At 34.9% G+C, this 483883-nt stretch overlaps 59 protein-coding genes, 7 long non-coding RNA genes and 2 other non-coding genes across 93 annotated transcripts; 31 read left to right on the forward strand and 37 right to left on the reverse strand.

Moving 5' to 3' along the window:
• Nucleotides 1–18693: 18693 nt before the first annotated feature.
• On the forward strand, nucleotides 18694–19609 carry LOC149740462 (uncharacterized). The gene is made up of 4 exons (XR_016384505.1): nucleotides 18694–18796; nucleotides 19048–19131; nucleotides 19288–19390; nucleotides 19512–19609. It is a non-coding gene; the product is annotated as an uncharacterized LOC149740462 (long non-coding RNA).
• Nucleotides 19610–21105: 1496 nt separating this feature from the next.
• On the reverse strand, nucleotides 21106–22197 carry LOC149740463 (uncharacterized). The gene is made up of 4 exons (XR_016384450.1): nucleotides 21899–22197; nucleotides 21585–21668; nucleotides 21328–21433; nucleotides 21106–21203 (listed from the first exon to the last, which is right to left on the reverse strand). It is a non-coding gene; the product is annotated as an uncharacterized LOC149740463 (long non-coding RNA).
• Nucleotides 22198–22713: 516 nt separating this feature from the next.
• Nucleotides 22714–24655, reverse strand: LOC149740464 (uncharacterized). Its single transcript, XM_089872124.1, has 4 exons — nucleotides 24081–24655; nucleotides 23865–24002; nucleotides 23279–23416; nucleotides 22714–23042 (listed from the first exon to the last, which is right to left on the reverse strand). Exons 1-4 carry the CDS (start codon nucleotides 24330–24332, stop codon nucleotides 22731–22733), a joined length of 840 nt encoding a protein of 279 aa, XP_089728250.1. The 5' UTR covers nucleotides 24333–24655; the 3' UTR covers nucleotides 22714–22730.
• Nucleotides 24656–26870: 2215 nt separating this feature from the next.
• LOC149740465 (uncharacterized) lies at nucleotides 26871–87938 on the reverse strand. 2 transcript variants are annotated; one of them, XM_089873053.1, is made up of 152 exons: nucleotides 87791–87938; nucleotides 87476–87635; nucleotides 87045–87226; nucleotides 86143–86439; nucleotides 85676–85885; nucleotides 84193–84378; nucleotides 83641–83825; nucleotides 83156–83318; nucleotides 82564–82743; nucleotides 81918–82078; nucleotides 81433–81540; nucleotides 80807–80978; nucleotides 80266–80383; nucleotides 79929–80073; nucleotides 79560–79692; nucleotides 79199–79395; nucleotides 78610–78751; nucleotides 78050–78309; nucleotides 77709–77861; nucleotides 76921–77090; nucleotides 76479–76623; nucleotides 75967–76130; nucleotides 75665–75786; nucleotides 75394–75498; nucleotides 75154–75270; nucleotides 74606–74788; nucleotides 74044–74166; nucleotides 73578–73760; nucleotides 73212–73328; nucleotides 72863–73045; nucleotides 72510–72629; nucleotides 72161–72343; nucleotides 71777–71896; nucleotides 71337–71522; nucleotides 70986–71108; nucleotides 70615–70794; nucleotides 69994–70116; nucleotides 69573–69752; nucleotides 69131–69256; nucleotides 68731–68916; nucleotides 68265–68384; nucleotides 67880–68062; nucleotides 67423–67548; nucleotides 66908–67093; nucleotides 66506–66628; nucleotides 66125–66304; nucleotides 65720–65848; nucleotides 65198–65380; nucleotides 64894–65019; nucleotides 64595–64777; nucleotides 64160–64285; nucleotides 63736–63918; nucleotides 63421–63543; nucleotides 62986–63180; nucleotides 62674–62790; nucleotides 62424–62597; nucleotides 62027–62146; nucleotides 61719–61901; nucleotides 61355–61477; nucleotides 60894–61070; nucleotides 60461–60586; nucleotides 60066–60245; nucleotides 59690–59806; nucleotides 59361–59540; nucleotides 59026–59151; nucleotides 58600–58779; nucleotides 58179–58298; nucleotides 57679–57861; nucleotides 57315–57440; nucleotides 56852–57034; nucleotides 56439–56561; nucleotides 55898–56080; nucleotides 55537–55659; nucleotides 55003–55185; nucleotides 54638–54757; nucleotides 54402–54575; nucleotides 54181–54300; nucleotides 53838–54020; nucleotides 53455–53577; nucleotides 53209–53388; nucleotides 52898–53026; nucleotides 52487–52663; nucleotides 52109–52225; nucleotides 51614–51793; nucleotides 51392–51517; nucleotides 51046–51228; nucleotides 50670–50789; nucleotides 50313–50495; nucleotides 49961–50080; nucleotides 49629–49814; nucleotides 49275–49412; nucleotides 48944–49126; nucleotides 48690–48806; nucleotides 48225–48413; nucleotides 47892–48014; nucleotides 47554–47733; nucleotides 47267–47389; nucleotides 46750–46929; nucleotides 46330–46449; nucleotides 45789–45968; nucleotides 45435–45560; nucleotides 45099–45284; nucleotides 44800–44925; nucleotides 44545–44727; nucleotides 44341–44457; nucleotides 44071–44256; nucleotides 43824–43946; nucleotides 43424–43603; nucleotides 43069–43191; nucleotides 42573–42752; nucleotides 42307–42432; nucleotides 41866–42048; nucleotides 41583–41702; nucleotides 41220–41399; nucleotides 40856–40975; nucleotides 40518–40697; nucleotides 40200–40322; nucleotides 39649–39831; nucleotides 39350–39475; nucleotides 38993–39178; nucleotides 38595–38714; nucleotides 38282–38464; nucleotides 37947–38069; nucleotides 37471–37653; nucleotides 37178–37297; nucleotides 36616–36798; nucleotides 36174–36296; nucleotides 35670–35849; nucleotides 35366–35488; nucleotides 34848–35033; nucleotides 34423–34580; nucleotides 34194–34301; nucleotides 33749–33920; nucleotides 33344–33461; nucleotides 33071–33212; nucleotides 32853–32982; nucleotides 32608–32715; nucleotides 32140–32231; nucleotides 31819–31963; nucleotides 31220–31390; nucleotides 31015–31096; nucleotides 30662–30845; nucleotides 30211–30405; nucleotides 29868–30026; nucleotides 29525–29638; nucleotides 29331–29439; nucleotides 28944–29138; nucleotides 28718–28820; nucleotides 28337–28492; nucleotides 27915–28041; nucleotides 27524–27678; nucleotides 26871–27344 (listed from the first exon to the last, which is right to left on the reverse strand). In XM_089873053.1, exons 1-152 carry the CDS (start codon nucleotides 87870–87872, stop codon nucleotides 27011–27013), a joined length of 23358 nt encoding a protein of 7785 aa, XP_089729179.1. In that variant the 5' UTR covers nucleotides 87873–87938; the 3' UTR covers nucleotides 26871–27010. The 2 variants fall into 2 exon arrangements, with proteins under 2 accessions (XP_089729179.1, XP_089729180.1); XM_089873054.1 differs by lacking the exons at nucleotides 52487–52663; nucleotides 52898–53026; nucleotides 53209–53388; ... (9 more) ...; nucleotides 56852–57034; nucleotides 57315–57440.
• Nucleotides 87939–88373: 435 nt separating this feature from the next.
• LOC149740466 (uncharacterized) lies at nucleotides 88374–96861 on the reverse strand. Its single transcript, XM_089873055.1, has 17 exons — nucleotides 96459–96861; nucleotides 96124–96247; nucleotides 95501–95685; nucleotides 95172–95337; nucleotides 94919–95112; nucleotides 94772–94856; nucleotides 94199–94326; nucleotides 94001–94135; nucleotides 93383–93453; nucleotides 93192–93319; nucleotides 92995–93119; nucleotides 91998–92201; nucleotides 91621–91746; nucleotides 91476–91543; nucleotides 91281–91418; nucleotides 90533–90632; nucleotides 88374–89819 (listed from the first exon to the last, which is right to left on the reverse strand). Exons 1-17 carry the CDS (start codon nucleotides 96510–96512, stop codon nucleotides 89166–89168), a joined length of 2685 nt encoding a protein of 894 aa, XP_089729181.1. The 5' UTR covers nucleotides 96513–96861; the 3' UTR covers nucleotides 88374–89165.
• Nucleotides 96862–98391: 1530 nt separating this feature from the next.
• On the forward strand, nucleotides 98392–101512 carry LOC149740467 (calcium/calmodulin-dependent protein kinase type II delta chain-like). Its single transcript, XM_089873061.1, has one exon. It carries the CDS (start codon nucleotides 98483–98485, stop codon nucleotides 99971–99973), a length of 1491 nt encoding a protein of 496 aa, XP_089729187.1. The 5' UTR covers nucleotides 98392–98482; the 3' UTR covers nucleotides 99974–101512.
• On the forward strand, nucleotides 101474–114993 carry LOC149740468 (ATP-dependent DNA/RNA helicase DHX36-like). 2 transcript variants are annotated; one of them, XM_089873057.1, is made up of 24 exons: nucleotides 101474–101643; nucleotides 101700–101762; nucleotides 101996–102132; nucleotides 102640–102716; nucleotides 102809–102851; nucleotides 103032–103086; nucleotides 103149–103294; nucleotides 103418–103492; nucleotides 103690–103785; nucleotides 104330–104467; nucleotides 104879–104997; nucleotides 105313–105459; nucleotides 106011–106178; nucleotides 106356–106567; nucleotides 107022–107142; nucleotides 107992–108135; nucleotides 110848–110965; nucleotides 111967–112141; nucleotides 112437–112534; nucleotides 113053–113217; nucleotides 113758–113865; nucleotides 114080–114280; nucleotides 114575–114730; nucleotides 114849–114993. In XM_089873057.1, the coding sequence occupies exons 1-24, from the start codon at nucleotides 101580–101582 to the stop codon at nucleotides 114972–114974; spliced, it is 2952 nt and encodes a 983-aa protein (XP_089729183.1). In that variant the 5' UTR covers nucleotides 101474–101579; the 3' UTR covers nucleotides 114975–114993. The 2 variants fall into 2 exon arrangements, with proteins under 2 accessions (XP_089729183.1, XP_089729184.1); XM_089873058.1 differs by lacking the exon at nucleotides 101700–101762 and having other exon boundaries at nucleotides 101489–101643.
• On the reverse strand, nucleotides 114972–118867 carry LOC149740469 (tissue alpha-L-fucosidase-like). Its single transcript, XM_089873060.1, has 6 exons — nucleotides 118346–118867; nucleotides 117976–118108; nucleotides 117323–117530; nucleotides 116768–116948; nucleotides 116155–116349; nucleotides 114972–115652 (listed from the first exon to the last, which is right to left on the reverse strand). Exons 1-6 carry the CDS (start codon nucleotides 118865–118867, stop codon nucleotides 115239–115241), a joined length of 1653 nt encoding a protein of 550 aa, XP_089729186.1. The 3' UTR covers nucleotides 114972–115238.
• Nucleotides 118868–118901: 34 nt separating this feature from the next.
• Nucleotides 118902–120407, reverse strand: LOC149740470 (uncharacterized). The gene is made up of 2 exons (XM_089873063.1): nucleotides 119977–120407; nucleotides 118902–119450 (listed from the first exon to the last, which is right to left on the reverse strand). The coding sequence occupies exons 1-2, from the start codon at nucleotides 120285–120287 to the stop codon at nucleotides 119015–119017; spliced, it is 747 nt and encodes a 248-aa protein (XP_089729189.1). The 5' UTR covers nucleotides 120288–120407; the 3' UTR covers nucleotides 118902–119014.
• A 169-nt stretch (nucleotides 120408–120576) lies between these two features.
• Nucleotides 120577–120648, forward strand: Trnag-ucc (transfer RNA glycine (anticodon UCC)). Its single transcript has one exon. It is a non-coding gene; the product is annotated as a tRNA-Gly (tRNA).
• Nucleotides 120649–121356: 708 nt separating this feature from the next.
• LOC149740472 (2-acylglycerol O-acyltransferase 1-like) lies at nucleotides 121357–124341 on the forward strand. The gene is made up of 7 exons (XM_089873062.1): nucleotides 121357–121597; nucleotides 121906–122087; nucleotides 122421–122625; nucleotides 122700–122780; nucleotides 123175–123268; nucleotides 123484–123683; nucleotides 123843–124341. The coding sequence occupies exons 1-7, from the start codon at nucleotides 121507–121509 to the stop codon at nucleotides 123992–123994; spliced, it is 1005 nt and encodes a 334-aa protein (XP_089729188.1). The 5' UTR covers nucleotides 121357–121506; the 3' UTR covers nucleotides 123995–124341.
• LOC149740473 (uncharacterized) lies at nucleotides 124245–134201 on the reverse strand. The gene is made up of 15 exons (XM_089873059.1): nucleotides 133962–134201; nucleotides 132464–132633; nucleotides 131392–131560; nucleotides 130306–130494; nucleotides 129788–129967; nucleotides 129313–129543; nucleotides 128941–129006; nucleotides 128395–128576; nucleotides 128133–128232; nucleotides 127650–127777; nucleotides 127393–127538; nucleotides 126137–126253; nucleotides 125705–125856; nucleotides 125114–125262; nucleotides 124245–124816 (listed from the first exon to the last, which is right to left on the reverse strand). Exons 1-15 carry the CDS (start codon nucleotides 134116–134118, stop codon nucleotides 124625–124627), a joined length of 2328 nt encoding a protein of 775 aa, XP_089729185.1. The 5' UTR covers nucleotides 134119–134201; the 3' UTR covers nucleotides 124245–124624.
• A 2334-nt stretch (nucleotides 134202–136535) lies between these two features.
• LOC149740474 (adenosine deaminase-like) lies at nucleotides 136536–140825 on the reverse strand. Its single transcript, XM_089872167.1, has 10 exons — nucleotides 140713–140825; nucleotides 140008–140069; nucleotides 139527–139652; nucleotides 139058–139201; nucleotides 138668–138783; nucleotides 138092–138216; nucleotides 137962–138033; nucleotides 137733–137902; nucleotides 137468–137597; nucleotides 136536–136723 (listed from the first exon to the last, which is right to left on the reverse strand). The coding sequence occupies exons 1-10, from the start codon at nucleotides 140731–140733 to the stop codon at nucleotides 136634–136636; spliced, it is 1056 nt and encodes a 351-aa protein (XP_089728293.1). The 5' UTR covers nucleotides 140734–140825; the 3' UTR covers nucleotides 136536–136633.
• Nucleotides 140826–141653: 828 nt separating this feature from the next.
• Nucleotides 141654–145017, reverse strand: LOC149740475 (uncharacterized). The gene is made up of 5 exons (XR_016384389.1): nucleotides 145008–145017; nucleotides 143598–143685; nucleotides 143478–143535; nucleotides 143390–143426; nucleotides 141654–142980 (listed from the first exon to the last, which is right to left on the reverse strand). It is a non-coding gene; the product is annotated as an uncharacterized LOC149740475 (long non-coding RNA).
• Nucleotides 145018–145516: 499 nt separating this feature from the next.
• On the reverse strand, nucleotides 145517–149850 carry LOC149740476 (uncharacterized). 2 transcript variants are annotated; one of them, XM_089872169.1, is made up of 8 exons: nucleotides 149653–149850; nucleotides 149066–149239; nucleotides 148689–148792; nucleotides 148581–148622; nucleotides 147807–147977; nucleotides 147031–147154; nucleotides 146597–146709; nucleotides 145517–146084 (listed from the first exon to the last, which is right to left on the reverse strand). In XM_089872169.1, the coding sequence occupies exons 1-8, from the start codon at nucleotides 149756–149758 to the stop codon at nucleotides 145974–145976; spliced, it is 945 nt and encodes a 314-aa protein (XP_089728295.1). In that variant the 5' UTR covers nucleotides 149759–149850; the 3' UTR covers nucleotides 145517–145973. The 2 variants fall into 2 exon arrangements, with proteins under 2 accessions (XP_089728295.1, XP_089728296.1); XM_089872170.1 differs by lacking the exon at nucleotides 148581–148622 and having other exon boundaries at nucleotides 149653–149849.
• Nucleotides 149851–150793: 943 nt separating this feature from the next.
• LOC149740477 (stabilizer of axonemal microtubules 5-like) lies at nucleotides 150794–154151 on the reverse strand. Its single transcript, XM_089872158.1, has 6 exons — nucleotides 153406–154151; nucleotides 153112–153277; nucleotides 152716–152944; nucleotides 152336–152454; nucleotides 151937–152132; nucleotides 150794–151662 (listed from the first exon to the last, which is right to left on the reverse strand). Exons 1-6 carry the CDS (start codon nucleotides 153888–153890, stop codon nucleotides 151388–151390), a joined length of 1470 nt encoding a protein of 489 aa, XP_089728284.1. The 5' UTR covers nucleotides 153891–154151; the 3' UTR covers nucleotides 150794–151387.
• Nucleotides 154152–154272: 121 nt separating this feature from the next.
• On the forward strand, nucleotides 154273–156005 carry LOC149740478 (EARP-interacting protein homolog). The gene is made up of 2 exons (XM_089872163.1): nucleotides 154273–154520; nucleotides 154610–156005. Exon 2 carries the CDS (start codon nucleotides 154659–154661, stop codon nucleotides 155802–155804), a length of 1146 nt encoding a protein of 381 aa, XP_089728289.1. The 5' UTR covers nucleotides 154273–154520; nucleotides 154610–154658; the 3' UTR covers nucleotides 155805–156005.
• Nucleotides 155999–158359, forward strand: LOC149740479 (alpha- and gamma-adaptin-binding protein p34-like). The gene is made up of 7 exons (XM_089872171.1): nucleotides 155999–156139; nucleotides 156327–156505; nucleotides 156692–156777; nucleotides 157036–157157; nucleotides 157473–157576; nucleotides 157763–157916; nucleotides 158066–158359. Exons 1-7 carry the CDS (start codon nucleotides 156076–156078, stop codon nucleotides 158182–158184), a joined length of 828 nt encoding a protein of 275 aa, XP_089728297.1. The 5' UTR covers nucleotides 155999–156075; the 3' UTR covers nucleotides 158185–158359.
• A 523-nt stretch (nucleotides 158360–158882) lies between these two features.
• LOC149740480 (T-complex protein 11-like protein 1) lies at nucleotides 158883–166073 on the forward strand. The gene is made up of 15 exons (XM_089872152.1): nucleotides 158883–159103; nucleotides 159257–159361; nucleotides 159530–159580; nucleotides 159749–159910; nucleotides 160372–160546; nucleotides 161154–161327; nucleotides 161490–161626; nucleotides 161960–162026; nucleotides 162390–162498; nucleotides 162780–162958; nucleotides 163367–163554; nucleotides 163918–164018; nucleotides 164555–164663; nucleotides 165183–165248; nucleotides 165622–166073. Exons 1-15 carry the CDS (start codon nucleotides 159046–159048, stop codon nucleotides 165741–165743), a joined length of 1803 nt encoding a protein of 600 aa, XP_089728278.1. The 5' UTR covers nucleotides 158883–159045; the 3' UTR covers nucleotides 165744–166073.
• A 779-nt stretch (nucleotides 166074–166852) lies between these two features.
• Nucleotides 166853–192030, forward strand: LOC149740481 (uncharacterized). Its single transcript, XM_089872173.1, has 5 exons — nucleotides 166853–167930; nucleotides 189349–189563; nucleotides 190589–190674; nucleotides 191177–191342; nucleotides 191703–192030. The coding sequence occupies exons 1-5, from the start codon at nucleotides 167755–167757 to the stop codon at nucleotides 191825–191827; spliced, it is 768 nt and encodes a 255-aa protein (XP_089728299.1). The 5' UTR covers nucleotides 166853–167754; the 3' UTR covers nucleotides 191828–192030.
• Nucleotides 169209–189030, forward strand: LOC149740482 (uncharacterized). 3 transcript variants are annotated; one of them, XM_089872141.1, is made up of 14 exons: nucleotides 169213–173957; nucleotides 174115–174169; nucleotides 174551–174580; nucleotides 177312–177344; nucleotides 177875–177907; nucleotides 178166–178231; nucleotides 178625–178678; nucleotides 182748–182801; nucleotides 183003–183050; nucleotides 183229–183279; nucleotides 183337–184652; nucleotides 184790–185275; nucleotides 185455–185655; nucleotides 185999–189030. In XM_089872141.1, coding segments are annotated over exons 2-14 (2502 nt in total). In that variant the 5' UTR covers nucleotides 169213–173957; nucleotides 174115–174167; the 3' UTR covers nucleotides 186127–189030. The 3 variants fall into 3 exon arrangements, with proteins under 3 accessions (XP_089728268.1, XP_089728269.1, XP_089728267.1); XM_089872142.1 differs by lacking the exon at nucleotides 177875–177907 and having other exon boundaries at nucleotides 169209–173957; XM_089872143.1 differs by lacking the exon at nucleotides 177312–177344 and having other exon boundaries at nucleotides 169210–173957.
• Nucleotides 192031–192234: 204 nt separating the features above from the next.
• Nucleotides 192235–199449, reverse strand: LOC149740483 (bile acid receptor-like). Its single transcript, XM_089872151.1, has 9 exons — nucleotides 198578–199449; nucleotides 198348–198484; nucleotides 197965–198065; nucleotides 196897–197027; nucleotides 196259–196351; nucleotides 195624–195723; nucleotides 194011–194148; nucleotides 193307–193420; nucleotides 192235–192684 (listed from the first exon to the last, which is right to left on the reverse strand). The coding sequence occupies exons 1-9, from the start codon at nucleotides 199388–199390 to the stop codon at nucleotides 192449–192451; spliced, it is 1863 nt and encodes a 620-aa protein (XP_089728277.1). The 5' UTR covers nucleotides 199391–199449; the 3' UTR covers nucleotides 192235–192448.
• Nucleotides 199450–203114: 3665 nt separating this feature from the next.
• On the reverse strand, nucleotides 203115–219749 carry LOC149740484 (uncharacterized). Its single transcript, XM_089872140.1, has 18 exons — nucleotides 219429–219749; nucleotides 217648–217733; nucleotides 216956–217102; nucleotides 216308–216531; nucleotides 215888–216007; nucleotides 214347–214563; nucleotides 212178–213017; nucleotides 211612–211706; nucleotides 211123–211214; nucleotides 209814–209932; nucleotides 208149–208336; nucleotides 207267–207438; nucleotides 206826–207025; nucleotides 206225–206350; nucleotides 205801–205863; nucleotides 205534–205608; nucleotides 204297–204451; nucleotides 203115–203949 (listed from the first exon to the last, which is right to left on the reverse strand). The coding sequence occupies exons 1-18, from the start codon at nucleotides 219614–219616 to the stop codon at nucleotides 203799–203801; spliced, it is 3258 nt and encodes a 1085-aa protein (XP_089728266.1). The 5' UTR covers nucleotides 219617–219749; the 3' UTR covers nucleotides 203115–203798.
• Nucleotides 219750–223349: 3600 nt separating this feature from the next.
• On the reverse strand, nucleotides 223350–227607 carry LOC149740485 (aquaporin-1-like). 2 transcript variants are annotated; one of them, XM_089872159.1, is made up of 8 exons: nucleotides 227460–227607; nucleotides 226993–227183; nucleotides 226531–226592; nucleotides 226062–226249; nucleotides 225165–225369; nucleotides 224544–224624; nucleotides 224158–224281; nucleotides 223350–224090 (listed from the first exon to the last, which is right to left on the reverse strand). In XM_089872159.1, the coding sequence occupies exons 2-8, from the start codon at nucleotides 227171–227173 to the stop codon at nucleotides 223546–223548; spliced, it is 1386 nt and encodes a 461-aa protein (XP_089728285.1). In that variant the 5' UTR covers nucleotides 227174–227183; nucleotides 227460–227607; the 3' UTR covers nucleotides 223350–223545. The 2 variants fall into 2 exon arrangements, with proteins under 2 accessions (XP_089728285.1, XP_089728286.1); XM_089872160.1 differs by having other exon boundaries at nucleotides 226993–227180; nucleotides 227460–227602.
• A 5321-nt stretch (nucleotides 227608–232928) lies between these two features.
• LOC149740486 (uncharacterized) lies at nucleotides 232929–235308 on the reverse strand. Its single transcript, XM_089872174.1, has 4 exons — nucleotides 235207–235308; nucleotides 234610–234771; nucleotides 233645–233918; nucleotides 232929–233226 (listed from the first exon to the last, which is right to left on the reverse strand). The coding sequence occupies exons 1-4, from the start codon at nucleotides 235268–235270 to the stop codon at nucleotides 233106–233108; spliced, it is 621 nt and encodes a 206-aa protein (XP_089728300.1). The 5' UTR covers nucleotides 235271–235308; the 3' UTR covers nucleotides 232929–233105.
• Nucleotides 235230–251023, reverse strand: LOC149740487 (F-box/WD repeat-containing protein sel-10-like). 5 transcript variants are annotated; one of them, XM_089872146.1, is made up of 15 exons: nucleotides 250761–251023; nucleotides 250379–250516; nucleotides 249503–249738; nucleotides 248851–248956; nucleotides 247363–247532; nucleotides 246670–246815; nucleotides 246241–246368; nucleotides 245450–245631; nucleotides 244989–245188; nucleotides 244622–244736; nucleotides 244252–244440; nucleotides 239161–239283; nucleotides 237801–237985; nucleotides 236635–236736; nucleotides 235681–236342 (listed from the first exon to the last, which is right to left on the reverse strand). In XM_089872146.1, exons 3-15 carry the CDS (start codon nucleotides 249716–249718, stop codon nucleotides 236180–236182), a joined length of 2025 nt encoding a protein of 674 aa, XP_089728272.1. In that variant the 5' UTR covers nucleotides 249719–249738; nucleotides 250379–250516; nucleotides 250761–251023; the 3' UTR covers nucleotides 235681–236179. The 5 variants fall into 5 exon arrangements, with proteins under 5 accessions (XP_089728275.1, XP_089728272.1, XP_089728274.1 ...); XM_089872149.1 differs by lacking the exon at nucleotides 235681–236342 and adding an exon at nucleotides 235230–235314 and having other exon boundaries at nucleotides 250379–251023; XM_089872148.1 differs by having other exon boundaries at nucleotides 249503–249722; nucleotides 250379–251023.
• On the forward strand, nucleotides 240194–243747 carry LOC149740488 (putative monocarboxylate transporter 5). Its single transcript, XM_089872154.1, has 5 exons — nucleotides 240194–240442; nucleotides 240845–240985; nucleotides 241344–242204; nucleotides 242478–242768; nucleotides 243127–243747. The coding sequence occupies exons 1-5, from the start codon at nucleotides 240241–240243 to the stop codon at nucleotides 243285–243287; spliced, it is 1656 nt and encodes a 551-aa protein (XP_089728280.1). The 5' UTR covers nucleotides 240194–240240; the 3' UTR covers nucleotides 243288–243747.
• A 101-nt stretch (nucleotides 251024–251124) lies between the features above and the next one.
• LOC149740489 (GDP-fucose transporter 1-like) lies at nucleotides 251125–262841 on the forward strand. 2 transcript variants are annotated; one of them, XM_089872164.1, is made up of 8 exons: nucleotides 251125–251355; nucleotides 251958–252055; nucleotides 252304–252500; nucleotides 252726–252815; nucleotides 253344–253519; nucleotides 253685–253882; nucleotides 254189–254318; nucleotides 255939–262841. In XM_089872164.1, the coding sequence occupies exons 1-8, from the start codon at nucleotides 251191–251193 to the stop codon at nucleotides 255995–255997; spliced, it is 1113 nt and encodes a 370-aa protein (XP_089728290.1). In that variant the 5' UTR covers nucleotides 251125–251190; the 3' UTR covers nucleotides 255998–262841. The 2 variants fall into 2 exon arrangements, with proteins under 2 accessions (XP_089728290.1, XP_089728291.1); XM_089872165.1 differs by lacking the exon at nucleotides 255939–262841 and adding an exon at nucleotides 255336–255925.
• Nucleotides 255392–256895, reverse strand: LOC149740490 (uncharacterized). Its single transcript, XM_089872178.1, has 3 exons — nucleotides 256739–256895; nucleotides 256352–256432; nucleotides 255392–255860 (listed from the first exon to the last, which is right to left on the reverse strand). The coding sequence occupies exons 1-3, from the start codon at nucleotides 256874–256876 to the stop codon at nucleotides 255771–255773; spliced, it is 309 nt and encodes a 102-aa protein (XP_089728304.1). The 5' UTR covers nucleotides 256877–256895; the 3' UTR covers nucleotides 255392–255770.
• Nucleotides 258304–260724, reverse strand: LOC149740491 (uncharacterized). Its single transcript, XM_089872172.1, has 4 exons — nucleotides 260442–260724; nucleotides 260276–260378; nucleotides 259722–259821; nucleotides 258304–259018 (listed from the first exon to the last, which is right to left on the reverse strand). The coding sequence occupies exons 1-4, from the start codon at nucleotides 260722–260724 to the stop codon at nucleotides 258677–258679; spliced, it is 828 nt and encodes a 275-aa protein (XP_089728298.1). The 3' UTR covers nucleotides 258304–258676.
• A 3090-nt stretch (nucleotides 262842–265931) lies between the features above and the next one.
• LOC149740492 (aspartate aminotransferase, mitochondrial-like) lies at nucleotides 265932–270675 on the forward strand. Its single transcript, XM_089872162.1, has 11 exons — nucleotides 265932–266102; nucleotides 266283–266439; nucleotides 266604–266726; nucleotides 266934–266993; nucleotides 267343–267416; nucleotides 267833–267920; nucleotides 268184–268252; nucleotides 268609–268795; nucleotides 269310–269475; nucleotides 269894–270044; nucleotides 270306–270675. The coding sequence occupies exons 1-11, from the start codon at nucleotides 266023–266025 to the stop codon at nucleotides 270426–270428; spliced, it is 1278 nt and encodes a 425-aa protein (XP_089728288.1). The 5' UTR covers nucleotides 265932–266022; the 3' UTR covers nucleotides 270429–270675.
• Nucleotides 270676–270818: 143 nt separating this feature from the next.
• LOC149740493 (ubiquitin carboxyl-terminal hydrolase 40-like) lies at nucleotides 270819–286851 on the forward strand. 2 transcript variants are annotated; one of them, XM_089872137.1, is made up of 26 exons: nucleotides 270819–271263; nucleotides 271544–271703; nucleotides 272105–272196; nucleotides 272790–272918; nucleotides 273345–273549; nucleotides 274155–274335; nucleotides 275034–275155; nucleotides 275693–275863; nucleotides 276318–276678; nucleotides 277217–277349; nucleotides 277714–277851; nucleotides 278262–278360; nucleotides 278796–278946; nucleotides 279242–279358; nucleotides 279762–279951; nucleotides 280165–280319; nucleotides 280648–280722; nucleotides 281097–281258; nucleotides 281881–282022; nucleotides 282500–282603; nucleotides 283043–283244; nucleotides 283660–283756; nucleotides 284532–284684; nucleotides 285241–285448; nucleotides 285632–285882; nucleotides 286214–286851. In XM_089872137.1, exons 1-26 carry the CDS (start codon nucleotides 271160–271162, stop codon nucleotides 286365–286367), a joined length of 4056 nt encoding a protein of 1351 aa, XP_089728263.1. In that variant the 5' UTR covers nucleotides 270819–271159; the 3' UTR covers nucleotides 286368–286851. The 2 variants fall into 2 exon arrangements, with proteins under 2 accessions (XP_089728263.1, XP_089728264.1); XM_089872138.1 differs by having other exon boundaries at nucleotides 277220–277349.
• Nucleotides 286852–287545: 694 nt separating this feature from the next.
• LOC149740494 (glutamate--cysteine ligase catalytic subunit-like) lies at nucleotides 287546–297644 on the forward strand. Its single transcript, XM_089872150.1, has 15 exons — nucleotides 287546–287737; nucleotides 288371–288483; nucleotides 288935–289051; nucleotides 289515–289580; nucleotides 290002–290118; nucleotides 290640–290698; nucleotides 291209–291414; nucleotides 291797–291930; nucleotides 293187–293308; nucleotides 293682–293794; nucleotides 294220–294417; nucleotides 294917–295061; nucleotides 295372–295445; nucleotides 296198–296318; nucleotides 296638–297644. The coding sequence occupies exons 1-15, from the start codon at nucleotides 287585–287587 to the stop codon at nucleotides 296853–296855; spliced, it is 1956 nt and encodes a 651-aa protein (XP_089728276.1). The 5' UTR covers nucleotides 287546–287584; the 3' UTR covers nucleotides 296856–297644.
• On the reverse strand, nucleotides 297629–303733 carry LOC149740495 (organic cation transporter protein-like). Its single transcript, XM_089872153.1, has 11 exons — nucleotides 302978–303733; nucleotides 302462–302609; nucleotides 302053–302141; nucleotides 301639–301742; nucleotides 301153–301304; nucleotides 300818–300986; nucleotides 300114–300365; nucleotides 299650–299864; nucleotides 299147–299329; nucleotides 298713–298851; nucleotides 297629–298082 (listed from the first exon to the last, which is right to left on the reverse strand). The coding sequence occupies exons 1-11, from the start codon at nucleotides 303131–303133 to the stop codon at nucleotides 298013–298015; spliced, it is 1677 nt and encodes a 558-aa protein (XP_089728279.1). The 5' UTR covers nucleotides 303134–303733; the 3' UTR covers nucleotides 297629–298012.
• Nucleotides 303734–303912: 179 nt separating this feature from the next.
• On the reverse strand, nucleotides 303913–310309 carry LOC149740496 (monocarboxylate transporter 14-like). The gene is made up of 8 exons (XM_089872161.1): nucleotides 309284–310309; nucleotides 308174–308317; nucleotides 307372–307535; nucleotides 306654–306843; nucleotides 306307–306433; nucleotides 305840–305978; nucleotides 305213–305426; nucleotides 303913–305062 (listed from the first exon to the last, which is right to left on the reverse strand). Exons 1-8 carry the CDS (start codon nucleotides 309480–309482, stop codon nucleotides 304929–304931), a joined length of 1311 nt encoding a protein of 436 aa, XP_089728287.1. The 5' UTR covers nucleotides 309483–310309; the 3' UTR covers nucleotides 303913–304928.
• A 238-nt stretch (nucleotides 310310–310547) lies between these two features.
• On the forward strand, nucleotides 310548–325709 carry LOC149740497 (telomerase-binding protein EST1A-like). Its single transcript, XM_089872139.1, has 28 exons — nucleotides 310548–310843; nucleotides 311123–311225; nucleotides 311759–311871; nucleotides 312124–312292; nucleotides 312803–312905; nucleotides 313203–313268; nucleotides 313853–314023; nucleotides 314507–314629; nucleotides 314884–314990; nucleotides 315141–315261; nucleotides 315585–315751; nucleotides 316245–316347; nucleotides 316688–316777; nucleotides 317207–317326; nucleotides 317681–317787; nucleotides 318475–318667; nucleotides 319372–319454; nucleotides 319905–320058; nucleotides 320560–320673; nucleotides 321322–321424; nucleotides 321643–321874; nucleotides 322005–322113; nucleotides 322388–322581; nucleotides 323096–323165; nucleotides 323553–323696; nucleotides 324004–324154; nucleotides 324518–324720; nucleotides 325299–325709. The coding sequence occupies exons 1-28, from the start codon at nucleotides 310717–310719 to the stop codon at nucleotides 325488–325490; spliced, it is 3732 nt and encodes a 1243-aa protein (XP_089728265.1). The 5' UTR covers nucleotides 310548–310716; the 3' UTR covers nucleotides 325491–325709.
• Nucleotides 325710–325732: 23 nt separating this feature from the next.
• On the reverse strand, nucleotides 325733–330347 carry LOC149740498 (tether containing UBX domain for GLUT4-like). Of its 3 annotated transcripts, none has more exons than XR_016384390.1 (14): nucleotides 330162–330347; nucleotides 330006–330061; nucleotides 329508–329723; nucleotides 329171–329299; nucleotides 328453–328807; nucleotides 328093–328191; nucleotides 327590–327719; nucleotides 327231–327309; nucleotides 326881–327004; nucleotides 326627–326705; nucleotides 326423–326475; nucleotides 326252–326369; nucleotides 325884–325963; nucleotides 325733–325823 (listed from the first exon to the last, which is right to left on the reverse strand). XR_016384390.1 is itself a non-coding variant. In XM_089872155.1 (14 exons), exons 1-14 carry the CDS (start codon nucleotides 330240–330242, stop codon nucleotides 325813–325815), a joined length of 1614 nt encoding a protein of 537 aa, XP_089728281.1. In that variant the 5' UTR covers nucleotides 330243–330347; the 3' UTR covers nucleotides 325733–325812. The 3 variants fall into 3 exon arrangements, 2 of the variants coding, with proteins under 2 accessions (XP_089728281.1, XP_089728282.1); XM_089872155.1 differs by having other exon boundaries at nucleotides 326252–326373; XM_089872156.1 differs by having other exon boundaries at nucleotides 326252–326373; nucleotides 328465–328807; nucleotides 330162–330346.
• A 1024-nt stretch (nucleotides 330348–331371) lies between these two features.
• LOC149740499 (uncharacterized) lies at nucleotides 331372–335929 on the forward strand. Of its 2 annotated transcripts, none has more exons than XR_016384391.1 (6): nucleotides 331372–332115; nucleotides 332182–332245; nucleotides 332472–332562; nucleotides 333015–333101; nucleotides 334340–334402; nucleotides 334479–335929. It is a non-coding gene; the product is annotated as an uncharacterized LOC149740499 (long non-coding RNA). The 2 variants fall into 2 exon arrangements; XR_016384392.1 differs by having other exon boundaries at nucleotides 332480–332562.
• A 430-nt stretch (nucleotides 335930–336359) lies between these two features.
• LOC149740500 (growth hormone secretagogue receptor type 1-like) lies at nucleotides 336360–341493 on the forward strand. Its single transcript, XM_089872166.1, has 10 exons — nucleotides 336360–336873; nucleotides 336994–337054; nucleotides 337418–337546; nucleotides 337611–337740; nucleotides 338044–338172; nucleotides 338605–338744; nucleotides 339406–339542; nucleotides 340145–340267; nucleotides 340759–340897; nucleotides 341271–341493. The coding sequence occupies exons 2-10, from the start codon at nucleotides 337017–337019 to the stop codon at nucleotides 341404–341406; spliced, it is 1101 nt and encodes a 366-aa protein (XP_089728292.1). The 5' UTR covers nucleotides 336360–336873; nucleotides 336994–337016; the 3' UTR covers nucleotides 341407–341493.
• A 736-nt stretch (nucleotides 341494–342229) lies between these two features.
• On the forward strand, nucleotides 342230–342745 carry LOC149740501 (uncharacterized). Its single transcript, XM_089872125.1, has 2 exons — nucleotides 342230–342481; nucleotides 342713–342745. The coding sequence occupies exons 1-2, from the start codon at nucleotides 342230–342232 to the stop codon at nucleotides 342743–342745; spliced, it is 285 nt and encodes a 94-aa protein (XP_089728251.1).
• Nucleotides 342746–342751: 6 nt separating this feature from the next.
• On the forward strand, nucleotides 342752–344898 carry LOC149740502 (uncharacterized). Its single transcript, XM_089872175.1, has 3 exons — nucleotides 342752–342857; nucleotides 343431–343537; nucleotides 343991–344898. The coding sequence occupies exons 1-3, from the start codon at nucleotides 342755–342757 to the stop codon at nucleotides 344114–344116; spliced, it is 336 nt and encodes a 111-aa protein (XP_089728301.1). The 5' UTR covers nucleotides 342752–342754; the 3' UTR covers nucleotides 344117–344898.
• A 1287-nt stretch (nucleotides 344899–346185) lies between these two features.
• LOC149740503 (uncharacterized) lies at nucleotides 346186–350259 on the forward strand. 2 transcript variants are annotated; one of them, XM_089871983.1, is made up of 10 exons: nucleotides 346188–346509; nucleotides 346777–346902; nucleotides 347244–347445; nucleotides 347704–347814; nucleotides 348115–348330; nucleotides 348598–348747; nucleotides 349073–349244; nucleotides 349570–349669; nucleotides 349730–349841; nucleotides 350105–350259. In XM_089871983.1, the coding sequence occupies exons 1-10, from the start codon at nucleotides 346246–346248 to the stop codon at nucleotides 350191–350193; spliced, it is 1542 nt and encodes a 513-aa protein (XP_089728109.1). In that variant the 5' UTR covers nucleotides 346188–346245; the 3' UTR covers nucleotides 350194–350259. The 2 variants fall into 2 exon arrangements, 1 of the variants encoding a protein (XP_089728109.1); XR_016384371.1 differs by lacking the exon at nucleotides 349570–349669 and having other exon boundaries at nucleotides 346186–346509.
• Nucleotides 350260–350616: 357 nt separating this feature from the next.
• Nucleotides 350617–352786, reverse strand: LOC149740504 (methyltransferase-like protein 27). Its single transcript, XM_089871998.1, has 5 exons — nucleotides 352628–352786; nucleotides 352016–352168; nucleotides 351849–351960; nucleotides 351385–351505; nucleotides 350617–350960 (listed from the first exon to the last, which is right to left on the reverse strand). Exons 1-5 carry the CDS (start codon nucleotides 352698–352700, stop codon nucleotides 350712–350714), a joined length of 708 nt encoding a protein of 235 aa, XP_089728124.1. The 5' UTR covers nucleotides 352701–352786; the 3' UTR covers nucleotides 350617–350711.
• A 4055-nt stretch (nucleotides 352787–356841) lies between these two features.
• LOC149740505 (CUGBP Elav-like family member 1) lies at nucleotides 356842–367060 on the forward strand. 3 transcript variants are annotated; one of them, XM_089871980.1, is made up of 13 exons: nucleotides 356842–357931; nucleotides 358516–358767; nucleotides 359516–359598; nucleotides 359903–360049; nucleotides 360134–360244; nucleotides 360823–360966; nucleotides 361246–361306; nucleotides 362742–362915; nucleotides 363239–363298; nucleotides 364199–364348; nucleotides 364761–364823; nucleotides 365016–365159; nucleotides 365727–367060. In XM_089871980.1, the coding sequence occupies exons 1-13, from the start codon at nucleotides 357913–357915 to the stop codon at nucleotides 365852–365854; spliced, it is 1536 nt and encodes a 511-aa protein (XP_089728106.1). In that variant the 5' UTR covers nucleotides 356842–357912; the 3' UTR covers nucleotides 365855–367060. The 3 variants fall into 3 exon arrangements, with proteins under 3 accessions (XP_089728106.1, XP_089728105.1, XP_089728108.1); XM_089871979.1 differs by having other exon boundaries at nucleotides 356843–357931; nucleotides 364199–364396; XM_089871982.1 differs by having other exon boundaries at nucleotides 356851–357931; nucleotides 358603–358767; nucleotides 364199–364396.
• A 108-nt stretch (nucleotides 367061–367168) lies between these two features.
• On the reverse strand, nucleotides 367169–427186 carry LOC149740506 (bone morphogenetic protein 7-like). 2 transcript variants are annotated; one of them, XM_089871975.1, is made up of 8 exons: nucleotides 427171–427186; nucleotides 370709–371888; nucleotides 369238–369445; nucleotides 369010–369152; nucleotides 368628–368819; nucleotides 368219–368425; nucleotides 367952–368049; nucleotides 367169–367701 (listed from the first exon to the last, which is right to left on the reverse strand). In XM_089871975.1, exons 2-8 carry the CDS (start codon nucleotides 371577–371579, stop codon nucleotides 367438–367440), a joined length of 1983 nt encoding a protein of 660 aa, XP_089728101.1. In that variant the 5' UTR covers nucleotides 371580–371888; nucleotides 427171–427186; the 3' UTR covers nucleotides 367169–367437. The 2 variants fall into 2 exon arrangements, with proteins under 2 accessions (XP_089728101.1, XP_089728100.1); XM_089871974.1 differs by lacking the exon at nucleotides 427171–427186 and adding an exon at nucleotides 373785–375349.
• On the reverse strand, nucleotides 375490–379127 carry LOC149740507 (crystal protein-like). Its single transcript, XM_089871985.1, has 8 exons — nucleotides 378895–379127; nucleotides 378513–378651; nucleotides 378067–378245; nucleotides 377809–378004; nucleotides 377474–377644; nucleotides 377053–377211; nucleotides 376575–376775; nucleotides 375490–376259 (listed from the first exon to the last, which is right to left on the reverse strand). The coding sequence occupies exons 1-8, from the start codon at nucleotides 379041–379043 to the stop codon at nucleotides 376029–376031; spliced, it is 1425 nt and encodes a 474-aa protein (XP_089728111.1). The 5' UTR covers nucleotides 379044–379127; the 3' UTR covers nucleotides 375490–376028.
• On the reverse strand, nucleotides 381088–387943 carry LOC149740508 (uncharacterized). Its single transcript, XM_089872000.1, has 15 exons — nucleotides 387837–387943; nucleotides 387329–387769; nucleotides 386690–386867; nucleotides 386399–386518; nucleotides 386123–386300; nucleotides 385651–385768; nucleotides 385196–385346; nucleotides 384719–384951; nucleotides 384206–384320; nucleotides 383947–384144; nucleotides 383289–383568; nucleotides 382925–383069; nucleotides 382506–382583; nucleotides 381814–381941; nucleotides 381088–381330 (listed from the first exon to the last, which is right to left on the reverse strand). Exons 2-15 carry the CDS (start codon nucleotides 387426–387428, stop codon nucleotides 381142–381144), a joined length of 2211 nt encoding a protein of 736 aa, XP_089728126.1. The 5' UTR covers nucleotides 387429–387769; nucleotides 387837–387943; the 3' UTR covers nucleotides 381088–381141.
• Trnam-cau (transfer RNA methionine (anticodon CAU)) lies at nucleotides 382655–382727 on the forward strand. Its single transcript has one exon. It is a non-coding gene; the product is annotated as a tRNA-Met (tRNA).
• Nucleotides 388269–390766, reverse strand: LOC149740510 (uncharacterized). The gene is made up of 10 exons (XM_089873277.1): nucleotides 390494–390766; nucleotides 390311–390432; nucleotides 390149–390256; nucleotides 389935–390057; nucleotides 389454–389631; nucleotides 389294–389396; nucleotides 389094–389218; nucleotides 388928–389032; nucleotides 388580–388679; nucleotides 388269–388517 (listed from the first exon to the last, which is right to left on the reverse strand). Exons 1-10 carry the CDS (start codon nucleotides 390691–390693, stop codon nucleotides 388389–388391), a joined length of 1293 nt encoding a protein of 430 aa, XP_089729403.1. The 5' UTR covers nucleotides 390694–390766; the 3' UTR covers nucleotides 388269–388388.
• LOC149740511 (uncharacterized) lies at nucleotides 391485–394087 on the reverse strand. The gene is made up of 9 exons (XM_089873287.1): nucleotides 393769–394087; nucleotides 393518–393642; nucleotides 393123–393239; nucleotides 392924–393046; nucleotides 392518–392695; nucleotides 392172–392274; nucleotides 391984–392111; nucleotides 391809–391904; nucleotides 391485–391695 (listed from the first exon to the last, which is right to left on the reverse strand). Exons 1-9 carry the CDS (start codon nucleotides 393957–393959, stop codon nucleotides 391485–391487), a joined length of 1272 nt encoding a protein of 423 aa, XP_089729413.1. The 5' UTR covers nucleotides 393960–394087.
• Nucleotides 394272–398451, forward strand: LOC149740512 (uncharacterized). The gene is made up of 10 exons (XM_089871984.1): nucleotides 394272–394660; nucleotides 395038–395160; nucleotides 395460–395580; nucleotides 395843–395917; nucleotides 396154–396236; nucleotides 396593–396692; nucleotides 396910–397049; nucleotides 397368–397501; nucleotides 397635–397741; nucleotides 397934–398451. The coding sequence occupies exons 1-10, from the start codon at nucleotides 394421–394423 to the stop codon at nucleotides 398290–398292; spliced, it is 1482 nt and encodes a 493-aa protein (XP_089728110.1). The 5' UTR covers nucleotides 394272–394420; the 3' UTR covers nucleotides 398293–398451.
• Nucleotides 398608–402342, forward strand: LOC149740513 (nuclear receptor-binding factor 2-like). 2 transcript variants are annotated; one of them, XM_089871995.1, is made up of 8 exons: nucleotides 398608–398821; nucleotides 399118–399243; nucleotides 399601–399679; nucleotides 399971–400134; nucleotides 400457–400614; nucleotides 400977–401062; nucleotides 401840–402003; nucleotides 402144–402342. In XM_089871995.1, the coding sequence occupies exons 1-7, from the start codon at nucleotides 398789–398791 to the stop codon at nucleotides 401998–402000; spliced, it is 807 nt and encodes a 268-aa protein (XP_089728121.1). In that variant the 5' UTR covers nucleotides 398608–398788; the 3' UTR covers nucleotides 402001–402003; nucleotides 402144–402342. The 2 variants fall into 2 exon arrangements, with proteins under 2 accessions (XP_089728121.1, XP_089728120.1); XM_089871994.1 differs by having other exon boundaries at nucleotides 401840–402342.
• LOC149740514 (uncharacterized) lies at nucleotides 402386–407856 on the reverse strand. Its single transcript, XM_089871973.1, has 15 exons — nucleotides 407655–407856; nucleotides 406735–406904; nucleotides 406003–406192; nucleotides 405719–405817; nucleotides 405310–405560; nucleotides 405017–405117; nucleotides 404472–404599; nucleotides 404079–404203; nucleotides 403859–403947; nucleotides 403646–403793; nucleotides 403347–403469; nucleotides 403156–403223; nucleotides 402960–403097; nucleotides 402797–402899; nucleotides 402386–402739 (listed from the first exon to the last, which is right to left on the reverse strand). The coding sequence occupies exons 1-15, from the start codon at nucleotides 407785–407787 to the stop codon at nucleotides 402386–402388; spliced, it is 2220 nt and encodes a 739-aa protein (XP_089728099.1). The 5' UTR covers nucleotides 407788–407856.
• LOC149740515 (lysyl oxidase homolog 2B-like) lies at nucleotides 407851–414745 on the forward strand. 3 transcript variants are annotated; one of them, XM_089871976.1, is made up of 13 exons: nucleotides 407851–408861; nucleotides 409097–409302; nucleotides 410051–410180; nucleotides 410664–410850; nucleotides 411337–411518; nucleotides 411933–412094; nucleotides 412628–412811; nucleotides 413174–413260; nucleotides 413604–413760; nucleotides 413827–414027; nucleotides 414112–414175; nucleotides 414431–414542; nucleotides 414606–414745. In XM_089871976.1, exons 1-13 carry the CDS (start codon nucleotides 408781–408783, stop codon nucleotides 414629–414631), a joined length of 1779 nt encoding a protein of 592 aa, XP_089728102.1. In that variant the 5' UTR covers nucleotides 407851–408780; the 3' UTR covers nucleotides 414632–414745. The 3 variants fall into 3 exon arrangements, with proteins under 3 accessions (XP_089728102.1, XP_089728104.1, XP_089728103.1); XM_089871978.1 differs by lacking the exon at nucleotides 414606–414745 and having other exon boundaries at nucleotides 414420–414542; XM_089871977.1 differs by lacking the exon at nucleotides 414606–414745 and having other exon boundaries at nucleotides 414368–414489.
• On the forward strand, nucleotides 415719–421553 carry LOC149740516 (uncharacterized). The gene is made up of 6 exons (XM_089871987.1): nucleotides 415719–416840; nucleotides 416959–417093; nucleotides 419008–419210; nucleotides 419474–419612; nucleotides 420263–420441; nucleotides 420647–421553. The coding sequence occupies exons 1-6, from the start codon at nucleotides 416809–416811 to the stop codon at nucleotides 421207–421209; spliced, it is 1251 nt and encodes a 416-aa protein (XP_089728113.1). The 5' UTR covers nucleotides 415719–416808; the 3' UTR covers nucleotides 421210–421553.
• Nucleotides 421941–423933, forward strand: LOC149740517 (fatty acid hydroxylase domain-containing protein 2-like). Its single transcript, XM_089871989.1, has 6 exons — nucleotides 421941–422302; nucleotides 422360–422481; nucleotides 422599–422801; nucleotides 422959–423064; nucleotides 423189–423355; nucleotides 423651–423933. Exons 1-6 carry the CDS (start codon nucleotides 422206–422208, stop codon nucleotides 423805–423807), a joined length of 852 nt encoding a protein of 283 aa, XP_089728115.1. The 5' UTR covers nucleotides 421941–422205; the 3' UTR covers nucleotides 423808–423933.
• LOC149740518 (fatty acid hydroxylase domain-containing protein 2-like) lies at nucleotides 423916–425874 on the reverse strand. Its single transcript, XM_089871990.1, has 6 exons — nucleotides 425648–425874; nucleotides 425440–425561; nucleotides 425089–425291; nucleotides 424924–425029; nucleotides 424525–424691; nucleotides 423916–424322 (listed from the first exon to the last, which is right to left on the reverse strand). Exons 1-6 carry the CDS (start codon nucleotides 425754–425756, stop codon nucleotides 424187–424189), a joined length of 843 nt encoding a protein of 280 aa, XP_089728116.1. The 5' UTR covers nucleotides 425757–425874; the 3' UTR covers nucleotides 423916–424186.
• Nucleotides 427091–429602, reverse strand: LOC149740519 (fatty acid hydroxylase domain-containing protein 2-like). Its single transcript, XM_089872001.1, has 6 exons — nucleotides 429351–429602; nucleotides 429124–429245; nucleotides 428647–428842; nucleotides 428459–428571; nucleotides 428221–428387; nucleotides 427091–427947 (listed from the first exon to the last, which is right to left on the reverse strand). The coding sequence occupies exons 1-6, from the start codon at nucleotides 429457–429459 to the stop codon at nucleotides 427788–427790; spliced, it is 867 nt and encodes a 288-aa protein (XP_089728127.1). The 5' UTR covers nucleotides 429460–429602; the 3' UTR covers nucleotides 427091–427787.
• A 209-nt stretch (nucleotides 429603–429811) lies between these two features.
• On the reverse strand, nucleotides 429812–431897 carry LOC149740520 (fatty acid hydroxylase domain-containing protein 2-like). The gene is made up of 6 exons (XM_089871993.1): nucleotides 431621–431897; nucleotides 431412–431533; nucleotides 431062–431264; nucleotides 430897–431002; nucleotides 430499–430665; nucleotides 429812–430296 (listed from the first exon to the last, which is right to left on the reverse strand). The coding sequence occupies exons 1-6, from the start codon at nucleotides 431727–431729 to the stop codon at nucleotides 430161–430163; spliced, it is 843 nt and encodes a 280-aa protein (XP_089728119.1). The 5' UTR covers nucleotides 431730–431897; the 3' UTR covers nucleotides 429812–430160.
• A 1166-nt stretch (nucleotides 431898–433063) lies between these two features.
• Nucleotides 433064–435467, reverse strand: LOC149740521 (fatty acid hydroxylase domain-containing protein 2-like). The gene is made up of 6 exons (XM_089871988.1): nucleotides 435326–435467; nucleotides 435099–435220; nucleotides 434614–434816; nucleotides 434432–434537; nucleotides 434194–434360; nucleotides 433064–433920 (listed from the first exon to the last, which is right to left on the reverse strand). The coding sequence occupies exons 1-6, from the start codon at nucleotides 435432–435434 to the stop codon at nucleotides 433761–433763; spliced, it is 867 nt and encodes a 288-aa protein (XP_089728114.1). The 5' UTR covers nucleotides 435435–435467; the 3' UTR covers nucleotides 433064–433760.
• Nucleotides 435468–435786: 319 nt separating this feature from the next.
• On the reverse strand, nucleotides 435787–437872 carry LOC149740522 (fatty acid hydroxylase domain-containing protein 2-like). The gene is made up of 6 exons (XM_089871991.1): nucleotides 437596–437872; nucleotides 437387–437508; nucleotides 437037–437239; nucleotides 436872–436977; nucleotides 436474–436640; nucleotides 435787–436271 (listed from the first exon to the last, which is right to left on the reverse strand). Exons 1-6 carry the CDS (start codon nucleotides 437702–437704, stop codon nucleotides 436136–436138), a joined length of 843 nt encoding a protein of 280 aa, XP_089728117.1. The 5' UTR covers nucleotides 437705–437872; the 3' UTR covers nucleotides 435787–436135.
• A 173-nt stretch (nucleotides 437873–438045) lies between these two features.
• LOC149740523 (uncharacterized) lies at nucleotides 438046–439988 on the forward strand. Of its 2 annotated transcripts, none has more exons than XR_016384373.1 (2): nucleotides 438046–438696; nucleotides 438779–439988. It is a non-coding gene; the product is annotated as an uncharacterized LOC149740523 (long non-coding RNA). The 2 variants fall into 2 exon arrangements; XR_016384374.1 differs by having other exon boundaries at nucleotides 439950–439988.
• Nucleotides 439039–440894, reverse strand: LOC149740524 (fatty acid hydroxylase domain-containing protein 2-like). The gene is made up of 4 exons (XM_089871999.1): nucleotides 440579–440894; nucleotides 440408–440513; nucleotides 440170–440336; nucleotides 439039–439894 (listed from the first exon to the last, which is right to left on the reverse strand). The coding sequence occupies exons 2-4, from the start codon at nucleotides 440507–440509 to the stop codon at nucleotides 439735–439737; spliced, it is 429 nt and encodes a 142-aa protein (XP_089728125.1). The 5' UTR covers nucleotides 440510–440513; nucleotides 440579–440894; the 3' UTR covers nucleotides 439039–439734.
• A 198-nt stretch (nucleotides 440895–441092) lies between these two features.
• LOC149740525 (Fanconi anemia group D2 protein-like) lies at nucleotides 441093–454991 on the forward strand. 2 transcript variants are annotated; one of them, XM_089871971.1, is made up of 18 exons: nucleotides 441093–442228; nucleotides 442410–442664; nucleotides 443060–443338; nucleotides 443812–443982; nucleotides 444615–444830; nucleotides 445191–445463; nucleotides 445825–445949; nucleotides 446719–447764; nucleotides 448188–448402; nucleotides 448980–449140; nucleotides 449487–449770; nucleotides 450262–450465; nucleotides 450770–450882; nucleotides 451536–451625; nucleotides 453346–453474; nucleotides 453739–453886; nucleotides 454534–454679; nucleotides 454784–454991. In XM_089871971.1, the coding sequence occupies exons 1-17, from the start codon at nucleotides 441866–441868 to the stop codon at nucleotides 454644–454646; spliced, it is 4185 nt and encodes a 1394-aa protein (XP_089728097.1). In that variant the 5' UTR covers nucleotides 441093–441865; the 3' UTR covers nucleotides 454647–454679; nucleotides 454784–454991. The 2 variants fall into 2 exon arrangements, with proteins under 2 accessions (XP_089728097.1, XP_089728098.1); XM_089871972.1 differs by lacking the exons at nucleotides 454534–454679; nucleotides 454784–454991 and adding an exon at nucleotides 454372–454503 and having other exon boundaries at nucleotides 441537–442228.
• A 596-nt stretch (nucleotides 454992–455587) lies between these two features.
• LOC149740526 (pancreatic secretory granule membrane major glycoprotein GP2-like) lies at nucleotides 455588–460896 on the forward strand. Its single transcript, XM_089871986.1, has 9 exons — nucleotides 455588–455748; nucleotides 456355–456474; nucleotides 456841–457028; nucleotides 457727–457867; nucleotides 458334–458450; nucleotides 458509–458636; nucleotides 459063–459228; nucleotides 459896–460064; nucleotides 460507–460896. Exons 1-9 carry the CDS (start codon nucleotides 455697–455699, stop codon nucleotides 460689–460691), a joined length of 1266 nt encoding a protein of 421 aa, XP_089728112.1. The 5' UTR covers nucleotides 455588–455696; the 3' UTR covers nucleotides 460692–460896.
• Nucleotides 456835–457720, reverse strand: LOC149740527 (uncharacterized). The gene is made up of 2 exons (XR_016384375.1): nucleotides 457425–457720; nucleotides 456835–457062 (listed from the first exon to the last, which is right to left on the reverse strand). It is a non-coding gene; the product is annotated as an uncharacterized LOC149740527 (long non-coding RNA).
• LOC149740528 (uncharacterized) lies at nucleotides 460506–462162 on the reverse strand. Its single transcript, XR_016384372.1, has 2 exons — nucleotides 461862–462162; nucleotides 460506–461456 (listed from the first exon to the last, which is right to left on the reverse strand). It is a non-coding gene; the product is annotated as an uncharacterized LOC149740528 (long non-coding RNA).
• A 320-nt stretch (nucleotides 462163–462482) lies between these two features.
• LOC149740529 (uncharacterized) lies at nucleotides 462483–465072 on the reverse strand. Of its 2 annotated transcripts, XM_089871997.1 has the most exons (4): nucleotides 464580–465072; nucleotides 463098–464360; nucleotides 462713–462819; nucleotides 462483–462649 (listed from the first exon to the last, which is right to left on the reverse strand). In XM_089871997.1, the coding sequence occupies exons 1-2, from the start codon at nucleotides 464969–464971 to the stop codon at nucleotides 464018–464020; spliced, it is 735 nt and encodes a 244-aa protein (XP_089728123.1). In that variant the 5' UTR covers nucleotides 464972–465072; the 3' UTR covers nucleotides 462483–462649; nucleotides 462713–462819; nucleotides 463098–464017. The 2 variants fall into 2 exon arrangements, with proteins under 2 accessions (XP_089728123.1, XP_089728122.1); XM_089871996.1 differs by having other exon boundaries at nucleotides 462483–462819.
• Between the last annotated feature and the right edge of the window lie 18811 nt (nucleotides 465073–483883).

A 483883-nucleotide genomic window follows, 5' to 3' on the forward strand; every position in this document is an offset into this window, starting at 1 on the left:
AAAAGGTGAAATTTTACTCCAACGCATGATATCGGTATCATGTGTTTTTATCAAAACTCGAGAAAAATACATTTTTTTGCAAAAGTAAAAAAAGGTGAGATTCTACTCCAACGCATGATATCGGTATCATGTGTTTTTACCAAAATTCCCAAATTTTTCGGTATCATTTATTTTTACCAAAAATCCAAATTTTTTTTTTTTGCAAAAAGTCAAAAAGTGAAACTTTACTCCAACGCATGATATCGGTATCATGTGTTTGTACCAAAACTCGAAAATTAACTTTTTTTTGCAAAAGTCAAAAAGTGAGATTCTACTCCAACGCATAATATCGGTATCATGTGTTTGTTCAAAAATTCGAAAAAAATCCAATTTTTTGCAAAAGTAAAAAAGTGAGATTCTACTCCAACGCATGATATCGGATGCAAAAAGTCAAAAAGGTGAAATTTTACTCCAACGCATGATATCGGTATCATGTGTTTTTATCAAAACTCGAGAAAAATACATTTTTTTGCAAAAGTAAAAAAAGGTGAGATTCTACTCCAACGCATGATATCGGTATCATGTGTTTGTACAAAAATTCGAAAAAAATCCAAATTTTTTTGCAAAAGTAAAAAAAGTGAGATTCTACTCCAACGCATGATATCGGTTTCATGTGTTTGTACCAAAATTCGAAAAATAACTTTTTTTTGCAAAAGTCAAAAAAGTGAGATTCTACTCCAACGCATGATATCGGTATCATGTGTTTTTACCAAAAATCCATATTTATTTTTTTTTTGCAAAAATTCAAAAAGGTGAAATTTTACTCCAACGCATGATATCGGTATCATGTGTTTTTACCAAAATTCCCATTTTTTTTTATTTTTGCAAAAAGTCAAAAAGGTGAAATTTTACTCCAACGCATGATATCGGTATCATGTGTTTTTACCAAAAATCCAAATTTTTTTTTTTTTTGCCAAAAGTCAAAAAGGTAAAACTTGACTCCAACGCATGATATCAGTATCATGTGTTTGTACCAAAATTCGAAAAAATAACTTTTTTTTGCAAAAGTAAAAAAAAATCATTTTTTGCAAAAGTTTAAAAAGTGATATTTTTACTCCAACGCATGATATCAGTATCATGTGTTTGTACCAAAACTCGAAAAAATAACTTTTTTTTGCAAATGTCAAAAAGTGAGATTCTACTCCAACGCATGATATCGGTATCATGTGTTTTTACCAAAATTCCCAAATTTTTTTATTTTTGCAAAAAGTCAAAAAGGTGAAATTTTACTCTAATGCATGATATCGGTATCATGTGTTTTTACCAAAATTCCCAAATTTTTTTATTTTTGCAAAAAGTCAAAAAGGTGAAATTTTACTCCAACGCATGATATCGGTATCATGTGTTTTTACCAAAATTCCCAAATTTTTTTATTTTTGCAAAAAGTCAAAAAGGTGAAATTTTACTCTAATGCATGATATCGGTATCATGTGTTTTTATCAAAACTCGAGAAAAATACATTTTTTACAAAAGTAAAAAAAAATCATTTTTTGCAAAAGTTTAAAAAGTGATATTTTTACTCCAACGCATGATATCGGTATCGTGTGTTTTTACAAAAAATCCATATTTTTTTTTTGCAAAAAGTCAAAAAGGTGAAATTTTACTCCAACGCATGATATGCAAAAAGTCAAAAAGGTGAAATTTTACTCCAACGCATGATATCGGTATCATGTGTTTGTACCAAAACTCGAAAAAATAACTTTTTTTTGCAAAAGTCAAAAAAGTGAAATTTTACTCCAACGCATGATATCGGTATCATGTGTTTTTACCAAAATTCCCAATTTTTTTTATTTTTGCAAAAAGTCAAAAAGGTGAAATTTTACTCCAACGCATGATATCGGTATCATGTGTTTTTACCAAAATTCCCAATTTTTTTTATTTTTGCAAAAAGTCAAAAAGGTGAAATTTTACTCCAACGCATGATATCGTATCATGTGTTTTTATCAAACCTCGAGAAATACATTTTTTGGCAAAAGTAAAAAAAAATGAGATTCTACTCCAACGCATGATATCGGTATCATGTGTTTGTACAAAAATTCGAAAAAATCCAATATTTTGCAAAAGTAAAAAAAGTGAGATTCTATTCCAATGCATGATACCGGTATCATGTGTTTTTACCAAAATTCCCAATTTTTTTTATTTTTGCAAAAAGTCAAAAAGGTGAAATTTTACTCCAACGCATGATATCGGTATCATGTGTTTTTATCAAAACTCGAGAAAAATACATTTTTTTGCAAAAGTAAAAAAAGTGAGATTCTACTCCAATGCATGATACCGGTATCATGTGTTTTTACCAAAATTCCCAATTTTTTTTATTTTTGCAAAAAGTCAAAAAGGTGAAATTTTGCTCCAACGCATGATATCGGTATCATGTGTTTTTATCAAAACTCAAGAAAAATACATTTTTTGCAAAAGTAAAAAAAAGTGAGATTCTACTCCAACGCATGATATCGGTATCATGTGTTTGTACAAAAATTCGAAAAAATCCATTTTTTTGCAAAAGTAAAAAAAGTGAGATTCTACTCCAATGCATGATATCGGTATCATGTGTTTGAACAAAAATTCGAAAAAATAACTTTTTTTTGCAAAAGTCAAAAAAGTGAAATTTTACTCCAACGCATGATATCGGTATCATGTGTTTTTACCAAAAATCCAATTTTTTTTTTTTTTGCCAAAAGTCAAAAAGGTAAAACTTGACTCCAACGCATGATATCAGTATCATGTGTTTGTACCAAAATTCGAAAAAATAACTTTTTTTTGCAAAAGTAAAAAAAAATCATTTTTTGCAAAAGTTTAAAAAGTGATATTTTTACTCCAACGCATGATATCAGTATCATGTGTTTTTACCAAAACTCGAAAAAATAACTTTTTTTTGCAAATGTCAAAAAGTGAGATTCTACTCCAACGCATGATATTGGTATCATGTGTTTGTACCAAAATTCCCAATTTTTTTTATTTTTGCAAAAAGTCAAAAAGGTGAAATTTTACTCCAACGCATGATATCGGTATCATGTGTTTTTACCAAAATTCCCAATTTTTTTTATTTTTGCAAAAAGTCAAAAAGGTGAAATTTTACTCCAACGCATGATATCGGTATCATGTGTTTTTATCAAACCTCGAGAAAAATACATTTTTTGGCAAAAGTAAAAAAAAATGAGATTCTACTCCAACGCATGATATCGGTATCATGTGTTTGTACAAAAATTCGAAAAAATCCAATTTTTTGCAAAAGTAAAAAAAGTGAGATTCTATTCCAATGCATGATACCGGTATCATGTGTTTTTACCAAAATTCCCAATTTTTTTTATTTTTGCAAAAAGTCAAAAAGGTGAAATTTTACTCCAACGCATGATATCGGTATCATGTGTTTTTATCAAAACTCGAGAAAAATACATTTTTTTGCAAAAGTAAAAAAAAGTGAGATTCTACTCCAACGCATGATATCGGTATCATGTGTTTTTACCAAAATTCCCAAATTTTTCGGTATCATTTATTTTTACCAAAAATCCAAATTTTTTTTTTGCAAAAAGTCAAAAAGGTGAAACTTTACTCCAACGCATGATATCGGTATCATGTGTTTGTACCAAAACTCGAAAATTAACTTTTTTTTGCAAAAGTCAAAAAAGTGAGATTCTACTCCAACGCATAATATCGGTATCATGTGTTTGTTCAAAAATTCGAAAAAATCCAATTTTTTGCAAAAGTAAAAAAAGTGAGATTCTACTCCAACGCATGATATCGGATGCAAAAAGTCAAAAAGGTGAAATTTTACTCCAACGCATGATATCGGTATCATGTGTTTTTATCAAAACTCGAGAAAAATACATTTTTTTTGCAAAAGTAAAAAAAAGGTGAGATTCTACTCCAACGCATGATATCGGTATCATGTGTTTGTACAAAAATTCGAAAAAATCCAAATTTTTTGCAAAAGTAAAAAAAGTGAGATTCTACTCCAACGCATGATATCGGTTTCATGTGTTTGTACCAAAATTCGAAAAATAACTTTTTTTTGCAAAAGTCAAAAAAGTGAGATTCTACTCCAACGCATGATATCGGTATCATGTGTTTTTACCAAAAATCCATATTTATTTTTTTTTTGCAAAAATTCAAAAAGGTGAAATTTTACTCCAACGCATGATATCGGTATCATGTGTTTTTACCAAAATTCCCATTTTTTTTTATTTTTGCAAAAAGTCAAAAAGGTGAAATTTTACTCCAACGCATGATATCGGTATCATGTGTTTTTATCAAAACTCGAGAAAAATACATTTTTTTGCAAAAGTAAAAAAAGTGAGATTCTACTCCAATGCATGATACCGGTATCATGTGTTTTTACCAAAATTCCCAATTTTTTTATTTTTGCAAAAAGTCAAAAAGGTGAAATTTTGCTCCAACGCATGATATCGGTATCATGTGTTTTTATCAAAACTCAAGAAAAATACATTTTTTGCAAAAGTAAAAAAAAGTGAGATTCTACTCCAACGCATGATGGTATCATGTGTTTGTACAAAAATTCGAAAAAATCCATTTTTTTGCAAAAGTAAAAAAAGTGAGATTCTACTCCAATGCATGATATCGGTATCATGTGTTTGAACAAAAATTCGAAAAAATAACTTTTTTTTGCAAAAGTCAAAAAAGTGAAATTTTACTCCAACGCATGATATCATGTGTTTTTACCAAAAATCCAAATTTTTTTTTTTTTTGCCAAAAGTCAAAAAGGTAAAACTTGACTCCAACGCATGATATCAGTATCATGTGTTTGTACCAAAATTCGAAAAAATAACTTTTTTTTGCAAAAGTAAAAAAAAATCATTTTTTGCAAAATTTTAAAAAGTGATATTTTTACTCCAACGCATGATATCAGTATCATGTGTTTGTACCAAAACTCGAAAAAATAACTTTTTTTTGCAAATGTCAAAAAGTGAGATTCTATTCCAATGCATGATACCGGTATCATGTGTTTTTACCAAAATTCCCAATTTTTTTTATTTTTGCAAAAAGTCAAAAAGGTGAAATTTTACTCCAACGCATGATATCGGTATCATGTGTTTTTATCAAAACTCGAGAAAAATACATTTTTTTGCAAAAGTAAAAAAAAGTGAGATTCTACTCCAACGCATGATATCGGTATCATGTGTTTTTACCAAAATTCCCAAATTTTTCGGTATCATTTATTTTTACCAAAAATCCAAATTTTTTTTTTGCAAAAAGTCAAAAAGGTGAAACTTTACTCCAACGCATGATATCGGTATCATGTGTTTGTACCAAAACTCGAAAATTAACTTTTTTTTGCAAAAGTCAAAAAAGTGAGATTCTACTCCAACGCATAATATCGGTATCATGTGTTTGTTCAAAAATTCGAAAAAATCCAATTTTTTGCAAAAGTAAAAAAAGTGAGATTCTACTCCAACGCATGATATCGGATGCAAAAAGTCAAAAAGGTGAAATTTTACTCCAACGCATGATATCGGTATCATGTGTTTTTATCAAAACTCGAGAAAAATACATTTTTTTTGCAAAAGTAAAAAAAAGGTGAGATTCTACTCCAACGCATGATATCGGTATCATGTGTTTGTACAAAATTCGAAAAAATCCAAATTTTTTGCAAAAGTAAAAAAAGTGAGATTCTACTCCAACGCATGATATCGGTTTCATGTGTTTGTACCAAAATTCGAAAAATAACTTTTTTTTGCAAAAGTCAAAAAAGTGAGATTCTACTCCAACGCATGATATCGGTATCATGTGTTTTTACCAAAAATCCATATTTATTTTTTTTTGCAAAAATTCAAAAAGGTGAAATTTTACTCCAACGCATGATATCGGTATCATGTGTTTTTACCAAAATTCCCATTTTTTTTTATTTTTGCAAAAAGTCAAAAAGGTGAAATTTTACTCCAACGCATGATATCGGTATCATGTGTTTTTATCAAAACTCGAGAAAAATACATTTTTTTGCAAAAGTAAAAAAAGTGAGATTCTACTCCAATGCATGATACCGGTATCATGTGTTTTTACCAAAATTCCCAATTTTTTTTATTTTTGCAAAAAGTCAAAAAGGTGAAATTTTGCTCCAACGCATGATATCGGTATCATGTGTTTTTATCAAAACTCAAGAAAAATACATTTTTTGCAAAAGTAAAAAAAAGTGAGATTCTACTCCAACGCATGATGGTATCATGTGTTTGTACAAAAATTCGAAAAAATCCATTTTTTTGCAAAAGTAAAAAAAGTGAGATTCTACTCCAATGCATGATATCGGTATCATGTGTTTGAACAAAAATTCGAAAAAATAACTTTTTTTTGCAAAAGTCAAAAAAGTGAAATTTTACTCCAACGCATGATATCATGTGTTTTTACCAAAAATCCAAATTTTTTTTTTTTTTGCCAAAAGTCAAAAAGGTAAAACTTGACTCCAACGCATGATATCAGTATCATGTGTTTGTACCAAAATTCGAAAAAATAACTTTTTTTTGCAAAAGTAAAAAAAAATCATTTTTTGCAAAATTTTAAAAAGTGATATTTTTACTCCAACGCATGATATCAGTATCATGTGTTTGTACCAAAACTCGAAAAAATAACTTTTTTTTGCAAATGTCAAAAAGTGAGATTCTACTCCAACGCATGATATCGGTATCATGTGTTTTTACCAAAATTCCCAAATTTTTTTATTTTTGCAAAAAGTCAAAAAGGTGAAATTTTACTCTAATGCATGATATCGGTATCATGTGTTTTTACCAAAATTCCCAAATTTTTTTATTTTTGCAAAAAGTCAAAAAGGTGAAATTTTACTCCAACGCATGATATCGGTATCATGTGTTTTTACCAAAATTCCCAAATTTTTTTATTTTTGCAAAAAGTCAAAAAGGTGAAATTTTACTCTAATGCATGATATCGGTATCATGTGTTTTTATCAAAACTCGAGAAAAATACATTTTTTTACAAAAGTAAAAAAAAATCATTTTTTGCAAAAGTTTAAAAAGTGATATTTTTACTCCAACGCATGATATCGGTATCGTGTGTTTTTACCAAAAATCCATATTTTTTTTTTTTGCAAAAAGACAAAAAGGTGAAATTTTACTCCAACGCATGATATCGGTATCATGTGTTTGTACCAAAACTCGAAAAAATAACTTTTTTTTGCAAAAGTCAAAAAAGTGAAATTTTACTCCAACGCATGATATCGGTATCATGTGTTTTTACCAAAATTCCCAATTTTTTTTATTTTTGCAAAAAGTCAAAAAGGTGAAATTTTACTCCAACGCATGATATCGGTATCATGTGTTTTTACCAAAATTCCCAATTTTTTTTATTTTTGCAAAAAGTCAAAAAAGTGAAATTTTACTCCAACGCATGATATCGGTATCATGTGTTTTTATCAAACCTCGAGAAAAATACATTTTTTGGCAAAAGTAAAAAAAAATGAGATTCTACTCCAACGCATGATATCGGTATCATGTGTTTGTACAAAAATTCGAAAAAATCCAATTTTTTGCAAAAGTAAAAAAGTGAGATTCTATTCCAATGCATGATACCGGTATCATGTGTTTTTACCAAAATTCCCAATTTTTTTTATTTTTGCAAAAAGTCAAAAAGGTGAAATTTTACTCCAACGCATGATATCGGTATCATGTGTTTTTATCAAAACTCGAGAAAAATACATTTTTTTGCAAAAGTAAAAAAAAGTGAGATTCTACTCCAACGCATGATATCGGTATCATGTGTTTTTACCAAAATTCCCAAATTTTTCGGTATCATTTATTTTTACCAAAAATCCAAATTTTTTTTTTGCAAAAAGTCAAAAAGGTGAAACTTTACTCCAACGCATGATATCGGTATCATGTGTTTGTACCAAAACTCGAAAATTAACTTTTTTTTGCAAAAGTCAAAAAAGTGAGATTCTACTCCAACGCATAATATCGGTATCATGTGTTTGTTCAAAAATTTGAAAAAATCCAATTTTTTGCAAAAGTAAAAAAAGTGAGATTCTACTCCAACGCATGATATCGGATGCAAAAAGTCAAAAAGGTGAAATTTTACTCCAACGCATGATATCGGTATCATGTGTTTTTATCAAAACTCGAGAAAAATACATTTTTTTTGCAAAAGTAAAAAAAGTGAGATTCTACTCCAATGCATGATATCGGTATCATGTGTTTTTATCAAAACTCGAGAAAAATACATTTTTTTTGCAAAAGTAAAAAAAGTGAGATTCTACTCCAACGCATGATATCGGTTTCATGTGTTTGTACCAAAATTCGAAAAATAACTTTTTTTTGCAAAAGTCAAAAAAGTGAGATTCTACTCCAACGCATGATATCGGTATCATGTGTTTTTACCAAAAATCCATATTTATTTTTTTTTTGCAAAAATTCAAAAAGGTGAAATTTTACTCCAACGCATGATATCGGTATCATGTGTTTTTACCAAAATTCCCATTTTTTTTTATTTTTGCAAAAAGTCAAAAAGGTGAAATTTTACTCCAACGCATGATATCGGTATCATGTGTTTTTATCAAAACTCGAGAAAAATACATTTTTTTTGCAAAAGTAAAAAAAGTGAGATTCTACTCCAATGCATGATACCGGTATCATGTGTTTTTACCAAAATTCCCAATTTTTTTTATTTTTGCAAAAAGTCAAAAAGGTGAAATTTTACTCCAACGCATGATATCGGTATCATGTGTTTTTATCAAAACTCGAGAAAAATACATTTTTTGCAAAAGTAAAAAAAAGTGAGATTCTACTCCAACGCATGATATCGGTATCATGTGTTTGTACAAAAATTTGTAAAAATCCAATTTTTTGCAAAAATAAAAAAAGTAATATTCTACTCCAACGCATGATATCGGTATCATGTGTTTGTACCAAAACTCGAAAAAATAACTTTTTTTGCAAAAGTCAAAAAAGTGAAATTTTACTCCAACGCATGATATCGGTATATTGTGAAATTTTACTCCAACGCATGATATCGGTATCATGTGTTTTTACCAAAATTCCCAATTTTTTTTATTTTTGCAAAAAGTCAAAAAGGTGAAATTTTACTCCAACGCATGATATCGGTATCATGTGTTTTTATCAAAACTCAAGAAAAATACATTTTTTTGCAAAAGTAAAAAAAGTGAGATTCTACTCCAATGCATGATATCATGTGTTTTTACCAAAATTCCCAATTTTTTTTATTTTTGCAAAAAGTCAAAAAGGTGAAATTTTGCTCCAACGCATGATATCGGTATCATGTGTTTTTATCAAAACTCAAGAAAAATACATTTTTTGCAAAAGCAAAAAAAAGTGAGAATCTACTCCAACGCATGATATCGGTATCATGTGTTTGTACAAAAATTCGAAAAAATCCATTTTTTTGCAAAAGTAAAAAAAGTGAAATTTTACTCCAACGCATGATATCGGTATCATGTGTTTTTACCAAAAATCCAAATTTTTTTTTTTTTGCCAAAAGTCAAAAAGGTAAAACTTTACTCCAACGCATGATATCAGTATCATGTGTTTGTACCAAAACTCGAAAAAATAACTTTTTTTTGCAAAAGTAAAAAAAAATCATTTTTTGCAAAAGTTTAAAAAGTGATATTTTTACTCCAACGCATGATATCAGTATCATGTGTTTGTACCAAAACTCGAAAAAATAACTTTTTTTTGCAAATGTCAAAAAGTGAGATTCTACTCCAACGCATGATATCGGTATCATGTGTTTTTACCAAAATTCCCAAATTTTTTTATTTTTGCAAAAAGTCAAAAAGGTGAAATTTTACTCTAATGCATGATATCGGTATCATGTGTTTTTATCAAAACTCGAGAAAAATACATTTTTTTACAAAAGTAAAAAAAAATCATTTTTTGCAAAAGTTTAAAAAGTGATATTTTTAATCCAACGCATGATATCGGTATCGTGTGTTTTTACCAAAAATCCATATTTTTTTTTTGCAAAAAGTCAAAAAGGTGAAATTTTACTCCAACGCATGATATGCAAAAAGTCAAAAAGGTGAAATTTTACTCCAACGCATGATATCGGTATCATGTGTTTGTACCAAAACTCGAAAAAATAACTTTTTTTTGCAAAAGTCAAAAAAGTGAAATTTTACTCCAACGCATGATATCGGTATCATGTGTTTTTACCAAAATTCCCAATTTTTTTTATTTTTGCAAAAAGTCAAAAAGGTGAAATTTTACTCCAACGCATGATATCGGTATCATGTGTTTTTATCAAACCTCGAGAAAAATACATTTTTTGGCATAAGTAAAAAAAAATGAGATTCTACTCCAACGCATGATATTGGTATCATGTGTTTGTACAAAAATTCAAAAAAATCCAATTTTTTGCAAAAGTAAAAAAAGTGAGATTCTACTCCAACGCATGATACCGGTATCATGTGTTTGTACCAAAACTCGAAAAAATAACTTTTTTTTGCAAAAGTCAAAAAAGTGAAATTTTACTCCAACGCATGATATCGGTATCATGTGTTATTACCAAAATTCCCAATTTTTTTTATTTTTGCAAAAAGACAAAAAGGTGAAATTTTACTCCAACGCATGATATCGGTATCATGTGTTTTTATCAAAACTCGAGAAAAATACATTTTTTTTGCAAAAGTAAAAAAAAGTGAGATTCTACTCCAACGCATGATATCGTGTGTTTGTACAAAAATTCGAAAAAATCCAAATTTTTTGCAAAAGTAAAAAAAGTGAGATTCTACTCCAACGCATGATATTGGTATCATGTGTTTTTACCAAAATTCCCAAATTTTTCGATATCATTTATTTTTACCAAAAATCCAAATTTTTTTTTTGCAAAAAGTCAAAAAGGTGAAACTTTACTCCAACGCATGATATCGGTATCATGTGTTTGTACCAAAACTCGAAAAATAACTTTTTTTTGCAAAAGTCAAAAAAGTGAGATTCTACTCCAACGCATGATATCGGTATCATGTGTTTGTACAAAAATTCGAAAGAATCCAATTTTTTGCAAAAGTAAAAAAAGTGAGATTCTACTCCAACGCATGATATCGGTATCATGTGTTTGTACCAAAACTCGAAAAAATAACTTTTTTTTGCAAAAGTCAAAAAAGTGATATTTTACTCCAACGCATGATATCGGTATCATGTGTTTTTACCAAAATTCCCAATTTTTTTTATTTTTGCAAAAAGTCAAAAAGGTGAAATTTTACTCCAACGCATGATATCGGTAACATGTGTTTTTATCAAAACTGGAGAAAAATCCTATTTTTTTGCAAAAGTAAAAAAAAGTGAGATTCTACCACAACGCATGATATCGGTATCATGTGTTTGTACAAAAATTCGAAAAAATCCAAATTTTTTGCAAAAGTAAAAAAAGTGAGATTCTACTCCAACGCATGATATCGGTATCATGTGTTTGTACCAAAACTCGAAAAAATAACTTTTTTTTGCAAAAGTCAAAAAAGTGATATTTTACTCCAACGCATGATATCGGTATCATGTGTTTTTACCAAAATTCCCAATTTTTTTTATTTTTGCAAAAAGTCAAAAAGGTGAAATTTTACTCCAACGCATGATATCGGTAACATGTGTTTTTATAAAAACTGGAGAAAAATCCTATTTTTTTGCAAAAGTAAAAAAAAGTGAGATTCTACCACAACGCATGATATCGGTATCATGTGTTTGTACAAAAATTCGAAAAAATCCAAATTTTTTGCAAAAGTAAAAAAAGTGAGATTCTACTCCAACGCATGATATCGGTATCATGTGTTTTTATCAAAATTCCCAAATTTTTCGGTATCATTTATTTTTACCAAAAATCCAAATTTTTTTTGGCAAAAAGTCAAAAAGGTGAAACTTTACTCCAACGCATGATATTGGTATCATGTGTTTGTACCAAAACTCGAAAAATAACTTTTTTTTGCAAAAGTCAATAAAGTGAGATTCTACTCCAACGCATGATATCGGTATCATGTGTTTTTACCAAAAATCCATATTTATTTTTTTTTGCAAAAAGTCAAAAAGGTGAAATTTTACTCCAACGCATGATATCGGTATCATGTGTTTTTATCAAAACTCGAGAAAAATACATTTTTTTGCAAAAGTAAAAAAAGTGAGATTCTACTCCAATGCATGATACCGGTATCATGTGTTTTTACCAAAATTCCCAATTTTTTTTATTTTTGCAAAAAGTCAAAAAGGTGAAATTTTACTCCAACGCATGATATCGGTATCATGTGTTTTTATCAAAACTCGAGAAAAATACATTTTTTTGCAAAAGTAAAAAAAGTGAGATTCTACTCCAATGCATGGTATCATGTGTTTTTACCAAAATTCCCAATTTTTTTTATTTTTGCAAAAAGTCAAAAAGGTGAAATTTTACTCCAACGCATGATATCGGTATCATGTGTTTTTATCAAAACTCGAGAAAAATACATTTTTTGCAAAAGTAAAAAAAAGTGAGATTCTACTCCAACGCATGATATCGGTATCATGTGTTTGTACAAAAACTCGAAAAAATAACTTTTTTTTGCAAAAGTAAAAAAAAATCATTTTTTGCAAAAGTTTAAAAAGTGATATTTTTACTCCAACGCATGATATCGGTATCATGTGTTTGTACCAAAACTCGAAAAATACCTTTTTTTTTGCAAAAGTCAAAAAAGTGAGATTCTACTCCAACGCATGATATCGGTATCATGTGTTTTTATCAAAACTCGAGAAAAATACATTTTTTTGCAAAAGTATAAAAAAGTGAGATTCTACTCCAACGCATGATATCGGTATCATGTGTTTTTATCAAAACTCGAGAAAAATACATTTTTTGCAAAAGTAAAAAAAAGTGAGATTCTACTCCAACGCATGATATCGGTATCATGTGTTTGTACAAAAATTCGAAAAAATCCAATTTTTTGCAAAAGTAAAAAAAGTGAGATTCTACTCCAACGCATGATATCGGTATCATGTGTTTGTACCAAAACTCGAAAAAATAACTTTTTTTTGCAAAAGTCAAAAAAGTGAAATTTTACTCCAACGCATGATATCGGGGTATCATGTGTTTTTACCAAAAATCCAAATTTTTTTTTTTTTTGCCAAAAGTCAAAAAGGTAAAACTTTACTCCAACGCATGATATCAGTATCATGTGTTTGTACCAAAACTCGAAAAAATAACTTTTTTTTGCAAAAGTAAAAAAAAATCATTTTTTGCAAAAGTTTAAAAAGTGATATTTTTACTCCAACGCATGATATCAGTATCATGTGTTTGTACCAAAATTCCCAAAATTTTTTATTTTTGCAAAAAGTCAAAAAGGTGAAACTTTACTCCAACGCATGATATCGGTATCATGTGTTTGTACCAAAACTCGAAAAAAAACTTTTTTTTGCAAAAGTCAAAAAAGTGAGATTCTACTCCAACGCATGATATCGGTATCATGTGCTTGTACAAAAATTCAAAAAATCCAATTTTTTGCAAAAGTAAAAAAAGTGAGATTCTACTCCAATGCATGATATCGGTATCATGTGTTTTTACCAAAAATCCAAAATTTTTTATTTTTCCTAAAAGTCAAAAAGGTAAAACTTTACTCCAACGCATGATATCAGTATCATTTGTTTGGACCAAAACTCGAAAAAATAACTTTTTTTTGCAAAAGTAAAAAAAAATCATTTTTTTGCAAAAGTAAAAAAAAGTGAGATTCTACTCCAACGCATGATATCGTCATGTGTTTGTACAAAAATTCGAAAAAATCTAAATTTTTTGCAAAAGTAAAAAAAGTGAGATTCTACTCCATCGCATGATATCGGTATCATGTGTTTTTACCAAAATTCCCAAATTTTTCGGTATCATTTATTTTTACCAAAAATCCAAATTTTTTTTTTGCAAAAAGTCAAAAAGGTGAAAGTTTACTCCAATGCATGATATCAGTATCATGTGTTTGTACCAAAACTCGAAAAATAACTTTTTTTTGCAAAAGTCAAAAATGTGAGATTCTACTCCAACGCATGATATCGGTATCATGTGTTTTTACCAAAAATCCATATTTATTTTTTTTTTGCAAAAAGTCAAAAAGGTGAAATTTTACTCCAACGCATGATATCGGTATCATGTGTTTTTATCAAAACTCGAGAAAAATACATTTTTTTGCAAAAGTAAAAAAAGTGAGATTCTACTCCAATGCATGATACCGGTATCATGTGTTTTTACCAAAAATCCATATTTATTTTTTTTTTGCAAAAAGTCAAAAAGGTGAAATTTTACTCCAACGCATGATATCAGTATCATGTGTTTTTACCAAAATTCCCAATTTTTTTTTATTTTTGCAAAAAGTCAAAAAGGTGAAATTTTACTCCAACGCATGATATCGGTATCATGTGTTTTTATCAAAACTCGAGAAAAATACATTTTTTTGCAAAAGTAAAAAAAGTGAGATTCTACTCCAACGCATGATATCATGTGTTTGTACAAAAATTCGAAAAAATCCAATTTTTTGCAAAAGTAAAAAAAGTGAGATTCTACTCCAACGCATGATATCGGTATCATGTGTTTTTATCAAAACTCGAGAAAAATACATTTTTTTGCAAAAGTAAAAAAGTGAGATTCTACTCCAATGCATGATGGTATCATGTGTTTTTACCAAAATTCCCAATTTTTTTTATTTTTGCAAAAAGTCAAAAAGGTGAAATTTTACTCCAACGCATGATATCGGTATCATGTGTTTTTATCAAAACTCGAGAAAAATACATTTTTTTGCAAAAGTAAAAAAAGTGAAATTCTACTCCAATGCATGATACCTGTATCATGTGTTTTTACCAAAATTCCCAATTTTTTTTATTTTTGCAAAAAGTCAAAAAGGTGAAATTTTACTCCAACGCATGATATCGGTATCATGTGTTTTTATCAAAACTCGAGAAAAATACATTTTTTTGCAAAAGTAAAAAAAGTGAGATTCTACTCCAACGCATGATATCGGTATCATGTGTTTGTACCAAAACTCGAAAAAATAACTTTTTTTTGCAAAAGTCAAAAAAGTGAAATTTTACTCCAACGCATGATATCGGTATCATGTGTTTTTACCAAAAATCCAAATTTTTTTTTTTTTTGCCAAAAGTCAAAAAGGTAAAACTTTACTCCAACGCATGATATCAGTATCATGTGTTTGTACCAAAACTCGAAAAAATAACTTTTTTTTGCAAAAGTAAAAAAAAATCATTTTTTGCAAAAGTTTAAAAAGTGATATTTTTACTCCAACGTATGATATCGGTATCATGTGTTTTTATCAAAACTCGAGAAACATACATTTTTTTGCAAAAGTAAAAAAAGTGAGATTCTACTCCAATGCATGATATCGGTATCATGTGTTTTTACCAGAATTCCCAATTTTTTTTATTTTTGCAAAAAGTCAAAAAGGTGAAATTTTACTCCAACGCATGATATCGGTATCATGTGTTTTTATCAAAACTCGAGAAAAATACTTTTTTTTGCAAAAGTAAAAAAAAGTGAGATTCTACTCCAACGCATGATATCGGTATCATGTGTTTGTACAAAAATTCAAAAAAATCCAATTTTTTGCAAAAGTAAAAAAAGTGAGATTCTACTCCAACGCATGATACCGGTATCATGTGTTTGTACCAAAACTCGAAAAAATAACTTTTTTTTGCAAAAGTCAAAAAAGTGAAATTTTACTCCAACGCATGATATCGGTATCATGTGTTATTACCAAAATTCCCAATTTTTTTTATTTTTGCAAAAAGTCAAAAAGGTGAAACTTTACTCCAACGCATGATATCGGTATCATGTGTTTGTACCAAAACTCGAGAAAAATACATTTTTTTGCAAAAGTCAAAAAAGTGAGATTCTACTCCAACGCATGATATCGGTATCATGTGTTTGTACAAAAATTCGAAAGAATCCAATTTTTTGCAAAAGTAAAAAAAGTGAGATTCTACTCCAACGCATGATATCGGTATCATGTGTTTTTATCAAAATTCCCAAATTTTTCGGTATCATTTATTTTTACCAAAAATCCAAATTTTTTTTGCAAAAAGTCAAAAAGGTGAAACTTTACTCCAATGCATGATAAAAAATGGAATTTTGATAAATGTGTTTTTACCAAAATTCCCAAAATTTTTTATTTTTGCAATAAGTCAAAAAGGTGAAACTTTAGCACATGATACCGATATCATGCGTTGGAGTAGAATCTCACTTTTTTGACTTTTGCAATGCATGATATCGGTATCATATGTTTTTACCAAAAACCCCCAAAAAATTTTTTTTTTTTGCTAAAAGTCAAAAAGGTAAAACTTTACTCCAACGCATGATATCGGTATCATGTGTTTTTATCAAAATTCCCAAAATTTTTTATTTTTGCAAAAAGTCAAAAAAGTGAAATTCTACTCCAACGCATGATATCTGTATCATGTGTTTGTAGCAAAATTAAAAAAATCATTTTTTTTTGCAAAAGTAAAAAAAGTGAGATTCTACTCCAATGCATGATATCGGGTATCATGTGTTTTTACCAAAAATCCCCCAATTTTTTTTTTTTTTTGCAAAAAGTCAAAAAGGTGAAACTTTACTCCAACGCATAATATCGGTATCATGTGTTTGTACCAAAACTTGAAAAAATAACTTTTTTGCAAAAGTCAAAAAAGTGAGATTCTACTGCAACGCATGATATTGGTAACATCTGTTTGTACAAAAACTGGAAAAAATCCATTTTTTGCAAAAGTTTGTCAAGCCTTTCGAACGCTTCGGTATCATGTATTTGTACCAAAACTCAAAAAAAAACTTTTTTTGCAAAATTAAAAAAAGTGAGATTCTACTCCAACGCATTATAATGGTATTATGTGTTTTTACCAAAATTAAAAAAAAAACATTTTTTTGCAATGTCAAAAAAGTGAAATTTTACTTCAGCTCATGATATCGGTATCATGAGTTTGTACCAAAACACACAAAAAAATTTTTTTTGCAAAAGTCAAAATGTGAGATTCTACTCCATTGCATGATGTCGGTATCATTTGTTTTTACCAAAATTCAAAAAAATCATTTTTTTGCAAAAGTTTAAAAAGTGAGATGTTATTCCAACGCATGATATACGTATCATGTGTTTGTACTAAATATCGCAAAAAACTAAAAAAAATCCAAATTTTTGCAAAAATCGTAAAAGTGTGATTCTACTCCAACGCATGATTTCGGTATCATGTGTTTCTTCCAAAATTTAAAAAAATCCAATTTTTTGCAAGAGTAAAAAAAATGAAATTTTACTCCAATGCATGATATCGGTATCATGTGTTTGTACGAAAACACAAAAAATCCAATTTTTTGCAAATTTAGAGTGAAATGCAAATTCGCATGACATACCACCGTCATAACGCTTATGTTTTGCAGGTAAAGATTGTATTTTCAATATCATTATTCTACTGTTAAGGGTTGGGGTAAGAAAATGTCAAATAATAAACCATTTCCTGATCTGTTTTTAACATTTTTCAATAATTAATGATGTGTAAATATGATTAGTTTACAAAATGGGACAATAAAAGAGTAAACATGAACCTTTTTACCCCAACCAAATATATAAAAACGGTAGGCTCTATAAACAATGAGAAAATAAGTATCACTTTTTCATTGTACTTTCTTGTCCTATTTGGTAGTAAACAAAGAGAATTTAAGGAAATATAGAAGGATTTTTTTCACGACTCCTATAGACCATTGTTATAACTGTAAAAACACGATCTGGATATTATATGTGCCAAAGGTGTCTCAATCTACCCCACAGTAGTACTACATAAACTAATCTCCGTTGCAGGCAGCACCAAAAGATAAACTGCTAGTTTACAGTGTAAAAGACGGCTGGGAGCCACTATGTAAGTTTCTTGGTGTCTCGGTTCCTGGCAAACCATTTCCGCGAAAAAGCGTCCGTGGTAATATTGTGGAAGAGCTGATGCAAAACGACCCTGTTTTCATTCGTATTCAGAGAGAAATAATGTTTTCTTCTTCTCTGCTGGCAGTATTGCTACCTTACGGTCTATACCGATGCGGAAAATTTGCTTGATACAACGACTGGCCAAGCACGCTGTCCCGATTTCGTGATAAAATTCCTTCGTTTTACTCGAAATAAATTTTATTTTGACTAAACATTGTGTTGCATTTATGTTTATGAAACATGATTTACCGTAATTCAGTAAATATCTAGAATTATATTGTGAGCTCCATGCAAAATGAGAATGGGCTGGTTAGAGGAATATTTTAAAGTATTAATTAGTAAAGAAGTTCAAATATTTCTTATGAACACATTACCGATAGAAAAGTCTTAGAAATGCATAAGGGAAGCCGGCACTAAGTATAGTTTTAAGTATCTTCTAATTGAGGCATTTGAAATTATTGGTTTTCCAGTGTATATGAGTAGTGATTCCTTTTATTTCCTGGTTTAAGATTAAGAACCACGAATGTAAACAGTTGAATACACGTTTGACAAAATCATTTTTTGAACATAGACTACTTTACGTTATTTAACCTTTTTAAACCTAAATCAACGGTTCATACCTCCTAATTTGGGCCAATTAAATCCCATAAATTATTTTTAACTTCTATTTAGCTTAATATTCTTATTCAACGCACAATACTTGGAATTCGACGTATCTTTGCGCAATGTTCGAATTCCTTATACTCAGAAAACCGAACTCCCGAAAATATAAAACGGTTTTCCAATGCCCGGGTAGAAAGCAGGCTATATAAAGAGGACGACCAAGTCACAAAACATATCTCTTACTTCATCTGAAACAAGCAGTTACCAACAACTAAAGTAAGTAGGAGATTTGCTTTCTATTTTCGGGACGTGGCACAGTGTTTGGAGCGCCTGCCTTTAATAAGCAATGTCGCTGCTACCCTTATGGGCGTATATGTGTTATTGGGCAAGACACTATAAACGGTATTTGCCCCAGTTGTCTAAGATGTATATGAAGTGTTAGTATTGTTTGTTAAAATACCGTATTTGTTATTCAAACCCCGTCGATATACTAAGAGATGAATTTAAATTTCGATTTATTTTTGCAGCCTTAAAATGCAGCAGAAATTGTTGATCGTTCTTCTTATTGCAATTATCTTCTCATTGGACAGAGTCGATGGCAAGGGAGGCAAGTAAGTGAAGAATTTCTGCAGCAAAACACGTTCACCCTAAAGTTTACGCACGTTTTAAAGAGTCGCATTTTTTCGATACATCTGTGTCTTAATTATACCAAAATCTTTATTTTGACTAAAGTGAAAATGATGCAGCATGTGAATGGTTGTACACAGGTTTTTAAACTTTCTAAAAAAGGCGGCCAAAGTTGGTGGGAAGGTTGCAAAGGCTGTAATGGACAAAGGGGAAATTGAAGGGTTCGAAAGGCTTGACAGTGAGGTAAATAAAAACATTGCTATTTATTTAACCCTGCGTGGAAAAATATTTAAGACAACTTGGAATAAATCATAAGTTTCGTGTGTCTTTTTGCAATTTAACCAAACAAATTTTAATTTTTCAGACACAACATGCTATTTTGGCAGAAGCGCTCGAAAATATGTAAATATTGATCGTATGAAAACAAACGCATGATCTTAATAAAGATATAAAACACAATCACCAACGTATTTTTTTTGAAATTCAACTTTAGGAAGGTTATTAAAAATAAAGATTTAGACAGAAACAGCTGTATACATGTATAGTGGCAACAAGAGCAAGAGTATATATAGAAGAGTAAGGTAATACTTGACCCTTAGAGGGCACATATTGTCTATGTTTTGCCCATGTTTTATCCAGATATACCAGTATCATGCGTTGATACCGGTATGCGGTATCATGTGTGGGGTAGAACCGCATTTTTTTAGTTTTGTTAAAAAATTGCAACTTTTTAAAATTTTAGTGGAAACACGTGTATGCAGGGATAATTAAATAACGATGTTAGAAACACATAATACCAGTTTCATGCGCTTGTACCAAAACAAAAAAATGCAAAATACATGATACCAGTGTGTGTTGAGGTAGAATCGTATACAAACACACGATACCCCGGTATCATTGTTATTAGGGAATTGTTTCCTATAAAAAAACAAAAAAATACTATATAGGTTAAGTAGTCGTAAAATTGTGTCATAACAAATGGGATGTCATGCTGTAGTAGAGTAAAAGAGAATTCTAGTATACTGTGGCGTAAGATGGGACACCTTTAGCACATAATATCCAAATATCCTGATTTTGTTATATACTGAAACAGTTAACAACGGTCTATGGGAGTTTTGACGATACGGTTTTACAAAATTCAAAAAGTTACCATTTTTGGACAAAGTTAAAAAAGTGAAATTCATCTTTCTCAACACATGATACCGGTATACCAAAAATATAAAACGCGATTTTTTGCCAAGGCCAAAAAATGCGATTCTACACAAACACATGATGCCGGTATCATGCTGTGTTTGTACAAAAAATATAAAAAACGCGATTTTTTTGCTAAAGCCAAAAACGCGATTTAATACCCAACGCAAGATACCGGTATCATGTGTTTGTACCAAAACAAAAAAGTGCGATTTTTTATCAAAACAAAAAATGTGGTTTTAACATAACGCATGATACTGGTATATCTGGATAAAACATGGGCAAAACATAGACATTATGTGCCTAAAAGTTCTAGTCTTACCTTACTCTTCTATATATACTCTTGCTCTTGTTGCCACTATACTGTAACTGTAACTTACTTTATCCTTACGTAGCCGGAAAGCGACAGTCGTTATCACACGGGTTTAACACCTCGTGCCAGCTTACGAGTTACCAAGTTTGTTACTTTGTGGGTGATAATTTTTTTTGGATTTTTTCTTTTTTTTATGCATATGGCAGATAATTTGGACAACCCATTAGTGACCACTGGGTTGGAGCAATTGCCGTGAAGTGTCTTGCCCAAGAACACATACGCCCACAATGGTAGCAACGTCGAGCCTTGAACCCATCTTCTGGGTTACAGGCAGGCGCGCTAACCACTATACCATGGCGCCGGACAACTATACATGTATACAGCTGTTTCTGTCTAAATCTTTACTTTTAATAACCTTCCTAAAGTCGAATTTCCAAAAAAAACATTACGTTGGTGATTGTGTTTTATATCTTTATTAAGATCATGCGTTTGTTTTCATACGATCAGTATTTACATATTTTTGAGCGCTTCAGCCAAAATAGCATGTTGTGTCTAAAAAATTAAAATTTATGTTTGGTGAAAATTGCAAAAAAACACGGAAAACTTATGATTTAATTTAAGTTGTCTTAAGTGTTTTTCCGCGCAAGGAAAATTAAATGACCATGCTTTTACTTACCTCAGTGTCAAGCCTTTCGAACGCTTCGATTTCTCCTTCGTCCCCTAATCCAGCCATTCCTACCTTGGCACCAACTTTGGCCGCCTTTTTCAGAAAGTTCAAAAACCTGTATACAAGCGTTCACATGATGCATCGCATTTTCACTTTCGTCAAAAAAAGCTTTTGGTATAATTACGACACAGATGTATTGAAAAAATGCAACTGTTTAAAACGTGCGTAAAATTTAAAGTATTTTGTTGCAGAAATTCTTCACTTACTTGCCTCCCTTGCCATCGACTCTGTCCAATGAGAAGATGATTCCAATAAGAAGAACGATCAACAATTTCTGCTGCATTTTGAAGCTGTAAAAATAAATCGATTTTTTACTGTGTCGACGCGGTTTGATTAAAAAGACGGTATTTTAACAAACAATACTAAAACTACATAATGAATGAGCTGGGACAATTGCCGTTTACTGTCTTGCCCAATAACGCATACGCCCACAAGGGTAGCAGCGACATTGCTTAACTAAAGGCAGGCGCTCCAAACATTGTGCCACGTCTCGAAAATAAAAAGCATATTTTTTACTTACTTTAGTTGTTGGTAACTGCTTGTTTCAGATGAAGTAAGAGATATGTTTTGTGACTTGGTCTTCCTCTTTATATAGCCTGCTTTCTACCCGGGCATTGGAAAACGATTTCTTTCTATGAGCAACGCTTAGGTTTTCGGAGTATAAGGAATTCGAACGTTGCGCAAAGATATGTCGAATTCTAAGTAGTCTTTTGAATAAGACTATTAAGATGAATGGAAATTAAAAACGTGTACTGGGTTTTAATTAGTGCAAATTCGGTATGAACCGTTAATTTAGGTTTAAAAGGGTTAACTAACATAAAAGTCGCCTATATATACAAAAACTTTTAAGTCTAAAATGTATTCACTTCTTATATTTGTGGTTCTAAATATCAAACCAGGAAATAAAAGGAATCACTACCTATATAGGCTACACTGGAAATCCATTAATTTCAAGTGCCTATTAGAAGATACTCAAAACTATACTCAGTGCGGGCTTCCCTTATGCATTTCTAAGACTTGTCCTAAAGTAATGTGTTTTAGAGAATTATTTTTCTTTACCAAGTAATACTTTATCCGTACTTTTTTTGCTTAAGAATTACTGCTTCGTCGGGGTAGTTTTGCCCAACGAATAAATATATTCTTTAATGTACGTATTGAATGAACTGTAACTGTTTCAATTTAAATGCGTGGTTACAAAATACACATAGTCTAATAAATAGAACGTATAAGAATCTAACCAGCCCACTCTCATTTTGCATGGAGCTCACAATATAATTCTAGATATTTACTGAATTACGGTAAATCATGTTTCATAAACATAAATGCAACACCATGTTTAATTAAAACAAAATTTATTTTAAGTAAAACGAAGGAATTAAATCACGAAATCGGGACAGCGTGCTTGGCCAGTCGTTGTACCAAGCAAATTTTCCGCATCGGTATAGACCGTAAGATAGCAATACTGCCAGCAGAGAAGAAGAAAACATTATTTCTCTCTGAATACGAATGAAAACAGGGTCGTTTTGCATCAGCTCTTCCACAATATTACCACGGACGTTTTTTCGCGGAAATGGTTTGTCAGGAACCGGGACACCAAGAAACTTACATAGTGGTTCCCAGCCATCTTTTACACTGTATACTAGCAGTTTATCTTTTGGTGCTGCCTGCAACGGAGATCAGTTTATGTAGTATATATAGGATTTTTATATAATAAGCTGGGGTAAAATGTTTTTCTGGTTGTTCTTTACCGTCCCATTTGGTAAAAAAACAGAAAAAATATTTATAAATTATCGTTGGTATTTGTTAAAAACACGGCTGGGAAAATTGGGATGTGTATGTGTAAAGGTGTCCCATCTTACCCCTGGAGTAAAATAATAATATTGAAAAGTACAACCTTTACCTGCAAAACATAAGCATTGTGACGGCGGTATGTCATGCGCATTTGCATTTCGTTTAATTCTGGTTCTCTAAACAAATTGCTTTGATACTCCACCCCCCAAATTGCAGGTCCTGTTATAGGGTAGACGATTGCAATACACTACGAGTTAAAAAAATAGCATGAACCGTCGTACGGAATGAAAAATTTATTAATACCGTACGACAGTTTATGCTTTAAACTAATTATATATCGGTAAATAAACTTTATCGGCTTATCTGGTATAAACAACGTAGTGTATTTTTAACTTTTTGTGTCGAAGTCTCGTGGAATTGCGGGCGAAACGGCGGAAATACAGCAGCACACTACCTTTTGTATACCGGATAGGTAGATAAAAGATTTGACATTATGCCTGGTAGCAGAAGTAACAGCAGAATCTCGCTGTAGGCAGAGTGATTGAAATATCTATGCTGCTTTACGTGTTGGGTATCCGCTATGTCTGCTGTAGTTGTACTCTTTCAATAAAGGTAACTTTGCATTGTGGAGATAATGAAGCTATGTATGTTATATGTTGGTACGTGCGAAATTAAATTCTTCCGCTTACCCATTAACGCTGTGTAACTCGTGAACTGCCACCCGGCAATCGGATGTAAGGCATCAATCTAAAGATGAAATTTTGCCCAGCTTTAACTTGGTTCATCAAACTTTTGTACCAAACTACTTCATTTTCTCTCATCATTAATATAATCTGAAATTGAAGTATTGAAAAATAAAACTTCGCAACCAGCGTATATACAAGTACAATTCTTATTGCAAATGTGCTTACTTTAGAATCCGGGAAAGCCTTATGGATTTCGTCCCAATAATAAGCGCCGGGGAGATCCGAAACCGCGTCTACATTCTCGAACATTCTTCGAAAATCTTCGGTCGTTCCTCCCGTAGTTAAAATTTTGCGCCATTCGTCACCAAGGTAGGTATAATTTTCCATGAAGTCGTATACGTTATACCCAAGATCTCGCAGTGCGCAAGTCATCGTTTTCGTGCCAGTCTTGGACAAGCCAGCGCAAATTACTTTCATGATTAGGCTATAGGCACCACAGCAAATCAGTTTTAAATGCTTTTCACTTTGCAGTCTGTACAATATTGTTACAGAAAAATAAACATATAGCAATTAAAGACCTCACATGCGCTATTATGACAGCAGTGTGAATAATAGAAGCCTTGTAGTGAAGTCTACACCTACAGTCTACAATTCTATCCACTAAACTAAATGTTTAAACCTTTTGCTAATGTTGTTTTGCGGTTTGATGCCATAAATAATTAACGACTCTTTCTAAGTTTGGTTAGGGCGCGGACAACTGGAACAACGATTGCACAGCATATAGCTTTACCTCATTTACAAACTATCTTTGAAAACGACTTACTAAATTATACCTTGCCTTTCGGTGGTGCAATCCCTCGAGTGGCTTATTGACCATTTGTGTAAATTCTACGTTACTGTGTAAAGTGTTTGTTTGAACATTGTAAAACATTAACCACACTAACGTGTGCCTGGCGATAAGTGCTGCCAGTGTTTTTCTCATTGATTCTTTCGTAATAAAAGTAAATAAACTGATCATCATAATTGAATGACATTTGACTAACTCTCACTTCTAGACATTGTAATGCACGAGTGATTTAATTATGCCTACGTATGTGAAAGTAATGAAGAGAACACTCCCTATGGTATAGTGCAAATACTATAGCGGCTTTCGCTTGACTTGATCGTACTAGCCAGAGGCAGATACTGTGTAACCGATTTTATATGAAGTAAATAAACAAGCAACATAAATGCCCACCAATAAGTTTGTACTTTGTACCGCAATCTACAAGATCTATACTATCTGATTTAGTTAAATGTGTAGCTCGTCTTTACCAGTATAGCCTATACTCGCCCTGTTAAGCGATTATCTGACTGTTTATCCCTTTTTTTGAATCCGTTCACATTATGCACAAAAGTCTATACATCGCCGTTATTTTTCCGGATGCTTCTCACAATTGATGTTCGGGTACAAGTATAGTATACTGAAGTTAATTCAGTATAGTATGATTTAAATTTATGTTTAATAGCTTTAAATGCAACAGAGAGAAAAGTTCTCACGAATACGCACGTATATTTTATAAATTTCAGGGTAAAAGTCTTATATTTCACTATAGCCTTCTAATAAGCAAAGTTACATACTTGGCAACTCGTAAGCGGGAACGGGGTGTATGAAATAGAGCACCTGTGTTATAACGACTGTCGATTCACTGCAACGCAAGATCAAATAAGGTATAGTATGGTGGGGGGAGATATAGAACACATTTTCATTTTGTTTCTCTTTCTATCTAGTAGTAAACAAAGAACAATAAAATAATCATAAAACCACATCCTTACGACTTCGGTTGTTAACTTTTTTAAACACGACTAGGCTCTTTGGACAATATGTGTTAAATGTGTTTCATCTTTCCCCACGCTATTAAACATTCAATGTTTCTTACATTGGCGTAATGAGTAGGCATGAGTTAACTACCAGCACCCGTAGCGTAGCGGTAAGGTAGCGCTGGCATTGTAACCAGTAGATAGACCTCTTGGTTTTTTGCTTCTTGGAAGGTTCGAACTTTGCTTCTGTCTTCGGCCTTTCTCATCTCTGATATGCGTGGGTGTTTACCAATACTCTCCAAGTAATTGGATACATCCGCTTCCTAATTTCGTTGCACAGTAGTATAAATGACAACTATCGACCTTGAAAGAAAGCAAGTTCTAAATATAGTAGGGTGGGGGGAGATGGGACACCTTAAGCATGTAAACATCAAATATTCAGATTGTGTTTTAAACGATTAACAACGGTATATGGGAGTCGGGAGGATACAGTTCTATAAATATTTAAATTTTCTTTGTTGGTTACCAAATGTGACGAGAAAACAGAATGAAAATGTGTCCCATCTTTCCCCACTCTACTATATTTGTAACGAAAGTTAAAATTAAAGGTAAACGTAAACTGATTTGAACTGTCGAAAAGAAAAGACGCTTCTACAATAAAACGTTGCATAGCAAACATTGGATTAATCAATCAGAATACAGTTTCTAGACAATCAACACAACCTATAACATTTTAACTGACGGGAAAAATGAAGAAACTACTTAGTTTAATTGAAGGTCTAATAAATTTTTAAAAAATCAAAGAGCACCCTCGAAACTGTACACATCATATACACATACAGTGATAATTAAAACGGCGTAGTTTGTTTTACCACCTCTAGTTTCAGTCATGTTCTCCTGATTAAAGGCAAAGGTGTAATTAACAAAAACGTTGATTACTTTTGGCACCTGGCACTTGTCGTATTATCGACAATATGTAATCGTATTATCGGACGCAACAAGTTTCACGCGGACTTTACGTTTTGCGTTTTCCCGCAATAGACTAAACATAAAGCTGACACTTAATTGATTTAGGTAGCATTGATTGAAATCGTAGAAAACAATCGTCTCTTATAGGCAGTGTAAGAAACGCTGACGAAAAACGTACTGAAGTACAAATATTTTGTTGTAATCTTTAAAACCTTGCATTTATTTTTCACACAACAAACATACGAATTCTGTGCTTCATATATATTTATTTCACCATTAATACATTGCAGTTAGATTATATTACAGAGGTTATAAAGCTAGCACATAAATAAATGCATTAATATATTAAGCCGCGTGGTTAATATGCTTTTGGTATTAGGTATAAATTAATGGGATCCGCAGTTGAAAGTCACCGCGACGTTATTATCAACTTGCATTACGGAAGAAGTGATACTTGATTGGCCAGCCATACATCTGCCCTTTGACAACTGCTTCGATGTGATAGGATCGCTGGTGGTGACTGTATAGATACCGTAGTTATGTCCGAGTGGATCGGTAGGTGCAAACATCTTGAAGCTTGCGATAGAGACTTGATCAGCCAGGCTGTTACGTTCGGTGAGGTAGTTCGTTAAGAGCACGTTGACATTTGTACGAGAACATGAGCCACGTGGTGTTATATCCACGACCGTTTGATCTGTTTGCTGGTCCAGCGAAACTCCACTGAAAGTTATACACAATAAGTATTTTGCAACCAAATTCAAAACAGGTATTATCAAGGTATGTGATATCCAACTTTCCCCATCCTTACATAAGTAAAATGGTTTATAAAATTATAAAAAAACTAATCTTAAGAAATAATCGTTACTAGACAAAACACTTTTGTGGAAAATTTACTTTACCTGCACTTAAATTCAATACAAGCTGTAGATTCCACTCCATTACTGACGCTACTATCTTCCCGAATTCCATACAACTGGTGAAGAACGTCTTGTCTCGAACCAACAGTATTTCTGCTCTCCACTACAACTGCGTTTGCCGTTCCAATAATTTTCACCTAGAAATATTGGAAAAAATGATACAATATGTCTATCATATATGTTAATGTTATGATAAATTTATTCAAACATCAAGTACATTCAACATGGTAGAAAAATAATTCAATAGTTAAACATATATACGGTACATAATCTCATAAAGTGAGATGTTGGTATTAAATACCTAAAACAAATTTATAGTTCTAATTTATAAGTAACTTTTTCCAGGTAGGTTTTATGGATAATTACAACGTACCTTCATATAGCATGATCTAAATTGATTGGGTCTTGGCCACCAAATCAGAGGTGTATTTTGCCAAGTAAAGAAAATGTTATTCTCATCAATGGGTATTGTGTTAAACTCAAATAGTGCACTTGGTTTCCTGCAGAAACAGAAACAAGTTAAACTAAAAACAAACCATTGAAGAAAAATACAGTATCCTTTTTACAATAAGAAATATCATACAATAATATTAAAAAAAATTTCCAGTAATGCCAACAGTACTATTCACTATTTTGATAATCAATAGAAATATAACCACACACAAAGTTACGTGTAAGGTATCTCTTAAGCAGCACAAGTGACAGAAAAAGAACACCAGTGTAAAAAAACGGTTGTCATTGCCCAGAACTCTGGAATAAATAAATTACATTTTTCATTCATTCACTTTAACTTACATTGAGAATCTGAAATGATCATGAGTGACTGGTGCAGTTAAACAATCAAATTGGTCTCTGTAGAAAGGTCCATCCAAATGTGTTACATTGGAAGTTTGTGGTAAATTGATGGTGAACGACGTTGTGTCTTGGTGACTTCCTCCATGACCAGACCTCCTGTGAATAATTTGAAATATTTTTTGATTAATATATTCCACAACTTTTTGTTGTTAAATTTTTTTGTGCAAAACATTTTTGATTTCAAGCAAGTTATTAAAATTACAAAAGTGCACATTTAAAAACCTACAGTGCAAAGTGACATCTGTATCCGAATTTCACTCTTTATTTTGACCAAAACCAATCTGTTAATCTTAAGATATGCATTTTAAATATTTTTGTTACCTGTAATTGATGAGTGGCAGAATTTCATCTGACACTCCAATGATAGCTGAATCTTGATTAATAGATGAAGCTGCATCCAAGCTTTTCTCAGCATTTAGTGAGGCTAAAAAACGCACATTTATTTTTAAAAGTCGACTTACAAATAAAAAAAACGATATTTTGTAATAGTCAGATTTACATACTAAGTGAAAACAATTCTTTGTCACACAAACCTATTATAGCCTACCTGTAAATGTTGCAGTGAAAGCATTGCTGTCAGCAACATCACAAAAGACTCTTAAGCATGCTCCTGAGTTAGGAAGTGTGAGTGATGATCCAAAGTTCCTCCATCTACTATCAGTGGCTTCTCTGAAAACAGCATCCACCAAGATGTATGAAACTTGATCCCAGATATTGAATGCATCAGATCCATATGCACGCACTGTTAAAAATTAAAGGTTTGATTTTGTGTTGGCACAAATGTACATACTAAAACTATTTTGATAAATTAATGTAATTTTAGTACAATAAACCAATAAATGTTTTTTTATGGATTTTATGGATTAATTGTAGTAATTTGCAAACAACACTAAAGTAATGAAACAATTATTTAAACTAAAAGGGCAATAAAAACCTTTAGCATAGCAAGTTCTTGGCGAAGCAACGTCGATGTTTAATAATCTTCGAGTTTGAACCAAAGCAATGTTAGCAGTTAATTGCATTCCTTGCGCAGATGATATCAGCTGAAATAGCATCCCATGTTAATATGATTAGAACAAAACATGCTGCTTGAAAGTTTTTATGTAGTATGAAATAAATAAAACTTACAGCCATTTCTCCTTCATCATACCACAGTCCGTTGACTGGATTAAGAGACCACATCCTCATTTGCCGTTGTTCAGAAAGAATACCAACCTCACTAGCTTGAAGAGAAATTCGAATCTAAGAAAATACAAACATTCAACAATGAAGGGTTTTTCAAACAATCAACAAATTGTGGTTTGCATAAAGTTAATAAAAACTTAAAGATGTATGATAAGACATTTTATAACTTTTAATTAAAACAAATATTCAAAAAATTGTGAAAACTATCTACAAAACACAATTATTAAAATTCTATAACATTTTTTTGCTACACTCACATGAAATAAGAATATAAAATAGTTCTTACATTTCTGACATCGAGTTCGTAATTCTGGAAGTTTCTGAAATCAAGTTCAAACATCCCATATGACCTCATCACTCTTCCATCTTCTGTTCGGAGATCACTTGGTGCCTCCAGATAAGATGAAACATCTCGAGGATCAATGTATGTGATGCTGGAACGAACCTGGGAGTAGATTCAATTAACGAATTTTGCTGTGAAAATTTGCTTTGTAAGATTTGTGATTCATGATAGTAATACAATACACATCAGTGGTCTAGGCTACCAAACCTTTACAAAAATGCCTAGTTTACACGCAGATTTTCTCTAAATAGTTGTCTATATAAACCACATTGAGTTTGATCATTACCCTGCCATTGTATGAAGATCCACTCTTTTGGAAATAGGAGTTCGGTTCCACCATGATGTTAATGACACTGGTGCGACCGTGTGATGTTGGATGGAAGTCACCACGATCGGTGGAGATGAAGTTGTGGACTGATTCCTTAAGAGGAACTCGGATGTTGTGGAAGATTGCTCCTCCCAATCTCTTGAATTCCAATATCTGAAATTCAATTTGTGATACTTTGAGTGAAAATAAAATGTTTAATTACATTCTCTTTATTTATAAGTATTGTAAAAGTGCACACATTCTCAATTCTCTGTAGGATGGTGTTCACAAATATGGTTGCATATGATTTGCCAGATAATAATATTGCTGTTTTTTATAATTAAATGCCGAACCACAAACCAATAGACAAAACACATACAAGTGTTGAAGTGCACATGTATTAGAGCATGATTGTGATGTATTAAATTACCTTCGTTGTGGTCATGAGTCGCCTAAATCTATCAACAAATGTCAACACGAGTCGATCGACATCGGAATCAACATTTAAACTAAATTTCCCGTTAACATCCGTTGTGGCAGCTGATCTGTTGTTCCTGATGACAGTACCATGACTCAAGGGCATTTCTGTGCCATCAGCATTGAGTCCATATACCCTAGAGAAAGAAAGTAATTTTTCATATTAGTTTTAAATGATTTAACTTTCATGCACTGATCAAAAAAGACCTTATAAAAAATACCAATACTTTTATAGTGTAGCAGCATATGCAGTGAAAAAAAAGAAAAACAAAACAATTTTTTAATTTTTTTGAAAATTAGACTTACTTTCCGGAAACTGTAATTGTTTGTTTGATGCATGTACTGCAGCCACATCTTGTTACTTTGCTCACAGAAATTGTTTCACCATCTGAATATGGATTTAATAAAATTAAAACTTAAGATTTCGTATGAAACCTGACAATGTAATGTTGCTTTTACAAAATTAAGAAATGCACCAAACTGATTTATGTTTAAAAACTTTAACACTTACTTCCACAATCAACTTGTACCATCCTTCGCTCTACCACACCACAGCACTGCGTCTCGAAAAAGTTTGTGCCAGGACAAACAACGGATGGGCATGCACCAACATCAAAGTAAGTCACTGCACATGATGGGGGAAGTCGGATGTTTTTCCCGATTGGTACTTCATTGCATGAAGCTGATGTATAAATGGTGGAATTATTGAAGTTTCAAAATTATTATTAAACTAGGGAAGTAATTTTAAGGCAATATGGTAAGTTAGATCAACATGTGTGGATGAACCATTAACATTCAGGCATTGATTTTGCATTGGAAACTTTTTAATTAAAGTAATAAAATTTTAATAAAGAATAATTATTCACTTAAAAACACAATCAAAAACAAAAAAACAAACAAATTGTGTGATTGTTAAAGTTACAAAATTATTGATAAATTTGGAAATTAATTTTGCGGCAAGTTGGACCAACATGTGTGAATAAACAATTAACACCCAGGCATTCATTCGGCATTAGGAAGTTTTAAAATTTATGTAATAAAATTTTAATAAAAAATAATTAATCGATTAAAAACACTGTGTTAAACATTTAATTATAATCAACAACTTACAAGTAGGTTGAAGACATCTCAACCTTCCATCATCATCAGCTCCACATTTCTCTCCAGTTCGACAGCCTGCATCAGAGCACAACAATTGACCGTTCAAACAATCACAATGTCTCTCACAGTTGGCGGTGTAGAAGCTTTCATCATTCTGTAAACAAATTATATATTTTTACTAGTAATTTCAAAAATGCTGCTAAAAACATTAAGCCATTAGCAATTATATGAATTGTAAAAAGTAATTTTTATTTCCATACAAATATTAGTATAATTGAAATCCTAAAAATCATATTTTCATATCAACATAGTGAATGTAGTAAAGATTACCATGTAATATCTTCCATTATCAACACATCCACATTGGGAAAAAGGAACACAAAAGGTACCGGACATAATGAATCCATCATCACATTCACATCCTAAAAACAAATATTGATTCCTAAACAAATTCATAATGTAATTATTTGAAACTCTTGGTTTTACAGGACATTTTTGTTCTGTTACAGAAAAATCAAACTCGGAGCATGTTGTGAAAAGATTGAATTTATTATATAATGCGAGCTGTTATTTTTATCATTCCTTGATAAAGTCTGTGCGAATGGTAGAACAAACTTTGGAAATATGCTATGTTTTACACCAAATGAGCGCTAACAGCCTATCTACTATGCCTTGTAATCGAAGTACCTGTATGTTATGTTTACAGCAGTGGCATTGGGAAAAACTATATATGTTAAACATTAGTAATGTGGTAATCTATGTAAGTTGTTTTGTAAAATAATAAAAGATCTTCCTTACCTTCAGTGCAAACATCAGAACAAGATGAGCTTGCTGTGGCATCTACACATGTGTTTGGGCAGGCAGATGTACACAACTTGTATTGTGAGTTTGCTGTGCAGTTCAATGCTGAAATATTTGGTAAATATAAGTGAAAAATAACATGCAAGGCCAACTACAACTTTAAAATTTATTTTTTTAAAAAATATTCATACTATATACCAATACTTTGGCCAAAATTACAAATACATTTTGTCATAACTTACGTGCTCCAATAACATTTCTCCAAATACAAGGAGTTATTCCATTGGCCTGACAGTCAGTTGCATACGCTGCAACGTTTTCCACCAGAGAAGCTTTTTCTCCATTGAATGCACACAAATCAAACACACAATTCTAGAATACAATATACCATTGATTATTATACTAATTACAACCAAGTATTTTAGATCTAATGAAACAGAAATTTATAACAAAAATGCACCTGGAATGAAGTTTCAGGTGGAACAATTGAGTGGCATTCACTGAAGCAACCATTGAGATTTGTGATTATAGAACACTGAGCTTCATAATCTGCTCTTTGCGCAGCGGTGCACGCAGAAGTGGTTGCAGATGCTGCTGCACATCTAGAGGTACATGGGAAAAAACATTGTAAATATTTGTTTGTTTGGAATTTTAGACCCAAATAATGCAAAAGATGGAGTTTTTTGTTGGGCAACAAGCTTACAATAATAAACTCAATTTTATGTTGACTTACTCATCGGCAGAATTAATCTGGTAGCTGTTTCCAAATGCAACACTGCTTGATGCAACTTGCCCAGTTGATCTGTCAATCATATCGTCTGTTGGATCACCGTTGTAGTTGCCACATAAACCTAAATTGAAATCAAAGTGTCAGCTGTAGTTCAGTTTCTACTGATCATTGCTTGATTTTTCTATATTTGTGGGATCCTACGGCAAAGCAGTTCACGGGCTTGGAATTTGGGGAAAACTTTTTTCCTATTTACTACAAGTTGCATGATTATGAATGAATGAATGGATAATATAAAACAGTACCTTTAATATAAAATTATAAAATATTGCTAGTTTTTAGTTAAATGACTTGGAAAAACATTTTGATCAGTCAAATTTAGAAATGTTTTAATATGTAATAGCCAATTACCTTCAACAGCACCAGCATATGAAGCGGGCAAACCAATTGTTAGGTAATGATTTCCATCATATCTAAGTCTCATTCCAAACGATGTAGTGATTGTTACATAACGTCCACTAATGCGAACGCTTACACCACTTGCTGGATCATCGTATGAAAGAGTGGTTTGTATTCCATTGATCTGAAAACGATTTTTTTAATAAACAGGACTAAGTAGCAAACAAATGAAAGTGAATAATCTTTAATGTTTAAAGAATTTGGAAAAGAAATCTAAGAATTGTGCATCAATTTAAAAATTCTAGTGTTGTCGTACTGATACATAGTACTAGCACAATATGTGATCATTTAAGCCATTTCTTATATAAATTCACAAACTGTTATTCACAAAATATTTTTACATGACAAAAACATTTATATTGTAATATTTAAAAATTCTCAAGAAGGTTGTACTTACCAATACAACAAGAGCTTTCCTCAGTTCGATTACAATATTAGGCAGCCTGATAATTGCCTTTTTCAACCAGGTAACATGAGTCAAGCCAAATCTTCTTTCATTTTCGGTCTGTTAAAAATAAAAAATTAACAAGTTAAATGTTATATCTATTTAATGATGGTTAAAATTCGACAAATTGTGGTTTTAAATTCAAACTTTTCTTAACTAAAAAAATATCTTTAAATCCGACCTGCACTGTCAGTTGTGGGTGACCAGCAGCATGAGCAACATTAGTTGACTTGATGAAGTCATACAAGCATTGTCCTTGGAATTCATAATGTTGTCCATCAAAGGTATCATAATGAGGATCACCACTAGCAGTGCACCACCTTACATCAGGGATGTCGCCTGTTAAAAAATTTAAATATTTTTATTAATTTTTTACTTTTTTGAAGTGCAGAAATATAATAAAATTGGCAAATGTAGGATGTTACAAATAAATGTTAAATATCACCATGAAAAAAGGAACATACATTATCACAAATCCTGACCAGTTCTTTTAAACATTTTTATAAAGCAAACCAAATTAATTAAGTTACCAATAACAAATGATAATTTGTCATAGTTCAATAGTTTGTCATTCAGCCAGTATTTAAAAAAAAATTTGTCTCTTACGTCTGCAAGTAGGGGGTGGGTTTGACCACTGTCCGTTTTGTTGGCAAACTGCTGTTGATGCTCCTTCTAAAATAAATCCATCATAGCAATGATATGTGACGGCATGATTGTATTGACGTGGTCCTTGCACAACAAGTGGAGAGAAAGAGCCATGGGAAGTCGACAGAGGTTCTTCACATGTTACCACTGTGGTAAACAAGGATTTGGACTTAAATAAAGATGTAATGTAATAAAAGTAACTTGTTTTATCTTCTTGTTACCGGAAAACGATAGTCGTTATAACATGGGTGTTCTGTTTCGTACACCTTGTGCCAGCTTACGAGTTACCAGATATATTACTTTGTAGGTGATTAAGATAAGTCTTTAAGATATTTAGTTTAGTCAGTAATATTTCTAGGCAAAGAAAATCCAGCAAGCGAAAAGTAAAACGACACCTCATGGTTGGTTGATATATTGTTGCATGTGGTGTAACCTTAGAACATTTTAGAACATACTTTACTTTGATTTCTACTACTTACATGTACACACTTGACCGTCACCAGAGTAACCACGGTTACATACACAATTGTATCCACCATTTGTGTTGGAGCATGAAGCTTGTTCATTGCATTCAATGTTGGGATCAATACATTCATCAACATCTGAAAAGTTGCAGAATATGAGTTGTTGTCAGTATTTCACATACATCAATGTGACACAACTCTTAACCAAATAACATTCAAAAAAATTGGCAATAAATTTAAGTATACAAAAATAGGAATTTGCAAACACACTTAAGTTTTTTCTAATAACAAAAAACAAAAAAACATCAATAGTTCATACCATGACATGCAGGTATTCTGTGTGACCATACAGCTCCAGTTAGGCAAGTGATGGTTGCAGAACCAACCAAGCTGTATCCATTAGAACATTGGAAGGTGACCTCGGTCCCAACTCTCCATACAGGATCCGATGTTGAGAAAGTTCCATGAGTTGGTCGAGTGACAGGTCGGCAGACAGGGACTGTTTTGGTAAATTAATAAAAATAAATACAAATAAATTTTAGAATCAGTTTTCGTTGGAAAGACTGTACTAATATATACACCAAGCAACAGTATTAGTTATACTTTTTTAACTTTATATGAAAAAGTAGAAAAACATACTCAATTTTTAAAGGATATATACTAATTCGTAATACTATGAAGAAAATAAGGTTACCTATGACATCTAAGCAGTGCCAAAAAGATAAACAACATAGTTAATCAAAATTAGCCAATGTAGCCAATAAAGCAAATAACTTTTGAAATGTCAATATTCTATTAGTAGTTTAACAAACCATATCCTCACCTGTGCAGGTTATTCCATTCCCAACAAATCCATCTCTGCATGTACAAGTGTATGAGCCAACCTCATTTACACAATCAGCATGTTGGTGACAAGGTGGGTTAGCTTGCTGGCATTCATTTTTGTCTGTAATATATTAATATTTTAAATCTGTTTTCTTAAAGTTTTAGAATACAGGATAGTATAGATATTTTCCAAAGTCTGATTGTTTTTACTCTATGTTGTATATTGGCAAGGTTCTTCAGCAAAGCATGCGAAGTTGGCCTTCACTCCGAAAACCCGATAAAGCCCAAAATGTATTAATTGTGGTTGTTTAAAAACACAATGTAAGTATATTAAACTATAAATAGTTTATATACCTTAGCTATAGTTATTGAGGTAGTTAGAAATAAGATAAAAAGAAAATTTATATATGTGTGTAGGTTTTATTTTTATTTCAGTTTACCATCACATCGGGGTACAGGGTGTGACCATTCTCCGTTATCCATGCAGTTAGCTTGAGCATTGCCAACAATTTCATATCCAGGAATACAACGGTAGGTTATTACGTCACTGAATCTGTAGAGAAATTGGTTTGCTGGGGAAACTGTTCCTCTGGCTGGTGGTGTTGGTACAGAACAGGTAATCGCTGCAACATTAAATATACAGGTTATTTATTCTGTAGTAACATAAAGAAAATCAGCAAATTTGTATTATTTCTTTTTGGATAAGAGACTAAAGATGCGAAGTGAGCGAAAATATATCTATTTTATTATATAATTGGTTGTATTTTTTGACTGTTGCATTTTCTAAGCAACATATTCTTACTGTATTTCCTTACACAAGAAGCATTGAACTTTATCAGCACCAGATAAGAGTCAGCTTCAAGGAATTTATTACAGTTATTGTATTGAAACAATTTTGTTAAATTTTAAGTCTATACTGCCTTTAAATAGTTTTGGAGTAGTGTTAAGCGCAAGTTACGCTGGAGCATAAACAATTAACACAAGAGAAAAGCAGTTACTTACCAACACAAGACTCTCCCTCTTCTTGGTGTCCATGAGGACATCTACATGTGTAGCTTCCTTCATTGTTTACACATGTTGCTGTTTGATGACAAGGATTCGAGTTCAAACACTCATTTACATCTAAAAGAAAATTATCATTAGTTATAGATCAATGTAACAAAACAAAATAATGTTCTTAAAAATTTGGAAATTTGTTTGCCTTTTCTGCAAAACCTATTTATTATTTATACAGTTAAGATTTTAAGAATGCCTAGTACACATTTTTAAGTATCATACACAAAAGAATAACGTACCTCTGCAGGTTGGTGGCACAGGGCTCCACTGACCACTGTCCGTACATTGTGCTTGCCTTTGTCCAAGAAGAGCATACCCAGTGTTACACGAATACACAACAATATCATTGACAACCCATTCAACTCTACCATCTCTTGCAAATGTTCCTTGGTGTGGCACTGGCGGCTCAGAACATGTTCTCTCTGTATGAAATGAATGAATGAGTAAATGAATGCCACATGTTTACCCTTGCATGGCAGGCAACGGTTGTGGTTATAACATGAGTGTTCTGTTTATACACCCCATGCTCACTTACAAATGACCTCGACGTAACTTTGTAGGTAAGTTTTTTTAAGTATGACTGAACCATTTTGCCGCAGTGCCATACATGTGCAAATATAATTTATTGTAAAGCGAAATCTATTGAAAGCTCAAGCCCCCAAAACAAAGCAGTGTGAAACGTAACTTTGCAGAACGAGAGTTAAAATAAACTTACGCATGCAGTTGACACCATCACCGAAATATCCAAGTGAGCAAGTACATCTATAACTTCCTTCATTGTTTACACATTGTGCATGTTGGCTACAAGGTCTTGGGTCATTATGGCATTCATTTACATCTAAAAAATAATATTATTGTTTAGTTCATTAAGTTTTTTAGAATTTGTTATTGCAAAATATGAACATATTGCTTTTAATTGTCAAAGCTCAAAATCATGTTACGTTTTAGCTGTTGCATGATTGTAATTTTAGTAGCTTCAATAGCAAAGTATAAATGTCTTTAATCAGATATTAAAAACACTTTTTCCTTTAATCAAATAAAAAGAAATACCTGTGCATGGTGGTGTCTGTAAAGACCAATGTCCATTGTTCTGACATGTTGCTGAGCTTTCTCCAACGACCCTGTATCCTCTATTACACTGGAACTGTATAGATATTCCTGCATACCATCGGGGGGCGCTTCTTGGGATATAAAAACCTTGATTTGGGTTCACAGGTGGATTGCATGTTACTTCTGTATAAGAAAACAAAACAAAATTTACATGTGTAATTTTGAATTAGCTAGTTTGTTTTTGTTTTTTTTTATAAAAAGCATTGGATGTAAATTATATTGTTTTTGGTTTAAAATGTTTTTTTTTTCTAACCTTGACAGTGTTGTCCAGATCCTGAATATCCAGTGTTGCACGTACAGCGATAATTGCCTGGTATGTTTGTACAGGTGGCGTGGGAGTGGCAGTCATGACCTTCATTACATTCGTTGATATCTGCATAAAAGTTTTTATTTTAGAAAACAGGTAGTCCTTTGTACTTTACTGCCATTTAAGATTAAATACAATCATGAAAATTTCTACTGTTAAGTTTAATGACCTTATGCTATATACCTTATTTAAAAACGTAATAAAATGTTTAGGTTGTTACTGTATTTGTTATGTTACTTTTGGATCATGACCTAATAACCCCAAAAAATTCTGTCTAAATTTATCTTATTTTTAAATGTGAAATATCCAATCAAAAAATTTCTTAATTAAAACCAATTTCTAACCTTCACATGTAGGAAGTTGGGCTGGTAGCCATGAGCCATCTTGCTGACAAGTCACTGTACCACCACCAGATATCCTGTAACCACTACTACATGTATATGTGACTACTGAGTTGGCTGCAAATCGTTGCCTGTTGCTTGGAGCGTATGTTGCATGTAAAATGGATGGTGGAAGGCCGCATGCAGGTCCTATAAATACATCTTAATGCAAAAAGAAAATGTACAGATTGTTTCAGAAAATCAAAGGAACATGGTTTGCGAACTCTTTTGATACAATAAATGAAAAAATATTTTTTTAAATAAAAAACGTTTTTTGGTTGATTAGATTTTGTTTAATAATATTTCTTAGCCCTGACTTACTTTCACAGAAACTACCATCTCCACTATACCCAGCATTGCAAGCACAGTTGTAACCACCAATTGTGTTTGTGCAAGTGGCATGTTGATGGCATGGTTGGTTAAAAGGGTCTGCACACTCATTAGTATCTGCAAAAAGAAAAAAAAAATTAAAAACAGAAAAAATAAATTTTACTGTTTTTTTTCTATATACTAATAAGCAACATTCATATGTATATCTTTTACTGCTAAGTGTAATTAGGTTTTCATTCAAGGTATATTAATTAGACATTTACATGCAACTAAATCTAAATTATATGTACCTTCACACTCTGGTGGATTACTTGACCACTGCCCATTGTTGATACAAGAAATACGGCTGGCACCCCTTAATGTGTAACCACTGTTACATTGGTATCTCACTTCAACACCAAGTCCCCAAACATCCAATGTCCTGGGAGCGTATCGACCATTTCTAATGACTGGTGGTACTTGGCATACAATTCCTGCCATTAAAGAATGTTTAATTATATTAGGTAGAAAAAAAACAGGACGGAGACTGACCAAAATAGTTTGTACCAAGATAAAATGTTAGAAGTTATAGCAAGAAAATATACAACAGTTTCACTATCTTGAAAAATAAAAATATAAATGAATGGGTGTAGTGACCATGCTTATTTTCTTCCAATTAAAAGTAAATATGTTTTTAACTGTAAGCGTGTAACAACTGTTGTTTTGTCACTATATCATGTCTTTTCGCTTTAAATATTTTTAAATCTTCGCTATCATGATTAAAGAGACAAATAAAAGTTATTATTATTAATATTATAATGATTTACTTTATTTCTGCAGTTAACAACATTGAATATCATACCTGTGCAAAAGATACCATTCCCAGTGTAACCAGTGTTGCATGTGCATGTGTATGAACCAGGTGAGTTGAGACATGTAGCTTGACGAGAACAAATTCTTCCATGAGGTGTGCACTCATCATCATCTACATGTTAACAATGATAATGACATTTTTGCGGCAAAAAGGTGCCGTAATTACAGAAAAGTTTGGTCAAAGATATTTGTTACTTTTTTTAACAAAATTAATGTGTTTAAGCTGTAGGAACATAAAGTTAGCAGTTTTAAAATCATGACAAAAATTAAAATATTACCATCAATTAAAATGTCACAGTTTTCTCACCTATGCATGTAGGTTCAGCACTTGACCACAGTCCATTGGCTTGACAAGTTAAAACAGATGATCCGTGGGTTCGATATCCAGTGCCACAGGTGTAAGTAACACGATTGCCAGAGTCATATTCATCTTTAATTTGAGTGTAACTTGCACCTGTTACATTGTTTGGTGGAATGCATACAGAACCTGAAATTGAACAGAAATATATATATTAAAATTTGTTGGTGGTATCAATAAAAATTGTTTTGTAAGTCCTTTAAAGGGATAAAATAAATTTAAACAGCAAGTTACAAAAAGCTAACAAATTAAAAATATAGTTATAGTTAAGAAGTAATGTTACTTACGTCTGCATGTTCTTCCATCGCCATAGTAACCAATGTTACAGGCACACTGATAGCTTCCGATGGTATCAGTGCAAGTTGCGTCTGGTCCACAGTCATTCCCGATGACACACTCATCAATGTCTTTTGGAAATAAAATAGTTAAAACTGATATGCAGTACATAAAATAACTTGGTTAGTTTTTATTTAAAACACAATATTGTTACAAAGAAAAAATAGTTAAAATGACTAAGCAGTTACATAAAATAATTTTTTATAATATTCCCAGATAATCGTTTTAGTTAAAAAAAATCAAAATAAGTTAAAAAAATAAAAGTATAATTCAAGTTAAAAGTGAAAAAAATAAAAGTATAATTTAAATATTCACTTGTGCAGCGTGGGTATGGTCCAGACCATTCTCCAGTGTTTGTACATTCAATGGTGGCATCTCTGTCCAAACCATAGCCATTTTCACATTCAAAAGCTATGGTATCTCCAACGCCATAAGAAGGATCTTCTGGAGCAAAACTTCCGTGCAGAGGCCATGTAGGGCGTGCGCATCGGATTTCTGCAACAGGTATGTTATGATAAAAATCTTTAATAATGAGTTGGAACTCACCTAAACTTATATTTTGAGAAAAATATTCTTGCAAGCGTTTTAGAGGAAAATAGCAGAAATATCTTTGAGCGTTTAAAATAATGTTTTTTAAACCTATAAAAGCTCATGGTAAAATACATTTACAAAACTTACCTTGACAATTGATTCCATTTCCTTGGTATCCACTCTGACAGACGCAAGTAAAAGAACCAACGTTATTGTTACAGTCTGCATTCACACTGCAAGGTTGGTCGTTTAGGCACTCATCATCATCTAATTATGAAAAATATATAAAAACAATTAAAAACAAAGAACAGTTAAAAAATATAAATGTAACAGAAATAAAACTAAGCTATAACAGAATAAAACTCAAAATGGTTATTCATACCTTCCGTACAAGGTTATTCAGCACACAGTCTCAATACATTCAACTTACCAATACAGATCGGTGCTATGTTGTCCCAAACACCATCACTACTGCAGGTTAATGTGTCTGAACCACTGATCAAGTAACCAGTGTTACACGAATAGGTAACTACATCACCAACGGAATATCTTGCAGCTTTTGAGGATTGATGTCGGCCGTTTGTTAGAGCTGGCAACTCTTCACAGGATACCTCTGTGTAAACAAAAAAAAAAAACAATTGAAAGAAAATAATATTTGTTGTACCAAACATGGATTTTTATTGCACTGGTAAAATAAAAAGTATGTTATTATCATTTTGCATTTCAAACATTTATTCCATATTACACAGTTTCACAGCCCAGTTTGACAATTTATGTAATTTAAATAAACAAAACATTCTTATTTAAATAGTTTAATGATCATTATGCGTACAATCGCACAACATATGCACAATTTTGTTACATAACTTACGTGAGCAAAAACTTCCACTTCCACTGTAACCTGTGTTGCAAGTACATTGGAAACCTCCGTGTGTGTTTGTGCAGGTTGCATGTGGGTCACATGGTTGATTGAAGATATCCGCACATTCATTAATATCTAGGTTATAAAATTTTCAAAACTTATTAAAATAAAGTCAATCTAACTTGTAAATTAGGTTTTAAATACACTGAATGACAATGAGTGCATACCATTACTGTGTTATGGATCAATTTTAAATTATAAAATAATATAAATACCTGAACAAGCAGGAGGCAAGGAAGTCCATTGACCATTGGCTTGGCAAGTAATGCTGCTTGGACCATTCATGGTAAATCCAGTTCCACATGAGTACACTATCACACTACCAACCAAATACACAGATTTTTCCCCACTTGATATTGTTGCACCAGTTGTGGGCGGTATGGAGCAGGAAGACCCTACAACAAATAAATATTTGAAAAATTTTGCAAATCTGATTTTTACTTCATTAGCTTGCTTTTTACTGCCATTGATAAACTGAATGTCATAATCCTAAAATATACACCCCTATGTTAATTATGCTTGTAACTAAGGCTGACTAAATTTGATCACCAATGATACAACTATGAACCTAAATGGGGGTTCAGTCAGAGAAATGTAGGTTTTTATCAGGGGTTAAGAATTAATTTTTACTCAACACTGGTCAAAATAAATAAACAAAATCAATTAATTATCACAATTATATAGAAGTTATAGAATATTGTGAAATCTTACTTGAGCATTGTCTTCCATTGCCAGTATATCCTGTATGGCATGTACATCTGTAAGATCCAGGAATATTATCACATCTTGCATTGGTGTCACAACTGTTGGTCCCATCAATACATTCATTGTCATCTAAGGGATGACAATATAAAGTTATCTAATCTTCGTCACTTATTGCTTTCAACCCAACAGTCAATCAATTTATCGGCTATAAAAAATAACTTTTTTCAACAAAACAGTCATATACCTATAAACTTATAAAAAAGCACAAGGTGTTTAAAATACGGCACTCATGGTACAACGAGTGTCATTGTTTGTTCCGGTAGTGATAAGTAAGTGATACATGCATTCATTCACTTCTAACCTCTGCAAGCTGGTTCTGAATCCGACCACAAAGCTGTATCAAGGCAAGTAATAGATGCCTGGCCAACCAGTGTGTAACCATCAATACATTCGAATGTGACAACATTTCCGATGATATTGCTGCTTTCAGTTGACTGGTATGAACCACTCAACGGTCTTCTAATATTTCTGCACTTTATCTCTACAATTTAAGACATAATTTTTTAAAGTCTAGCTTTTTAGTGTATGTGAAAATCAAGTGAGTATTCTCAGTGTTGTGAACTAAATAGTTTAGTTGTGTTACTTTTTATGAAAAACCATGTTGTATTTTAATTCTACAACCTGTAAAAAATTGATATTTAATTATTTGAGAACGAGCTTACATAAATAAAACGTTTCAAAGCAAGTTAAGAGAAGCTTACCTTGACAGAAGCTTCCAGAACCTGTGTAGCCTGCATTACAATTACATTCATAACTGCCGGGTGTGTTTACACAACCTGCATTTGGATCGCATGGACTTTCTTGAGCAGTACATTCGTTAATATCTGTCATAAACAGTATGATTAGAAGCAATACAAAAATGCATTACATTGTTATCTTAACACAACACAAAGGACATACGGCATAGGCAGCAATAGATGGCTGTATAAGTCATTAAACAAACTTTACCTTCACAGGTTGGGAAGCTTGTCCATTGGCCAGATTGCTGACATGTGACTTGGTTCGAACCCACACTGTTATAACCAGTGAGACATCTGTATCGTACAAAACTGCCCACAGTGTAATCATCGCTTGTTTTAAAAGTAAATATGATTTGTGCATTTGGAATTTGGTTTGGTGTTCTGCACTGTATAGCTGAAAAAACAAACAATATTAAAAAATTAGGTATAACTACTTAGGATCGAGGCATTCACAAGCCTAAAAAGAGTGATATGGTACCTGAGCATTGTTGTCCATCTTCTGAGTATCCTACCCGACATGTACATTCAAAACTTCCTGGTAAATTTCCACAAACTGCGTTTTCATTGCATGGGCTACTCAGGCATTCGTTAATATCTATAAAAGAGCAAAATAAAGTTTAAAAAAATAAATATAAATTTCCAGTATGAAATTATAAATTTAAAATGTTTGTGGTTTTATTACCTCTGCATGTTGGTTCTCGTGCAGACCACACACCATTCTGCTGGCATTCTGCACTGTCACTGCCACTAAGCTGGTACCCACTGTCACAAGTGTAGGAAACAGTATTTCCCAATGTAAATGGTCTAGTGCTATCTGTTGAAAGGGTGCCATGGCTTGGTGCTTGTCTGTCTGGACAGATAATCACTGAAAAAGAAACATTGTTTAAAGCTTGAGTGTTGGTTAAAAAGTTATAAAACCTAAAATAATATTACTTACAAGTACACTGCCTTCCATTTCCATGGTAACCATGGTTACAAGCACATGTATGTCCACCTTCGCTGTTTGTACATTCTGCATTATTGTCACACTGGTTCAAGTCAGGAGCTGAACACTCATTAATGTCTGAAATAATGTTGTGTGAAGTGTTAATGAACATATTTTAAAAATGTTTAAAAAAACAAAACCACTTTTTCATTACATTTTTATTTAAATTTTAACACATTGAAAACAAAACTATATACTAAAGATTTAGCCCACGATATAATGTTAAAAACTTTGAGAATAAAGCTGTGTACCTTGACATGTTGGCTCTTGATCAGACCATTGACCACTGCTTTCACATGTGATGGTTTCGACACCAACGATCTGGTAACCAGTTCTACAGATGAAGGTTACACTACTGTTAATATCATAATGAGTGAAAATAAAACGATCAGTAATTCTTCCATTGCTGGGAATGTTGGGTTGAGAGCAACGAACAGCTGTGGAAATAAGTAAACAGTTTCATTCATCTGATACATACAAAAAATTCAAATAAAATATTGCATATAACATAAAGAGAAACAAAAAGTTGTTGTCTAAATGACAAAAGTCTCATTATTTGTTACATTATGAACAGAACTTCTACTTACGTGAACAAAAGCTTCCATCACCACTGTATCCATCATTGCAAGAACAAGTGAAACTTCCAACTGTATTGGAACAAGTGGCTTGACTGTGGCATGGACTTGGTAGGGTAGGGTCACATTCATTCTTGTCTGTATAAAATGTTTATTAACGATTTATCAAAACAGAAATTACTATATTCTTATATAACAAAACTAGTGTTACATAAACCATCATTTTATTTACATAAACTCCCAAATTGATAAAACGAGGACCTACATTTACATATAATGACATTTTCTCCAATTAGGCAAGCAGAACATATTTATTTTTACAACCTATACCTCCTATTACAGAGCGTTTCTTTCAACAAAATTTACCTGTACAAGTTGGTTCCTCGTGTGACCAGGAGCCTGTGCTCTGACACGTAAGAGGTGTTTGGCTGTTAAGTTCATATCCATTGTTACATCTGAATATGGCAACATAGTTGACAACATATTCATCACGTGTGTTGCTGATGAAACCATTACTTGGGGCAGACAAGCTTGGACATGTGATTCCTGAATGGCAAAAAAAATAGAATATAATAATAAGTGAAGACTGAACAGGAGTTAAAAGGAAAATGGGTTCAGATCTGTTTTTTTTACATTATTATTCTAGAAGTATAGGTTATTTTGTAAGTTTTCTAATTTTCTTTTATAAATAAAGCTGCATTTTTTTTCTAAATGAGTTTTATAAAAAACTCAAAAAAATTTCGAAACCATTATGTTTAAATTGGCACAGAGATTGTAGTTTTCTGTTATAAAAACTGAAGAGTTTGCATGTTATATGTTATAAAAACTGTAGTTTGCACATATTATAAAAATTGGTATATGTTATAAAAAGTGTAATGCATGATATAAAAATGAAATATAAACTCACTTGTGCAAGAAGTAATTCCATCACCACTGTAACCTGTATTACAAGTGCAAACAAATGTTCCACCACGGTTGCTACAAGCAGCATCAGCATGGCATGGATTGTCTCGGCATTCATCAACATCTGTGAATTGGAATATTAGAAGATATTATTCTAGTGGTGAAGCTATTTTAAATCTCGCTGCATGTATATCAGTGCAAATGATTTGTAAAAAAAATACTCTGAAAAAATTGAGCATGATATTTTATGGTTTAAGGCTGAATGCTGCTACAATTGTTAGACCAAGTAACCTACAAACTTATTCGTGGTAACTCGTAAGCTGGCACAAGGTGTATAAAACAGAACACCCGTATCATAATGACTATCGTTTTCGGGCCTTGCAAGGATAAAGCAAGTCACATTCATTCATAAACATGAAATTACCTGTACACACTGGTGGGAAGTCTGAATACCTTCCCGTTGCAAGACAAGTAATAGTGCTTGATCCTTGAATGTTGTAACCATCATCACATTGATACTCCACCACGTCTTCATAGACATATCCACTCTTTGGATCAACTATACTGGCATGGCTTGGAACAATAGGTTCTCCACAAGATATTTCTGCATTGACAGAGATTCAAATTATTTACTATATACATATCTTCTGTAGGTTGTAAAATTTGGTCAGAAGGTATGCATTGTAAAATTAAATTATTTAAAGTTAAAAAAATATATTAGTAAAAGATCATAAACTAATGACTATACATACAACCTATAGAAAGTATGTAAGTAAAATCTAAACCACAAAAGCTCTGAGCTTCGTTGTCATATTTAAAGTAATAGTTTGTACATTCAAACAGAATACAATGTTAAACATTGTCACAAGAGATATTTATGAATTACTATATATCTATAAACAATAGTCTATATATATATATTGGTACTAAGTAGTACTTACTGCTGCACTGAATTCCATTTCCTTCGTATCCAGTATTGCAAGTACATCTGTAATCACCAATAAAGTTCACGCACTCAGCATTTTCATCACAAGGGCTGTCACCCTCAGTGCATTCATTTACATCTGTAAAATTATTGAATTCAACAGATTGTATTACTTGAACTAGATGACAGTCTTTACCATTGCTAAAAAAGTTTACTTTTTATATTTTTAAAAAAAAAAATTACAAAAACAATTAAAATGTTTTTGTGTAAAAGTATAAAATAAATATAAATAAATTTTCATACCAACACATGATGGTTCAGATCCTGACCATGCTCCATCATCACCACAAGTTAAAGTAGCATCCCCACTTATTGTGTAACCAGGGTTACAAGTGAAAGTAGCAACAGACCCAATCACATTTCCATTTAGGGACAAAGAGAATGAACCGTGGCGAGAACTTAAAAGATTTCGGCAAGTAATTTCTGAAAGAGTTTTATTTTTCATTATACAAAACAACATTTTTTTATTAAAAACCTTTAAGAGAAATTTTTTATGGTACATAGTTATACTTTTCAATAACTGATCTTATTTTTATGAGTTAAACATTCTATTTTTATACAAGGGAATAATAAAGACTTACCTTCACATACAAAGCCAGTTCCAGTGTAACCGCTGTTACAAGTGCAAGTGAAACTTCCAACTGAATTTTCACATCTTGCGTTTGAATCGCATGGTCTTATTCGTGAAGAACATTCATCAACATCTGAAATGAAGAAAAATTTCCCAACTTATTTCTAATTGAAAAATGCACACACTCATCAATCAGTTTTAAAAAAACAATTTAAGGTAAAGAACACCTTCAGTTATATTTTTTTACCAATCTCTCACAACCTATTCCCAGTTAAAAATCCACACACTCACCAACAAGTCTCACAAAACAATTAAAAAAATAATTATTTGATTATATTTTCACCTTGACATGTTGGAAAGTCAGATGACCACACGCCAGTTTCCAAACAGGTAAGTTCGTTATCTCCATCCATAACAAAGCCAGTGTTGCAAGCATATCTAACAACACTGTTCCTGATGTAGCCATTACTTCCAGCAAATGTGGAAACAATTCGACCGTTAACAATCTGCTCTGGATCCCTGCATTGAATTACTGCAAAACAAAGGTTGTGTATTTATATATGTTTGAAAAAAACAGTCTAATAAAAATAGAAATTTAAATTCAATAAAACTCTGTGAGTATAATAGTATAATATAATAATAACTTTATTTGTATCTTTGATTTTGGTACCAAAGAATTAAAAATATTTTAAACAAAAAGACTGGATATAGTGACAAAACAGCAGTTGTTAAAACACACTTACAGTTAAAAGCATTTTTGCATTTAATTTGAAGAAAATAAGCGTGGTAAAGTAAAGTAAGTACTTACATGTGCAGATTTGGCCATCTCCTGAATAACCATCGATACACACACATTCAAATCCACCATCGCGGTTGTTACAAATAGCATTATCCCCACATGGATTCCGACCGCATTCATTTATATCTGAAAAGTTAAATTCATTAATTAAAATGAACCAGCATTTGTACTTGTGAAAACATAATGTTTAAAAGAGAATTTTGTTAAAGTATTTATGGAAACAAATTATTGAATTTTTTAGTAAGTAATATAAAATACATTACCAGTGCACACGGGTGTATTGCTGCTCCAAAAACCATTCTCTTGGCAGGTCGCACTGTTAATACCACGAAGAGTGAAACCTCTGTCGCATGAATATGAAACAGTGTTTCCAAGTAAAAAGGGGGAAGAACTTTCAGATGTAACACTGCCACGACTTGGAGCAGGTCGATCGTCACAAGTAATCACTAAACAAATTTTACATAAAATTTTAGGTCTTTTTTTATGGAGAAAAATTGAACTAGCAATTATAATCACTGCAAACAGTAGTAGTAAATTGATGATTTTAAATGACTAACTGAGGAGTAAAAGCTATATTCGTGCATATATTCTTACGTTCACATGTTCTTTGAGCTGCTTTATTGCCAGGTCCTCGGTATCCATGGTTACAAGTGCAGAAAAATCCACCAGCAACATTTGTACATTCCGCATTTTCATCACATGGGCTGATGTTTGCAGAACATTCATCAGTATCTGCAAAATTTATCAATGAATTTATTGAAGTATAGGACAAAAGACAACAGTCTTCCTGAATTTGTGTCATATTACATTTGTGATCATTTTGCACAAATTGTGGGTTGTAACAAGAATCTTTTGTAAAAGACAGTAATGCACAAACTGTTCTTAACTTTTTAACACAATTTACCTTATGCTGACATATAAAACAGGCATAATATGACACATATATACCTGTGCAAGTTGGTTCATCAGAGGACCATGAACCATCATCTTCACAAGTGATAGTTGCATCACCAACCAAGTCGTACCCACTGTTGCATTGGAAAGTTACAGTTGAACCAATGTCGTATTTCAAGAAGATTCTGCTGCCAACAATTCTACCCTGATCAGGATGGCTTGGTCTATTGCACTGAATTTCTGTAAATCATAAAAATAGTTTAATCAATACTTAATTTTCTTTATCTAGGTTTATATTATAAAAAAATAAAAAACAATTTAAATGTTTTTAAAAATCAGCTATATTTAGAACAGATTTTACAAAATATTATCTTTATGTATCTTACTTGTGCAAGATATTCCATCACCACTGTATCCGTCCTTGCATGTGCAAGTGTAACTACCATCAGTGTTTTCACAGTTAGCATTAGATGAACATGGGAAAACGGTGTTGCATTCGTTTGTATCTAAATAGTTAAGATAATTTTACTTTTAAATAAACTGCCAATGCCTAATTTTGAAATAGATTAACCTTGAAATATTTGCACTTTTTTGAAAAATTAATACTATGTGAGAATATTGTTAAAACATGAAAAAAAGGATAGAAAAATTATTTTCAAAAAACTAGGAAGTAAATGTGGAAGCATAGGAAAAATATATATAGTAAAAAGCTCCTATAGAAAGCTGCTAAAATTTTACCTTCACATGCTGGTGGAGTGGAAGACCACCGACCAGTACCCAAACAAGTCAAACTGCTTATTCCTATTACAGTGTAGCCAGTGTTGCATGAGTATGTTGCAGTTGTTCCAAGGGGGTATGGCGTATCTTCATCAAATGTTACAGAACCTCTTACTGGTGCAGAAAGCTCAACGCATGTGATTACTGGAAAGCAGAAGATGAATAAAAAATTAGGATTAAAAAGCTTTTGACGTTTTTTAATGTTTTTAAATGTAAGCAGAACTTAAAAATTACATTTTCCTGAATAAAGCAAACTTTTATTTTTTTTGTTTTAGTTGTAAAAATTTATCAGTATAATAATAAATCAGTTCAACTTACACTCGCAGGTATCTCCCACTTTCCTGAACCCAGAGTTGCAAGTGCATTGATAACTTCCACGTGTGTTGGTGCACACTGCGTTTTCGTCACATTTCGTTGGATCATCACATTCATTAATATCTGAATAACGTTGTTTCAGTTAATAATGAACATTAGATAAAATAGCATTAGACACAAAAGTATTTTTATAGCCATTTTTTATAAGTAATTTAATGAATTAAACTTTTATTATTTTAAAACTATTGGGTGTTAATTGAGTGCAATATACACTATTTTTCAAACACTAAAAACGATAAATATTTAATTTTATTAAATGGATATATAAATTTTAAACATATTTTTAAACAATAATATTCTCAACATAAGTTTCCATTACCTTCACACTGTGGTCTTTCATCTGACCAAGTACCATCTGCTTGGCATACAATGACCGCATCACTAACCAACTGAAAGCCAGAATTGCATGAAAATGTAACTTCAGTTAAGATTGGGTATGGACTTGTACGACGTGGAGTGAAACTTCCATGTGCGATTGGTAGCAAGATGCCACAGGTAATTTCTGCACAGTAAGAATTTTTGTTATAGCTTAGCATCTATTAAATTTGAATGCACAGTATACATGCTTGAAAGATATACCATAAAGGGCAGAAAATGTAAAACTAACTTAGGTTAAATGCTAGTTTTTCTGGCAAGTACCCATATACAAGTAAATTCTAACTTACGTGAGCAAAAGCTTCCATCACCACTGTATCCATCATTACAGGAGCAAGTATAACTTCCTTGTGTATTGGAACAAGTGGCTTGACTGTGGCATGGACTTGGTAGGGTAGGGTCACATTCATTCTTGTCTGTAAATAGATTTTTAGACACATTTTTAGTCACCACCCCACAATATTGAATGTAAGGTTTCAAACACATTTAGTCAATGCATATTTTATTTTTACCTTCACAAGTTGGTTCAACATCTGACCAATCACCAGACTCCATGCACCTCAGTGGTGTCCTTGAGCTGAGGGCATATCCATTGTTGCAACGGAACACTGCAGTGTTGCCAGATACATATTCATCACGTCGGTTGCTGATGAAACCATTGTCTGGCGCATTTAGGTCTCGACATGTGATACCTAAAAAAATATGATCAATAAATTAATATTATTGATAAACCTTGGTAATAGGGTTTTCTGAAAAGCAGAAGATGAATAAAAAAAATAGGATTAAAAAGCTTTTGACGTTTTTTAATGTTTTTAAATGTAAGCAGAACAATAGGGTTTAAACCAAAATGGAGCTACAGTAAAGGTTTTACTTTTTTACACTAAATAGAAAGAGATAAATTAAGATTATTTAACAAGTAAACTACACTCTTTAAAGGAAAGAAATATCCTACTTTTTGTGCAAAATATTTTTCTTTGATTATATAACTTTTATAATAGACAACTTACGTGTGCAAGTGTCTCCATTTCCTTGGTAACCACTGTTGCATGTACATGTGAAATCTCCTCTGATGTTTGTGCAGGCTGCGTTTACATCACACGGACTGCTGCTACATTCATTTACATCTAAAAAGAGAATGTAGGTATACAGCAAAAGGCTAAAACAAGTTGTTAAAAGCAATTTATATTTTTTATATAAGTATTCTGACATAGATTTAATTACCATTACATAAAGCCCCTTTTGATGTCAAAATTCATATATACATTTAAATCAATAAATAAAGGTTGATGCAGTTAAATTAAAGCTTCAATAAACAAATATCCCTTATTAAAATGCTAAAAGTATTTGATGTCAGCAAAATATTGACTTTACATATTAAGCTTTACCTGTGCAAGTTGGCGGAAGATCGGAGAAATGTCCATTATCTGTGCATGTGATACTAGCACTACCCATAAGTGTAAATCCAACACCACAAATGTATTCGGCTACTTCTCCAACTCTGTAACTTTCCTGAGGTGAGAGGAGTTCAGCAAACTGGCTTGATGGGGTGGAACATGTGATTTCTAAAAATAAATTCACAATTTTAGAATAAAAAACAAATCAGTTGGATCAACCAAATATATGACACTTAGTTCTGCCAAATAAAACCAATTTTAGCTTTATTAAAAATACAGAGTGTTTTCATAGCCTTTTCTATCAAAGTGAACAACTAACTTTATTGTGTGCCAGTATCAAAAAAAAAATTATTTTGTTTTATAACTTAAGTGTTGGACCCTAAGATTGGTCATAAATTTTACCTTCACATGAAAGACCATCACCAGTGTATCCAGAATTGCATGTGCATATGAAACTTCCCTGAATATTTTCACAGGTTGCACTGGCATCACAAGGATTAGTAATGATATCATCATTGCACTCATCAATGTCTAAATAAATTTAAAAAGTTAACAAAATAGCCTTTAACTTTAATAATTCAGAAAGATGAAATATTTGTTTTGTACAAAAATGCAACAAAAATAAGTTTTACAGAAGTAAGTTGTCTTGGCCATATTATTTTGAAAATCACATTGTTAAATTACAACATAACTGTGTTGTGTTTAAGTCTTACCAACACACAACGGCTCAGGATGAGACCACTGGCCATTTGATTGACACACAAGGCTCTCTTCCCCATCAATCTGGTAACCACTCAAACAAGTGTATGTAACAGTTTCATTTATGCTGTACTCAAGAAGGTGGCGATCTAAGTTTCCTTTCAAAATCTCTGCTGGCTTTTGGCACTTGATTTCTGCAGAAGAGAAAATTCTGAAAAACTGAACTTATTGCATCATAAAAGTAAGATGTGATAACGTACCTTCACAGAAAATACCAGTTCCAGTGTAGCCACTGTTGCAAGTACAAGTAAAACTTCCAACAGAATTTTCACAACTTGCATTTGAATCACATTCGTTTAACCGAGGGGTGCATTCATTAATATCTAAGAAACATAAAGTGTTATGAAACTGCACAAAGGAATAACTACTATGCTCATTGCAAAATTTCATACACCTCATGTCACTCTGCAAGTTATAATGTGTATAACTTTGTGGGTGATACATTTTTACATTGTTTTTCACATAATTTTATAGTAATATCCATTATGTGCGCCAAATCAGGTATCTTTTGGTTAAAACATCAGAACTTAACAACTGACAGTGCTAATAATAAATAATATTAAAATCAATTTGAAATAATTACCTTCGCAAGTTGGTGGTTGTTCTGACCAAAGACCATCAGAAGTGCATTGAATAATTTGACTTCCGGTAAGTTGGTAACCAGTGTCACATCTGTATCTTACAAATGAGTTTACATCATATCGTCGTTGAAGTTCTGGATGCAAGCTTCCATTATCCAGTGAAGAGAGTTCAGCACACGTTATTTCTGGAATAAAATAAATAAATAGGTAAATTGATATTTTAAAGATACACTATGATAAATTGTACACAGATCTCAACGCAGACATTCTATAAAAAGCTTCTTTTTGTGAAGAATCAAAGTAGATAACAAACACTTATTATTATTCAGTATATCTTGAACATACTTGTGCAAACTTCTCCAGTTCCAGTATAATCTTGATCACATTGGCATGTGTAACTTCCAATAGTATTGGAACAAGTTGCATGAATGTCACATTGAGCTCCAGTGATGCACTCGTTCTCATCTACAAAATAAATTTGGAAGAATAAAAATATCACTATTGAAAAATCATTATTTTTGAACAATGAAATGAAAAATATCAATAGATTGGTTATATATATGAACCTATGCACTGAGGTGGAGATTTAGACCAACTTCCACTTGATAAACATGTACGGGTAGTTGCTCCATGAATGACATAACCAGTGTTGCATAAATATGTTGCTGTACCGCCAACAGTCTGTGAGGGAATGGTAACCGTGCCAGAAGTTGGATTTGAAAGGGAACCACACTGTATTTCTGAAAAAAAAATTGTAATTAATTTTGGTCAGAATTAGGTTTGACTTTTATTAGGTTGTTACCAGTGCAAGTTTCTCCATCGCCAGTATATCTTTCATTACAGGAACAGGTATAACTTCCAGGGGTGTTATCGCAAGATGCATTTGGATCACATGGTGTGTTTTGTGTGCACTCATCATTGTCTAAATTGGGAAAATTAAACCACATCATATATTTGCCTGTAATTTTAACTAAACAACAATTTGAAAATATTTTCAACATTTCAGTCAGTTCAAAATCAAGAAAGTGATAAAATAATTAAGCTGAACATAAAAGTACAGTAAATATTAAGCATAGAGGTAAAAAATAACAAAAACAATGTAGTTTTAAAGCATATGTAAAGAATGTGGTTTTAAAGCATAAGTAAAAATTTAATAAAACAATTTACCTTCACAGGTTGGTGGATCAGCAGACCATGAACCATCAGATTGGCAAGTTATGGTATCTTCTCCCACCATTCCATACCCACCATTGCATTCATATGTGATGGTGTTGGTTGCAATGTATCGTGTTCGTGTTTGTGAAACAATAGAAGCATAGGCAGGTGTATTGGGAATGAAACATTCATTTGCTGTAATAAAAAGTTACATCTAAACAGATTTGCACAAGAAAGAAATAGACCTATTATATGAAGTGTTTTTACATATACCTTGGTTTATTAATAGATTTAAAAACATATAAAGACATATATATGTAAAAAAACTTAAATTAATGTACCTATTTCCTGTTTAAATAACAAAAATCAATTTTATAACAATATTTTTAAACAATAACATATTTAAACATATAAAGACATACATATGTAAAAAAAACTTAAATTAATGTACCTATTTCCTGTTTAAATAACAAAAATAAATTTTATAACAATATTTTTAAACAATTACTTATTTAAACATATAAATTTAAAATTGCAAGTACATACGTTCACAATTGAAGCCATCACCATTGAAACCCTCTCGACAGGTACAGCTGTATGAACCAATGTTATTTCTACATTCTGCATCATCATGGCAACTATCACTGTTTTGTCTGCACTCGTTGATGTCTGGAAAAAAAAAAGAAAAAGGTTTGAAAAACTTATCGAATATATTGCTTTATTTAAATCGACAGGAAACCAGTCTTCATCCAAAAGGAGCTGCAAGTTTAGAATGTGTGAATACAGCAAGAGATTTTATACTTATAAGCACTTGTACTAAAAGTAATACAAAATAAATGTTAATAAAAAGCAATGCATTATACCTACTACAATACTTTCATATAAACACATTATTAATCATATTTACCTGTACATGAAGGTGGAACCTCTGACCACAATGCGTTTCCTAAACAAGTGGCACTTGCTGAACCTGACATCCTGTATCCTGGATTACACTGGTACACAACGTTGGTACCAACATATATATTGGAGGTAGTTAAAAGTCGGTATGTTCCGTGATCAATGCGAACAGGACGAATACACTTAACGCCTGAAATTTTACAAAATTTTATTATTTAATTTATTATATTAATTTTCGTTTTATTACAATTTCACAGCTGAAATTTAAAGACATTTTATTCTAATTTCATTACATTTCTTATCATAATACCCATTTTATTTTAGTTTTATTGTTTTTATTTATTTTGCCTTTAACTTTCACTTCCATTATGTAATGCTAGAATAGTTAATATAGTCAATTTTCATCTCTATTGCTTTTTATTGTTTCTCCAAAAGCAGACAAAAATAATTACCTCGAAAGCAAAAATTCAGATGTTTTTATAAAATACTCTTAACAAAAAAATATAAATTATTATTAAAAATTGGAGCAATCCAGTTTGGACTCTTACGTGAGCAAAAGTTTCCATCTCCGCTGAATCCTTCATTACAGTTGCATTCATAGGAACCAGGTACATTTACACATGTTGCATCAGGAGAGCATGGCGATACAGTTGCCAAGCACTCATTTTCATCTAAAAATATTGAGAAGTTTAATTATAATGAAGTAAGGTAGCCACAATAACCATTTTGTTTTAGAAACACTGAATTTCTGTATAGTTATAAACTTGTTTTACTCTTTTTGTCACCTTAGTTAGTTTACTCTTTTCAAAATTGAAATAAAAATAGAAAAAAATTGTAATTTCAGTAGAAAGAACACATATTTGCAAAGTTTTTAACAAGATTATTACAAGGTTCACAACAGAAATAAATATGCAACAACAAAAAATGTCTCGATAAACAAGAAAACAACTTCAAACCCTACCTTCGCAGGTTGGAGGTGGAGATGACCATCTTCGGTCTCTCATGCACGTGGCGAACTCCGTACCAACCAACTCGTATCCTTCCTCACACATGTAACGCACAGATTGGTCCACCAACCACTTGGTACGAGAAGTTGGAGAAATTTTTCCGTTTCGTGGTGCTCTTGGGGCAGGACAATCAATCACTGTTGGAAAGATAGTTTAGTTAAATTACATTATTTTAAGGATTGATTTCATAACAGAGTTAATTTGTACTTTTTTCGTTTTTTTTACAAGTTTGGTTGGAAACTTTCTTTTACAAGTTTATTTGCTATTTTTACCTATACCATATACGTAGAGTGAAACATTTTACTTCTAGCACGGTTTTCTTATACCATACACATAGTGTTACAAATTTCTTTCTAACATTTTTTCAAATATAGATATATGAACAATATGACATTTATAAACAGTATTTGGACTTACATGTGCAATCTATACCATCACCAGTGTATCTGTCATTGCATGAACATGAGAATGAGCCATCAGTATTTGTACAAGATGCATTTCGTGAGCATGGGAAGTTGTTTGGCCTCAAACATTCATTCACATCTTAAGCAGAAAAACGTTTGTTAATTTCAAATATTTGAATTTGAACTAAAAAGGAATATTGTAAGAATTAAAGTAAATTTTTATAAAAACTAGTACACGATTCAATAATTATGTACGTTTCATAGAGAGTTAATATTAAAAAGTTTAAAATGCTTGGTCCCTGTGTTTTTGTGCATTTCTATTAAAATAACTTTTACAATTTCAATAACAAAATAACTGTATACCAGTATAAACTTACCAATGCATCGTGGAACTCTAACTGACCAAGAACCGCTTGGGAGGCAGGTAAGAGACGTGGTGTGTGACAGGCTATAACCATTGTCACAAGAGAATGTAACCACATTACTTATCACATATGGGGAGGAATTTCGAGATGACAGGGAACCGTGAGTTGGAGCAACCAGATCATCACAAGTTATCACTGTATTAAGATATGTTTGAAAATGTTATATTAATATGTTAAAGAAAATATAATCAAACACATGTAAATATTTCAAAATGTCCAAAAGAAGAACAGTTAGAAAAAATCTGTTATTTGGTGGTAGCTATGCTAAACTAATTAGGTTCTTTGATGTCCCAATTTAATTGGTCTAACCATTTAAATTTTTATATAATTTAAATCTCTAAAGATATTACAAGTTAACAAATTAAACAGTCGTATGCTTCCACCTCTTAGGTTTAATCTTTACAAGCTGTTAAAAAGAAGTATTTTCCTAGCTTAATAATAAAGTTACTTACATTCACAGGTCAATCCATTTCCTCTGTACCCTTCATTACATGAACATTCAAAGCCACCTCTTATATTTGTGCACCTTGCATTTTCATCACACGTGGTAGGGTCTTGGCATTCATTTATGTCTAAAAAAGAAGAAAAATAATTTTATTACGAGTTAAAATAGAAAAATTGTATCAAATGGTTAAAATAACTAAATAGATCGTATAAAATTGTAAAAAAGAGAGTCTCATACCTCCCAGTAACTTAAAACAATAAAAATAACATTAGAGGAGATGATACTTAAGGTTTGAAAGCATATAAACATTTAGTCTACTTATTCTTTCCTATTTTTTTAAAATTCTTTTTTATAAAGTCTTTTTATTCTTTTCCTATTTTAATAAAAAAAATTAAAATTTTAATAAAAACAAGCAATCTTACACTTACCAACACAACGTGGTCTGGCAGGTAACCATGCACCATTTGATTGGCAAGTTATTGTTGAACTGCCTTGTATTTGGTAACCATCATTACACGTATGGGTGACAACATCGTTAAGTCGGTATGGAGGAAGTCTTGGGGTGAATTGACCATTCAGGATTGGGGTCAATGCTCGGCATGTTATTTCTGTGGTGGAATATAAAAAATTAAAGTAAATATAAAAAATGTTTTGAGGCATTTGACTATATTGTACTACAAAATGGTGTTTAGAAAAAATGTTTGTTTATTTTACCATTGAGTTGTGATGAGTTTTAGGTAATAATATAATAATACCTTTATTTGTGGCTTCGATTAGGGTAGCAAAGATTTAGAAATGTTTTAAACAAAAAGTCTGAATATAGCGATGAGTCATTTTTTCTCGGATAAATTTACCTGTGCATAAGTGACCATCACCACTGTATCCATCATTACAGGAGCAAGTATAACCGCCTTGTGTATTGGAACAAGTGGCTTGACTGTGGCATGGACTTGGTAGGGTAGGGTCGCATTCGTTCTTGTCTGTAAATAAAAATGAAGATTTCTTCAGGTAAATATACTACAATACATTATAAATGAAAAAACATGTATTCTCAAATAAAGGGAAAAGGTCATTTTTTAAAACTATTAAAAGTGGTACACACTAGCTAACATAATTTATATGTGTGTTACAAAATTTATGTCATTAACGTAACTAACAACTTTTTACTAAATTCAAATAATTGCTTTACCTTCGCAGGTTGGTTCAGGCTCTGACCAAATTCCATCAACTGTACAAAGAATACTTCGAGAACCAATTCTCTCGTAACCAAGGTGACAAGTGAAGAAGACAGTGTTGCCATAGTAATAAGTTGGCCTTGGATTGCTGATTAAACCATTGCTGGGTGACACTGGGTCACTACAAGAAATTCCTACAAGTAAAACAAAACACATTTTTTACACATTTGTCTGAAATAATCTTTTAAAAGTGAAATTTTTGCTAAAGTGACACCAGAGCTTCACCTTTTAAAATATTCATGATATTGAAGTAAAACCATCATTGCAACTTATGAAAACTTACGTTGACAAGTAGTTCCATCACCAGAGTAGCCAGTGTTACAGGTGCATGAAAATGTACCACGAATATTAGTACAAGCTGCATTTTCGTCACATGGACTTTCTCGACATTCGTTTACATCTACATTGTAAATTTTGTTAAGATTAAGCTCAATCAGACATATATCATCAAATAATTAAACTGTTTTATCTTTTAATGTAAACCTAATTGAGCATTACTAAGAGTTACAACAAGGATAACAACTACATATAAATTTTTTTATCCTCCAAAAAATAATAAAACAAGTTTTTAGGCAGGATTGCTGTATACCAGCTATTGTAAAGTAACGAACACCTAACTTTAGAATACGCTGGCCTGTCATCATTTATTTATTTTCTACCTGTGCAGGTAGGCGGGTTGTCGGAGAAAAATCCAGTTTCGAGACAAGTGAGTTGCCTGGATCCAACCATGGTGTAGCCGGAGGGGCAAGCATAAGTGGCAACTTGGTCAACCAGATAGACACTTTGTGGTTGCACAAAGATTACAACTCCAGTTGTAGATTTTGGTGTGCATGTTATCTCTGCAAAAAAAGCTTCAGTTATGAACATTTTACAATGAAATAAACACAAATTTTTAATACATACAATTTCTATAAATGGGTTATAATACTCTCATTGTCTGTACACATTTTCAATCATTAAAAAAATTATTAGGTTTTAAAAATATCCAATCTATAAAACAATTAACCAAGTTGGGCTTTTAGTTATAAATTTTAGTTATAATATTTTTACTCACGTGTGCATGAGAACCCATCCCCAGTATATTTGTCATTACATGTGCAAGTAAATGAGCTCATTGTGTTTTCACAAAAAGCATTAGTGTCACAAGGTCCAGAGCCAGTAGCAGAACACTCATTAATATCTGCAAAGAAATTTCATTTCTGCTTTGATATGGTTATATATTTGATTTATATGATTATATATTTGTTAAACACATTTATTTCCCTGCCTACAAAAAAATTTTAGCATGTGTTAAAAGTGTGACTAAACTTATAAAACAATATAAACAATAACTTTGTTTCTCTTTTCGCTTACGATAGCAGAATTGAAAAATATTCATAACAAAATAGAGTAAAAGGCGACAAAATATCGGTTTTTAAATCATGCTTACACTTAAAAACATATTTTAAATCTCACAATCTGTAAAAAAACATTCTAAGCTTTCAAACCTGTGCATGTAGGTTCCGGAGTGTTCCATTCACCATCAGCATTACAAACCATGACTTGATCCCCTTGCATTTCATAACCATGGTCGCACGTGAATTGAACCCTGCTGCCCACAGCATAGGTGGCTTGTGAGGTGAAAGAGCCATGGTTGATTGTAAGTGGATCTCGGCAACGCAGTTCTGGGGAAAAAGACAATCATAATGAATTTAATCCATTTACCCTTGCGTTGCAGGTGAGGACGGACTTTATAACACATGTGTTCAGTTTAATGCACCTCGTTCCTGTTTACAAATGATCATGTATGTAACTTTGTGGGTGATTATTTTGACTTGGAAGTTGCATTTTTGTTATATAACAAGCATATAAAGAAGACTGTTAGATTTGAAACTTTTTATAAACTGAGCTACTACAAACACATTGTAATGAATTACATAACATATTGGTAAATTATTGGAATTCTCACCTTCACATACAAAGCCAGTTCCAGTGTAACCGCTGTTACAAGTGCAAGTGAAACTTCCAACTGAATTTTCACATCTTGCGTTTGAATCGCATGGTCTTATTCGTGAAGAACATTCATCAACATCTGAAGTTTTTCGCACAGCATTTATAAAATATAACCATATTATAAACACAGGTAAAATGAAAAACATAGAAATATAAGTAAACAGTAAAACACACATGGTCAAATTTTAAATGCGGAACTAATTTAACATAGGGACCATTTTTTATATACATAAATTTAAGAGGTTAGGTAACTTTTTTAAATAAACTGCCTATGAATATTAGAAACATGTCCAATCCCAAAATAACATTATTGCCTGTACCTTCACAAGTTGGTGGTTGTTCTGACCATAAACCATCAGAAGTGCATTGAATAATTTGACTTCCAGTAAGTTGGTAACCAGTATCACATCTGTATCTTACATCTGAGTTTACATCATATCGTCGTTGAAGTTCTGGCTGCAAACTTCCATTATCCAGTGAAGGGAGTTCAGCACACGTTATTTCTGAATACAAACAAGAAATAAAAGGTTTTTAATGGCACTAACTTATTTGAATCAAAAAATTCATATGAGTCTGTTTTCCACAGTTTCACTAGTTGTATCTTGATAGATATAGAGCTTGAACGTACTTGTGCAAACTTCTCCAGTTCCAGTATAATCTTGATGACATTGGCATGTGTAACTTCCAATAGTATTGGAACAAGTTGCATGAATGTCGCATCGGGCTCCAGTGATGCACTCGTTCTCATCTACAATGTGATAATATCATTTGAAAACAGATACACAACAAAAAGTATAACATATAAAACTTTAAATTGAAAGGTAAAATGTAGAATTCGGCATTACCATTCATCCCACTGATAAAACTAAAAACCATTGAGTTAAATGACATGTATATTTATAATAGGTTGAAGCATACATTTTCAAATCTTTTTCAAATGATGTTTTAAAAACTTGAGACTCAAAACAGCTGTGGTTTATTTAAAATCAGATATTTTTTACCTAAACTCTGTAAAAAATTCTTACCAACACATGCAGGAGGTTCACTGGACCATCTTCCATTTGAAAAGCATGTGATAACTTGAGGGCCATCCAAACGATAACCGGTATTACACTCGTAATTTGCAACACCTTGTACATTACGAGAAGTTATGGTAACGCTGCCAGATGCTGGGTTGTTCAGTGCCGGACATAAAATTTCTGCAAAAAAATCATCCATATTAAGATATAACCAACAAATTTGAACTTATTTGTTTTTTTTTAGATTAAATCTAACCTGTACAGGTAGATCCGGAGCCTGAGTATCCTTCATTACATGTACAAGTGTAACTTCCAATTTGATTTCTGCATGAAGCATTTGGATCACACGGTTGCTCTTCACACTCGTTAATATCTGAAAATAATTCGCAAAAAATATAAAATTTAACTTTAAATGTGGAACTTTACCAAATTTAGTTTTAAAATTTGAATTTTTAACTTAATTAAAGCATATCTAAGAACAGTGTATATAAGTTGCATAATAATATCTCACACTTACATTGCAAACGTTTTGATGCAATACAACTTGTAAAGCTTTAAATATAAATACCTGAGCAGGTTGGAGGCCGGTTTCCATTAGTCCAAGCACCGTCAGGTTGACATGTTGCATTTTCTGACCCACTCAGTGAGAATCCATCCCTGCACGAGTAGATTACATAATCGTTGGACACCCATTTATCTTGTGGGGCAACTACTGGGAAGATGAAGCCGTTGAATGGACGCCGGGGGTGTGGGCACTCAATCACTGTAAATAATAAACAGGGGGTAAGTTTAGATAAAGTAAAATGATAAGGTTTTTGGTTCTGATATTCAAATTAAAAATATAACTCAAGGTAAAATGTCATTAATTATTATACTTTAACTATCAAGTAAATAATTTTTTAAAAATATTCAGAAAAAGCATTTGAGGTCATAAAAATTTAGTAGTAATGAGTTAAGTCATATTGAAAAGAAAATAGAGAAAAAGAACAAAGTTGTAAAATACCTGTACAAGATTCTCCGGAGCCAGTGAACCCAACATTACATTCGCAAGTAAAACTTCCCTCTGTGTTTGTACATGACGCAAACTCATCACAATTGTCGATGTCGTCTTGACACTCGTTAATGTCTGAAAGGAAAAAAATTGATATAAGAATCTATGATATACCAAAATCTAATGCAGCTTAAATTTTGTAATGAACTTAATAAAAAATCACGTTTTTTTTAATAAACTTAAAACAAAGTCACTAAAGAATTTTAGTTTCATGGTTTTGATATTTTTGGTAAATTTAAAAACGAAATGTTTTAGTGATCATCTTACCTTCACATGTTGGTGGGATACTTGACCATTCTCCTTCGCTATTACATTGTGCAACACGTTCACCTACTGCACTGTAACCATTATCACAATGATAAACAACTCGGGTACCGACTCGAATAGTTGTCGATGTGGTTAATGTGTATCCTCCATTTACAACTTGGTCTGGACGATTGCACAGTATTGCTACAGTAAAAACAAAGCATGTATTTTATAATTTTATATTTGAATTTAGTGACTAAAGCTTAAAAATTGGTTAATAAACACTGCATACAATTCAAACACTAGACAAAAGTATACACATACATACATTTATTTTATACATTTATATTTGAATTTAGTGACCAAAACTCAAAATTTGGGTTACCTAACAGTGCATACAAATCTAATACCAAAAAAAAACAATAAAATAGTAGACTATACTTACGTCTACAGTTCGTGCCAGAACCAGTGTAGTTTTCTTCACAAGTACATTCATAACTCCCTTCTGTATTTGTGCACTCGGCGTTTCTATGGCAGGGACTTCCAAACAAGTTATTGCATTCATTAATATCTGCAATCCACAACAACAGTTTACATTTTTATTTTAATTTTCAAAAATTTTATTTTACATTAAAAATGTTAAACATTTCATTCAGTGATTACACTACACTATGCTGAAGCCAGCAACTACTTATATTAAAAACAAACTTAGGCAGAATGTGGTTTTTAGGACATATGAATAAATTAAAAAAGTTCATTTAGTGATTCACTACACTATGTTGACGTTAAAAAATGCTTATGAGCACTGACACATTTGAGCAGATTGTTTTTTATGGTTATTAAACTTAATGGGTTTGAACATTTTTAGGCATGTGCATACCTGAGCAAGTTGGTTCATCTGATGACCATTCTCCATTTGCTTGACACACGGCCATTTCACTACCAAACATGGCATAACCACTGTTGCAAGAGTATTGAACACTTTGACCAGCATACCAGTTCTCTTGGCTTTGTGAATCAATTGCACCATTTATAGGTGCTGTTACTTGTCCACACTCAGTACCTGCATTAAAATTAACGCTGTAGAAATGAAGTTTGAACTAACTGTATTGAATCAGAAATCATGCTTTTTAGTTATCTTTTAAAATGTAGAACTGCGATAAAATGAAATAAACGTACGTGTGCATGAGAAGCCATCTCCAGAGTAAGCATTGTTACATGTACATGTGTAACTTCCAAACCTATTTGTGCATGAAGCATTGTCGTCACATCTTGAGATTGAGGGGTCCAAGCACTCGTTGATGTCTGGTTAAATATAATAAACTAATAAACAACAGAACAGATTACAATGAATAAATGAATGTAACTTGCTTTATCCTCGTGTGGATGCAAAACAACAAACAACAGTCATAACAACATGGCCGTTCTGTTTCATACACCTAGTGCCAGCTTACGAGTAACAACGTATGTATTGAAATTTTACCTCTACAAGTTGGTTCTGGTGTAGACCAAACTCCCGTCTCCATACAAGTCGCTGAAGCGGAACCATGTAAGGAGAATCCTGTGTTGCAAGTATATTCAACAGAACTTGCAAGCAGGTATGGGGCAGGTGTGTCAGATATCAAATTTCCATTGGCAGGTTGGGATGGTGTAGAGCAAATAATCACTGAAAATCAATTTTCGTCACAATTTAAACATAAATTATTTGATGTGGAAGAATAATTATAAAAATTAATTAAAGTACAAAAAAAAATGAAAAATAAAAAGGAAATTTGCGATAACGATAATCAATTGATTCAATTGAAAAACTGTCAATGTTTGCATCCTAGTACAGTATATATAAACATACATGAAAAGCTGAAGCAACGCCATAGCTAATACAGCTTCTGATAAACCTATTTTATGTTTCTATTCTATTCCAACATCATTACATCTAGCTCAATCCACCTTTAACAGGAATTTACTAATTTATAATAAAAACACAACAAACAAATGATAGACGTACATTCACAAACAACTCCATTTCCCCTGTATCCTTCATTACACTGACAAGTGTAAGAACCTTCTGTATTTTCACACAGAGCACTAGGGTCACATGGTCTTCGAACTAAGCTCAAATCACATTCATTGATATCTAAAGAAAAAGTTGCAATCGCTTTTAAAAAATAATATTAGTCAATGCTACAGACAGGTTTCTTCACTATTCAGTAATATAATATTGTAGCAATGTAAAAAGTTCACTTAACAAGAATTATTTATACAGCTATGGGGACAGTACTGCTTATAAATGTTAGAACAGTAAACTTAAAGATGTTACCAATAGCTCGTGGGTAAAAAAATGTTTTTCAGTTTTAAATACTTCATTTTTAAATGTTTATCTTTTTTTCACACTAAACTCTTGTGCACTTACCAACACATGTTGGTTGTTCCGACCAGTCGCCAGATTCCTGACAAGTGGAAGTAGGACCTCCAATCATGGTATAACCTGTACTGCATCTGTATCTTGCTACACTGTTTAACAACCATTGACTTCTTGAAGAAGAAACCAACAAAGCATTGTCAGGCACAGGTGGTGTTGGACACACAATTACTAAAGATTGAAATTGTCAAATTTAAAACTATAATTGAGATTTTTTACCTTTAGTTATATCATGTTTAATAAAATATCAATTTTTCAATAGTAGCCTAATTTGAAGAGTAAGATTAAAGCTATAGTAACATAAAAATTAAATATATCTTTTATAAATAGAATAAAAGTAATTGTGTTTAGCTTCAAAGTTTTAATACTTACGCTCACAATCTTCTCCAACCTGACGGTAACCATTGTTGCAGGTGCAAGTGTAACTTCCTTCATTATTAGAACATCTTGCGTTTATATCACAGTTGTCTGTACCCTCAACACACTCGTTTATATCTACATTAAAAAAGTAAGGCTTTACCAAGTCTAGTAAATTTAAAAAAACATCCAGAAATCCAAAGTATAGTGCTGAAGTTTGATTTTAGGCACAATATTAAATTCTTTACCCATATGCGGTCACAGATACTTTCTCATTGCGGAGAATGTAAACATAAAAAAAAAAGTTTATAAATAAATATATTGAAACAATTAATTTATGGCAAAACTAGCACATAATATGCAAAAATACATTGCAGACCAGATAATCAACTCTGAACAAAAAAGACAAGTTCTTACCATTGCAAATGAATGGCACACCAGACCATTGTCCGCTGCGCTGACATTCTCGCTCCGTATTTCCAGAGCTACTATATCCTGGTTCACATTCTACATTCACAGTATCCCCAAACACAGAAGGATTTTCTGTTAGTGGAGGTTCCAATGAACCATTGGCTGGGTCATCGAGATGAGGGCATGTGATTTCTAGAAAGATTTAGTATGAAGATGATTTTTTGCACCTTCCTAAAATAACTTAAACTTGTATAAAATAAAATACCTTTAACATAAATAAAAGCAAAATATTTTTTTCTTAAATAGAAATTAACCAGGATATATTTAATATTTCGTCTCAATCAAAGTCGTAAAATTACAGTTTTAAATAAAGATAGAATATTGTGTTTCAGTGGTTGTACTCTGCACAGCACTGTTTTCTAACCAGAGGATACCATACTATAAGTTTGATGATGCTCAAAACTTTAGGCTCCTAGTTCTTGATTCATTCACAACATTTTCTTGTTAATTTAGAAACTCACGATTGCAAGATTGTCCATCGCCAATGTATCCATCATTACACATGCACATGTAACTCCCAACCGAATTGCTGCACGATGCATTTTCGTCACACACTGGTTCTGATGTTGGGTCACACTCATCAATATCTACAATAAAGAATTCATAATAGAATTATGTTATTTTAAACTGGTGAATTTGTTTTAAAAAGGGAAACTAAAGGCAAGAACTACACAAAACAACTGTGTTATTTATTAAGTTTTGCAAACATTTATCTCGAGAGAGTTACTAAATTAATACTGACTCTCGCTTATATTTCAAAACCCTACACTCTTTTTACAAAACTTGATCTAAGTTATGTTGTATACCAAGAAGATCTTAGTTTTACCATAACTACTTTATGGCAACTTCGAAACAGTTCAAACAACTTTAAATAGTTTTTCGAAGCTATACATTTTTATTACAAATCTATTAACATACCAACACAAGTGGGTTCATCATCCGACCATAGACCTCCCTCATCACAACTCAGTGGATTATTGCCTTCTATCTCATAACCAGTCACACATGAGTAGGTTACTATGGTGTTAATCGGGTAGTTGGGTAGATTAGAGGGGTCGAAAGTCATAAGGTCAGATCCCATTGGTGGAGAACAGGACTCAACTATAAATTGGAATTAGTTATTATTTTTGGGTATAGAATATCAACAAAATAAAGAATACGTAACTTTATTTAAAAATTATTTCAAAAGGTAAAAACTATCTTTACGAGTTTATTCTTAGTGTTTCTCATTTGCAAGACTAAAATGTTGGATTTAGCTTCAAATAATGCTGGAGAGGTTTAAAAGATGGCATATAAAACATACCTGTACACTGTTCTCCATTTCCTGTATATCCTGCCTCACACTCACAGCTGAAACTTCCAACTGTATTTGTGCATGTGGCTGACGCATGGCATGGTGCACCCATTGAACATTCATCCATATCTGCCAAGACAGATCAATTGATCAGAATGTTAAAATAAACATACACATTCTTGGTGACAACGTTTTGGAAGAGTTTTATAATTGAAACTTCTGCCTATGATTACTGGTATTTTTATTCCATTATGTAAAGAAGAGTTTTACAAAGAAATGCAATGATGATTATTTTTTAGAAAACAAAAGTAAAATTGCCACAAATATAAAATAAGAAACAATTTTATGAGCTACTTATTATAAAAAGATTGTTAAAACTCTCTTTTTTTCACTAGACGTGCTACGCAAAACAAGGCAATCTAAGACTTATATATATCTTCGACTTTTACGGTGTCTCACTACACTGTGCACTTACCCACACATGTAGGTTCATCTACATTCCAAGAGCCAGACCCGGTACATGTAAGTTGTCTGTTACCAGATAACATGTAACCAGTGTTACATCTGTAGTTAACACGGGAATCAACAATCCAGTCAAGTTGTTCACTTGGTGAGCGAATGCCATTCTCAATGCTGCTGGACAATGCTGGGCATAGAATTTCTGCAAAACAGGTTAAAAGAATTCTATTATAGGTTATTTATATTCCATCAGGTAGAAAAGACATGCTTTTTTAATATCATATTTGTTACTTCTTCAGGAATACTAGAAATTCTTTTCTTGGAAACTAGATAGTGTATAATATTTCTTTCATTAAAAAGATACAACCTGCCATATAGTTTGCAGAAGTATTTTTATTTGCTTTATTTTCACTTACGTTGACAGTTTCTTCCATCTCCAGAATATTGGGCATTACAGGTACATGTGAAACTACCTTCTGTATTGTCACACTCAGCGTTCAAATCACAAGTATTCAAGACGGCATCCTGGCACTCATTGATGTCTAAACAACAAAACATGGATAAATTTAAATGCTTTTAAGACCAAGATAAATCATTTTATTTTTAAAATAACACAGCACCTGACCAAAATCTCAATTGTCTGCAGATTTTAAATGCATTTCCACATATGTTACTTTGTGGGGAATATGTTTTGAGGATTTTTTGTATGTATGAATGACAATTTGTTAAGTGTCTTGCCAAAAGACAAATATACCAAGCTTTGAACCCTTATTCTCCAGTAAATGTTTAAACCAAAAGAAAACAAGCAAAAACACATTATCATGGCACTGCTGTTTTGCCATTGTTAGTTTGACGAACCTTCACATGCTGGTGGATTATTGCTCCATATGCCTCTCCCTGTACAAACAGCACTAGATGCACCAACAAGAGTATAACCAGCATTGCATCGAAATGTAATTGCAGAGTTAAGTAGCCACTGAGTAGAACTAGGAAAGCTTGATCCAAATTCAGACACCACAGGATCAAAGCATGTAATCACTGCCAAGAATAAATAAATATAGAATATGTTGCTATAACTTGTACATTAACATGAAATTTAGCACGCGATACTTTAAACTTGTTAGGCAAATCATATTCTAATTTGTTTTCATCAATTATTTTGATATAATTTACATAAACATCCAGCAGATTCCCCCTAATATATGAGCATCAAAATCATAACTTTTAAGCAAAATATAGGTTTAACGATTTTGGCGCACTTTACATAACTATTACTTACATTCACAGAAAATACCATCGCCATAGTAACCATCCTGACATGAGCAGTTGTAACTTCCATCAGTGTTAATACATGTAGCGTGACTGTCACATCTGCTGCTACCAGTTTCACACTCATTTTTATCTGTAGAGTAAAACAATGAATGAATGAATGAATGTAACTTACTTTATCCTCGTGTGGCCGGAAAACGACAGTCGTTATCACACGGGTTTAACACCTCGTGCCAGCTTATGAGTTACCATGTATGTTACTTTGTAAGTAATTATTTTTTTTTGTTTTTTTTATTTTTTTATGTATGGCTGATAATTTAGACAGCCCATTAGTGACCACTGGGTTGGAGCAATTGCCGTTAAGTGTCTTGCCCAAGGACACATACGCCCACAATGGTAGCAGCGTCGAGCCTTGTACCCATTACCTCTGGGTTACAGGCAGGCGCGCTAACCACTACACCACAGCGCCGGACTCAGCAAAATTTCTAACAGAGCAAGTGACACATTTTATTAAAATAAAATAATAACTATTTTAACATTTACACGTGGACAGTTATGCAATATTGTCAATTGGCTGCATATGGGTTTAAAATACCATTTATTTAAAAAGGCAAACAAACAGTTAATTTACCTGAGCAGGTCAGAGTTGAGTCGGACCATTGACCACCAGATAAACATACAGTGCTAGATGCACCATTAGCTTCATAACCTTCATCACAAGTCAATGTTACAACTGTGCCTACTGAGTAAGTATTTCTAATCAATGACAGTTGACCATTTTCGGGAGTGTCCAAAGAACCACAAACAATTTCTGCAACAAATTAAAAAAAAAAAACTTTTTATAACTACATTAATTTCAACACAGAATGTTGTTGGTTCAGTACTATTAACAGGTTTTTGTAATAAATACCAAAATTTCAAATTTTTTAACAGGTTTTTCTAATAAATTACGAAATTTCTAATTTGAAAAGTGTAAAGAGCAAAATTAAACATTAAGCACACCTTGACAGGTAATTCCATCTCCACTGAACCCTTCATGGCAGTTGCAAGTATATCCACCATCAAAATTATCACAGTCGGCATCAGCATGGCAAGGATTCAATGATTCAGAACATTCATCAACATCTGTAAAACAGGCACAAGTTTTGTGTAAATGCTTCAGTAATTTTTTTGCTGTCGACCCTCTTTACGTTTTTTATTAACATGATCTTCGCTATAATGGTAAAACATATAAAGTACCAAGTACTGTTTAAAACAACCAATATAGATTATATTCAGATTTTAAGGCATTGTGCTAAATTTTAAAGCTTTCTATTCTAATTTTAAAATCTAAAGTAAACAAAAATGTCTAACCTGCACAAGTTGGTAAGGTATGAGACCAATCACCAGTTGCTTCACATATAAGCCTGTTATGCCTGGTTGTGAGTGTGTAGCCATTGTTACATGAATACACCAACTCATTTCCTGGTAGGTATTCATCACGCTGGCCAAGTGTGATGTTGCCATTTGGAATGGTGCCCGGGAACGGACATGTGATTTCTGCAACGAAATTGAAAAAAAATAATTTGTTTATAATCCACATTAAAAGGCCCTATGACTAAGTACGATCAAAAACTTTAAAATTAGTTCAGAGTTTGTTCATTACTAATTTGTTTGACAACCTTGCAAACTTCAGGTTTAATAAAGACCTACAATTTCAGTCATACATACAGTTTTTATTTTTCTTGATTTACACTTAATACAAATATAAAACATCTTAATTTGTTACATAGAAATAAAAGATTGCAACATACGTAGACAGAAAGTTCCATCTCCCTGGTAACCTTGTTTACATGTACATTGTACATTACCAACGGAGTTGTGACAGTTGGCATGTTCGTGACAAGGATTGTTATCACTGCATTCATCAACATCTAAAAACAAACGGCTTTATCAAAACATGGACAGATTTTCCATAAAACTTTTAAAAGACCTTAAAGTAATTATTAGGTATCACAAAACTAACTTAAGTTACAGAATGAAACTAGTTGCTTTTTGTAAATTAGTTCTGCTATTATGTGTAAAAAAGTATGTGAAGAACACAAATCAGTCTTCCTCCTATTTGTAAAAATATTTAGAGCTGTTTTACATGGATTAAAACCAATCTTTTTATCTTTCATACTATGGGTAATACCTACCTTTACATGTTGGTGGATCAGCAGACCACTGACCATTTGACAAACAAACAGTACTTTCACTGCCTTCAACCATATAACCAGTATTACATGAGAACCTTACTACTGAACCAACAACATTCTGTGTTGCAACAGCAGGAATCATAGCACCGTTGGCAGGAGCCACAAGCTCTTGGCATGAAATCACTGAAAATCATAATAAAATGTCACATACAGCTTGGTATAGTGAGAATGGCTAGTTAAACACTCATTATCCTCATATGGTGGAAAAAATCATAACACAGCTCCTATGCCACACTAATAAATTCCCTTCAAAAACTTTAAAATTATGCAGAATATAAAATTAAATTACATGTGCAGTTGATTCCATCACCAGTGTATTCTTCGTTGCAGGAACAGTAGAAACTTCCAGCAGTGTTTGTACAAGTTGCTTCAGGATGACAACCAGCATTCACAGTACATTCATTGATGTCTAAGAAAGCAAAACACATTACACCTGAACCCATGCAACAAGTAATGTAATATTAAATTATAAAGATTTATGCTTTATTTTATTTAAATATCTAGACAAAAGTAAAAGTACCAGAGAAAAAAATCTTGCCTTCTATACATGTATATACACATTTTATTTCGATTTTTGCATTTATTAAAACTGTGATCAATCCTTATTCCATTTTTATAAACTTATGTCTCACTGTTCCCTACCAACACAACGGGGAGGAGAACTTGACCAAGAACCAGATGATTCACAAATAACTTCAACCTCTCCAACCAACTCATATCCATCATCACAGCGATAAGTAACGCGACCACCAACTGAGAATTCATCCACATCAGAAGGTAGAGCTGTTGCATGGCGAGGAATGCGCTGCTTTGTGCATGTGATGCCTGGACAAAGTTGTTTTATTGACAGTGTATAATTTCAAAATTGTGATTCACAAAAATAACTAAAAAAATTTTTTTTTTAATTTAAAATATTTATAAATATTTTATAAAAATTAATTAAACACTAAAAATTAAGGTTTAAAAGAATGTCAAAATACAGTATCTTTACCAGTGCAGGTATGACCATCTCCGGTGTAGCTGGATCCACATGTGCAGCGATAACTACCAGGTGTGTTTCGGCAGTTAGCATTTGGATGGCAGGGGTTGGTGTCACACTCGTTTACATCTGTATATAAATTCTTATTTGAACATTTACCAAATGCACAAATCAAATATCAATACAATTTAAACATTAATAATTTTGAGCATTTATTAAATCTATATAATTTAAACAGTAATATTAAAAGGCATTTAATAAAACTAATTCATGACCTTTTAAATTTTAAATCATATTAGTCTAAATTACCCAAAAGATATGAAATTAACTTCAAACAACAAGCTATGAATAAAACACATTAAATTTATACAAGCTTACCGGAGCAAGTAGGTACATCATCTGACCATCTTCCATTTGAAAGACACTCGATGCTAGATGCTCCAGACAAGGTGTAACCAGTATTACACTCGAATTGTAACACTGTAGTGACAATGTGGCGACCTGTTGTGTGTGGATTAACTGTGCCGTGTCTTGGGGGAATTATAACTGGACATTTGTTTGCTGTAAAATAAGAAGGATTATAAAGTATGTAAAATAACTGTTTTTGTTGTTATGTCATTTTATTAAATTGCATGCCATTTTTTTCAGATTTCAATAAAAACGTTTTAAATTAAAAGAAGCTTCTTTTATGTAACACACTGCAATAGATTTAAAAACAAGAGAAATATGGTCAAGTATATTTTATCACCTATAAATAAAACCAAACAACAATCTAACCATACAAAAGTTTGTAAGTTGATTATAACAAATCACAAAAAAGATTTAGGTAAAACTGGAAAGTTACCAGTGCAGGTTGTTCCACTTCCAGTATAACCTTCATTACATGTGCATGTGTATCTTCCAGGTAAATTGATGCATGTGGCATGTTCATTACAACGTTGTTCAGTACCCCCGCATTCATCAACATCTAGAATAGGAATGTAACTTAGTTACCTTGCCAAAGAGGGCAGCAACAGTCGTTATAAAATTGATGTGCTGTAACATACACCTCATGCCCGCTTTCGAGTTACCATGTATGTAACTTTGTGGGTGATTAATTGTTTTGGATTTTTACTTTTTATGTATGGCTGACAATTTGGACAACTAAAAAGTGATCACTGGGTTTGGGCAGTTGTCGCTAAGTGCCTTCTTGCCCAAGGAACTTTGAACCAGTAACCTCTTAGTTTTAAAAAGGAAAAATTTATATCTTTATTACTACATGGTGTGGCAGAAACAGAACACAATGTAAACCTATATCACGATTTTGTCTCTGTTTATATACATGTACAGTAAAATATACTTTTTCATATTTTACTGTACATAGCATAATGAAGTACTTTTGCGTAAACTAATATAATAAAACTTACCAGCACAAGTTGGGAAATCATGAGACCAGTCTCCTCCTTCCTCACATGTTAAAACTGCTTGCCCGATAATTTCGTAGCCTCGGAAACAAGAATATCTAATGGAGGATCCTACAGACCTTGGGTTGCTACTACGTGGGTAGTAAGAACCGTGCAGTATTGCTTCTGGTGCGCAACGTGCAGATGCTGAAAATAGGTTTCGTTGGTAAAACATGAGTTAGCATATTATCCCAGAAGGGTGCAACAGCCACGTTAATTGACATTCTTTTTTTATCTATACAGTATTTGTTGTTTGTTGTTTTGATGTTAATTCCCTTGTCTTTTTTCCTTAAATAACATTATTATAGCTATCGTTTTGGAAGAGGTAAATAAAAATTATGTTATGTTGTTTTATGAAAGGGAAAGTCATTTTTCAATACAGAATTTTGTCAATATAATCGTTTCCAAAAAAATAACTGTTTAAATTTGCGATAAATTAAATGTCATTAGAATCATTAAAAAATTCACACGACTAAAATTTACAGGAATTCGGCACTTTTAAGAATAAGTACCTGAGCAATCAAAGCCATTTCCGTTGTAGCCGGCATCGCATTCACATCTGAAGCTTCCTCTTGTGTTGGTGCATGAAGCATTTTCGTCACAGGGATTACTCAAACATTCATTTATATCTGAATACAATATAAACTTCACACAACAGCTTAACTATCTGTTTAACACATGCATTCAAATATTACATATCAAACAAAATTCAGGTAATGTCAAATTAAATACATGTATATTTACATTATTACCTCTGCATGGTGTACCAGTATAACCAGTGGAACATGTGCATCGAACCCTGTTTTGACCAAGGCAAGTACACACTTTGTACTCTCTTGGAATTGCAAGCCTTTGTCCTGCAACAAAAATATAATAGTAAGTTCAGTTTTATTCTAACCTATATTGTTAACATATATCACTGTGGTTAAAACTGTCAATACATACACCAAGAGACACATAACATTAGGACATTTTTTTCAATTACATTTTTATATCTTTTACTAATTGAATGTTAACCCTTACCTCTTCTAATGTAATAGTTTCCAACTCTACACCCACATTCTGATTTCCTAATACAGTTATCTCCATCTCTCACATAGCCTACATCACATACACAAGCCTCCACTTTACCATGAATATGACAACTAGAAAAGAATGGTAAAATTATAAATTACAGTATATATTTTTAGATAGGTTTGTTCACATAAAGAACTGCAATGAATGGGAAACACTGTTTGTGACAAAGTAACAATTTAAAAGACATACTTAGAATAAATTTCAAAACCAATGGATCATGCAGGTTAAAACATTTATTAAGCTCTTACTTTGATGATGCATACGGTTCTTCACAAGTATCTGTACAAGCTGAAGCACATCCTTCGTAGTGACTGTAGACAGGACATCTCAAAGCTCTTGTGTTTGTTCGTGAACGCCAATCACATAATTCCACATCATGAGCTTGGCAAACTTCAGAATAAATCTCCAATGCCTGTGAATATAAGTAAGATATTTCAAATCCGAAACACCGAATTTCTGTAGATGTTTATTTTTTTTAATTTAAAATTTAGTATAGAAAATAAATTCAACCGAAAGTTTAAGTCATTGTAATAACATTATAATAGGGTAATCTAAACAGTAAGCAGTATTGGTTACAAACCGTTAGTCACTAAAAGGTTGTCTAAATTATCAGCATACATAAAAAAATTCACCAAACTAATTACCCACAAGTAATATGCATGGTAATTCGCAAACAGGCATGAGGTATATGAAAAAAACAATCATGTTATAAGACTGTCATTTTCGGGCCACCCGAAGATAAAGCATTAAGGTAAATTACCTGTTCGAGTACTGTTGTATCACCATTACTGGCACAAACATCAAAAACACATTTTTGGAAGAAAGTGTTAGCATCGATGGTGTGGTGGCATGGGCGGAATACACCTGTACGTGAAGTGAGGGAACCACAGAATTCTTCAGCACTCCTGAAACAAAATATGAGCTTCACTGTGAGACATTAAAAGTGAATTTAAAAATCTTTTTAAAAAGAAGGTTATTTTGTTTAGAAAATGTTTTTTTTTTATGAAAGTTAGAAATTTTATTATTGATGTTATGTAAACACATAATATTTTAACAAAGTTTTACCATTTTTACCATTTTGTTTAAAGTATTAATAAAAGTTAATATTAAAACACTTTTTATATTATTATACTCTACGAGCTTAAATAACTTGCTATGTAGTATTGTCTATATAGAACAGACCAATACCTAAATATGCTTACCATCTTTGCCTTTCACTGTTGGAGCAAGTAAATGGCTCAGGGATTCTGTCAGAGCAATTTCCAATTTGATAGCTTTGAGCAAATTCATTAAAGTCAGAAGTTACAACACCGCTGCTGGTCTTTAAATCATCAGATTTTATTCCATTATAATCGCCACATACCCCATGGACCTGGTAAAAATATCACATCTTATTACCATCTTACCAATACCATGAGTGCTGTTCTTTCAAACTTTGCTTTTTAGTAATATTTTATTTTTAAGTTTAAAAGATTTGTAAATTTTTTTTTATTATCCGGCGCCGTGGCGTAGTGGTTAGCGCGCCTGCCTGTAGCCATTAGGTAATGGGTTCAAGGCTCGTCGCTGCTACCATTTTGGGTGTATGTGTCCTTGGGCACGACACTTAACAACAATTGCTCCAACCCAGTGGTCACTAATGAATTGTCCAAATTATCAGCCATACATAAAAAAATGATAAAATCCAAAAAATATAATCACCCACAAAGTAACATACATGGTAACTTGTAAGCTGGCCCGAGGTGTTAAACTCGTGTGATAACGACTGTCGTTTTCCGGCCAGGCGAGGAAAAAGTAAGTTACATTCATTCATTCATTCATTCATTATTTTAAGCTAATAAACCACATTTTGAAATTTGAATGAGTTATTGATTTAAACAGTTTTAAACATGTGGGTGTCAATTATTGGAAAGCTTTAGAAAAAGACAGTAAGGTTAATGCGACAAACCAGGTGAAAAATGTGTAACAATAAAATGTGTAGTTGATGACTCACCTGTCCTTTGTATGTGCTTGGGACCTTCACTCTGACACCATTTCCATTGAACCATACTTTCAAACCATGTTGTGTGGAAAGCAATGTTGATCTACCAGATATTTGAATGTTGAACTGAGGAGAATGGTAGCTTGCGACTACGTTGCCATTCACCTAAAACAGGAAACAAAATAAACAGTTATGTTTTATGAATAAAATAACTTCAAGAAATTGTGTGAACAAAAAGCTTCACAAAAAGTGTTCAAATGCTATTATGTATAAATAAAATTGACAACAAAAATTGACATATTGTGCAATAAAACATTATTATATTATATATGCTTGATGAAACCACAACTTACCTTTACTACTCGATTCTTTTCCAACCTCACAGCCACTGTACCACCAAACAAAGTTACAGTGATATGTTTAATGAACGAAACACGAGTGTTGCTGCCTCTGTGTTCATTAGTGGCAACCACATGAAACCATCTTTGGTCATTAGTGGACAAAGTGTTGGTGCGTGCCATGGTGTAGGAGCAAGTCCCCATGAAGTCAAACCAACCACTGCCATCAAATGTCATGTAATGAGGATCTCCCCATGCCTTGCACAAACCATATCCTAAAATTTGTAAAATTGCGTTAAAATAAAATTTAAAAAATATCAAAGCTGTGATTATTTGTAAAAGTTCCTAAAAATTAAAAAAAAAATACATTAAAGCAGTGACTATAACTCTATCAAACATGTACTATTTCTAGAGATACAAAATGTTTAAATAAAACGAAGTCTGCACACTAAAAGCTAAAACACTTTAAAAATATTGCTTTGTTTTATTTTATTGAACCTAAATCTAAAAAATGATAAAAAAATTTAATTCCAAATAGTCTTACAGTGACAATTACTCATAAAAAGGTGACTAACCTGTTGGGACGCACGCAACTCTTCCAAACACATCTCTTCCACATCTTTCATTGCTTCCACATCTTGCTCTAACACAAGTCATCCTTCCTCTCTGGCACGTACACTTCCTCCCACAACCACTTGTGTAAGTCACATCACCATTCTTAAAATAAATTTTAAAAGTTACACTTGCTACACAATTATCAATGAATAAATGTCTCTTGCTTTATTCTCATTATCACACAGGTGTTCTGTTTCATACACTTTGTGCCAGCTTACCAGTTACCCGGAGACGTAACTTTGTGGGTGATTGTTTTTATATAGAACTTTAGGAATACAGATTAAAGTAAACATTATCTTTTTTATACAGAACTGTGAGGAAAGATGGGACACCTTTCGCACAAAATATTCAAATATCCTGATCGTGTTTCAAACAATTAACACTGGTCTAACGGAGTCCTAAGAAAAAGGTTTTATAATTCTTTAAATGTTCTTTGTTTACTACCAAATTAGCTGGAAAAATAGAATGGAAAGGGGCCCATCTACCCCTACCCTACTGTATAACTTTTTTTATACAAAACTACCAAAATTTAAGTTACAGTCCCAACACCTTATAATATTTTCCATTTTGTGAGCAACCACATTCAGATGTCCTGACACAGGTGTCACCAGAGAGAACATATCCAGAGTCACATTCACACTGTTCAACACACCGCCTATCGCAACTAACGGTTCGTGGTTGGGAGCAGGTACGTGGACATGAGGAACCACATGGGTTGTAGTGAGAATTTGGGCCACAAGATAATGCTAAAATAAAGAATAAAATGTAAAAAAAAACGCATTTATTAGTTTATAAAATAGTTTTCTATTAAATATATTAATGAATCAATATCAAACAAATGAAGCAGCGTTTATATATCATTGTTATCGATTTTTACACAACATATATGGTAATTTTTATAAGGACTTACGAGTATTTGTTGTGTTTCTCCATTCGGGACAAATTCTCGCACCCAATGCTTGACATATTTGAGCATAAGACCCAACATTGTTCTCAAGAGCAGCGAGTTCATCATTGTACACGCAAGCATCAAACACACAATCCTAAAGCAAAAGATGGATAAAATAAGCTGACTATGAGTTACACAGAAAACTAGGAACAATATACTCTACTGTTCAAAAAAACTGTGATGGGAAAACTTACACTATACATTTTTACGGAAACATATCATAAAATCCTTAAAATTTCAATTTGATTTTGGGATTTTTAAATTTCACATATGTCTACTCTAGTTTGTATTATAATGCTATATATGTTTCTTTTAAAATTTTAAACATACCCTTAAGAAAGGAGCAGGATCTGAGAGAGAGTGGCAACTTGCAAAGCAACCATTTTCTTCAGTAATAATCGAACACTGGCGACGGAAAACAGATTTTCTCGATGCCGGGCAAGTTTCATCTCTTGGTGGAAGTGCTCTGGTGCAACTGGAATAGAATACAAATACAATAATGAAAGAACTAAACAAACCAAAATAAAACAATTTTGAAAATATTGTTTCAACTTTTTTGTTAAAGCTGACAGATATGCAAAAATATACCAAAACATTTTTAAGCAAGAAATTCCAGTTGATCAGGCTGTTTAGTCAATGTCATTACCATCATCATTTAAATATTTACCCTGGTTTGCTTGAAGTTTGGAATTGGTTTCCAAACTGGGTTGGATCAGTTAAAATAATCCGTGTTCCTCTTCGAGTAAAATCGTCATCCGGATTTCCGTTATAGTTGCCACATAAACCTGGAGTGGTAAAATTTACAAATAGAATTTTTGTTTTAATTTGAAAATTTCATATCTAAATATTTTTCTTCTATGAAGGCTTATGCAAATAAAAAACAACAACAAAAATGACATGAACTTGAACTGCATTTTTTATCACTTCATATTTAACATTTTTTTTTACTTCGTGGTTGCTACTTTTATCACGATCACCGTTCAAAACCAATAGAGAAGTCATTAAAATATAAGTTATTATTATATAATTAAGGTATTTAATGATTTTTTATGCAATTTCTATACTCAGGTAAACAGATATCACACAAAAATGAAAAATAATTCGACCAGACTCTTTCTTCATGAGTTAAAATGAAAAGCAAAACTTTGGTTCTGCCTTCATGTTTAGTTAATATTTTGTTTAACTATGTTTAGAAAATCTTATCTTACCTTCAACAATTCCTGAATAAGTGCTCGGCATTCTGACAGTGAGATATGATTTGCCATCGTAGATAATTTTCATTTGGAATGAAGTTGTCAGGACGACAAAACGTCCGCTGAATTTAATATTAACACCACTTGAAGAGTGAGAAAATGGAAGATTGACTGTTTCACTATCCACCTGGGTATATAAAGTAGTCAGTATAAGGTATTGCAAAAATTATGTACATTTAAAACTAATAAAAAAAATATTTGGCAAAACTAATATTAAAATAAAAAAGGACCTCGGAGACACAGCTTTTAAAGTCTCAAATATCAGGGCTTCAAAACCTTTTAATCTTCTAAATTTCTATGTGCAGTACTTTGTGTAAAATTGGTATTCTCTCGGGAACCCCCAAAATTCTGTTACCCCGAGTTTAGAAAACCTAACATATATTACAATTTGTCATTTAGTGAAACATCACTAATTAGGTTTAATTGCTTTGGTCCCAACATAGCGACTTTAAGATTTTAACACTAAAAGGTTATTAAAATTTATTTACATAATATCCAAAATAATACAAAATAACCTCTTTAAAAAAAATTCATACAAAAAACCTAAAGCACAAAAAAAAATATTTAACATAAATTATTACTTGAACAACTTTTCCCTTTAAGAGTTCGATAACGATTCCACCAACGCGTACGATAACTTTGCGGAGCCATGACACTCTTGTGTTTCCTCCCCTATGTTCATTGTCAACCTACAAAATAAAACATTTCAAAAAATTGACCTTTTTTATTTCCAAGATATTTGTTGCTTATTCTGAAAGTTTTCATTTAATTCTGCTTGCAGAAGATTTGTGTTTGTTACTGCATCGTTGATTGAAAGAGACTAGTGACAGTAGTTTAGTTGGGTAAGCTTTTAATTTAGTATATTTTGTCATTACATTTTATTATAATGAACCAAGAATCCTTAAATACTAATGCTAAATCAGAGCCAATTCGTGGAATGCATCACAGTTAAAAAAAAGAAATAAAAATTTTTTTTAATTCTGCGCTGATAATAAAATGACAGATAAAACAACACAAAGCAAAAACGTATTAAAAATCAAACAAATAAATTTAATTAACATCCCACCTCGACTACAAAGGGTCTTAGGTTACTGCCATGTGGCACAGATGATGCCTTGACCAACACATAAGAACAAACGCCTTGATAATCAAACCTCTTCCCATCAAACGTACAATAATGTGGGTCACCGACCGCATAACACGATTTGAATGTTGGCGTAACTGGACCTGCGATAACAGATTCGAGTTTGATCGAATTTGAAGTTGTTGTAGTTAAGTAAACGACTTAATTGGGAAATTCCAAGTTTTTTCTGTCTCGGGTATTTCCCCTGGTCATTATGACGTGTTTGGTTTTATAATAGAGTTATAGTAGATTCTACATCATTAAAGTGGTAAGAGTACTATTAGTCCTGCATTTATATTTTTGTTGTTTAGCATAAGCTATCTTGATATTTTAGGACTTTTTTATTTACCAGAACATGTTTAACCGACATATTACGCCTAAAGGTGGCTGTACACAGTATCCGGAATTCATCCGTTTTGTCTGTTTTGTCCGGATTTCGCTGTCACATGCGGAACTCGGTAATGGGTTTGCATACGACCTCGCAAGCGAATTCGCATGCCGGATACTGTGTACACTATACAGTCACCTTCACCCGATAATGTGCTAAAGATGTCCCATATTCCCCCACAGTCCTAAATATTATAGTTACCTCTGCGCTCGCAAGTCGGAGCCGAGCTTGACCAAGAACCGGAGGACCCGCATCGTACTCTGGCTTGCCCAACTAATCGATAACCGGTGCGACAGGAATATGTGACGTAATCGCCTGGATTGTGCTGGGATCTTGTTGGTGAAACGGTACCGTAAGATGGCGCTGTAGGCACAGGGCAACCTGGGACAATAGAATTATTTTAAGACGCTGAATAATTGATTTGAGAAAATACGAAACTAAATAACAGGGAAAATGATGTAATACGTTAAATACTTGCTTAATTTGAGAAAAGGCAAAAATAAAAAAGGGAAAAAATAATGTAAGGCGTTGTTGTGTTTGGTTTTCGCTTGAATATTCGTACAACAAATATACAATATAATTGCAAACTGCGTGGTCGGGAATCGAACTATTGTCGTCCATTAAGTATAATCAATATTATTTTTAATAAGTTGCATGAGCGTAGATGTGCCATGGTGTGTAGGTCACTACAAACCTCTAACAAGCACAACACAACCTAATCAAACTTTAATTACAAACATTATCCAGATTACAGCAAAGGTGAAGTTCAAATTAAAGACGATTTTTTTCTTACCTGCTCCCACGGCCCGCCAACGTATGTCAAAACCTTTTTTGTTGACGCTGCTGTCAGAATGAAAACGTAGTGTTGCACTTCTGCCTGTGCTTCTGTATGTTCGACGAGTAAAATATCCGCACAGCTTTAATATTCTTGTGTTTCTGCTTGTTCCGTTAAAAATCTGCCAATATGAACGTGTTTTAATTTGTTTTTTTTTTTCGGCAATTATTAATTTTTCGGCACGTTTATGAAAAAAAAGAGTCTTTTTTTATTCTCACGCAGGTAAATTCTGGACTAGAAGCAGGCGAACTAACCACTTTGCACATGCGTCGGTCGACGAAAAGTATACTTCATAACTATCTGCCAGAACGCCCTTAAAATTTTTTCCCCTTATATTCGAGAAAAAATTCATATAATCTTGAAGTGGCAATTCAATGTTCGTAATATAGCTGTAGCCTATATACGGGTTTCATTATAAAACAATAACACGCACAAGCCTTTACCTCTAAATAATCGTATCTGCAACGTCGGTTTGCTTCCAGAGCGAATTTCTCAATTGTAATCTCTATTGTTTGACCAGCGTTGACAGTTATCTCCCAAGTACAGTCTTTGTGGTTTGGATAATTGTTGGGGTAGTTCGGGCTTTGAATGCGACCTGACGTCTGTCCGACGATTTCACCCCCGCAATCTATAGTAAGAAAGAGATGTGTTCATGTTCATTAAATATTATGCTTTTCCAGTAATAACCTACGTATCATATACTTCATGTCATTTATTACACAAACGGTTTAAGAAAGAAATGTGTATAGTATAGGATGGGGGAAGATGGGACACCATTTTATCTATTTTCTCGTCCTCCTTGATATGTAAACAAAGAACATTCAAAGATTTATAAAACCGTTTTCTCCCGGCTTCCAATGACCGTTGGTAATTGTTTAAAATACGATCAGGGTGTTTGGGTATTATGTACTAAAGGTGTTCCGTCTTACCCCACCCTACTAGATTTTCTCCCCAATCAATTTCACCTTTAATTTTCTTTATATCAAAAAACTCACCTCTAGAAACCACAGCGCATGTGGGGGCCGAACCTGACCATTGCCCGTTACTCATACACCTGATAGGTGATCGGCCAACCAACGAGTAACCAGAGTCGCAGGTGAAGGTCGCCATTGAACCGACTGGCCAGCTGGTTCTCCTTGGTGTTATGGTTCCATGAGATAATCGAGCTAAACCCCTGCATCCTGTGATTGATAATGTTAATTTGATTTATATCTCTTCGAATAAAAGCAAAAGACAAATATTTACAAAAACGAAAAGATGGGAATAAGCAACAAAAACACGCTTCGTGTAAAATCTGTTTAGATTTTTGTGGTAATAATATTACTAAAACGTATACAACTAAAACGTTAATAAACCAAACATATACTACATATATGAATTCGTGTAATTTACGTAATAGAGCGTGAATTAAAACGCAGACGCAGTTTTTTGCGTTGTAGAGCGAAATCCAAGTGTATATAACCTTCAATTAAAGCCTCGTGTTTTACTTGAGGCGGATAATTTGAGAAGTACACACTCGATGTACTTGAATTTAATAACCTTTTCTAAATGGCGGTCGCGCGCCTTTAAGTGCTATTACGTAAGTGCATAATAGGTTTTAAAGCCTTCTTCAAATTGCCACTTCGGATTTCCGTGTATGACCAGTCATTAGTATTGGTAAAGACACGAAACTTGACAAATTAGCGTCCTATGTGTGACTAGCGTTGGTTAATTATGGTTTTCGTGGTGTTACTTACGAATTGTCGCGGTAAAATCACAGTTCACATCTGTGGGAGAATTTCAACCAGCGGGAAATGAAAAAGAAAATTACCGGAAACGAAAAACCGAACGCGTTTGATGTGGTAACGAATATAAGCGGATAAGAGAAGCACTATTAGAAAACAGGAAATTAAATAAACGCATGAGACTATTAATTGAAAAACCATTTGCCCCCTTGTAAATTAATTATTTTTTTAAATAAAAAACCTGGACTTTGGTTCAAATATACTCGAAGTGTTGTAGTCTTAGTAAATTAACACACAAAGTACAATGCAACAGAAAATTGAACACATTATGTGCCACAACCACAGGATAAATTCACCAATATATACGGTAGGTTAGGTTAAGATGGTACATTTCTCGTCCCATTTGGTAGTAAACAAAGAACATTCAAAAAAATGTTTAACCGCAGCCTGGCGACTTTAAAAAGAATCGTTTATTGTTTGAAACACGACCAGAAAATATGAAATACTTTGTATTGTGGGGTGGGGAAAGATGGGACACCATTTTATTCTATTTTCTCGTCCTATTTAGTAGTAAACAAAGAATATTCAAAGCATTATAAAACTATTTTCTCACGACTCCCGTAGACCGTTGTTAATTGTTTAAAACACGATCAGGATATTTGGATATTCTGCACTAAAGGTGTCCCCTCTTCCCCCACAGAACTATATGATATATTCCACCTTACCCTACAGAATTCTATATTTCATTAAATACCTGATGAGCTGGTGACACACGTTGGTACTCTAGATGGCAGCCAAGCGCCATTTGCTTGACAGGTTGTTCGACTAACCCCTCCACTAAGTGTTTTACCACTTGGGCAAGTGAATCGAATGTATTCGTTCGTATTGAATATCGACTTCGAGGAAGGCCATGCATTCACACCGCTTGGTATAGTAGGGCGTCGGCATGGAATTCCTGATGCGCCTGAAAAAAAAACGTTGGATTTTTTGCATTTACTCGAAACTCATAAGCAATACCATATATGAAATTTTACAGAACTCCTAAATATAAAGAATGTGCTTAATTATATATAGTTATTTTAAAAAGGCCAAAACAGAAATGTGAAAATATATCTATAATTTTGTTCCGAATTTTTTGGCCATGAAACGCCCATATTTAAGTTTAAGTACAAGAAAGGTGAATGTAAATATAAAAATGTTAAATAAAAACAATATGCTCACCGCCTCTGCAGCAATATCGAACTTTGTAATCCTTGCATGTTCTGCTGGTCATTAAGGACTGCTCGGAATTCAAACAAGTCATTCCGTAACTCAAGCTGTTCCTCATGGCGTTGCCAGCTCTGTTATAAGACCCCCCTGTCTTCATTTGGATCTGCATACCAGTCGGGGAGCTGCAGGCCGACCTCGACCTGCTCCGGTGCGTAGAAAGTAACTCGTAGTCGCCAGTGCCAGATGGGTTGTCGATGTCCAACCAAGAACCCCATGAGTTTGCAAGGCAAGTACCAACGGTGTCTGTACCTGTTAAATAGCAATGAACATATAAACATTTGACTGCCTTTAATGATGCTCCGTTTCTACTTCTACTATTTCGCCATATTTGTGCTATATTTACATTTTTTGCATTTTTAACATAAAGTAGGGCAAAGGAAGATGGGACACCTTTGCATTCTATTTTCGCGTCCCATTCGGTAGTAAACAAAAAATATAAAGAATCCTAGCACAATATCCTCTCGACTCCCGTAGACCATTGTTAATTGTTTAAAACAGGATAAAGATATAGTCGGGTGGGGGAAGATGGGACAACTTTTTATTATATTTTCTCGTCCCATTTGATAGTAAACAAAAAACAATTAAAGAATTATAAAGCCGTATCCTCACGACTCACATAAACCGCTGTTAATTGTTTAAAACATGATCAAACTATTTAGACATTATGTGCTAAAGGTGTCCCATCTTTCCCCACCATACTATACTTGGATATTATATGCGCTAAGGTATCCCATTTTTTAGGATGCAATAACTTTTATCCTATTTTCTCGTCCCATATGGTAGTAAACAAATGTCCCGTTTTTTACCCATCGTACTATATGTGATTATAATATAGCTAAGCATGGTCGGCATACCTGGATTTCCGCATCTGAACTGTAACTGGACGTATTTGTAAGTTCCTCTGCATGGGTCGCCTTGAAACCGTGTGTTAGATGCTGTGATTGTACACGACCGCCTGCCGTTACACCGAGCCCATACGATCGGTAAGGCTTTGGACGACTTGCACCTCCGTGTTCTCATAGTTGACGATGGACAGCTGAGGGAAATAATTTTACAGTATTTTTTGGTAAAATATTTTACGAATGAGTGTTTTTATTTCTGCAATTTTAAGAAAATATTTAATTTCTGAAACTTTGATAAAGTATTTTGTTTCTGCAACTTTTTATAAAAGGTTTGTAAATAATTTCTAAACAAAACCAATAAATAATAAAATGGGGCAAGATAGCTCTTTCCGTAAATCTCCATTTAAACGGCACCACCCCACCCTTTTTATACAAACACTTACGTTGAACCGTCTCGTCTTCCATAAAACGCATCTTCGATGAGAATGACGTGTCCGGCAGAGACACATCGAATAGTTTTGGTCCTGCCTTCACAAATCGTGTTCACGAAACTGTATCGTGATCGTGGTATCATGGACGCCCATGAGGAAGATGTATGTGATCCTGTTGGGTGTGAAAAACATGACTTATTAGTTAATTAGGTGTAGTTTTTTAACCCAAATAAAAAAAATATAAAAAAATAGGTGTACTTAAAATGAATTCTAACATTTTCAAAATGTATAAATTTTTACATTAAATTTAAGCCAAACGCAATGTACCTGTTGCTGAAGAATAATGCACCAAACATAAAGACACTATAAATGCCAACGAGATAACACTTAAAAGACCTGTAGTCGTCATGACTGACAGGCAGCGTGGTAAAATCTTCGTTTACGAGAAACGAAAACTAGATTGAAGATCTAATCTGGCGCGCTTATATAGTTGGAGGTAATGAACATGTTACTTCGGCCTTTCTTCTTCACAGGGTCTGAGTGAGTCAGATTTCTATAATTACAGCCGCCCACCAGATTGGACTAATCATCTTAAAAATAGGCAGCAATTAGAATTGTTTAATTACGACTGACCCGTACGTGAAGCCGAGCGCCAAGAACGTACACCTCGTTAAAGCCATGTTTCGGGCCGGCAAATTATAAGTTAGGGTCGGCCTAGATACGTGGGGTACCGTGCGTATTACTCTGTTCTGTTGAGGTAATTGGCTAGTGCATTTGATATTAGTGGTTTGTACCGGACAGGCCCGACGTCTATCCGGTTTTACTTGGATAAGGTCACAGTTTAAAGTTGTATTTTTGACCTGAGAACACATGACCTCGATCTACCGACCGTGGGTATACGTCAATGGTATTTGACCGTAATTGGTTTAATAAACTTAAACGAACGTTAATCTTAACAAATGTGGTATGTAATTTATACGCAAAAACGTCTGATGTCGTAGGCTAGAATAATATAATGCAATTGCTTTGTACAAAGTATGTCGTAGTTAATGTTCGGTAACTTTTGTGTAAAACGTAAAAGAAACTTATTTTGATTGACTTTAAAGTTTATAAAAAAAGACACACAGAACACGCAAGTGTAAAAACTTATTATAAAAACACGTAAATAGTAATAAAAACAGACAAATGTTATAAAACATACACATGATAGAATAAACGCCAAGTAGAAACAATGCTAAAATTATAGACTTTTTTAGGTGAACCATAAAAAGTGTACAGTTTGCCAGCAGTGGAATCTGCGTCTAATATTCAGTAGGGTGAAGCAAGGATAGGACACCTTCAGCACATAACATCTAAATATGCTGATCGTGTTTAAAACAATTAACAATGGTCTATGGGAGTCGTTTACTACACGAGAAAATAAAATAAAAAGGTGTCCTATGTTCCCCAACCCTACTATATGCGAACGCGCAAGCTTATACAGCGCTGCATAAGCTTCGTGGAAGATAATGCACAGTAATGCAAAAATTACTCAAGCCTGATAAAAGTAAAAAAGTAAGAACAAATACAATGAACTTATCAAATACACTTTTACAGTGCGTGTTCACACAAAAAATTAAAGTAAAATCCATCTGTCATTTTAAACTTTGTTTGCGCTACATTTCGAAAACAAGAATGCGTCATAATTAAACAAATTATTTTTTTAATTAAATTTGGATGTCGTTTTACCATATAAGTGAAAGGGAAAGCCCCGGTGTTGGTTTATGCTTTTAAAGTCTTCGCCATAAAAACAATAATCCTTTGAATCACCACCGTTATCTTTTCCTATGGGCAATGGACTAGTTGGAGTTAGGGCCGATTCACCATCGCTATTTCTGTCAATCTGCATAGGTTCGCCACGTAAATTTATATACGACTGATTCTCAAACATTAAACAATCGTTCGGTGTCTTCTGAAATCGTTCGGTCGACGCTGGTGCCAGTATTTTCTGGCATGCCTTTAGTTTTTTATGTCGTTTAATAGGAGGAGGGACCAGCAAAACAGTGGGCACTTCCCTTCTGTGCTCAGACATAACACGCGCGGGTGATTCTTTGAATGAAATGTTCGGAAGGGCGCCGTCTAGCGTATCGTAATATGAAAATTCTACAGTTTGTTCTTTAGACACGGAATCTTCATGTTCTTTTACAATTACATCCGAGCAGGCAGCCATTTCTTCAACGGACTTCACTTCATTCGAAGATTGACTTGTAGATGCAGAAGTGCTTGTCGCTGATTCTCCACTTCCACTCGACGATGACGTAACAACGTCTGTGACGTCACACGGACAAGGCGATTCATCGCGAGGAGACCGATAACTCTAAATAGTCACACATTTGCTTTATTAAAGAAACCGCATTTCCTACTATGTCATTATAGAATAGACAGTAAATTTTGGTAAAAATACTCTGCCCAAAGCGGTTTCACTTTTTTTGCCTAAAAGTAACAGTATTATTACCAATCAGACAACGTTTTGCAACAATCCGTTGTGGGCTTATCAGTTTTTAGGCAAGGCACTTATAGCGACAATTGCTTTACCCCGGTGGCCTCTTATGGATTATTTAAAATTTAAAAATTTTACCTAAATACATCAAAATCACGCATAAAGTTGCATATGCTGGTAACTCGTAAGAAAGTGTTTAAAATACAGAACACTAGTGTTATAAAGATCGTTTCTCACCCAGCGATAAATACATAAGTTACATTTTATCCATTACATATAATTAGTTTAATGGGAAGAAAAATATATTTGGTAATTATACCAATTGACCAACCAAAGATAAAACGTGCATTAATAAGAGTAAAGAAGCATAAAACTATTTTCTTAATAAAATAGGAGGACAAAACTATTTTTTGGGTCAATTAAAAATAAACTGCAATTCCAAAATAAGCCCGATGATACAATTTTTATCTCACAGGCTTTGGTTTAAAACCTAAAGCAATCGATAAATACAAATATAAAAACTTAATGCAAAAGGTTAATGAACAATTCTAACTGACAATATTAGTCATCGAATGTTATTAAGTGCTTACCTGCACTACCTCGCCTTGTGGGGATAACATAAAACTTAACTCATCAAATTTACTTCGTTGACCTGGTTTCCAATGCCAGCATGAAAGCATAACGTCGTACCTGGAAGCAATATCACTGTTAGTATAGTAGAGTGGGGGAAGATGGGACACCTTTAACACATCATATTCAAATAGCCTGATCGTATTTTAAACAATTAACTACGGTCTGTGGAAGTCGCGAAGATAGGGTTTTATAATTCATTGAATGTTCTTTGTTTCCTACCAAATGGGCGGAGAAAATAAAATAAAAGGGTGCCCCATCTCCCCCCACCCTACTATATGATGTTTGTACACAGTCTACTTTCACGTGATAATTTTATATTATTAGTGTCCCCAGAATGGAGATTGCTGGTGCAAAATATGAATTGTATTGCTTATTTTTAAAATGTACAGTTGATTTGCACAGTAGAGCGAGCATGTGTGCAGTTGCTAAGAAGGACTATGGAAAATTTTGCAATGCAGCAAACTGAAATCAGATCGGCTATGCAGCGATTTGCACAGCCACAAGCACTATACAGTAGAAAGATTAATTATTTCATGTAAAAGTAACATGACGCTTTTCGGCGGGAAAGCGCTAACGGCAAATAACAGATGTTGAGCGCTAAAGACATCTGTAGGCGAGCTTTGTAAAACACGATAGCATAATTGGTAACGTTACAGTTTCTCTCACTTAATAATACCCTATATTATTTTTATTCTGGTTACTTACAGCTTTTCATTTGCAATGTCAGGACTGGGTAACCTCATTCCGTGTTTCAATTCATCGTACAAATCTTTTGGTGCCACGTGTGGATAGGGTTCTTCACCAAACGTAAAAATCTCCCAGACCAGAACACCAAACGACCAACTAAAAAATGATTTGCAATTACTTATAAAACTTTGGGTCGAAACGTAAAAGACTTACATATCCGAAGCTATCGTATACTTGTCAAACATTAAAGCTTCTGGGGATGTCCACTTGGCTGGTTTTTCCTATTCAAAACCACAGTATTAAAACAATACGTGTCATTTTTTTTATTTCATACAAACAATATTGAAAATCTGCTTACCCATCGACTACACACACGGTAATAACCTTTCTGCGCGACATGCTTCGACAACCCGAAGTCCCCGATTTTAACCACTTTATTTTCGGTCAGTAACACATTTCGGGCGGCGAGATCCCGATGTAATATCTAAACAATTAGAAAAAGAAGCGATAATACCACAGTATTTTACCTCTAAATTATTAACATTTAAACCGAGCGTAAGAACTTGAAATCGTAACAGTGCGTATGTGCTATCGTATAACGTTTGGCGAAAGAATCCATATTGCTAAAATAGTAGGTATTTCCTCGAAGTTTAAGAATATACGTTTTCTAAGTTTAATATTAGGTATTTTTTTAAAGCTTTTTTTTTTTCAATTTAAAAAAATCGTAGTGCCAACCTTTTTGCTACAGAGATGCTCCATGCCAAGAGAAACCTGGTAAGCAAAAGAGATAAGTTCGGAGACCCGGCCGTCGTGGATTGAGAAGGAGGCAGATGCTTGGTCCTCCGCAGAAGACTTGCATCGGAGCAAGTAAGAACGTAGGTTTCCTCCGGACGCAAGTTCCATTACCAATATTGGAGTCAATGTATTCGGACTATTACTCTGATCAAAGAGATAAAACGAGTGATGTATGTCACGCTATATAGTAGAGTGGGGGAATATGGGTCACCTTTTCATTCTTATTTCTCGTCCCATTTGTGGTAAGCAAAGAACATTTAAACAATTATTAAACTGCATCCTCACGACTCACATAGACCGTTATTAATTGTTTAAAACAAGATCAGGGTATTTGGATATTATGTATAGTAGAGTAGGGTAAGATGGGACACTTTAAGCACATAATATCCAAATATTCTGATCGTGTTTTAAACAATTAACAACGGTCCACGGGAGTCGTGAGGATATAGTTTTATAATTCTTTGAATTTTTTTATGTTTACTACTAAATATGACGAGAAAATATAGTTAAAAGGTGTCCTATCTTACCCCACCCTACTCTACTAAAGGTGTCCCATCTCTCCACACCCTACTAAATAAGACTGTTTCGAGATGTATTCAGAGTACATGCGCCAAAATGGGTGTTACACAAGAGTGCATGGTAATTTCTTGATGGTGCATCGATAAAGTAAAGTACAAAACATGTTTTCACAATATTGAATTAATCTATGAATAAAATACGAGTAAATAGTTATATAATATATAAACTAAAATCAACAAATCGCCTAAGTTTGAAGCTCACTGGCAACAGTTTAACTGCTGCAATTAGAACGGGGAAGTGTAAACGGATCTGGGAACAAGCGAGGAAACCACTCGCGATTCGGTGGGAAGCTGTTATACTGTTGAATCATGCAGCAAATCGCTCATAGCAATTACTATGCATGTAGCGAAAGACTTACGTTTTTGGTCAAAACATCCAAAACACAAGTGCCAATAACGGAAATGACGTTTTCATGTCCGGTTGCTTTAATCAAAGTTGCTGCTTCTTCAATAAAATGGCGAAGGTCTGGAGCCCGAAAATCATCTGTAACGTTTATTAAAAATTGGGGTTTTATAGCATGTTAGGGTTTCGCTAACGTTAGTAAAATCTAAAGACCTTTTAAAACTTTGACTGCTACTGTGACAGAGTTTTCGTCGTTCGTTTTCAGCGACCCGCTGTAAACTTGGCCGAAAAATCCGCTTCCCAACAAACTGGATGATTCCTGACTTGTGTCGCAAATGAGTCTGTCAATGTTTGAAAGTTACATATCTGGATACTGTGTTATAATGAATGCTGCTATACCGTACCTATCACGTGACATTTCTAGATTTTTCACCAATTCCAAATCGTCGGCAGAAAAGGTGGAAAAATCACTGAACTGTAACAGAACACGTGGTTAGCAGAATTGTTTTACGGGAGTAATCAACTAATGTGCATGCTTATTATATATTGCATCATTTCAATGGCGGTTACTATTTGTTTTGCTCTGGCTTCTGTAAATCTAAGCATCCAATAACCAATTTCCTTCTCGTATTACCAGTATGTGCATTTTACTCGCAAAAGGACGGCGAGACTGCGATACATAAAAGACTATACAGCGCTGGAATAATTTATAGCAAATGGTTTGGTAATTTTCCTGATACAAATAAAAGGTTTTGAAAAAATATTCTCAAATGTGTGACTTCACAATTAACTTTATTTTGAACTTAAAAGCCGCGCCGTTTATGATGTGAGTACATTTTGCAGAACGGAAAATGCTGCTCACGAACTAAAATGCAAGGTGTGTGAAACAATTGAAAGGAAACTCTCTTTCCTTGCAATAATTACGCTAGTGTTTCCTCGGTTCTATTACCAGTAAAAGATTGCGAAATTTAGAAATGAATTTTTTACCGAAAATGCTAGGTATATCTTATGTTTTAACTAACCGTTATGTACGTTGTAAGATCCACAGTTGGACTCGTGGAATCAGAACTTCTCTTGCTATCTATGTTCTCTTCGTCTGTGCCTTCCTTCTCATCGTGTTCCGATAAGTATATAAACATGTTGCTACCACAGGGAACCTATGTGGTAGTGACTATTAAAATACTGTACAAAATTTACGGTAAAATTTAAAAACTGTTTACTTGTTTTCGAGTCTTCGTTTTCGCCACATGCAAAAACGAAACTGCGGTCAGCAAAATCACGGCCAGAGCTGCTGCCAACGAAACCGTTACCACGAAGTCAGTTTTCCGGAACAAGAACTCATGGAGAACTGTGGGTTAAATCTTTATGTAGTTTATCGCATTGTTATTGATATGTTAAATTACAAAATTAAATACCACAAATACGACAAAGGAACGTATAGTACTGTGGGGTAGGATAGAATACCGTTAAAACCTATATTTCCTGATCATTTTTTAAAATTAACAAATAACAATATTATTTCAGAGTCGCGGGGTTACGATTTTTACTTCTGTAAATATTCTTTGTTTACTACCAAACAGGACGAGAAAAGTTAAGGAAAGCATAACGTCCCATTTTAATGAATGACATCATGTTCTATCTTACCCCACCTTACTAAACTTTATGATCATGTTCCATCTTACCCCACCCTACTAAACTTACAGATATTTGTAGCAAGCTGAGCGTATTTTAAGTATGATATATTATCAGCATTCGTTAACCTTATACACATAGACCAACTTTCACCTACGCACGGTCAGTAACTATGAATGATCTCTGAAATCCTCCATAGACATTTGTGACAACACACACGTAACTCCCGGACCCGCGAACCCTGATCTGCAAGAAAATTTGATTTGATTTCATTCATTTAAGCAATGCTTCACTGTGAATGCTTTTACCTCAGTTCGGTCACCTATGTGAGTTCCGTTAAGTGACCACGAGACGTGAACTGGGGAGTCTCCTCGTACTATGTAATCACAACGAAGGGATCGGTTCGTTGAAGAAGTAGAGTTGACATGCCGAACTCCGCTAAGCAACGTCATATCAGAAGAACCATAGACTGGAAACTCTGTAATTGGCGCGGAACGTCCTTCTGGAAATCAAAGGCAGCTTATGTATACGGAGTGAAACGTAGTAATAGAAACTGTATACCTTGATTGACAACTAGGACGAAGAAGAGCTTTTGCTGTACCACCTCAGTGTCATTTGCGCGGTGTGCTTGACAGGAGTAGATACCGGTGTCGTTCATCGTAGCGTTTCTTATATAAAGTCTTGTATTCATAAGAAGCGGTCTCTTCTTACAACCGAACGGGTAGTACTGCAAGTACAAGTTAAAGGGTTAAGTATCTTATACACAACACACTGCAAATTTTCTCAATACACAACGAGTGCTCGACTAATTAAATGAAACAGAACAAGTTATCGCTATAAAAGCGAGAAAAAAATCACTGTAAAGTTACTGCTAAATAACACATATTTACATGTTGGTTTATCGCCCTCACGTCGTTCTCATACTTTGTCCACTTCATGGTGATGGGTGGGGAGTTCAAGTCTCCCATAAATATTGGGTTGACGTATATTAAATCCATACAGTTCAACTTAATGTTGTCTCCCACATGGCGCTCAATGGTGGTGTCGACATCCCCATCCCAAAAGTAGGAACCACCTAGAGAACATATACCACAGATTATAATGTATTGTAGGATAGGGGGTGGAACACCTTTTCATGTATTTCTTGTAAGCAATGAACATTCAAAGAATTATAAAAACGTATTCTAACGACTCCCATAGACCGTGGTTAATAGCTTAAAACACGATTAGGATACTTCGATATTATGTGCTAAAGAAGTCCCATCTTACTTCACAGAACTATATAAAGCGTTTAGTTTACATTTAGGGTTGACTAAAAAAATGCGACCGACGCATTACTTATATCCCTGCTGTGTATAGGGACGTCATTCCTTATGGTATGGTACAGTAACTATTTAGTTACTCCCATCATGAATTTACAATTTGACTTTGGGTATATCCCATGTGCCACAGTAGTAAGTCAAGAATTCTGTTTCTGCCGAATATTTAAAATTATTACGAAATCGCAGCATACCTGGATCCGGAGTCGTATACACATGTTTTGCTTTCATTTTTGCGCACTTTCTTTGTGAATTTCGAATTAAATTGAGTTTTCTTGCTTCAGTTAATGTCATGAGGGAGCATAAGATCATCAAAGTCTACAAAGTGAAACCAAAATGTTATCGTTACAGCATATAGTGTCAGGCAAAATATGAGTGGCCTAATTAGTTCTTTAGATTGTACCAACAATTATTGCTATATGCACAATGCTCTGTCTACGGTTGCATGCGTTTCATATAATTTATAGTAGCACTATATAGATATACAACGGCATTTACAAATATGAGTACATGAATAAGTGGAACTCACAAATATCCTTCGAACGTTTGGTATATCACAAGTCCGCCAATGTCCATCGGTCATACTTTTGCCGTTGCTTGTCGCATGCTGGGCTCACAGGTGTTTCCACTCTTACTCGAGTTGAAGCACTCGCATCACGGTTTTGCCGTTAGTGGCAACACTGGATATCACTCTCTTGCTGTCCCAGCAATAACATGGCTACACAACCACTATAGAAAACAAACCTAAAACGAAACACAGCCTGGAAACCCGAATGTGTATGTGTTAAAAGTCAACCATCAATTACACACACTGCGGAAGTATGCTGAACCTCAAAGCGACACACTGATCGGCTTTCCTGCGCTACAAACTTCCCTCGCTGCTAAAGCCTTTGCGATAATTGTACTCGCCCACAAACCTGCGGTGTGAGACTTCCCCGAATTTTGCCGCTTAACTTCCCCTCGTGTAACTTAGACTAAATCGCAATCCATCTCGGGTCAATCTAAGTTCCAAGCACGTGTTCTGTCGGCACCTTCTCTCTTAGTGCTAGAGGCACACACGCATGGTGTATTTGTACAACTACAAATACAGCATGCGTGGCCCATGGGCTGCAAAGTATCAAATTATTACGACGTAAAACGAATACATATTCGGTGCTTGGTAACATCACCCATACGTAAGATTACGTTATTATACGTTATGTATTACCATAGTACACTTAAAACATATCTTTTAGTATACTCTGGTATTACATAAGAATAATGTTAAAAAGGAAATGTCGCCTTTACAGCCCTACTTTCTTTCTTAAAAGTGAAGGCTGCTACTAAAACGAAACGAAGTGAATTAATTTCTTTGAATAGGGAGTTTTAAACACATTTTACAAATGGGCATGGCCGCTGTTCGAGTAGGAAATGAGTAGCGATTTTGTCTTTCAACAAAGCAATGCTGAGCGTTAGACATCAAAATCATTATACAGTAGAAGGAAAGTGGGACATGGGGTAAAGTGAGAATATTTTTTTTCAGTCACATGCACTCGGAGAGAAAAATATGAGAAGTGGCTTATTCAAAATACATTTTCCTGAAACTTTTGCCAATTAACAAAGGTATGACATAGTACAAATCCATGGTATCACCTAAAAATCGTCATGCATTTTTGAAATAGGTGGCAATATGTGCTTATATATGTGTTCCACTTTTTACCACTGTTATACTATATATAATTTATGTGACGATGAAACATGATTTGATAGTGGTATAGGCAGGCCAATTAATTTAAATCTCCAATGACTCAGCAATCGATAGTGTCCACATCATAGTACTCTCTTAGGAAAGCCGATCAGTGAGGATATATATATCTTAGGAGAGTACTATGGTCCACATGCCTGCATATATATCGCCTTCATGCATTTCAATGAAAGCCGATCAATTTCTGTTTTGCAGCTGGAATTCATCGGACTGACTTGTCACCAATGCACCTGCTGCTTACAGCAGTAATTAAAATACAACAGTATTTATGCGGTAAAAGGAAAGATCATGGCATGAATGGTAGATCATGGTATGAATCGTGTAAACGCATATAAAAACAGTGCTGATCGCTATATGTATGGTTGATAAACTTACAGTTGAGCAATAAATGTAGATGCAGCTGGTACGATTCGCCATCATACTGCTAATGTAATTACAAGAGATGACAAGCAGCATGACATAAAATCGTTTTATTCGTAGCATCACATTACATGTTAATTATAACACAGAAAGTCAGTTACTTTGTCTCTATTGTCGAGTAAAGTATCAATACTCAATTAGTGGATAGGGTTTCTATAGTTCCATTTTTTCTCGACAAAAAGGGGACTTTTTTGGTAATCCCCTTTTACGGAATCTTGGAGACCAGGCGAAAAAAAAACGTTTCATTCGTTTCTTATCGGTCGCTTGTCTGTTGCTCAGGTTGTACGTACCAAGTTAACGATGTTTTTTTTTTATTTCTTTAGGACCAGATATAGCTAATAGTTGGAATACATGTGGTAATTAAAAAATATAATTTAACGCTGTAAAAAATGACAAACGTAGAAGGCCAGAACTGGTCTCAAACCCACGGATTTTCAGATACCTATATTCTTGCAGAAGAATTGGGCAAGGGGGCATTCAGTGTGGTCAAGAGATGCACCCACAGAAGTTCCAAACAGGATTACGCTGCTAAGATAATTAATACGAAAAAACTAAGCAGTAGAGATCTTCAGAAATTGGACAGGGAAGCACGAATTTGCCGACTACTGAAGCACACCAATATTGTGAGGCTCCATGCAAGTATTCCAGAAGAGGGGCTCCATTTTCTAGTCTTTGACTTGGTAACAGGGGGTGAGTTGTTCGAGGACATTGTAGCCCGTGAATACTACAGTGAAGCTGATGCCAGTCATTGCATGCAGCAGGTTTTAGAGGCCGTTTATCATTGTCATAAATCGGGTGTGATTCATCGTGATTTAAAGCCTGAAAACCTGCTCCTGGCAAGCAAAGAAAAAGGTGCTCTCGTGAAATTAGCTGACTTTGGCTTGGCTATTGAAGTCAATGATGATCAGCCTGCATGGTATGGTTTTGCTGGCACACCGGGGTATTTGTCACCTGAGGTTTTACGAAAGGAACCTTATGGCAAACCTGTTGATCTCTGGGCGTGTGGTGTAATCCTATACATCCTCTTGGTTGGCTACCCTCCTTTTTGGGATGACGACCAGAACCGATTGTACGCTCAGATAAAAGATGGTGCTTACGATTTTCCGTCACCAGAATGGGATACTGTCACAAAAGAAGCAAAAGATCTCATTAACCAGATGCTTAGCACTAAAACAAGCGATCGAATCACAGCCAGCGATGCTTTGCGCAACCCATGGATTTGCCAGCGTGACAGAGTGGCTTCACACATCCACAGGCAGGACACTGTGGATTGCTTGAAGACGTTCAATGCAAGGAGAAAGTTAAAGGGAGCCATTATCACCACCATGTTAGCAACCCGCAACTTTTCTCGCAGTTCTATGTCCAGGAACAAGGAATCAAACAAAGAACCGCAAGCCCAGTCCACAGTTGTACGTGCCAACAGTGCTGTTCTCAAACCCACTGGCGAAAATGGCTTAGATTTAACAGCAGAAGAAATCAAGGCGAAGAAGTTGGAAGTCTTCCATGCAACAGAACAGCTCATGCAGTCGATAAATTCGCGAAACTTTGCTGCTTATTCTCGATTTTGCTCGAACGACTTCACCTGCTTTGATCCACTTTCTATGGGAAATCTTATGCATGGAAACGATTTTCAAAAATACTACTTCGAGACTGCACCAAAGAGTGAACACCTGAGGAAGAGTTCCATCCTTAATCCACATATCGTTTTGCTGGGTGGCGATGTCGCATACATTGCGTACATTTGCCTTACCCAGTACATCGATGGCTCTGGAAAGCCTGTGTCCGTCCAAACCGAGGAGACGAGAATCTGGAATAAAGTTGACGGTTCATGGAGGAACAGCCACCTGCATCGCTCGGAAAGCGTGACAGCACGAAAGTAGCTTCTATCACCAGCAAAAGCAGACATTTTTAACAACTATGTTTTCTAAGATCTACTTCAGGCATCTGCTGTCACGGAGAACCCTGATGCGCTTATGTAAAAATGACATTAATGCCAATGAACTATTTTGCGGAGTGGTTATGCCCTATATAGGCATCTGTTCTGATTTTATTGAAGTTTTTGAAAAAAAGTTTTGCGTGTTTTGAACTTTCATCCAAAGAGTGACTCTATTAAAATCCGATTAAATTCATTTTTTGCATACCCAAGGTTTAACTATTTATAGGTGTTTTTTTGTTTTTTTCAATACCGATCCTACTCCAAAGTTAGTAGTGCACTTCTTGCATGTATTCTTTAGTCTGTAGAATGTACAATTAGCCAAAAAACTTTTCTGTTTTGTCTGTGTGTAAAATTAGCTCAACCGAATTATTTACAATTGTTTCTATGTGAAAACTATCATAACCTCCATCACAAGCAAACGAATGGAATATAGTTTCGCTGATAATTAGTTACATGTAATGAGATTTGTAATTGTTGTGTTGTGTCCTTGTTTATAAAAGTTAAATCTTTTTTTTAAAGATTTTAAAATTCTAAGCAAAAAATGATAATCGAATGTTTAATACTCACTGTAATTAACAAATTAATGCAGATGTACAGTAAAAGTTTAATGCAGTTATATTAACAATGTCTCCAACTTTATTCAGTTCATGATGAAGAATAATGTACATGAACAGATTCTTCATTAACCCGTTTTAAATTGCTGAACTGGTTTAATGAAATCAATTGAAACAGGGTCTTAGATTCTTTTACTTTATAAATCATTTTTGTCTTTGTACTCTGCAAACATAATTTGCTGCTGTCTCCCATCACTCAGTAGCTTGGCAGTAGTAGTATTGTGCTGGTTTAATTAATTCATTAATATTAATAGGTTGAAGCATTGTTTTTACTTAATGCGTGGTGATTAAACTTGTAAATTATGGAAAAAATTATCTTTTTTTATTGTATTCCCAATATATAACCATCTAGCTTAAATAGAAAACTGCGCAATGTAACGGTAATTGCAATCATTTATTTTCTGTACACGCACTATTGTAGTGAGATTCATCAATTTCATTGTATATCTTGTAATTCTTCCAACTAGTTCTTTGACGTGCGGTAAAACTAAGACATAAATATTTGGCATGACATAACAGTTTAGTCGTCTTTATAAAGGTTTTACACACAGACTTTTATCTCTAAACTTCCTTTCTTAAACCAGTAGTTGCATGGTCTGTATATGTGCAGCACTCTAATACATCACACTTAAATTATAACTAATCTAATGCTCAAGCAAACTAAGCTGATATGATTAGGCAGTCTATTAAAAGTAGGGGGTTGTTGTACGCCTATGTAACTCCTGTACCTCTGCCATGACAGGCCCCTGGTCTATATGATCGCTTCTATATTAAGACCAATATGTCATTGCCTTGGGATGTATGGTTTTCAGTTCTATTCAAACATGCCGAATTTGTAATTGTTTTGTGTACTTGTCTTCGCATGCTAGGTGGGGACAGTAGGTTAACAAATAATTCAATGCTGAACTGTATAGTGAAATAAGAAAAAAACACAAGATGCATTCTGGTTACAGAGGAAGAGCTCGAGGTTCCCAAGGAGGCCGCGGCTCAAGAGGCAGAAGTAAATTGTGCTATTTTCATTACTATGCTAATTATAAAACTCTGGTTGTGTTATAGGCCATGGTCGGTACAACAGAGACAGCAATGGTAGTTCTGGTGCAAATGATGCTGCAGGATCAGGTATATATGACCTATATACCTCAAAGCATATCGAACAACGCTGTTTTTTAAGATATAGAATCCTGTTATGCATGATTTTTGTACCAATTCACTTTTGTATGGTTAAGGGTTTGTTATAGGTTAACAAATAAATCAAAAGATGACCAATATACCCAATAACATATCTAACAACCCCTGTATTTTAAGATATAGCATATTTTATGCATGATTTTTGTACCAATTCACTTTTGTAGGCCGTCGGGGAAATTCTCGGGGTGGCAATCGTGGTGGAGGTGGAGATAGACCACCTCCTTGGTTAAAGGGACGAGATATTGGTATGTGGTATGCCAGTAGGAGCAAGAATCAGCAAAAAAGTTATGAAAAACAAAATGTAAGTCTCCAACTTTATGTACTTTTTTGTAAATTTGTTTTTGGTTGTATTGCTTTTTAATTTTGAAGCTTGCGTTGTATTTGTTGGTCTAAAGCAAGGTTTTTGTGGTTTCTGCGTCACGACTACAAAGTAATTCTTACTCAGCAGGAAGTTAAGTGAAAAGAATGTTTGTTTGCTGGTTTTAGTGTTTTATGTGCTTCCCTTTTAATATTCCTTCAGTTCTTTGTCAAACGCAGTGTATTTGCACCGCACACACTTTTAGCTTGTGTGTATGGCCTCAGCGGCTCTTTTGCAGCAGACATGGTAAATCCATTTTTCACGCTTATGATGGCTATTAATTATTAATTGCAGTATTTTTAAAAAGATTTCAAGATCGAATTGCTCACTGTACAAAGTCATTGACATTAAGTCATTAAATTAATTAAGTGACACCAGCGGCTTTGATATCTCTTGAAACAAAAATCCCAATAGAATAGTTCTATTTTAATATTTGCGGACCTTTTTTAGTGTGGAACAGTTCATATGAATCAAAATCAAATGCGGGATGCCCACCAAGCACTGAATGATGCAACAGATACAAACAGGTCAGTTTTGTGTTGCCCTCTTTATAGTTAATCGTTAACTCTCATATTTCTGGAACAAATTGAAAATCCTAATGTAAAATTTTTAATTAAAGGCCAGGATATGAAGCCGATGACACGGTTCCAGCAACAGAGCAGGCAAGTGGCGCACTACTCACTTTAAATTACACTTCCTTTTATAATATAAACACCCTGAAGCTGCTTAAGTAATTATTTAATATTAAAGCGAGATTGTGTTTAGTGTTTACATATGTCAAACACCTACTGCCGATTTACAATGAACACATTACGCTTACCAGGCTTTAAATATCTAAACAGGTCAATGGATTTAACATCACGTCTGGATTTGTGGCCCCTGCTCAAGATAGAGACAGTGAGTGTTGTAAAGATAAATGTCAACAACAGTACATAATGTAAATAATACATGCCTCTCAGGATATGGCTGGTTTTCTGATGCGTCTCAAAACCACAAAATGCTTTTAAATGAAGATTTAATGAATGATTTGGACAAACCGCGCTCAAAATCCCATTCACAGATGCTTGAATTTAGAAAGAAATTACCGACATACAAAATGAGAAAGGTGAGCATACAATCATGTTTCTTAGCTTGCTTCTGGCAAACAACTCGCTATAATGACATCATTTCCCCTTGAAAAACCTATTTCTGGGAAAGTAATTGACATTATAACATGTCGCCTTTGCAGGAGCTGATGGACATGATTAAGTCAAGTCAAGTTGTTGTGGTCAGTGGAGAGACTGGCTGTGGAAAGACTACTCAGGTTCTATTTATAGCTCAATATTCAACTATAAATAGAATATTAAAGTCAACGACTGCTATGCATAAGTGCTCTTGATAAACAGAGTGGAAACGATTCAAAATGCTTTGTTTTGTTTGTTTTTATAGTCATCTATTATTGTACCGTGTTATTGTATGTGTTATGATTCCTTCGGTTATTTTGTTTCCTTACATTTTCAGCTGCCACAATTTATTCTAGATGATGCTATTAGTTCTGGTCGCGGTGTGTCGTGCAAAATCGTGTGCACCCAACCGAGAAGGATTTCCGCAATTTCGGTATTGATTTTACCCCTTGCAGTAATGAATGCCATTAAAAAAACGCCACTGCCAAACCAAGGCTTAAAAAATGTTTCATATATAATATATATAAAAGATGTGACACAGTCTATGGGCTTTAAACATATCTGCTTAATGTAACTCTCAAACAAACAACAAGCCTTGCCTATTATATTACAAATTGAATGATAAATTAGGCACAAGGTTGCGGTGTATGGTGCGGTATTAATAGAAGCTCTATTATTAGTCTGCAACCAAACTAAGGGCAAGAGACATAACATGTGCCTTAAGGTATTTTAAATTTAAGTTGACAAATTAGCTTAAGCAGGTTATAATTCCTTTTGGTTGTTATAGTATTTTACCAAAATAATGTTTATAAATGTAAAACAATAATGACTAGAAAATGTTGAAAAAAAGATGTTCTATTTTACAATATTGCTTAATTTATATTACACTGAACAGTGATTCGCAATCATAAATATGCTTAAAATACTTTCTTAAAAAACAACTAATATATAAGTTTTATAATGTGGATGCTTCATAGGTTGCAGAGAGAGTGGCAAAGGAGAGAGGTGAAGAGTGTGGTGGTAGTGGCAGTTGTGGTTATCAAATCAGACTCCAAGCCAAATTCCCACGACAACAAGCTTCCATGTTGTATTGCACAACTGGTATTTTAATTCAGGTGATCGTTTTGTTGCAGTTTGAACAATTTTTTATGAATTTTAATTTTTTTTTTCGATTTGTTGCAATAACTGTTTTTATTACTGCTAGCGGGTATGTGTGTACTGCAGTGCATAATTAGAGGGTGTATGAATAATTCACCATCCTTAAAAGGTTTGAAAAATATTGATAGATTTTTATCTGACAACAGAGACGGAATTTGGTTCTGAAATTACAGTGCAACGAAAAAGTTTCCACTGATTACTCATATAAAGCATAACCTTGTATGTCATAAAGCCAGCTAACTAGGCCTATGATGGCCCAACATTACATTCACGTCTTGTTGAAACATTAGCTTAAAAAGATACAGTGTCAAGATATGTCATTGTAATTGATGGTTGTGATGATCTGATAAGATCCTCTTTCTCTTCAGTGGATGCAGTCTGATCCAAGCCTGTCCTCAATCTCCCATATTGTTCTCGACGAAATTCACGAACGGGATTTGTTGTCCGATTTTATCATCACAATTGTTAAACGATTGCTTGCCAAGAGGTGTTATTATTATACATTTATTAAAATCAATATTTTTGATTTTGTGTTTTTTGGCTTGTTAACATGGTAGTTTTAAATATTACTGTTTGTTAGGTTCAAATTTTACTTATTATAAGTGTTAGCATTATGTATTATAATAGCAGAAAAATTAGTAAAGTACGCCTGCAATTCATATATAAACGCATACATTTATTGTTTAAAGTAAAAAGTAAATATTTATTTTAAAATGATTTTTAATATTTGTAAATAAACTTTACTGTTATTAAGTTACCTTTTTATATTTTTTTTACTATAATCTAAAATTATTTGATTCAGAATAGATTTGAAAGTTATACTTATGAGTGCTACTTTGAATGCCGATACATTTTCAAGCTATTTCAACTTCTGTCCATCCATCAACATTCCTGGATTCACTTATGCTGTACAGGAGTTTTATCTTGAAGAGGTCGTAAAAATGACAAAGTAAGAGACTGGCAGCTTATTGATTTCAAAACAAAACAATATTGATTAGGAATGAAAACAATATTGATCACACCATGGGGCCCGGTGTGTGTTTTTTTTTTTCGGGAAACTTATTGATTGATTAATGCCCGTAACTGACTGTTTATTTTGCCAGGTTTTAATGTATGTTTATAACAGCCTTTGTGCTACATGCTCGCTGCGGCAGAATTCCAGATAATGAAATATTTATCACCCCCCCAAACCTCCAAGGCGTGTGAAACGCGCCGCGTAATGTTGACAACTCCGTCCGGTGTTTTTTACCAAAATAAATGCAGCAGAAAAATAGAGAAAATGCCGAACACAGTCATTTTTTACCAAAAAATTGTGTATTTATATGACCAAAAATGTTAATAATTTTAATGTACATGCCCTAAGCTCCGTCAGTCTTGGCCCTAAATGGTAAACACAGTCAATTTCAGCTTTTTACCCCAAAACAACTGTATTTATATGCCCAAATATGTTAATGTACGTGCCCTAAGCTCCGTCACTAAGTCTTGGCCTTGTAAACTTAGGTTCCAGCCCTCTGAGGACGTGTATTACTCCCTGAAGAGGTTGCAAATGAAGTACGACCGTCTCATCATGAGGAGGTTAGACTTTGCGGAGAAGAAGAAACTCCAGGAGGAGCGCGAAGATTACCAGAAAGAGTTATTAGCATATGAAGTTGAACTTGCCAACAAAAAGTGAGAAAGAAACAAAATTTAACACCATTGTTTGTCTATAAAAATTTTTTCAGCTGTATGTTTCTTTTGTAAAAAATTAAATTAAAAAATGAAAAATATTTATTTATAAATAAATGTTTTTACAACTTTTTTTCATAAAATATAAAATTTAAAATTTGTAAAATTTTTATTTTCTAGTTTTTCCCAGCATGACAGCCATGCGATATGTGCACTGGATGCTTACCTGCAGCAAAAGCTCGATTTTGACCTGATAATCGCCACTGTTAAGCACATAATCCTTAATCCTGCATACTCAAGTACAGGAGGAGCAATGCTATTGTTTCTTCCAGGGTGGAGCGATATAAAGCAACTACATCAGATGATCAGTAATGACAGATTTTTTCAACCTAGTAAGTTAACAATATACATATATATATATATATTATGTATAGATACATTATATATATACCCAAATTAGAGAAGTCTACAATTAGACACCTAAAAAATAGTTTTGGTTAAAAAACAAAAATTTTAGGTAAAAAGTAATGGCAGAATTTTCAAACTAGCTAGTTTGCAAAATTTATAAACCAAATTTAGATAAATTTACAATAAAAAACCTTAAAAAATAGTTATGGTTAAACAAAAAAAGTCTGAAAGAAAAATGCTTTCAGTTTTATAAACTAAAAATGTTTTAAAATTTTTTACATCTTAAATAATTTCCTTTTAAATTTGCGTTAAATTTTACATTATTTTTTAGCTAAATTTAGAATAGGTACATCATTTTTTAGATAAATTTTGTTTGATTTTGCATCAATTTTTAGTTTAAATTTGTGGTATTGATTTATGATCTAAATTATTTTTTAGGTAAATTTCAAATATTACCTCTGCATTCCATGGTGCCATCAAGCAACCAACAGCAGGTGTTTGACAGGCCACCTGTCGGTGTTACTAAAATCGTTATAGCAACCAATATTGCAGAAACGAGGTAATTATAAATAAATTATTGCTGACAGAAAAATCTGAATCGAAAACAGTCCATCTGGAAAATTAATATTTTAAACCTGTTTTACCTAAAAACGGTGACCTGAACGGGGCGTTGAACCATCAGGGCAAATATTTTAATTTCAGAGCTGTGTTTTACCGTAATTGTTTTTGTCAGTCAATAAATTTTTGTGGTTAGTGTGGCTTAGGGTGTGTGGTGGGGAAATTTTATGATTCCCGTACAGTATCGTGATTGTGGTTTTGGCATATTTCTAAATATCACGTATTAGAATGAAATGTAGAGAATTAATGTAGAGAATTTAACGTATATTTTATCAAGTACTCATAAGAAAAATGAAAGAGACTGAAATATAAGTTGAAAGTAATTTATTATTGAAAAATTAAACATTTTGATATTAGTTTATTGGAAATGGCTGCATGTTACATTTATGCATTTTATTATATTCTAACTTCTAAAGGTGGCTGTACACAGTAGCCGGCATGCGAATTGGCCTGCGAAGTCGTATGCAAACCCATTACCGTTCCGCATGCGGCACCGAAATCTGGACAAAACAGACAAAATAGACGAATATTAGATACTGTGTACAGCCACCTTAAGAAGGGATTTTTCATTCAAAATATAAAATAACTTGTTGATTGCCAAAAAGGATTTATAAATCTTAGACAAGTGCATGTTAAAGCACAGTGACAATAAAATTCAGTCTAAATACGAGTTCAAAAAACAGTCTAAATACAAGTTCATTTCCAAAAAGGTTTTGAAAAGATGATTTAATACATGATTATGATAAAACACAAACAGCACGCAATGTAATATCCCCAACTTTTTCTGCAGCATTACAATTGATGATATTGTGCACGTTATTGACTGCGGGAAAATTAAAATCCGAAAATTTGAAGCCGGTAAAAATATCAGCTCGCTTAATGCTGAGTGGTTGACGAGGGCAAACGCTAAGCAACGTAAAGGAAGAGCTGGGAGGTTTGTTTATATTTATGTGTTGTTGTAACTTGTTTATTTTCTAAAATAATGCCTGTGGCATCCATAAAGGTTTTTTATCATAAAAATAATTTCTGCATTGTTTGTTTTGTAAATAATGCCTGTGGCATCTATAAGGGACTTGTTTTATCATTAAGGTGTTTGTATTTGTTTACGAGATTATTTGTTTTAGTTGGAGGTATCTTTAGATACAGAGTGTCAGCAAAGTAAACACGCTCGCATTTATAACAAATTCCGTACAGTGCTGTTGTATAAGAGGATTCTATATAATGAAATATTAATCACGTCCAAAATACTATGACACTCGTATGCGTGTACAATCATTTTCTTCTTTGTTCTGCGATACGTATGTATGTATGTCTTATTCAAGATTAAAGCAGTTTTCCGTTTAACATAAGCATAGCTCTTCTTATTACATAAAGTTAATTTTAATTATGCAACAACGGTCTGTGAACCTGCGTACTAAAATCCGCGGTCTGTGAATTTGCGTACTAAAATTGGCAATAGTTGTTTGAAGGTCACATGGGAGCAATATATCCGCGTGCTCTTACATGCAAATTATCTTATGCTGTAATGGGAGATTTTAATGTTTTAAAAAAGAAATTTAAATTTCCAGTAGGCTTATCCTGTATTTGTATAAGAGGTAATATCTTAAAAAAGATAACATTTTATTCCATTGTATAGTACTGTGGGGTAAGATAGAACACTTTTAGCACGTAGTATTCAAATATCCTGATTATGTTTTAAACAGTCAGCAACATTATATGGGAGTCGTCAGGATACAACTTTAAAAATATTAAATGTTTTTTGTTTACTTAATAAGACGAGAAAATAGAATAAAAAGGTGTCCTGTCTTCCCCACCCTACCACAAATGGGATGAGAAAATAAAATAAAAGTGTGTCCCATCTTACCCCACCCTACTATATATAAATTGAATTTAAATAATACAAAAAGGAAAAAATTGATTTACTTGACATACCTAAACATCCATAGTTCTACTTCCTTGATCTCAATTTCCCATGGGTGCTAGATTTTAAATGGATCAATTATTTACATCAAGTTTAAATTAGAATATCTGTCGTTCTGTCTGATGTTCCTCACCGTGTCTAATGCTCATAATTAAACTTAATGCAATGTTAATTAAAAAGCCGCTTATTCCTCTAAGGAAATGGTCCTTCAAAGCAAGTAAAGTAATAGGTGGAAAACTGGGAAATTTTAGCAGTTTTTGTGGTAAACTTCCTCACTAAGGTGTAGTTTGCCCAATCTAAATTCAGGACTTAAAAATCAAAAAATTATTAAACTGTAATATAGTTAAGTGTAAATTTAGAAGCCTTTTATTTTTCATAGGAATTGGTTTTTAAATGTACAAGTATAGTAGTAAGTGGAAAAGTCAATTTTTGTGGTAAACTCTCGTGGTGTAGTATGCTCAATCTAAATTAGGAAATTGATAATACCACTATAGCTGTTCTCTGTACAAAAAATATTTCTTAAAAAAACAAGTATGGTAAATTTGTAATATAATATTCTTTTAAAAAAAGTATGGTAAACTGTTAATATATTGAAAAAGTCAGCAATTTCTGTGGTAAATTCTCTACACCAAGTGTTGTAGTATGCACAATCTATGAATCTAAATTCAAAACTTGATTAAAATTTAATCAGCCTGTCACTCTGCCAACAGCTTAGACACCAAGTGCACTCGTCTGTCAACAAATTAATTCAATTTCAATCTTGCCAAGCTATAAATAAAGTTTCGCTCAATAAATATAGTTTAAAAATAATCGCAATTCAATGTTGATAATATTCAGTGTTTCGCGGGTTAAGAAAATTAAATGCTTAGAAGTTGAAAAGAAAAAATTAAAGCAAATATTTAAGTTAGGAAGATAGGTAAAAATGTAATTAACTGTTTAACCTAATTATGCATAAATAACCATAATATACGGTTCACAACACTAACTGACAGTTATAGGCTTAAAATCTTGTAAAAAAAACATTTGAAAAAAATTGTAAAAAAAACATTTGAAATAAATAATATTTTGACTTAGCCACAGTGATATAGGCTTGAAATCTTAAATTGTAAAAAAAACATTTGAAATAAATAATATTTTGACTTTGTCATGGTGATAATGCTTTATAAATATTTAATGTAATGCTCATTGAGTGATGTAACAGCTTGTGTTTAATTCAGTATTGCTACGCGCACATTAACCGTGCATTTATAAGCACTTGTCAAGCCCTGTACATAAATACAATATTAATTTTTTAAATCCAATACATTGCATGAAAATGTTTCAACTTAATTTGGAATAATATAATGAATAATACGCATGAATAAATATTAATCAAATTTTCCTAAGATAAAAGTGGCCTTAATCCCATGTCGCGAGTAATATATAATAATGGAAATAAAAATTAGCAGTAAAACAACAGCCATTACGAGTAAAAATACATAGAAAATTAAACCTTAAAAAGCGTAGGTATATAATCCAATAATATAAAATTGTGAATTTATTTTATTTAAATTGAGAAAATAAATTGGTAAAAAAAGATTTTAGTCTTCTTAAAAAGCAGGATTTTTTACTTTTATATTATAAATTTGTGAATTAATTTTTAGGTTGAAATTCTTCTGGTATAAATTTTTTTTTTTATATAATTTTTGCCTCATTTTTTTTAATTCGCAACACACTCACTTACAGGGTACAGGAAGGCTATTGCTACCACCTATTCAGCAAGTTGCAAGAACGGAAGTTAGATGACTACATGGTGCCAGAGATATTAAGGTCACCTTTGGATCAACTGTGTCTGCATATTAAGGTTAATTGCCTCATTAACACTTGTGTAATACATTTGTATCGTTGGATTGATTTTGTCAGGTCCCACCAACCATTATAACTGATTTTAATCTTAAAGGAAAATATTAACAAAAAATGATAATTTGTATATGGATAGAGATGCAAGCTGCTTCGTTAAAAAAAAATTGGTGGTACCTTTAGATCTCATTTAAGCATATTTATCAGTACACAAATTTTGATTTTCCGATGATATCCCCCTTAAGTATTATATGTAATTGTAAAGGGATTTGTTAAACCAAGTCAATTGTGGTGTTTTGTGTAGAGATTGGCTAAGGTGTGCAAACACACATTGCTTGCTACCATTATTTAACAGCCATTATATTTAACATTCCCTTTTTTTGATCCTTCAGCTATAAAAGAGCTCAAAAGTGTAGGTCAATCTATTGACAGTTAATCAACTTTAAAATTAACTGTCCACATTTCTTTAAACTAGGATATTACATTTGATTAAGCATACAGTCTTGTAATGGGTTTAAAAAATCCAATTTTAGCTGTGTAGTCATATTTATACAATCATAAAAACTAGTTTAAAATGAGGTCAGCATTTTTTTTTTGTTTACGGCAATAGGAATTTTTTAAACAAGGCACAAAACACATACAACTTAAACATAGAATGGGTACCAGACAAAAAGAACCAATATTTACTGAATTATATAACAGTAGCCAGTGTTGTTAATTGTTTAAAGCACAATGAGGAAATATAAAATATCTTACCCCACAGTACTATACAAAGCAAATAATTATTTAGTGAATCGCATCTTTAGAATTGTAATATTATTAAGACTCAATTTGCCAAATGCGTCGTTACACTTATATTTTAAAGTTAATCGGCCTTTAACTATGAGGACATTTGGTAGTAAGGGTTTTTTATTTAGTATAGCCACAGCACTGAACAAGTCTGATACTTTCACAGTGCTGTGGTTATACTAAACATCTTGTTTAACGATAAATATATTCCTACAGATTCTAAACCTTGGAAAACTCCGCGATTTTCTTTCTGAGGTGATTGAGCCACCCCCCGCAGATTCAGTGGAGCTTTCCATCCAAAAACTGACAGCAATGAATGCTCTTGACTCTAATGAACATCTGACACCGCTCGGATACCATCTTGCCAGGTTTCCTGTGGAGCCACAAATTGGTGAGATAAAATTCATAGTTTTCTATGGGACAATTTTCGCATAATGTAGATATTAAGGTACTGTTTATATTAGCGGTACTAATATAAATAACGATGGTTTGAAAACGGGAGAGTTTTGCATGGAAGTTAGAATTGTAGATTCTGGTCAATAAGGACTGTCTGTAAACCAATTATAAAATTTGACTTCAGTTCATCTTTAAAGTTTATCTATTCAAATGTAAAAAAAATGTAATTTGTTTATAACACAGCTTAATCAACAAATTTTTGTGTAACCCGACCAATTTTATTTTTTCAGGCAAGATGCTGATTTTAGCAACAATGTTTTCATGCTTGGACCCCGTGCTTACAATCGCTGCTAGCTTGAGTTTCAAAGATCCCTTTACTCTACCACTTGTGAGTTTTTTGTTTATAAATGGTGAAAATAAGAAACTGGCAATCGAAGTGATAACATAGGAATGTCTGTCCCTTTTGACGCACAGTAACATTGCATTAACTCTTGTCAGTGCAAGCGTTTGGTCATTGTTTTTAGTGTTCTAATTAATAGGCAAGTACTTTGGCACTGTGGCACATGTAAAGTGTTGCCATTTAACAAAGAGTTACCAGGTTCGGGGCTCAGTGCTGGCGTGATCGTGCATGGGTGTGTTTTTGCGGACAAACATCTATCTTTGTTATAAACCCCAAGTAATGCGAGGACAAACAAGTAACAATTATTCAACAACAAAAAATCTTCAAAAATAATCACACACAAAGTTTCATGCATGGTAACTTGTAAGCTGGCACGACGTGTATGAACACAAAAACAACTGTCATTTTCTGACCATGCGAGGATAAAACAAGTTACATTCATTCATTCATTCAACAAACTGTATCCAAAACTCCCTTTGCATGAAGTTGAATGTGTTTTTACCCAGGGTAAGGAAGATGAAGCAAATGAGAGGAAACAGGAATTATCGAACGATGCAAACAGCGACCATTTAATGTTGGTGAACATGTTTGATGGCTGGGTGGCAGCAAAGAGAAGGGGAGCCGAGCGAGATTATTGCTGGAGGAACTTCTTGTCAATGTCAACTGTTAAAGTAGGTTGATTGACGAGAGATTTTTGTTTTGAAAATAATGTAGAAACTGCATATTCATGACCAAAACCCAGAGTTCTTGGATTACTGCAACTAAAAGGTGTAATCAGATATTGTTAAGTTGTATTGAATGTCTGCAAGTTTTTTGATGCTGTGTCTCAGTGGTTAGATGTTCGCGTTGTAATTAAAAGATACATGGTTCAAAGCCTGACGCTTCTACCATTGTGGGCATGTCCTTTATGGTTCTACACACTGCTAGGTGTAATTTCTCACGAAGTCACACGTGGTAACTTACAAGTGGACACGTGTAGAAATAAAAAATTTTAATAGCTCTTGTTGCCGCGTCACGGTAGAATTTAAATGCTAAAATCAAATAAAACAATTTAAAACCCTATGCCTAAATTGCAACTGAGAAATAAAAATCTTTAAACAGCTCATGTTGCCTCGTCACGCGACAATTCAAATGCGAAAAGCAAATAACAATTTAAAACCATATGCTTAAATTTCAACTGAACTATCCCGTGTAATAATATGGTAATGCAGATGTTAAGTGACATGAGGGAACAGTTCAAGAATCATCTTTTTGAAGCTGGTTTTCTTTCTAGTCAGACGGATCTCAGTGAAGCAAATCGACATTCCAAGAATATAAAAGTAAGAAGTTTTTCTGGAAAGGTTTTCTTTCATTTTATGTTTTTTTTCTATTTATGTTTTGTAGCCATTTATGAGCTCTTTGAACTTTGGCATAATTTATCTACTATGTCCTTTACGCATGTTTTTAATTCTTGGGGTAAAAATAATGCTGGAAAAAAAACACAATTAGTTTAATTTAGTGCATATTTAAAATTCTTGTTATTTGTAACTTTAGATAATACAAGCAATAGTATGCGCTGGGTTGTATCCTAATGTGGCAAAGCTGGTGAAGATGAAACCACATCGACCGCCAAAGATTTCAACTAAGACTGAACGTAAAGTTGCCATTCATCCAAAGTCAGTGAACTGTGACAAACCGAGTAGCAATTTTACGCATCAGTGGTTATGTTATTATGAGAAGATGAAAACAGCCGAGGTAAAATGTTAATCATGTGCTTTTGCTAAACATATCTTGCAGTAACGAAAAAGGTTCGTTAATAAAGCGTGCTACCAGTGGGAAAATTAATGGGAATTGCTCCAGTCCAGTGGTTACTGATGGGTTGTCTAAACAATTTTTAAGCAATACCGAACTCCAATTTTCCTATATACACATAAATAAAAGTACTTTTTAAAAAATAAAGATCAACTTTGTTATGGTTGTCCTACTCTACTGGGTAGTCTAATTGGCTACATCTAAAATAAGCATTTTTAATATCTTTTCGAATACCAGGTTTACCTGTACGACACGAGTGAAGTCAGTCCATATCCTTTACTTTTCTTCGGGGGAGATATTTCTACTTTTCAAGATGAGGATGGTGTTAATAAGATTTCTGTGGACGGATGGATCGATTTCCGATCAGAATCTAAAGTTGCAGAAACTGTTAAGGTATGTTTTTGTTGGTTTTCAAAGTAGAAATTTACCTCTAGGCTGTTTGTTGACAAACGAAAACTGTTTAACGATTTTTTTAGAAATTTGTTTAATTAAGAAAATTTTCTTTTTTTAGAAATTAAGGAAAGAGTTGGACAATATCTTGGAGAGGAAAATTCGGGAACCGTTTTCAACGTTGCTACATCTTTCATCAAGTGCCTCTGTGATAAAGTCAATCATCGACCTTATTTCTTGCGAATAAACATGAAATACACATTTAATGGTGATGATTTAAGTGCAAAAGCCACCGTTTAGTACGAACGCAACAAAATAAGTCATAATATAAAAAAAAAGTAACAACGTAAAAACACAGGTGGTACAGAACAACAGAAATAATTTAAATTCTGGCAAAATAAGTTGAATTGTAAAAAAATCAGTACTGCAATATTAGTAGTAAAAAAGCAATATATATATTTCACACAATTAGAAACCACCCTACTTTAATTCCGAGAATGTATTGCAATATTCAGTTAAAATTTTCCAGCCTTAGCGTAAAGGGGATATTAATTTCCTTTGGCAACAGAACTACACAACCATAACTAGCTTCAGAGTGGTCTGTCCATTTCAACGTTGTGTTAGTTTCAAGCAAGACTATTTTTGCAGCTTCCAAAGGCTTTGGAAATGAAAGCAGTAGCGAATTTTGTTCTGGTTGCCTTAAAACAAAAGCGTAAATATTTCTCTTTTTCATCGTGTACCACACATTGTTACTCTCATTCTGAACTTTCCATGGATGAGTTTCATAAATTCCTTCACCGTTTATCTTCAACCACTTTCCAATACTTGCAAGGCGTTGCCTAAATATAGTGGGAATCATACCTTCAGCAGTTGGGCCAATGTTCAACATATAGTTGCCTCCTTTGCTAATCGCGCGTATCAAACCCTGAACAATTGATATTTAAAATAGTGAAGGTAAAAATTTTTATAATAAAGTCACAAAACAACAGTAAAATTTTAGTTGGTGGTGAAATTTTTAGTTTTAATATTACTTCTACAACAATATTTCAAATGTTATGTTAAGTGATGTTGTTTTTGAATGAATATACGAGTTTAACACCTCGTGCCAGTTTACAAGTTACCATGTATGTTACTTTGTGGCCCTTTTGTGGGTGATTATTATTTTTTGTGATTTTTTTTATTGTATGGCTGGTAATTTAAACAACCTAGTACCCACTGGGTTGGAGCAATTGCCGTTAAGTGTCTTGCCCAAGGACACATTTGACCACAATGGTAGCAGCGCCGAGCCTTGAACCCATTACCTCTGGTTTACAGGCAGGCACACTAACCACTATGCCACAGCACCAGACATTTTTAGATTTAATATTACTTCTACAACATTAGTTCAAATTTTAGTTTAAGGGTAAAATTTTTCGATTTAATATTACTTCTAACACTTCCTGAGTGGTTAAGACATCAGCATTCTTCATGTCTCTTCTATAACCCCACGATTGCTTGTCCAAAGTCACACACATTTCCCATTTATGCTGGGGAGTCTCCACTGGTTCATGGAAAGGAGAAAAGTAGTCACCATGAAGATTCTGAACCTCTGTTCCCCATCTGTCGTTCGTGACAATGCTATTCTAATGGTTAAAATTTAATAAAAAAACAATTTATGCCTGTTGGTGCATAATATATGTTTACTATCATTATTGCCAAACTTTTATACATACATACACTAACAGTATACTAATAAGTGTTGTGTAAAGTAATTTACGGAAATTTTATGTTTTTTGTGTTTTTTTTATAAATTATGCCGTTTGAACATTTTAAATCTACCATCAAAATTGTATAGCGATAATGGCCTACTCTGGTGTAAATCCCAACTTCCATGGCACACCACTTCTTAGGACTTCTCTGTTACAAAAAAAGAATCAAACTTTCTATTCAACACAGACATTCTATTAAAATTCCCCAAAATCTTACAACCAATTTTGCAAAAAAAAATTTTTACAGAGTTAAAGTTGTTACAGGATACAAAAGCTTTTAAAAAACCCCTACCTTGACTGGGCTATCATTATATAACCAAGCAAGAAAATGAGTTGTGTTCCAATAGCTTGTTGGACCAAAATCACCATCGGAAAACAAAATGTCAGGTTTGTATGTTTCAATCAGTTCATGTAACTGAGGAGAGACTTTGTTCTTTACAAATTTATTGCTTTCGAAATGGTTTGATTTGTCTCTGAGTTAAATTGAAAATAAGGTCAGCTTTTTGTATGCTAGTAAATGATTGAGTTGATATCCCATAATCATATTAGAACAATATTTTTTTAATAATTCAAACACATCTATGGCAGTATCACCCATCAAGGTAGTCTGTGGCAGTATCACCCATCTAAGAAATACATAAGTGACGAAATTTTAGTTCAATGAATTCTATTTATAAGATAAACATTTCACCTAAAATAGCATTAAAAGTCTCCTTCTGAAATTTTTTCCTAATTGTGTAAATCCTAAAATTGTTTTAGAAATGTTTTTAAAAAGTATAAATGAGATTATGAGATGCTTGAAACTCTTATTTCATTTGGCAATGAAAAAACTATGTTTCCTACTTACGCGTTGTATTCCCTGCTGAACCACTCATAAAGTGAATAGTAAACTCCAAATGCAAGATTCTTATTTCTAACTGCAGTTGATAATGCAGCGACCAAGTCCTGGTGTGGACCGCGCTGTTGGGAGTTTCGATGGCCACCTACCTTCGATGGCCAATTGGCGAATCCTTCATGGTGTTTGGTTGTGAAAACGACATACTTTGCCCCAGATTCTGTGAAGGATTGTATTTATATAGACTATATGTGATTATATATGGGGTAATAGGCCAAATCTGGCCTAAATTCCAGGTCCTCATTAACCCTACTGAATAGAAACCTTTCGGTCACTGAGTAAAGTCTAAAATGGCAGACATTTGGATAAATTTAAACCAAGTATAAGGTCTATGATGCAATTATACATTGTGTGTAATAAATACCTACATCATGTTGTCTTCTACATTAGAATATTTGTGCTATAACGCAAATTAGGATATAAAAAAAAACAATTCACGGCAAACAATAATAGCACCTGACAGTTACTCAAGAAACTACAAAAAACATAGTTCTTTAAATGTACTTTATCCTAGCGTAGCCAGAAAAAAACGACAGTCATTAAAACACCATTGTTTTGTTTCAAATACCTATTTGTAAAAAGTTTCATACAATACAATCACATACCATGGAAGAGCTCAGCCCAATCATCTGGTTTAAAATTGGAAGCTGTAAAATTAGTTTCAAACTCGGTATAACTGGTTACAGATGGGTAATTCTTTTTCATGAATTCCTTTATCGAACTTTTGGGTTCAGGTCCCTGAAATGGTAGTTTTTTACAGCATAGTTTAAAACTATGAACAATTGGCTATACTATATTAACTATTCTAAAAGCTGATAATATTTTTAAAGTTGTTTCATTTTCTTATGTACTTAATTTAAGTTATAGACTATATAACTTTTTCAACTACAAACTAGAACATATTTTACATACAATATTCATTAATATACAATAAGCAGTAACACTTTTATTTTAAAAAACATATATTAAACTTACTTTCCAGTACCACCAGAACCATTCATTATAAAAACTGGGCACTGAATACACACCCCAATGAATAAAAATTCCAAATTTTGCATTATCAAACCACTGCGGTAACGGTCGAGAATCCAAAGATGACCAGACTGGTTTGTATAGTCCAGTATAATTTTGGTTAGCAGTGCTAGTAGCGGGTGATTTTTTTGGGGATGTTGACCTTGCAAGATGTACTTGTGGTAGAAACTGGTTGTTTTTGAGTCTGTGTTTAAGATGTTTTTGAGTGAAAACCGGTTGTTTTTGAGTAAAAACCGGTTGTTTTTTAGTGAAATCCGGTTGTTTTCGAGTAAAAACCGGTTGTTTTTCAGTGAAAACTGGTCGTCTTTTAGTGAAAACCAGTTGTTTTTGAGTCATGCTTGCTTTGTCTGGTACTACTTGCACAGTCTCACCAGATGAAAGTAGGTAGTAGAAAATGCGTAAGACTATCACAATCAAGATAATATAAGCAGGACCTCTCAGTTTTCGATATATTAGTTGTGACATATTCTTAGCTGAAAAAAACTGCTAGGTGTGTCCGTCTAAAAATAGGATTTATAGCAATAGCATAATAACTAAAGTTGTTATTAGGACTATGCCAAAAATCAACAATAAGAAATTAATTTTAAACATAAATACTTCATTTTAAGGTAATCACACAGTTCTTGGCTTTGGAGTTTCAAGCAATTTTTGGTCACTTGATTCCGTCTCTGATTCATTGAACATAAAATTTTTGACACCGATAGTGGAATCGTATAAAACATCTCCTGTTGTAGTTAAAGGACATATTATCATCATGTACAAAGTATTTACTCTACGCATCATGTAAATTGGATAGCCAAAAAGAGAACTGTTCTTTGGCCCAATTACAGGCCGATTGTCCCAGCAATCGGAAATAAATGCAACTTTTTCCTCGCCGTTTGTTTCGGATAACTTAACAACCAACGTTCCGGAACGTTCTTGTGTTACAGCTGGTGTTTTAAACTTTAAAGATCTTTGCTGTGAAATGTGAATTTCTTTTGGCATATGCTGGACTTCAAACTTTTCAGTCTTCACTTCATTAAAAACGATTGGCATCAATGAAAAACACCTAAGATGAACACATTTTTAGTATAAATATAACTAGGCTATCTTCAAATCAGATTTTGTAACACATTAGCCCCTGTACAGTTTGTGGCTTACATAAACAAGGCAAACTAGGAAGTGTTATTATATTTATATTTAATTTGCAGTCACCCACTCACTGTTGAATAAATTGACGACCATACAAAAAAATCCGCCAAATAAAAAATTACCCACAAAGTTACAATTTTTCAAGTAACTTTCAGGCTGGATTTTGTGAAACTAAATCTGGGAGTTATAACGACTGTCAATTCAGTTAAATTTGCCCCGCTTGATAATGGCAAAGGCAATGTCTATGCTCGTTGATCTGTATGAGTATCTTTATGTGTTGTTTAATTCTACCAAAATACAAAGTTAGCATTTGTCTGGTACATAAAACCACACGAAAAATGGCATATGTCTTTACATTGAATGATCATGTTAACAGGATCTACATTAATAATAATAAACAATATGTGTTTGACTATTATGAAAAAGGTCAAGGGCCATCTTACTTTAATATTTCTTCTCGCCCCACCATTGTCATATATGGATCTTCAGCAATTGCATTTTCCACAAATACATCTTTTTTGTTAGAAATTTCCTTCATCTCATAAAGGTTTCTTAAAACATGCAAAATGTTGGTGCGGGACTTTATAACCTTTTCTTTTTCCTCAGTAGAAAGTTCGTCATACCAGCGACTTGTGTAATTAACTTCACGGCCATAGTTCATTTTGTATGATGCATACATCTGTGCGGCGGCGACATAACCTACAGAGGCACCCACGATCCGGTAAAACACTCTACGATATAAAACACTGCTCATCCTAAATTGCCTGAACTTCGTTTTTGTTTACCAGTATTTCATACCATTCTGAACTTTATTGCAAAGTTTTAGAAACGCTGCGTAGTATAATCATAGATACCTAAACATATGTGGTATAATACAGTCCGTTCTGCGGTTAAACAAATGACAGTCCGACCATTAAAACACAAACTGCGCGCAGCGGCGGGTACACGTGTGGCGGTATTTATATTTGCACTGTTAACTTTTGCCACGGGCCACTAGATCGCAGACAGGAACAACTCTCGTCTTGGAGCGAGCCTTCTGTGTAGCGTCGATGGTGTAACGGTTAGCATTGGTGCCTTCCAAGCACTAGTTCCGGGTTCGACTCCCGGTCGACGCAGTCATTTGCATTTTGTGAAAATATGCTTTTAATGAAAAAATTTTGCATTTAGTGAAAAAGGCTAAACCAAACATATTCCCAAGATAAAGCTTCTTGCTCCAAAGTTCCGTGTTTTGTTTTACGAAATGTTCCATGCGCATGTCAATTTGCGCGCAGTTCCAAATTACATTTTATTGTCTTTAAATACAGTAGCGTATAGAGTATTTTGTTTCTTAAGACTGGTTTTAATTGCTCAATAGTTATATATAGGTATAATTACGAATGGTAACACCCGGACAACAACGTCGCTGGTTGGGCTATATATATTGACACGGCCTTTATATTATATCGTTAAACCGAGACGACCCGAGTAGTTTATAACATTATAAACCAGCACGTCAGTTTCTTATACCTATATGCCGTTTGTTCACTTTGTTTTTCCCTTCTGTGATAAAGAGTTTTGCAATTAAAGTACGACCTTTGGACGCAACATAAAGATTTGCAACTTACGCAAACGAAAGACTAGTCCGTCACTACAGACCATTGTGATCGGCGAGGTGTAGAATTAGGTTGAACAATTTGACCTAAATAAGTCAAAGAACGACCAGTGCAGGTTGTTTTAAATCTGGTACACCGTTATCGGTTACTGGAAGAACAAAACTTGATACTTTTCTAGGGATATTTATAAAAAGGCTGGTAAAACAGCTGAGCTAAATGTGCTGTACAGCAGCCATAAAACGTTGAGAAATTGTTTTGTGTTACGTCAAGTTACTCATTAACTCAATGTAAAGATTGATATAGCCAGAGCAAATTGTAGTTAGGTAGCGCATATACCCAACTTGGAAACTGCTATATAGTTGGTAAAGCGGATTAAGAACCATGTGGGAATTCGCACCGCTTCGTATTCCTATGATAAGAAGACTTCAAACGTTGGCTGTTTCTCATTTTGTGTTCTGCTTTCTTGCCTTAGGTAAGTCATATCTATATCTATAATGTGTATATACCTGTATATATACCGGTATATGTACTTATATGTGTATGTAATTTGGCCATGTAGAGAGTATAGGGCGGGGGAAGACGGGACATCCCTAGTACACAATATCTACAAATATGTAATATTCTACCAAATGAAACAGAAAAAGAGAATTGCAACGTATGCCATCTTACCCCCAACTTACTATATTTAATTTTCGGAAACTAAGAAAAATAACTGTTAAATTAAATGTTTTTTAATGTATAGTTTTCACGTTTAACCACTTACACACTTCATGCATGCAGCTGCCACATGCACTTTATTGACTATCTACATTACTTTGTTCACTTCATACTGGCCGATCACCACCGCTTACCTTGTGTTCTTATTCTTGGACCGAAACACCCCGGAATCTGGTGGAAGAAGAAGCGAGTGGGTGAGAAATTGGAGTCTCTGGAAATGGATGAGCGATTATTTTCCTTGTACGGTGGGTCTTAGAAAATGAAGCGTTTTAGGATATGTTGCTTTGCAATGCTGACTTTAGAATTGTCTATCTATATGTATACTGTGGGGTAAGATGGGACACCTTAGCACATAATATCTGAATGTCTTGGTCGTGTTTTAAACTATTAACAATTTAACGGTCTATATGGGAGTCGTGAGAATACGGTTTTATAATTCCTTGAATGTGGTTTACTATCAAATATAACAAGAAAATAGAACGAAACAGTGTCCCATCTTTTCCCACCTTACTTTATTCAGTTTCTGTGAACCTATCCAATATTTAATAAGTTAACAAATGTCATATCACCAATTACAGTTGCACAAAACCGTTGACCTCGATCCAAAAAGAAACTACATATTTGGCATCCATCCACATGGGGTTTTGTGCATCGGATCTTTCACTCACTTCTCCACGAATGGCTCCGGATTTTCGCACGTTTTTCCGGGATTTACATCTTATCTTACGATGTTGCCTTTCTGGTTCAAAATGCCCTTTTTTCGTGACTATGTTATGAGCGGCGGTAAGTTGAGATAAATGAGTTTCGATTTGTTTTGCTTGTCGGCATATTATTAAACTAAACAAACGCTGTTGCAGGTTTGACTCCAGCCACAAGGAAAGCCATCAAACACACAATAACAAGGCCAGGTGGTGGGCATATATGCTGCATTATACCTGGTAAGTATGTAAACTATATTAGTTCAAAAGTCTATAATGAATGGCCACGTAGATTATACGAATAAAAGAAAATATCTGTAGCAAAAAATACAAAGTTGGCGTTTCAGTTTACAGTTATTTAGATGTTAAGGTAAAAAAATGCACAAATTGATATAGTAGGGTGGAAAAAGATGGAACAAGTTTAGCACCTAATACCAAAATACCCTGATCGTGATTTAAACAATTAACAACGGCCTATGGGAGTCGTGAAGATACCGTTTTAAAAATCTTTAAATGTCTTTTGTTTACTACCAAATGAGACGAGAAAATAGAGTGAAAAGGTGTTCCATCTTTCCCCACTCTACTATAAGACAGTTTAAAACCGAAAAGTTACAGTGATAAATGTATTACAAAGGTGGTGCTCCAGAATCTCTAAACGCACGGCCTGGAGATGTTGTATTGTTGCTGAAACAAAGACTTGGATTTCTCAAGCTGGCAATAACGAACGGGTATAGATTTTCAGTTCCTATATACACATTTAGTTATTTATCACCGTTATCACAAAGTAGCGTAGGCTATATTTATCATGTTATTTTTTCTCTTTATTAGTTAGCAATATTGGACGCTGTAAGCGAGAATTTTCTTGATAAACAGCCATATTTACCCGCTATTTTTGCCACTTTTGTAATTTTCAAACCAATATTGATTTTTTTCTCACACTTAGAGTTCCTTTGGTTCCCGTGTTTTCATTTGGCGATCACGCGTTGTGGGAGCAGAAACCGAATCCCCCCGGTTCCCTCATCCGTAGGTTCCAAGATAGCTCTCAGAAGTGGATGCAAGTCGCTCTTCCCGTTTTCCACGCACGGGGTATCTTTCAGTACAATTTTGGACTAATTCCGTACAGGCGTAGCGTCCATACCGTAGGTTCGTGAGTATTTTAATTTAAGTTTGTACGATTTTGTTCCCTGTCAGCGTGCAGTTGCTTTCGCTGTGGAATAAGCAAGATGTTTTTTTTTTATCTAAAGTTCAAACCAATTAATCATTTTACCATCAGCATACCGGTTAACAAATTGTTAATTTTAGTGGGCGAGCCCATAGAAGTGCCACAGAACAGTAACCCGACATCGGAGGACCTTATGAGTTTGCAAGAGGATTATATTAATCGATTGAGAGCAATTTTTGACGAGCACAAGAGCAAATATCTCCCAGAAGATTGCAAACTGATCATCAACTAAACTAAACTAAACTATGCAACCAAAGCTTTTTAAATTGAGTTAGTTATAGTAGTGTGAAGTAAGATAGAGCACCTTTAGCAATAATGCTGTCCAAATTTCCTGGTTCAAACAATTAATAACAGACGGGAGTCGTGATGAAACGGTTTTAGAATACTTTAAGTGTTTTTTGTTTACTACCAAATGAAAAGATAAGGTAGAATAAAAGGGTGTCTCATCTTCCCCCACCGTACTATATATATACACGATCGAATCATTGTAAAAAGAGTGTTTTATTTCTGTTCGAACTTGAGTATATATAAGAAAAACATGCTTTGAACTTGAATATAAGACAAACGAGAAAAAGTTAATGACGTGTTGGGTCCGAGTACAAGAAACTCGAATTTCCTGATTAAAGAAATGTTAACTTAGTTGTTAATTTCATAATATTTCAATGACGTGTTATATCATCAGCTCCTCGCTTCGTTTTACGATTGAAATGGTTAGTTGTTAATGCGTTGTCACAAAATTGTTTTTGTGCGTTATAAGCGTAAAGCTAGTTGATATTAGCGTCTTGGACTGGTGTCCAAATCGTTGCGGTTAAAACCAATAAATTACTTTATAAAAATTGCGTTATCAAGAGTAAATCGGCGATTAGCCACCACCGTAGACAGTGAAATGTTGAAGCGTCCGTAAAATCCACGCCTTGTACGCAAGGACATCGACATACACCCCAGGAGACGGAACCCCACATTCAGTTAAACCGTATGAGGTGATACCGGCAAGATACCAACCGCAACTTGATGCTCGCGATTGCCTACATGCAAGCGGACCACCTGAATCTCCCTGAAAAAAATCAAATATAAATATGTTGTATAAATGGTCAGACTTGGTACAGTTATAGACATAGTACACGGCCTACCCCCCTTCCAATACACGGCCTTAGAATATACACTCAATGTTTAGTCCATGAAAACAATGAATTATAATGGGCATATTCCATATTAATTCTTTTTTTCCCTCATTTTATCTGAGCAGTTTAGGTGTATGTCTAGGCAATGATGAACAAAACGCTTTCTTTATATAACTATACCCTAACAAAAAGCCAGTAAAACTTGAAAAGGTTGTTATAAAAACACTTACTCTACATGTGTTAGGGCTGTTGGGAGTTGACGATCCAGCACACAAGTTTTGCTCCGGTGAGTACCCACCAAACACACGCTGGCATTCTGCTGCTGTTGTGATCGGTACACGCGCGGCTCTTAATTTCCCATAGGAATTTGAGTTACTCCCTAAATGACAAAATTATGTCAAAAAAAAACATGATATAGTTAAGTGGGGGTAGATGGGACACATGTTCATTCAACTTTCTCGTCTAATTTGGTAGTAAACAAAGAACATTCAAGGAATTATAAAACCACATCTTCACAACTCCATATAGATCGTTGTTAATTGTTTGAAACACGATCAGAAAGTTTGGATATTATGTGCTAAAGGTGTCCCATCTTCCCCACCTTTACTATATAATATATTTTTATCTCTTCGAAAACAAAAGCGAAGATCGTGTTATTCAAAAAAATAAAAAGGAAATAAACCGCAAAACGACAGTCGTTATAACCCGCTGTATGAATAAAAGGTGTGGGAAAGAGCGTCAGTTCAAAAGTTAAAGCATTTCTTTACGCCCAATTTGCGTATACAATTAGGGTAGATTTTTTACATGCAGTCTAAACTTACGGGTTCTTCCGTAGCCTGTAATAAAGCATTCGTCTCCCGGCGTGGGACGACTAGCAGGAAGGCATAGTGTACCGACGGAGTTGCTTGAAATGTCTGCTGGTTCCGCAAGTCGGATAATGGCAATGTCGTTGCGTACATGATTGTAGGTGGACCTGTAAAACAAGCTAACTGTAAAAAAAAAACAGTTTTAAACCAATTAAAATAGTTATGGTACCGTGGGTTAAGATTAAATACTATTATCAGCTGGATCCTATATTTCCAGATTAGGTTTTACAAACGTTAGAATTTAACAAACGTGTTTAGAGTCGCGGGGCAACATCTATATAATTATGTAACTGTTTTTTGTTTACTGCCAAATGGAAAAAATGGAACATAAACATGTCCCATCTTACCCCACCATATACTCTATATATCGTTGAATGTGCTACGTACGTGAAATTGGGATGTCTGCGAATCGCGCTGATGTATTTTACTTGCGTCGAAGTGGAGTTGACTTGGCCGAGCACAACGTAGTTTGAGGTTAGCGTGTCCCGACTTGGATCGTTGGTTCTGTAAAAAGTACAACATAAGAACACACATGAGCGGAGCAAGCAAAAGAGTTTTTGAGCACGGTGGTGGTCATATAGATCCTTTTTCGTCGAACAGTTGTTCTTGGCTTTGTTGTTGTTGTTGCTGATAGGGCGATTTTTTTCCGCACTTATCCTAATTCTCAATTCTAGCAATTTTTTTCTTTAATCCCTTGATTGAAACCAAATCGTAATATATATTTATAATTTTTAAACTAAATTTTCAGATATAAAACCGCACAATTAGCGTGTGTGTACCGAAGCGTAGACGAGTGCTTTTTTCTTATCGTTATCTTCGGTATAAACACAGCATCTCTCGTTTCTTCGCTCTTCAGTTTACTGCTCGCAATAAATCATTATGCAGCCGCCACAATATGAATAATATTAACTTCTAACATTACCTATAATACTGCGTGATTACGGTTTATCCAAATTCCCAAAAACAAACGTCTTTAAGCGACGACAAGGTTAACTAGTGCAAGTTTACATGTCAATACATAGTACAGGAGTTGTGCAAAGCGTATTTATACATATCCTTTACCAAACTTTCAAACCTTATAATGAGTCATAATGCACGAATTAATGCAATTTTCTACTGCTCCACAGTCACCAATGGCGTCTGAAACCCGCTTTGTTGGTTATTTTTGATTTGTTTTTGATCGATCTCAGTCGACCATTAAAGTGATAGGGTTAATTAATACTATGCTAATTAGTTTATACCGTGCTCATGCATTAGATCTATGATCTCTTGTTAAATGAACCATACAATTTTCACGAAACGACAATAATAAAGTTGAAAGAATAAATGACAGTTATTTACCCTCGCGTCTAGAGACATTCGTTAAAATATGGCTGTCCTATATAAGTATCACACAAAAACACATACATACGCCCACAATATGAAAGCGTCTGTTGCCGTGGAATATTGGTTAGCGCGCCTGTCTCTAAGCCAAAGTTTAAGCTCTTTTGAACCTAGAACCTTTTTTCTTTTTTTCTTTTTTTTCAAATCAATGGATTAATTATAAAAACCTACCTAGAACCTATCGCAACGATAGTAGCATTCAACCACTGACCAGCGACACCAAATGGTTCAGTATAATTATCCAATTTCAAAGTACTTACATCACACAATGAGCGGCAGTAAGCACATACTGCGAAGATAGCAAAGTCCCGCCACACAAGCGATCGTCGAATATGAACAAGGCTTGCCATGGCCAGTCACTCGCTCGAGCTGCTTGGCCGCAATAGATTCTCGAAAATTCGTTTTGCTGAGAGCATAATGTCAATTAAGCATTGTATAAGCACATAAACGAATAAATGGGAACAGTTTGAAATGCTACAGGTTACACAGTAGGAATAAAATCAAAATGATAACTTACTGGATTCAATATTCTGTTGCTGCTTCCTCTTGCTTGAATGTTACAGTTGCGTTCAGTAACCTGGTCTGCGCACCCGCACACGTGCTGCTGAGTTGGGTTGTAGGTACTTGGAGGGTGACTGTATAGTCCTATTGGTAGGAATAATAAACTTTAAAAATCGTCCACAAAGTTACATTACTTCTCAGCGAACACGAGGTGTATGAAATAGAACATCCGTGTTATAGTAGGGTGGGGAAGACGGGACACCTTTAGCACATAATATCTAAATATTCTGATCGTTTTTCTTTAACAATTAACAACGGTCTTTGGAAGTCGTGGGGATATGGTTTTATAATTCTTTCTATATTCTTACGGGAAAATAGAATGAAAAAGCGTCCCACCTTCCCCAGTCTACCATGGTTTATCGACTTCATAAAACGCCATTGTTTAGTTTAGAATGACTTTATGCTATACATATATACCATGTACAGTTGCTCTACATACCGGAGGGTCGGCTTGGGCTCAAGGAAACTTGTGTTGGTGGACGGTGTATGATCGTGGGTTCCGTGATTCGTAAATTATTGGCTGGTAGAGGACTGCGTACCTTTAGGAAAATAAAAATTATTAAAGTACTAGAATTCATAAACCTGCACATTTTCGAGCACAATGTGCAGGTCGTAAATTTAAATGTGTACATTTTCAACGAGCTTATTTTTTCGCACAACTTCTGTTGCATATAAGAGAAAATACTTTTAAATTGACGAACCTTCTGCCCGTGATTAGTCGGGGTGATGGAGTGACGAAAGCACCATATGGTTCCCTGTACTGAGGAATCCCAGCAACAACCCCTACGGATACAGTTACTGTATGATATCCCTTCATACCCACAGTCATATCGGTTGACGGGCGAAATGTCGCATAAGTCGAAACGACGAAGCGAGTAGGAGCCTGCAAAGAGATTTGACGGATCAAACAACATACAAACTTGTCAAACAACTTTTACTCGGAATGTCGATATCTAATTTACATCAACACCACCAAGTGTGTATGTGTTTACAGCTGCGGAAGCTTAGCATCATATTGTGGGCATGTGACTAACAACTTTTAAACTTTGTTCGGTTCAACTCACGCCAAAGGGATTACATGTACCACCAACAAGTTACAAAAATAACCTTGGTAAAACAAAACTGTTGCTATGTGTGTTTGCAAATATCGAAAATATTATGTTAAAACGTCTTGTAAACCGCAGAAACAGGGTTTTAAACCTGCCTTAGCTGCCTTATCTATATGAAATATCATATTTATTACGAACCTAATCCGGTGCTGTTGAATTGTGCCTCGAAAGACGAACTTGAAGCGTTGCCAGGCGACCTCAGAGCTGTAAATATTTATAAAAAGAGTGTGTAAATGTATTTTGCTCAATCCTCGCTTGATAAGAAAACAAGTATAGTTATAACACGGATGTTCTGTTTCATGCACCTCGTGTTTGCTGAGAAGTAATGTAACTTTGTGGACGATTGGTTTTTCTATGTGGTTAAAAAATTAGGTCATTTTTTACCAAGGACACATACGCTCAAAATGTAGAAGCGACGAGCCAGTGACCTATCGGGTATTAGAGGCAGCGGTAACAGCTGTACTGTACAATGGCGCGAACAGTTACGAATTTAAAAATAAAAAAACTTACGTCTGCAAGCAAAACCAGAATCTCGGCTGGGCAAATTGGTTCCGTTGCCATACCGCCAAACCATTACATCCTCACCGGCAACCCTCGTCGGTAAGCACCATTTCAGATGGCTACTCACGGGCTTGAAACCAGCACGACATCGAAGGACACAGTGGGACAATTGGTTCGAGCCGTTAGTGCAGACTTGATGACCGTTTGGAATTCTCCGTTGAAGGGCCGGGCATTGATAGGCTGGAAAATAAAATGCTTTCGTCTTAGAGTTTGAAGATGGACATTGTGCAATAATCGTACGTAGTTCTATCGACTATCATGCATACCTAAAAACCGTTTATATTAAAACTTGTATCATTGTATATTCATTTACAAGTTATCAAATGTAACGTGGCAAACGAGCTGTAGCTTTAAAATTGGACACCAAGAAAATGTGACGGCAAGGAAACAAGGTTCTACTTGCATAGTTCCTGCCATTACCCACCCACGCAGGAGACTTGTGTAGGCGGTTCCCACGTCAGTCGATTCCCATCACAAGTAATGCTGCCGTTCCCTCGTAATCGGTAACCTTGGTTGCAGCTGTACGTACAAACCGAACCAATAAACTTGTTGTCGGTACATCTCACTTCCCCGTGATGAAGATACGCCAAGGCAGGACATGATACTGTGTGATAAGCGATGAATTATTCAACCAAGCTACAAATTGTTCTGACATATATATAGTGGAGAACACCTTCAAAGAATATCGATCAATTGGCAAGCACTTATACCGAGGTTGCAGAAAAACCAGTTGAGCCATGGTTTATTTTGATAACGACGCATATATGTGCCGGTGATTAAGATTTGCTTTAAGGTATAGGAAGCTAGAAAGGAAACCGATGCGATAGGTTAACATTATCTTTACGAATGTGTTATAACATTAAGACGCCGACAGAGAATTATTAAACGAGGTTGTTATCAATACAAACATTTGCTGATGTGTATAAGATTACAGAACAGCACCTTCGCATGTAGTTGAAAGGGAAGGGGTCCATGCTCTTAACAGGGTATTTCCTGAGCAAGTACTTTCCTCTGCACCCCTCGGCGAATAGCCTTCATTACAGTATACGGTGCATCTCGAACCCAGAAAATTATCGTCAGTACAGTTCACTAATCCGTACGGGAAGACGGGTAGTAATGGCGGACACGTGACTGCAAAGGAAATTGAAAGTATTTTAAAATCGAAGTACGAATACTATGGAATGGGGTAAGATGGGACACTTGTTCATTCTCTTTTCTCGTCCCATTTGGTAGTAAACAAAGAATGTTAACAGAATTATATAACCGTAGCCAGGACTTCAAAAGAGCGTTAATAATTGTTAAAAACACGATGAGGAAATATGTGATTTAGGTGCTATAACCAGATCCCATCTTACCCCACAGTAGTACATACCGGTCAATTTTAAATATATTTTTTTGCAATGTTAAACCGAGGTGAACTTTCCTGACCATAAAATCTGCCCCGGGGCCGCTTTGCACGAAAAGGTATTTAAAAAATCGTTTTTGCATTACCAAGAAAACACAACAAAATCTCAAAAATTTTGCGGTAAAAATATGATGTTCATTTTTAAGGCGCGTTCGGCCTCAGTCGGATGATATGGTGCTTATTATGGTTTGAGGCTGGGAAGAGATTATAGAATTAAGTGGCGTGATATGGCTTACCATTATATAAAGATTTTGTATATTTATTAAACATTGCCTCGAATAAAGATTTGATTTTTTTTTGAAAATGCTAGTTTTTTGTGATGTATAGTGGGGTGGAGAAAGACGGGACATATTTTCTCGTCACATTTGGTAGTAAACAAAGAACATTCAAAGAATTATAAAACCGTATCCTCACAACTTCCATAGACCTTCGGTAATTGTTTAAAACACGATCAGGATGTTTGTACATTATGTGCTAAAGGTGTCCTATCTTACCCCACAGTACCACTATTACGGCTTTACAACAAAGTTGCATGATCACAACCAGACGCATGGCCCACTTAATACATTATCGAGTAGGACATGCCATACATTATGAATATGAAGCCATTATCCTGCACAAACCTCTGCATTGTATACCATCCAGATTGCCAGCGATCACAAATCTTTTCGATTCTATCATCCCGTTTTCTCGATAAACGTTAGATCGTGGGTAGGGGCTGTATCCGAATGAACAAGACAACAAAATCCCCACAACTAGATCGCTTTGCGTAAGATAAGCGAGTCCTCTGTTCTGATGATGAAAAGTCATGGTATTTAGTTCGCTTTCAATTCGACCCAGAGTGAACATTATTGGCTAATTGGTCACATTGGTGGTTTCTTAAATGTGTAGGAATGACGCTACGTGTTTTAAGCCTAGTAATTGAGCGATAATTGTTCGAAAATCGCGGTGTCTAGAATTCAATCTGTCAACCATATACTCAAACACGGTACTTCATTTTAAAGCTTCAATTAAGGATTATCGATAAATTAAGGAGCGGCGTCTCTTTACAGAACGCTGAGAACAGCAATCCATTGTAAAGACCCAACTTTACAATGCACATATATAGTCACTTTACAAGTTTGGACAGGTGTTATATATATATAGAATGTGAATAAGTAAACTTGCTATACAAGTAGTCGTCCCTTCTCGGCGAAGCACACACGACAGGTCAGAGACAGGGTTGTTAAAATAATGTCCGTCGGTTTCTAAATATAGATTACGGCGGAATAGATGCGTGCCGAGTTGCACTGCGTCAGACAGTAACACGCAACTATTACGTCATAATACGAGAGTAGTGAGCGAAAGCGTGAAAATAAAACAAATAAAACATTTGAAGTTAATGCTTATATCCGCTCTATGTGGTCTATACATAGACATATCCGCGACAAAATGCGTCACTTACAATAAAAATAAATTAAATTTATTGCCTTTATGAGGGTACGACGGGTGCAACTTATGTTAAGTTTACTTTTACTGTAACGATAGCCAAATTGTAATTAAATCTTGTTTCATTCGCGTTAATTATGGTTACAACCAATACAGTCATCCATTTCGTTTTGTGTTTTTTATTTTACGAGTTTTGTAATTTTTTACTCAATGGGTTTCGGCTGCAGAGTTTTATATCTTATTCCGAGTTTGCATAGTCACGCTTACCCAGCCGTTGATCACGTCGCTTCGTCCACGCAAGAACCCAGCTGTGTAGTAGGCGTTCATCGTCGTCCATAGTTGACCACGTGACTTGATACACAGTATTGTGACGTAACCGCCGTTGGTCTGACGTACGAACACGTTTGACATCAAACACTGAAGCGGGAATTGGCTGTCTGTATTTTAAATTGGTTTAGTATTCATCTTTGTTTAGAAAATCTTGTTTATAACAGATACACGATAATTAAGTGAACATATATATAGTAGGGTGGGGGAGATGATACACCTTTTCATTTTAGTTTCTTATTTGATTTAGTATAAACAAAAAACATTCAAACAGCGTAGTTTTTTTTTTATATAAACCGTATCCCCATGACTTCCATGCTAAAAGTGTCCCGTCTTTCCCCACCCCCACTTTTAGCACGGAAGTCATCCTCACGACTACCAAAAGTATTTTTAATCTTGTTTAAGCGAATAGGAGACGTAAATATGACTTATTAATTACAATAATCAAGATTCGTTTAAAAATATAAAATTCCAAGTTTTTTTTAACAAAAGTCTTATCTGTAAAATAAATCAGTTCATATCTGCAGTTGCTGATCGTCGAAATTAATGTTTATACTTCGCTAATGACCGCTTACACGTCAAGCAACACCGACTTGCAAATGCCGCAAATCTAATAAACGTTGATTATCTTGGCATTTGAGGCATTCGTCACTTGTGTGGGCAATACTCGTGCGGTACATCAACTCAAACTGGGCGCGTGGCCGCCATTGAAAATTGTTGTGATTATTTGCTTAATTGCCGCGTTCGAACGGATGGCGTTCGCGCAGTTAAAAACTCCGGGCGAGTCGCAATTTACGCTATTAGAAAATCATATGGTTACGGGTGTCAAAATAATTCCCATAAACTCGAAAGGCGAGGCGGTCACTACCAGGCCCTTCTATTGATTAAAATAATATGACGACAGCAATTTTATAAAAAAAAGTCGGGCTTCCAGTTTTTCAACAAACCGACTTGGCAGGGTATAACACTATACGTAATATTTTGCACTACACCGCAGGTACAACTCAAATTGCAAGGCGTAATATCGGCGGCATTAACGCCTATTACCACACCCCTTTTACGTAGAATGGCGAGAGCACCAGATTGAAATAACGAGGTATCGCGCCTAACCATGCCACAAATAGATTTAAAGCGGCAGGAAAATTGCCGAAATGTTGTTCTCTCCATAAAGTTAAGACATAATAGCCTTTTCCGAATAGCCTTTTAATATTAACGTAACAGTCGATGGAAAATATCATTGTAGCAATATTGTATTTAGCCAAAATACTGTCCTTTATTAAAATATATGACGTCTACTGAACAGGTGTTATAGACAACATTTATGCTCGTTATCAAGAACGTAGGCGTCGTAATCGCAAAGCAATTAAGTTTAAATTTCGGAAAACCGTTTCCCTGAGGTTATTGAGTAACCGTTGGGTTCTATAATTTTCTTACTTACCTATTGGTGGTAGAACACTCTGTTGCGTCATAAGGCGGCCATACGGATGGTTTATTGAATTAGCAGCTGTTCGAAGACCATTAGCTGTGATGTTAACACCAAAAGTGATGGCCCAAAGCTGAACCAAAACTAGCAGAAAACTTAAACAAACATTCATAATTCTTTCCCTCTAGCTCTAACCATTCGCTGATGAAGTACTGACTTGTAATCTGTGATATATTTGATGTAATGCGTTACCATTGCACGTTTAACTTATTGACCTTTCACAATTATAAGTTCATGTCGATTAAACGATGGCAGTCGCCGTGATCATTGCAATATTAACAATAAATGACGTAAAAGACTTCTCGTTTTTCATACTATAATGTGCGAAATTTATAAGCTCCCAAGAACTTCTAAGTATTTTTAAAACTCCTAAAATTTTCTGACAACACATAAAAATCAGGTAGCTTATGTTGAAGTCTAAGAACTCTAACATAAGCTATCTGCGATCGTGTATGACCCATAATGGCTTCTGTTATGCTAAGATCAGCATTGTACTACTCTTCTTATATATCCTAGTTACCAAATGCGAATCGCTTCGAGAAAAAGGGAGCTCTTTTTCCCCCAAGTACCGTCGTGGTTGATATTGCTCGAGGCATCCATCGTGCGTTGTTACAATGTATTACTTCGAATTCACAGCGTACACAACATTCGGATATCCGGGGGAGCATGCGTACGAACGTATATACGGAATATGAAATGCGGCTTTGCTTTAATTAGTACGATAAACTTGGCAATTTAAAAAAAAACATTGCAATACGTATTTAAATATTTATTGCCTCGCAGAACAGTCAACAGAGTTTACGTAACAAAAATAAAGTAATGCATTTCTTGCACGCACAAAACGTATCAAGAATACTCTGTATATTTTATATATTTGTGCCATTTTATATTGATATATCACTTTTATGTATAGGCTGCCCATACGCATGTGCTTAGATTTCAGTTTGGCGCGCCGATTCGTAATGATGATTTACATTTTACAAACAATCGTCGAGAACATGCAGATCTTCCACGTCTGGCTGACGCATAAGACCAAGCGGATAACACGATTTTACCGCATGTCGGAGCCATTCGTCAGGTATAAATAGAAATAGCATTTACGAAACTTAAAGTTTACAAACGAGACCAGTCGATCTGTTAGATCCTGTCATGTACCACTGTATATGGCCTCATATGTACATTGTGGTTTTGTAATACCTAAATACGGCCTGGTTATTACTATGTGTTTCGTGATGACTGTATAGCAACCGTTCTACAGTTAGCTAAGGAATCGAGACAAAACCAATCACGATTTGATACAGTACTCCGAGTAGACCATGTCCATTATAAAAAGTTTCTAAGAATATGGAATAATTCTGTATAACTAGATCACCTTCGTTATCGACTTCGCAGAATATCAAACTTTTTAAATAGGGCTGTTACAACATACGTATATCTGGCGTAAACCTACTATCTTTGGGCCGCTCACGTAACAGGTGTAGACACACAACACAAACCAAATTCCGAGATATTATCAACAAATAGTGGTCAGCTCACGGGCGTCGTAGCTCGACAATAACAAAAATCTTCTTCGCTCTATTACGTTCTACGTGCAAAGAAATAGCAAATCGTGCGACGGCGACGTTTTGAGTTGTACAATCCTGGTCGCGCATGTGTCAGATCGGTTTGTTAGGTCATCAGACATATCTTTATATGGAAATAATCGTACAGACGCGCTACAAATGTTTTGTGTAGCAGAAAACGAACGTTGCTGTTTAGATGAGCACGCACCACCTATTTATCTTGCTTTCAGGAACACGTCTTCTATGACGTAACAAACATCATGGCATTCGTCATCCTGATTAGGAAAACAGTCTTTTGTTGACTCAGCTTAGTCGGTTACCTTAACAGCTGATAAAAACCTTGTCATGCTACATGAATCTATCAGAGGACCGTATCAGGTTATAGACATTCGTTATTTTAGATAAAAATGTCCGCTAAACTACGACTTAACTCCTGTTTCATTAAAATTGTATAAATTTTGCTGTTTTTTCCAATTAACGAAATTAACTAAACGTGTACAGTAGGGTGGGGAAAGACGGAACACCTTTTTTAGCACATAATACACAAAATATCCTGATCGTGTTTTAAACAATTAACAACAGTCTATGAAAGTCGTGAGGATACGGTTTTAAAGTTCTTTGAATATTTTTGTTTACTGCCAAATGGAACGAGAAATTTAATGAAATGGTATCCCATCTCCCCCCCCCCCCCTGTATAATTCGCCCTGAAACAATAGTTGTATCGACCAAAGAGATTTAAGCAAGGAGTCTGGTTTTAATCTCTCTGGGGGCAGAATCTTGCATTTTAATAAAAGTTCAAACCTGCGTTACCTGCGCATCAGATGCTCTGAGTAAATATAGTACCATCGATTTATACAACTATTCTTTTTACTATAGTATTAAGTGTGGTGCTATTTCTATTTCCATCTGTTTCATATGTAACTATGATCTATATGTTACTATAACGACCAATAAAAAAAACAAATACTTTATAATGTCCCAAATCGCCAGCACAGATGTATTCCGTTGTTTATATAAATATATATACGATAAACAACAATGAAAGCGACACCAGAATCTATCAGCCTATGCCTTGCAGTAAGCTTCCTTAAAATCCTTTATCAATTTTTCTTTCATTGGAGCTTCGACGAAAGAAGAACGGAGTGCGTTTAAATTCTGACAAAAAAACGGACGTTTTATTACAGCATAAATTATTATTAATGCTCCTAAAATTAAGAAATTACGGACTCCAAGTAAAAAATCGTAGACGGTTCAAATATAGTAGAATGGGGAAAGACGGGACACCTTTAAGCCAAATATTTAAAAATCCTGACTACGTTTTAAACAATTAACATCTATGGGTTTTATAATTCTATGGGTTCCCGTATGAAATACAGTTTTATAATTCTTTGAATGTTTTTTTGGTTACTACCAATTGGGACAAGAAAATATACTAAAAAGTGTCCCATTTCCCCATCAAACTAAATAGGAATAATTTTTAGTTTTGCAATGAATTATCCATTGTGGAACCGAGCTTTAATTGGGCTACTTACAAAACGTGCTCAATAGGTACACTAATATAACTTGTCTTTAGCTTATATTGTTTTCTATATTTAGCTTATGTTAACATAATCAAATATTCATTATATTAACGTATTTAAAGTGTGAACAATTTTACACTAATATTAACACGTTGTGATTGTAAACCGTGTGTTTCGGATATGACCGTCTAATCTCGTACTTCCGTTATGGATATTATGATGCAGTTTATACGCACACATGCGCTATTCAAAGCAATGAAAGGCACGAAGACATCAAAAACACGATATTGTTTTGCCACTTGACATTTGGAATGCAAAATTAATTTTCCTTAATGCACGCTGGTAATTTATAACGCAAGTACGTGTTAAATGACCTTACCAATTCCTTTATTTGCTCCTCGGTGAAGCGGAACATTCGTGACGCCACGTCATAATCGTGCAGGATATCCGCGTCGTGGAATCCAGGGTTATCGGTATTCAATGAGAAGTTTACGCCGTCATTTAGGAAGCTGCATGTGAAACCACAATGAATAATGGCCACCACGTCCGAGACAGACATTGAACAACACGCATTGTGGGATTTTCAAACGATTCGTCATAGAATATGTTATATCCACTTTCTCATTGACGGATTGCGCTATTACCTTATCGCAGGATGCGCTGTCATGTCTTCAGGTACAGACGCGGTCAGGTTGCTGGAAATCGGACAAACCTCGAGATGGATCTGCTTTTTGATGACGTCATCATACACCGCTTTGTCATTGATGGTCTTGTAACCGTGCCCTATCCTGGTGGCGTGAAGCTTATGTACAGCCTGTAATACAAAACCAAATAAGCTGCTTGATTTTCCTGATTTCCTAACGTTCACACAACCTCGTGCACTTGGTTTGGTCCGCCCTTCTCTCCAGCATGAACCGTTATGTCAATACTGTGCTCTTTACAAAACTGAAAAAAAGGTAGGAACTTAAACAACCTAGCTCAATAAAATCAACACACCGTTTACATCGAATGCTGCTTTGTGATCGTCGAATGTTGAATCGTCTTCGATTCCTGCCCCGGCAATGTCCAGCGCCACAACACCACGCAATGCAAACTCTTTGCACATATGGGCAAGCTCCATGGACCAGTCTGGCAATTACATTAAACGGCGTGTCAGTAACATATATAGTAGGTAGAAGAAGATGGGACACTTTTAGCACAAAATATATAAATATCCTGACCGTGTTTTAAACAATTAACACCGGTCTATGGGAGTCGGGAGGATACAGTTTTATAATTCTTTGAATGCTCTTTGTTTACTACCAGATGGTACAGGAAAATAGAATAGAATGTGTCCCATCTTAGTAGGGTGGGAGAAGACGGGACACATTTACCACATAAGATCCCAATATTCGGATCGTGTTTTACACAATTAACAACGGTCTAAGGAAGTCCTAACGATACAGTTTTATAACTCTTTGATTGTTCTTTGCTTTCTACCAAATGGGACGAGAAAATAGAATGAAAATGTGTACCCTCTTGCCCCACCCTATTATAACACAGTTTGTATTGCCTATTTAAATTCAAATACTGTACTTACCAGGTAAATCTAATAAAGCACACAAGATAAATCGTACAACAACAGGGAATCGAGATCTTGCTTCTTCAGCAGCCGTACACACTGCTTCTACTACGCCACGGGGTGTAAGAGTACCTCTGAAAAAGATTTTTTTGAATTGGAAAACAGAACTATGCTGATATACAAAGATAAGAATTTACTATGTGTATTACATCATTAAAATTAATCAAGAAAATTTCAAAAGCAGGTCGCACCTCTTTTCGTAAAAAAAATGATTGAGTGCATATATGGTATATACGGTGCGTGGAGGCGGGACACCTTCAGCACATAATAACAATCAAGTTTAAACCCAATAGATTACAGCAAGGAAACTGATTTTAATCTCTCCGAGTCCACAGTCCAAACGCTTACGCGGCTTTAGCGTTTAGCCGGGGTGTTACGTCACAATCAGCCAACAGGTGCGGGCAGAAACGAAATTCGATGTAGGAAATTCCTTGCTGGTGCTTGTCCTCGATTGCCTCCATTGTCAATCTTTTGATCGCTTCTCGGCTGCCGCTGCCACGTACATATATAGTTTGTTAAACTTTTCACCATATAGGTTAATAACAGCACGGCAGTTAGGCTTTTTTAAATGATTGTCAGGTTTAAATAAGTTTTTTGTTACTTAGTTATGATACTGTTATTTTTTATTTTTACCTAGTGTGATACCTTGATACCTATAAATTAAAAGAGAATTCGGATTCTAATCACATCGCCAGCAGAAATGTCAATAATGGCAAGAAATAATTTATAAATGTACGTCGAGTATCGATTTACTATATGTAGGCGCCTATTAATTATTCTTGTATGTGTAGTTACGTAAATATATCATTTTTCTTACGCAAATACGGGTGTTGTGACCATAAAATGGGCAAGATATTCATCGAGGCTGGCAGTTCGTTGCAGTTTACATACGAGCGACCTTAGTTCATTCACATCGTATGACGGCAATTCGACCCCACGTTCTCTGACATATAGGTAAATGATTGTGATTATAATTTGCTATAGCGTGGCCTAATCATAAGTTTATACTATACAGTGTATAGCAGTGTTTCTTAAAATGGGGTAAATTTACCCCTGGGGGTAAGTCCTTCGTATTAGGATGGTATAGTCATTAATCCAAAACCACATAAGTTGATGGAATTGTAAAAAGTGTGCCAATTGTAGTACTTTAGTACCAGACATTGAACAGCTTTGTTAAAAAGGTAAAGCATACAAGAAAGTTTAAGAAACACTGGTGCATAGTATACACGGACGTCACTACTATAACAATATTTATTTTAAATCGGTTTATTCGAGGCACATTCAACATAAACACTTACCTTGCCAGTTCAATACATGTCGATAGTCGAAAGCAACCGTCTAAGTGGCAGTGCAGTTCCGCCTGTGTAAATGTGAAACCGGTATATTGTACATCTTACGTCATCGAGGGAAGACCCGAAGGTAAACAAAGTACAAATTTGCGGGACATTGGTAGGCGAGACGTTTGGTGTAACTACAGTTCAGTAACCCGTGTGTACAAACAGTAAAAAATACCAATGTACCATAAAATGCTTTGTCATCGAGCTCATTCTACTATGCACACAATAAATTTGGATGATTTGCTTTGTTAGGACCCACTTGAGCAGTCTAGTGTTATTATATACCCTCGCCTGCAGTGAAAAGTAGGAACTGCAATTCGTGCCGGTATTGCAAATTTCCGACAAAAAGTCGACATTCTTTAGTAGGTGGAGCGACACAGCAGGTTGCAGAATAAACATTGTACCGTTTTTCTCTTTCACGCGACCAAAATATTATGATTATTATTATGTACTGTTACTATACACGTATTTTCGCACTTTCCCAATCTTCGTTACCGTTACCGAAGAAACAAAATAAATTTCATTCATTCATTCAAACCAGCCTCTAAGTATCAAATATTATCACACTTACACAATCGAACAAACACAAACACGTCTTTACCTGTATGCTAATTGGGCTAAAGATATATACCAATATAGAACTACGATAAACATAATCTTACACACCTTTGGAAAATCGAATGGCATTGCGAAGTTCCAACCCTCTTGAAGCAACTAAACGCTTACACACGCAGTGTACCTTTGTGACGTACCATTAACCTGCGGGTTACGCCGGTGAAGAGAGCGAGAGGAAAAAAACACAAAATCAAAAAAGAAACGCGTTCATGAAAATTTGCGTTTTCGCAAGCGCTGGTATACGGAATAAGTCTAATTTTTATGTCGCAAAATTTTATAGGTCATATATGCTGTGAACGCCACAGCTGTGACGACATCCATTCATTATTTAAAAGGCGTGAAAGGACGCAGAAACCTGCTATTTAATGAAGCCACATTCTTTGGAACTTGTATTATATATAAACCCTGTTAAAATAGGTAACTTCTGATGTTTGGTAGTTTTTTTTTTGTATCTTTTTTCGTGGATAAAGGATTTTGTATATTTTAGACAATTTAGAGACTGTTAACTCGACGGTTGCCAAACCGTAAAATTAAAACACCAAAACAGGAAACGATATTCGATACAGAACAGTCTGAGCTGAACGCTAGACTAGGCATTTAGTTTCGAAGGTTGCTAAATATACAATACAACCAGTCGCTTAAGTTAAGTACTGTGGGGTAAGATGAGACACCTTTAACACATAATATCCTGATTGTGATTTAAACAATTAACAACGGTCTATGGAAGTTGTGAATATACAGTTGGAATTTTATTGGTTTACTACCAAATGGGAAGAGTAGTGAATGAAGTCCACAACTTTTTACTAATTCGAAAACACACAGGGTGAGACGGGACAGTTAAAAATCCTTGTAAATCTTCCTGGGAATACACGTAAATACCGCGATATAAAAGGCTTTGAAAATCCAGTTAAAAGTGTCGTTCCCCAAGGCTAAACAGTTTTAACACGTTACTTACATTTGCTTTATACCCGGAGCAACAGAATACACAAATCAACAGTTTTATTTTTTATTTTAATGCATTTGAACTTGACGAGAATATACCATTATTATAGCGCAAATAAAAGTTCTTCAGGAATTGATTGCCTTCTGAAAAATGAAAACAGGATTAAAATACCTTCATATAATTTGTGGCTGGCGTTGGTGGAAAGCCACTACGGCACGACAAGCCCCCAGCCAATGGTAGTGGGTTTCTACTTAGGTGAGAAACCCTTGCGGGATGTTATTGTCCACGCAGGTTAAAAAGACCCTATAGAAAAAAATATTACAACGAACAACGACAAACAGACAAAAATAATACAACGAGGTGCAAATAAAAAAAGGGAGAAATAATATGAAATACACACAACAGCTCATCCATATCAAAAAATAGGACGATTACAAAAAATTAATTAACGTGGACATAATCATTGAAACATCTTTAAAGAAAATATGGTTCAAATCTTGAAGGATAATCAGATGCAGTGTACAAATTATTATACATCCAATCACAAAGAGTCAAAGCCAATAACGGCCCTGCATGTTCGAATCACCTGACAAGTCGCCATGTTGGTACCGCGATACTCTCGTCGTATCTTCACGCAGTATAATATCGTTCGGATGTTAAGCACCGCTTCGACCGTTATGAAACTGCGTCAGGTTGTTACGAACCGCACTAATAGTGATCTAAATATTCGAGCGTAGCATCACAGTATACCAGTATAGTGACCTAAATGAGTGAGCGTAGCATCACTGGCGGCGACGTCTTTGCAACAACCCAACGGTAACGTAACTCAGTCTAGAACCGTGACGTAACCGCACCGAACGCTGGGCTCTAAAGACCCATCGACGTACAGCGTAATTGTAACGTGGCCAGCGTCACAATTAGGCTTTTGTAAAAATAGCAACAGGTTATCGGGGACAATTAATTAATGAAAAATGATGGACATCAAATTTAAAAGTTTAACTGCGTATATATTATATTGCGCGTAGATATTACTCCAGTATTTGTGTACCAACATGACGTTCTTATAAAGTGGTTAGGACAATGCAGAATCGCTAAAAGATTCAATCTTTGCGGAAGAAACACACAATGACGTGTACACCAACAAAATCCGATCCAGCAAGATGTTTGCCGTAGTTTCATTGCACATGCAAAATGCACTAAAGTAGTGACTGACAAAAAGGCTGGCCACATTAGATCCAGCAAGTATGAGACACAAACACTAATCCGGCAACACTGTAAGAGTGCTCCAGCAACCACACCCAACAACACACAACTCCTAAGCCTAAGCAAAACCCCAAACCGGTATCCTTATCGTCGTATTCGTCTTTTCTCTTCGTCTGCAAAACAAAAACGTAAAATTAGTTGGGTTAAAATGTTCCATGTCTTTAATCGTTCCGCTTGGTTGTAAACAAAAAATATTTACAGAATTGTATAACTGCAACTATATAAAAGATTGCGTTGTTCATTGTTAAAAACACGAATAAGAAAAATGGGTTATATATAGGGTGTGGGGGGGACAGGTCACCTTTAACACATAAAATCCAAATATCCCGATGTGTTTTAAACAATAAACAATCGTCTAACGGGAGTCGTGAGGATACGGTTTTAGGGGAGTCGTGAGGATACGGTTTATAATTCTTTGAATGTTCTTTGTTCACTACCAAATGGAACGAGCAAATATAATGAAAAGGTGTCCCATCTTTCCCTACCTTACAAAATATTAGAAAAACAAAAAATACACTATACCTTGCGCTTTTCTTCTGCAGCTTATACAGTGGCTTTTCTGTAACAATAAATAGTTAAACGTCTGTTAATATTGTGACGTATCAATTACCTTTATTCCTGATTTGACCTTTTTCCTCTTGATCCTCTGTGACGTCACATACAACGTTCTGAAATATTGTAAAAAAGATGTTTGCAAATACTAAGACTGTAACAAAATCAAGCAACTTACGAAGTGGGTTCTTCTGTTGCGTCATCACCACTTCGTGACGTCACAATTCTGATGTCATCTAGAAAAGAATTGGTGTACGTAACAATGCCTATTGTGATTTATACTTTACCAAATCTTTGATCTTCATGCTTCATTTCTAGCTAATAGCATGAATATATTTTAGAATAGATTAAAATTATTTTTAAATTAATACGACAGTATATAAGTATAATGTGCCTTGCGACGACGCAAAGCGCGCATGGGGCCCCATGAAAAAAATGTCGCGAAAAGCAAGCGTAAAATAGAAACCGCAATGTGACGTCGCAAACGTGTGCTCTCGTCGGGCGTGAACCTAAATATGAAGTAATAATCACGAGCGACGGCGAAGCGGTTATGACGCGATGTCATGCATACGTATTGTAACGCAACGAAGCAATTGAGTAAACCGATGTCACTTCGGAAGCGACCTGTATTGTAACAAAACTAAGAACCGTAGCGAAATTCCTGAAAAAAGTGTTAAATATTAAAATAGATTAAAGTAATAATACCAATCGCAAGACACAGTAGTAAAATTATTAGAAAATGTATACTTGTGTGTAATATACTCACAAATAGTAATATTCTAGTACAGTCACACTAAATAGCAAAATAAAAACATATAGTTTATAATTAAGTAATACTAAACAGTAGCAATGGTACTTAACTTCAACTCTTGTAGAAGAAACAAATATAATCCTGCAGTGAGTTCATCCAAACAGTATAGCTTTGTCGCTGCTTCTTCCAAACTGCCTTGCAAAGTTGCAACGTGTTGTAAGTACGACGTTTTACATGCCCGGGGAATCAACGAAATGCGGAAAACGTCGGCTAATGAAAATGGTTGACGTGGTGGATTTAAATTCCCCACTTTTCTCGATTGCTCCCCGCTGTGCTTCAGTAATGTATAATTGAGCACGTAAAAAGGCCGTGTGGATTTTTTTGTCAAACAGTTGTTCTTATTCAGCTTTTTTTACATAATATCCATGGATGTCGGTTTTATAGTTCTTTAAATGTTCTTACTATCAAATGGGACGAGGAAATAGAGTAAAAACTGTTCTATCTTTCCCAGCACCCTATTATTACAACAGTAATACCCTTGTGCACTTATAGTTGAACCGTGAGAACAGTCGAATAATACTGTAACGTTCGTTATTGCCTATTATCCAATGGTACCCGTAAATAAAGGAGATTAAAAAGTCACGGGTTTGCCCGAGTTCTGTCTCACACACTCTATACTATATTTTGCTTGCCCTATTAATAGTTGAGTTTTCCTTCGTGTAGTACACCTGTATATTGTCACACCTGTAGAACACTTTTTATTAGTTTTGTACACCTAAGCGTATGTAGTGGCAGTCGTACTTAGTGACAGTTGAAACATTTAAATTGTTGCAATACCTGAACACATTTTTTACACGAAAACAGATTGACGTTAGCTGTTAAATGTCACCAACTTAACGTTGCCGGTTGGCGCCTGGTCGATAAAGTTTCGATAACCGCTACGTTGGGCAAAAGCAACGAGAGCAAACACCTCGAATGAGAACACCGATCATACATTTCCCGGTTTAACCAGCTATCGAAAACGCGTGCACTTCGAAAATGCTTCATGTAAATGGACATGACGGGTCAAATTTTAATCAGATACCTTAAAGCACATCAAAGGATATTAAATGCAAGCCGATGAAGCCCACCGTTCTCCAATACAATAGCACGCAGTATAGTTTAACGTAACTATAGGCACTGCTGTTATACAGGTTGTACATGACTTTCCACACACCTCTGCAAATCATATCTTACTATCTTAGAAAATATTATATTCACATAATATTCAATACTTCGTAACAAATGGTCGTTTTCTTCAAATATTATCTTGTTGTAATGAACGTATTTTTTTCCAACAGAATTGCTTGTTTGTCCCGGTACAATTTAATTGTCACGATATATCTTTACTGACGACAATACATCTTGAAATCTATGGCCCAGGAATGCAGCGACAACGAAAGTCAAATATACAAGTGCGTTTGCAGCAATTAGGCATTGGCAGGTGAAATGCGGGTAAGATGATAAAACTGTCGTACGCCGCTCCTTAGGGGAGAGCAGCAGTGCATTCGTATATACACAGTATGAAAATGTGACCGGGTTCTTTTAGAACACGAAAAGAAAAGCTAACACTTGGAACGAAGGGGAACAACAAAACGTCACAGCGGTTAACACAAATTACGAACAAAACGCGACAGCAGAAGCAACCGAAACTCATGGTGTGCATGAAAATCACCCTGGCTGGATTAGAAAAATAACATTCTACAAAAAAAAGGGTAATAATCGTTAAGTGGCGTCGGGGGTCGGATATCAGAACAGCTTGTTTTAAATAGCCACCCCTTGTCTGCCTTCTCCGTCCTTAAATCGCTTTGCTCCAGCAATGGACTCATGAGCAACCACATCTAGTGCGTGGTTCATCTCGTAATCAAGCGATTCCTGCAAAAATAACAGCGTTTTTGTATCGGGAGACTAAGATTTTGTGTGTGTGCTAATTAAAGTCGTGATTTCCGCATTGCGCCCACGAGAGTTTGAAACAATTCAGCAGTAACTCGTGTTTTGGCCCGAACCCGCCCAGCTGCTTTGCATATTTTGTAAGATATAGTAGGGTGGGGGAAGATGATACACCTTTTCGGTCCATTTTCTTGTCCTATTTGGTAGTAAACAAAGAACATTCAAAAAAATATAAAACTATAACCTCACGACTCTCATAGACCGTTGTTAATTGTTTAAAACAAGATCTAGATATTTAGATATTATGTGCTATAGGTGTCCCATCTTCCCCCACCCTACTATATATTTCACAGCTCAAAGCGCAGTTTATAATGCACACGAAAAACAGATATATTGTAAGTGCCCTTTTCGGTAATTCAGTTCACCGAAAACTATATTACTAAGATATAAGTATAGACAGAATGGTATGCATTCTGTGAAGTACACTTAAGGTATACCTTTTTCGAAGTAGAGTTGAACATAGCGTTATAAGCAGAATCTCTGTCCGCACGTAAACTCATCTGTGGATGGTGAGATATCTCTTTCGCGAGCTCGACAGCGAACGACAGCGCTGCAAAACAAGTCAAGCTGCTTGTCAATCATTAGTTTGTTTTGCCAAGCAGACTAGCTAAGACCAGTTTCCTCTTGTCTTCCTGCCATATTGCGCAAGCTCGGCATGAGTACGAAAACACATTGTCTACAATGTTGTGATTTATTCAGATAAGAATAAAGCGCCTTGCAGCGTGATAGATGCTTGGTGTGGATTTCCACTCGCTTCAATAATAACCAATGCAAAATTCAATCATTGGAAATCCATTACAACCACGGAAAACATTGATTGACTTGCCAAGCTCCCGTAATCAATAAATCAAACTAGATTATAAATAATTACCTTCGCCATCCTTTACCACTCTATTTGCAAGGCCAATCCTGATTGCTTCCTCAGAATCAATAGCCCTCCCTGTCAAAATGAGGTCTAATGCATTTGAGAGACCAACCAAAGCAGGGAGACGAACCTGCAAACGTTTGAGAAATTAACAACTTTTGTATCAGAATTGCTACATCAGCGTTTTTTAGTTGGTTCTAGGAATACTAAAAGAAAAATTCCAAGTGTTTTCTTCACTATATAAACAGCATTGCACAATAGGCCTGTAAGAGTAATCTTTGCTCAGCACACAAGAACTGAAGTGGTAACTATTTTAAAAGCTTTATTTACCCCTGGGTAATTGGCATATAGGTTTAATAGGAGAATAGTCAACATAAAGGCACATTTCTATGCTTTTTTCTTTACATGACATAAAAGCCCCAAATTTTCTTTATCTTTTTGGATAGAAAGAAAAGGTGGTTACTAATACTTGTTAGAAACATAGTACTGGTAAAAACGAAAAAAATACCAAGTGTAAAAAAAAGGCCATAGCTTCAATACTCTTTACATAACATAAAAAACAAAAGTTATTAGCTTTAAGTAAAAAAATGGCACCCAATATTTGTTAAAAACATGGTATCGGTATGGGCAAAAATTATAAAAAAGTCTTACAATAGTGTAGTTACAAACATCAGAATAATTAAAACAACAAAAAAGGAAAATAGAAGCAAAACAATATTCGTTAAAACAGGGTAAAGGTAAAAACCTTAAAAAAGTTAAAACAAAAAACATCATAAACCGACCGTGCCCCCATCAACCAGAGGAACTCCGAATCTCCGATTGAAGACACCGACGATGGTGGATTCCTCGAAGACCCGGAGGTCGCAGAGAAGTGCAAGCTCTAACCCTCCAGCAACACCATAACCATTAACTGCTGCAATCACTGGCTTTTTAATGTGCAGTCTTGTAGGGCCCTAAAACAAGTTTAAAATGTGGGTTGTAAAAATGCAGTAACATAGAGATTTGGTTCATAAATCTTGTATGCTCAAATTTTACTCACAATTTATTTACAGCGTGTTAGGAAATAAAATGCCCAAAACAACATAATATAAGTATGATTAGGCAGTAAAGGGAACAAAATCAAAAAGTAAATATGACGACAAATTTGTTGCTGTTTCGCCACATAACAGTATAAAGAACTTCCTTTGCATCAAATGGTTTGTTTTACATAAGTAACAATTTAAACATCCTAAAACATTCAGTTGTGTTGATTGTAAGCTAATATTCATTATGGACAATTATAAAACAAAACTGAATCTCTGAAACTCACTTATTTAAGTGATTTCTTGTTAATTTTCCAAAAATATAGCATAAAAATTGTGAAATCATGCAGTATGTTTGGTTTTATGTTTAAACTCAATAACTGAATGACAACTATCCAAGTAAAATAAAATAAATTAACTAACCACCAGTTTGAGCAATTTTAAGGCAAAATAAGTAATACAAATACTAGGACAACAAACTAAATGAACCATTTAGAAAACCAATCCTGCATGCCACATACAGGGTTCACATACCTCAGTAAAACGTTGCTGGTTACTATACACAAACTTAGAGCCCTTAGCATTAAAATGGTGGTTAAAATAAAGCAGGGACCTGCCAAATGTGTATTGAATTAATCTTACCATTGCTCCGTGCACGTTATGCAAATGATTCATTGTTTCTTCATCGATACCTGACTCAGAGTGGGCAAGTTCTTTTAAGTCATAACCGGCACAAAAATGATCACCTATAATTTTAGGTTAGTACACGTTATTTTATTAATGTTTGAACCAGGCATGTGGTAATGCTTGGAAATTTACATCAAGAGTATACTGCTGACAAAAATATTGGTGCATTAAAGTATTTCTGTCAGTAGAGCAGATTTTAGGCATTAATATATATATATATATACTTAACTATAAAAAATTCCTTAGCATTTTTTAGTAAAAATAAAAAATGTACTACTGAATCGCTTCCTTAAGCAATGATAGTGAAATAGTTCATAATAATAATAACTCACCTTTTCCATGTAAAACTGCAACGTTACTTGAATTATCTTGTTCAAATGCAAGGAAAGCAACTGTGAGCTGACGTGCCATGTCTCTGTTGACTGCATTCCGTGAGCCAGGTCGATTCAAACCAATTAAGGTAACTTTGTCACGTTTATCAATTGTTATTGGATCCACAGCTGGTTCTGTTTAGAAACATCAAATTAAATACGTTCGCATTCTGATGTTTATTTTACAAGATGTGTATTTTGTTTCTATAAGAAGACCTAATAATAATTCAACATAAATGTTATTTTTGTCTTCTTGGTGTACTGACAGTTTTTTCCAATTAAATCTAAAAATGTTTTTTAACTCTAACCGTGTTTTAACAACTGTTGTTTTGTCGCCATATGCTGTCTCTTCGTTTCAAATATTTCTAATCTTTGCTAAGTTAAACGAAGAGACAAATAAAGTTATTATTATCATACAGCATTGTTACGTCTGCCTGTGTTTTAAAAAAATCAAGAAATTTAAACCATATACAAAGAGCCTACACTAATAATGGTCTTATATTACAAATACAGCACAGAATTACACAAAACTTAGATCTTATATTTACCTGACTGAGGGTCAAGCGTCAATTTTCGATTGCACACACACAATGCGTTTCCAATGGGTTGCAACTTAACAGTTTGATGCAATTTGTTTAAGCACTGACGATACATTATGATTGTTAATGCAACACTGTACAACTACTGCAACAGAATACTAGATCAGCTTCAACCTAAATCATTTGCGAAAGTGAATACGCAGTAATTTTCAATTTTTCATAGTAAAAGACAGGAAACTGCGCTTTTGTATTAAGTCTTAACTGTTTTAGCACCGGGTATACAAACTAAATTAACAACAAAACGAATACACAGTTTTTCTCACTAGCACTGTTCTGAAACCGAAACAACAAATTAGGGAAAGAAATGTAAGTGCCCTATGCTCAAAATATACATTACATCAGCTACCACACGAACGCCGCATGCGTAATCTCTACAAGCAAGCGAGCGAGCGAGCTAAAGCGCAAGATGTTGGGCGCAACAAGTAAACCGCGCCGATGTGCGAAGTGTAGACGTGACTCATACCAGATAGACAGGGAAGTATTAACCAAGGGGTTTTCCCGAATCGCAATTAAAAGAAACACAACCTGCTGTTTGTAGCTACAGGAAACTGAAAACACGAACTGCAGGTTTGGTGTGATAAGTAGACAACTACGTTGCACTTTTGTTCGCTGAGATGTTTACCACGTTAAATGTAAATGAATAATGAATGACACCGGTAGTTGTTTAGCCTCGCGCAATGAGACTATATCTATCAGTCTAAACACGGTGACCCAAGGTCTACTAGAGCTATTTCTAGAAGGCTGTGGGTGGCCTTATTCAATACACGGGAACCTTTGCCCTACAATACAAGCGATTGCACCACTGAGCTACGGCGCGAGGTGCGTGTAGTTTAAAATGACCTGCTATTTCATTGTATTCTGATGGTTTGTTTAAGTTATTATAAGAAGGCGCGTAAAGTTATTTTGCTTTGAATTACCCAATTTCGCCGTAGAAAACTTAAGCCTGTGTTTCTTTCACGTTGTCAAGTAATATTATCACATTTTAAATTGCGCATTTCCCAACCATGCTGCAACAAGCACATACGGTACTTTAAAAGTACACAAACCGTCGCGATTGCAGCTTAATTAGTTCCGAACTGACACTAACCAGTGACCTCGCTTTTCCAGTTCATTTATGCAATCAAAACAACAGTAATAATACGTCCCCAACGCTGCGGTACAAAGTTGATAATTCATTGAAACTGGGATGATTTGAAACACATACAAAACAGAAAAAAAAACGGCAACACACAACCCAAATTAAGACGACTCATTGGCTAACACAACAAAAAACAAGAAAATGACAAGAAAATCAAACACTGCAATACATCGAACGTTATACGCGTTTTTCGATCATGGCTTATCGAGACAAATGTCACGGCTTTTGAATGTCTACATCTACAATACCAAACAAATACTATAGTAGCCTATACACACAAAATCTCAAGACAACTAAAAACATTAGCTTAAAAAAGATGGCATTGACTAACACAGTAGCGCAATGAAAGGACGGGAAAAACACGAGATTTAGGCTAAGCGTGTTAAAAACATTTTCTAATTAGTTAGTGCAATCATTTCAAGCTAAACACAACACACTGTAATTGGTGCTCTTAAATAATAAATGGGTTGACTACAAATGGCTTAATACATAGATCTTTACATTTTCTACAACACATAATGATAATGAGTGAAGTTTAGGTCCAGCTTAGTCGTAGCCGCTGTGGCAACCCTTGATGAACTTGCCCATGGTTCCTATGGGAATAGAACTTCTTTGCAAGCGGCCAGGATCGACGTTGAACTTTGTGACTCTTTTTGGAGTGTAATGTGAGTCGTGAGTTGTGGAGAAGAAGCGTTGGTCCCCATGTGGTGGCATGAAATGGGTCTCGCGTAGATTCTCTAGCGCTACCCTGTGAGGGTGTTGTCGAGCCATGTCATGTGACGGAAAATCACTCCAGGTAGTTGGTGCGACCTTCTCGTCTCCTGGGCGACAAATAAAAAATGCGAGCATGAGAACAACAGTAAAAGTTTTCGAACCAAACTGAACTAAGAACAAGCAATGTTTGATCGCCAACTCATTGTATTGTCTGTGAAGTGCTACGGTCACGCTTTTTATCCAAAACGTTATTTTTTCTACTTTATCAATAAGCGTGTTTAAACAACTGTTATTTTACCGTTACTAACCGTCTTTCAGCTTTTATAAACTCTCCGGTTCTTCGTTACCGTGAATAAAGAGACGAAATAAACTTCTGCTTACCGTAATATTTTAGTGGGACATTGCTTTTGGGGTGCGAGTCCACTCTATTATATTCAACGCTCACTGGATGAAATGTCGAGTCACAAGTTGTTTCGTAGAAGCTCGATTCCAGCTCTTTTTCACCGAGTTGTACTTTGCTTACTGTACGTAACTGAGAACCGTTCACCCGGTGAACTGACGCTTTCTTTAAATCCAACTATATACAAACAATTTTCTATGTCATAACAAATAAACAAATCCTTGCTACTTGTATTTAAAGGAAAAATTAACAAACAAAACCGGCTGGGGAAAAGCAAAGGTATTTTTTTTGGATAGCCTTGGTGTTGGGTGATTCGTATGGAACACCATGGTCTACTCAACACATTGAGTAGGCCATGGGAACACTTGGTAATAATTTACCGGTTTATGGTGCGATCTTGCAACCGTTGAGTTAACTCTCTTGTGGGATCTAAATGGATCCATGTCTCCCTCTGGAATGTCACTCGCATTTCGATCACGATCTCGTTTTACGACTGCGCCTTTATTAAAATGACAATAAACTGTTCTACTTTCGTAGATATGGTAGGGTGTAAACAAAGCACGTTCAAAGAAAAAACTGTAAAACCGTATCCCCACGACTGACATAGACCGCTGTTAATTGTTTAAAACACGATCAAGATATTTGGATACTCTGTGCTAAAATAGTCCCATATTCCCCCACCCTATATGAACATATATTTTCCCATAACACACATTCACACTGTCTACTGTGAAAACAGGCCAAAGAATGCCTTACTTACTGAACACGTTGTTTATCGGTTGGTAGCATTCTGCTTGTGTGCTTAGGTACTTGTCGAACCGACCGTGTCCATCCGTCATCTTGTAGTTTGTGGCATGCAACTTGGAATAAGACTCCATGCGATCTTGTGGAGAATAACCTTGGAAACTCGGTTGGTAGGATTGGCGCATAGTGGTCGTACTTTCAGTAACTTTTTCTTTATCTCCCTCAGGGATTGAAGAAGATGTGTGCTGACAAAAAAAACAATACTTATAAAATGACCCAAATTTTCTGTAAAATACAGAACGCTGAAAGGTAAAAGTGCATTTAAACACTGGAAGAAAGATGATGTCAAATGGACTTCTTTATATTTACTATAAGATTACTACCGTTTTTATATTAAGTCATATTTCTTTACCTTGGGTACAGATTTTGCAGTGTTAACCCATAATCCCTGGAAAGTAGAGTCGTGAGTTGTACTGAACCTGCTCTGTGCATCACCTGTGATTGTTTTACAACCCCAATGCTGTGACGGTGCTCGCCTCGGTTGATGTTTGCTGATGTCGTGACTCAAAAAACTTCCTCTGAGAAAAGAATTTTAAAACGTTTTCATTCAACATAAAAGGCCACAAATTGAAATCTAAGTATAAATGCACGGCAGGGATTTATTATTAGCACTCTACGATTAAAATTTTGTTGAGGATCAGCATACCTGTAGTTTGATATCGGTTCATCAGCCTTTTCTTTGTCTCCCTGCGGAAATGTGCTTTTCATCCATCGACTGCCTAAGTTAGGTAGAGTCGACTGGCTTCCGATCGGATTTGGTTTATAATATCTCTCGTGCGTTGTACTGAACGTATCGATTCGTTTATCGGAGTCAAGCTTGAAGTTTGTTTTGTAGAGAGACGAATACTTGTCTCTTGGATCGTCGTGGGTTGACGTTTTAGCAGGAAATGCCTGGCATGTTTCCGAAATTTTGGTGTTTATTTTCGCAACGTCTCTGTGCATAAATTCCGACGGTCTTGGCGGCAGTGCAGCCCCTGGTTTGAGGTTCGAAATGGGAGGTACATAGTCCTTATGAAAAGTGCTTTTCAAAGAAGCTGGTATGAAGCGTTCGTCGTGTGAAATCTTGTAATGGGAAGACGCTAGAAACTCCTGACCATGTAGCGGTGCCGGTATGCAGTTGACGGCTGTCATTTCATTTACACGACCAAACCCTACGCCTATACAACCAAACTGAAATAAAACGTGGGCTCGGCGTCTCAATAACTAATATCTGCTGCGTAACCGAATATACGCGATAATCTTTTGAAATTATTAAGTAAGTACTGTAATATACAAGACAGATATTTTCACTGTATTAAATCTTTGTAAAGCGATGGCACTCGAGTAAATAATTAACTAGATCTGCCTGTGTAATTGGTGTGAAATTGGCGGCTTTGATAGTTGCTATGGTTACACACTTGATCACTAGCGCCATCTTCTGTGCATAAATTTGCACGTGTTCCTTGGCGTTAAATAAATAAATTAACGCAATGGCTTGAATAAAAGGGTGGTGTTTGACCATTCATAACGAATTTCGATAATATCAACTTTCAAAGTAACTTTTATCCACATTAAACTATTTGGGTTCTTATCTGCAGCGTCATCATAGATATCTGATGCAACAAGTCGAGTTTGAGATGAGACCTAGATACCTAAACATATGATCTATGCTCTATGGTGAGACTGGCCACACGCATTTGCTGTAACGATGGTAATACTACATGGTAAGGTATCTATGAATTAACAGGGGTCGGATTATCAAGTTGGAAATGTATTGGGCAGGTATGATTTTGGTATAGACGTTACAAGACGTATAACGACCCCCAAATGAGTTTGACCCAAATAATTAAAACAACCTTTGATATTTTTAGTTGGCAGGGTTAGAATTTGTTGCACTGGGTATAAACTATTCAAACTGCTATGGACGTTGAAGATGCACCTCTTATTTATGGATTGGAGTTGCCTGCGCGATGCATGTGTTCGCAGTCAGCTGAGTGTAATGTAACTCGTTTTATTGTTGGTACACAATCGTTAAAACAGGAGAACCAAATTCATCTTGTAGAGTTCGATGATGAGAATAATCAACTGGAAAAAACTGTGTTTGCTCATAGCAGTGGGGAGATATGGCATATCTCATCTAGTTTTAATAATCCGCTTCTTTTTTCTACTTGCTATAGCAATTACAAAGATGGTGAACTGGTTACTGGTTGCAAAATATATAGGATGGTTTCAGATGCGAAGCAAGAAACTTCAGAACATGATGAATTTGATTCTGGGGCGGAAAGTTTTGAGTCTATTGATGAAGTTTGTACAGTTACATCGTCTGAAATCAATCACATCTCTTCATTGCAGTGGAAACCTGTGGAGGATGATAATCAAGTGATTATTCTTGGTGACGGAAAGCTTCATCTCTTTGATCTTGAAGAGGAAAAACCGAACTCATTATTCTCATTCATGCTCCCTGAGAAAAAAGGTCATCCTCTTGTTGCCACTTGTGGGAAGTGGAATCCACATCATGGAGCAAAACAGTTTGCAGTTGCTGCTGGGCAAAATATAACTTCATTTGACATGAGGTCTAAAACACCTGCCTTTCAACTTGACAACTGCCATGGTCAAATGATAAGAGACCTTGATTTTAATCCCAACAAGCAGTACCACTTAGCAACATGTGGGGATGATTGTCTTGTAAAGTTCTGGGACACAAGAGAGCCAAGTGCTCCCATCTCTGTTTTAGAAGACGATCATTCCCACTGGGTGTGGGGGGTACGTTTTAACCCGTTTCATGACCAGCTTGTGCTCAGCTGCGGCAGCGACAGTCGTGTCGTTCTGCATAACAAAGCTTCGATATCCTCCGAGCCATTTGGCCACCTAGTGGAAGATGAAGAGGATGAAGAGACGGAAAAAAGAAAAGATGGATTGATTGCTGTTTATGAAGAGCATGAGGATAGTGTATATGCTGTTGAATGGAGTGCTGCAGATCCGTGGTCATTTGCTTCATTAAGTTATGATGGAAGAATTGTTATTAATAAAGTTCCAAAGAATGTAAAGTTTGAAATTCTCCTCTAATATGCTGACACCGTCATCCTTTTTTTTATTTATTTGTTGAGGTTTTGATTAATAAATATCTTTCATTCCAAAACGAGAAACTGTGCAATCAAAAATATTGTAATTTACTAATTTACTCTTGATAGTAAACATCATAGACTATGTTTGTAACCGTAATGTTTGTTACTATATTATATATATATAAATGTGTTTTAAATGTAGGTAACCATTTTATAGGCATTTACCAAGTTATAATCGTAATTTGTCACTTGGTTAAATTCAAGGCAATAAAATGTCAGATCAAATCCTTGCCATCCTTTCTACTTCTGGTACTTCTGCAAACAAACTTATACAAGGTATGTAAGTTTAGGTATGTGTAAAAAATAAAAATTTACAGATTTAACTTGTACTTTTTTTAAAACCAAATGTTAGAATATTTGGATAGGCTTAAATGCAGTGAATAGCTTTGCATAACAGAAAATCCTCTTTTAATAGGACAGTTTTTTCCCGAGTTGCTTTTTTATTTTGATCTACTTTATTAAGACTTGCAGGAGACTGAAAACATAAAGGAACACATAAATGGAGAAACTTATACATGGAGTTTATCGAATAAATATTATATGGCGGATGTGGAGGTCCAGGTGGTGAAGTCACAAAATCTGATCAGTGAAGACTTCGCAAGAAAACTAGAGGCTGTTATCCTTTTGTTCGATGCAAAAAAGGTGTTTGGTTCAATATTTCTTTGTTCTCAATTCCAAAACGTAGACAAACTGATATAAACATTAAATGCTTTTACCCTCAATTGTTTATATTCTCAGCCGATAATATTGCTATAATAGTTTGTGTATTTTTCTCTGCCCTGTAATTTAAGTGTAACAGAGCACCATGATTTACCTTCACATTTTTAGACAAGTGACAGTCTCACTGCCATGAAATCGTGGCTTCCATTCATCCAGACATGGGAGTGTGATATCAAGCTTGCTGTCTGTGCAAGGTAAACTTGTTCGTCTTATTACACCTTACTTTGTCAAGTATCAAAAGCTATTCCATATCTTCAGTAGGTTAAGGATATTCTGTTATTTTTTAAATTCTGTTGTTTTTCTGATTCTGATACCCTGTTGTTTTTTTAATTCTGTTACTTTTCTGATTCTGATGTTCTGTTGTTTGGTGAATTCCATTGTTGAACCAGGAATTGTTCCTATTTTAGTTTTGAGTTTGACTTGTTTTAAAAAATGTTCTATTTCTGATGCAGATGTTGCTCTGTTGGTGAAGAAGATGGAGAATTTATAAAAAGAGAAGAAGTTCAGCTCTGGTGTATTGATAACGGGTTTGAACTTGTTGAACTTGACCCTGTGTTAGAAGATTATGATGAATGTTAGTTTACATATTTTTTATTTATTCTTGATATATAAAACTGTTGTTTTGATTGAATTTAAAGCAGCAACAGAATAACTCAGACCAAAATAAAAAGCAAGTCCCTTGGCCTTGGCTTTTCTATTAAGCATTAGCCATATAGAATAGATAAAAATTATTAGCAAGTGTGGTTGTTTAATTTCTCCGATTCATTTGATTACTAATAGATAAAGGTGTTATTTGAGCAAACAATTCTGTTTTTAAATGATATTTTAAACTTTTCCTTTGTTAGTTAACTTTAAATGTATATAATTTCCAAAAATATTTTTATTTTAGATGAAGATTATGGAATAACTCGTATTAGAAGAGCAATTGGTGCTCACACGTGGACACACATGAAGTTAAAAGAGAATGAACCAAAAAAGATACAAGGCGAACCGGTATAATGTTGAACTTAAAATGCAAATCTTTTCTTTTGGTCTTTGGTTTGTGAATCAGAACTATTTCATTGTTCTGATATGAACTAATGTATTCATATTGTTTAAATCTGTTATTTAGCTGAATGCTTAGTCTAGGGCCCAAGGAGAAAAAAGCAAATTGAATTTATTTCCTATTTTTCATTTTAGAAAACTGAAAAGAAAGACAAAGACGTTGCAGAACCTGCCGTGAACTCCCTTAGTATGGAAGAACAAATTGATGCCATGTTGTCTAATTCAAATGATGATGATCAAGACGATGCAGATTTTGAAGCCTTGTTCCAGAAGATGCATCTGTTTAAACGTGAGAGAAAGTATAGCTTTATAATTTTCTTTTTTTATTGTCTGTTGTTATTGCATTATACGAAAAAAAATATGTAAACCAATCAAACTCGAATTTATTTCGAAGGTTGTGTTTTTTATTAAAAGTGAGTTATGTATATTTATTAACAGAATCTGCGATGTCTATGCCAGAAAATTCACGGAAAGAATATGCGGAAAAAGTTGTCTCAGCATTCTGGAAAGCCATTGGTGGAGATGAAGAAGAGCTTTCAGCCAATGAGGATGGATGAAACAGAATTTAAATTTTACCACCACGAATGGTTATGATGTCGCTTTCTGAGTCATATGAGGGATGCAATTGAACTGGATCATTGTGGCCCATCATCAGTGCAATCTTATTTTACAGTATATATTATATATTATATGAAATTAAATACATTAACAACAAATAAATGTTGCTTGGTAGCTAGTGAGTGTAGCAGAACAGATGAGAGAGGCCACTCGTAAACTATAACGAGTTTGCGTGGTTAAACCAGACGAAGTTGGCTCCTACTACCATAGATACCTAAACATATGCTGGTATTTTTTATAGTACCCGTACTTGCTTCCTTTAAATATATTCGTAGTTAAGCCAGATTTCAGTTATACACAAACAATGCAAAACCGAAGTCCGTATGGGGTATACAAACGTATTTACAAACAATTTCTACAAATTTAATAAAAACTGAACGAGTGTACGTAATAGACTTTGTGGATTTAAAATCAACCCGTTGTTAATTTCCTGTGTGCTCCCCCGCATTAAAACACTTCACCATATGGCATATACATCTCTATGGCTGCGCCAAAGGCTGTGCTAAAAAATGACGTCAGCAACAGCTGACAAAGAGCAGATGTTCAGTGAAGTGTGTCATAAAAACAAACAAAGCGTATTCCAGTAGATTCTGGAAGCTTTTATGTCTCGAATTAGGTTTCAGATTTCGTTACTCGTGAGTTTTCTGATTCACACATCTTTGTTTTTTAGGTTTAGCAACGCTAAATGAAATACGTGGCATAAGGCGCCCATTTTTGTGTCAATTGTCTGTGTTATACCTGTTTATTGTCATCGTCAAAAGTTGAGTCAAATTGGATTTTGCTGGGAAAAAGGAATAATCATGGAACAGAGAAAATCAACAGAAACAAAGGATGTTAACGACAACAACGAAATTCCTGGTAAATAAATTTAATGAATTTTTTTTCTAAATTATTTCTGCCCAAGGTACAATCAATTTTTAACAAATTTATTTTTGGACAAAGTAAAATACATTTTTATATAATTTTTTATGCATAAAGTACAACACCTTTACTTCAATTTGTTCTCCTCAGTAAATGATCGCAGCAATAGTGCAAAGCGTGAACATTCGCATGGTACGACAACCACAGATAAAAGCTTATCTGGAAATCCCACTCCATCGCAAAATATTCAAAAAGGTATTGCATATTATTTACAAAGAACATGACCATTTTTTTGGTAACCCTATTTTCACAGCTGATATTGAATTTGAGTGAGCACTACAGCTTAACACCAAACGTTTGTGAAAATAAATTTTTGATTATATATAGTAAATTTTAACTAGTTTAAAAATTTTTTTTTTTAAGGAAATGCGTCACATGCAAGTGAAGCAGCAGAAGTAGCTTACTCACCAAGTCGTAAGTTGTTTATTTTATATTCGAACTACTTTTTCTAAAATAACATTTTTTTCTTAATTGGCATTTTTTTAAATGGGCATTTTATTCTTTTTATTTCGATTTAAAAAAAAAAATTTTAAAGCTATTTTAAATTGGAATAATTTTTCACTTTTGTAATTCTCTTCACAGGCTCTCCGCCAAGTAAAAAAACTACCAGCATGGTTGAGTCTGCAGAGGCGAACATTGCAGCAACAAACATGGCTCTTGCTCACGAGATTGCTCTCAGTGATTTCAAACTTCCAGATCCAAATGAAGAGAAAAAGGCTGAACAGCAACCAACTACTCCTGAAGGTATGTAGCTATGTTATAGAATTGAGGATAACATTTTTTGTTGTTTGGTATAATTTAAAATATTCTACTGGTATTGCTACCACAGATAAAATATGGAGAACAGCCATTTTGGCTGGGTCAATTAGTAAATTTATTTAGATTCTGTTAAAAAACAAGTTTGGCCTGCCATTAGATTCGTCAAGGTTAATAAATGACATTAGTCCTTAAGTTTTTGAGGCAGAAATCCATTTTAAAATTCATTTTTTTCCCAGAAAAGAAGTTGTATACAAATATATATATATATATGTATAATTGTATATAAAAGATCTAATACAGGCCATGGCCTATAGGTATGTTTAAAAAAAGATTCATTCTGTTAAGAATATATACATCACTAAAAGCAGCATGTAGCTATATTTCTAAAGACAAATTGACAAATTTTATTACCAACAATTATAAATCTCATGCATTTAAATTCTTAGGTAAAATCTATAAAGTGATTCAAGAAACGATGCACCGAGCTTTTTGGGATAGTGTAAAGAATGATATGGAGCTTGAACCACCAGTGTTTGATCACATCTTTGTATTGATAAAGGAAATAAAAGAAATCCTTCTTTCACTGCTTCCAGCTAACCGCATCACATCATTGCATACAAAGTAAGAAAGTTTGAATATATTATTTTTTTTATTCCTTATGGGTGAGGTCCTTGTCAAGGACCTGGGATTAAGGCTAGATTTGGCCCATTACCCCAACACCTGGAAAGCCCATTTAAGTCCTTCTTTGCGACGGGTGTCGCGACACCGCATTAAAGTCAGACGCATAATATTGGCACTATTTTTTTATCTTCCTGTGCTTACGTCATGCCCAAGGACACATACACCCATCAGTTTTAGTACCGCTGCCGAGCATCAAACTGGGGACACTCGATTAATTCTCTTTAAAGTCAACTCCCCCCATTGTACACTACAGATCGGGGCATTTCACACTTTTGTCTCTATTTAAAGTTTGTAATCAATTAAACATAAATGGCTCGTTGTTTGTCTGCTAGACCTAGACGTAGCGAGTCTAGCGACCACGCTTCTTTTTTCCAAATAAATGCAAATGTTTTAACTGTAAACTTGTTTTAACAACTGTTGTTTTGTCTATGCATCCTGTCTTTTCGTTTTAAATACTTCTCATTCTTCACTACTATAATCAAAGAGACAAATAAAAGCTATTATAATTATTTTCATTTAAATATGACTGACTAAACATACTTGTCAGGATAAATGAAGGCTTGGATTTGGATTTGCTGCGGCAACAAGCAGATCACGATAGTTTGGATGTGTGGAAGCTATCATCATTCGTCATTGATTTAATGGCATCCATATGCGCTCCTGCTCGTGATGAGGAAGTTAACAACCTCCGATCTATAAAAGATGTGGTGGATCTTTTCAAGTAAGCAGAAACAAACTAAAAAAAATAAACAGTTATTATAGCATGATAGCGTGGTATGCAAGTTTTCTGAAATCTCCAATGGCAATGTATATCTAACTAAACATGTAGAACCCCATGTTCTATTGATTTGTTTAGCTATCTTAACCTTTCATACTTGTGCAGGGGAATCTACAGAGTGTTAAACTTGTTGAAGAGAGACATGGCAAACTTCGCTATCACATCCATTAGACCTCACGTGCAACAACAACATGTCGAATACGAAAGAACTAAGTTCGCACAAATTTTAGCCGGTTTACCCAGTAAGTAAACATTTCAAACTATTCACTCGTTTATTACGATGCATTTCGTTTCAATGATGATAAATAGGGGGCTTTGAATAGGCACCTAACTGGAATTTTTTTGCTGAGTTGGCACCATTATTATAGAACCCAGGGTGCTATCGCATGGACCTTACCAAATGTTTTAGCCCGACGTTTCCCCGAAAATAGGTGACGCGTTTTAAACAACTAACAACGATTTATGGAAGTCGTAAGGATGCGGTTCTGTATTTCTTTGAACAATCTTTGTTTACTACAAAATGGGGCAAGAAAATAAATGAAAAGGTGTCCCATCTTACATAATGTCTTGTTTAGATGGATTGGAAAACACAGAGAATTGGTTGAATGAGGTGCGCAAGGAAATCCATATGGAACAAAAAGAGTAAGTAGTAGGGAAGATAAACTAAAGCCCAAAATAATTCAAAATATGCAAAAAAGGGCATTTTGTATTCTGGCATGTATAAATTATTCCGAACAAGCTATTAATTGAAAATACTTAATTTTAGTGGAGTCATAGTAATTAGTTGGTTGTATATGTCAGGAAAATAAAGTGAAAATTATCTTTCACCAAAACAGTCATAACTGAATGTAAAAAACAGCAAACAAAAACTCTTAGCTAGAAAATATAATCATAACTGAAAATGACAAAAAGGAAAACAGATTTTAAATTTAGCAACCTGTCTATTGAATACACATAATTTTAGCTGAATCATGAAAATAAGGTTAAGTGTTCATTGTATTGCAGAAGTGCGTCGTCATCCACACCAAGCACCCCTATAAGTCCTCTCGCTCTGTTGAAGAAATCTTACTTCAAACTACTTGACTGGAATCATAAAACGAGGCCGTTTCCAGAGGTGAAAACACTCAGTGAACTGTATTCTATTTTAAAAATGCCTAATGCTGTCTGCCAATCTCGAAGTGGGCTTATAAAATGTTTTGTATTAAAACTGTAACGGTTTAAAGGAGGACATAGGCCAACCCTTAAATAACTGAATTTTGTTTGAAAGAATTCTATAAAATAATACATAATTTTAAATTTTGATTTTTTGAATATTTTTGCCGATATTTTGCATTTGATATTTTTTGGTAAAAATTTTACATATTTTTTGATAAAATTAGTAATTTTTTTTCACAGACTGTGTTCATGGATGAACATCGCTTCATGATCATCCAATCCGAGTTTAAACGGATCCTCCTCATCTCCTCCATCCTTCTTACATCACTCACAAACTTCGGAGCAGCTCTCTCCTCCCAGCAAGTGTTCACGAGTAAATTAAAAGAAGATCTTCTCGTTCTTATCACACCAGATCAGATGTAAGTTTACTTTTCTACTCAACTTTTTGTAATTTGCTGTTTTGACTAGATTCAATATTTTTATAGTTATTGCTTTAAAACTTTTTTTAAATTTTAATGGATTCGTATTTTTTATGAAAATGCTATTTACAATAGTTTTAACAAACATTTTTTTTTTAAATTTGCTTCCGTGATAATTATATGAACTCTTACTTGTCTTGGTATATAAAAGTCAAGTCTTTTGCCGGAATTGTCACGCCCTCACCCATAATGGCATCAGCGCTTAATTCAAACAGTTATCAGGTTGTTACTTCTACAACCAGCAGTTGGCGTCGATTTTTTAGGGAAATTTATATTTTTGGGGGTGGCAAAATATTTCAAGTACCACAGTACCCAATACATTATTTAGCACTTCAAATTCTCATACAGTTCAGAAGAAAACCTACCTGAACTCCTAAGCAGCATATTCGAGCACGTGTGGGACTCTGTATCTAAGTTCGTGGAAGGAAAATCAACTGCCTTGGTAGCTTGCACTGCCCCAATCAACAAGGAAAATCTAAAAACAAAAATTGAAAACTTGTCAAAACTTCGAGAAAATCCAGTTTACAGCATACTTGGTTTGTTTGTTACGTTATTGTTGTTAAAATTTAAAATATGTATCAATATATTAACTACCTTAAAATATATTCAACATTAGGAACCTGCTTTTTTGTATAGTATGGTGGGGAAAAATGGTACACTTTTTTATTTAATTTGTCCCATTTAGTAGTAAACAAAGAACATTGAAAGAATTATTAAACGGATCCTCATGACCCCCATATTCCGTTGTTAATTGTTTAAAACCTGCTCAGGATATTTGAATATTATGTGCTAAATGTCCCGCATTTTACTCCACAGTACTATACTTCATTTGTTAGTTTGTTAGTACATCAGTATATATTTAATGGGCTATAACTAAATAAGAAAACTTATTTATTTAGAGAAACGGGGTCGTGGCTATCTACACACTGTGGCTGAACACCTTGCAAAGAACAAGAGTAACAGTGGACCGCACGAAATACCGGTTCCAGCCGGATTCCAGGTTTGTGATAAAATGATGCTGTAATTTTTCTTTTTTTCATTTTAAATTTATATAATTTTTGGGGCAATGTTTTTTATCTACATTTGTTTTTCTGCACATTTTTTTACTTTTAATAGTACACTCTTTTTTAAAAGACTACTTATTTCTAACATGGTACCTGTTACATACGTGGTACTTTGTAAGCAAGTATAGAAGTGACACGCATGTTATATGGACTGTTGTTGCCCCACCAAGCGAGGATAAATTAATCACTTTTATTTAAATTTATACATATATCATTTCATTTAATTTTTATTATTTTTCTTCATATAGTAGTGTGGGGAAGATGGGACACCTTTTCATTATATTTACTCTTTTCGTTTGGTAGTAAACAGAGAAGATTCAAAGAAATATAAAACCATATCCCTACGACTTCCATAGATCGTTGTGAACTGTTTTAAACATGATAAGGATATTTGGATATTATGTGCTAAAGATGTCCCATCTTCCCCCACCTTACTATACTTTAAATCCAATTATTTTAAATTTTTCTTTAGATGTTTCAAGGGGAAATTTTGTCGCTGGCAATTAGTTACGCAAAGTTAGTAAATCTAAACCAGCTTGTGTACGGGCCTTTCTATGTACCACTGCTCAAGAAGGTTCTAGGTATGCCAACATAACGATTTTATGTTAGTAAACTATTTAAGACAATTTTAAAGCTAATTGTAAATAATTTAGTTCAATTTAGGTTAAAAAACACGTTTCTGTGATGTTGGATTTTTGTGTTTGCAAACTATTTAAGATAAATTTAGAGCAAATTTTACACAATTTAGTTAAATTTTGGGGTAAAAAGACGTTTTTTTGTGATGTTAGATTTTTATGTTAGTAAACTATTTAGGATGAATTGAGAGCAAATTTTAAATAGTTTATTTGTGGTTTAAAAGGCATTTTTTGTGACATCGCGTTGAGGTTTTATATTCTAATGCAGTCTATGGCCTATTCTACAGGAGGAGTGCCGCAGATTGACACGCCATAGGTCCTAGGATTTAGGCCAGATTGGCCCATTACCTCACTGTGTATGGCCTACTTATTTTGTTTAAGTTAGCAGCCACACTTTTTATTTGATACTCTATATAACCTCAAGTAGTTTTCATTGTTCATTTGTTTTCAAACTTGATTTTACAGACATCAAAGAAAAAGCAAACACAAACGAAAATACAAAATCGGATACCCCTAAAACTGAACCTTCTGGTAAGAACGCTTAAACAAGCGTGTTTTAACAGGAAAATTTTATGGTGTTTTAATTTTGCCTCTTTTTTGGTTAAATCTTATTTTTGCCCATAATATTCCATATTTCCTAATTGTTTTATCAACAATTGACAACGCTATTTTACAGTCATAGGGCATTGTTATTTAATTATGTACATATTCTGTTTACTACCAAATTAGACAATAAAAAATGCATAGGCCATTTTACCCCACCCTACTATATTACTCTTTTTTGACAAAAAATATGTAATTTAAAAAAATAATGCTTAAACCATCTTCCCCCACCCTACTATATTACTCTTTTCCGCCAAAAAGTATGTAATTTAAAAAATATTATTTATTTTTTTATTTTTAGAAGCTGCCACGTCAACGCAAACAGCGGTAGTGGCCAAGCATCAACTACGTCATAATCACCTCATTATTGCGTGCCCTTTCAGTGTTGCCGAACGCTTGATGACATCATATTGCTGGATTTAAAACAATCATATTTGCGACGTACCATGTCGTTTTATTATCGCGTTTTAGCGATTTTCATTTTGACACTTTTTACATGGAAACACTGCGGTGACGTCATCTTTTACGAAGAATCTTTTATTCGCGCAAAGGTTTATTTTTTTACTCGGTTTTCTTTTTGGACAGCCAACAGTTGAGTGTTGCACTACCTTTTGTGCCCAAGCTAGTTTGGTTTGCACAAATATTGCGTTTTCCTGTTTTTTTTCCCTGGCCTTATTTGCTCGTCACTATTGTAACGAAATATTGTAACATGTAAATTGTTATGTGGATTTTAATACAAGCATCGTAGCTGTGTTTACTGGTTTTTGTTCTTTGAGTGGAGTCACGCAATGGATCAGCCTTGCTTAGCCTGGGGTAAATTCACCCCCGAGGGTTTTTATCTTGTCTTAGGGGGTAAATGAGCTACCAATCAAAATATCCATATCGGTTGATGGAAAATTGTGCCAGCTGTAGGTATTGGTAGCCTAAATAAGCAGCATTTTGTATATAAGGGGGAAATGTGATGTTCATCTTTTGTTGGAAGGGTAAAACACACACAAATAAGGTTTAAAACCAAGCGGTCCTAATCACAGTAAAAATCTATAAAATATGTATTGTTTGGCGGAAGAAGATGGGACACCATTAGCACCCAATATCCAAATATCTTGATCGTGTTTTAAACAATTAACAGCGGTCTATGGAAGTCGATCACGTTGGTAAGGATACGGTTTTATAATTCTTTGAGTTCTCCCATCTCCCCCAGTCTACCAGTTACGATCTTAGTTGAATTATAATTGTTGACTCTATAATTTACGCAACTGTACCAAGACGTTAGTTTTAATTATTTTTTTTAAACATGTTGTTTCTCCATTTCAGCTTTAATATTTGTAAATATTTCTTTGATTTTCTGCTAAAAAGAAATATCTTAGTTTAGCATTACTTTCATAAGAAATGATATATAAGGTTCCTGATGCGTGGAAGCTAACTTGGTTCGCAAGCTTTGTGATTAGCTTTGTGTTTATTAATATCATAACACCTATAATCGTCATTACAGATATAGATATAAAGCCGAGGACAGCTTGTCACCATTATGACTGCGTACACTGCTTGATCATGGTGTACATATTGTATTGTAGTTGCGCTTAATTAAGAATCGGTGGCGATTTTCCGGTCAATCTGCTGTAGCAATAATTGCACCGAATTGTTTGGCCTTGCAGGTTCAGACTATTGCGGGTTGCAAGCGTTACAGTTGCATTTTGCTTTAGGATAAATTAGGATTATAGTAGCTTGTAAGAAACGTAGATTAGAGAGCCAGGTTTATTCTCTATGGCTTTATAACTAATAGAATGGGGGAGATAGGACACCTTTTCATTCATTTTCTACTTCCATTTGGTAGTAAACAAAGATCATTAAAAAAAATATAAAACTGTATTCTTATTACGACTCATAGGCCGTTGTTAATTGTTTAAAACAAGATCAGGATGCTGGAATCTTATGTGCTAAAGGTGTCCCATCTTCCCCCACAGTACTATATTATTGTCTCCGTTTACATTTTTTGGAAGAGAAATGCTAAGAATGCGGATTGACCTTTTACCAACATGAGATGATGAAATTGTAAAGTATAGCGGGAAAACAACGGATTTACTGTTGGCTTGTCTGGTCTGCTTCCTTTACTTACAGCTTACTTAGCTTTGAAATAACGAGGTAGAATTTGCAGGAAGTAACAACATGCCTTGACTGTTATGGCGTAACAATTAAACGTGACGTAGTTTCCTTTACTCCCGGCTTGAGCGGATTTGTGTTGAGGAAAAATAAAAGTTCGTGAGATGTTAACGGTGCATATATAAAGCGAAAACTGTTTTTCAAACTGTTTTACTGTGTCTAAGGTTTCATACATGGAAACTTAGAGGCTTTAGAACTGTACCGTACTTAAAGGTTTTTGTTGCATTAGTTTCAACGTAAAATAGCATTTGTAAGTTATATTTCTGTCATTAAAATGTTGGAAACAGAAAACCGCATATCGAGCTACACGAAAAGTTCTGGGTGTTCGAGTGATATTGGTTGTGATGATCTGGCAAAAGTAAAAGCGTTGTCTAAAAAGCTCAAGCTGTCGACCAGACGCAGGTCTGTACTGCAATGGCAAACCACGATCGGCGAGAAGCATTGTTTGAGGTAAGACATAATATGGTTGTATCAGATTTATAGATTAGTTGTCTAATCTAAAATACTTTTTGATACGGAAAGCATTCGTGTTATTAATCATAAATTTAGTGAAGCGCGCTGTATGATACGTGGGCGATATGTGTAACGCCCACTGCACACAGTGTTCAGCTATTACTATTTTGCTAATAATGTACCTGTTTCTACAGCAGCATACGCTTCGTATTGATTATATTATTGTCCAAACTAACCGCCCCTGCACTGTTAGTACTGCTGTGGGGGAAGACGGGACACTTTTAGCACAAAATATCAAAATGTTCTAATCGTGTTTTAAACAATTAACAACGGTCTATATGGGTATGGTATAGCCTATCTAAGCCAATGCATTTCTGAAATTTTGTTTCTAAATTTGTTTCTCCGAAACGAAATATGTTTCTAATTGCACTATTTTGTTTCCAGAAACAAAATTTTAGAAACGTTTTTTTTCAAAAGAAACAAACAACTTTGTTTATGTTGTAAAAATTAAAATTTGTTTCTGAACAATTTATTTCGTTTCGCACACTGGATGGCAACAAAGAGTAGTATTTACTGTAAATCCGCACTGGTCTTCCTAATATGATATTATTATTACCAGAAACATAAAAAAGTGTTTCTGAAACAAAATAATATGTTTCTATGGAAACAAAATAACCTGTTTCTATGGAAACAAACTAACGTGTTTCTGAAACAAAATAAACTGTTTCTACGGAAACAAAATAAACTGTTTCTACGGAAACAAAATAAACTGTTTCTACGGAAACAAAATAAAGTGTTTCTACGGAAACAAAATAAACTGTTTCTACGGAAACAAAATAAACTGTTTCTACGAAAACAAAATAAACTGTTTCTACGGAAACAAAATAAAGTGTTTCTACGGAAACAAAATAAACTGTTTCTACGGAAACAAAATAACATGTTTCTACGAAAAAAAATAAACTGTTTCTACGGAAACAAAATAACAGGTTTCTAAGGAAACAAAATAAACTGTTTCTACGGAAACAAAATAACATGTTTCTACGGAAACAAAATAAACTGATTCTACGGAAACAAAATAAACTGTTTCTACGAAAAAAAATAAACTGTTTCTAAGGAAACAAAATAAAGTGTTTCTACGGAAACAAAATAAACTGTTTCTACGGAAACAAAATAACATGTTTCTACGAAAAAAAATAAACTGTTTCTACGGAAACAAAATAACAGGTTTCTAAGGAAACAACATAAACTGTTTCTACGGAAACAAAATAACATGTTTCTACGGAAACAAAATAACATGTTTCTACGAAAAAAAATAAACTGTTTCTACGGAAACAAAATAAAGTGTTTCTACGGAAACAAAATAAACTGTTTCTACGGAAACAAAATAACATGTTTCTACGAAAAAAAAACTGTTTCTACGGGCACAAAAAATAACATGTTTCTACGAAAAAAAAAACTGTTTCTACGGAAACAAAATAAATTGTTTCTAGGAACAAATAAATTGTTTCTAGAAACAGTATAATGCGTCTTTACAAACTGAAACCAAGTTTTTTGTATCTGTGTATATCAATATGCTTCTTCAGAAACGGATTATTTTGATTTAGAATATAGTACATCTCTAATTCACTCAATTAATCCGCGATATATAGTACAAGGGGGGGAGATGGGACACTTATAAGCACTCTGTATATACCTTTTAGGTTGAAATGTAAACATGAATTATGAAATTAACGTCCGTGTTTTTGTAAACATGGACCATTTTCATGTGTATTATATGGGTAAAAATAGCCATATATGGAAACACGAAATTTAACATCGTATACTTCCTTTAAGCAACTCTATGTCGATTATATATAATATTGTTTTGCGTCTATTGCAATTTTTTGTTTTCGTTTCTACAGAAACAAAATGTTTCGTTTTGAGAAACAAAAATGTTGCTAAATTCGTTTCTGTGACAATAATTCGTTTCTACAGAAACGTAATATTTTGTTTGTAGAAACGAAAATACCGATTTAGTCTAATGTTTATTAAATGAATTGTAGCATTAAACAAAATATTTATATAGCATGAAATTTCAGGTGCTACCGTCTTGATTTATAATAAACCTGCTGTGGTGTAAAAATGGTAAAATTTATGATTAGCCTAAGTTATCACGTGTCACCCACTTTTAATATTTAAACCTCTATCAGTAAATGAAAAACCTCAATTTAATTTACATTTCAAGATTTAAACATTTTATAAGAAATGTATGCAGTTTGCTAAATGAAATATTTGCAAGAAGTATATAGGTCATTTAAATATTTCAATTATATCACGATTACAAGTTTTAAAAAAGAAATGATATTATTAGTTATTAAAACGCTGGCATCCACGATGGTATGTTCATTCTTTATCGGTATAATTACTATAGCGTAGTTAATGAACATGTTAAAACGTCATAAATAGGTTTCCATAATCACGCTTAATTATTGTTTAAGATTTAATAATCGTATTGTTTTGTTGCCAACTTGTAAAACGTGCTGCTACGTCGCTTACGCCACAATTTTGAATTGTCGCATCTATTTATATTATTAGAACTTTCATCGTGTAAAAAAATAATTCTTTATATACCATTTATTTTAAAATGTAAACATGAATTATAAAATTAACGTTCGTGTTTTTGTAAACATGGACCATTTTCATGTGTATTATATGGGTAAAAATAGCCATATATGGAAACACGAAAGTTAACATCGTATACTTCTTTTAAGTAAATTTATGTCGATTATATTGTAGCGGTTGAGTGTGCTTCAAGCACAGATTTTTAATATTTTAATTTATCCAAAATTTAATTAATGCTTAAAGATAGAATATGAAACAGTTGTGTTGCGTAACTATTACATCTGGGGTAACTGTGTTTATGATTAAGCGGCACATCTTGCGTTTTTAGAAACTGTATGCCCAGTCCGCTCGTTTGTCGAACTGACGCCACTTTTCAGTGTAAAACGTTCTTTCCTGTTACTGCTTTTGCACACATGTTTTATGCTATAAAAGCCCTCGTATATTCTGTGTTGACAGGGCAGTGGGAGCTTTCTTATACTCTTGCTGTCCCCACGTTTGTCTCTAGCCTAATGCCGCTCGTTTGTCACCTAATAAACTGAGTTGTCGACCTTGTGTTATACAGTCGTTACGTTAAGATGGACGCGACAATTGGACTTGTTCCTGCACCGTCAACAATATGTAATACTGTTTTGCGTCTATTGCATTTTGTTGTTGTTTTCGTTTCTACAGAAACAAAATATTTCGTTTTGAGAAACAAAAATGTTGCTAAATTCGTTTCTGTGACAATAATTCGTTTCTACAGAAGCGTAATATTTTGTTTGTAGAAACGAAAATACCGATTTAGTCTAATGTTTATTAAATGAATTGTAGCATTAAACAAAATATTTATATAGCATGAAATTTCAGGTGCTACCGTCTTGATTATAATAAACCTGCTGTGGTGTAAAAATGGTAAAATTTATGATTAGCCTAAGTTATCACGTGTCACCCACTTTTAATATTTAAACCTCTATCAGTAAATGAAAAACCTCAATTTAATTTACATTTCAAGATTTAAACATTTTATAAGAAATGTATGCAGTTTGCTAAATGAAATATTTGCAAGAAGTATATAGGTCATTTAAATATTTCAATTACATCACGATTACAAGTTTTAAAATATAATCGATATTTTTAATTATTAAAACGCTGGCATCCACGATGATATGTTCATTCTTTATCGGTATAATTACTATAGCGTAGTTAATGAACATGTTAAAACGTCATAAATAGGTTTCCATAATCACGCTTAATTATTGTTTAAGATTTTATAATCGTATTGTTTTGTTGCCAACTTGTGAAACGTGCTGCTACGTCGCTTACGCCACAATTTTGAATTGTCGCATCTATTTATATTATTCAAACTTTCATCGTGAAAAAAATAATTCTGTATAAACCATTTAATTTAAAATGTAAACATGAATTATAAAATTAACGTTCGTGTTTTTGTAAACATGGACCATTTTCATGTGTATTATATGGGTAAAAATAGCCATATATGGAAACACGAAATTTAACATCGTATACTTCCTTTAAGCAACTTTATGTCGATTATATATAATATTGTTTTGCGTCTATTGCAATTTTTTGTTTTCGTTTCTACAGAAACAAAATATTTCGTTTTGAGAAACAAAAATGTTGCTAAATTCGTTTCTGTGACAATAATTCGTTTCTACAGAAACGTAATATTTTGTTTGTAGAAACGAAAATACCGATTTAGTCTAATGTTTATTAAATGAATTGTAGCATTAAACAAAATATTTATATAGCATGAAATTTCAGGTGCTACCGTCTTGATTTATAATAAACCTGCTGTGGTGTAAAAGTGGTAAAATTTATGATTAGCCTAAGTTATCACGTGTCACCCACTTTTAATATTTAAACCTCTATCAGTAAATGAAAAACCTCAATTTAATTTACATTTCAAGATTTAAACATTTTATATAAGAAATGTATGCAGTTTGCTAAATGAAATATTTGCAAGAAGTATATAGGTCATTTAAATATTTCAATTACATCACGATTACAAGTTTTAAAATATAATCGATATTTTTAATAATTAAAACGCTGGCATCCACGATGATATGTTAATTCTTTATCGGTATAATTACTAATAGCATAGTTAATGAAGAATGAACATATAAAAACGTCATAAATAGGTTTACGTAATCACGCTTAATTATTGTTTAAGATTTAATAATCGTATTGATTTGTCGCCAACTTGTGAAACGTGCTGCTACGTCGCTTACGCCACAATTTTGAATTGTCGCATCTATTTATATTATTAGAACTTTCATCGTGTAAAAAAATAATTCTTTATATACCATTTAATTTAAAATGTAAACATGAATTATAAAATTAACGTTCGTGTTTTTGTAAACATGGACCATTTTCATGTGTATTATATGGGTAAAAATAGCCATATATGGAAACACGAAATTTAACATCGTATACTTTGTAACTTTATGTCGATTATATATAATATTGTTTTGTCAGACGAATCGACGTGATAAATGGCGATAACGAGGTTATAATGAATGAGGTTACAATTGGGAGCATCGGCGCTAACTCGGTTAACCGCAGGGTGCATCCGCCGCGTTAACGGAAAGTTAGCGCGCGACGTCAAACATTGAGGTCAATATTGGGGACAACAGAATTTGTGTGACGTAATACTACGACGGGCCGCTACATTTCCATGCTAATAATGTATTTTTGTTTAAAACAACGTGTGATATAAAAATATTACAACCTATTCAGTAAATGCATTTTATTCGTGTTGTATTTTCTCCAGGTTAGACTGCCACGAAATCTCGCTTAAGAAAAAATTTCAAACAATGAACCAAGTTGTGTTGTTCAAATATTTCTTCGATTAAATCGAAACATGGTTTCAATTTAAAAAGAATTACATTGAATATCAATTGCGCTTACTAGAGACGATCATATATGTGTCAATTAATTGTTACTGCTGCAGTTTTAGTTGTGTTTTAATAACCAAAATCTTTTATCAGACTGGATCGTGGTGGTAGTCATTAAAAAACACTATACAACTTGTATCCTGTTCCCACTTCTCTTTTGCTCTTTTTCTCAAAGAGCAAAAGAGAAATCTTTCCCGTATCTTTCATTTTATCGGTCACGCTTTATCGATCTTGTTCGTGGCTTTAATTAAGTCCCATAAAAAGAAAAGAATAGAAGAGAAACGTAACTGTCAGGTTCCTTCTGCCTTCTTCTCTAATTGGTTGAGCTTTTTGCCCGCCATTTTACTGTAAACATTTAACCAATCATACCGCACGTTCACAGTCACGTGATATTTTCTCTGAGCTGTTAATGTTAAAAATTAATTAGTTCTTACAGACCACGTTTTAGAATTTTAAAAACAAGAATTAATTTTTCAGCATATCTGAAGTGATCGTATTTTAGTGGAAAAATTACAATACTTGGCGGAAGGTAAATTCAGTATATATATATATATATATATGTGTTATTCACGTGTGCGTGTTTTGAAATTATATATTTAACAGTGCTTGTATATAGGGACGAGGCTTGAATTATTACATTAGTTTACGTTTTTCCTGTTCTTAACCACTTAATTTCTACTTTACAGTGCAGATATAATTCAATTTAGGATCATTGATAGACCATCTTCATCAGAATATTATGTAAGTTTAATACATTTACAATGCTTTTTAAAATTTGGGTAATTATGTTAGTCGTGTGGACCAATCTGTTCCTATAGCAAACTTGTGATGGCAAGCATGATTTTTCCAAATCAAACGGCTTTTTCAACATGAAATATAGAATCGATTTGTTAAAATTTTTACTGTGTTTATAAAACAGCCTCCTTAATGTAAAGGAAAAAAAACACTTAAAATAGTTTATATATTTATATGTTTTTAATATTCTTATCCGATATTAATATTATAAACATGCCACTAAATCATAAACAACTATGCTACAGATACAATAAACTATGTACATATATATAATTGCTAATTAATATCCAGTACAACGATGCATATAATGACATTATTTAATATTAGGGAGATTGTCAGCAGTGAGAGTAGTGATAGGTGAGTTTTTTATGTTAATCTATATAATAAAAAAGAAACATTGATTCTTCTCTATTGGTATTTGATGGGGATGTGCCGAGCTGAGCCCAAACTAAAAAGCTCGTGCCCGAGCGTATCATTTTTTGGCACTATGTTGAAAATTGGGCCGAGTGCCGAGCCTTATGCTGTTGATATAATGTTGCATGCGAGAGCGGAAAATAACAATCGTGTAAATTGTAATTATGTTGAAAACAATTGATTTATAATTGAACTGCTATTGTGTTGCAAATAATCGGCATGTCATTCCCTTCTATGTAGAAATAAACTAAACTTGATAAAAACCATTGCGACAGATGGGCGGGCATATTTTTGGATCGATACTCTGTGCCACGAAAGATTTTTTTCTGCGTACACTTTTAGAAATTTCAACGTCAAAATAATACGTATCGCTAGCAGACACTGGCACATTTTAAGAAGAAACAGAGTGTTTCTTTTTTGACAATCGGGCGCGGACTGGGTAGTGAATAAGAGGTAACATTGACATTGTAAAAAAATTATAAAATTGAACATTCACTGTGTATGTGGTATGCTCGCTCGCGGTCAACGAGACATTGTGTATTCCTGCTCTGGGATACACAATGTGCGGTAAGCGGAAATTACCTTTTTAGCTTACGTATACATATAATAAGTATTTTCAAGTGTAATAAAAAACAGAAAACATTCGATTCTCTCCCCAAGTAATAAACAAAAATAATGTTTAGTCTGGAGGAACAATATTTATCATACCTTGATCATTGATGTCCAGAAAAGATTGTAGGATTTCTATGATTATTTAAAAAAACATTTGCGGGGCAATAAAAAACAATGGTTTCAAAGGCAACTTAACTTAATTAAAAGAAAAAATATTTACAGTGGAAGTACAGGGCAATAATACAAATAGAAGTCTTACAACTTATGCATTATGTAGTCTATATTTTCTCAAAAACATCAACTTTTCCTCTTTTTTCCACAAAGGCAAAATATCTCCTACACACATTTAACAGCCTTGTTTTAATGCTTTTCTTTTATAATTTATAACTACTTCCTTTAATCATAAGCTTACCCATAAATACCATTTTTTTAGACTGAAAACAAAGTTCATAATTTAACTAAGATTTATTTATTTAAGATTTAAGTGAAAAAGTTTGATTTAACTAAGTGAAAAAGTTTTTGGGAGAATCTGAATGACTTCTCGACATAATCTCAACTAAATCCTGCAACACAATCATAAAAATTACCTGAAACTGTAACTGAACAGTCTCAATCTAAAACGTAAACTACATCATCAGAAAATGTAGACAAAGCTGTAAAATATTTGTTTTTTGATACTTAATTATCTTTAATTAAATGAAAACAATCTGCATACATAACTTTAAAATCAATTTTATCACAAAGTTAATATTGGTTGGGGTAAAAAAAAACAAAAAAAAACAGTTTTTTCCCCTTTCCATAAGACAATTTTGAGGTAAAAAAAAACAAGAAAAAAAAGTATAAAAAGTTCGAAAAATTTAAAATTAAAATATACCAGCAGCAAGGTACTTAAATATGTTACAAATAACTGCATTCATATAAGGTTTATCACGAAAGGCCTTCTCACAAAAAAAGTTTAGCAAACCCCATAAAAAGTTTTTATCAAATTTCTCGTCTAATCTGCTTGCCGGTGTCAAAATACCCAATAAAATATCAAGTTAATGTATGCCCGTTTGTAAATTTTGTCGCATTTCCTTTGTCGATTTACCGTTCCTGTGACTAGGGAGACGCAGCATGTATATATGATAATATAGATAACGATTGAAATAACTTGCGCAATCTGTCACATATATTAAAAGCAGTCGTATTGTAGTTGATTTTAAGTCACAGAATTTTAAATCAACTTCAAACGATCGTTACTTTGACGCACGCAGTTATTCGTTTAGAGCTGCGTAAACGAAAATATGTATAATATTTCTGAGGCGGGTGTTCAAACACCAAACAGCCCCTCTAAATCCGGCACTGATGTGACGTATTATGACGTCAGAATGATTAAGTGTCTCGCCAGAATTTGGATGTCGAAATTTGCGCCCGGCGACACCTGGCAACGAATCGCAGCACTGTATATATATATATTTAATTAGTTTGTTGGAGTGCTGGACTATATCAAACATTATTGGCTGTTCATGATTTGAACATTAAGCCCGCGGTTCCCAAAGTGGGCGCCGCGGCGCACTAGTGCGCCGACGCAACTCGTCAAGTGCGCCGTGAAAATTTGCAGAAACATTTCCAATTTAGCATGGTCGAGATATTTGATTTGTATTAATATTTTATTGCAATATAAATTGTTGTTTTATATAAAAATCCAACGTGTTTGTTCAATAATAAAATTTAAAAAGTTTGTTTTCGCATTTCTATTTGTACAGTAGATTTGTATATTACGTAACAATGCCAATTATTTCTTTCGGTTTGCAATAATCATGTCCAGACTGTGGTACAACACTTTTCATATGCTTAAGTTTCATATGCTTAAACGAGCCGAATCTTAAAATACACGATAAAACTGTAAAAATGCGTTTTTATTTCTAAGACCTTTGGCTAAGTGCGCCGCAAACATTTTGAATAGCTCAAGTGGCGCCGGGTGAAAAAAAAGTTTGGGAACCACTGCATTAAGCTAATTGTAGGATTAATAAAATGTTTACCATTATACACCTCTTCTATTTTTAATTTGTTTTATTTTTAGTGATACGGACTCGTTTTTATCACCTTTTGATTGGTAAGAACTTCAATTGTTTTAAATATTTTCATTCATTGAGTACCATTTACTACATTAATCAATAAATAATTAGTTTGTCTATTTGATATTGGGTGCTATTTAAAGTTCTGGGCTTTTGTTAACTGTTAATGTAGTATTGTTTTCTTTCTATGGAGGAAAAACAAACTAAACATTGATAGGATGTATGTTTAGATTCATTCGTTTAGAGCTGCGTAAACGAAAATATGTATAATATTTCTGAGGCGGGTGTTCAAACACCAAACAGCCCCTCTAAATCCGGCACTGATGTGACGTATTATGACGTCAGAATGATTAAGTGTCTCGCCAGAATTTGGATGTCGAAATTTGCGCCCGGCGACACCTGGCAACGAATCGCAGCACTGTATATATATATTTAATTAGTTTGTTGGAGTGCTGGACTATATCAAACATTATTGGCTGTTCATGATTTGAACATTAAGCTAATTGTAGGATTAATAAAATGTTTACCATTATACACCTCTTCTATTTTTAATTTGTTTTATTTTTAGTGATACGGACTCGTTTTTATCACCTTTTGATTGGTAAGAACTTAAATTGTTTTAAATATTTTCATTCATTGAGTACCATTTACTACATTAATCAATAAATAATTAGTTCGTCTATTTGATATTGGGTGCTATTTAAAGTTCTGGGCTTTTGTTAACTGTTAATGTAGTATTGTTTTCTTTCTATGGAGGAAAAACAAACTAAACATTGATAGGATGTATGTTTAGATTCATTCTAATAATATATATATATATATACTATAACTGTATTATACATATACCTTTTTATTGCAGTGAGGAGGATCTTTTTCTTTGCACTGATTATAACAATGCAGATACTAGTGCTTCTTCAGACTCAAGGTTTGTATTTATGTATAACCAAATTTGCAAATAATTCATTATACACCTCATATCATGGTTAATGACGATAGAGAGCATTTGTACTGTAAAATGAACACACACAGCAAATTCATGATCTAAAATATTAATTAATAATACATTTATAGGCCTATACAATTAAGTTAATCGGTATCGGTGGAAAAAGTTGATATCGGTCGGTCTCTCATTTAAACATATTTTCTTTGCTAAAAATCCAAATAACCTTAAGCAAATATTTAAGCTGCATGAAAATCTGATTAATGCGATATCTGATATGCATTATTCGACTTCCCACTTCATTTGGATAACTTAGAGGTTAAGCCCCAATAAACTTTAGTGTAAGTACAAGATTCATTTTTACATTTGTGATTTCAGAAGCTTTAAAGAAGTTAAAGATCAATTGGACGGGCTTACAAGACGCTTGGACAAGTATTATATATATTTTTTTATGTTCTAAATCTAATATATAGTCAAGTGGGGTAATAAAAAACAGAAAATATAAACTTTCGATTTTCCCCCAAAGTAATAAATAAAAATAAAATATTTTTAGTCTGGAGGAACAGTATCCATCATACCTTGATGTCCAAAAAAGATTGTAGGATTTCTATGATTACTTGAAATTTTATTCGAAATTTTGTGCTGTTTTTTTATTCCCCTGGCTTTGGGGTAAAAAAAACATTTGCGGGGCAATAAAAACAATGGTTTTAAAGGCAACTTAACTTAATCAAAAAAAAAAATAATAATAATTGAAGTACAGGGCAATAATACAAATATAATTCTTACAACTTAAGTATTATGCAGTCTATATTTTCTCAGAAACATCAACTTTTCCTCTTTTTTCCACAAAATCAAAATATCTCCTACACACTTTTAACAGCCTTTTTCTAAAGCTTTTCTTTTACAATTTATCATATTTACTGAACTACTTCCTTTTGAACATAGGCTTACCCACAAATAACATTTATTACTAAAAACAAAGCTCGTAAGTTTCATAACCTATATAAAGCACAAGAAGTAACTAGAGCACTACACTTGGTTTAACTAAATGGTAAAGGCTTTTGAAAATCTAAATGACATCTTGACTTTATCCGAACTAAATTTAAAATTCAGCCACATAATCATAAAAATGACCTGTAACTGAATAGGCTTAACGTAAAACATAAACTACACCATCAGAAAATGTAGGCAAAGCTGTAAAATATCTGTTTTTGATACTTAATTACCTTTAAAATCAATTAAACTATTAATTAAATTAAAATAATATACATACATAACTTTAAAATTAATTTTATCACCAAGTTAATATTGGTTGGTGTAAAATAAACAAAAAACAGTTTTTTTACCCCTTCCCATAATTTTTACCCCACAATTTTGGGGTAAAATAAAAACAAGAGAAAAAAGTATGAAATGTTCGTAAAATTTAAAATTAAAATATACCAGCAGCAAGGTACTTAAATATGTAGCACATACCTGCATTCATAATAAGTTTATCATGAAAGGCTTTCTCACAAAAAAAAGTTTAGGAAACCCCATAAAAAGTTGTTTTTGTCAATTTATTGTTTGATTTATTAATTTGTGTTTTACCGAAAAAATAATTACCACCTAGAATGAATGTTAGGATAAAAAATAAGCCAAATAAATGTCCTTTTTACCCACAAAAGCCGTTTGCGATAAAATGATTTTTTTAGTGGGCTAGGGGGGTTGTCCTTTCTTACCCCAATTACCCCATTGTTTTTCATTACCCCACTTTACTAAAAAAAAAACTACTTTTTTAAAGTGACTGAAAGTACTTCAACTTAATTTTTGCTTCTTAAATATTCGTTCAAACTGTGTGTTTATATAATTCTAAGTATGTAGTGTGTTTTAACATATTATGTGTTGTAAATTTTTCTTCCTAATTACATTCGTTACAGGAAAATGTCTCATTTATGCAGAGGTAGTCCTCAATTCCCTAGACCTTACATGTAATAATAATTATTAATAAACCAACCAAAACAGTACCATTTTAAAAATCTTAATATCTGGCATACTTTAATGGTGTCGTAATAGAACATGACTTGCTAGTTTGTTATGATTATGTATTTGATAATTTTTTATTAGTTTTATAATTAAAGTCCTGCAGGATTGTAAAAGTTGTAAATCCGGACGGTGATCGTTTAATTTTATTTAAAATCCGGACGTGTTATGTTTTACGTGCGTCTGTCACCCAAGCTACCAAATCTTGTTATAAAGCGTATTACTAACCATCACCACAGTCTAGTTCGGGCGCCTGTGCGATAGAAACGGTTGTTAAAGCTGCGATCTAATATTTTATGTTCGTCGCGTGTTCGTAATTATCAGCTAACGAATTCGCTCGAGTAACAAACATTGCCGTGCTGCAATTTGGTCATTTTGCGCTTAATTTTTACGCCACATGTCTTATTGCAACATAACTATTAACTATGACGTTTCATTACGTAACAATCGGGACGAATGTGCCCACTGTCCAACCAACCACGAGATCGAAACATCGTGTATGAGCATGGCGCCCCCCTCTGTTATAGAGGGCGCCATGTGTATGAGCGTCACATTTTTACGCTCTGCGCCGGCGTAGGAAATAAAGGAAGACGCATGCGGTAGCATACATTTAACACTTATCAACCGAAGCAATCGTTGTGAATTTATTCTTGTGAAAAATGACGTAATGAAACTCTGGTTCTCGTGCGGTGCCAACAAACGATGTTTTTTGGCTTCTGTCCAAGCTCGGCCGGGAAGATACTTTGTAATAATGTATTACAATTTGCGTTGGTTCCAATTTACTGATAGCGTCGCTCCTCGCTCTTATATTTGCACCAATTAAAAATCACATACACGCAATATACCTGCATTCAAAGTTTAAACTATTCTTGGTTGCTGGCTTAAAATATGTCGGGAATAAAACAATTATACGAAATATAGAAGCACATAAACCACAATTGTTTTCTTAAATTTTAATAGTTTATCAAAGGCATTATGACGTAATCATCGTTACATTTTTAATCCACGATGAACGTGCGTAAAACTTTTCATTTGTTTCTGCCGATTTGATACGTCGTTTTAATAAATGTAATATCATTTTAAATTCACCACAATCACTGTTCTATGCAATAAAAATGTTTTATTGGTTGTTCACATCAATATCTATTCTACTTTATGTGATAAATTATTGATACAGGATGTTTTGATTTCGCAGTTGGTTGAGCAGTGAGCACATACCTCCCGATTGTTATATTTTTAAACGTCATAATAAATAGTTACGCTGCAATAGGGCATGTGACGTAACAATTGATCGTATCGAAAACATGTTCCCAGGTTTTGACAGCAGCCAGAGACTCTCGTCTGTTTTTGTATTGCTAAAAATATTTTTACTTGATCATATTTAAATCGAAGTAACATTTGTCAGCTCCTATTTAATAGGCTGGGACAAAGTTAGTATTGACCAAGTTAGGAAACGGATTGTAAAACAATGAGTCTTGTTATCCATTGTCCCCGCGTCTGTGACGTCATAGTCGCAGCCATTACGGAGCCCACGGCATAGCATTTTTTTACTAATGTTATATCTTATCACAATAATAAACCTCACATAAAGAATCAAATTCTATTGAACACTCAATCGATTAAAGAGTAAAAAAACAGAAAATATCAAGTATACCAACCAATAACATAAAAGAACATGTTTAAAATATAAAAATACAAACAAAAACGCATAACATTAACATATACTGGTGTATCTAGCTGCAGTTTTGCATGTAAATTGCCGTGATTTTACTTTTTGGCTCACAAACTTAACACGTATACCCGGCAACGAAACTTAAGGTATCTTTATAAAATTTGCCTAATATCGAAGTGACATTGAGGAAAACAATACTGAGTTACTATTTTTGGTCCTCTGCTTGAATTAATAAGCTACCTTTTCTGCGTTCCGGGTCTTTATGAAATCGGAAAACGCAAACACCTTATCTGCTAGTACTTAAAAGCAGTTTGGAGCTGCATGTCCACTCATGTTAAATTATAAATGTAGTAAAGAATGGCTCTGTAGATTCGTAGGTATGATCTTATACTATTATGTAAACTAAGCTGATTGCTGCTAGTATTAATCGCCAACGTAAAGTATCCTGTTAAACCACACTGTACGCTGAAAACCAGTCAAAATACTAATTTACTCCACATTAATTCTTAGATTTAATATTATATAACAAGATTTATATTAGAAATTATATTTTAAATGTTAAAACAACCGCTATACGTGTTTTCTAGCGTTGTATCGCTTACAAGAACCAAATAAACACACGCCGACCATGCATTTGTATAGGCGATTCACGCTCTGTGGGCTCCGTAATGGCGGACACAAGCGCCGTTTCCTGACGTGACGTTGGGCTGGGTCGTATGTAAATTAACATTTAATCATACATTAGGTAGATTTTTGGTTAAACAATTTTATTTAAGATAATAATGTAATTGTTTTTTTTTATGATTTCAGAAGCTTACAAGAGATTAAAAATCAGTTGGACTCGCTCACAGGCCGCTTGGAGAAGTATGGTTTTCTATACTTTAAGAATTTTGTTTATGAATTCAAATATATATATATATATATATATTATGAACTAAAATAGTAAAATTAGCACTGCTTCTTTATTTTGACATCATTTCAAAAACAGCCTAAAATTTAGAGTATTTTTTACAATTAATTTAGTGTCTCCACTAATGTAACTAGTAATGTTTCATTGTGTTTAAGAGTGATTTCTGGGAGGGACAATGGGAAAACCAAGACAAAGACTCCAAGGTTCGTCTGATTTCATTTCAAATTTAATATATTGTTTCTTATATATTATATATATTATTATTAAATATTTATTATCTATATATATTATTTTTTTGTATTTGACTATATGTATTATTTTGATGGTATCATGATAATGTATGTACATATATAACTAATGCTATATTTTGTTATTTTCTAGGTGCAAATTTAGTACCAAAGGTAATCAAGAAAGAGTTTCTAAATCCGGAAGGTAAAGTGTAGTTTTGAAACTATTCATGTAATATTAGTAACAAATACTTAAATATAGAAAGTTTCGTCAGTGCCCCTATTGTTCCATGAAATTTGTGAATGTCACAACACACCACAGATTACACCATTCAAATCTTGATAAGACAGCCATGCTGTATGACAACAAGTTAAAGCAAGAAAATTCTGGAGAATATAAAAACTATACAGGCTATTCATGCATTCTCTGTCACCGAGTAGTAAAGTCTATCAAACTACATTGTCTATACAATCATAAAGAAGTAGATGTAAGAGCTGACAGTTTTAGACTATTTGAAATTAAATGCAGTTTAAAAGAAGGGGGGGAGCTGTACAATTTGGAAACTGTCTTATCTCATTATCAACAAGAGTTGGTAGAATTGGGTGTTGCAAAAAGAAACCCAACCACGAAAGAATCAGCAAAAACCTATGTTAATCAATTGAGTAAAATAATCACGTGTGAAGCAGACTTAAAATCACCAGGAATAATTTACCATAATATACAAAGTACCCTAACCGGAGAAGGTGCGGATGGCACAAAATACTCTTATCTTTGTACATTGAAAAATTTCATACAGTTTGTAGAGACACAGCATGAGAATTTTCATTCCGCTGAATTTAAAAAATTATTGAAGTACACAGACCATTGGCTCTTGCGGCAACGAACAAAAAAAGAACAGAGAGAAAATTTTGTGAAACAAAAATCAAGAAGCCAATTAAAAGAAATTAAAGATCCATTTTTACAAATTTTAAAATATGAAAAGAAATTTAAAGAAGTCATGCAAAGTATTCGAGAAGATCCCATACCAACGCCAGAAGGCGTCAAACACCTGTGCTCTGATATCTTTTTAAGAGTAGTGTGCAAATCTGGCTGCAGATCATCTGTACTGACTGGACTAACACTTGACGAACTAAATAATGCTCAAAAAACAGATATGGGAAATTTTAGTATTTACGTAAAAGACCAAAAGGAAAAGGCACAACATGGTTGCCTTGTCCTTTCTGAATTGGAGCTTAATGACTTAAAAGCTGCATCAGGACATTCATGGAAAGGAACGTCCTATTCAAATAAATTAAAAGCTTTTCCATCATTTATAAGTGACAGAGAAAAGATGTCCGCTTCCGAATTCAACAGTATCTGGAGAAAAAGATGCCAACTGGTGTTCGGGTCAGTCATCAGTGTGACTGCAGTTAGAAAGTTAATTACACGTGGTGTTAGCCAACTCCCGAAAGATGTTCAGGTGGCAGTAGCGAGGTCAAAAGGACATTCAATAGCTATCGCTGAAAAAGTTTATGATATATCAGATCCACACCAGTTAGTAGAAAAGGCAAGAATGACTTTGCAAACAATTGCTACAGGTTAGTTTTTCAGCAGTTCTCAGGTTTAGATTAATGTACATGTCTCTGTCAGTTTTTTAACTTATTCTTCTATAATAATAATAACCACTATGTTTTGATTAATTAATGACAAATGTAATAACTTCGTTTATCAACAGAAAAGTCTTCAATCGAAATTACAACTGGTCATAAGCCTTCATCTTCGGATGTAGAACCATGTGATGTGGGGTGCTCCTCTTCGGATGTAGCACCAGGTGATGTGGGGTGCTCCTCTTCGGATGTAGCACCAGGTGATGTGGGGTGCTCCTCTTCGGATGTAGCACCAGGTGATGTGGGGTGCTCCTCTTCGGATGTAGCACCAAGTGATGTGGGGTGCTCCTCTTCGGATGTAGCACCAGGTGATGTGGAGTGCTCCTCTTCAGATGTAGCACCAGGTGATGTGGGGTGCTCCTCTTCGGATGTAGCACCAGGTGATGTGGGGTGCTCCTCTTCAGATGTAGCACCAGGTGATGTGGGGTGCTCCTCTTCAGATGTAGCACCAGGTGATGTGGGGTGCTCCTCTTCGGATACCGAACCTATTGAAGCTGATATGCAATGTTCAAATGTTCCTGTTCAGTCTTACTTCAACTCAATTACAGACCAAGGTAAGTGTTTACTTAATAACCAACTACACTTTTGAATTTGTGTACAGATAATCTTAAATTGCTTAGTGTATGTTTAAACATTTTTTCATTCAAAACCATATTCTTTTTTAAGTTATTTTTGTATTATTTTGTGTTGTTGATGCTTTTCAGTTGATACCTTACAAAATTATTTTATTTAGACAATGTTACCATTCCTGCAAAGTTTATACGAGTGGTATTTTTGGACGATGCTGAACCTAAAGATGTATATCGTTTGAGAGATTTAAAAACTAAAGACAGAAAACGACTTAAATGTTTTGAGGACGTTTGTATGGAAGAAGAGTGCAAAGCAAGATGGGATGATAACTTGTTTTATCCTGCCAAAAGAGTTCCATTGTCTTGTAAGTTTTGTTCATATAATATTTTTTTGTATGGCACTGTTGTCACATACTCACTTTTTAACCATTAAATAAAGGATTCGAGGCTTTATTTTGCAGTTAACTGCCCTTAACGGGTCGTCTGAAGTTTTTTTGCATGTATAAAAGTTATATAAGGCTTGAGGTGTATGTTTTGTATGAAATATGACACTTGAAGAGGTCAGAGGATAAAGTAAATACCTATTTTCACATGTAAGAAATATTGTATAGCTATTTACAGAAGTATGTTTAACATGGTTTAAATATTTGTTTGGTTAGCATTTCATGTTCTTCTTAATTGTTGTCACAATGGTGCTGTTTTTTAAAGGGTCACCTCAAAAACGCTGCATTGTGCATTCGGACACGGACACGATGAAAGAGTCACCAAGAAAAAAGAGGAAAAGTTGTTCAAAAAAAAGAATGGACTTTTTCTATGAAAATTCTAGAGAATTCTGAAGTTTTTTAATAATCGTCAATTGGGGTAATATAAGACAAAATTCACAAATTTTCAGCATTAAAAAAATTTTTGTTAGTGTTTAGGAATAATATTTATCACACATGCCTATAAAAGATTGTGGGATTTCTATGATTGTTTAAAATTTTATTCGAAATCTTGTACTGTTTTTTTTATGTTCCTGACTTTTGGGATAAAAAAACGTTTGCGGGCAATAAAAAACAATGTTTTAAAAAGCAACTAAACTTAATTAAAAGAACAAATTAACAATGCAAAAACAAGGTAATAATACAAATATTAATCAGACAACTTATTACTTATGCAATATGCATTATGCGGTCTATTTTGTCTCATAAATATCAAAACTAACGCATTTCTAACAGCCTTGAACTAATGCTTCTCTTACAATTTATCATTTTTACTGAACTACTTCCTTTTAAACATAAGCTTACCCACAAATAACATTTATTAGACTAAAAACAAAGCTCGTAAGTTTCATAACCTATATAAAGCACAAGAAGTAACCGAAGGATTACATTTAATTCAACTAAATGACGTTCTAAATGACATCTGACTTAATTTAAACTAAATTCAGCAATATAATCATAAAAATGACCTGTAACTAAACAGTCTTAACCTAAACTACATCCTTAGAAAATATAGGCCAAGCTGTAAAATATCTGTTTTTGATACTATTATTTAAAATTAAATGCAGTTTAAAAAAAAGGGGGGGAGCTGTATAATTTGGAAGTTGTCTTATCTCGTTATCAACAAGAGTTGGTAGAATTGGGTGTTGCAAAAAGAAACCCAACCACGAAAGAATCAGCAAAACCTATGTTAATCAATTGAGTAAAATATTCACGTGTGAAGCAGACTTAAAATCACCAAACTATTCATGTAATATTAGTAACAAATACTTAAATATAGAAAGTTTCGTCAGTGCCCCTATTGTTCCATGAAATTTGTGAATGTCACAACACACCACAGATTACACCATTCAAATCTTGATAAGACAGCCATGCTGTATGACAACAAGTTAAAGCAAGAAAATTCTGGAGAATATAAAAACTATACAGGCTATTCATGCATTCTCTGTCACCGAGTAGTAAAGTCTATCAAACTACATTGTCTATACAATCATAAAGAAGTAGATGTAAGAGCTGACAGTTTTAGACTATTTGAAATTAAATGCAGTTTAAAAGAAGGGGGGGAGCTGTACAATTTGGAAGTTGTCTTATCTCATTATCAACAAGAGTTGGTAGAATTGGGTGTTGCAAAAAGAAACCCAACCACGAAAGAATCAGCAAAAACCTATGTTAATCAATTGAGTAAAATAATCACGTGTGAAGCAGACTTAAAATCACCAGGAATAATTTACCATAATATACAAAGTACCCTAACCGGAGAAGGTGCGGATGGCACAAAATACTCTTATCTTTGTACATTGAAAAATTTCATACAGTTTGTAGAGACACAGCATGAGAATTTTCATTCCGCTGAATTTAAAAAATTATTGAAGTACACAGACCATTGGCTCTTGCGGCAACGAACAAAAAAAGAACAGAGAGAAAATTTTGCGAAACAAAAATCAAGAAGCCAATTAAAAGAAATTAAAGATCCATTTTTTACAAATTTTAAAATATGACCATTTAACTTATTCTAAACTAAATTTAGCAACATAATAAAACTGACCTGTTGGGTTAAAAAAAACTAAAACAGAAAAAAACATTTTTTTACCCTTCCAATACGGCAATTTTGGGCTAAAAAAATCAAGAGAAATAGTGCAAAAAATATAATATGAATAATGTGTATATATGTATGAAATGTTTGCAAAAATTAAAATATATCAGAAGCAAGGTACTTTAATACATAGCAAATAACTGCATTCATATAAGGTTTATCATGAACAGCCTTCAGACAAAAAAATGCTCTTAGCAAACCCCATAAAAAAAATTGTCAATTTTTTGTTTGATTTACTAATTTGTGTCATACTGAAAATATAATTACCACTTAGAATGAAAGTTAGGATAAAAAATACGCTAAATTAATATAGTTTTTACCCACAAAAGCTGTTTGCGATAAAACTATTTTTAGCGGGCTAGGGGGGTGGTTGTCCTTTTTTACCCCAAGTACCCCATTGTTTTTATTACCCCACTTGATATATAGTTTATCAATTTCTTTCCGTATTGTGATTTGACTTAATGATTTGTTAGTGTTTCTAAAATAGATAATAGTTGAAAATTCCATTTTGATATTACCAATAAATTTCTATTTTGATATTACCAATTCTTTCTTCAAATTGTGATTTTTTTTATGTACATAGATTAATTTGGCAAAGTTTTCTTTTTTAAATTCAAATGTGGCGAATAATAATTTTTTTATTTCTTTCCGTATTGTGATTTGACTTATGATTTGTTAGTGTTTCTAAATTAGATAATAGTTGAAAATTCTACTTTGATATTACCAATAAATTTCTATTTTGATATTACAAATTCTTTCTTTAAACTGTGATTTTTTATGTACATAGATTAGTTTGGCAAAATTTTATTTTTTAAATTCAAATGTGGCGAATAATAATTTTTTTATACATAGAAAAACAATTGGTTTTTATCAATTTCTTCTTTTATTGTAATTTGATTTGGTAGTTTCTGTATTAGATAAATACATGTTGAATATTCCGATTCGTTTTTACTGATTTCTTCTTTAAAATTGTGATTTTATTTATGTACATAGATTAAAATTGAAAAAAATCAATGTGGCGTGGGATAATTTGTCTGTACATAGAAATACAAATCCGAGAATTGTTTAAGGGAGGTGGAGGGTAGTTCAATTCATAAACTCAGTCGATTATGACGATTACTTTATATTACACATCGTATTATGGTCGATGCAGTTAAGGAGAAAAGTTCAAAAATTTATATCATTTTTTCATTTATAGCTCCATGCTGCCATGTAACGGTAAAAGAAAAAAAATCAAAAACCAAGTAAGAAACAATTTTTGTAAAACGTATTGTTTTGTTTCCGGAAAATTGTTTCCAGCAAAAAGTGTTTCTCACCAGTACATAGGGACTCGTGAGGATACAGTTTTATATTTCTTTGAATGTTCTTGGTTTCCTACCAAATGGTACGAGAAAAAAGAATGAAAACGTGTCCTATCATTCCCCGCCCTGCTACACTATTGTTGAAAAACCTAAAAAATGTTGAATATGTTTTATGTTCGCCAGAAACTCTGTAACCGAAGACACACTCGAAGCTATCGTGGAACAAACTTCGCCCGTTCATGACGCCACAGAACCGAATTTTGTGACGTCATCGAGCATTTTAGAAAATGATGACGTAACAAATATGGTGAAACTCTGTCAACCAAACACACAAGATGTATCGGTCAATGAAACTAGTACAACAGACTGTATAGAACAGGAAACAACAAAAGATATAAGTAAATGACGTATATATAGTATGGTGGGGGAAGATGGGACTCCTTTGACACATAATAACCAAATATCCTGATCGTGTTTTAAAAAATTAACGGTCTATGGGAGCCGTGAGGATAAGGTTTTATAAAAAGTCGTTGACTGTTTGTTTACTACCAAATTGAAGAAGAAAATAGATTGAAAAGGTGTCCCATCTTCCCCCATCCTATTACAGTGAAGGTTGGGGAAGATGGCTCATGGTTTTCATTCTCTTATACCGCCCCATTTGATAGAAACTAAGAATATTTATAAAAATAAATAGGCGTTTCTTCACGCTGTTAATTGGTAAAAACAGGAATGGAAATATGGGATATTATATTAAAAACATATTCATCTTACCCCACAGTACTACATTTTAAATTTACGCATATTTTATGTCTGCTAACGTTTGTTTTATTTGGTTATGATTATTCTCTGAAAATACAGTCATCGCTATTCTCATAGCGATGCTGATTCATCCGCTAGAAGTTATCTGTATACTGTGGGGTAAGATGGGATACCGCTAGCACCTAAATCCCATATTTCCTGATCATTTTTCAACGCTATTTTAAGAGTTGCGAGGATACGGTTATATAAATAGGCAGTTATTTTTTGTTTACTATTAATTGGGACGATAAAATAAAATGAAAAAATGTACCGCCTTAGTGATCTTACCCTACCCTACACAACTGAGTAATTATTCTTTTTTACTATTAAATAGGGTTTCAGAAAGAATGAAAATAAAAACATGTACCATCTTGCCCCACGCTATTTAACTAAGTATTTTTTTTACTATTAAATAAGGTTTATACCATACTACCCCGCCCTACTATGTCTATACTATCCCGTAATATAAGCGCTTAGACCTTAGTACAAAAACTGTTCATGTATCATTAAACCAAAACATTTCTAACCTTAACGAGTGAATTCCTGCGGCGAGACACGTCAGGGTCTGGAATTTAGGCTTGGCCTGTTACCGCAATCAACACTTTATGACTGATTTTGTTTGCAGAACTTACGAAACCGGAACAACATGAGAAACTACCTGAACGTTGTAGAAATATCACCGATTCCCTTATCAGCATTCGTAGAGAATTGGTAAGAACAATGAATCAATCAGTTGCTACCAGGCTTGCTATTTAATCAGGCTTAAAAAACTTGTTATAAAAATACATAGTTCAACAGTAACCTATTTAAAAACAAGCAGTTCAAAGTAATCGAACACAAAATAAATGCATACAACAACTTGACTATAGTACAAACTAAATGCGTACACCAATTAACTATAGTACTACTGGCAAAACAACGCAAGAAAACTAAGAAACGTGGTAATAGAACTAAAGCGAAAAGCGAAAAACGTAAGAATGTAGATCACAAGACGGCGCGCGCGGTTTATTACAAGAGGCGGAATTCACTGCAATTAATGTAATCACATTTTCTTTGTGTTTCTTTGGGTCAGACATAGGCGCCACACGTGCATGAATGAATGTAAATTGCCTAATCCTCGAGTGATCGGAAAATGATATAAATGTATACGCCACTAGTTTTGATGGACAATTAATTACGGTGAAATGACTATAAGAAGTGATTATTTTGACAGATGTTGATGCGTATGGAAGATCACACTATTTCACGCAAACTGCTAGACATTCGTGAAGAGATGAAACGAATGCGAGTGAATCAAATGTGTGACGAACATGCCGCCATGTTGGATGACTTCTCATGGGAAATCGACGAAGAAGAACATTTAGATCTAAAACTAAAAGGTAGACAGTAGCCGCTCTCATAGTATAACTTAAGGTTTAACGCTTCACGGTCATGCTTTGGCGAAACAATTAATGTTAATTGGGCCGAACCAGTGGCCACTAATAAATTGTTTAAATTGTAAATCATGTTTAAAACAAATATTTACGCAGTTACATATACGTGGTAACTCGTAGCGGCACGAGGTGTATGAAACGTAACTTTCAATGACTGTTGTTGCCCCATCACACGAGGATAAATAAGTACCATTTATTCAAGATAGCTTCGTTTAAATGCAGCTTCAATTTGTAATGCTGGGAAACGTACATAAAATCGAAGCATTTTAATAATTAGCTATACTCATAACTAAACTTAAATTACAGCTGTGAGCGACCTTTCGAGTGCTCTTGTACGAAAACCTGATTCCTTGCTGTGGAGTTCCTCCCCGTTACGTCACATTGGAATCACAAAGAAGTCGATGGAGTTTCGAAGATTTTCTGTCATTTGAAAATATTTTTCCAACTTTTTGTTCTATTTCTTAAAAGTTTTTTTTTGTAGATTGTTCTTTTATTCTTGTTTCGGTATTTCTTTATATTTTGTTGCTGCTGTTTCGTTGTTAAACTAAACGCAATTATAGATTATCGCTTGGAGACGCACGGTTTATAAATAAGACCGCTTATGTCGCAAGGAGTATAAATTAAAAAGACGGGATTGAGAGTGGAAAATAAACCCAAGACAAAATGTCTAGGGTTCGCCTAGAAAGCTATTGAATAGAAAGAGAAATGACCGCTAAAGACAAAATATTCGTCCGCAACGGAAATGAACTGCATAAATATGTCTATGAGAGTTCTATTTAAATGACGCTGCAAATAGTCATGTCTATATATGCTGCTACCTATACCCGGGTGCACTGTGTTTAGTAAAGCCATATATACTTTATTGTGCGTATACCAGTAAAAGAAAATCAACGATGAACTATACCATGGAAATTCCAAACATCAGCATATATAGCAATAGTCAGGTGCAAGCTCGGATGGGGCCAATTGTGTATACTTAATCTACTGCACGGGTTGACCGAAAAAGAACTGTTAAAATAAGATGCCCTTTCCTGGGCATTGACTGAAACCGATCACCGCATATCCCAAATCTCACAAAGCAAAGGTGTCAGCTGTTCCCTTTGTTTCCAATCCAAGACCATTTTAGCGTGGGTGTGATACAGTGTTCGCATTTCTGTAAGAAGAGAGAGGATTTTTGCGAAGATCTGAGGACGTCGCGGCTCACGGGCCTCGCTGTAACGCGAGAGAGCGGACAGGTACCGGTCCCTATATTTGTCAATGGTAAGTCTGTTCTCAAGGTCGGTGTGATCTGTTGGTACAATATTAAATGTGAATTAATGAATGAATGTAACTTACTTAGTCATTGTATGGCCGGAAAGCGACAGTCGTTATAACACGGGTATTGTGTTTCATATATCTCGTGCTAGCTCACGAGTTACCATGTATGTTACTTTGTGGCCGATTGTTTCAGGGGGATTTTTTATGTTTTGCTGATAATTTGGCTAACCAAATATTGGTTTTTAAGAGGGCCTTAATCATGTATGTACATTAGACAGAAAGGATATATAGACAAGGCAATTATGCTATAAGAGACATTACTGGGTTTTAGTATTTTGTTAAGCAATCAAACGTAATAAAAGTTGTAATTCTTTAAACAGACTCATGTTTAGTAGAGTGGGGGAAGACAGGATACTTTTAATACATAATATTTAAATATTCTAATTCTGTTTTAACCAATTAACAACAGTCCATTCTGCTTTAAATCAATTAACAGAGTCGCGTGAATAAAGTTTTATAATTCTTTGAATGTTCTTTTTTACTACGAAATGGGGCGAGAAAATAGAATTAAAAGGTGTCCCATCTTCCCCTACCCTAATATTTGTTCTCTACTTTAGCAGCATAGAAAGAAATACGATAGTCTTGTATCTCACCGGAGTCAAACACAATGATGGCAATAAGCAAGCCGTATTCGGTTTCATCCATTTGAAGTTTTGCAACATTGTCAAAAAAATCAGTGAGCGTTCGAATATGGTCTTCCTTTATACCTGAAACGAAAATTCAATCTGTTTAAAAACAACCCCAAAAGTTTTAAGTTCTAACTTTCTGTTTGATGATTTATAATCAAAGAAGCTCTGGTACCAATGGTGGTAGGTAAGAGTTTCGTGTTGGTTTTTAAGGCCAGGTAAACGGTGATAAATAATACATATAGTCGGGTGGGGAAGATGGGACATCTTTGGCACATAATATTCCAAATAGCCAGATCGTGTTTTAAACAGTTAACAACGGTCTATAGGAGTCGTGAGAATACGTTTTTAATTTTTTTTTAATGTTTTTTGTTTACTACCAAACGGGACGAAAAAATAGATTAAAAATTCGCCCTATCTTCCCCCACCCTACTATATATCTATCTTTTTAAACTTATTTATTCTCCCATTTGGCAGCAAATAAAGAATATTTACACAATTATAAAACCGCATTTTCGAGACTGTAAAGTTTGTTAATTGTTAAAAACACGGTTAGGAAATATGGGATATTATGTGCTAACGGTATCCGCCTTATCCCAATACTATAAAGTATACGAAAACATTCTGTATAACACCGTAATTGAAAACACTAGGATAGTATGATATTGTACCTGAGTCTCGTACAACACGTTTTAGATCCAGGAATCTGTTAACCTTGTTGTAACCACAGGAGTTTCGTAGAAGCATTGCTTGCACAACACAACCTTTCAGTAAAGCTATCTGGTCGTGTGAGTCAAGTCGCATGAAACCTATTAATGCAATGTAATTATACATCTATAAATGAAACCAAAATGTCTAACATGAAACGTATAAATGTTATAAATGTAATTATACAACGGTTTTATATTTAGATATTTGACCCAAATACGTTAATATATAGTAGGGTGGGGAGAGATGGGACACCTTTCCATTCTATTTTCTCGTCCCATTTGGTAGTAATCGAAACGTATCCCTACGACTCCCATGGATCGGTGTTAATTGTTTAAAACACTATCAGGATATTTCGATATTATGTGCTAAAGGTGATCCGTCTTACCCCACCCTACTATAGATTCTGTTACTTCTGTTAAAACAGCCATAATGTAAATATTTTTTTTGCTGCTCAGCTGAGATAAAAAAACGTAAACGAGATAGATACACTCTTTGATGAAGTCTTGTCCGATGGCGACGAGATATCGAAAATACAGTGTGTTATTAGACAATTTCGTAACAGAAAAGAACGTTTTAAGGTAGCTGTACACAGTATCCTTCGCAAGCGAATTCGCATGCAAACCCATTACCGAGTTCCGCATGCGGCAGCGAAATCCGGACAAAACAGACAAAACGGACGAATTCAGGATACTGTGTACAGCCACCTTAATGCGTAGCTTACATGCACGGTATTTCCCCGCTAACACAAACATTTTTCAAACTACATTGTTTTTGAACGAAGCTCGGTATATTGAAATAAAAATTTAATATCTAGCGATAAAAAAATCTTTTGAGCTCTGCACGCAACCGGATAAATCGTTGCAATGCTTTTATGTTGGCAGATGTTGTTTTCATGCTCGGTGTTTCATATTATATGAAATTTCTTTTGCGCAGTAAAAATTTATTCCATATTTAACTGTGATGTGGCAAAGTGAAACGGTCAGTTTTATGGTTTTAAGTCAATATTGACGAAGGCTCGATTACGAACACATTCACTTCATGAAGACGATTTTATGCCGATCGGCAGCTCACAATGGAATCAGCAGGCGTTCTGTTTAATCTGATACCGTGGTGTGATTACTCTGTATGCGGGTTGACTGAAAAAACACTACTTTAACGATGCAGACGGAGCCAATGTTTGATTCTTAGTTTAATTATCACGGGGATATCGTGATAAAAACACGGCCACGAACAAAGGATTGGCTATGACACTATGACACGTATGAATAGTGGAAATGGAAATCGCGTGACAGAATTTATATTGAATTTTGCTGTATTTGCTTTGCAACCACGCGAGAGAATGACAGGGATGACTCTCCCTCTTTCGCCAAACAAATTACTAACCACACTCAGACTTGGTCAATTTTGCCTTGATTCTGGCGACAGGAACGTCCACACACTACATTTTTAGATAAATTTACTTTCCAGAATCGCACACATTTGAGGCTAGACAAAATTAAACTACCTTAAATGGGAACTGCATTGTCAGCATTATAAGGCTCGTCTATTTTTAGTAACTGGCGAAAATGCATACCTGGTAACTTCTTGGTGAACTCTACCAACACTTGTACGTGAATGGTAGCGATTTCACAAAGATTCGGAGGCGTTTTCGTTGACAATTCGTAAAAACATTCCTAAACCACAAACTATGTAAGAGAGCAGTAAGGTTCCGACAAGCAAATAAATAAACTCTTATACAAACATGGCGTTCAAATTATTTTGGTGGAGGAGGAAGCTTACAAATTCACATGTAGTACTTTAAACTGCCGTAGCTTTTAACTCGATATGCAATTTTAGTTGGTGGATTCTTATTTTAAGAAAAAGCATTTATATGGGGATAATCTATTCCAAAAGTAATAGCAATTTTATTTAAATTTGCAATTTACACAGAAAACAGGCTGCAAAAAAAACATGATTGGTAACTTTTAAAAATTATACAATGTTATGGCACATAGAATTTATTTTTTTTAAATAGAAAAAAAAAACACCCTTTAATTTTGTTATTTCCAAAACCGTTTAAAACAACACTTTTAACTTTGACTGTTAGGAGACGTTTTGATTCATGTTGTGTCTAACCACAAGGCGTTTTTCCAAAACCATGGTTTAAATGAGACGGAAAATATAAATGATAAATGCATTGAAAGTATTACAGTATAAAGAGCTGCTTACCCAACGCTTTACTATCTCAGGATTATTCCGGTAATCTGAGAAACTTTTTCCAACCAATTCAATTAATAAATCAGTTTCATCTGGTTCTGGTGGCTGAAAACACATTAATTTCATTCACCAAAAAAATAGCACATAAAGAGTGGCAGACATATATATATTTTATAGACAAAGACACTTTATGTCAGTTTTTCTAACCCAGTGGTCACTTGGGTTACCTAAATTGTAAGCCCATGCCGAAAAAATATGGTACTTATGACAATGGCTGCTTTGAGATACAAAAATAAATAAGTGAGCAGTCATAATTTTTTAAAACTTATTTTAGAAACGAAAACAATAGGTATTTTATTCTCTTGTATATCTAAATAGGTATTTTGTCCTGTTGTGACAAGGCAATTCTAAATTTACAACATAGGTTTTAGTGTCAACACTCTTTCTACACCCTCGTGCCCGCTTCTAAGATACCATGCAACTTCGCAAATAGTAATTTAGTATGCAAAATTTAGTATGCAAAATTTAGCATGCAAAATTAAGTATGCAATTCTGCAAGTAATTATTTTTTGTATGACTAACAATTGGCACAACCCAATAGTGCCCAATGATTATATAACAAAAACATGATTGACATCCAAAATACTCACTGATTTAACTGCCGGTTTGGGTGGTGGGGGGATTGGACTCGTTACACTTTCTTTTGTTTCATCATCTTCTTGAATTGTTTTCACTTTCCTACTTCTTCTTTTTGATTTGCATTGGATTTCAGTCAACAAACCTATAGTTTGCAGAACCTTTTATTTTATATTTTATGAAAGTGGAACTCCACTTTACAGTTGTATAAATTATAAAATTGTTATAAAAGTTTTCTTTAAGAAAAACTAAATTTTCTTTTCCATAAAATTAAAGTTTCAGAAATTTAATCTGAAATGAGTTTTGCTAAAAATAGCCTATTTCTACCGAGTATATCACTTAATCGGGTACTGACATGTGTTATTTCTGCTTCCAGGCCTTAGGCTACATAATTTTATATCACCTATTTAAAAACTTAAATAGCTGTACAGTTAAAAATAAAGATATATATATATATATATATATAATCATTGTATTGATCAATTAACATTATCTATAAATTTAATTGAGTTTAACTGTTGTCCTGCCACAAGTATTTATTCAAATGATAATTTCTGAACTGATTTGTGTTTATTTCAATCTTAGAAAGAATCATGCCCAAGCAGCCCAACTGCAATATTTTTCTGCATATGTACTTAAGTTACGGAACAAATCGTTTGGGTACATGTAAAAAAATTATTGTACAGTTGAGTTTTAAATTTAAAGCAAATAACAACAACTTTTTGTTGAAAATGTAATAGTCTACATAAAAAAAACAATAAAAAAGACGCTATTGGAGAATCTTCTGGTACATAGCAGAATAGGCTGGTGGAAAGTGTTAGAGGTTGCTGGTTAGGGGGTTAGTGGTTATAGGGGTTAGTAGTTAGGGGTTGATGGTTAGGGGTTAGTAGTTAGGGGTTAGTGGTTAGCAAATAAGGTGGGGGAGATTCTTCACTAGCACCTTAAGAAACTATTGGTTGAAATTAAGCATAATCAGATACCATGTTCAAAAACATCATCCGCTTAAGTTTTTTTACTAGTGCGACATAATCAGATAGGCTAACAAGTTAAAAACATGATCTAGTAAAATTAGAACCACCTACATTCTTCTAACATCCCAACAGCCCTGCATTTTCTTAATCGACATTCAGGACATTTTCGGCGTGTGTACATGTCCATTTCACACTTTCCACCGTATTTGCATCTATTAAGTTCACCTTGTTAATGTCATGAACATATTTTACTCTTACATTAAACAATACTTAACAGCACAATATTTAAATATGCCCCGTCGGCAAAACCTATGAAGTGTCTGTATTCAAACATTAATGTCAGTTTGACAAACAATCTAGTTTTATTGGGAAACAAATAATCAAACACAGTTTAGCATATACCACACATAAAAATGCTTCAGAAATTTGCCTCATTAAAAGGGACCATTGAAAGTAATGTAAGAAAGTGACTTTAATCCAAAAGTCTAAGTGACCTGTAATGAGACTCCTTTCTGTTAATTGAGCGTCGGAAAAATCCTTTGCAGCCTTCGCATGTGAGAGCATTATAATGATATCCAGACGCACGGTCACCACACACTTGGCATACATCACTAGCACTTCTTTTGCGATTCTGTGTGGTGATAAAAAAAGTGTTTTAATTAGTGTGTATTATACGCAAGTTGCTGGAAATAAAGGAACAAAACTACATATCATTCTGACGTACTTGTTCGGATTTTCCATTTAGTGACGGAGCCTTCGAATGCAATTCCACTTTCTTTTGCAGCTGTTGCGTGCCAGCACCATTACACACAACTTGACCTTCGCTGCTTCTTCTTTCATTGACCGGTTCAACATCATTTTTAGATGAGGATCGTGAAAAGACGTGATCGTATGACGAGTTACTTGCGTCGGAAATCAACTCAAGGTCATGACCGTTTGAGCCGTTTCGGTTTAACGAATGACCATTTTGGAACAAAGCGTTTGGAAGGGAGACTCTTCGCTGTTCCGGCTGAAATCGTTCTTTCACTGGATGTGTGCACTGCGGGGGCGACGGCTGTAGGCGCTGGCCGTTGTATGGACTTCCAGGGGCACTATGGGTGCAGTAACTTATGGGACTTCCTCTCGGGAATGTATCTGGCGAAACCACCGGCGATCTTCGATGGAAAAACGGGGGCGGCGAAATGTTGGAATGGCCAATGTTATCACGAGTGTACAGCGACGGCGACATTTCGCTTCCAGATGCTGCATGGCTCGAGATTACAGTATGTGGTTGCTGCAGGTAACAGCTCGGGCAATCTGAACACGCGTGTAAGTGCTGGCAATTGTACGCCATGGATTGCAGGATTGTGTTATGCAGAAAACACTCTGCACAAGAAACATGACCTTCTGGGGTTGGATCGCCGTAAGCGCTACTGTAAGGAACTCCGACTGCATGATTCGGACATTCTGGATTACTCGGAAACAACCAATTTTCCCGGGATGGATACGGGTTAGAGTAATTGATCGGTGGTTCTTGGGGCGTCTGATATGGTTGCATTTTATACCAGAAAACTTTGGATGTTAAAACTTAAAACTTAAAATATTTATTTATTTATAAAAGTCTGAAAAAAACGAAGATAAGTTTAAAGTTAAGTTTAAGAAATATAGGCTACCATATGTTCGTAAAACCTAAAATTTAAAACCTTACAACTGGTCTAATCAAGCACGCATTATTTAAACATTGTTTTTTAACATTAAAGTTCACACCAGTTGTCAACACAAGAGCTTATTGAACCGAAATATGATCTGGCTCTTGCGATGCGTAGCGCGTATTGGTAACTGATTAACTAATAGCTCTATACTATGACGTGTGTGGAAATTACATGATTCTTTACTTGTCATGGTATTTCTTAATTGTGTCATTTATTCATACTATTCATGTTTTATAGACATTTATTATAACGGCAAGTTTCTTTGAAAAGTTTAACTTTATTTACGAAACCTTTTAAATTTCAGTTTTAAATTCATTCCAAAACTACTCGGATTGCGCAATCTTAGTACCACACCTAACGGCTTTGAATCACTAAAAACATTGGTTCTGTGCTAAAAGATGCTGAATTTCGTAAACAAGACAAAAATTTAGCTATTCCGTACCCCTAACTATCAGCCATTTGTCACGAATTGCTGTTGACTCAAACTAAAACGACCATATCGCGTTTCGAAATTAAACACTGCAGCGAAAAGAGTATAGCAAGCGTTCCACACGATATACGAGATTGTAAACTTTTAAAATATTTTACGACTCTCCAGCGATAGTTATAAAGATCGTTGGGCAAAGAATATGAAAAATTGCTAGCGAGACCTTGTTAGACTTCGACCCACTTCCCTTGTTTATGCTTCGTTTCCACGGCTGCAACTTGCTCATATAGCTTACCGGCGTCGTATAATGCTTTCCTCAAAAGTAGGTAAATTTATATTTCTCACTTACTGCACGAAAAAGTTAATTTATCTATTTCGTAAACTTATCTGAAAACACTGCAATATAGTTATTGAAAACCGTGTCTTTAAGCGTTGCACGCTAACCGGTTTTGCATCATTTAAGCGAAACTTTTAAGTTTCGCAGTTTTTTAAAAAACCTGAGAGCTCCTATCGCTACGCTTCCCCGACAGCTATGTTAGCTCAACAAATTGTGGCTGGCAATGATTCAGTGCTGGTGCTGATAAGGAGTAAGGAGAAAGGCTCCAGCTGGTTCAACTGGAGTACGAAGGGATTTTAGTTACGATACAAGAAAAGTGGCTCAAAGTAGAAAATGTCGTGTTTTGGTAAGTTAAATTTAGATTGCTTGTTTTTATTTCTGAAAAAGCATTCAAACTTGAAATGTCACGTAATACACGACCTGGCACTTCTGCTCACAATTTAGACAGATTGAAACCGAAATTATCTCTGCTGCTTTGTTACAATACCAATAAGTTCGTTGCTATGTCAAACGGTTCAAATTGCAAAAAAAGCTATGAATACCTAAGCAATTTTAAAATTTGGTGAGTAATGAACCACAAAGTCCGAAAATAGGTTGAAGTGGTGCTGAGTGAAAAGACAAAATACCGCAACAATTTTCCTGCTCCAGCAGATACATTGAACGGAGTGCTCACTGCCCCGACAAGGTTTTCGAGTCATTGTTTCCGTTTCTCCCGTGGAAGCAGTCGCCCGGCAAATATTCGTAAACGAAGGCATAACAGTGGGATATTAGAAGCGGTAAAAACATGGCATTGATGGATTGTCTCCACGTCTGCTGGTCAACAAATCGTGTGTGGCGGTGAGGCTTTCGCGAGGATGGGCCAATGACGTCACGTCACTAAACAGTGGCCTAATATTACGTCACTTATATGTCTTTGGTAAGTAATGGTTTGTTTGACGAGTATCGAAAACTTGTGATCGATTCAAGTTTTATCTTGAACGAAAACGACAGATTCGGACACTTTCATTATTCACTTTTGGGTCGAAAACATTTTTAACTTTTGAGTAAAATTGAATCGAAAACTAAAGGTCATACGGCGAACAAAATTGCAGTGGCGTATAAGTTGTAAAGGACACGGAGACTTTGCCCTTTCATTTTGAAACATACGTACTACCAGTCGAATACATGGGTTTCGCACCTGTTACACACATTTCCTACTTTCTCCCAACCAGAGCTACTGTACACACCTTGTTAAGTTATCTGATCCACACGTTCGTATTGCTTGTTCAGGATGTGTTTTATCTCCACGAACACGGCATTACACTTAATATCATGATGGTAGAACCAAACGTAGTTTTCAACCTCTACGAAACGTTTAATATATAATCCCTTTTTTAAATAGTAGGGTAGGAGAAGACGGGACAGCCTTAGCACATAATATCCAAATATCCTGACCGTGTTTTAACTAATTAGAAACGGTCTATGAGGGTCGTAGGAATACGGATTTTTTTATTCTTTGAACTTTCTTTGTTTACTACCAAATCGGACGAGAAAATAGAATGAAAAGGTGTCCCGTCTTCCCCACACCCTACTATACACCTTCCATGAAGAAACGAGACTGATGCTATATACAATGGTATTCTATTCTATAGGGATAGGCGAAGAATAGAACGGTTACATAACATGAAACATCACTACACACTTTATGTACGCAGGGATAAATAATTTAAATCATTCAATCATTAGTAAATATTTACGTATCAAATCCTCGCTGTCAATTTACTTATACATATTTAGATTTTTACTCAAATATATAATAACCAAACTCGTCGTTTACCCTGGAAGGCTATACTATGCGTGTTACATTACGCCACATTTATACAAAGTATCGTCAAAAACTTCTAAGAAGCCCGCTAATGAGAATATAATAAGGTTAAATTACGGGCAACGTAATTTTGGTGCTTGCTTACATAAACGCATGTCAAAGTAGCCTTATTTCCATGTTACACATGGTCAAGTCACGAGCTTTTTATCCGGAAGGCAAAACCAAATATATTTAGCTACAACGCAAATGAGAAACGCAAATTGCAACATTACGGCGTCATCAATATCGGCTGAAAAATTTTCATCATAAATTTTTTGCACCTATTTTTAAAACCGACCAACGTATAACGTTAATGCAAATACAGACGGTTCTTCCGTATTTTTGTCAAGTATCAGTGCAATTTTATGTATAGTAGGATGGGGGAAGAGGGTACACTTTTCATTCCATTTTCTCGTACATTTTGTTAGTAAACAAAAAACATTCAAAGAATTATAAAACCTTGTCGTGGCCACTTGCACAGACCGTTGTTAATTGTTAAAAACACGATCAGGATATTTATATATTTTGTGCTAAAGGTGTCCCATCTCCCCCCACCCCACTATATTTAACCGCTATGTCTCGGATCTCCAAAGCACCCCTTTTTTTTAAAAAAAAAATTAGATTTTTTTGCAAAACACCTGTTTTTTTGCAATGAACCGATTTTCGAAAGTGTTGCTACCCAGAAGTAAACATTACGCCGAAAAACCGATGTCATACATAAAGTTAAATATTCGTCAAAGTCCCTTAACTCAGCAGTTGCATCATCGATAATGGGAAATTACCATTTCTATTTATATCACTCTCAGAAACACTGTTTAGGTTGGACTACTAACCTTTCTGTCAACTTTAAGTTAAAGTGAAATATAGACGCCTAGCGTGGGTCAAGTCACGGTCAACTTGAAATGACGTCACTGGACTGACTTTATGTAAATTGAACTTTTACGTCAGAGGAATAACGCTGGGTGAAGCAAAGTGCGAAGTTCTGTTTGTTACGACACGATACACAATACATGCAAGTTCTAATGCAAGCCCGCAGTTACTCAACCATGAACAGAGAACGACACGATGAAGAAGACGCAAGTAATGGAGGAAACGATAAGGAATCTCGGGCAAGAAGCTGACGCATAAAATGTTCAACCGAAGGAATGTTGTCGTTTGTAGGTTCACAGTGGGGAGGGTTGCCGGTTCAAAGCTCGGTAGGGGAAGTTCGGGGTGGGAACGTGAATTTGCTCTGTTCGATTACTTAGAAGCAAGCAATTCGATTAAAAAACGAGTTAAAACATTATGGAACAATGTTGGTGTGAGGTCAATGGGACTTTATGCTGCAATAAGGTACAAGGGTTCGGTGATTGAAGTTAAAACGTAAAGCGCGAACTTGCGCAAGCAATCGCGGTGATATAAAAGTACGTGATAAAAGAGCAGTACAATGGTAGGATACTGCAGTTGGCTGGGTGCCAATGGCCTATTGCAGCTTGCCGGGAGACTGCAAAGTCGGACAATATTTGGAACAAGTACGTGATACTACCACCGAAAATTTGGCCACACAGTGGCGCTACGGTGCGTGACAGACGATGCTACATAGATATCATATAATAGGAAGCAGTGTTAATTGCAATGGGAAGACACGGGGATATTATAATTTCGAAATTACGTGCCCGTTCTGGGCTTGATGAACCATGAAGCGTCTGGGTTGACACGCATGAGTGCACTCATGTTGGTATCAGGATCAAGACAACGTTGATGAATGTTTCCGCCAACTTCGTATAATGCGTGCGTTGTGTTGTTGATTACTACTGGTCTGTTGAGGTACAAGTATTGATTACATAACATGATTTTTTATTTCTGTCATGCAGGGCTAAATAATGGCGCCGTGGCTTAGTGCGTCTGCCTGTAACCCAGCTCGTAGCTGCTACCATTGTGGGAATTTGTGTCTTTGGGGAAAACACTTAAGGAAAATTGCTCCAACCCAGTGGCCACTAATGGGTTGTCCAAATTATAAGCCATAATGAAAAAATAAAAAAATAACCCCAGAAGTAGCATACATGGTAGCTTGTAAGCTGGCAGGAAGTGTATGAAACAACACTAATGTAATAACCACTGCCATTGCCTGCCACATGAGGCTAAAAAGTTACATATCATTCATACTTTGTCTGGCTTCCTGTCTGCCGAATCCTCTCGCTTTGTCTTTGAAATCGTGCTATAATATCACTTGCGGTGATTGTATTATCAAGTTGAACCGCCATTGAACTAATCAGCATGTCTGGTGCTTGAACTCGTATTACTCCCTTCACTGCTTCATACTGTGAGGAACAATTGGTATATAGTAGGGTGGGGGAGGACGGGACACCTTTAGCAGATAATATTTAAATATTCTGAACGTGTTTTAAACAAATAACAACAGTGTATGGGAGTTGTGAGGATAAGGTTTTATAAATCTTTGAATGTTCTTTGTTTACTACCAAATGAGACAAAAAAATAGAATATAAAGGTGTTCCATTTCCCCCCTATTCTATTCAGAAAAGCTATAGAAAAAAGATTTTATTTTATCAGTGTCTACAATGGACAAGGTGAAATAGCACATGAGTGTCTGCTGTATAAAAAAAATGTTTAAATAATTTCAAAATTACTGGTGTACTGTACTTAGCATACTTGAGTTTGACTTATATATTGTATTGTTGGATATTGGCAAGTGTAATATAGATTAAATATTCTTGTAAATACAAAAGCAATGTTAACAAAACTAGGTGTGCCATGTTATATAAAGTAGTATTGTATTCACAAAAATCCCATAAAAGTCATCCAAATAGGAAATCATTTCCAAAGTCATTCATTACAATTAATTAACTTCCAATTACTGATAGCTTCAAGTCAATCACGTGGGAGAGAAAACCCTTGTTTTGACATGTGGTTTATAAATATGAATGAGTTGAAAAGACATGGGAGTTCCTTTTATCTTAAGTTTGGGGGTTACGCAAGTAACACGTGAATCCCAATTACGTAACTGGTTTTACCAACACAGGAGTGGAATTATTTTAAAGGTTAAGAAACTGTTCTAGTGTTCAGTAGCATGGGAGAAACTGCTTTATGGAATGTATGCTGGTTGTAGCATGAGCGAATAACTCTTCGTTAAAAAAAGTCGATAAGTTTTAAAAAATAAAGTTTATGCCGGCGAAAAGATGGGCTTTTTCTTGGATTTTATTTGGGAAATAGATTGATCATTGCACTTTCACTACCGTATAGGGTTTAATTTTTTATACTTTAAATTGTTGGTTTTAAAATTGAGCTTTTAATTTTTGACTTTGAATTTTTTGCTTTAGATTTCGGCGTTTAATATTTTTACTTTGAATTGGCATCTTTTATTTGTCATGTAACCAATACTCACTTCCAAAGGTTGTTTAGCTGATGAAGATTTCTTGTTTCCGTCTTTAGTTTTGCCTTGAAAGAACTTCACCTTGTACTGTTGAAAAATGACAAAAATATTACTATAATACCTCAAATTACAAATCATACTGAAGAAAGTAAAAAAAAAAATATTAAAATCTTTTATTAATTTAGTAAAAAATATATTTGTTTTATTAATTTTGAAAAAATAGGCAAAAGATAGAAATAAACTGAGTTTGTAGAGATCAGTAATAAAATTGTCGTCAACCTTATCTTTGGATTGTGTTGTGTGTTTCTTCGCACTTGTTTCAGCTCGATGCATGTGACGAACCTGAACATAGAATAAAAAAAAAATTATAACTTTTTTAAAACATAAGAAAAAAATGTAGAACATGGAAAAATACATTTCTATATTTAATTGAAATAAACTAAAACAACTAAGTGTATCATATATTGCTTGGATAAAAAAAATAGCAAAATATATTTTTTCATAACAGCAAAGAATAACTTTAATTAAAGATTTTGAAGCGATGTTTAAATTTGAAAAACAAAATTAAAAAAAGAAGTCTACACCTATATAGCAAACTAACTTTATACTTAATAAAAAAAGGTTTTACTCTAGCATAAAACGATACTAAAAAAATAAATATTCTCTTTACTTTAAATAAGTTATTTAAGAAACAATAAATCACCTGTGTTAGCATGAAAGCGGGCACAGTCCACAATAAACGATGATATTTTATCAGCATTCTCACAATATTAGAGGTGCCTGCTGCACGTTTTAAGTCCTGGGAAGCTGCTGTGGTAGATGCTTCTCTCTGTGGAAAAAAAAGACTAGTCATGTAATTTTACCTAATTTTCTGGGTTTGATGTTACAGAAATTTTTTTCTGGGTTTCAGCTTTGCTATTGATAAAAACTAAAACTCAACTGGTATTGAAATAAATTTGGTAGTTTCCTTTATGAACATTAAATAAATGAGACAAATTTTCGCATTGCCAGTATTAGACATTTTACAACAGTCTCATAGGAGCCTTAGGCACCAAACCTGAGGTGGCGGGTTAAGAAAGTCTACCCCTTGAGTTTTTGCACTGCATTAATCAGTGAACATTGGATACAAGAAATACACATCTAGCCCTACCAACGATTTAAATATAGGGGCAACAATTTAAGTTTAACAAAGATAAATTGCCATAGATAGAGTAAGGAGAATGAACCAACTCTGACATAAATTCAAAGTGTGGCTTGCCCTAAGACCTCACTCAGTACATAATCTGCCAATTCAATCCACACACCTTGCTTTGCTTGCGAGCCATGAATAAATTGGGTGCAGTAATCATTGCTACGTTGTTCAGACCCATTTTGTTGTACGGCTCGTTTGCCACCACGAGCCCCAGGAAACTAAGGAGGAACTGAAGAGAGTCTCGGTGCATCTCGTGAAGGAGGATGATCAGAAGGTTGAGAGCCTGAAGTTGTTCTTTTCGCTCAGAAATCACTGGGTGGCAGTAAAGAGTAAAGGGTATGTTCAGAAAATCATGGCGTTGAAATCTTGGACATTTAAAAAATCTAGGATGACTCTAATTAAATGCGGTTAAATAAATTATTAAAAAGCACCCTCCAAAAAAAACTTTGTTATTCTTTTTTTGAAATTATTACAATTTCCGTTTATAGAGAATCCCCTGGCTCTTGATTCAAACATTATCCTAAAGTAAACAGAAAATTAAAAAAAAACTTACTTTCGCACGAATGAAAAGCATCAATGTACTCAGTGGTGAGCAATGGGTCGGGTAACTCACGTAGGAAGAGTTTAAGTAATGCGGCAACGTCGTGTGGGTGGGCGTCACGCCACAGTGACGACTCCGCTATAGCAGATGTATCCGGGTTCGGACCAAATCTGTTCTCAATATCCTAAGAAGTGTTGATATTATTAGTTATTGTATAATTATGTAGTCTAGCGATTTCTAAACTGCGGTACGCGGTCTAATGGGGGTCTGACAGCAGTTTCAGAAACTTACCATATTTAAAAGTTTTGGCTTTTCTTTCATTAGTGTGTTTTTTTATTTTTGGTAGAGCATTCTTTGATTTTTATAGGACCCACAATATCAAAATAATTGCAGATTTAATACTTAATGCGAGTTTTTTATGAGATAAAGTGCTCACAGATTTATAAAACAACCTCAAAGTGATATTGAATAAACACATTTCAGGGTAAGGGACACTACTTAAAAAAGAGTAAAGTCCTTCAGTGTTGCACACCAAGAGGTTTTTCAGTGTTGCACACCAAGAAGTCCTTCAGTATTGCACACCAAGAAGTTCTTCAGTGTTGCACATCAAGAAGTCCTTCAGTGTTGCACACCAAGAGGTTTTTCAGTGTTGCACACCAAGAAGTCCTTCAGTATTGCACACCAAGAAGTTCTTCAGTGTTGCACATCAAGAAGCTCTTCAGTGTTGCACACCAAAAAGTCCTTCAGTGTTGCACACCAAGAAAATATGAAGTGTTGCACACCAAGAAGTCCTTCAGTGTTGCACATCAAGAAAACGAGGGTGTATGCCAGAGTTGCCACGTAGTTCTCAGGCAAGAGCAAACAACATTATTAAACTCTAATTCTTGAAGTTACCTGTTTAAGCAGCTTGATTCGTGCAGCTGAACCAGACTTTCTTAAAATTCCTTCATCTTTTAAAGCTTTTGCCTCCAGAAAAATGATGATTTCCCTCAGAACTTGCGGTATTTTAATGGTTGGTAAGTTTGTTCGTTTTCGATCCCATTCGATTAAAGTTGTAAGAGGGGAACCAAACACACCAGCATCTGGAAAGCGGAAAGGAATAATATAATATATTGGGGTGGGGGAAGATGGGACACCTTCATTGTGTTTTTTTGTATCGTTTGGTGGTAAACACAGAAAAATTAAAGAATTATAAAACCTTATCCTCACGACTTCCATAGACAGTTGTTATTTATTTGAAACAGGATCAGGATGTTTTTATATTATGTGCTATAGGTGTCCCATCTTTCCCCACCCTACCATAACTTTATTTGTGTTTTTTTTCTATTACAGTAGCGAATATTACAAAATTTTAAATGAAAAGTCGGGGCATAGCGACAAAACAACAGTTGGTATAACACGTTTTCAGTAAAAACATATTTACATTTAATTGGAAGAAAATAAACATGGTCGCTACACCTAGGAGTAAGATGTATGTTAATGTAAACCCTTTAGGGACGAGATATATATATATTTTTTTTTGTTTTTGGCCGACTGTCATATATTGCTCTCTAGCAACACAGGTGTTTGTGTTAGAGGGAAACAATTAATTAGACAAATATTCTTTGGGAAATTTGCTACAAGACTGTATTTTGATTTTTTTGATAATGTCAAAAAACTTTTTAACAGTTTTTAAACATCTGTTTTAGAATGCATATTTGCATTAATAAAAGGGTTAAACAGTGAACAAACTATGAGTCAGATTTGGCATATTTATCCCGGCCATGAAGATTTTGAACAAAATTATTCCAAATTCACAACAACCACTATCCACTATTAGAATGAAATAAATATCAGACTCTTATTTTTAACACAAATATTTATCAAGTTTGCCCCATAGAAACCATATTTTTAAAAAAATTGTGTGTTTTATGATAATATATATACCTTTTGGTTGTTTTAAATACTCAGTTACTAGTAAGCCCATGTATTGGAACTTCTAATAGAAAATTTAGCATAGGTTGTCAACTTGTCATATTGTTTCACACCATACTGTTGTTTTACATAATACACATGAAAATTGAACTAGGGATCCATGAACACATAAATACCCTGTGTTAACCTTGGAATTCAATTCAATTGCTTGAGAAATATTTTTCGTCTAGCCTTGGGACATTTTGCTCGTTGGAAACGAGAATTTAATTAAAATCTGGTTTTAGTCAAACACGATCTGGGACACTTGAAGATTTATTACGTTTTTAAATGCTAATTTGATTCAGGATTGATTTTACGACAATCAGGCAAGCAGCGGCAAGTCACAATTAAATCTTGAAAATGTCAGATTCCGGTGATAACTATCTTACGTTAACTAAACTAAGAAATGGGGTTGCTAGTTTTTTTATTATTTATTTTATTTGAGACGAAATTAAATCTTAAAAATGTCAGATTCGGGTGTTACCATATTCTGTTAGTTGTTAATTAAACTAAGAAATATTACTCCTAATTTTTTTTTTTTAGTTTTTTTACTTTTAGAGTGGATATGCTTTAGGTAACCATTAAACAAGAACTAGAATTACTAACCTTTTATTTTTGCTTTTGCTTTTCTCCTTTTGAGTTCGATTCCTCGCAGGTCAAATAAGGCGGTCAGCTCAATCAGAGCAAGGCTCTGAACTTTACGCATGTCCGTGGGCGAAAGGTCACTGCAGATAAAAATACTTTAGCATTGGCCAATACAACAGTAAACTCAGTGCTTTACTTGGGAAATATAATGCCTACAAATCTACAATAGTGGAAACTTAGCAATATTCAATGTTAAAATGGTGTGTGAAAAAGCAATTGTTTATTGGTAAAAAGTGTTTATAACTGAGCTGTGTAATATTTATAACAGTAATTCCTAAAACCTATCCTACTATTCTATTATGTGTTCCAAATATAAGGTAGAATAATTATGCTCTCGAAGCCCACTATTAATTCCAATGACTGCTACAAATCTATAATTAATATCAACTGCAGCAATCCATCATCAAACTGTATGTTTATTATTTAACATCAAGCAATATATATACATATTGTGTTAATAGACCAAAGAAAATATTATTTTTCATAAAGTGTAAGTACATGTAGCATCCATATCCTACAGTTGTCTGTTTTATTAAGCAGCAAATGCCCACACAATACATGTTGCACAGTAATGACGTGCACATCCTCTGCATTACTGTTATATTTGAGGAAAGAGACTACACCACTCCATGTGTGCTATCTTGATCTACTTTACCATGATTGTAAAATGGGTATTCCATGAATAAATAAGGCAGGACCATGCTTTAACAGAATTAAGTACATGGGATAGATAGGATGATTCTAAGTGCATTTTTTGGCTTAATATCTCAAACAGATTTTTTCTTATACCCAGGTTAAGTTATATATTGGTAATTATATTAATCAGTATATAAAACATTTTATTTATTTTCCTTATTTTATTCTTTAACGGTGAGGTCCTTGTCAAGGACATTTGATTTAGGACAGATTTGGCCCATTACCCCAACACCCGGAAAGCCTATTAAGTTCTTTGTGTGACCGGCACCGCAGATTTTTTCACCGTTATTTATCCTCATGTGCTTATACGAGTTAAAGTTACCACACTTTTTAACTTTGTGTATGATTTTTGTTTTTAATACAGCTTATAATTTGGACAACCTATTAATGACCGCTGGATTGGAGCAATGTCCGTTTAGTGTCTTGCCCAAGGAAAATACACTCCATAACATTTTCTCTATACATATCACAGTAAATTTCCAAACAAAATTCTCATTTACCTACATACACAATATTACATGCAGGCAGTTACACATGGCTCAAATGAGTATAACCGGTTTAAAGCAGTTCTTACCTGATTTTTGTGATACCAAGCGGTTCTCTAACAAGCGAAAAGTTGGGTAGATTTTGCTTGTCTGCTGTTTCGCTGTAGCTCATGTTTTTATCCTATAACGAAAGTTTGTGTGCGTCAAATACAAGCACAATATTTGTTGGTGTATGTTTGTGTATGGTTGATACAAATACTTATGATAAACTTACTAAACTATCACTGTATGATAGATATGTTAGAGCTAAACATTAGTGAGCAACATGAGAAGCTATTTTTAGGTCAGATTATAAACCACAATCAGTGGCGCAGCCAACGAGTTTTAACTCCTCTTTTAAAATTGTTTTTTTTTTTTATTAAAAACCCACTTATATTTTTTTTTTTATTCTGGTTGCACCAATGACTACAAACGTGATATACACTGATTTTTGATCTAATTGCTAGCACATTAAATTACACCACAAAAGCAAACAAAAAAAAGAAAAATTATAACACAGAATCGAATATGTTAGTAACCTGTTTTTCATCATTAAACTGTGGAATTTCTTCCCGGCTTCCACCCCACGATTTGCTATCTGCAGATCTTGAGCTAATGCTCAAAGTTTCAATGCCTGTGAAAATAAGTGACCATTGTTAATTAAGGGAAGTTATATTTACACAGGATAAGATTTTTTTCCCAGGATTTTCAAATGACAACAAAGAATGACATTGGACTGTAGGATTTTTTTAATATAAATATGGGAAAATTGGCCAACTTTGTACATGCAGTGTAAGCTCCAGTACAACAGCAGTGTTGTGACTGGGAGGTTTAGTTAAGCCAACATAAGTGGGTTAGTGTACAGGTAGGGTTTTACACCTTGAGGTAGACAATAAACACAACTGGTTTGTGGATGTGTTGTTTATTACCATGATGAATTAAATATCGCAAGGAAATAAAGAAATGAGAGGAAAATGTTGGATTCAACATTTTAAATGAGGAACAAAATAATGACTATTACTGTATCAGTGGATAGTATGGCAGACGTGAATAAAAATAATAAATGAGTCTTGTGCATCATGCAGTGGTGGGTTATTACACGGACTTGCTGGGGTGATGTAATTGAGTTCCGAACCATTTCCTGATGGTTTGACCGAGACCAAGCTCACAGATCGCTCGTCGGTGGCTTTGAGGGAACGCGCACGGCGAAGAGACGGACGGTAGCTGCTGATGCTGGATGGAGATGATCCAAACTGGTAGGAACCGGTTCGTACCGGTGACCCCTTGAAACTGGACAGGGAGATTTTGCGTAGAGGTGAGCGTTTTGACTCGCGCAGGGAGCCTTTTGACTGCGAGCCACCTTTTGATGGGGATGTACTTGGGTGACGTCGGCGTAACGAGAAATTGAAGCCTTGAGGTAAAAAGAAGCGGCTTTTGGGGGACGTTGAAGTGTCTGTCGGCGAAGTTTCATGTGAGAGCTGGGATTCGACTGTAATAGGGGCAGAATATCTGAGCGACCTAGGGGCTCTTGTGAGAGGGACAGTCGATCTCATTCGAGGGTTGGTAACCGAGATGACAGGAACTGTTAAATTTGGAGAGGTTGGAGGTTTGCTGACCGTCAGAGAAAGCCGGGCAGGACTGTCGGGTGGAATTATCACTCTAGATGGTATATCGCTCATAGAGTGTTGCGCTCTTGGGGTTTGGTTGGTTGGAAAATCACTGATAATAGGAAGGGACTCCGAGCTGTCATTGATATGGGAGGAACTGATAGCTTGAGTGATGCTCACTGTTGGGGAGTTGTGCTGAGTTTCTTGGTTTAAGTCTGGCAAAGAGGTTGATACACATGATGTTGCAAGGGTGTTGGCTACAAGTAACGGGGTACGTGTGACTGGGAGTAACGTCGTGATATCCACATTAGTCCTGGGTGTGGGTTCAGGACTACTGACTGGAAAAGAAACTTGCCAGTTAATTATTCATGAGTATCGATTTGAAAACTTGCCGTAGGTAACTTTGATTTAAACTTCCATTCTATTTATGGAATATTAACAATGTATAATTTTAGTTTAGAACTAAATTTTGAGTTTTTTATTTTTATTTTAAAAAGTTAACATGACATAACCTCTGTTTCGTTTTAAAAAAATATTGTTTTAAAACTAAAAATAAATTGCATTTTTACAGCAATAGCTTTATCTGACACAAACTATTTCAAGGTCTAAACAAAAAACGGATGTAAAAATATATCACACAAAGTTTAACCCACAAAGCCACAAGCAAAAATGTAAAATAGCAATAGGTATCATGTTCATACATTAATATATATACACATGTATTTATTTACTTGGCAAACCAGTATTGACAGTAGCTTCCACCTGGCGTTATTGACACAGCTGTCAATTCAGTGTGTCAATTCTGTGTCTGATAATTCTATTTTAAACGTAACATTTGTTCAAATATAAAACTTTCCTTCTGAGAAACATGAAAACAAACCTACAGCTGTAACTTCATTTACTTAAAATAAACACTCTAAAATAAAGGAAATGGTTATATACAGTTGTGCTAATGTCCATCAGGCTAATCAGGTATTTGTATTTAATATATAATACCACTATAGCTAAGGACAACTGATATAGTAGGGTGGGGAAGATGGGACACTTTTTTATACTACTTTTTCATCCCAAAGGGTTATAAACAAAAAAACATTCAAAGAATTGTAAACTGTATCCTCACAACTCCCGTAGACTGTTGTTAATTGTTTAAAACACGAACAGGATATTTTGATATTATGTGCTAATAGTGTCCCGTCTTCCCCCACCCCACTATTTAATGTGTAGAGTCTACCTAAATTTAATCGAGCAGACTTCAGGTGGTATGATTATTTCTGTACTGTCCACAAACTTCTAAGTAAAGTATATGCGACCTTAAATAACTGAGTATAACAATAGACTAATATCACATGATGAGTAATTTTAAAGCCATTCACCATTATATCCATTGTGGTTAAATTGGTTTTAATCACAGCTGACTGACCTGAAATCTGATATCCTCTAAATGGTTTTTACACTTTACTGTTTATGTATTTAACAGTGACCTTTACAAAAATGTACTGTTTTTTTTCCTTTACTGTTTTTTTTTAATTAAATTCATACATTTGAAGAAATGTGTAACTTTTTTAAGTACTATTTTAATGATGCCTGGTATTTTGGAGAAATGTATTTATTTTTTTTAACAAAACTAGATAAAATTTTGCTTAAAAAAATAAAAAGAATTCTCCTACCTTTTGTAGATTCAGTTGCTACAATTGATTCAACGTTTTTCTGATGTCGACTCCTGTAATCTTTCGTGGGGCTTGTTGGACTAACAGGCGAGTTTGATCCAGATGTTTTACGGGTTTTGGGGGTCTCAGAATATCTCCGACCAGCGTAAAACCCAGAATCGGAAAACCCCGTGACCCCTCTTGGAAGGCTGGCAGCCTTTAAATTTGGGTCATCATTCTAAGAAAAATGTTTTAAAAAATTATAAGTGATAGGCAATGGCGGACACTTGATCAATATTTGGGGGTGCCGACAACTGGAGGTCGGCCGAAATTTACGATTTACCAATAATCTTTATTGGTCAAAATGCGCAGATAATACACCGATATATAAAACAGTTCGGCACCCCTCAGTGTCCGTCGTTGGTGATAGGCTATAGCTTACGCATGCTGTTATATTGTTTAGATACTTTAAATTCGCTAAATGGCAGTTTCTAGGTTTGAATCATCATTCTAGCTTATTTTTAAATTTTTAATAGATTATACTTACTGTTAAATTAATAAGATAGCCTAAAATTGCTTAATATAGAATAATATTACTTATTTTTAATAGCTTGACTTATTTTTGCATAATTATATTCTGTCCCAAAATAGAGTTAATATTATTTTGGCATACACTAAGAACAAAATTTATGGTTTTTGCGATCAAAATAGAAACATTATAAATAATTTATTAAATTTCCATCTGGTCGCCATGGAAATAAAAAAATCTAATCTTGATACCTTAAAGAATTTAAAACAAAACAAACTTGTTTTAAAACCTGTGAACGTTATCTTTCGAATTACTGAGCAACAATAAATGTAAAACAATAATAATAATATTAAATGCTTTTAAATAAACATTCTGATAAGACACATGCACAAATATATCTCAGAGTTGTAACACATATTAATTTTCATAATTTTTAAACTGATAACTGAAAAATACTTATATTAAACATTCATTTCAGGACTTATTAAACGTATATGTAGTAGGGTGGGGAAAGATATGACACCCTTTCATTCTATTTTCTCGGCCCATTTAGCAGAAAGCAAAGAACAATCAAATAATTATAAGACCGTTTGTTCAAAAAAAATGATAAGGTTATTTGTATACTATGTGCTAAAGGTGTCCCATCTACTACCACTTTACTTCATATATAAACTTTATTCTGCCATTTTTAAAGATTTCAAATAAATTAGAGAATCATTTTAAAGTAAATATTTTTTAATTAGTTTTACTTTTACATACGTAAGTTGCATTGGATTCGTTTATAATATAAATCAATGTTTTGAAAGGATTGCCGATTACACTGCAATGAGTCATTAAGCTAAAAGATTGATACCCAGGAGTCAGGACTTTAACAGTAAGTCACACATATACATACATTGTAGTTTGTATAATGTTTTAAAAGGTATAATAAAAAAAATATTAAATTTTGTATTTTTTTAATTATTTTGTTTTATAATGTATAATATAATAAAATATGTATAATAAAGTTTTTTTAATCACTTTTTCCACATACTTTTCTAGCATCCGCAGGTTTATCAGCAGTGGAGTGAGGACCATCTGGCTCCTCTTTTGTCTCCGTTTCAATGGTTGGAAACACAGCAGTAATGGCTGGTTTGGGACGCCTTTTAGTTTTCTGTTGTAAAACAAAATCTCAATTATAAAAATTGTAAAAAAGACACGAATTAGCATTAGGCTGTCCTTAAAGAGTTTATATTTCTTCCAAACTAATTATTCACAAAAAAAGCCCAATGCAGGCACTTTTTTATACTAATAAAAAGTAATATTCATGATATTCAAATTCTAACAATAGAATTCTACATTAAATGAAAATCCGCAAAATCGTTATTAAAAGTTCCAATAATTCTTCAAACACCCTTGTCAGAATATCCCTAGATCTAACTATCTTTGAAAAAGTGAAATGTTTCAATTTTACCTGAGCTCGATTAAACGAAGTGATTCTACGAAGCACTGCTTCACGTTGTGGCCTTGTAAGGGTTGATAGAACAGTCATAGAGGATAAGTTATCCATAGATGGTCGGTTAGATGAAGAAGATGGGGTTTGGTTGGAAGCCATCATTCCTGTTGAACCAGTTACAACCAGATCAGACAAGCCAGCCAGTCTTAACCAGTCAGCTTCACCATCGTCATCTTGATCATCTACATACAATAAAATTATGATTCCAAATAAAAAGGAGAACTTAGCGCATAGACATACCATATTAGGGTGCAATAATTTCCATTTTTAAAGCAGGGGTGACATCTTATGTTTTTTTTAAATTATGAAGAAATTTCAAATGAAAAGGTGGACACTTAGCATATATACATACCATGGGGCTAAGGTGCAATGTCGTCCCAATTTTAGACAGGGGTTACATCATATGTTTCAGCACATTATTCGCACCTAAAACAGCTTTTACCCTGATTTAGGTGTCCATACAAACAAAAGTCAAAGTATATTGCATTCGCCATATTAATCAATTATGTTTTATACGTTTGACAACTGTAAGTGTAGTAATCCTATTTTAACAACGTCGCTGTGTGATTTTAATAAAAATAAATAAAAACACGAAGACACCCTAACCTCCAGAGTCAGTTCTTGAGACTGTCTGTTTTGTTTCTTCACTTAAAATCACAGCACTCTGCCGAATGTCTTGATATTCCCTCCAATAGTCTTCATATTGTTGTATGGGTAACGGAGGAATAGCTTCATCAGTGGGGGTGAGTGCAACTGGAGATCAGAAAAAAAGCTTACATGAAAATCTAACAGAAAACTGTCAAGCATGAATTTTATATCAGAATTTCATGTTTATTGGTAAAAAGTTAAAAAAACATTTATTTTTGACTGGATCTACAAAGGTAAATGTTGTTAACAATAAAAAAATGTTTCTGCCTAATGAGGACCTAACATACTTCTTTGTTTAAGACTTGAAGTAAAGTATATATATATATAGTAAAAAATAGTAAAAACCAATACATATATAATCCATATTTTTTTGTTAACCTAGCTATCTAGAAAAGATTAAAGTTATTACCTTGTTAATGGAAGTGGTCAGTGAGGTTTATGTTGTACAGACAAATACAAAATTTATTGCTGTTTCAAACTGTGCACAGCATGAAGTTTGTAAAGTTCAAAATAACGAGATTTATGTTGTATAAGTTTTTGACTGCTTATTCGTATGTAAAAGCCTCAAGACCTTGAACCATTTAACCAGAAGGTATAGGCATAAGAGTATTATAAATCAGATTCAAATACTTAGATTAAGATAAAATTACCTTGGTGATAACCAGTGGAGTTGTCCCCATTAAACCCACTACTTTCCGTGCTGTCCAAACTATCCATCGAATCGCACGACTTTTGCCTAAGAATGTACAAGAAGTGAGGTGGTGGGTTAAGCATATGCTGTATTAAAACTTAATAATTAATAAAGGGATGTGCCGAGCCGAGCCCGAACTCAAAAGCTCGTGCCCGAGCGTCTCCTTTTTTGACGCTCGGCGCTCGGCTGAAAACTGGGCCGAGCGCCGAGCCTTATGCTATCATGTTGCACGCGAGAGCGAAAAATATTAAAAATGAAAAAAGTGAAGCTACTAAGAGATAACGAGACTAGTCAGCGTAGCTTTCTCCTTAATTATTTTTCGTTCGTTGTGAATTTGCTCTCTCGCAAGTAACGAATCGCAACGTCAGCGAATTTGCCCGTATCGAATTACAGCAGGTGTCGAATTACACGAGCGCCCAATGTTTTCCTATCACATTTTAAATAAAAAGCCAAAAACTCTTAAACTTTTTTATAATGAAATAATATAAATTGCTGCAACCACGGTTTTGCAACCACAGGGTTTTGCAACCCCTAAGCCACCTTTACCGCAGACACGCACGCAGCCAGAAAGTGCTAAGACGCACACACACGCGTTGCATTCAATATAACATTCCTTCGCTTGGAATTAGAACAATTTTTCATTCAATTGTTACGTCACGTGTCCTATCGCAACGTAACTATTAATTATGACGTTTTCTAATATAACAATCGGGAGGAATGTGCCCACTGCCCAAGTTGGCAGCCCAACCAACCACGAGATCAAAACATCGTGTATCAGCGTCACATTTTTACACTCTGCGCCGGCGTATGAAATAAAGGAAGACGCATGCGGTAGCATACATTCCACACGTAACAAACGAAGCAATCGTTGTGAATTTATTCTCGTGAAAAATGACGTAATGAAACTCTGGTTCTCGTGCGGTGCCATCGATGTTTTTTGGCTTCTGTCCAAGCTCGACCGGGACGATACTTCGTAATATAATATTACAATTTATGTTGGTTCCAATTTACTAATAGCGTCGCTCCTCGCTCTTATATTTGCACCAATTAAAATTCACATAATCGCGATTTACCTGCATTTAAACTAATCATCGGAAACAAAAATTATACACAAACTACAGATCGTATGGAAGCGAATAAAACACGATTGTTTTCCAACAATCTCGTTTGTGATGTAACGATCGTAAAGGTTTATTCTGACGTAAATAATCGTTACATTATCCAAGATGAACATGCGTAGAAACTTGCCAGTTGCGCCACTGGCTGTAACAGTTATAAATAATTTTTTAATTAAATATTTTTTGTATGAATTTTACATTTTGCAACAGTAGGAATTATGAAAAGCAAGGCGCGTCTTTAACCGCAAACCACGTGTTCTGTATTATTTTGATTAGCGGCGCTTTTCGGCTGAATAGGAACGCATTCTCGTACGCCTTTCTCCTTGATGACGTCATAGGTGCTCGGGCTCGGGCTCGTGCCGAGCTTTTCGTTAAAGCTCGGCGCTCGGCGAACCCGAGCTTTTTCAACTTCAGCACATCCCTAATAATTATGTAAGAGACATTTATTTAAAGACAATGATACAACACAAAATACACATTGCATTTTGCATATAAATGATTTATAAAAGTTAAAAGTAATTTTGAACAGCAGATAACCATGTAAAAATGCATGCTACTCTACTCATTACTTATAAAGAATAGTGTTACCAAATCAAAAAAATTACACAAAACAATACAATACCTTGAGTAGATGCCACTGTCCAGACTATCCTCAGATTTGCTTGCTGACTTGTTTAGTGGAATTTCTGTGGGTACCTGTTTTGCCCTTGAAGATTGCTCTCCTCCTGGTTCAAGACGATTAATGCGTAGAACTATAGGAAGATCCTTTTGTTTCAGGCTTCCTTCCCCTAGCTTGTACTTATCGCTCATTCTTCAACGTAAAGCACGGCTTGTTACTATCCATCAGGGGTGGAGAATTAAGTTGTATCTCAGTATCTTCTGTACACAACACAACCCTACAAATAGCAATAACACAACAAGTCTGTAGAAAGAGAACATCAGGTTAGTCAAAAATTCAGGTTAGTAAAGTGTTCAGTACTGTGATATAAAAAATACATAATATACTTAAACTGTTTTATGCAAAAAATTTAAAAGCAGTTCGAAAAAGTTAGACTACCGTAAAATAATGTTTATTCGTTTCTATAAATGATATGTAAGTAATAGGTATTGTACCCTGAGTCTGATATAAAAAGTTTTGACTCTTATGCATAAAATGAAAAACGTTGGTAAAATTTAAAGTATTGTAAAATAATGTTCAATTGTTCATTACATACTTTATAACATTACCACAATGATTGTACTATTGTTTAACATAAACTATGACCTATCAATTTAAATAAAACATTATTAATTATTACAACACACTATAACATACTGATATTCCCATAAATCGTAAAACTGAAACTGAACTACAGAGTTATAGTTACAGAGACATCTGTAAGTGTTAATTATTAACTGGTAAAATGTAAACCCGTTATCTCCAAATCTTAACCACTATTTGCTCTCAGATTCTTGCCTGTCATAAACACTGTACACAGCGAAGATAAATTTTATTTTACAACAGAAATACATTCTACTATCTACTGTACAACCACATTTACAACGCCAGTACATAAGTTTACAACCAGCTACAGGGTAAAAAACATCACATATTTATTACCAAAGAAATATGTACCTATTAAAACCACCCATAAGAACATGAATCCTATATATTTTCTTTCCAATCAAAACCGCGATAAAATGTATTAAACAACCACAGGTTATATTTCTCTGAAATCTGAACATGTTTCGAGTGAAGTACCGCAAATAAATCTCAAGCGTCTCGACTGGTTCGGATATCGTTCTTCGGGTTATTTATTCAAGTGCTGTTTTCTGTTGTAAGCGTCTTAAAAGTAACAAATATCCAGGCATTCATAAAATTTAACTTAGCGGAATACTAATGTAACTAACTAGAATTATTTAGGCTTGAAAACCTTATTCACCAGCAATTAGTCAACAAATGAGACTGTTTCACGCACGCATGCACTGTATGACATTATGCGGCTACCGCACCATAGGCTTCACTAGTATCCGGCCATAGACAGGAAATCAGGCAAATTGCAAGGATGCACGACGCACGCCTTCATATTACATTTTAATCTCTTTAATTGCCCAGCAACCCACACAAATGGCACGAAATTAAAGTTCAACTTAACCACTGGCTAATCTTTTTAACTCTAAGCACTATTAAACATCTGAACAGTTGAACATTATTAAACCAAATTAGAAAGGCTTAGCGCCTACTAATCCTTAGAAAAGCTGGTAATTCAACTGCAAGCCATACTAAGTTGAGACGAACCTGTAGATTAAGTTTAGAAACACAATGTTTACTCTTTATTGGCACAGTATCATTTCAAAACAAGCAAAATACACTTTAAATTTGAAAATCAATACAAAGCTGTTGGGTAGAACTAAACAAACTGCGCTTGGAGGGAGTAATAGGAAACAGTTAATAGAATTCGCAAACCACACGACTTTGAATATCCTACAGCAGCCAAAACTACTGTTGCTAAACTTGCTACCTTCTAATGATATGGGCAAACTGTTTAACATTTAGTTGTTATTTTCTGTTTTCTTAAATAGTTTTATTAGTTTTTATGTAAGAACCAAAAACAGAAAAAACAAAAAAAAATCTTTTTTTTTAACTTATGTGCTTTTTACTTTAGTCATTTACCATAGAAGCCTGAAAATGTTAGGATAAAACTTAAATATTATGACAGCATGTATAATATTTTATTTTTAAAACTAAAAAGAAACCTTTGGCCTTCAACAGTATCTATACTAGTTAATAACGGTTATATACAAAACTGCACTTTTTTCTCTGCGATAATAAACTTACTGAAATTAAATTGCTACACCATAATCTAACAAGTCTGAATACAAAACGCTCTGAAATATCAATTACAACACAATGTCTTATTTACGTACGTATTTTAACACTGTATTTTGTAATAACAGCAGAACAGACAATTGTATCTAATTTCAGTATATTAACACGATACAGCATATGAACTCCAATTCTAATGTAACTAAATGGCTCTTAAATTTAGACAGCTTCGTAGGTTATGTTTTATATAACAAAACAATTAAAGAATTTATTTGTTGCTTTTTCTTTATTTTTTCAAACAGTACCTTTATTTAAAAAGAATAAAGTTTAAAATATTTTCCGCTCAAATGCCAACCTGTTTTGATAAATACTTGGAACAAATAGTTTAATACATACTGATTATGCATTAAACGTGATTTAGCACAGCCAAACAAACTGTTGCATTCAGTATAAGCTTTCATATTAACTGGTATAGGATAACCTATTGAATTATATTTTGGTATTTCTAAGCGTTTTGTGTTGCACAAAACAAATTTAGAATTAAACATGACTGAATAAAGTAAACATGGCTGAAAAACTTATTTACCCTTGCATTGGAAGCAACAACAATCTTATAACACGGCCCATGGGTGTTCTGTTTTATATACCTTAAGTCCTTTTACAAGCTAGGTAACTTTGTAGTTGTTATTTTTTAAAGGATGACTGACAATTTAGACAACCCATAAGGAACCACAAGAACAAAGTTAAAGCAGCTATCGTTGAGTGTCTTGTTTAAGGACACATATGCCCCCCCAATGGTGGCAGCTTTGAGCTTTGAAGCTGTATCATCTGTGCTAGAGGCGGGCGCTCTAACTAATATACAATGACACCTGACTAATTTTTGAAAAAAAAAATACACAATGACAATACAATTGTATATCTAATAACATTTACCAAGTGTCAAGTTGACAACATCTTTAAATTCAATAACTACCTAAATGAATCATAACAATCAAGTCGTTTAACAATCAAGTAGTTTAATTAAAAGAGTGTACTCAAAAAAGGTATATATAAACCCTATCATTGCTTTAATGATAATCTTTGGCCAAAGTTAAAACACAAACCCCTCTTGTTTCCTTGTTTCTAAAAAGAAATTTCAGGTGTATTCAAATTCAATAGGTAAACTTGTAAGCACTAAGCAGCGTTTTAAATGCAAATTCTCCGATATCATAAATAGTAGCATAAAACAACGCTACATAAACTCAGGGGAGATGAGTTTTATCTAGTTTTGAGTACAACAAAGCGTATACTTATACCTTCTACCCAAAGTCCGTATATAAATACATGTTTATATACGGACTCTGCTTCTACCTATTCATAAACGTCAAGTCTCCAAATAATAACAACATAGGTTAAAATACAACGCCTATTAAATTTTCGCTGTAACGAAATATGATGTTTTGCTTTATAGGACCTCTATGAATTCCGGTTTTCGGTTGACTTTTTTTACAGTCATCGGGATTTTTAGAGGGCCACCAATATAAATATACAAGATCTTTAGCTTTACTTGGTCGCAGGATTTTAATATACCCAGTAATGATAAACTCTATATTAAACTTTATAATGTAGATTAAAGATACTGTTACAACAAGTTAAAACTTACAAGTAGACAAACTTATCTTTGTTGTCGGATCTTTTGAATCCTATACCCACGATTGACACTTTATAAGCCACTTTCATACAGTTACTACATATTGCTTATTTCTTTTACTTTGTATTTATTTTTAACATCAATATAAATAACAGTTAGGCATGAGATGGGATAAAACATGCTTCAGTGGTTCGCACCAGATTGAAAAGAGGTAGTTGTGGCATCAGTACCATACATAAAGTTTAATAGAGCTGGGAAAAGGTGAACTTTAAGAAAGGTTTATGAAAAAACAACAACCAAAGGCTATAAAACGCTGTTGTCGATTAAAACATTTGTGGATGAACAATCTTGAAACGTTGCTGGTGTACCAACGTCACAACGGGAGTGTCTACCGGACGTCTCAAAATTTTGATTGGTTCGGTTCATAGGCGTCATGGGCATACTACATGCGGTGCTGGGTCGCGTAGATGGTCGTGACGGTGTTCTTGTCACGGGAGCGCTCGACGTCTGGTACCGCAATGGCTGCAAACCAGGAGTGCTCATTCGGCGTGGAGTCGTGGCCACCATAGTTTGGTGCGGAGTTGCCGGTGGCGGTTGGCGTTGGTAAATTTGTTGAAATTGCGGCTGCTGTTGTGATGTCGGGACCTGCACGTATAGCGCCTGTGTGACGTCAGATCTCTGCGACATTGTTGCGTAGTAAGCTGGGTGCTGGGCTCGCACCAACGTGACCCCTTCATCTCGTTGACTCAATGCTTCTGTTGGTACAATGCTGGTTGATGTATGGCGTGGCGTTATGTGGTTTAATGGCATCAACTCATGAGCATCATGTTCGCTCCGGACAGATTCACCTGGGTTGAAAAGCGGTGTTAAAAAAAACCAGAGAGTTTAATAAGCATAAATGGTGCTGAGACAAACCTTCTGCGCTTCTTCCTGATTCTGTCAACTTTCGAGCTCTAGGCTTGCGGTCTGGTGTCACAAACACATAAGTGTACAGCACAGCACCAACAGAGCAACCAATTATCGGCCCGGCAATGTAAACCTAAAAAATCATGTCATTTATACCTTGTTCTAAATATTTTCATGCTTACAATAACGCAACAATATATATTTAATCGTACATTAAAAATATTCATAAAAAGAAGTTTAATATAAAGAAATGTAACTTGGGTTTCCTCTTGTGGCAGTTGTTATAACACAGGTATTCTGTTTAATACATCTCGTGTCTGCTTACCAGTTATCACGTATATTGGATAACAAGAGTAAGCATTTCAACACGTCTTTATCGGCAAACCTCTACTTACCCATAGATTAGTGTAGTACTTGGAAAGTAGGGCAGGTGGAAGCGATCTTACTGGATTCATGCTTGACCCGGTTAAACGACCCTGTCAAGATAAGACATGATAATCAACTATAGACAACCAGAACAGAGTTCCTAAGAACAGTACGCTATGATAAAGGTCTGGGTATACCGAAAAACTTTTACTAATTAGCAATTATGAAAAAATGGGCACATAATACTGTGGGGTATGATGTGATACTTTTAGCACATGTTGTTCCACATTTTCTAATCATGTGTAAAACAATTACCAATGTTATTTTTGAATTCGAAATGTTTTTAATTTACTACCAAACGAGACGAGAAAATAAAATAAACGTGTAGGCCTATTTTTTTCCTAACGTGTTTGACCCTGAACAAATTCACAAGACCCACGTGTATCGTATACCCTTAACGACCACTTAAATGGATTCATAAAAAAAATGTTGCTATAGTGCTTCATGTTTTATTGGAAATGTATCTTATGAAAACTATAGGTCAGCCAGTTCGCCTAAATTGTGTATTCCCTTTAGAATGAAATGATATATTATTACTCGGTCTCCATTAGTTTTTCTCCAATCTTTGATTAAACTTTTTTTTAACTTACCGCCCACAAAGTGTTCGCGAGGTAAGCCATTCCCACAGGGATAGCGGACGATCCGAGTTGTGATTGGCTGGTCGCGTATGTTGCTAACCACGTGACGATGAGAACGACTGACTGTAAAACCTCGATTCCAAAACCCTGGAGAGGCTCCAGCCCTTCGTGAAGTCGAGATACGGCGTTCATTTGTTGATTTTCCGAAGGAAACATTCTGCCAAAACATATTAACGATGAAAATAACCAGCATTTAGCAGAACATGCATAGTAGGGTGGGGAAAAGATAAGACATCTTTTCATTCTATTTGTTTGTCCTATTTTGTAGTAAACAAAGAACATTCAACGAATTATAAAACCATATTCTCACGACTCCCATAGACCGTTGTTAATTGTTTCAAACACAATCAGTATATTTGTATATTATGAGCTAACGGTGTTCCATCTTACTCCACACTGTCCACAGTACTGTAATTTTAATTGTGAAGAAAATCTAAGTAGCAATATGATATGCTGACAACGTGTTCTAGGAAGGCTTACAAACGATACACGTTAGATGTTCAACGCCAAGGTTACGAATCGCTACAACCCTTGCTTTAACTAAATTTCCGAGACAACCATAAGTGGTTTGCATTGGAGCGAGGCAGTTTCGCTCTATTAGCGATACAACCGCAAACACGTCTTGCGGTTTGGCGCTAGGCAGCAGTATTTAAAGTCGAATACCGTTTCCATGGACTGTAATTTCATCCGAAAAAACAACGTCAACTGCGAATGTGTTGCTTTTTTCGGTCGAAAATCAGCGTCAACTGTGGATGTGTTATTTTTAAAAGGGATGACAATGGACCGACCCCGCACCTCGCCACAGAACCTTACCCATCTAGAATATACAATCCTAATATTAATCCTTACCCATAGCAAAGTGCAGCGGCGGTAAAACTCCCACCAAGTTGAGCCAGGCAGAACACTGCAGCTTTGACCACGGTCATGTGACCGGCAATCACCATGGCAAAGGACACTGCCGGGTTCATATGACCCCCACTGATCTTCTCGAAGCATTGAATTAACGTAGCATATGTCAGCGCAATCCCAACGCTTGTCTGTGACGAGAAAATGTTAAATTTTAAGTAGTACGTATTATATACACACATATATATATAGATTAGACTGTGGGGTAGGATGGTTACCGTTCGCACATAATGTCCCATATTTCATATAATCGTGTTTTTAACAGTTTATATTGTTTTATAGTCGTAAGAATCTGGTTTATACTTTTGTAAAAACATTATTTGTTTGCTACCAAATGAGACAATTAAAGAGAGTAAAAACATAAACCATCCTACCCCTACCCACTTACTATATATTGGAACACAGAACGTACCTGCAACGGGTCAGAAGCATAGGAGATGAGTTGTTTCGATCGCGCGTCTAACGCGGTATTTGCTGCAAGAAAATATTGAAATTTATTTGACTAGCTGCTACGGTAGATTATTTAAGCAAGGTTGATAGAGATTTTACAGCTTTACTCTTTATTCGCGTGGTAGCCTAGGGCAACCAGCAGCAAGCCAAACATGAGACTTTAATGCTGTATATTAATAAATGAATGTAACTTACGAGTTAGCATGTATGTTACTTTTTGGGTAATTCTTTGATTTTTTTATGTGTTTTTTTTTTATATTGTACGGCTGACAAATTAGACAGTGAACAACAAGGTGTCCGATTTCACTGCCGCATGCGGAATTGGACATGGGTTTCCATACGACTTTGCATGCGAATTCGCACGTCGGATACTGTGTACAGCCACCTTAAGAGACCACTGGGTTATTATGCATAATAAACTTACCTGCAGTGGAAGGCGCCATCATATGACTAAGACACACAATAAAAATAAAGATGAAAGTAGCAAGAAATTCAGCAGCTGATGACCTCCACAAGTCAACATCCGACAGTTGGCTTTTCACGCTCTGCAGCGCCCTCTTACGGCGGCTATGAAGCTTTGTTACGTCTTTCCGGTCGTTATTCATGACGACACTGCTGTGAAGGAGTGGTTAGTTTAAGTAACAAATGACTTCCAGAATTGAATCGTAATAATAATTGAACTAACGACAATACGTGGTATTTTATGAGTTGATTACAATAATTATCCACAGTTTAACGTTTAGAATGCTTAAATAGCGGCGGAGATTAACGAACCGATTATGAACGTATTTGATCCAATGTTGTTTGAAAAACAACGGGATTTCAATATACGATAATGTTAACGGATTTTAACGATCACATACTAGTTAATAATTGACTTATACTATTTACCTCTTGTTATGACAAAACGACAAAACCGGATTTTCAGAAATAGGTAATCCAAGTCTTCAAAACAATAAAACAGATTCCGATCCACTTAATTTTCAGACGAAACAGTTTTCTAATCACTATGCCTGCAAAAACATGAGCAGATGACGATCAATGTAAAGAGTTACGAGTTAAACACCCGCTTAAAAACCGTCTCCACTTTTTAATCCAATAACCACCGCTTGTATCTGTGCACAATTACAATCTTCGGTAATGAAAGTAAAACAAACTCCTTACTGAAGAAAGAGAGGTTATTTTAATCGCCAGTTCTTACACGCGATTACACTAAGTGGCGTATGACCGAACATCGGCCAGTATTTTACTAAACGAACAAGGTAGAGACTCCTGTAATACTGCTATTTATAAAAGTATTCTTTTTTTGGAAAACATAACAACAAAACCTGCATTTAAATAAAAATATGGTATGAATATCTTAGCACATCACAATCTTATCGCATCTGTGGTTTGATGTCAATTTATCCATTCCCGTCTTCGTGACAAGGTTCGATCAAACATTGAAGTGTCAACAAACCAACCCTCCTTGCCCAACGAAGCGTGCAGACCCCCGCATCCGGGGTCCACATCTGCCGTACCTGCGCATGCGCACTAGCACGCTTGCAAAGGTGCTGTTTCAACCCAGAGGTCACAAGAAGCAGTGGAGCGTGACCAGCAGCGGAAACCAACGAAAGTTATGAACATAAAGCTATGAGTTAAGTCACAGTGGAATTGGGTCTAACTATTCACATTGTGACGTAATGCCTAAACGTCCTTTGTTGGACAAGAATCCGAACTGGTTACCCCTTCAATTATTTCGAGAGTTAAATCCGGTCTTTAGGGTCATTTATACGATACGATAAAAGCCACGCGTTGACGGCCTTTGTTGGAAAACAATTAAACAATCAGGTATGTATCGCGTAACAATACAAAGCGCGTGTAACAAACGCCTCAAGCGAAGAGTTAAATTTCTTAAATTTTGATGTTTTGATACAAGAGCGGATTAACTCAGTGACGCTTTGCAACGACATGCCGCACGTATACGTTCATTTTCATAACCTACCGACGGTCTTTTCCTAAAACGAACAGTAATTCAAAACCGTGGCCAATTTTCATACCTAATACGGTTTTTTCAGAGATTTTTGCAACACAATACAAGCTCGTATTAACTGATCCCTATTACATATTATTACCGAAATCCCTTGTGTCTAACCCACTTATTACGACGGTAGGCAGGAATTTCATCCTTCCGTGTCACGCACTACTGACTGCAGATACGCTCGCTGACTACATACTTTCCTGGGGTTGCACGAAGTCAAGACGGTTCAAAATCGCCGGAGCGGTACAATAGATCTAAAGAATCGAGATTCTGTTTGATTGTCCGCCTATTGGAAAGAAAAGTTGCTTGTAAATGCAGTAGCTCTAAACTGCATTTTTCCGACCTTTACCGCTGCGGAATTATATTTCTGTATTTTAACTTTAATGAGAAACAAATCTACACACCTTTCTATACTTCTTTAAGAAGCATATTCTGTAGGGGCTAAGTGAACATTACACACAAACCAAGCTTTCTTAAACTGAGACACTGTTTGCTTTCTACTACTTGGATCGTCGCGGTTTCTGGTGAGACAGTCGTTAAACAAAACCTCTAGCAGACCCCGTCTTCTGGTTGGGCGAATGAATTTCGCAGCTTTCATTGCGTGCGAGAGAGAGCGCGTATAGCTCTGGAAAAAGAGAAAGGGCAGTAATAGAGATCGTATACGCACGGCCTTGAATAAACAGTCGCTGTTGGAATTTGGGATTAGACAGGAAATTGACAATTAAGTGGCTTCCGAACTCGAAACAACGGACATTCATGAAGGAAATAGGTTTCGCATGGCCAACTGCAGCGTGCGTTGGCATTGAGATTATGTTTTGTGTACATGCCTTGATTCACACCTGTTTGGCAAAGTGGAAAACAAATGACGTCACAATATAAGTTGTCCCCCAACGAAGCAGCGCAGCGTGTGAAACCCAATGATGGATAATCACATGATTTTTCTTGAATGGAAAATTAAATTTTCCGCTAAAATTTGAACATTTCTACTGTAGCTCCAGATTTAACGAAAAAAACAGCGAGGCTTGTTAAATTTCGCGCACTAAGTAACGTGACATTTATGAAAAGTATCCAAAACGCCAGTTATTAAACTATCCTGAAGTTTTTGAACCAACGTACTACCTTATCATAACTACGAACGTTCGCGTAGGCTCACGTATTTGGCCATTTTGTAAAACCGTTAATTAAAAAATTAAACTTAAAAGAGTATAGGACTACAAAATTTTTAACAAAATTTAGAGTGAGTATGTGATCACGCTTGTTATAGATCAATCATTCGATTTAATCTTGTTTCCTATATGCTCGATCGGGTAGAGAGTTAACTGGGCCGGTTCCGCGAGTAATGTGACGGGCGACTACTGCATTATGCATTAGCATTGTGCGTGGGAACACGACGCTTTCCTGTGACGTCACAAAGGCCCGTGTTCCCACGGTCCTGCAAATCCCAAAGGAGTGCTACACGATTGGTTGGTTTAGTCACGAGGGGCAATAGTTGGGTAAAATGGGACAAGCAGAAAAGATTGATAGCTCATGAAAACAAAAGTTCGCTAATCGATAAAGGAATTTGCATCAAAAAGCACCGAATCCGTTTTTAAACCACTCATCAAACGGCAATAAACAATGTACCAGATCGATGCGAAAGCGAGGACAACGCCGGATTAAATGAGATGCAATCTAAAAAACGTACGTTAACAGACATTATAAATTGGTCTTCCAGGTTTAAAATCAGACATAGCGAAACTAAGAAAGCAAATATTCTGTTTGTCTCAAATTGGACTTTCGTTTACACTTTTGACATCAAAGAATAAAAGCTATAACTTACTCCAAAATCGTGTGTTTATAAAACGCTACAATATAGTAGGCTGGGGTAAGATGGACCATTCTGTTTTACCATGCCATTTGCTGATAAACAAATAATCTTTACAAAGTTACATAAAATACCATCATAACTCTAAAACAGCGTAGCTAGTTGTTAAAAACACAGTTAGGAAATACGGGTTATCACGTGCTAACGGCATCCATCCTATTCCACAATGCTATAGCTTTGTTATGCCGTTGCATAGTAGGGTGGAAGAAGATCGGACACCTTCAACACATAATATCCAAATATCCGCCTGATTGGGTTTTAAACAATTAACAATAGTCTATGAGAGTCGTGACGATATTTACGGTTGTATAATTCTTTGATTTTCTGTATAATACCAATTGCGATGAAAAATTAAATAAAAAGGTGTCCGGTGTCCCATCTTTCCCCACCCTACTATATATTTAATCGGCACTCGCTTGACCTGATAAACCATGAAACTGTCCGCTGCTATCAGTTCATCAGCACAGGTCGGTTCCCACACCAAAGGCCTCTGTCCACTATTAATCATCGCATTAACTGGATGTTTAGCGGGCGCGAAATTGCCGTGAAAATTGCCACGACAGATCGAGCAAGTGGACCGAAGACAACCGGTTTCAACCAGTTCATTCAGGTCACCGAGCCGGACCGAGAAATTGAAAATTTATGCGAAGTCGAATTCAGTTAACAGTTATTGAATTTCAAAACAACTCGTTTAATAGATGTAATTGAATTAATTAAAAAGACGCGAACTAATCGGTCTAACTTTTTCATTGTCGAATTTTCATCGTACAATCTCTGTACACATATGCTGGGTCTGTATAACGTTTTAGTGATATTGCCTGTTTGAAACTGACTGGTGTTTACACTCGCTTATACTTAGCAGTGACTTGACTGATCTGCGAACGCTTTCTGTTTCTGCTGTATCGACTCCACGGCCATTCCTGGAATGCTACATTCCATCACTGAGCTAAATACGAATCCCATACACCCCGTCGTTACGGGCGCGAACGTATTTTTACAAGGGGAACAAAAGTCATCCACTTACACCACGGGACCGGCCAGCGGGAGGTGTCAATCAAGTGACGTCACAGCAGGGGCTCTGCATAGCGTGAGTTCAATTAGGTTCAAAAACACACAAAGCACCTACGTAGTGAAAGTCGTGCCAATGACCTGATATTGGACAATTCACGTTTTTACGAATGCTGTTTAATAATTCAAACACTCTCGCAGTAGAAAAAATGGCCGTGCCTCCTTACAGGTTAGCGGTAATGGCCCCACGCTCTAGTCTAAACCAAACGCTGATTAAAAATGCATCAGTCATGCGGTATACTGTTATACATATGGCGTATACATTAGAAAATGACTAAAACGGTAAATTTACTACAAGCATGGATATTTCTTATCTAAAAAAAACATATTCTCTCCCAGTCATAATAGCGAATCAAATAATAAGCATTCTGGTTTTAAAAACTTAACTATAAGATGAACTCTATAATATACTGTCTCCAGCTTTAATGTCCTCGAATCAGGTTTGAATGCAACCACCTTTACACACTGTGTTTTTATCTGAGATTGTAAAAGTTTCATTCGATTGCTTTTTGTCCTCGCAATCGATTACTTTGCAATCATTTCGCAAGGAAGACAATGCATTGGTGCTGCGGGCGATCTTTATCTGAGCGACCTTCGTTTGTTGTATTTACAATTGGTGCTTTAAAAACGTCACTAACACGAATTAATCTGTTTACTCGTTTGAAAGCTGTTATAGCAGTTTGTTTGTTGAAATGTTGACAACTTTGCAACAAATACGAAAACACCACGCAGACAACAAACAGTTTAGAATATCGGGAAATAAAATCACCAACTTGGGGAATAAATGTAAGGCAACAAAAAGTTAACTTAAACTTGTAAATTCCAAAACATTCTTCGTGTTATCGGGTTCCTCGCTTTGTTACAACTATATATGTGTGTACATTTGTCAAATGCACAAATCTATATTTATCCCAGGCAAAAATGTATTTTGGTACAAATGGTTGGATAATAACAACAGAACACTTATTTTACAGCTAATTAATGTTGGGTGATGTATTTGCGTACGCCCGTACGGTGTTGTCTGCCTTGTAAACAGTATGGTATAATTACTAAATGACGTGCTGGAGGAAACTATAACGTACAGGGTATGAATAAATGAAATTGGATTATTATTACTATATACTCAGTTAGTTTGTTAATATTTTCCATTTGGGTTTTGGTTATACGTTACTATAGCGACCGAAGGTTGGTTTAGCAACCGCTTTTTTTTCTCACACCTTTTCTGGAGTAGTTTGACCGTAACGTCTTTTATAACTATACCGTTGTTGCCAAAATCCGTTACTTTGTTGTTTTAGCTAATTTGACTTTCGCTACTGTATCCGAAGAGATATTTTTCACATTTAAACATATAGTTTTTCACTTTACGTAGCTAAATAATACAAATAAATCAATCATATCGACTCAATGGTAATTATATGCTGTTCTTGTTCAATAGTTTGTACACTAACACTTTTCAACAATATACCATTTATTACAATGCAACTATAGACCCGCCGCTGTTGAGAAAATACACAATTAAGAAGAACAATTGTACAGATTAACGTGTTGAATCTGTTACACTATCATAAACATCATTTTTTTAAATTTAAGACTCCTCGGGTGCTGAGTCGGTACTCGGATATAAAATTCTGCTCAACACTTGGAACTGCGGTTCTAAATCATCGTTGTCGAAATAAATCTTCCCATCTTTCCCGCGGATCGTAGCTCTAAAAAACAAAAAAAACTTCTGAAAATGCATGTAGAGTGTTGAAAATAAGTTTATGCTTTGTAAAGCGGTATATTGTTAAATAAGGGTAATACTTGCTTTTGCAAGGCGGGGCAAAATGGGACATGTGGATACAATGGGATTTAATAATAAACAAATAAAAATATTAAATTATTATTTTTGCTATGCTGTAGCCTATAAAGCGCATGCTAAGGCTATTTACGTTAATGGTATAAACTTTTAAAAGTAGGTGTTAAATTATGGGAGAATATGTTCTTCAAGTGTCCCAATTTCCCCACAGTAACACGTGTGTGTGATGTGCATATTTACAGTAAACGTATTTTCAGTCCCCAGAAATACTTCTACGTTAGAAAAAGTCCATGTTAAACAGCTGATGTTTTTAATAAATAATAAACTACCTTATAACAACCCCTCCGCAGGTGGGCGCCACCCATTTCATGGTCCAGCGCTTCTTATTTACTTTATTATCAGCGTATATCATCTGGGTACAATTGGCAAGCATTTTCGTTCCCAGGCGTGCATTTTTCTTATTACTCTTCTTCACAAAACGGCCCAAACCGCAAGAGACATTGAACGAACACATGCAGTCGGAGGTTTGTTCTTCCACCGGATCGAGGAGCAAGTAAAACCCACGCATTCGACCCTCTGTTTTCGACCTCACTTTAACTGAAACTGTCAAGTAGGATATTTAACTCATATTGTGGACGTTGGCGTTTTCTTAAGTTAAAGGACTGTGGCAAAAAGCAACAACGAAACTTTCTATACCGTAGGGGTGGGGGAAGATCGGACGCATCTTATAGCACATAATATCCAAATATGCTGATCGTGTTTTAAACAATTAACAGCAGTCTAGGGGACTCCCGAGGATACGGTTTTGTAACTTTTTGAATGACCTTTGTTTACTAAAAAAATGGGACGAGAAAATAGAATGAAAAGGTGTTCCATCTTCTCCCACCCTACTATAATGTACGCCAGAGAAAGATAGTTCATGTTTTTATTCTTTTATCGATCAAGTAGTGAACAAAGAATATTTACAGAATTATACAATAGTATTCTCACCACTCTAAAAAGGCATTTTAAATGTTAACAAAACAATTCGGAAATATGGAAAACTAGATGCTAAGGGTATCCATCTTACCCCACACTACCGTATGTAAAAAACATTGTCATTGAAACCGACTGCAACTCATTATAACAAATACTTCAACATTAAATAGTATCTATAGTTGTGCGGTATTAGTACCGCCGTCGAGCATCGAACCCGGCACACCTTGGTTTCGATGCATGCGACTAAACCAGTGAGCCACGGCGCCGGAAGACCTATCCTGCAGCATCGACAAAGAGTGTTGTTTTAACAACTTACCCTTATGAGCTCGACCCGGTATGTACCGGTTATTTGAGTCCAAGCCCTCGACTACAAGCTCAAATTTAGCTCGGTATCCTGGTATTATGCCTGGTAGCAACCAATTGTCGCCAGTGGCAGCATTCCATACAAAGGGAAGTTCACACGAGGATTGAGATTGTCCTGTGATTTAATATTGTTAGGACCAACAACTGGTAAGTGAATAAAAACAATGTGTAATGTCTAGCAATGCGCATACAGCTTTAAACAAATAACAATTCGTTGTAATCTGCTATAATCGCAGCATAAATAGAGTATGGGGTCGGGGGAGACGGAACACCTTTAACACATAATATTAAAATATCCTGATTGTGTTTTAAAAAATTGACAACGGTCTATGGAAGTCGTGAGAACGCGGCTTTAAAAAGCTTTGAATGTTCTTTGTTTACTACCAAATGAGACGAGAAAAAGGTGACCCATCTCCCCCACTGTATTATATATTCGTCTGTCAACAAATATATTTTTTCTTAAATCTAACGCATTTAAAATGTTGTAAATGTTTTTCTGTGCAAATGATGGGCAAAATGACGTAAAAGAAAGAAATTAAACATTGCTTACCTTGAACGGGATATAAGAAAATGCAACTATACGCAAAAATGACGATAAATTGCAAAGTTTCCATGCTGCTGCTTCGACTACTATCTGTTCTGATTACACCTAGGCTACCTACAGAAAGTTAAGTAACTTTAAACGGTTAAGCAAGATAAACTGCACGGATGACAAAACACCAGGAATGTAGCGGTTTCTGGGAAAGTAAAACGAACCAAGAAGCAGCAGCAGTTTCACGAAAAAACAGCAGAAGCTGCTTCGCGGCCTACTAGGGACACGCCTTATAAGGCCTTTTGTATGTAATATAAACTGTTTCTCTATTATATGCTGCTAACATATATACAAAACTTAACTGCTGCTACCGATTCGTATTTCTGATGTTTTACCGTCTTAAGGGAAAGTTTGAATATGAGCTTACAGAAGGACCCAAACGCAAACATAGTTCTTGCAGGAAAAAGGAACCAATCTATAGCAGCAGACTAATTTCCTGTGTCTGGAATTTTGTATTTGATCATTGAAACTTGGCAAATGCATGGAAAACAGTCGCATGCTGTGTTCTGGGAAAAGGGAAATTTACAGAGAGAACTACGCACAGTGCGGTACATGATTTGATATACAGTGGCTTATCAGATTGAATGGCAAAGGTAAAATCACAGTATACGCGCGATTCGAGGCACTTTTAGAAACATTAGGTAAACTATGGAACACTATAAAAATTAAGTTAAACGAGTAATACAGTAAGGTGGGGGAAGATAGGACACATTTAAACACCAAATTTCTCGTCCCATTCAGTGGTAAACAAAGAGCATTTAAAGAATTATAAAACCGTATCCTTGCGACTCCCATAGACCGTTGTTAATTGTTTCAAACCCGATCAGGATATTTGGATAATTTGTACTAAAGGTGTCCCATCTTCCCCCACCCTACTATACATCAAAACTATATACAAAAAGCAGAAATTCTAAACTAGAGTAAAACACTTTTAAAAAATGGCGTTTGGGGTGATGGGGGTAAAGGGGGATTCCCGGAAGTCCCACACCCTAACTGTGCCGTCATGGGACGCGGACACCACGCGGGTGGGGCCGGATGTGACGCAATTGATCTGACCTTTATGACCCCGTAGTTTGCGGATTGGAATCTCATTTCTAGATTCAACAAAAAAGTAATTTGAATAAATGAATGTAACTCACTTTATCCTCGCGTGGCCGGAAAACAACAGTGGTTATTACACGGGTATCCATACACCTCGCTCCAGCTTACGAGTTACCAAGTATGTTACTTCGTGGTGATTATTTTTTTGTGGATTTTTTCATTTTTTTACAGCTTTAAAATCATTTCAAGGTGTATAAATCGTTTCAAACGGTAACTTAAATTATGGTTGTTGGTTTAAGTTACACGAGATATTGCGTTTAGTTATTTTCTTGAGTGACCGCTTACCCAAAAATTCCCCAGTAGGTGATTACCCCATCTTTAGATGCTGTAGTAAGGACGCCAGACGTCGCTGTTGAGTCAGTGATTCTAAGCTGGACCGATTCGATCCTGGATGTAAATACATCTACGTGGACTTTGGTATTAGCTTTAGGGGTGTTAAAAACACAGTATGGTAAACAGCAAGTGCAGCTGTATGCACACACTGTTTATTTATTCACACTGGCATTACACAAACTGGCCTACGATCAAGTTTCTCTAATACAGGGTGTTCAGAAAGTCACTGTGCACTCATCTAATGATTTTTTTCGATTCACTTCTCCGCGTATACTCTGACGCAGTGTGCATTAGCATATGTAACGACGTGTCGGCGTTGACGCGGTACCCATGACATTCAGCTTAATACACAAACAAACTGCATTAGCTGATAAATATTATGTTTGTTTATTAGAGAGATGGTTTATTTGAAAAACATTCCAAATTAACTAATTGGTTACTTTCAGTAATAAGTAATTAATAATAGTTAGGCAGGTAGTATTTTTTATAGTAGGGTGGGGAAAGATGGGACACTTTTAGCACATAATACCCAGAAATCCTGATCACATTTTAAACAAGTAACAACGATCTAAGGGAGTCGTCAGGAAACGGTTTTATAACTCCGTGAATGTTCTTTGTTTACTACCAAAAGTGACGAGAAAATGAAAAGGTGTCCCATCTCTCCCACCCTACTATATCAGCCCTATTGGATTTTTAGTTTTTTTATAAACTGTTGCATTTGTATATATTGGTCTGATAGTCCTACTGTATGATTATGAGTATTTACTTGGTACACAACTCGCCGTTTGCCTTTAAAACGTTTGGGAATCGCTTAGGAATAAAAATTAACATGGATTAAAAATTAGAGGGGACATTGGTCCAAGCCTGTATTGATGCTAACAGGGGTCACTTTAAATATCATTTTTAATTGTCATTCATTTTTACCTACTGGATTGTATACTAAAAGATACATTTTTAATAAATATGTCTAAGCGCGCGGTGACTTTCCGAAAACCCTAAATGAGAGAAAATTTGATCGTATTTATATATACGTTGTCGTAAGCCAATTTTTCATAAAGGTAATATGAAACTTGACTGCCACGATCGAAATAACAAATTGTTTTAATGACGTCACAAACCGTTCTTTATGTGGATGAAACGAGCGAACGAATCGACCGCTGATTGGCTCCCACAACATTACGTGACCGCCGGCAGCCGATGCCAGTAGACCGTGACTGAAACTGACCGACATCGTGGCAGTGGCTGACCCTGTCCATAACACTCTGATGCATTGTCCAGTGGCAATTTCCCAAACCCGGATGCTCTGCGTTTTGAACGAACTAGTTGAGTGTCATCATGTTTTTCACAGAGGCCCGAAGCACCGCTATGAACGAACCAGTTGAGTCATCGTGTTATTTATATGTGGCCGCGCTCCGCTGCGGTGAGAATGATATAATGAATATGTTTAACGCGGCCCATTCAGGCGTTAAACCGTGTATGCGTTGTGTGAAAGCATCAATGAGCTTAAACTTAGCAGCTGTAGCAATCCGATGGCTTGCCAGAATATTAATCGCATATACGCGTTGTTGGTAAGAGATTAAGTCCGACGGCAAGGTCGGTTTTACCGTTATTGTTCTAGCCAGTTCTAGCCGGTTTGAGGTTGTAAATAGTGTGCGTATTATTGTTGTTGCTTTGCTGCAAAAGGTGGTAATATTACAACTGCCGGTTTAGGTGTATTTGCAGTGGCCACCTCAGTGTCTATTCTAATTGCTAGTCACGAAATATCGAAGCCCAATGCGACTTGTTAGTCCAGCAATAACCACAAGTAATGCTGCTTAATTACCTGATTACGCCGAGCGAGAAGTGTGAGTGTTGTGCTAATTACATTTGGATTATTATAAAGCCCATATAACCATGTTCATAAAAGTATGTTCAAAAGATTACCGAAGCCTATTAGCCAACGGAAGCATGACAACTAGTTAAAACGTAAGTAGCACGCGTTGCTCGGCGTTTGGAACTGAACAAAGTCTTAGTTTACTGCGGGGTTGTGCAGTAGTAGAAGCAGTTCGTTGGTTGTAAAGCTATATATTTATAACTGCAGGAGCTGTCGTATGACTGGCGTTCTCGAGGGTTTGTAAGATCAGGCAAAGTTTAAAGTGTCAAGGCGTTTAACTTTACTGTGATAAAGTCATGTTGGAAGTTTACCATGGTGTTGTACAGACGCACAGTGGACTGCACACTGACAGAAGGCAATGCCAGTTACAGTTTTTACTAAGAAGAACATAAGAGGAAATCAGTAAATGAGGCCGTGGTGTTTATTTGCACAGCTTTGAATAGGAGTTCGGTAGCACATGTGTTTATGATTTACAGAGCCAAGAAAAAACGCATCTAGAAAACGTAGTACAGATAAAGACAAATATCTAATTCTGTAAACAGTTTAAAACTGTACAGTTGTAATTATTAAAAATTAAGAATAAGAAAGAGATTGAAACAGTGTACCTTATCTGCTGAACCAGAGAATAGATTGTTGAAGCAATCGTCTGCATCCATTGCAAATATTGCAGAGGTATGTCCCCTGAGGGTGCGCAGAAGTGTGCAGTGATGTATATCCCACAACTTTATCTGTAACAACATTTACAGCAGTTAGGACAGCGTAGTATATATATATAAAGTAGAGTGGGAGAAGACGGGATATCTTTAGCACATAATATTAAAATATCCTGATCGTGTTTTAAACAATTATCAACGGTATATGGGAGTCGTAAGGACACGACTGTATAATTCTTTGAATGTTCTCTGTTTGATACCAAATGCGGCAAGAAAATAGAATAAAAAGGTGTCCCCCCACCCTATTAAACAAAACAAAATGTAAACGGAATTGAAAAATAGGTCACACATCAATGCCGCCAGGTGCGACAGAGGGTGAAAACACCAGTAAATTTAACTTGTGATCTTTGCACCTTACGAGTCGGTGAGTAAACATTAGCCTTGTCGGCTGTAAAAGCCGTCGCAGTATATCAGTGGTTCCCAATGTTTTTTTAGCGCGACCTAAATCAGAGTTTTATGAACACATCGAAAAAAAAACGTCTTTATTAATGTATGCATTCTATACTATTTTTGGATGTATATGAAGTAGACAAGAGACACAAGTTGTAGTACAGAGTTTATTAAACACATGTTTGTTAACAAACTAAAGAAAAGAAAAAACTCGTTTTGATAGATTTAAATCACCTTGGCGCTACCCGTTTTTTAACCCTGTGCGAAACATACTTTGGTAACCACTGCCGTATATCAACAAGGGTGCTGCCAGGAAAGAAAAGATACGTGTGTAAATGGCACTAGCAATGTATGCATAACGATTTGTTTTTATACTGTCGCGCAAGCTGACCGGAGGCTTAATACATAGCAGTTGGCATATGAGAATAAAGCCGTAAAATGCAGAAGTCGCTTATCAAAAAACAGCAATATTGTTTACGCACAATCTGAGGGGTGTAGGTCAGGTTGCTATGTGATGTGTTTAACGTTTACTGTTTTGGCAGGAGACGCTGTACTATAGGGTTGTCAATAGATATAGTTCTGATGTTAATGAAATACAAAGCTCCTCCTGAGGGGGGTTGGGGGTGGGTGGTGACATTCACCGCTTTCCTCACTTACGCCATCGTGTGGGCTGTTCCGCGGGCTATGAGCGTCCTTTTCGATGCCTTTCAGCGGGAGTTTCATTCAACCAATTCAGCAACCTCGTGGATAACGTCACTAATGTTCGGTTTCCTCGCCTGTGGAAGTAAGTCTTCTCGCCAATAAAGCCTGAACTACCGACCATAAGCAATTTTGACTGACAATTTTAGCACTATGTGTCGACGTGAAATTTACGTTAGAACTAAAATGCATTTTAGTTTGGCCATAAGCAATTTTGACTGACAACTTTAAAACCATTAGTCGACGTAAAATATATGTTTTATGCAAAAATGCATTTCAGTATATTCATAAGCAATTTTGACTGACAACTTTAAAACTATGTGTCGACGTTCAATATACGTTTTATGCTAAAATGCAAGCCAGTTTGCTCCAAATATACTATATGGGTGACTGGGAAGGACGTGAAGTACTGGGATTTAGGCTACACAGTTGGCCCATTACTCCAGCCTCGCCAAATCTTTGTGTCAGTAAAGTTTGTGTTTTACAGCTCTGCCTGGAAGTGTAATCACGGGTGTGCTTGGACCACGGAAGACAATGATGATTGGCGGGGTGTTGTCATGTATAGGGACAGTCGTTGTGTCGCAATCTACTAACATCAACACAGCATACGTTGGCAGCGTGATAGCTGGTATGTAAAGTTTGATGATGGGAAGCTTTTGGTTAAGACAATATCTTAATCAGCGACAGTTTAAATATGCGAAAAGGGCAGAGAGATATGTTATAAGAAAATAATTGCTTGTCGATACAGATTAACCTAATCTGGCATTACAAGAGTGACGGGTCGACTGTCAACGTATATCATATAATAACCATGTCCATGACACTGACGGTAATCGTTTAAACAACTGGCATTTTCCCACGTCGATAAGAGATATAGACAGCCCATCATTGAACTTTACGTTCACGCTAATCACACGTATATTACATTCTGATCGCACGCACTACAATTATAACTTTGAACAGACTTTAAACTTCTTGTCACGCAGGTACCGGATTCGGGTTCGCTTACTGTAACGCTACCTCACAGCTCGGTATCTATTTTGACCGCAAGAGGTCGTGGGCGTTCGGGATGGCGTCTCTCGGTTCCCCGGCTTGTGGGATGTTGCTGCCCCTTCTTATGACCATCATCGCAGAAGTGTACGGTTGGTCAAGCGCCGTACTGATCGTAGCAGGCTTCTGCTTAAATCTATGCGTCGGGGCATCGCTTCTTCGGCCCGTTATCATAGAGGACGACGAGGATAGGAAGATTAAAGATGATGGAATGAATTCGCCAGATGTGGTTCGAAAATGGGATGCACAGTCGCTCACAAACTGCGACGACGAACTAAATCCTGTGATGTTTCCAGAGGTTGATACTTTTCAGTTCCTAAAAGCGATGTCGCGATCTGCGAGCAATATTCATGCGGCAGAGGACGTGTCTTCGGAGCAACAGGTAACTCACTCTCTACCGCATCTTAACCGTCCCGAAGTTAGGACTACCAGGTCAACTTACAAGCAAGCAATTTTGAATAACTTCCGCGCAAAGCAAGAACAAAACAACAACGAACTGACCGTGAAATTGAACATTGACACGTCATCTGGTGACGACAAATCCATCCCTGACGTCACATGCACGAAAGGAAGCGACCTGAAGCGAATGACTGACGTCCTAGAACCTTATATTTCTCTCATCAGCCAGTGGAGGTTCATGTTGTATGGCTTGGGAGGATTCCTGGACTTTTTGGTTCGGTTTACCCCGACGTGGTTTATCGTGGTGCATGTCCAATCACTTGGGATGACCAGGGAGCAAGGGGCGTACCTTCTAATTGTGTTTTCTGTCTTTGACAGCGTGATTCGTCCGATATCAGGTAAAATGCAATGCAGTACATGTAAGTCAGGTTACTTTGATTTCAATACGTGGTTGTTTCTACTAATTTGTGATTAAAAGGTTCAAGTTTCAACTATTACTTTACTCGAAGCATTTGCGAATGAACAAGAACGTTTGTTAATCTATATAAAAATATTGAACGGTATAAAGAGATTTTTGTCTGGCCAAACACAGATCAAATCTTTTTTGTCCTGAATGCCGATGCAGTTATAAGTTGGAAGTTTCCTCTGTTTTAACTGATAATTCTGTTTAGGGTTCGCGACGACTTTCGTGTCCCAGAACCGGTTGCGAAGAGGTTTCGAAATGTCAGCTTTCGCAACTACGCAAATCTTGATGGGGATATTTAACCTTCTTTCAACGCTCGCAACCACATTTCCAATGCTTGCAGTCTACATGGCTTGTTTCGGCATGACGAATGGTTTGAACGCAGTATACTGCTTCCCAATTATCACAAGACTTGTTCCGATCGAACGATTACATCATGCGATCGGGGTTTTTCATTTTATAAGTGGACTTGGGATTCTGACAGGGCCACCCTTTGCAGGTAAGGGAATGCCAGTGCACTTGGTTGGAACGTTTCCTTACAGAAGCATTTCAGTTGAGTTAGAGTTACATATGAAGAAATTAAGTACGAATATTCAATTGGTTGCATGTTAAACCCAAAGTTAGTATAGACCATACTAACTTTGGTTAAACCTAGAAAAACTGCATAAAACTAAGACATGGAGATTGAATAGAGTTTGTGCAACATGTGTAATCAATGGAAACTTAACCAGCTAACCTAATTTAGGACAAGCAAACAGTTTTTGTCTTTTGCATCATAGGCATTTTAGAATATCACTTTATATTTTTATCATTATGTTACCCAAAACATGAGTACTATCAAACTTTTTTCTCACCAGGATACCTGGCTGACTGCTCCAAAAGCTACTCAGCGGTATTTTATTTCTGCGGAGTAGGAAGTCTAATGTCAGGGCTTGTGGTGGGTGCTCTATACATACTTGTGCAAAAGTATGGGGTACGAATCACCCCTGTTCATGCAGGGGAAGAAAAAACTCAATGATCTTGAAGCTTTCTTTTGGAATACAATATTCAAAATTGAGCTAAACAGGACGATTGTACTATACGAAGTTACTCTGTCTACAGAACTTACCCTGCTACAGGAAAATTAGAAAAACAACCGGACTCTCCTGACTTAAGTTCCAGTTGGTACGATACCTTCGTTTTGATGCTTTATCTGCATTTTAACTGTGCAAGTACGCAAGTACTAATCTCCGTGCAACTAAATACCACATTTACACCTGACCAACCTCTGCTAGATGTATTTTCAAAGCTATTTGCTTGATTTTTTTTCGTGCTATGCACATCTTGGTAAACTATGCCTATTGTGTAACTCTGTCCAGTTTTTTATAAAAACTGTGAAAATTTTATTTTAATTTTTCATGTTCTCTTGTTTGTCTATTGGACTGTCATTTTGTTTACTACTGTTTCTGGCAATAAAATTTCGACGATGCTTTTTTGAACACATTTTAGAAAATACTACCCAAATTTTCATAGTACTAAAACATTGTTATATTGTATCCACTGTGTAATCTGACAGTTGAACAATATCTAATACACGAAACATTAAATATACTTCAGCTTGGAAATTAATGCAACAACTAAAAGACCAATCACTATCTGGAAGTGACCTAACTACATAGAGGGTTGCCCGGTGGCATAGTGGTTAGCACACCCACCTCAAACCCAGAGGTAATGGGTTTAAGGCTTGTCGCTGCTACCATTGTGGGCAAATGTCACTTATGGCCATTGCTCCAACCCAGTGGTCACCAATGGGTTGTCCAAATTATCACCGAGATATAAATAAAAAAATACCCACAAAGTAACATACATGGCAACTCGTAAGCTGGCACGAGGTGTATGAACACCTGTGTTATAGGTTATAACACCTGTCATTTTCCGGCCATGCAAGAATAAAGCAATTAACATTACACTAATTTTATTTTTCCGAGTTTAATATTACTCACCATTCTGTCCTGAGATCCAGTAGCAAGGTACCTCTGTTTGCAAACCATACACCAGATTGGACCAAGGTGCCCAAATAAAGTTCTTAGACATTCTGCCTTTGCTCCCAGACGCCATATCTTAACGCATCTGTCATATGAACCACTGGCTACCAGTTTATCAGTTAGAATTGCAACGCACCAAACACTTTTCTATAGAAAGAGATAAATGATATGTTACAGGTATAAGTACAACACAACAGTGAGTTCCCAAATTTTAATAAATATGTTGAAAACTTTTGTTGAAATTATACTGTACAAGCAGATTTTTCAAGTTTTAAGATTTAAATATTTTGATATAAAAACGAATTATAATTAAAACATGATTTCGAACCTGGTGTCCAGTAAATGTTTGCTTTAACCTGCCACTTGAGGCGCTCCACACCCTTACAGTTGCATCTTTACCCCCACTGACAATCATCTTATCATTTGCAACAACACACAGAACACTGTAATGGAACAATAATATTCGACAACGGTATATAATATACACCAAGGCCTTTTATTATAAATTAATAATACTATTATTAGACCATATTTTTCCTGTTAAATTTAAATATGTTTTAAACGCAAAGCATGCTTTAACAACTATATTTGATGCTATATTGTGACTTTCATTTAATTTTTTTAATTTTTGCTACTGTAATCGAATTGATAAATAAAGTCATTATTTAATTTTTTTTTAAAAAACAGACGCCCACCCCCCACTATGCCCCGTCAGTTCCAGTTCACTGCACATCCCTTCACGCCAGTTCCGCTTGAGCAGTTTGTCTTCCCGGTATGCAGACCTCCACCCACCACCACTAGGTGTCGCAACATGACGAACATGGAGAGGAGTCTCAACACATTTTTGGCGCCAGATTTTGTTGTGTCGGCACAATGTTTCCCAAGACTTAGAAACCTGTACAAGTTCTTATTAAAGTTAAATATTGCAAGTAATTATATTATTACAGTATATTTTCTAGTTTCTTAATCTTTTGTAAAGTATCACCCCTTAAAAATGTCACCTAAAATTGTACTCAACCTGACCTAATTAAAAAACATTTTTAAACTGACGGTCATTCGTAAAAGGAGAAATAGTGACAAAAATAACTAACTGATAATATTATTTACAGCATAGAGGTTATAGGTCCAAAGTTATTTAAAAAAAAATTGTTCTAACCCTGGCACAACTTATGAGATCTGTCGGTGGTAGGAATGATAGAATGTGGTGCGCTACATTAGGGGGCAGCAGAGAGAGCATATCTCGATGTCTTCGTACAGCAAGGAAAGATGAGAGAAAATAAAGTTGTCGGGCGTCAAGTTTCATTAAAGCAAGGCGTAGAAAAGTTGCTCTTTCTGGACCTTAAGTAAGAGTAATGTAGTGATATGGGATTACTGAGTAGTGGAGTACAATATAAGTAATATGATTGCAGTTGATAAGACCTATTGTTATTGGCATGCAAAATGACACACTTCATTTAAATATAACTTAATATTAAAATAGTATTTGAGATATAGTAGGGTGGGGGAAGATGGGACACCTTTGGCACATGATATCCAAATATTCTGATCGTCTTTTTAAACAATTAACAACGATCTAGGGGAGTCGCGAGGATATGCTTTTATAATTCTTTGCATTTTCTTTGTTTACTGCCAAATTGGGCGAGAAAATAGAATAAAAAGGTGTCCCATCTTCCCCCAACCTACTATACTATAAAATAATATATTACTCAGTTCTAATTAGGTAAGTGGTAAAAAAAATTAAAATAACTATATATTGTTACAATATTATTATTGTAACTGTATATTCTCTTTAGATAAAAAAATGTTGCGGTAAAATAAGTAACAGATTTTACTTTGTTGTTTGGTGTTAAAACAATTCATTATACATATTTAAATATGACATAAAAACTTCCATACAGTCTTTAATTTAAGATTAATTACAAATTTCAACCGAAGTTGAAAACCAACCTTTCCAGGATGCATACCACTCCAATAGTTGGTCAGAATTTGGGCAAGACGAATCAGAACTACATGTACTTGCATTTTCTACAACAGGATTTTCTAGGATATGACGACGCACATGCATGGCTGTCATCCTGGAAAATAAAATAAACATTTGTAAGTTAAAATTAGCATTAAATTGCTACAGAACAGAACTATTTCAGGATTAAGATGCTAAAAAAACACATTCTAAAGAACAAAATTGGCTGTTATGACTGTCTTTTGGGAAAAACGTTGCAAGTTGGGATTAGCATTTTAATGCTATAGAGTAAAACTTATTCGGGACCATGACTTTTAAAGAACAAAATTTTAGCATTGTGAACGGTAATGTGAACGAACAAGCTTAAAACTAATAAGACAGTGTGTAAATAAAGTTATTAATATTATTCCGCTGACCAGTTCGCTTCCGGTTTCCGATGATCATGATCCACATGAGGATCAGGGGTTGTGAGACTCCTCCGGTGATGTAGAGATGGGATTCGGATAAAGGAAGATGGAATTCCCGCTTCCACTGCAGGAAGATGGAAAGGCTTTGATTCAATCTGCAGATCACAGTTTTAGAAATAATATATTAGTAGAATACAATACAGGACAATTGTAGAATTGTAGAATACAATACCTTTTTACTTTATTTTCTTGTCCCATTTGGTAGTAAACAAAGAACATTCAAAGAATTAAAAAAACTATATCTTCACCCTTCACGACTAATAGACTGTTGTTAATTGTTTAAAACACGGTCGGGACATTTGGATATTATGTGCTAAAGGTGTCCTATCTTCCCCCAGACCCCCACCCTATATATATTTTATTTTTTGTAGTTTTTCATAAGAGCCATAAAAAATTTATTTAATAAAAAAATCTTTTATAAAAAAACTCAATTCACAAAAACACCTTGGTAAATATTTTAAAAGACGCCAATGATGTCTGATGTAATTTGTTGTGCCCCCTTTATGAGCTTTTAATACCCCCTTGTATAAAAATTGCTGTAGAAGCTGTGTAATGGATGATATCAACAAAATCAAAAAATCTGCTTTAGAACCTGGATGATATTAACAAAATTAAGAATAGATTATAATAAACATAACTTACAGGGGGTAAGAGGTGGTTACGACTCATCACATCTTCCTCAGTTCTGATGTAAGCACTTTTCGTTCGATGAAATCGCTGAATCATCCTATTTTTGGTCAAACGTTGCCGAGTCGCTCGACTTATCTCGGTGCTGATTGGAGTAAATTGTTCTGATGGAAATCTTTCTGATGCTAAAAAAATAAAACTTTATATAATATATATTTATTAGGGACACAACAGTCCATAAATAAGACCAAATTTTCATTTTTAACATTTCGGTTTAAAATACTAAATCAGCATTAGTGCTAAATTTGAAATGTTTAAAATTTGTATTACTTCCTCAAAATAAACAATAAATATAGGTTGTTGTATTAAATAAATAAATATATATATATAATATATATATAAAACATAATATTTATATCCCCCCCAAAAAATTACATGTCATTTAATAGTGTGCATTAAATTTGAATTTTTGTAAAGGAAAATTTATTTTGTTCTTTGCACATTGCTTATATATAAACTATCAGAATGTATGTTCTAATAAAGATATTTATTCATTGAATATGAAACTATATCTGCAGTCAAGTAGGGTGAAAAAATCTATACATATATTATATATATATATATAAAAAAAGTAAAATTTTAAAAAATTCCTCAAAAGCAATTTCTTGTATGTTTATATTTAGGGAGGACACTTGTTGATAAATTGGCCCAATCAATCAACAGCTTTATGACATCATAATAATATGATGGCCCTTGAAACACCATCAAGAGATTGTGCCACTCAGTGAGTAACCAAGTGCCTCCAGCACAATAAGCCTTGTACAACAGGTTATACTGCTATGTAACCATGTGGTTACAAAACTAGAAGGAACTATGCACATGTATCAGTACAGCTACTGTCCATATACTAACACCACAAGAATGTGGCAGCTCAACAGGAATTTATGGTGGTGAATTAAACAGACAGAAAGGGCTAGATAGTAAAAAGAATACAGATAATTCATGTGTAGGCTATTGATTGAATCAGCAGTCACATGTTATTACAATGTGTTTATGTAGTAGTTTTTTTATTGTAGAGTTGTTTATTATCAGCAAATCCATTGTAAATGCCATGCTTTTGAATTGATATGAAATAACAAGTTTCTGAATAACATTTACAAGTTTTTGTACATGGTGAAGTAGTAACTTAATATCTAAGCACAGCTATCAACAATAGAAACATTACAATAGCTATTATGACGTTGTCAAGGCGGTAAAGACAAGTAGTGGATCTTTAGGACAATCAAATTCCAAAATTAATTATTTAAATGCCATTCGCCATTTGTAGGTATTTTATAACAATAAAGAAAAAAGTAATCAACCATATAAAAATGTCTAATTTATCAGCCTAAAAAAAGTTCAAAAATGATGTGCCTTATTTAAAAAAATGATGAGTTTAAATTTGGTGATAACATGGTAGCGGGAAAAGAATGTTTTTCCAAATGCTGGTTAATTTTCAGTTACCTGAATACATAAAATCTCGGTGCAGAATTGGTTCAACAGCGGTCCATAGTAATTGAAATTGAGGAAAGTTGCTGATTGAAATAAGTCGTTTCAATACACCACAGCGCTGTAATGTTAAACACAAAAATTACTATGTATGTACAAGTGCGTTGGGTTCAGAAATAAGTTAGCTGTCCATTCCTGCTTTATATTTTCGCTACAACTTCTGATAAATGTATAGGCCTATATTTTATATAGACATATTAGTGTTCGCCAATATATATAAATATATATTTATATAGTAAATACACTTTAACTCCTAATCAAATGGGTAGATGACAGATGTAGTTTAATGGCAAACTTATATGTTCAAATCTCATGGATACACACGTTTATTCCATTAATATACCAAACATAGGGCAGGATCCACATTGTTTGGTTAAATAAAGGGTAACAGAATGTGAACCTGCATTTAAATTTTAATAAAAGTAAATAGTTCGATAGTGCCGTCTGACAGTGACAGATTGTTAATAATCTGTCCTGCCCATCAAAATAAAACTTTAATAAAAGGCGTAAAAGTTTTTGAAGACTAAAATCCCCCCACAATTTTTTTCAAAATTTTCAAGCTGGGATTAAACTATAACCACATGCAAATAAAACATTCATTTAAAACCTGTAAATGTGACCAATTCTCAAACCAGATTGCAAGTTCATCCAGTTGTTTCTGGAACGAAACATCCTCTGGTTCATTGATCATTAATTTGTCTTCATGGTTTGTCACTGGTTGACCAGAATATTTTAAATCGCGTATTCTACGAGACTTTGAAATTGTATGAAGAAAATCTTTTACATCATAATCCACATACTGAACTGTTTGCTCCATCTCCATGTTTCTAAAAGGATTAGAATCTAGAGAATTAATGAATTAAAAAGAATTCTTAATTTTATATATATTATATATACAATTCCACATTGTCTGCCTAGTGAATATGTGTAACTTAACTCATTTTATAAGTCTTAGTAGGTCTGTATGGTAGTATTACACATTGCAGTCTTTTATAAATGTAACCAAAAACGACAGTTCATTAACCACAGGTGTTCCAAACACTTTTGTTCCCCTACGAGTTACTACATATTTAAATTTGTATTTTTTTAAAGATATTTTATTAATGTATGGGCATGGCTAATAAAAAAGACAGCCCATATCGATATCGATATGTGATTACTGACTTGAGACAATTGTAGTTTAGTGTCCTACCCTATGACATGCTTAAAGGGTAGCAGCATTTAGTATCGAACACATAGCATAAAAATACCAAAACAGGCTGAGGATCGTTATTCGCATTAACTTTTTACCATTCAAAAAGGGTATCTGATGTGCATTTGTAATTGAAAAATTTTCAATATGTTTCACACAGTTTCAGTGTGATCAAAAAATAACTTTATGTTATGCGCAACAAAAACACAATAAATAGTACACAGAACAACGTTACAGAACAACAAAATAATTTTCATTTCATCATTAACTAGCCTAACTTTGAGAACATACCTGTTCTGCTTTATTTAACAGGGAGAATGACCAAGTCATAGATTGTTGTTTATTGACTCAGCTGTTTCTCTTTCGTTTGGAGTGGGTTGTCGCTCAGGAACAGAAACATTGTATAATAGCTTGTTTCACTCCAGTGCGCTTGGTTTAAAAAAATTATAATTTCATTTTGCAACAAATCTGGTCAATTTATTGTTCGGTAATATTTAAAATTAAAAAAATCGCTTTAGGGTTTCGTCCAGATTGCCGTAGTATATTGTTTTACATTGACGCAATAAATCATTTATCTATAACTTCTAAGACTTTTGTAGACAAATTCACCATAACGGCAAAAATATAATTACGATAAACGCTAAATGCACCCAAAGATTTATTAAAAACTTACACATTGGCTTGTCGAACACATCATTTTTTATCTCCCCTGAAATTTTTACAGGAGACACCAAAGCTACCAGAAGAATTTCATAAGTTGCCCACGTAACCATTTGCCGTATAATGTCTGGACCGTGTGTAACTGCTTAGTATGTGGACCCGTAATGTGTACAACTGCGTTGGACTTAGTGATTGCTTAGCTGTCCATTACTATGTTATATTAAAGGCGGAGATAGCAAATATTTTATTGAATAAAAAAAAATAAGCATGTTATGTGTTAAATGTGTACAATGTTAATTATGGATTTATACTGTTGAAAGCACTGAAGTAGTCATTTAAATTAATGTATCAATGTCATATTAACTTTAAAACTAATATGGTATGCCCATACATGTCTTTTATGAAACCCAGGTGCCTAGTATTTTAAACATATAAAATTTTCAATGCATAAAGAGGGTGGTCACAAATCCGAAGAAATGGGAAGTAAATATGTTGTTTCGGAGAAGAAAGAAACATTACTTGTTAAATATATGCGTGTAGTTGGTGCTGTAGCTTTATACTGGAGTGTCAGTATTAGTATGGTCTTCATCAATAAGTATCTTTTAAAGGTTAGTGCTTAAATAATTGTGTTGTGGTTGTTTGGTTTGAAATGTCAAGAATCTTTTTATATATCGATACTTGTGGACCAGACTACAGAGTATGGCAGGTGCACGCGCGATTTTTTTACAGACTTTCGGTTATGCACGCCACAATTTGTCCTACGCACGCCAATTAATTAAACAAAGAAAAAAATACGTATTAAATTAAGTAAGATTTCCTAACGTAGCTTGAAAATGTACATGCTTTGCACGCAGATTTTTAATGATAGCACGCGCGAACGCGAAAAATAACCGTCTTGCACGCGCGAGATCTCGTCAGGAACTGCCATACTTTGCAGACTGGCTTGTGGATATATATATCTTCAATTTTAAAACTACAATTAAATCATCTCTTTGCAACTATATGCATTATGCAGCCTATAGTAGTTAAACTATTAATGCTTTACGTTAAGCTAAATGTTGGTAGCTGGTTGTTGTTGTTATTATTACAGTATTATTACATGCTAAAAATATGCTTGTTTATATTTCGTTATAAGTGGCTTGTTATAAGTTATTGCAATCCTCAAAAGTCATATCAAATATGGTAAATGACAAAACTTTGTTTATTTCAGAGTGATCAGCTCAAGCTTAATGCCCCAATGTTTGTTACCTGGTTTCAATGTGTAGTTACTGTACTTCTGTGCGTAATATGTTCACATGTATCTGCAAGGTGCGTGGTTACAGTTTTCGGCTTTTGTGGTTTACCACCAGTGTAATGAAATTTGGTTTAACTTCATTATCTTCATACATAGGTGCCAAATCTGGGGTGGCAGGTAGGCAGGCCAACCCTGGATTTTTTGCACTATTTTAATTACTAAATTTAAAACCACCAATTGGATGAATGTTTCTTCGTACAATTTTATACCCTGCTATTTAAAAAGTTTGGCACCTATGACTTTGTATGTGTTTTCACTACAGCATGCCCAATCTCATGACTTTCCCTTCCACAAAATTTGATGCTAAACTGTCAAGGGAAGCATTACCACTCAGCGTCGTGTTTGTTCTTATGATAAGCTTCAACAACTTGTGCCTTGGTGAAGTTGGAGTTGCATTTTACACAATTGCACGATCTCTTGTTACAATCTTCAGTCTCATCTTTACTTACTTTATATTAGGTAACACAGTGTGGTTTTTATTTCAAATTCAGATTGCTTGATACCACTATTATTCTCCTTGAATTTTATTAAGTAAAAGCCTAAATTATCTAGCAATCTGCAAAAAATTGATGATTTGCTTGGAAAAAAAATTTTCCAACTCGATGGCTGTAATATGTAAATTGTATTACATTATGTTATGAGTGTAAACATTGGAATTACTAAGATTTGTAAATTTGCTTCTAGGTAAGAAAACAACCTTGCCAGCATTATTTTGCTGTGGAATCATCCTTGGTGGGTTTTTCTTGGGCGTGAATCAGCAAGGAGCTTCTCTAGGTAATATTATAGATTTGTAATTAAATAATATATATTTTTAGGTCTATTTTTATATTTATTTTCATTTTCGCACATGAAAAAGAATGCAAAACGCAGAATATCCTAATTGTTATTGGGTTTCTTTGCAGTTTCTGTTCTCCTTAATCTGTGTATAGTTTAGTCGTTTGCATTATTCATATGTGTATTGAACAAAACGTTTTGTGGATTGTGAAGCATTAATAAGTAATACAATAGGACACAGGTGTATTGAAAAACTGCCTGCACTACAATGAATCACAGTAATCACACTATTATGCGTTTATTGCATTGTTAAGTAGGTTGTTTCTAGTGTGAGCACAACAATAAAAATGTGCAGAAAACCTTTTCGTAGTCAGTGAATTAACTTATAACACCTTTTAAAAGCTAGTTCAGTAATTTAAAAATGTTTATTTGCACTTCTATTTAACAATATAACATAAAAAGACACTAAACATTAAATTTTATTATACTTTGTTCAACACTTTCTAAACTCATAAAATAAATTTTCAGGTGGTTTGTCTATTAAAGGGACTCTGTATGGAGTGTTTTCTAGTGCAATGGTTGCATTAAACGCAATTTACATTAAAAAAGTTCTTCCAAGCATGGACAACAATATATGGAAACTTACCTACTACAATAATGTCAACGCCTGTGCCATATTTATTCCGTTTATTCTTTTGTCAGAGGTAAACACCAGACTGATCACTTTGTGAATAACGCTGTGTGTACTTCCCTATTATTTCAGGTTTTTAGCCCTCAAGTATTGTTGTTTAGAAACTGTTTAAAACTATATATCAGCACCAGACACCAGTAGTTTGCAACTTAACTGTAACTTGATCATTTTTGATTAGATTTCTGAGATAATGTCCTTCCCTTACCTGTTCAATCTACACTTTTGGTTTTTGATGTGCGTAGCTGGATTTTTTGGTTTCATCATGGGTTATGTGGTAGGATTTGAGATCAAAGTGACTACTCCTGTTACACATACTGTCAGTGGTGTGGCAAAAGCATGTCTGCAAACTGTTATTGCTGTTCTGTATTCACATGAAGTAAGTCGGGATGATCTTATTTCAAATAAGCATTATTTAAGTTTATGTTGCTTACTGTTTAACATAAAAGGCATTATTAACAAGATACTATGACATTTCTTTAAAACCTATAAGCAACAATATAAATGAAAATTAGTTTTATTCGGCCAATGCTCAAACTGTGATTAATGTGTTACCATCACATAGTGCTGGACTAATGGACTTTAAATATGTATGTCTCACCGAAAATAATTTTAACTCAATTTACACTATACATCTGTATAGACTATAGTGTTTAATTTTTTAATATGAGTATTTATGTTTTAGTCTAAAAGTGCTTTGTGGTGGTTTTCCAACATTATGGTTCTGTTTGGGACGGGATGCTACTCTGTTGTCAAAAGCATGGACATGAAACGTGAACACACTGCAACTGTTGTGAAGCAAACAGATGAAAATGGTGAGCAGAAGACTTCTCTGGTATAAACAAGTTAAACAACCCTGTAAAAATATCGCACTTCTTGCCTCCTTACCAAGTATATTCCAGTGAAGTGTGTATAAAAAGAATAGTTTTAAACTTACACGGAAAACTTTAAACTTTGTATTAAAATTGTAAGAGCAAATATTTTTAAACAACATAATTTTTTGCTGCTGTTAATGCGATCGTGCATTTTTATGCATCGCTTTTGACTTTTCATATTTTTCAACCAGTCAATTGTTCTTTTGAACTCTTTAAACTTTATAAGATAAACTTTTAAACCACTATACCAAACTGTGCAGTTTAAATTTTTGCAGTTTTGAGTACTCAAGCTTATTAATTATTCTTATGTTAAACTGTATGTCATTTCATCTCTCTATCCTTGGCTTATAGAACATTTGCTTTTCTCTTCACAAATGTGCCAATGCCATGATTTTGAAGCCGTTTTTTTTACAAAAAGTTTAAATGCTATGATTTTGCAGCCGTTTTTTTTTCACAAAAAGTTTTACCATTGGAGAAAAAATTATCTACACAATACGGTTAAAACATAAAGCTACAATCCTAGAAAGCAGAGCTTTTGATAACCAATTTAACTAGTTCTAAATATTACAATATGTATATTAGATCTTTTTGCACTTACTCTCTTTTGTTCATTTCAAACATACAATTTCTCACTATTCTGTTCTGATGTAAGTTTGCTTTATTTTAAGATTCTGGAAATTTTATTAATTCAAATTGACAATGTGAGTGCTGCTTTAACACATTTATAGATTAGGCCAAACTTACATATTTAAGTATATACTTCGTTACTATACTCGTTTTAAAGTAGAAATTCAAAAAATTAAAAGGTACCCAAAATTTGTGTGGTATGACTATAACTTTAACTTACATATTTAAGTATATACTTCGTTACTATACTCGTTTTAAAGTAGAAATTCAAAAAATTAAAAGGTACCCAAAATTTGTGTGGTATGACTATAACTTTAAATCTTTGTTTAGATAAATGGTTGATACAGCGCAAATAAATACAAGACGAAATAAGAGAAGAAAGTATACGGAAAATATTTTAATTTATTTATTTTACTTTTATTTAAAAGTGCAATCAGACATGGTACATACAAAGTGATGAAACAGTAAAATTGAAAATACATACACAGACAAGGTGATTAAAAACTGGCAAGAGCTTGACAAAAATAAATCCTTTTTTTTCATGGCACTTCACACACATTTCGTTGCTCTTATTTTTTAGACTTGATTTTGTCAATTTAATTGAATTTTCTTATTTTGGTGTAAGTGTAAGTATTTAGAACAAAGACAACGTGATAAAAACTGGTAAAAGCTTGACAAAATGAATCCTTTTTTTCATGGCACTTCGCACATATTTTGTTGCTCACACTTTTTTAAACTTAATTTTGTCAATTCAATCGAATTTTCTTATTTTGGTATATGGGACGACAAGTATTTAGAACAGAACCTCCTTTCATGCGTGTTCAGGGAAGATTGGTTTGTTTTTGCATAATAGTCCTGAAACATACGATTCTTAAAACTATGCAGATTTAAGTAATAAAAAGAGAAAAATAACAACTATATATGTATTTTTAGTTAAGTACCTTTCGGAACATGTACTTAGTTTTGCAAAGAAAATAAGATGTACTATATAGACAAAAGACACACAGACCTACAATTGTAGCGGAATCGATTACTATACCATTATTATTTGAGACTCACCACTGAGCCATAGCGTCGAAAGGTAAATTGTAAATTTGTAATTATATGAAAGCAATAATAAAATTGTTCCAATGCCATCTATGAGGTTAGCCCACATAAAAAATGATGCATAGCTCAACCACATGCTCCTTTATATCATTGGTATACATAAATACACATATGGCTTGATGCACTACATATGTTTAAAGGTAAATGACTATTATAGTGTAAATTTTAATTACAGTAACTAGTAAAGCTCGTACTATGAAAATCCAGCTCAGCGCTGCAGATATATACAATTATTTTACCAAGCAGAGTTGCGTTGATTTTGCAAGAGATTTCATAACAGATCCATATGCTTCATCCAGTGTTGTATCTTTACAAGTTTCCTGTAGCAATAGGAGATTAGAAATTACATGCAACTAAAAAGGAATAGTTCTCAGTTTGGCACTAGTGAAGAATCTTCCGGTACATAGCAGAATACGCTGGTGGAAAGTGTTAGTGGTTGGTGGTTACTGGTTGGGTGTTGATGGTTAGGGGGTTAGTGGTTACCAAATAGGGGGGGGGACTCTTCACAAGCACCATCAGTTTTCTCCTAGTGTAGTTTTGTAAACTAGATGTTAAAAACCGTTGGAAACACTGAAAACCAACACAAAACATAAGCAAATTACCAATAACACCTATAACAGCATTACCTTAAATGAAGTCGTTTTGTAATGGTCCTTTCTCGTATAATTAATATTTTGTGACTTCACTTTGCGCAACACGCATTTTGCTTGTTCGTTGGATCGTTGTAACGTGCTGTTAAGCCAATCATAACTTGAATCGTTCATTGAAACATAGAGAAACGAACACACTACAATTTTACAAACAGTAACAGAATCAGAAGTTTGTGTTGTGTGTATAATCCGCGTGGTGGCGACAGAGATCAGTAACTACCACAGAATACTTTTGTAAATCTGTCGCAACTCGATGCTAAGAGCAAAGCGCTAAAAGTCTGCTAAAAATGTCGTCACATAATCCCAATACTTCCCATTAATCAACTTCAACACTGCCGCTACGACTAATCTCATAGGATCGTAAAACCATTTTGATCACAGACTATTTGTTTTAGTATCTAATTCGCAACTTGTAACATAAAATTCGAATTTACGCAATTGCTGTGCGCTGAGACCTCGAGATCATCATAGGCCAATTTCGAGTTCTTACGAGCCCTTGCCTGACCGCTATGCATTTTTTCTCGACACCATGTCGAGTATACTTTTTACAGATAATATAAAATATGCAGTACAGTCTGAAACGTTTTGTCTTAGAGGTTTAACGTGCACTTTCATGAGGAACATTTTGCAAAAAAACAAGACCAAAACGGGTTCTTGTCGCTGCATTTAATTCAAGTTTGCGAACGTATTTTATGTTAATAAAAGTTAGCAGACATTGGTGTGGTTAGGAAACCAATGTAGAATGATTTGGAAGTATTTATAAAGAAAATTTTGTTAACTCATTATTGTCCAACGTGTTGAAGTAGTTGCCGTTAAGTTTCTTGCCGATGGGCACACATACGCCTCCGATGGTAGCTACCACGATTCTTAAACCAGTAAACCCTGGGTTAGATATACAGACTCACTAACCACTGCACCACGGCGACAGACTCAGTGTGAATATTGTGACCCGTTAAGTGCGTAGTGGCACCAGAAGAACACGTACAACTTCCACGTTCCGTCGCAGATTGTTACGGCTTAAGCGTCTTCGGGCAATTTCATCGTCTTAAGTCGGTAGATAATCTATCATATATATACTCATCACAAATTATCTTTTTAGAAAGATTAATTCTGCACGTAAAGGCACACGCTGGACAGTTGCAGGTTCAACGAAAGGACATAGTATTCAAAAACCTCCACTATTTTACTAATCTTCTTAAAGTCGTCATTTTCGTGTAGTGTGGCCTTTACTTTTAACCAACTTACGTCAACGCATATCTATATATATAAATCACATCCAAATACACTCAGATTAATGTGTAAATCACAGATGTCTTTCTCCCTTGTTTGATTCATTCACAATCCATTTTGTAAAGCATGATTGATAGTTTTTAGACGAAATATAACAGCGTTTGCCTGGTTACCTTTATACAGTATAAGAGCAATGTCTGCTGTGTAAGTTTACGAAGAAGGCGACTTATGCACTGCTGTACTGTATTAACGTAAACAAAACAGCTCATTCGTACATGCACGGCAAAATAAATAAAGTAGCTCCTCGGAAATTCTGGTACACGTTGACGAGTTTTATTTGAGGATGATTTTGTAAGATAACGTTTAGACACCCACGAAATAAATACGTTAGCTCATTCTGAACTATAGCGCAGAACGCATAATCTCATAAACAACATGAATCTTTACAAGTAAAAGCTTGGTCTTTGTTTAAACGACCATCACAGAACAATGTTCGGTTAATAAATATTTACCTTTGCTTTTCCGCACACTACACCTGGTACGCAAGATTATATTGCATTTGATATCACGTCTATTATGCCCTGACGTGCCACATGCAGTGTAGCGGCCTGCTTTTGTCATCTCGAAATTCGCCCTCAGCGACCGTTACCCATTTGGATGTAACCCATAGCAGGCCCACTTCGCTCAGTGATGGTCCTCGGACTCGGCATTCACGTGAAAAGATGCTGTGAGTATTCTGTCATGATATTCGTATTCATAACCGCTCCCGCCCGGGTCTGTATTCGATTCGCGAAATAACTCCGATGCCACTTTTACAATATCATGAAAAATGCTCTTTCGATCTGCCGCATTTCCTGACTGAGAACGTGCTCTTTCCCGCTCAAGAATAGACCGATACCTATGCCTTAGGTCGTCTAACAACGTAGATCGAACTGCGGTTGTAGCATTTTGCCGCATCGTGGTGCTCATAGCGGTCGTAGTGATGAGCTCAGTACTGGTAGTTGCAGGGGGGTCATTAAAGGTCGGCTGTCGATGCAAGAAACTTGTTTTAATTAACCGAAGCTAATCTTGTTTCAATAAACAACACATAATAAACAAACAACATTTTTTGTACGTGAAATATTTGAATAAATTCGTTTGCCGTGAAAAGCAAAATAAACAAAGAATGAATGTAACTTTTATCCTCGCGTGACCGGAGAAACGACTGACGTTATAACACGGGTTTTCTGTTTCCCACACCTCGTGCCAACTTAATACGAGTTACCAGGAATGTACTTTTGTGGATTATTGTTACTTGTTTTTTTTATATATTTTATGGCTGACACTTTAGACAGCTCATTAATTTCGACAACCACAAGTAATTGCCGTTATATATATATATAGAGAAGTGGGGAACATCGGACACCTTTACATTGTATTTTCTCATCACATTTGGTAGTAAACAAGGAACATTCGAAGAAATAGAAAACTTTATTTTCACGACTCCCATAAACCATTGTTAATTGTTTAAAACACAGCAATCAACAATGGTTTATTGGAGGTCGGGCTATTTGGATATTATGCGCTAAAGGTGTCCCGTCTTTCCCCATTCTATTTCAATATTCTTGTGTATAAAATAATATTTGTTAAATTTCGTTTACTGTAAAAAGTAAAAAACGCATGTTCTTTCTGTATAATGTATAGGGTATATAGCATTGTATTTGTTTAAATCTGTAGCATTTCAACTTACCGGGTGCGGAGGTCTGGGATAACGAGAGTAAGGATTACGGTGACGGTTCCTGTATCCACGTCTGCGACTCTGATGTCTTCTTCCAGGTTCCCCACAAAACCTATTATAGATTTTAACGTATTTATCAGATACGGGTAAATTGTAACTTAACATTATATTTGTAATAAAAAAAACATTATTTTCAAAAACGGGTTGTTCGTTAGAAACTTGTTAAAAGTTTTTACTTTATTTAAAACTTTAAGCTGGAGTTATGATTTGTAGATTTGTAAAAAAATAGATTTTTTTAAACATGTGTTTTATTGGAAGACCATATAGCAGGCTGAGGTAAGATGGCCCATATTTTCATTCCCTTTTGTGGTTTTATTTAATAATAAAAAAGAGTAATTATAAAATAATAGAAGTGTATTCACTTGACCCTAAAATACCGTTATTAATTGTTAAAGAAGATAAGAAAATATAAGATACTGTGCCAACGTTATCCGACTTATACCATGCACTGAATTAACGAACATTTTTAACGCGCTTGTTATAAAAGTGATCTTGTAATAATTTACCTTTCCATTTGTTTCATAGTGCAGCCGCGTTCACAACATAACACTGTAATGTCAGCTTCGGGTCGTTTTCTCAAATGCGAGCCTCTTCGTGCATGCATATAGCCTGCAAGAAAATGGTGGTTAGTCTAAATGCAACGGCGTCTATACGGGAACTCTAAGCACTTACTTCCGCGGCCAGGCCCGTTAATTCCTCGAGAGCCGCAGATGAAACGCAGGGCATCAACAAGTCGAGATCCACAGAGGTACTCCGCCTCACAATGGGAAGACACATATAGAAGAACAAATGCATACGTTATCACTGATACCGTGATCCGTCGACGGCAGCAGTGACGAAGCGACGGAACTATATAAGATGGTTCATTCTTCTCAAGTAGCTCCTCGTTAAATAGAACGTCTCGCTGAAAATTATTTGTCTTCCGAAGACAGGAATTTCCCTTTGCGTCATACATAGGTAAACTGCTAATGCGCTGTGTCCTATAAAAGACCCGTCTTCACTTTACAACTAATGTAATTGGACCTTACGCCAGTGCCTAAAGGTCGCTAATAGTGAACCTAAATTAAAAAGACGACATGTTAACTCCTTTTCTTTGTTTCTGGAATACAACGAAGTAGTGATCCGCGACCCCTCTTCACCAATGCGCGGTTTTCTACGCAACATAATCTTCCTCAACCCCCGAGGCTAACAACGGCTCATTCTTTTTCGTGCAATTAAGCACCATTTTGTATACGCTAACGCACTTTTCTTGCAAGAATTTTAGGCATTCAACGCCCACACTTCCACCGGAAAGAAAAAATACAATCTTGCGTATTCACTTCAATGGCCCAAGATGCGGATTCAAACAACATATTTTATGCACTTATCACCGGCGGATTCGCTTTGAAAAAATCGTCAAGCTCTCTCCGCCTAAGAAACGTTTTTAACATCTCTGTCTTGCTTATTTTGTCTTATATATATGTGAGTAAAAGCTCCGTCTGCATATACAACACAGGGCCGGATATTCCAGCACTCATGGATAAGATTGCATTGCAATAGCACGACTATAATATGAAGTTGGGGTAATGCCAAGCCTGCGTTGCTGCAGATTCTTTCGTAACAGCTAGCGCGTCGTTTGACCAAAGGCGTGCACACATTTATACCTAATGCCATACCAGAAGACTTACGGTAACGGAATTGGCAACGTAGCCTGGCTAAACCGGTTTTTATCACGTCGGATATGCGTTTCCGGGGCTTTGTATAACTGAGTGTTATCTCAGTTCAGTTTTGCTCTCGTTAGTTTTGAGCAAAATATTGGCGAGATCTTGTCTCCCTTCGAACCCAGGAAACCCTTATATAAAGGCCGCAAAAACTCCGCTTCATTACCGGGGGTGTTTACTATTTCCACAAACAAAACCGTCATTTTAGCTTGCAGCAGCCGACTAAATTCGTTAGTGGCGAAATTTTACAGTTCACTATCACTTCTGCACTAACACCTGTTGCACTAAACAACGGTGTCTCCGCCCGATGTTATATGCTGCGTACCGGCGACCAATTAATGGATTTCTTGAAACGTAACGCCGGCAATCTATTTTAAACCGCGCATTAAATAATTAGCTCTGATTAATATTCAAGAGGTCGAGCACTAGGTCGACAAATTGCTCGAATTGGATAAACACGTTCCGTTGATTCGAACCAAACAGGAAACGGCCCTATACGTTAAATCATTTCTACAAACTGTCTTATCACCTTCGATGTCGCAATCTCATTTCAATTGCTGCAAAAATAGAAGCATAAAAATAGGTTAGCTTCATATAGAACTTCTAAGTGCAAAGTTAGTCACGCAAACGTGATCGTGATGGAACATCCAATGCACGATTTTGGAAAGACCCGCCACGTGGCTTGCACCCCTACACTTTGTTAAACTTCCAAAGATAGAGCTAAACACCGTATTTGTGGGCATTGAAAATGCGCACGAGTTCTATATCAAGCGTTCCTGAGCTACACATATGCAGATTAACGAAACAACGGCGCGCTGTGATATAGAGCCAGCTTTGGGAGAAAGCTTTCTAACATAAACAACTTCGCATAATCCTGCTTAATCTCACCCCAGTAATCGCCGTAGCGCATGTGTCGGCTATACCCGACACCTTTTTACAAGCAACTGAACGAGTCAACGATTCCATCCACATTCTTAGACACCTGTAACTTCACGCACTCTCTTGCGAGTAGTTTGACGCTTACGAAAAACAGAGACAGATAATATAGCATATTTTTTCGGCGAAAAACTCTAGCGCTCTCATTATTTCGACCGTCACGCTACCGCACTATCGCCCCCAACAAACCATCTCTTCTAAGGCTCTTTAATAAAAAAGAAAATTTTGAGGTGAAAGCATATTTTTACACCTTCCCGGCGTATAAGGTGTATAGGTTAACTGATGACGAAGCGCTGACATTTCGCTTTATTGGTCCACATACAAGTTACGTTACAGGGTGTGGTTGTTATTGATTTTCATCTTACTGTCCGTGGTAATGTTATGCGGTAAACTAGGATTAAAATGCCTCAGACAAAAGTTTCTTCTGTAATCAAATTTGAAACATTGCAATGCGATTATGCAACGACGGGCATACAAAGTGCAAATGTGCATATATTAAGGCGTGTCTGCCAATAATCCTTCTCCTTTGATTGCCTGCTTCACCACGTAACTTTCTATTTGTTTATTGTAAGTCATATGGCAGCATTCAGACACATATATGGCTCCAGTAATCCTAGTTCTGCGTTTCACCTCGAATATACGATCGACCCGCAATGACTGACGTTTATCTCTTCAAATACTTCGACGTACAGGATTATAATTATGAACTTTTCATTTTCTTTGCCATAAGATTACCTATAGGTCTGATTGAGTGGTGGCAATCGGACGCCCTAATAGTGTAAAGAAATTGCCTTCATCACCGCAAACCGCATGCTGGGTAGAAGAAGGTAAAAATATTTATCGTGGGTTTGTTAATTTACAAAATTCGATAAAAACAATAAGCAATGCTGCTCCACAGTATTTGCAAGACAAGGACTAATTAAGAAGATAGCTAGAATATAAGCTATAATCTTGTTTTGTATTTGAAGCCACAGACCATGCATAGACAGCAGCATCACGCAACCTTAAAGAGCAATGAATCAGAGGTTGTATAATGAATCACACTTATAGCATTTACAAAATGCTTCATTGGTTGCCTGCTGTGCAAAAACAGTCTTCATGAATAAGCTGTTTCATTGCACAGTTTCTTATGTTATGTTCCATTTTCAAATAGCGTGGAAATGATATTTTAAACGCATAAAGTATCCTGCAATTATCGCTGGATGATTAGATATAGAAATTCGCGGAATCCTTTCTGACGACACAGTCGCAATTATGAGTAAACACCGGATCACCGACCGAGACAGGAGCGTTATTGAATATGTATATAGCGAAAACAGTTCAAATTTCTTATCTAAGATAGTCTCCGATTTGGTAAAGATTGCCAGTCGTGGCGGCCACTAAAACGGCGGATAAAGATCACTAGCTTCATGCGGCCAGCGGTCGTCTGACGCAAGCCGCATACCAGCAGGTCTACTTAATTATCATATTCGATCTAATAAGCGGCGGTGCTGTTTTATGGTTGATTACATACGTATAGTCATGATCGGAGCCACTTGAATAGATTGCCGCGCAAAACAAATCTCAGTTCCACGCGAAAACAATCGAGATTGACCTGTTATGTCGCATACTTCGCCCGTATACCGCAGTGTGATACGGGGCTGTAGTATTATATTACAGAGCTGTACACTATAACATGTGAACGAAACGTGACACGACCGATGCACCACACCACAAATCTCCGTTTTTAAGGTACCTTCCAATCCGTTTAACTTTATACAAACTCAGTGGAGGTAATGAAAAAGAGGGATCGATTTTAACACGGAATTCGACCGATTTCTGCGTACCAGGTTTTGTTTATGAGACGAAATTTTAAAGCATGATTAAAGAAGCAGGTAAAAGTCGAATCTGTTGCCATGTAATCCTACCACTTTAACAAGACTAGTACAAGATTATTAACACACAAACAATCTTAAAATAAGACCCGACTATGCAAGAACGCATAAGGAGACGAACTCGAAGATATTTCGCTATTTCCGAGAAGGCCATCATCTGCGGAAACAAAAACATCTTGTTTTGAAGCTACAGAAATATAGCCTATAGATACATACCAAGATGGAGAAAGATGGGACACCATTTCATTCTTTTTTCTCGTTCCATTTAGTATTATAAAAAAAACATTCAAAGTATTATAAAAACGTATCCTCACGACTACCATAGACAGTTGTTAATTGTGTTTAGTACTTGGATATTATGTGGTAAAGGTGTCCCGTCTTCCCCACCCTACTATATACTTAAAATTTAAGGAACTTATTTGAGCTTTGTATTTTTATGATTGTGCAAACTTGAACTTTCTAATCAACTTGTATCCTACGTTACGTTAAATGAATAAATGTATACAGCTTCTATATCCTTACGTTGCGAGGCAATGACGTATCTCCCCTCCCCGTTCAGTCTCATTAACCTTGTGCCCACTTACGAGTTAGCTCATACATGAAACGAGAGGGCGATTATTTTTTTAGACATTCTTTATATTTTTTTTAGCTAACAATTCAACCCATAAACTATGGGTGGATTAAAACTTGAATAAATGTAACTTGATTTATCCTCGCGTGGCGGGAAAATGACTTGCGTTATAACAGTGATGTCTTGTTTTACACACTCGTGCCTATATATATACTTACGAGTTAACCGCGTATATATGAACTTTGTGCGTAATTGTTTTTCTGTATGGCTGCCAGTTTAGACAATCCATTAGTGAGCACTGGCTTGGAACAATTGGAGTTACTTGTCTCGCCTTCCCAAAGTTGTCTCGCCTAAACCCGAATAACCTCTGAGTTAGAGGCAGGTGCGCTAACCACTATACCACGACATGTACGTGTTTATAATTACATAACGGTTAAAACGAATGGATGTAATTGGCAAAACACCAGCGTGACAAAGTTTGTATCCTGGCAGAACCGCATTGCCTTTGCTAAATAACTGACCGCAATTGGCTGTTATAATCAAAGCAATGAAAAACGTTGTATATCTGGTTATAGTAAGAAAAATAACCAATGAAAGGCTTTAGATATACAGACAACATAAATTACTTTCTATTTATTCTGAAGACAATGCTAGCGAAGAATATGTAGTAGGGCAGGGGAAGATGGGACACCTTTAGCCCATAATTTTCAATGATTTTGATCGTGTTTTAAACAATTAACAACAGTCCTCAGGATATGCTTTGTGAACCTAAATTGCATTTTTATGTAAGTCTTCAAGATATCGTTTTATAACTCTTTGAATGCTCTTTGTTTACTACTGAATGGGACAAGAATAAAGTTTAAAGGTGTCCCAGCCTCCCCTACCCTAATGTATTATTTCAGAGTGAAGAGGAGGGATTCCAAATAAAACAAGAGTCGTTAAAACACACCATAGATAAAAGTAAAAAGATTAAAACCGATTTCTTTGAATATAAAGTAGACTATATGGAAAAGAGCGTCATTTAAAAATGAGGTTGGCTGTTGGTTTAGATATCTATGGTGTTGTGTTGTCAGATTTTCTTCACGCGTCACTGAACAACATTGCTGCACATTTTGTTTCAGCGAAGTTCATAATCGTCTGTTTTGTAATCGTGTAGTGGAAACTTTTAGGAAATGTCGTTGACAATCAACAAAAATATATGCAGTTTATTGCAAAAATGCAGTGTTGGTCACCGTTCATTGAATAGAACTGGGTAAGATACTTTTTTATGAACTGTAACATTGATGTAAACATTTGTTTTTGGGATCCGCATGTGTTTCATTATTGCACCTTCTGATGTTTGGTACTGGTTTTACAAATCCCATATATCTGAATTGCTGAATAAACTGAATTGCATGTACGTTTTGATCATCTTTTAATTAATTTGATTAAGGTCATGGTGGTCAAATGTGGAAATGGGACCTCCAGATCCAATTCTCGGAGTAACAGAAGCTTTCAAGCGAGATACCAATCCTAAAAAGATGAACTTGGGGGTGGGTGCTTATCGAGATGACCAGGGAAAACCTTATGTTTTGCCAACTGTGAAGAAGGTAGGTGCCATATTGTATAGGTTAGGACAGGTTGGAATAAAAGAAAACTTTTTATTCTGGTATATGGACGTACGGTTTAGGCCCACTTCTCAATATCTTGTTTCAAAATGTTTTTCTTGGTGGTATAGCTTAGCTGAAATAGTAAAGTCAAATTTTCATTTTAGGCAGAACTTGCCATCCAAGGTTTGGATAAAGAATATCTCGGCATCACTGGCTTGCCTGCATTTACCAATGCTGCTGCTGAACTTGCATTTGGAGCTGGTAACACTGTTCTTACAGACAAGAGGGTATGTTAACCTGGGTAACTTCCTGTTTGGTTAAAGTGTTTTTAATAATTGCAGTTATGCTGCTACGTTTATTTACATCCGTTTTTTAATTTTTTAAAAAAAATTACCTTGAAATTCCTTTGAAGGGTATTCGTATATATATATACTTCTTAAATAAATGGTGAATACTTTGCCATGTAAAATAAAGAAGTCTACACTTGATTGCAGAATGTGACAGTGCAAGGTATTTCAGGAACTGGTTCTCTTCGTATAGGAGCTAACTTTCTTGTAAGTGAATTCTGCATTTGTGAAATAAATGTATGAATTGTATCTTATAAATTAGTAGTGTGACAATGATTTTAACTAAAAGTAGTATTGTTAATTGAAACTATGGATAAGTGGCCAAGTTATTCCAATTTCCAACCACTAAAATTTCGTGTATAATACTTAATGCTGCTACCATTGTGGGCGTATGTTTTCTTAGGCTGAATGCTTGGTTACTTGGACGTCTGTGTTATAACAATATTGTTGCCTGTGGAAAAGAGAATATATCAATGTAATTTACCCATTCTTTGCTGAGTATATTTATATATATATATATATATGTCTTAATTTTTATTATTCATATTTTAAACAGAACAAGTTTTTCACTTCAAACAAAGCAATCTGGCTCCCAACCCCTTCCTGGGGTAACCATGTTCCTATTTTTAAGTAAGCTATTAATTCTGTTAAGCTTATAAAACTTTCCAAGTGCAAAATACTACCCTTGTTGTTTTGATAAACAGTAGGGACTATTCATAATAAATATATTTTATATTTTTCCCATGAAAATGAGACATTTACATTGAATTTATAAAAAAGTTATTTACATTGAATTTATACATTTATTTTTGTTAATAAGTTTAATAATCACTAACCAGTAACGCTTTTCTGTATAAAATATTATTATTTTTAGTTTACATTGAATTCATACATTTATTTCATTTTCCCTTTTTCATCTGAAATACAAATATATATATATATATACAATATTGTGCAATATGACATTGTCAAATTTCTGCACCTTTTTAAGTATGTAATATTATTTCTTTAAACACCTCCTTTTAACAAGTGATTGTATTGCGCAGACACGCAGGGTTAGATGTGGAATGGTATCGTTACTACAAGCCTTCAACCTGTGGTTTTGATGCTGAAGGTGCTATGGAGGATTTGAATGTAAGACAACACACTTAATGACCATGTCAATTATGACTGATTATATCGTAGGTTGGGGTAAGACAGGACACTGTCAGCTAATCTTCAACTATCTTGATTGCGTTTTAAACAATTAAGAACGGTCTGGGGGTCGTGAGAATATGGTTTTATAATTCTTTAGTTGTTCTTTGTTTACCAGGATGAGAAAATAGAATGATAAGGTATCCCATCTTCCCCCATCCCACTATATGTCCATTATCTTTAGAATTCACTTTGTTTTGTAGAAAATTCCGGAAAACTCTATCGTTCTCTTCCATGCTTGTGCCCACAACCCTACAGGTGTTGATCCAAAGGTCTGTTGAAACAGTTTTTGTTATACTTCTTGTAGAATTGTTATTAAAAATTTGTATAAACATTTATTGAAAAAAAATTTTATAAAAAAAAATCAAAATTGGTATAAATAAATGTTTTTTTGTAAAATTGCTGTAAATGTAAAAAATTGTTATAAAAATTTGTTCGAACATTGCAAACATTTTACACACCCAATTGTGTTTTATAAGGTTGCAAATTTAATTTAGAGTTTGTTTAAACTTGATGTCTAAAAGCCTAAAATGTAAAATTTAGATAAAAGAAATATCATATAAATATCTTATTCTTACTTAATTTGTAATGCTTCTGTTTTGGTATCTACATATTTTGTTACTTTTAGCCCGAAAATTGGAAAGAAATGTCATCCATCTGCAAGAAGCGTAACTTGCTTCCATTCTTTGATATGGCTTACCAGGGTTTCGCAAGTGGTGATATTAACAAAGATGCTTCTGCTATGCGACTCTTTGTTGCTGAAGGCCACAATGTGATACTCGCACAATCTTTTGCCAAAAACATGGGACTGTATGGTAATCAATTTTTTATGTGTTTTCATTACAATTACATAATTATTAATGCCATAATTAGCAGTGTCAAGAATTGTTTATATAGTGGAAACTGTTTCACTAAAATAAGGAAACTGTTTCATAGAAATCTAGGAAGACTTTTTTTCAACAGTATACATTTTATTTCAAAAACATTCATTCTTACCGAAGGCAATATTATTTAACATTTGAACCTTAATGTAACTTTCAATTTTGCAATACTCATTTGCTCATAAAAATTTTTTTTTAAAAGTTTAAAGGCATAACTTTAGTCCTCAGGGGTACTGGATTGTCATATGTTTTAGAACCCTGCTTTTACACCAAAAACAGCTTTACCCTGTTTCGTCAGGTGTCTACTTTCTACAAGCAGTTTTAAAGTGGACTGTATTTGACACATTAATCAATGAAGTTTCCAATGTTTGACAACTATGAGTGTAACTGGATTTTACTAATCTCAGCCCAAATACTCTTAAATAAAAACCTATTTACATTACCACAGGTGAGCGTGCTGGTGCATTCACAGTTGTCTGTGCGGATCAAGAAGAGGCGGCAAGAGTTGAGAGTCAGATCAAGATCCTCATCCGACCGATGTACTCAAATCCTCCATGTAATGGAGCGCGTATTGCATCCACTGTGCTCACTACTCCTGAACTTCGTGAACAATGGTAGGGGTGTTAAAAGCCAAGTTTTGTGTAATACGGAAATTTGATTGTGTCTGTAAATTTCATTTAAAGAGTGACATGGTATACGGTGTAATACCTATAAAAGTGATAGTTTTTGTGGAAGTGGTCATAAATGTGATCATGTAAAATATCACTACTTTAAAAGCTGTTTTTCATGCAACGCTTGTGGGCCTATGTATCTTTGGGCAAGCACTTAGGCAATTTCTCTAACCCAGTGGTCACAAATGAGTTGTCTAAATAATCGGCAATACATACAAAAATGCAATCACCGTCAAAGTTCCATCTGTGATAATCCGTAAGCTGGCACAAGGTGTATGAATCAGAACACCCGTGTTATTACAACTGTCGCATTCAGCCCACGCGGGTTTAATGCAAGTTACATTTATTCATTTATTGGTAGGTTAGTGGAGGTAAAAGGGATGGCAGATCGCATCATCTCAATGAGGCAGCAACTTGTTGATAATCTGAAAAAGGAAGGATCTACAAGGGATTGGTCTCACATTACTGATCAGATTGGGATGTTTTGCTACACTGGCCTCAATCCAGATCAGGTAAGATTTCTTTTTTGATTTACAGCCACGCTTTAACGTGATACTTTTACGTAAGCACGATTTACTTGAATCGTTATCATTAGTAGCGTGTTATTTTACAACTGTTGTTTTGTTGCTAATTCTTTTTTTCTTGTTTTTTTAATAAGTCTGATCTGTTTTACTGTATTCAATAAGATAAAAAAATTGTCTTTGTTTTCGTGGAAAAAACTTTTTTATTTACTTGTGTTCACAAGTTCAAGCATTGGTTATTTACAATTTTAGGTTGGTGACTTGACAAAGAATCATTCTGTTTATCTTACCAAAGATGGAAGAATTTCTGTAGCTGGTGTTGCATCTGGTAATGTGGGTTACCTGGCCCATGCAATTCACCAAGTTACCAAGTAAAGTGGAGATCTGTACGTCAACCATAAAAACTTCATCTGTGCTAAAGTTCTAATTGCTATGCTTGCTTGTACAACGGTTAAACTTTGTGGTTCTGTAATTCTGGTGTCTGCAATGCATGCTTTTTTAAGTTCCAAGGCATTTATTTGTAATATAACATCATCGTGTTGTAAACTTTGCGCTGTTTTTATAGAATTATAATTATGGACTTGTTAAGACTTTAATAAAACGAACACGCTGTTTTCACAAAGTTAGGCACGATTTTAGTTACCAAAAAGAAAGATACTTGATTTGATTTCTTAAAAACGATAAAATTGTTTTATATTTCACTAGTGCTGTAGTTTAGAGAGCATAGTAGTATTTATGTTTGCAGTAGAAACACGTACGTAAGTTATTAAAGTTGAAAGTATGAGAAAATGTCTATGAATGTCTAGTCTGCTCCAATGGCTTCGCGTGTTTACTTTGAAGAAACGGAACTTCTGTTGCTTTGGTAATAAATGAAGAAGTATCTCGTATTTGAATGTTCTGTGACTAGTTTTAAGAAGTAAAAACAAGTTTTCATCGATTTTCTGGCTTACGTCTTTGTACTGCAGCACATGGCATCGGAAAATAAAATCTGTTGCTGACACATTTGTTAGTTGTACGCGAACGATCTGGCACAAATCATCTTGCATAAGACTTGTACCTCGATCAAATTAAAATCTTTCATTTGTCTATACCGAAAATGAGGCGGAATGTTTGGTAACTTATTTGAGGATGGTAGTAATATGGCTTGTAGAAATGCTAAATCCGTTCTTTCAATAAATGGGAAACCTATTGAACAACCACCAGAGGAAAGGTAAATTGCATTTAAATCTAAAACAATTGAAAGTTTTATGTTTTTTAAACATTGATTGCGGTTGAGTTAAAATTATGATTTATTGAGGTAAAAGCCTCAAACCATAGTATAGCCTTTTCCAATGTATAATATGGCCTATTTTACACTCTTGGTGGTATGGCCTATTTTATACTATACATAATATAAATAGCGAAGGCTTATTACTTTTCATTCCTATATACAATACATATACAAATGCTAAAACTTAGTAAAAGATTCACAAAATAGCATTAAATTTCAGGGGGGAACAAAGTCTGATTGGAATTCAAAACCAGGGAGCTACATGCTACCTCAACTCACTGATTCAGACGCTGTTCCTTACCCCAGAATTTCGTGAGCAGCTGTTTGATATTGGCTGTGAGGAATTGGGAAAATCTGGACCTAATAAGAAAGATGGAAAGGTAGGTAATGGTTGGTTTACTGTGGCATAATGGTGTGAAAAAAGCTGTATTTTAAAACACAGTTTTTAGGTTTTCTGTAAAACGGTTGCCATTAAACTTGTCTAAATTATTTTCATCCTAGTTTTTGTCTCCACTGTATTTGTGCCATTAAATGGCGGTATAACCAAATGCTCTCCCTGTGGTAATGAATAAAGAGGTTAAGAGGGATAAATATATAATGGTCAAGTTCAATAGAAACCTTGAAAACATATAACAAACACACATGATGGCTTGTAAGCAGGCACAAGAACACAATAAGACAACATACACAGACGTTGTGTTAAAAATTCTCAAGTTGCATCATTCTGTAGGGTTAAACCAGTTTATATTTCTTTATTCAATAACAACAATGATGTTTTTAGGTGCGTAAGATTCCACTTCAGCTTCAACTTTTGTTTGCTCGGTTACTTTTAATAAATCAGTCAAGTTGCAAAACAGAAGACTTGACCGACAGGTATGACTATAGTCAAAATTGTGACATTTAGCCTTGTAGTTGTGTAGCTATGTTTGAGGGGTCTCTAAAATACTCGAAAACACAAATAAGTGCAAACAGCATTGACAAGCGTTACTGATCATAAAAATTGTTTTTGTGGCAATGCAAATTTCAGCATCTAGATGTGGCCTCTTTTTTCTTTCTAGTTGAAAAAACATAGTACATTCACATTTAACAAGCTCAAGCTGTTGGTGCTTATCCTAACTTTTCAGGTATCGTGTCCGTGCATGTTTTAGAGACACAGCCATGTTTGTTGTAGGATTATGGTGCTGTTTGCCTTAGAATTTTTAATCAGAAATGGGTAATAGCATGTTTGTTTACGATAGCGATTAGTGATAAATGATGATGTTCTTTATGGTTGCTGTCTTGTTGACTTGTTGTGTTGGTGAAATTTAAAATCTTGCATATATACAAACATTAAAAAATATTTCACACAGCTCATTAACAAAATAATTTAAAAACCTTTTTATTATAGTTCTCATTAGTTGATGCTGTGTACAAAAATGATTATTTTAGTTATAAATATATAAAGTTTCATTGAATGCTTTTGGTAGTTTCGGATGGAGAAACAGTGAAGAGATGCAGCAACATGATGTGCAAGAATTAAGTCGTATTCTATTTGATGCCATTGAAAATTCTTTGGTTGGAACATCTGGTGATAAATTAATTCACAATCTTTATAAGTGCGTACATGAATTTTAAGACAGATTATCTTTAAATATTGTTACCCAAGTTTCCTATAATGTCACCCCTGTTTTAAAAGCTGATAGTCACCTGGTCACCCCTAATGTTATGCCTATAGTGCCCCATGCCAACATCAAGACAGTAGGTTAGACACATGCTGTGAAACAATTCTGAACTTATTGGTTGTAACTTGTAATGTTGACTCATAGATGCAGTGAAAAAACTTGCAGGGTAGCCCCACCCACCCTGCAACCCCAGGTTTGGCGGCTATGTCTATGTGCCAAGTGCATTTTACAATTGACCTTTTCCCCAAAATTTTCAAAATTGGCTTTTTCTGTTTATTTTTAAAACTGAACTTTTTCTCCATAAATTTTTAAAAATAGACTTTTTTTTATAAATTTCAAAAAATGGACTTTTTTCCATAGAGGGGTGATCGTCAACCAGATCCAGTGTTGTATATGCCAACGAGTAAGTGAGCGAGATGAGGAGTTTCTTGACCTCACTGTATCAGTAAGCGGAAGAAAGAATCTTCAATCCTCCCTCTCATCTGTCTTCCAAGCTGAAGAAATGATGTCCGGGAAAAATCAATATTTTTGTGAAAAATGCAAGAAATTGGTCAATGCTAAAAAGGTGGCTATATTTTTTTAATATTTTTGTGTATTTTTATTTTTGTGTGTTTTTTTTTAGACGCCTTAGACTGATTGAGACACTTAGTAGGCAAATTGTCTTAATAGTAGCAATTTGAAAGCTGGACTTATGTTTTTATTATTGTACAATGAAGGTGTAAAATAGTCAAGTAGTAATGAGATAATCTATGTTAATTCTGTGTTAATTCTCTATTTGAATATTGTCAAACCTGTTAAGTTTTTAATGTAATATAGAATATAGACTTTTGTCAACAAACATATATGTGGTACAGACTCGTACAGTATATGATAATAATTCAAGTTTGCATTTATTAATTGCTCACTTATAATGTATTAGGGCGGACAGGACACCTTTTAAGTTTTTCGTCTCATTTGGTAGTAAATAAAAACATTCAAAGAATTATAAAACCCTATCCTCACGACTCCCATTGAGGTTGTTTAAAATACGATTAGGATATTCGGATGTTATTTACTAAATGAGTCCTGTCTTCCCCCACCCTACTATATACCTAAAAAAAAACCGCTGTCAGAAAGATTTGCGTTATATTACTCACTTTATACACCTAACAAATATGTTCCAAACTTCAGGGAGCAAAATTGAAAACTCTTCCTCCCATTTTAACTCTCTCACTTCTACGATTCAACTACGACTTGAGAACTTTCAACCGATACAAAGAGACAGGCCACTTTCCGTTTCCTATCAAACTAAACGTGGAGAAATATTGCAAACAACATAATGTGGATGGAGATGGGGACGGGACAGATAAAGGTGAGATTGTTTAGCGTATTGTGGCTTTTGGAGTGTTGGGGAATGGGCCAAATCTGGCCGAAATTTCAGTTCCTTGCAAGAACCTTACCCATAAAGAATAAAAAATATTAAAATAATGTGATTGAACTTATTGTGGATACTGGATAGGTGACAGTTTATCCTGAAAAAAAAGTTTAATAAAAAGGATCAAAAAGTTTAATGAAAATGCTAAATACGAACATACACAAAAATATAAAAGCAAATTAATGGTATATGTGCTTCTATTAAACCCTTTCCAAATTATTTTTGTCTTTTTTTTTCACAACACACATATCCCTTGTCTTGATTGCAACTTGTGTATTTTGTGTGGATTTTATACTTTTTCTGTAAATAAAGAGTTTTGAGTATTTCACTATTAGTAGTTGTGGTTCATAGGTTTAAAATTTGAATTTAAACCTAAATGGTTCAAAGGTTTAAATTTTGAATATCATGACGGTTTAACTAAATGAACACTACCATACCAGCATTGCAAATCATGCAATCCAATGTAAGATTCTGCTTTTTTAATGGACTATAGGTTGTAGTCAGTATCTGCCTAAATTTGATTTAAAAAAAAGAGAACCCATTAACCTTATTTAATAGCGTCTACACAACACTTAAAAAAAATTGCAACAATTTCTGCTCTTCACAAAAAATTGTAACAGATTCCCCCTTCACAGATAAGCCACCATGCACAGAATATTCTTTATATTCTGTCATCATTCACACTGGAAATGCACATCGTGGTCACTACCATGCCTATATAAGGGATGTGGATGGATTGGAAAAAGCAAAACTTCCAGTAAGTATTACATAACAACACTTTTTAGTTGAAAAATGCTAAAAATATAATTTGATAAATATAAAAAAATGCATTGCATAGTTAAAAATATTTACAAGGTAAACGGTCTACCAAATTTCTAAAGTTAAAATCCTCTAGCCTCCTCGTACCATTAAGGGACGTAATAAGTTTAGTCTCTTGCGTATAAAGCATTGCAACCCTGTTTATTTTTTTATTCTTTTTATGCGTGAGGTTTTATGGAGAAGCCTGTCAGGGGACTTGAGATTTAGGTCCAAGTTAGCCCATCACCATATTTATATTTATACATCACCCTATTATATAAATGGGGTAATATTTATATATATTTATATTTACGTTCAATAAAATAGATTGACCTACATTATTTTTTTAAAGGACTCCACACTATTATTTATATCATTTTCTACATAATTTGTTCCTTTGAATAAATCTTTCTCTTTTCATCTTTTACATACACCCAGTACCAGGTATTATGAGTATTTATATAACACATATATTTTAAATTTAAAATACTTGTAGATTGTGGATCCTGAACCTGATTTTGAGATGTCCACAACAACATCAAAAGCCCCAACAATGGTAGTCGTACAAAAACGAAGTGAACCTGTCAATCCAAATGATAATATTGAAGAAACACTTGCTTGCTTAATTGCTCAACAAGGCAGTGTAAAGTTGGACCAACTGAGCATGGTATGTTTTCAGTGTTAGTTTAAATTTATTTAGTCATATCATATGTGTATGTATTGTTTGACTAGCAATTATACCACCTCAGTCTATGCCTACATTGCTTTTTACTTAGACTGTTGTCATTAAAAAATCTTTTTTGAGTTTTTAGCATTTTTTTGCTACATCTCGTGTTACTTTAACATTTTTACAGAATACTTAACATATTTTACTGAATCTGTTGTTATTTTACAAATATTTATAGATTCATTAACATTTTTTGCTGAATCTTGTGTCATTTTAACACATTTTGATCGCGCTCTTGGGTTTCAATATTTTTTTGCTAAATCTTATGTCATTTTAAATTTAACATTTGTTACCAAATTTCTTACTTTTTTTACCATTTGTTTAATCCCATTTCATTTTACTATTTTGTATTAAAGTTTTTTTTGTTTTATTTAAAATTTTAAACTTTTTTCAGAAACTTCGGTATGAGACTGGTATCTCCTGGAACAAGAAATACCGCAAGAAACACGGATCCTTGAGCAAATTTCTCCTTTCCTGTCCTAACACATTCGTGGTGGATAACGAGAACAACTCAGTCTATCTATGCAGTCAACCAAGTGAAGACAGTAATCAAAAACTGATTACAAATCAACTGGAAAACATGAACGGTAGTCAACAGTTTCCAGAAGCACTAAACCATTCCATGATAAATTTATCGATTGAGGAAAAAGACGAAAAAATCGGTTTATTCGGAGGAACAAATGATGTAGAAGAGGATGTTGCTCCTACATCTCCGGACCTTTCTACTGATGCCGGTTCAGATAACAAAGAAACAGGTTAGGAGTAAAATTTGAATTTTGACCTAATTTTTTGAATGTATGCCAGTGTTCTGTACTTCTGTTATTCTGCTACCAGGCATAGTATAATAACTTTTTAGTGATAATAATATTTTAGTGGCTCATCCGGTATAAAAACATAGGATTAATCATTTCCTGATGAAGTCTTGCCGAATGGCAGCCAAACATTGGAAATATAATTTTTTTATACCAGATGAAGTGATGAACCACTAAAATATTATGTATGCTATTGGTTTGTCCTTATTAATTTTTGCATGCTAGTGGTTCACAAAGTGAATCATTTTGAATTTGAAAAAAAAACCTGTTTTATTGTAAATACAACTTCACAACTTGTTAATAAATTTCAATAACGCTTATGTGTCAAAAGTCCAGTAATTAATGTTTTTGACGGGAAAAGTTTTCAAACCATTGTCTATGTTGTGTGATAATGGATTTGGTAAAATATTTTTGCATCTAAATTGCTGTGCAGTCAATATGTAATACTGCTGTACAATTTATCTATTCTTCTTTTACATAGCAGTTCCACAAGACGTTAACCCTGCTGGCCATTCCTGGTTTGATTTCAACGATGAAAGAGTGACTGAAATCAGCGTAAATTCAATCACAAATCAATTTGAGGGACAGCAGAGTGCTTACATGCTTTTCTACAGGTAAAGTGTTTTGCCCCATTGGTTAAAGAGTTTTACCTCCACATTAGAACATAGAATATGGTTGACGCTGCTATCATTTTGAGCATATGTGTCTTTGGGCAAGACACTTAGCTGCATTTTCTTATACCTAGTGATCCCTAACGCTTATGGGTTGTCCAAATGTCCAGCCATTAAAAAACCCAAAATAATATCATTAAAAAGTTATCTTAGTTATGTATTTGGTATGTGGTAACTTGTAAGCGGGCACGGTGTGTGAAACAAGACAACTTCGTTATCACAAGTATTACCGCACTGCGTTGGATAAAAAAGTTACGTGCTTTATTCACCATATATATATATCATATAAACCAACTCTTCTCAACAGACGTAAAGATTTGATCCGACCAGATTCAAATTTTAGCAACTCTATGTACAAGATACCCAAGCATGTGGTTGAACAAATACAAGAGGAAAATATAAAGCTTCAGAACTGGAGGGAAGATTATGAAAAAGCATCAAATAGGTATGACTTTTTTTCACCAATCTAAGCCTTAGCTATTAGTGTGATTTAGGAGTCTATGTTAATGTGTGTGTATTATTTTTTAGGGCACTTTTAACTATGTTTGAGGCGTTTTGACACTCTGGCACTTTTATGTAAATGAAAGTTAGTTGGTGTATGTAGTACGGCGGGGTAAGGCGGGGCACCTTTAGCACATAATATCCAAATATCCTGATTGTGGTTTAAATAATTACCAATGGTCCATGGGAAACGTGAATATGTGGTTTTATACTTCTTTTAATGTTCTTTGTTTACTACAAAATTGGACGAGAAAATTGAATGAAAAGGTGTCCCATCTTTCCCCTACCCTACTACATATAAAGTGGGTTATCTCATGTCATTATAAGTTTGGTCTTAAATAAGATCTTTTACAGACTTGACTTATACATACACACTGAGAACATGTGTTTTGTTTCAAATGGATTGATTCAAACAAGCAATCCTGAAGGTCATTTGCTTCAAATTGATCAAAGGTAAGTTCAACATTACTGTGTTTTCAGACAGGGAGAGGTGGAGAATTTTATTTGACAGTTAGTTAGTTAGTGTATGAAGCTTTTTAAATCAGTGGTTGCAAAACTTTATCTACTCGCGTACCATTTTTGCTTCATGCAGTACTACCAGTAATGTCAATAATTTTCTAAAAACTCCAGAATTGACAAATAAAAAATGCAAGCTATTACCTCATACTTAAGTTCTGTTTTGTAGCCCCTTGACCTTACTGTATTTCTTTGCACTAGATTTTATGAGCACCAGGTTAGGGTCAGATTTGCAGAATTTATTACAGTTAATTAGCATATGTGCCAGTATTAAGGAACGTGGTTATTTAAGTATTAAATTAAACGCAATGTTTCATTAACTTTTGCCTTACTGTCAAAGATTACACTGACTTTTTTTATTTTTATTTTTAGGGAAACAGTTGGCGATTTGCTGAGCAAAATCTCCCAGGAACAGTCAACGTTTTTTCGCCGACCCAAACCAAAACTAAAGTTAAAAAAGAACTATGAAGATTCAAGCCTGAAGCCAAGCACTGAGTGTGTGAATACCTTGCACTATATGAAGGTAATTTTGTCTCCATTATAATAAAAGTATTTCTTATCATAGTATCGTATGGTAGGATAGATACCATTTATAAAAATATCCCGTGTTTCCTAATTGTGTTTTTAACAGTTAACAATACTATTTTAGAATGGTGATGATACAGTGTTATATTTCTGTAAAAATACCAAATGGAACAATAACAGAGAATAAACATTTAAATATAAACCCAACAAACTGTATAATAATGGTCTCCAGAGAGTTTTTATTGCACTGGTTCTTTTTAATTAAAAGTTTTGTAATTTTTGATCTTGACTAGGTGCTTCCCCATGCGGGAATTCACCTGTATGAATGCACATCTGTGAGAAAAGATGTGAGCTTATATGAAGCTGGTATTCAATCTCAGGTTCATCTATTTGCATGGGATGGTGATAAGGTGAGTTTCATTGCATATGCACTGGTGTTACTAATGTTATTTCATTATAAAATGATATGTCTGCCTCTAAACCAGAGGTTACGGGTTCAAGGCTTGTTGCTGCTACCACAATGTGCGTATAGGTCTTTGCAGTTTTTCTGTGCGTATGTTTCCTTCCAGTGGTCGAATTTTTCTATTTTTTGAAAATCATTCACCTGCTTATGAATGCTGCTTAAACCGGACTAGAAAAATTAACCTTATTTTTAAACCTAATGTATGTTCTCTATTTTTTAATATGTCACTGGCAAAGTTTGTTAAGGTTTACTATTCTTACATAAAGCTAAACTATTAGAATCAATACTAAAGCAATAAAACTAGAAAATTAAAGAAGTTTGATCTTCTTTCATCCTTTTTATCGTTAAAGATTCTGGGATCAAATGTTGCTCCTAGAGAGGAGAATGAGCCAGTCCTACATCACCTCCTCTGTCAACATCCGGATTTCACTCGTCGCGTTTCATTTTCTCTTCCCAAATCACAGCCACCAGATGTCATCAGGGAGCGAGCTGCTGAATTAATGCTGACTCAGCAAATTGAAGTGAAAGAAATGGTTCAAGGTTCGTCAGATATTTGTGTAATGTGACAACATAAATAACCTCAGTATTTTTTAGCCTAACTATCAGTTATTGAGATTTTAAAATAACTTTGGTAGAATATGGTTCTCCGACTGTTGTGTTGCAAAAGATTGAGAAATAATAGGCAACCAATATTAATAAAATAAAGTCAAAGTATGTCACCCATAGTTTTATAATCTTTATCATTTTTTTTAGACAAAGTGGACAACTTAGAATCAGAAGGCAATAAAGAGGAATATGAGATGGGGAAGTATGTGAAAAATCATGTTGCACACATTGTGAGATCAGAAGAGGAAAACGAGATAAAGGAATCCAGTGTAGAAGCACAGGAAGATACAATATCTGTTCATGTATGTTGTACTTTGTTCGTTAAATAGTAAATCAGTGGTTCTCAACAGCCAGTGCCGGGCCGCGTCCACTTTTTCCCTGGTCCAACAAACATACAGCGCTAAACTTCGCCAGAAACTTTAATAGAACCACATATAACATGTATGTTATAAAAAAAACATCATCCAATTTATAATTAAATATTTTTCAATTTTTACATTTGAGATTCTTACTTTTGTAATACTTACATTTTTGATTTGATTCACCGGTCCTGAAATTAGTTTAAACTTTTAACAAGTCCGTAAACTAAAAATGTACCACTGGTATATGTAATAATAAAGATGAATGCAGGTTAAAGTGAGGAATCTTGGATTACATCAGAGCTTGAAAGATGTTGTAACTGATTTTAAAGTTGACAAATCAATGGTAAGAATAAACTAAAATAATTGTCACTGTTTTTACAATATAAGTTATGTGTGCAATGGTTGGGTTCAGGCATTTTTAATTAAATGGTAATTTGAATAGCGATTTGGAAATAAATGATAGTCAAATTTGTTTTAATGGCAGTGGTGGTAAAACTGTTTTTTTTTTTGCAAATTTTGTATTTAACTTTGACAATGGCGTACCATTTAAAACATCACTCAATCTAACAAGTGGTTCCTGATGTCTAAAAAACCATGAGTGTAACTGCTTTTTAACAATGCCACCCAGAATTTATTTAGTAAAGGCCTAATTGCCTGCCTATGTGTCAGGCAAAGGTTCCTGGCCACAAAGTTAACAATATATTTTTAATGTTTCAGTCAGTTGGCTGCTTTACAAGGCTTGTTTGCTCAAAACTGGGGGTTAAAAAAGATGAAAAATATAGGATTTCTATGCTAAACGAGGACCAGGTTGTTCCACTAAGAAATGTTGATGTGCTGGAGGCCCTTGAACTCACAGAAGATCAGATGTTGCTTTTGGAGGTTGGTTGGATGGATGCTAGTCGGTTGTAGATGATGTGGGGAGTAAAAATAGGAGTTAAAAAATTGTTTCATAACTTTTTAACTCCCACTTTAATTACCTACCCCAAACTTTTTAACTGAAATTTTTTGGAAGCCATTGTAAAAAGTACCAGCAAAATAACAAACTAGGTATTAGCATTTGTTATTGTTATTTAAAAGAGGAGAATTCTGGTTTACAATTTCATAACCAATGAACAGATAACAATCAAGAAAAAATGTTTTAATTTAATGCTAAAAAATAGTATTTTTTGTTCTTTAAAATGGTGTGTTTATTTTGTTCATTTAATAACGAAAATATTTTTGTTTTTTAATTTTTAAACCATCTTCATTCCAGTGTTTTGGGTTTTTGTGAACTAAAAACATACTTTAAAAAGTTTGGCTTTAGCACTTTTTAATCCCCAGTTTTTACTTATAAAGTATACTTAACTACTGTTTTGTGGCTAATTTACTTTTCAGTTTTCTGAACTGATTTCTCATAAATAAGTTTTGATTTTGTTGTGTAACACATGGTAACCAGTGTTTTTGAAACACTCATGTAATTTGTTATGGTAACCAGTGTTTTTTTCTTGCAACTCCCATACAGGAAGGTGAAAACCTCTCGGCTGGCGAGCTGGTTTTATTTGTTCGTAAGTTTAACGAACCTCACTGTAGTGAATATGTTGCTCAAGTAAACTGGAAACTAAAGCAATTGTATGAAGACGTGCGTAAGGAGTTTCAATTGCCAGGTAACTAGGAAGGTTGGTAGGAAACAAAACAAAAACTACAAGTTACATACACATTAACTTATAAAGAGTCGTAGTGTTTTTTGGAAATGAAAAGATGAGGTATTTTTTTGTATGAAGGAAATAAATCAAAAAATATAAGAAGTTACATATACGCTAATTAAGCAAAAAGGTTATAAAACATAAAACCTGTGTTATAACAACTGTCGTTGCTCTGCCATGTGAGGATAAATAAATATCTTTTACCGAAAAAAAATCCCCTTTTTTACTTTTACAGTCTTTAACAATTAAATGTAATTTGTTTTGATACATTCACATAAAAATAACAGATTATAAAAAAATGAAAGATACAAAAAGTAACAAAAGTATGACAAATAAAAATAAGAAATTAAAAGAAATAAAAACATCCAAAAATACAAAAAATTTAAACAAAAAATATGAGAAAAATCATAAATAAAACGACAAATAAATAACTCGCAGATGATGAATGGCACCTCAGAAGATGTAGTTGCTATGGTGATATGCTCGGAGTATTAGAACCAACAGATGATGAGATACCACTGAAGAATGGAGATTATGTGATGGTAAGTTAAGTCTGGTATTTTTTTGAAGCAATCACGCTTATTTTCTTCCAACTAAATATGAATATGTTTTTAACTGTAAGCAGGTTGTTTTGTCGCTAACTTCCGTCTTTTCTTTAAAAAAAATATTTTAAAATCTTTGCTACCGTAATCGAAGACATATAAAGTTATTATTATCGTTATTGCTTTTGTGATAAATTATTTTCTTAAATTTTTAAGGTATTTTTTATCCAAGTCTATCAAATAATTGGAAGTTGCACAATTTGTCCTCTAAAATTAATTTTCTGTTGGGTAAAAACTTTCATTTTTAGATATGCAGTTAATGCATTAGAACTATTACGTTTTTGAAATATTGTGTTTAAAAGTACCAGTGTAACAGTTTAAATGACCATTTTCTGATATGGGGTGTGTCGTTCAAGATACATTATATATTTGTTTCCAGGTGAGCCATGGAAAGTTGGCGGAGAAAGGAAACATAAGAATGCGTGTTTGGTTGTTTCCGACGTTACCCGACTTTAAATCAAAATTCAAGGATTTTAAACCTGATCAACTTGTACAAGGAAGTGTGGAGGATGCAAAGAGGAGAAGGAGCAAAGAAGTGGATGCAAGTACCATCCAGGATATGAAAGAGTTAAAGGAAATTGGTACGTAGATGAAATCAAAAAATAGATCACTATTTAACTATATTAAGTGTGCACACGAAATATATTGTATTATGCACACTATGATAGCTTGGTGTCAATGTTTTAATAATCACTGTTATGCTGCTATTGAATTAAAGATATTAATTTTTATGTTAACAAATTTAAATGAATGATTTTTTGATTTTTTTTATGCATGGCTGATAATTTGGACAACTCATTAGTGACCACAGGGTTGGAGCAATTGCCGTTAAGTTTCTTGCCCAAAGACACACATACCCACAAGGGTAGCAGCGACAAGCTTTGAACCCATTACCTCTCAATTCGAGGCAAGCGCGTGAACCACTATACTAGGGCGCCGGACTTTATTTGGATTGGTCTGAGTAACTTATAAAAATTTATTATATAAATGTTCCAGGTCCTTGCAACTGTGGACACATTGAGCTCAAGAGAGATAGTACATTATATGACTTGAAACGATTGCTGGCTTTAAAGATTTCAAAAGAGTTGCAAAGGTATTGTGTGCAACTTTTACAAACTGTTTTATTCATCAACATCTGATCTCAATATGTTAAGACTCTATATTAGAAATTTGTTGTTAAAATTATTAAAATACACAAACGTTTAAAACCACTGCTATTATGTAAACCAATATAGTGTTGGATTAAAAACGAACAAATCTATTATATAATGTTCCAATGTCAAACTTGTTTTATGGTTTATTAAACAGATATATACAAAATATATGATTTACATTATTACAATAAAACCCTATATTGCCTCTTTGTTTTTATCGTTTTTACTTTAACTTTGAGCAGCACTTGTATTTGAGGTATGTCAAAGTCTCTATCTTTGTTTGATTACCTTGTTTGGCAAACACGATACTTTCCAGGCCATGATATGACAGTCTATACTTGGAGAATATTTACAGTTGTTTATTTTTAGTCCAAAACCTATTTTTTCTAGCTAACGCTTCTTATTCAAAAATATTTTAAATTGTTTATTGTCAGGCTAACTTGTTGTTGTAAAATGTTGTTGTTTTTTAAATTTGCCAAGTGTTCAACCATTCCAACTGAACGCACATGTTTCTTTGTTGAATCTAGAATAGTGTCTTCATTTTCTTTTCTATAGTTCTGCCACCTTAAAATTTCAAAAATAAAATATGTTTTTGTTTTCTAAAAACGGAATTTTAAAAGGTAAAGTCTAACAGTGAGACATACCTAGAGACCTGGCTTGCTGATCTTGCCTGTATTATCTTTTCAAGTGTATTTAAAGTTGTTTTTTCCTCAGTGAAGCAGCAGAGTTACGATACCGTGTATTAGAGCGTTCGTCACTGACGCGGGTGATTGACAAGGAAACAACAAATGAAGAAGTTACATTAAAAAGATTGAAACTTTCCTCCAGCACTCAAATTGCTGTTCAACCAGCAGAGTGTAAACTACAGTAAGTGCAACTTATATTGTAATACTATTTTCAGTATTTTGTGATGTAATGAGGTTTATAATAGGGTGGGGGGAAGAGGGACATCTTTACCATGTAATGTCTAAATATATTCTGAATGTGTTTTAAACAATTAACAACGGTCCATAGGAGTCTTGAGGATACGGTTTTATAATTCTTTGAATTTTCTTTGTTTACTACTAAGTGGAACGAGAAATAGAATAAAAAGTTGTCTCTTCTTTTCCCTCCCCGCTATATTCTATTAAAATAAGGAATTAATGACTAATTGCTCCTACCGGATCAACCATACTAATATATTATAAAAAAGTAATCACTAGCAAAGTTACATACATGGTAATTTGTAAGCGGGCACGAGGTGTACGAAATAAAAAACCTGCGTTATAATGACTGCCATTGCCCTGTCATGCAAGAATAACCAAGTAACATCCATTCATTTTTTCAAAAAAAGAAAACAATATAATTGCACATGATATATGAAAAGATTAGGACTGACTAAAATAAGATTATTCAAACCCATATTAGAAAAAAATCTTTACAGGTCGAATGAACTACTTTTGACAGTAGTTCTCCACGTACCTGGTACTCGCTGTTATACTGAAGAAATGGAGCTGATTACTGAAAAAGCCGCTCCAAAACTTGGCCAAGTTTTTGCAGAGATTCTTAATGTGGTGGTGGATGATTTAATAATTGCTCGAAAGTTCGTTGAAAAAAATGAATGGACGGTCATTCAAACTGATGATTCAAACGTAAGTGGTGAATGATCTGTTTCGTGTTATAGTACAGCAGAAATTAAATGGAAAATATATTCAAAGAAAGTATATTAATCCTGTATATAAAATAGTCACGAATTTAAACTAAAGTTTAAAAATAATTTTTATTTATGAATAAAAACATTAACAACAGTTTGTTTTTTTTTACTTTAACTTTAGGATTCTCCGACAAAAACTAAACCAAGCAAAAGCGGGAAACGTGGTAAGAGACTTTCTGGGAAGAGGAAATCTCTCAAGACTCAGAAAGAATCAATACAGTTAAAGCATGGGGATGTAATTGGAGTTAAAATTAAATCTTTGGAAGAAAAATCATCTTTCGAACTTGATCTGAATGATTTTGATACAGAGGAGGACATTTTTATGCAAAAAAAGTTAAAGGAAATCAAAGAGAAGTCCCAAGAATTTAACAAGTGAGTTTTGATCTTGGCATACTTAAATGTGTTGAAGCAGTTATTGGACAATAGCTGTGGATCTAATAATAAAAAATAGCAGTTTGCCATTTTCAGTATAAAGCTATTTTATGAAGAAATATTTGACCTTGCACGCGTTTCATAACATGACTTTTAATAGTAGGTTTTAAATTACCAATGTTGAAACTTGTAGGCTGGCATGACATGTTTAAAACAGGACACCTGTGATATAACTGTCTTTGCTCTACTATACCAAAACAATTTCTCTAGAGGTGTTTAAACATATGTTACATATCTAAAGGTGTTTAAACATATGAACTTATTATTTCAGGAGCCACGATGGTGCTAACGATCAAGTCATAGACAATGATTCCAATAATGCAATTAAAACTGTGAATGCCAAAAACAACAAAGAAAAGGAAAATACACTGAAAATACATGTTGACAATTTTTCAGAATCTTGTAATGGTCTTCCCACCTCTTGACACGAACTTTCTAAGTTTTTTAAACAGTAAATACGAACATAATACATCCTTATTGCGTTCCATGCTTCAGATTTTCTTTTATATAAAATGTGCATGTTTGAAAGTTGGTCATTTGAAAAGTCGCTTGCATTGCTAAGACATAAGCTTTTCTAAATTATACCTTTTGTTTTGCAAACAGTTTGACAATTTGCATTGTTTCTGGGTTCAATTTATAAATTTTAACAATTTAACCAGTATAAATACACCTTGAATTAAAATATTTAGGATTTTTAGATAAAACTTTTAAATGTTGTTGTGTTTAAATATCAGTGGTGCAATATTTTGTTTGGGTAAATTGGACCAGTGTTTTTTTTTGCAGTCAAAATGATTAATAACATAATTATGACTCTTCTGCTCAATTACTGTATATGCACAGTGTTTACAAATAATTTTTTTTTGTGAACCATTTTTATGTTCTGACCAAAGAAAGTCTTACATTAAATTATGTTTATTTGTTTCTATAATGTGATTTAGGTAAACCAGGACAAGGATATCGGTAAATTGGTATAGTGATTCGTCAAGTGATTCATAAGGTACGTTTCTCCTGGAATTTATATTAAACGCTCCAGTTCTACCTTGTTTAGTCTGAAGACTGTGAAGTGTGTGACTTTGTGAGTTTAGGAAAAAAGAAAGTCGATCTATGACACTAATGTATTGTCTTTCCCTTAGTCAGTATGACTTGCAGTTTTCCTTCTTCTGTGCGGCAATAATCCCAACACGCGTGTCAGATTAAAAGTTCATGTGCAGTGTAGTACTGCCAGCGGCCATCCAAATTCGAGTTAAATTAAATTACTACCAGCCCTCGCTATTGACCGTACTCGCGCACTGTTTAAATTTAAGTTAACGTTTGTTTGCTTTAATACAGACAGGGATATCATGTGCGTGGGTCAGGCAGCGCAGTGCCGTGCAAATTCTACAGTGGATGCACGCCACTTACGTGAGTTATGTATGCAGAATAAAAGGCTGTTGTGGGGTGACTGTGTCGTACAGGAAGTCATATTATAGCTATGTTTTTTTACAAAGCTGTGACGCGCAATTATATATATTTTTTATTGTGCACCAGTAAGCACCAGTAATAAAATACCGTTACTGCTAAGTTAGCTATTAAACCAATACAATATTTCGGTTTGATTTTGCAGATTACTAGACTGTGTCTTGTAGTAAAATTTATTATTTGAATGGGGTTACTTGAGTTCGACGGTGAACCTTTATCATGGCAGCAGTTGCAGCCTTATGTAGAACATGTAAAATCACATGGAATTCAACAGTTCTTGCACAACTACAACCGTCTTATGAAACGACCAGGTGATATGTTGAAATGGGGTGATGAGGTCAGTATTTTGTAACTTTTTTAACATTGTTTTTTTGTTTGTCATGTTTTGTGTTTGCATATTGTAACTCGAGATCCAAAGGAATGACATGTGACTGTCGGTTTTTGGTGTCTGGATTTTGCTTTCTTTGCTCTAACTTTGGTTATAATAATTAAACATAAATGGCTTGTTTGTCTGCTATGTGTAGCAACCACGCTTATTTTCTTTCTTTAAATGTAATTATGTAAATATGTTTTAACCTGTAAGTGTGTTTTAACAACTGTCTTTTCGTTTAAAATATTTTCCAATCTTTGCTACCATAAATAAAAATATATAATATCATATGTATATATATTTTTCATTTTATATTATGCCTTTGTTAAACTTAATCACTGAATGAAAATGCCTTCACTTGAGTATGTTGCGCTTGCACAATTTTAACCATGCAGCCATTTTATCTTGGTTTGCTTACCTCTTAAAGAGAGAAACCATCACTAAAAATGAACTGCATTCGTGCATTGTGTAAATGTTAACAAAGGCTGTGCACAACAAACTATATGTAATTTACAATTGGAGTATTATACATACATTTTTAATGCAAACAAAATACACTCTAGTCCTGGTCATTTTTATTTACATGTTTATATTTAAAAGGTGGAATATATGATTCTAAAGTTTGACCACAAGAATAAAAAGGTCCAACTTTCACTTCGAGGGGAAGAATTGTGTGAAATACTGCAGGAAAAGGAGAGAAAAAAAATGAAAAAGTATTTTAGCTTATTTTTTGTATTGTAGGATGATATGAAATAACAGTATTCAACACAGTTAATTAAATACATATATATGCACTTATATAACAGATTTAAAAGTTTACTTTTTGACCGGAGAAGTTTTTTCACAATATTTCTGTCCAAAAATAATTTTTTCTCAGAATTTTATCTGATATAAATCACCATAAAACCCCAGTTTTGATTACAGACCACCTGTTTGTGGATTTTTTTATGAATTAGCAAAAATCCGCAGATTGTCATGGAAAACCAAAAAGTCTGGACAAAGGATTTATTCTTTTTTTGATTCATTTATTCTTACCACTCTGGTATACATATACATGCATTTATGTGGTATCGGTATGTGCAATCAAATAACAGTACTCAGTTTTTCAGTAGTCTCACTTAAGTAAAAAAACATACAAAAATAATAATATTCAATTTTTATCAGTCTAACATCACTGTGGAGACCTGAATATGCAAGTTATATGGTGGAGGGTACGCCTGGTGTTCCATACCTTGGTTATATGGCTCAGTTTAATGTGGTTGAGGGCAACATGAGGATGAGGTAATATTGTATTGTATTTTGTTGTAATGTTTTCGAATATCCAATAAAGATTGTTTTTATTTTATTACAAGTATTGATATTTGGTGATCCTTCTTTCAGACTGTTCAGTTGTATCTTTAATTCATTGCATTGTAGTAAATGCCATAAAATTATGATTTGTTCTCTGTTGTATGATTAATTTGGAAGTGGTCAATATATGTAATTGACTTTTTTAAATTTAAATTTTAAATTTTTAAAAATTTTCTAAAAACTATTCCATTCTGAAAAAATTAGTAAATAAATAAAAAAAACAAAAAAAACAGGTGTTTGAATTTTATGATTTTTTACAAATAAATATATATATATTTACTTTAGCATGAACGGTGTACAAGCTCTGCATTGCCTGTAGCTGTATGACTTGCATAATATAAGAACTTGTCATTACTGAACTGTCATAACCTTTGATTCCTTTTATTTAATTAAGGAGAAAAGAAGTTCAAGAACTTTTAAATGAGGATGAACAGATAATGAGTCTCACTGTATTTCCAAGGTAGTTAAACTAATTTTAAACAACTTCAATAATAATTACACCATGCTTTCTTTGTTTGTTTATCATATAAATTCATAACTACGGATTCAATATTAAGTTCCACCTTTGTTTTTCTTAAAAAATGGATTACAAATTATAATATATTGAACGCCTTTGCCTAGATGCATTAATGTTTAAAAATATGCCACCAAATTTATAATCTGTATTTTCCACATTAAATATTAATAAATAATCCTTTCCACGTTAAAATTTTTTTCCACTTGAAATTAATTAAGATTAGCCTCTGATCAGGTGGAAGCTGAATGAAACTTTTATGTTTGTACCAATATCTTATAAACTAACAGGTAATGATACATACAGTCGGCCAAACTAATAGTTGTACCTAACTACAAGCATTGTTAAAGCACTACAATTATCACAGGTTGGGCTGCGTTAACTTCACCCACCCCGCATATGACATCACGGGGCCGGAATCGAACCCTGTGTCTCGATCTTTATATTTTCCAGACCAAGCTATCACCAGCCACCCTAGATTTCCGTAAGTATTGCAAAACAATATGATTATATGATACACTCACACTGACTATATATAATTGTTTTTCTGGCTGTTGGCTCAAACATAGAAAAAAAATTAAAAGAACTAATTTTAAACACAGATTTTAATATAAGATATATTTACCAGAACTGGTAAATATATCATTCTGTGAGTATTTTCCTGTAGTGTTTTACTTTTTATAACAGTAAGCAGTGCTCTTTGTGGGGGTTTCAGTTATATAATTCTGTAAATCTTTCTTGTTTCGCAACCAAATGAAAAGATAAAAGAGGAAAAGTGGCTCATCTTACCCCAACCTAATATATTCCCTTCTTTTTACCCTAATAATAGGCCATTTTTGTTAAAAAATAAATATATTTTTAGGTCTTTAAACACTCTTTTGCTTAAACCGAATAAAAAAAAGATAAAAGAGAATTAAATTGTGTGCCATCTTATTCTTACCCGAACTACTATATAACCTACTCTTTACCTTTATAATATTTGTTACAAAATAATTATATTTTCAGGTCTTTAACACGCAACATTCGTTTGCGTAGAGGAAAGAAAGTGGCAATCAACATTCCAAGTACGTTGAATTGTTTGTTTCATTTTATGGCAACTTGATTTTTCTAAACACCTAAGCTATAAAATTTAAATTAGTAGCTTGGTGATTTTAATTAGAGTCTTGAATGGCTATTACTTTGTAATTTGATATGCGTACTTGGATATTTGTAGTTGTATACTCGTTTAAGTGAAGAATATGCAATTTATAAATAATTTTAATTTTGTAGGTATTAACATTTTTACCATTCTTAACAATTCAGTGTGCTTATGTAGGCTTAGTCTTAATGTATTATCATAGATGTAACTTTATTATTTTTCTTTTAATTTATGACTGACAATAATTTAGACTTTTAGCTCCAACTCATTAGTGAACACTGGGTTGAAGCAATTGCAGTTTAGTATCTTGCCCAAGTACACATATGGAATACGGCCATAATGGTAGCAGAACTAGCCTTGGATTGATAACCTCTGTGTTATGAGCAACTGTGGCTCGGCTATGCGATGACTGTAATTATCTCATATTTCATTACAGTTTTCAAAGACAAAAACACACCTTCCCCCTTCATCGAGCAAATAAATGACCCAGAGTCTGCAGCTGGTGCCAAACCAGACCACATATACATGGATTGCATGGGCTTCGGAATGGGCAACTCCTGCCTTCAGCTTACTTTTCAAGCTTGTAACATAGAGGAGGCAAAACTTCTATATGACCATCTCGCCCCCGTTTGTCCCATTATGGTAAGCATGACAAGCAAAAAAGGTTTTTTTAGTCAAAACTGCACGAAAATCATAAAAAAAAGAAAGATAATGTATAAAAAATGTGCAGTTTTGACTAAAAATGAACAGTTTTATTTTGACAAAAATGAACAGTCTTTAAAGAATGTGCAAAACTGTGTATGGACAATAGTAATGGAACAAAGCATTAAAGTATAACAAAAGGTTCTTTGTTTACATTAAAATCTATTATGAAGTGGTCAAACACGGAATCATCAATTATAGTAAAAAGGCAGGGTGTTTTCAGGGTGATATTTCAAATAAAAAAAAACCTCAACACCACATGTCAGTAACACAATGACTGACCCACTTTTCACATATTTGTTCAAACAACAATTTTCCTCAGTTGGCCCTGAGTGCAGCATCCCCATTATACAAAGGATATATAGCCGACATCGATGCACGATGGCAAGTTATCGCGGGAAGTGTCGATGACAGAACTAGCGAAGAGTTGGGCTTGGAACCACTTAAGCATAACAAGTAAAATATCAGAAAACTTTAAAATATTTTACAACTTTTAAAACAACTGCAAAGTAAAATATTTTACAATTTAAATTTCTTGCAATCTTAAATATAAATATCTTATAAATGATATAGTAGAGTGGGGGGAGATGGGACACCTTTAACACATAATATCCAAATAGCCTGATCGTGTTTTCAAAAATTAGCAACGGTCTGTGGAAGTCGTGAAGATACGGTTTTATAATTCATTGAATGTTCTTTGTTTACTACCAAATGAAAAGAGAGAACTAAACGAAAAGGTGTCCCATCTTCCCCCACCCTACTATATTATAAAGTTGTAGGTCTTCTCTTGGGGGTATTACTACAATTAGTATGAAGTGTAGGCTATATATCTATATATATAATTTTTATAAAAAAATTGCTTTAATTCCAGTTTTCTTGGTTCAGCTAGCTGTAGTGCCTCTGTTAAGTATTTTGTAATGACCTATTAAAAACGCTTTAATGTTTAAAGCATTAATGGAAAAATGAATATAAACATACCACTAATTAAATGGTCTAATGGGTCAACTCTGGCTTACATCCCAGGCCCCTGACAAGGACCTTAGCCTCGTATGATAGAACACTTATTTAATTAAATTTGTATGTTGTTATTTGGTAATAATGTTGTCAATTTGAGTTACGTGACTACAGGATGTTGTATAGTTTGTATAAAATTTTTATATAATTGACATTGTGACATAAAAACAAACAGTGTTATGATACACCATACATGTATTTTCAATGCACATAAAACAATAACATAATATTTAAGCTGAATATTCTTTAGAAAAAAAGATCAGAATCAATAATTTTACTGAAAAAAGTAAACAGTTTAAATGTATTTTGGCAAAAACAAAGTAAACAGTTTAAATGTATTTTTTTTTCTGCTCGATATAATAAAGTCCCTTAAATTTATTAAAGCCATTTTGCAAAATAGATTTTGTGTAAAGTGAATAAAACCAAATCAAAAATTAGGTACAGAAAATTTACCAAAAAATAATAGTATATATTAATATACTATTAACAAATTATTCAACAATTTTTATACTTCATAAAAAAAAATGTAAAGAATATAAAGAACAAGCTAGTAAAAAATAAATTTTTACATGTAAGCTTACATTTTTACCAGAATAGAGCAGCAGAATTTCTTTATAATTGATAACGTTGCCAAAAATTTTGCAAATTACTATTAGAATATTCTGTTTAAGTTTGTTTTAATTACATTTTCTTCACAGACAAGTTATCCGCAAGTCAAGATATGATTCAATTGATAGTTACCTTTCCTCAAATTCAAAAATATTTAACGATATTAATGTGGAGGTAAATCAAGATGCAAAGTCAACTTTACTCAATGCAGGTGATTTCAAAGTAACAAAAACATGTTATTAAAAAAATAGAAATGAAATAAAAAAATCTCATAAATAGTATTTATCCGCTTTATATGGTAACATATAACATTTAAATTACGAAAGAAACAATATGGCTTGACAGTAGCAAAGTAAATATAAAATATATAAATTTATATATAAATATTACATATATATGTAATATATATATTACATATTTTTTTAGATGAAAATATTTGGTTTGAAAAATATTTGGTTTAAAAAAATTAACTTTAAAACAGCGCTTGTTTGATAGTTAATGGTAAATTTATTTTAAGTGTTAATGGTAAATTTATTTGTTTTTTTCTTGGTTAATCTAAAGTTGTCACGGTTTATTGCTCACAGGTATCGACGAACTTCTCGCGCAACACATCGCCCACTTGTGGATACGCGACCCGTTAACTTTGTTCTCGAAAAAGATCGACCTCGACGACGAGAACGAGGCAGATCACTTTGAGGTTGGAATTTTTCATTGTACAATTTAATAAAATATTTCTGAAATGGTAATATAATATTGTTAGTAATAGGCGTATTGCAATGCTTGAAAAATACTGTTGTCGTAATTGCTTTTCTCGTACAACATTGCTGCAGAAAAATAAGTATTTTTCCATTATATAACTTAATGTATTATATTTACTGAAAAATATTTTAATCTATGTGGGTGAGGTCCCGCTCGCACCCAGTGAGTCAAGAATTTAGGCCAAGATTGGCCCATTACCTTAAGACCCAGGGTGCTACTGCATGACCTCACTAGTTTTTGGAGCCTGTCTGTAGTTAGGCATTAATAGTAATGGACTGTAATATCAGTGAATGTAATATATTCATTATATATATATATATACAAATCCCATCAAAAATGACATAAAACTTCTCTTCTTCTCAGAACATCCAGTCCACCAACTGGCAGTCGATGCGGTTCAAACCTCCTCCTCCGGGATCATCTATTGGATGGAGAGTCGAGTTTCGAGTTTGTGAAGCTCAACTCACCGACTTCGAAAACGCAGCATTTGTTGTTTTCATCGTTCTTCTAACTCGTGTCATTCTTACTTATAAACTTGACTTTCTAATGCCACTCTCTCATGTAAGTTTTTTTTGTGGTTGTCGTTTAATCGGACGTTGTTTAGGACTTTATTATTTAGGAGATATTTGAATATTATTCATTGTACTTCATTATTTTATAAAGTTCATGATAATGTACTTCATTATTCTGGTGTTTTTTTATTAAAAATTTAATGAATGTTTAAACTTTATAACTCCATTCTGTTACCTGCTTCCAGGAATAATGTAAATGACTGTTTACAGCTCATTTGGTTTAAAACATAGTGTATTTTCGCAGTTCCGTCTTATATTTGGTTAAACTTTATCATGGAATGTGTCCCACAGAAATGTACTGCATTTTTATACTGGATAAGATGCTATAAATTTATGAACATTGTGCCTAGTAGCAGAAGTAATAGAATGATATATTTTAAAAGGATATACATTTTGCCTGCATAAATACAGTCTTTCCGCCTATAAATGCAACACTTTTATACCAGGTAAACCTCTAAAAGATTACTAACAATTTACTTCTATACCAGGTTGACAGTAACATGGAGAAGTCACAGAAAAATAATGCGATCCTCAAAGAAAAGTTTTACTTCAGAAAGAATGTGAATACGAGTCGATCCCCTGCATGTTGCACACAGCTTTGCTCTTTCAATGGGAAGTCTAATGATAATAACCGTAAGCTTTACCAATATAAAATATGACATTCTATTTTGTTTGCATTGATTGGTAGCTTGTCTTTAATGGCCGTTGTTTTGTCGCAATTTTTTGTTGTTTTGTTGCTTTAATTAATTTGATCTTCCTCATCGTATTTGATAAGATGAGTAAAAATTTTAATAGTTGAATGGATAAATGAAACTTTTTTATTCTTTGTCCAGTATTGCATTATCTTCCAAAAAAGTTTTAAGAAATTTCTTTCTTCGAAACCATCACTATTGTTTAAATTTGGATTAAAACCTGTTTAAAAACTTATTTCAATCTATTTTAGCCGCAAAGTGTGCAGAAAATGATCATTCTGATTGCTGTGCAGAAATGACCATAGACACCATCATTAATGGAAAGGTAGAATATATGTAACTCGGATTGTATTGCATATGAGCCAGTCAAAGCATGGCAGGTGCACGACTGATTTTGTTTACAAACTTTTGGTTATGCACGCCATATTTTGTTCCACGCATGTCAATTTATTGAACGATGAAAAGAATCCGTATGAAATAGAATTTCCTACGGGGCTTGGGAAAGTACGTGCTTTGCCTGCCGATTTTTGATAATAGTCGGGGCACACATGAAAAATAACGCCTTTCACACGCGAAATCTCGTCAGGAACTGCCATACTCTGCAGACTAGCATAGGAGTATGATTAAGTCTTAATTTTTTTACCATTGCCATTCTGGAGCTAGTACAGTTGTTCGAAAAGTCAATGTGCACTTAGCACTTATATTTTTGTTAACAGTCTTTGTATAGAATCCAGGAAACAAAATAAGCAGGGTCCAAGCCTGTATTGATGCTCACAGAGGCCACTTTCAACTAATAATTGTAATTTAAATTTACCTTTACATTTTTTACTGAAACATGTATTTTAATCAATGTTTAACTGCAAAGTGACTATCCAGGCAGCCTGTACAACAAGAATTGCCAATGGTCTGGCCTGTTAGCAATATTTCACTCACCCAAATCATCTGTGTAAATTTATTGCAGAACTAATCGCAATAAAACAATAAAAAAAAATATAAACAGTCGAACATAAAAAGTTTTCAAAAATGTTCATGTTCACATTTCACATGATAATGATGAAATTTTCATAATCATTACAGGAAGACGTGTTCCCGGGATTCATCCCGCTCATCCGAAGATACCTTGATAGTGTGGAGGTTGGAGTGGAAGCAAGATGCAGCATCTCCGAGTATCTTAACCTCATAGGGAAGAGAGCATCTGGTGAAGAGTTTGTAACTTAACAACAAAAGCTCTTTTTTTTACTGTTAGAATTGATATTTTTTTGCAGGGCGGTTTTCTTTATTTTTGTGATGAAAGATTTTTCTTTTTTTTGTCTTTTATCTTTAACAATTTAGACAACCCACAAAGAACTGCTTGGTTGTTTTGCCCAAGGACACGCATGTCCAAAATAGTAGCAGCGCCAAGCCTTGAATCCCTAAACTCTGGGCTAAAGGCAGGCGTGCTCATAACTTTTGCCATGGCACTGGACACTTCAGATATTTAGAAATGTTAAGATTTTGTTCTTAACTTTCCCATTTAGGAGAATACATGAGTGCAGCCCAGTGGATTCGACACTTTGTCACTAACCACCCTGAGTATAAACAAGACTCCGTCGTCACTGATTCCATCGCTTACGACCTTCTTGTTCGCTGTGACCAGATTGAGAAAGGAGAAGTGAAATGCCACCAGCTGTTCGGCATGCCGCGCCACAAGAGCGAATACATCCAGGCAAACAAAGATCCCATGAACGGTTCCTGAAACCTTTTGTTTCTAAGGTTTCACTTGCACTTACAAAAATGTTCTTTTACCGACAATTTTTTAGAAATCATGATATTACCCCCTATCTCCCCCCACATGCAATATAGGTAATTAATTTATTATCTCACAACCGCCGCCTAATTAGTTTGCATGGTTAGCGTAGCACTGAAAAAGTGGTCAAGCATTAAAGTTACCCCAAAAACATTTTTTTCTGACATATCTGGTATATAAAACACGCTTTTGTTTCAATGTTTTATCAGAATTTAATGTCTTGCAAATGGCAAAGGAAACATTGGAAAAAAATTTACTTTTATTAAATCAGATAAGCCGAAAAAAAAATTATTTACATTTATGCCTGGTAGAAGAAGTGAGAGACGATCTCTTGACAAAACACGAAATGCAAAATACGTTTGTGTCATGCCTTCGTGTTTGTCTCAATCAACTTCAAAATGTAAAATAATCAATTGCCAGATAGTTATGCATGACTGCCGCTCATACTGTTTCTTGTAGTATATTCTGCATTCCATACTAACTGTTTTGTTTTACTAGAAATATTACAAAAATCTCCACAATTTCTTAATACTTTTTAACCGTTACTTAATAAACTTTTTGGCTGTAATTTAACCACTTTTAAAAAAAATTAAATTTATAACTTTCTCGCTTTGTGCTTATACTTCATTAGTTTTTTGCGGTCTTTCCATATAGTGTAACAGTAAACTGTGTCCTATCTGGTGGTAGCAATGACGATGTATGACCTCAATTGTAAGAACATATTGGAAGAAAACAATGTTCTGGCGTTTATTTTAAATTCCACAGTTATTGGGAATTAACTACAGCGAGAGGCACTCCCAGATGAAAAAGTGTTTTCATTCAAAAATGTAAACCATCAAAAGGCTGTAGGCTTACTTATATATATGTTGCATTAATGCATTCTGAAGTTAAGTTTTGTGGTAAGCAGTATTCACATAAATCGTTCAATAGCACCTTGGTTTCACATACATTAAGGTCATTTAATATTATTGAGTTAGATTTCAGACGTTTTGAGTGACGCTCTTTTAAGTTCGTGATGAGACGGTTATACAATTCTAAATATTTTTTGTAAAAAAACAAGAAGATAAATAAAAGTAGTTAGTGTACGAACACAATGGAAGTATAGTTCAGCTCATAGTAGCTTCTTCATCTCTGCTACTTTTGCTTCTTCGAAGTTTAAAGCAAGCGACATGGGATCTACAAATAAAAGACATTGAAGAGACATTTTTTTATCAATAAGCGTGTTTTAACAACTGTTGTTTTACCGTTACTACCCGTCTTTTCGCTTTTTATCAACTCTCTTGTTCTTCGTTATCGTGACCGAAGAGACGAAATAAATTTCATTCATTCAAGACTTGTTTTTGGTAAACGATTTTGGCGATCGTTGCATTATATCATTTAACTCAATTGTTTTGAATAAATTAATGTAACTTACTTTAACCTCGCTCCGCTGGAAAACGACAGTCGAAATAACACGGGCGTTTATAATAAACGCGGTTTATAGGTACACCTTGTGCCAGCTTACGAGTTAATTACCATGTATGTTACTTTGTGGGTGATTATTTCTTGTAGATTTTTATGTGTGGCTAATAAATTGAACAACCCATTAGTGACCACTGGGTTAGAGCAATTGCCATTAAGTATTGTGTCCAAGGACACATATAGGCTACGCCCACAATGGTAGCAGTGAAGAGCCTTGGCCCATCAACTCTAGGTTAGAGCAGGCGCGCTAACCAACCGTGCTATTTAATTTAACTTTGTAAAAAAAATCCTGTTTAACGTTTTATATTTTTCATTAGAAAAAATTAGAGCACATTGCTGCTTTACCTTCCCATTGCAACGGCATCGTCGATGGTTTGAGGCAACGGTTCATTGATGGTCTTTGGCAGAAATCTGTACAAAGCTGAAGATACCAATAGAACAGCTCCGATTGCAATTGATATTGTTTTAACTTTATTAGGGTCACCTGTTTTTTAAAGTAAGATCCAACATTTATATTTGGCAAGTAAGTGTAGTGGACGTGAAGGCATAAAATAGTTGGGTGGGGAAAGATGGGACACTGTAACATTATATTTTTTGTCTCGATTGGTAGTAAACAGAGGACTTTTAAAGAATTACCTTATCCTCACGACTCGCATAGACAGTTGTTAATTGTTTAAAACACGATCGGGATATTTTGAAGTTATGTACTAAAAGTGTCCCACCTTACCCCACTGTATATCACAATACGCAATGGAACAAATTTCACTTTAAGGCCCGACCTGCAAACAAGATATACGGAGCGGTTAGTGATCCGATTCTTGCCGTGACACCAGACATGCCCATGGTAGACTGACGCAGCGTTGTTGGAAACAATTCGTTCGTGTGAGCATAGATTACTGTAAAAAGGAGAGATGCCGCAAACTTGCACACACAAACCATAACAGCAACCAATACTGTGCTCCCTGTTAAAAGAATGGAGAAATTAAATATGTCACATATACATATATATATATTTATATATATGGTAGGGTGAGAGAAGACGCCTATTTATTCTATTTTCTTGTCCCACTTGCTAGTAAACAAAGAACATTTTTAGAATTATAAAACCGTATCCTGACAACTCCTATAGACCGTTGTTAATCGTTTAAAACAAAGTCAGGATATTATATAGTATGTGCTAAAGGTCCACCTTCCTCCCCAACTCTGCTTTATAGCCTTTCAGGCCAACACATTGTACTGTAGAAACGTAGTTTTTAGGCAATACGTGAAAAAGGTTTCTTACATTGATTTACGAAAGGTGTAACTGCAGACAGCAATGCGATGACCAGCATCATATAAACATAGCTGTTCCTTCTTCCGACTTTACCAGCGATCAGATAATAGCCTGCAGTTGCAGCAATATCGAGCAGTCCCAAAACACAGAGATTCAAAAATCGGTTTTCTGACAAATTGTTGGTGTTCAAACCAATGACGAAATATGCCAAGCTGGTGCAGTACCTGGCAAAAAGTTAATATATGATAAGGGTGGGGAAAACAGGACGCCTTTATCATATATTATTCAAATATCATGATCGTGTTTTCAACAATTAACAACGGTCTATGGGAGTTTTAAGAATATGGTTTTATAATTCTTTGAATGCTCTTTATTTACTATACCAAATAGAATGAAAAGGTGTCCCATCTTCCTCCTAACCCTACTATAACTACAAGAACATATTTTTAATTATGTACAAACCAAAGATTCACCATGCAAAGAAGACAACGAGTATTCTTTTCAACAAAACCGGTTGTTTCACAAGCAATTTCAGCAACTCGAAAAATTTGAGACCTTTCTCTTTTTCGTTTTTGGGGGAATCGAAAAGTTTAGTTTCCAGTTCATTAGAATCCTGCGAATAAATTTTGTGCGTTTTGTTCAACTTGGCAATTTTTGACAGAATTCTTTGAGATTCTTCTTCACGACCAATCGACTTCAAACAACGTGGCGATTCGTCAATCAACCTGCCGAATATATACAACAGGGATATAGTATAGCGTGGTGTTAAATAAAAAAGCTTTTATTTTTTTTTCCTCTCCCATTTAGTATTAAACAGATATTTACGCAATCATATACCCGCCAGTCCCGCGTCTCCAAAAGAAAGCTGTTATTAATATAAACACAATCAGGAAATGTGGGATAAATGTGCTAAATATGTCCCATCTTACCCCTTGCTACTACATAGTTTATATAGTAAGGTGGGGGAATACGGGACATGTTTAGCATATAATATACAAATATTCTGATCGTGTTTTAAACAATTACCAACGGTCTATAGGAGTCGCGAAGGGACAGTTTTAAAATTCTTTGAAAGTTCTTTGTTTAGGACCAAGTGGGACGAGAAAATGAAATCTAAAGATGCCACATCTTTATCCACCCTACTATATAGAAAAAAATTGAAAACATTTTAACTTACCAATAGTAAGGGATATACAAAAGCCCTGAGAAGCTAAATACTCGTAACAACCATCTCCAATCTCTGAAGAAGTAACCGAGAAACGTTAAAACAAGAAACCCCAGGGAAAATCCCATTTGACAACAGAATGTGATAAATGTTCGCTTTTTTGTCGAGGCAAATTCAATACCTATAAATAACAGAACCGCTTAGGTATATAGGTATAGGTATCTGCAAGTACCATATGATAAAAAAAATTAAATTAAAATTTCTAAATTGGAAGTGTATGAATCTTTTGAATAACGGAGCCTTATTTCCTTTCTGTCAAAGTTACGAAGTTATACGTTGCTACTAACCTAGTGAAAATGCAGCTGAGTAAACCACGTCTGTAGCTCCTGTAAAAAACAGAATGGACATATACATGGAAGCGGTAGGTGAAAAGCTCATAAGCAACGCTACCAGAAATTGTGAAGCTAAGGTCGCCAGGAAAACTACTCGACGACCGAATCTGTTGGCAAATTTGTAAAGTTACAGTGAATATACACGAAGCAACTTTATTAATTACGTGTACGTAACGGTTAAGGAACATAGACAGATTCCTTTTTTACAGTTATGTATAAAACGTTAATCAATAGGTGGTCACTAATGGGTTGTCTTAAATTGGCTGGCTCTTTAAAAAACAGTTACTAACAATTTATATATACATGGTAACTCGTAAGCGGGCACGAGTCGTACAAAAAAAAACATCAGTGTAAAAGCGACTGTCGTTTTCCGCTACACGAGAATAAAATAAGTTTCATTTATACTTTCTTTCAATTATAATAAGATCACCAATTTCTTACTTGTCAGATGTTGGGCCAATTGCAAACGTACCGCACATTTTTCCCACAGCGTAGATTGTAAACGAAAAAGGCTTCATCCATGCGCGTTCGCATACGAATTTAAACTAAAAAGTAACTTCATATATCAAACATATAGTATTGTGGGGTGGAGGGAGACAGAAGACCTTTAGCACATAGTATCCAAATATCCTGACCGTGTTTTAAACAATCAACAACGATCAATGGGAGACGTGAGGATACGATTTTATAATTCTTTGAATGTTCTTTTTATACTATACCAAATAGGACGAGAAAATAAATGTAAATTTATTGTTTAGCTTATTTCCACATTGTATCTGTTTATATATGAACATTTAGATAGTGTATTTATTATTTTTGTAAAAGCTAAACCTGGTGGTGTGTGTATAAACTTACTTCGGTTAGAGCGCTAACCCCATCTTGTGCGAATCTCCATTGTTTGCATGGTAATGTTCTGTTTACGAGCCATACGGTTCCACTCTTGTCTGTCAAGTAGTATGTATAATATAAGTTATTCGCTTTAAAAGAAAACTTAAATCGCATATGGTCGAGGAAAATGGGACACATTTTCATTCTATTTTCTCGTCCTATTTGGTAGTAAATAAAAAGATTCAAAGAATTATAAAACCGTATCCTCACGTCTCCCATTGATCGTTGTTAATTGTTTAAAACACGATAGGGATATTTGGATATTATGTACTAAAGGTGTCCAGTCTTCCATACTACTATAAGACGTGTATAGTAGTATGGAAGACAAGATACCTTTTATAGTACATAATATCCAAATACGAGTAATGCAACTTACTTGTTAAAAAATCGATATCGGATACGTCGTAATTGGAACACTCGCTTCGCACTAATTCTTGCTTATCGTCGGTGGTCCAAGGAACCGTCGAATTTAGCAGGTATTCGTATTTGGATTTGGTTACGTTGAGATAATTCTCTGATAACGCCTGTGTGAAACGGGAGTTAAAACTATTGTATTAAACACAACGAGATATTGTATTTTTTCTATTTTATTCTTTGTGGGTGAGGTCCTTGCCAAATATCTGGGAATTAGGAAGATTTGGCCCATTACCCCAACACCCGGGATGCACATTTAAGTTGTTCATGAGACCGGTCCTTAACTTTGCGACACCGCATCGCAGAGAAACACGTGTTTACGAACCATTTTTCTCGTGTGCTTTTACGAGTTACCACACTTTTCAATTTTGTATATGATTTTTGCTTTGATATGGCTTATAATTTGGTCAACTCATTGGTGACTACTGGGTTGGAGCAATGTCCGTTAAATGTTTTCCCACCAAACCTTTATTCTTACCGATGGTACGTCGCAATGAAACTCTGGCTCGTATAAAGTGAAGAGAAAACGAAATGTCAAAGCACAACTTGGTATAGTAGAAAGCAACAACAGCAAAGAAAGTCTCTTTTGATAAAAACCAAACACGTTCAACTCTTCAAACTCTTCTTTCGACATGTTTCAACCAAAGTTTTAATATTTAAATCTGGACTTCGTATACATCTAGAACTGCGAGGAAATATGATACACCTTCAGTACACAGGAACCAAATATCCCGATCGTGTTTTAAACAATAAACAACGGTCCATATGGTAGCCGTGAGGATATTACGGTTTTATAATTCTTTGAATTTTCTTTGTTACGCGAATCATATACATCGCAAATACTGAGTTCTTAAATATGTTTCCACACCCTTTATGGGTAAGCTTTTTCTAAAAAGATTGTAAATTGCTAAAACCTGACTTTCGAATCACTTTTTAACAAGCCGCAACATACGGTTCACAAACTTTTTTATTGAACTATATTTGAACCCGAAGAATTCACAACAGGACATTTGGTTAACAAATTTTCAAAGCTGTACTAAACTGCCGCAATAATTTCAATACAATTTTTGAATGTGTAACACATTCGTTAAGACAAAAAGCTCACTAGTTGGGGCTTCCTGTTATGCCGCACCACAGGAAATGTACACAGAAGCCGCTTTCAGCTGTTGCTTGTATGATAAGACTAATGTCACGTTTTAAATTGATAAGGCCTAAGGGGGTGTAAAGTTAGTTTTGCATATAAGTTATGCAGTATTCTACTAAGCTTAATCTATACTTTAATTTTTTCGTTAAAAACGGTACCCTTTTTTAGCCAAAATATACAATGATGCCAACTAAGATGTTTATAATTTGCTTCTGTAAGATAACTAAAATTATTCAATAACAATAAGTTTAAAAAAACACAAACCAAACCAGTGTATATCACTTTTAATGCATCCCCGTTTAAACGGTAATAGTTTAATTCGGCGTTGATTATGTTTTGATATTAGTCAAGGTATAGTGGGGGGAAACGGTACTCTGGGAAAGACACGGGCCTATTTTAAATATCATCTTAGAGGTACCCATTTGTAGACGAAAAAATGCTACAGTATTTTACGATCCAACAAATGCGCGGTAAAGGCGGTTACTGTTGCTAAGTATTGAAATTCAGTGTTGAACGAAAACAACATGCGTTCAATGGCTGAAATAAAGCATAATAACAAGATGTTCATTTTGAATACTCGCTGAAACATACTTAAACTCGCGAAATGTTGAAGTTAGCGAGTTTAAATCATCAATCATAGTTTAATACAGAGTTAGGAGGAATGGACACGTACCAATACAAAAAAATTACCCATAATAAAGATATGCGTGCAAATGCTTTTGAAAATCTATACCCGCTAACTGTGCGTTGATGGGCGCTGGAGTGTATGGACATCCTCTGTTAATTATTGTGATAAGTTATATAAACAACAAAAAGAAAACGATGCCACTATTTTATACCGCGCACTATAACGAAATTTCAGACAAAAAGAAGAAGTATAACGGTAACAGCGAATAAGAGAATAATTTGGCAGCATAACAACAGTCGTTAAAACACGCTAGAGGTATAGAAACGAATCGAATAAACGTATCAAGTAAAAGCGTTCTGCTCAACATACTATAGTCTCTGTCGAGTTGCATCAATTTAAACGAGCTAAGATGGAATTGCAAGAAAGTGCGCGTAAGGACACCACAGTACCATTAAGGGAGGAATCGGCTTGAGAATTCACAATAGCATGTTTTGTGCGAACACTTGTAGATTACATAATTATAACCTCTATTACAAAAATACACAAAATGGTACATTGAAATACAAATATATGTAAACTTGAATTTGCAGCATAGCTAAAAGGTGTACAATTAAAAACGGTATTATAGTTTATTCGGTATGCTGTTTGCACAATATATTATAATGTAGTCGAGATGACTACACTTGTGTTATCCCGAGGTTTTGTCACCAGAATTAAACCAGAAATAATTAAGCCGATTCCCGCTACTCGAAATCCCCAGTCGTAGCTTTGTGTCACGTCATAAAACCAACCTGTTTACAAAAGGAGAGCAAAGCTATAATGAATTGGCACGTAGAGTGTAACTTTATTGGGATAGTAGATATTGTGCTGTGGGGTAATATGGCACACTTTTAAAATAGAGTATAAGACGTCCCCTCTTGCCATCTACGGTGTACACTGACCTGCCATCGGTGGTCCTAACAATACGCCTAATCCTTCAAACATTAGCATCCAGCTGAAAGCGTCCACAAACTTATTGCAACCCAACATAACGGCAGCAGATGCTTTAATCAGACCGTAACCATTGCTGAGGAAACCAAACGCAGCAGCAAACATAAAAAGACCGATCTTGTTCGACCAGAACGGGCTCACTGCAACCGATATACCGCATAAAATCTATACAGCAAAACGTATTGGTTATGTTATACCACGGCCTACTAGAGATATAGTAGGCCATGGTTATACCAATACTGTGTATAATAAGATTATCGATTATACAGTTGGTATAACATCGCGGCAATTCAAAAGCAATTGAGCTAAACCTTGCATTCCAAAGTAATAAAACAGGCTGCTTTTTATGAATTTGTCCTATAGTAGGGCGGGAGAAACGAGACACCTTTGGCACTTAATAATTTTTTTTATACTTTTTTTGAGTATTCTCAGTTTACTATATGACACGAGAAAAAAAAGAATGAAAAGGTTTCCGATTACCCCCACCCTACTATGCTGTATAAACCAAGAGTTTAAAACTTGCTCAAAAATGAATAAGCAAATTAGTCTTTTTTTAAAAAAAAACTTCTATTGCTAACTTGAATTAGTGCATATGCAATCCTCGGGTGTACTTCAGCATAGTTAAATAATGCTCCTGTAATTGGCCTGCCGGTAAAACCAGCTAAACCAATGGTAGCTGCCACCCATGCGCTGGTATTTTCATCCAAACCAGATAACCTGTTAAACATACATTTTCTCTTACTTTGACTGCGTTTTAACTTTTCTGATGAAGTCAAACGGTGTCTCATACTCCCCCACCCTACTATGTATAATATGATGGAGAAAGATAGGACATGTTTTCATCATCTTTTTTCGTACTACTTGGTGGTAGCAAACAAAGTTCATTTACAGAATTGTATAAGCGTAGCCCCGCGACTCAAAGATCGTTGTTAAACACGATCAGAAAATATTGGATTTGGGTGCTATATAACGGTATCCCATCTCACTACACACTACTATATATGTTTATTCTTAACAACAGTGTTTAATTACATAACTAACTTACCTAGCTCGTTCAACCAGATGAACATAAGGAATAAATAAGCACAACCAACCCAAAAAGTGGCTTGTTATCAGTCGTAAGAAAGTAATATTTCTGTATAAACCGATACTTCGTTTGAAAAAAGATAACTCTGTAAAAATCAAAATACGTAAATTCAAAAGAACACTAAATTAAAATAAAAAGAACTAGAAGTTATATAATAGATACTGCTGTTATTATATGCTAATTGGAAAGCCTAAAACGTTTAGACTAAATAAGTAATGATTCAAAAAATATAAATTTATATTCAAAAAAACTACAAGACAATCTGTATACAAAAAATCTTAGAAACCGTTTTCAGTTGAGCTAACCTGTGTCAACAGCTGTGCTGTCCCTTTGTGAATTTATAGAACCTTCATTACATATCGAAGTAATTCCAATTTCGTTATTACTTTCTTTACTTGGGCGTACTTCTGATATGTTCAACTTTTGTGGCGGAATAAAAAACATTGCGATTACTGTATTGTTCAAACAAATGCCCCCGAAAATAAGCATGGCACCCTGGTGATAAAAATATCATTGATTTATTTAATTACGAATAAGTAAACGATCGAAAACGTATGTATGGTATACATATGGATTGCCAGTCGTCAGTTAGACCTATATTTTAACAAACGCTAAAAATATATTGTAGAGTGGGAGAAGAATACCATTAGCACATAATATCCAAATATTCTGGCTGTGTTTTAGTCTATGGAAGTTGTGAGAATAAGGTTTTACATTTCTTTGAATGATTTTTGTTTACTACCAAATTGGACCAAAAATAGAATGAAAAAAGGGCCCATTCCCCTACCCCAGCACTTATATATGTAGAAGTAAATGTTGTACCCCATGGCCTGTTGCAAGGAATGTGCTAATCACGAATTTTTAGTCATTTGCCGTTGAAACAGAAATGTCATGTATTTTAACGAGTTGTACGTTATGGCATATAATAGTTACTTATTAGTTACTTATATTGCAATACGTTTTGAATGATTCATCTTTTCATTTGGAAAGCCTTTAAAATGCACCGCTAACTTTTGTACGTACTTGCCAAGTGTATTCTGAAATTATGTACCGCTGCACCGCTGACATTGCGAAAACACCGGCTGATAAACCAGACCCGCACACACTTTCTGCTAGCGTTCGTTGTCGTAGAAAGTATTTATTTATGATGCTACATGAAGCCAGCGATGCCAACCCACAGCCAAAACCTGACAAAAAAACATTCTTAAATGAATAAAAAGACAAAATACATGTGAAAGAATAAATGGACCTAACTTTATCTTAGCGTCGCCGGAAAACGACATTTTTGCAATGGGTGTTCATACACCTCGTGCCAGCTTACGAGTAACGATGACGCAACACATAAGAGCCATATAACGATATATAGTCGTTACATAACCCTACACCAAGCATAATTTATTTATTTATTTAATCGAGCGACATGTGAGAATAGTAAATTACTACTTTTATACTAGTGTGTGTTAAATGTTTTCATTTTTTCTTTTTGACCCATTTGTTATTGTAAACAAAGAATATTTTCAAAATTAACTTCCGAACCCTCGCGATTCTAAAATGGGACTCTAAAATAAAGACTCTAAACTATATTGCGTCACAGTATAGGCCATAGCGCTTTACTCAACTATTTAAGGCTATATTGCAGTGGTGTCGGGGTGAATCGTAGATTTAGAAATATTTAAAACAAAGAACAGGACATAGTGACAAAACAGTAGTTGCTAAAACACGTTTACAGTAAAAAAACAAATTTCGATTTCATTAGAAGAAAACAAGCGTGGTCGCTACATCTAGCAGACAAGCAAGCCACTTGATAAAATAAAAAAACGTATACCTGCTATGACTCCAAAAGTGATGCACAGAGTAATAACGTTGCGTGCAAAGTAACTTACACTTAAACCAAGACACATTGTAACTCCTCCTATTATACCACAGGTTCTTATTTGTAACTTGTTGATCAACATTCCGTATATAGGACCTGTTATATCGACAAAAATACATTCTGTGTGTAAAGTTGGGTTTCAATTAGGCTTCATTAAAACAGGCGTGACATTCAGTATAGAACCTTTTCACTATCATTACGGTTCCCTTCATAATAATGGCCGCCGACAAGTAAATTTTGTGTTTGGTATAGCAATCCACCTATGTTTTAATATAGTACCTGTGGGGATGGGACGCCTTAAGCACATAATATTCGAAAAACCTGATCGTGTTTTAATCAATTACGGGCTATGGGAGTCGTTATAGGAGACGTTTTTATAACTCTTTGATTGTTCTGCGTTTACTACAAAATGGGTCGAAAAAATAGAGTAAAATGTGTCCCATCTTCCCCCATCCTACTATATCTATATCTTTAATAAGTAGAAACCTCTCGAGAGACATTAAGTCGTTGGTAATCCGTCAAGGGAACTCTTTTAGTATTGTGGAACATTGTAGACGCTATAATTGAATATTTGCAACTTATATGCGAGTAGACCTACAGTCCGCATTGATACTATGTTTACCTTTAAGAATGCTACAGCCTTGGGCGGCCAATGACCTTATACCATAATATTACATATGCGTCATTCGTTTCATGCGCCATTGAGAATTTTTTGTTTCTTCATTGGTTCTTTAAACGTATAAATGATGCAGAGATGTTTGTATGCAATGTTCAGCTTTTGTCAATTCCAAAACGTGAAAGCGATAATTATATTTGGCGTTGAGAAGAATATGTGTTGAAATATCTCCTATAGGCTATATGTCGTATATATTTATAAACACGTATATACATTTATAAACGCGTACAGCTACTACCACCTACCCAAACTTGGTTTAAAATGTGGTATTGGTCTAATGTTAATGAACCCCCTATTAACCCCTGTGTTTTTACCCGAAAGAACATTTTTTACTCAAGGCCAAAATCACAATATTTTGTTATTAAATGGTAATAATAATTATTTACCTAAACCACAGCCAACAGCAACTGGTATTCCTCCAGCAAAAGCAACTTCACCCATGGGTGCTCCAAAATAACTAACCCATTCAGCATACAACACCCCGACAGAAAAAGTTACTCCCCAAGTGAGAAAATTACTGAGAAATCCCATGCACAGCACAATCCATCTGTATTTTAACTTCTCGCCGTCTAAATAGGAATCCATCCTTTAAATATAGTGCAATCTACAATAGTAATAGCTTTATTTGTCTCTTCGATTACAGTAGCGAAGATTTAGAAATATTTTAAACAAAAATACAGGATGTAGCGACAAAACAACATCAGTTAAAAAATACACTTACGTTTAAAAACATGTTTACATTTAATTGGAAAAAATCCTTTAGATTAAATAACCTTTCATGCTTGTACAGTTACTACAGGCTGTGGTGCCAGCCATTGTGTTTATGTTTTAATTAGTAAGCCCTGTCATAATTTCCTGTTCGTCTGTGTATGAAAGGAACGACTTCGCGCGTGTTATTGTCCCATAACGGGTGCTAGTCAATCGTCACGTTTAGAGGTACAGAGTCAAGTAGGCGTGAGAATAACTACCACTTTGACCTTACAGTTTTTCTACATACTTACAAAACTCACCGAATAGCATTACTAAACTGCGTAGCTTTCTTTGATTTACTAATGAACACATCCGACGACAAAAACGGACGCTCTCGTTTTCGCACTAACTTTTCCAGGTACACTGCTGCCAAATGTAAACTTTCTGTGAATTGTATTTTCAATAATCTATTATACAATTAAATGACAAAACACCTATTACGTCGTGTGTGCTTAATATCCTGATCGTGTTTTAAACAATTAACAACCGTCTTTTCATTGTAACAACGGCACGTCATATACTTTACTAGATATTAAATCCATATTTTGGTTGTGCCACTTTTCCTACAATATAGGCTAGAAGGATTATTTAGGCTTTTGTTCTCTCTTTTTACCATTTGGTATTAGGACAAATAAAGTTTAAGGACTTTTATAATCGTATCCTGACGACGCGTTGTTAATCGTTAAAGGAACAACTTGGGAACATGGGACATTTTTATGCTGACAGTATCTATCTTACCCCGCTGTACTATATGACCACAAAAAAAAACATTTTAGAAAATAGTATTCTATTTCTATGGCTCTGATAAATTGTAGCCATATTAGGGTATTTCCCAGCAATCTGCAGACGGCTGTTCGTGGTAAACTTGTTATGACATCACAATGCATAGATTGCGATTGCGTAAAGATTACGTTATTACTGTTTGGCAATACGTATTGATAACTTTAATAACAAAACAACGATTTTAAATCTATGTATGTCTAGTTATATATAGTGAGTATAAACGTGTAGCAGGTTTTGTATGTTATTCATAAAATAATTATAATTTTTTGACCAAAAAAACACTGCCATGGCTTCTGATCGACTGCCTGTTGTTTCGTTGAACGAAAGCTCTCTTCGGCGTTTGCAGCAAAAACTTCAAAAAATGAAAGAAAGTGAAAAATTAGACGAAGCTATAACACCAAGTTCGACAACAGGTACAAGCTTACTGATTCAGATTGTAAATAATAAATAACAGCTTGTGCATACGGATTTTTATAAAAAACTTTTGCCGATGCAAGGCATATTTTATCGGTTCCTTTAACTAGTGCATGTCTGCTATGTACAGTATGTCCACAATATTTAGTTGTCCGCTATGTGCGCATTTTTGCACATTCTATTGTCTGTATGCATAGACTTGTAAAGTAACCAGGAACTTCCAAGTTCTGCAGACTGGTCAAGATTCAGTAAAAAAATCCAATTTGCTTTATTTTTAGACAAAAAGCCAAGACAAAGGAAACCAACAAGATCGCCAAAATATGAAGTTTATAGACCCGGTGTAACTCGATTGTCGAGTCGTAGAGAAAATCCAAGCACAGAGTAAATATTAATATGTTCATCTTGTGTCTGCAGCTTCGTAATATTACTGTACTTTATATTACTTAATAACTAGTAAGGATTTTGTAAACTTTTTTAAAACACCATAAATATTTTTTTGTTAGGTAGATAATATTCCAAACTGAATAAATGAATGTAACTTACTTTATTCTCGCATGGCGGGAAAATGAAGTCATTATCACACAAGTTTAACACCTCGTACTAGCTTACGAGTTACCATATATGTTACTTTGTAAGTGCTTATTTTTTTGGATTTTTTCTTTTTTTTATGTATGGCTGATAATTTGAACAACCCATCAGTGACGAGCCTGACGACTGAGTTGGAGCAATAGCAGTTAAGTGTCTTGCTCAAGGACACGTACCCCAATATGGTAGCAGCGTCAAGCTTTGAACCCATTACCTCTGGGTTACAGACAGGCGCACTAATCACTATGCCACGGCGCCGGACAAATTATGGATTGTGTTTGGTTTTATTGAGTCAAAGTATTAAATCAGCAATAAACTTATGCTTTTAGAAACGCTCAGAGCTCCCACAAAACCCAAAAAGATCTGAAATCAGCTGGACGAGAAGTATCTGCATCTGGAGACAAAAAGAAAGTGAATGAGGATAGAAAACCAACCTCCGATCGTGAGTTTATGATGTCTGTATCAATGTTACTGAAATGAGCACTTCTGTATAAATGTTTGTAACAGTTTTGTATGGTTTATTGTAGTAGTGGTAATGGTTTAAATTTTAATTTATTTTCCATTTTTGGGGTTACAAATTGAAAAAATCAGCTCATTTCTTCAGTTACAGCTGCACTATATATATATAATTTGTGTTATTCCATATATGCAAAAACTGCCAGTACCTATATTTTGGGTTACATATTCATTGTAGGCAGGAGAAGAAGAGAAGGAAAAAGGAGAGACGCGAACCACAGAAGCAGGAAGAGTCCGGAGGAAAACAGTGATGAGTCATCTGACATGGAGGAAGGATACCTCGCTCGTCATCATCGTAGGATGGGAAATACTCGTCATCTGAGCTCAACTTCTAATGATGGAGCTGGGTAAGATTAAGAGTCGTTGGTTTGGTTAAGTTTAGATGGTAACTTGTTGTTTTTTTTTGTGTTTTTTGAGTTGGACTAGAAACTTTTATTGATATTTTGCTGTGTGTAGTTTTTTTTTGTTGTGTTTGTTTAATTCGTGCGTCGTGAAAACTTAGGCTCGGTCTTATCTCTTAGGTCCCACGGCATGTTTTGTTATAGGACTTAGGACATATATAGTAGGGTGGGGGAAGATGGGACACCTGTTCATTCTATTTTCTCGTCCCATTTAGTAGTGAATCAAGAAAAATCAGAGAAATATAATATCGTATTCTTACGACTTCCATAGACCGTTGTTAATTGTTTAAAACATGATCAGGATATTTAAATATTGTGTGCTAAAGGTGTCCCATCTTCACCCACCCTACTATACTATAAAATGGAATTTACAAGTATCCGGCTACCATTTATTTTTGGTGGTTTTAAAATCCGGTTCGAACCTTTTTTGAAAAGTGTTTTTTTTTTCCATGTCAGTGAGAAAACAGATGAGTTAGAATGGGATAATTACAATCATAGTCGGTTGTTTGAACCTTGGAGTGAAATAGACCAACAGTGTGATAATCAGCAACAACATGAGGTAGAAATTTTTTTCGCACATTCTTTATCCATATCGTGTTGAAACAACTGTTGTTTTGCTGTTGATTCCCTGTTTTGCTGTGAAAATAACATGATCTTCGCTACCAATTTTAAGGAGATAAATAAAAATTATGTTATTTTATGAACATGAGTATTTTGCTCTTTAATATTAAGTATTATAATATTAAGTTCATATTTAATTAAGTAACACTGTATATGAGTATATTATTATTGTTTTGCTAAATATTTTTAAATAGTCCTAACTCCTTACAATTCCCTTTATCGTATTTGTTGTTAGCCACATACTGAAACGACAGGAGAGATCTTTGTGGAAGAAAAACCAAAACCGCAAAATCGGAAACAGGTTGTTTATGTTGTTTATACAAATTATTTGAAACTATATACACTGTATAACACGGCAGTAAATTGTAATTTGTTTCATAAGAAACAGTCCGTATACCAACTATGTCTGTAACAGTGTGTTGGTTTAAGGGGCCAACTCGTACCTAAATCCTAGATTTCTCAACCTTACATAAATTCACTATGTGTCACTGTGGTTACGTAAATGGCATGGAAGTTTAACTTACCACCAACAGTTAAGTGCCCACTGCCTGTTTTTGAAGATGTAATATAATAGTCAAAGGCATTGAATGAGTATCATTTTGCATCACTTTCGGGTAGAGTTGTTGGTATCTTCCCATCTGCAATAGATATTACAAATGCAGCAATAGCTTTATTATTTCATAGACTGCATACAGAACAAATGCATTATTATGATCATGCTGCAAATGTTACATGTGGACCAGTGGACGTATCTGTCCTTGGGCAAGCCCTTTGGCAACTGCTGTAACCTAATGGTCGATTATGAGTTTAAACGATTATCATTTTCCCCCCACATGCGAATACATATTTTTTTATAAATTTATACCAATGTTACATTTATTGCAGGATAAGAAAAGAAAAAGTCGCAAATCTGTCGAGTTACGTGAAAAACCAACCAACAAAGTTCCTCATTCAGGTCGTCCATGTTATATGGATGACCCGGTATCAATAAGCAATGAAGAGGAAGAGGATGGAACATCCGCATCCAACACTGAGAATGAAACATCCAGGCAACAGGTGGACAAAATTTTTTTTTCGATTTTACAATTTTTTTTTTAAAACACTGAAAAACGGAAAAATACAACACTAGTTTTAAACTTGTCTGTTTTACTAAAAAAACTGGGTTTATGAAAAAAATGTTAAAACAAAGAAAGTAATAGTAGTATTAATAAAAGCCTACATAAAAGCTTATATTTTTTCTTTAAATACGATGGCAATTATTCAAAATTACTAAAAACCAAAAGATAGAATATAGAGACTAAAAACAGCTTTAAAACACGGTAACTGTTAAAGACATTTTAACATTTAAATGGAAGAAAGAAACTTGGTCGCTACACCTAGTAGACAAACAACGAGCAATTCATGTTTAATTATTTTTAAGTTAAACTTCTAATGGTAACAAAAAAGTAGAGGTGTAAAATAAACATTTTATACACATTCTTCTAAAAGTTTCTTTAAGAATCTGTATGTATTATTGTTTAAACATCTCTTTTTTTTCAGTTGAATCAAAAGAAGAAATTATACGACCCCAGTAACCCTGATACTCCAATACTGGTCAAATCAAATCGAAGGGGTTGTGTTAAAGTGGATAAAATGAATGAAAATATTCCAGTTTACAATCAGGTGTGTAGGTAGATGTTACAACAGCAGAAATTCAAAACAATTTGTCCCGAGTTATGTGTTGAAAATATTGTTAAAATTTCTACGAACAAATCAAAAAAAGTGGTGTCTTGTTTGATAAATGAACTTTTTGCAGTGTTTTTGTTGAGTCTGTTTGCTACTGAATTTATTTAGAGACTGGATAAAAAAAAACACTAGTTTTAAAGTTGAAATGAGCCAATCGTCCAATGAAAATGTAAAAAAAAACTTTTTTTAAGGAATATTTTTCAAGTCCCCGTTTTCCTGCTCCAAACCCTCGTAACTTACCACTGGATGGCAGAAGACAAAGAACCCTCTATGATGCAACAACCAACACTAATCAAGTGTGAGTAAACAGTTGTTTTTACACAATAATTGTTTTTGTTTATAATTTAAACCAGGATTTTAAATTAAACCATAATATTTTCCAAAATACATTTAAAAACAGTCAATATTTTACAGTTTTTATTTTAATGTTTTAATTTAAATATTTCAGTTACGTACCACCTACTCGACCATCTAACTACTTTATGCCATCACCTGTTCCACCGGAGGCATGGAAGAGCAATGATAAGTACGCTTATGAGATGGAACAAAGGAAACAACAACAACAACAGGTAACCATGGCGTGTAGTTTTACTGAAAATTTCATGGTGTGTAGTTTTACTGAAAATTTTAAAGTGCATTTTTTCAAATTAAATAAATATTTTATACGTGATTGGATACCTCACACTAGGTAATTTAGGCTTAAAACTGGTTTGCTTAGCAAGCATGTAGTTTAGAAAAAAGTAAAACTATGTGATGTACCATCTGTGTTTAAACGACTGCCCTAAAACTATGTGATGTACCATCTGTGTTGTAACGACTGCCCCCCCTACCATGCAAGGGTAAATAAGTTACATTCACTCATTCATTCATTTAACTAATCCACAATCTGCAGAAAGAACAAGAAGAAGCGCTGATTGCTGATCACATGACCAACATCCGTCGTCAGTCATGCGTGACCATGCTTGCTGAAGCAGAAAAACATGAAACAGCGATAAGTTCATTGTTATCGAATAGTGACTTCACAATGAAGAATTTTACCGAGATACTTCGAAAGTCAAGGTAAGTTGTTCAGATTCACAAAAACCTCGTAGATATTTTTTGAAAGTTTTTTTTATTTTTTTTTAGTGGCGTTCTTTTGCAAAGTGTAGAACCATGTTAATATTACATTAAATAATTTTATTTAAGTTAGTGAATAAAGCAAATCTGTACAGAAAGAGAAACTAGTTATAAGAGTTAACTGTTGTGTTAAAATCTTGAGTTGAGTACCAACATATTTCTTTTCTTAAACAACATACACAGCTGTACCATTGAACAACTTAATATAGTAGGGTGGGAAAAAATGGGCCACATTTTCATTCCATTTTTCGTCCCATTTGTTAGTAAACAAAGAACATTCAAAGAGTTAAAAAACCGCATTCTCCAGACTTCCATGAACCATTGTTAGTTGTTTAAAACACGATCAGGATAATTGGATATTATGCTAAAGGTGTTCCGTCTCCCCCACCCTAATATATATTGGTTTTGTTTATTTTGACACATGAACTACCTCCAGGAATAAGTTAAAGCAAATTTATGAGAGTCTTATCTTCACTGACATTGAAACAGCATCAAAACATAATGTGGAGCAAACACTCTGGAAGAATGTCTTTCATCAGGTTAGGAATTATTTTACCTTATTTTTAACTAAAAAGTTCATATTTCTGATCTAGATTTTTGAGAAATAATAATTTTCTGATAGTAGTTGCTTCAATGTGACTAAAAAGCTTGTTTTTGTCCTTGAAAGCAATAAGTTTTTACATTTAAACAATAATTTCAATAATAATATGTAAATATTTTATATATATATATAGTAACCAGTAAACTGAATTTGTATAGTCATTCTATTCCATGTGGGTGAGGTCCCACAGCGTGGCATGCCATGGGTTCTAAATGATAGGATTTAGGCCAGGATTGCCCATTTATATAAGCATTATTGAATTTAAAATTTTGTCAAAGGTTATTGAAAAACTCCGAGAACAAATTGCTTCGTGTACTGAAGATGAGAAAACTGAACTGAAAGATCTTTTAATACTTATCCTTGACCAGGTTTGTGCTTTATTGTTTCCAATATTTTACTATATTTTGAGAGGCTACACACTCTTTTCACAACATGTTCTTTGTTAAAAAATTTTCAAAAAAAATTTTGTATTTTTTTCGAGAGAATACCTACTGGTTTGTAAACTGTAAGTTTGCTGAATGTGAACAGAATATCACTGATTTTTAAACTTTTTTAAGTGTCAGCACTTTTGGTAAAGAGCTACTGCTTTGAATTATAATTTAACTCCATTAGGTTATACTTGTATTTTAGCTATTCCAGCAAGAATTTTGCTAATTGCTTGTATTTCGGACGGGAGAGTAAATGATTGTTTAAAACACAATCAATATTTGGATATTATATGCTAAAGGTGTTCCCCACCCTACTATATATTATGACATCCGGTTAAATTCTTACTTTTTCTAACATGGTTTTGGCAGGCAGTTGCTTTCTATGAAAACTTGGTGTCTGGACTGCAACAAACTTATCGCTTCAGTATAAAGGAGATGTTGCGTAATCCGACTGTGGCTCGCTCTGTACACAAGCAAGCTGGGAAAAGGGTGGGTACTTAATTTGATGCCAAAACAATACAACCAATATTGGTTTTACTTAAAAATTATTTTTTTTACAGCATTTTTTTCATGTTATTATGAAACTTTCAACGTTATTGTAAACGAGTGTTTTATTTTTTTTTTGACACGCTGTTAAATTTTTACGTCAGCCATATATAAAGACAAAAAAACTTTTAACAACATAATCATCCACAAAATTACATAAGTGGAAGCTTGTAAGCTGGCCGGGGGTGTATAAAACAGAACACTCTTGTTAGAACGATGGTCCTTGCACAATCACGTGAGAGTATTGAGTTACGTTAATTAGTTCATCTAAACACACTAATGTTCAAAATCCCGCAGACAAAGTTTGCGATCATGAGCGTACAAAGATCATTAATTTGTCTTGGTGACATCACAAGGTACAAGGAGAATGCTAATGATTCAAACAACTTTGGAAGGGCAAGGAAGTAAGTTAGGGGGTATTTTGTTTAACTGTAACTTTAATATAATTTGCGCTTGCATAGTTTTTTGAGTTTTTTTATGATTACAATAAAGAAGATCATATTGGTTCAAACAAGAAATAGACAAAAAAGATGTAACTAGATAGTTGCTATAATTCTCTATATTTAAAATTATGTAAAAAAAACATTGGTTAAAATGCATGGCTGTTATACCCAATGTAAAATGAGCTAACATTCAGTTTTGTCTAAAAAAAAAATTCATTTAAGTCCTGGCCCCTTTTAGCCAAGTCTAGTCTCAATCTCAGGTCATGTTTACACTGCACTTACCTAACCTTACCTACATGGAAGAATAGCTGTTTAAAGCAGCGAATCTTAACAATAAGACAACAGCAAATTTTTCATTAAATTGCAGTTGCATACTTTTGTCATAATAATATTTTGGGTCAATTTTGGTTTTTAAGTTCACCAAAAATTTGTATTTTAAAAGGTCTCCAAAATTTGTATTTAAAAAGGTCTTCAAAATTTGTATTTTAAAAGGTCTCCAAAATTTGTATTTAAAAAGGTCTCCAAAATTTGTATTTAAAAAGGTCTCCAAAACGTGTATTTTAAAAGGTATAAAAAATTTGTTTTTAAAGTTTCACTGCACCACTTGTCCAAGAAACTCAACCAATTTCAGTTGAATTTATTTCTTAGTTGGTACATGCAAGCGAGAGCATTGGAACCTCGTAACGGCCGACCATACAATCAACTGGCAATCCTGGCAGTTCGTACGCGGCGAAAGCTCGACGCTGTGTATTACTATGCACGTAGTTTAGCTACCATTGGCAACCCTATTCTCACTGCAAGGGAAAGTCTAATTGCTCTGTTTGATGATGCAAGGAGAAAGGTATGCAGTCATAGGCGCCAAACCTGGGGTGGCAGGGTGGGCAGGTGTACCCTGAAAGTTTGCACTAGATTGAACCACACCGTGGCAAAGTGGTTAGTGCGCACGTCTATATCCTAGAGGTAATGTTTTCAACGCTCGTTGCTACCATTGTGGGTGTATGTGTCCTTGGGCAAGACACTTAACGGCAACTGCTCCAACCCAGTGATCACCAGTTGTTGTATAAATTATCAGCCATACATAAAAAATAAAAAATACACTCACAAAGTAACATACATGGTAACTCTTAAGCTGGCACGAGGTCTATTAACACTAAAATTGTTTATTTATAATTGACTTTACAAATATTATAGGTCATTTCTATGTCATTTTTATTTTCATCTAAAATTTTTTTCTCATTTGAAACGTAACACTGAAAATAGTTTTAGTTTCTAAACCAAAACATTTGCGATAAAATCAGGTCAAAATTTTAGGTTGTCTTGTTTGTACTGAATCTGACCAAAAAATCTGACATAAATCATTATCAGTTATTTTAAGATGTTTTGTGTTTATGGTTTTCGAAAATTTGTTTGTTCTATTTCAAGTTATTAAAAATCAAAATACTTTTCACTGAAAAACTAAATAAATGCAAAGCTGCTTAAAAAGGTTGGTATAACATGCAAATGTAAATCATTTTAAGTTATTTTCATTTATAATTTTCCATACAGCTTGAATATACACGAAGAAAAGAAGGTTCAAAGAATCAAAAAACAACAGTTTCTGATCAAGAAAATAAAGCAACTAAATCGAAGTAAGTTTAAACTTCTTCTTATAACATAACGTATAAAACAGTTGTTTTGTGACATGTTTGTAATATTGTACTGTGGGGTAAGATGGGACACCTTTAGAACATAATATCTAATTATCCTGATTGTGTTTTAAACAATTAACATCGCTCTATGGGAGTAGTGAGGATATGGTTTATAATTCTTTGAATGTTCTTTGTTTACTACAAAAAGGAACAATTACTACAAAAAGGAACAATAAAATAGAATGTAAAGATGTCTCATCTCTCCCTCACCGTAATACATTATACACAAATTGTTAATTCTATTTCTATATAATTATAAATACATCTTACCCAACCTACTATTTATCTATTGTATATTCAATTATTTATCCTTATCATAAAAATAAATTTCTTTGTATGTAAAATTTATGAACATCTTTGCGATCGATGAAATTTTTTCCTCACATCCAGAGGAAACAATCCGATGCAGATTTGGTGCAAACCAGGCTCCTCCCATCCACAAGAGTCATCTGCATCATCTAAAACATCAGCAACATCCAAAGAGCCAGCAGATCTTACTCCTGATATTGAAAAACTCTCTTTGTCTTCCTTGACTCCATCTGAGGTACGTGAAGTTTTTTTCTTCATTTTTATTTGATTTTTGTTTTCTATTTCATTCCATTCTAAGGATTGAGTGAATGCAGTTTACTTTATCCTGGTGTGGTCGGAAAACAGCAGGCGTTATAACACAGGTTTTCTGTTTCATACACCACGTGCCAACTTACGAGTTACCACGTATGTAACTTTGTAGGTGCTTGTTTTTTTTTGTGATTTTATTTAGGAGAGAAGGGGGGAATTCTTTTATATTAGTGAGTACCATTGTTGTTAAGTGTCTGGTCTTGCCCAGGGACACATTCGCCTGTAAAGTAGCAGTGGCAAGCCTTGAACCCATAAACTCTGCGTTTGTGCATTGTAAAACTACGATTTTGTCCGATACATTCATGCAACAATTTGACATTTTTGAAAAATGTAAACCTTATTAAATTAAAGCACTTAGTCATGATGTATTATTAAAGTTTACAATATCATCCAGTTCAGATTAAAATTTCATTATATTAAAACTCAGATCATGAAGCAGTTTAGTCTCATGTTCATTAACATTCACGGAAAACTTTTCACGAGAGTTGGTTTTGAATCTTTTCATGAATTAAAGCAAAAAGTTCTTCATCTGTTTCAACAGGTATGTTTTGTTTAACTAAACGTAAAAAAAATACTTAAAACTCAAATACCTAAAAAAGTATGTACCAGTATACTTATAATATACACATAAGAAAACAAAAAATATATATATATTATGTACATAATATAATATAGTGTTACTTATTTTTCTTTATTTATATATATATATATATAGTGTTACGTATTTTCTTTTTTATGTTTATATATACAAGTATGTTTCCTCTGCTTACATTAAGTAACTTAAGCATTACATGTTGACAGCCATGTCTTCTTCTGCTTTTGAGTATTAATGCAATAGCTATATACACTCTGCAGTATTCTCACTAATTCATTTAGCTGCATATAATGATTGATGACTATATTTAGTGGATTATGTAATGTATATTTCAAAAAGCTACTTTAGATAAATCGCTTTAACACATAGTAGGGTGGGGAAGGTGGGATACATTTTTATTCTATTTTCTCGTCCCATCCGGTAAAAAACAAAGAAACATTTAAAGAATTCTAAACCCATATCCTCATGACTCCCATGGACCGTTTTTAAATGGATATTTGGATATTATGTGCTAAAGGTGCCCCCTCTTACCCCACAGTTTAATACGACAAAATTAGCCAAATACTGATATTTATAATCTAATTTAATCTACAGGCTCTACAGTGTCGCCCACCGCTTATAAACAGCCAGACCTTACAACATGTGATGGCAATCAATTACTTTAGTGTGTTTGACCAACAGCAGAAACACCACAATGGTAGGCTTGTATACATCATCGTGCATATTGTTTTAGTGTTGACTGTTGGCAAAAATTAAAAAAAAGTGTTGACCAAAATTAATTTACAAAAAAATAGTGTTGACCAAAAATAATTTGCCGAAAAACAGTGTTTTAGCGACGCCATTTATATGAATTTATTTTTATTATACAATTGGTTGGACTTTTTTTTACTCACTCATATACTTTCTTCGTTACAGAGAATTCTAGCAGCATGATGTGTGCTGTGCAAATCACCCTTGACATGGTTGCTATGATAACCAAAGAGGTCACGACCTGTCTCACCTCCTTAACCTTTGACCCTGAACTTGGGTTCGTTCCGTCGTCATGTAAAGAACTTAGTGTGATTCTTCCTTCTTTCAAACTCTGCTGTGATTGGTTGTTTTCAAACCGAGATATCTGGTACCCTCAACCACCTATAGTGGACGACAGGTAAGTGTTTATTGGAAATAATTTTTTTGTTGAAAATATTTTTTGGGTAAAAATATATATATATTTTTTTTGGTAAAAATATTTTTTTGTTTTTTATTCCAAAAAAAATTTTTATGTTAAAAATCCACAGGTCGATTGATTTATGGAACAATCTTGCTGCGTTATGTGATTGGTTATGCAGTGACGACAAACAATTTTCCGTTCGAACTTTTATGGACAACCATCATGACTTAGTGGAGGTAAACTTCATAATCCCAGTTATTTAAGATACACACAAGTGAAACAACAAGTAAATTGTTGTAAAAAAATCCCTGTAGTAAATTTTCGATTTTTTTATTATAAGTAAAAGTATGGGTTTCTTAAAAAATACCAAAAATTTTTTGAAGTGGTTCTATTTTTTAATGGTTATTTTATAAGTATCTGTAATTTTTTGTTTTAACATTTTGATATTTATTTATTTTCCTACTTATATAACTTTTTATTTTTAATATTTTAATATTTATTTATTTAAAGGTGAGTCTCGCGGAGGATTTCGAAATGTCGGGATTTTCTCCGCTCGTAAACTCGGAGAGCGAAACAAGGTTCGTGATGAACAATGAAGCGGGAGGGAGCGATGTTGAGGATTGTGTCCGGCTTAATCTCATCCGAGACTTCCTGGAGTACCTCTGTGGGATGGAGGAGCCACTGCTTGCTTTTAAACAAGGAAGGTAAAAAAAATGTAATAATAAAAAGAATGTAATAATAAAAAAATTTTAGAAAAATAAAAAATTAAAAAAAAAAATGTTAGAAAAAAAAAATAATAAAATTTTATAAAAAACGAAATGTAATGTTCGCTGATTTTTGTAATGGTATTTCTTTTTTGATCAAAAAAATTGCAATAAAAATAGGAATATAATTTTTCATGAAACAGAATGTAATGTAACTCCTCTATATACCAAGTGCTACTGAATATTTTGCTGCGCATTTATTAGCAGCAAAACATAAGTTCTACTTAATAGAGTATTGAAGAGATATATATGGATTTAATAGAACCAGTGCTTGCTTGTAAACAAGGAGCAAAAAAATTATAATAAAAAATTGAAAAATATAACATTTTTCGATTCAATGTTATTTGATTTTTGTAATGTTACTCGATAAAAATTTTATAATCATCAAATAAGAAATTAAAATTTTGAATGTAATGTTCTTATATATAATGTCTTTTTTCTAAATATTTTTCAGATATGTGGCATTGGTGGAATCAAAACCTGTTGAATGCATTGTAAATGATGATGGTTATAATCAAGACATGGTAAATACTTAATATTAAATGTTTAAACGTTCTGGTATAAACGAGGGCTGGAACCGGAATGGTTGAAACTTATCTTTTAATTGCTAAACTGCTGTTATAAGCTTTAACATACATTGTATTCGTTTAATTATTAATTTTTGATATCTACTATCTAAATTAGTTGCAAATTCAAAAAAAAATTCTTTTCTAAAAATATTTATCACCCAATAAGTGTGGTAACTTGTAAGCAAGCACAAAGTGTATTAAACCGAACACCCAGGCTATTGGAACTATTGTTGCCCTGTTATGTGAAGAAATAAATGTTTCAAATATACCTCTAAGAAATTTTCGTAAGACCACATTTAAAAAAAAAAATTTGAATTTTTTTTTGTTTTTTTTTCGCTTTAGATTGAAGCTGATCTTCAGGACGTAGATGCAAGTTACGAGGAGGAGCAGCCGGACTCTGAAAATGAGTTTTCCGAACTGAAGGCTTATCGAGATTCACTCCAGAGGACCCGCGATGTTCATGAGAAGAGAAGGAACCAAATCCAGGTTCATTTTTTGCAAAAAAAAATAGTGTTGACAAAAAATAACTTTACAAAAAATAGTGTTGAACAAAATAATTTTCCAAAAAATGTGGTGTTGAACAGAAATAATTTAACAATAAATAGTGTTGACGAAAACTGATTATACAAAAAACTAGTGATGACCAAAAATAATTTTACAAAAAAAACAGTGTTGACCAAAAATAATTTTACAAAAAAAATAGTGTTGAGCAAATATAATTCTCCAAAAAATAGTGTTGACCAAATATAATTTTCCAAAAAAATTATTATTGACCAAAAATAATTTCATCAAGGCATCACTGGATGCAGCGGGATCAAAGAACAAGAAGATGTACGTGACTCCAAAGAGCTTGATCCCAGATACGAATTGTTTTATCGATCATCTTGATATGATAAGTGATCTCATGGAACACGGACAATTTATTGTGTGCGTATGTCTTGTAGGTAAGTAGTTTTATTACATTTTGGCATTTATGAATTAATGTAACTTATTTACCCTCACTTGGCGGGAAAAGGACAGTCGTTATAACACAAGTGTTCATACATCTTGTGCCCGCTACCATGTATGTAACTTTGTTGATTATTTTTTTGTGATTTTTTTTAACTTACAAATTAATGCATCGGAATAAACTGTGAACCACATTTCACTAATACGGCATAAAAAAGTTTAGAAATAGATGGTTAGTCTACTAGTCTGTGTAGTAACTCCCAATAAGTAATTGATGAACAAATACATTGAGTATTTATTTTGTAACAAGGTGTGGAATTTGTATAATGCTAATTAGAACATACTGCACACTATTTCAGTGTTGACCGAATTAGAAGGACTGGCACAAGAGAGTAAAGGCAACACTGAACACAACCGGCGTGTTCATGCGAATGCTGCCGCATCTCTTCGTTTCATACAAGAGAAATTTACATCACGACACGTTGCTTTGCGTGCTCTTACTAACCAAGGTTCTGCGCTCGATACAATCTCATTCAGAAGCCAAGACCATTACAGTGACAAGGTTTGTAGTGGCTAAATTTGATTTGAGTAAGCAAAAATAGGAAGATAGCTTTTTGTTACAATGAATGTAACTTACTTTATCCTTGCGTAGCCGGAAAACGACAGTCGTTATCACACGGGTTTATCACCTCGTGCCAGCTTACGAGTCACCATGTATGTTACTTTGTAAGTGATTATTTTTTTTATGATGGTTGATAATTTGGACAACCCATTAGTGACCACTGGGTTGGAGCAATTGCCGTTACGTGTCTTGCCCAAGGACACAAATCTGGGTTACAGGCAGGCGCGCTAACCACTACGCCACGGCGCCAATAGAATAATCGTAAACTGGCACGAGGTGTATAAACACCCACGTTATAACGACTGTCGTTTCCGGCCATGGGAAGATAAAGTAAGTTACATTCTTTCGTTCAGAATAAAAGTTTGTTTTATGGTAACCCACTTACTTTTAAAAGAAGTCAGTTATATTTTGTTTGAATTTTTGTGTGTTTGTGTTATATTATGTAAATGTTTACTAAAAAGCTAGATGCTTAGTTTAACCTATCTGTTTAAATTAATCAGCACTTTAAAAACACACAGGGCACAAATGATGATTTAATTCTCATGTGTTGTGAAAAATATGAAGAAAAAACGAAAAAAAACAACTCATGCTCCACAGTTTTGCTCACTGATGACCGTAATCTTAGAGTAAAATCACTCACGCGTAACATGCCAACAAAATCAATTCCCGAGTTCTGCAAATGGTTATCTGCTGTTCAACACCAGCAATAATTTTACTTGTTTCTTTCACAATGTTTTGCTGATATTATTTCTTTTCTATTCTGCAACTGTGTTTTTATTCGAGCATTATTTTTTAAACGATACTGTCCAAAACATTTCTTTCTATCTGTATCTTTTTCCAACTGGAAAAAGAAAAAAAGTTTTACTGTTTTGGATCTACGGCTACTGTCCTCCAATTTTTACAGCTTAATAAAATTTAAAATTACAACAGCTTTAACAAAAATTACAACAGCTTAGTGAGAATAAGTTTTGTATTATAAGAACAGTTGTACTGCAGATTTGGAGCATTGAAACACCATTCACATGCGAAATTTCAACTTTTTCCTGGTAAGGTTTAAATTAGGATTTTGGAAAATTTACAAAAAAAAAATTATTTCATTTTACCGATTTTTAGAATTTTTTTTAACTTTTCCTCTTTGTTTTTAGAAGTCGCAGCTGTTGTCTTGTTGGGGATTTTGAAAACACTGCAGATATAGTTTTAGTAAAACATCAAAATAAATTGTGTGATCTGACTCTGATCTGATGCTCTTACAGTTAAACAATTCAGAAATACAGTAAAGATCCAATATTACAAAAGCGTAACAGGTAAAACACAAATCCAACCAATTGCCTAATGAAAGAGATACATATTTTGTCTAAAATCTTAAGACTGATGATGCCATTTCGGTGAAAAATATATATCTTTTATTGTACAATCGGTTTGATTTTTTGTCTGTTACGTTTTTGTAGTATTACATGAAATTTCTACTTACCAAGCTAAGCTCATATTAGCAACATCTGCATCTTCTACCTTTTCCAAAGAAGATTCCTGAAGCAATTGTGTTGATGAAGCATTAGCGCTGATGTAGACTCTAGCAGCAGGAGCAAATCCTGCCTAAGGAAAAATTTTAGAAACATTTTTTCGGAAAATAAAAATCACTTACTTCAAACAGTGTCACAGTTTTGTCTTTTAGAATTTCTTTCGGCGGTGATGTGTCTGAAAAAGACGTGAAATTTAATAAGGTAACATATTTAGCCTCGCGTGGCAAAGACAGTCATTATAAAACGGATGAACTTGTGGGTGATAGTTTTTGGGAGGCTTTTTTACACAAAAAAAAAACAAATTTGGATAGATTAAATGTACTTACATAAATAAAATGATTGAGAGACATGTTCTTCCACTACAGCATAGAGTTCCTTCATAGTTTCTAAGGGGTTAAACATTGCCTGAAAATTAAAGAAATTCCATAAAATTTACAATTGTCAAACTATTGAAACTATTGTCATTGAGTCATTGGTTTTAATGTGACAAAAAAAATAAATATATATAAAATACAATACATAAAACTTTATTATAATATTAAAGTAGTTAATACATTGCAATAAATATGTAGTAACTCACTTGCAAGACATGACGAGATGGGAAAATAACCCTAACAATAACTTTGGGGTATTTTGATGCTTTTTCCAATCTCCTTGCTTTTCTTATTTCTTCAGTTAGCAACTCCTTGCTTTCGTGTTTTTTGCTAGGACACAAATATTAAATGTAGAACATGCAGGGATTCAATTTATTGCAGCTAGGTGTGGCGACCACGCCTCTTTCTTCTTATTAAATTCAATTATGTATTAACTGTAAGCGCGTTTTAACAACTGTTGTTTTGTCGTTATATATCCTGTCTTTTTGTTTTGAACAGTTTTCAATCTTTGCTACCATAATCAAAAAGACGTATATAAATGATTAATCAAACTAACCGTTCCTGTTGCAAATCTGCCATCATATTCCGTACATCTTCAACTGTCACTTCAAAAAACTTGTCATCTACTTCTTCATCTAAATAAAGTAAAAAATGTTATGATTTGGAATATAAGTTCCTGAAATACTAGGATGATATAATTTTTTGAAGACACATTGCTCTCTTGGGTTTAAGAACGTTTTATTATTTTATCTTAGGGGTTTCCTGCTACATTGAACTGGTTAATATTTTCATTATAAACATAGCAGCCCATGTATATGTATGATACATACTGGTCTTCATTTTCAAAAGTTATGTTGTAAAATTGAAACCATCAAAAGTTTAAATAAATGGAATGTAAAAAAATAATTTAATTACTTGATTGTGTGTTTTGTCCTTTTTCCAAAAACAATACTTCTTGCCGATCACATGGTTCGGAAAGCGCTGACTCGTTGTATGAACAAGATGCTGAGTCATAAAGTGACTGCCCTTTGCTTTCTTCCGGAAACTAAACGTTAAATGGTTTTTGATGAAAATACCGAAGTAATTAAAATTACGTAAGCAACAAACTTAACGTAATATTTTTCATTGAAATAATTGCATTCATTACACCAGACTTAGAATTTTGTTGCAATTCTGGTAACATTTTTTACATTTATAAGATGATGATATAGTGGAGTGGGGGAAGATGTGACACCTTTTCATTCTATTTTTCTCGTACCAATTGGTAGTAAACAAAGAACTTTCAAAGAAATATAAAACTGTATCCTCACGACTCCCAAAAACCATTGTTAAATATTTAAAACACAATCAGGATATTTGGATATTATACACTAAAGTTGTCCTATCTTCCCCTACAGTACTATAATATTATTTCAAACCTTGAAATTAGAAAGATCAACTTGATATGAGGTCTCTTCTGGTGACTCACTTTCCTCAGTTTTTATTCTTTTTGTTGTAGAATTACCATCTTCAGACACCTACATACACACAATACCTTATACATGGATGTGATCACATATAAAGATTTACTTATACAGTCATATCACATGCTTTGATTACACTTGCAATTTAAAATTTTCCATGGGTAAAATTGAGCCATTTAACATGCATAAGCCTTAAAATGGCATACCAACAACAAATCAAAATTTAAATGTGATCTAAATGTAACAGCAAAGGTCAAACTATTATTTTTTTTTATTTGTCAAAAAAATTACAAAATGCAACATCGCGCAACACACCTTTCTTTTTACCTTGCTCGTGGAAGGTTGTTCTTTAACATCCGCTGTATCCGGATCAGACACTATATCTGGAAGACTCATCATACTCGCATCACTTGTGCTCTTATAAACTGATCCCACGCTCATACTAGAAACGGAGGAGTTTTCTGTAATTGGAGGATCGCTTGGTGATGCTGGTTTTGGGTCGTCTTTTATGTTGATGTTTTTTAAGTCATCACTATTTTTGAACACTTTTGGTTCTGAAAATTTTTTTTCAACAACTGGAGGTTGGGAGAAAGAGGAGGATGGAGGATCGGAGGACTTATGGGATGAAGATTGATCAGATGTGGAAGCTTCTTGCTCTTTGTATGAAAGCCTGGGAGTATTTTGAACATTAAACTAGATTTTTATTTTTATAATTTACCATCTAAATATCCATTACTTCCGGAAAATACCTCCGAAAAATAAATGTTAGTGCAGTTAATATCTGTTATTTTATATTTTCATAATTAACCAGTCAAAAATTGAAATATATGTAACCATTTTTACCTTGTTAAATATATTTCCATTTAAAGTGGTAACAAAATGTTAGTGCACTTAATATACCACTGAGGCACTGAAGCAAAATCAACTGTGATAAAATTTAAAAATAAATTTTAAATACACAACTTTCATAAATCAATTTTAAATGGTGCTAAACCTTTGTGTATTTATTGTGAAATGAAAAAAATTAAATTACCTCAACAATGCACTTCCTTTTACAATTCCAAGTTGCCTAAGAGTTGACTTTGACAAAAGTCCTTCCCCAGTTATTTCTTGTCTCATGTAAACGACAGATGGAGTTTTCAAATGCTCTTCTGGTAACTGCCTAATAAAATTAAAATAAAACATTTTTATATTTTTAGGATTATTTTGCCCCTAAAACTGCATTTTTTTTATAATTTAGAAAAAAATGCTACATATTTTCTTTGCACACAAGAATTTAAGTAAAGTTTTTGCCTACATACTACTACATAGGAAATCAATTTAAAAATCCTCATCTATTCAAACAAAAAAAAAATTGCCCCAAAAATTACTTTTTAATTTCTTCAGAAAAGTTTTGAACAATTGCCAACAATGTAGATGGGGAAGAAAAAGTCCCTTGTAAGCGATGACCATTGTCCAGTTGTACGGCAATTCTCACATCAGAAACACCTTCTGTTTGTTTGGATTCAAACAGTTCAAGTTTTGCATTGTTGGGTAGGTTGGTGTATCGCCATGGTAACGAACGATCAACAACTGATCGACCATTTCTGTAAAAAAATGACAGTCGTTATAACACACGTGGGTGTTTATACACCTCGGGCCAGCTTACGAGTTACCATGTATGTATGTTACTTTGTGGGTGAATATTTTTTGGATCTTTTTTATTTTTTTATACATGGCTGACAATTTCGACAACCTGTTGGTTACCAATAAGTTAGAGAAATTGCAGTAAAGTGTCTTGCCCGAGGACAAAAACACAAAAGAGGAGGATTCTTCACAAGCACCAAATACGGTAGATATACTTCTACATTTACAATAGCATTAGTCACCTCAATTCATGACATGCAGGATCGAGATTTTCTTTTTTGCAAACTTCTTCTAAAATCTAAAAGCATGCAAGTGACACAATTAATTTTAAAAAGCAAACTTAAGATGTTTTAACGGCATCATCTTGCTGTGTTCAGAAAATCATCACATATACGTACCTGCACAATGGTAAAATTTGGAGTGAACTTGACGGTTCTTCTTCTACCAGATAAACAGAGAACGACGACGGATTTCGACATGATAACGTATGAGGAACTAAACGAAATTTTAAAACAAACCAGCTTTTCCTTAAATTTGTTTTAGCCTATGGGTGAATTCCCTATATCGAAACTAAGCACATGTTGTTATGTACGTAGTGCAACCACAATATATTTTTTATGCTTTAGTAGTGTTTGCGTAAAAACTATTTTTAACTATAAGTTAAATTAAATACAAATGTTCAGAATTGAAACTGTCATATATAACAAAACTAGTTAGTATACATTAAAACTGTACAATGGGTGTTGTGTATTTTGTGCGAGGAAACGGACGACACTAAGAGTGCCCATATTTACTGCATTACGAAGAATATTGTTTTTGCATCTGCGCAATCGACACTTACATACATCAAATGCAATCATCCGTACGTTAGTGCTTTGGTGTAAGATATAAGTTATGACCTAGAAAAAGTCCATTACAGCTTGTATCAGCGCTTTGCTCAAAGCGCTTGCGAAGCAACAAATACCAGGAGCAAGAGCGGCGCCGCGAGTAATCAACGTTTTTTGCTTCTTACATCCTTGCGTTTAAATAGCAGAGCACGCTTGAAACTGCAGGTAGTGCTACCTCACCGCGCGTTTTGCTTTTGCTTGCTTTGATTTGCACTTTTTGCGTCAAACCAGATATTTCTTTCACAGGTTTTAATCTTTTGGTTTACACAGGATTGGGTTACAAATAACCCATAGTTAGAATCAATCATGGAAGTTTAATTGACAGGTTAATGAGAACTTGTCATGGTGATCAATCGAGCTACATTTAACAAACTTTCATTTTAGCACTAATTACTTATTTATTTCAGCATTGCAATTCAATAATAGTATCAAATGGAGTATAAGCAAACTATGTTGGTTTTCGATCCAATATCTTGTGTTGAAAGTGTTGAGTTTCAATACATAAGGTAAGATTCTTTCAGTTTTATATTCGTTGTGAGTTTAACTCTGTTTTCTTTCAGCTTAATGTTTGTAACATATCCTAATAATTGTAAGCATTTGCTTGTAAACTAGGTTTATCTAACCTTTATAATACCAAATTATTTAAATAAATATATAATCCCTTATTCGTAACTTGCAGTATATTTGCTGATATACATTGTGTTTACATTTCAAGTAGCCTATTCCCGCAATTCGTGACCAGCAGTTCTTGGGTTGCCGATACTGCTTAGAATTGTGTAAGGCAACTCAATGCTACAAGCATGTTGATCTCCGTATCATATTTGGCAGTTACAATTCAAATGGTTTGGATTCGTTGTTTTGTTTTGTTTTAAATTGGTATTCATCAAACACAAACCTTTGGATTAAAAGTGGTGTAGAACCAGCGTTTTGTCAAAGAAAGCAGAATATCGCTCTGGATTGCAAATACCAGTTGAAAAAAAAGATTTGTAACAAAGATTTGGAAACGTAACTGGAAGGAGTTTGTTGAATCCTTGTCGGTAAAAACATTATAGTTTTAGCGTAAAGACTGGCAATGATCGCATTGTCGTATAGCGCGAAAGTGCGGAAACGTTTTGAAATATATGATGCTCACTGTAAACTTGCACTTGCATGTTGTTTGTTTTACACCTAATGTTATAATTATTTATAAGTTATAGTACTACTTGTATGCGGTTACTTAATAGTTATGACTTATATAGGTGTAGTTATTTTCATATAAATTTCTGCCTATTTATTGACAACCCGGTTTGTCGCATTCTAATCGACATTTTCTCCACTATTTCACTTCCTTTCTTCTATCCCTCTTCCCCCTAAATCCAGGTCTTCGTCACGGCCTATTGACGTCACCAGGCCATCTACGTCATCAACTGTCTCTTCATCGTTATTCTGCGTAGTTTTCAAACCTATTCAAGCCTATATATAACAGGTAAGAACCCAAAGTGCATTAATTATGTACCAATGCTCATCGTTTTATAATTTGTCTTATTTATAGACTGTTGCAACTTAACGTCACCGACCGTTTTCGTCCAAAAGGAGTTCGTTTTAAAGAATCGCAAGTAAGTATTCTATTTATAAACCTCGTAATTCGCTTTGATGGTTGAGCATCAAATCAAATGTACCCAACCCAAGAGTCTTTCTTACTATCCAGTATAGGCTGCTCATAACAGTATATGCTGCTCATATTTAACAGTATATGCTGCTTATCAGTACTAAGGTCTGTTGGCTGAACTTCACACGACACCAACAATAATTGGTTGGCTTTTGATTCGTTTCCATTTAAAGTTTTACAGTGGTCAGCTGTTGATACAGACCTGCCTATACGAGAACAACTAAAACGTTACTGTTTCTGTCATGCTGTTTCAAGTATTGTCAGGTAAGGAATTAGGAAATGTTAGAGTGGGGTAAGATGGGACCCTCAGCACATAGTGTCCAAATGTCCTGATCATGTTAAAACAATTAACAACGGTCGATGGAAGTCTTGGGGATACGGTTTTTTTTATCAAGTGGGACGAGATATTAGATCATTTATGTGTCGACTCTTTCCCTCACTCTACTGCATTTTAAATAATTATTATTATATTTTTTTGGTTCCACATTCGACAGACATTATCATGTCTTCTATTGGACTTATTTATCAAAACTCACAAAATACAGCATTAAATGCCCCTCTTTCAGTGCGATGTTTAAACGTTAAGTTTAAAACATTTACTTCTGTTTTAATATCAGCTACACAATGTTTTATTATCTATCGTGTTTAATAACACCGACTCAACATTTATCACGCATTTAAATTGATTGAAGTTATATTTTAAACTTATTTTGCAGGCATCAATTTCTGCACGTACAATTCAAGACAGAGAGGGGCAAAGACGAAAATTAAAGTTTCACATTTTGTTAAAAAGCGCAAACAAGGTACCGTGTGCGTCAACTTTATATAGTAGAGTGGGGGAAAATGAGACGTATTTTTATGCTATTTTATCGTTTTATTTGGTAGTAAACAAAAAAGCAATAAAGAATTGTATAACCCCCATATCCTCACGAATCATATGTACCATTGTTAATTGTTTAAAACCCGATCCGAATATCTTGTCGTTATGGGCTAAACGACTTTTGTCTACACCTGCCCCCCATAAGGCTTTCTATCGGCCATCGTATGTCGTCACCCTCCGTATACGTCAGCCATGGTGTCTACGTCACAAGGAATCCAAAAAAAGATGGCGCGAAGAGTTATTAACTCCTTAGGGACGAGTAGTGCAAATATGCATTTTGAAACAGGTGTTCACATAAAAGTTCATAATTTTGTTTATAGTAGGTAAAATTTCTTACAGTTGGTTTTATTTGAAAGAGGAAGGAATTATCCACCAATATAACGTTTGAAAAAGGCATCATAGCATTTAAAAGTTTTTACCAAACTTGATTTGAAAACCGTAATGTATTTTTTAAGAAGATGGTCTATATTCTGCCCAAAAATCAAGGTTTTAACGTCATTCTGACCAATAAAAGCGATTTTATTTGATCTCTATGTTGCTCTGGGGCTTCCCCGTCTAAGTTACCGGTTAAAAATGTGGTTTTGCGTAAAAACGGCTATGTCAGCTGTTTTTGCAAGTTTTTTAGGTATTTTGAAGCAATTTTTACATAAATTATGTTTTTGTGTGTATAATCTAACTTCATTTTGCTTTTGCATGTTGTTTCTACCTTTACATTCATAATAAATCGGTTTTGGCAAGTTTTGTTACGATTTTAGCGAAAATGAACTTTCAAAAAATGACGTCATCAGGTTATAAGTGACGTAATTGACCCCTTTGACGTCACCAATTCAAACAATCATTTTAGTTAGGTAGTAAACAAACCAGGAATCAACTTTGCACTAGATTCCTTATGTATTTTTTACCTAAAAACCCAAATTACACATAAATACAAGATTTCTGATGACGTCATTCAAAATTTGATGACGTCATCAAAAAAATCAAAATACAATCTTGTAGCAATTTTTCCAAAGAACAAAAGTCTATTTGATCTTATTTTGCCAGCACAAACACCTGTGTCGCTAGAGAGCAATATGTGACAGTCGGTCAAAAATGAAAATTTGTTAAAATATATCTCGTCCCCAAAGGGTTAAAGCACTCCTAAATTTAAACCGTAATTTGCAGGCAACATGTTGCTCTGTTTGGTGGAGGGCGCTCAACCGCACTGCGTTCTACCCATTAGTTTGGGTAAGTTGATATACCAAACAAGCCTAATTAATTTTTTAATCCGACCGCCTTTTAACTTGTTATTTTATCCTTTTAGGTTGTCGTCATTTCTGGTTTAGTGTAGCTGTAAGTGCAGTCAGCTGCGCATTCGGTTTTGCAGCAAGACCGTATAGTTAACTCGCGCCTCACCCTTTTAACGTTAATTATCCCTTTACCATTACCTCTATTCCTTAAGTCGCGTTAGAACACATTCCCAACACTGCCACACAAACTCTTAGTTCGCGTAAAACGAGAAAGTTTAGTAATGACGACATAAAAACGATGAACGAAATGAGAAGACGCCACGTGCCCACAGGGGTACAGGGGGAATGTATACGGGTCCTGCAGACGTAGAGGACGAAGAGGAATGGATGGAACACAAGCTTCAGCATCAAAATATGCTACATATCGCAGTATTGGTGAACGGTATGTCAATATTTCTGTTATAGGCGATCGGATCACGGGCGCGTGATATTTTTAGGGACGTCCATTGTTGTATTATTTTTGTCCCTGGTTACCCATACAGTGACCCCCCATTTGGGTATCACGCTATAGGGTACCAGTAACGCGCTAGACTATATCACGCTCGACGCATGTAAAAGATTATATAAAAGACAACGCCAAAGTTTGAAGTCAAGTTGACATTTTCGGATTCAGAAGTATGGTATGGTATAGAATTACTACACGTGGACTGTTCAGTTAGAATAATATCAATTTATAATAATATCAACTTAACAAAATGGCAAAGGCCCTCTTTTCGCCCGATGATTAAAAGACAAAGGCAAGTTCGATGCTCCGTCGACCATTCTACAATCCGATGGTATTGTATATATAGGTCTACTTCACACGTATACTCTACCTACATTACACTTAGCATTACCTTACACTTTGCAATTCGTATAATATAAACCTAAAATAATATTTATATTAAGGGTTCCGTCACTTCAGTTAAGGTAGATCAGCTGTACATTTATTCTTGCATCAGCAACAGCAAGACAGTTTTTAAAAGTGGAGTTTCTGAAGGCCAGATGTAAACGTGCATGGTGGCAGTAGAACTTCACTAAACATTTTTGTTAAAGCATGTGTTGTTCACTGTTACTTTGCAATTGCATGATGCATCACGTTTTGTTTGGTTTTCTTGGTTTGATTTCTTGTTTTGGTTGTTTTAGTTTGGTTGGTTCCTATTATGTATAAATTAAAGTATTTTAATTTAATAAAATGTTTTAACTTAATAACTATAAATATCATAGCATATGTTATCATAGCGTATGTCCAAATATTGATTTTTTTATTTAAATTGAAAATTATTCTTCTTTCCTTCTAGCTTTCCTATACTCTCCCTTTTCCTTTTTCTCATAAACAGGTGTATAGGTGGCCGGCCATCTCTCCCACGTCACAGTTAATCATTTTTTAAAAACTGAACTTTATTCTAAAGTTTGGAACTTTTTTATATTCGTATACCACCCAGACAAACACAGTTAATTGCTCTTTGTTGGGCAAGACATTTTTCCACTGCAATCCGCTGGTACCTTGTCGTGGTGCAGTGGCTTATATAACCAAACCCAGCGTTTAATCTCTAGCGTAACGTATGTAGTAGCCTAAACCTGAATGCTTGCATTTCTATCAAAGAGATCAAATCCAAAATTATATCGTAGGGTGGGGAAGATGGGACACCCTTTTCTGTTTTCTCGTCCCAGTTGGTGGTAAACAAAGAAAACTCAAAGAATTATACAATCGTATCTTCACGACTCCCAAATACCGTGCTGTTAATTGATTAAAACACGATCAGGATATGTGTCAAAGGTGTCACATCTTACCCTACAGTACTATCATACCGAAGTGACTTATTTCTTTTGGAAAAATATAAAGTGGTAAAAAAAATTATATAGTAGGATGGGGGAAGATAGGACACCCTTAATCCATAATATCCAGATATCCCGATCGTGCTTTAAACAATTAACAACGGTCTATGAGAGTCACGAGGACAAAGTTTCATATTTCTTTGAATGTTCTTTGTTTACTACTAAATGGGACGAGAAAATATAGTTAAAAAGTGTCTCATCTTCCCCCATCCTACTGTACAATATTTATTAGTTATATACTAAGCGTGAAATATGTTTTACATCTATACTATCTTCACCTGTGACGCCATCGGTGCTACTATAGGAAAATATATACCTCGAAACCGTTTTGGGAAATTTAAATTTTTTCAGCTTAGTGCTTACTAAGCTTGAGGGCTTAGTGCTTAGTATCTGTACTCAAATTTTAAAACTTGACTTTGGTCCGTTTAATATTATATGTTTACTTATGTTAATTATGATTTCATCAGGAAAAACAATACGTATGTTTACCATTGCGTGGTTGGTTAACGTGGTGCGCAACCTGTTCTATGAACAATAAACATTGCATTCGTCATAGTCTAGTCCTTATTTCTGGACGTGCAATCAAATATGGTAAGAGTCAAACACGGAAGTAATACGTGGTCCAATACTTCATTGAATTGTTGAGAGTTTTCTTTTTTAAACTCACTCAACTTGACAGATGTACTGTGAGAAACCGATCATATATTTCAGATCGAAAGTGAGAGTTAGAGAAAATGTCGTTCGTGAATGTGTCAAGCAATGAAAGTGACTTGTAAGCGTAAAGATTGTGTTAAAATAAAATTCTTTTTTCATATCCGAATATAGTAAGGTGGGGGAAGATGGGATATCTTTAGCACATAATTTCAAAATATCCTTATCGTGTTTTAAACAATTAACAACGGTCTGGGGACAATTAACAACGGTCTAGGAGAGTCTTGTGAATACGGTTTTATAATTCTTTGAATGTTCTTTGTTTACTAACAAATGGGACGAGCAAATAGGATTAAACGGTGTCCCGTCTTCCCCAACCTTACTGTATATTTTAATATTTTTTGTGGTTTATTAGCGTTGTCCAAAATTTTACGTGTGCGTATCTTAATGTTACAAATTATCAGCCATAATAATTATGTTGCAGTGTTTATACTCCACCGTTCACTGATGTTGGTGTCATCGTATCGACAATTATCTTAATACCACTTGCGGTGTTTGGGACATTAGCCAATTGTCTCACAATATTTGTCATTTCTACTTCCCCTAAACTAAAGTAAGTTTGTCGCTGCAACGCTAACTCACAGAATCAGTAAAAAAACGTTTTTTTTTTGTTGCAGATCAACTTTCAATTACTTCATTCTTAGTCTTTGTGTGAGTGACCTCGTCTCCGCGTTAATCAGCCCCTTGTTTCTGTACAGAAGGACTTGGGGCTTTGATAATTGGGAAGCCTCGGATTTTCTTTGCAAAGTTAGTGTTGCCAGACATGTTGTATGACTCTGAATAAACATTTTTGAAAAACTAATTTTTAAAATAATAATGGTAGTGCTGGCGGCTCATGAATAAGATGTCAAAATGTTAGTGCTCAAAGATAAATTATACAAGAGCTTAAACAGCTATGTTGGCGTGTGAATTGTCGACATTTTTGTAAGTGGTGTTATTCGTTACAAATGACATCATATACGCGAGCTTATAAACAATCTGACAAACAAAAAATAGATTGTTGTGCTAAACAAAAAACAAACAAATAAAAAACAATTGTTTTTTTTCAAGGTTTTCTGGGGTTTAGATCTCTGGACCTCCTACATTACATCAACTCATATTTTATGTTTCGCTTCGTTGCGTTACGTTTCAGTCCAGTGGCCGCATCGTTTTAACGCAATCAAACCAACACAAGCCAAGGTAATTGCAAATATTATTACAAATTTACATATAGTAGAGTGGGAGGAGATAAAACACATTGTCATGCTATTTCCTCGTCCTACCTATTATTCATAAAACATATTGTCAGATAAAACACATTGTCATGCTACTTCCTCGTCCTAAAATATTATCCAAAGAATTATAAAACCGTATTCTCACGACTGACATAGACCACTGTTGATTGTTTAAAACATGTGCTAAATGTGTCCCATCTTACTCCACAGTACTATATGACAAATTAACTTATTTGTTCTGCTTTAATAACGTGGATCGTATTAATTAAAAAGTGAATTAACTTCGAAACGATATGTTTGTTAAAACACGGTGTGGGAAAAATTGTAAAATGGAATAAACCCAAAACACAATAACGTCTCAATTCACTTTTAAATTATTTAAAGTTTACTTTTACAGCTTGTTATTCTGGTGATTTACGTCATCACTTTCCTGGTTGGGTTTCTGCCATTTGCAATATGGTTCGGGGCGAGTAAGCGTGACCGAAGTAGCACTCTTCCTAATGCGAAGTGGCCGTCTTGTACGCTTAATATTGAATGGTAAGCCTGATAAGGTCTTGACATTTTAAAGCAGCCACATTCTACACATAGCGGTTGGTATATTTAAATCGCTCGTGAAAAAAAAGTGAAAACGCAATTTAACTTTCATTGACCTAATCAAAAACCATACCCCAGTTTGTTTCTTGAAGTTTAAATGCCAACCGCTACAGCGTCGCACGCAAGTACATATCAATTAAAATTTAAGGCACAGTCATTAACAAAAAAACATTAAGATGCGACGCCTTTTAACTCTACCTTCTTGTCCCATTTAGTCGTAAACAAAGAACATTCAAATAGTTATAAAACTATATCCCCACGATTCTCATAGACCGTTGTTAATTGTTTAAACACGGTTAGGATATTTGGATATTATTTGCTAAAGATGTCACGTCTTCCCCCGCCCTACTAAGCTATATAACTTCTCCTTATACGCATATACTGTATCTAGACAAAATGGGGTGCAACAGCCACGTTTTCTAATTGACACTTTTTCTCATACTTTTTTATTTACATCGTGTTTTAACAACTGATGTGTTTGTTGTTAATTCCCTACTCTTCATTCGTTAGATAATCTGGTCTTCGCTATACTTTTGATAAATAAAAATTATGTTGTGTTACGTTAATTCCCTTTGCCTTTACATTTGCGCTGCTGTATTTACAGGTTACCACAGTTTAAGTTATACACACAACTTGGTTATTCGCTCTTCTTCTTTTTGCCGATATTTCTTGTAATTCTTCTTTCGATTGGAATTGTCATCAAGATATTTCAGATGAGAAGAGCAAGAAAAAAGATGATTAGTAAGTCACCTACAGATTGTTATTGAGCAATTGTTATTGAGCAAACTAAACCTCGTATGCTAAACCCGTGATTTAATGGGTAAATATATGTATTTGTAGTAGGGTGGGGGAAAATGGGACACCTTTTTATTCTATTTTCTCGTTCTATTTGGTAGTAAACAAAGAACAAAGAATAATAAAACCGTACCGTTTGAACTTTCATATAGATCGTTGTTAAATGTTTAAAATCCAATCCGGATATTTGGATATTACGTGTTAAAGGTGCCCCGTCCCCGACCCTACTATATGGTTATTTTTGCGATATAGTTTCCGTTTTACCACATATTACTGCATTAAATATAAAGCTTTACTTTAAAAATGACTTGAAAGGGTGAGAAAATACGAGTGATTGTTGCGGGTTAGTGATTTTTTAAAGGTTGTTTAAAAACTATTAGTAACAGGTTTAAAAATAGCTTTAAGAAACGTTGCTGACTTAAGACACCTATTAATATGACAATGGCTGTCGTTGCCCGTCATGCGTTATAAATAAATGTGACTCATTCATTCGTTCATAAGATTATTAATTCATTCGGTTATTTATGTACTATCATATTATCTTAAAGGTAAATCGGCTAATGACGGTGAAGTTACTGTGGAAAAAAGACGCAGAAGGAAAGAAAAACAGATTATTTTACAACTAGTTTTAATAGTGGGATCGTTTTTATTGGGTTACACCCCACATGCAGGTAAATGCTAACTATTTGGGTACAGAATTTCAAACCTTTATAATGTCACTTATTCGGCTGTAGTAAAAACGTTTAATTTCTAAGTGTCCAAAAAAAGTTAAGTCGTAAATTGCTTTTGGTAAAGGTGCATGAAAAACGGGTGTTTTTCGCTGTCGAAGAGCATTATAAGATCGTAATATAAACTCAGTCCTGTACTAAATGTCCAACATTATTGGCAAGCAAATTTCTAGTCTTAAAATGCGCTCAGTGAAAGTCCGTGAATAAATGATATCGCTCTCGCGGGGCATTATATGATCGTGTCATGAATACAGTCCTGTACTGTATGGCAAACATTATTGGCAACCAAATTGAACAGTTGACTTACTGCAACCTGATCTTTCTGACTGGTTTCCTTTGTCAAGCTGAACAAATCTACAGTATCTGTACCTCCAGCAAAAATAGTTATAAAGTAGTACGATTAATCACTCGTAATAGCCAATTCTTTTTGTCAGTGTTTCACTACTGGACAGTAAATGTGAAGGCGATATCTTACCAGCAGAAAGTTTTTGATTGGTGGTTCGGCTCAGTTGAATACTTTTGTCTGAGAATCAGCGAATGTTTAAACCCAGTGTTCTACAACTTGGCATCCAGGTATATATATATATAATATATATATAACTTTAGTAATAAACGTAGAGAATATTCTGCTGTGTGGATGAAATGTGTTTAAGTTACTATATGTATGGTGTGAGAATTTACTATGCAGATGATCACTTTTTTATCCTCTCGTGGCGGGCATATCAGAGTCTATATGCGCACCATGCGTGCTAGTTGTTTTAAAGTTTAATCCTTTTATTCCAAATCATTTTTGTGCCGTTTTAAGTATAGGATATTTAAGTGAAAATCGCCTCCCGCAAAATTATTTTTGTAAGGGGCCACTGCCCACTGGGTTTGAGCAATTAAAGAGCCCAAACGTAAATATATAGTTACCTAAAACTTGAATCTAACCCGTGACATATTTCAGTAAAATGCGAAAAGAAACGACAAAAACAATCCATCGCATTTGGAAAAGGACGTCTTGTTCTGCGGCTATTACGTCACAATCGAATACTATGGCAACGAATTCATCTACAAGCTCCCCTAATAATTTACAACTTTAAAAATGTTGTGTTCCTTTTTGGTCAAACTGATTTCCTTCCTCTGATTTAGACCTTTTTGTATAAAATATTAAACTTTGAAATCCATAACTTTTGGTAGTATTTAGCAGCTTGGAATTGTGTTCTATGACCGGAAACTGTACGAACTTTAACAGCCTTTTTTGAGACAATTTATAAAGTTGATACGCGTTAAACCCGCTGGAAATATTTATCTAAATACAATTTGCTTATTGCTGCTTGTGTTTACGAGCAACATACGCATATATAGAGTAGGGTAGGGGAAGACGGGACACTTTTAGTAGTTATTATCCAAATATCTTGATCGTGTTTTAAACAATTAACAACGGTATATGGAAGTCGTAAAGATACGATTTTATAATACCTTAAACGTTCTTTGTTTACTACCAAATGGCACGAGAAAATAAAATAAAAAGGTGTCCCATCTTCCCCCACCCTACTATATATGGCATCACAAATCGCTTGCAAGATGGATGTCAGAATTGGCATTCGAGATACGAGTACGAAAATGACTGTCAAATAACAAGAACATTAACTGTCGACGAAACTGATTTATGAAAAGACACTTCAAGCCGAGACAAAAAAATTAAACAATCCATTAATAATTAACTTAATACTTGTAACGTACAGGCTATAATAAGAAACAACATTACGTGATCGCATAGTTGTTATAACAAGTTATCACTTTATATAGTATACAAGCAATAATACCGTAGTAGTACAAAATAGTATGTTCAAAATGTCAAACTAGATTGTATTTGTTTTAGGCTAGTGGTCTATATATTATTGTAGTTGTTGCAGTAATACAATGAAGGTAATCTACGCTGGCTACAGTAAAATTGGCACCAAAACCATAGCGGCTGTATTCAATGAGTTTGGCTACATTACGTATGATCTGTTCGAGAACTCTCATTATCTTGGTAAGGATTGGGTTAAAATAATCAATGAAGGGGGGACAGTAGAAGACTTTCAAAGAATGTACGAAGGTGTGGACGCTGTGCTTGATGTACCGAGCCATATATTCTGGGAGGAAATATTGGAAGCTTACCCGGACGCAAAGGTTCATTGTTGGCGTTTAATAATATATGGTATAGGGTAGGGAAAACGGGACACCTTTTCCACATAGTATCCTGATCGTGTTTTAACCAATAACAACGGTCTATAGGACTCGTGAGGATACAGTTTCATAATTCTTCGAATTGTTCTTTTTTTACTGCCGAATCGGACGAGAAAGTAGAATGAAAAATTATTTGCAACTGGCATTGCATTTTAACATAATATTCATTAATAGATCATATTTTCCATGCGGGAAGAAGAATCATGACTATCTAGTATGAAGAAGCAGACACGTTCTATTGCATCTGAACCGATGTATGTTTTAATGCAGTTGTTATCCTATTCTGGCTGGTGTCACTTTAAGTTTATGCGGGCATGTGGTAAGTTGTACAAAAGTGTGGTCGATTTTTTTAAACGAATTCGCTTTCGTTTATCTTATCCATGCTATGTTATAGTGGTTGTCGTTTTGCTTTAATTCCAACTATTTGTGCTATATAGGTCACTATAGCCAATAGGTCATGGATTCAAGGCTCAACGCTGCTAACATTGCAGGTGTAGGCTCTATGTGTTTTTGCGCAAGACGCTTAATTAACGGCAATTGTACATAAATTGGTCACTCATCATAGAATGTCCAAACTGTCAGTCAAACTTTTTATAGATATTAAATTTTACTTGTCCCGATTCCAGTAGAAATCTTTACTGTTTCCAACATGTTTATGTTTGCTGTTGGTTTGTTCATATATCATACGTAATGGCTCCCGGCATTGATTGGTCAACCCTTAAGTTAAATATGTTTCACATGGCACTTGGCTCTAAAACATAGGTAGAGAGCGCAGACTTCATTTTTGAAATTGGTATAAGCTATATATTATGTTCATAAATGTGCCAGCAAACCGACCTTTGTTTTATATTTTCATTTACCTGTTTTCGTTCTTACAACACTGTACTTACAGGACAGATCATGCTCGGCTCATCAATGAACTGGCCTTGGAGTTCAATCAAGTATAATCCAACAGTATGGAAGAGATTATACAGGAACCACAACAGCAGCGTTCTGCAAGTGAGTTATTAACTGCATCCTTAGATACGACACTGAATTGTAATGTCCCTACGCCAGGTGTCCTCTAATGGGTTGCCAAATTTTGACGATAAAACAAAGTAGAACTTCACCAAATTACATAAATATAGCTCATACGCGAGTACTAAGTAAAGGTGGCTGTACACAGTATCCGGCGTGCGAATTCGCATGCAAAGTCGTATGCAAACCCATTACCGAGTTCCGCATGCGGCAGCGAAATCCTTACAAAACAGACAAAACGGACGAATTCCAGATACTGTGTACAGCCACCTTAAGTGTGTTATATAGAACATCCGTGTAATAGCTTTTGAAATTGGCACGCCGTAAGATTGAAGAGTAATATGTATGCATAGTAAGCCTTATATGAATTATGTGTGCCTTACAATGTATTTATATAGCCTATACATCTAATCAAAACCTGTAAACTGCAAACAGAATGCGCCGAAAGATAAGTTGCTGGTGTTCAATTTTAAAGACGGTTGGGAACCAATCTGTGAATTCCTGGGAGAGAAAGTTCCAGACAAACCCTTCCGCACGCGAACAAGGGAGCCTCGCTTTTAAAAGACGCGATGCAAAGGCACCCGATAGTGATCAGAATAATGCGAGAATCGATGTTTACTCTCGGAGTTGTTACTCTCATTGGGGCGTATGGTGGCTACAAGGCTTACCAAAACCCAGCAAGTTTAAACAGCTGGATCAACGCAGTAGGGACAAGGTTCAATTTCTGGTGACAGAGTCTTAAGTCTTAATTTTAAAAACATTTGATCAACTCAAGCGTGTATTGCATCACGGTCTATACTACAGATATCTGTAGTATAGGCCGTTACTTTGTTAATAATAAATACCTTTCGTTCTGGTATAAGAGTTTAATATATTATTAACCTTGAACGTGCACTATGTTGGTTGTTAATTTGCATTAGCAAACTATCCCCGGCGATACGATGCCATCAAGTCATTTTCTTCCCAAGAAATGGATCATATCTCAACAATACTATTTTGGCAAAATAGTCTGGTAGAGCTTATTTTTATTCTTTTCAAGCTGAGGGCACATGTTTTCAGTGGAAAGTTTTATTATTATTAATTCTGTATACACCTTTGAATCACAAAGCGTGTTGATGAGCTTCTGCCTATACCATCACAATGAAGCAAGCATGTTTAGTGGATTGTCTGCGCTGCATGTAAACATATCATTGTTTTCAGATAAAAACTTCACATTTTAGCATAGGCTATGAATCAGTAATTCTGTGTTAAAGGGGCATACCAACGAAAAATGAAAATTTGTATATGGGTAGATATGCTCAAATGTAACCTAAACGTACCATCAAAGTTTGCCAAAACGATTTGGCTTCTAAAAAATCGAGTGAAAAAAAACCGCTGGAGTAAAAAAAAATCGGCTGTTTCGACAATGCATGGGATTTCCCATAAGAAAAAAATTCACTCAACTTTGATCGTTTCTAGTTTCTAAAATACTAAAGAAAATTCAAATTTTATTTCTGGTTTGGTATAATGAATGCTTCTTCTTCAAGAATATATAAAAACAATTGTAAAACATAGACTTTATTATGTTTTAATTTTTCGATTGAACGTAGGTACACACCAGATTATGCCGACTCAGCATATTTTCAAACCGAATTTTAAACACGAAAAACTGACTTTTTTATAAAAAACAATCATACAGTAGGTACTAGTGAGACATAATGAACTTTTTAATATAAAAAAGTGCTAAAAATTTAATAATAAGAAAAAAAGTGCTGAGTCAGCATATTATAGCTATGTTCAATCGAAAATTAAAACATAATAAAGTCTATGTTTTACAATTTGTTTTTTTTATATAGTTTTGAAGAAGAAGCATTCATTATACCAAATCAGAAATAAAATTTGAATTTTCTTTAGTATTTTAAAAAGTAGAAACGATCAAAGTTGAGTGAAATTTTTTCTTATGGGAGATCCCATGCATTGCGCAACGGCCAATTTTTTTTTACTCCAGCGGTCGAATTTGCGGTTTTCAAACTCATTTTTTTCAAAAGCTGTTTTGTATTTTAAAACTTTGATGGTAGCTTTAGATCACATTTGAGCATATCTATCAATACACAAATTTTGATTTTTTGTTGGTATGCCCCTTTAACCCCTTAAACTTTTGTTTAAGTTTTCTTGTTTATACATTATTAAAATCAGTGTAATTTCCGGATTTGGTATTTGAGGCCAAATACAGCAAATTTAGTTCTGTAGTGTGGTGACAGATGGGACACTTTTTCATGCTATTTTCTCGCCCAATTTGTTAGTAAACAAAGAACATTAAAATAATTATAAAACTGTATCCTCCCGACTTCCATGAACGGTTGTTAATTGTTTAAAACACGATCATGATATTTGGATATGATGTTCTAAATGTGTCCCTTTTTACTCCACAGTACTATACTATATATTTTGAACTGTAAACAAAATCGCAACAAGTATACCAGATTAAACAATTAACGAAATTTGTTGCGCGGCAAGTTCGCATCGAGTCGCCGTTGGTTGCGTCTCATCATTTGTACGCCTGAAGGGATGTTGTCTCCTAAACACGTCACTTCAAAACTATAGGCGGTAATTCGTATTGTAAAGCTTACATACTATCGGTTAGCAAGCACGGGGTTTTCGAAATGTTTTATAAGAGGATAGAATAAGTACTATGAAGAAAGGTTTTTTAAATGAAGCTAAATAAAATGAGCCGCAATATTTTGATACAGGTGTTTTTTGCAGTTTTGATAATTCTCTATAGATGTTATACAAGCAAGCATAGTGTGATGTGGCAAGGATACAGCTTTCTCGTTTCTTTCAATGTTGTTTTAATGGTAACTAGCCAGCGGAGTACGATTCCATCATCCACTTACACTTTACCATCTTTTACAAAGTTTGAAGCCAAATACATGTATGGAATGGTATTGAGTAATGTTAACCCGGTGGCGGCAACCGTAAGTATTTCTCACCTTTATTGTCACAAGTTGAACTACGTCTTAGTTTGTTGGTATCTTTTTTGTTGCGCTTTTGTCACCTGTACTCCATAAAATAGTTTCTTTGTTTTATCTAGAGTGAAAATATGGTTAAGACTTATGTGGATAACAAACATATACAGCCAATGTATAAAACTGTTTCAAAAAAAGCAATTCTTAATTATGATTGTCATGCTACGAAATAGCGTATCACATTTTGTAATAAATAAGTGGAATATGTTTCTTTAGCTCGTCAAAGACCGTCGCTACAGCAATCAGATCACAAGCAAATTTGACATCGTCTTCATGTCTCATTACCAAACCAGCAAAATCAACAGTGTTTTTGAAGTTTCGCAGAAAGTAAACAGTCCCGAGGTGAGGCCTTACTGATAAGATTGTCGTTTAAAATGCCCGTTACATTAAGACAATATATACCATCATCAACCACTGGTGTCACTAAAAATGTTTGTTTTTTCTAACCAAAATACGAGTTTTCTTCAGTTTTTTTGTTGTGTATAGCTGACAATTTAAACAATGAATAAGGAACAACTATTTGGGAGCAATTGGCCTTTATAAGTGTTTTGCTCAATGACACATATCCTCACAATGGTATATAGCAGAACCAAAGCACTTCAACCACTTTTTTCGCCGCCTGGATAAGATTGAGTTTCATACAAATCAAATGTACGTTAAAATATCCACGCGTTTTCGTTTAGATCATGCGATCGGAGACAAAGGTAATAGCAGATGCAACTTCGATACAATATCCTAACAATGTCGGACGTCTTCCGCCCGGATCCATTGAGAATCAGCCAGGCTATGTATGGTGGATTGCTTCAGGAAAAGTGGAGCCTGATTTCTCAACTAATACTTTTAGTGGTGGAATTTATATGCTGGATATGACCAAAAATCAATGGTGTAAGTTTTTGCATTGTGTCTTAATAAATTATAGATATAGTAGTGTGAGGAAAGACGGGACACCTTTTGTAAACAATAAACAACGGTCTATGAGTGTCGTGAGGATACGGTTTTATAATTCTTTGAATGTTCTTTGTTCATACCAAATAGAATGAGAAAATAAAATAAAAGGTGTCCAATCTTTCCCACTCTACTATAATTGCTTTTGAAGACTGAGTTTGTGTAGACTTAGTTTTTTTTAACTATACGTTATTTCAGTACCTGTTCCTATTTATACGGAATCTGAGCGTGGCTTCAGCAGTGTAGCTTGGGTTGATATGGACTTGGACAACTTAACAGATTGCATCACCATCAGAAGCAGTGCTAACTGTAAGTCAGTTGTTAATTTTTAAGTACCATACACTTTACAGTGCGTGTCGAATCACAAAAGATGCATTTTCTTGGATAAAGCTACGTGTGCATATACATATAGTAGGGAGGGGAAAGATGGGTCAACTTTTTGTTCTATTTTTCCGTCCTATTTGGTGGAAAACAAAGAACATTCACGACTGTTAAATGTTTAACACGATCTGGATATTTAGACATTATGTGCTAAAGATGTCCCATCTTACCCCACAGTACTATATTACACCTTTTGTAAAAAATATTATGACTTTATTACCTATATAGTTGCTCAGTTGATTTGGCTGAGGCAGCCACCCGAGCAAGCACCCTGGCAACCCAACGTTATAAATCCAAATTTACCCGGGGAATCAAGTAGCGCCCAAGATGTTGGCGGAACTTATTTTAAAGTATTGATGATGCGACGAAGGAACAACAAAAAGCAGATGTTGATTATAGTGGCGGGAAAGCGAACCACAAAGCTTACAGTATTCTGGACCGACGGTAAGTTGAACATACTATCAAAAGACAGGCCGTTTATATACCCCCTTATCTGTATAGCCCATAACATAGGCCGTATATGGAGTCCTTGTGTATAGCCCAAAACACAGCCCGTGGTATAGGATCTGTTTTATTACAAGAAAATAGGACGTTTGAACTATGAAACAACTAGAACAACAGTTTTGGTCAAAGCCTCGTTTGAATTTAACAAAAAAGCGAAGCATCACTAAAAGCATTTAGTTTTTTAACATTCCGCATTCCGTATTACAGATTCTGACAATGATTGGACGCAACTAAATCGAATTCGATCCTATGTTATCTCGAGTGCAGGGCCGTTTATATCAATAGAAACCGCCGATTTAAACGGGGACGGCAAAGTTGATATATTAACATCCGTTGCAGCTCGGCCGGGAGATCCGGGTAACGTAGTTAATAATTTTTTGCTTTGACGTGGTGAAACCTAAAGTATTACTGTGGGGTAAGATTAAGTACTGTTCGCACCTAAATCCTTTACGATAGTGATTTTAACCATAAACAATGCTCTTTTAGAGTCGTGAGAATGCGGTTATATAATTCTGTAAATAGTCTTTGTTTCTTCTACTAAATGGGATAGGAAAAAATGAAAACATTTCCCATCTTATCCCATACCACTATTATTCGTTAAGTTTTTATTTATTGTCTTATCGTCATATTAGTTAAACATTTGTGACTGCAGAATGTGCACGTTAATAATACATTACCACAGGAAAAATTATCGCCTTTGAAACGCCGAGATCTCCGTCGTCTTACAGTCAAGTGTGGAGAAAACATTTGCTGCACACTTTTCCACCCAGCAGCACTTTGTTTTCCAGGCTGTCCCCTGGACCAGCAATTCCATTCAAGGCGCATGCAATTAGCCATACTAGGAACAGATTGTCGTGAGTTAATATTAAATGTATATGGCACATTAAAAAATTACATTGTACTATATGCACCAGCACACTGAGTTAATGGGCACTTCTTTGGCAAGCTGCTGCTGGCTGGTAATCTTCGACAGATTCTTAGTTTCATGCAAGTACATGAAAGAATTGTATTGTACTATGCATAAACTAATAAAACTAAAGTGAAATTTGTGTAGCCTATGCTGTAGATTTGTTTTACGCTTTGTTTGTCCATTAAAATGACGTAACTTCTTGTTACAGGGCTAATCGTAGCACTACAATTTCAAACTTTTAGTACAGTTATTATTCATGTAAATTTCAGAAAACCACATATTCTCATTTCCGGACATGACGACAAAAAAGCCTATGTTCTCTCACCTGACGTGTGGAGTCGCGCCATTTGGAGATATTCAATTCAAACAGTTGGTTCCATACTCTCAGTATACTTAAAACGACTCCTAAACTGTTTAAAAATGTTTTAGATTCTTTCGAAAGACTGCGTTGTTCAGACACCGGCAGCACAAGACGTAGATGGAGATGGGAATGCAGAATTATTCATACCTTGCGGCAACACTGTCCACGTTATGAAATACCGTAAGTATTTAAGGTTGTTTAAAAGTTCGAACCCTACCGCATATATAGTAGGGTGGGACACTTTTCCAATCTGTTTCCTCGTCCTATTTGTTAGTAAACAAATAATATTAAAAGAATTATAAAACCGTATTCTCACAACTCCCATTGATCGCTGTTAATTGTTTAAAATACGACTAAGATATTTGAACAATATGTGCTAAACATTTCCCATATTTACCCCACAGATCTAAATTTGTTTTAATCATATTTTATTTATACTACAGAACCAAAGTCAGCCGCTAACAGGATTCAGGCATTCACTTCTATCATTGTGTTATTGTGTTTAAACTTTATTTTCCAATATTATATTTAAATTATACATATACTGTATGCTTGCAACTATCGAAGTATTTTATAATAAACTTATTTTCGCCCCAAGGTTTCGTTCTCACAATGTAAATGCAGCACATTTTAAATGAACATAATGTAACTTACTTTATTCACACACCTCGTGCCAGCTTAAGGGTTACTATGTGGCATGTATGTTACTTTGTGGGTAATTATTTTTTAGGGAGTTTTTTTTATTTTTTTATACATTTGGTAAAACATTTGGACAACCCATTAGTGACCACTGGGTTAAAGCAATTTAAAACAGTTATCATTTATAAGCGTATAGTTAAACGTAAACCTTGTAGTGTAACTATGCTGATTGATGATTAGGCGATAAATTACTACAATCATATTTGAATTTCGTTTTTTAAACCCATTTCTCAATTTCAAAGACGACCAAGACGTGTTAATTGCAATTTCTTTTTATTCCAAATATACCAACACAGGCAGTTTATACAATATATACAATTTATACAACAGAGGTCAACTTATTCAAGTATTTTAAATATTGCTGGGCTTCTGCATCACTACCACTTCTCCATATTGATCTGCAGGGTTTACTTTTAACTCGTCTGAAACTTCGTTCCATATGTAATGACGAAATTTCTCTCTTGAAAATAGCTTCATCAAACCAGCTGCTTCAAGTCGATTAAGTTCGTCGTCAAAACGAACTTTGTAATCTTGTATGCGGCTATGCATACGGACAGTAACGACCAAGTAAGAACAAGGTTTCAAGACCCGCAGAATTTCCTTGACGAAAATGAGGATACTTTTATTGAAAGGGTTGTTCGAGTTACATTTGCTAAGATTTTTTAGAGTTTAGACTGTAATAAAATTAATAAAACGTTGAACAATGTACGGCGCCGTGGCAAAGCAGTTAGCGGGTATATGCCTATATAACCCAGAGGTAATGGTTGTGAGGCTCGTCGCTACTACCATTGTGGGCGTATGTGTCCTTGGGAAATGTACTTAACGGCATATGCTCCAGCCCAGCAGTAGTCATTATAATGGGTTTTTCAAATTGTTAGCCACACATAAAAAAAATCAGAAAAATATCACACACAAAGTAAAATATATGGTAACTTGTAAGTTGTATGAAACAGAACACCCGTGTTATTACCGCTGTCGTTATTCGGCCTCGCGAAGATAAAGCAAGTTACACTCAACGTTATACCTCTAGACAATTTGGTTCCAAATGATGTGTTGTAAATGACCCAACAACGACGACCATATCGAACGAATTGTCCGAATACGGAAGTGGGTTTTCGGATGTTAGAAGGTGTTCGGTTGCATCGCTGAAAAACAAAATATTGTGTGTTGTTGCACGAAAACGAAAATCAGGATTTTGGGTACGTGGTGGTAATACAGCTCCCGGTCCAAGTTTAAAGATCGGGACAAATATATCCAACACCGGAGTTGCCAATTGTAATTTTTTACACAAATTGTTTATCAATTATTTTTATAATAAATGACACCTATTCATTCGACTCTCTTGCCGTATATGTTAGCCTGTTATTATTTTCCTATACAAACAAATACATGACGCGAAGTTTCCTATTCGCCAACACACATTTAAATGGGCTTTGCCACAGGCCCACAATCATGAGTCAACGTTTATGCCTTGCTGGTTGATCTTACCTATATATCCCTTTTGTCATTGCAACTTTCAGCATTTCGGCTGAACCATCAAGTGCGCTTATGTTACCAAGAAAACCAGCACGTCGAAGTGCGGCACCACCAAGTCCAGTGCCTACAATTGGTCCGTTTAAATTTCACATATAACAAAAGTTTTGATTTTGCTATACCTGCTCCAAGATCCAACAAATTATAGTTTTCCTTTTGTTCTTGTGATACAAGCGAAGCTGCTTTCTTCGCGGCATTCTCTGGAGCAGTGTACGTCATAGTTTTCATATCACTGTCGTAATTGTTCCCATTTTTGAAGTAATATTTTCTTGTGTCTATAAAATTATAATAATTCAGTTTACCTCTTTCAGACCAACAAAATGTATGTCTTGAACATAGGTGCGACAAACGTATTGTTTTAAACTTTAAAACGTTTAAAACCGGTGTATACTTACAGTCTTCACATATATTGTATTCTGGGGTAATATGGGACACCTATATTATTCTGACGGTATTTTAAACACTTAACAATGGTCTATGGGAGTCGTGAGGATACGGTGTTTATAATTCTATGAATTTTCTTTGTTTACTACTAAATGTAACCAGAAAGTGGAAAGAAAAAGCGTCCCATCTTCCCCAGCCTAGTATATTCGTATCCATATACTTTAATTATTACTTTTCGGCTTAACAAAAAAGAATAAAAGATTATAATAATGATCTTATTAAGCATAATAAGGTATTACACCTTTGAAACATAAATACAACGAAAATGTTCAAACAATGTAAGCATTTACCTGTAGGATTCCCATCAGATGGAACTATATTAAATGTTCTTATGTAAACTTCATCCAACGGTCCCTGAGTCATGTTTCAATTTTGGGTATAAACAATTATTATATATCTGCTAAAAATCAATAAATTTAAAAACAATTTAAAAACCGGCTTAATCCCACTGCCCGACTGCTGTAATCATACGGTGAATTCAAGCTATTTCTATATATATATTACATTTTAAAAACACTATATATAGCAATCCACGTGTGATTCACTGGCTTTTTGCTCTTACTTCGTCGTATGAACACTTCATCGTTTGGCTTGTACAGTTACCACATGCTGTGGTGCTAACTAATGTGTATACGTTTTAATCAGTCAGCCCTGCCGCATGGCCCTGCCGCCTGTTCCTCTAACGGAAACCACCACGTTACGCCTGAATTCAAAGGTTACAACAAATTAATGCTTGGTAACTGTTCATGTCTATATTACAAACCGGTTTATAATGCAATGAGTTTGTTATGCATCACAGCTGAATCCTGACTCTTTTTTTCAATTTGAACATAAAAAGGAGCTTTTTTTGTGGCTGAAAACTCCTGTTCAAACTAGTAATTTTACTGCACGCCCTTTTTAGGAGAATGCCGATCACGATTGGTTAGCAGAAGGCTCACGGTGGCGTGTACGTCTTGGTGTTACTTGGCCCCAATCGTACTATGATATCAAAGCGTTGCGATCAGATGCTTCGAGGTAAACCGTCTTAGCTGCCAAGGGTTGGGGGAGATGCTGGGGCCTCGGCGTAAGACGTGCGTTTAAAAAAACACTTTTACGGGTACACATTCAATTATAGACAAAAAGATGTTACATAGTTATTTGAAGTATTTTCACAGTTCAACGAAGTGCCGGGCAAAGATGACATATATATGTTGTTAAGTATTAAAATTCGGTGTTAAACGACCATGTACGTTCTTGAACCTCGTCTATAACGTTACGAATATGACCAGGACCCAGCTTAACAGTTGATGACTCCTTTATTCACGACACCACAAAGATGCAGTGTTCACATAACGACACATGAAAACGTAGGTATTTAAAATATACTACGCGGCATAACGTATACACAGCAAAAGCGATATTTCGAAACCCTACTCGTCTTTCAATAAGATGTGGACAGGCGTTTCCGAACATACACACACGAACAGGAAATTGTGACAGGGTTTAGCGATTAAGACATGTTGACTTAAAAGGCATTAACTATTATCCAATCTAAAGCCTGTAAGTTTGGGGTGAAATAAAGTTTAATTTTCACTTTTACACGTCGGCCGCTACATCTTACTATGATATTTTAGCATGTTTATTTTGAAACCTTTGCCATGACGCCCTTTACAAGTTATAGTGGGTGCTATGATGCTCGCTGCAACATATTAAAACTCTGAAATTTTGTACTTTGTCCATTTAGGTATCTATATGGTATCAGCTCCCCTTTACCGACATTGGAGATGCGCGTTCTATTCTTTTTTATTTTTGTGAGTAAGTACTATCTGCACACCAATTATAACATTTGACTTTAGTTGTCCTTTCAGCACATAATGGCCAACTACTTCATTACAATTTAAGTCTGAATTTCCAAACAGGAGGCTTGACAGAGACAGAGTCGTATCTATGTATTATCTATGGTCGTATAAGCACCTTTCTATGGCTCTGCACAGAGTCGTAGAAACACCGAGTAGTCTAAATGCCGCCATCTTGTTTCCAAAATCCAGCAAAAGCGTTGATTTTCGCAATGAATTTAAACGAACTTGTTAGGTTTTGTTTGCGATTTCCTATTGTGAAAGGGCGCAAAATAGCTTATATTTATATCACCGAACATTCTCTGCAAACAATATATAAAATTACCCATATTAAATGACTAAAATGTTACAAATTCACCGCTTCTAAATCTCGTTTTCGACTTTTTTCGATACAGAAAACAAATTACGCATATTTTTTAGACTTTCCAACCTTTAAATTTATTTTTAAGTCCAAGTTTCCCATCAAATTACCGAAAAACATGCATTTTCCCTATGCCTACTGTGTGTTATTTTGGAAACAAGATGGCGTTCAATTTGTCTTTTACGTAACAATGGGTTGGACTACTCGGTATTTCTATGGCTCTGGCTCTGCATAGAGCCCCAAAATATTTCTATGGCTTTGGATAGAGCACCAAAAAAATAGTTACCCTCAAAGTTACATCATAGAAATAAAAAAGAGTAGAACGCGCAACTGCTCAAAACCGTGATATATTCTTTTTTCTATTCACGTGACCGCCAACTCCGTCCCCATTTCCCTTCGTCTCCATTGTAAAAGATAGGCGCATAGTATTTTTGGACGGTTTTAGCTGTTTATTTTAAAAACTACACCAACTTTTTAAGTTTGTTAGGCTAGTTTAGTTATTTGGTACGTTAACGCTTACAGTTTACCACTTGTTTAGGAAATTTAATTATTTTAAAAAATTAATTAAAAATTTCAAACAAACGGTTTTTTTAGAAATATATATATATTAGAAAATAGTTTTTTTACACAATAACTTTAAATTAAGTCAAAAAACGAAGAAAAACTACACAAAACGTCATCGACTCCATTGACTACAATAGTAAACGGGAACGACCCGCGAAAGAGAGACAGTGTATCGTGCTCTCTCCTTTGCCGACATTGGAGATGCGCCTTCTATTCTTTTTTATTTCTGTGAGTTACATACGTGGTTACTCGTAAGCGAGCACGGGCTGTATGAAACTGTTGGGTCTGGTCCTATCGTACTCCTCTTCGCGCGTACTAGATGCTGTACCTCGTTTAATCACCGATCAATTGGAACCAGATCAACACTTAATACTCCTTTATTAGTAACTTGACAGTGACGTAACGATACGATAACGATAGCAGAATTTACGGCTCAATGCGTCCCGAAACATGGCGCATCCATCTTTTATACAGACGAGAGTTGTGAGAAGAAGGGAACACGTCAGCCTCCAGGCTTACCGCCAGTCACACATAACGTAACTACAGATACAATGTCTGGGTATTGAGCATAGTTCACACACAATTTACAACGATAAATCCTGCCAGCAGCCACGCATCTTAATTAGGAAACGGCTAGGAAATTGTGACAGTTTCCGTTGTCAGGCAATATCGGTACGTGGACTCACACAATATCATTAAACCAGTAAACATACAACATCGGTAAGCGTGGAATTACAACGGTAACATTCTTATCGCCCGCTTTCACACGTCGATCACTACAAAACCAAACAACTATGTTATCTTGTCGTTGCTCTACGACGCAAGAATATAAACAGGCTATATTTACCTATTTATTCGAAATTCGTATATTCATACTGGGGACGATTTACCTTCAGGCCACTGCGGCGGTAAAGAGCGTTTTAATATTTATTTTTTAATCGTACGAGATTACGTATTAAGTTAACATCTGTTTGTGTTTTTATTATTCCTGCGCATTTAAATAATTTCTGCGATTTTACTATTATAGCAAAATTATTCACATAGTTTAAAAGTGAAGATTATATTTTTTTTGTAAATTTAAGTTATCGTTTTAGCAATTATGCAGCCATCAGCAAAGTAACGGTTCGGCAGCATATTATAGTATGTCTTGGTGGAATTTCTTTTTGGGGGTTTTGTTTTTCCATCAGGGCCCAATCTTTGGGTCAATCCACTTTGAAGCCTACTCCCCCCATTGTACGGGTCGTGTCTTTACGCACACTTTTGTTTCTATTAGAAGTTTAACTTAATTAAAATAAATGGCTCGTTTGTCCGTTAGGTGTAGCGACCACGCTTATTTTCTTCCAACTAAGTGTAAATATGTTTTTAACTGTAAGCGTGTTTTAACAACTGTTGTTTTGTCGCTATATCCTGTCTTTTCGTTTGAAATATTTCTAGATCATTTGATGCCTAATGTATAAAAACAGGGTTTGCTTGGCTATGCTAAATAATTTTAAAAATATGATTTGTATCTTTTACACTCTTTACCTTTGCCTTTTCGTCAAGTAAAATACTTCACACTTAACTAGTCTAAAATTATAAATACCTAATTATTTTTGCATTTTTTGGCTGCATTTCAAGGATTTAGGCAGACACACAAGTTTACTTTTTAATATTTTTATTTTATATATATCTATATGTATATATATATTATATATATATATATACATATATATATATATAATTTAGCCTAATTTTGTATACATTTCTTGTAAAACACTTAGAGAGTTGTGTGAAGTAATGCGTTATAATGTTTTTATAATTAGATAGAAATTTATTTGGTTTTTCCAGCTTTTGCTTATTTTTCTTAAACCCTACAGTATAGTTTTCTGTAATAAAGTGCAGGGGTCGTCAGTACTTGTTAATATTGTTCAGGTGCATTTTCTGATGAAGAAAATAATCGGTTCCAACTGCTACTTGAAATGCCCCTTTGCAATGTTTGTACATTTATTGCATTAATTTGGCTAAATCACATCACATTTAGATAAACTACTTTACATAAGCAGCGGTATCAATTTTTATTTGTAAAATTTCTATTTACAACTCCAATCTTACCGGTACCAGGTATTAAAACAGTATAGATTTGTAAAAAACTGAGTGAGTCCACTTAATTTAAAATTTTGTTGACTTGCAAATTGTCTTGTACTTTGTACACAATGGGTAGCCTAGTCATAAAAAAGGCTGCTGGAAAATCCTATAGCTCATACTTACCTATAAACCAGATTGGCTCAATTGATCCAATCAACTGCTCTTAACAGTATAGGCTAAGCCTTGTATACTTCTAAACCTAATTTCATTGAATAGAATTTTGCGTATGAATGATATTTCTGTTTGTAAAGATTGTGTACCGTATATATATTGTGTTGTTTGCTGTGCACAAACTCAGGTGGTGTGTGTATCCTTATCCCGCGGCCAAAGTTCATTGTGACCACATATCTATTATAAATGGTACATGTGCTCACAGTCGTAACCAAGAATTAAATAACATGCCCAGGCAAGGCATTAATGGAGTCTAGCAACAGGTGTAATCCACACTAATTATTTGTTAAATTCCTTTTGATTGTTGAACACTGTACATGGTACCAGGCCTCAGCTGTAACCATGCTATTATATTACCAGTTAGTTAGGCAATCCTTGTATGGCAACAGCACAGAGATCAGTAACAGTGTTACATTGACATTTTAGGTGGGCTGGGCAGTGACTTAAATAATACATAGGCTGTGCCAGTGTATGAATAGGCTACTGCACCTAAACTTGATTGACCACCAACTAAACAAGAATGAACGGTAATTCAGCAGGTAATAATCTTTTTTTTTAGTTGTACTTAATTGCTGAAACATTTTGCCTTTTTCCATCAACTTTGTAACATGTAGACCTAGATTGTTTTTCTTATATCAAATAATAAATGTAATGTTGCATGGTAAAAACTAAATGTAGATTGCGTCATTTCTTAATATATATACAATGATAATAATTTAAAGTTTAATATTTTAGTGTTTATAATTAAGTTTATACTTAACAGTAAAGAAAACCTAAACAATTAACTTGGACTGAAAAACAATAATATTGTATTAATGACCTGTTTAATACATACCGTTTAACACCTGTTTAGTAGATATATTTGTTTAAATTGAATGGGTGTCAAGTGTAACATACATGTTCACCGCCTTATATTAATGTTGCTTGTTTGTTTTTGTGCATTGTTACTCTCCTATAACTACAATTGCGGACGTTGCTGTCAACTAATCATTGCTGTTGCGTGTCGGTCGGTAAATATAAATGCATCCTGTTCTCCCACTAACCCTGTCATGTCACGTCTCATTCTGTTGCCTGTGTTCGTAATTTTGTATGATGTCTTGTCACTTGCATGTTTCGCGTATAGGAAAGCATGGCTTAAGTAAATCGGTTGACTACCCGCCAGCGAAAATTCGGCGTAAAAATAACCCCCTTCCACCCTTGGATGACCCAGGTCCTCCTGCTCACGGGGATCAGCCGGACCCAGATGCGATTAAGATGTTCATAGGTCAGATTCCCAAAACGTGGGTTGAATCTGAGGTGCGCGAGTTTCTCGAGGGTTATGGGCCAATCTACCAACTTAATATTCTAAGAGAAAAGGGTAGTGTTATGAGCAAAGGTGGGTACTTTCAGTTAAGTTGTTTAACTTTGTTATGCTCATATGCTGCAATTGTCTTCCTGAGGTGTATATTCTAAAATTTATGAGGGGGAGGGCTACCGATAATCATAAAACTTCAATATAAATGGCAAACTATTATACAAGTTAAGAGAAGAGAAACTTACTGTTGCTTTGTCTGTAGGCCAAGCAGTGATCCTAGAAATAGTAACTATGATTAGTAATTATCTTACCCCTTAGGCCATGACTGCATATATGTTTATTGGCATTCTAATTAGAACCACTCCCCTATCTGTTTTCAACAAAAGTTCTACATGTACATAGTCATCTAAGATCTAACCTGAGTTTATTTGTCCAAAGATTGTTTCACTTTAATTTTCATTAAGCACCAAAGTAACATTTGTCAATATGGCATTACTTAAGCTTACTTAGGTATTATTCAAAGCTTCACCAATACTACAGAGTGTGTTTATTATACTTTATTTAATTAAGAGCATGACAACTTAAGCATCAACTCATTGCATCTAATGGTTCATTTCTTAATGTTTTGTTTTTTTATCTGTGCAATGTTGTTACAAGTTATTTGGATATTTTTGCTTGGCCATTTGTTGATTTTGTTTTAGTTTTTTTTTACTTCCTTAGTTGCTGTTATGAATATTTCAGTGTATATATTAAGCTGCTTGTCAGCTATTCATTCTTGCTAAGCTCTGGCTAGTTACGGCTTGCCACGTACTAACACTGTAATCTCTAGGCTGTTGCTTTGTTACATTCTACACTCGGAAGGCTGCACTTGCTGCACAAAATGAACTACATAATATGAAAACTTTGCCAGGGGTATGTGTCTATTGGCAGCTATCTGTTACTGCTTCTGTAATTGCATTATGTTTCTGACTATTTCTGAGAATTCTACTTTTGACACTTGCGTATTTTAGGAAAATTTAACTTTTAAGTATAGCATTCTGCAAAGCAGCACTTATTTTAAACATGTGTTTTCGGACATAAAATGTGCCTGTTTCTGGCCTTTTAAATAAAAAGCTGTGTAAAATGTATTTGACACTAGTAACCAGTGGTCCAGTATTCGAGTATTGTATACATAGTGGTCAAGTGGTGCAACATGCATGTTTAAATTTCCGAGCAGATGCATCACTGTGTTCAAATGAAGCCGGCAGATTCAGAAAACAAAAGTGAGGATCGCAAGCTCTTTATTGGGATGATTAGTAAAAAGATGACGGAGCAAGACCTTCGTCAATTGTTCTGTCCATTTGGGAACATAGAGGAGTGTAGAGTGAGTGTGTTTGTTTATCTTGTGGTGTGAGTTCAAATTCCAATCTGTTCAGAAAGATACATAGTAACGTTGGTAATGTTTCAGATTCTTATGAATCCCGATGGTGTAAGCAAAGGATGTGCGTTTGTAACTTATTCGAAAAGAGTTTCAGCTCAAAATGCAATACGCAACATGCACCAGTCCACAACCATGGAGGTATATTTTGTGGATACTAAACTACTTTATAAAAGCACTTTAACCAAAAGATACTTTGTTCAATGCTCGACACTGATACCAATTATGTATAATGTTTATAACCTTGGGCAAGACACTTAATAGACTTTTCTTTAACCTAGTGGCCACTAAGGTGTTGTTGCACCCTGGGTGTTGGGGTAATTGATCAACTCTGGCCGTGAGTCTCAAAACCCCATCCGTAGAATAATAAAGTAGATAGAATTATTTATGTATAGTGTCATATTATGTGCTGTCTGCTGTGCTCTGTGGGATAATAAATTATAAAGTGTTGAAGTTAAATAGATATATGGTTGTAAATTAAGCCCTGTAATAAATCTTGCACACATGCACTTCGTTTCTTGAGTTATACAAAAGCAATAAAGCTGCATATTTGGTATTAGCATTGTAGTCACCTAGAAAAGAAAACGGATAAAAAGCAAAAAAAAATATGTATATATATATAAATATATATATTATATATATATACATAAAAATAAAAATATACATTTTTTTTTCTTAGATTCGAAATTGTTTGTAATATTTAAAACTGTATTGGTTAGGGTTGCTCTGCGCCAATTGTAGTGAAGATAGCTGATTCACCGAAGGATAAGGAAAGGAAGAAAACACAATCCCAGCTTGCCATGCAACTTAACCAGTTCTCTAATCAGTGGAAGAATCTGTCTGGTTTAGCGGCATTAGCTCCGGTTGGTAGAAATGTTTGTTTGTAGTTCATGCAAGAAGCTCTACCCATATAACCTAATTTCTAACTTAAAAATATAAATACATTTTGTGCCCACAAAATTTTGTATTAATAATATGCCCATTTTGTGCCAACAAAATTTGTAACTGTATTGTGTCAGAAAAAAAGCAAAAAAATTAGGTCATTTCTGTCTCATATCAATTTCTTCTCAATTGTAATCAATTGTGCTGTTTGTTTTTTTTTGGATTTGTCACCTTACAGCAGTAACTTATTACTGTTAAAGGTTCTTCAAAGCTTGGCTTGCAACAACCAATACAGTGCACCCAGCAACCAACACAACTCAGGTAAGGGCTTTCTATGTAAAGCTTCCTTGATAGCTTTGAATGTTTATGTATATGTTTATGCTTCAAGTTATGCAGTACTTTGTCAGCCACTGCCAATGTTATATATATATGTATAATTACAGTAACTTTACAGTAGCTTGAAAATTTCAATTCAGCCTTTTTTCTAACTAATCATATTTTAAACATTTTGTTTTAAAGTAAAACAGTAAAAACTTCTTATTGCTATCAATTTTAAGACATATTCATTAAATTTAGTTTTTAAACATTTTATTTTAAATTATACTAAATAAACTAGGTGTTTTAAGATTAAATAAAATTCTTTACTCTTCTATGTATGTTGCAATATTCCAATAATTAAATCAATAATATTGTTTGATTATTTTGTCTGCTGTGCAAAACAATTACGTTACACTGCGTACCCTATTTGACTTTATAGATACCAGTGTATTAATACGCTAACCGTCGTATTTAACACAACCTGTATCTCTTCTATGCATTTATACTGTACTTGACATTAAGCACACACTAAAAGATATAGCGAACTAGACTAACCAGTTATAAATGTAAATTTTACAATATCAAAACAAAATATAATAAAGTTAAAAATACACATAAATCAATGCACATGTAAATATACTTTACTAGTTTATGCTTTAATTAAAATCAGTGACACACTATTCTTAACGTGTATTTAATTTAAAAGTCATTAATACCCGATTGAGTGCATTCATTAGTAGCTGTTAATATGAAAGCTCTTTCACTACTCTATTGATTTCAAGATGGGCTGCAGAAAATCTGATCACCTTGTTCTTTGGTCTGTTTTGATTATTACACTTCTAATGCCAACAACTTAATTAACAATAACATGCATTTAATCAATTCGACTTGGCTTAAGGGTTAGGCATGTTTAATATATCTCAGTTAAAAGTTGTTTATGTCTGAAGTTTAAATTAATTCCACAAATGTTACACTTAAACCATAGATTTGTTATTAATTTAATAAAAACCTTAAAATATTAATCTTTAAAAAATACAACATGGCTTTTGGGTTTTATTTTTTAATGTATCTCTTTTGGGTTTTATTTTTTAATGTAAAATAATAATCTGGTAACAGTGGTAACCTAATCCTATTAAAGTCAAATCTTTCTTATATACATTGATATTAAAATCAAATCTACAATTTGTGATTAGCATTTTAAGTTACTGATACCACAAAAAAAGTTACATATTGTACTTTTCATATCATATCTATGTCAATATGTGACATCTATTATCTAACCTTTTAATCCTCACTGTGAAAACACCAGTAGTTTTCCGATAATAATAACTAATTGCAAAGTCGGTTAAGCATCAATACAAAGTGGATTAGTCTTAACCTTAAGTCATAGTTTAAATCAACCAAGTACAGTTTAAACAACTGCGTTTTTCGTTTCCAGGTGTTTTTTCAACGACCCAGCTCCAACAAGCACTCACGATCGCTGCTGCTGCTCAGACACTCCTAAGCAACCAGCCCTCAAGTGTCTCGCACAATAATTCCAACTCCGTGCCCGGAAGCAGTGGCATTTCGTCAATGACATCACAATACGGTGGGAACGTGTGTGCGAGTCCCAGTAAGTTCTATTTCCCAAATTTTTAGTACAAAAATATATCAACATGCTTTATTTACCTTAATTAAAAATTCTTTTTTTTTGTATTTAGTGTTATTTTGTAATGGTCGTTTATTTATTAGTTAATTTTTTCTTTCTGTTTTTTAATATTTTTGATAACAGTACTATTTTCCATATTACCAAAGTTATAAATTTTTGGTAAATATTTTCCTTTCAATGTCAAGTAGAAAAAGAGTGATATTTTTATAAATAGATTACACATTATCTATGCAACTATGGTTGTTAGAATTTAAATATATTAAACTGATCATAAGAAACTTACATAGGTGGAACTAGCTACAGATCGCATAGTCATAATTCAAACATGTGGGCTCAACAACATTCAGGTGAATTACTTGTATGCTATATTGCTATTAAGCATGATAAGCATGTACTTAAAATTTCCTTTCAAATTTTAGTTTTAACAAAATTATGTTATGCAATATATCAAGCCCAGATCTAATGTTTCAAATGTACTTTACTGAATGCATACTTATCTAACAGAACTAAATTTTTTATAGGCCAAGTTTTTCAGTTTCATTTCAGTTATATTGTTTAAATCAAGCAATAATTCTTTTACGTTAGAGTCTAACCTTTGTTTGCAATGCAGTATTGTATGGCTTTTAAAATATTACAACAATTCGCTTGGGTTGCATATACCGAACTGACTTTTTTATATGGGTCTTAAAAACCTGTTGGGAACCACAGTTGGGAATATAGCATGAAATTCCATGCTCTTCGTAATTTATTTGATTTAAAATATTTCTTACGCCAATCCCTAAAAAATCATTTGTGTATCACCTGGGAGACCTCGTCGGCTTATGTACCACAGTTTTGAAACCACTGCCACTAAACACACACTGAGCAGATGTCGTCTACACCACAAAAAAAATCATTTTTAATATGCAAAGCCGTGGAAAAGTGTTTAGCACACCCGCCTTTGACCCAGTCATAATTGGGTCAAGGCTTGACGCTGCTAGCATTCTGGCTTTCTGGACGTATGTCCCTTGAGCAAGACACCTAATAGCAAATGCTCCAACCTAGTGGTCAATAACAGACTGTCCAATATATCAGCCATACAAAAAAATTCAAAAAATGATCACCCACAAAGTAACATACATGGTAACTTGTAAGGTGGCATCGGGTGTATGAACACCCGAGTTATACCGACTGTTGTTTTCCGGCCACTCATGGATAAACTAAGTTACATTCATTTATTCAATCATAACAATTTCCTTCCCCCCCAGCCCCATACCCAAGTGCTGGGATGAACAACGGGATGAGTTCTGGTTGCTCCTCCACAAGTCCTCTTGATCCAATGACGATGAACCTGGCTCAGCAGAGCGGGAGCAACCTCACGCTCGATCTCAACCACTCTCCTTCATCTACAGCAACAGGTATCAACCCAACAGCACACATGCTCGCTGCATTGACTTCACCAACTTGTAAGTCTAGGTGTAGCGACCACGCTTATTTTCTTCCAATTAAATGAAAATGTTTTAACTGCAAGCGTGTTTTAAGAAACTGTTGTTTTGTCGCTATATCCTGTCTTTTCGTTTAAAATATTTCTAAATCTTTGTTACCGTAAACGAAGAGACAAACAAAGTTATCATATTATTAAGGTAAATTCGTACTCCAAATTTCCAATTAAAACGGCCATTTTTTATGGTTTTTAGCCTTCTTTCAGAAGCAGTTTTATTATGTGAAAATATGATGGTACCTTTAGATCACATTTTAGATGTCCAACTATATACCCTAATAAAACTACTACTTAAACCTTGTATTGATAAACCATAATACATTTAACAGCAATGTACAACCAATCAATGATGCATCCCCATAACTCCTCTCCAGCTGGAAGCCACAAAGAAGGTAACGGTATTTTTAATTTTATAATACAGCATATTGGCCTATCGCTTTGTAAAATTTGTAATGCAAGTACATTGGCCCATATAACTTTGGGAAACTTTGCATTTCAAGTACATTGGCCCATATAACTTAAGCCAGGACACCTCAATTATAACGTGACATGTGCTTGACTCAACTGTAACAATACATGGTCAGGTCCTGAAGGTTCGAACTTGTTCATTTATCACTTGCCAACTCACTTCACGGACCATGACCTGATGCAGACATTCTTTACATTCGGGACGATCGTATCGGCAAAAGTTTTTATTGATAAGCAAACTAATCTCAGCAAGTGCTTTGGTAAGTGATAACGATTTATAATGCCTTATCTGTTGTGTGATATAGTATAGGTGGGGAAAGATGGGACACCTTTTCATTATATTTTCTCATCTCATTTGGTAGTGAACAAAGAACATTTAATTAAATATATAACTGTATCCTTCCGGCTCCCATAGACTGTTGTTAATTGCTTAAAACACAATCTGGGTATTTGGATAATATGTTCTAAAGGTGTCCCATCTTTCCCCACGGTACTGTATATATGGGTTATATCAGTTTGTCATTTTAATAAAACCAGTTTTAAGCCACATGGCTATGTTCCCTCTAGTCAATATTTTTCAGACATTGATTTATAGGTTATCATTTACTAATTGTAATTTTTCCGCTTACTGAATTTCCTATAAAATCGTAGTGTAAATCCTAAGCTCCATCGGCGTGCTTGCTGTAGGACCTCACCCATATAGAAAATATTAGAATATAAAAGACTGTCTGCTGAATGAACTCAATACAGTGTTTGGTTTACTCTTGCCCAAAATCATCATATTTAACTTTTTTATGCCATATTTTATTTTTTATTATTTCTCTCAGGATTTGTGAGTTACGATAACCCGGCGTCGGCTCAGCACGCAATCCAGGCCATGCACGGTTTCCAGATCGGAATGAAGAGACTTAAAGTTCAGCTGAAGCGTCCCAAGGGCGAGAGCAAAGCATATTAGAAGTAACCTAGGTCTGCTAAAGATGTTGTGTATATTTTTCATTAGTTTGGGATTATTTTGCACACGCCCCCTCCACCCTACGATGTTCCAGTGTTAGTCGTTTTTGTTCAAGTGGCTGCTTCTTGCTGGAAGACCTTTCCGGAATGTGTTGTGTTCCGTCCCACTGTTGTCTGGTGTCCTTTGCCAGTGTTACTCGCTACAATATGCGTTAAGCCGGCTCTGTGTCGTTCTGCAAGGGGGCCGCTGATGTATTTTGAGTGTTTCATGTCACACGGGATGCAATAGATCTACTTTGGTGCTCTGGATTTGCGCTGCTTAAAATTCGATGTGAAATTTTATGGAATTCGTCTTCACTCAGTGTTAGATCTTACCGTTTAATTTTATCCAAATATTTATTTTCGTCAAGTTTTTACGTCTTTTAAACCCGGCCATTCTCACCGTCCAAGTTTGTTTAATAATTCAAATCTCTTGCGCTCCCAATTGACTGACGTCAGAAAACGCTGACTCAGCAGAAATGTTGCATGCAAAACGTTGCCTACCTAGATTAGTTATATATTCTATCTATTTATGTCCAGTTTTTAAGTTTCATACGTTTTTGCGTTGTTTTTCTTTTGTTTTAACCTCACCCTCGAGAGAGAGATTGACGTCGCTTTAAAAGTCAATGACCCGTGGAGTGACGTCACACTGTAAGAGATTCGCTTTAGACAATTCGACCGCGTATTTATTTTTACGTTTTGTTTTATTTAACAAATAGTTTTATTTAGTTATTGATTCTGTTTTTTCTTCTTATGGTTTGATTTCAAAATAGTCGAGTGACGTATAGGACCAGCGGAAAAGGTTTCTCTTATTACGTCACTATCTATATTGTTTTGTGCTGTTAGGTGTTGTGTTTTTGTGTGCAAGGAAATTTGGTCCAGACCAGAAAGAAGTGTTTAAGCGTGACTTGTTATATATGATCTGTACGTACCCAGTTCGTAAGTTATATTAGTTTTAAGCATTGTTTGCATTTTAATATATATTTGGTTGCCCGGTTTTACTTGTTATATTATTTTATTGTTGACGACGTATTACGTTTTCTCGTTCTTTCACGTTTTTTGAGATGTATACTATATTTATGGTTCTTACGTCTATTACTCGTTTTGTACCGTGTCTGGTAACAGTGTAATTTTCTTGGAAATAAAACCCGTTAAGATTAACAAGACCAAAGGTACATTTTTGTGCCGAAATTCGCGATTTCTTTTGTTTTCAAGACACCACGTTTACCATCGGTTATTTACGTCACAATGGTGTTTATGACAGAAGAGGAAGCATCCGTTGTGTATACTGCCCTTTTATTAAAGCTTCACATGGGTAAAAGCAGCCGAGCAGTAAATGAGAAGGCACGAAAGAAAAGGTACGCAGGTCATATCTGCCTTTAAATGACGTTAAATCAATCATAATTTACGTCACCAAAATTTCCTTTCAGGCATCGGCGCATTGTTATTGCTGGGTTGAAGTGTGGTCTTGTAATAAGATCACTGGAACCGATGCGTCTTCTGGTGGAACTAATTTCATCATATATTTGACTCGTGTTGGTTGAATGATCAGTTGCACCCGCATGACACGACAACCATGTCTTTGAACCTTCGGTACATTACATTCTCGTTCTCGTCAAAATACAGAAAATCAAGACTAAGTAGTTCGGTGGGTGTACAACATGGCATAGGTACTGAGGCTGTCCTAATCATTGTGCTAACCATCGACTGAATAATGGCATGATTTGTAGCGTTCGTGTGGTGATTAAGAGGGAATGCGCAAGCACCTGAGCACCTGTAAGCCGCGTAGTGTTGTGGCGCAATCAACCAGTCCTGAAATAAAATCGATTGTTCAAAGAAGGTTACATAGTACAGCTTGCCTTAGTATTTTACGAAAATGTTAAAACTAGGAATAAACTGCGATATGGCTACAGCAACGTCAGATTGTTTCAGATAAATTAAACTGTTTTTTGGAACAGCATTATACTTTTCAATACAATCAAACTATTGTAAACATGTCATTGATTATAACAGTTTAGAATACTCAATAGAGCACATGAAAAAGAAAATAAAAATGCCGTACCTCCCAGCCAATATCTTTAAAACGGACATTGAATATTTTTCTATGGCAAGGTTCGGATTTTTTTCGTCTGGATGGCGTTTTTTTCTTCTTGGAACGATCTAAAAAATTTTTTTTAATTAATAAGAATGAGTTTAATACAGCAATGTAGTTTTGCTCTAATGGGCCAGACTTGTAAACCAGCAGTTTTCTAACTGGTAGTAAATATTTAATATACAATTCCGTTGGTTGTCTATTCGGTCACTATTGCAGTAAGAAAGGGTCTCGTACTTTTTTTCTTTCGTCTTCTCGCCTTTCTTCTCCACATCGTTCTCTCTCTCTCCGGTGCATCGTCATTTCCGGGAACAGTGTTGCTTGTAATGTCCGAACGCGTCCCCCTGTCGTACACAACTTCCGAAGCAGCAGAACCTGGGGCTCTCCAGGTTTGATTGTTTGTGTCGTTTGTGTGCGTATTTTCTGAATCCCCCGGAGCTGATTCTGTTAAACAGTTACAAAGATCACCCCTCAAATTGTGTTTTACTACTCTTGTAAAATAACTCTTGTACGATTTTAACTATACAAAAGTCAAGGTAGATTTGACGGCTTTTAAATCTCATTTTTTATTATTTATCCACTAAATTATCTTTGGAAATTGTATGAAAAAAGTATTTTTTGTTTTATCTTCGATCACATTTCTAACCATCTTCCCAGTCATCCTCCTCTTCGTCTTCTTCCGCCTCTTCTGCATCCGGAGGACTTCTCCTGAACCTCCTGGTTATTTGTTCACGCTGAGAGTCTTCTCCCTGTGCGAAGAAGGCGACGAGAAAAGCTTGTTTTGCAGCCTCTCCCTTCCTGCCCACAACTCCAACTTTCTGCGGCTTCAAGTAAGAACCTGAATTACGGAGTCGGATTAACGTCTGACCGAAAACGAACCGCAAGATGTTTGCCTGTGTCGCCTTTTACACTAAAAAGCTTATCTTTGGCCCAGTAACATGGGCGTTCCTTGACGTACATTTAAAGGAACATGGTATTTGAATTTACGACATGGCACCAGCAGGACGATTAGCGTCAATTAACCTTACCGTCTAGGGTTTCAACGGTGACTTTTAAGCCCACGTTAGTTCCAGTAATGATCCAGTCGCGTACAGCGCTTGTGACGTCATAAACCAACCATCCTTCCTCTGAAGTCCCAACCAATCGGGTGCCAAGCAGATACACAGTTGGTCTGTGTCATAATTTAAAAGATGTAATCTCTTAACGCGACATGAAAAGGTAACTGAAAAAGATACGAACATATTAGCGATTCTCACCTTCCCCGAGCATCCGGCATTGCTTGGTACACGTTGACTCTCAGTGTTTGGTTGCTTGTTCCATACTCGCTTCTCTCTTTGTACAGACGAAATTTGGCCGCTGAGAGTCGCTCGTTCTCTCCCACGTGACGCATCTCGAAATAAAAAGATCGGTGACGAATCAAAATTCTCCGCAACTCTCTGGACGAGAACGTCTCATCATCGACACCTAAATGACACAATTGTTGTACATTGCAGTAAGGGCCTTTAGCGAGCAGTGTAAGAACATCCCGTGCTTCTACTGGAATACTCTGATTGTTTATCTCAATAATAGTCGCCGAACAAAGCTTCGTTTGTAGTGCGCAATAGACATTCGGCATCGTGACGTCAGTAAATACGCGCGGAATCGGCACGATGAAAGTACGCGCGACTTTGGCTGAACAAACAGCAGTTTGGGTTGAAATAAATCAAAGTCGGGTAAAAACAACACGTCCCTGGCGTTCTGTGGCCTTCACGGGAAACCGACCACATAGTCTGATGCTGGAATCAATTACCGCAATGGGCCATGAGATTTAAATTGGTTCATAAAGCAATTTTGCGACCGACTGTATTTCAAGATGTGTGGCGTTTCAATATCGTCAATATGGCGAGTCGCGACCGCAAATTCTCAACGTTTGACGCATTTTTGTTGCAAATTGAAATTCCTGTGTTTGTTTTTCGGTAATAAAACTGAACAACAATAAGGCAAATGGAAAATTCCGGTCCCACCTTTCGAAATACCTCTTAGTCAATTTACCATATTTGGTCCAGGCGGAAATGTGACTTCGTTTTTTACATCTGTTCTTGCTTGCTTGCCACGCACCTAGTTACACCGCACATTTTTTAAGGGTTGTATATTATACACATTACCCAGAAGTAAAATCGTTTTTTATGACACTCGCATTTCGAAGATAGTTAATTTGAAACCTCGTCAACAGAAAAAGCAGCGAAAATCATTAAATGAAACAAGTCCTCATCACGTGGAAATTGCGAATCTATTTCGTTTCAAGCACTTCGTTTCCCGTTCGGGCGATTTTTACTTTCAGCACAAATGAACGGAAATGCGGAAACGTTAAATGGGGCGGAAACATCAGAGATAAGATGCGCTCACGGGTTGAATTCCACCGATTGGCGCTGCTTTCAGCATGCCACTCAAGGAGCGGAAAAGCCTCAACAATGGAAACAAAATGGCTGCCCGCGTTTGGTGTTCGGTTCTTTTAAACAAAGCAAAAATTCAGCGACCCTGTCAATTGACCCGCATATATAAAAGCACCGAACCTGATACTTATGGGTTTCTGGCAAGGATTATCTCGAGTACCAGTTTGTTTGCGCGTATATATTTAATTACTCGGGTTTAACCGCCGAATATCTTGAAAATGTTGCGAGTTTATACTTCACGATTCAATGGGCACTCATGGAAAATATTTGAGATATATTAATATGTCGATCTTACCTCTCGGTTGCTTTGTGTTCACAAAACTCATGACGAGATCAGAGTCGTCCAGCAACCTCTTTTCAACCTGGTTCGTAGCCAAGCTGTTGTACGGCCCTCCTGTCGCATGAAAACTTTGTGGTTGCCGACTCTGGTCAGAATTCTCTTCGAAAATTCCGACTTCGTTAAAAATCCTACCTTCCTCTAAGTATCGGTTCAAAGTGGTCGATACTCCGCCCCTGAAAACCCCATTTGGCATCGTCCTTCGGTTAAGCGAATACCGATCGAATCCCACGCCACCGCCCAAGTCTGTTGCACCTTCCAACTGGTTTCTCGTGGGATCGATTTCCGCTTGGGTGTGACCTATCGGTCTTTCAGCAACCCCGCCTGACGCCGAGTTGTATAGACCAAGCATGTACAGTGGCGCAGAGGTGCGAACTTGGTAGCTTTGATTGGCGGGTCGAGGACGATGATTGAGTCCCAGCAAAGATAAGATCTGACGTTGATATTCCCGCCTCTCCTTACCTGCAAGTCTTCTGTAAAGGTGTGATTGAGTTGGACCCTCGTGTTCAATGACGTACGCATCCGAAGAAATGACGCTAATAAATAAAATCAAGAGCAAAGTAGAATATATATAAAATTGCGGCGCTGTCGGCAGTTCAAATCTCCGTCGCCTAAGCTTCAGTTTTTTACGGTATATCAGTTCACAGCAATCTCGACTTGAAGTCTTACTTAGATCCATAGTGTCAATATCTGAATGCTGTCGCATGTCCTCACTTGCGATCCGCATGCTCCACTTGTGTCCGATCTTACAGCTGCATACTGACTGGCAATCGTAACCAGTAGGTTCCAGTTCACTGCGCAGGTGCGCTTTATTGCGATGACAAGTCATCACGGAAAAGTAGGTCCCTGTTCACTTTCCCAAGTAAAAACAGACGCTTGTTTACGCCAAACTAATTCCTTCTATGTCGTGTTGAGCTCAATCTTTGAGCATGAGCAGAGATAACGGCTCTCTTCCATCCGAACGAGGTTCACACGGAACGAATGTGTGCCACAGTTATAGCTGCTGATGGATCTCTTGTTCGGTTGAGTTGTTCGAGCAGATAACGCTGTCAGGTGCTGGTGTTCAGATTTTCCAGGTTTTGTTCTTCACCAAACTCTTAACATTCAGTATGTGCTTAGTATTTCAAGTGATTGCAACCTGAAAAACGAACTGACTTAATTCGCACGTTCAAGTATCAAGCCGCAAAACTTATAATAGTATGTATTTATCGTGTTATAGAGGTATATCTTCGCATCGTGCGGTTAAAACGCATGATCTCCGCGGGCCTAGTTATTATAAGCTCAGAAAACCGGAACATGGATCAAGCAAGCCACCATTATAGTGCGATATGCGCGTAATTGGAATGGGGTTATCTTTCGAAGAAGTCACTTTCTCATAAAAAATCCATTTTGCCGAAACATGTCCCGACCACCTAGGCGCCAAGTCACAATAGCGTTTGTGACGCAACAACCGAATCGACACCAAATACTGCGGAACCTGAAATCGGGTCTCGGGGCGCCACCGGCCATGAAGCGACACCGTAATCCTTGAAAAGTGAGCGAGCAACGACGCATTCAAGCAGAATCTACAGAACTCCTGTGAGAGTTGAAGGACCCTCCATCAGCATTGGACAAAGCCACGCACCATCTCGTTACCATTGGCAGTAATACCCATCAGCAGTCTCCTGCGCGGTTAAAGTCCTTTCGTGTCCTCACGGGTTCTAAATATAGCAGAATACTCTTTAATCCTCGCATGTGTAAAACAGTTTCGCCATCTTAGATTACCTAACCCCACGTGAGAAATAATTTATTTCCAGTACATTAGACATTCGCGTGACGTGGACAACCCACGCAGGTCAACTATGTCAGGAAAGTTTTGCCCGATTTCGTGAGTTTCGCGTGTTCGGTCTTTGCACAACATCGTATCCGATAATACTGGTTGTTTGGGAAACCCAACCCACCATGCGATAACAAAGCACTGTATCTGCTCGACGTCACACAACCGTGTCACGAATTCGGCATTCTTTCGCTCGCCAAATTCTAGAAATAACCAAATCAAAGTAAAAGTTGTGTGTTTCATCGTTTACCGCAATGCTCTGCAAGCGCCTGGGTTAAAACTGCCAACGACGTGCGTTATTTGAACCCGGAAAAAAATTGAAAACACGACCTCGCGGTTAGTTGTAAATTAATCAGCCTGCCTAAATACTGAGAATGTTGACAGAGGCTCGCCTATATGCTCGCGTTCGAGGATAATTACTTGCCGACAATTCCCCAACCACAGTGAGTGTATAACGAACACTGATCACACAAATTGAACGAGGCCCACGATTTGTACCTACTGCTTGTGCAAACCCATGGCGCCACTCAGATATTTCGCACAAACAAAGCGAGGCGCGTCGCGTCTGGGTCCCCGATCTTCACTGAACCTTCTCTAACCTCTCTAGACGCTCACGATTCAACAAATCTCAGCGAGAAACCACATTTTCAAGATGCAAGTGCGCACCCCCTTAAATACCCCGGTCACGCGACGAATCGAAATCGGGTTACGGTAAATTGAATCCCCTGCCAGCGCCGGTATAAGTGCCGCTGTCACCTCGGAAACGAGCATTACATTCGAGCGAAAACAAACCAGACATCGCCGTTTCGTTTACAGCCGTTTAGCGCTAAATTCCTCGAGCGATGCTATCACTACAATGATCTGGCGTCGGTCTGTTCTATCCGGTCCATCACTTTAGCGGAGTGGCGTCGAAATAACTTAATGACTGCATCGTCGTGATCTCGAGGAAATGATCGTTTCGATACAAAATTTCGGTAAACAGCCCTGCAACAATAATGAGGAGTTCCGTATACGATCAATTTCAAAAAGTTTTAAACGTTACAAAGCATATGTGGACAGCGTATTTTTATAAAAAGCTCCAATACAGGTTTTTTCTGAAAATGTATGAGATTACAGCGCAAACAAAACCCGTGTCCTGCAACCACACTCACGTTGGACAAGCTTCAGTAAAATGAGTTACGTTGTTGCCCCGGTGGCGCCGAACTGTACACAAATTACCTGATATCTCCCACAAGCCGTTTCCGTAACCACCAGACTTGAAAGCGGGGCACCGAATTCATCGACGGTAAGAAAATCTCTTAATAGCGACGACTTCGTCGCTGACGTCACCGCATTAAATCGGATTAGATCAACGTCGATCAAGCGCTCACTTCCTTCAGGTAACTGAAAGACTCCACGTGAGTGTGCGTGGTTATACAAAGGTAGAATCGACGATTACTGAGTACACAGGTCTCCCATCGCGATAATGAACTTTAAACAGTCTACAATAGCGCGTCGCTTCGAACTGATTTTTTTTTAGTTTTTATGGCAAAGTACAAACAGAGCGTTTCCACGAATTTACCGACGTTACCCGCCATTTATTTATCTGCGTTTTCCTGAAAAAAAAACATACAAACCCTCGGCAAGGAATATCGAAAAAAACGTCGGAAGAAAATCGGTTTTGCGGTAAGCCGTGCTTGGCCATCATCAATTAGTCTGTAACAGGATTTATTACTTGAACTTTGCCGGGAAGACTCAAGTGAAGTCTAGACCGACCCTGCCACTAATGGAACTTTTTCTGCCGTACTTGCTATTAGACTTAGAGGTTCCGCATAATATACCACTAATGGCCGGCAGCTTTGGTGCTGTATACAAAAATGGCCGCAAATCAGAGCAAACCGCTGGATCCATTCCATGAACTCGCTTTCGCCTGCCTTAACACTAAGCCGCGTACAGATCAAATGCACGTACGCCAGACCACCTGCAGTTCAACTCGAGTAAACGTAGTAGGTAGTACTAAAACACATCTAACCTACTACGCTTTCGGGTGATTAATAAATTTATCTCTGACGCAAAAGCCGTTACCGCCCATTACCAGCTCGTTGGCGAATTAGTGTACGGAGATAACGATTTGAGAGAAAAGCGCCGCTATTCTTCGAGGCCGAACACGATGGCTGTAACTAAAACTACTACACAAAAGAAGCTGCAATAAACTAAGTCTACAGCAGCGAAGAAATGATCGCGACAAAAACGACTGAAGTTCCATCTAGTCAAAGAAGACCCTCCGCTGTTAGAAGTAATGTTATATTCGGCAGTGGGTGACGTCGCCTTCTTTGCGTTGGAACGCAGCAGAGCGGAACGGAGCTGACAACAAGGTGAGCGACATGGCGCCATGGCGGCTTGACTGACGTTGCGATTTTTCGATCGGAAATATTCTCTTTTTTTCTACTTTTATCAGAAACTCTTAGCGTTTAGTTTCTCCGGGTCTCAGGTGGACCGCAACGTTTTCCCTGCGCCGTAAGACGTTGGTCCGCCTCTAATTCAAAACAGAATTAGTGTCTATCAGGCGGCGTCTTTAAAACTTAATACATAAAGATATACTTTTTTTGTCGCAAATACCTGAAACCCTCAACCAATACTTCACACAACATTGCCATTATGCGCAGCGGAAACACATGATTAGGAAATAACAAACTGGCTGAATTCCAGAACATCTCCATTTCCGCGGTCACGGGTTGTCTGTACGCAGCAATAATTAGTTTACATTGTGACGTAGACAATGCAGCCTCGTTGGAAATAGATGACTATTGTTTTTGCTTCGACTCATGAGCATTGTTGTGTTTCTGAGACGGAAATAACAACAATGAAAATGGACTTAATAAGTTTAAGAAGTCTTAGTTTAATTTCTTTGTTTATTATCGTGTCAGGAAAACAAACAATAATAGCGTCGAAAATAAATTGATAAATTCGTTAATACGGAACTTTTGTCGGTCTATTTCGCTTTTTATGAGAAACTTCTTTATAAGACAGCCCAAGTAACTAAACGAATTTGCATAAGAAACTTCAAACATTGTTTGTTCTTTATGCACAGTTGGGGCATTTTTAACAAATCATTTTACGTTGAAAAAATTAATCTATCATTTCACTGCTAAAATTCGAATTAACTTTTTATACAAGAACTCTTGTTTTTTGTAGAGCGTTCTGTACCTGTCTTTGTCATTTAGAAGTTTAATTAAAACTTAAAAACGAAATATTTTCATTGAATGTGGTACTGTGGGGTAAGATGGGTACCGCCAGCACTTTAAAGTCACATTTTGTGGTTTCAACAATAAACAACGCTTTTTTAAAGTCGCGGACTACGGTTATAAATTTCTGTAAATATTTTTTGTTTACCAACAAGTGGGACAAGAAAAAAAGAAAACATGTATCATCTTACCCCACCATACTATAATATAAAGAATTAATAATTGCATATCAAGTTTTTTAAACAGTTTTGAACTTGTTGATATTTTCGCCCTCTGATCGAATAGCAGCTCGTAGCTCAGTTGGACGAATACCCAACTTGAAGTCGTCCTTCAAATATAAGTCCAACTCATCAAAAAAATCACATTGGTTTGAAACGTAGTCGGTCAACACTGAAAGTTGAGATGTGCTGATCTGGAGCGAGCTGTAGTGGCCTTCAGTTTCGAACAGGGTTGGCCAGTATTCTGTGGTCTGTAGAAGTTATGCCACAATATTTTCAGTAACATGACGACGAAAGTGAATGTTGAAATTTTTAAATGTTTAGGAACGCAAAGTATAGGCTATTTAGTACTGTGGGGTAAGACGAGACACCTTTGGCACATTATGCCAAATATTCCGATCGTGTTTTAACTAATAAACACGCTTTGTGGGAGTCGTGAGGGTACGGTTTTGTAGTTCTTTGAATGTTCTTTGTTTCCTACCAAGCCTCTAAAGCCTGTTTATACTCGCGTGGTGGGCAATATGCGAGTTACATAAACGTCACAAATAAGAATAAAAAGGAATTACCGTGATAGGGGAATCCCTGCTCATTCGGTTCGGGTTCCCGGATTTAGCAAAGTTGCTCCAGTACTTAATGATGTTGTTCGCAAGTACTTGTTCCTCATCGGTAAAGGATAAATCAGTTAGTTTGTCCACGTCAAATAAGTAAGGCAGTTCAGCAGAATGGCACACGAGGTCGTAGCACTTGGTGTAATTTTCCCAGAACTCCTGTTAAGTTAAATTAGTAACATATAATGTGTATAAAGAAGTTTTCTCTTTTTAGTTTATGTTGCTCAGTATTAAAGAATATAAAGCGTAGCTTTGTAAAAATGTATGAGTTGGTTTAAAAGCCTAAACATGTTTATAGTAATTTGAACTATATACTCTATCTATCCTTATTTTAAAGCTGCAATTCTATATTTTTGGTTTGTTTAGTTGTAGCTAAAAACTACACAGGTACTGCTGTGTACGCGGACTCGGACTCGGACTCAGGCTTCGTTCTTACCGGAAAAGACCAAGTCTGATTGAACATGTACCACCACACGTTATTGGAAGAAGCATCTGCATTCATTACTCGGCGGCTCGGGCATGTAAAAAGATAGTCCGTCACTAAATCGTCCATCGGGTTTCTGTTGTCACATTCTGAGTTTCTCAATTTTCCACACTATATATATGGTAATAAATATCGTTTACAAGCAGCGTTATCAGCCTTGCTTTATAGAACCGACGCATATACGTTCGATATAAATACATGCTGGGTTGAATTAAAATTTTATTTTTATTGGTATATAAGGGTCAATTGGGCACAATGTTTGATTTGCATATATTTCAGTCTAGGAACCGTCCGTTGTATAGTGTTTTAAATCTACATACATATAAAATGTATAATCGATTTATTTTATAATTGATCACTTTGATGCACTCACCTCGGGAGGATAGTGTTCTTTCACGTCTGTATAATTATCTCCAAACATTAATTTCATGAGTAGATCGTACGTTTTTAACGTTTCAGATTTTTCAGGGAATATTTGAAGAATAAAAAACATCCCTTCGTCTTTTGCGAATCCCATTATCATCGGTTTGTCGTGGTTATTGCCCTGGTTTAAACGTTATACAGTTAGCGTTTGCTGTAATTTTTATTTGTTTGATTCTAACTGAAACATATTGACATCGATTTAAGAAAAATTCTAAAATCTCTATGCAAGATTTTTGGTACCCGCATGCAAGATCATGTGTATATATACACGCGCCTGGTAAATACCTTTAAAAATGTGTAGTAAGGATGTTCATTCAACAAATCTTCGTCCAACACGGGAGCCCACGGTTCAAAGACTTGAGTTAAAGAGTTTGGGTTTATCTGATTCACAATACTGAAGTTTCTGAGTGCGGCCAATGTCTCTTCCATCGTTTTACTTTTCATGCATGCTAATGCGTCGACAGCAGTAGTTGCCTCGTCTCTGTTTAAACAATTATATTATGCATCAGGCTGACGACAAAACTTTAACAAGACAATTGGCACCTGCAGCCCATGTGTTTGGCGAATTTATCAGCAATATCTTGAGCTTCTGTTTTGTTTTTGTACGTGATTCCAAACGGGTTGCTTTCCAGTATTGCTCCGTGGAATAGAGGTTCGCTATAATTGTTCACCATGTGTACAGCAATACTCTGTGCGCCTGCACTTTGGCCGAACAGTGTAACCTAGAATTGTTACATTATTTACTAGTTTAGGGGAGACATCAGGACACCTTTAGCACAATATTCTAATATCCTGAACAATTACCAACGTTCAATGGGAGTCGTGAGAATACGGTTTTATAGTTCCTTGAGTGTTCTTGGTTTATTATCAAATGGGACGAAAAAATAGAAATGAACAGGTTCTATCTTCCCCCACCCTACTTTCTTACTTGTGTTTTCTACAAACCAAGTTGTTGCAAGCTTATATACTGTTTGTACAAAGCGGCTTACCGACTTCTTATTTCCACCAAAACTCTGTATATTTTCTTGCACCCATTCCAATGCTTTGATTTGATCCCATATACCGAAGTTTCCTAACACTGCGTCCGTATCTCCGGTGTCTTGATAGAAGAACCCGAAAGGCCCCACTCTTAAAACAAAACCAGCAATTGACAAAGGTGACAGTTACTGAACAAATTGCTTAAACAAAAGTTACTGACAATTTGTTTGATGGTTACTGAAAATTTGTTTGATGGTTACTGAACAAATTGTTTGAACAAAACGTTACTGAAATTGTTTTTGATGATTACTAAACGAATTGTTTGATCAAAAAGTTACTGATTTTTTTAAAGTTACTGAACAAATGGTTTGATCAAAAAAGAAGTGCACTCACCGGTAGTTAGGGACGACAACAACCACGTCTCCCTTTTCCGCAATAAACCTCGCATCATATAGTAGAACACCGTTTGCACCAGCTGTAAACGCTCCGCCGTAAAAGAAGACCATAACTGATAGGTTTGCGATTTCGATGTTGTCTATCATTTCAAAATATTCACCATCTGTCGTATTTGTAACTTTAGTTAGTCGACTTGGTAGGTAGACCGCTAAGTGGAGACAGTCTTCGTCAATCTGTAATAAAAATCATTTTAAAGTTTCGGCATTTTTTGACAGTGCGCCGGCCGTTGGTGTATCAAAATATATTTTGTGATTTCAAGTAAAAAAAAATTAAAAGAAGATCTTTTACATTCAAAAGTCGTGGAATAAGCACCTGAAAATACAACTAGGCAATGCTGCATTAATGCTTACCTGGTCAGGGCATACGTATTGCGGCGATGGCAGTTCACAGAGTTGCGGGCAGCCTGCTCTTGCGTGTGTAGCGTCGTAGTAATCCCCCTCTGCGTATGGCAGGGCTGTTGGCTTTTCAGGCTTTGTCCACCTGTTATCACCCACTGGTGCCCTGCTGAACGGGACACCATGGAATAATGCTGTACCTTGCTCTGTCTTTTTCCCTCTCAATTTACCCGCAGTTGCTGCATTATAAAAATGTTTTCATTATCTTCCCTCATTTTCATATACAAAGCGCCACATGATAACTTATAACTCACAAATTAAAGTAAAACGAATAACGCGTATGTGTCCTTGGGAAAAACGCTTAACGGTAATTTCTCCAACCCAGTGACCACTAATGGGTTATCCAAATTATCAGCCACATATGAAAAAAAGTGAAAAAAATATAAAAAAAACGAATAAGGTAAACCGCTTCCAAAATGTCCTCTTACTTTGTACATAAACAAAATCTCCTGCCAACGATGATGCGGTAGTTGTTGTCACCCCTGTAGTCTGGGTTGTCGTCACTTCCGTTGTAGGTACTGTCGTCACTTCCGTTGTAGGGACTGTCGTCGTTTCCCCCGGTGACGTTGTCGTCGTACCAGTTGATGGTGCTGTTGTCGTTTCCGCTGGTGTCGTTGGTGTCGTTGTCGTCGTTGCCGCTGGTGCCGTTGTCGTCGCACCAGTTGATGGTACTGTCGTCGTTTCCGCTGGTGGCGTTGTCGTCGTTCCCGCTGGTGTAGTTGTCGTCGTTTTCGCTGGTGTCGTTGTCGTCGTTTCCGTTGGTGTCGTTGTCGTCGTTGCCGCTGGTGTAGTTGTCGTCGCACCAGTTGATGGTACTGTCGTCGTTCCCGCTGGTGGCGTTGTCGTCGTTCCCGCTGGTGTAGTTGTCGTCGTTTTTGCTGGTGTCGTTGTCGTCGTTTCCATTGGTGTCGTTGTCGTCGTTTCCGCTGGTGTCGTTGTCGTCGTTTCCGCTGGCGGCGCTGTCGTCACTTCCACTGGTAGCGTTGTCGTCATTTCCGTAGGAGGAGGAGTAGTAGTAGGTTCTACAGGTGGCAATGTAGCTTCGTTTGGAAGAGTTGTCGTTTTTTCGGTTGCTGTCGTAACTGATGGCTCAGAAGATGATTCTGATGTCATCATAATAGATAGTATGGTAGCAATGACGCCACCACAAAAAAGAATTGCCAAAGTATATCCAAAAATACTCTTAAACTTCATTTTACTGCAATAGCTCTAACTCCTGATGCTAGTTGATCATTAATGAACAGTCAGGTTATTAACGGTGCTGCAAATCGCCCGACCTAAGAAAATAGTTCTGAAATGCGTAACTTAAAAAGCTACGTTTTACGAAGTTAATTTTTGTTAAATTTTTTTTAGGAAAACTATAGTAAGGGTATTTTATGTTTTAACTGATAACCCATACTTTTGGATAAACCAATAAAGCAAGATGAGTTTTTTTTCCTTGCAAAATGAAAATTTATACTATAATACCTTCATCCTAACAAAAAACTTTTTCAAAGTTCTTTTAAAATATTAATGAACACTTTCCTGATTTCGTAACACATATTAATCATTCGCCTTAAATGCAAGAAGTTTCTGAACTCCGAGCAGTTGAACGCCCCTTCATTATGTAGGGATGTTTGCGTACATGCTAGTATACGACCGCTTTGTTTAACGTGTTGTCGATTATTCCAAAATCGCAAATTATTAATCTCACAACCAAGTATGCCTGCGCCTTTTGTTTGCATGAATGACACGGTTTATGAGGGCAAGCACTAGGCAAGACCAACTTTAATGGTACTTCATCAGTGCATTAAAAATTTGCCGTTGAAGCCCCACAACACTTTCGGTTTAGATTTGTCATTTTTGATGAAGGCTTAACGATATCTGTCTTAGATTTGGCTGAGTGCCTTGTAAAGAAACTGTTGACCACCGTCGGGTATTTGTAACGCCTCTTTTTTGTTGCTTGAGATAACTTTGATGTGTTTGAGTTTCCTTTAATCTGCAAAAAAAAAAAAATTTCACAACTTAACTATGTTGATAGTAAATACGAATGATAAAAAATATAGTTACTGTAAGGATATTTTCATGAAACTTTGATTTAAAATCCTGTTTAAAATGCCCCATGTTCACATTACAAGATATGTTAACGATGTCAGACTTGTTATAAATGGCAAACTACTTAAATTTGTGTAGGAAGGTAACTTGAAGTTTTCTTTTATGCACAACGTATTTTGGTAAGGTGGGAGAAGATGGGATACTTTTTCATTTTATTTTCTCATCCAATTTGGTGAAACAAAGAACTTTCAAGGAATTGTAAAACTAATCCCGATGACACCCATAAACCGTTAATTGTTTAAAACACGATTAGGATATGGACGTTAAGTGACGTAGGTGTCCCATATTCTCCCATCCTACCATACGTGTAAGAAACTAAACATTATGGACGGGAAAATCTTTTGCATCGAATACGAAAACAAAAAACCTCTTCCTCCGAATCTTGGCCTGGTACAAATACAGAAACATCTGAGTCCGTTGGTCGAGGATACAAGCCACCAGACAGGCAAATATGATAATACATTAGCGTTCCAAGTGTCACACTTTCGATGAATCCTGAAAAAAGTTTCAAAACATTACTATATATGTCCACATATGATTGCTTCTCAACTTTCCTTTTAGCTCCAACCATTCAGTAAACCTTTTTTGCGATTACACATCCAAATACATCACTTAGTGCGGCGTAGTATGTTACATATATGTAAACTATAGTAGAGCATAGGGTAAAGTGGGACATGAGGCAATTTGGAACATTATTTTAAATTTCTTCTTACGCCCACCAAATTAAACCTACACAAATAAAAAGAGTTTTTCTACAGTATCCTCAGTACTATATAAAGCGTGTGCCAAACCGATTATTATCCTTAACTAATATAGGGAGAAGATGGGACACCTTTTAATTCCATTTTCTCTTCCAGTTTGGTAGTATACAAAGAACATTCAAAGAAAAATAAAATAAAACCGTATCCTCACAACTTCTACAGACCGTTGTTAATTGTTTAAAACGGAACCAGGATATTCGAATATTATTTGCTAAAAGTGTCCCATCTTCCCCCACCCTACTATATGTGCCTAAGTGTCTCAATTTTTCCCACCCTACTGTATATTTAAACAACTTACCGATTACTATTAGTAGACCAGCCAATCCTGCGTAGCTGAATTTCCTTGGTTCAGGAAGCGGTGGAGGTGGCTTGGGTGCTGGAAAACAAACGTGTCCGGTTTAAACAGACGTTAGTACAGGTTTTTATTAGACTACGTATGTATTGTATGCCTCGATGGCGCAGTAGGCAGCGCGTGAGTCTCATAATCTCAAGGTCGTGAGTTCGATCCTCACTCGGGGCACTCTTTTATTTTTTTTTTATTTTTTTTTTTCATATTTTCCTTTTTTTTATGTCTTTTTGATTTTATTACGTTTGTACTAATTTTCCATTTTTTATTGTTTTACACACTTTTTTTATTGGTTTATAGTTTATACACTTCACCGTTTTTTTTTTTTTTTATTGTTATTTTTAATTTCACTTTTTTAACATCACTGTTACCTGTAGTAGTTGTTGTTGTCGTGGTGGTCGTTGTAGTTGTTGTTGTAGTTGTTGTGGTCGTCGTTGTGCTGGGTCTGGTTGGTAACGTTGGTTTGGTTGGCAGGGGCGGAAGAGTCGTGTCGTTTGTAATAATACCAAGGTGGATCTAATAAAAAAGCCAATGGTATGCAATTGTACTGGCTGTTTTTTTAACCATCTTGCTTAAAACACGTTGTAAGTTGCTTAAAACACGAATAGGAAATATGGGATATTATGTGCAAAGGTATATCCCATCTTCCCCCACTCTACTATAATACCTTGCTTTATAAAATGATTATGAAAATGGTATTTCCACAACTGTTAACTTAATGCTTGCGATCTTTACCTTTAGTTCTTCAATAACCTCAGGCACGGGTTTTTCTACTCCAAATGCGAGACCACAGTAACTTATAAGGTCATCTCGACCCCTTATGTTCACGCGACCAATTCCTATCAGCACTGGTATAATGTTCGCTTGACACAATCGTCTTGCAGCAGGTCGAACGTCGTCTACAGAATAAGCATCGCTGAAAATGAAGAGAACCTTACGTGGAATCTCAACCGTTCCTTGCTTTGTTGATGAAATTACTTTATTTTCCTTTTGCTCGTTCGGGTCTACCAGCAACCTTGAAACACATTTAAATACTTAAATACAAAACGACATTTTAAATCGATCCACTTTGTTTTTTAAAACAATTCTCGTTGTCCCTTTTATGCGAGTGTAAAAAAGGTATATATATATATAGTAGGGTGAGTATTTCCTCGTCCTATTCGGTAGTAAACAAAGAACATTTAAAGAAATATAAACTTTATCCTCACGACTCCCCTAGACTGTTGTTAGTTGTTTAACAGGATCAGAATATTTGGACATCATGTGCCAAAGGTTTCCCATGTTCCCCCGCCCTATCCTACAGCTATACTTTCTTTTATTCAACTTGATCTTTACATAATACAGAAAATATTCTTGTATCATATGTTGATAATTCCAAAGCATAACTCCTTACTCGTATTGCTGTTCCCTTGAAAAATCCAGCGCCTCTCCTATAAGGGTCGACCTTAACGTTCTGTTCAGTAATCCGAGTTTTCCGTAAAATTCTTCCCTCGATTTATCAACGTCCATGCTACTTAGGATCTTTTTCGTTGTATCAAACTTCACCAGACCGAATTTCGAGTTCACAAATTTGAAGTTTTTGGTGTCAGAACTATATACACAACCAATTAAGTAAAATACGTGGCCATAACCTTTAAGCGAATGTAATATACCTATCGTTGGCGTAATAGAAAAACTTGGTAGCAAGTTTTATCCAGGGTCCTACCGGTGCCAAATTATCCCCTTCTAAGCTTGCTGAAACATCGACTAAGTATAAAACTTCTGCATCTGCAACATGTAAAACTTCATTATTTATATCGTATTCAGGTGTTTATACGGAATTCCACTATAATTATACTAAAAATGTTCCGCTATATTTAGGCTGAGAACAATTTTTAATTTAAATGACTTTTTCTTTCTTTTTGAGAACCCTTTGATACTGAAACTTACATATAGTGGGGTGGGGAAAGATGGGACACATTTTTATTCTATTTTCTCGTCTCATTTGGTGGTAAACAAAGAATATTTAATTAATTATAAAACTGTATCTTCTCGACTCCTGTAGACCGTGGTTAATTTTTTAAACACAATTAGGATATTCGGATAAATGTGTGCTAACAGTGTCCCGTCTTACCCCACAGTACTATACAATAAATTTACATGCAAATTACAACTTAATGACCCACCATCTATAGTTTCAAACCGAACCACTGGTTTCCAAAAACCACGGAATCCCTGGCCACCATGACCGGCATCAGTTTGAAACACAACCATCATTAGTTCTTCTGTGCTTGTAACTTCGGGTAGGTCTCCAGAGAGGTCCCCGCTGAATGTCGCTAGAATTTGATCCTCATCGGCAACGTGAGCGTCGTAAACTTTGACTTGGTCAAATGTTTCTTCCGTGTTAAAAATATCGAACCTGGACGACACTCGTAATTGGGGCGAGTTTTAAAACAGTTTGTATATTGGGTGGTGGAAAAGTAGGACACTTTTTTATTTTATTTTCTCGCCCCATTTGGTAGTACATATTTATAAAATTGTATTCTGACGACTCCCACAGACCGCTTGCAATTGTTTAAAACACGATCAAGATATTTGGATATTTTGTGCTAAAGGTGTCCCGTTTTCCCTCCCATCCAACTATAAAACAGGTATAAAATAACCTTAGATGAACTTTATGTCCAGCTCGTGCTTTGATTCTCCACTCACACATAAGTGTGGTCGGATACTTCCCGTCGGAGAAAAGACCTGGGCTCCAAATAGACTTTGCCACCAAGTGCTTCGTATTCTTGCAAGTTGCGCTCACCTCTCCATCTGTTTACAAAACAAATAAATAAATAAATGGTACAACGTTGCTACATAAAACCGGTGTGATGAAGTAACTTATAACTTGGGGTTAACAAACTAAAACGACGGATATCTACAAACAAATAGTAACGATATAATACATCATAATAAATCTAAAGTAAACAGCTGTACTAAGTGCTGCGTGCAACACGACTCAACAAAAGCGTTAATTAATCGGCGCGGGCAGCAGGAATAAAACCGCTGGGATGTTTTAAAGAAGCTAGACGAGGTAAGCGAGTAAACTACTAACACAACCGGTACAGTGTTTTACCTCCAAACCATGACATCGCCTTTACCAAAAGTTTCGCAATTGTGGGTGCCACTGGAGGACGCACGAGATCTGCATATCGAGAAATCCGAAATCCATATTCCGGTCGACTCGCCATTGCCTGTTAAATTACAGCGGTAGTTGCAAGTTGATTCGTAGCTCAAGGAAAATATGACGGATGACACAATGCCCGTCAAGCACAGATAATAATGCATATCTATGATGGCGGGGGAAGATGGGACACCTCTTCATTCTGTTCCATTTGGTTTTACACAAAGAATATACAAAAAAATATAAAACCAAACCCTCACAACTCTCATAGGCCGTTGTCAATTGTTTAAAACATGATCAGGGTATGTGAACTTTATTTGCTTTAAAAATGTCCCTTCTCCTCCACCCTTTACTGTATACCATAAAAGAATAAAACATGTTCGAACCTTCTGGGATACTTGGCCTATAGTGTGTCACTATTTACCTCTGCGTATGTTTCTGCCAGGTTGTGGTACAATTCAGATGATGTTATTCGAGCGGTTTGGATTCGTGCCAAGCTTTTTAAGAAGTCATTTCTGTTTGATTCATTTCCTGACTGAATCTTCTTTATTAGTTCGTAATGGTAATGCGGTTCTTCAATCGCGTCAAATGGTCCCGGACGACTGCACATTGCAAAGCAAATGGTCGACAAACAAATAGGTAAATAAATTTTTACCTTAGAGTTTTATAACTTAGAAAAAAATGGAAATGATTTTTTCACCTTAGAAATTCTCTTAGTCGTCTCAAACTTTCTTGTGTTCTTGAAAGCGAACTTCTTTTTGTTCTGCTTTCATCTTGAATATGAGATCTTGGGGCTATTTTTATTTTCAGTCTTGGTTGCCTGTGAGATATTTTAGTTTGGTATTATGATCTGAAATCACATAACGAGTATAAAAACTTTTTTGCGTCGGCATGAGATTTCGTACAAGCAGTGAGTTTCACTATAAATCTCTGAACTTAATTAGAAACTGTTTATAAAACATTTTAATTTTAAGTAGGTCTCAAAGCAAACCTATTCTCCATTGGATCCACTATAATTGTAACCAACCATGCTCCCTCCTCTTTACAGGCCTTCACTTCATCCATAGCATCAAGCAGTAGTCGAAAGCTTGCATAAGGCGCTTGGAAGTTAACAACCAGAACAATCAGAGTCGGTTTCAGCTTTGCGGCATTCCGCCTCAAGTATTTCGCTAGCAATAAAAATGTCACTGTAGGTTTTGTAAACCTAGTACCCATATCTTGCTCAAGTCCAGTGGTCACTTATGGTTTGTCAAGACTATCAACAATACACAAAAAAATAGAAAAATCTCCTCAAAAATAATCACCTAAAAAGTAACATACATGGTAACTCCTAAACTGACACTAGGTGTATGAACACCTGTGTTTCAACGACTGTCGTTTTCCCGCCACACGAGGATAAAGTCAGTTATTTATTTCGTATGGTGTTGGCACAATAGACCAACTCTTGCCTAACCCCCTGGCCTGCCTCGCCTAGGACCTCACTCAAAAAAAACATTATCTTTAAACTGGCATAATTTAAAACACTTAACAAATACTAACGAATATGATTTAGTAAAAAAACGAAATTCAAAAATTCAATTACGGATAGAATGAATTACTGTTATATATATAATTATCTTGATTTGGTTACATCTTATAGCGCGAAGTGCATAGCCGACGTCAATCGTATTCGGGTCGAGGTCACTATGGTCTCCTCTATCCAGCTTTCGGATTACTACTTCGCTGTACATCGAAACTTCATTAATTTTCCTTTGCAGCCCTGACCTTCCGCCTCTACAGCAGTTAGTATAATCAATGGGGTGTTGGGCCAGAGCGGTGAAGATGGTAATGGCCAATCTGCTATTTGCCTTTCCAGGTGATATGCTTGTTAAACTGTGCACCGCAAGTCCAATGAATTTCTTCACATAGGCGAAATCGGAGTTCTAAATAATAAAGAGAACTTTCAGAAAAAAAGTTGATTATGTTCATCATAATAAAAAACAAACCGTTACGCCAGCTCTTTGTATAACGTAGATTACATCTGGTGCTGTACTGTAATCTTCGCCAGGTGATTCCGCACGCTTTTGTCGACCTTTTGCGGTAAAAATATAAATACGTAAGAAATAAAAATTACTAATTTAACTAATTTCTTCAGTTACCTGATAGGCTTTGCAGAGAATGGACAGCAGCAACATTTCCAAATATATAAAACAGCCAAAATAACAAATTATACTTCATTGCCCCGTTTTGTCTTATTAAATACCTGGGTAGGTTTTTGTGCTTTTGGTTTTATTCTCACATGGTTTACGTCATAATAGACCTATTGTTTATCGGAAAATACAAGTTTTAGTCAAGTCTATGATGACTTGGGTTTCAGTCAAAGTTTTAAGAAAAGTTGAATTATATTCTGTACATTTTATATAACTTCTTGTAGAAGAAGCAAAATTGCGGAAATTGAGCAGTCAAGATTAAGTCTATAGGGTGATAATATATAACATCAGTTCCTGTAACATGTATTTGTATTGTATATAACATAAATGTATAATAAAACGTTTTAAACTTTCAGTTTTGAAGTATTATAACCTCGCGAATTCCAGAGCAATCGTTCTGCTATTGTATATTATATATATATAATGCACTTTTTTTATTACACCATTTTATTTTGACAAAGTAACGTAATTTTAAACTACGTTTTGAATCTTCCTTTTAAATTACTGCAGATATGTCATTACACGAACAGATCGTTTTTCGTACAATGGCAGAAAAACTTCGCTCGCGCCGTCCCCGTCTACGTCACCGACAGCAATTGCCCCAACAGTACCCCGCCCATCACTGTATATCTGTGGATTATACATTTGCATGTTCTAGTTAGTGTTTAAATTCAAGATCGCGGTTTCCTTACTGTTACAGATGAATAAGTCCAGTCGTCAGGATCTTCAGAGTTCGCTGTTACCACGTAAGCCTGACCGTCATCGTCGCCAGTAACCATAACATATGGCTTGCTGTATTTATATAGAAATGGGATTAACAATTCGTGTATAATATAGTAAGGGTGAGGGGAGATGGGACACCTCTTTATACTGTTTTCTTATCCCAAATAAATATTTAAAGAAATATAAAACCGTATCGCCACGACTCCCATAGACCGTTGTTAATTGTTTAAAATACAATCAGGATGTTTAGATATTATGTGCTAAAGGTGTCCCATCTTCCCCCTATAGTACTATTACATATTTTTGACATAACTTACACGCCCGCCGATTCCATGCTCGCAAGTGGCCAGAAAGCGGTTGCAGAACCTGGTGAGCCGGATCCAGGAATAGGAAAGTCTTTGTAGCCAGTTTGGAGGACATGTCTGCAGATAATATTCCAGTTAGACGCCTTTCATGAGGTTCTATATGTCTTATTAAACACACCTGGTCCATGACTCGTTTTGCCAGTCGTCTGGTATCTCGTATGCAAGCAATGCACCCGGACTTCCTAACTGACTCCATGTTGTGCACAGGACGTCCAACCGTCCATCCATGTTCACATCAACTATCTACGTGAAGCAAAACATTTCCTGGTAGTTTACCATTATATTTGTAGTCCATACTGAAATATTTCGGCTACTAACCTGAAGATCAAAGTACCAGCCATAGTTATCGACGGCCATGTGACGTATTGATGACGCGTCTTCCCAATCTCCAGTCGCGCTCCACGTCAAGCCAAGTTCAAAGCTTTAAACACTATAATTTAGTATCCACAATTTTACAGTGGTAAAGCTAATTAAATACCTCCAGAAACCGGCGCTGATAATAACAGGAGCAGTACTCCCACCAGGCAAGGTCATATAGTGAATACGGAAAGCTACATCTTCAGATCCTTCGTGCAAGACATGGAGCTGCCATGAAGGTGTGAGATATTTGAAGCCGGGGTTTTCAAACCAAACCAACTGAGACGCTTCCGCTGCCGCTACAAGAATATACATTTAGTACCAAAATAAAACAGCCTACATGTGATATAGTAGGTTGGGGGTAGGGGAAGACGTGACACCTTTAGCACATAATGTTCAAATATCCTTCGTGCTTTAAACTATTAACAACGGTATATTGGAGTCATGAGAATACAGTTACATAATTTTTTAATGATTCTTTTGCTTACTGCCAACGGGACAAAAAATTGAAAAAAAAGGTGTCCTATATCTCCCTCATCCCACTACGTATGTAGATTAATGAAATGACAAAGTTATATTGCTCCTTATAATTTTCTATTTACCGCCGGTTCCATAAGCACGCGCAGTCACAGCATCCAGATGTCCATCCTTGTTCATATCCATCCAAAGCACTCGGTGGTAAAACCACTTCTCACCCTCCGCTTGATTTGAAATGATCACTGGCGCTAACCGAAAATAGAATGAATGAAATAATGTGCAAATATACGATCAATTTTGGCGCCTGCAACATATTATCTTTGTACCGAGAAATAATACCTGTGTTGCTTTTGTCGGAAACGTCCATCAAAGCAATAGAACCGTCATCTTTACCGGGAAGAAAGAAACCGCTCGCTACCGCCCACACGCGGTTGTTAAAAAGACCATCTAAATTTTAAAATGTTAACATTATTTATTTTGTTATATAAAGACCAACCGTACCTGGAACTTGAGAAACTTCATTTGGCCAATGTAACTGGTCAGTGAGAGTGTCAAGAGAAAAGCTCTCTGTGTCTAAATATTCCTGTACGCCATTAATACTTAAGACATGGTCACTCACCGACCTAGTAACAAATTGCGTGTCAATAAATTACATAAAAACACCTTATATAACTAAACACTTACACCGCCCCAGTGAATGAAGAAACACCAATATCTTTAACTGTAGCTCCATTTGAACTGATCTGGTCTGTATTCTCCAGTATGCTGCAGAACGCTGGGTTATAACTCACGTCAACATCCTGCATAAACTTGGGTGTTGGGTCCACAAGCGCCGCTTGCAGATAATTAGGAAAACATAAGATAAACAACAGCAACAACTTCATGATTGATTTTTTCTTGCCTATATTCTATCGAAACCTCTGCAAAGGTAATAAAAACTAGTTTCTCTTTGACAGCGTCATTTTGGCAGCCAAAAGCGACCTCGCCCTTGCAGATGTCGAGCTCAGATCACTTGCAATGTGACGAAGTTATAGATAGCTACACATGCGCAGCTGAAATGCTAGTGTGTCGTTCCCACGCAGTATATACGTTTAGCATCAGCGTTTTTGAAATGTTATGAACTATTTTTATTATATTAATAGCTTACCCTATACGTTATGGGTTCGGAATCCTACTATTCTTGATAAGAATATTGACAATACAGCCGAATACAAGAATCTATTAGCATACATTAAAAATTTTAAATAAATCCTTGTTGCGTACATTCCAATAAAACAAACGTTGTAAGGTAATGCAGGATACGCAGCTTCTTCAAATCCCAAATACTTTCTCAAACTCTTCATGTATACTATTACTTGAGCTGTATATATCTCTGACACGAAACAAACGCCAGAAAGACGCGTATTTTTAAGCCTAACTTCAAACTCTTTTAAAAAACCTCTCTCCCGAGGATTTTGTTATATTGCAACTTACAACTTACAGAACAACTTACAGGTTGCAACTTATACAGAAACTTTTGACCGAACAAGAAATTTAGTCAACTACAAGGAGGGTTCTTATAGTGTAAATTAATTATGCGTAACAGCCCTTTCCGCAAAGTAACTTTTTGTGTGTGTTATACTTTTTACAAAAAATGTTTTTTTCACGATTAATTAATTTTATTTCGTCATTCCTTTTATTGAAGATTATACGTCATGACAGTGATCTCCTTCATCGTATAAGCTGGAATGAAGACTTCCATCGTATAAGCTGGAACGAAGGCTCTGCAAACACTTTCTATACTCACTGTAGTTTGGGAGTAAGACCATTGATTGGCGTCTTCAGAGTCAGCCGTCAGCACATAAGCATTACCATCGTCGTCTCCAGATACCATTATGAACGGCTTGCTAAATCAAAACACAGTTAAAAATGTCTTGTGCATCAAACATACTCTTTTTGTAACATCAAATGCATGGTCATTTCTTGTCTACTAAAATAATGTTCATTGATAAATACGTACCCTGTTGAAGCAGTCGATGGCCAAAATGCGTTGGCAGTTCCTGGAGATCCAGAACCAGCCATAATGAATGACTTGTACCCGTCTTGCAAGATGTGTCTGTGCCATATACAGTTGTTACACATTTTTGACCAAAATCGGTTGCATATTTTTCGATTTCAATCTGTTACAACTTTACCTTGTCCATGGTTCAGTCGTCCAGTCACCATCTGGCATTTCATAAGCAATCACAGCGCCCGGCAAGCCAGTCTGACTCCAAGTTGAAGTCAAAATATCAAGTTTTCCGTCCGTGTTGATATCAACCATCTGATAACATGCGTTTGATTTGCAAAACTGTTTATAAACCAAACAGAAAACTTTACTTACCTCAACATCGAAATACCAACCGTAGTTGTCGATTACCACAGTTTGAATGGAAGATACATCGGTCCAGTCATTTGTATTGCTCCACACTACAGTCAGTAGGTGACTAGAATATAGTAGGGTTTGAAAAGGTGGAACACTTTTAGCACATAATATCCAAATACCCTGATGGTGTTTTAAACATTTTACAACGATCCACCGGAGTCGTGGAAATACGGTTTTATAACTCATTGTATTTTCATTGTTTACTACCAAATTGGACAAGAAAATGGAATGAAAAGTGTCCCATCTTCCCCCACCCTACTATATATAACGCATGAAAAAAAAATTGTTAAGTATGAGACCTTACCTGTAAAATCCACTGCTTATAACTGCGGTGGTTTCTTCCCCGCTAGGTAGCGTCATTAAGTGCAATCTGAAGTAGACATCTTCGACGTTCTCAGTGAGGACGTGAACATCCCAATTTGGAGTCAATTGAGTGGAACACGGGTTCTCAAACCACACAAGTTGCGTGTAGTTAGCCGCAGCTGCGTAACAGAATCAAAATAAAAGTTCAATCCTTGATTCCATACAGATATATTGTTAAATTTGTGTGAAACATCCAACATGTGTCATAAGTTCGTTTCAAACTGCCAAGAATGAACAAACTAAAGAAGCCTAACTCGTTTTTTTAGGATTTTTTTACGTTTATCGGTAAACGATATGTGCTTAAATACTTCTTTAATTTTATTCTTGAGTTCGCAGATATAACTCACGTCCTCCACCATTTGATCTTGCAGTAACTGCGTCTGTGCATCCATCCTGGTTCATATCATGCCATTCAACTCGATGGTAATACCAGAGAATTCCAGTCGGGTTTGAGGAAATGGTAACTGGTGCTGTGTTAAATTTAAAAGGTTCAAACTAACAATTAACAACGACAGACATAACTCCCTTGTAATTGTAATTACTGACTTGCTTTGCCGTACGTCATATCCGTCATGCTCATAAGCGCCACTTCACCATCATCTTTACCAGTCATGAAAAAGCCACTTGCCGCCCACCAAACTTGAGGTAGCGCGAATATATTGTCTATAAAACAACATAAATATGAATATAGTATAAAGGTGGGGTAAGACAAGACATGTTTGTTTTCATTCTCTTTTCTCGTCCAATTTTGTAGTAAGTAACGAATATGTACATATACTGTATAAAGTTTTATAATTGTATCCCCACGATATTAAACTAGTGTTGTTAAATATTTAAATCAGGAACTATAGGATAATAGTCTCATCTTACCCCACCCTACTCTAACTACCGCTGTATTTAAAATTTGCGTTGTTTTTTGAAAAAAATAATTTATATCATACCTGGTACTGCTGCCACTTCATTTGGCCAAGACAGTTCATCAGTGATGTCATTTGCTCCCATTTGGCTGGCGTCCAAGTATTTCTTTGTAACACCCTCCACTCTCATTATTGGGTCGGTTTGGCGTCTTTTAAATTAATATTACAGTTAATTAATATGTCACTTTTAAGTTATATAGGTATTTCAATTGCACATCCAAAATATCGTTATAAGGCGTATAAAAATTCCCCAATAAATAAATAAGTGGACTTACGGATTGGGTGAAAAGGAGCTGTACACTAAGTCATATATCGGGTTGCCAGCATCTGGACCAAGAATGGGATTCCGTATTAGACTACAAAACGCAGGGAAAACGTCTGTCGTCATGGTATACAGAGTTTTAGGGGTCGGGTCGATGGCCCCTAGAATTACCGGCACGAACGCAAGCAAAATCCAGTTTATCATTTCGCAATTCTAAATTAGAAAATGCTGTGATGGAAATACACTAGGCAATTGATTATATAGAAGCTACTACGACAGGTGCAGTCGTTCTCACGCCAAAACAAATACATCAGGGCAGCTTTCAAGGCCATCAAACTTGTAAGAATAGTTGGTGGCGTGACAACAACAACTATTTGCAACGGTTTTTGTAAAGTTCGCATTCACTTTACAAGGTTGGGTATTCGGGAAGAATTGTTCCCCAAATAAACTTAAAAATATTTCGCATTTTGTCCACGAGATGTCTCGATCTCCATGGAAACTTCAATCTCAGACGCGTTCAATAAAATACTACACTGCGGTGTAACTTTTGTTTGACCTAATAAATAAGTTTACTTGTGTTTTAACGTTTAAGTACAGGCACGGTATTGTTAAATAATGGCATGATACTTCTGACTGCATTAGTCGTTTGAGGCCGTCCAAGTAAAATGTCCCGACAAAATGCTTCCAAATCTCGTGCAGAAAAAGGTGCGAGCCGCGGAGGCGGGGGTGCACAGTCCGTCCAAGCACCTACGATAACTAATGATGTAGTACCGGGTCGCTTGTCTGATGGAGACTGGTCTCGCTTAATGTACGATGAGGAAGACACAAGTTTCGTTGGTTCAATCGTGGATGATATTGTCGAGCTTACTTTAGCTGAATGCCACAAAAGATTCACATGGAAACAAGTAACGTTAATAACATGAATTAAGTTTAATTTGAGGACTATGGCGTACAATCCTTCCTTGGGACATCATAGAGAATGTAGAATGCCAGAAAAGGTTATCTGGGACGCTACATTTCTTATGTTGTACACTAAAACCCTAACCTTTAACCATTAAAAATGTTTGGTGGTTGGTGATTAGGGTTTAGCATACAATATTAAAGTTAGGAGTGGGCATATGACACACTTTTCACTAGCACCCAAACTTTATGTAGCATTTTAGATAGGGTTGTTAATTTACATTTAGATAATATGATGTAGTGTTGAAATGTAAACTGCTTTATTCTCGCATGGCCAGAAAACCACAATCGTTATAACATGGGTGTCGTGTTCATATTACAGGTGTTGCCATTCACTGTGTATCAAGCTAAAGATGCTTTGCTACAAATTGTTCAATGGAGATTCCTAAGTCGTGACCTGGGTGAGGAAAATGTGGGGAATGATCCTGGTTGGACGGAAGATTCGGTAATATTTTGTATTCTTAATGATTTTCCCAATATATATATATATACATATATCTATAGGCCAGTTAGCAAATATGTGTTCGTAACATGTCATAGCTTATTATTGTTATGTTAATATGTTAAAAAGTGTGCAATCCTATGTTAAAGAGCAGTAAAAAAATTAAATAAACCTAAAATAACATGCCATTTTCATGTTAGTTGTACCTAATCAAGTTAGTATTCAAACCAATTTTCAAATCTTATCGTTTTACAATCAATGTACTTTATGTTTATGTGAGGTATAATTTGGGGTCTTAACAGGAGCCAGAACCAGCTGTCATTGATTCATGGGCTCAAGGCTCCGTTCCAGTTGTTGTTCGACCTCAATCTTCATCGCTACCATCAGTCAGCATGATCAGTGAGGAGCCGGCTTTTCTTCAAGGTGGGTACCGTACATTTTAAACTGTTGTTGTATGTGGTAATTCAATAAAAAATAATAAATTATTATGAGACTTAAAGGATAAAAAGATATGTATTGCTTTAATAGATTTAGATTTTTCTTAGTTTTTACAACAAAAAATTTTTAAAAGGGGTAAATTTTGAATGCAAGTTAATTTCAAGAGGTATTTATTTGTTTGTGTAAATATTTTTTTGGATTAAGTAAGTAGTAAAAATCAGCTGACCATGTTTTTTCTATTTTTCAGGAACTGAACCAACAACCACATCAGATGAGCAGACTGATAGCACTGGTAAGACAGGCGAAAATGAAACTACTGGAGGTAGGTTTTCTATAATGAAGTTACTGTAGGTTTAATTAGCAATTTCAGTTAAAATTTGAGTATGCTTGATTTTTGATTGTTGACAATTTATTTTTGAAGCTTAAACAACATTAAATAAAGTAACCATTCATTGATTGATATACTCATGATTTAGAATTGGTTTACTTTATAAAAACATAACAACAAGAACATATAGTGTTTTTTATCTGTTATAACTTTATAACCCAATATTGCAGAAAAATCAGAAGAAAAGCCTTTGGTGCCAGAGTTTGTTCCTGAACCTCCGCGTACATTAAAGAAGAAGAGACGTTCATACAAGGTAGAAAAAACATTGTTATTACAAACATGACAAATTAAGTTAATCGAATTAATGCATTAAGCTCATGCAAAGAGGGTTAGGGCGCAATTTTTGCTCTTACTCTTACTTTTAAACTTTCAATTTTAAACAGCTGAAACATTTTCAAAAATATTTCGTTGCTCACCTAAATAAACCCATAAGTAATACAATGTTTTATTAAATACATCATTTAAATAGAACCATGTTGGCCGAGTTTCAACTAAAATAAACCCAACTAAAAAATTAAAAACAAAGCGTTTTGTTGCTTACTAAAATATAAAACATGCCTACTAAAAATATAAAAATACAATGTTTTATTAAAAGTATGATTTAAACAGAAGCATGTTGGTCGACTTCCGTCCCCGAAAGTATCGGAGATGGTGACACCACTTGATAAAGATGATCAACTTCCCCCTGCACAGGATAAACCTGTTAATGGTAACAAGAACTTTAAAATTATTCATATAAAATTATATATGTTTTTCCAATTTTCCTGATTATTTGAATGACAGATTCACGCTAATATTTGAAAAAGTTTACTTTTTGGAAATTTTTACACTAAAGCTCTAGGCATTGCAACTGAAAAAATTGTACAGACTATAAAGAAATGTTATTTTCCTAATATTTTTCAAAAATGATTTTTTTTAATTTTTAGCACATCTGTCTCCATCCCAAAAATCCCTTCTCAAAGTACAAGCGGGCCGTCCTCCTGGGAACAGAGAAGTAACTTTTGACGAGAGAGGGAATGTTGTTGGTGTCATGCGACTCAACACACGGACTTTACCAACTCATAGGGTTTGTTTATACTGCAGTTATAACTTTTATACACAAAAATATCAAATTTATTGTGTCGTTCAATCGGTATATAGGCTGTTTGATTTTGTCTTTAGTTTTTAAATATTTTGTATTCAGTTGTTATTTCCAAATGTATGTTAAAAAAAGGTTTTATTCCTTATTGCCTACTCACTGTGAAGGATTATTTATAAATTTATGTCACCGTTTTATCAATATGTGGCCGTGGTATCAGCAATAAGAAAACTCGGTTCATGGCAATGGGTTATGACACCAGCATATTGGAGCAAAGTAATTGACCAAATTGTATGTTAATTGTAGGTGCGAGTACAATACAGCATCATAGATCCAGAAGCTGAAGCAAATGCACAACGCTTGGCTGCAATGCGGACGGGCAAGATAAGGAAATTTAGAAAACCAAACTGGAAAGTGGAAGAGTCCTCCGAAACTACAAAGTGGGTAACAGTTTACTATTACAAATGATAAAGCAAGGGGTATCAAACACCTTAAACTACCGGAATTTTATATTAGCGTTTTGTTGCCAGTGTGTTTACGAAAGTGATTTATTTCTGTGTATTTTCTATATAGAGACTCAGTAGTAGTACCTCCTGCAAATGCACGAAGATTAAGCATGCCGTCAGCTGCAACTTACAGAACTCGAGATATTGCCATGAGTGTTCATCACCTACCACCAGGTTATTTGTCTTATTAAACATACCTCCTAGGCATGAGTTGGATAGAACAGTATGATCTAATATTATGAAGTCTTGCTGTATGACAGATGAAGCTTTAGTGTCAATAGGCTTTTTGTCAATAAAGAATATTAGTAAAATGATACATTTATACACAATTTTTTTTTAGGTTTATTCATTTATTCATACATTCAGGTTCAAAAGGATATTCTCGAAGCGGTGGGGTTGCGAGCTCAGTTGTTAGAGAGCGACAAATTAAAGGCGCTCGTATTGACCCACTACCCCCATCTCTCATTGATACAATCGATGCATCACCGGGTGTTATTATTAGGGAAGGTGGACAAATGAAAACTGGTCCCACTGAGCAATTTACATCTGGAATCTCAAAAATTCCAAACATTGATTCTGAAGCAACCGTTCAGTTAGTGGGAAAACATCAAATTTCGATCAGAAGGCCCACTATTAACCCAAAAGACCTTATGCATGATAATTTTGCTGTTCAGTCACCACACGCTTTGCCACATATTAGATCAAAGCAGGCCACCAGTTCCTGAGTCAATGGGAAAATGAAAAATTGTTTTGTTTATAACTGATTTACCATGTATTTATAGTATGCTACTACACAATAATATGATACATTTCCACGGTATTGTTACAAATTTGTGTTATGTTTGTTGGTTATGTGTAGTAAAATATAAACAGTTCATGACAAAGCTTCAGAGGTAAATATTTAAATAAAAAACAAAGCCCTAATCCATGTCTACGTAGTTGTAAAAAAACAGTTTGTTGTTGCCAATACAGTTTAAGGTTTTGATAGACAACTAAGGTAATAATTTTTTGTATAGGGAGACCAAAATCATGACTTTTTATTTAAGATTTTGATAACTTTCTAATAAAGTCTACTTTCTATTACTCGGGAGTTTTAAAAGCCCAGGTTGTATCTGTTTTAAAGTTTGTTTACAATTTTGCATTTGATCGTTTTCTGTGAAATGTTGTTATCTTTTATCGTGGATTCCAAAAGAACAATAAGAACAAGTAAAAAAATTAACGATGAATATATTAAGGAACGCGCCGCTAAATCAGGTAAGAATGTACGCTATTATTGTAATTGTGTGTCTAGATACCGTTTGCTATCACTATCATAGACATATAGAGTGCTTTTATTACATGTATGTTGTTTTGTTTGTATACGTAAAGTGTTTTAATTTATTTGCTTAAATTTGCGATCGTTTTTTGTGTAACTGTATAAGTTTGATAACTTGTCTCTAATGTGCTGGTCTTTATTGCTTAGAGATATACAAAAAGTTGATTTTTATCCAGTTTAACAGTCAGCTTTAATTCCCAGTATTTTCTGATTACAATTTTATTTTGTCCAACAGGCTCATTTTCATGAAAGAAAAGCTGAGCGATGTTTATCTGAAGGAAGATGGGATGATGCAATTGAATTTTACCAAACAGCTTGTGATTTTATCACTAAAGCAATGGAGAAAATAAACTCTCAACAGGTAAGTTCAAATTCAGTCATCACATATTTTGTGATCATGTAGATCATAGGTGCCTTGTTTTAGAAATCGAGTCATGGTACCTGTAAGTTTTAAAAATAAATGTTTATGCCGACGAAAGTCTGATCGTTTGTCACATTATTAGCTATTATTTAGGAAATAGACTAGAATAATCATTTCTCCATCACCACTGTATAGTGTTTATTTTAAGACATATTTGTAAGATATTAAATTATTTATGCATTTATACTTGGTACTCATGGGTACACTGATTTATTTTAAAGGGTATATACGCATACCTTGCATACCCATATTAGGTGCCTATATGGCGCAGATATTTAACTACATTTTTTTCTCAAGGGTCTTCAATCCCTTCAGCTTCAACAGGACTTTTACTCTCGGCAGAGTCGTGTTATTGAAATAAAAAGAAATGAACAACGTAATTATTTATTTACGATTTCACGCCTTGATGTTTTTGTGGAGCGTTTCAAAATCCACCCTTTTTTCATATGAGTATGCTTTATATATACAACGTTTTTTTACATGCCAAATACAGACTCTTTATTTGCAAAATTTTTTGTTGTTTGTTGTAATGGTCTATTATTACATTATATTTGATTTGACCCAATATTGAGTTGCAGGATAAGATTAAAATATATTTTACGTTATCCTATTAATATTTAAATATAGTGAACTCAAAATTAATGTGTAAACTTTCCCATTATAACAGTTTTGGCTCCAAAATTCAACGAGGATCAAGAAAAGGAAAATGAAGATTCTGAAGAAGAGGAAGGAGAAATATTAACTCCTGTTGTAAAAGAAGTTGAAAATGATTCAGCTTTAAAAACTTTTGTAACAAGCAGATGTGAGAGGGAACCAGATTCACTTCTGCAGGTAAAAGATCAAAGGTGTTTAGTAAATTAGCGTGTTGCTATACACGTTTCAAGCTAAACATTGTGTCTATATGTGTCCCAGTACTCGTACCATCATTGGTAAATGTGTTATAGCAGATTCAGTTTTCTATGCTTGAAATTTATGTACATGTATACAAAATCCATATATATATATACGCTGTATATTATCTCTATATATTCAAGTATATTTTTGCCCTTCTACTGCCTTATTTTCATATAAGTATATATAGATGTATTTTTGTTTGTCTTTCTTAAAACAACTAAACATGTGTGTTACTGACATACATTCTGTTTTCCTTTAGTTTTTAAACCCTGGACTGGATTCATCCAGTTTGAACCAGCGTAAATACCCAAAGAGAAGTAAAGATGTAATTGAAGAGCAAAGGGTGCAGATTGAACATCTCAAGAATTTAGTCCAAACATTGCTTGAAAAACAGGAACTATTGGAAAGAGAAAAACAGTATGTCTTGAGTCATATATGCCTGGTTAAGTTGGTAAAGTTGTGACATTAATTGTACACTCGGTATTGTTTAAACAATGACATTGAATTCAAAGTTACTGAAGTTGCACCTTTTTTACCAGTCTATTGTTTAGAACTGTGCCTGTCTGTTTAGAAATGTCAAAATTAGATTTTTTAAACAATTTAACTAAAACCGAAATTTGCTCTTTTTGTGAAGTTTTTTTTATTGCACCAACCTTTTGTCTGCCATTAAGGGAAGCATTATAGGAGGTCAAATGTTGGTGAAATGAAACTTTTGGTTTTTACAACTTCAAGTATTGCGTTGTGCCTTTTTATAAACCTAAACCATATACATATTTCAGGTCCCTGTTGGAAAGAAATTCATGTTTAGAAATCGAAGTCTCGAACTTAAAGTGTAACTTGGAAGTTGGTGAAGATTTATCATTAGGTTTGTTGCTTGTAAATATTTAAATAAAAGTACACCCTCAACACGAGAGTTATATTATAAATTATATATATTATAAATGTGTTCCATAAGTTAACAGAATTTTTGAAACCTTCATATTCACCTCTCTCTAGCTCAGCGGTTCCCAACCTGTGGGTCGCGACCCCAACTGGGGTCGCCTGACAATTTGCCTGGGGTCACCTGAGGCCTTCTGAGAACTTTAGAATTTCATTAAGTTTAGAAATTTAGAAAGTTAACTTTTAACAATGGGCAGCTCACCACAGAGCGCATCGCGATTTTACTAGAGTACGAGACTAGACAAACCAGAACACCCTGGGCCTCATTACAGGATTTTCGTTTAATAATGGCAAATATGCTCAGAAAATAAGATTTTAACGGCAGTTTAGCGGCCATGAAAAATGACAGGATTTACTCGTTTGATTTCAGGTAATTCATTACGTCACAAAGGCCTTTACCATGAAAATAAAAAATTAATTGCTGATTGCTGAAATGCATTTAAGCAAAAGTTGGACTTGAGGTCGCAATTTTATTGCATTCCCGGCATCAACCATAGGTAGCCTACGATAGCTAGCCTAGCCTAGCCTACATAACTTTCAAAAGCGACCCAACTAATTTTATCCTTGGGGTCACCGCAACTTGGCAAATGTTATAAAAGGGTCACGGCACCAAAAAGGTTGGGAACCGCTGCTCTAGCTCAAACATCTATTTTGTGCAATAAAATAACTAAAACTTATAAAAAAAAGTGTTTTTTCTTTCTAGACACCGGTGAAGCCTTGCCAGAACAAGACTTCTTCAGTTTTGGCGACCCTTCCAAGGCTTCCATTACTTTTCAGATCAAAAATGCGATGTTGGAAGATGTAGAGGAAAACAGTCAACCCCCATCCCTGTTTAGACTGGATCCAATACAAGAAGAGGATTAGTCGGTAAAATGACAATGAGTTTTTACTTTATACATTTTGTGCAATATATGTTTTTGAAAAGTGCATTTCATGCACAATGTAGTGACTGTTGTGCTTTTTTCAAGCTTAGTATTTCTGATCACCAATGTGATGTTGTTTTTTAGATAAAATAAAAGGCAACTGGTTTGTCATAAAAGAATGACAATGATTTCGGTGTCTTGCAAAAGGTTGATGTTATACAAACACTCAATAATCAATTTTTAAAATATTTTTTTCGTTGTATATTTTGCGACGTATTTGGTCACAAGACTCACAAAGCAAACAAATGGCAAGTAAAAAATGATCTGAACTGTTACAAACAAATGGCATCAAATGCAAGTGTTTTATGATGTACACTGTGCATCAATTAATCCACCACCGCCTCGACCTCATACAGAGGATTAATCAATTCACTGAACGTAAATTCGGCCGCAGTATCTTCCGATATTGTAGATACTGAACCGCCAGAGTTGTGCATTATACAAGCCGAGTCCTTCGACTCGAGGGTTGCGGAACGTATCGACACGGCTGACGTATTTTTGTACGTGTCTGCTGATGTAGACGAATCGGGGGGATAGGGATTTATCATTCGCGGATCAATTGCGACGCTCATCATTTCCGAATAATCAAAAACCGAGTCCGAACCCGCCTCCGAGTTTTGACTAATGCTGTCGGTAGATGTCACAAGAGAATTGCATGGCTGCCCTAGGTCCATGTAGGCCTGCATAAGGACAATGTTTAACGCAAGAAGTACATCTCAATATAGGGATTGACCTACCTGTGCAACACACAACAACGCTGCGTCAAAATATTGAACCAGTTCTGTAAATGTTGGTCTATTTTCTGGTTTCCAAGACCAACACTTTCGTAAAATCGAATATCTGCTTTCAAACGATAGTAAATCACAAACTGTCGCAGTTTTACCCTATACCAAAACTTACGTTGCAGTATTTGCAAATCGCGGTTTTCCAAGTCGTAGTCCCGAGGATAGTTTTCTGTATAGTATTTGAGCGGGCACGCCTAGATATGGTTGCTCGCCCATAGAGAAAATCTCCCACACCAGCACACCATACGACCACCTTTAAAAACATGAAATGTCAGTGTCGAACATAGCTCGTACAGCTTCTCTAAACTTACACGTCCGATTTAATCGAAAATTTGTTTTCCCACAATGCCTCGGGAGCCGTCCATTTCGCCGGAGCAATCTGAAATATAAAAAATTTCAAATTTTATTACTGATTAATGTCAAGTTTTATGTTTATACTTATTCCTCTCTCTGTCAAAAATATTTTGCATTTCCTGTTACACCCATTCGAAACAGCACTTACCGCAGGAGCGTGTACTTTGTAATATTCGTTCTGCATGTGCTTTGACAACCCGAAATCGGCGATCTTAACCACACGATCAGATGTCAGGAGTACGTTCCGTGCTGCGAGGTCGCGATGAATGATCTAAAACACAAACATGTTTTATCACCACTATATGATCTCTAAGCCCGAGTGTTGCGTCTATGGCTGGTCAACGCATTAAAACACGGATAGTTTTGCCTCCTGAATTCTAACGCATTACAAAATAGATAATTTTCCAAGTGTTCATAAGTTTACAGACAATTTTTTCCATTCCGCACCTTTTTCGAAGCAAGATGCTCCATTCCTCTGGCTGCCTGGTACGAAAATGACGTCAAATCTTTAAGGGAGATCCCCTTTCCAACAGCCACGTCGGTTGACGTCATTCCATTTTTTCGCGGCAAAGATACGACAGATGCTTCATCCAGTCTGAAAGAGCAATATATAGAAGTTTTGATACAGACAGTTCAACGACATCGGGTTTTTGGACCAACCTTCTTTCGTACAAATAGTTTTTCAAGTTTCCCTCACTTGCTAATTCCATCAACAGAATAGGAGGTTTCTTTACAGAGTCCGCTCGATCCTAAAAAAAACATGGCATTTTCAATATAGATTTATTGCAGAATACCTATTACGCACTTCTGATGCGCAAATAAAACATCGGCTTTTCTACAATTCCACCTTACGATATGGTTGCATAAAATTTATACCCACCGAGTTTCCAAGTGCGTCCAGCAAACTACTGCCGACCAGAGTTACAACGTTACAGTGTTGTCCAGCCTTCAACAACGTCACAGCTTCAGATAGAAAATGACCAAGTTCTCTTGGCTTGTATCCATCTGCAAAATGTAAAGTTTGCAATGATCATTTTTAGCGGAAAACTTTGCTTAAAGTTTGAAAACTTGTTACTATAAACAAGTTTTTTTTTCATCAATCTGTTTAAGATTAATTGGACTTGATTTTTGTTTGCTGTGGGTTCAAGGTTCAGTGTGGTCTGTTAATGGCGCATGCAGAATCGTACAACAATATGAGAACTCTATCAGAGACATATATTCACAGAGTATTTCACAGTTATTCTGAAAAAATCTGGCTCTATATAAAACTCACCGTTTAGCCTTTTAACGGCCACCATCTTTTTACTTCCATCATGCATAGTCAGCTCGCCTCTATATACGTGGCCAAAGTTACCTGTCCCAAGCACAATTGGCATGGAGTATTGAACACCGCACAGGACGCTGAAGGCAATGATAACAAATCGTGAACTTTAAATAAAATTCACTAAACTTCACGTCAAATAGTTTTTTGATATATTTAACGGGAATCACGTTTCCTTAGTCAGATGAAAAAAATACGTGTAGTAGATTGCAATTTGCAACTATATCTACTGCGTTTACTTCAAACAGAAGTACGAACGAAAAAGAAAGCTTGGTAGTAGCAAATATTCAAATGGGAACTTTAAAAGTCGAAGTGGAGAAGGATTTTCATGTGAACAGCAGTTGAAAAAATGGGTCAGTCGACCCTAAGGAAAAGGCGAAGGCCGTTCTGAAGCGGGCGATGTTAGCGTTGCCCCGGCGGACCGAAAGGGAGTTAGGTTAATATTCCCGAACCCCCAGGCTCAACTGTTGACACATTCTTATTAAAACATTGCTTACCTGTTTCTGTCGATTCGGTTTTGCTCGAGTAATCTCCATTCTTCTTCGTTGATAAATGGGAAAAGATCCCGATAACGTTCGTTGTTTATGTAAGTTGGTTCCTGCAAAAAAATCAATGTCGGACAATTTCGTATACACCAACAGCAACATTAAATAACAAGGGTTACACATGGGATGAGCATTCGCCGTTAACTTCCTTGGAGTTATAAGAGATATTGTTATAAAATCCAGAGTCTGCCAATTTCATATACACCAACAAAATCATTGAACAAAAATGGCATAGTCTTGCTTACTTCGTCCATGTCTTTATTTTCATTATAAAATCGAACGCCGTCTTCCAATAGTCCGGTATCCGCCGGGCAAGCTGCTGGCCCTTTTTGAACTGGACGTCGCTGACCAGTGACCGCCAAACAAACTTTATACGGACACGATTGTTCGGCCGAGCATAATGAGACTAGAAGAATGATCAAAAACACGCAACAGAATGAAGAAACTATCACGAGTGCTGTTAATTCTTTATTCCATCCAGATTCCGCAATAATTTCTATATGAAAAAAAAATTCCATGAAACATAATTTCTATAAAAAATATTATGCAATCCAACAATAATTTGTATAAGAAAATTTTTGTAAGATATTAATACACAAATGTAATGCAAAAAATGCCTTTACGGAAACTCTGGTTAGCTTATATGTTATATACTTATTATTGCAGTCGTGGATTCCTTTCCAAATTCTTTCCTTGTGGTTCTGCTAGTGGTTGTAGTATTCAAATGTCTCGCCGACCAACCGCGTCGGTATACTGCGCCAAAAAAAATATATATATATTTTTTACTTTACATAAAGTGCCATTTTTTTACGTTTCATAAAATATCAATTTATTCTTACTTATCATTTTCAGGTAAAAAAATACTATGTGGGCGTGTTTAGGACCCCTTGCACATGATGTTCGCTTTAAAATAATATACTTTAAACAAAAACATATACCTGTCACATTGCGTTTCGTCCCAACGAAAACAGCGATGTTGTCAGACGTATTCTTCTCATACCGAATCGCGTTTTTATCCACGATACTATACTTGCATGTGTAGTTACCGGAGTCGATCGGCGACGCTTTAAAAATAGTGAGCCTGGTTCCGAATATGAAAGGCTTTTTGATGCAATCGTCTATTTTTTTCTGCGATGTAAAAGTATAATTGTAACGAAGAAGCGTGTAACCGTGTACACCCTGAATTGGCAATACACTAATTTTATAAATATTACTTCTATATAGTAGATGGGCATCTTTTCATTCTATTTTCTTGTCCTATTTATAGTAGTAAAAAAACATTCAAAGAATTATAAAACTGTATCCTCATGACTCACATAGACCGTTGTTAATTGTTTAAAACTCAATCAGCATACTTGGATATTATAATGGGACACCTTTAGCAAATAATATCCAAATATCCTTACCGTGTTTTTAACAATTAACAACTGTCCATTGGAGTCTTGAGAATACGATTTTATAATTCTTCGAATGTTTTTTGTTTGCAACCAAATAAGACGAGAAAATGGAATAAAAAACTATCCCATCTCCCCAATATTCTTTGTTTACTACTGATAAGGAAGAGTAATTAGATTGAAAAAGTATCGCATCTTCACCCACACCCTACCATATACGCCCATTCACCCCGTGGACTACTCAATACGTTAGGTAGGCCATGTTTATACACATACCTTATTCGCTATTTCGCGAAGTCGTCGTCCATCTTTCAGCCATACCACTGAAACTATGGGCGGGTGAGGCGAGTCCCCTAGATAGGTCAGATGGTTGCAAACAAGCTTCACTGTTGAACCTACTGCGGCCGATACAGTGGGCTCAGGGTAACCTCCGCGTCCGAAACCAGCTGTAAAAGTTAGACGTTAAATTTTTCAAGCATTTTAACTGTAATAATTATCGGTACATGAATAAATGTATTAACGTACTTTATCTTCGCGTGCCCGAAAAACGGCAGTCGTTAAATATGGGTATTCTGTTTCACACACCTCGTGCCAAAGTTACAAAGTATGTTACTTTGTGGGTGAATATTTTGGGGGGATATATGTGCGTGTTTTACTATAGATCAGACATCATATTTTAGAAAAAAAACTGTGTCTGTTTTTTTTGTTGTTTTTTTTGGTTAATAGTGATTCATTTTAAGTGATTTGACACAGGGCAATCTCGCCCCGCCCATGTAAATAATATCATTTTAAACGTCTTGTAAGCCTGACAACGCTAATATTTGACTACGCTAAGCAAACCAAGGTATACAAGGAATTGCGCTTTGCGAGTATAAAGGTATCTTCTGTGACACTGCCGTGTTCCTCACAAAAATACTGTTTTGTTCGAGTATAAAAGCGGAATTCGCATTTGAATAACAACATTCAGCAATATACAAAACGTTTTTTTTAAGCAGGTGATAATTCACAAACCATTATTTACTTCGTGTCTGACTGATGCGGTGTCACAAAGTTAAGCACCGGTCGCACGAAAGACTTAAATGGGCACCCCAGGGTGTTGGGGGTAATAGGCCAAATCTGGCCTAAATCCAATGTACTTGAGAAAGACCTCACCCACAAATATTAAAAAAGCAGGACCTGAAATTACATAGTACTACCTGCTTCATCGCTAGTATTTATTTGCCTGCCTCGTTTCGCCAAAGCTTCTCGTCTCCACTTTTCACAATTCCGTTTATTGCATAATGCAACCACGAAGCAGCAAATTAGAACAATTAAACATTGTACATTCATACTGGAAATTTGCGACGACCTTTTATGTACCAGATTCTACAAATCAAACACTTTGTAAATTAAAACTGGCGAAACGTAATCATCTATACAGTTTGGTTCAAAGTAAAAAAAACAACTTATTTTCAATGATACTTGAGAATACAAAAATATTACAAATTAGGCCTGTAAATCAGAATACTTTAAATTATACTTCGTCAAAATGTAAGCAACAATCCTTACAAATGGTCAACTACACCAACTAGGTCCATACGGAAATCGCTTCTGAACTAATCATGATAAAAAGCAACTTAAATAAAATACAATTTCTGCAATTATAGCCTATACCTTCTCAGTTCTATATCTTAGCAGCATTAACTAGCTGGCGGTTTCCTATCTGGATGTCGTCTTGATTTCGGCAGCTTTATCTTGTAATGTAGCATGTCGTATCCGTCCTAAGCTCGGATGGTTACTTAATAGTTAACACGATGTAACATGTTGTACGTAAAGGTCAATGGACTCTTCCTGATAAAGGCGCTTTCGGTGTCGCTCAAAAACAGATCAATCAACTTTTAGAAACGAAAAACAACAACATTTAGTTTATACTCAAATCTTACATTTCGTAAATGCATTTAATGCGTTATAACCAACTAAAACACAGACGCTCTGACAAGGTAAAAAAATAGCACGTTTTGACTGCAGCAAACTAAAATTGTTTTACGGAAACATTATTCAAGTTGTCACCGACGATGGGGGAATACCCTGTGCTGGATATTTGGTTTTAATATTTTATCCACTGCAAAATTTGTGCGTGTTTTCATAAGCATTGGGTTTTGTTTGCGACACAAATGAGTATTTCTGCCTTCATTGTTTACGTTTTAACCAAAAAACATGTTCGCGAGGATACCTGTTCGTATAATTGAGATGCCTAATCGCCGCCGGCGTTCTCTTTGTCCGAAAAGAACAGCTTTTCGAAATTATGCTGGCTAGATTTAGTCGAAAAATACAGCAGTTGTAATGGCTACAAGTATGCGCAGATTTGTCTCTTATTCTTTTGTTTTAGTTTGCTTAGGCACTTTTAGCCTTGTGCATTCCCAAGTAAGTATGTATGGTCTATTTATAGGGTGGGGGAAGACGGAGCACCTTTAGCAAATATACTAACCGTGTTTTAAACCGTCTATATATGAGTCGTGAGTATATGGTTTTTAAATTCTTTAAATGTTCTTTGTTTCGGACAAGAAATTAGAATAAAAAGGTGTCCCATCTTTCCCCACCCTACTATATTGTTTAAACTAATGACTAAACAGGGACGGTTTTAATCGTTAGTTTTCAGAGTATCGTCGACGTCCGACTATTCCCATTAACCAACAGCTATCCAGTTCTACCTTTGAGCAGCGGCGCATTAGATGTTCAAATAAACGAATTGTCGAGTTACTCGTGGCTTTATGTGTGTTACGATGACTGGAGTGATGCGAACTCGTTTGTGGCTTGTGGAAATCTTGGCTACCCAGGATATACATCTCATTCACCTATTGCACCGTGAGTGCAGTTTTATTTGTATCGCTTAAGTGCAACGCTTCAAAGCGCATGAAAAGTCTTGTTAGCGCATTTCGATTGTTCGCCCGTCATTTGTATGGAATTTATATTTGTTGTATAATAGACGGGGTAAAATGGTTTTGTTGCAATAATATTTTTACCGTCCCATTTGGTAGTAAACAAATAAATATTTACAGAATTGTTCATATATAGTTCTGTTGGGGAAGAAGAGACACCTTTAGTGCATAAAATCTAAATATTCTGATCGTGTTTTAAACAATTAGCAACGGTCTGTGGGAGTCGTGAGGGTATAGTTTTATAATGCTTTAAATGTTCTTTGTTTACTGCTAAATGAGACAAGAAAATAGAATGAAAAAGTGTCCTATCTTCCCCCGCCTCACTGTAACTGTAACCTCACAACTCTAAAGGGTAGTTGTTAATTCTTAAACCACTGTTAGGAAATATCCGACAGTAGCCGCTAAAGGTAATTATCTTGTACAGTGTTGTATTGTAGGGTGGGGTAAGATGGGATACCATTAGCACGATCTATAGGAGTCGTAAGAATACGGTTTTATAATTCATTGAATGTTCTCTGTTTACTACCAAACGGGACTAGAAAACAGAATAAAAAGGTGTCCCATTTCCCCCCACCCTACTATATGTCTTTTTTACCATTTCGCCTCACAGTATTAAATGTCTTTTTTCATGATCAAAATGTAGTTTTTTTGTCACGATCAAAATGTAATTTTAGACTCAGTCCAACCGCACTTCTCATAAGCTGCACCGGGAGCGAAAGCTCATTGGATGAATGCCAACACGTGACAACCAGCACATGCCGATCAGGTCACACGTATGTGAGTTGCAGCCTTAGGGACAACCAGGTAAAGAAACTCTAATACCCTTTTCGCATGCTAAAATGTTTATACCGATAAGTTTGGTAAATCGCTTACAGCATTTTTTGCATGGTCATCGGTTTATGCTCGTATCAAAATTGAATTAGCTTATTTTAGTGCAATATTGTTATAAGGCAAAAGTCATATTTATAATATAATTTATAATACCTTATTGTACCATTACCAACTAAAAACTGTGAAAATAATATACCCCCAAAAGATTAGGCTCTTAAAAGTAAAACTGTCCTTCCACCATATTTTTCTTTACACGCATAATGCGAATAACAACCGACCTCCAATGCGTGCTAACGTTGTTCTAGCGAGTAAGTATGCGAGTACCTAGCTGTATGATACAGGACACCAATTTTAAAGTGACTGCATTAATTTAAATCCAAAATAATCATAAAAAAGGCATAAATAAAAAAAACAAACAATTAATTTAAATTCATATTTTCCATAATATAAATGCAGGTTCAAAGATACATTCGGCTGCGAGCAATAGGCCTAACTGGTGTAGGTCGCGTCCAGATTGCCGTTAATTCAGTATGGGGATCAATTTGTGGCCACAACTGGGACCGTGCAAGCGCAAATGTAGCGTGCAGACAACTGGGCTATGGAACTGCTCGAGAACATTATTCCGGCGTTCAATTTGGTCAAGGTAACACTTCTCTCTTACATTGTACAATTTAAAACATTAAACGTTTACCACATATTTAGGCTATAAGCCTTAAAAGATTAAATGTAACTTATTTAGGCAACGACAGTCGTTGTTTATATATACCACGGGTGTTTTTTTACGCACCTTGTGCTCGCTTACGAGTGACCACGAATGTAACTTTGTGGGTAATTATTTGTTTTAGAATTTTCACCTTTTAATGTTTGACTGAAGATTATCAATACTGACAACTTATAAGGTAGCAGAGTCGACCCTCGAACCCTATATTCTGATAGGCAGACCACTAACTATAGTACCTATATACTGCGCAACGAAACTTATAACCTTTAAACACATAACCTTTTACTGTGGTTATCTAATTTGTCAATGGCCGAATGAGGCTGTATTCTTTTCATACTAATTACTTCTGAAAACATAACCTTTCTTACACCAAAAAGCACCTTACTTCAAAAAGCATTACCGCTGTAGGACATGGGACCATCACAGCCTCCAGTATTAATTGTCATGGCAACGAAACCAATCTAGAACAATGCCAGTACGAGCTCATTCCACTCATGAGTGATTACACTAATTACAGCATGGATGGTTGTTCGCAACGTAACCTTGCAGGGGTGTCGTGTAATACACCAAATTACGGCCATCAAGAATCGGTAAGCTGTTATAAACATTTCTGTCAGAATTTAAAAACGTTTCAGGTGTTTGGTGCTATTATTAAGTTTTAAACGGTGATAGCGAAAACGTACAGCTTACTGTAAGTGTACGATTACAAGGAAAACTTATGTAGTAGGTTTGGGGAAGATGGGACGCCTTTTCATTCTACCCGATTTGGAACGTTGGTAATTGTTTATACCACGATCAGGATATTTGGATATTATGCACTAAAGGTGTCTTGCTTCCGTCTCTCCCCTATATAAGTATATTACTATACTTTCTGGTTAAATGTCGGCATTTTAAACATAGTTTGATTTTAACATTGTGGGTAGTACATTTTAAATCATTTAAGCAACAATTAATGATATCACCAATTGATACAATTCTAATTATGTCATATAAATATTACGCAGATCGCGTTGGTAGACAGTCCTGCAGGTCAACCCTCCGTTGGCCGAGTTGTGGTTCGTGTTGGTAGTGTTTGGGGAAGTATATGTAGTAATCGTTGGACAATAAGAGAAGCTGCAGTGGTGTGTCGTCAGTTGGGCCTCGGGTATGCACACAGCAGTTTGCAGGTGTGGTTTATTTGTTTGTTGTAAAGGTGTATAAGTATTTTTCAAGGTATAATCTTGGTTATGTGCATGGCCGGCGCTGAGGCACAGTTGGTTAGCGCGCCTGCCTCTAACCCAGTTACAGGCTATGGGTTCAAGGCTCGTCGCTGCACCATTGTTGGCGTATATTCATGCGCAAGACACTTAACAACAATCTGTTTAACCCAGTGGTCACTAATGGGTTGTCTAAATCGTTAGTAACAAAAATACAACAACGAAAATAAAACATAATCACCCACCAAGTTACAGCATACGTGTGTGAAACAGAACACCTCTCCACGCGAAAATAAAGCAAGTTACAATCATTTATTTATTCAAGTATACCTATAGAAAGTTAATATAATGTTTGCTACAAAAAAAGAAAATTACTTATTTATTCTTTCTTTCGTTAAACATTGCTGCAAAACCATAGTTTGCAAAATTGTTCTTTTAACCTGAACTACAAAAAGTCTCCTTTCGAAACATTTTGTTTCTAATACGTTACTTATACGTTGTAGGACGTATGGCAAATGACAGCCAGTGGTCAAGGTTTGCGAACTGTTGCTACAAACGTGGTTTGCACGGGAAACGAGGATGCCTTGAGTGAATGCGAGTATTTCATTAACTACCATCCGTTTGGTGCTGACTGTGGAAGTGGTTGGACATCTACTGCAGCTTACGTTGGCGTGGTTTGCTCCAACGGTAAGACTTGTTGTAAATAGTAGAGTGGAGGGAAAATAGGATGCCTTTAGCGCATATTATCCAAATATCCTGACTGGTTTCAAACAATTAACAAAGGTCTATGGGAGTCGTAGGGATACAAGATAAAAAAAACGAATAATGTCATAACTTAAATGGAAGTGGTTCTTATTCCCGCACCCCTTTCTAGGATTAATTATATGGAGTGTAGACCCAATTTTATGATTTAGCATAGCTGTACCACCTATAGGAACAATTTTCGCACCCCGGTTAAGAAATCCTGATCTATAGTATTTTAATATGAAATGTATGTAGACAATAGCAAACAACGCAAGTTATATAAATTATGTTTGTTTTTACTGCAGAGTTGCCAGACCTACAGCTCGATATGGCGGATTTGACAAACTCTATGTGGGTTGACGTGTTACACATGAACTACTTGAGATGCGCAGGTTAGTTTTAAACTATAAATCATTGAATGTTATATGAATGAAGAATGAATGTATTTTTACCCTAGCCAGGAGGGCAACGGCCGTCATTATAGACAGTTTTCTATTTCATAAACCTGGTGCCCGGCTAACGAATTACCACGAGTATAACATTGTTGGTGATCACTTTTTTACGGCTAGGACTTGGTTAAAACACTTTGAGTTCAGTGTCTTGCCTAAGGACACATACGCTTACAATGGTGGCAGCGACGAGCCTTGAACCCATATTATTGGGTTAAGGACATGAGCGCCAACCACTGTTTCAAGGCACCGGTGATATTTACACCACGCTTGCATTTCTTTTTAGCGGAAGAGCGTTGCTTGTCGACGTCCGGTTATAATCCTTCCAACTCGAACTCAACAAGAAAATTACTCAGATTTACAACCAGTGTATGGAATAGAGGAACTGCTGCCTTCAGACCTTGGCTCCAAAGCAATGCTTGGGAGTGGCACGCGTGTCATGGGTAAATGATGTGGCTTGACCTGTCAATATTTGTAAATTATAATTTTGTCCTATTATCCCGGTGCAGTCATTTCCACAGCATGGCTGAATTTGCTCATTTCGATATTTTATCTATTGACACATTTGAGCGTGCTGCTGAGGGGCACAAAGCGAGTTTCTGCTTAGAAGACAGCATTTGTCAAGAGGGCGTTTCAAAACGTTATAGATGCACGACCGAAACAACGCCGACACCACAAGGAATATCGGCTGGGTGCGCTGATACGTACTTGTAAGTTGTTTAAAACTTCAAAAGTTACAAGTTTCGTAGTTTAAATAAGTAAAATTTATTTATTCTATATAAATTCCCCTCCAGTGCTCAGTACGACTGCCAGTGGATTGACGTCACAGATGTAAGCAACGGAGAGTATTATCTTCGGGTAAGTTACCAAGTAAATTTACGTTTGTACAGAATGCATGTAGATTTTTAGTCATCATATATATATAGTACTGTGGGGTGAGACGGGACACCTTAACACATAATATCCAAATATTCTAGTCGAAAAATTAACAGCGACTTAAGTGAGTCGTGAGGATACGGTTTTATAATTATTTGAATGTTTTTTGAATAGGACCAGAATATAGAATGTAAATGTTTCCCATCTCTCCACCCTGCTATAACAGCAACCGTTTAGGTGAATCTGAATCCATTGGAAAGTGTTGGGGAATTAGATTTTGACAACAACCACAACGTTTGCACGATTACACTCAATGACAGATCAGTTGTTGTGAACCGTTGTTTTATACGTAAGTATTATGTAATGTATGTTGATATTGGTTTCGTAATGTTAACTCTAAATCGTTTTACAGCAAGTGACCAGCGAGAAACTTCATAAGGAAATATTGTTCTACATTCCTTGCAGTTTATGTGCTGCAGATTTACATTTGACGAAACGAAATGTTTGCGACCGTTTCAAAGAATAAACCGATTGCTTTTACAAGAATTAAAATTTTGTTAATTCTGTCATTTAAGGTTCTTAGGCAAGAAATACAGATTTAATGCGAATAGATAGATTAGTTTAAGCATTTTTAAAAGAAGCCATTTAACCTAAACCGTTTCGATAATGTTTTCATGTAGACCTATATACATTATAGAGTTAGTAATCGTGTATTGCGTGCTTTAGGTTCAAGTCTTATTTCCAGAAGTAAAACTTTATATAAAACGTGTAACACTGTTAAGTCTGTGCATATAGCATGGATTACTAAATAAAAATGTGTTTTAGTATACAAAGGTATCACAAAAACATATATTTAAACCAAATAATTTTGTTGTTTCGTAACCACAGTACATTGGCACAAAAAGATGTTTCTAAACATTTATCATTTTTCTTTACAATATTCGTCAAGTTATACACGCGTGAATTGCTATAAAAGTAAAGCTTATGTTACGATTTTTTTAACCGTGTATACAACGATCGTACTAAAATTGAATTATTCCGGTTCGGATAATTTCCGATGTGAACCGCTTGCACGGATCGGTTAAAACGTAATTACGACATGTTTGCTAGACGACGAGTCTGCAGCAAATCGACCCGTGGGAAATCTAGCTTGTCCTATGTAAAGCGAACTTTATTTGGTTAACGTGATTGTCACTCTTAATGTCAGATGATTTGTCTGCCTGATCAGTTCGCATCGATGCGCTGATTGACAGTTTTGAGCCGTATTTAACTCGTTTAAACGACCAATGTAAACGCAGTCCACATTACATTGCTCAGTTTCAAACAAAACATTTTCAAATCCAGCATGACAACTGAACGTCTTATTTAAATTGATGACGTCATATTTTACGTACCAAAACAACTTCTAATTACGCAGGCATATTAAAATTCTTATGGCACATGTTACGTATTTATGAACACTTTAATGACATTACTCATTAAATCGCATTTATGGTCGTTCACGTTAAGAGTTTTTGTAAATGATAGCGGCATGCATTACTGCAGTCAGGTAGATAAACTCACAAGAGCAACGCGTCATTCCCAGCTGCTATAACGTCATTTCTGCGGCCACTATTTCCGTCAGAAGTGGAAAAGACAACGGTCGATGTAACGATTTAGATTCTTCAATTATTTATTGTCGTTTCGCTGGCGAATGTAACCATTTCGGGTTCATGTTTTAAAGTTGTCACTTGAAAGTAAGCTTGTTCATCGCTAAGACAGTTACAGCTACAGTGGATCGGCTTGATCGATTTTAAAACACGAGTCATTGCTCGCCCGGATTCCAATTTAATCGCCACCAAAGGTCTAGCAGACGCAGATTGAAGTGAGACAGAAACAGTAGTCGCAGAGAGAATGTGCTTTCCAGCTTTTATGGTCCTCCCCTTTTGCGTAGGCGGACCTCCACTTTTAATTAAACTGTCACCTCTGATCGTTACTTTAGATAAAAATGACGAAATATTTATATATAACTTTTCAGAAAGTCGTTTATGAAAATGAGAATGAGAAGATGTTAGCTTCCAGTGCAGCATTTTAAACCATCAGTAATATTTAAACACTTTTATCTCGTTAAAGAATTATATATGTCTTGCGATCCGTAGCAAATATCCATCAGTTATGAATAATTTATCAGTCACCCTTCAACGCTCGTCACGCATGTGTGTTAATGTTGTCATATACGAATACTGAAATATCGCCTACAGGCTAATTTTTAGCCAGGAAGAATACTTGTTGTGTTTACGAAAGCAGATCAAGGAAGTGACTTGAATTAGCTGCTATTTTTCGGGGCATGTGCTTGGCAAAGCTATCATATTAACGTCTGTTGAATTTCCCTGTACTGGCGGGCCTGACCCGTCTTTATGACGTAACAGTGGTGTGTATTAAAGGACGTAGTAGACGTACGGTGTAATTGGTAAGACTGCTGTACTGTATATAAAGCGACAATTCGAGATTGCGATTTATCAGAGAGAATATGATATTATTTCGCTTGTTCGCCATTTATTGAAGAAAACTAACAAAGTAGTCAAGCACTGGACGGAAGAATTAAACAGTTTTATATTGGTATTAGCATTTCAACTATGACCACGTACAGTACCGAGGCAACTTCGAGGTGAAATAATCTTTTAAATTATGTTGGCATAAGTTGAATTAATCGTGTGATAGCCATTAGTGTACGTCAAGCTCTTCAGTGTTAAGTGGTGTACAACTAAAGCTCTTTGTTATTGCAGCTGGACCACGCAACATAACAATTCCAGCGCCAAATGCGAACCTCCAAACATAGTACAGTTTTATGCGGAAGGTATTCCTGCGTATGTCTTCCTTCCTTTCCATGTGTTTCTCGTCATATCACTTACAGTTTTCAGGTGAGTTTGACTGTCCGACGTCATAAATGCAATGCGGTCTAAACTTGACTTTTGTTTCCTTTTATTGAACATTTAAAAAATGGCGTTTTAAAAACTCATTTAAACAATTTTAAATTGCCGTTTTAATTGACTAAATTTTTCATTTACTTAAACTCGTACGAAATAAATCATCAGTAGAGCGATCGCGGTGTATGTTGCTGAAATCTTGTACGCCGAACATATATCTGCATATAGTACTGAGGATAAGATGGAGTCGGTTAGCACATAATATCCAATATTTCCTAATCGTGTTTTTAACAACCAACAACAATCTTTTAGAGTTGTTAGGTTACAACTGTATAGCCCTAATTCGATATCTATTTTTATTAATTATCAAATGAGACGATAATAAACAATAAAAATATTAACCATAATACACCTTACTGTATACAAATGTACCATCATATTTATATAAGTGTTGTTGGTAAAAACGTTTATACAGTTGGGTGGGGGGAGATGGGATATCTTTTCAATCCATTTTTTCGTCCCATTTGGTAGTAAACAAAGAACATTCAAAGATTTATAAAACCGTATCCTCACGACTCCCTATTTTTTTAAAACGCGATCACGATATTTGGATAGTATGTGTTAAAGGTCTTCCACCCCCCCTTTTCACCAACATGTGTAAAGCACTTTAAATTCGTAATCGCTGATTCAAAATTTGTTAGACCCCAAAATATGAATAATAATTATAGTATTGTGTAATAGGACGATCGGCTTGGCTGAACCGCGAGGTAACGTTAATTCGAATTTGTACACACTTTTGAACTCGATTTACATGTTTTACGACCTAAGATTAAATTCAAAAATCAAATTTCTCTAGTAAACTCCCGTGGATCAATAACCAACATTTACACAAATTTATTCCGAATTTACATTATCGTTGTCATGTGTTCGATATATCGAATAAATATAATCAACTTTAAATTTACTACATGTGTGCAGTATAGCATATACAGCCACAGTCAAAGCGTAATTTGTCGACTGGAATATTGTCGGAAATTGCTGCGCAAATCCGTGTTCACTTTATTCAGCTTAGTCGTGTTTAATAATTAATGTCAATGTTACTGGCTTAGAGAATAAGACATTTATCTGGTTGGATCTAGACTTGTTTTCGAATTCGACAAAAACGTTGGCACAGCGTTGATACTTTTTAAACGGGAAAATAATTGGTTTATTTTGAAAGTAAAGGCTGGATCGAGCATTACGTAGTTTAAGACGCACTGGGTACATATGAGGAAGTGACTAAATGGGAATGTGGAAATATCCGTTTCATCATACCGACACAGCGGGTGACGATTACGGTAAACTGTTCTATATCGACGGGTTCCTATAATACGCACGCGGAAGCATTTAGTGTGAACTCTTAGTTCCCATACATATGCATCACATGTGTCCTATGGTCTGGTGTTACAGGGTTCAGAAGGTTATAGACATGTTTAGGTTTATTCTAAATTATGACGCAGATTATTTCATCCATGACTTACAAACCATACCCTAACCAATATTCGGCAAAAATGAAGAAAAAAAAAACAGTAAAATAAAACACCCCGTATAATTATAGCGAATACAATGCTAATTGGCTTTCAACTACACGTGTGTATGTCTCTGAATCGTTTTGTGTCACTGTCAGCATGTCCCATGTCATAAGCAGTTTTTGTAAGCATGGTAGCTGTCAGTCAAACTAAATATATCGTTTCCCTTTTCACACGGCAACCATGCATGTTGATAATTTTATAAGGTCACGATTTTGATCTTTTGAAATCGTTTTGTGTGTTTTGTGGTGCCATTGGGCGCTTAATTTGACACCGGGCGCGTTTGAAGAGCATATGTTGTTGACAGTGGCATAAATTGACGTACATGTTGTTGTTTTAGGAGGAACTTGCATCGACGTGTGGTGAACCTTTACATTCTGAACGTGGTAGCCGCTAACACGCTGTCTTGTTTGTGGAGGTGTGTTCAATACTCTGTCGATCTGCAACTTTGGAAGTATAAACATGAAGAACTTATAAGCTGGGGAAGCGGCCTTAACTTGTGGTGGCTTATTTCAATTTCTATGTCAATGACGCTTCTTCTCGGTACGTACTTATACGCTGCAGCAGATTGCATATGTAGTGGGAAAAGGGGGAAACGGGACACCTTTAGCACATAATATCCAAATATCCTAATCGTGTTTTAAAAACGTGGGAGTTATACGGTTTTATAAATCGTTGAATAATTTTTGTTTACTACCAAATGGGACAAGAAAATATAACGAAAATGTGTCCTATCTTCCCCCACCATACTACATACCCATACACTAAGCTGTAAAATCCATATTACAATGATTTAATTGTTGCAGGGTCCACTGGCTCGATTATGCTTGCCATAATGGCGATGCGCAACTCAGTGTTCCATGTACACAGAACAGTAGCGGGATTCAGTGTTTACCAACAACCTGAGGAAGACATCCCAGCAGCGGTGGTGCAGCACCGTACCAAGTAAATTGATTTAAAAGCAACCACTTACCTAGGCCCAAGTGGGAACTTTCTTTTATAAATTGGCAAAACCGTAACACCCTGTAGAATGTGGTTGAAACGGGGGCGTTTAATCAATACATTTACAATTTTGTTCCTGAAACTATCTTAACCGCAAAATCAAACGGGTGCGTGAGAAATTCTAACAGTTCTTGCGAACATAGGTGGCAATGTTTCAACACAGGCTTTCAAATAAGCTTGACCGCAAAGCTTGTTCAGCGAGACTGAGTCACGTTTTCAATATGTGAACCACAGATAAAAGTCTCCCAAAATAACGTAGAGGAAGCTAATGCTTAAATGGCCCCGAATTCTGTCAAATAGGAATACAATATTCAGACCCCAACAAACCACAGTTTTAAACCACCCACGATCGCGAACTGTTCATATTTATAGCCTGCGGTTTGCGGGGGAAACGTTAGGAAAGTAACAATGGGAAGTTACAATGAAATCGAATGAAGTGTCCGCTTCGAAGCGTTTAATTCAAAATATACAGCAATCCATTGTGATCGATAGTCCTTCTATATTGCCCTATATGTCAATGGAATGGCTTAAACCCAATTACTGATTGATGAGTCTTCTCTATAACTTTAGTTTCTGTCACATTTTATTTTCAGGTTTAAAGCGTGGCGCTCGAAAAATCCATCAAAATTTGCTCTGGGCTTAATTTCGGTAAACTGGCTCGTCGCAATTTTGTTTCTTATAGTAAGTCTTTCATTGCAAGACTGCCTAGCGACTTGTGAATGTCTGTTCGGCTTCGTATCACGAAGTGAAATGAACGTCTGCAAATCACCAAGTAAGGAATTATATAGCTTATGTTTTTTTTAAAATACATTGACATACATTGGTTTAAAAACTACATAAGAATAGGAGTACCTTTTCGTTTTCTGTATTTTGGTCTACATTTTAAGCGTCCGAAATCGCATAGTTAAATTGAATTTCCGAAATTTTGTCCACCTTAACATTCTAAATATTTTACAATTCATTCATTATCATTATAGAAGCAACGTGTTTAAACAAGGACCCGCCGATGCATGCCCACGCTGTCATTTTATCTATCGTCATTTGGTTTCTATCAGTTACCTCGTTGGTCGTTATCTTAGTGAGGTTCGGCATCGACTATAAGAACTTTAAGTTTAAAGTAGTCGAGTCGTTAAGAGTAAAGAACAATTCGGTTGAAACTGCAAGTCGGAACATATCATCCAGAGAAGACGATCTTGTGGTGCAAAACTCGGCAGGGCGGTCGCTGCCAACACCGGAGAGAAGATTCCGTGCCCCTACTAGCATGCTGCTACGAAGTTTGCGGAGGAAAATCCTCTCACTCGTCTTCGTGTCAGTGATCTTTGGCGCTGGAACAGGCTACCGGGAAATACGGGACCTTATTTCTTTTTTCCAGAGCATTTTAATGAAAGACACGGGCACACAACACGTTCTTAACCCGTTTTCGTCTGCTATAGAGATTATATCATCAGTAGTTCTTTGCTGGGTTGCGCGCGGAACGCAGACTGCTTTGCGATCAGCCTTCAGAGCCATTATACATGCTCTAAACTGTCGACCTACGTGAGCAGTGTATCTATTGATTTAGCATATACGTACACACGACTCTGTACATTCATTGTATAGCTATCTTGCCAATATAAACGTAAGCCTAAACAAATATAATGTGAGAATTTTCGCACTATGGAAATTATTCGACAGTATTCCAGTCTGAACCGAACAAAGCACACTCGCTATGAATACATTAAAAAAGCTAGGGTGGGGTAAGATAGGACATGTTTTAATTTTATTTTCTCGTCCCATTTAGCAGTAATCAAAGAATATTAACAAAAATATATAACTCCAGCCCGCGACTCTGAAATACCTTGTTAATTGTTTAAAACGCGGTCAACAAATACATGATTTAGATTTTAGATGCTAACAAGTATCCTCTCCTACTCCGCAGTACTATATCAGTAATATTGCTTTTGGGCTATTACAGTTTTCCTATCTGTTGAATTTCTTTGTTTCGTGCTAATGAAGCCCTACCTGTTGCTTGTGAAAAAGCAACTTACTTTACTGCGAGCATAAACCCATAGTAATACATTGGTTTTGAAAGTTGGTGTGTGTATGCTTTCCAGGTTATATATACGAATGATTTTGACTTATGATGTATTTTATTTTGGTTATGTTCATTTTTCCACTTTGCTTATAAGTTTTTGCTTCTAGGTGGGTTATAATACTATACATTATACCACAGAGCAATAAGAGTCAAACGCTATACCACGCAAAAGTTGTGGCCCACTTACAGAAAAGTGTAACTTTACGAACATTTAATATAACAGCTCAGATATTACGTTACTACCGCCAGCTGTATATACTAGAATAGTTGTTTGTGATGTAGCATAGTGGCTGGCACGTGATCATCTGAGTAAACAAAGGCAATTAAACGCAGGAACGATGTTTGCACCCTATATTTGTAACGCAAGGCAAAAGGAACTTAACAGTGTAGCATGTAGCAGCTCTGGTGGTTCTATTTTTATTTTCAATAACAATTTATTTGAGTTGAACAGTTGTTTTAACAATGGATTACATTAATCAAGCAACTGCGTATTTGAACCTACAGTGGTCCAGCGTATTACATTTGTTTGGCAATGAGAAAAAGAATGTATTCGTTATTGGTAAGTGGCTATGTCATTTAAGTTTAATAAGTTTATTTATATATCTATTTTGAAAAGGAACGTCGCTGGTGCTCTTTCTTTCGTTCTGTGCCGTTAACTCGTTTTTCATGTTCCTTGATTTTACCGGAAAACCAAAATTTCTGCACAAATACAAAATACAGAAAGACAAGAATATACCGGTAAGCTTTTCTAATATTAATGCCGCGAGATACAAATAGCATCGTTGTTCTGGAAAACTGGTACCGCGAAAACAGCTGTCAGTTATATTGCTTAACCCGTACTTTACTCGTTGCCAGGTCGAGCCCGCAAGATTTCTTCACTGTTGCAAAGTGGCGTTCAGAAATGAACTCCTGTCGTGCGGTATGGTACTGTTGCTATACCCTGTGATGCAATACACGGGCATGACTTGTCAGGCACCACTGCCTCCAATATGGGAAGGTTTCCTGCATTTCGTTTCGTTTGTGTTGGTTGATGAGTTTATATTTTATTACTCGCACAGGTACTTTGTTAAACATTTACTTAGCACTTGGCCGTGCAATGCTATTAAAACATGTTTTATGTTTCCGCGTCGGTGCAGTTTAAAGAGCCTTTCCTCAAACCCGACCCAGTGTATTTATTCCAATTATATTTTGTAATGTAAAAAACACTTTTTACAGGTTATTTCATCATCCATTTATATACAAGCACATTCACAAGATGCACCATGAATGGATCGCACCCATCAGTATTGCTGCTTCGTACGCTCATCCAATAGAACATATCGTACGTCATTAAACTATGCTACAATATTCTTTTTTTGCATACAGCATTGTCTAAAAAATCGTTAAACTAATGCCAGTGTTGCAGTGTCTGGAAATGTACTATTGGCTGATACATTTCCTCTCAGGTGTCAAATGCTCTTCCGCTTCTGGTCGGGCCTATTCTTATGGGTTCTCATATAGCAGTAGTGTGGATATGGTTGGTCATTGCTCAGTTCGAAACGTGCCTTCATCACTGTAATTATCACTTCCCTGTCATGTCGTCTCCACAATTTCACGATTATCATCACCTCAAGTAAGCGAAAAGCGGATAAGTTTAGAGGTTATCGAATCTATACCTCTATCTATATAGCGTAGAAGTCATGGACTTTCGGCCCGACGCTGTTACCATTAAAGGCGTGTGTTTGGGCAAGACGTTTACCGGCAACTGCTACAACCGTGTAATCCAGCAATAAAAAAAAATTCCCACAAACCTTAATGTGGCAGCTCGTTTACGGGTACGAGGTGTATGAAAAAGACCAACCTTGTATAATGTCTCTCGTCGCCCCGCCATGCGAGGATGAAAAAATTATTTTCATTCATTAATTCAGGTTTAACGAGTGCTTTGGGACAAATGGTCTTCTAGATTGGGTTCACAAAACAGACGTTCAGTTTAAAAAATCCATCCAAGCAAAGAGACACATTACTTATTATGGGTTTGGACCAATCACCAAACTCTTTCCCAGCAAAGATAAGAAAGAGAATTAGGTGGTTTTAGTTTTTCATGGCTTATTAATTTCGGTGTCTTGATTTAATTTCGCTTGATTGATATTCTTTGCAAGCTGGTACAATTGTTATACAAATAGTATAAATAAATACAAAGCTCATTGTTTATTTATTAGTATTCAGATATATGTAAAATGAACATCAGCGTTAGCAGATTCTTGCCTGGCTCGGTGTCAATTCCGCCAACGTTGTATAAATAACGTTATAACGCGGAAAAGTCCTCTCCAATAAAGTAAACGTATTTCTGAATCAGGTTTAGGCGTATAACAATCTAACTACGTACAACTGTACAACACAATACGAACTATCAAACATAGTCAACTGTGTACAAACACGTTCTAAATATTTGTCCCCTTTTTACTTATCCCGGATACTGGATATCGATTGGCGTAAGGCCATAAAAAGTTCGATGTCTTTTTGCCTCAGTAGATTTTTGAAATTGGGAATTCGTTTGATGAAAATCATCCAATAAAGCCTCACTGTAGTTCTGGTTGAATCTAGAAACACATTACGGAATTATACCCTTTAGTTTTGCTAATTAAATGGAATACAATATTATTGTATTACTTGCTAAGTTAGTTTACTTAAGTATATAAAAGCTGCAACAACAAATAGAGATGTACGAGTTAGAAATACTTAAACACTGGTTTAAACGTCTATCTGTATACTGTTTTACGGGTAACTAAAAAGTATTCTTACTTAACGTGATGGTAGTTGTGATATTGAGGAGAGGATAAAAATGGAAGATGGTAATTGCTATGGTGAATTGAACTGGTTGCTTGAGCATAAATAATCCACCACCAGGTAATAGAGAGATGAGAACCAAGCAGAATAGGTCCGATAAAGTAAGGGATGAAATTGGATACCTATATAAAAAGATTTCATAAGATTATACAAGCTATAAAATGGAGTCTGTTTACGATACCGTGTTGTTCTATTTTCTCGTCCCATTTGGTAGTAAACAAAAAAAATTCAAAGATTATAAAAAAAACATATCTTCACGACTTCCATAGACCGTTATTAATTGTTTAAAACATAATCAGGATATTTGGATATTATGTGCTAAAGGTATCCCGTATCGTACTAAATGAAACTTACAATATGGTCGATCGGATGAGAGTATACAGCAGCAATACTGATGGGTGCTATCCACTCGTAGTGCATTTTGTGGCAGTACTTGTAAATGGAAGGATGGTGCATTAACCTGGAAACAGTTGTAAACTCATAGAAAATATTGTTGCTGGAACTAAATAGCAAATTAACCTGTGAAAGTAGTGGAATGCACTGTAGCCAAAATGCCCGAAAGCAACGAAAAGCAGATACAACTTCCAGAGTTGTGGTACAGGTTGATCACATGACATGCCGGTGTATTTCATGATTGGATACGAAAGATAGATGAGAACACAGGAGAGAATTTCATTGAATAAAACTACAGCGCAGCACCAGAAGAACCGACTTGGTTTCACCTTAAACGATAAACTCAAACTTGGTATTAAAAACAGTTATACGGAAACTGTTGATTAAAAACGTCATAACTGATAATACTCTTTTGTGACACCGAGCCACGAAAAACGCTAATTTTATTTTTTATGTTTACAAAGTTAAAAACGTTACCGGGAAATGTTTATCTTTCTTTATTTTGTATTTGAGCATTCGTACCGGTTTTCCGCTGTAATCAACATACATGTAGAATATGTTAATTACCAAGAACGATAGGAAATGTACCAAAGAAGTTCCTGAAACAACAGTTTTTTTATTCCCACAAAACTTGTTCCGAACAGAACATATACATCCATATGCTAAATCTTTCTATCGAACTTACCGAAAGTAAATATTAATCTGTCATTATATTTAAACAACCACAAAATCGTAGACCACCTTTCATCCAAGAAAGTATCAACTTTGTTTATATAGTTAAATACATAGGACATTTTACCCTAAAGAATAAATACATAGTTAATAAGAAACACCTTCAATGGTATAACATTCATTAAAACCTTTAATCCTGTTCTATTCATGCAGTATACGTAACGCTCCGACTGGGTGTAAAACATCTACAATATGGTGTATTGTACGTTGGTTCGTTCCTAGAAAGTTACAGGACATGATTTTTTCGGCAAACCAGAGATGCCTAAATTTTCCTAACAAGCCGAAATACGCTTTTTTTGGTACCACTAAATGAAAATATAAACTCGTTTTGTGTCTTGTTATGTATTATGATAAATGTGTTGAGCTGATACAGCAATTTTTGTTTTCAGTACAGTTTAGTTCCTTTGTTTTTCTCGCTGTTCGGATATTTTGGCTCATCTCCACGCATTCTTTGTTTTATTCATAGTATATATAGATATACTGATTGATTATGTAAAGTTTGCGTCTGGTAAACAACTCTGAAAACAGTTAAAGCTAAAGACTATTGTATAAGTAACATTGTGAAATTTAAGTCTTCTTTTTATGTTAAAAACTGGTGCTCACAAAGCGTAAGGTGTAAAAGCGCTTTATACGCCTTGAGCTGCAACAAACCAAGATACGCTTTATTTTCTGTCGTTCGTGCACTTCTTTCGCTCGCAGTGATTGCTTGATTGTGGGATTGCTGCTTACTTTACTGTATGAACACCAGTTTAGATTTAATAAAGTTGAGATCAGTTGTTTCCTTAGTAAGGTGCCACCAGGGCATCGGTTTTGTGATCGTTATTTACAGGTATAGTGACAATTCCGTAAAAACAATTTGTTCACCTTAGTGAGTATCTCTATAGTGTTAATGTAAAAGTTTTAACAGTATTTCGAGTGAAATGAAAACGTGAATGCGGCATAGAACGTTAGAGCTAACTACAAGATGTCTATTAAAGCTGTCAACGATACTGACTTATCAAACATACTACTTAAACTGCTTAAGAGAGAGTAGGCACACAAATGCAAACAGAAGGTAAGCCGATATTCATATTTTTTATTTACCTTTATCAATAGAAGTTTAAATGAAACTGTTTTAGATAATTTTATTTTTTTAGATATTATCATTGACCTACCACCACTATACTATTGAAGCAGTTAATTGGTTAAGTTGAGCGCTTGAGGTTGTTCCTCAGTAGGTGTCGCTCGGATTGTGATGCTTCGATCGTCACGGCGTGCGAGTCTCTAGACGCAGTAGGTTGAACGCTATCCCTAGTCTCGTAGGGTCTAATCCCAATTGTCCTTTTGGAATATCTAGCCTCGATTACAAGGACGACTCGGCCAGTGTTAAATCTGTGTTGCAATGACTCGAACAGTATCTGATTATATCTTCATTGTTAATTCGTATGCGACGATATATATAAGTTGCAACAGTTGGCATGACTACTTATTCAGTACCTTATTCAAATAGAATACATATATAAAATTATAAGACGGTTAATTTGTACAAGCGAATACCGCCCGAACTGCAATATCCCAAACAAGTGTTAGCTTCGCTCAACTCCATATCTAAAACAGTATATATAACATTTTGCGGCACTGCAGTGATCATACATTCTTCCGGTTTCACACGTTACCAATGGGTCAGCCAAATAGGTCGGCTTGTGTGTGAACGAGGACAAATATAGTTAATAATGCGTCATACATTAACCCTGATAGATATTTGGAAATATGAGACACGAAATGTCTCCACTATGAACTGTCACCATAGATCCAATTTACTAGAGTAGGATTGGAAATGATTGGACACCTTTCATTCTATGTTTTCGTATTATTTGGTAGTAAACAAAAAACCCTCAAAGAATTTTAAAATCGTATTCTCACGTCTCCCATAGACCGTTCTTAATTGACTAAAACACGATCAGGATATTTAGATATTACGTGTTAAAGGTGTCCCGTTTCACCCCACAGCAAAACTATATAGCACTAAACCTTAATTAAAGTAATATTTCAACTACAGTCATTTTGTATATAATACATACTCCAAACAATTTAGCGTCGTCACAAAAATGCCCCTATTCACTTTTGTTTTTATCCGTTTCATCGGGATACTGTACATCAATAGGAGTAAGGCAGTAGAAAGTTTTATCTCTTTTTGCTTCAATTGACTTTTGAAAGAGCAAATTAGTTTTGTAAAAACAGTCCCATGAAATTCCTCCAAAGTTCTGTCTGAACCTGAACAAATGCGTTATAATTATTAATGATTAAAACTAAAAAAGTACATTTATAGGTTGCAAAATTATGAAACAATACACTGACATGACATGTATGCCCCGTGTTGGTACAATAGCACATGGTTTATATGCACTCATGGGGGGATCTATACTGTTGGGTAGGGTGGTCCAGCTACACCAAGATAAATAGGTGATAAAGTCATTTCACGTATGAGTTTTTTTAAGTATAAAAAGCTTTAAATCAATTTTAATAAAAACAACTGCAAATCCTTACTTAACGTGGTGGTAGTTGTGATATTGAGGAGAAGATAAAAATGGAAGATGGTAGTTGCTATGGTGACCACAAGTATCTATTTGAGCAATTGCAATCCACCACCAGACAAGAGAAAGATGAGATCCAAGTAGAATAGGTCCGATAAAGTAAGGCACAAAGTTGGCGAACTGTTTAAAAGGGAAATCGAATAAAATTTAACCTAAACCGTTAAATCCTTGAATATATACATTTCACTTACAATGTGGTCGATCGGATGAGAGTATACAGCAGCAATACTGATGGGTGCTATCCACTCGTGGTGCATTTTGTGACAGTACTTGTAAATGGAAGGATGGTGCATTAACCTGGAGACAGTTTTACATTAGTGATCAAGTTTAACTATAATAAATATTTGTATTGCATAATAGTGCTTCATTAAACCTGTGTAAAAAAAGAACGAGGCATCGTTTAAGTATCCGAAACCCATATAAAGCAGATACATCTTCCAGAGTTGTGGTACAGGTTGATCACATGACATGCCGGTGTATTTCATGATTGGATACGAGAGATAGATGAGAACACAGGAGAGAATTTCATTGAATAAAACTACAGCGCAGCACCAGAAGAACCGACGTGGCTCGACCTTAATAAAAAAAAATAATAAAAAGATAGATTAACAACCTAACCATAGTGGATTAGTTTGACATACCTTATTAGGTTATGATGCATTTGTAAATGCATTCTACCTATTGCTACAAATGGCGCACAAAATCGTGTTTTCGTAGCTTTATTTTTGAACGAGCATAGTCGACTGCAGCAGTAAAAGGGTTATTTAAGTTATAAAAATGATAATACGTGCTCAATCGTTAGGGCTAAGCTTTCGTTTTAGGATAAGAAAAGGTACTATCATAAAAATTACATTACCGGAAAATGCTTATCTTTTTGTATTTTATATTTGAGCATCCATGCTGGTTTTCCAGTACAATCTACATACATGTAGAATAAATTTCCGATCAAGAACGAAACAGTATGAACCAAAGAAGTCCCTGAAGGGTTGTTTTTGAGTAAAACGTTTAATTATTCCCGAGCGATTGTTGCGAACTTAATTGTTTAATTAAACGTTGAATACAAATTTTGTAACTGTAACTTACCAAAAGTAAACATCAACCTGTCGTCATGATTAAACAGCAACAAAATTTTCAGCCACTGATCGTTTAGGAAATTATCGACTCCGTCTATGTAGTTGAATAGTAACTCCATTTTTTCCTATCTTAAAACAAGACAGCTGATTTTTTTTATTGCCCAAATCTGATCGCTTTGGTTGATCTGATAACAACAGAAAATATAAACTGGTGTAAATCGCAAAAAATAACCTGCCGCCCTGCCGATAAACTATATTGTTTCCGAAATCTTCAATAATTACAGTGGGTTGAATATCTGCCAGATCAGAACTCAATGCATAAGTTCTGAGATTTTTACTTGTAAAGTTCTTATATCTGGTGCTACCTGTGGTTAGTGAATCAGCAAATAGGTCGTCCAGAAAACTTTCGTTTAAGCAGAGGCCATTGTATATATGCTACTCTATGATGATTATTTCCAATCTGGCTACAAATGTAATTTCTTTACGCAAACGATCAGTCAAATTCGCTAAACTATTAAAAATGTGTCACTGTACATTATACAACAATTTTCGCGATCCTTTTCCGTATATAAACATATAAAAATGCTTATATACGGACTCTGCCTTGCACTGTTATACTGCACTGTCTGGCTGAACTGTCGGGCGAAGTGCAACTGTGCACTCATGCGTGAAAAGTGGTCACGTGGTCTCGTTAGCGTACTATCACTTCAGTATACTATGGTATAACAATCTAACTACGTACAACTGTACAACACAATACGAACTATCAAACATAGTCAACTGTGTACAAACACGTTCTAAATATTTGTCCCCTTTTTACTTATCCCGGATACTGGATATCGATTGGCGTAAGGCCATAAAAAGTTCGATGTCTTTTTGCCTCAGTAGATTTTTGAAATTGGGAATTCGTTTGATGAAAATCATCCAATAAAGCCTCACTGTAGTTCTGGTTGAATCTAGAAACACATTACGGAATTATACCCTTTAGTTTTGCTAATTAAATGGAATACAATATTATTGTATTACTTGCTAAGTTAGTTTACTTAAGTATATAAAAGCTGCAACAACAAATAGAGATGTACGAGTTAGAAATACTTAAACACTGGTTTAAACGTCTATCTGTATACTGTTTTACGGGTAACTAAAAAGTATTCTTACTTAACGTGATGGTAGTTGTGATATTGAGGAGAGGATAAAAATGGAAGATGGTAATTGCTATGGTGAATTGAACTGGTTGCTTGAGCATAAATAATCCACCACCAGGTAATAGAGAGATGAGAACCAAGCAGAATGGGTCCGATAAAGTAAGGGATGAAATTGGATACCTATATAAAAAGATTTCATAAGATTATACAAGCTATAAAATGGAGTCTGTTTACGATACCGTGTTGTTCTATTTTCTCGTCCCATTTGGTAGTAAACAAAAAAAATTCAAAGATTATAAAAAAACATATCTTCACGACTTCCATAGACCGTTATTAATTGTTTAAAACATAATCAGGATATTTGGATATTATGTGCTAAAGGTATCCCGTATCGTACTAAATGAAACTTACAATATGGTCGATCGGATGAGAGTATACAGCAGCAATACTGATGGGTGCTATCCACTCGTGGTGCATTTTGTGGCAGTACTTGTAAATGGAAGGATGGTGCATTAACCTGGAAACAGTTGTAAACTCATAGAAAATATTGTTGCTGGAACTAAATAGCAAATTAACCTGTGAAAGTAGTGGAATGCACTGTAGCCAAAATGCCCGAAAGCAACGAAAAGCAGATACAACTTCCAGAGTTGTGGTACAGGTTGATCACATGACATGCCGGTGTATTTCATGATTGGATACGAAAGATAGATGAGAACACAGGAGAGAATTTCATTGAATAAAACTACAGCGCAGCACCAGAAGAACCGACTTGGTTTCACCTTAAACGATAAACTCAAACTTGGTATTAAAAACAGTTATACGGAAACTGTTGATTAAAAACGTCATAACTGATAATACTCTTTTGTGACACCGAGCCACGAAAAACGCTAATTTTATTTTTATGTTTACAAAGTTAAAAACGTTACCGGGAAATGTTTATCTTTCTTTATTTTGTATTTGAGCATCCATACCGGTTTTCCGCTGTAATCAACATACATGTAGAATATGTTAATTACCAAGAACGATAGGAAATGTACCAAAGAAGTTCCTGAAACAACAGTTTTTTTTATTCCCACAAAACTTGTTCCGAACAGAACATATACATCCATATGCTAAATCTTTCTATCGAACTTACCGAAAGTAAATATTAATCTGTCATTATATTTAAACAACCACAAAATCGTAGACCACCTTTCATCCAAGAAAGTATCAACTTTGTTTATATAGTTATATACATAGGACATTTTACCCTAAAGAATAAATACATAGTTAATAAGAAACACCTTCAATGGTATAACATTCATTAAAACCTTTAATCCTGTTCTATTCATGCAGTATACGTAACGCTCCGACTGGGTGTAAAACGTCTACAATATGGTGTATTGTACGTTGGTTCGTTCCTAGAAAGTTACAGAACATGATTTTTTCGGCGAACCAGAGATGCCTAAATTTTCCTAACAAGCCAAAATACGCTTTTTTTGGTACCACTAAATGAAAATGTAAACTCGTTTTATGTCTTGTTATGTATTATGATAAATGTGTTGAGCTGATACAGCAATTTTTGTTTTCAGTACAGTTTAGTTCCTTTGTTTTTCTCGCTGTTCGGATATTTTGGCTCATCTCCACGCATTATTTGTTTTGTTCATAGTATATATAGATATACTGATTGATTATGTAAAGTTTGCGTCTGGTAAACAACTCTGAAAACAGTTAAAGCTAAAGACTATTGTATAAGTAACATTGTGAAATTTAAGTCTTCTTTTTATGTTAAAAACTGGTGCTCACAAAGCGTAAGGTGTAAAAGCGCTTTATACGCCTTGAGCTGCAACAAACCAAGATACGCTTTATTTTCTGCCGTTCGTGCACTTCTTTCGCTCGCAGTGATTGCTTGATTGTAGGATTGCTGCTTACTTTACTGTATGAACACCAGTTTAGATTTAATAAAGTTGAGATCAGTTGTTTCCTTAGTAAGGTGCCACCAGGGCATCGGTTTTGTGATCGTTATTTACAGGTATAGTGACAATTCCGTAAAAACAATTTGTTCACCTTAGTGAGTATCTCTATAGTGTTAATGTAAAAGTTTTAACAGTATTTCGAGTGAAATGAAAACGTGAATGCGGCATAGAACGTTAGAGCTAACTACAAGAGGTCTATTAAAGCTGTCAACGATACTGACTTATCAAACATACTACTTAAACTGCTTAAGAGAGAGTAGGCACACAAATGCAAACAGAAGGTAAGCCGATATTCATATTTTTTATTTACCTTTATCAATAGAAGTTTAAATGAAACTGTTTTAGATGATTTTATTTTTTTAGATATTATCATTGACCTACCACCATTATACTATTGGAGCAGTTAGTTGGTTAAGTTGAGCGCTTGAGGTTGTTCCTCAGTAGGTGTCGCTCGGATTGTGATGCTTCGATCGTCACGGCGTGCGAGTCTCCTGACGCAGTAGGTTGAACGCTATCCCTAGTCTCGTAGGGTCTAATCCCAATTGTCCTTTTGGAATATCTAGCCTCGATTACAAGGACGACTCGGCCAGTGTTAAATCTGTGTTGCAATGACTCGAACAGTATCTGATTATATCTTCATTGTTAATTCGTATGCGACGATATATATAAGTTGCAACAGTTGGCATGACTACTTATTCAGTACCTTATTCAAATAGAATACATATATAAAATTATAAGACGGTTAATTTGTACAAGCGAATACCGCCCGAACTGCAATATCCCAAACAAGTGTTAGCTTCGCTCAACTCCATATCTAAAACAGTATATATAACATTTTGCGGCACTGCAGTGATCATACATTCTTCCGGTTTCACACGTTACCAATGGGTCAGCCAAATAGGTCGGCTTGTGTGTGAACGAGGACAAATATAGTTAATAATGCGTCATACATTAACCCTGATAGATATTTGGAAATATGAGACACGAAATGTCTCCACTATGAACTGTCACCATAGATCCAATTTACTAGAGTAGGATTGGAAATGATTGGACACCTTTCATTCTATGTTTTCGTATTATTTGGTAGTAAACAAAAAACCCTCAAAGAATTTTAAAATCGTATTCTCACGTCTCCCATAGACCGTTCTTAATTGACTAAAACACGATCAGGATATTTAGATATTACGTGTTAAAGGTGTCCCGTTTCACCCCACAGCAAAACTATATAGCACTAAACCTTAATTAAAGTAATATTTCAACTACAGTCATTTTGTATATAATACATACTCCAAACAATTTAGCGTCGTCACAAAAATGCCCCTATTCACTTTTGTTTTTATCCGTTTCATCGGGATACTGTACATCAATAGGAGTAAGGCAGTAGAAAGTTTTATCTCTTTTTGCTTCAATTGACTTTTGAAAGAGCAAATTAGTTTTGTAAAAACAGTCCCATGAAATTCCTCCAAAGTTCTGTCTGAACCTGAACAAATGCGTTATAATTATTAATGATTAAAACTAAAAAAGTACATTTATAGGTTGCAAAATTATGAAACAATACACTGACATGACATGTATGCCCCGTGTTGGTACAATAGCACATGGTTTATATGCACTCATGGGGGGATCTATACTGTTGGGTAGGGTGGTCCAGCTACACCAAGATAAATAGGTGATAAAGTCATTTCACGTATGAGTTTTTTTAAGTATAAAAAGCTTTAAATCAATTTTAATAAAAACAACTGCAAATCCTTACTTAACGTGGTGGTAGTTGTGATATTGAGGAGAAGATAAAAATGGAAGATGGTAGTTGCTATGGTGACCACAAGTATCTATTTGAGCAATTGCAATCCACCACCAGACAAGAGAAAGATGAGATCCAAGTAGAATAGGTCCGATAAAGTAAGGCACAAAGTTGGCGAACTGTTTAAAAGGGAAATCGAATAAAATTTAACCTAAACCGTTAAATCCTTGAATATATACATTTCACTTACAATGTGGTCGATCGGATGAGAGTATACAGCAGCAATACTGATGGGTGCTATCCACTCGTGGTGCATTTTGTGACAGTACTTGTAAATGGAAGGATGGTGCATTAACCTGGAGACAGTTTTACATTAGTGATCAAGTTTAACTATAATAAATATTTGTATTGCATAATAGTGCTTCATTAAACCTGTGTAAAAAAAAGAACGAGGCATCGTTTAAGTATCCGAAACCCATATAAAGCAGATACATCTTCCAGAGTTGTGGTACAGGTTGATCACATGACATGCCGGTGTATTTCATGATTGGATACGAGAGATAGATGAGAACACAGGAGAGAATTTCATTGAATAAAACTACAGCGCAGCACCAGAAGAACCGACGTGGCTCGACCTTAATAAAAAAAAAATAATAAAAAGATAGATTAACAACCTAACCATAGTGGATTAGTTTGACATACCTTATTAGGTTATGATGCATTTGTAAATGCATTCTACCTATTGCTACAAATGGCGCACAAAATCGTGTTTTCGTAGCTTTATTTTTGAACGAGCATAGTCGACTGCAGCAGTAAAAGGGTTATTTAAGTTATAAAAATGATAATACGTGCTCAATCGTTAGGGCTAAGCTTTCGTTTTAGGATAAGAAAAGGTACTATCATAAAAATTACATTACCGGAAAATGCTTATCTTTTTGTATTTTATATTTGAGCATCCATGCTGGTTTTCCAGTACAATCTACATACATGTAGAATAAATTTCCGATCAAGAACGAAACAGTATGAACCAAAGAAGTCCCTGAAGGGTTGTTTTTGAGTAAAACGTTTAATTATTCCCGAGCGATTGTTGCGAACTTAATTGTTTAATTAAACGTTGAATACAAATTTTGTAACTGTAACTTACCAAAAGTAAACATCAACCTGTCGTCATGATTAAACAGCAACAAAATTTTCAGCCACTGATCGTTTAGGAAATTATCGACTCCGTCTATGTAGTTGAATAGTAACTCCATTTTTTCCTATCTTAAAACAAGACAGCTGATTTTTTTTATTGCCCAAATCTGATCGCTTTGGTTGATCTGATAACAACAGAAAATATAAACTGGTGTAAATCGCAAAAAATAACCTGCCGCCCTGCCGATAAACTATATTGTTTCCGAAATCTTCAATAATTACAGTGGGTTGAATATCTGCCAGATCAGAACTCAATGCATAAGTTCTGAGATTTTTACTTGTAAAGTTCTTATATCTGGTGCTACCTGTGGTTAGTGAATCAGCAAATAGGTCGTCCAGAAAACTTTCGTTTAAGCAGAGGCCATTGTATATATGCTACTCTATGATGATTATTTCCAATCTGGCTACAAATGTAATTTCTTTACGCAAACGATCAGTCAAATTCGCTAAACTATTAAAAATGTGTCACTGTACATTATACAACAATTTTCGCGATCCTTTTCCGTATATAAACATATAAAAATGCTTATATACGGACTCTGCCTTGCACTGTTATACTGCACTGTCTGGCTGAACTGTCGGGCGAAGTGCAACTGTGCACTCATGCGTGAAAAGTGGTCACGTGGTCTCGTTAGCGTACTATCACTTCAGTATACTATGGTATAACAATCTAACTACGTACAACTGTACAACACAATACGAACTATCAAACATAGTCAACTGTGTACAAACACGTTCTAAATATTTGTCCCCTTTTTACTTATCCCGGATACTGGATATCGATTGGCGTAAGGCCATAAAAAGTTCGATGTCTTTTTGCCTCAGTAGATTTTTGAAATTGGGAATTCGTTTGATGAAAATCATCCAATAAAGCCTCACTGTAGTTCTGGTTGAATCTAGAAACACATTACGGAATTATACCCTTTAGTTTTGCTAATTAAATGGAATACAATATTATTGTATTACTTGCTAAGTTAGTTTACTTAAGTATATAAAAGCTGCAACAACAAATAGAGATGTACGAGTTAGAAATACTTAAACACTGGTTTAAACGTCTATCTGTATACTGTTTTACGGGTAACTAAAAAGTATTCTTACTTAACGTGATGGTAGTTGTGATATTGAGGAGAGGATAAAAATGGAAGATGGTAATTGCTATGGTGAATTGAACTGGTTGCTTGAGCATAAATAATCCACCACCAGGTAATAGAGAGATGAGAACCAAGCAGAATGGGTCCGATAAAGTAAGGGATGAAATTGGATACCTATATAAAAAGATTTCATAAGATTATACAAGCTATAAAATGGAGTCTGTTTACGATACCGTGTTGTTCTATTTTCTCGTCCCATTTGGTAGTAAACAAAAAAAATTCAAAGATTATAAAAAAACATATCTTCACGACTTCCATAGACCGTTATTAATTGTTTAAAACATAATCAGGATATTTGGATATTATGTGCTAAAGGTATCCCGTATCGTACTAAATGAAACTTACAATATGGTCGATCGGATGAGAGTATACAGCAGCAATACTGATGGGTGCTATCCACTCGTGGTGCATTTTGTGGCAGTACTTGTAAATGGAAGGATGGTGCATTAACCTGGAAACAGTTGTAAACTCATAGAAAATATTGTTGCTGGAACTAAATAGCAAATTAACCTGTGAAAGTAGTGGAATGCACTGTAGCCAAAATGCCCGAAAGCAACGAAAAGCAGATACAACTTCCAGAGTTGTGGTACAGGTTGATCACATGACATGCCGGTGTATTTCATGATTGGATACGAAAGATAGATGAGAACACAGGAGAGAATTTCATTGAATAAAACTACAGCGCAGCACCAGAAGAACCGACTTGGTTTCACCTTAAACGATAAACTCAAACTTGGTATTAAAAACAGTTATACGGAAACTGTTGATTAAAAACGTCATAACTGATAATACTCTTTTGTGACACCGAGCCACGAAAAACGCTAATTTTATTTTTATGTTTACAAAGTTAAAAACGTTACCGGGAAATGTTTATCTTTCTTTATTTTGTATTTGAGCATCCATACCGGTTTTCCGCTGTAATCAACATACATGTAGAATATGTTAATTACCAAGAACGATAGGAAATGTACCAAAGAAGTTCCTGAAACAACAGTTTTTTTTATTCCCACAAAACTTGTTCCGAACAGAACATATACATCCATATGCTAAATCTTTCTATCGAACTTACCGAAAGTAAATATTAATCTGTCATTATATTTAAACAACCACAAAATCGTAGACCACCTTTCATCCAAGAAAGTATCAACTTTGTTTATATAGTTATATACATAGGACATTTTACCCTAAAGAATAAATACATAGTTAATAAGAAACACCTTCAATGGTATAACATTCATTAAAACCTTTAATCCTGTTCTATTCATGCAGTATACGTAACGCTCCGACTGGGTGTAAAACGTCTACAATATGGTGTATTGTACGTTGGTTCGTTCCTAGAAAGTTACAGAACATGATTTTTTCGGCGAACCAGAGATGCCTAAATTTTCCTAACAAGCCAAAATACGCTTTTTTTGGTACCACTAAATGAAAATGTAAACTCGTTTTATGTCTTGTTATGTATTATGATAAATGTGTTGAGCTGATACAGCAATTTTTGTTTTCAGTACAGTTTAGTTCCTTTGTTTTTCTCGCTGTTCGGATATTTTGGCTCATCTCCACGCATTATTTGTTTTGTTCATAGTATATATAGATATACTGATTGATTATGTAAAGTTTGCGTCTGGTAAACAACTCTGAAAACAGTTAAAGCTAAAGACTATTGTATAAGTAACATTGTGAAATTTAAGTCTTCTTTTTATGTTAAAAACTGGTGCTCACAAAGCGTAAGGTGTAAAAGCGCTTTATACGCCTTGAGCTGCAACAAACCAAGATACGCTTTATTTTCTGCCGTTCGTGCACTTCTTTCGCTCGCAGTGATTGCTTGATTGTAGGATTGCTGCTTACTTTACTGTATGAACACCAGTTTAGATTTAATAAAGTTGAGATCAGTTGTTTCCTTAGTAAGGTGCCACCAGGGCATCGGTTTTGTGATCGTTATTTACAGGTATAGTGACAATTCCGTAAAAACAATTTGTTCACCTTAGTGAGTATCTCTATAGTGTTAATGTAAAAGTTTTAACAGTATTTCGAGTGAAATGAAAACGTGAATGCGGCATAGAACGTTAGAGCTAACTACAAGAGGTCTATTAAAGCTGTCAACGATACTGACTTATCAAACATACTACTTAAACTGCTTAAGAGAGAGTAGGCACACAAATGCAAACAGAAGGTAAGCCGATATTCATATTTTTTATTTACCTTTATCAATAGAAGTTTAAATGAAACTGTTTTAGATGATTTTATTTTTTTAGATATTATCATTGACCTACCACCATTATACTATTGGAGCAGTTAGTTGGTTAAGTTGAGCGCTTGAGGTTGTTCCTCAGTAGGTGTCGCTCGGATTGTGATGCTTCGATCGTCACGGCGTGCGAGTCTCCTGACGCAGTAGGTTGAACGCTATCCCTAGTCTCGTAGGGTCTAATCCCAATTGTCCTTTTGGAATATCTAGCCTCGATTACAAGGACGACTCGGCCAGTGTTAAATCTGTGTTGCAATGACTCGAACAGTATCTGATTATATCTTCATTGTTAATTCGTATGCGACGATATATATAAGTTGCAACAGTTGGCATGACTACTTATTCAGTACCTTATTCAAATAGAATACATATATAAAATTATAAGACGGTTAATTTGTACAAGCGAATACCGCCTGAACTGCAATATCCCAAACAAGTGTTAGCTTCGCTCAACTCCATATCTAAAACAGTATATACAACATTTTGCGGCACTGCAGTGATCATACATGCTTCCGGTTTCACACGTTACCAATGGGTCAGCCAAATAGGTCGGCTTGTGTGTGAACGAGGACAAGTATAATTAATAATGCGTCATACATTAACTCTGATAGATATTTGGAAATATGAGACACGAAATGTCTCCACTATGAACTGTCACCATAGATCCAATTTACTAGAGTAGGATTGGAAATGATTGGACACCTTTCATTCTATGTTTTCGTCTTATTTGGTAGTAAACAAAAAACACTCAAAGAATTATAAAACGTATTCTCACGTCTCCCATAGACCGTTCTTAATTGACTAAAACACGATCAGGATATTTAGATATTACGTGTTAAAGGTGTCCCGTTTCACCCCACAGCAAAACTATATAGCACTAAACCTTAATTAAAGTAATATTTAAACTACAGTCATTTTGTATATAATACATACTCCAAACAATATAGCGTCGTCATAAAAATGCCCCTATTCACTTTTGTTTTTATCCGTTTCATCGGGATACTGTACATCAATAGGAGTAAGGCAGTAGAAAGTTTTATCTCTTTTTGCTTCAATTGACTTTTGAAAGAGCAAATTAGTTTTGTAAAAACAGTCCCATGAAATTCCTCCAAAGTTCTGTCTGAACCTGAACAAATGCGTTATAATTATTAATGATTAAAACTAAAAAAGTACATTTATAGGTTGCAAAATTATGAAACAATACACTGACATGACATGTATGCCCCGTGTTGGTACAATAGCACATGGTTTATATGCACTCATGGGGGGATCTATACTGTTGGGTAGGGTGGTCCAGCTACACCAAGACAAATAGGTGATAGTCATTTCATTTCACGTATGAGTTTTTTAAGTATAAAAAGCTTTAAATCAATTTTAATAAAAACAACTGCAAATCCTTACTTAACGTGGTGGTAGTTGTGATATTGAGGAGAAGATAAAAATGGAAGATGGAAGTTGCTATGGTGACCACAAGTATCTATTTGAGCAATTGCAATCCACCACCAGACAAGAGAAAGATGAGATCCAAGCAGAATAGGTCCGATAAAGTAAGGCACAAAGTTGGCGAACTGTTTAAAAGGGAAATCGAATAAAATTTAACCTAAACCGTTAAATCCTTGAATATATACATTTCACTTACAATGTGGTCGATCGGATGAGAGTATACAGCAGCAATACTGATGGGTGCTATCCACTCGTGGTGCATTTTGTGACAGTACTTGTAAATGGAAGGATGGTGCATTAACCTGGAGACAGTTTTACATTAGTGATCAAGTTTTTATTTGTATTGCATAATAGTGCTTCATTAAACCTGTGTAAAAAAAAAACGAGGCATCGTTTAAGTATCCGAAACCCATATAAAGCAGATACATCTTCCAGAGTTGTGGTACAGGTTGATCACATGACATGCCGGTGTATTTCATGATTGGATAAGAGAGATAGATGAGAACACAGGAGAGAATTTCATTGAATAAAACTACAGCGCAGCACCAGAAGAACCGACGTGGCTCGACCTTAATAAAAAATAAATGTTAAAAAAGTAGATTAACAACCTAACCATAGTGGATTAGTTTGACATACCTTATTAGGTTATGATGCATTTGTAAATGCATTCTACCTATTGCTACAAATGGCGCACAAAACCGTGTTTTCGTAGCTTTATTTTTGATCGAGCATGTTCAGTATTCTATGGTGAAATTCAAAAAACTGATTTGAAAGTTGCGTGGCGAAAAAAATTGAGAAGTGTACTACCCACGTGACAAACACGTCACAAAATTGTTGAAGCGTGGCCGCTCTCATTCAGAAAGACGAGAAGCAGTGTTTTCAGCGAAAAACGAGATAACAAAAAAAGCGCAAAAAAGAACAAAAAAAACGCAGGTTTCGCTTTTACGAATGAATCAGTCACTAACTAGTACGTTCCTACGTCACAATCACGGAGCTCGTAGTAAAAAAAAGATAGCGCTAGAGATCACTGTTTGAGGACGAATATCTCCGCCTATACTGGACCAATTTTAATCAGCAAAGTATTTTTGGAATCAATAAAACGGTCGCTTTATGAATTTACCATAAAAAATAAAAGTGACGTGGGGTGTGTTTAGGCCCTTTAAACAGAATCCACGTCTTCACGCAACGTTCCGCTCCGATGACTTCGGTCGACGTAGCAATCTTAATGGTACCCTGTCGGCCTGTCACACTATTATTGGGCACGAATGGGATATTTTGATCCATTATTTTTTGACTACAGACATCAAGTACGCGTAGAGAGTAACTACATTTGTGACCACCCCCTACAGCGGCATGCCGCACACCAAAAATGTGAAGGGCCAAAGGGAAAAAAGAGAGAATAATTTAAAGTCTAAAAAAGGTTTTTGTTTAATCTCGCTTTGTAGACAACTTTTTTATATTCTGAATAAAATTTCGTAAAGTTTTCTTCATCTTTGGGGATTCCCAGTATGTGAATACAGGATGAAAACAACACGTGATCTAAGAGTGGCGGGAAAATAAAAGCTTAGTTATTGCTTCTGTTAGTCATATTTTCATCAGCACTGTTTAGTATATAACCCACTCGAAACACTGATTAAAAGCTTAGTTGGTCAAAATGAAGCGAAAGGAAAAATCTCAGAGAACTTTAGGCGGCAAACGAAGAAAAAGTTCAATCAGCCCTACTCCTTCACGATCTAAAGATACCGATTTCATTAGTTTAATGTCAAAAGTGGGCTTCAAATTCGACGAAAATGGGAATAAGATGATCACAAATTCTACCGTTGTTCAGCAAAAATTGCTTGAGCATTTGAACAAAAATTCTGACGCAAAGATAGACCTAAAAAAGTCAATTTCAAGCAGCATGTCTGACAGTTTTGAAAATGAACAATTCTTTGTTCACTGTTTACTTCCAACTGAGTTGGTTACAGTGGAGGATGGGCTGGACATGGATTCATCGCAATTTTCCAACAACATTCAGGTTGGTTTAATGCTCTTGCTTTTTCAAACAAAGATTTGTGCAAAAAAATATTGTGAAAACAATCTTACGTGCAAAATCCCACTGCTTTACATTGTGAGCATGTTTATCCTTGTGCCAAACACTTTTCTTTATCCATTTTACAAAAGATACTGTTTAAATTTTAAATTAATTGAAATTGCAGGACAGCTTAGTAAAAGTCCTGTTAAGATGCGAACCACTTCAAAGTATCGTCATTGAGGCTTTGCTACAAAAGTTTCCCAATTACACTGACAACGAAAATGTGCAAGTCAAGTCTCTCATGCACCAAGGAAGTGTTCAAAGCATCGTCAACATTCCACGTCTCATTCTAAACCAGCTACGTTGGGTGAATGTGATCCATAATGCTGTGTCTATTGCTGAACATCTAATTGAAATGGCATCTCTTATGCAGTCGGCTGTAAGTATGGGATAGTATTCTACCGACTAAAGTTAGTTGGTCGCGGGTATTATTAATTATGGCGTTTTTTCAGTCGGCAGACTAATTTTCTGTAACAAGTGTTTAAGCGACTGACTAAATTTATGACACTGATCCTAAATTCCAATTTTATATGTGGTGTTGTCTGATGTTTTGGTCTTCTTCAATACAACATTTTTAGTATGCATTATCAATTACATATTTAAGAGTTAGTTTTATCATTTAGCATTGGTATGATAATTTATAAAAGGCTAGGCATCGTATAGAAAACAGGCTAAACAAACTGGTGCTTAAACTGCTTATAAAACCTAGAGGCCTTAAATGTGATGTACTAATATCAGGTTATCTACTTGGTAATAAATTTATTACTTCAACAGGCAGCATGTGATATGATCTGTTTTCTACCTGACTTACTGGTGTCTGATAATGATCATTCTGAGATTGCAACAAGTTTATGTAATTTGCTCAGCTCTGGTCCGGAAAACATAACCCCGGCTGTGTTTGACGCATTGGCCAATTTAGTGATATCAGATTCTGTGGCAAAGGACATACAAGAAATTGCGCTTGCAAATTTAACAACGGCTGAACTTAAAGATATTCCAATAATTGTGAAATATCTTTTGAAGTCAACTTTAAATATTCAATCTACAAAGGAAGTATGTTTTTGTTGGTTTACTGTTTTGTTAAATTTTATTGTATGACAATTGCTCTAAGTGTCTTGCTCAAGGTAACATTCGCCCAAAATGGTAGCAACGGCGAGCCTTGAACCTGTTACCTCTGGGTTACAGGCAGGCTACTTACCAACTGTGTTTGGTCCTTCGAGAACCTAACAGCCAAAAATTGGGTTTAACAAGTTGTATAACAATATATATAATAATATATATTATATAATATTCCCCTTTCCCCCTAAACAGCATCATCAGTCTCTTTTTTTTATTTAATAAAAGCAAGCAAATAATTTATTTAATAAAAGCAAACAAATAAGAATATTTGCTACATACATCTATAAATTATAGTATATATATAATAATAATATAATAACTTCATTTGTCTCTTCAACTACTGTAGCGAAGATTTAGAAATATTTTAAACAAAAAGACATCTATTAACTTCATGCTACTTCACCAAGGTGATCTCGTCACTTCGGCCTAACATCGATTTTAGTGTGTTGACGCAATCTTCATTAGAGGAGGATGCAGCATCCAGTAAATCAAACATCACTCTAATTGCAGATGTTTTATTTTCTGCCATGAAGTTCCACAGCAATGTGTTTTCCGCTTGGATTGCCGTTTTGGAAAAGGTGACGTTTAGTTTTTATTCCTAAATGAATCACCCACAAAGTAACATACATGGTAACTCGTAAGCTGGCACGAGGTGCTAATCCCGTGTGATAACGACTGTCGTTTTCCAGCCACGCGAGGATAAAGTAAGTTACATTCATTCATATTAGATTAATGATTATTTTCTGAAACTTATTTAGACTTGTATTGTAAAATATAAATGTCTTTGGTTTCTTAATAAGTGTTCAATAGCCTAACAAAGAGTTTTTTTAGTATTCTTTTAGTTGATTTTTGTTTTGTTTTTATGTCTTTATGAGTTACATTCATACTAACATAACATTATTTCAAATATCATAATCTTAAATATTACTATTTTTCATAATTTATAGATCCCACTCATAGCGTTTTTGAAAAATGAGATTTTTAAAGCAAGCTATTTCATCGCTAACCTTTTAAATGTGTTTTAAACAATAAAAAAAATTTACATGTTTTTAACTGTAAGCATGTTTTAAAAGCTGTTGTTTTGTCATTGTATCCAATTCTTGTCCTTTCGTTTAAAATATTTCTAAATTTTTGCTACCGTAATCGAAGAGACAAAATAGCTATTATAATATTATAATTGCAAATTGAGTAACAAAAAATCTCAATACAGATTGACAAACCACAATTCAATGTTGGAGACTTGGTCAGTTTGCTTTTACTCTGTGACGTTCAAAACACAACTCACAAGAAAAATGCTCTTACCCTACTACATAACAAACTGAAATCGGGGCAAATTTCGGACAAAGTTTTCACTTCAACGTTTACAACCTGTTCCTATATATTAGAAGCTCATTTTAAATCAATCTCGAAAACAACCCAAGGATTGGTAACTTGCTCGTTATTTTAATGATTTTGATATTTTTTGTAAAGTTCAGTCGAAAGAACAATAGCCTATATATATACGAAAGTAAAGGTAGAAAAAAAGTTTTTCAGAAAATGTTTTTTTTTTACGTAGTCCACAAACTGGTGTGTATGTCTTGACAATGTCAATTAAACTGATGACCTAATATATTATATTAAAAAAATGTTCTGTATCATGGAGCGTGTTTTTTTTGTAAACAGCATATAACAATTATATCTAAACCAACTTCAGAACTATTTTAATTTTAAAAATGAATCCGAAATTTATTTCATAAAATTTGTACTAAATTTTTTTTTCCTATTTGAAATACAGCCATTTTATCAGGTTTGGAATTCGAACCCTCAGTTAAAAGAAACAGGTTCATTGATGTATAAACTGTCCCTACTTCATTTGGAGCCTTACTACAAGCAAGAGACACTCGGCTTCATCATCGAACACATCAGCGCCACGAATGCATCTTCCGGGAATACATCGGAAGCGGACACAGCACTAGACGTTCTACGTGAAGTAGCACAAGTGGAAGTTGGTATTTTGCTCCCGTATGCCAGTTATATAAGCGATTCACTCACAAACATGGATATCATGAATCTATCACAGGTGTTTTGCACATTTTTTTTTTCTGTTTAACCTGTAATTTGTAGCAGTAATAACATTCTGAAAAACAATGATAGATAAATAACATAATACTAACTTAGCAAATCATTTTTTTATAAAATATATATGAAGTCAATAGGACAGCTTTAGCACATAATATCCAAATATCTTGGTTGTGTTTTGAACAACTACCAACAGTCAATTAGAGTTGTTAGGATACCTTTTACAATTCTTTGAATGTTCTTTGTTTACTACCAAGTAGGCGAAAAAATAGAATGAAAAGGTGTCCCTTCTCCCCCACCCTGCTATATATATATATATATTTATATTTATTTAAACAATAAGTAACATTTTCTAATTCTAGGTTCGAAAATCCTACAGAATCCTTTGCTACATGGCCTTTACTGATAGCACAGATGCTTATATCGTTGGCATGAAGGATGAATTACAAATGATGCTTCGTAAACAATTAACTAATCTCAGTGAAAGGTTAGGTATTTATAATTGTAACTTCATTTAAATGTCTCAACCTGTTATATTGCCCATTGGGCAAAGTCTAAATACCCAAGTGCAGTATATTGTAGTTATGTTGATTATGAAACAGTTGTATTAGCTGATTTAAGCCACTGTTAAGATTTTATATAATACAGGGAATCAAGGCAACAAAGGCACTATTTTTATAGTAACCAAACTAACGTTTTTTGGAGTTTGTTATTTTCGGTTCTTCGGATATGTTTTTTTGCTTTAAAAGTCATTGTGAACCAGCAATAACATGTTAGTCCATGTAGATTGCACCAACCAAGTGGTCACTTTTTTTGTAACTTACCTTATTCTCGCGTGGCTGGGGAACGACAGTCATTATAACACAGGTATCATACATCTCGTGCCGACTTAAGCTGAGTTACAATGTGTGTTACTTTGTGGGTGTTTTTTTTTTTTTCATGTACGGATGATAATTTGGACAATCCATTAGTGATCACTGGGTTGTAGCAATTTCCGATAAGTGTCTTGTCCAAGGACACGTACGCCCACATTGGCAGCAGCGACAAGCCTTAAACCCATTACCTTGGCTTTTGGTTACAGGCAGGCGCACTAATAAGTTGTCAGTCACAAAGTAATGTGCATAGTAATTTGTAAGCTGGCACGAGGTGTACGAAACAGAACACCCATGTTATAGCGAATGTTATTTCCTGTCCCTAAGCAAGTTATATTCATTTAGATTCTGTGTCTTCGGATTTATAAAAAAATTATTTTACAGATATCAACATGTTGGTATTATCGGTTGCTTAACTTCCCTAATTGCGATGTCTCAATCAAACAAGAAGAAAGATTCAAGTCCAGCAACAGACATACAAAGTCTTTTTAAAACACTGAACTATCTACTAGGAAATCAGGCACACTCCTGGTCCTTGTTCTATGATGAAATTTGCATTGCTTGTAAAAGTTATGGTAAATTACCCAGCCAACTTATCAAGCTATTAAACAAGCATGCTCAAGAAAAATTGCAGCTGCTTTTTGTAACTGACTGCGATCAGCCAGCTTCAACAAGCAGCCACAGCCTAGAAACAGGTTGCAGGTTTGGTCTTTCATCTGATGATAAAGATTCTGACGTGGCGGTGAATCTAATTCCAAATGCTGCAAGAATAAACGATCAGTCAGTCATGCTTTGCTCTCTGTTCCAAGCCATTGCAAGCTTGGAGAGAATGATTAAAGGCTCCTTAGATAATATAGATGCACTACAGTGCTGCCCTTTGGTTATGTTCAGTTCAAAATACGAAGAAAAAACAGTTTTTCGATCTCTAAACAACGAGCAAGCCACCCAGGTTCTAGATGGTTTATTTGCTTCAATAAACTGGATTCGTGAAGTCCTTGGGATATTTTCGATGGAATGTGATGACGATGCAGAAAACAACATTCTGCTCCGGTTAAAGAATGCATGCGAGATACAGTCAATACTAGAACATCTCCTACCAACAGCTCCTACTTACACCCCACCGTGTTCCAACAACAATTCAGTTGTACATTCAGCTCCAAAAATGAACCAGACAATTTCATCCAAAAGTCAAACCAGTTCCTCGACTCAAAAACTCCAGAAAACTCTAAACCAAACTGATCTTCCAACACCGTCAGCTGCCATAAAATCCCCAAAAGCTGCTAAGAAAAAGACTGCAGTTGTGCCACCAACGTCAAAAGTATCTTTATTCAGCTCCAAATACATTCCTTATCTGAGGGAGTTGAACAAAGAAGTGTTTTTCCTTCTTAAGCACCCTTTGCTTTGCAACCAGTCTGAAGCGGAAAAATCAGGTGAGATTTTCTCAATTTTAATTCTTGCTTAACTAGTTATAATTGAATATTATATCCTTTTTTGTGCACATTTATATTTTAGGACATATTTGTAAGATATTAAATTGTTTATGCATTTATACGTAGAACTTTTGGGTACTCTGATTTTATTTATGGTTTATAAGCATACCTTGCAAACCCATATTAATTAGGAACCTATGATTTAGGGTATAACCCGTACTTGACCATGGTTAAATTATTCTGGCGGAGTCCGGCGCATGGCAAAGTGGTTAGCGCGCACGCCTGTAACTAGGGGTGATGAGTTCAAGGCTTGTCGCTGCTACCATATGGGCGTATGTGTCCTTGGGCAAGACACTTAAAGGCAATTGCTCCAACCCAGTGGTCACTAATGGGTTTTCCTAATTATCAGCAATGTTCTTGTAGTTTCAGAGCAAGACCATCTCGAGCCTCAACATTTGTTGTTTCTTTTGACTGATTTAAATTTTAAACTCCACCATCGACTTGGTGGCTCTAAAGCCCCACGTAATGGTCTGGAGCGACTTAGCGAATGCCCGGTGCACGAAGTGGCAAAGTATGCAGTAAAACTCGTTCCACATTTGTGCATTCATTTGGAGAAAATTTCAAATCATTTTAAAAAGGTATTTTATTATGTTTATTGCCTTATGAAAAAGGACATTTTATGTGGCTGTCCTTTTTTGGAGCCCTGATGATATTTCTTATTATCTTAAAAAAGATATAATCGTTTTATAATTAGTATGTAAGTATGTGCCCGTTAATAGTCTACAATTAATTGTTTATGGTCACAGTTTTAACCAGTTTAACACATTTCTGCATAAATGACAAGAAACTTTCTGCAAAAAAACATTTTTATTTTGTTAAGATATCAACTGAATAAATAAGTAGAAGAGAATAGAAATTAAAAGGCACAAATGCACTACTAATGAATATTACTTAATAGCTAAAGCTTTACCAAAATCAAGTTGTTGTTTTTTGTTTTAAACGAATTTTCCAAAATCGAGTTAGTGTAATTTTATAAGAATTTTGTTTTATTCAAATTTTGCAAAGTCAAGTTAATTTTTAAATTTTATGAGAATTTTTTTTGGGGGGGGGCAATTTTCATAATCTGGTTAATTTTTGGATTTTATGGAATTTTATTTATTTTGCAATTTTTTTAAAATCAAATTAGTTTAATTTTATGAGAATTTTGTTGCTCAGAGAAACATCTCCAATGCTTCCCAATCCAGCAACACCAGCTTGTCATCAACTCACTCTGGTGAAAATCTAAAGCAGTTCGAACAGTTATCCAAATGCTACGAATGTTTGCTGGAAATTCTTGTGGAAATTTTTGATTACAGAGATATAGACGAAGGAGCTGGGTAAGTTTTGTATTTTAGAGAGTTTTTTTTAATTTTTTTTATATATATATATTTTTTTTCATGCATTGTAATTGCCATTTAAAGATGTAGTTATATTTAGGCAAGTGGTTCTTAGCCTTTAATACGTGTATAAAACTTTTCACAGTGGTACCTTTCGATCACCTTTGCACATCTCCTTCTCTTTCCATACACAAATTTTAATTTTTTGTTGGTAGTTTTTTTCAATCATTGAATTAAATTTGAAATTTTTTTGTCAGTAATAATTTTTTTGTTGAATTTTCAATTTTTTGTTGGTTTGTTCCTTTAAAAGTTTAAATTATTAAATTAACATTTAATCCGCCATCAGGGAGACACTTCTTGACGGAATCCTCAATCATATAACGAACAAATGTAAACCAAAGCACAAAAAACCCGACCCAGTTGTTAAAACCTTTATTTACACAAAGCAATTCGTCGACACAGTTCCCACATTTAACGCAGCATGTACGCTGCTCAAGTTATCTTCAAGTATTCTTGGCTTTGCAACAGACAAAGATGTCGCTGAAACTAAATGCAAGGACATGGCTGTAAGCTTGAGCGACTGTGCTGTTGGGTTTTTACAACAGGAATGGTCAGATTTACAATCTGCAGGTAGATAGTTGGATTTGTATTCCAATTATTAATGTTTGTCAAATTTGAATAAAGTCGGTTTTGTTTAGTTGCCATTATGGGCGTATGTGTCCTTGGGCAAGACATTTTACAACAATTGCTCAAACCCAGTGGTCACTAATGTGTTGTCGAAATTGTCAGCCATACATAAACCAAAAAAAATAAAAAAAAATAATTACCAACTAAGTTACATACGCGGTAACTTATAAGTGGGCACGACATGTATAAAACAGAATAGCGCCGTATTAAAAAAACTTTCCTTTCCCCACCATGCAAGGTTAAAATATTCAAAAAGTTTTATTACCTTCATGTATAATTTACAATTTTGCTCATTAAACCAAAATAACATACTATAGCATATGCTGGTAAATTTGTGACATAAAACGGGGGGTTATCATCCAAAAAATGAACATACCTACCCTGCATAGCTTTACCCTTGATGCAAAACTAACCAAATACCCAACACATCCCAGCGGGCTCCCAGTCCAACCACAAGCTCCTTGCAACCATGTTCAATCTCCATTTGGAACCAAGTCCTGATGTTCTTGAAAGCATTGAAACTTTCCTACAAAACAGTCTCACTCAGTTGCTTGGGGGCATGCCTCCCGATTCTGAAGAAGCAGAGCCGATAGAATACAAATGCATCAACAAGTCAAACTACTTTGTCTTCTATAAGGGTACAGGATCATTTTTGGTCAAATTACTGTTTTTGTCGACCCTCAATTAAGAAGAGTGTTGTTGTGCCAATTTTGGAAAAGTTTTTTTATATTTATTTTGTTACTGTATCAAAAAACTTGGATATAATATTAAGATATATTTATGGATTTTAGCAATAGAAGTGGAAGTGGTAATAATTTAAACAGTTCTGACTATGTTTTTATAGAAACAACCGAGGTATACTTTATATTAGATATTCATTTATTTTTTGCCTTTTTTTTCATTTTCCAACCTTTTGTGATGATTACCCACTTTTTGTCACAGGAATGATGGAAGCTTTGGCAACTTTCTCCTCTCGAATCTCACCACCTTCAAATAAAAACAACTCGGATTCAGAAAATTCTAAACTTCTCAAAAACTGGAGTGAAGTTGTAAAAGTAAGTCATGTTTTCTATATATATTACAATAACATCAATTAACAATTTTTTTTCCATAACAATTTTTTTTCCCTTTGCATTTGGAAATTGCACATTATTATCTTTAACAAGTATTATTTTGAGATCCATTTATAATCTATACAAGTGTATGTTATTGAATGTCCCTTGCTTTATCCACGCATGGCCGGAAAACAACATTTGTTAATATAATCGTCTTGCCCAAGGACACATGTCACATATACCCACAATGTTAGTAGTAGCGACAAGCCTTGAACCCATTACCTCTGGGTTAGAAGCAGGCCTGCTAACCGCTTTGTCACGGCGCTGAACAGTAACTAAATTTATTTAACTAAAGTCTTGCATATTACTTCGTATTGATATGAAGTAGTTACTTCTACCACCAAAAACATTAATATAGGTAGTATGTATTTGTCTGCTTACTAAAGTTCAATTAGTAGTTGTTTAAAGGCTAAATATGGTCAATTGTAATTGAATTGACGGTTTTCTGTACCATACTTACACAATTATACTTGTACACAATTCTGTCAGACTCATATATTAAAAAGTTAATAAATATTATCTACACCCAGTTTTCACATAGTAAACAACATATGCATATTCAGGAATATTTTAAGTTTTATTTTATAACTCAGGTATTGGATCTTTTAATTCGAGTTTTAAAATCCTTCCCAATGAGAGTAATGTTAGCACCAGCGTTAAAACACGCAAGGATCATTGTTGAGGTAATTACTTTGCATCTATTATCACTTTTAACCTGAGGTGGCAGAAAAACACATTAGGCGGCTCAATTTTAATTTTTTACACTGCGTTATTTAGTCAAAATTACAACCAGGAAATTGGTTTTGTTTCTTAGAAATGGGAGTCCTAACTATTCCAGTGTTTTCTGCATTTTGCAAGTTTAAGAAAGTCTACCTATAAGAAATGTAATTAAACGTCACGGCCTTTTCAACCACAGTCGTTAACTTATAACACAGGTGTTCTGTTTTTTACACCTCGTGCCAGCTTACAAGTTACCAAGTATGTTCCTTTTTTTCATGAATATTTATGTTTTGTTTTTTACTCATAGGCGCCGAGTACGCGTAGGCGCGGAGGCGGCGCCTACGTACGAAATAATAGCACGGAGGCGGCGCCTACGTACGAAATAATAGCACGGAGGCGGCGCCTACGTACGAAATAATAGCACGGAGGCGGCCTCCGTACACGAATTAACAAAAAAATATGTATTTTTACTAAATTTATTAATATTTTCGTATTGTTCTCATAAAAATATACCATTCCGGTAAAGAAAATCAAAATTAACGACGTGAAAATAAGAGAACGGATATTTAGGCATGCGTTGACCGCATGGTACTTGGTCATGCGTTGACCGCATGTGCAGAATCTGTTATATAGCTGTTACGTATGCGTAATTGTCTTATTTACGTCACAATCGTCACTTTGAACATGTGGTAATCATGCTTGGAACAGGTTAGTAACGTTAGTTTAAACCAGGTTCAAACAAACGTTGTTGATCTATCGTTGTTAAATGATAAAGGTAGTTAGATTAATATTCATTGTAGATAAAAGTATTCATTGTAGATGGAACAATTCTTTACTTGATCGCAAACGTTCAACTTCAAACCTGTTTTCAAGCTCCCGCTGGCTAAATAATCAAGGGGACAATCGCTATTATGACGCACACAATCAACGTGTGAATTGCCATTATCTCGTAATTAATTGCCAGGTCAAACAATCGCTATTATGATGCAATGAATCCACGTGTGAATCCCTACTATTTCGTAATAATTATGCTGCTTGGCTGAGGAAAACATCGTAAATATACAGCAGTGCTACTTGTGGAACATATTTAGGTTGTTTATTACCGCCTACATTGTTTAGAAACTTTAGAGTAGGATAATATCGTCTGTTTAGCCCGTTGGTTGTTCTTCATTTTCTAAGTAGCTAACATTGAATGTGTTGCTTTGCCTTTGTACGACGACGCGCGAAAAGGCTAAACTACGACGCACGTGAACGTTAAACTACGACGCACGTGGACGTTAAACTACGACGCACATGGACGTTAAACTATGACGCACGTAAAGGTCAAGTAGAAAGCACGTCGCCTCGAACGAACGATTTATATATTGGTCAATCTTGCAAATACGCACGGGGAAAGGATCAACGCGTAACACTGACGTCCAGCGGTGAGCAAGCGTAAAATAACGTCAATGAAACGCCGAAGTGTTATGACGTCACGATTGTGTTACGTCATAATAGGCTCCGCCTCTGCACTACATTTCAAAACTCGGCGCCTATGGTTTTCTATATATATATATTATTCGACTGACAATGTAGACAACCCACCAGTGACCACAGTTTAAAATTCTTGCTACTAAGTACTAGCATTCAGTCACATCTGTATCCTTAGAAAATATGGTTGTAATAATTGTTGTAAAATAACAGCGATTCATCAAAACTGGGATTCCCCTGTGTGAAGCAATGTTCAGAACACATCAGGATGAAATAATCGCTTTGTTAAAAAGGATTCAACAAGTTACACGCCAGCTTCAGAACGCCGCATGCCATGCTAAGGTACATCTCATGTCCTAGCTTCTTTAACGCTTTATTTCTTGGGATTTAAAAAAAAAATCTTTTTTAATTATTTTTTTTATGTGTTGGTATCAAGTAAACTATTTTTTAACTATTTTTTTTTATGTGTTGGTACCAAGTGTAACTTTGTGGCAATTGTGGGTGATTGTTTTGGGAGTACTTTTATACTGTTCTGTGTGGCTGGCGTGCTCTTTCATTCCATTACAAATACAACACATATATATTTAAATTTGACAATCTTAACAGTTATCTAAGGACACCATGTTGACAAACCATGTACCAGCGTTACGGAGATGTTTGGAAAGTTTCATATTTCGAGTGAAAGGAATCTTTGTCTTGCATAATTGCCATGAAGCGTTCTGGTTGGGGAATCTCAAAAATAAAAATCTCAAAGGTGGTATTTGTGTTTTAATGAGGTCTTTTTTACCTGACAGTACTCTTGAATGTAACTTATATGTTCTTGCGTAACAGGGCACTACAGTTATAACACCAGTGTTAAAATGATATTTTAGAGTCACCATTAAGTAATTCTGTAAATAATCTTTGTTTACTACCAAATGCGATGATAAGAGAGAATGATACATGTACCATCTTACCCCACCTTATAATACACCCATACTTTAATACCTTGAACTATAAAACTCTCAAGTATAAACAAGCAACGATAACAACATCACTTTTTTTGACAATAGCGAAGACCATGTTTCTTAAAGATCAAAGAAAAGTAAATCAACAGCAAAACAACAGTTGTTAAAACACAATACGGATAAAAAGTTTGAAAACAGTGTCAGTTAAAAAGTTTGGCTGTTTTACCCAATAAAAATGGTTTTTGACAGTTTGAATGTATAAATCAATGTAACTTACTTTATCCTCGCATAGCTGGAAAACGACAGTCGTTATAACACGGGTGTTCATACACCTCGTGCCAGCTTACGAGTTAGCAAGTATGTTACTTTGTGGGTGTTTTTTTTTTTTGTTGTTTTATTAGTTATTTCTATTTTTCATTTTGTATACAATGTAATCCACGACCACCCACAACAGGGGAAGTGATTCTCACCCAAGCTGCCCCGTCCGACTCGGACGATGACGATGCCAGTGACGTCACAGTGACGCACCCTTTGCGTGACGAGGAATCTTACAGTGAAAGTTATTAGCTATTCCATGACTAACACAAAAACGAAAAATCGGTAAATGAATTGCCTCTCTCTATAACGTAACTTTCTAAATGACATTTTATTTAGATTTAAATACACCTACAGATAACGATGACGTTGAGTCTCTTTATTTTTAGATTTTAACATTACTCAACTGTAAGCTGGTTGTCGCCAACAGATATCAGGAGGGGGTTTTTGACACTTGATTACAGCTATTTCCTTTTCTCCTACTTTTTGCCATGCTTCATTTTCTTGGGATTTGTAAAAGAGTTTTAATTGTTCTTTTTATTTGTTCACTTTGTGTACTCTTGTTCCCTAAATAAATTTGTGTAAATTTGGAATTAATATTACATGACACTTATTTATCCTCTAGTGCAAACAGTCGTTATACCACGTGTGTCTTATTTCAAACACCTCGTGCTTCTTACTGGTTAGTAGTGCAACTTTGACGGTAATCGGTTTTAATTTTTCTCATGGCTGACACTTCGGACAACTATTTTTGTCCTAAATTTGTACAGCAGCAGACTATTTCGTTGTTTTTTTATAACAAATCGTTTATGATTCGTTTTTTTTTGTTCAAGCTTTTTTAACATTGTGCGTGTGAGAAAATATTTTAAGCTAATGATCTGGCTAAAAAAAGATAAACGTTTAAAATGCAACACACTGGCAAGTTATTTACGCCAACACTTCAACGTGCAAGTCAAATCGTTATCAAGTTAAGTCGGTGCGACGACAAGTGAACGTTTCCCAATGCCTTTCAGTGATGTTACACAGAAACCGGGATAGAATAAATCCAAATTTGCATTAATATTTAGTTTCGGATACATTTAAACAAAACATTTGAAAAAACAGCAGATTCTAACTGGGCGTTCCTGGAAACCGCGATTGGGAAAACCACGAACGTCTGGAATTAGGAAGGTATATATACATCGTTGCTTTTTGCCTATCAACACTTTCCAGATGTTACACTGGCAGTAACTTATATTTCGCCATCTGCTTCTTACGAGGCAACTGTTCTATATATACGTTACCTGTATTCAAGACTTTGCTATGAGCGTAAAATTGTATCTGCTGCTCATAAGCGCGTGTTTTTGGTGCGGTGGTAAGTAATGATTTCATTAATGCTTTTCTTCAATTTTGTTTTTAATATTTTAAATATCATTTTTATTTATAGGTTGCTGTTAGTATTTGTAGATTGCGGAAAAATATAACATTTTTACATTTTAGTTTTTCGTTCTGTAATTTAACAGTAATCAAAAAATTATTTACCGAAATATATACCTGTAGCCTCACGGCGTTAAAAGATCGTTGGTAATTGTTTAAAACACGATTAGAAAACGTGTTTTTTTAATCAATTTTGTGTTAACCTATCCCATCTTACCCCCCACGGTACTGCATATTGTAGACTAACTTGCATTGTTTCGCTTATTCCAAGTTATGTTAGAAGCCACAAATAGCTGTTCAGAATTAAACAACTAAAATTCAGAATATTGAATCGATATAGACCATATCGGTGTCGGTCTACACATGGCCATGGTCTACATAAACTCTAATTTATCATACAAGCAACATAAGACTCAAATTACAATAAATAAATGGTCGTTAAACAAAATCTAAAAGTAGGTAACAGTCGTTATTAGTATGCCTTCCGTATTACTTATGTTAAAAACGATTGGATATGAACTTTAATTTATCATTATCGTTTTAGTGTATTCTCAAAGCGGAAGCAACCAACCATGCCCTACGACTTGCCCTACGTATTCTAAATGTTCCACGAATGGAACTTGCGAGTGCGAAAGCGGGTTCTTATCTATGTCCGGCAAATGTGGTAAGCAATTTAGTTGATGTGTATAAGCTGGAGATTTTTAAAGCTGTTTTTTTATAAATAAAACGTTTGTCATAGTATTCTTAGATTTAGCTTCACGTTTTATAAAATTTTGTAGAGTGGGGAAAGATGGGACACCTTTAGCACATAATATTATGTTTTAAATATTTAACAACGGTCTATGGGAGTAGTAAGGAATCGGTTTTATAATTCTTTGAATTTTATTTGTTTACTGCCAAATGGGTTGAGAAATAGAATGAAAAGGTGTCCCACCTCCCCCCTCGCACTACTATAAGACCAAACTTTTCATTTCCTGAACAAGCTCTATTTTAAATAGTTTTAAAACCAATTTTCTTATTTCGATTACAGTCGCGGACATTTTACTCGAGTGCAAATCACACGAAATCACAATTCAAATTCAGGAAGATGTTTTCAAAACGGCCAAGTTTAACGTGGACACTGCCGTCGTTGGTGGTAATACTTCATGCACAGCAACCGTACAGGGGGACAACATTATTTTCAAGTTCGCCAATGATGATTGCAGCACAACAGTCTTGGTAATGCCTTGTTTCATTTTTTCCAATAAGAAAACTGTATAATTGTTTCATTAAAAAATGTTACCACATATAGGGAAGATAAGACACCATTTTAATATATTTTCTTGTTCTAATTAATAGTAAACAAAGAACTTTTAAATAAATATAAAACCGTTTCCTCTCGACTTCCTAGACCGTTGTTAATTGTTTAAAACACGATCAGGACATTTGGATATTATGTGCTAAAAATATCCCATCCTACCTTCCTACCCCAATCTATTATATACTTTTTAGGCGTAGAAGTCTTAAAGCATTAAAATTTATATATGATATCAGAAATTTACGTTTTAAGTTACTAAATTGCTCATAAATGGAAAATATTTGTTACTCTTGCAATAAATAACGTTGTTTACTTACCATTAAAAAGTCGCTGACATCTCGCTTCGTATAATTGCATACCTGATTGGACAGCCGAGTTTATGCTATGTGAAAATTGTACTTTTATTTACCAACCAAGTTTACAAAACATACTTTGTCTGTTAGTAAACATGTAGTTTGTTGTAGAATCCCTACTAAAAATACTCACTTATTTTGTGTACCACACACGAAGATTGGCACAAATTGCCCACAGTTGATGCCAACGAAGACAAACAACGTTGCATTGAACAATATTTTATGCTTTTTATAAATACAAAACCAACTTTTATTGTTATTTCCAGAGAAACGATACTCACACCAGTTACTCCAACTTCATCCAAACTAGCGCCACAATAGAAGATAAAATTACGTACGGTTCTCGTGGCAGAATTCCGTTCACATGTGTTTTCCCGCACACGTCGAATATTTCAGTTGCTTATAACGTAGGTTGTGGGTTATTGTTTCAAACTTTTACGTCTCTATAGATATGTTATGTATATAGATATGCCAGCGTTCAATAACGTTAAACATGTTAGAGCAGGGGAAAATATTATCGTAAGGTCGGGGAAGATGGGACACCTTTTCATTCTACCTACTCGTCCCATTTGGTAGTAAACAAAGAACATTCAAAGAAATATAAAACCTTATCCTTACGACTCCCACACACCGTTGCTAATTGTTTAAAAAAAAACAATCAGGATATTTGGAGACTATAGGCTGTGAATGTTCCATCTTACCCCATAGACTCTAATATGTCCCGTCTTACCCCATAAAATATATATTCCGTTATTTAGGCAAGCAAAAAAATTTTCAAAGTTTAAACTCATTTGCACGTATTTTAAATTTGTCAATCCCAAAGATGCGCTTGTTTTACGTATGTGTAAATATAACTACGTATTGTTTTTTCAGGCTACACTTTCCATGAACCCCTTACCTGACGTTGCGCCAGTAACGGGCAAGTTTGACATCGATTTTCAGCTCGTTAAAAACGACTACAACACTGTTCAGGGTCGGAGAATTTTTTTGGTAAATATTCTGCTTAAAGTAAGATAAATATCCGTTGACTGATTTTTGTTTTGTTCAGACCAATGAAACGCTGTACTTCAAAGCTTCATTGAACAATGCGGACACTGATCAGTTGCTTGTTTTTGATCGGTGCTGGGGGAGCCCCTTTGTGGATGGTTCGGATAATTATGACCTAATAGACGACGGGTACGACAAATATTTTTCAAAAAATACTCATTCTGGACAAAAACGACTCTATTTATTGACAAATAAATAACCCACATAACAAATGGCTACCTTGGTAGTTTGTGTATTTTAAACGCGGCCTTTTAACTTATAGAGGTTACTAAATCATTTAAGGCTCGTCGCTACTACTATTTGGGACGAATTCGTCCTTGGGCAACACTTAACCGCAATTTCCCAGTGGTTCAGTGGTCACATATTGGTTGTCTAAGTTATCAACCATAAATTACAAATAAAAAAAAGAATTACCCACAAAGATACAAGCGTGGTAATTCGAAGGCTGGTACAAGTTGTATAAAACAAAACACCCGTGTTACATTCGTTTATTTTCATTTTACTTTACAGTGTTGAGCAATAATTTTTGTTCATAAATCCTTTACTTATTTATAGATGTCCTAAGGACGCCGTTGGTAACTCAGTTAAAATTAATTCCAACGGAGTGGCTTCGGATTCATCGTTCAGTGTTAAAGCTTTTAAATTCTCTGAGTCTGGACCTCAAGTTTACGTGTTTTGCACAATCACGGTGTGCCATAATAATTCGGAGACGTGTAAACCGGTATGTAGTTTAAATATCTTTTAATTTATGTTTTTGCATTTTTTTCTTAGGTAAATAATTCTGTTTAACGATGCAATATAGGCGAATAGTAAAAAGTGTTTTTTTTATTAATACGACTATAAAATATACAGGTCGTACACTTGATGTTTCAAAGCTTTTTCACTTTAATAACATCAATTAATTAAGACTCGAATAAGTCCCAGTATCAATTCGGATTTTACCAACAACAGTAGTTTCACTGGTCAAGTTTGCCTGATTTTTTGGGAGAAGTATAAACTATTCTACCATCGTGTTGCGCAAGGTACCACGGCCTACTAGAGATAGTAGGCCGTGAAGGTACACCTATGTAACATATAGTAGGATGGGGGAAAATGAGAAATCTTTTCATTCTATTTTCTCGTCTTATTTGGTAGTAAACAAAGAACATTAAAACGATATAAAAACCGTACTTTCACTACTCCCATTGACTGTTGTTAATTGTTTAAAACACGATCAGGATATTTGGTTATTATGTGCTGAAGTTGTCCCGTCTTCCCCAACCTACTATATAAATTTAACTGCAGAAGTAACGACGATTCTGTTTAATTACGTATTGCGTGTTTGTTCTTTTCTCGTTTTAAGTGTAAATGCAACTTAACGTCTGATATTTACGCCAATGTGCACACAGAGTTGCAACTCTAGAAAAAAACGACAAAGTGAGGGAAATGGGTTATCAGACAAATCTAAAACTTCGGAACCACCAGTTCAAATGATGATCGGCCCAATGATGTTTAAAGAGCCGTACGTTTTTACAGATCAGAGCCCTTCTGGTCTATCACAACCATCTTTATTGCTTGGTACGTTCGTATTGCATGGGCCTCAGTGTATACATTGACTATAATAGCACGTTGTCTGTGCTTGGCCACCATAGGCTAAAACAGACAGGCAGTGTATATGCATTTAGAACAGCTGTTAAATAAGCATTATTCTTTATATATAGGACTTTAAAGCAGTGGCAGTTGTAATACATACATATTATGGGATGGGGAAAGATGGGACACCATTTCATTCTTCTTTCTTGTTCTGTTTGGGAGTAAACAAAGAATATTCAAAAAATTATAGAAAAAGTATCCCTACGATTCCCATAGACTGATGTTAATTGTTTAAAAGACGATCAGGATATTTGGATATTATATGCTAAAGGTGCCCCAATACACAACAAAAACACAACAATAAATTGTCCAGAGATGCATGAATAAGCTAGAACTGTACATTTAACCATTTTATTCTTTTTTAAAGATCCGTTTATTATGGGACTGATTGCAACTCTGGCCGCAATAATCTTTATCACTTGTCTTATCGTCCTCATACTCGTTTGTGTGAGAAGACGCCGCCGACAGAAAGAAAAGGAAAATGCTTCAGATATGGTGGAAGGAGTCTATTGCAAGACAAAAGGAATCTTTAACTCAGCTTACCTAGAATAGCCTTGGTCGCATATTGCCTAGTAGTCGTGTATTAAACATAGTTTAGCCTTAGCGTATATATTATAACTTGTTTAGCATGTTTTCCGATCGACTCGTGTTCTTATTGATAATCCAGAAAAATAATGTGTTGTTCGTGTGGTTGTGATGTTTTCTTCAGATATCTATACTGTATAAATCCCATACAAAATAAAACTAATATCCCATATATCAGCTTGTAATTTTTCTGTATTTTATAACATTTTAAAGTTTTATTTTATTTAGAAATACGAACGGTCAAAAGTGATCGAAAAAGTAGCAATGAAATGCTTTTGAATTAATCCACGATATTTATTTCAACGAGATAACAAAAAATGGCGATGTAGTGGGGTTGGGAATGATGGAAATCGTCCCATTTGTTAGTAAACAAAGAATATTTACATAAATATATAATCCTAGCCCCGAGATTCTATATAACCGTAGCCCCGCAATGGTTTTTCTTTGCTACCGGTATCCCATCTTACAACACAGTACTATATGTTTTTCTGCAACTTCAACAAAGTTTCATTTTTTTTAAATTTTTCTTTAAAAATGTTTCAATTTTTTTTTTATTAAAGTTGTATCATCAGATCATGTCATTAATGGTTTGTGTAAAAATGCGCACAGTCAAAAAACATTACAAACAGTTATCCAAACATCCCTCTGAAATCGTCTTCTTCTTCTTCCTCTGGCATCGCTCTCTTACTACGCCATCCTCCCCACCCTCCTCTGCGACCTCCTGGTTGTCGGCTGTAAATCAATTGTTAATCGATATGGTTTATGTTTAAATGTATAGTGAAGTCGGGAATATGGGACACCTTTAGAACAAAATATTTAACTATTCTGATCTTGTTTTAAACAATAATCAAAGGTCTATTGGAGTCGTGAGAATACAGTTTATAATTCTTTGGATGTTCTTCGTTTAATACTGAACGAGACGAGAAAATGAAATAAAAACGTGTCCCATCTTGCCTACATACTAATACGTTTTTTTGACACCATAACATGGGGGTTACAAAATTCTTTTATAAATCGAAAGTATTTTTTGGTTCTAGTTACGCGACCTTCTACATTAAAACTTGTAGGCCTATTATTCATAATTTGAAAACAAAAACACGACTTTATATGACACAGATGCGTTTTAATCACCTTTACCTTAGATTTGGTCCTGCTGGGTCCGGCTTTAACACAGGTTTAAGTTCTTCGTTATTTATTTTAGTTTTCTGAGCTATAGAGACTTCCCAGCAAACGAGAATTGCAAAAACAAGCACCCACATTCTGTCCATATTCTCAAAAACTTTATAATCCTAAACCGTATTGTAAAAGCAACCAAATGGCAATATATAAACGAGAAACAGCGGGTATTTAATGTTGATTGACTAAAACGCTATCTTCTGTACAGTTAAAGTAAAACTTTATTGTTGCCTGTTTTCACAATTTGAAACAGTGTTTTCGTTTGTGCTTTATAAGAACAAAGGTACCGCCATTTCGTTTCCTGATTTGCAGTTTATCCCGTTGCAACAATGCTGTACGTGGAGTAATGTTACAGCGGCGACATCCTGTTTTGCTGGCTTAGGAAGTTCGTTGGGAAAACCAGTGACGTATTTTCTACTTAGGCTGTGACGTGTTATGCAGTTTTACAGATTAATTAGCGTCACAACAACGTTTCAGTTTACGCCAGGCCTATTCTAACTTTGGTCTGAACACAATCACAAGTTGTTTATGATGTTGAACGCACAAATGTATTGTTTTGTTTTTTTACGAAAAACTACCAGATTGTAGAAACACATACTTTTATTATGCAAACGGTTGTAATATTTACAAATTCATTAAACTTAAATTTTAATCACTGCTAAAACATAGTTTTTTAACTGTAGGATTTTACATACAAGATTACAGGTTAAATAGGAATTTAGATCAACGTGAACGATTCTGCGCGACTCCTCCAAAAAAAAATATGTTAAAAATTTATCGCACGTTACAGGGTCATTCGTTTAATTACATACTTCATGCCGGGAAATTAATCAGGTCATTTTCATCGTTCACTCTCATTTGCTTATAACCTCGATCTTCGTTCCATGGCCCCCAGCCTTCTCGACGAGTAGTTTGTCGACTGACAAATGAAACAAAAACGGTACAAGTTAAAAGTAAGCGTTAATTTATCATGTAGTAGGGTGGGGCAAGATGAGACAAGTTTTCATCCTATTTTCTCGTCCCATTTGGAGAAAACAAGGCATATTTATAGAATTATATAACCGTAGCCCTGCGACACCAAAATAGCGTAGTTAATTGTATAAAACAATATAAGAAAGATGGGCTTTCGATGCAAACAGTATTCCATTCCATGCCATATAGTTCTATATTACTACTGTGCTAACGTTTAAACTTTACCTTTTTTCAGGTGCAGAAGGCCTCTGTGGAAGAGACTTTTCTCGATCCCAACCCGTTACGACTGATGTAACACACATACCAATTATGAAAACCAAAATCCAAGTTTTCTTTGTCATATTTAGACAGTGATTAAGTCTCAACGTTTCTGATGTAGTATGCAATTGATTTGAAACCTGGCTTTTATAGGAAACACCGCACGTTGGGGAATTTTGTTTCGGCCAAGTCAGCACATGTAATACAATAGTGTTTACCAAGTAATATGGAAAGTTCCTGAAGTGAAAACGCCGCTGTCAGCAGGAGCATCCACGAACCGCTGATTTGCATTATGATTGTTTTCATATTATTTTTCTAGTTTCTGCAAATAACTAACAAGTGCGATTCTTTGCAGCGTTTTGCTGCAATGCAGTCTTTGATTTTCAGTTCTTGCGATATAGACAGGGAAGAGGAAGATAGGACACCATTTCATTCTACTTTCTCGTACTATTTGTTGGTAAACGAAAAAACATTTAAACAATTATGTAACCGTATCCTCACGACTTCCATAGACCGTTGTTAATTGCTTAAAACACGATCAGGATATTTGGATATTCAAAAAGGTGTTCCGTCTCCCCCACCCTACTATATAAACCTGTTTACTTCGATTAATTTTTATCCATTATCGTGATTGGCCAAGTCGATATTTTATTCACGCATACAAATATACCCGGCCAACTTAGTTAAAACATGCGCCACCATATTTAAATAAACAATTAAACTTTGGATAAATAAAGTTATGTACACGCTGCTAATGAGCGATAATAAAATGATACATATTAGTATTAAGGGTGCTACACAACTTCCAATTTCGCAACAGAAACAAAACTCTTGCGTCAAATATATATAATTTTTTTTTTTTTTTTTAATATATAATCACACTTATTTTACTTAAGTGGAGAACATGCGACAGCTAGCGGTTCCATGATTTTAAATTGAACCTGTGAGGCTTTCTCAGAGCTTGCATGAACCCGACGTATGTATAGAACTCTACCATGGCCCATCATTAAGATGTAATTAGGACCAGCCATGTAAACACATATTGGGTCAAACAAAGTTGCCAGCGTATTATTTCGTATCTTCCATTTTTTCACCGAACAGGAGACCAACATTTTCAAGCCATAACCCTTTATAAGCTTACGGGATAATTTCTGACCCTTTAAAAAGATTTCGTTCGTCTTCGTAGCTATTGCGCTGACAGTTGGTTCTTGTGTAGTACTAGCGTCAGCACTGTGATAATACAATTTCTCGTTAGCCACACAATTTTATAATAATAGTTATCCGTAATATTGTCTATTAAAGTCAAAATTATTTACATCCCGTTTTACTTGTTACAACGCGCTTTTAAATTGCGAGAATATGGTTCAGTATTAAATAATCTTTGAACACTAAAGGGCACAACGGAAGAAAATAAAGCAGTTGCCATATTACCCCAAGCGACTATCTTACCCTTTATTTTCTTTTATCTGCCCCTTATCTCCAGGGAGAGCTTTTGGCATTGCTTGTGGAAAAGTAACATCGTTTCGAACGACAATTGATTCCCCGTTGTTTTGGCTTGTAAACTTGTTTGTTTCAATATATGTGGTCAGGAATACCGGAATTTTCTGAACTAGATTTAAACGTTCTAATACTCGAAACACATAAAGTCTTCTGTTGTCATAGCTGTAGAAACTGTTGTTCAATTTGATCACAGTCATCAGAGGCAGCTCTTCTACACGCATCTTACCATAGTAGATTTTTTCTATTGTCTTGTTCACCGAATCCCCACCAAAAAACACGCTATTAATATTATCTTGAGTGAATCTAATATCCGACGGAAGTAAATAAGTCAAGTGGTCCATACTGCAATTGCGCTCATTTCGAAATAAGACACCCGCTGCAATAAAGTTATATGTACTCCGCCACAAGGGGTTCCGCAAATATTTTTACAATACGTTGCGCAATTACCAATAACGTTTTTTTGCTCGATAGCAAACAAGTTTATTCGATACCGGATAGATTTTACGAACATCAGTATTTTTTTGCCAATGAACTCACTTGCAAATTACGATTGGTATTTTCGATTTACTTTAGTATGCATTTTACATTAAAATAAATAAGATAGACGTTTAATCAACGTAAATAGAGTAAGGATATTCGAATCATTTTAGTTTCATGGCAGCACTAGGAATTAATTTTCCTTGACGGGGAACCCCGAAATGACAATGGGTGTTCTATTGGCACAAGTTTGAATACACAATAGACATATTATTCCTATACTGTGTATATAGTGGGCTGGGGGAAAATGAGACACCTTTTTATTCTATTTTTTTCGTCCCATTTGGTAGTAAACAACAAAAATAACCAAAGGAATTATAAAACCGTACATCCACGACTTCTATAGATCGTTATTAATTGTTTAAACACGATCAGTATATATATTATGTGCTAAAGGTGTCCCGTTTTCCTCCACCCTACTATATTAATGTGGTACAAGCCTATATGTTAACAAACCGTATATGATGCGCCCTATATGTAAAGGAATACTTATAAAAATTTAAAATGGCGAGACCGATGAACAAGATTAGTAAACATGTAAAATTAATAAAAAAATGAGCTTATAAAACTGGGTAATGTTATATGCTATTATAAACCCATTGTACCGAACTAACTTTATTGATACGCTAAACAACTGATACGAGAGAATTTATTTCTTTTAAGACCACCGGCGCGGGCACCACAAACAGAAGATATTTTTTTGTCGGGTATATATATTTTACTTGATGGTGAGAAGTTCTTGTGTGCATAATGATGAGAATTTGTTCATACGGATATGGGTTTGAGATTCGATCTATGAAACTAACACCCAGCTCTCTGACATGCTAGTAATCTTATATTGATATAGCTGCTTTATTGAAACTGGTCTTTAAGTTTTGGTTCCACATGAACAGACACAAATTGAAAACTACTATTTCTGACTTCAATAATGTATACTGAAATGATCAAGTTAATACAGCAGTACAACGAATTTAGAAAATAGTTTTAGATTAGAGACAGCTGGTACACCACAAGACAAAAGATCGACATAAACGCGACATGTTTGCGAAACACGGCGTTTTGGTGGCCTAAGTTATCCACAAGACATCTTGGACGAGAGACGTATAGAAATAAATGAGATATCCAGGTATGTGGTCGGGTTTTGCCCATGTTTTTTTCCATGGTGTTTACTTACTTCATGTTCGCCGTTTCAAACTAACTTTATAAATTCGCTTCACAGCTGGTATCGATTAATTTAATTCCTTAAAAACTACCAGCACGGGCACCACAAAAGGAAGATATTTTATTACAGCAAGTATATATCTTTTCCTTAGTGATATTGGTATTGCTATTGGTACTATGTTAGCATGATGATGAGAATTTGTTCATATCTATATGGGTTGAGATTCCATCAATGAAACTAACACCCAGCTCTCTGACGTGCTAGTTATATTAGGTAGCAATGCTGTTCAGCAAGTTTAACTTGTTGTTTGGTGACAGATACAAAAAGAACAGACCCAAATACCTGGTTGATATTTCAAACACGAATTGCCACACTTGCACAAAACAAAAAATGCGAGTTTGTTATAACGAATATACCGATCATAGCGTTGTACCAAAGCTCAAAAATTGCAAATTGTCACAAAAATCGAAAAAATGTAGTTCTGTAATGACGATTAATACCGGTATATTTTGTACCAAAATCCCATATTTTTTTAAAAGGATATTTTAAAAGTCGAAAATGGGCAAAAGTCGAAAATGTGAGATTGGACACCAACGCATGATACCGGTATCATGTGTTTATACCAAAACTCAAAAAAATCACATTTTTTGCAAAAGTCGAAAAATGTGAGATTGGACCCCAACGCATGATACCTCATGTGTTTATACCAAAACTCAAAAAAATCACATTTTTTGCAAAAGTCGAAAAATGTGAGATTGGACCCCAACGCATGATACCGGTATCATGTGTTTATACCAAAACTCAAAAATTTCAGATTTTTTGCAAAAGTCGAAAATGTGAGATTGGTCCCCAACGCATGATACCGGTATCATGTGTTTATACCAAAACTCAAAAATTTCAGATTTTTTGCAAAAGTCGAAAAATGTGAGATTGGACCCCAACGCATGATACCGGTATCATGTGTTTATACCAAAACTCAAAAAAATCACATTTTTTGAAAAAGTCGAAAAATGTGAGATTGGACCCCAACGCATGATACCGGTATCATGTGTTTATACCAAAACTCAATAAAATCACATTTTTTGCAAAAGTCGAAAATGTGAGATTGGACCCCAACGCATGATACCGGTATCATGTGTTTATACCAAAACTCAAAAATTTCAGATTTTTTGCAAAAGTCGAAAATGTGAGATTGGACCCCAACGCATGATACCGGTATCATGTGTTTATACCAAAACTCAAAAAAATCACATTTTTTGAAAAAGTCGAAAAATGTGAGATTGGACCCCAACGCATGATACCGGTATCATGTGTTTATACTGAAACTCAAAAATTTCAGATTTTTGCAAAAGTCGAAAATGTGAGATTGGACCCCAACGCATGATACCGGTATCATGTGTTTATACCAAAACTCAAAAAAATCACATTTTTTGCAAAAGTCGAAAAATGTGAGATTGGACCCCAACGCATGATACCGGTATCATGTGTTTATACCAAAACTCAAAAAAATCACATTTTTTGCAAAAGTCGAAAAATGTAAGATTGGACCCCAAAAAAAATCACATTTTTTGCAAAAGTCGAAAATGTAAGATTGGACCCCAACGCATGATACCGGTATCATGTGTTTATACCAAAACTCAAAAAAATCACATTTTTTGCAAAAGTCGAAAATGTGAGATTGGACCCCAACGCATGATACCGGTATCATGTGTTTATACCAAAACTCAAAAAAATCACATTTTTTGCAAAAGTCGAAAATGTGAGATTGGACCCCAACACATGATACCGGTATCATGTGTTTATACCAAAACTAAAAAATTTCAGATTTTTTGCAAAAGTCGAAAATGTGAGATTGGACCCCAACGCATGATACCGGTATCATGTGTTTATACCAAAACTCAAAAATTTCAGATTTTTTGCAAAAGTCGAAAATGTGAGATTGGACCCCAACGCATGATACCGGTATCATGTGTTTATACCAAAACTCAAAAAAATCACATTTTTTGCAAAAGTCGAAAAATGTGAGATTGGACCCCAACGCATGATACCGGTATCATGTGTTTATACCAAAACTAAAAAATTTCAGATTTTTGCAAAAGTCGAAAATGTGAGATTGGACCCCAACGCATGATACCGGTATCATGTGTTTATACCAAAACTCAAAAAAATCACATTTTTTGAAAAAGTCGAAAAATGTGAGATTGGACCCCAACGCATGATACCGGTATCATGTGTTTATACCAAAACTCAAAAAAATCACATTTTTTGCAAAAGTCGAAAATGTGAGATTGGACCCCAACGCATGATACCGGTATCATGTGTTTATACCAAAACTCAAAAAAATCACATTTTTTGCAAAAGTCGAAAATGTGAGATTGGACCCCAACGCATGATACCGGTATCATGTGTTTATACCAAAACTCAAAAAAATCACATTTTTTGAAAAAGTCGAAAAATGTGAGATTGGACCCCAACGCATGATGCCGGTATCATGTGTTTATACCAAAACTAAAAAAAAATCACATTTTTTGAAAAAGTCGAAAAATGTGAGATTGGACCCCAACGCATGATACTGGTATCATGTGTTTATACCAAAACTCAAAAAAATCACATTTTTTGCAAAAGTTGAAAATGTGAGATTGGACCCCAACGCATGATACTCATGCATATCATGTGTTTATACCAAAACTCAAAAAAATCACATTTTTTGAAAAAGTCGAAAAATGTGAGATTGGACCCCAACGCATGATACCGGTATCATGTGTTTATACCAAAACTCAAAAAAATCACATTTTTTGAAAAAGTCGAAAAATGTGAGATTGGACCCCAACGCATGATACCGGTATCATGTGTTTATACCAAAACTCAAAAAAATCACATTTTTTGCAAAAGTCGAAAATGTGAGATTGGACCCCAACGCATGATACCGGATCATGTGTTTATACCAAAACTCAAAAATTTCAGATTTTTTGCAAAAGTCGAAAATGTGAGATTGGACCCCAACGCATGATACCGGTATCATGTGTTTATACTATAACTCAAAAATTTCAGATTTTTTGCAAAAGTCGAAAATGTGAGATTGGACCCCAACGCATGATACCGGTATCATGTGTTTATACCAAAACTCAAAAAAATCACATTTTTTGCAAAAGTCGAAAAATGTGAGATTGGACCCCAACGCATGATACCGGTATCATGTGTTTATACCAAAACTCAAAAAAATCACAAAAAATCACATTTTTTGCAAAAGTCGAAAAATGTGAGATTGGACCCCAACGCATGATACCGGTATCATGTGTTTATACCAAAACTCAAAAAAATCACATTTTTTGCAAAAGTCGAAAATGTGAGATTGGACCCCAACGCATGATACCGGTATCATGTGTTTATACGAAAAATGTGAGATTGGACCCCAACGCATGATACCGGTATCATGTGTTTATACCAAAACTCAAAAATTTCAGATTTTTTGCAAAAGTCGAAAAATGTGAGATTGGACCCCAACGCATGATACCGGTATCATGTGTTTATACCAAAACTCAAAAAAATCACATTTTTTGCAAAAGTCAAAAATGTGAGATTGGACCCCAAAAAAAATCACATTTTTTGCAAAAGTCGAAAATGTGAGATTGGACCCCAACGCATGATACCGGTATCATGTGTTTATACCAAAACTCAAAAAAATCACATTTTTTGAAAAAGTCGAAAAATGTGAGATTGGACCCCAACGCATGATACCGGTATCATGTGTTTATACCAAAACTCAAAAAAATCACATTTTTTGCAAAAGTCGAAAATGTGAGATTGGACCCCAACGCATGATACCTGTATCATGTGTTTATACCAAAACTCAAAAAAATCACATTTTTTGCAAAAGTCGAAAATGTGAGATTGGACCCCAACACATGATACGGTATCATGTGTTTATACCAAAACTCAAAAATTTCAGATTTTTTGCAAAAGTCGAAAATGTGAGATTGGACCCCAACGCATGATACCGGTATCATGTGTTTATACCAAAACTCAAAAATTTCAGATTTTTTGCAAAAGTCGAAAATGTGAGATTGGACCCCAACGCATGATACCGGTATCATGTGTTTTTACCAAAACTCAAAAAAATCACATTTTTTGCAAAAGTCGAAAATGTGAGATTGGACCCCAACGCATGATACCGGTATCATGTGTTTATACCAAAACTCAAAAAAATCACATTTTTTGCAAAAGTCGAAAATGTGAGATTGGACCCCAACGCATGATACCGGTATCATGTGTTTATACCAAAACTCAAAAAAATCACATTTTTTGAAAAAGTCGAAAAATGTGAGATTGGACCCCAACGCATGATACCGGTATCATGTGTTTATACCAAAACTCAAAAAAATCACATCTTTTGCAAAAGTCGAAAATGTGAGATTGGACCCCAACGCATGATACCGGTATCATGTGTTTATACCAAAACTCAAAAAAATCACATCTTTTGCAAAAGTCGAAAATGTGAGATTGGACCCCAACGCATGATACCGGTATCATGTGTTTATACCAAAACTCAAAAAAATCACATTTTTTGAAAAAGTCGAAAAATGTGAGATTGGACCCCAACGCATGATACCGGTATCATGTGTTTATACCAAAACTCAAAAAAATCACATTTTTTGCAAAAGTCGAAAATGTGAGATTGGACCCCAACGCATGATACCGGTATCATGTGTTTATACCAAAACTCAAAAAAATCACATTTTTTGCAAAAGTCGAAAAATGTGAGATTGGACCCCAACGCATGATACCGGTATCATGTGTTTTTATCATGTGTTTATAGTATAAACACATGATACCGGTATCATGCGTTGGGGTCCAATCTCACATTTTCGACTTTTGCAAAAAATGTGATTTTTTTGAGTTTTGGTATAATTTATATAATTTATTTTTGAGTTTTGGTATAATTTATATAATTTATACCAAAACTCAATAAAATCACATTTTTTGCAAAAGTCGAAAATGTGAGATTGGACCCCAACGCATGATACCGGTATCATGTGTTTATACCAAAACTCATTAAAATCACATTTTTTGCAAAAGTCGAAAATGTGAGATTGGACCCCAACGCATGATACCGTTATCATGTGTTTATACCAAAACTCAAAAATTTCAGATTTTTTGCAAAAGTCGAAAATGTGAGATTGGACCCCAACGCATGATACCGGTATCATGTGTTTATACCAAAACTCAAAAATTTCAGATTTTTTGCAAAAGTCGAAAATGTGAGATTGGACCCCAACGCATGATACCGGTATCATGTGTTTATACCAAAACTCAAAAAAATCACATTTTTTGCAAAAGTCGAAAAATGTGAGATTGGACCCCAACGCATGATACCGGTATCATGTGTTTATACCAAAACTCAAAAAAATCACATTTTTTGCAAAAGTCAAAAAATGTGAGATTGGACCCCAACGCATGATACCGGTATCATGTGTTTATACCAAAACTCAAAAATTTCAGATTTTTTGCAAAAGTCGAAAATGTGAGATTGGACCCCAACGCATGATACCGGTATCATGTGTTTATACCAAAACTCAAAAAAATCACATTTTTTGAAAAAGTCGAAAAATGTGAGATTGGACCCCAACGCATGATACCGGTATCATGTGTTTATACCAAAACTCAAAAAAATCACATTTTTTGCAAAAGTCGAAAATGTGAGATTGGACCCCAACGCATGATACCGGTATCATGTGTTTATACCAAAACTCAAAAAAATCACATTTTTTGAAAAAGTCGAAAATGTGAGATTGGACCCCAACACATGATACCGGTATCATGTGTTTATACCAAAACTCAAAAATTTCAGATTTTTTGCAAAAGTCGAAAATGTGAGATTGGACCCCAACGCATGATACCGGTATCATGTGTTTAAACCAAAACTCAAAAAAATCACATTTTTTGCAAAAGTCGAAAAATGTGAGATTGGACCCCAACGCATGATACCGGTATCATGTGTTTATACCAAAACTAAAAAATTTCAGATTTTTTGCAAAAGTTGAAAATGTGAGATTGGACCCCAACGCATGATACCGGTATCATGTGTTTATACCAAAACTCAAAAAAATCACATTTTTTGCAAAAGTCGAAAATGTGAGATTGGACCCCAACGCATGATACCGGTATCATGTGTTTATACCAAAACTCAAAAAAATCACATTTTTTGCAAAAGTCGAAAATGTGAGATTGGACCCCAACGCATGATACCGGTATCATGTGTTTATACCAAAACTCAAAAAAATCACATTTTTTGCAAAAGTCGAAAATGTGAGATTGGACCCCAACGCATGATACCGGTATCATGTGTTTATACCAAAACTCAAAAAAATCACATTTTTTGAAAAAGTCGAAAAATGTGAGATTGGACCCCAACGCATGATTACCGGTATCATGTGTTTATACCAAAACTCAAAAAAATCACATTTTTTGCAAAAGTCGAAAATGTGAGATTGGACCCCAACGCATGATACCGGTTTCATGTGTTTATACCAAAACTCAAAAAAATCACATTTTTTGAAAAAGTCGAAAAATGTGAGATTGGACCCCAACGCATGATACCGGTATCATGTGTTTATACCAAAACTCAAAAAAATCACATTTTTTGCAAAAGTCGAAAATGTGAGATTGGACCCCAACGCATGATACCGGTATCATGTGTTTATACCAAAACTCAAAAAAATCACATTTTTTGCAAAAGTCGAAAAATGTGAGATTGGACCCCAACACATGATACCGGTATCATGTGTTTATACCAAAACTCAAAAAAATCACATTTTTTGAAAAAGTCGAAAAATGTGAGATTGGACCCCAACGCATGATACCGGTATCATGTGTTTATACCAAAACTCAAAAAATCACATTTTTTGCAAAAGTCGAAAATGTGAGATTGGACCCCAACGCATGATACCGGTATCATGTGTTTATACCAAAACTCAAAAAAATCACATTTTTTGAAAAAGTCGAAAAATGTGAGATTGGACCCCAACGCATGATACCGGTATCATGTGTTTATACCAAAACTCAAAAAAATCACATTTTTTGCAAAAGTCGAAAATGTGAGATTGGACCCCAACGCATGATACCGGTATCATGTGTTTATACCAAAACTCAAAAAAATCACATTTTTTGAAAAAGTCGAAAAATGTGAGATTGGACCCCAACGCATGATACCGGTATCATGTGTTTATACCAAAACTCAAAAAAATTACATTTTTTGCAAAAGTCGAAAATGTGAGATTGGACCCCAACGCATGATACCGGATCATGTGTTTATACCAAAACTCAAAAATTTCAGATTTTTTGCAAAAGTCGAAAATGTGAGATTGGACCCCAACGCATGATACCGGTATCATGTGTTTATACTGAAACTCAAAAATTTCAGATTTTTTGCAAAAGTCGAAAATGTGAGATTGGACCCCAACGCATGATACCGGTATCATGTGTTTATACCAAAACTCAAAAAAATCACATTTTTTGCAAAAGTCGAAAATGTGAGATTGGACCCCAACGCATGATACCGGTATCATGTGTTTATACCAAAACTCAAAAAAATTACATTTTTTGCAAAAGTCGAAAATGTGAGATTGGACCCCAACGCATGATACCGGATCATGTGTTTATACCAAAACTCAAAAATTTCAGATTTTTTGCAAAAGTCGAAAATGTGAGATTGGACCCCAACGCATGATACCGGTATCATGTGTTTATACTGAAACTCAAAAATTTCAGATTGTTTGCAAAAGTCGAAAATGTGAGATTGGACCCCAACGCATGATACCGGTATCATGTGTTTATCCCAAAACTCAAAAAATCACATTTTTTGCAAAAGTCGAAAAATGTGAGATTGGACCCCAACGCATGATACCGGTATCATGTGTTTATACCAAAACTCAATAAAATCACATTTTTTGCAAAAGTCGAAAATGTGAGATTGGACCCCAACGCATGATACCGGTATCATGTGTTTATACCAAAACTCAAAAAAATCACATTTTTTGCAAAAGTCGAAAATGTGAGATTGGACCCCAACGCATGATACCGGTATCATGTGTTTATACCAAAACTAAAAAATTTCAGATTTTTTGCAAAAGTCGAAAATGTGAGATTGGACCCCAACGCATGATACCGGTATCATGTGTTTATACCAAAACTCAAAAAAATCACATTTTTTGAAAAAGTCGAAAAATGTGAGATTGGACCCCAACGCATGATACCGGTATCATGTGTTTATACCAAAACTCAAAAAAATCACATTTTTTGCAAAAGTCGAAAATGTGAGATTGGACCCCAACGCATGATACCGGTATCATGTGTTTATACCAAAACTCAAAAAAATCACATTTTTTGCAAAAGTCGAAAATGTGAGATTGGACCCCAACGCATGATACCGGTTTCATGTGTTTATACCAAAACTCAAAAAAATCACATTTTTTGAAAAAGTCGAAAAATGTGAGATTGGACCCCAACGCATGATACCGGTATCATGTGTTTATACCAAAACTCAAAAAAATCACATTTTTTGCAAAAGTCGAAAATGTGAGATTGGACCCCAACGCATGATACCGGTATCATGTGTTTATACCAAAACTCAAAAAAATCACATTTTTTGCAAAAGTCGAAAAATGTGGATTGGACCCCAACGCATGATACCAGTATCATGTGTTTATACCAAAACTCAAAAAAATCACATTTTTTGAAAAAGTCGAAAAATGTGAGATTGGACCCCAACGCATGATACCGGTATCATGTGTTTATACCAAAACTCAAAAAAATCACATTTTTTGCAAAAGTCGAAAATGTGAGATTGGACCCCAACGCATGATACCGGTATCATGTGTTTATACCAAAACTCAAAAAAATCACATTTTTTAAAAAAGTCGAAAAATGTGAGATTGGACCCCAACGCATGATACCGGTATCATGTGTTTATACCAAAACTCAAAAAAATCACATTTTTTGCAAAAGTCGAAAATGTGAGATTGGACCCCAACGCATGATACCGGTATCATGTGTTTATACCAAAACTCAAAAAAATCACATTTTTTGAAAAAGTCGAAAAATGTGAGATTGGACCCCAACGCATGATACCGGTATCATGTGTTTATACCAAAACTCAAAAAAATTACATTTTTTGCAAAAGTCGAAAATGTGAGATTGGACCCCAACGCATGATACCGGATCATGTGTTTATACCAAAACTCAAAAATTTCAGATTTTTTTGCAAAAGTCGAAAATGTGAGATTGGACCCCAACGCATGATACCGGTATCATGTGTTTATACTGAAACTCAAAAATTTCAGATTTTTTGCAAAAGTCGAAAATGTGAGATTGGACCCCAACGCATGATACCGGTATCATGTGTTTATACCAAAACTCAAAAAAATCACATTTTTTGCAAAAGTCGAAAAATGTGAGATTGGACCCCAACGCATGATACCGGTATCATGTGTTTATACCAAAACTAAAAAAAAACACATTTTTTGCAAAAGTCGAAAAATGTGAGATTGGACCCCAACGCATGATACCGGTATCATGTGTTTATACCAAAACTCAAAAAAATCACATTTTTTGAAAATGTCGAAAAATGTGAGATTGGACCCCAACGCATGATACCGGTATCATGTGTTTATACCAAAACTCAAAAAAATCACATTTTTTGCAAAAGTCGAAAATGTGAGATTGGACCCCAACGCATGATACCGGTATCATGTGTTTATACCAAAACTCAAAAAAATCACATTTTTTGAAAATGTCGAAAAATGTGAGATTGGACCCCAACGCATGATACCGGTATCATGTGTTTATACCAAAACTCAAAAAAATCACATTTTTTGCAAAAGTCGAAAATGTGAGATTGGACCCCAACGCATGATACCGGTATCATGTGTTTATACCAAAACTCAAAAAAATCACATTTTTTGAAAAAGTCGAAAAATGTGAGATTGGACCCCAACGCATGATACCGGTATCATGTGTTTATACCAAAACTCAAAAAAATTACATTTTTTGCAAAAGTCGAAAATGTGAGATTGGACCCCAACGCATGATACCGGATCATGTGTTTATACCAAAACTCAAAAATTTCAGATTTTTTGCAAAAGTCGAAAATGTGAGATTGGACCCCAACGCATGATACCGGTATCATGTGTTTATACTGAAACTCAAAAATTTCAGATTTTTTGCAAAAGTCGAAAATGTGAGATTGGACCCCAACGCATGATACCGGTATCATGCGTTGATACCGGTATACCAAATACCAAAACTCAAATATACCAAATACCAAAACTCAAAAATTCATACCAAATACCAAAACTCAAAAATTTCAGATTTTTTGCAAAAGTCGAAAATGTGAGATTGGACCCCAACGCATGATACCGGTATCATGTGTTTTTACCAAAACTCAAAAAAATCACAAAAAATCACATTTTTTGCAAAAGTCGAAAAATGTGAGATTGGACCCCAACGCATGATACCGGTATCATGTGTTTATACCAAAACTCAAAAAAATCACATTTTTTGCAAAAGTCGAAAATGTGAGATTGGACCCCAACGCATGATACCGGTATCATGTGTTTATACCAAAACTCAAAAATTTTAGATTTTTTGCAAAAGTCGAAAATGTGAGATTGGACCCCAACGCATGATACCGGTATCATGTGTTTATACCAAAAGTCGAAAATGTGAGATTGGACCCCAACGCATGATACCGGTATCATGTGTTTATACCAAAACTCAAAAAAATCACATTTTTTGAAAAAGTCGAAAAATGTGAGATTGGACCCCAACGCATGATACCGGTATCATGTGTTTATACCAAAACTCAAAAAAATCACATTTTTTGCAAAAGTCGAAAATGTGAGATTGGACCCCAACGCATGATACCGGTATCATGTGTTTATACCAAAACTCAAAAAAATCACATTTTTTGAAAAAGTCGAAAAATGTGAGATTGGACCCCAACGCATGATCGGTATCATGTGTTTATACCAAAACTCAAAAAAATCACATTTTTTGCAAAAGTCGAAAATGTGAGATTGGACCCCAACGCATGATACCGGTATCATGTGTTTATACCAAAACTCAAAAGATTGGACCCCAACGCATGATACCGGTATCATGTGTTTATACTGAAACTCAAAAATTTCAGATTTTTTGCAAAAGTCGAAAATGTGAGATTGGACCCCAACGCATGATACCGGTATCATGTGTTTATACCAAAACTCAAAAAAATCACATTTTTTGCAAAAGTCGAAAAATGTGAGATTGGACCCCAACGCATGATACCGGTATCATGTGTTTATACCAAAACTCAAAAAAATCACAAAAAATCACATTTTTTGCAAAAGTCGAAAAATGTGAGATTGGACCCCAACGCATGATTTTTTTTTTTATCATGTGTTTATACCAAAACTCAAAAATTTTAGATTTTTTGCAAAAGTCGAAAATGTGAGATTGGACCCCAACGCATGATACCGGTATCATGTGTTTATACCAAAACTCAAAAAAATCACATTTTTTGCAAAAGTCGAAAATGTGAGATTGGACCCCAACGCATGATACCGGTATCATGTGTTTATACCAAAACTCAATAAAATCACATTTTTTGCAAAAGTCGAAAATGTGAGATTGGACCCCAACGCATGATACCGGTATCATGTGTTGATACCAAAACTCAAAAAAATCACATTTTTTAAAAAAGTCGAAAAATGTGAGATTGGACCCCAACGCATGATACCGGTATCATGTGTTTATACCAAAACTCAGTAAAATCACATTTTTTGCAAAAGTCGAAAATGTGAGATTGGACCCCAACGCATGATACCGGTATCATGTGTTTATACCAAAACTCAAAAGATTGGACCCCAACGCATGATACCGGTATCATGTGTTTATACCAAAACTCAAAAAAATCACATTTTTTGAAAAAGTCGAAAAATGTGAGATTGGACCCCAACGCATGATACCGGTATCATGTGTTTATACCAAAACTCAAAAAAATCACATTTTTTGAAAAAGTCGAAAAATGTGAGATTGGACCCCAACGCATGATACCGGTATCATGTGTTTATACCAAAACTCAAAAAAATCACAAAAAATCACATTTTTTGCAAAAGTCGAAAAATGTGAGATTGGACCCCAACGCATGATTTTTTTTTTTATCATGTGTTTATACCAAAACTCAAAAATTTTAGATTTTTTGCAAAAGTCGAAAATGTGAGATTGGACCCCAACGCATGATACCGGTATCATGTGTTTATACCAAAACTCAAAAAAATCACATTTTTTGCAAAAGTCGAAAATGTGAGATTGGACCCCAACGCATGATACCGGTATCATGTGTTTATACCAAAACTCAATAAAATCACATTTTTTGCAAAAGTCGAAAATGTGAGATTGGACCCCAACGCATGATACCGGTATCATGTGTTGATACCAAAACTCAAAAAAATCACATTTTTTAAAAAAGTCGAAAAATGTGAGATTGGACCCCAACGCATGATACCGGTATCATGTGTTTATACCAAAACTCAATAAAATCACATTTTTTGCAAAAGTCGAAAATGTGAGATTGGACCCCAACGCATGATACCGGTATCATGTGTTTATACCAAAACTCAAAAGATTGGACCCCAACGCATGATACCGGTATCATGTGTTTATACCAAAACTCAAAAAAATCACATTTTTTGAAAAGTCGAAAAATGTGAGATTGGACCCCAACGCATGATACCGGTATCATGTGTTTATCCCAAAACTCAAAAAATCACATTTTTTGCAAAAGTCGAAAATGTGAGATTGGACCCCAACGCATGATACCGGTATCATGTGTTTATACCAAAACTCAAAAAAATCACATTTTTTGAAAAAGTCGAAAAATGTAAGATTGGACCCCAACGCATGATACCGGTATCATGTGTTTATACCAAAACTCAAAAAAATTACATTTTTTGCAAAAGTCGAAAATGTGAGATTGGACCCCAACGCATGATACCGGATCATGTGTTTATACCAAAACTCAAAAATTTCAGATTTTTTGCAAAAGTCGAAAATGTGAGATTGGACCCCAACGCATGATACCGGTATCATGTGTTTATACTGAAACTCAAAAATTTCAGATTTTTTGCAAAAGTCGAAAATGTGAGATTGGACCCCAACGCATGATACCGGTATCATGTGTTTATACCAAAACTCAAAAAAATCACATTTTTTGCAAAAGTCGAAAAATGTGAGATTGGACCCCAACGCATGATACCGGTATCATGTGTTTATACCAAAACTCAAAAAAATCAAAAAAATCACATTTTTTGCAAAAGTCGAAAAATGTGAGATTGGACCCCAACGCATGATTTTTTTTTTTATCATGTGTTTATACCAAAACTCAAAAATTTTAGATTTTTTGCAAAAGTCGAAAATGTGAGATTGGACCCCAACGCATGATACCGGTATCATGTGTTTATACCAAAACTCAAAAAAATCACATTTTTGCAAAAGTCGAAAATGTGAGATTGGACCCCAACGCATGATACCGGTATCATGTGTTTATACCAAAACTCAATAAAATCACATTTTTTGCAAAAGTCGAAAATGTGAGATTGGACCCAACGCATGATACCGGTATCATGTGTTGATACCAAAACTCAAAAAAAATCACATTTTTTAAAAAAGTCGAAAAATGTGAGATTGGACCCCAACGCATGATACCGGTATCATGTGTTTATACCAAAACTCAATAAAATCACATTTTTTGCAAAAGTCGAAAATGTGAGATTGGACCCCAACGCATGATACCGGTATCATGTGTTTATACCAAAACTCAAAAGATTGGACCCCAACGCATGATACCGGTATCATGTGTTTATACCAAAACTCAAAAAAAATCACATTTTTTGAAAAAGTCGAAAAATGTGAGATTGGACCCAACGCATGATACCGGTATCATGTGTTTATACCAAAACTCAAAAAAATCACATTTTTTGCAAAAGTCGAAAATGTGAGATTGGACCCCAACGCATGATACCGGTATCATGTGTTTATACCAAAAACTCAAAAAAATCACATTTTTTGAAAAAGTCGAAAAATGTGAGATTGGACCCCAACGCATGATACCGGTATCATGTGTTTATACCAAAACTCAAAAAATTACATTTTTTGCAAAAGTCGAAAATGTGAGATTGGACCCCAACGCATGATACCGGATCATGTTTATACCAAAACTCAAAAATTTCAGATTTTTTGCAAAAGTCGAAAATGTGAGATTGGACCCCAACGCATGATACCGGTATCATGTGTTTATACTGAAACTCAAAAATTTCAGATTTTTTGCAAAAGTCGAAAATGTGAGATTGGACCCCAACGCATGATACCGGTATCATGTGTTTATACCAAAACTCAAAAAAATCACATTTTTTGCAAAAGTCGAAAAATGTGAGATTGGACCCCAACGCATGATACCGGTATCATGTGTTTATACCAAAACTCAAAAAAATCACAAAAAATCACATTTTTTGCAAAAGTCGAAAAATGTGAGATTGGACCCCAACGCATGATTTTTTTTTTTATCATATCATGTGTTTATACCAAAACTTAAAAAAATCACATTTTTTGCAAAAGTCGAAAATGTGAGATTGGACCCCAAAAAAAATCACATTTTTTGCAAAAGTCGAAAATGTGAGATTGGACCCCAACGCATGATACCGGTATCATGTGTTTATACCAAAACTCAAAAAAATCACATTTTTTGAAAAAGTCGAAAAATGTGAGATTGGACCCCAACGCATGATACCATGATACCCATGTGTTTATACCAAAACTCAAAAAAATCACATTTTTTGCAAAAGTCGAAAATGTGAGATTGGACCCCAACACTCAAAAATTTATACCAAAACTCAAAAATTTATACCAAAATTTTTGACTCAAAAATTTTGCAAAAAAATCACATTTTTTGCAAAAGTCGAAAATGTGAGATTGGACCCCAACGCATGATACCGGTATCATGTGTTTATACCAAAACTCAAAAAAATCACATTTTTTGCAAAAGTCGAAAATGTGAGATTGGACCCCAACGCATGATACCGGTATCATGTGTTTATACCAAAACTCAAAAAAATCACATTTTTTGCAAAAGTCGAAAATGTGAGATTGGACCCCAACGCATGATACCGGTATCATGTGTTTATACCAAAACTAAAAAATTTCAGATTTTTTGCAAAAGTCGAAAATGTGAGATTGGACCCCAACGCATGATACCGGTATCATGTGTTTATACCAAAACTCAAAAAAAAATCACATTTTTTGAAAAAGTCGAAAAATGTGAGATTGGACCCCAACGCATGATACCGGTATCATGTGTTTATACCAAACTCAAAAAAAATCACATTTTTTGCAAAAGTCGAAAATGTGAGATTGGACCCCAACGCATGATACGGTATCATGTGTTTATACCAAAACTCAAAAAATCACATTTTTTGCAAAAGTCGAAAATGTGAGATTGGACCCCAACGCATGATACCGGTTTCATGTGTTTATACCAAAACTCAAAAAATCACATTTTTTGAAAAAGTCGAAAAATGTGAGATTGGACCCCAACGCATGATACCGGTATCATGTGTTTATACCAAAACTCAAAAAAATCACATTTTTTGCAAAAGTCGAAAATGTGAGATTGGACCCCAACGCATGATAGGTATCATGTGTTTATACCAAAACTCAAAAAATCACATTTTTTGCAAAAGTCGAAAAATGTGAGATTGGACCCCAACGCATGATACCGGTATCATGTGTTTATACCAAAACTCAAAAAAATCACATTTTTTGAAAAAGTCGAAAAATGTGAGATTGGACCCCAACGCATGATACCGGTATCATGTGTTTATACCAAAACTCAAAAAAATCACATTTTTTGCAAAAGTCGAAAATGTGAGATTGGACCCCAACGCATGATACCGGTATCATGTGTTTATACCAAACTCAAAAAATCACATTTTTGAAAAAGTCGAAAAATGTGAGATTGGACCCCAACGCATGATACCGGTATCATGTGTTTATACCAAAACTAAAAAATTTCAGATTTTTTGCAAAAGTCGAAAATGTGAGATTGGACCCCAACGCATGATACCGGTATCATGTGTTTATACCAAAACTCAAAAAAAATCACATTTTTTGCAAAAGTCGAAAAATGTGAGATTGGACCCCAACGCATGATACCGGTATCATGTGTTTATACCAAACTCAAAAAAATCACATTTTTTGCAAAAGTCGAAAATGTGAGATTGGACCCAACGCATGATACCGGTTTCATGTGTTTATACCAAAACTCAAAAAATCACATTTTTTGCAAAAGTCGAAAATGTGAGATTGGACCCCAACGCATGATACCGGTATCATGTGTTTATACCAAAACTCAAAAAAATCACATTTTTTTGAAAAAGTCGAAAAATGTGAGATTGGACCCAACGCATGATACCGGTATCATGTGTTTATACCAAAACTCAAAAAATTTCAGATTTTTTGCAAAAGTCGAAAATGTGAGATTGGACCCCAACGCATGATACCGGTATCATGTGTTTATACCAAAACTCAAAAAAATCACATTTTTTGCAAAAGTCGAAAAATGTGAGATTGGACCCCAACGCATGATACCGGTATCATGTGTTTATACCAAAACTCAAAAAATCACATTTTTTGCAAAGTCGAAAATGTGAGATTGGACCCAACGCATGATACAGTTTCATGTGTTTATACCAAACTCAAAAAAATCACATTTTTGAAAAAGTCGAAAAATGTGAGATTGGACCCCAACGCATGATACGGTTATCATGTGTTTATACCAAAACTCAAAAATTTCAGATTTTTTGCAAAAGTCGAAAATGTGAGATTGGACCCCAACGCATGGGTCGAAAATGTGAGATTGGACCCCAACGCATGATACCGGTATCTTGTGTTTATACCAAAACTCAAAAAAATCACATTTTTTGCAAAAGTCGAAAAATGTGAGATTGGACCCCAACGCATGATACGGGTATCATGTGTTTATACCAAAACTAAAAAAACACATATTTTTTGCAAAAGTCGAAAAATGTGAGATTGGACCCCAACGCATGATACCGGTATCATGTGTTTATACCAAAACTCAAAAATTTTAGATTTTTTGCAAAAGTCGAAAATGTGAGATTGGACCCCAACGCATGATACCGGTATCATGTGTTTATACCAAAACTCAAAAAAATCACATTTTTTGCAAAAGTCGAAAATGTGAGATTGGACCCCAACGCATGATACCGGTATCATGTGTTTATACCAAAAACTCAAAAAAAACACATTTTTTTGCAAAAGTCGAAAAATGTGAGATTGGACCCCAACGCATGATACCGGTATCATGTGTTTATACCAAAACTCAAAAAATTTTAGATTTTTTGCAAAAGTCGAAAAATGTGAGATTGGACCCAACGCATGATACCGGTATCATGTGTTTATACCAAAACTTAAAAAAAATCACATTTTTTGCAAAAGTCGAAAA

Source organism: Ciona robusta, chromosome 2, assembly GCF_009617815.1.
Source record: "Ciona robusta chromosome 2, ASM961781v2".
Classification (NCBI taxonomy): domain Eukaryota; kingdom Metazoa; phylum Chordata; class Ascidiacea; order Phlebobranchia; family Cionidae; genus Ciona; species Ciona robusta.

Excerpts from the sequence above, each read along its gene's own strand:
- LOC149740464 (XM_089872124.1), bottom strand. The coding sequence starts at position 24,332 with ATGAAAGTAATTTGCGCTGGCTTGTCCAAGACTGGCACGAAAACGATG. Across the intron at positions 24,003-24,080 it reads AGGCTTTCCCGGATTCTAAA|ATTATATTAATGATGAGAGA; the intron begins GTAAGCACATTT and ends CTTCAATTTCAG. Across the intron at positions 23,417-23,864 it reads GTTCACGAGTTACACAGCGT|TGTATTGCAATCGTCTACCC; the intron begins TAATGGGTAAGC and ends TTTAACTCGTAG.
- LOC149740465 (XM_089873053.1), bottom strand. The coding sequence starts at position 87,872 with ATGACGACTACAGGTCTTTTAAGTGTTATCTCGTTGGCATTTATAGTG. Across the intron at positions 80,384-80,806 it reads TTATTCAGGAATTGTTGAAG|GTTTATGTGGCAACTATAAC; the intron begins GTAAGATAAGAT and ends TTACCACTCCAG. Across the intron at positions 33,462-33,748 it reads ATATGCTGGTGCTGTTGAAG|GTTTATGTGGCAACTACAAC; the intron begins GTAATTGGCTAT and ends ATTTCAATTTAG.
- LOC149740466 (XM_089873055.1), bottom strand. The coding sequence starts at position 96,512 with ATGACCGATGGACATTGGCGGACTTGTGATATACCAAACGTTCGAAGG. Across the intron at positions 96,248-96,458 it reads CAAACGTTCGAAGGATATTT|ACTTTGATGATCTTATGCTC; the intron begins GTGAGTTCCACT and ends TTCACTTTGTAG. Across the intron at positions 95,338-95,500 it reads TGAGGGCGATAAACCAACAT|TACTACCCGTTCGGTTGTAA; the intron begins GTAAATATGTGT and ends TTGTACTTGCAG.
- LOC149740467 (XM_089873061.1), top strand. The coding sequence starts at position 98,483 with ATGACAAACGTAGAAGGCCAGAACTGGTCTCAAACCCACGGATTTTCA.
- LOC149740468 (XM_089873057.1), top strand. The coding sequence starts at position 101,580 with ATGCATTCTGGTTACAGAGGAAGAGCTCGAGGTTCCCAAGGAGGCCGC. Across the intron at positions 104,468-104,878 it reads CAACTGGTATTTTAATTCAG|TGGATGCAGTCTGATCCAAG; the intron begins GTGATCGTTTTG and ends CTTTCTCTTCAG. Across the intron at positions 114,731-114,848 it reads AAGTTGCAGAAACTGTTAAG|AAATTAAGGAAAGAGTTGGA; the intron begins GTATGTTTTTGT and ends TTCTTTTTTTAG.
- LOC149740469 (XM_089873060.1), bottom strand. The coding sequence starts at position 118,867 with ATGTCACAACTAATATATCGAAAACTGAGAGGTCCTGCTTATATTATC. Across the intron at positions 117,531-117,975 it reads TTGGGCTGAGCTCTTCCATG|AATCTGGGGCAAAGTATGTC; the intron begins GTATGTGATTGT and ends AATCCTTCACAG. Across the intron at positions 115,653-116,154 it reads CCACTCAGGAAGTGTTAGAA|GGTTTGATACGCGCGATTAG; the intron begins GTAATATTAAAT and ends TCAATTGTTCAG.
- LOC149740470 (XM_089873063.1), bottom strand. The coding sequence starts at position 120,287 with ATGAGCAGTGTTTTATATCGTAGAGTGTTTTACCGGATCGTGGGTGCC. Across the intron at positions 119,451-119,976 it reads GGGCGAGAAGAAATATTAAA|GTGTTTTTCATTGATGCCAA; the intron begins GTAAGATGGCCC and ends TGTTCATCTTAG.
- LOC149740472 (XM_089873062.1), top strand. The coding sequence starts at position 121,507 with ATGTGGGAATTCGCACCGCTTCGTATTCCTATGATAAGAAGACTTCAA. Across the intron at positions 122,626-122,699 it reads TGACTATGTTATGAGCGGCG|GTTTGACTCCAGCCACAAGG; the intron begins GTAAGTTGAGAT and ends ACGCTGTTGCAG. Across the intron at positions 122,781-123,174 it reads TATATGCTGCATTATACCTG|GTGGTGCTCCAGAATCTCTA; the intron begins GTAAGTATGTAA and ends TGTATTACAAAG.
- LOC149740473 (XM_089873059.1), bottom strand. The coding sequence starts at position 134,118 with ATGAATGTTTGTTTAAGTTTTCTGCTAGTTTTGGTTCAGCTTTGGGCC. Across the intron at positions 126,254-127,392 it reads ACTGCCGCTCATTGTGTGAT|AACCAACGATCCAAGTCGGG; the intron begins GTAAGTACTTTG and ends TACTTTTTACAG. Across the intron at positions 125,857-126,136 it reads CGCAGACATCCCAATTTCAC|GTCCACCTACAATCATGTAC; the intron begins GTACGTAGCACA and ends CTTGTTTTACAG.
- LOC149740474 (XM_089872167.1), bottom strand. The coding sequence starts at position 140,733 with ATGCCATTCGATTTTCCAAAG. Across the intron at positions 139,202-139,526 it reads GTCACAACACCCGTATTTGC|CGGCAGCCGAGAAGCGATCA; the intron begins GTAAGAAAAATG and ends TGTACGTGGCAG. Across the intron at positions 138,217-138,667 it reads TGCTTTATTAGATTTACCTG|ACTGGTCCATGGAGCTTGCC; the intron begins GTAAGTACAGTA and ends TGTAATTGCCAG.
- LOC149740476 (XM_089872169.1), bottom strand. The coding sequence starts at position 149,758 with ATGTATCGTCAGTGCTTAAACAAATTGCATCAAACTGTTAAGTTGCAA. Across the intron at positions 148,793-149,065 it reads TGCAGTTTTACATGGAAAAG|GTGATCATTTTTGTGCCGGT; the intron begins GTGAGTTATTAT and ends CTAAAATTATAG. Across the intron at positions 146,710-147,030 it reads AGTGGTAAAGGATGGCGAAG|CGCTGTCGTTCGCTGTCGAG; the intron begins GTAATTATTTAT and ends CTTGTTTTGCAG.
- LOC149740477 (XM_089872158.1), bottom strand. The coding sequence starts at position 153,890 with ATGACAGCCGTCAACTGCATACCGGCACCGCTACATGGTCAGGAGTTT. Across the intron at positions 152,455-152,715 it reads ACCGATAAACAACGTGTTCA|GCGCAGTCGTAAAACGAGAT; the intron begins GTAAGTAAGGCA and ends ATTTTAATAAAG. Across the intron at positions 152,133-152,335 it reads CAAGATCGCACCATAAACCG|TTGGATTTAAAGAAAGCGTC; the intron begins GTAAATTATTAC and ends GTTTGTATATAG.
- LOC149740478 (XM_089872163.1), top strand. The coding sequence starts at position 154,659 with ATGGACGTTGAAGATGCACCTCTTATTTATGGATTGGAGTTGCCTGCG.
- LOC149740479 (XM_089872171.1), top strand. The coding sequence starts at position 156,076 with ATGTCAGATCAAATCCTTGCCATCCTTTCTACTTCTGGTACTTCTGCA. Across the intron at positions 157,158-157,472 it reads GTTAGAAGATTATGATGAAT|ATGAAGATTATGGAATAACT; the intron begins GTTAGTTTACAT and ends TTTTTATTTTAG. Across the intron at positions 157,577-157,762 it reads AAAAGATACAAGGCGAACCG|AAAACTGAAAAGAAAGACAA; the intron begins GTATAATGTTGA and ends TTTTCATTTTAG.
- LOC149740480 (XM_089872152.1), top strand. The coding sequence starts at position 159,046 with ATGGAACAGAGAAAATCAACAGAAACAAAGGATGTTAACGACAACAAC. Across the intron at positions 159,911-160,371 it reads GCAACCAACTACTCCTGAAG|GTAAAATCTATAAAGTGATT; the intron begins GTATGTAGCTAT and ends TTAAATTCTTAG. Across the intron at positions 161,328-161,489 it reads GATGTGGTGGATCTTTTCAA|GGGAATCTACAGAGTGTTAA; the intron begins GTAAGCAGAAAC and ends ATACTTGTGCAG.
- LOC149740481 (XM_089872173.1), top strand. The coding sequence starts at position 167,755 with ATGTTGGAAACAGAAAACCGCATATCGAGCTACACGAAAAGTTCTGGG. Across the intron at positions 167,931-189,348 it reads GGCGAGAAGCATTGTTTGAG|AAACTCTGTAACCGAAGACA; the intron begins GTAAGACATAAT and ends TATGTTCGCCAG. Across the intron at positions 189,564-190,588 it reads GGAAACAACAAAAGATATAA|AACTTACGAAACCGGAACAA; the intron begins GTAAATGACGTA and ends TTTTGTTTGCAG.
- LOC149740482 (XM_089872141.1), top strand. Across the intron at positions 184,653-184,789 it reads TTTGCAAACAATTGCTACAG|AAAAGTCTTCAATCGAAATT; the intron begins GTTAGTTTTTCA and ends GTTTATCAACAG. Across the intron at positions 185,276-185,454 it reads CAACTCAATTACAGACCAAG|ACAATGTTACCATTCCTGCA; the intron begins GTAAGTGTTTAC and ends TATTTTATTTAG.
- LOC149740483 (XM_089872151.1), bottom strand. The coding sequence starts at position 199,390 with ATGCAACCATATCAGACGCCCCAAGAACCACCGATCAATTACTCTAAC. Across the intron at positions 197,028-197,964 it reads TGTTGGGATGTTAGAAGAAT|GTTTGTTGACTGAAATCCAA; the intron begins GTAGGTGGTTCT and ends TGCAAACTATAG. Across the intron at positions 195,724-196,258 it reads CTGAGATAGTAAAGCGTTGG|GAATGTTTTTACGAATTGTC; the intron begins GTAAGCAGCTCT and ends TTTGTGGTTTAG.
- LOC149740484 (XM_089872140.1), bottom strand. The coding sequence starts at position 219,616 with ATGAGCGATAAGTACAAGCTAGGGGAAGGAAGCCTGAAACAAAAGGAT. Across the intron at positions 217,103-217,647 it reads CTCCACTGGTTATCACCAAG|TTGCACTCACCCCCACTGAT; the intron begins GTAATTTTATCT and ends TCTGATCTCCAG. Across the intron at positions 205,864-206,224 it reads CCGCTTTCATGCTAACACAG|GTTCGTCACATGCATCGAGC; the intron begins GTGATTTATTGT and ends TTCTATGTTCAG.
- LOC149740485 (XM_089872159.1), bottom strand. The coding sequence starts at position 227,173 with ATGAATAACGACCGGAAAGACGTAACAAAGCTTCATAGCCGCCGTAAG. Across the intron at positions 226,593-226,992 it reads GATGGCGCCTTCCACTGCAG|CAAATACCGCGTTAGACGCG; the intron begins GTAAGTTTATTA and ends ATTTTCTTGCAG. Across the intron at positions 225,370-226,061 it reads GCCGCTGCACTTTGCTATGG|AATGTTTCCTTCGGAAAATC; the intron begins GTAAGGATTAAT and ends ATGTTTTGGCAG.
- LOC149740486 (XM_089872174.1), bottom strand. The coding sequence starts at position 235,270 with ATGGAAACTTTGCAATTTATCGTCATTTTTGCGTATAGTTGCATTTTC. Across the intron at positions 234,772-235,206 it reads TTTCTTATATCCCGTTCAAG|GACAATCTCAATCCTCGTGT; the intron begins GTAAGCAATGTT and ends ATTAAATCACAG. Across the intron at positions 233,919-234,609 it reads ACCGGGTCGAGCTCATAAGG|TTTCAGTTAAAGTGAGGTCG; the intron begins GTAAGTTGTTAA and ends CCTACTTGACAG.
- LOC149740488 (XM_089872154.1), top strand. The coding sequence starts at position 240,241 with ATGTTAATGAAATACAAAGCTCCTCCTGAGGGGGGTTGGGGGTGGGTG. Across the intron at positions 240,986-241,343 it reads CGTTGGCAGCGTGATAGCTG|GTACCGGATTCGGGTTCGCT; the intron begins GTATGTAAAGTT and ends CTTGTCACGCAG. Across the intron at positions 242,769-243,126 it reads GACAGGGCCACCCTTTGCAG|GATACCTGGCTGACTGCTCC; the intron begins GTAAGGGAATGC and ends TTTTCTCACCAG.
- LOC149740487 (XM_089872146.1), bottom strand. The coding sequence starts at position 249,718 with ATGGAGATGGAGCAAACAGTTCAGTATGTGGATTATGATGTAAAAGAT. Across the intron at positions 245,632-246,240 it reads GTGGTATGCATCCTGGAAAG|GTCCAGAAAGAGCAACTTTT; the intron begins GTTGGTTTTCAA and ends CTCTTACTTAAG. Across the intron at positions 244,441-244,621 it reads AAACATTTACTGGACACCAG|AAAAGTGTTTGGTGCGTTGC; the intron begins GTTCGAAATCAT and ends CTCTTTCTATAG.
- LOC149740489 (XM_089872164.1), top strand. The coding sequence starts at position 251,191 with ATGCATAAAGAGGGTGGTCACAAATCCGAAGAAATGGGAAGTAAATAT. Across the intron at positions 252,816-253,343 it reads TCAGCAAGGAGCTTCTCTAG|GTGGTTTGTCTATTAAAGGG; the intron begins GTAATATTATAG and ends ATAAATTTTCAG. Across the intron at positions 254,319-255,938 it reads GAAGCAAACAGATGAAAATG|TTAAGTACCTTTCGGAACAT; the intron begins GTGAGCAGAAGA and ends ATGTATTTTTAG.
- LOC149740490 (XM_089872178.1), bottom strand. The coding sequence starts at position 256,876 with ATGAACGATTCAAGTTATGATTGGCTTAACAGCACGTTACAACGATCC. Across the intron at positions 256,433-256,738 it reads ACAAAACGACTTCATTTAAG|GAAACTTGTAAAGATACAAC; the intron begins GTAATGCTGTTA and ends CTATTGCTACAG. Across the intron at positions 255,861-256,351 it reads AATCAACGCAACTCTGCTTG|GACTATTATGCAAAAACAAA; the intron begins GTAAAATAATTG and ends CGTATGTTTCAG.
- LOC149740491 (XM_089872172.1), bottom strand. The coding sequence starts at position 260,724 with ATGTATGACGCAAAGGGAAATTCCTGTCTTCGGAAGACAAATAATTTT. Across the intron at positions 260,379-260,441 it reads TAACGGGCCTGGCCGCGGAA|GCTATATGCATGCACGAAGA; the intron begins GTAAGTGCTTAG and ends ATTTTCTTGCAG. Across the intron at positions 259,019-259,721 it reads ATCCCAGACCTCCGCACCCG|CCGACCTTTAATGACCCCCC; the intron begins GTAAGTTGAAAT and ends TTGCATCGACAG.
- LOC149740492 (XM_089872162.1), top strand. The coding sequence starts at position 266,023 with ATGTCGTTGACAATCAACAAAAATATATGCAGTTTATTGCAAAAATGC. Across the intron at positions 266,103-266,282 it reads CGTTCATTGAATAGAACTGG|GTCATGGTGGTCAAATGTGG; the intron begins GTAAGATACTTT and ends AATTTGATTAAG. Across the intron at positions 266,994-267,342 it reads GTATAGGAGCTAACTTTCTT|AACAAGTTTTTCACTTCAAA; the intron begins GTAAGTGAATTC and ends TATTTTAAACAG.
- LOC149740493 (XM_089872137.1), top strand. The coding sequence starts at position 271,160 with ATGTTTGGTAACTTATTTGAGGATGGTAGTAATATGGCTTGTAGAAAT. Across the intron at positions 282,604-283,042 it reads AGAATGGAGATTATGTGATG|GTGAGCCATGGAAAGTTGGC; the intron begins GTAAGTTAAGTC and ends ATTTGTTTCCAG. Across the intron at positions 285,449-285,631 it reads TTCAAACTGATGATTCAAAC|GATTCTCCGACAAAAACTAA; the intron begins GTAAGTGGTGAA and ends CTTTAACTTTAG.
- LOC149740494 (XM_089872150.1), top strand. The coding sequence starts at position 287,585 with ATGGGGTTACTTGAGTTCGACGGTGAACCTTTATCATGGCAGCAGTTG. Across the intron at positions 291,931-293,186 it reads GAACCACTTAAGCATAACAA|ACAAGTTATCCGCAAGTCAA; the intron begins GTAAAATATCAG and ends TTTTCTTCACAG. Across the intron at positions 295,446-296,197 it reads ACACCATCATTAATGGAAAG|GAAGACGTGTTCCCGGGATT; the intron begins GTAGAATATATG and ends TAATCATTACAG.
- LOC149740495 (XM_089872153.1), bottom strand. The coding sequence starts at position 303,133 with ATGTCGAAAGAAGAGTTTGAAGAGTTGAACGTGTTTGGTTTTTATCAA. Across the intron at positions 302,142-302,461 it reads CGATATCGATTTTTTAACAA|ACAAGAGTGGAACCGTATGG; the intron begins GTAAGTTGCATT and ends ACTACTTGACAG. Across the intron at positions 300,366-300,817 it reads TTGTATATCCCTTACTATTG|GTTGATTGACGAATCGCCAC; the intron begins GTAAGTTAAAAT and ends TATATTCGGCAG.
- LOC149740496 (XM_089872161.1), bottom strand. The coding sequence starts at position 309,482 with ATGGATTCCTATTTAGACGGCGAGAAGTTAAAATACAGATGGATTGTG. Across the intron at positions 305,979-306,306 it reads CATCTGGTTGAACGAGCTAG|GTTATCTGGTTTGGATGAAA; the intron begins GTAAGTTAGTTA and ends TATGTTTAACAG. Across the intron at positions 305,427-305,839 it reads TTGCATATGCACTAATTCAA|ATTTTATGCGGTATATCGGT; the intron begins GTTAGCAATAGA and ends TTTGCTGTATAG.
- LOC149740497 (XM_089872139.1), top strand. The coding sequence starts at position 310,717 with ATGGCTTCTGATCGACTGCCTGTTGTTTCGTTGAACGAAAGCTCTCTT. Across the intron at positions 320,674-321,321 it reads TTCTTCATCTGTTTCAACAG|GCTCTACAGTGTCGCCCACC; the intron begins GTATGTTTTGTT and ends TTTAATCTACAG. Across the intron at positions 323,166-323,552 it reads ATGGTTATAATCAAGACATG|ATTGAAGCTGATCTTCAGGA; the intron begins GTAAATACTTAA and ends TTTTCGCTTTAG.
- LOC149740498 (XM_089872155.1), bottom strand. The coding sequence starts at position 330,242 with ATGTCGAAATCCGTCGTCGTTCTCTGTTTATCTGGTAGAAGAAGAACC. Across the intron at positions 330,062-330,161 it reads CAAATTTTACCATTGTGCAG|ATTTTAGAAGAAGTTTGCAA; the intron begins GTACGTATATGT and ends GCATGCTTTTAG. Across the intron at positions 326,706-326,880 it reads CATCTCGTCATGTCTTGCAA|GCAATGTTTAACCCCTTAGA; the intron begins GTGAGTTACTAC and ends TTTAATTTTCAG.
- LOC149740500 (XM_089872166.1), top strand. The coding sequence starts at position 337,017 with ATGTCGTTCGTGAATGTGTCAAGCAATGAAAGTGACTT. Across the intron at positions 337,547-337,610 it reads TCTACTTCCCCTAAACTAAA|ATCAACTTTCAATTACTTCA; the intron begins GTAAGTTTGTCG and ends TTTTTGTTGCAG. Across the intron at positions 340,898-341,270 it reads TTCTACAACTTGGCATCCAG|TAAAATGCGAAAAGAAACGA; the intron begins GTATATATATAT and ends GACATATTTCAG.
- LOC149740501 (XM_089872125.1), top strand. The coding sequence starts at position 342,230 with ATGAAGGTAATCTACGCTGGCTACAGTAAAATTGGCACCAAAACCATA. Across the intron at positions 342,482-342,712 it reads AAGCTTACCCGGACGCAAAG|ATCATATTTTCCATGCGGGA; the intron begins GTTCATTGTTGG and ends ATTCATTAATAG.
- LOC149740502 (XM_089872175.1), top strand. The coding sequence starts at position 342,755 with ATGAAGAAGCAGACACGTTCTATTGCATCTGAACCGATGTATGTTTTA. Across the intron at positions 342,858-343,430 it reads TAAGTTTATGCGGGCATGTG|GACAGATCATGCTCGGCTCA; the intron begins GTAAGTTGTACA and ends CTGTACTTACAG. Across the intron at positions 343,538-343,990 it reads ACAACAGCAGCGTTCTGCAA|AATGCGCCGAAAGATAAGTT; the intron begins GTGAGTTATTAA and ends AACTGCAAACAG.
- LOC149740503 (XM_089871983.1), top strand. The coding sequence starts at position 346,246 with ATGAAGCTAAATAAAATGAGCCGCAATATTTTGATACAGGTGTTTTTT. Across the intron at positions 346,510-346,776 it reads TTAACCCGGTGGCGGCAACC|CTCGTCAAAGACCGTCGCTA; the intron begins GTAAGTATTTCT and ends ATGTTTCTTTAG. Across the intron at positions 348,748-349,072 it reads AGCTCGGCCGGGAGATCCGG|GAAAAATTATCGCCTTTGAA; the intron begins GTAACGTAGTTA and ends ACATTACCACAG.
- LOC149740504 (XM_089871998.1), bottom strand. The coding sequence starts at position 352,700 with ATGACTCAGGGACCGTTGGATGAAGTTTACATAAGAACATTTAATATA. Across the intron at positions 352,169-352,627 it reads ATCTGATGGGAATCCTACAG|ACACAAGAAAATATTACTTC; the intron begins GTAAATGCTTAC and ends ATAATTTTATAG. Across the intron at positions 351,961-352,015 it reads TTTGTTGGATCTTGGAGCAG|GCACTGGACTTGGTGGTGCC; the intron begins GTATAGCAAAAT and ends GACCAATTGTAG.
- LOC149740505 (XM_089871979.1), top strand. Across the intron at positions 360,245-360,822 it reads ACCAGTCCACAACCATGGAG|GGTTGCTCTGCGCCAATTGT; the intron begins GTATATTTTGTG and ends TGTATTGGTTAG. Across the intron at positions 363,299-364,198 it reads GTGGGCTCAACAACATTCAG|CCCCATACCCAAGTGCTGGG; the intron begins GTGAATTACTTG and ends CTTCCCCCCCAG.
- LOC149740506 (XM_089871975.1), bottom strand. The coding sequence starts at position 371,579 with ATGACTTGTCATCGCAATAAAGCGCACCTGCGCAGTGAACTGGAACCT. Across the intron at positions 369,446-370,708 it reads GAACACAAAGCAACCGAGAG|GTGTCGATGATGAGACGTTC; the intron begins GTAAGATCGACA and ends TGTGTCATTTAG. Across the intron at positions 368,426-368,627 it reads GGAGGATGACTGGGAAGATG|AATCAGCTCCGGGGGATTCA; the intron begins GTTAGAAATGTG and ends ACTGTTTAACAG.
- LOC149740507 (XM_089871985.1), bottom strand. The coding sequence starts at position 379,043 with ATGATAGACAACATCGAAATCGCAAACCTATCAGTTATGGTCTTCTTT. Across the intron at positions 378,005-378,066 it reads GCCAAACACATGGGCTGCAG|AGACGAGGCAACTACTGCTG; the intron begins GTGCCAATTGTC and ends TTGTTTAAACAG. Across the intron at positions 377,212-377,473 it reads AAGAACACTATCCTCCCGAG|TGTGGAAAATTGAGAAACTC; the intron begins GTGAGTGCATCA and ends CCATATATATAG.
- LOC149740508 (XM_089872000.1), bottom strand. The coding sequence starts at position 387,428 with ATGTACAGCGAAGTAGTAATCCGAAAGCTGGATAGAGGAGACCATAGT. Across the intron at positions 386,519-386,689 it reads GTGGATCCAATGGAGAATAG|GCAACCAAGACTGAAAATAA; the intron begins GTTTGCTTTGAG and ends AATATCTCACAG. Across the intron at positions 381,942-382,505 it reads TGGTCTACTAATAGTAATCG|GATTCATCGAAAGTGTGACA; the intron begins GTAAGTTGTTTA and ends AACTTTTTTCAG.
- LOC149740510 (XM_089873277.1), bottom strand. The coding sequence starts at position 390,693 with ATGAAGTTGTTGCTGTTGTTTATCTTATGTTTTCCTAATTATCTGCAA. Across the intron at positions 390,257-390,310 it reads TGAAGTTTCTCAAGTTCCAG|ATGGTCTTTTTAACAACCGC; the intron begins GTACGGTTGGTC and ends TTTAAAATTTAG. Across the intron at positions 389,219-389,293 it reads GCTGGTACTTTGATCTTCAG|ATAGTTGATGTGAACATGGA; the intron begins GTTAGTAGCCGA and ends TGCTTCACGTAG.
- LOC149740511 (XM_089873287.1), bottom strand. The coding sequence starts at position 393,959 with ATGATAAACTGGATTTTGCTTGCGTTCGTGCCGGTAATTCTAGGGGCC. Across the intron at positions 392,112-392,171 it reads GTTGGTATTTCGATGTTGAG|ATGGTTGATATCAACACGGA; the intron begins GTAAGTAAAGTT and ends GCATGTTATCAG. Across the intron at positions 391,905-391,983 it reads ACGACTGAACCATGGACAAG|ACACATCTTGCAAGACGGGT; the intron begins GTAAAGTTGTAA and ends TATATGGCACAG.
- LOC149740512 (XM_089871984.1), top strand. The coding sequence starts at position 394,421 with ATGTCCCGACAAAATGCTTCCAAATCTCGTGCAGAAAAAGGTGCGAGC. Across the intron at positions 395,161-395,459 it reads CTGGTTGGACGGAAGATTCG|GAGCCAGAACCAGCTGTCAT; the intron begins GTAATATTTTGT and ends GGGTCTTAACAG. Across the intron at positions 395,581-395,842 it reads GGAGCCGGCTTTTCTTCAAG|GAACTGAACCAACAACCACA; the intron begins GTGGGTACCGTA and ends TCTATTTTTCAG.
- LOC149740513 (XM_089871994.1), top strand. The coding sequence starts at position 398,789 with ATGAATATATTAAGGAACGCGCCGCTAAATCAG. Across the intron at positions 400,135-400,456 it reads AACCAGATTCACTTCTGCAG|TTTTTAAACCCTGGACTGGA; the intron begins GTAAAAGATCAA and ends GTTTTCCTTTAG. Across the intron at positions 401,063-401,839 it reads TGGTGAAGATTTATCATTAG|ACACCGGTGAAGCCTTGCCA; the intron begins GTTTGTTGCTTG and ends TTTTCTTTCTAG.
- LOC149740514 (XM_089871973.1), bottom strand. The coding sequence starts at position 407,787 with ATGAATGTACAATGTTTAATTGTTCTAATTTGCTGCTTCGTGGTTGCA. Across the intron at positions 405,561-405,718 it reads ATCCACGACTGCAATAATAA|AAATTATTGCGGAATCTGGA; the intron begins GTATATAACATA and ends TTTTTCATATAG. Across the intron at positions 404,204-404,471 it reads GGCCGTTAAAAGGCTAAACG|ATGGATACAAGCCAAGAGAA; the intron begins GTGAGTTTTATA and ends TACATTTTGCAG.
- LOC149740515 (XM_089871976.1), top strand. The coding sequence starts at position 408,781 with ATGGCTACAAGTATGCGCAGATTTGTCTCTTATTCTTTTGTTTTAGTT. Across the intron at positions 413,761-413,826 it reads GAGTGGCACGCGTGTCATGG|TCATTTCCACAGCATGGCTG; the intron begins GTAAATGATGTG and ends ATCCCGGTGCAG. Across the intron at positions 414,176-414,430 it reads ACGGAGAGTATTATCTTCGG|GTGAATCTGAATCCATTGGA; the intron begins GTAAGTTACCAA and ends GCAACCGTTTAG.
- LOC149740516 (XM_089871987.1), top strand. The coding sequence starts at position 416,809 with ATGACCACGTACAGTACCGAGGCAACTTCGAG. Across the intron at positions 417,094-419,007 it reads ATATCACTTACAGTTTTCAG|GAGGAACTTGCATCGACGTG; the intron begins GTGAGTTTGACT and ends TTGTTGTTTTAG. Across the intron at positions 419,211-419,473 it reads GTCAATGACGCTTCTTCTCG|GGTCCACTGGCTCGATTATG; the intron begins GTACGTACTTAT and ends TAATTGTTGCAG.
- LOC149740517 (XM_089871989.1), top strand. The coding sequence starts at position 422,206 with ATGGATTACATTAATCAAGCAACTGCGTATTTGAACCTACAGTGGTCC. Across the intron at positions 422,482-422,598 it reads AGAAAGACAAGAATATACCG|GTCGAGCCCGCAAGATTTCT; the intron begins GTAAGCTTTTCT and ends ACTCGTTGCCAG. Across the intron at positions 423,356-423,650 it reads CACGATTATCATCACCTCAA|GTTTAACGAGTGCTTTGGGA; the intron begins GTAAGCGAAAAG and ends TCATTAATTCAG.
- LOC149740518 (XM_089871990.1), bottom strand. The coding sequence starts at position 425,756 with ATGTCCTATGTATTTAACTATATAAACAAAGTTGATACTTTCTTGGAT. Across the intron at positions 425,030-425,088 it reads GCATTCCACTACTTTCACAG|GTTAATGCACCATCCTTCCA; the intron begins GTTAATTTGCTA and ends AACTGTTTCCAG. Across the intron at positions 424,323-424,524 it reads CACAACTACCATCACGTTAA|ATTCAACCAGAACTACAGTG; the intron begins GTAAGAATACTT and ends ATGTGTTTCTAG.
- LOC149740519 (XM_089872001.1), bottom strand. The coding sequence starts at position 429,459 with ATGGAGTTACTATTCAACTACATAGACGGAGTCGATAATTTCCTAAAC. Across the intron at positions 429,246-429,350 it reads CAGGTTGATGTTTACTTTTG|GGACTTCTTTGGTTCATACT; the intron begins GTAAGTTACAGT and ends ACAACCCTTCAG. Across the intron at positions 427,948-428,220 it reads CACAACTACCACCACGTTAA|GTTCAGACAGAACTTTGGAG; the intron begins GTAAGGATTTGC and ends GCATTTGTTCAG.
- LOC149740520 (XM_089871993.1), bottom strand. The coding sequence starts at position 431,729 with ATGTCCTATGTATATAACTATATAAACAAAGTTGATACTTTCTTGGAT. Across the intron at positions 431,003-431,061 it reads GCATTCCACTACTTTCACAG|GTTAATGCACCATCCTTCCA; the intron begins GTTAATTTGCTA and ends AACTGTTTCCAG. Across the intron at positions 430,297-430,498 it reads CACAACTACCATCACGTTAA|ATTCAACCAGAACTACAGTG; the intron begins GTAAGAATACTT and ends ATGTGTTTCTAG.
- LOC149740521 (XM_089871988.1), bottom strand. The coding sequence starts at position 435,434 with ATGGAGTTACTATTCAACTACATAGACGGAGTCGATAATTTCCTAAAC. Across the intron at positions 434,817-435,098 it reads AAAAAGATAAGCATTTTCCG|GTCGAGCCACGTCGGTTCTT; the intron begins GTAATGTAATTT and ends TTTTTTATTAAG. Across the intron at positions 434,361-434,431 it reads CTCATCCGATCGACCACATT|TTCGCCAACTTTGTGCCTTA; the intron begins GTAAGTGAAATG and ends CCTTTTAAACAG.
- LOC149740522 (XM_089871991.1), bottom strand. The coding sequence starts at position 437,704 with ATGTCCTATGTATATAACTATATAAACAAAGTTGATACTTTCTTGGAT. Across the intron at positions 436,978-437,036 it reads GCATTCCACTACTTTCACAG|GTTAATGCACCATCCTTCCA; the intron begins GTTAATTTGCTA and ends AACTGTTTCCAG. Across the intron at positions 436,641-436,871 it reads CTCATCCGATCGACCATATT|GTATCCAATTTCATCCCTTA; the intron begins GTAAGTTTCATT and ends CTTTTTATATAG.
- LOC149740524 (XM_089871999.1), bottom strand. The coding sequence starts at position 440,509 with ATGCACCATCCTTCCATTTACAAGTACTGTCACAAAATGCACCACGAG. Across the intron at positions 440,337-440,407 it reads CTCATCCGATCGACCACATT|TTCGCCAACTTTGTGCCTTA; the intron begins GTAAGTGAAATG and ends CCTTTTAAACAG. Across the intron at positions 439,895-440,169 it reads CACAACTACCACCACGTTAA|GTTCAGACAGAACTTTGGAG; the intron begins GTAAGGATTTGC and ends GCATTTGTTCAG.
- LOC149740525 (XM_089871971.1), top strand. The coding sequence starts at position 441,866 with ATGAAGCGAAAGGAAAAATCTCAGAGAACTTTAGGCGGCAAACGAAGA. Across the intron at positions 449,141-449,486 it reads GATATAGACGAAGGAGCTGG|GGAGACACTTCTTGACGGAA; the intron begins GTAAGTTTTGTA and ends ATCCGCCATCAG. Across the intron at positions 453,475-453,738 it reads ACGCCGCATGCCATGCTAAG|TTATCTAAGGACACCATGTT; the intron begins GTACATCTCATG and ends CAATCTTAACAG.
- LOC149740526 (XM_089871986.1), top strand. The coding sequence starts at position 455,697 with ATGAGCGTAAAATTGTATCTGCTGCTCATAAGCGCGTGTTTTTGGTGC. Across the intron at positions 458,451-458,508 it reads AGGGTCGGAGAATTTTTTTG|ACCAATGAAACGCTGTACTT; the intron begins GTAAATATTCTG and ends TGTTTTGTTCAG. Across the intron at positions 460,065-460,506 it reads ACAACCATCTTTATTGCTTG|ATCCGTTTATTATGGGACTG; the intron begins GTACGTTCGTAT and ends TCTTTTTTAAAG.
- LOC149740529 (XM_089871997.1), bottom strand. The coding sequence starts at position 464,971 with ATGGACCACTTGACTTATTTACTTCCGTCGGATATTAGATTCACTCAA. Across the intron at positions 464,361-464,579 it reads CAGATAAAAGAAAATAAAGG|TGCTGACGCTAGTACTACAC; the intron begins GTAAGATAGTCG and ends GTATTATCACAG.